Below are 464,889 nucleotides of genomic sequence, written 5' to 3'. Positions count from 1 at the left end.
GACACACACACGAAGTGTGTTCCTCCCTCCCTGTGCCTGACACACACACACACACATGGAGTGTGTTCCTCCCTCCCTGTGCCTGACACACACACGGAGTGTGTTCCTCCCTCCCTGTGTCTCACACACACACACACACACACACAGAGTGTGTTCCTCCCTCCCAGTGCCTGACACACACACACGGAGTGTGTTCCTCCCTCCCTGTGCCTGACACACACACAGGGCGTGTTCCTCCCTCCCTGTGCCTCCAAAGGATGCTCCATTCCATGTCTGACGGTCTCTCGAGGACACTCCACCCCACACTTTGGCTCCCAAACCTGTGGCCACCCCTCCTGCCAGTGCTGGTGTCACCCAGCACTCCAGTGGGAGGTGGGGACCTCCCTCTCACCTCCCTGTGCTCTGGTGCCTTGTCCAGAGCTGCCCTTCAGGTCCGGAGTGATTCAACATTCTACAAAGCTGAAAGTCTCATAACTCACACGATGCTTGAAATTTGGGCTTGAGCAGGCTCAGAGCAACCTGGGCTGGTGAAAAGTGTCCCTGCCCATGGCAGGAGGTGTGGAATGAGGTGAGCTTTAGGGTCCCTTCCAACCCAAACTGTTCCATGATTCTGTGATTGGAACACCTCAGGTCCCCTGGTGGGAATTGTTAAATGCTTCCTGAGGCAGACAGGGGACAATATCCATCATCTTCTGGGGACAGTATCTCTCATCTGGGGAGAGGATCCGTAATTTCCTGGGGACAGTATTTATTGGCTCCTGGGGACAACATCCATCATTTCTCTGGGATTGCTGAAGACTTTGCAGGATCAGGTGCTCGAGGAGTTTTTCCATCAGCCCACAACATCCTGCTCCCTTCAGAATGGGACAGGCCAACTGAGGTCCCTGTGAGCTCCTCACTCCTTATCAGACTGTGGGATGGACCATGTTGGCACCAGCCAAGGGTTTTCCCAGCCCTGTCCTCCAGTGGATGGACCCTGAGGGCAGCTCCTGAACCTGCCCCAGCCCCTGTGAACACAGAGGTGCAGGTCCAACAGAGACCCTGGTCCTAAATTCACCTCCAGGCTCTTAATTGCCAGCCTGTGACTGTGCTGGGATCCCTTCTAGAGCAGCTTCCCAGCAGGAAATCCCAGTCCCTCACCCTGGGCTGTTGCTTTCCAGCCCTGTCTCACCCCAAGGCATCACCACATGGTCAGGCAGAGACTCCCTCACACCCTTCTCCCCCCTCCCATAATTTCCCCAGAATTTGTCCGGGCTCTTTGTCCTGTTCCCTCTCCAGCCCTGTGGGTAAAATTTGGCTCCAGCTCTGGAAGTGGAGGGACCAATGGGACTGCAGGATCCTTATGGGATCAGACATGGAGTGATGGATGTTCCAGCAGAACCCGTGAGAGAAATGAGCTTTTGGGGTCCTGAGTGGTGCAGGGAGGACCCTCGGGGACAGGTGTGGGCACAGAGGAGGAGGTGCAGGGGTGGCATTGGGGATGTTGGGAATGAATTTGCAAAGAGGAGCTGCTGCCAAACATCCTGGCAGCACTCCCTGATGGGAAATGCTCTGGGATTCAGGGCTTTGGGAGTGAAACACTCCTGTACTGGACAGCTCTGGTGTGTCCAGCACAGGTGCTGTGGCTGCCAGGGCTGGGGGGGATGATGCCAGGGCTGCCACGACCCTCTGCCCCTCTGAGGAGCAGGACAGGGACAAGGACCTTCCCCAAATGGAGATGTGCTTGGGAAATTCCCTTGGCCTGAGAGTGGCACAGGGAAAACCAGCACGGTCCCTACATGGGGACCTGTGGGTGCCAACAGGCTCCTCAGGGTGCACCAGCCCCTGCCCAGGTACACGGGCAGAGGTTTGATGTCCCTCTCCCACCTGGCCCCCCCCGGCTCTGCTCTCTGTCCCTGCCTGTGCCACAATCCCGTGACACCACCAGGCCCCCAAGGGGCTTTTCCTTGCATTGGGATAGAGCAGCTCTGCCCTCATGTTCACCCCTCTGTGCTCTGGGACTCCCAGGGCACCTGGTCCAGCCCCAGGAACCCTGTCCCACCTGCAGGGTCCCTGTGCCAGGCAGGAGCTCCCACCTGCAGCCTGGGGCAGCCTGGGGTGGCTGGCAGGGTCTCCATGCTGGAATTGCTGTTTGTGGGGCTCTGGGAAGCTGCTGCCAGTCCCCTGGCCCAGGGAGATCGGGAATACTGAGCCACAGTCTGAGTCAGGCCTGTAATTACATGTCATTCTGTGTAATTCTGTGTAATTCTTTGCCATTTTGGGGCATGGTGGATTCAGTACCTGCTGAGTCAGCATTTCACCAGCAGCCGCATTCCAGGGACATTCCCACGGGAATTCCTGTGGCTGTACCCCCAGACCATCATGTCCCCCTCACCTTCTGTCACCACACAGGTTCACCTTGACTTGGGGACATGGTTGGTGGTGGCCTTGGCAGTGCTGTGGGAGCAGTTGGACCGAACGGGCCCAGAAGGTGCTTGACAAGGTGGTGATGGGTCAAAGGTTGGACTTGATGACCTTGGAGGTGTTTTCCAACCTCGGGGATTCTGGGCAGTTCCCAGTGCTGGAGGGTCCCATGTGGCAGGTGCAGCTCTGCCCATCCCACACATCTGCTTTGGGGTCCTCTGGCTTGTGCTGCCTCTGTAACCCCTGCACTGCTGCCCTGTGGCTCAGGGTGGAGAGGGCAGTTAATTGAAATAATTAAGTAGCTGGATAACTAACTGCCTGCTGTTTCTGCCTGTGGTAATTAGTTATCTAGTTTTTTAATTGCTTAGCTATTCAGTTGTAGAGTTGTTTTGTTTTTTAATTATTTAGTTATTCAGGAAATTAGTTATTCAGGAAATTAGTTATTCAATTACCTGATTACTTATTTAATTATTTAGTTGTTCTGCAAATGCACTATTTAATTACTTAGCTATATAATTATTTAATTATTCAGTAAAATTATTATTTAACCAGCACGAGCCCCACAGTTTCCAAATTCCAGTTTTGTCCCACTGATGTTCTGTTCTGGAAATCTCTCACAGGGAAGGGGAGCTTTTGGTCACCCTGGACTCTGGCACTTCCCTCTCCGCCCCTGCAAGAGCCACCCCAGGAAACTCCAAGGCAGCAACAGGGGGAAATTCCTGCAGGTTTGTGGAGCTGCAGGTGGGGAGTTTCAGCCTCAACCAGCTCTTGTCCCACCTGCCCTCAGCATCCTCATCCTTCTCCTCTGGGAATCCGCCATCATGTTCCATTCCTGGAGTGCCAAGGGGTGGGGGGATCTCGGGGGTGTCACGGGGGGAGTTGGGAACACCCCAGCTGTGCCCCCAGGTGTGCCCAGGTGGGGTTTGCCCAGGTGGGAAGCAGAGGAGAGCAGCAGTGCAGGACTTGGGCTGCCCTGCACAGGTGGGGAACGGACACAGGACCTGAAGCTGCACCTGGGGAGGTTTGGGTTGGATCTTGAGCAATCTGGTAGAGTCCCCACCCCGGAGGGATTTAACAGCTGTGGGGACATGGGTGAGTGATGGCCTTGGCAGTGCTGGGGGAATGGGCGGGGACACCAGTCTTAGAGGCTTTTCCAACCTCAACAATTCCCTGATTCCATGCTCTGCAGGGGTGCCCAGAGCACACCTGGCCTGGCCTTGATGCAGAAGAGGAGGATGATGCTCCCAGGTTGGCTGTGCCAGACACACCTGGTGCAGGTGCTGCTCAGTCTGGGGAAGATGCTCCAGGAGCAGAAACAGCAGCTCTTGGATGTCTGTGCTGCTGCTCACCCCACCCTGCTCTCTTGACCTCGGGATGTGTGGTGTTCACCACAGAGATATTATGGGCTGTGACATCGTGTTCCACATCCTTGGGCTCTTCTTCCTGGGAGAAAACACTTACAGGTTAAATATATCCCAAGGTTCTGCGGGTAAGGAGAAAAACACAGACACACATCACGTGTCTGGAGAGGATCTGAGGGGGGATGTCCCAGTTTTGTCCCCTGGGAAGGCAGAGCCTGGCCATGGCTCTAGTGATGGAGCCAGGAGGGACCCCTGAGCCCGTGTTTGGTGTGACCCATCCCCAAATCTGCGAGAAAAGCAGAAGAAAAGCAAATAACCTGACGAGGTCTGTGTGGGGCTGAGCTCTGCTGGTCTCTGGTCTCTTGGGGGGGGTTTAGTGTTCTGGTTTGAGGGTTAAAGGGGAAGGACAAAGACCAGTGCTGAGGACAGGGGTGAGCCCCAAAGGAGGCTTTTGGGGGAGCCACTGCTGCCCTTTCCTGCTGGAATCTGCTCTGACACCATTCCTGTGGGAACCAAACAAGTCACACCCCCCTCCCTTCAGAGCTGTGCTCAGCCAGGTCCCCTTGTCTGTGGGGTCACACAGCTCACCCCTGCAGCTCCAGTGGGCCCTGAGCCTGGCATGGCCCTGGGTGGGAGCTGCTGGGGACACCCCCAGAGCATCCTCACTCCCCCCAGCCCCCACTGGCACAAGGCAGAGCTGGCTGTGCACCACCATCTTCCTCCACAGACCCTCCCCAACACTGGAGGATCCCCCCTGGGCTGGTTTGGAGGGGCCTTCACTTGCACCCCTCATTGCAGAGCCACCAGCACATCCACACCAAGGACCTTTGTCCCCAGTGCTCCTGGTGCAGGAGAAACTTCTGCTTCCACTTGGAGCTGGTGTCACACCCCCCACCCCACGGGTGTCCCCACCCAGGGAAGCTGCACACCTGCAGGGAGGTCCTTGGCTCACTGTGGGGGGAAAGAGAGACTTTGAACTCAGGAGCACCATCAGCCCAGAGTCTGCCTGGCAGGGCTGAGCCAGCCCAGAGGGGCACGTCCAGTCCAGCCCAGCTCCTGCTTTCTGTGCCCAGGTGCTCCAAGGACTGGGGGACAATCCCCCCCTCATCCATGCAGGTGCTGGGAGGAAAAGGATCTGTGGGATTTAAAAAGCCCTGGGAACAATAGTGCAGCAGCTGTGGCTGCCTGGGCTGGGGCAGGAGCTGCAGGGCTCAGCCTGGGAAAGCAGCAGGTGAGGGGCTTGGGGCAGGGACCCTGCTGAGCTGTGCCAGGCTGTGCCATCCTCGCTGTCAGTCTGTCTGTGTCACTCCTGTCACCACCAGCCCCCAGGACAAGCAGCTCAGCAGCTCTTTGCACTGGGATGGGGCAGGGAATCATGGATGGGTTCGGGTTGGGAGGGATCTTAAAGCCCATCCAGTCCCATCACTTGCCATGGGCAGGGACACTTTCCACTAGACCAGGCTGCTCCAAGCCCTGTCCAACCTGGCCCTGGGCACTTCAGGTCCTTCTCCTTAAACCTCTGCTGAAGCAGCTCCAGCTCCATCCATGGTGCAAACACCCCTTACCCTGAGGAGGGGTCTTGGTGAGGACATGCCATGGACACCCCTCAGGTTCTGGGGGACAGGTGGGGCTTGTGTCCAACTCTGTGCCAGGCTGCAGGGCATCCTTGCCCTCTCCTTCCTAGTCCTCCCCCACAGCATCTGACTGGACCCTCCTGGTGCCCCCACACCAGCTGCCGAGTGCCTGTGGGGTCTGTCCCCTGTCACCCACCTCCCCAGGCCACTGAGTGATGCCACCACAATCCCTGGGCACTGCCACCAGGAGCCCTGGGAGCTGCCAGGCTGCAGGACCATTTCTTGCCTCACAGAGCCCTCTGGAGTCACTCTCCCAAACATCAGCATTTCTGCAGTCACATTCAAGTGCTGCTGTTTGTGTCTCACCTCCCCGGTGCAGGCTGGAGCACCCCAAGGAACTCCCCAGGCTCCTCTTTCTCATGCCAGACCCAGAGAGGTCCCTGTGAGTGCCCCAGCTCTGGGGACAGCAGAGGCCTCCCCCACATCCTGCTCCTCCCAGAGACACCTTCTGTTTCTGGGACTCCATCCCTGCTCGTGGGCTCTGCTCAGCCACAGCAGTGCCAGGGACCCCCCCAGGACTCCACTGCACCCCACAGAGGCTCTGCCCCCCAGAGCCTCTGGGTACCAGTGCCAGTGTGGGGTGGGATGTGACACCGGTGGGGCAGGGTTGGGGCTGCAGAGGTCTCTGGGGGTCACCTCGGGGTGTCCATGGCACGGGGTGCAGGAAACCAGCCCAAGGTGGGAGGTGTCTGCAGTGGGGAGGAAACCGGAGCTGCTGGTACAGCCGCATGGTTGGGGTGCAGCAGCAGCAGCAGCAGCAGCAGCACATCCCCCGTTCTGCAGAACCAGAGTCACCAGCCTGGGAAAAGACCTCCAAGGGCATTGAGACCAAGCTCCAGCTGAAAAATCTTCTGTACAGCTCCCACTGGGCCAGGACACGGTGGCTCAGAGCTGGCAGAGGGATGGTCAGTGGGGATGGGCAGAGGGAATGGGCAGTGGGGATGGGCACTGGGATGGGCAGTGGGGATGGTCAGTGGGGATGGTCAGTGGGGATGGGCACTGGGGATGGGCACTGGGGATGGGCACTGGGGATGGGCAGAGGGATGGGCACTGGGGATGGGCAGAGGGATGGGCACTGGGATGGGCAGTGGGGATGGGCAGTGGGATGGGCAGTGGGGATGGGCACTGGGGATGAGCAGTGGGGATGGGCAGAGGGATGGGCAGTGGGGATGGGCAGAGGGATGGGCAGTGGGGATGGGCAGTGGGGATGGGCACTGGGGATGGGCAGTGGGATGGGCACTGGGATGGGCAGTGGGATGGGCAGTGGGATGGGCAGAGGGATGGGCAGTGGGATGGGCAGTGGGGATGGGCAGTGGGATGGGCAGTGGGATGGGCAGAGGGATGGGCAGTGGGATGGGCAGTGGGGATGGGCAGAGGGATGGGCAGAGGGATGGGCAGTGGGATGGGCAGTGGGGATGGGCACTGGGGATGGGCAGAGGGATGGGCAGTGGGGATGGGCACTGGGGATGGGCAGAGGGATGGGCAGTGGGGATGGGCATGGGGATGGGCACTGGGGATGGGCATGGGGATGGTCAGTGGGGATGATCAGTGGGGATGGGCACTGGGATGGGCATGGGGATGGGCAGTGGGGATGGGCAGTGGGGATGGGCACTGGGATGGGCAGTGGGGATGGGCAGTGGGGATGGGCAGTGGGATGGGCAGTGGGATGGGCACTGGGATGGGCACTGGGGATGGGCACTGGGATGGGCAGTGGGGATGAGCAGTGGGGATGGGCAGTGGGGATGGGCACTGGGATGGGCAGTGGGGATGGGCAGAGGGATGGGCAGTGGGATGGGCACTGGGGATGGGCAGTGGGGATGGGCAGTGGGGATGGGCACTGGGGATGGGCACTGGGGATGGGCAGTGGGATGGGCAGTGGGGATGGGCAGTGGGGATGGGCAGAGGGATGGGCAGTGGGGATGGGCAGTGGGATGGGTAGTGGGGATGGGCAGTGGGATGGGCAGTGGGGATGGGCAGTGGGAATGGGCAGTGGGGATGGGCAGAGGGAATGGGCAGTGGGGATGGGCAGAGGGGATGGGCAGTGGGGATGGGCAGAGGGGATGGGCACTGGGGATGGGCAGTGGGGATGGGCAGTGGGGATGGGCAGTGGGGATGGGCAGTGGGATGGGCAGAGGGGATGGGCACTGGGGATGGGCAGGGGGATGGGCAGTGGGAATGGGCAGTGGGATGGGCAGTGGGGATGGGCACTGGGGATGGGCATTGGGGATGGGCACTGGGGATGGGCAGTGGGATGGGCAGTGGGGATGGGCAGTGGGGATGGGCATGGGGATGGGCACTGGGGCTGGGCAGTGGGATGGGCAGAGGGATGGGCACTCGGGATGGGCACTGGGGATGGGCACTGGGGATGGGCAGTGGGATGGGCAGTGGGGATGGGCAGTGGGGATGGGCATGGGGATGGGCACTGGGGCTGGGCAGTGGGATGGGCAGAGGGATGGGCACTCGGGATGGGCACTGGGGATGGGCAGTGGGATGGGCAGTGGGAATGGGCAGTGGGGATGAGCAGTGGGGATGAGCAGTGGGGATGGGCAGAGGGATGGGCAGTGGGGATGGGCAGAGGGGATGGGCAGTGGGGATGGGCAGAGGGATGGGCAGTGGGGATGGGCACTGGGGATGGGCAGTGGGATGGGCAGAGGGGATGAGCAGTGGGGATGGGTACTCGGGATGGGCAGTGGGGATGGGCAGTGGGGATGGGCAGTGGGGATGGGCACTGGGGATGGGCACTGGGGATGGGCAGTGGGATGGGCAGTGGGGATGGGCAGAGGGGATGGGCAGTGGCTCTGCTGTGGGAGTTGCCGCTGCCCACCCTGGAGGGAGCCCAACTCTTCTTGCCTGGCAGAGCTCAGAGCATCAATCAAATCCCTTCCTAAAGCCAAAGTGAAGCAAATCTAATCCAAATGCTGCCCTTTGAGATGCATGAGGCACTGGAGGAGAGACAAAACCAAGGTTTTAATGCTCTAATTCTTTGCCTGGCTCCCCCTGAACATTTCCATGGCTGCTGCGGCCGTGCTGGTGCCTTAGCAGGGAGCTGTTGCCTTCCCTGGATTCTGGATCCTTCTGCAAGACCAGGACCTCCCTCTCCTGCTGCCTTCTTACCCCGGGAGCCAAGGGGAGCCATTCCCTGTCTCTGGGAGAGGAGAGAGATGTGTCCCAAAGAAAAGGGCCCTGGAGGGATAGGGATGGAGGGGCCAGGGCTGGGATTGGCATTGCTGGGTGGGGCAGGCCCTGCTCAGTGTTGTCTTTTCTGATAATTATTTTTGGACTCCATCTTAGGGGTCACACAATCACAGAATTGTGGAATCCCAGACTGGTTTGGATTGGAAGGGACCTTAAAGCTCATCCAGTCCCACCCCCTGCCATGGGCAGGGACACCTCCCACCTTCCCAGGTTGCTCCAAGCCCTGTCCAACCTGGCCTTGGACACTTCCAGGGGTGGAGCAGCTTCTCTGGGCACCCTGTGCCAGGGCCTCACCATCCTCATGGTGTACCCAGGTTCAAGGGGTTGAGAAATTCGGGATGCAGTGCCTGCAGTGACCCCTCCCTCTGCACAGCCCTTGCCTCTGTCCCCACCATGTGGGTGTCTCTGTCCCTCTTCCCCTCCACATCACCAGGGTTTAATCAGGGACCAGTTCATGGACGAAACTCCACTTTGTACCTTCTCTTTGAATTCCCCTGTTGCTGCAGACTCTGCAGATCCTGCTGAGGAAGAACTGGCAGCATTCTATTGAGAACTGGGTGAAAATCACATTAATTCAATGTTTGTGGGGCTGCAGCCGAGTGCAGCCAAGCGGCACAGCCGAGGGAATAGGTCGGAACTCAGGCTGGGAGGGGATGTCCCTCCTGCTGCTCCTGCCCTGTGGTGACACGAGGTTGTAGGAAATGGGAAATAAAGGGAATGTCTGGAGGAGATGTTGCTTTGCTGAGGAGTGAGAGGTGGTTGTGTTCTCCCTCATTCCATAACCTGTCAGATCAGATTTCAGGGGAAAAAAATGGGAATACTGAAAACCCCAGAGTGTTTCACATGAAATAATCTTCCATGGCAGGGAAAGGCATTCCCATTGCTCTGTGCAATGAGGCAACTCCTGCACTTGGTTAGAAGTACTTTAGGTAGTAAAATGTTTTGAAGAGCTGAAATAAATGGCTGTCCAACCATTCCAGAGTAAAAGCAATTCCCATTTATGGCTGGCAAGATCACCCTTGGCTTGTGAACTGGGGCGGTTTTTTAAGTATGTGACAGAGGATGTAATGTGGGGTGTTGTTTTTCCAGGGAGAAGCTTGGGAAGTGAACTCAGCTGGCTCTTAAACCAAATGAAACTCCCTTAACTTAGGATCAAAGACTCACAGAACCCCAGAATGATTTGGGTGGGAAGGCACCTTAAACCCCCCCAGTGCCACCCCTGCCATGGCAGGGACACCTCCCACCAGCCCAGGCTGCTCCAAGCCCTGTCCAGCCTGGCCTGGGACACTCCCAGGGATGGGGCAGCCACAGCTGCTCTGCCCACCCTGTGCCAGGGCCTGCCCACCCTCCCAGGGAAGGATTTCATCCAGATCATGATTTTGTAGATTGCTGATTTGATCAGTGATCTTCAAACCACACCCATGATTGCAGATCCTCGCCCACGGGCTGGGCTCTGGTGGCAGAGGGTCCCGTCCCACGGGGCACCACGGGGGGCTGTTTGGGGGGTTTCAGGGCTGGATCGAGGCCATTTCCACCCGCTGCAGATAAAAGACTCACGGACATCCGTGATGCTCCTTGTCCCGGAGCGCCCGTGCCGTGCCCGTGTCCCCACCAGTCCATGCCCATGTCCCCCCCCAGTCCATGCCCATGTCCCCCACCAGTCCATGCCCATGTCCCCCCCCAGTCCATGCCCGTGTCCCCACCAGTCCATGCCCGTGTCCCCCCCCAGTCCATGCCCGTGTCCCCACCAGTCCATGCCCATGTCCCCCCCCAGTCCATGCCCGTGTCCCCCCCAATCCATGCCCGTGTCCCCCCCAGTCCATGCCCGTGTCCCCCCCAATCCATGCCCGTGTCCCTCCCCAGTCCATGCCCGTGTCCCCCCCAATCCATGCCCGTGTCCCCCCCCAGTCTATGCCCGTGTCCCCCCCAATCCATGCCCGTGTCTCCCCCCAGTCCATGCCCATGTCCCCCCCCAGTCCATGCCCGTGTCCCCCCCCAGTCCATGCCCGTGTCCCCACCGGGTCCTCCCCGCGGCCGGAGCGGTGCCCGGCAGGGACAGGGCAGGATCACTTGCAATGCAAATGCAGGATAAGCAGGAAATGGCTCACCCGGGAGTGTTAACTGCTGTTAATGGTTAATGCACCGGCACTTTAAAGCTGCCCAGGTGCAGGGGCTGATGCTCCCTCTGAGATCCGGGAGAGGGAAGGAGCGGTACCACCAGCCCTGGCAGCACAGCGGGCACTGGGGCTCCCCCGAGCTCTGCACCGCCCGGGGCTGGGGTTCCTCTTCCCAGCCTGGGGCTGGCCCGTGGTGAGTCATTTTATACCAAATCTGAGATCTGGGGCAGTGATTCTGTTTAAAAAGACTGAAGGGAAGGCAAGTGGCGAGTGAGGGGCAGAGATTTCCGTGCGCTGGGAGGTGGAGGTGGCAGGACGCGCTGCACCGACTCCCTCCGGCTGGCACTGCAGCCTGGGAATTCTCCCAGGCGGATTTAACCCCCCGTTCCATACCCAGCCCGGCTCGGTTCACCTGCGTGACACAGGTTTGCAGGTGGAAGGGGCGACTGGATAAATATTTGCGGGGAGCTGAAAGTCTTTTCTGTACCGAGCGATGTTTCAGTGGACTTTGGGTTCAGGGAGGCCGAGAATCCTCCCTAATGGAAGTGCTTAGAAATGCAAACACGTCTCACCTGAGTACCTGCTGTTGGCAATGAAAGCAAACCGGGCTGCACACAGGGAGGGCTCAGCTCCGCTCTGAATTCAACGCGTTTTCCTCCATCCCAACCCTGGCCTGGAGTTTTTCTACTGTGTGAAGATGGAGCTCACACGGCCGATGGCAGGGGTGGAAGAGGGGAAAGCCACATAACCCCGCCGGTCCTGTAGCACTCCTGCTCTGCAAAGCCCTTCCCATGGCAAAGCCTCTGCGGAGGACCCGCAGCTCGGCTCGCTTGTGTTACACAAATCTGCCAAAATACCCGGAGGCTGATCAGTCATGGGACGGTGCCCTCGGCTCAGGGATGGCGCTCCCACGTCAGGGGCTCTGGTCCCAGCTCTGAGATCCCGGCTCCAGGATGGTGCTTCCAGCTCTGAGCTCAGGCTGTCATGGTGTGGGAACTGGGAAAACTGAGCTCAGAGGCTGGGACGGTGCCATGGGCTGAGCATCAGTGCAGAGCTCTGCACCTGGGGTGTCTCTCTGGGTATTTCTGCTTTGGGTCAGCATTTCTTTGTCCAAGGATCACCTGTGCAGCCCACTGAGTCTTTGCCCTTCTTTATGAAGGAGCAGAAAAGGAAGAAAGGAAAAGGAAGGGCTGGAGGCCCTTTGCTCTGGAGCCAGGCTGGGAGAGTTCAAGGTGTTCAGCCTGGAGAGGACAAGGCTCTGGAGAGACCTTGGAGTCCCTTCCAGTGCCTAAAGGGTCTCCAAGAGAGAAGAGTTGGGGTGGCTACAGCCCTCTGAGGTGCAGTTGGGTGTCAGCCACATCACAGACACTTCCCAGCATTGGTACTGGGAAGGATTTATCCCTGTCTTTGTGGTTTGCTCAAGGAGATGAATCAGTCACTGATCTGAGCAGGTGAGGAATTGTGTCATTGCACCTCCCTGGGGAAACACACGGTCCCACCACTGCCACGGCTCTGTGTGCCACAGGGGGAGCCACCAAGCACGACAAGGCTGGCAGTGACTTTTATGACTATTTTTATGATTTTTACAAGCTATTTGTGACAGTGGACAAAGCTGAGCTAGGGAAGGGCCTGACCTGGATTGTGGTGGCAATGGAGGGACAGAGAAAATGTGTTCCTTAGAGACACAGTGAGAGAACAAGCAGAGTCCTTTGTAGAGCAAAACACAGTGAGGGACCCCTCAGGATGGAGGGCAGGTGCCTTGTGCCCTGATTTTTAATATCTCTGGGGGTTGGGGGCAAATCCAGGCTCACCAGGTGCCATCTGTTCCTTCTCCTTCCCGCACAGAGCTGAGCCAGCTGACCCTGAGCACAGGAACGCCATGTACGAGCTCAATGAGAGCAGCTTTGACCCCATCACCTTTGTCCTGACGGGCATCCCGGGCATGGAGGAGTCCCACATCTGGATCTCCGTCCCCTTCTGCATAATGTACCTCACCGCAGTCTTTAGCAACTCGGTGCTTCTCTTTGCCATCAGCACGGACCGGAGCCTGCACGAGCCCATGTACCTGTTCCTGGCCATGCTGGCCCTCTCGGACCTCCTGCTGTCCACCACCACCGTGCCCAAAATGCTGGCCATCTTCTGGTTCAGCGCCAGGGAGATTTCCTTCGATGCCTGCATCACACAGATGTTCTTCACCCATTTCAGCTTCATCGTGGAGTCCTCGGTGCTGCTGGCCATGGCCTTTGACCGCTACGTGGCCGTGTGTGACCCCCTGCGCTACTCGTCCATCCTGACGCCTTCGGTGATCGGGAAAATCGCCGTCTCCGCCGTCCTCCGGGGCTTCTGCATCATGTTCCCTCCCATCTTCCTGCTGAAGCGGCTGCCGTACTGCGGGCACAACGTGATGCCCCACACGTACTGCGAGCACATGGGCATCGCCCGCCTGGCCTGCGCCGACATCAGGGCCAACGTGTGGTACGGGCTGACCACGGCGCTGCTCTCCTCGGGGCTGGACGTGGTGCTCATCGCCGTGTCCTACGCGCTCATCCTCAGGGCCGTGTTCCGGCTGCCGTCCCCCCGCGCGCGGCTCAAAACCCTGAGCACCTGCGGCTCCCACCTCTGCGTCATCCTCATGTTCTACGTGCCGGCCTTCTTCTCCTTCCTCACTCACCGCTTCGGCCACCACATCCCCAGTCACGTCCACATCCTCCTGGCCAACCTCTACGTGGTGGTGCCCCCCATGCTCAATCCCATTGTCTATGGGGTGAGGACCAGGCAGATCCGGGAGCGCGTCCTCCGTCTCCTCTGCCCCACGGGGGAGTGTCCCTGCCCCGGCTGTGGGGGCAGGTGCTGAGCAGGGGAAGGTGAACATGGGACGGGTCTGGAGAGCAGCACCAAGAGCTGCAGTGCTTCTCACCCAAGGTTTGCCCAAGGGGTTCAGGAGAAGCTGAGGGTTTCTGGAAACGTGGGCTTGGGTCATCAGATCCTTCACTGCTGATGGTTTCTCCTGGACCTGCTTCCCATGAATGGTCCATTGTCAGAGACTGGGCAGGTTCAGCTGAAGGGCATTGAGGCTCTTACACCTCCTGACTCACCTGCTCCTGCTGGCTGTGTTTACTCTCCTACAGCTTTGTTTCTGCCTGTTCCTTCACCTGTTCTCTGAGTGTCCACACTGTGAACACCTTGTTGGCCACCGGACTGGAGCCTGGCACACCAACCATGGCTGGATGGGCAATGCACTGCTCACCATGGCACAGGCCTGTCCTGTCTTCAGTGCTGAGGGACCCTGTCACCTCTTGCTGGTAAAGGTGTTTCCTGCTGAAGAGCCCTGGGAGGTCAGGAAAGGCTTTATTGTCCTGTGTTTGAGGGAAACATATCCCTTAAAACATGACTCCCAAACTGAATTCAAGCCTCTGGAGTGGTGTGTAAAGGGACAATGGTCCATCCATCCATCACAGCCCTCTGGAAGGTTTTCTGTCTGTGCATGAGTGTGGCACTGTGGAGCAGCACTCACCTGAAGTCTGAAGTACCTCGGGACCCTCCTCTGTCCATGTGCTGGCTGATCAACCACTGCCTTTAGCTGGGCATTTGATTTGTGCTTCAACACCAAAAGAGCTTTGTAGGATTTTCCTTGTTCCCCTTATTGATCCAGGTACCAGTTGGGTCAGTAACACCTTGTTGTCCCTGCAGTCAGAGCCCACCTGCCTCAGACAGTCGTGAACAGCAGTGCAAGAGTGAGGGCTGAGCACTGGGTGTGGTGTGAGGAGCAGCGAGGACACCCTGAGTGTCTGCAGTACAGTGTGAACCACTGAATACCAGAATCAATGAGGTTGGACAAGACCACCAAGATCATTGAGCCCACCCTGTGCCCGATGCCCACCTTGTCACCCAGCCCAGAGCACTGAGTGCCATGTCCAGTCATTCCTTGGACATCTCCAGGGATGGGGACTCCACCACTTGGCCTGGGTGAGCCCTTCCAATGCCTGACCACCCCTTCCAGGCAGAAATTCCTGCTGCTGTGCCCCCTGCCCTGGCCCAGCCTGAGGCCATGCCCTCTGCTCCTGTCCCTGTGCCCTGGGGCACAGCCGGACCCCCTGTCCCGGCTCCCCCCTCCTGGCAGGGATTGCAGAGAGGGATAAGGTCCCTCCTGAGCCCCCTTTTCTCCAGGCTGTTCTCTCAGCTTCACCACATCTCCCCTCTGACAGCAAGGAGAGCCCTGGCCCTGGTCCTCACTGCTGTCCTCCTCCCAAAGAGCAATGCCAGGGAATCCACCTGACTCCCCTGAGGGCAGGAGGGGAGACCCTCACCTTGGGCAGGGGCCACCAGCACTGCCGAGGTGTCCCTGGCAGATACAGGGGAGAAGGGGGTGGGGGCAGCACTGGAACCACAAGGGGAAGCCCACCAGGGTTTCAGGTCTCTGCTGGCAAGTCAGTGAGCTTGTCACTGCTTGGGATGGGTTTTGTCACATCAATGGAATATGGAGGATGGTGGGACACTGATGCCGGTGGCCACGGTCCTGTGAGGAGTCTCCTGGATCCTGCAGCCTGGATGGCAGGAGGAATGGGCTGTTCCCACATGGATGGATCTCCTCAGGTTAACACTAAACCACCTACACCCCTCAAAGCTGTGGCAGGAGTTCACTGTCCTGCAAGGGAAGGAGCTCTGAGATGAGGAAGAGGAGGAAATGCACCAGTGCCAGGAGGCCTTTCCTTTGTGTTCTGCTGGGTGGGATGCTGGGACAAACACTTGGTTCTCCTCTCTGCATCTCCTGATGTCAGCTGCACTCCTCTCTTACCCACCACTCTGCAGAACAGGCCACTGGGCACTTGCTGATCTGCTCCTGAGCTCAGGACCATCCTGGGATCTGTCCAGTACAACTCTGCCTCATCCAGGCAGTGAGCAGAGTTTTGGTTGTGGTGACTAGGGAGGCCTTTCTGGAGGCTCCACAGTCCAGCTCTCCTGGTGAAGCCAGGAGGAACAGGATGCTCTGACCCTGTGTCTCCTGTGAGACCTGATTAAGTGTCTGGTGTGTTCCTGTCAATGATCATGAGATGGAGCAGATCAGCCATTTCTGCAGAATGTCCTTTTGCCCTGACAGAGAGGGTGGATGGCACTCACCAGTCCCACAGCCTGACTGGGCTGCAAAGCCCTTTCAGACCTGCCCACGGTGGAGAAGCCACTGCTGCTCATCTGAACCTCAGAGGTGCCTCCTTTGGAGAGGCTGGTGAGCCTGAGATGCTGGGGAATGGCTCTCCCTGGATTTGGGCTCCATGGAATCTCATGCCCTGCGTCAGGGCAGGAGCTGGTGGATCACTCTGGTTGGGGATGATCAAACCCAACATCCCTGATGAAGAGCAGGAGCTGCAGGTGCTCCCTGGTACCAGTGGTGTTCACACCTGGATGATGCAGGGGGTGACTCTGACACAACAACCCAACCCCTCCTCAGCTCCAGCCATCCCAGTAACAGCTTCAAAAGAAAAGGGAAAGAGAGAGATTCAGGGTTTCAGATCAACCCCCCCAAATCTCTTAACTCTCTCAACACATTTCTTCATTTCTTTGTTTTATTTTCTTCTGATTTGATCAAAGGTGGCACCCTGAGACGGGCACAGGGGAAATGAAAGTCTGTTCATTAAAGGCTGTTTGTGTCCCAGTGGAGATAACGGAGCTGGGCACAAAAGCTGCTCATGTCATTGGGGTTTTTAATGTCCTCAGAACATTTGTGTGTGCATTGGCTTTCTTAGCCAAAGAAAGAGTGTTTGCTCAGAGCAGCTGTGTCATTTCTGATAGGAGAGGGAGCTGGGAGGAGGGAAAGGTGTCAGGGGAGCACATCACTGTCAGCAGCTCTGAGAACAATTGGGCTGCCACCTGAGCTGATCAATACATGGGGTTTGGAGCAACCTGGTCTCGTGGAAGGTGTCCTTGCTCAGGGTAGGGGGTGCAAATGGAATGAGCTTTAAGGTTCTTCCCAACCCAAACCAGTCTGGGATTCTGTGATTTTCACCTGAATCTCAGCATCAAGTTTGGCTGGGCTGGGCTGGTGCCTTTTCACCAGGTGAGGAGGTTCATGGAGAGACACCATTTACAAGGGCCTGGATTGACAGGACAGGGGGAATGGCTCCCACTGCCAGAGGGCAGGGATGGATGGGATATTGGGCAGGAATTGCTGGCTGGGAGGGTGGGCAGGCCCTGGCACAGGTTGGGCAGAGCAGCTGTGGCTGCCCCATCCCTGGGAGTGTCCCAGGCCAGGCTGGACAGGGCTTGGAGCAGCCTGGGCTGGTGGGAGGTGTCCCTGCCATGGCAGGGGTGGCACTGGGGGGGCTTTGGGGTCCCTCCCACCCAAACCAGTCTGGGATTCCATGATTCTGTGATTCTATGGCTCCATCTGCTCCTTGGGGTTTCCCAGAATGGTTTTGTACCCCGGGGGAGGCAGTTTGAACCTCGCTGCTGTTCCCTGGGTGGATGTGACGGCCGGGTCAGGAACAAACTGCCCAGGGAAGTGTCCCCAGAGTGAATGAATCACCAGCTGGGCCATTCCTGCCCAGGGGGCCGTGCCTAATGGGGCATTAGCCAGCTGAGCAGGGAGATTTATATTTCAGTGTGGTTAAAATGTCAGCTTAATAACTCACACGAGGTGGGAACCTGCAGCTCCTGCACCTTGTACTTGCTCTCCAAACCTGGAGACACCCGTCCTGTTTTCAGCTCAGTTGGTGGGTTTTGTGTGTCTGGAGTGCAGGGACCCTTTCCTGGGGAGGGGGGAAGGAATGGAATGGAAGGGAGAAGGTTCCTGTCCATGGAAGGGGGTTGGAACAAGATGAGTTTTAAGATCCCTTCCATCCCCACCCATTTCACAATTCCATGATTCTATAATTTCGAGGGGCATTTGGTAAAAAGGAAATGAAATCTCGAAAACCTCTGGGAGATAAGGGGAAGCTGCTGAGAATTGTCTGCCCTCAATGAATGTTTGTGCAGAGAGAAGAAGCTGAGTCTGTGCCTGCAGTGGAGATGAAGCCTCAGGTTTGCACTGAGTCAAGCTCTGGGTGTGTGTGGAAGGAAAACACTCTCCAGAGTGTGGTTGCTTTGCTGCATGGACAGGGACAAGCTCTGCTTTCATCACGGACAAAGCCTCAAGTGTGCTGGTTCAAGTATCCCATTTCCACTCAGTTTTATTTCTGTTCATGGACAGTGGGGCTTTGTTAACTGTCCTTCATCTGCAGAGCTCTTGGGGCAGTGAATTAGAGCTGCAATGCTTCGTGATTTCAGCTCCTCTCACTTCCCTCATCACAATGTCCTGGCAAATGGCAGGACAGCGGATCTGGGAGGGATGGGCAGGGGACAGGAGGAGGGGGATCACCCTCTGTGCCAGCTGCTGGCTGGATGTGTGGAGCCCACCTGGGCTGGATGAGGAGCCAACTGACAGCTCATGGATCAGGATGGTGCATCCTGGAGGTGTTCAAGACCAGGCTGGATGGAGCTTGGAGCAACCTGGGATAGTGGAAGGTGTCCCTGCCCATGGCAGGGGGTGGAGTGAGATGGTTCTATCAAATGCTGATTTAGTAAAATGATAATTTAATAAAATCCCCACTGCACATAAACAGGGAGATAATAAACAGGAGAGCAGGTCCTTGAACTGCATTGTCTCAAATGAGATGGTAACTCAGCATTCAGGGGAGGTTTATGTTGACTGACTTGCTCTCAGGAATCAGAGGTTCCTGCTGGTCTCCAAAGGCCCCTGACAGCTCCCTGAAGGGTTGTGGCAGCCAGAAGCTGCTGATCCCCTGTCCCCACTGTACAGCCTGCTCAGGGTCTCTGCAGGTTTCCAGGGGAGGAGCAGTAGTCCAATAAAAACAGAAATGGGGACAAAATCAACTAAATATTTGTAACAGAAATATTTGCTGATATCTGTCTCAGAGCTCCCAGATTCCTCTCCAGCTGAAACAGTTCCTGATCCCAAACTGCCTCCAGTCTGAGGCAAGGACAGGGGTAAAGCTCACACCCGGTGGAGAGGTCCCTGCCTACCCAGGCTGGTCCAGGCACGACCCTGGGAGCCACTTCAAGATCCAGGACCAGGGAACAGGGTGCAGAGGTGACTGTGGTGGGGGGTGATGAGCAATGGGGTGGTGAGGACTCACTGGGGCTCCTTCAGGTTCATCCTGAAGGTCTACTGGGCTTGTCCAATCCCCACCCAAGCAGTGCAGTGGTAGGAAATGCCCAAGGAAACACAGCAGTGACGTCCCTGGTGCCCTTTGCCACCTGCGCCAGGTGTGAGCACAGTCACCTGTGCCCTGCAGTGCCCCAGGGCCCTCCTGCACCGGGCTGAGACACCCAGGCTGGGTCTGTCCCATGGCTGGCACGGGAGGGGACAGCACAGGAGGAGGGTGGCACACAGGGCTGGGTCACAGCACTGTTGTTTCAGCAGCTGTGATGAGATGGAAGTGGATCCCAGAGATGGGACGTGCTGGGTCCCCGCAGGGTTTGTTGGGTGACACTGCCAGGGGCACGTGCCCATCCCTGGCACCACTTCCAGCTGTGTGAGCCCAGACTCTGGTGTGAGCCGGGCCAGGAGGGCACTGGCAGTGTTGTGTTTCTCACTGGGGTGGGAGGAGCACCTGCTGCTCCTCAGTTCCTCCAGACCTGGGGTTGTGAAGGGATTACCCTTGGGGAGGGTTGGGAGGGTTGGGTTTGTGTTGCTCTGACACCTGGAGAGCACTGTAGGGAGCTGGTGCAGAACATGCTGAATATTTTCATATTCCCCAAGTCTCCAGTGCCAGGGAGCCCAGAGAATGTCACTGTTTATTTTGCACTGGCTCCACAGCCCCTGGGGGTGCAGCAGCAGCCCAGAGCCCTGGTCTGTGCTGCACAGACACAGAGCACAGAGTGGCAGCCCCTGGCACACCTGGGCACTCCTCCTGGGACCCCAAATTCCCTGTTAGACCCTGGACATTGTGACAGGGCCCTGCTGCTGAGGGCTTTTAGCTTTGTCTCTTTGCATATCTGGAGTGAATCTCCTGGAGTGTGTCCAGGGCAGGGAATGAGCTGGGCAGGGGATGGGAAGGGGTGAGGGAGCTGGGGGGGCTGAGCTGGAGCAGAGGAGGCTCAGGGGGCACCTTCTGGCTCTGCAATCCCTGCCAGGAGGGGGGAGCCGGGACAGGGGGTCGGGCTGTGCCCCAGGGCACAGGGACAGGAGCAGAGGGCACGGCCTCAGGCTGGGCCAGGGCAGGTCAGGTTGGATTTGGGGAAAATTCCTTAATGGAAAGGGCTGTCTGGCCCTGGCACAGCTGCCCAGGGCAGTGATGGAGTCACATTCCTGGAGATGGGAAGAGGCAGGGCTGGGGCAGGGATGTTCCTGCTCCCTGCAGGCACTTGGGTCCCCACAGGGATGTTCCAGGGTCTGTGTCCCCCCATTCCCAATGTCACACCCCAAAGAGGTGGCAGTTTTACAAGGACTTGGGCAGGTGGAGATCAGCAGATCTGGATAACAGGGGCCTGAGGGCATCTGGAACAGCAGGTGGAGGAACCATCAGGCCTGTGAGTCTTCCTCAGGTGTCCCCTGGCTCAGCCAAACCAGTGGAAAAAAAAAGAAGAAAAAAAGTTTCTGACTTAAGTCAGGAAAAACAGAAGTTTATGGGATTAAATTTAACAGAGAAATGGGGTTATCAGAGAAACCTGAAACTGCTTAATTTGCCTTTAGATCCAAATAAAATAATGGCAAAGTGAATATGAGACTTGATCAATAAAGTGTAAAAGGGCAGGAATATAATTAGTGGTAATGAGGGTTCATTTGGGTGTTTGGCTTCCGTGGAGTCACAGCAGCTCTTTCTGCAGCCACTCCAGGGGGGTGAGTCAGTTACCCCAGGCTGGAGGCAGCCCATTGGCACAACACTGTGATGTGGAGCTCATTATGTCACACAAACGAGTTAATAAATGAGAAGCAAAGCAGCTGTTAGTGGAGTCTGCCCAGCTGCAAAGCCTCCCTTCAATACACATCCCATTTTCCATACATTCCCAGGGAGGCTCTGCAGGGATTGGCCGGATCTTGGCTCTCCTCTTACCTGCCTGGTATCGGTTGTGCAGAAACAAGTATAAAATCATTGCTAATCAGGTTTTCAGCTGCTGCAAAGACACAGCTTGAATCGAGGTGAGTGCAGAGTCACTCCCAGGAGGGGGTGAGGGCAGCACCAGCGGAGGGGCCCAGGGCAGGTTGGGGCTCCGAGGGAAGGAGAGCTTGGTGGGGGCACCTGGGGGGATGTTTGGCCCCAGTGGGAGGGTCCAGTGTGTCCCAGGAGCAGCCAGGGAGGGATGGTGGGGGCAGCACAGGGCCATGTGTCACTTGGCTTGTTCCTCAATCCTTCACCCAATCCCCAGGGCCACATTTCCAGATGTGGATGGGGAGGAAATGGGAGGGGAGGTTGGAGTCCTGCTGCCTTCCAGGAGAGGTCCTGCTCCTTCCCTCAGCACAGGGCAGAGCTGCCCAGCACCCTTGGCACACCCTTGGGACATCCTTAGGACACCCTTGGCACACCCTTGGGACACCCCTCCCACTGCCCCAGTGGTGATGGGGATGAGACAAGGGCAGGGGAAAATCAGGGCAAACCAGCACCTGCATCCAACTTTGCTCAGCTGCACCAGCTGAGGGCTCCTCATCCTCTGAATGAAAGTGAAAGCAAAGCACCTTCCAGGTGCTTTTTGGGGTGATGGAGGGTGAAGGAGGGTGATCACTGCAGTCCTTTGCCCTGAAAAATAAGCCTTTTGTCCCAGGAACTGCTGGAAACCAAGACAAGCTCCTTGAGTGTCTGCTGAGGGGATGGGAGGCCACCAGGTGACCTCAGGTGAGCTGTGGGATGCCACCTTGACCTAAGCAGAGTGGCCTCCCCCCTGGCCTGGGGTAGGAAAGGGAGATCTTCCTGTACATATCAGCATTTCTGGCAAGAAATATCCATCTGCTTGTTGGGTGAGTCAAGAAGATCAAAACTCTGGTTTCAGTCAGGGCCATCTTTGGATGGTGAGCACCATCTGGAGAGTTCCTTCTGCATCAGGGCAGCAGAGGGGTCAGGACCATCTGCCTGGAATCCCAACTTTCCCTGCATAACAGAAATTATCAGGTGCAACAGGAACAAAGTGTGAATTTTCTATTTCTTCAGTCAAGACTTATGTTTTGAGATGGAGTGGGGATGGAGAGCAGCAAAGGGAGCTGGGGAGAAAAGGGAACCAGACTCTCCCTGTTGAGGAGGATGTCCTGGTACCACCCTGAGTGTCTCCACCTGTCCCCTGGAGGTGGGGCTGGCTGGCCCCAGACAGGACTGACTGATTTACAGACCCAGAGCAGGGAGTGGGGCAGGTTTTCTGGAGAGCTCATGAGCTCCTTCTCGGAGGATTTTGGACTCAGGTTGACCCTGCTCTGCACAGTTGGTGGGACCAGAGACATCCCAGGGTCCTGTCCAGCCTGGATGTCTCCTCAGTTCCGTGACTGAGAGTGGTTGTCATGGGTTAACTTGTGTCATGAGTGTTCAAGACCTGTAAGACTAAAGTTTTGTCTCACCTCTGATCCTCCACCCACTTCCAGAAGTCTGTTCCAGGAATTTGTAGCTGTCAGACAGGAGCTACTTCAGGGCAGCCTCTTGAGGTTGGGGAGCACCTGAGAAACTCCATTCTGCCTTAGAATCCCAGGTTGCTTTGGGTGGGAGGGACCCCAAAGCCCATCCAGTGCCACCCCTGCCATGGCAGGGACACCTCCCACCAGCCCAGGCTGCTCCAAGCCCTGTCCAGCCTGGCCTGGGACACTCCCAGGGATGGGGCAGCCACAGCTGCTCTGCCCACCCTGTGCCAGGGCCTGCCCACCCTCCCAGCCAGGAATTCCTGCCCAGTATCCCATCCAGCCCTGCCCTCTGGCAGTGGGAGCCATTCCCCCTGTCCCTGTTCCTCCAGTGTTGGAAAAAACCAGCAAGAAATTCTGGGAAGGATGGAGACAGAACAGACATGATTCCAGCACAGGAGAAAAGACTGGTTTCCACAGGGTACAAAACATTAATTTTTAAAGAGCTGTGGAGGCATCTTCATTGTGGAGATCCCAGGAGAAAACATCTGATGCTGAGGATTGTTTAATGCCCTTGAGAAGGATGAATTGGAATCAATGGAAAACTAAGCCAGACATATTCTGATTAGAAATAAAAGCCTTATTTTGAATAATGAGAATAATTAACTGCTGTGAGAGGCTCAAGAGAGCAGCAGCAGATTTCCCAGCAGTGACTATGCCCATATCTCCATGCCCCTGAGGAGAAGGGAAGCTTTTGGGTACAAAGTTGTTTTCTCAGTGAGATCTTTGGAGGATCAAAACCCCCCTGTCCTTGTACCTGTTTGGGCCCCAGCTCTACGTCTGTGCATGTTTGCAGAGTGATAATTCCTGGTGTTTCTGAGCTGTTCCTGTCCATCCTCTTTGGATGGGCCCTTTTCAGCAAGGATAGTTCTTAGAATCACAGAATCACAGAATCTCCTCAGCTGGAAGTGACCCACAAGGCTGCCCAAAGCCCAGGGAACCCTCCAGTGCAGGTGTCTCCACCTCCTGGGCTGCTTGAGCCCTGCTGGGTTGTCCTTCCAGCAGCCACGAGTGCCACTTTGGAGCTGTTGTACCCTTAAAGCTCTTCCTCTTCCCCGAAGGGCTCCGTGACCTGCACATGAGCACCATCCAGCATTGGAGTTTTATGGGTACGACACCTGTTTGTGGCAGCTGGAAGTTCCCAGAGCAGGATGGAGGAACATGTGGACAGCAGTGATGTGTTTCTGACAGGCAAAACTACACAGAGCCAAAGTATCAGAGTCTGAAGAGACTTCACACTTCCCCAAGGCCACCCAGAATCAGAATTCGTGACTGTTTTGCACCTTCCTGAGAGCATCTCCAGCCCTGGCTCTTCTGTGAACGAACAGAAAATCAATCCTGGGAGACTGTGGAAAATCCACTTCAGAGAGAGAAGTCCATGTAGATATTGTGAGATATTGGTTAAAAAGGAATTATTTTACCTTTAAACAAGCTGTCATTTGTTGACATGAGCTGTGGGAAACTCCTTTGCTTCCTCACTGAGGGTTTCCTGCTGGAATCATGGAATGAGAGAATGGTTTGGGTTGGGAGGAACCTTAAAGATCATTCAGTTCCATCCCCCCTGCCACGGGCAGGGGCACCTCCCACTATCCCTTGTTGCTCCAAGTCCTGTCTAACCTTGGACACTCCCAGGGATGGGGCAGCCACAGCTGCTCTGCCCAACCTGTGCCAGGGCCTGCCCACCCTCCCAGCCAGGAATTCCTGCCCAATATCCCACCTAACCCTGCCCTCTTTTGGTTTAAAACCATTCTCCCCTTGTGCTGTCCCATCAGTTCTCAGGGAGCAGGAGCCAGAGCTGCAGGCAGGAGGGTGGTGGGGTCACTGTCACTGCTGTCCCCAGCAGCCAGAGGGGCTGGCAGTGGCAGTGAGAGGACAAGGGACAAATTGTGGGGAAGGAGCAACCTGGCATCAGTGCCACATCCCAGGTGTGAGTGGCAGTGGGTTCTGTCCGAGCAGACAACTGCAGAGCAGCTATTTGGGACTGCAAACCCCCCTTGGGGCTTTGGAAGCTCCTGGTCCTGGCACAGTCTGGGAACAGACACCACTCCTTGTCCTTTGGGAGCTGCCCTGGGTGTGACTCACAGCCACGAGCCAGGCTCTCTGTGAGCAGAGCAGCAGAGCTCTGATGCAAAGAAAATGTTTGTAATTTAGAAAATTGGTGTGGACATCAAGTACCCTGAAGGCTGTGAGGGAAGGCTGAACAAACAGGGCTGTTCTGCTCCAGTTTTTCCTGTGCCTCCATCAACGCTGGGCTTGGGATTTTGCAGATGAAGAAATTGAGCAGCGACCTGGGGACCGTGAAAGCTTCTTTCCAAACATCACACAAACAAGAAATGAACCATGGGATGCTGAGACATGTTTGCCTCCTTTTGGCTTTGTTCTGAAACAAACCCAATTTTTCTCGGCTGGGTGAAGGTTTGTTCTGCTGCCGGCGCTGGAGCGTCTGCCCTGGGAACAGGGAATGGAACGTGGATGCTGCCAAATGACAGCACTGCTGGCAGCCCAGGAGGAGAGGGGGGAGCCCAGGTGTGGGGGGCAGGCTGGCAGCAGGACCCCAGAAGGACCCAAAGGCAGGCTGGGATGTGAAAGTTCAGCTGCTTCACATCCCCAGAGAAAACCCAGCAGGACAGGAGTATTCACTGAGAGGGGGAGCAGGGTCTGCACTGGGGAGGGAGGGAGGGTCCCTGGGCACTCTGCAGAGGGGTTGGCCATGGCAGCCTCAGACAGGTGGGTGTCTGCAGAGGGTTTGGCCATGGCAGCCTCACACAGCTGGGCACTCTGCAGAGGGGTTGGCCATGGCAGCCTCAGACAGCTGGGTTTGTGCAGAGGGGTTGGCCATGGCAGCCTCAGACAACTGGGTGTCTGCAGAGGGTTGGCCATGGCAGCCTCAGACAGCTGGGTTTGTGCAGAGGGTTTGGCCATGGCAGCCTCAGACAGCTGGGTGTCTGCAGAGGGGTTGGTCATGGCAGCCTCAGACAGCTGGGCACTCTGCAGAGGGGTTGGCCATGGCAGCCTCAGACAGCTGGGTGTCTACAGAGGGGTTGGCCATGGCAGCCTCAGACAGCTGGGTGTCTACAGAGGGGTTGGCCATGGCAGCCTCAGACAGCTGGGTCTGTGCAGAGGGGTTGGCCATGGCAGCCTCACACAGCTGGGTTTGTGCAGAGGGGTTGGCCATGGCAGCCTCAGACAGCTGGGTTTGTGCAGAGGGGTTGGCCATGGCAGCCTCACACAGCTGGGTGTCTACAGAGGGGTTGGCCATGGCAGCCTCAGACAGCTGGGTGTCTGCAGAGGGGTTGGCCATGGCAGCCTCACACAGCTGGGTGTCTACAGAGGGGTTGGCCATGGCAGCCTCACACAGCTGGGTCTGTGCAGAGGGGTTGGCCATGGCAGCCTCAGACAGCTGGGTGTCTACAGAGGGGTTGGCCATGGCAGCCTCAGACAGCTGGGTGTCTACAGAGGGGTTGGCCATGGCAGCCTCACACAGCTGGGTCTGTGCAGAGGGGTTGGCCATGGCAGCCTCACACAGCTGGGTGTCTGCAGAGGGGTTGGCCATGGCAGCCTCACACAGCTGGGTCTGTGCAGAGGGGTTGGCCATGGCAGCCTCAGACAGCTGGGTCTGTGCAGAGGGGTTGGCCATGGCAGCCTCAGACAGCTGGGTGTCTACAGAGGGGTTGGCCATGGCAGCCTCAGACAGCTGGGTCTGTGCAGAGGGGTTGGCCATGGCAGCCTCAGACAGCTGGGTCTGTGCAGAGGGGTTGGCCATGGCAGCCTCAGACAGCTGGGTCTGTGCAGAGGGGTTGGCCATGGCAGCCTCAGACAGCTGGGTCTGTGCAGAGGGGTTGGCCATGGCAGCCTCACACAGCTGGGTGTGGTGCTTGTAGTGAGTGGAAATGGTCCTGGAGTGCCCTGAGCTCGGATTTCCCATGTCGTGGTTCTCCCTGGGCCCCAGGGGTGAGGTTGGCTGGGAACCCACCTTCGAGCTGAAGGCTGGACCTTTCCATGTGTCCCTTTGCACAAGGGCTGAGCTTCGGTGCCTGCCCCCATTCCCTGGCACTGGCTCTTCCCTAGCACAGGCTGGGCATTGGATAGTTCCAGGCACGTGTCTCCAGCCTGACCAGGACAACAGAATCATCTGCCCAGCTTCCCCCTGGAGAGCACAAACTGTGCTTTTCCAGGGCCCTGGAGCAGCAATTCCCCTGTGGCAGAAATCCTGAGCACGAGACAGCCAGGCCTCACCTCACAGCTGGGATTTATTTGGATTAGCAATCCAAGTGGAGAGTGATGGAGAGTAACTTTGTACATGGGTGGAGAGTGATATGACAAAGAGAAATGATTGTAAACCAAAAGAGGAAAGATTTAGGTTACATGTTGGGATTAGATGTGGGGAGAAATCCTTCCCTGGGAGGGTGGGCAGGCCCTGGCACAGGGTGGGCAGAGCAGCTGTGGTTGCCCCATCCCTGGGAGTGTCCCAGGCCAAATTGGACAGGGCTTGGAGCAATATGGGATAGTGGAAAGTGTCCTTGGATACAACAGGGAGTGGAGCAGGGTAGGCTTTAGGGTCCCTTCCCAGGCAAGTAATTGAAAGTTTCCATGATTCCTGCAATACCTGCAATCCTAAGCAAGTGTTAGCAGGGTGGCACCCTTGCCTTGGGGGTTCAGGGTGTTGAATTCTGTGCTTCTCCATTGCTCCTGTGGAATTACTGCTTTTATTATGGTCAGAGTATTCCTGTGTTTCTCCAGGTGCTGCTGGGGTGACTCTCCTGTGGCTGCTGCCTGAAGGTTCATTAGAGCTGGAATGATCCAGCCTGGAGGAAATTGTTCCAGCAGTAACCACGGTGAGATTTCTGGGGGCTGGAGGGAGGGGTGGTCACCCACTGACCCGAGGGTGGGGTCCAGTCAGTCACAGAATCACATCACCCAAGGGTTTGGGTGGGAAGAGACCTTAAAGGTCATCTAGTTCCAACCCCCTGCCATGGGCAGGGATGCCACCCTGCCCCTCTGCCCATGCAAGGAGAGCTCCTGAGCCCCAGCCTCTTCCTCCCATCCCCTGGTGGAGCACAGCCCACAGATCTCCTCTCTCATTCCTGTGGGAAACGTTTCCAAATTCCTTTTCGGGAATTAATCACCAGGAGTGATCTGCATAACAGTCATTATTCAAATTAGGGATTGTCATTTCTGCAGCGTGCTCAGTTGTTTGCAGGAGGGATGGCCCGTGCTCGCTCTGCTGCTCGGCACTGTCCATGTCACACGGGCTTGTCCGACTCCCCTCTCCTGTTGCGTCCTGCCACATCCTGCGGGTCCATCCCGTAGGCAGAGCGGGGCCCCGAGGACAGGAGGTGCCACGGGGCTGTCACTGTGCCCTCGGTGGGTCGGGGTCACACGGAGCAGTGACAGGGCTGTCACTGTGCCCTCGGCAGGTCGGGGTCACACGGTGCCACCACAGGGGCTGTCACTGTGCCCTCGGTGGGTCGGGGTCACACGGAGCAGTGACAGGGCTGTCACTGTGCCCTCGGCAGGTCGGGGTCACACGGAGCAGTGACAGGGCTGTCACTGTGCCCTCGGTGGGTCGGGGTCACACGGAGCAGTGACAGGGCTGTCACTGTGCCCTCGGCAGGTCGGGGTCACACGGAGCCACCACAGGGGCTGTCACTGTGCCCTCGGTGGGTCGGGGTCACACTGTGCCACCACAGGGGCTGTCACTGTGCCCTCGGCAGGTAGGGGTCACACGGAGCCAGCACAGGGGCTGTCACTGTGCCCTCGGCGGGTCGGGGTCACACGGTGCCACCACAGGGGCTGTCACTGTGCCCTCGGTGGGTCGGGGTCACACGGAGCAGTGACAGGGCTGTCACTGTGCCCTCGGTGGGTCGGGGTCACACGGAGCAGTGACAGGGCTGTCACTGTGCCCTCGGCAGGTCGGGGTCACACGGAGCCAGCACAGGGGCTGTCACTGTGCCCTCGGTGGGTCGGGGTCACACGGAGCCGCTCGGCGCGGACCCGCGAGTGCTTCTGCAGCGATCGGCACCTTCTGGGTGTGGGGCCAATGGGGCTGGGGAGTTGGGGACGGCACCGCAGGGCTCAGCTCCTCAGCTGGGACAGCGTGGGGGGCACCCCAGGGCAGTAGGAGCTGCCGAGCGGGGCGCGGAGTATCCCCCGCCCTGCCCTCCGGGGTCCCGTGCGGGCACAGCGCAAGGCGAGCCCCCCTCCTGCCCAGCTCTGGAGCTGCTGAGCTGTTTGTGCTGTGGATTTGGGGCCAGAGGGATCCCTGCGGCGCTGAGAGGCTGGCACAGAGCTGTCAAATTCCCTGTTAACAGCAAACCCGGGAGAAGCCGGTCCCTGAACACAGAGATCCGCCGCCCTCCGACGGGGACGAGGTGTCTGAGAGCTGGGGGTGTCCCTGAGAGCTGGGGGTGCCACTGGAGGTGTCTCTGAGAATTGGGGGTGTCTCTGAGAGCTGGGGGTACCTCTGGAGGGGTCTCTGAGAGCTGAAGGGGTCTCTGAGAGCTGGGGGTGCCACTGGAGGGATCTCTGAGAGCTGGGGGTGTCTCTGAGAGCTGGGGGTGCCTCTGGAGGGGTCTCTGAGAGCTGGAGGGGTCTCTGAGAGCTGGGGGTGTCTCTGAGAGCTGGGGGTGCCTCTGGAGGTGTCTCTGAGAACTGGGGGTGTCTCTGAGAGCTGGGGGTGCCTCTGGAGGGTTCTCTGAGAGCTGGGGGTGTCTCTGAGAGCTGGGGGTGTCTCTGAGAGCTGGGGGTGCCTCTGGAGGTGTCTCTGAGAACTGGGGGTGTCTCTGAGAGCTGGGGGTGCTTCTGGAGGTGTCTCTGAGAACTGGGGGTGTCTCTGAGAGCTGGGGGTGCCACTGGAGGGGTCTCTGAGAGCTGGAGGGGTCTCTGAGAGCTGGGGGTGTCTCTGAGAGCTGGGGGTGCCTCTGGAGGTGTCCCTTAAAACCAGAGATGGCGCTGGAGGGGACCGGGCAGCAGGAGCAGGCAGGACTGACCCCGCACGCACGGGGTGATGCTCGGGGGGGCGATGCCAGCCGGGACTACCCGCCTGGCTCAGCCCTGGCATCCCCCCTCTCTCTGCCCTCCGTGCAAGAGAATCGCGCCTGCGATTTTCATTCTCTTGTGAAAAGACCCGGAATCCCCCTCGGATTCTTTCTCCCCCAGCCCGGTTTTGTCTCCCTGCCCTCTCTCTGGTTATCGGGCAGGGCGTGGGGGGGGTTTGCCCTGTGGACACAGCGCGGGGCTCCATCCCCTCCCTCTGCAGCACCGAAACCCCGCAGCGATCCCACAGACCCTGCAGAGCTTCTTGTCCTCCCGGGGCAGCTCGGGAGGGACGAGGTTTGTTTTTTAGGGAGTTTCTTTTAGTTTAAATGGAAACGAAAAGGTTGGATGGAAGAAGAATCCAGGGGCTGCTCAGGAGAAGCTGTGGGAGCCCCATCCTTAGAGCTGCATAAAACTGTATTAATAGAGGTTTATGGAGAGGTTGGATCATTGAGGAAGGGATCCAGCAGATCATGCAGGAAGGGATCCAATAGATCATGCAGGAAGGGATCCAATAGATCATGGAGGAAGGGATCCAATAGATCATGGAGGAAGGGATCCAATAGATCATGCAGGAAGGAGTCTGACAGATCATGGGGAAAGGGATCTGATAGATTTTGGAAGGGGTCCAATGGATTATAGAGGAAGGGGTTTGATAGATTCTGGATGAAGGGGTTTAATGCTGAGGAGGCTCCTTTGGTGCAGAGCTCCTGGTGCTCTGCCATTCCCACTGGATCCAGGTTTCTTTGCAGTTTTCCATCCCCATTTTGCCAGAGGCTGAGCTGTTGGCATGGCAGCACAGCTGTCAGCTACCAGCACTACCAATATTTTGTCTTTTAATACTTCGAGTTTATTTTTGTTTTATGCAATATTTATGCTGAACTGTTTAAAATCATTTACAGGATTGGCTGTCGTTGTTAGAGAACAGCAGTCCTTGTTCTAGACTAGTTCTTCATATTCCCATTATTATAGAATCAGATTTTATTTTGATTAATTTTATTTTCAAAGGCAGTCCACTGTCATGGAGTGTTTCTCTGGATCAGACTCCTTGGACTTTTATGGTTCAGGATATTTTAGATGTGGAATTGAATCTGAACAGGGAATCCAATCTGTTGTTGAAGAGACAGTTGCTTTCTCATACACAGAGTCAATATTTTGGTGTGCAGCAACCTCACAGGTTTGTTTTGCAGCACTTGCACCGTTCCCTCCTCTCATCTGCATGATGGATAATTCCTGCTTTGATATTTAAGACCTGAGTGTTAATGCAGAAGCTGCTGGAAACATTTGCATCTCATTTGAACTCTGGTGAGTCTGGGTCTGATCCAGCCTCTGGGGCTCTTCAGGCCTCTCCAGGGCAGCAGCAAATCCCTTCTTGTGGCTGGAGGGGAAAAATCTCACTCAGGTTTTCCCTTGACACAAAAGTCTTTTCAAGTGTCTGGTTAAATTTTATTTCTGCTAAATTTGATGTGAAAAAGCCCTGAAAAGGAAATGGAACTGGGTCCCAGAGCCAAAAGGGGAGGGAGAGAGTTTGGAGATCAGGAAGGAACATGGGCAGCCAGCTTCAGATTTGGAGCTGATTTTGTTCTCTAGTTCAGACAGTGAGCCCAGGGATGTCAGAACTCCCCATTCCTGCTGTCTGAGAACACCTTGTGCATCCCTGCAAACACTTGACCTTTCTTCTGTCATTGCTCAACTTCTTCCTTCTACTCTGGGCTCACAGAACCCATAAATATCACAGTGTTTGTGCAACCAGGCTGGCTCTGTCTTCAGCCACTCTGCTTGAAGTGGAAGCACTTGAAGAAAAATACATTTATGTTGTGCTAAAATCAAATGAGGAGCAAATTTGGGTGTTGCTGTTTGTGCATGACAGGGGTGCCAGGACAGGCTGCAGGGCAGGGCAGTCCATGGGCTCGTGAGTTGGGTTTGTCCCTCTGGCTTCACAGAGCACAGCACGTGCCACCAGGAGTCTGGTGCTGATGGAAGGGCTTGAGCAGCCAAAATAATGTTCTGCAGTGTCTTCTGCCTCTGCTTTCAGGTGAACATGGTCAACCTGACCAGCCCAACACCAGCCTCATTCCTCCTGGTTGGGATCCCGGGCATGGAGCAGCTGCACCTCTGGATCTCCATCCGGTTCTGCACCATGGACCAGGTGGCCCTGCTGGGGAACCGTGTCCTGCTGTTCACCATCTGGAGCCAGCGCAGCCTCCACCAGCCCATGGACCTCCTCCTGCCCATGCTGGCCGTGCTGACCTGATGCTCCCCACCACAGCGGTGCCCAAGATGCTGGCTCTGTTCTGGTTCCATGCCAGGGAGATTTCCTTTGGTGCCTGCCTGACCCAGATGTTCTTCCTGCACTCCACCTGCTCGGCGGAGTCGATGATCCTGCTGGCCATGGCCTTTGGCTGCTTCGTTGCCCTCTGCCACCCGCTGGGCTATGGGGTGGTGCTGACGCGTCCGCCGTGGCCAGGACAGGCCTGCTGGCTCTGCCCGGGGCCTTCTGCACCATTTCCCTGTGCATTCTCCTGCTGAAGCCGCTGCCGTTCTGCGGGCACCGCGTCATCCTGCCCACCTACTGCGAGCACGTGGGCATCGCCCGCCTGGCCTGCGCCGACACCTCCGCCAACATCTCACGGTGCCTTTCGGGCATGGTCATGCCTGACCTTGTCCTCATTGTTGTCTCCTACGTCTTCATCCTCGTGGTGCTGTCCAGGCTGCCCTCCAGGACCGCTCACCTCAAGGCTTTCAATGCCTGCGGCTCCCACCTTTGTGTTTTGTTCTTCTTCTACGTCCCCGCTCCCTGACATCCGATCCCGTCAGATCTCGGAAGCTCAGCAGGCTCAGCCCCGGATCAGTACTTGGATGGGAGCCCTCCTGGGAAATGCCGGGTGCTGTAGACAGTCCTGAGGACTTCACTGGCACTGTCCAAGCTCGCTCGGCCGTGGCAGATGAACCTCAGGACTGAAACGGTGGGGCCAGTTCTGCGCACGCTGAGCCTCACCTGAAATCCACTGCGCAGGCTGGAAGGGCACGTGGGGACAGCCCTGCCCAAATCTGCGTTCGCGAAGCTGAGCCACACACACGTCCCCGCTGCTTTCACGGCGCTAACGCAGCGCTTTGGCTGGGGCAGCCCCCGCCACGTGCACACCCTGCCGGCCACCCTGTGCGTGGGGCTCCCACCGCTGCTGAACCCCCTCGGGTACGGGCTGGGGACGCGGCACAGCAGGGACAGGGTGCTGAAGGGTCTCCTCTGCCCCAGGGCCACTTCCTGAGAGAACAGCAGTGAAAGTGATGCACACCTTGTGGGAATCCAAACACCCTGAAGGGTCTTTCAACTCCTTCAGGCAACATCCCCACGTCTTCTGCTGCCCCAGTCAAATCCAGAACACGACACCCCAGCACTGCTGTCCACAAGCTCATGGAAAATGAAAGATAAAGGCAAAATTCAGGATCTCTGATTGGTAATGGAAGGAGAGTGACCAAAGAAAGGGCAAACCTTCCCAGATGTGTCACCTGTGGGAAATCTCAGACTCTCAGAGTGGCTGGGGTGGGAAGGGACCTTTGAGAATCATCTCATCCAACACTCTGCTCAAGCAGGTTGACCCAGACCAGGTTAGATGGGATCACACTCAGGAAGGGTTTGGAGCATCTCCAGGGAAGGAGGTCCACAACATCCCTGGGCAGCTGCTTGCAGTGCTCAGTCACCTGCACAATACAGACATTTTTCCCCATATTCAGCTGGAATTTCCCATGTAAGTCCCCTATTGGAAGGAGGCAGGTGGAATTCACTGTGGTGTGAGAATAAATCTCCATCTCAGTTGTGTTCTTTGGAGTCAGGTAGAAAGACATACAATGGGCATGTCCTTCTGAATCCCAAGTGTATAATGGAATTTATTTTAGGGAATTATTCTTTATTAAAATTAATACTGTTGAAAAATCTTCAAAAGGAAGTAACACAGAAATAAAGCAAGTGTTGCACTTCACCAATCATGAAGTCTCTTTATTCCTTAGTTGTATTGTTTGACCTCACTTTGAGTAAACACATTGGTGAAAAATCATTCCCAAAACAACCATAGACCAGCATTGAAACAAATTGTTGTTATCAAATCCTAAAAAATGCTCTTGCTCCAGAGTGGCTGCTTTCCTGGAGCTTGAAAATCTCTTGGGCATCCCTTTGGAACTGCAGAGCTGGGAAGGGCTGTGGGGCTGGGCAGGGCTGGGCAGGGGCTGTGCAGAGGCTGGGCAGGGGCTGCAGAACTGGGCAGGGGCTGGGCAGGGACTGCAGAGCTGGGCAGGGGCTGGGCAGGGGCTGGGCAGGGGCTGGGCAGGGCTGTGGGGCTGGGCAGGGGCTGGGCAGGGGCTGGGCAGAGCTGTGGGGCTGGGCAGGGGCTATGGGGCTGGGCAGGGGCTGGGCAGGGGCTGGGCAGGGCTGTGGGGCTGGGCAGGGGCTATGGGGCTGGGCAGGGGCTGGGCAGGGGCTGGGCAGGGGCTATGGGGCTGGGCAGGGGCTGGGCAGGGGCTGGCCAGGGCTGTGGGGCTGGGCAGGGGCTGGGCAGGGGCTGGGCAGAGCTGTGGGGCTGGGCAGGGGCTGGGCAGGGGCTGGGCAGGGGCTGGGCAGGGCTGTGGGGCTGGGCAGGGGCTATGGGGCTGGGCAGGGGCTGGGCAGGGGCTGGGCAGGGGCTGGGCAGGGCTGTGGGGCTGGGCAGGGCTGTGGGGCTGGGCAGGGGCTATGGGGCTGGGCAGGGGCTACGGGGCTGGGCAGGGCTGTGGGGCTGGGCAGGGGCTGGGCAGGGGCTGGGCAGAGCTGTGGGGCTGGGCAGGGGCTGTGGGGCTGGCAGGGGCTGCGAGGCTGGGCAGGGGCTGGGTAGGGGTTGCAGAGCTGGGCAGGGGCTGGGCAGGGACTGCAGAGCTGGGCAGGGGCTGGGCAGGGGCTGGGCAGGGGTTGCAGGGCTGGGCAGGGGCTGGGTAGGGGCTGCAGGACTGGGCAGGGGCTGGGCAGGGGTTGCAGGGCTGGGCAGGGCTGTGGGGCTGGGCAGGGGCTGTAGAGCTGGGCAGGGGCTGCAGTGCTGGGCAGGGCTGTGGGGCTGGACAGTGGCTGGGCAGGGGCTGGGCAGGGGTTGCAGGGCTGGGCAGGGCTGTGGAGCTGGGCAGGGGCTGGGCAGGGGCTGGGCAGGGGCTGGGCAGGGCTGTGGGGCTGGGCAGGGGCTGCAGAGCTGGGCAGGAGCTGCAGAGCTGGGCAGGGCTGTGGGGCTGGACAGTGGCTGGGCAAGGGCTGCCAAGCATCTTAGAGCAGCCTGTGGTGCACTGAGCCAGGCAACTGATCACATTCTGTTGCTAAAATATCCCTTTCATTGGAGTTACTCCCCCTAAAAATAGAGGGGGGAAATGGAATTCCAAGGTGGAACTTAAGAGTTTTCTTTCAGTAGCTTGACTTCATTTCTTGTTGCTCAGAGGTAACACGTGGGATTGTTATTTAGTGATGAAATGACAAGAAGTGCTGCCTGCTGGAAGGTGGCTGTGAGGCAGCAGAAGGCTGGCACTGCCCTCCAAGGCCCCCAGCCAGGGACAGCCACATGTATAATTCATTGTTTTCTCTACAACAACATGTATTTTATTCGTCATCACTTTATCCCACATTTAATGGCAGAGGTTTAATGTTCCAGGGGAAATTCAGCACTTGCAGAGTCACCCAACAGGAGATCCAGAGGCTTTGCAGACTCCACAGACCTGCCAGTTTATGAGGGCAAAGAGACAGAACTGATAATTATTCCCATTTTGAGTGGTGTTTATTCTCATTCTGAGCAGCAAAGGGGGTTCAGTGTTTGCCCAAGGTACATTGAGCCTCACTTTAGAAGGTAAATGGGCTTAGGGTTTTTTTATGGAAAACATCTAATTTTGTAGGCCCTCTGAGCCCTCAGCATGTCCAGTCTCTGTCTCAGTGCAGGGGTCACTGTTCATGATGTGCCTCATTTACACCCCCAAAATGATGGGGTTAAAGACAGGGGAGTCGATGGTGCCACAGTGTCCATGGTGGGGGGCACTGGCACCAAACTGGTGCCATTGTGTCCATGGTGGGGGGCACTGGCACCAAACTGGTGCCACATTGTCCATGGTGGGAGGCACTGGCACCAAACTGGTGCCACGGTGTCCATGGTGGGGGGCACTGGCACCAAACTGGTGCCACATTGTCCATGGTGGGGGGCACTGGCACCAAACTGGTGGCACGGTGTCCATGATGGGGGGCACTGGCACCAAACTGGTGCCACATTGTCCATGGTGGGGGGCACTGGCACCAAACTGGTGCCACGGTGTCCATGATGGGGGGCACTGGCACCAAACTGGTGCCACGGTGTCCATGGTGGGGGGCACTGGCACCAAACTGGTGCCACATTGTCCATGGTGGGGGGCACTGGCACCAAACTGGTGCCATTGTGTCCATGGTGGGGGGCACTGGCACCAAACTGGTGCCATGGTGTCCATGGTGGGGGGCACTGGCACCAAACTGTTGCCACGGTGTCCATAGTGGGGGGCACTGGCACCAAACTGGTGCCACGGTGTCCATGATGGGGGGCACTGGCACCAAACTGGTGCCATTGTGTCCATGGTGGGGGGCACTGGCACCAAACTGGTGCCATTGTGTCCATGATGGGGGGCACTGGCACCAAACTGGTGCCACGGTGTCCATAGTGGGGGGCACTGGCACCAAACTGGTGCCATTGTGTCCATGGTGGGGGGCACTGGCACCAAACTGGTGCCACGGTGTCCATGATGGGGGGCACTGGCACCAAACTGATGCCATTGTGTCCATGGTGGGGGGCACTGGCACCAAACTGGTGCCACGGTGTCCATGATGGGGGGCACTGGCACCAAACTGGTGCCCTGCAAATGGGAAAGGTGCTCGTGTTCATAACAGGAATGCAGAGAGAGATTCTTTGTCTTGCTGTGTACCCCAGATTTAAAAAAAAAAACCCAAACTATCTCGGTTCCAAAACCTGTCGAGTCTCAATTGGCTCTTGATCCTGCAAAATTTCCGTGCAGGTGCTCCCTCAGAGTCCCAGATGCTTCCAGGAAGGAGGAGACCAGTGCTATGACACATAAAATGGCACATTTTATTACAGCATTAGAACCAGCAGTGTCAGTGGTTCCCTGTGAAACAGAGCTGAGGTGGTTCTTTTTGCCAGGAATCATCAATTCTGTGGAGGTTTGAAGTAAGAAACCAATCTAAGTGTGCCTTTGGTTTCCAGTGTTTGAGCTGCTTTAGGTCAGAGATGATCCTTAAGGCCCCTTCCAATGCCAACCGTTCTCTGATTCTATAAACTCCTCACTTGGGTTTATTTTATGCTGAAACTCTGCCATCTGCCCGTAAAGACAGTAAATCTTTGGGGGTGTGTCAGACCTGGGCTGGTGTTTTGCTGGGGGTTTGCCTGGGGACGTGTGTCCCATCCTGAGCACGATCCTTTAGAGAGAATAAAGGAGCGATTTCTGGGGTGTCTGGAGAGTTTCATGAACGAGCCCTCACTGATCAATAAAGCCCTTTAAATTCAGGTGGTGGCGCTGTGGTGACCTCAGTGCCAGCACACACATTGTCACCGCCCAAACAGCCTCCTCAGAGACACCCAGAGGATGATCCCCGTGTTCTCCAAGAGAGGGAAGTACAGAGGTGGCCGGGAGGGTCTGCCCAGCAGGACCCCCCCGAGCCTGGGCCTCCAGAGCATCCATGAAACGCCACTGGAGGCTCTGGGTCACCAGAATTGCTGCAGCAATTAATGCAAATCCTTGTCCATCCCACCCCACCAGGGCTTGGATGGACAGAGATGAAAGCTGCAGGCAAGTCAAACCCTGAGCCCTGATCTGGGCAGTGAACATCTCCAGGGGTGCCAGTCCTGGTCCCTCAGTGAGGTCTGTGGGTGGGAGGGCAATCCTGCTCAGTGGGGGCAGGTCCTGAGCCGGCACAAGGACAAATGACACCCTAGTGCTGCATCTTCCATAGTTCCCTTCTCTAACAGTTGCCAAGCTGCAGCTGTGCTCCAGTTCTCTGCTGTGGAGCAGGGTGTGAACAGCCCATTCCCAGCTCTAGGCCAGGTCTAACCAAAGCCAGGCCTGCATCAGCCCCTGGAAACCAGAGTTTGGCCCAGGGTGTCCCTGGCCTGGCTCAGCTCATCTTCCAGGGCACACACAGGGCAGGTGACATCAGGACAGGTGACATCAGGACAGGTGACATCAGGACGGGTGACTTCAGGACAGGCTGCCCAAGGGGTTGGTCTCTTCTCCCAGGGAAAAAGGATGAGAGGGAATGGCTTGAGATGTGCCAGGGTTAGGATGGATCTCAGGGAAAATTTCATTTGCTGAAAGGGCTGTCCAGCCCTGGCCCAGCTGCCCAGGACAGTGGCAGAGTCCCCATCCCTGGAGGGGTTTAACAGCCCTGTGGGTCTGGCACTTGGCCTGTGGTCAGTGGTGGCCTTGGCAGCACTGGGGGAGCATTTGGACTTGATGGGCAAAGGAGGGATTTTCCCCCTCAGTAATTCTCTGACTTTGTGATTCTATGATGCCTTAGTCCAACTGAGAAGCTTCACCTGTGACCCCTTGAGGGGCCTGCAGAGCAGCCAGGTGTCCTCTATTCATTTCAACACCCACTTAGATGAGCTGGAAGCAGAAGCTTGAGAGGCTTCCCTTCGTTCCTGAAGCTCACCAATAACAACTGTGGCTTTCACATTTTAGACAGGGGGTTTCAGAGGCATTTGATGGACTTCAGGGGCCAAGATTTTCATTCCAGTGGCTGCTGGGCCATGGAGCTTCTGAATCTCCCCAATCCACAAGCTTATTGAATCTCCCCATCCCATGAGCAACTGGAGAGCAAACACTTGTTGCATTTCTTTGAGGTAACACAGAATCCCAGAAGGGTTTGGCTTTAAAGAGACCCCAAAGCCCCCCCAGTGCCACCCCTGCCATGGCAGGGACACCTCCCACCAGCCCAGGCTGCTCCAAGCCCTGTCCAGCCTGGCCTGGGACACTCCCAGGAATGGGGCAGCCACAGCTGCTCTGCCCACCCTGTGCCAGGGCCTGCCCACCCTCATGGGGAAGGATTTCTTCCCAATATCCCACCTAAATCTCTCCTCTCTCAGTTTTAAACCATTCCCCTGTGTCCTGGCACTCTCTGCCCATGTAAAAAGTCATTCTCCCTCTCTTTCAGGAGCCCCTTTTTTCAGGAGAGCAATAAAAAATGACCTTATGCCAATGAAACACTTTTGCCAGACTTCAGATTTGCTGATCTTTGTGTTGAGTCACCGTGACTGAGGATCTGTGTGTGTCTGAGGGTGCCTGGAACAACGTGCTCCCTCCAGAGTGGCTGCTGGAGCCACAGCCAGACCCAGCATCTCCCATCCTGGGGGACCCTGAGCCTTGCAGGGTTTGGTGCTGCTCCAGCTCCCCCAGATTCCTGCATGTGGGGCAGAACTGCCCCTGCCCTGGGCAGGCTGGGCTGCAGCCCCTCAGGAAGGGCACAGAGGGGCAGCAGGTGGGACGTGGGACCTCGGGGTGCCCCTGGCTGTGGGGCAGGGCCACCACCAGCTCGAGGGAAGACGTTCTACCCTTTGATCAGGGATTGTGTGACCAGCTCTGGAAGGGTTTGTCCAGCTGTGGGTCCATCCATGCATGTGATGATAAACTGGAACAAGCCCAGGTGGGATCACCAGGACAGTTGGGTGGGTGGGTGGGTGGTTCAACTGGGGCTTCCAAGGAGGAGAAAAGAAGCAAAAGCAGTTTCTGACTAAGACTTTCAGTTTCTGAAACCTGAGCAAGAAAAACAAAAGGAGTCAGACTTGTCTGAGGTGAAGAGAGAAGAGGGTGGGTGGAAAAGTTGCAATAGGGGAAAATTCGGTTGGAAAATAAAGGAAAAATTCTTCCTCGTGGGGGTGGGAACTCAGTCCTTGGAAATACAAAACCTGGATACTCCTGGAGCTTGTTCTTCAGGCTGGGGGCTCTTTACTTGCAGCTTTCAACTAAAACTTGGTTTGAGTTCTCTATCCCTGAGGATCCTGACTGGGAACTGCCAGTCCAACCTTCTCAGCCCCCAGAAGATCAATGGGCTGCCCCAGAGCAGGGAACATGCTCACAAACTGACATATTTTAGGACTATTACTGTGTTTTAGTGCAGAGCTGGCCCAGGCTCACAGCTGGTGAACAAACACACAGCCAGTCGTTTGACCCTTGGCATTGGTGTCTCTGGGATAAAACATCCACGAACAAGAGACAAATTCAGACCAACAGATCAAGGAGTTTGGAAATTTATCAGCTGCCTCAATATTTAGAAGGGTTTTTTTGTTTGTTTTGGTTTGGGGTTTTGTTTCTGTTTTTGTTTTGGTGGGGTTTTGGTTTTTTGTTTGCTTCTTTTTGAGACACTCTGATTTCCAGTTGTAAATCCTGGTTAGATCGTGATTAAATCCCATCCATCCTGCACCCAGCTGGACTCTTCCAACCCCTGATCCAGGTTTGGTCCTGGGCAGGTGGATTGTGGTAACTGAGGATGTTTAATGTTTCCAAAGTGGGAAAGGTCTGATTGAAAGATCTTGTGGCTGTTCATCCGACAGATAAAGATTGAATAAAGCCAGAAGAAAAACTGGAAAAAAATAAAACCAGAATTAACATTTTAAAAAATATTTTAAAATATGCAAATTTCACCTCACCAGCAGAGACAAAGAAGGTCCAGGGAGAGACCTGAATTACTGAGTTCAGATGATGTGAGGGGCAAAAGAAAATCTGAATTGGTCTAAAACTCATCAGTGTGTGGTGGCCCTGATGACTCCTGAGAACAAGCCCAAGCCCACGGGAGGCAGTGGCTGCAGACACAGCTGAACTGAAATGGGATGGAAGGAGTCTCTGATGCTCTGCAAATTTGAAGATAAAAAGGGACAGATGACAAATTCTTTGTCTCTTGGGACCCTGAAGGTAAGGACAGAAATTGCTTGGAGACTCAGGCCTTGCCTGAAGCCCCTGAATGGGCTTGGGGGGTAAATGGGCCATGAATTTCTCCCAGAAATGTGGTGCAGGATGTCAGAACAGATCTCAGTGATCCTTCTCAGCCCTCCCATTTTCTAACTCTCTTGTAACTGGGAACAAACCCCACGTGAATTAACACATTAATTAGACCAGAGAGAGGGGATTAAACACACTTTGCCCTTGAGTGCCATCAGGGAACCCCCTCTTGGCACCAGGGCTGGGCTCAGAGTGCCATCAGTGAACCCCCTCAGCACCAGGGCTGGGCTCACAGTGCCATCAGGGAACCCCCTCAGCACCAGGGCTGGGCTCAGAGTGCCATCAGTGAACCCCCTCAGCACCAGGGCTGGGCTCACAGTGCCATCAGTGAACCCCCTCAGCACCAGAGCTGGGCTCACAGTGCCATCAGTGAACCCCCTCAGCACCAGGGCTGGGCTCAGAGTGTCATCAGTGAACCCCCTCAGCACCAGGGCTGGGCTCACAGTGCCATCAGGGAACTCCCTCAGCACCAGGGCTGGGCTCACAGAGCAGTCAGTGAACCCCCTCTTGGCACCAGGGCTGGGCTCACAGTGCCATCAGTGAACCCCCTCAGCACCAGGGCTGGGCTCAGAGTGTCATCAGGGAACCCCCTCTTGGCACCAGGGCTGGGCTCAGAGTGTCATCAGGGAACCCCCTCAGCACCAGGGCTGGGCTCACAGTGCCATCAGTGAACCCCCTCAGCACCAGGGCTGGGCTCAGAGTGTCATCAGGGAACCCCCTCAGCACCAGGGCTGGGCTCACAGATCCATCAGTGAACCCCCTCAGCACCAGGGCTGGGCTCTGCAGGAGCCCCTGAGGGATGAACCCTCAGGGCAAAGTCCTGCTGTGCTGTTTTGGAAACTTCACCAGTTCTGTGTGGCTGGGGCTTGGTTTGGGCTGTGTGAGGAAGCTGAGCCAGACTCTGAGACCACAAACAGCACCCCAGGTCAGTGCTCAGGGGGCTGTGGAGCCCTGGCTTGGCTGTGTGGGGTGCCAGGGTGGCTGCAGGTGGGTGATGCCCTCGGAGCTGCGGGTCAGGAGCTGAGCCCGGGGTGGGCAGAGCTGTCCCTGTCCCACTTGTGCTGGGAGTCCATCCATGGCCAGGGCCAGGTGAGGCTGGTGGACATAAATAACTGCTCTGATCAGCTGCAAGTCAGGAATTACAGTCTGGGATTTCTGCATGGAAAGACCTGTCCAGCCCTGGCACAGCTGCCCAGGTCGGTGGCACAGTCACATCCCTGGAAGTGTGCAAAGAACATGAGGATGTGGCCCTTGGTTTAGTGGTGACCATGGTGGTGGTGTGGCATTACACCCCCAGCACTGGCACTGCACCCCCAGCACTGGCATCACACACACCCCAGCACTGGCATCACACCCCCAGCACTGGTATCACACACACCCCCAGCACTGGCACTGCACCCCCAGCACTGGCACTGCACCCCCAGCACTGGTATCACACACACCCCCAGCACTGGCACTGCACCCCCAGCACTGGTATCACACACACCCCCAGCACTGGCATCACACACACCCCCAGCACTGGCATCACACCCCCAGCACTGGTATCACACACACCCCCAGCACTGGCACTGCACCCCCAGCACTGGCATCACACCCCCAGCACTGGCATCACACACACCCCCAGCACTGGCATCACACCCCCAGCACTGGCACTGCACCCCCAGCACTGGCATCACACACACCCCCAGCACTGGCATCACACACACCCCCAGCACTGGCATCACACCCCCAGCACTGGCACTGCACCCCCAGCACTGGCATCACACACACCCCCAGCACTGGCATCACACACACCCCCAGCACTGGCACTGCACCCCCAGCACTGGCACTGCACCCCAGCACTGGCACTGCACCCCCAGCACTGGCATCACACACACCCCCAGCACTGGCATCACAGCCCCAGCACTGGCACTGCACCCCCAGCACTGGCATCACAGCCCCAGCACTGGTATCACACACGCCCCCAGCACTGGCACTGCACCCCCAGCACTGGCATCACACACACCCCCAGCACTGGCATCACAGCCCCAGCACTGGTATCACACACCCCCCCAGCACTGGCACTGCACCCCCAGCACTGGCACTGCACCCCCAGCCAGCATGGGGGGGATTGTCATCCAACTTATCTCCTAATGGTCTCAAGTTCTGGGGCTCAGGCCCGTGTGGGGTCCCAGTGCCATTGTCAGTGCCCTCTGCGGTGCCCCTGCCATTGGAGCCTCTGGCCAGGGTGACTCAGAGGCTGCCACAGCAGGAATTATTTCCCCTCTCTCAGCAGAGGGATGAGGTTTTGCTGGGGGGAGCAACAGATTCAGTGATAGAAAATGGGTTTGGATAATTTTTGCAAAAGCAAATTATTTTAATGCTGGGCCAACTTTCCCTCCAGCAAACAACCACCACTAATGATGCATTTTCCTGAAAATTGGGGTTTTATCAGGTGCCTGACCCTGCCTTTTGTATTTCTATTTTTCAGAAGACAAATAATTTCTTTCATTAGCCCAAAGGATGGAGCTGGGACATAAATCTTGCAGAAGAACATTCTTTCTATAAAATGTGTAACACCCTGTGCTGCCACTCCCTGATGGACATTTGTGCTTTTAGGGGTCCTGCTGGCCCCACTCAGGGTCAGGATGCAAAACATTGTCTGCATGGGGGTGTCTGAGGGGACAATCCATGTGCACCCCGTATTCCTGGGATCCCTGAGCCTGGCAAAGCCCTGCCAGCCCCTGGAGTCCACCCTGTGCCCCATGCCCACCCTGGCAAAGCCCTGCCAGCCCCTGCAGCCCACCCTGTGCCCGATGCCCACCTTGGCACAGCCCTGCCAGCCCCTGCAGCCCACCCTGTGCCCGATGCCCACCTTGGCAAAGCCCTGCCAGCCCCTACAGCCCACCCTGTGCCCAATGCCCACCTTGGCAGAGCCCTGCCAGCCCCTGGAGCCCACCCTGTGCCCAATGCCCACCTTGGCAAAGCCCTGCCAGCCCCCGGAGCCCACCCTGTGCCCGATGCCCACCTTGGCACAGCCCTGCCAGCCCCTGGAGCCCACCCTGTGCCCGATGCCCACCTTGGCACAGCCCTGCCAGCCCCTGGAGCCCACCCTGTGCCCCATGCCCACCTTGGCACAGCCCTGCCAGCCCCCGGAGCCCACCCTGTGCCCGATGCCCACCTTGTCCCCCAGCCCAGAGCACTCAGTGCCACGGCCAGTCCTGCCTTGGGCACCTCCAGGGCTGGGCACTCCAACCCTCCCTGGGCAGCCCCTGCCAGGGCCTGCCCACCCTTTCCAGGCAGAAATTCCTGCTGCTGTGCCCCCTGCCCCTGCCCTGGCCCAGCCTGAGGCCGTGCCCTCTGCTCCTGTCCCTGTGCCCTGGGGCACAGCCCGACCCCCTGTCCCGGCTCCCCCCTCCTGGCAGGGATGGCAGAGCCAGAAGGTGCCCCCTGAGCCCCCTTTGCTCCAGCTCAGCCCCCCCAGCTCCCTCAGCCCCTGCCCATATCACTGACTCTCTGAACACACCCAGCATTACTGCAATAACATCTCTGCTCCAAGTCAGGTCCCCAGGCTGAGTCTGGGTGAGACTCACAGGGTTCAAAGTCTGCCTTAAACCCAGAATGTTCAAGAAAAACAAACTCCCTCATCTTTATGTATGTGTTTATTTTTTAAAGCTGAGAAATCCAACCAGCCCACACAATTTGCTGATGAAATCCAGGAAGGACAAGGGGGTTGGTGGGTCTCCCCCAAGACCAAGTATTTATTGCCACTGAAATAACAGCAAGGAGCTGATGGAACCTTCTAATGGAAGGGACAGTGGAACAAGCTGATCTTGAAGGTCCCTTCCAACCCAAACCCTTCTGGGATTCAGCCCCTGTGTCCCTGTCAGTGAAGATCAACCATCCCAGGAGGAGAAGCTGTCCCAGGTGCAGGTCAGGAATCTCAAAACACAAACACAATGAAGGAGTGGAAAATAAACATCCGACATGAAATTTTCAAGGGAAACATGAAAAGTAGGAATAGAAGGAATGCTGAGGGATCAGGTAGTCCAACTGCTCCCCTTGAAGGCCAGAAGCTCATCCAAATGACTCAGAAGGGTGTTCAGTAAATCCAGTCTGACATTCCTGGATGGCACTTCTGTACCTCTCCAAAAGCCCCTTGTGCCTGGAAGAGGCTCCTGTGCTTCATTTCCTGGGCAAAATTAATTATTTTGTTGCTAGTGGGTCTCTGTGTTCCCTCAGAAGTTGCCCCAACTCGTGTTTGGTGCCCTCTGAGAGCCAGGAGGAGGCTGGAGCTGCACCAAAAATTGTAAATAGCCAGGCAGGATAACAAAGAGCACACCAGGCTGGTGCCCTCCCGTGGAATGCAGGGATAAAGAGCAGATATTCCAGGGAGGGTCAGAGCTGTGTCCCCAAATGACATCAGCAGCTTTCACACCCAGGGAAACCATTGTCTGCTGAGCAGCTCATCAGTGAAAGCAGAGAAGAATGGCAGAAACCAGACCACTTCCTTCATCTTTGGAAGTGAATAACTGGTAACTTCAGTTTCAAAAAGCCTTTTCCCAGTGAGTTTTGCTTTCACTTTGTGGTGGTTTTGTTTGGCTCCTTCTCTGCTCTCGTTTCCAAACCCATGACCTGGGATGTGTCCCAGTGCAGGGACAGCCAGGCCCGTCCCCTCCCTGCTCCTGCCCCAGGAGGGGCTGCCCCAGCTGCAGGAGAAATGACATCACCTTGGCACACTTTGTTCCTGAGAACTTCATGGTTGCTGCTGCCAGGTGTGCTCCATAACCAGGGGCTTCTCCTGTTCTTCAGGAAATGAATGTTAGTCCTGCTGGTTGGTTGCCCTTTTCCCCCTCTGCTATGGCAGGTCCTGAGGTTCCCTCCCTCCATGCTGGTTTTCATTCCCATTTATCTTCTATTCATCCTCCAAGATCTCCTCCAGCAGCCCTGGGGCTGCTCCTGCCCCTCTCTGAGTGCTCCCAGGGGAATTATCAGCCCACCCTTACCCTGCCCTGTCATTTAACCATCCATTTCATTACCTTTGTACTTCTTTCCCTATTTCCTCTGATTTCTTACTTTCCTGATGTCAGACTACTACAGGAAAAATAATTTATAGCTAAAAACTAAATAGCTGCCACTGCTGGTCCCCCCACCCATCACTGCTGGGCTTCCCCAGCATCAGAATCCCAAAGCAGCTCGTCCATCACTCTGTGCCTCGCTGAGTGCAAATCCCCTCTTGCCTTCCCAGCCCTCTCTGCCTTTCTCTGCTCCCTTCTGGAGATCCCTCCTGTTCTCTTCTTATGCCAGGGATCACTGCAAAGGTGGGGATTTGTGCCTGACACTTTGTTAGCTCAACCCAAGACACACTTGCTACTCCCTCCCTTCTTAGTCTTTCTCCTTGCTGGGGTTTGGGAGAAAAAATCTGCTGTTTTGATTCTGTCTGTAACAAACAGCACAACTTCCTGAAGTGTGTCCTCCCAGGCCTTGTTCTCGAGTGATCAGAGAATTATGGAATGATTTGGGGTGGAACACCCAGTGCCACCCCCTGCCATGGGCAGGGACACCTTCCCCTATCCCAGGTTGCTCCAAGCCCCGTCCAGCCTGGCCTTGGACACCTCCAGGGATGGGGCAAGGAGGTGTCTCCACTTGTTTTCCCAAGCCCCCCTTGCTGAAGGGCAGTGCTTTCAGCTACAGAAAACAAAGAAGAGCAAATAAACCCCAGCAGAACAAAGGCCTTTGGCAGTTTTGGTGGGAAATACCCACCATGAACACCACGGGGAATGTGACATTCCTGCACGTGCCCACAGAGCTGTCTGGGCAAAGCCAGGAGAGCTGGACAAAAGTCAGATATCTCAGGGGACAACAAAGGTATTTTGGGACAGGCTGAGACCAGGGCTGAGTTTCTCTTCTTCCTACCAAGTTCAGTGTCCCTGTGTCCCCCCCTCCAGCTCTGCATCCCCTCCTGCTCCATCCCACCACAGCCCTGCTGCTGCTGTGGCTCTGCCCCCACGGCCCCACCAAGCCCCTCCACCCCCCTGTGCTGTTGGTGTCCCCCTCAGCTCCAACACCATCCCCAGCCCCTGACCAACACTCAGGCCACAGCACCTCCTGCAGAGCAGCCACCAGATCCTCTCCAACCCATCACTTTGGACACACCTTCCTCAGCCTGGGCAGGTTTGCCTGGACAACCTGCACAAACCCACCATTTCTGGGGTGAAACCCAGTCAGATCTGGGAGAAATCACTGAGAACACTCAACTCTTAGAAATGTCCAAGGGGTGTCTGCAGCTGGGAGTGCCTCAAAGGGGAGAGGAGGTTGCAGCACTTCTCAGAGCTCAAAAACAACTTGGAAGGATGAAAAACTATCAGTGTTTGGAATCCCTGGGGTCAGATGTCCCTCCAGACACAGCATTTCCACGGGGATTGGGACAGGAGGACAACACACCACTCCTCAGGGGGACCCCAACGTGCTCTGAGAGACAAGAACTTGGACATCATTTGCACACAGTGAACAGAACCCGCCCAGACACCAAGGCCACAGACAGCAGGAGTTGCCTGAGTGGGATTTTCCTTCCACCCAAACAGCTTTGCCTTCCCCATTGTTTGATCTTTGTCCTTTATGGAGATTTCTGTCACAGGAATCAGCTCCAGGTGTTCTCTCTGGGCAGACAGGGCAAACCTTACACTCCTCACATGGGCTGGAGGGCATTTCTGAGCTCTGCTTGGTCCTGGGATTCCTTCAGCTTGTGCAGACAACATGTTCAATGTAGAGAGATTAGATTAAATTTAACATACTAAACTTAGGGAGAGGAAAAAGTTCTTCCCTGTTTCATATAAAGGCAAGGAATTGGTGACCAGCTGTGACAGAGGCTGCATCATGAGGAGCATTTAAAAATAAAAACAACGAGCCAGAAAAGCTTCTGGAAACAACTGATTTGATCTACAAACTCCTGGAAATACTTGAAGCACTACAAAGCTCTGCAGCCTGGACTTGGCCTGAGCTGGGCAGCCCTGGCATTGCCCAGATACTGCCATGGGCAGAGGGGGAGCTCCAGACAAAGTTTATCAGGGAGACCCTCCCACTGAGTCATGAGGGGCAGAAAGGACAACAACATCCACCACAGACCCCCTGGAATCTCCCCAGGACCCCCTGGCTTCCTAAATTCCTTCCCAGAGAGGAGTCTGGGGGCAACTGGATCCAACTGCAGCCCAAGACTCGGTCAGTGGTTTATTTGTAAAGGATTGTACAGGTGTGACTGAACCTTTGTACAACTGTGGCTCACAGGATTAGGAGCAGATGGAACTGGACGAGCTCTGACATCTCTTCCAACCCAAACCATCTATTATTTTGTGACCTTTCCTACCCCCCAGGACAAACTCCTACATTTACAGATCCCACCACCCCCCAGACCCAACCCCTTCCTCCACCCCCAGGCACTTCCCCACCCTCAGTATTATTTCACATCAGCACAGCAAGGCTGCTCCAGAGCACAACTTTATTGCCAACCCCACCCTTGAGGGAGTCCCAACAGCCCAAAGGGGCAGACACCAGAGCTCAGCCAACCCAGCACAGCCATGGGATGGGAACAGATGTGCAGGAGCTCCCACATCAGAGCAGAGACTGCACTGCCCTTCCCAGGCTGCCAAGGAAATCCCTGCCCTGGTCAGCAGCTGGAAGCAGAAGTGGGGATCAAGGTCCAAAGGCAGAACTCCCACTGAGCACTTACTGGGCTGTGTGATCAGCTGGGACAGACAGACCCAAGTGACCTGTGCCAGCTCCTCTTGCAGGGCAGCTGGAGCAGTCCAGGCCATGTCCCTTTAGGAGACAGTCAGAGGGACCCCCACCCATGGGATCCACAGCCCCTGGGCTACCTCAGGGATCAGCACAAGGGCCAGAGGCAGCAGCACCAGGACAGACCATTGCAGAGCACACACGGCTTGGTCTCTCTCAGGAGCCACGTCCTCCACCCCAGCAGGAGAAGATCTCTTTTTCCAAGCATAGTACTTGGCCACAACCACGTTGGGGTTCCCCTGGGCAGGGTCAAACCACATCTGGATGCAGCGCCCGCTGCCCCGGTGCTCACTGGTGTATTTGTAGGAGTTGGACCAGATCTTCTCACACAGGTCTCTGGGCCGGGGGAAGACCTCGCTGAAGGGTCTGCACATGGAGCCCCAGGGACAGCGGTTGGTTCCTGGGGACAGAGCACCACAGGAGGAAACGTCACTGTGAGCACTGGGACAGCCCTTCCCTCGTGTCCTCCCCCCTGGGTCACCTGCCCACAGCCCATCACCACACCTGGGCTGACCTTCTAGTGACAAGGCCAGAAGGTGAGAGGGCTCTGGGGTCCTGGCAGCAGTGCCAGTGCCAGTGACCCGCCTGGGGGGTCAGAAGAGTCTCCCCACTGCCCACCAACCTGTTGCCCAGTTCCAGCCCTTGTGCCAGTTCTCTTTGCAGGTGACAGAGTCCCTGCAGTCCTCCCACCACTCCTCGCAGTCCTCCTTGCAGAGGGGCACGTGGAGAATCCTCTCCCGACGCCAGCTGCTGTCCACCTGCAGGGACACAGGACCAGGAGCGCTGGGGAGGGTGCCTGAAAGTCAAAGGCAGGGTCTGCCCCATCCCAGCCCCCCTCCAGCCCCTCCCACTGGGCTCCAGGGCTGATCTCAGAAGCATTTTAGTCCCTGCAGAAACAGTCAGACAGGCCTAAGCAGTGGACAGAGAAGTCCTTGGAGTCTTTCTACTCAGTAGGAAAGGTTGGACATTCCAGATTTTTTGAAGAAATTTCTCCCTGTGAGGGTGGGCAGGCCCTGGCACAGGGTGGGCAGAGCAGCTGTGGCTGCCCCATCCCTGGGAGTGTCCCAGGCCAGGCTGGACAGAGCTTGGAGCAGCCTGGGCTGGTGGGAGGTGTCCCTGCCATGGCAGGGGTGGGATGAGATGGCCTTGAACGTGCCTTCCAGCCCCCAGTTCCACGACTCCATGATCTGCTCCTACCTGGTCAATCCAGGGGCCCAGGTTGGGTGAGCACTCGTACAGACACGTGTCCTGGATGAAGTGGCGCTTGCACTTGGGTGGCATCACCCCGCAGTGGTTCCAGTTGAAGTTGTACAGGTTGGACTGGTCCTTGTGGGCTTCTGAGGTGGTGTTGGCTGTGCAGCAGGCATAGTCCTTCCAGGGAGAACACTGCAACAGAGCAAGGGACAGGCTGGTCACGGGGGCAGGAGCTCCAGGGGGTCAGAGGATGCTGCAGGTCCGGGGTCCCTGCAGGACCCCAGCAAGGAGCCTTCAGAACCCAGAGGATTTTCTGTCCTCCAGCAAACCCTTGAGCACTTTGGACCAAGGAGTTCTGGGCTGCAGCCCTGGAGTAAGAGCAGGAGGAGAAGGTCAGAGCCTCACCAGGAATTACTCCCACTCTGAGGAACAAAACCAAACTCCTTCTCCTGCACCCCAGCTTGCCCTTAGCCCCATCTCCACCAGGGAGCTGGGGCAGAGCAGGGAGAGTCTCCAACGTCGAGGTGGAGCAGATGAGACTCTTCCCTTTCTGCCCTTTCCCTTGCTCTGCTCTGGGGTACCTGAGCTTTGGGAAGGGGAGATCTCCTGATCCAAGAGGGGTGACCCTGAGCTGCCAGATCCTCACACCACTGCCCCTGCCCTGCCCTTTTGCTGGAAGAGGGCAGCAAACAGCTCTCACACCCAGCATGGGCTTTCTCCCGCAGGCAAGGGGTAGCCAAGCCCAAACCAGCCCCTAATTCTGGGGAGGTGGGTACAGGGGGCCCAGGCAGTGCCACACAGCCCATCAGAGCTCATACCTGGTCATGCAGCTTCCCCTCGGGGCCAGGCTTGCTTTTGTGGTGCTTGGCATCCATGCAGATGTTCAGCAGAGGGTCCCTCGCTGGCAGCACCACACTGGCTGCCAACAGCACCAGGAGCAACAGCCCTGCTCCCATGCCACAGCCTGCCCGGGGGCACGGGGCTGCAGGGACAGGGCAGGGAGCAGGGACAGGGCACAGACAGCAGGGACAGGGCACAGACAGCAGGGACAGGGCACGGACAGCAGGGACAGGGCACAGAGAGCAGGGACAGGGCACGGAGAGCAGGGACAGGGCACGGACAGCAGGGACAGGGCACGGAGAGCAGGGACAGGGCACGGGGCAGGGACAGGGCACGGACAGCAGGGACAGGGCACGGAGCAGGGACAGGGCACGGAGCAGGGACAGGGCACGGGGCTGCAGGGACAGGGCACGGAGAGCAGGGACAGGGCACGGACAGCAGGGACAGGGCACGGACAGCAGGGACAGGGCACGGGGCTGCAGGGACAGGGCACAGACAGCAGGGACAGGGCACGGAGAGCAGGGACAGGGCACGGGGCTGCAGGGACAGGGCACAGACAGCAGGGACAGGGCACGGAGAGCAGGGACAGGGCACGGAGAGCAGGGACAGGGCACGGACAGCAGGGACAGGGCACGGAGAGCAGGGACAGGGCACGGACAGCAGGGACAGGGCACGGACAGCAGGGACAGGGCACAGACAGCAGGGACAGGGCACAAACAGCAGGGGCAGGGCACAGACAGCAGCGAGGGAGGTGCTGCGGGGGCCGGGCACTGCCAGGGCTGTGCCAGCGGCTCAGGCATCAAGGACACAGGCACAGCCCCCTCGGGCAGGGCTGCAAGGTCAGCGGCGCCTTATCACTGGGACAGCACCGGGACAGCACCGGGACAAACACCGGGACAAACACTGGGACAGCCTCCTTGTCTTCAGGAGTATCTTAAGACAGGAAAGTTGGTTTGGTTTTTTTTTAATCTTCGTCTGGGACTTTGAAGACCCTCACCTGAGACCTCCAGGGGAGACCTGAATCATCTCAGAGTCACAGAATGGTTTGAGATGGAAAGGACCTTCAAGCTCATCTCATTCCACGCCCTGCCATGGGCAGGAACACCTGCCAGACCCGGGTGCTCCACGCCCCATCCAGCCTGGCCTGATGAGCAATAAAAGGAGGCCTTGGCCTCCTCTGCCTGCCTGGAGGGAGAAATTTTATAGTAATTTACTGAAAAAAACCCAAACAAACAAAAAACCCCAAACAACCAACAACAAAACCCAAACAAACAAATTCCCTGCTATTCCTTGTCAATACAACACAAGGGTCTGAACCAACGGCCTTTTAGGAGTTTGCAAAACACAGGGGCAAGACAAAGCATTTGCAGCATTAAATGGCACAAAACACCCCAAAAGAAGCAGCTACAAACCTGAGGGAGCAGCCACAGAAACCTGAGAACTGAGAAGTTCTTAACTTGCATCATAACTCCACTCATATATGGCAAACCAAAAAAGTCCCTGCTAAGAAGGAAATAAAAGAAAATTGAGCAGCTTTGCCAGCCCTGAGAACCTCAAACCCACTGCAAAAACTCAAACCCAGCCAGCTGAGCAGCCCCCGGGGGCAGCTTTAACAGGAAAGCAGCTGGCACCTGTGTTGGCACCTGGAAGGAACTTCCTCCCGTATTTAAGGGGGTTTCACTCGTGCCAGCCTTGGTTACTGCTGAGGTTGATGTTTTGGTTATAACCAGTTCCTGTGGCCTCTTTCCCGAGCAGAATCTCTTGCCTGGGAAACACTCAGGTGTTTGTTTCCAAAAGCAGGTCTGTGTCAGCCTTGGCCCTTCCCAACCAGCCTGAGTTCCCCCACTCACCCAGTGCCAGGCAGTGTGGGTTGGCATCACTGCCCGAGCCAGAGCCCAGGAGGGGCTGACCCAGGGCTCTGGGCAGGGCATAAATAATGGGATAAATTCAAAAAGCAGCAAATGACACAGGAATGATGCTGCTGCTGCTGCTGCTGCCTCTAAAGGAAGAACAACAACTCCCCAAACAAACCAAGACTGCAGGTGCTGAGGGGAGCAGTGCAGCTCCTGTGGCACCTGGGCAGTGCACCTGGGCAGTGCACCTGGGCACAGCATTCCTGCTGGAAGAACCACCAGAGCCCCCCAGGGCCAGCCCTGAGCCCCAGCACGGGCTCAGCCTGTCTGGGGCACCTTTGGGGGCCTTCCCTTCACCCACTTGCCTCATCTGACTGTGCTTCATGAGTGAGCACTTCAGGCTCTGGGAGACAATCCCGGGATCCCTGAGGTTGGCACAGCCCTGCCAGCCCCTGGAGCCCACCCTGTGCCCAATGCCCACCTTGGCACAGCCCTGCCAGCCCCTGCAGCCCACCCTGTGCCCGATGCCCACCTTGGCACAGCCCTGCCAGCCCCTGGAGCCCACCCTGTGCTCGATGCCCACCTTGTCCCCCAGCCCAGAGCACTCAGTGCCACGGCCAGTCCTGCCTTGGGCACCTCCAGGGCTGGGCACTCCAACCCTCCCTGGGCAGCCCCTGCCAGTGCCTGCCCACCCTTTCCAGGCAGAGATTCCTGCTGCTGTGCCCCCTGCCCTGCCCTGGCCCAGCCTGAGGCCGTGCCCTCTGCTCCTGTCCCTGTGCCCTGGGGCACAGCCCGACCCCCTGTCCCGGCTCCCCCCTCCTGGCAGGTAGGAAAGGCCCTGGTGCTTCTCCCATTCACATCCGAGATGTCCCTGAGCAGATTCTCCTCCCACCCCTCCCCTGCTCTGCCCCCTTCCCCACGGGATGGGCAGAGCACCAAGGCAGGTCCTGGTGGGCTCTGCAGTCCTGGCTGTTCTCTGCTCCTTGTCTGGAAATTTCTGATAGCTGCTTTGTGTTTGGAACTGCTGTTCACCAAACAGTGCTGTGACCCTGTCAGAGCAGTGACAGCTTGTTCCTGGGAGAGCATTGTCAGCCACCAGCCTGTCACTCCCTGCGCCGTGTCCCGCGTTCCCCCCGGTGCGTCACTGCCTGCTCAGCTCCGCTGATTCCCTGGGAAATCTGCTGGGCTGCTGCTCCGTGACTCAGTTGGAACAGGTGTCACATCCCACTCCCACGTGGCACCCAAGAGGCAGAGATGCCTGAGCTTAAAAGGATGGCAAAAGGCAAAAGGGTCCAAACAAGAAAGCTCACAAAGTTTAATTGGCCAACTCCACCCTCTGCGTGGAAATTGGTGCATGTTTTGCCCCCTCTTTCTAAGAGTGAAAGAAAAGAGTAAAAGAAGAAGGGAAGGAGATGTGAAAGAGCTTGGATAGGACAGGAGGGGGGATCAGCAGCCCTGGCTCCGGTGCTGATCCTGCCAACTGGGTGTCCTGGGGGCTGCCAGGGCTCTGGGGGGCACCTTCTCATGGGGGAGTTTTCCCCATCTGGGATCAGGTTTCTTGCTCTTGGTGTATGTGAGTGAGCACGTGCAGTCTGTTCTGGAGCTTCCTGGAGATGAGCTGAGGGGGTTTGAGGGTCTTCTGGAGGTCTTGATTCTCCTCCATGACCCCATTTCTGTGCTGGGTCTGTCCTTTGTGTTGTGGGGTCACCACAGACCAGAACAGTTGGCCCCAAAAAGGGGCTGCCCCACCAGGAGGGCTTCTACCCAGACACATCCTGGTGGCCACATCCTGGTGGCCACATCCTGGTGGCCACATCCTGGTCTAACTCTGTCACTTGAGTGATATTCAGAGTTTGAGGCACAGCAACACATCAGCTCCTTCCTGCCCAGGCTGCCACTCCAGGATCTGCTGCAGATTTTTACAGCTGGTCCTGGAGGGATTTAATATCCTCAGAGACTTGGTTGATTTGATGTTTCCCCCTCCCTTTCCCAAACAAAATATGTTGAAAAGCAGAAATCAGAGAATCACAGAAGTTTTACGTTGAGAGAGACCTTAAAGGTGAGTCGATTCCCAGCCCCTGCCGTGGGCACAGACCCTCCCACTAGACCAGGTTGCTCCAAGCCCCATCCAACCTGGCCAGGAACACCTTCAGGGATGGGGCTTATCCAGGTGCTCATGGGGTCAGCCCTTTGGTGCCAACTGGAATAACTTCAAAGACTTGGACAGTAAAATTTCACTTGAGGGGTGTGAACTGTCCTGATGCTCTAGACAGTCTTTAAGGTCACTCCCAGCCCAAACCATTCCTTGATTTCCTGATTCTCTGTGTGCCATTTTTATGGCCAGATGTGGTTTTGTGCATCACACACCTAAGACATCATTAATGAGAAGAAATGCTCATACCCTGAGTGACGTCACCACATAAATATTTGAACCAAACATAATTTCCTCTATTGATCTTCCCCTCACAAAAACAGCTGGCAGAGAATGAGGCTGTGCCCGCTGTCGTTGCTAAAACAGTAATGAATAAATGCCTCAATAAGGCCTAAATGCTGCAGCAGAGTGCTGGCTGTGCAGGGCTATCAGCAATTTCCATCAGTAATTAGGGAGCAGAGCTGCAGAGATCACAGGGACCAGGCAGGGGTTATCAGAGAGAACAGCTATTCTTGGGGCCACAAAGGAGAGTTAAAGTTTAACCAGCAAAGCAAAAGCAGTTTCCAGAGATCAGCAGTTTCAGGGACCAGGTCTGTGCATCTGCAGAGGACCTGACAAGGGAGGAAGGTCCTCGAGGTGGGATTCCCACTGTATGAATCATCCCAGACATTGGATAAGCTGTGAGACCCACCACGGGATGGGTTTGCCACAGGTCTACTCAGGGCTCCAGGCACAAATGTAAAGGCACATCATGGAACCCCAGACTGGTTTGGGTTGGGAGGGACCCCAAACCCACCCAGTGCCACCCCTGCCATGGGCAGGGACACCTCCCACCAGCCCAGGGTGCTCCAAGCCCTGTCCAACCTGGCCTGGGACACTCTCAGGGCTGGGGCAGCCACAGCTGCTCTGGGAAATCCATCCCAGTCCCTGCCCACCCTCCCAGCCAGGAATTCCTGCCCAATATCCCACCTATCCCTGCCCTCTGGCACTTTGAAGCCATTCCCCTTGCCCATGTAAAGTCTCTCTGCACCCTGGAGGTCCTTTCCAGCTTTAATGATTCTGTGATGTGGGGACATGGAGGTGGCACTCTTGGTACATCCCGTCCCTGGGTCCCCCCTGGGGCTCCATCGGGAGCTGCAGATTCTGCCCTGACTGCTGGGACACACGGGATGGAACATGTACCCAACTAGTGTGGGCTTGAGTGGGACTCCTCCTCTGTGAGCTGCCTGGGAGGAGAGCACTTCCACTGGGATTCTGTGTGAGATGGAGCTCCTGGAGTGCTGCCCCATCCCCAGGAGTGCTGCCCCATCCCCAGGAATGCTCCCCCATGCCCTGGAGTGCTGCCCCATCCCCTGGAGTGCTCCCCCATCCTCTGGAATGCTGCCCCATCCCCTGGAATGCTCCCCCATGCCCTGGAATGCTGCCCCATCCCCAGGAGTGCTGCCCCATCCCCTTCTCAGCAGCTCAGGGTGAGGTGTGGTGGCTGCAGACACCTGAGTGGGGCTGCTGAGCTTCAGCTGTCCCTCCAGAGGGGACACAGGACCTGCTGCCATCACTGCCTCTGTGGGCACTGAGATGCTGCTGCTCCTGCCCCGGGGGCATTAATGTGTGCCCATGTTCTGTTGCCTGTCCAGGGGCTCAGCACTGGGTTGTGCCCTGTGAGAGCTCTTTGGGGGAACAAAAAGGAAGTCCAAAATTAATGAAGAGTGAGAATGGTCAGAGTTTATGAGGGGTGGAAATTAATAAAAGGATGAAGGAAGTCAAATCTGGGTGCCTAAAATTAAGCACTAAGTCAAGCTTTAGGGCTGAGATAAACCCTGATGGACTGACTTCAGTCAGGTATTTTCCCAGGCTCTGGGTGCACCTGACACAGGGCAACCTGTGTGACCTCAGGGATTTGTGGTCTCCAAAGAGATGTGTCTTCCACGTGGTTCTGTGGGGAGCTCCCACCTCGGGCTGAGGCCCCCGGGCCCTGGGGGTGACAGGGACAGGAGCATCGCACCCCTGCACCTGCACCGCGGCCCCACCTCCTGCTTCCAGCATCCCGCATCCCACATCCTGCATCCCGCATCCTGCATCCCACATCCTGCATCCCACATTCTGCATCCCACATTCTGCATCCCGCATCCTGCATCCCGCATCCTGCATCCCGCTTCCAGCATCCCCCATCCCGCATCCTCCCCCGCCTCCCTCCCGCCGCCCCGGCAGAGGGAACCATCGAGCCGCGCTCCGCAGCCCGCGGGGCCCGGGCGGGGACGGGGACAGGGACAGGGACAGGGGCCGGGAGAGGCAGCGGGAGTTGCGGGATCCCAGCTCGCACCTCCCCACTCGGGGGGCCGGGTGGCACAGGGCGGCCAGAGCCGGGCTGCCCAGTTACCCTCGGGGCTCCCCAGTTGCCCTCCAGGCTGCCCACTTACCCTCGGGGCTGCCCAGTTACCCTCGGGGCTCTCCAGTTACCCTCCAGGCTGCCCAGTTACCCTCCAGGCTCCCCCAGTTGCCCTCGAGACCCCCCAGTTACCCTCCAGGCCTTCCAGTTGCCCCCAGGGCTCCCCAGTTACCCTCCAGGCCCCCCAGTTGCTCTGTCAGGGCTCCCACTGGGGCAGCAAAGCTCAGCCCAGCCTGGCAGGTCCCTGGGGAAGGGTTTGAGCAGCAGCAAAGCCACAGTGGGGCTGTGCCAGAGGCTGCTCTGGGATCCAAGGATGACTCTCCCACGATCTGTCTCACTGCTCTTTGTGCCTGTGGGAGCTCCCAGAGCTGACTCTGAGGGACAGGAGGGCTCTGACAGGGGGGACAGGAGGTCTCCCCCCTGGGCAAGCTCTGCCAGGAGCTCTCGGGCAGAACTTGTTTGAGATGTGGCACTTGTGGACATGGGTTAGTGGTGGCCTTGGCAGTGCAGGGGGTGGAATTAGATGGTCTTTCAGGTCCCTCCCAACCCAAACCAGTCTCTGATTCCCAGTCTAAATGAATCAGTGTGAGGAGGTCGAGCTGCAGTTTCTTGTGGAAGCTTCAGCAGCCTAATTAGTGCCTGCTAATTGTGGAATGACAGTTGTTCCCAGAAAGCTGATGGTGCAGCCTGAGCCAGGCAAAACGTTCCAGGAGAAACATTAAAACTGGAGAGGAAAACACTTTTTAATTAAAGAGTCCTTTAGTTAGTGACTGAGCTGCTCCTGTAAAGGTCCCTTGGCAGACCTGGGAGCCAATTCCATTGTCAGCTTCAGTCTGGAACAGCAGCTCAGCTGTGGAGGGTGACCCTGCCAGACCCAGATCCAGACCCAGACCCAGACCCAGAACCAGAATCAGACCCAGGCCCAGCCCCAGCCCCAGGCCCACCCCATCCCCATCCCCATCCCCATCCCCATCCCCAGCCCCAGGTCCAGAACCAGCCCCAGACCCAGCCTCAGCCCCAGCCCCAGCCCCAGCCCCAGCCCCAGCCCCACACCCAGCCCCACACCCAGCCCCACACCCAGCCCCACACCCAGCCCCACACCCAGCCCCCTCCCCTCCTGCTCACCCTCATCCTCCACCTCGGCTACAATGGCCCAGATCCCAATGGCTGGTGACCAGACACGTGGCCCTGGCTGGCAAGAGGACCCTCACAGAGGGCAGTGTCCACCCTGACCTCACCCACACCAGCACTGCTCCCGTGGGCATGGGCAGTGCCACCCAGCCCTGCTCCCCCTCGCTGGGTGGTCAGGACAGGACAGGACTCTCATGCACTTGGTTCAGTTCACTCTTGTGTCCGTGAGTCCCTTGGACCCCAGAGTGGGCTGTACCTGCCCAGATCAGTGCCCAGACCCTGGGCCCCTTTTTGCCACCCAGCAGCTCCAGAACTGGGGCTTTCAAGGCTCCAGTCCCCTCCCAGGCATCAGTTGGTGCAGCTGATTGACCTGGGCCTGCTCAAAGCTGCCAACTTTAATGTGTGGGAAGTTTCCCTGTCCTTGAGAACCTTTTCAACAACCATCCCCCACATTACACAGAGGGAAAAATCATCTTCAGGCACCAACACCTGACAGGACCAGTTGAAACAGCACAATTCCAGTTCAGTCTTTACTCTGAGAGACAGGAACTGTCAGAGGTCATTTCTGATTGCCCTAAATTTCTGCTGTGCCCTATCTCTTCCTCCCGAGCTCTGCCTGTGTTTGCTCACCCCATGCTGGATGCTGGGGGAGGAACTGGGGAACTGCCTTATCTCAGCCACCTTTTGTGCCACAAACCAGCAGCTCCCCAGTTTCCCACCACAGCACATGCTGGGGCAGAGCAATGTCACTCCTGAGACAGGCAGAGCATGAGCTGGGGCTGAGCTGGCACAATCACAGAGCCCCAGAGGCACCGAGTCAGTCACTGGGGTTGGGAGCAGAGATGGGCTGAACTGGGAAGGGATGGGGCTCCCTGGAGCAGCGTGGCTGTGCCATGCAGAGTGGGGCATTGGTGGGGCAGGGAGTTTGGGGGGGTGGGTACAGGTCCTTTCCACACCTGGATGGTGTGAAAATGGGAGTGCAAAGCTGTGCTGTGGCTCTGGCCTTGCACTGGGGACATCTCTGGAACTGAGTGGGGGTAAATTGAGCCTTGGATTGGGGGGCAGGTCATCTCCCCCCAGCTCTCTGCACCCTCTGCCCCTCATCACACCGGGCACCAAACCTGAGCTGTGTTTCTGGGAATGATTTTGGATTAAGCCCTGGATTAGCAGAGGTCAGAATCAAACCCAGCCCAGCTGGAAATCCCCACCTGGACTGGGGATGGGCTTGGGGCAGCCAAATCCCAGTACCTGCCCTGGAAATCCCAGTCACTGCTGGGGCATGGTCTGGAGGGAGCGCCGGTACCACCAGGCACCCCTGGCCAGGCCTGTTTCCCCCTCGCCCTGCCCTTCCCGACACCAGAGGGAGCCGGAACCCGCTCCGGCTGCGGGTTTGTCACCGGCGGGGACCGCACCGAGGGGGCTGCGGTGGCGGGTGCGGAGCCGCTGCCACCACCCCTGGGCACGGACACCCGCACGGGGCACCCGGGAGGGACAGTGAGGGGCAACAAGCCGGGTCTGCCCCAGTGACTCCTGCTTTGCTTCCCGCACCTTCCTTAAGTCCCTGCTTCAGATTCCCTGCCTGGAAAAAGCTTGGGGAAAGTGGGTTTGCTGCTATTTGCATCCACCCCAAGGTCTGTTGGTCCTTTTGTCTCATCCCAAGGCTCTCTTTGTCCTTTTGCATCCCCCAAGGATCTGTGGCCCCTGTTCATGAACCAGCACTGAGGTTGCCCCGTGCAGTTGCCACATTCCAAATAGGAAGGAAAAGGCACTTCCCAGAGCATGGATGGGGCACTTGGACCCTCACTTGGTGCCTGTTTGGAAGTGGCTTGTGAAGAGCATGAACTCCTGGGGTGACAGGAGGTTCAGGGTGAGTTCTGTGGCCCAGGAGCTGTGCCTGGATGGCTTTGTGCTTCTCAACACAAAGTTTCATCCTGTGGATCGCCCCAAACCACATTTACTCCAAAGCTCCTGAATCCCAGTGGGAGAGGCCAGGTTTGGAGCACAGCAGGAGGTTGCCCAGAGCACGGGCAGCTCAGTGCCCACCCTCTGACATTGGGCTCAGTTGTGGAGAGGCCAATACACCCCCAGTCCCAAGCTGGCCAGGCATCAATATCCAGCCAGAATGTGCATGAAAGTCTGGCTAAGGCCAGGGTGGATGGGGCTTGGAGAAACCTGGTCTAGGGAAAAGTGTCTCTGCCCATGGCAGGGGGATGGCACTGAATGGGTTTTAAGGTCCCTTCCTTTCCAAATTCTGGGATTCCACGATTCTAAGATTCTAATTGTAGAATTCTAATAATTTTAAAGAATTTTATTTATTGTAAGGAAGATTATCTCTTGTTGTGTCCCCGGGGTAGGAGCAGAGCATGGGACAGCAAACAGAGACTCACAGAATGTGCTGAGCTGGAAGGGGCCCATCAGGAGGGGGGATCCTCCTGCCCTGAGCATTTCATGGCACTTTGGGAGAGTAGCCACTCTGCTTTGTGCCTCAGTTTCCCACAGGGGGCTCTGCCTGTGGCCAGGGCAGGGGATGCCAGGGAGAATGGACCCCCTGGGAGCTGTTCTGTGGGAGAGGAACAAGGTGTGAGCTTCCCTCTCCTGCGGAAACAGGGAAGGTTTCCATGGCAGCTGCCACACTTCGCCCGCTCACATCCCTGGGACTGGCAACAAGGCAAGGGGAGGGTTGGAGAAGAGGGGCTGGATACTGGGACGTGTCCCACCGTTCCCTTGGGAATATCAGTGTCCTGAGCCTGCCACGGGCTCTGCCCCACAGATGGAGGGGCTCCCTGAACCCCTCACTGCCCCAGTGGGGAGCAGCCCCTGCTGGGTGATCCAGGGCTGCCCTCTCAGCTCTGTTGAGGGCAATAAATAATCAACAAGGAGAGCTGGCAGTGCTCCCGCAGGCTGCCGCTCTGCCTCAGCAGGAATATTTGCTGAGTCAAAGCCTGACACAGCAGAAAGGGGCACAGCCCCAGGGCCAGGGGTGCCTTATCACTGCCCCCCGGGCTCCTGTTTGTGCCTTCCCAGTTATCGCCCCAGCCCAGCCCCGCGGTGGGGCCGGGACCGCACCGTGACTCAGCACTGCCCGCGGCTCTGCAAGCTCATCACACCCAATTAGTGACGGGACAGCCCGTAAACATCCCACTGCAGGGACCGGCTTGAGCCCTGGAACTGGGAATGACACCCTGTAACCCCGATCTTTATCCTGATCCTGACCCTAACCCAAATCCTGACCCTGATCCTAACCCTGACCCAACATCCCACTGCAGAGACTGACTTGAGAACTGGAACTGGGAATGACACCCTGTAACCCTGGTCTTTATCCTAATGCTGACCCTAACCCTAATCCTGATCCTAACCCAAATCCTGACCCTGATCCTCACCCTTTCCCTGATCCTAACCCCGGCCCAACATCCCACTGCAGAGAAGGGGCTGGAGTCCTGGACGTGGGAGTGAGAGTCCCTAACACTGACCCTCATCCTAATCCTTACCCTGCCCCTGCCCTGGGTGCCCAGTGCAAACTCATCACATGGCACTTGTGATGGGAGAGCCCCTAAACATCCCACTTCAGAGAAGGGGTTTGAGTCTCAGGCATGGAATTGAGACCTCTTAACTCTAACCCTAAACCTAAAACTAATCTGACCCTGACCCAACATCCCACAGCAGAGAATGGGCTTGAGTTCTGGACATGGGAGTGAGACCTCCTAAATCTAACCCTGCCCCCAGCCCTGGTCTCAGAGCTCTGTTTCTTCCTGGGTGTCTGAAGAAGACCCTCAAACCCAAGTCCTGAGATGGGGTATAAGAGGGTCTGGGGGGGTGTGCCCTGACCCCTGCCCAGCTCAGCCCCACAGACATGCTGTTATTTGGGGTTCCCTCACCCTGCCCTGTCCTTGGTGCTGGACAGAGCTGAGCAAAACGAGTGACAAACTTCAGGCCAGTCCCTGATTCACCCACGGAGGTGCTGGCCCAAACCTCAGGGTCTCTGCCCAGGCCGGGAGAGGCTTTGCCAAGGGCTGCCCCAAAGGTGGGGTTTGGTGCCTCGCTTGGGGCAGGGGCTGCTCTCCCATCTGAGGGGTGTGGGGTGCAGGGAGCCCCCAGGCAGCTGCTCAGCCCCTGCAGAGGGTCTGCCCCAGGTGCCACCCCAATTCCAGAGCCACCTCTGCTGCTTGAAGTAGTGGCTGGTGCCAGTTGGGGTCAGGTCTGTAGGCAGGTCAGGTCTGCCCTCCTAAACCAGCCCCAGCACAGGAACAGGTCCATTGCCAGCTAGAAAGGCTGGAAAGGCAGAACATGACCCATAGAATGTGTTCCTGCAGGTCCCAGGCCATGAGCAGGGCAAGGAAAGTCCTTGCCTGAGCTCAGCAAAGCTCTTGGTCCCACCAGAGCTGTCCTTGAATACAGGAAATTGTTTGTTAACAAGTGCCCCAGACTGTGAGGTCTGGGACAGCTCTCGTGGTTCCCAGGCAGTGCTGGGGGGGCTTCAGGGGGCTCTGTGGTTATGGGAATCTGCAGAGCAGTGACAGGCAGAGCCAGCTCAGCCTGCAGCAGGTGTGGTGCTGGGAGGACTGGCAGGGACCCTCAGAGCCAACCTATGCCTGGGAACAAGGATACTGGAGCCTTGTTGGGGGGAAAGCAAGGCCTTGTGCCCTTACTGTGAGCTCTCTGGGGTTTGCCTGCCTGAGGGTTACCTGCTCTCCACTCTGGGCTGCCAGAGCAATCCAGCCTCTCCCAGGTGCTTTTCCTGCAGCAGGACAGCTCAGTCTGCCCAGGGACCCCTGGGGTCCCTCAGTGGGGAGGGGGCCAGAGCAGCCACATGGCTGGAGCAGCAGAGGGAAGGGCTCAGTGATGACAGTCTGCTCCCATCCTCCTGGTCAGAGTGTTTGCCCTGCTGTGAATGCTGCCTTGGGCACCAGGCAGTGATGGCAGAGACCCTGAACCCTGTCCTGAAACGGCTGTCACCTGCCCTGAGAGAAAACCGTGACAGGAAAACTCAGTGTTCCCCATGGACCGGAGAAGAGAAGCTCCAGGGAGACCTGAGAGCCCCTTCCAGTGCCTAAGGGGGCTCCAAGAGAGCTGGAGAGGGACCTGGAGCGAGGGATGGAGGGGCAGGACAAGGGAATGGCTTCCACCTGCCTGAGATGATGGGATATTGGGAGGGATGTTCCTTGAGGGAAGTGCTAACCCTGACCCTGAGGTTAGAAGAACCCTTGCTGGTGAGTCCTCAGTGATGTGGAATTGCAGGGAAGCTCTGCTGCCCCCAGTGTCTCATAATTCTCTTTTCTGCACATGTATTTTGTACAGACTAAAAGGAGGAACCTGGGAGGGTGGGCAGGCCCTGGCACAGGGTGGGCAGAGCAGCTGTGGCTGCCCCATCCCTGGGAGTGTCCCAGGCCAGGCTGGACAGGGCTTGGAGCAGCCTGGGCTGGTGGGAGGTGTCCCTGCCATGGCAGGGGTGGCACTGGGTGGGTTTTGAGGTCCCACTCAACGCAGACCAGTCTGGGCTTCCCTGTTTCCATGCCAGGGCTGCACACTGGTGTGGCTGGATGTGAGGAGGGGGGTCTGTCCGTGGGTCTGTCCATAGGTCTGTCCGTGTGCCTGGGGCAGCAGGGCTGGACTCAGCCCCTCTAACCCCACCCCATTTCCCCTGAGCCGGGGCAGCAAACAGCGTGTCTGTCCCACCTGCAGCCCCGCGGGGCGCCGGCCTTTATCTCGGGCTGCAGGAGGGTGCCGAAGGGCTATCGCGGAGGGGCGACCGGGGCGGGGGTATCGCGACGGGCTGGCAGGGCGGGGGTGGGCAGCGCTGCCCGCGGGCGATACAGGGGCGGCTGCGCTGGGGCAGGGCGGGGGTCTCAGGCAGGGCGGGGATCTCAGGCAGGGCGGGGGTCGCAGGCAGGACGGGGGTCGCGGCCAGGGCGGGGGTCCCAACCAGAGCGGGGGTCTCAGCCGGGGCGGGGGTCGCAGGCAGGGCGGGGGTCTCAGCCAGGGCGAGGGTCTCAGCCAGGGCGGGGGCCTCAGCCAGGGCGAGGGTCTCAGCCAGGGCGGGGGTCCCAACCAGGGCGGGGGTCTCAGCCAGGGCGAGGGTCTCAGCCAGGGCGGGGGGCGCAGCCAGGGCGGGGGTCGCAGGCAGGACGGGGGTCGCGGCCAGGGCGGGGGTCTCAGCCAGGGCGGGGGTCTCAGCCAGGGCGGGGGTCCCAACCAGGGCGGGGGTCTCAGCCAGGGCGGGGGTCTCAGCCAGGGCGGGGGTCGCAGCCAGCCCGGCCAGGCTGATGGCCCGGGATCCTGCCGGGAACGCGGCCCCAGCCGAGCGCTGCGGAGGGAGCCGGGGCAGCTCCAGCGTCTGCAAATGCGGAGCTGTGACGCTGTTTCCCAGCTGGGCACGGCCAGAGATCCCTATTTGGCTCCCTCAAGCCAGTTGCTCTCGCCCTCCCCTTCCTTCACCCCCGACTCTGTCCCTCCCTCGCGTTGTCCCCTCCGGTGTCCCCTCGTGTGGGACGGGGCTCGCGTGGGCTCCTTTGCAGCCCGGGGCGGAGGAGCCGGTGGGAGCCGCAGGCTGGCCCCTCCCGGCAGGTGCCCGAGGAGATGGAACCCCAGTGATGGGGAGAGCAAAGCCTGGGGGAACCCCTGTCTGCAGAGAGCCTGTCCTGGGGCAGCTTGTCTGGAAGGAAAAATCGGCTTTTGCCTATTCCTGGCCGGGTTTGCCTGAGTGCTTTTTGTGGAGGGATAACTCAGAAGTTGTTTAATTAAACTTCAGCTTTTCCCTGGATACCCTGGCTCTCCTGTCTGACCCTGTGCCTCTCATCCCTTCACCCCACCCATCCCTGAACCTCCAGAGCCCACAGCACTGACTGCAGGGCTGAGCATGTCCTGGTGGGTCCCTTAGCAGGGATACAGGGACACATGATCAGGGTCAGGGTCTCCTGCTGTCCCCCAGGAGGTCCTTGGTGCATTTGTGCTCCATCCAGCCCCCAGTCCCAGCAGTGTCACTGCAGCCTGTGAGCATCTGTCTTTGCTCTGCTTCCCAGTTTGGGCTTCATGGAATACCAGAATGGCTGGGGTTGGAAGGGACCTTAAAGCTCATCCAGTGCCACCACCATCTTCCACTATCCCAGGGTGCTCCAAGCCCTGTCCAGCCTGGCCTGGGACACTCCCAGGGATGGGGCACCCACAGCTGCTCTGCCCAACCTGTGCCAGGGCCTGCCCACCCTCCCAGCCAGCAATTCCTGCCCAGTATCCCACTTAACCTGCCCTCTGGCAGCTGGAAGCCCTTTCCCCTTGTCCTGTTCCCAGGTGCTTGTTCAAAGCCCCTCTCCAGTTTTTCCAGGGGTTCCTGATATCCCCTGTTGCCCCAAGCACCACTCTGGAGCCCCTTGTTCCTGGGGGTCTGCGTTAGCAACGTGGTGCTGGGAAACCAGCTCTGCCCTTCAGGTTAACCCAAGGCACCAGTTCGAGACTGGCCACAGCCAAATGGGCCAGTGGGGCAGGACTGGTGGGGCTGGGCACGCACTGACAGCCCAGAGTGGGGTCAGTGGGGCAGGACTGGTGGGGCTGGGCACACACACTGACAGCCCAGAGTGGGGCCAGTGGGGCAGGACTGGTGGGGCTGGGCACACACACTGACAGCCCAGAGTGGGGCCAGTGGGGCAGGACTGGTGGGGCTGGGCACACACACTGACAGCCCAGAGTGGGGCCAGTGGGGCAGGACTGGTGGGGCTGGGCACGCACTGACAGCCCAGAGTGGGGCCAGTGGGGCAGGACTGGTGGGGCTGGGCACGCACTGACAGCCCAGAGTGGGGCCAGTGGGGCAGGACTGGTGGGGCTGGGCACGCACTGACAGCCCAGAGTGGGGCCAGTGGGGCAGGACTGGTGGGGCTGGGCACGCACTGACAGCCCAGAGTGGGGCCAGTGGGGCAGGACTGGTGGGGCTGGGCATGCACTGACAGCCCAGAGTGGGGCCAGTGGGTCAGGACTGGTGGGGCTGGGCACGCACTGACAGCCCAGAGTGGGGCCAGTGGGGCAGGACTGGTGGGGCTGGGCACGCACTGACAGCCCAGAGTGGGGCCAGTGGGTCAGGACTGGTGGGGCTGGGCATGCACTGACAGCCCAGAGTGGGGCCAGTGGGGCAGGACTGGTGGGGCTGGGCACGCACTGACAGCCCAGAGTGGCTGTAAAAGGCTGTTGCCATGACAGATTCTTCCCATGCAGAAACCACAAGCTTCTGATATGACCCTAATCCGATTAACTGGCTGATTCATCTGCTGTTACTCCTTTTCTATTGAGCCCATCTGATGGGATTTAGAGAGGTTAAAGACTTGCTGTGGGGATAAAACCAGCCATTAAAGGGATCAATACGGGAGAGCAGCACCAAATGGGCTTATCTTGGAAACAATTCAGCCTCTTTTCCTCCCCTTTCCTCTCCTTTCCCCCTTCCCCTTTCCCTCATCATTAACCACCCCATGGAAAGTCACCCTCCTCCCTCACCAGCACAACCAGACCCTGGTGGGTCAGTGTGGGGTAAGGCCTGGATGTTTCTCACCACAAGCCACATCTCTGTTTTCTGCAGAATCCAGAATATCAGCTTTTATTAACCACATTTAAAAATAATATTCAAGCTGCCATTAACACTCTCCTCCAGCTCCTGTGTTTGATGTTGTCCTGCCCATCCTGCCTTCACTCTCCTGCTCTCCCTCCCTCAGCTTTTCCTGCTGGTTCAGATGCAGCAGAGGAGCATCATTATCTCTTCCCATTTAAAGTTCAGCCTTGCAGAGCTGAAAATCAACCTCCCATCACAGATGAGGGGAGGGCACTGCTCAAAGGACCCCAGATGTGGGGGTCATTTCAGAGCCAGGCAATTGAGGCTGCAGGGAGGCAATAACTGCAGGGGCCACCAGGGCTGTTTATTGTCCCCCCAGCTGGGTGAGCTGCAGCTGCTCAGCCCTGCCCGGCCCTCGTGATGGGAATATCAGCCTGTGCATCGAGGCTTGCACATCTTCCCTTCCACTCTCTGGAGATCTATAGTATGAAATTGGACAATGTTTGAAGTCTTCAGGTCTCCTTAAAGCCGAGGGTGTGTCGTGTCTCTGCTCTGGGGGTGAGGAGCTGGAGGCAGCCCTGGCCCCCTGCTCGATACCTTTATCTGCCCCGAGCAGCCTCTGCTCCCACCCTGTTATCAGAGCACACCGGGGGCTCCTTGGCTGCTGGGGGGGCCTGGGGGCCTCTCCCAGGCTCAGGAAATGTAAAAAAATGGATAATGCCCCATTGGACCCTGTGGTGAAGAGCTAAAAGGTGACTATGGATGAGAATGCCACAACTGGATCAGAGGGATTGGCTTGTGCCAGTGTGGCCCCAGTGAGAGCACAGAATCCAGAATGGTTTGGGTGGGAAGGGACCTTCAAGATCATCCAGTTTCACCCCCAGCCATGGGCAGGGACACCTTCCACTAGACCAAGGCCCTGTCCAACTGGCCTTGGACACTTCCAGGGTCCATGGATGTCACACACCTCATTCATCCTGGCCTTGCTTTCTGAGCATGAGGGCACAGCTTCCCCTGAAGGCTGGAAACCAGGAAACACCTGAGCAGGTGACACCCAGGGCCCAACAACAGCCTTTGGGCAGAGCCTGAACTGGTAGAAATGGGTGTTGCTGGTCTGGCTGTGGCATGGCAGGTCCTGCTGTGTTTGGGCAAGACTTTCAATCCCAGCAGGGAGAGGCCATGAAGGGCTAACACGAGGCACAGATGGCAAGAGCAGAGGAGCCTGTTCCCAGACACTGCCCACCCTGACATCCCACACGGGTGTCCTGGAAACCTGGAGCTGAGGAGGTGACCTCTGCTTCACTAACACCATCCCTGGGAGTGTCCCAGGCCAGGCTGGACAGGGCTTGGAGCAGTCTGGGCTGGTGGGAGGTGTCCCTGCCATGGCAGGGGGTGGAATGAGATGAGCTTTAATGTCCCTTTCAACCCAAAGCATTCCAGGATTCCAAAGCACATCTCTGAGGTGTCCCTGCTGTGGGGACAGGGTGACATGTCCATGCCTGTGGTCAGCAGAGCCACAGGGGCAAGCAGGGGGAGATAAGAGGGTCCTGTGTCCTGAGCAGGCCTGTTAAGAGACTCTCAGGGCTCTTTCCTCGAAGGCCACACCTTGTTGCAGACTGACCCCTGCCCGGACAGCCAATGCCCCCCCGGACCCCTCCTGTCCAGCCAGTGGCCCCTTGGGCCAGCCAGGGAGGGGCTGTGGGCAGGGAATAAAAGGCCCTGCGGGGTCTGGGCTCAGCCACAGGCTCTGTGTCCTCCTGCAGCCCAGCCAAGCCGCCACCATGGTGCACTGGACAGCCGAGGAGAAGCAGCTCATCAGCAGCGTCTGGGGCAAGGTCAACGTGGAGGAATGTGGGGCCGAGGCCCTGGCCAGGTATGTCCAGTGCCAGGAACCTGGAAAGAACCACTCCAGTCACAGGAGTGCTGATCTGTCTGTCTTTCTGCTCGTGTCTCTCCCCAGGCTGCTGATCGTCTACCCCTGGACCCAGAGATTCTTTGACAACTTTGGGAACCTCTCCAGCCCCACGGCCATCATTGGCAACCCCAAGGTCCGTGCCCATGGCAAGAAGGTGCTCACCTCCTTCGGGGAGGCCATCAAGAACCTGGACAACCTCAAGGCCACCTACTCCAAGCTGTCAGAGCTGCACTGTGACAAACTGCACGTGGACCCCGAGAACTTCAGGGTGAGCTGTGCTTGGGCCTTGACCCCCTGTCCCTCCTTTCTCAGAGCATTTCAGCACCTGGGGGGCTTCAAACAGCCATAAACACCTTACAGTTTAGTTACCAAACAAGAAGGGGCTGGCTGGGGTGGGAACTGGGGGACAGGGGAAGGTTGGACATTTGGTAATGCAGGGAAATACCAGGCTGTGAGAACAAATTTGGGGATGCACACAGGAGATGGTCTGAAAGCCTGGGGACTTGTGCAGGCATGGCTTGGGAAAAGGAGAAGGATGTTGGGAGGCTGAGGAGGGCTGAGGGTGGAGAGCATGGAGGGAAGTCCCTCTGGCACCTCCTGGCCCCATGGATGGGAACCACTTGGTTGGGGATCATTTCATCTCCCCATTTCCAGGGCTGACAGGGGGAGAGGGTAGAGCAAAGGGGAGATGGGCTGGGGCTGGACACTGATGGAAAGAGATGGAGACTGGGATTGGAGAGAGAGGAGAGGTCTGAGTGGGGGAAAGAGTCGGCAGAGGAGGGGGCAGCAGGAGGGGAGTGAAGCCAGAGGTCAGGGCACAGAGGGGGGAAGGTGCTGAGGGTGAGAAGAGGGAGCAGATCAGGCTGGAAGGGCCTGGGGAGCTGGATGGGGCTGGTGGGATCTGCCTCAGCCTCTGTCTAAGCCTGACTGTGGGGATGGACCTCGCACTGACCCTCTGCTCAAGCAGGTGTGGGGGTTCACAACAGGAAAAAAAAAGGGACAGAAAATAGCTGGAAATAAAATCCAGAGGCTGGAAAATGCAGGTGTGAGAGGAAGCAGAGCCAGAGCCAGAGCAGGTGGATAAGGGTGCCCTTGGCCAGCACAGGGCTATTGTCCTGCTCAGAGGACTCAGACCTTCCCCTGCAGCTCCCAGGAGCCCTGGGGGGGTCCCTGCAGCCCCTGGGCCTGGGGTGCTGTGCAGGATGGAGGGGTGCCCAGCACCATCCTGACCTGGTTTCCCTCTTTCCTCCCCCTCTGCAGCTCCTGGGTGACATCCTGATCATCGTCCTGGCCGCCCACTTTGGCAAGGACTTCACTCCCTCCTGCCAGGCCACCTGGCAGAAGTTGGTGGGTGTGGTGGCCCATGCCTTGGCCCACAAATACCACTGAACCCTCGAGAGGCAGCTGTGTCTGTAACATCCAATAAAACCCACATTTTCTGGAGTTCTTTGTGTTCTGCATCTCTGTGGCCACCAGTGACGTGGGAGGGAGGGGCAGGAGGGGCATGGTGGGCTCTGGTGGGTGAGAGCATGATGGTCCAGGGGGGCAGCCAGGCTGGGCAGAGGGGGCCAGGCTGGGCAGAGGGAGGCAGGCTGGGCAGAGGGGGCCAGGCTGGGCAGAGGGGGCCAGGCTGGGCATAGGCAGCCAGGCAGGGCAGAGGGAGCCCATGGCAGGGGTGGCACTGGGTGGGCTTTGGGGTCCCTCCCACCCCAAACCAGTCTGGGATTTTGAAGTGGTACCAAGGACACCCTCGAGACCTGCTGGCTTTACACACCAGGGACTGCATGTTCTGGAGAGGAGTGGGGGCTGGCCTGGCTCCAGAGCCCGGGCACAGATGCCACTGCTGCTGATAAGGGCTCTGTAAAGCTTGGCACGGGCCACTCCTGCTGCAATCAGGGACAATAAACTCTGCTTGAGCAGAAAGGCCATCACTAGAGCTGCCTTTGGACATCATTGGGACAGTTTGTCTCTGAAAAAGGAAGGTTCTTGTCCATGGAACGCAGCAAGTGTGTGGCCAAGACATCAAGCAAGACTTGAGCAACCTGATCTAGTGGAAGGTTTCACTGGGGGACTGCAGTGAGGTGATCCTGCAGTTCCTGCCCAGCACAAGCCATTCCATGATTCTGTGATTCTGTGATTCTACAACTTAGGACATCTTCCCCCCACACCAAAGGGAGCAGCTGCCTGGCATGTGCCTGGGGGCAGAGTCCTGAGCATAGAAAATCCAGGCCAGGCAGACAGCAAAAGAACCCCCAGTTTTCTTTCTGGGGACCATCAGGAATGAGCTGCAGGTGTTGCTGGGGGTGCACTGGGAGAGGGGAGATCTCCCTTGGACTCTGAACAGGTAAAAAGCCACAGGAATTGCCTCTGCCCAGCACACTGGGATGAACATTTCCCCTCCCTCACTGGTTCCCCAGACTGCCCCCTCAGCAGACAATCCCAGCTCCAGCTCCCAGGACCTGCCAGCCAGGCCACTGCCTCCAGGACAGAAAGAAGTGATTTTAAAATGGACTTAAAGTGAACTCTTTCTGATAAAAAAGGTCAAGGTGGATGGACCCCTGGTAGAAGCCCCAGGCAGAGCCCAGGGCTTGGACTGTCTGGGCTGTCCTGCCTTTGGGTTTTGCCCAGTCTCACAGTGCCCAGAGTGAATGTTCCTGCTGCCCTGGCCAGGCTCCCTCTGCCATCCTCGGAGGCACCTTTGGGGCTGTGTCTGCCTGACTGGGAGCTCCTTCCCAGCCACTGCCCCACTGCTGAAACAGCCTCTGGGCTGGCCCAACAGGGCAGGTTTCCTTTAAATGTCTCCACAGCTCACTGATCTTCAAACTTAGAAGGCCTTGGGAGCCTTTTGCAGGGAGTTTAAACTCATGTTTATCCCTTCTGTCAGCTGGCACTGCCCTGTGGCACCAATGCAACTGCTGGAGATGTTCTCTGGCTGCCAAAGCAGCTGTGGCTGCCCCATCCCTGGGAGTGTCCCAGGGCAGGCTGGACAGGGCTTGGAGCAGCCTGGGCTGGTGGGAGGTGTCCCTGCCATGGCAGGGGTGGCACTGGATGAGATTTAAGGTCTCCCCAACCCAACCCAGTCTGGGGTTCCATGATTCTGTGTGCAATGGCCAGCAGGACGTGGGCTGCAGGTGGCACAGGGCTGTGCCACTCTGGGAGGCTCAGCTGTGCCAGGGCTGTGCCAGAGCTCCACCTGCACTCGGGGCTGTGCCCAGAGAGGGGATGCCTTTCCACTCACCAACAGAGTGGGGAAAGGGCCCCTTGTCCCCTTGGCCAGCATCCAAACCTGCTATCTCCCCTTGTGCAGCCCCACTCCCTCCCCAGCCCCAGCCAATGGCCCCGGGGACTGAGATTAGGCCAAGCCGTGTATAAAAATCGCTGGGGCACCTCTGGCAGCACCTCCTGCCATTGTTCAGGGACAGCCCCTCTGTCTGCACCATGGTGAACTGGACAGCTGAGGAGAAGCAGCTCATCACTGCAATCTGGGCCAAGGTGAACGTCGCCGAGTGCGGGGCCGATGCCCTGGGCAGGTAGGTCGGTCCAGTGCCCGGGAACCCGCCCAGCTGCACTGCCCACCCCTCCAGTCACAGCAACACTGGGGTCTCTGTGTCTCTGTGTCCCTCCCCAGGCTGCTGGTTGTCTACCCATGGACCCAGAGGTTCTTTGCTTCCTTTGGGAACCTCTCCAGCCCCACAGCCATCGCTGGCAACCCCATGGTCCGTGCCCACGGCAAGAAGGTGCTCACCTCCTTCGGGGATGCCGTCAAGAACCTCGACAACATCAAGAAATGTTTTGCTCAGCTGAGCAAACTCCACTGTGACAAACTGCACGTGGACCCCGAGAACTTCAGGGTGAGCCGTGCTCGGGCTCCAGCCTGGGCTGGGCAGAGGGGTCTGGGGTCTGCAGGGGCTTTGGGGCTCTCAGAGGGGTCTGACAGTCTGAGAGACCTCGGGAGAAACCCTGAGACTGCCCCAGCCTGGGAGTCTGCCAAGGGCAGGGGCGGTGGAAGGGAAAGGGGAATGAACAGTTGTGTTTGGGGAGAACAGAGAGAAGTTCCAGGGCTGGGATCTGGGAGGGGAGGGAGCCAGGCAGGGCAGCTGGTGAGGCAAATACAGAGTCAAACACATCCTGGTGGGGAGAAACATCTCAGAGCAGACAGAGACCAGAAGGGAAGAAACTGAGACAGGGTTTGGAGGGAAGAGCTGAGCTTGGCTGTGATGGGAGTGGTTAAACCACGAGGGAAAACAAACACGGCCACTCTGGCAGGAGGGATCTGAGCCCAGCGACAGGGTGGGCAGGGATGGAAAGAAATGACAAACCCAGTGGGAGCAGGGGGAGGACCCTGCAGAGCAGGCAAGGGAAGGTGTTTGAGGAGGATCCAGCACACCCAGGGATCCTTGTGCATGCCAGAGACAGGACCTGTGCCAGGGGCCGGGGGGTCTGCACGGGGCTGGGATTTGGGATGGATCCCCAGGAACACCTGGGCAGTGTGGCAGTGGGCAAAGGGCTGGGGGCAGCACTGGCTTACACCTTCTCCTCCCTCCCCTGCCAGCTCCTGGGTGACATCCTCATCATCTCCCTGGCTGCCAGCTTCGGGAAGGACTTCACCCCAGCCTGCCAGGCCGCCTGGCAGAAGATGGTCCGTGTGGTGGCCCACGCGCTGGCACACGAGTACCACTGAGCACCCCACAGCACCCCTGCCTGGAGACACTCCCGGGGGCCTCCTGGGCTCTGACTGCCAAATAAACACCACTGCTCAGCCATGAGGAGGTGTCTGCTCTCTGTGGGAACGGGGAAGGGGCCGCTCCGGGGCTGGGGAAGGGAGAGGGGAAGGTCTCACACGTGGGGCAACACAAGCCACGGTCTCATTCCTGCAAGTGAGACTCGTCTAAGCTGCAGAATCCACGGGAACATTCAGGTCAAAGCTAAAATAAACACCACAAAATGCAAAGAGAAAAAACATTCTGGTGCTTTTTGGAGAGATCAGGACCATTGTTAGGTTTAATTTTTTAAGCCTTTCACAGAGTAAGTGGAACAAAACTACAAAAATGTGCAGTGGGAGAAGGGACAGGGAGATTGGGTCCATTTTTTTTTAACTTCCTTCATGAAAGGAAAATGTGGAGGGTTGCTGGTTTTGTTGCTTGTTTTTCTGGTTGGGTTTTTGTTTTGTTTTGGTTTGTTTGTGTTTGCTTTTGTTTTGTGGGTTTTTTTCCCCTAAATGATTTCCATTCTCAGATTAGCAAAGGCAGAATGCAACGGACACAATTATCACAGCCAGGCTGGACAGGGCTTGGAGCAGCCTGGGCTGGTGGGAGGTGTCCCTGCCATGGCAGGGGTGGCACTGGCTGAGTTTGAAGATCCCCTCCAACCCAACCCAGTCTGGGATTCCATGAACTGGGGCCCTCACTGGGCACAGCAGCAGCTCATGCCCATGCAAACACTTTTCTCCATGGTCATCCAGACCCCACTGGGGCACTCCTGCCCCCCAGGAGCTCCATTCCCGACCCCAATCCCTGCATCCCACCCCACCACCCCACGGGGAGCAGGAGCAGATGTGCAGTGCCAGGAGACTCAGCTGCCTCTGCCACCTCTCGGGAGGGGCACCGTTCCTCTGGCTGCCAACCCTGGGTCAGGCCCCATCTCCTGCTGCCCAACTGTGCAGATGCTTTTTTATTCATGGGAAGGGTGGGCAGGCACTGGCAGGGGCTGCCCAGGGAGGGTTGGAGTGCCCAGCCCTGGAGGTGCCCAAGGCAGGACTGGCCGTGGCACTGAGTGCTCTGGGCTGGGGGACAAGGTGGGCATCGGACACAGGGTGGGCTGCAGGGGCTGGCAGGGCTGTGCCAAGGTGGGCATTGGGCACAGGGTGGGCTGCATGGGCTGTCAGGGCTGTGCCAAGGTGGGCATCGGGCACAGAGTGGGCTCCAGGGGCTGTCAGGGCTGTGCCAAGGTGGGCATTGGGCACAGGGTGGGCTCCAGGGGGCTGGCAGGGCTGTGCCAAGGTGGGAATGGGGCACAGGGTGGGCTCCAGGGGCTGGCAGGGCTTTGCCAAGGTGGGAATGGGGCACAGGGTGGGCTCTGTGGGCTGGGAGCACCTTTTCAAGCTCAGTGATCCTGGGATTCCATGAGATCCCCGACTCCCCAGTCTCCCCCCTCTCCTGGTGAGCCAACATCCTGCAGGCCATTTGTGTGCCCTGGGCTACATCTCCCTTCCAGTCCTGGTGACCTTTGCCAACAGGCCCTTTGAGCCAGGACCTCTCTCTTGGCTGCAAGTCCCTGCCATGGTTTCAGAAGTGTCACCCTGAACTTCTCCAACTCCTAAAGGGCCGATGGGAAAGAACAGAGAGGACCCAAAGCCTGAGAGGTCCTGCAAGAAGAGGAGGAACAGAAACTGGTGCATTCATGGGGAGAACCCAAAAGCGCCAAGTCTGAGTCTTCTGCCTTGGGGGTTTGCACCATCTGAGGGGCACATTCCCTGGGGGGCTGCTGGGGACTGAGGCGGTGCCGTGCCTGGGCTTTGCATGGAGATAATGCCACCCTCCAGCGGGGCTGGAAATCAGAGACTGGGGAGGGCGCCCGCCCGGCGCTGGGTCTGGGCATCTTGCCCTGGGGCCCCACCCTGCTGTGGGGTCCCCTCCCTTGGGGTGCCAGGGCTGCCCCCCCGGGGGCCCAGCCAATGGAGGGGTGCCCGGGCAGGAGGAGGGGCCCAGCGGAGCGGATAAAAGGGGTCGGGCAGAGGCGCTGGCAGCGTGCGATCCCCCGGGAGCCACAGCCAAGCCTTCCTCCGGTCCGGCCACACGCAGCCCTCCCTCCAGCCAGCGCCATGGTGCAGTGGACAGCCGAGGAGAAGCAGCTCATCACCGGCCTCTGGGGCAAGGTCAATGTCGCCGACTGCGGGGCCGAGGCCCTGGGCAGGTAGGTCGAGCTCCCGGGAACCTGCTGGGCTGCACATGGACAGAGGAACCGGCCGGCCATGGCAGCGCCAACGTGGCCCCATGTCTGCTCGTGTCTCTCCCCAGGCTGCTGATCGTCTACCCATGGACCCAGAGGTTCTTCGCTTCCTTCGGGAACCTGTCCGGTGCCACCGCCATCCTGGGTAACCCCATGGTCCGTGCCCACGGCAAGAAGGTGCTCACCTCCTTCGGGGATGCCGTCAAGAACCTGGACAGCATCAAGAACACCTTCGCCCAGCTGTCCGAGCTGCACTGCGACAAACTGCACGTGGACCCCGAGAACTTCAGGGTGAGCCTGGCCCCAGAGGGGGCTCAGCCCCCCGGCGGTGTCTGCCCTGACCCCTGACCCCAGCCCAGATGTGCCAGTGCAGGAGGGAGAGGGGCTTGTGGCTGGAGTGAGGGAGAGAGGCAGAGGGACAGAGAGGGAAGGGACCAACCTGCTGCCTGGTGAGGAGGCACCAAAGGGGCTGAGAGGGACAGGAAGGAGTTGGGGAGGTGGTTTCAGTGCAGGAAGGGATGGGGAGAGCAAAGAGAAGGCAGTTGTTGAGCAGGAAGAGGTTTGAGCCAAGGGGAAAGGGAAGGAGCAAGAGTGAAGCTTGGCATGGAGGAGAAGGCAGAGGAGCGAGGAGCAGGAGGTGGCAGCTGGATGCCAAAAGCAAAGGAGGATCTAGAGGAAGAGAAAGCTTTGGCTCCTGTGTTTGTGCAGCTGAGAGTTCCCAGTGGGAATTAACCCCAACATTTGTCCCTGGGGCTGGCAGAGACCCTCCCATGCTGGCATGAGCTTGTTGTTTATGCCAGAGCACTCTGCAGTGCCCAGTGCTGGCTCCTTTCCATGCTGGGATCTCAGCTGGGTCTTCAGCTTGGGAAAAACTCCAAAATGGAACCAGAAGGCAGAAAGAAAAATTTAATCAACAAAATTTCTGGAGAATTTTTGGTTACTCTTCCCAGGGGGTACCAGAACGTGAACCTTTAGAGTAAGAGCAGAGACCAAGTTTAAGGTGCACCTCAAAAAGGACTTCAGGGAGGTTTTCAAGGCTGAGAAGTTCCCAAAGGCTTCCCTGGGTGTGATGTGAATGGTGTGTGGGGCGTTGCTGACCTGAGGGTGCTCTTGTCCCCTCTGCAGCTCCTGGGTGACATCCTGATCATCGTGCTGGCCGCCCACTTCGGCAAGGATTTCACTCCCGAGTGCCAGGCTGCCTGGCAGAAGCTGGTGCGTGTGGTTGCCCACGCCCTGGCCCGCAAGTACCACTGAGCAGCAGCAGGACAGCCCCGGCAGCGCCGTGTCCGCCGCTGCCGCCGCGCTGGAGCCACTTCAACAGCCAAATAAAGCTCAGCCTGTGAAGCCTCTGCGTGTCTGCCTGTCCCTGAGGGGCTGGGGGGACACGGGGCACCACGGGGGGCTGCAGTGCCACGGCTGCCTCTGCCACGGGTGGGTTTGGGGGTTGGTGAGGGGTCTGCTGTGGGAATGGTGCTTTTGGGATATGGGCTGAGCCAGCCCTGCCACCCCCTGGTCCCTCACTGGGGAAATACTCGGAATTTTACTGTGAAAACTGCGTGTCTCTCCCAGACAAGGGAAACTGGGAGGATTCATAATTTGGGGGAGGAGGATAAACAAATTGAAGACTTTAATCTACCCTGGCTGATCCCTGGCATCAAACCTCCCCAAAATCAGCTGAGTCACACTGGCCCAGCAGCCAGCTGGGTGGGGGCAGCTTTTAGATAAACATTTTGCTATCAAGGCCTGTCCAGACCTTGTTTATTCATTTCTCTCCCACCCTGCGCTGCCCACGCTGCAGTCTGGGGGGGTCCAATCCTGCCAGGAGTGGAGACTTGAGCATTTTGTGGGTGTGAGGACGGATCAGGGCTGTGCACACCCAGAGGGTGGGGTGGGTTTGGGGTGGGTTGGGGTGGGTTGGGGTGGTTTGGGGTGGGTTGGGGTGGGTTGGGGTGGGTTGGGGTGGGTTTGGGTGGGTTGGGGTGGGTTGGGGTGGTTTGGGGTGGGTTTGGGTGGGTTGGGGTGGGTTGGGGTGGGTTGGGGTGTCTGCACAGCAGGACTCTCAGGCAGAGCTTGTTCTTGCCATGGGAAGGACTGTCTGGATGGTGACACAGCAGAAGTGATGGAGAACTGAGGGGATGGACTCGTTTTTAAGGGGAAAAATTGGGCAAAGTTATTTATCCCAGATCTCTGCCCTGTGCCCTAACCCTGCTCCAGGCACGTTTCTGGGCACTCCACGCTCTGTCCTGACCCACGGGAGGGGGTTAAAATCCCTCTGTGTCCTACAAATGCCCTTTCTCAGACATGCACCCAAAGGGAGAGGCATTTCATTCCTGGTGTCAAGGCAGACACTGAGAAGATGAGAAGATAAATTGCAGTGAGACCCAAAGGGTTTTCTTCCTGCAGGGAGGCTGGGCAGGCTCAGGGGCACCAGAGCCCCCAAATTCTACACAATTTTTCATAGGTTTCATTACAGGTATGAATAGTTTTGTATGAGCATAATTGTTCATAGACTTCAGGCTATGAATTATTTAATAAGTAGTTCTGTCAGTGAGGTGTCTGGGGACAGGAACAACCAGAGAGCTGGAGAGGGACAGGACAAGGGACAGAACAAGGGAATGGCTTCCCACTGCCAGAGGGCAGGGCTAGATGGGATATTGGGCAGGAATTGCTGCCTGTGAGGGTGGGCAGGCCCTGGCACAGGGTGGGCAGAGCAGCTGTGGCTGCCCCATCCCTGGGAGTGTCCCAGGCCAGGCTGGACAGGGCTTGGAGCAGCCTGGGCTGGTGGGAGGCGTCCCTGCCATGGCAGGGGTGGCACTGGGTGGGCTTTGGGGTCCCTCCCAACCCAAACCCTTCCATGACTCTGTGACCCCACAAGCTGAGCAGACCTCTCAGGGTAAACCCCACAGATCAGCCCACCAGGGGAGGGCTCAGCTCTTCCCACTCCTGGGGTTTCTTCCAGTGTCCCCCTTCCCTGGAACAGGGAGAGGGTTTCCATCCCCTGCCCCTGGGGCCTGGCAGGATGGGCACAATCCCCACAGGTGCTGCCCATGGCTTCCCTCCCCTGCCCATCCCCAGCTGGGGGGTGACAGCCCCTCTCTGTCCCCCAGCACACAGATCCTGGGGAGTGTCCTCTCCCCATGCTGCTTTCCCTGCTCCCATTTCCTGATGTCAGCCCGTCCCTGTGGGTGCCAGCACCCCCTGGGCAATGCCTGGAGCAGCACTGGCAGCACCCGGGTCCTGGCAGGGCTGATAAGGGGGAGCAGGAGGGTGGGCACAGGTGGCAGCCTGGCAGCCTTTTCCCTGCACATTCTCTCCCCCCTGACTGTGCCCAGGCTGGGCTCAAATTGGTCATTGTGCTCCACCCCCAGGGCCAGGCACTGGACTGTCTGGAGAAAAGGCAAATGCAGGCAAATTATTGAATATTATTCATCCCTATTCCATAAAAAGTCTACAACTGGAGGGGGAAAGAGATACTGTGAGGCTGGAAACCTCCCCCAGGATTTCCTTTCTTTGAATTGCTTTTTCTGCTATTTTCAGTACAGAAGACACTTTGCAGGATTTGGGCTGTGGAGGAAGGCAAGGCTGGAGAGCAGCTTGGACAGCTCTGCTGCCACCTGGTCCCCTCCTCTCCCATCCCAGACCTTCCCTAGCCCAGTCCAAATCCTGTGGAGAGCAGGAAAACAGCACAGTGCTCCAGGTGCCTGGGGATCAGCATCAAAGGCCCTGTGCTTTCAGCAAGGATGGGGTTTGTGAGGGGTTATGCAGGACAGAAAAGGGGAAAGGGTGTCCCTTGGGGGTTATGCAGGACAGAAAAGGGGAAAGGGTGTCCTTTGGGGGTTATGCAGGACAGAAGAGGGGAAAGGGTGGCCCTTGGGGGTTATGCAGGACAGAAAAGGGGAAAGGGTGTCCTTTGGGGGTTATGCAGGACAGAAAAGGGGAAAGGGTGGCCCTTGGGGGTTATGCAGGACAGAAAAGGGGAAAGGGTGGCCCTTGGGGGTTATGCAGGACGGAAAAGGGTGTCCCTTGGGGGTTATGCAGGACAGAAAAGGGGAAAGGGTGTTCCTTGGGGGGGGTTATGCAGGACAGAAAAGGGGAAAGGGTGTCCCTTGGGGGTTATGCAGGACAGAAAAGGGGAAAGGGTGTCCCTTGGGGGTGTTTATGCAGGACAGAAAAGGGGAAAGGGTGGCCCTTGGGGGTTATGCAGGAGAGTAAAGGGGAAAGGGTGTCCCTTGGGGGTTATGCAGGACAGAAAAGGGGAAAGGGTGGCCCTTGGGGGTTATGCAGGAGAGTAAAGGGGAAAGGGTGTCCCTTGGGGGTTATGCAGGACAGAAAAGGGGAAAGGGTGGCCCTTGGGGGTTATGCAGGAGAGTAAAGGGGAAAGGGTGTCCCTTGGGGGTTATGCAGGACAGAAAAGGGGAAAGGGTGTCCCTTGGGGGTTATGCAGGAGAGTAAAGGGGAAAGGGTGTCCCTTGGGGGTTATGCAGGACAGAAAAGGGGAAAGGGTGTCCCTTGGGGGTTATGCAGGACAGAAAAGGGGAAAGCTCCCCAGGACATCTCCTGGTGAGGATGCATTGCCCCCAGTGTGCTCTGGGATGTTCCAGGGGAGCCCAAACGTGTCCTCCTTGCTGAACATGGGGGGAATGTGCAAAGTGGCAGGTTCAGAAGGGGAAGGCCAAGCTGGACATTCCTGAGCTGAGCTTTTGCTGCTCTTTGAGCCCAGAACTGGTCCTGCAGTGACAAACTCATGTTCTGAACACGTTTCACTGCCCTTTGTGGATGTGGCTGAAAGCAGAGTTGGGATGAACAGGATGATCCTGTTTGGTCCTTGCTCCCTGCCCAGCAGAACTGGGTGTCACATCTGAGAGAACATTTGGGTGAAGTTCCCATTCAGGAGGGTGGAACTGGATGAGCCTTAAGGTCCCTCCAACCCAAACCAGTCTGTGATTCTATCAGAGAATATCCTGAGTTGGAAGGGATGAACTGGGATCATGGAAGTCCAGCCCTGGAGTTGGACTCCAAAGTCCAGCAATGATCCTTCCTGCTCCTAAAGGCACAAAGAAATCAAACAAGTCAAGTTCTGTTATGGAGGAGGAAAATGGAGCTAATGCAGATTTTGGCTGCAGAGCCTGATCCTCCTCTGACCAGCTCCAGCACTGCCACAGCTCCTGGTGGTGCAGGGACTCCTCAGGCAGGGCAGGGACCTGCACAGTTTGCTGGGGGCAAAACCCTCCTGAGTTGCTCTGCCAGGGCTGAACTTTGGCCTGGACATTCCTCATTTCACTGAAGGAAGGCAGAGCCCATTGTTGGGGCACCAGGACAGCACCCCTGAGTCCAGCCCGTGCTCACTGTGATGGACCATCCCAACTGGGCTCCTGCAGCCCCTTCCCTGCAGAGGGGCCCACTCCTGGAAGGTGAGGGGACAGCTGCCCTCCCAGAGGGGAAGGGACAAATCTGGAGCTCAGGATAACCAGAGGCCCCTTCTTGGTGTGCCACGCCCTGGCCATCCCCTCCTGCTCCCCCTCCTGCTCCTGCTGGGGCAGAGCCCCCAGCCCAGCCAGTGGCCCCTTGGGCCAGCCAGGGAGGGGCTGTGGGCAGGGGATAAAAGGCCCTGCAGGGTGTGGGCTCAGCCACAGGCTCTGTGTCCTCCTGCAGCCCAGCCAAGCCGCCACCATGGTGCACTGGACAGCCGAGGAGAAGCAGCTCATCAGCAGCATCTGGGGCAAGGTCAACGTGGAGGAATGTGGGGCCGAGGCCCTGGCCAGGTATGTCCAGTGCCAGGAACCTGCCCAGCTGCCCCTGGCAGGGAAACTGAGGCAATTGCATTTGGGAGCATTAACACGTGTCTGTTCGTGTGTCTCCATCTCTCCCCAGGCTGCTGATCGTCTACCCCTGGACCCAGAGGTTCTTCTCTAACTTTGGGAACCTCTCCAGCCCCACGGCCATCATTGGCAACCCCAAGGTCCGTGCCCATGGCAAGAAGGTGCTCACCTCCTTCGGGGAGGCCATCAAGAACCTGGACAACATCAAGGCCACCTACTCCAAGCTGTCAGAGCTGCACTGTGAGAAGCTGCACGTGGACCCCGAGAACTTCAGGGTGAGCCCTGTTGGCTGTGCCAGCCCCTTCCCTGGGTCGTGTGGGCAGGGTCAGATTGTGCTGTTCCTTCACACAACTCTGTCCAGGGGCACTTTCCTGGCCTGGGGCTGGGGAGTCTCTGTGTCCCAAGGGAGGTGGCAGCTCGTGCAGTGCTGTTGGCAACACTGTGGGTGACTTCAGCCTAAAAAATGCCACTCCTGGTGCCAGCACAGCACTGGGGAGGGAAAGGTACTCGGAGATGCCCACCTGGAGATCTGTCTGGGGAATGAGCCCAGGGGAAGGTGCAGGGTGGGCTGGAGGAAGAGGAGGCAGAGGGAAGCTCAGCAGAGCATCTCAGGAAATCCAAGGTCCTACTGCAAGATAAGCAGAACCACAGAGCAGGGTCGTGCCTTGCCTGGCACGGGGGTGGGGCACTGCCCTCCAACGCTTTGAAATGCAAATCATTTGTTCTCTCCATGTAGATCTAAAAAGCAAAAGAAAAAACGCCCGGTTTTTTAGAGTGGGTCTCATGCAAATGGTTTTAACATCCCCCGGATGGGAAATGGTTTCAAGGTTCTTTCTTTCTAGTTTATTTTAAGAATGAAGCAAATTCTTTTTTCCCAAATCTCAGAGCTTGTCTGCGGAAAGGCTGAGGATTCTGTGGTCACAGTCCCGGGGACGGGGACTGAGCCACGCACGAACCAGCCCCGCAGCCCGAGGGGCACTCGGTGGGGCAGGGGAGGAAGAGGAGGAGGAGGAGGAGAGTGGGAGAGGCCGCTCAGGAGGGGAATTCAGCCTCAGGGAGAAGTCAGGGCAAGGAAACAGCCCGTGGGTTGTGGGTGTTGTTGGGGGAGACGGGAGGGAGAGGGACTGGGGAGGGGGAATCCGCAGCAGGAACAGCGGGCGGGCACAAAGGAGGAATTTGGGGCGAAGGCGCGGCCGGACCCGGGGTGGGAGCGGAGCCATCGGGGGGTCCAGCGCGGGCATCCCCGGGCTCCGGGACAGCAGCGCTGACCCCGCCTCGCCTCCTCCTCCTCCAGCTCCTCGGAGACATCCTCGTCATCGTCCTGGCGTCCCACTTCGGCAGGGAATTCACCCCCGCCTGCCAGTTCGCCTGGCAGAAGCTGGTGGGGGTCGTGGCTCACGCCCTGGCCCGCAGGTACCACTGAGCGCCGCGGGCACAGCAGGAGCCGCCGCCCCGCCCCGGGCACGGGCACGGGCACGGGCACGGGCACGGGCACGGGCACGGGCACGGGGGGATGTCCCGAGGGACCCCACGGGCCGTGACCGCCAAATAAAACGCCTCCAGCAGCACCTGCAGCGTGTCCTGGGTCTGTGCGGGGGCTGTGCCGGGGGGGGTCCCTCTCCAGGGCAGTTTCCCCAACTCCGCAGTGCTCTCCCATGTGCCAGCGCTGCCAGTGCAGGGTGGGGAGGGAAACCCGAGCGGAGGGGCCTGGGGCAGAAAGGGTCCTGGGCACAGTGGGGGTCCTGGGGACAGGAAGGGTCCTGGGAGGGTCCTGGGAGCAGGAGAGTCCTGGGCACAGGGAGGGTCCTGGGCACAGGGAGGGTCCTGGGGACAGGAGGGTCCTGGGCACAGGGAGGGTCCTGGGCACAGGAGGGTCCTGGGCACAGGGAGGGTCCTGGGCACAGTGGGGGTCCTGGGCACAGAAAGGGTCCTGGGCACAGGAAGGGTCCTGGGCACAGGGAGGGTCCTGGGGACAGGAGGGTCCTGGGAGGGTCCTGGGAGCAGGAGAGTCCTGGGCACAGGGAGGGTCCTGGGAGGGTCCAGGGAACAGGGAGGGGTTGCCAAGTGAATCGTGGAGTATCCAGAGCTGGGAGGGACCCACAAGGATCATGGAGTCCAACTCCTGGCCCTGCACAGAACACCCCAACAATCCCCCCATGTGTCCAAACCTGTTCCCTCAGCTTGGCAGTAAAGTGGGATGTGGTGGAGCCAGCACAGAATTCCCTCTCCAGGGGCTGTTGGCACCTGCCATGGCAGCTCCAGGGCTGGGGCTGCGCTGCCTCCTGGGACAGCACCTGAGCCAGGGGAAAACCTTTACACTCAGACCCCTGGAAGATTCGGGAGGTGTTGAAGAGGGATTTGGGACAAGGGATGGAGGGACAGGACACAGGGAATGGCTTCCCTCCACCAGAGGGCAGGGATAGGTGGGATATTGGGAAGGAATTCCTGGCTGGGAGGGTGGGCAGGCCCTGGCACAGGGTGGGCAGAGCAGCTGTGGCTGCCCCATCCCTGGGAGTGTCCCAGGCCAGGTTGGACAGGGCTTGGAGCAGCCTGGGCTGGTGGGAGGTGTCCCTGCCATGGCAGGGGTGGCACTGGGTGGGCTTTGGGGTCCCTTCCAACCCAAACCAGTCTGGGATTCCATGATTTCCATGGTGGGCTCCAGGAGAAAAGGTGGCACCTCCCAATGGCTGAGCATCCACAACCACAGAGCACAACTATTCCCTGATTTCTATAATTTATTTCCCAATGCCTTTTCCCACCCATTTTCCCAGGAAACAATATCTGAAATCTGTTGGTTATTACTCTGTGCTGTTGTTGTGGACATTCCCTTCCTTTCCCAAGCAGCTCCATGTGCAGCTCATCCATCAGAGATCAGTGATGCTGTCCCAGGTTTGAGAGGAGCTGCAGTGCAAGGGGAGGACAATCCATCATCCTGCTGGGCTGAACTGGCCACCATTGCAGGGCTGCCTGACACAATTCATTTGGATTCAGGAGTTCTGTCATTTCTAACCCAGACCCGAACCAAATCTGTGCTTATTGAAATTCCTTTTAAAGAATTCTTATTCAAGTGTCAGTCAGGAGCAGAGGAGCCAAGGGACTATCAGGTGCAATTATTTTTATCTGGCCTTCTCCACACACTTATCAAAATTACAGGAGCAGAAAAATCCCCCAGTTCACTTCTTAGCATAAGCCAAAAATACTCCTTAAGTGGCTGCCCCTTCCAGGGTTGTTTATCATGTATTTATAGGCAGGATTTTACACTTCTTGAGGGAATTCTGTGAGGAGTGGCAGCACCACAGAGCGTTCCAGGAGCCAGAGCTGGTGGGTTGGAATTCAATCATGACAAAATCAGCCCCCCCTGGGCTGTGTCTGCCGTGTTTGACACCCTGCAGGAACAGGGGTGGCTGGTGAGGGACTTGCCCTGATGAAGTAAAAGATGCTTCAATGCTTTTGAGAAGTAAATAAAGATGTTGTTTTCTTCAGGAATCAGTGGGGAAGTTCCCACAATGCCAAATGAGTCTGTGCTTCTGCAGGGACCATTTCTGGCTGGTTTGGATGCTGTGTAATGTTACAGAGATATTTGGACAGAAAATCTCTCTGCCTGTGGAACAAGGGGTGTCCTTTCAGCCTTCCTGGCCCTTTGGATGGGCCAAAGCCACCCCAGGGGGGAGCCTGGAGGGGTGGGAGCCCCCCTGGCTCCCTTCCCTGAGCCCCCTGTGCCAGGGCTGCCTGGGCACAGACCACCCTCTTCTCCTGTGGACTGGCACGATCTGATGTCATGGCAACTGCAGCGCTGCTCCAAACCCCTCAGAAATGGCATGTGGATATTTAGAGATGTTTGATTCATCTCCCTTGGTGACTCTGGAGAAACTGAGGTTGGAAAGCCCAGAGCGACTTGTCAGAGCTGCTCTGCCTCATCTTTCCTTTGTCCTCCCCTTCCCTCCTCCCTCTCAGTGCCCTTCCAGCCCAAATCCTCTGCAGCAGAGACCAGACCCATGCAGGGGTCCCACTTCTGAGCTGATGATCAGCTTCTCTTTCCCATCCCAAAGTTCCACCTGCTGGCAGTGTGGGAGTTTCCCCTCCCCTGCACAAAGTGACCTCAGAGCCTGAACTCTCCTCTTTGATGTTGTTGGCAGTGCTTTGTTGTGTCTCCCTCAGTCTCTCCTTGCCCAGGTCAGGCCGTGGCTGTTGGGCAGACACAGCACCTCTCCCTCCCCAGACCATTCCCAGGTTTGCTGTGGGAGAACTTGAATCTTCCCAAGCACAGAGAGAAGAGAGAGTGAGGCTTGTCAGAATCACAGAATCCTGGAGGTTGGAAAAGACCTCCAAGGGCATCGAGGATCCTGACCTTGCTGAGCACTCCTGGAGATGCCAGTGCAGGTCCTCTGGTGGCTCCCTGGGGGCCTGGAGACAGGACTGTGCTGTCACAGGCTCATCTGAGCCCCCTCCAGAGCCCAGGGCTGCTCCTGCCCCAGGGCACAGCACCCAGCAGGGCGGTGGGGACTCATCCTGTCCCTCTGTGCCCTCCTCGCTCTGGGTCTGACGGGCACAAAGACAAGGGCAGGGTGGGAGGAGAGGACCATTCCTGCCTCAGCCTCGGTGAGCAGCAATCCAGGTGAACAGGGGCATGGAGGGGCAGGATGTCCACCCTCCAGGGCAGCCCCGTGGGTGGAGGTCGGGACTTTTCCCAGTTTTTTTGCCCATATTTACCAGGCCAGAACAGCAGGTGATGCCCCAAGTGCATAAATCAATATTTTTGTGGCCATCAAAGCACATTTGCAGGGGTGAGGCTGCATCTCCCCAGTCTGCACAACCAGACCCAAATACCTCAGTCTGTATCTTCACACTGCACAGCACCAGAGCAGGCTGGAAAGCTGCCTGCTAATTGCACTCATCAAGCTAACGAGGGGGCTGCTGCAGGGCTGGGCAGAGGCTGGAGCTTTGTCTGGCAAGTGGGGCAGTAGAAAATAGACCAATTCCATTTCTCAGGGCACACTCAGGGGGTCAGCCCCCAGTTAAACACCACCAAGTTCCCTGTTTGCAGAGGCAGATGGAACATGAATTCCTTGAGTGCTCAGGGCTGGAAAGGTTGAACTTCTCCCACATCAGCCACCACAGCCCCTGAAAAGAGCAGAGGGGGAGCAGAGGAAAATCATCAGTGTCGGCTCGAGGGGCACTTTATAACTCACTTTGAGTTTTTGCCTTACAAGGCCACAGGCCCTGCTCAGTGTTCAGAGCCTGAGCCCTGGAAGCATCGATTTTCTGGTGTAATTTGTATTCCACAGAGCTCAGCATTTCCCTGAGGAGTCTGTGGGCTGGGGTGGGGAGCCCTGGGCTGACATTTCTGTGGGAGGAACGAGCACAGGCTCTGAGCACACACTGACTGATTTTACCTGCAGCTGGAGCTGCCAAAACAACCTTCCTGCCAAGAATCTCAGTCTCTGTGTATTCTCCTAACAAATACCAACTGGAATACCTGGCACTGGGAGCAGCCTGGGCTGTGGCACCAAACAGCAACAAATGGAATGGTTCTGAATAAACCTGGAAGTAAAGGGGGACAATAAAGTTCTGGATTTGCCAATAGACCTGCGGGAGGGACTGTGGCCCCTCTGGGGCCAGAGTGGGGGCCAGAGAAATCCTGGTGGTTGCTGCAGTTCTGGGAGCACCATCCCACAGTGCAGGTGGGTGTCAGGGACAGGGATCTGCAATTCTGACTTGGCTGAGACAGCAGCAGGGAATTTTACCCTTGTGCTCAGTTCCTGGCATGGGAACATCAGTTCCCCAAAGTCAGAAAAGCTGATGGAGATGGAGACAGTGCCTGGCTGATGAGTTGTGGCCCCTGCTGTGCCAGGGCACAGAGAGCTGTTTGACTGACAGACTGACAGACTGAGTTTGCTGCACCAGCACTGAGAGTGACCCCCTGGCTGGAGGGGAGAAGCAGCCTTGAACCTGACACAGAAATCCCAGCCCTGGGCCCGGGATCAGGGAGGGAGTTCAGTGCTCCTTGCCCGGGTTTTCCTGGCCCTGTGGCAGAGCCTGAGGAGGAGCCCCTTGCAGGGCTCTGGCATTGCCACGTGACTCCCTCACCTGCACATCTGAGTGTGGATTCCAGTGCTCCATGAAGGATGTTCCGGAATCCCTTCAGTGCAGGTGCTGCAGGGCACGTCACCTCTGCTGGCTGAGCCTCATCCTCATCGCAGAGCCCTTTTCCTCACTACTGTTGGTTGAAACTCTTTGCACCTCTGTTTTCTTTCTTTCTGTGAATTGATCTCAGGCTTGATGATGTTTTCCTTCCCTAATAATAACCTTGGCAGCAAAGACCTGCAAGAAGGGCCTTTGTGCTGGGCAGTTTCTGCATCTCCAAGCTGAGCACCAGGACAGGGCAGTGACTCTCACCAGGATGGAGCCAACAAACACCCCCAGGATGGGGATGCCAAAGGTTGTACCAAAAACCAGCTCTGTGAACATCTGCCAGTCCAAAGCAGAAGATTTTGGACTTGGACATTCTTGTATGCCCAAACTCAGGTGCTGTTCTCCAGCATGGACAAGGTAAACAACAAGCACCCCACCCTCTCCAGGGGGCAGAGCTCTGGCAGTCCCTCTGCTGCCCAGGAACCCCCTCTGCAAACTGAGATTTCAGTCCTACTTACCCACCTGGCCAGGCTGTGACACGGGGGTTGTCCTTCCTCACACATCACCAGGTACCTGCTCTGTCAGCAGCAGCATCTCAGCTGCTTGTCAGGACCCATCAGTCACATCATGGCACAGCTGGCACTGCCAAGGGCAGTTTGTCTCGCCCCAGTGTCTATCCTGGTTGGATAAATGGTGAGTACAGCCCTCACTGACAAGAAAAAAGGGTCTGAGGGCAACAAGCTCCTCATGGCACAGGCACCCTCCCTTCCCAACTGATCCTCACTTCAACTACAGAAACACCATCAAAGGTATCTGGTATTTATCTGAGAGCTGACATGTGAAAAGCAGAGCAGAAAAGCCAATCACGTTGTTCAGTTATGGAGATTTCTGTGGAGATTTCTGTGGAGATTTCTATATTCACATCCAAACAGGAGCTGCATCCTCCCTCCAGGGTGCAGGTGAATGTCTTGCCCCTCCACCAGGTACCCCAGGACCCCCTGGCTCACTGGGGACTTCTGCTGCTTGTCTTTGGCTGACCCTCTGTCTCAAAGGGGTGATGCTTAAAATTGAAATCTACTCATGTCCTTCTTCAAGAACCACCACCCTTCCCATCTGAGCACCTTCCCAGGGAATCAGAGAGTCATTTAGGTTGGAAAAGACCTTTAAAACTATCAAGTCTAACCATAAGCAGACGAGTGTCCATCCCACCCCTACCCCATGGCCCCAAGTGCCTGGGCTTTAAAATACCATCACCCAGTCCAGGGAATGCTCTTCAACAACAAAAGCTGCTGCAGGAGGATCTTTTGGGGCTACTCAGCCTTACAGTGAAAATAATTAGTCATGAGAGGTTTGGGGGTTTTAACAGTGAAAGGGTTTTAGCAATGAGGAGTTTTACCCCTGGGACAGGTGAACTCTCCATCCCACGGGGTGGTGGAGCCAGACTGAATGTTTTTATGTCAAGTTTCATCACACAACATACGAAACCTCCTTGGCAGCAGTAACAGAGGAGAGACTCAAGTGATTTCTGTCAGAACCCACTGCCCAAACTCTCCCTGACCCAACAGTCACAGTGTTGCCTCTCAAATTTACCAGCAGCAGCAGCAAATCATGAGCAGTTTGAGGCACAAACACACAGAGCGTCATAAAGGTTGGAAAAGACCTTTAGGATCATCAAGCCAAGCCCATCTGGGTCAGGTTCCCTTGTGCTGGAAGAGAATGACCACCCTGTCCCAGAGCTTCTTGGTCCTGACCCCATAAACAATGGGGTTCAGTGTGGGTGGCACCAGCAGGTAGAGGTTGGCCACCAAGATGTGGACGTGCTGGGGGATGTCCTGCCCAAAGGGGAAGGTGAAGATTGTGAAGAGGAGAGGGGTGTAAAAGGCCAGGAGGACACAGAGATGGGAAATGCAGGTGCTGAAGGTTTTGGTTCGGGCCTCCTGGGACGGCAGCCTCGACACCTCCCGCAGGATCAGGGTGTAGGACACCGAGATCAGCACCAGGTCCATCCCTCCCACCACGAAAGTCACAAAGAGGGCATAGATGACATTGACCCTGGTGTCCCCACAGACCAGCTTCACCAGGGCCATGTGCTCGCAGTAGGAGTCGAGGATGAGGGGCTGGCAGAAGTGCCTCCTGTGCAGGAGGAGACACGTGGGGGCCACCAGCAGGACCCCCCTGCCCAGCACCAGGCTGCCCAGAGCCCCCACCACGCGCCCCGAGAGGATGCTGGAGTGCCAGAGCGGGCAGCAGATGGCAACGTAGCGATCCACGGCCATGGCCACGAGCACCCCGGACTCCACCGTGGCAAAGGTGTGGATGAAGAACATCTGAGTGAGGCAAGAGGCAAAGCCAATCTCCCGCCAGTCCAGCCAGAAGATGCCAAGCATTTTGGGCAGTGTGGAGGTCGATATGACCAGGTCAGTGAAGGCCAGCATGGCCACGAAGAGGAACATGGGCTCGTGCAGGGTGGGCTCTGCCCTGATGACCAGCAGCAGGGTGAGGTTCCCCAGCAGGGCGATGCCATACATGATGCAGAACGGGAAGGCAATCCAGAACTGCTCCTCTTCCAGCCCAGGGATGCCAGCAAGGAGGAAACAGGGAGGATGGGAGAAGGCAGTAGAGTTGAGAGACATGAAGCCTTCTGGGTTCTTGCCTGCACCAAGGGCCTTTGTGTCCTGTGAAAAAACCAAACCATCAAACACCCTTGGTCTGACCTGGTCAGTGGAAAACAGAGACTGGCAGGAGGTGGGTCTGGAAGCTCAGAGCCCCCCAGCCTTTGACAGCTGCTCACTCTGGCCAGGAGAGCACCTGTGAAGGAAGTGCCCTGTGCCCCCTGGGGTGGTCCTGCTACAGACCAGATTCCTCCTGGATGGAATGGGATGGGAAGTGTTCCTGAGGTGCACACCTGGCACACCCCAGTGTCCAAAGGGTGTCCAGCCCAGGAGACCAGACCAAAGCTGGTCTGCAAGTGTGTGTAGAGGGGAGATGAGTCCTTAGTGCCAGCCCTGGAGCTCTGTGGGTGTGTGACCAGCACTGTGCTGCTCTCCAGTGTAAACTGAGGTGCCAACTGATTGTCTTGGTCAAGAAACACCCAATTAACAAAAAGCTGAGCCAGTGCCACAGCATTTGGCAGCTCCCCAGCCCTGCCAGTATCCCAGTGCTCCCAGGATGCCCCTTCTCTCCTCAGAGAGACTGTGACTCCCCCAGACCCTGCAGGTCACTCTGCTGGTTTTCCCCAGTACCTGGGAGAGAGGATTCCTTGAAGAGCCCTGCAGGACAGGTCAGGCCGATGTCCCCAGCCTGATGAGACCCTTCAGAAACCTTCCTGGAGCTGCTGGAGAGGTGCAGAGAGCAGAGGGATGAGCAGAGTCCCGGGACAGTGCTGGGCTTCTCCTGCCTGCGGCTCTGATGTGGCCGAGCCAGGCTCTGCCCCCGCTGGATCGGGAGCAAGATGTCCCTGTGACCATCCCAGCCTGTCCCAGCAGGGCCCCAGCTGGAGCTGTCAGGGCTCTGCTGGAAACCTCCCAGGTACCTGCAGCCTGTGGTCACCTGCACTCTGAGAGAGACTCCCTGGTTTTTCCCTAGGAATTGAAATTCCTGATACTCTTCTCTTCATCCCCTCTCCTTGCTGCCTCTGCCGGTCCTGCTCTGCTTAGACGTCATTCTTTGCAGGAGAAGGCAGGGACAGGGCGCACCATTGCCCAGCAAAGGCAGCGGGAGGCAGGGGCAGGGCCGCCTGCAGGAACGATGGCACCAAAGCCCCCGCTGCAGAGCAACAAATTCCTGCCCAGCCCTAAATCCTCCCCCGCCTCCTGCAGCTCTCCCAGCGGGGACTCTGCTCTGCAGAGACCACGAGCTGTTTGTCTGCCTCGCACATCGATCCCACGGGGCTCTGCAGCTCCCCTGCTACTTCAGGGGCAATTAGAGAGAAGGAGGCAGTTTGAAACCCCTCAGTGCCAGGGATCTCACAGGCACGACCGTGTTCTGCCCTGTTTGTACCTGATTTCTTGCAGTAATTTGGAGGAGACAAAAGAGCGATCAAAGAATCATAGAATGGTTTGGGTTCATCTGTTTCCAACCCCTTGCTGTGGGAAGGAACATCTTCCACTAGACCAGAATCCTGGGATACCTGAGCCTGGCACAGCCCTGCCAGCCCCTGGAGCCCACCCTGTGCCCGATGCCCACCTTGGCACAGCCCTGCCAGCCCCTGGAGCCCACTCTGTGCCCGATGCCCACCTTGGCACAGCCCTGCCAGCCCCTGGAGCCCACCCTGTGCCCGATGCCCACCTTGGCAAAGCCCTGCCAGCCCCTGGAGCCCACCCTGTGCCCGATGCCCACCTTGGCACAGCCCTGCCAGCCCCTGGAGCCCACCCTGTGCCCGATGCCCACCTTGGCAAAGCCCTGCCAGCCCCTGCAGCCCACCCTGTGCCCGATGCCCACCTTGTCCCCCAGCCCAGAGCACTCAGTGCCACGGCCAGTCCTGCCTTGGGCACCTCCAGGGCTGGGCACTCCAACCCTCCCTGGGCATTCCCTGCCAGTGCCTGCCCACCCTTTCCAGGCAGCAATTCCTGCTGCTGTGCCCCCTGCCCTGCCCTGGCCCAGCCTGAGGCCGTGCCCTCTGCTCCTGTCCCTGTGCCCTGGGGCACAGCCCGACCCTGTCCCGGCTCCCCCCTCCTGGCAGGGATTGCAGAGCCAGAAGGTGCCCCCTGAGCCCCCTTTGCTCCAGCTCAGCCCCCCCAGCTCCCTCAGCTGCTCCTCACAGGATGACTCTTCAGACCCTTCTCCAGCTCCTTTCCTTTCTCTAGCCAGTTCAGTGCTAAATCTGGGTTTAATTACTGGGTTTGCAATTAATGCTGCTGCCATATGAATTATTAATACTTTTCAAACAACATCAATCTCTCCCTTCTCTGCTGTGTCTCATCCACAGCCCTAATCCAGGCCTTGAGAGGGAGGTCAGGAACCCTTTGCCCAGATGGAGGATGGTGATATGAGGAGGGGCAGATTTGGGAGCCTGAACCCTGTTTGTTCAGTTCCTCTCCCTGTGGGTGTCCCAGGGCCCCCCCGTGTACCCTCTGTGGGAGTTGGGCAGCACAACCCTCTGTGCCAAACCTTGGGCAATGCCCATTGAAATAAAAAAGCAGGTTGAGCAAATAAACCCCTTTCCATTACTGGGGAACAGCATCCAGTTCCAGGAGCCTTGAGGGAGTCTGGGACAGGAGAACTGCCAGGGGGGGCAAGGATGGGGAAAGGGCTGGAGCAGGAGGGGCTGAGGGAGCTGGGGGGGCTGAGCTGGAGCAAAGGGGGCTCAGGGGGCACCTTCTGGCTCTGCAATCCCTGCCAGGAGGGGGGAGCCGGGACAGGGGGTCGGGCTGTGCCCCAGGGCACAGGGACAGGAGCAGAGGGCACGGCCTCAGGCTGGGTTGAGGATGTCATAGTTTGGATATTGGGAAAATATTATCATGGAAAGGGCTGTCCAGCCCTGGCACAGCTGCCATGGGCAGGGGTGGAGTTCCCATTCCTGGAGGGATTTAACAGCCCTGTGGATGTGGCACCTGGGGACATGGGTTGGTGGTGGCCTTGGCAGTGCTGGAGATGGTGGGACTGAGTGATCTTAGAGGGCTTTTCCAACCTGAATGATTCCATCATTACATGATGGTGGATCCCCAGGTCCAGTCCCAGGAGCAGCAGAGGGAAGGCAGGGAAAGGCAGGGCAGGGGAGGGCAAGGCAGGGCAGGGGAGGGCAAGGCAGGGCAGGGGAGGACAAGGCAGGGCAGGGGAGGACAAGGCAGGGCAGGGGAGGGGAGGGCAAGGCAGGGCAGGGGAGGGCAAGGCAGGGCAGGGCAGGGGAGGGCAAGGCAGAGCAGGGGAGGGGAGGACAAGGCAGGGCAGGGGAGGACAAGGCAGGGCAGGGGAGGACAAGGCAGGGCAGGGGAGGACAGGACAAGGCTTTCAGGTCATTCCCCAGGATATCCTCCAGATCTCCAACTGCTTCAGTCCCACATGTGTCCCCCTTCCCTCTGTTGCCACCTCCAGGATCTGCTCCAGTGACTCCCAGTCCTCCCCCCACCACTTCCATCCTGCCCTTCCCTCCCTCCCCCTCCTCATCCCAGCCCTTTCCTTTTCAGTCCCCTTTGCAGGTGATCCTGACTCTTCCCTCACCCTCCTGGCCCAGCTGGGCTGGACCATTCCCACCTGTGGCTCTGGCCCTGCTCAGGCAGGAGCTGGGCTGGGTCTCCCCACGCTCTGGGATTCTCCCTCTGCTGCAGGAGTGACCAAGGGACATTCCAGATGGGAAGGCTTTGCCACAGCCACTGGCAAAGACAAATGCTGAGGCAGAAGCCACATTCCCCTCCTCCCCCAGCAAACTCCACAACTGAAGTTTGGAAAACAAGATGAGAACGAGTTTTCCTCTGTACCCAGGAGGAATCCAGGAGCCCTCCTGCTCTGAGGGTCTGTTAACTCTGAGAAATAAGTAAGTAGGAAACACAATACAGCATTTTCTGGGAGGTTCATTCATTTTTCTTTATTAAGGTTTCTCTCAGCACAAAATGGAAAAAAAAAAAAAGCAACATATGGGGAATGAGCAGGAGCTGTTTCTCAATGCCATGACCACCTGAAAAGGGTTTAGACCCAGAATGCCTCCAAATAATTCATTCACATTTCCCAAATCACATTAGGCAGGGACAGATTGTTTTCATTTTTTTTTTTACCCTTCTAAGCTCTAATAAACCAGAATATGCCAAAAATGACAGGACCAAAATTGCCTCCAAGGCCCAGCTGGCAACTGCTTGTAACTCACCTAAGTGAAAAGGATTTATTTTGCAATGGAGTGGGGCTTCATTTAGCAGAGAAGGTTATACCGAGACATGTTTCGTGGAGACTGAAGCTGTACCAGCACAGACTACAAAAAGGGCACCCAGTTGACCCCCAGTGTTTGTTGGCACTTGGAAGAAACTGCACAAAAACCCACCAGATGTTGGGGCCACGTGGAGGCCCCAGTGCAGAACGAGGTCTGGGGGCAGAGCCCTCCTCAGGAACCCCAGGAACGTGTTCTGGCCTGGAGAGCCAGTCCTGGGAGGGGCTGGGGGAGCTGAGCTGGAGCAAAGGAGGCTCAGGGGGCACCTTCTGGCTCTGCAATCCCTGCCAGGAGGGGGGAGCCGGGACAGGGGGTCGGGCTGTGCCCCAGGGCACAGGGACAGGAGCAGAGGGCACGGCCTCAGGCTGGGCCAGGGCAGGGGCAGGGGGCACAGCAGCAGGAATTTCTGCCCGGAAAGGGTGGGCAGGCACTGGCAGGGGCTGCCCAGGGAGGTTTGGAGTGCCCAGCCCTGGAGGTGCCCAAGGCAGGACTGGCCGTGGCACTGAGTGCTCTGGGCTGGGGGACAAGGTGGGCATGGGGCACAGGGTGGGCTCCAGGGGCTGGCAGGGCTTTGCCAAGGTGGGCATCAGGCACAGGGTGGGCTCCAGGGGCTGGCAGGGCTTTGCCAAGGTGGGCATCAGGCACAGGGTGGGCTCCAGGGGCTGGCAGGGCTGTGCCAAGGTGGGCATCGGGCACAGGGTGGGCTCCATGAGCTGGCAGGGCTTTGCCAAGGTGGGCATCGGGCACAGGGTGGGCTCCAGGGGCTGGCAGGGCTTTGCCAAGGTGGGCATGGGGCACAGGGTGGGCTGCAGGGGCTGGCAGTGCTTTGCCAAGGTGGGCATGGGGCACAGGGTGGGCTGCAGGGGCTGGCAGGGCTGTGCCAGCCTCAGTGACTCTGGGATTGTGTGCCACTGATGGAGACACAGAGCTCAAGGGCACAGGGCCCTCCTGGGGCAGGGCTGTGCCACCCTTGTTCAGTCCCCAGCACTGCTCTGGGTATCTCAGAGGGTCCTGCTCTGCAGGGCTTTGTGCCCTCGTGCAGAGAAACCCCCCGTGTTCCAACCAGAGCTCCCCCACCCCTGGCATCTCTCCTTCTGCTTCTAAAGGAAGAGATTTATTTTTAAAATAACAAAAATAATAAGGGAAATCCTGGGTGTCACCACCCTTCCCATCTGTGATTCTTTGCCCAGTCCTGGGATGGTACAACGTCCCTTCCCAGGTTCTTTGGCCTTTTCCAAAATATGCAGCAGTGTCTCTGTCCTTGGAGATATCCCAAAGCTGTCTGGAACCCACCCTGGGTAACCCACTGTCCTCCTGGCCCTGCGGGTTGGACCTTCAGACATGATGACCTTCAGAGGTGCCTCCCCCCTCAGCCATCTGTGGTTGTGCCTCTGTGATGGCATGAAAATAAATTTAATTTGCTCTCAGTCCTTCACCATCCCTAAGTCTTGCTGATTTTTGTTGTATTAACAGAGCTTTGCTGGAGTGGCCCACAGTGGAAATCGTGAGAATAAGGAGAGCAAAGGCTGTTGAGGTCTCTGTTTCCTGGGCAACACCAAGGAAGTCTTTAAAAAGCTCAGAAGCTGAAGATTCTGAACTTAATTCATAACTTCTTAGGAATTCCCAGTGTGGAGTCAAAGGCATTAAACATTTCTGACTTGGAAATGAGACTTCCTTCAGCTTGGAATTATCACTGACATTTATAACTTGCTTATTTTTTTCTCCTGAGATGATGTTTTATTGAATTTAATTATAAACTGAGATTATTTTTACACTTTCTGCCTGTAACTCTGGGTCTGAAATTTTTCAGAGAATCTGCTACAAGGAGGCTGAGGGGTCTTGATGGAGCATCCAACAGGTCAGAACAAGACCAGAGAAGTGGAGGTTCTTCTGGAGCTCATTTGTGTGTCTGTGACATGATTTGTTGTCATTATTTAACTTGGGCATTGATGCTACAGCCAAAATTTCTGGCAAAAGTTTTGGAATGTGAATGTGCCCCGTGTGGAAACCATGAATTAACAACCCCCCCAACCACGGCAGCACCTGCTCTGCCCTGGTGTGGGTGAGATTGGAACAAAGAAGTGCAAAGTGGAGATATTTTTATGAGTTTGTCGAGTCACTTTTCCTTCCTGTTGCAGATCTTGTGTTGAGGGATTTCTTACAGAAAATGGGCATATGAACAATCCAGACTGTATGGACTCTGTGAGACTGAAGCAACTACCAGCAAAGAGCAAACAAAGCCACAGCTGCTCTTGGCTGGTAAAGGAGAAATCACTCCCGGGGAGTTCACAGCAACTCCCTGGAACTTTCTCTTGAGAACTCCTCAAGCTTCTCTCAGGACTCCAGAGATTCACCTGGGAACAGTCAGGATGTTTCATCAAACACTGGACTTGTGAGACATGGAATGTACCCAATTAGAAATGTAGTTTAATGGCGTGAGACTCACAGTAGCCAATTAGCACGAAGCTTTAACCCAAATAAACCATTTGCAGTGTATCAATAACGGGCATTCTACCCTAAATCTCACTGATTGTCGTGTGGTGTCCATTCGTTCCTCCACAATAAATCCCCTTCATCTTGCTCAGCCAGGGCTGGATTTAGGTCAGTGTTGTAGTAGATTCTCTCCAAGTCTGGTGAGGGCAAACACTCCTGGAAGGAGTTTACAGTCACTGTTTACCTCTTGCCTCGCAGCAGCACCTCAGAGCCCACTCAGGGGCCAGTCCTGCCTTGAGGACCCTGAGTGTGGAACATGAGCCAGTGTGAGGACACAGGACGGGTCACAGGTCACTGGGGGGGTCTGTCACTCACATGGAGCAGACTCAGGATCCTCCTCTGGATCTGCTTGGTCCTCACCCCGTAGATGATGGGGTTGAGCACGGCAGGCACCAGGATGTAGATGTTGCCCATGGTGACGTGCACCAGCGGCGCCAGGTCCCTGCCAAACCGGTGCACCACGGACAGCCCGATGAGGGGCACGTAGAAGGCCAGGACCACGCAGATGTGGGCGACGCAGGTGCCGAACACCTTGAGCCTGTCCCGCCAGGCGCCCAGACGCAGCACAGCCTTGAGGATGAGGATGTAGGAGAGGCAGATGAGGACGGCGTCCAGCCCCATGACCAGCAGGATGGCGGTGAGGCCGTACACCATGCTGGGCGTGGTGTTGGCACAGGCCAGGTTCATCACGTCCTGGTGCAGGCAGAAGGAGTGGGACAGCGCCCGGGAGCCGCAGAAGGGCAGGGGCAGCAGCAGCAGGGGCAGGGGCAGGAAGAAGAGCACACCCCTGGCCATGGCCGCCAGCCCGATCTTGGCAGTGGCGGCGTTGGTGAGGACGGCGGCGTGGCGCAGCGGGTGGCAGATGGCCACGTAGCGGTCCACGGCCATGGCCAGCAGCACGGCGGACTCGACGGCCGAGAGCGCGTGGATGAGGAACATCTGCAGCAGGCAGGCGCCGAAGCCGATCTCCCTGGAGCCGAACCAGTAGAAGCAGAGGACGCGCGGCACGGTGCAGGAGGACAGCGCCAGGTCGATGGCCGCCAGCATGCAGAGGAACAGGTACATGGGCGCGTGCAGGCTGCGCTCCAGACGCACCGCCAGCAGCACCGCGCAGTTGCCCGTCAGCGCCAGCACGTAGGCACCGCACAGCACCGCGGCCAGCCAGCCCTGCGCCGCCTCCAGCCCCGGCACCGTGGCCAGAACGAAGGACGGGCGCTCCTCAGAGCCGTTGGAGAAGGGCATGGCCCGCGGCGGGCACGGCGCTCATGCCGGGCCAGGGCACTGCCCGCTGCAAGGGAAACACAAACAGAGCCTCAGAATGGCAATTCCACAGCTGTGGATCCCACAGGGTGTCCAAGGCCAGGCTGGATGGGGCTTGGAGCAACCTGGGCTGGTGGGAGGTGACCTTGCCATGGCAGGGGTGGCACTGGGGGGGCTCTGGAGCCCATTCCGGGAAATAGAAGCAGAGAATCAGAGAATCTATTGGGTTGGAAAAGACCTGCAAGATCATCAAGTCCAACCCTTGATCCAACCCTACTGTGATCACCAGCCCAGGGCACGGAGTGCCCTGGGCTGGTGATCACAGTGGGGTTGGATCAAGGTGTGGTGGATTCTCACTCAGTGCCACATCCATTGGGTTGGAAAAGAGCTCAGAGATCATCAAGTCAAGATGTGTTGGATTCTCACTCAGTGCCACATCCATTGGATTGGAAAAGCCCTCTGAGATCATCAAGTCCAACCCTTGGTCCAACCCTACTGTGATCACAGTGGGGTTGGATCAAGACGTGGTGGATTCTCACTCATCACAGTGGGGTTGGATCAAGACGTGGTGGATTCTCACTCATCACAGTGGGGTTGGATCAAGACGTGGTGGATTCTCACTCAGTGCCACATCCATTGGGTTGGAAAAGCCCTCTGAGATCATCAAGTCCAACCCTTGGTCCAACTCCAGTCCCTTTACCAGATCATGGCACTCAGTGCCACGGCCAAGCTCAGCTGAAAAACCTCCAGGGATGGGGAATCCACCCCCTCTCTGGGCAGCCCATTCCAATCCCTGAGCACTCTCTCTGCAAAGAATTTCTTTCTGCTCTCCAACTTCAATTTCCCCTGGCAGAGCTTGAGCCCATCGTGCCCCCTTGTCCTATTGCTGAGTGCCTGGGAGAAGAGACCAACCCCCACCTGGCCACAACTTCCCTTCAGGGAATGTTGGAGCTGCCAGGATGGTGCAGGGAGCTCCTCTCCCATCTCTGCACTCCATCGGGGTGGATGCAACAACACCTGCAGTGACAAAATGCTGACATTTGAGTTGGAACAGGAACTGTCTGAACTCTCTTAAAGGCAGAATACCATAAAATCAACATTTTACATGATTAACCCACTTGTTTTCTTTCAAAAAGGGCAAAATAAATAAATAAATAAATAAATAAATAAATAAATAAATAAATAATAAATAATAATTAATAATAATAATAATAATAGTAATAATAATAAACAACAGAATTTTAGTGTTTCCTGTAAAACTTCAGTTCTGCTTGATTGGTCTGCAGTCCATGATGAATGGATGCAACAACACCTGCAGTGACAAAATGCTGATATTTGAGGCTGGATGGGAACTGTCTGAATTCTCCTAAAGGCAGAACACCATAAAATCAACGTTTTACTTGATTAACCCATCAGCTGGACTTGTTTTCTTTCCTTTTCAAAGGGCAAAATGGAAAATAATAATAACAAAAAACAAAGACAATTTTTGTGTTTCCTGTAAAACTCCAGCTCTGCCTGATTTCTTCCATATGTGCTGCAGTGCCCTGTCAGAATGTGCTGTCAGTGCTGCCTCCCACGGCCCAGCCGTCCCCAGAGCTGCCACAGGCACAGGCACAAGGGGATATTTTAAATTTTTTTGTACATACAAATTGGACTTTTATCCTTTCAGCCTGAAAACACGCATGGAAAAATCAGAGTATCTGTATAAAAAAAAAAAAACAAACCAGATTTTTTGCCTTATTCTGTGTCTGCAGGTTTTCCAGGAGGGCTGTGGTCCAAAGGGAATGCTCAGCAAGGCCTCTTGGGGTGCCATTCCAGCCTCAGGCACCAAGTCAGCACCTGCCTGGAGCTCTGCTGGAATAGCCCCCCATCCCCCTGCCCTGGAGGGACAGCACAAGCTCCAGCACATCCCCTGGGCTGGCTGTGCCCAGGCCATGCAGGTCACAGCTGCAAAGTGGGTTCATGACGAGATCTGCAGTTAATTAATGCAATTATCTGATAAGTAACTCTGGCTTTGAAATGGTGGTTGTTTTCCTGCACAGCTGGGGAGAAGCCCTAAAATAGCCCTGGCTTTGTTCCCCTGATATGGGGCTGTTCCATCTTGGAGCTGTAACAAATAAGGCTCAGATTGCAGCTTTTTATACCCAACTTGCTCCCAGCGTGGGGGGACTGGTGCTGTCACTGGGCCCAAAAGCTATTCCAGGAGCAGCACTGGCAGCAAAGCACTTGCATTAAGATGAACAAAAACCTCACCAAGCAGGAGAGGCACCTGAGGCCACTCACCTGAGCCCCACTGGCAGCCCCTGCCCTCCCATTCCCCCCCTGGGGAAGGGGCTGAGACAGGCACTGAAACCTTCCCTGAGGCTTCAGCTCACCTCTGCTTCTTTGGCATCCAGAAATGTACCCCTGTTTTCAGAAGTGACTCATGATTTGGGATTGCTGGTGGGATGAAAACCAGGTGCTGTGAGGGCCTGGCTTTCTGCAGAGATAAAGCTGGATCCATGTCTTTAAAAACACCAGTAAATGCAGATTTATTCTCCCAAGGGGATCCAAACAGCTCACAGAGTCACAGAATCATTTAGGCTGGAAAAGACCTCCAAGATCATCGAATCCAGCCTTTGACCACCTTGTGAAGGAACCACAGAATGGTTTGGGTTGGGAGAGACCTTCAACATCACCCCATTCCAACTCTCTGCCATGGGCAGGGACACCTTCCACCAGACCAAGCTGCTCCAAGCCCTGTCCAACCTGGCCCATCTATCCCTGCCCTCTGGCAGTGGAAGCCATTCCCTTTTGTCCTGTTCCTCCATCGCTTGCCCAAAGCTCCTCTCCAGCTCTCCTGGAGCCCCTTTAGGCACTGGAAGGGGATCTCAGGTCTCCCTGGAGCCTTCTCTTCTCCAGGCTGGACACTACTCTCAGTCTGTTTTCCCCATCCTCCTTCTCCTTGTTCTTCCTCTTTCCCTTCTCTTTCTTCTTCCCACCTCTGTCTCTCCCTCTCTCCTTCCCCCTCCACAGTTCTCTCCAGCTGTGCTGACAGATGTGCTGACACCCCCCAAGCCTCACCCTCCCTGTCCCCCCCCCAAGTTTTCTTACAGTGGCAGAGGCTCCTCAGGCTGCTCTGGAGAACGGTGCACTGAGGGAGCACAGACAGCCAGGGAGAGCTCGGCGAGTTTTCTGACTGGGAGCAATCTCAGAATCGCCTCAGAATTCTGAATCACCATTCTCAGAGCCCTGTGCTCCAAGCCAGGTGTCCCTTCAGCAAAGCCCTTTCCTGCTGAAGTTGTTCCCTTTTGTGAGCCCAGCAAGCCCCAGTTACACCATGGCTGTGGGAGCAGAGTGGTCCCCTTGGTGCTGTCCCAGTGCCAGCAGGACCTGCCCCTGTGCCAGGCAGAGCTCAGGGGCTGTTAATGAACATCCTGGGACACTCAGATAATGAGCACAGCACAGAGCAAGCACTGGCCTGGGAGTTCTCCCCTCAGGGAACTTCCCTGCTCTCTTTCTCTTTGGTTTCTTTTTTTATGGAAATGTTTCTGCATTATTTTTTCTCTCTATTTCAGCTACTGTTTGAGTGGAGCAGGAAGGACAGACTCTAATCCGGGCTGGTGTGAGGGTGAAGTGCCCAGAGTGAGGCAGAACAGCCAGGGTGGGTGTGGGGTCCTGTCCCAACACCTTCTGCTGCTTCACCCTTCACTGACCTTGCTCCCCATTCTCCATCACGGTGAAGAGTGGCCAAAATAGGGCTGAAGATCAACAAAAATACAGCAATTTGGAGGAATGAAATATCCCAGCTGGGCCTGGACTCAGGTGCTCTGCTCTGGGTGACAAGGGGGGGATTGGCCACAGGCTGCACTCGATGGTCTCAGCTCTTTTCCACCCTCAGGGATTCTGTGATTCCCTTCCAGCATTTTGGGGCATTTTATTCTGTGTGTGGGAGAACACGAGCCAGGAGGACCATGAGCCCTCTGTGCATGCCTGGCTGAGACCCAGCCTAGGGCAGAGCCCCTGCTGGGACACCCTGTCCCCTCCCACCTGGGGATGCCCCAGACATCTCCTCTGAGGGGCACAGCCAGCACAGCACACCCAGCTGGGAGGTTGTGACAGGTGGTCCTCAGTGTCAGGAATTGTAGCCATCCTGTGATGTCTCTAAGCCCCCTTTATACCAGCAAGAAGTTCCAGCCCCTCAAGCCCACCCCAAATCACACCTCACTCATCCACTCCTGTTCATCTACAGCACATCCTGAGGATTTTAAACAATGCCAACCTACTATCTTGGACAAAAAAGGCTTCCTCAAGTCCTGTGACCTGTCACAAGGAATTGATGTATTTTATTGAAGATGCTGCTCACACACATGACATTTAATGCAAAACAGTGCCTGGGACAGTCATTAGACTTGGCAAGATGGGGACACTCAAAGACATCCAAAAGAGAGGGAAAAGCAGCTGTTTCCACACTGTGAATGGACATGTGTTGTGGTTTAACCCCAGGCAAGGACCAAGCCCCAGCAGCTGCTCACTCACTGTCCCACCATGGGATCAGGGGGGGAATCTGAGCAGGAAAAGCTGGAAAACTTGTGGGTTGAGATAAAGACAGTTAACAGGGAAAGCAAAAGCCACACACACAAGCAAAGCAAAACAAGAAGTTCCCTCCCACCTCCCATGTGCAGCAGGTGTTCAGGAGAGCAGGGCCCCATCCCACGGAACAGAGACTTGGGAAGACAAACACCATCACTCCAAATGTCCCCCACTTCCTCCTCCTCCTCCTCCCCCCACTTCTTATACTGAGCATGTTGTTCCATGCTTGAAATATCCCTTTGGTCAGTTGGGGACACCAGCTGTGTCTGCTCCAAAGTCCCCTCACACCCCCAGGCCCTCCCCAGCGTGGCCTCAGGAGGGGCAGGAAAGGCCTTGGCTCAGGGCAAGCTCAGCCAGAACAAACCCATCTCTGCATTATCAACCCTGTGCTCAGCACAGACCCAAACACAGCTCCCCGTGAGTGACTGAACCCCACACCAGCCCAAAGCAGCACAACAAGGCACTCCAAAGACACGGATGAAGGCTGAGCATTTTCTCTGGAAGGCTGAGAGTGTCCAGGCCCCCTTGCAGGCAACTGATGAGAAATGCTCCAGCCTCTGGGCTGAGCTGCATCCTGTAGGATGTTTCCAGCTGAACCACCAGGGACTGGGATACCCAGGGGGGCTCCCAGCTCTTGGGCCAAGCCCTGTCCTGTGGAGTTTGCTGCTGGGTTGGCTGTGCTGTGGCATATGGGGAGGGGACAATGACCCCATGCAAGGGTCTCTCAGTGAAGGTTACACCCTGTTCTCTGCTATCAGTTTGCCTCACGTGTGTTAGAGGTTCTTTGGTCCCCCCATCATGTGACTTGGAAAGTCCTGCAGCCCATTTTTCTTTAATTGTTTCCCTCTCACTGGGGTTCCCTTGGATGTATCAGTGCTCTGGTGGAAGGGATGAAAACCTTGTGCTTGGACCCAACTGGGAAGTTCACAGCTCTGGGTAGAGGGACAGCATCCAAGTGGATCTGCAGTGCTTTCCTCTGGCAGTAACGGGCTGTGTGGATGGAGCACCAAGAAACCAGTCCAAGAGTTATCACCAAGAAACCAGTCCAAGAGCTGTGACCAAGAAACCAGTCCAAGAGCTGTGACCAAGAAACCAGTCCAAGAGCTGTGACCAAGAAACCAGTCCAAGAGCTGTGACCAAGAAACCAGTCCAAGAGCTGTGACCAAGAAACCAGTCCAAGAGCTGTGACCAAGAAACCAGTCCAAGAGTTGTGACCAAGAAACCAGTCCAAGAGCTGTGACCAAGAAACCAGTCCAAGAGCTGTGACCAAGAAACCAGTCCAAGAGTTATCACCAAGAAACCAGTCCAAGAGTTATCACCAAGAAACCAGTCCAAGAGCTGTGACCAAGAAACCAGTCCAAGAGCTGTGACCAAGAAACCAGTCCAAGAGTTGTGACCAAGAAACCAGTCCAAGAGTTGTGACCAAGATAAAACCCCAAGATTTCTGACCAAGAAACCAGTTTGCTGTCTCTGACCAAGGACCCAGTCCCCCAGCACTTTCTGGCAGAGCTGGAGTGGGAAGCTACCAGTCAGCCCCACCCTTCCTCCACAGGGCCCTGAGCAGAGCCCCCCGGATGTGGCTGGATTTGATGCTGTAGATAACAGGGTTGAGGGCAGGGGGGATGATGAGGTATGTGTAGGCCACCAAAGTGTTCACAAGAGGAGGAACATTCTTTCCAAAGCGATGGATCATGGAGAGTCCGATCATGGGGATGAAGAACACCAGGACAGCACAGATGTGGGACACACAGGTGTTCAGAGCCTTGAGACACTCCTCCTTGGTTGCAAGGCTGATGACAGTTTTGATGATGAGGATGTAGGACAGCACAATGAAGATGAAGCCATTCCCACCGTGGACAAGAGAATGATCATGCCATAGAATACATTGACCTTTATATCTGCACACGCCAAGTTCATGATGTCGGGGTGGAAGCAGAAGGAGTGGGAGAGCTCCATCTTCCCGCAGTAGGTCAGTCTCTTGAGCAGGAAGGGGATGGGGAGGAGGGAGACCGTCCCTCTGAGCACGATGGCCAGGCCTATCTTTGTGACAGTGGCCTTGGTGAGGATGGAGGGGTGTCTCAGGGGCCGGGAGATGGCGATGAAGCGATCAAAGGCCATGGCCAGGAGCACGGAAGACTCGATGAAGGACAGAATGTGGATGAAATACATCTGGGTGAGACAAGCATCGAAGGCAATGGCGCGCAGGTTGAACCAGAGCAGCCCCAGCGTGGTGGGCAGCGTGCACAGCACCAGGCCCACATCGGTGACCGCCAGCATGGACAGGAAGTAGTACATGGGCTCGTGAAGACTTTGGGTCTTCTTGATGATGAACAGGATCGTGCAGTTTCCCAAGAGAGCAGTGAGGTAGAGAGCACAGAAAGGGATGGAGATCCAGGGGTGAAGGCCCTCCAGGCCCGGGATGCCCAGCATGAGGAAAGCTGAAGGCTGATGGAAGGAGCTATTGAACCTCCACGTGTCCTGTGAGTCCTGCTCCATCCCAGCTCAGCTCTTGCATGGCCTAGACCTAAAACAAACCAACAACACAACTCCACACAGTTGGACTCTCCACTGAACAGAGAAGCTGCACAACCCTCCACCTCCCCCTCCAACCTGTGCAGCCACCCCCCTGCTGCTTGGACACTCCTACAGTTCCCACAGTGTCACACAGCACTGCACTCCTGTTCACCCATCAAACCCTGGAATGAAGGTGATGGATGGATATTGTTCTTGAAAAAGAAAAACCTCAGAATGAAAGAAAAAACCTTCCTGATGAGTGCAACTGTTTCACAGCTGTCCCCAAATTCCAGAGTCTGAGATGCTCTGTTGAGTGAGCAAATGCCTTTGATAGAACCATCCCAGCCATGATCAAGCTGCAGCTATGGCTTCTTTCTGATGCCAGCTCAGTGTGCAAATAGTGTCTGCTTAACTCTGACACTTACTTAGGAACTGACCTTGGAAATAAACACCAAGTTTGTTGGCCCTGGCACAGGGTGGGCAGAGCAGCTGTGGCTGCCCCATCCCTGGGAGTGTCCCAGGCCAGGCTGGACAGGGCTTGGAGCAGCCTGGGCTGGTGGGAGGTGTCCCTGCCCATGGCAGGGGTGGCACTGGGTGGGCTTTGGGGTCCCTTCCAACCCAACCCAGTCTGGGATTCCACGCTGTCAAACACAGCAGAGAACTGGGCACTCGGCCCCTCCTGCTCTTGGCTCGGGTGGTCCCCATGGTAAGGTGGATTTTCAGGGGCTCTCACACCCAAGTTGTTGCTCATTTCACAATCTTGCCATGATGTGGAGGGAAACAAAGGAGTGAAACTCCAGCTGTCCATTTATTAATAACAGGCAAACAGGAGGCAAAGCACAAGATGTTGCAAGTTCAGAGCCCTGGAAAGGATCCAGGGAAAACCTCTGGATCTGAATCAGAGGGAAGGGGGACACAAGATATGGTGGGGGGTTTACACTGGGATCAAGAGTGGGAGGTGAGTGAAGCCTTTATGGAAATCTGGCAGGTGTCTGCTCCAGGAAGTCCAGCAGGAGCCCTCTGGGATGGATGGGGCTGGAGCAATGCCCTGGAATGAGACCAGGGAAAGAGGCTTGTTCAGCCCAGAGGAGAGAAGGTTTGCAGAGACCCACCAGCCTTCCCCAACCTCTGGGGAGGCCCCAAGGAGGCTGCACCAGGCTCTTCACAGCAGAGGTGGCAGGAGAATGAGAGACAATGGGTAGAAGGTGGAAACAAGGGAGGATAAAATGAGATAAAATGAGAAATGTTTCCCCATCAGGCACTGCAGGAGGTTGCCCAGAGGTTGCACATCAGAAGTTTTCAAGCCCCAACTGTGCAAAGCCGTGAACAGCTGAACAGCCTTCTCTGCCCTCCCAGCTGGCCCTGCCCTGAGGCAGATGCTGGACCAGAGACCTTCTGAAGTGTCTCCAACCTGAATTACCCAGCGAACCTCTGAACCTCACACACTGCAGGTTCCTCCACTTCATGGGACAGGGCACCCAACGGAGCTGCTGGAGAGGCTGTTGGGGATCTCGAGCCCCCTTGGGCAGAACGACTCGCTGGGTGGGTGGGGGAAGGCAGAAAATGTGCAAAACAGGAGTTAATTAAAGTAAAAAATGATCTGTGGCTTCAGTCTTTCTGCAGCTTCTGCAGGATATGAGACAGAGGGCACAGAGGGCCTGAACTGTGAGCCAGAGGGTTAAATGTAACGCAGCTCATCTTTGAATAACACACAACTCTTCCATGACGTATTTATTACAGCCCTAATATGATTTTGTTTCATTAGATTCTCAGCTTGAGAGTTTAATGTGACAATAAATCCCAAAGTTTAGCAAGGACAAATGTCCTTCTGCTCCAGGGCAAAAGCAACATGTAAATGATGGAAAATGGGGAAAACCCCAAGTCATTTAATTTCCTCCAGGCAGAGCAAAGTCACTGGTTGGTATCAGGAGTCACCTTGACCTGCAGCCCTGCCGTGTCAGGTGCTGAGGGGACAATCACAGCCCCCTTCAGGAGAGCCTCGAGGGGCTCAGAGGTTGGTGGGCAGCCAGGGCTTTCCCTGACACATCCACAGGGCTTGATGTTACTGAAGGAGACTGTCCAGAGGTACCTCAGGTCCTCACTGGGGGCTCAGAGCTCCCCAGAGGTAAGAGCTGCCCCTTCCTGCCAACCCAACACCATCTGGAGGGTGGGCAGGCCCTGGCACAGGGTGGGCAGAGCAGCTGTGGCTGCCCCATCCCTGGGAGTGTCCCAGGCCAGGCTGGACAGGGCTTGAAGCAGCCTGGGCTGGTGGGAGGTGTTGTGCCCATGGCAGGGGTGGCACTGGGGGGGCTTTGGGGTCCCTCCAACCCAAACCATTCCATAATTCCATGACCTGAGCAGAGAAATAAGCCTGAGGACTCCTGCAGCTCAGTCACCTCTGGGGGCTGGATTAAAAACCTAAAAACTCCGAGTGTGTGCAGGACTGTGTCTGCTGGACTGTCCCCAAGAGCAGCTTCTGGCAGGGGTCCAGAACTCTGAGACACTGAGAGGCAACAGTTTTCCAGGAATACAGAAGCAGATGAAGAGGAAAGACTGTTACTGCATGGTGGGAAGGAGAGGACCAGTGAGAACTCCCCTGGGTCTGTAGGGGAGGCTGCCCCTACAAGAAAACCTCCACCTAAACCTGACTTTGCCAGGCAGCAGCAGCTCCCACCTGACCTCAGAAGCTCCTCAGAAATAGAGTTGGTTCACTGTGCTCCTCTCTTTGCTGCTGTGGTTTGTTCTGTGCTCTGAGATGTTACAGACACAGATCCCACTCCAAGAGGGTTTTACCCTTCCATGTTTTCAGTGTCTATAAAGGAGATGTATAAATATATACACATATAATGTATAAAATAAACAACCACACCTGCTCCTTCATATTTACGTACATTTATATGTGTACAGATAACACAGCACAACTGAGAGCACACAAATATCTCTTGCAGAATCACACAGTGACAGAAACAGGCTGGAAAAGATGTCCCAGCTGACTATCATGGGATGGCAATTGCACCTTCCTCACTGCAGCCAAGCCCTGGGGAGGAAGCAAACCTCGATTCCTGGAGGATATCCAGTTAAGGATTCATGGCAGTCCTTGGGAAGTGTCTGCTAAGGCATCGTGCCACAGAGAGGGGACTGTGCCCCTGCTCAGTGCCCAAGGTGTTTCTGCTGCCCAGGATCGCCCCAGCCTGCCTGGGGGAAGGGGTCAGGCATCAAGGCAGAAGCCTCACAGCTGTCCCTCCTTCTCCAGCCCTCAACAGCCACCTCCGGATTCCCTGCCAGTCCCTGGCTCTGATTTTCACCAATAACTCAAAGTTCTGGTGCTTTGAGGGCTCTTGTCAGTGTAGGCAGGAGCAGGGCCTGGGAGCCGGGGCTGGGCACGGGTGAGACTGAAATGTGCCCTTCCCCAAGAGGAGCCGCTGCCATTTCCACAACTCAGGCATCGAGCGAGGGCTCAGCAGAGGGACCCTGGAGAAGCAGCACCCACAGAGCCCAGTTTCTGCTGACTTCAGAGGAGAGAGACACGCCATTCCCACCGCTCGAGTGGGGAAGAGCAGGGGAGCTCCTGCACAAACTGCTCAGCACAACACGCGGCACCGCGACGGCCCGACGGTCCCGGCAGCGCCGCACCCGCAACTCCACCCGTCCGCTTTCTGCAGCCGATCCCCTTTTCTGCAGCTCATCCCTCCCGGCGGGTCCCTCGGAGCAGCGTGGACATCCCGAGCAGCACCTCGGGACTCACCTCCCCACCCGAGCTCCTGTCCCACCCGAGCAGTGGGAGCGCAGGGAATGGGCAGCGCTGCCAGCGCGGGGCACTCACCGGGCGCTCTCGGCCGGGCAGTCCCGGCGTGAGGCGGAGGAAGGACCCGAATCCACGTCCCGGCGTCGAGTGGGCAGCGCTTGTAACACCCCCGAGCTCCGACCCCGGCGGGACGGCAGCGCTTATCACACCCCCCGACCCCGGCGTGAGGGCAGCGCTTATAACACCCCCCGATCCCGACGGGGGAGCAGCGCTTATCACACCTCCGAGCAGTGACCCCGATGGGAGAGCAGCGCTTATAACACCCCTCCGAGCCCCGACCCCGCCGGGAGGGCAGCGCTTATAACACCCCCCGATCCCGACGGGGGAGCAGCGCTTATCACACCCCTCGAAGGCACGGCAGCGCTTATAACACTCCCCGAGTACCGACCCCAATGGGAGAGCAGCGCTTGTGACACCCCCGACCCCGCCGGGAGGGCAGCGCTTATCACACCCCCGAGCCCCGACTCCAATGGGAGGGCAGCGCTTGTGACACCCCTCCGAGACCCGACTCTGACGGGAGGGCAGCGCTTGTAACAGCCCCGAGTACCGACCCCGATGGGAGGGCAGCGTTTGTGACACCCCCGAGCACTGACCCCGATGGGAGGGCAGCGCCTGTGACACCCCCGAGCACTGACCCCGATGGGAGGGCAGCGCCTGTGACACCCCCGAGCACTGACCCCGATGGGAGGGCAGCGCCTGTGACACCCCCGAGCACTGACCCCGATGGGAGGGCAGCGCCTGTGACACCCCCGAGCACTGACCCCGATGGGAGGGCAGCGTTTGTGACACCCCCGAGCACTGACCCCGTCCAATCGCCCGGCCCGAGCTCCCCAAGCGCAGTCGGCGTGAGGCGCAGAGCGGAGGAGACAGTGAGGAAGGAAATCATCCTTCCCCTTTATGATGCTCGCCCAGCAGGCAGGATTTGCTCCGAGCAGTTTATTGGGCGACATGTTTACGGCCCCTGTGATTTATGGCTGGCACGGCTGCAGCCACCGGGCTGGCAACACACGCAGCTTTTATTGGGGGAATAAATCTCCAGCGGAAATAACCATAAATTTGTAAGCAGAGTGTCTGTAGCGTTGCTCCAAGGGAATGACAGAGGGGAAGTTCTGGCTATCCCCCTCTGACCGGTGAGACAGGGACTGTTTAATTAAAATCAGAATGTATTGCACAATAAACCCGAACTGGTTGTTGCAAAGGCAAACACAGCCCCGGGAGCCGCGGGATCCCCTCCCAGGCTCCGGAGCCGCCGGGCTGGGGGGTCTCCCGCAAGGTTTGTCTCTGCCATCTCAGCTCGGGGGGAAATGGCCTTTAACCCCCGATCCTGATTCTGTTCCTGGCCCAGGACACGAATGGCTTTGAGAGGTGTCCGGGGAAAATGCAGCCTCTGGCCCTTGGAGACACTTCTGCAGTTGTGAACCTGTCTGTGCTGGGCACTGCCCTCCATGGACACCCATAAATTCACAGAGCCCCGGGATCCCTGAGGCTGGCACAGCCCTGCCAGCCCCTGCAGCCCACCCTGTGCCCAATGCCCACCTTGGCAAAGCCCTGCCAGCCCCTGGAGCCCACCCTGTGCCCAATGCCCACCTTGGCACAGCCCTGCCAGCCCCTGGAGCCCACCCTGTGCCCAATGCCCACCTTGGCAAAGCCCTGCCAGCCCCTGCAGCCCACCCTGTGCCCGATGCCCACCTTGGCAAAGCCCTGCCAGCCCCTGGAGCCCACCCTGTGCCCGATGCCCACCTTGTCCCCCAGCCCAGAGCACTCAGTGCCACGGCCAGTCCTGCCTTGGGCACCTCCAGGGCTGGGCACTCCAACCCTCCCTGGGCAGTCCCTGCCAGTGCCTGCCCACCCTTTCCAGGCAGAAATTCCTGCTGCTGTGCCCCCTGCCCCTGCCCTGGCCCAGCCTGAGGCTGTGCCCTCTGCTCCTGTCCCTGTGCCCTGGGGCACAGCCCGACCCCCTGTCCCGGCTCCCCCCTCCTGGCAGGGAGATGGAGAGGAAAGGAAAAAGGAAGGGAAAAAGGAAAGGAAAAAGGGAAGGAAAGGTTTGGGAAGATTTGGAAAGGTTTGGGAAGGGAAGATAAAAGAAATTATTTGGTTGGAAGGAACCAACAATTGTTCCAGTCCAACAGTTTGACACTCCAGGAAAGCTCCTGTAGAAGGGGAGAGTATCAGAAGAATCCTTTTCATCCCTGAGCAGAGCCAATAAAGCAGGAGAGGAAAGGTCTGTCAGATAATGGTTGGGAGCAGATGATCCATATGGAATTGTTATTCCTCTGTACTCACACTGTCTGAACCAGGAAGGGGAGAACACACCCTGAAAAAGACAGGCAGATTAAGGATGTAGTTAAGTGTATTTATAAATATGTATTTAAGTCCTCTCTGACCCAAACCATTCTGTGATTTTAAACAAGTGAAAATGTACTGGGTTTATTGAGCTTATGGTGGAATTGTGAGACTTATCCCTGTTGTGTGTTGTGGGATCCCAAAGGGTACAGAAAAAAGGATTAGACAAGTCCAGAGGTGAGAGATCCCTTGATTTCTGTGGAACACGATGACTGAGGTGCTGCCTCCTGCTTGGGAAGCCTCTGCATTGATTGCAGGTGCTGGGACTTGTGCCAATGGAGTGATAAACAGTAAATTACCTTCCTAAATGACAATTAATAGCCATTATTAATGACCCTTTGAGGGTAATTGATTCTCTTGAGGCAGGATGGCAGGAGGGAGGGACCTTTAGTTTGATGTAGTGGAATAGAATCCCAGAGTGATTTGTGCTGGGAGGGACCCCAAACCCACCCAGTGCCACCCCTGCCATGGCAGGGACACCTCCCACCAGCCCAGGCTGCTCCAAGCCCTGTCCAGCCTGGCCTGGGACACTCCCAGGGATTCAGGGGCAGCCCCAACTTGCTTGAATAACTCTCATACCTGTTGCACAGTGTGAGATCATTTCACCTCGTACCAGATACACTCCAAATCTGACACTTCCCCTGGTTTGTTCCTCCAGGCTCCCCCACCCCGAGCTTCCCACAGGGCTGTCTCTGCTCCCACCAAGCCACTCCTGCTGGATTTCTGCTTAATCCCTGTTCCCAGACAAGTGGGGAGGGCTGTGAGGAGCTGCTCATCTATTTTCCCATCATTAAAAAAAAACCAGAAAAGCCTTCCCAGCAGTGCAGCTGAGGAGGGCACAGCCACCCCTGGGCACCCAGCAGTCTGTGCTGGAAATGTTTATAATGGGAGGCTAAGCCAGTCCAGATTCTATTGACTCTTCTGGGCTGAGTTCAGTGGGTCAGAGCTGACAGCAGTGTGGGAAGGGAGGGTGAGGAGGGAAGGGAAAGATCCATGGGCTTGGTGTTGGGAAAGGCCTCCAAGACCATCGAGTCTGCCTGGCTGGCAAGGGAGGGATTCACCACAGGTTGGACTCAGAGCTCTGGGAGGGCTTTGCAGCCTCGGTGACTCTGGGACTCTGATTCACCGATTCACCATCTCAGAACAAGGTCCCACTCCAGCCTGGCCTCCCTCTTTCCACCTGCCCAGCTCACTCTGGGCCCCTCCAGGGCTGTTTGAGCAGAGGAATAATGTCTGTGATTGAGATGATGCCAGACCCCTGGCAAAGCAACGTGGCGTCAGCGTTTCCTGCTCGGCTCTGAGTGGCACCCGGGGCATCGCGGGCACCGGTGCCCATCCTGCCACTGAATGAGCCCAGCAGGGCAAACATTGACACAGTTAATGCCTGACCTGGCACAGCAGGGAAATAACACCGTGGGGGGTGCAAAAATGCAGAGGGGACAGAGAGAGGCGGCAGATTCTGCTCTGAGTGTACGGGGTGGAAAATCAAACAGTCCCAGAGCAAGCTGCAAACACGGGGTTTGTTTTGCCACATTAAGCAGAGCCAGCAGAGGCGACTCAGGGGAGCTGAGGGGGGGCTTGGTCAGCACGACCTGCAGGGGCTTTGCTAAACACAAACTCAGAGCAGCATCATGGGCAGCGTGTCCCAAACCTCCACCTGGCAGGATGGTGTGCTCTGAAAGCTGAAAATAAAACAGGTCTAAAGCTCTCAGACAGCAGCCAAAGAAGGGACATGAGGATGGGAAGGGTCTGGAGGGGCCACTGAGGAGCAGCTGAGGGCACTGGGCTTGTCCAGCTGGAGCAGAGGGCACTGAGGGCAGAGCTCAGCAGGGGCTGCAGCTCCTCCCGAGGGGCAGCTCCATCTCTGAGCCCTGAGAGCAGGGCCAGGCCCAGGGCACGGCTGGAGCTGTGCCAGGGCAGGGGCAGGTGGGATCTCAGCCAAAGGCTCTTCCCCCAGAGGGTGGTGGGCACTGCCCAGGCTCCCCAGGGCAGTGGGCACAGCCCCGAGGCTGCCAGAGCTGCAGGAGCCTTTGGGCAATGGGACAGGGCAGGGGGGACTGTTGGGGTGTGCTGGGCAGGGCCAGGGGGACTGTTGGGGTGTGCTGAGCAGGGCCAGGGGGACTGTTGGGGTGTGCTGGGCAGGGTCAGGGGGGACTGTTGGCAGGACCAGTAGTTGGACTGTGTGATCCTTGTGGGTCCCTTCCCACTTGGGAATTCTGTGGCTCTATGATTCTAAATAACAGCTGGGATGCAATAAATTCACCTTGATGGGAAGGAATGTGGAGGCAAAGCTGTGGAAGTTGCTGCAGGTGTGTGATCTCCAGAGGGGCAGTGCCCATCCCCAAACCCAGCTCTGTGAGCAGCAGCTCCTGGGCAAGGATCATTCCTGAGGGGCTGCTCCCAGTCCCACTTTGTACCTCCTCACCATCCCCAGCACAGCTCACCAGGAAGGGCCAGGAGAGGAGAGGACACAGCACTGGCTCAGCCAAAAGCGACCAAAAATCGTGGGGGAAAAGCACACTTGGATCTCCAGAGCATCCCAACATGGGCTCAGGTGGATCCCAGGGCTTGCTGGGACAGTGGTTTGCTCTGCAGGAGCATTTCCCTCTCAGAAGGAATAAGAAAGGTGCCAGTGAATTAATCTCAGGGTGTGCAGGTTGCCTGGCCACATCTGGGTTGGGGTGGCACCAATGCCACAGGAATCTCACCTTTGCCTTCAGCTTGTTCCTCGAGACTCGGAGAGACTGAAATTCCAGAATGTAGAATCACAGAATAATGGAATCCCAGAAGGTCTGGGCTTGGAGAGACCTTAAAGCTCATCCTGTCCCACCCCTGCCGTGGGCAGGGACTCCTTCCACTGCCCCAGGTCACTCCAAGCCTCATTCAGCCTGGCCTTGGACACTTCCAGAGATGCAATTTTGAAAAGGTTGAAAAGACTTTGAGTTTTGATCCCTCAACAGATTTTATGTTCTGCAGATTGAAGTGGTTTCATTCTGATAAAGCCAAATGTCTCCACTCGCCTTTATCACTCTGCTGTAACTGGATTTTGGGAGAATATTGTACCAGGCAGCTCAGGAGCAGAGCTGGGGCAGAGGCAGTAACAACGTTAGGCTGCACTTGGGCAACGATTCCTTCAAAATAAATCACTGCTAAGTCGTCAAATGGGTCCAAATTCAATCTGGCAAAATGTTGTCAGACCATTCTGCTCCAGAAGGGATGGGAGAAGGATCCAGGGGAATTTATAATGGATATCTGAGTAACTGGGATGCTGAGTGAGCTCAGATCCTTGTGCTGCCCATGCATGGATGATGTTTGTCTCACTGACCAGTTGTACCTCTCGGGGGGGACCTTCTGGCTCTGCAGTCCCTGCCAGGAGGGGCTGAGGGAGCTGGGGGTGCTCAGCCTGGAGCAAAGGAGGCTTAGGGGGCACCTTCTGGCTCTGCAGTCCCTGCCAGGAGGGGCTGAGGGAGCTGGGGGGGCTCAGCCTGGAGCAAAGGAGGCTTAGGGGGCACCTTCTGGCTCTGCAGTCCCTGGTGGGATATTGGGACAATTTCACCATGGAAAGGGCTGCCCAGGCCTGGCACAGCTGCCCAGGGCAAAAGCTGAGGGTTTCCTCATGCCCTGCAGAGCTACAAACACCTCCTGGGGGTCCCTCCCTCCAGCTGACAGTTAAGCTGAAGTGTTTGTGATCCAGGATGTGGGTTTGGGGTAGGATTTGGTTTGAAGTTTTCTTGTCTGAACTGACAGAACAGCTCAGCTCCCCTTAGAGCCAGATGTGCTCCACAGCTCCACATCCCCATCCACAGCTCCACATACCCCTCCACAGCTCCACATCCCCATCCACATCTCCACGTCCCTCTCCACAGCTCCACATCCCCATCCACAGCTCCACATCCCCCTCCACATCTCCACGTCCCCATCCACAGCTCCACATCCCCCTCCACAGCTCCACAAACCCCTCCACAGCTCCACAAACCCCTCCACGGCTCCACAAACCCCTCCACAGCTCCACATACCCCTCCACAGCTCCACATCCCCATCCACACCTCCACATCCCCCTCCACAGCTCCACATCCCCCTCCACAGCTCCACATCCCCCTCCACGGCTCCACATACCCCTCCACAGCTCCACATACCCCTCCACGGCTCCACATCCCCATCCACAGCTCCACATCCCCATCCACAGCTCCACATCCCCCTCCACAGCTCCACATACCCCTCCACGGCTCCACATACCCCTCCACAGCTCCACATCCCCATCCACAGCTCCACATCCCCCTCCACAGCTCCACATCCCCATCCACAGCTCCACATACCCCTCCACAGCTCCACAAACCCCTCCACAGCTCCACATCCCCATCCACAGCTCCACTTCCCCCTCCACGGCTCCACAAACCCCTCCACAGCTCCACATACCCCTCCACAGCTCCACAAACCCATTCACAGCTCCACAAACCCCTCCACAGCTCCACATACCCCTCCACAGCTCCACATCCCCATCCACACCTCCACATCCCCCTCCACAGCTCCACATCCCCCTCCACAGCTCCACATCCCCCTCCACGGCTCCACAAACCCATTCACAGCTCCACAAACCCCTCCACAGCTCCACATCCCCCTCCACAGCTCCACATACCCCTCCACAGCTCCACAAACCCATCCACAGCTCCACAAACCCATTCACAGCTCCACAAACCCATTCATAGCTCCACATCCCCCTCCACAGCTCCACATCCCCCTCCACAGCTCCACATCCCCCTCCACAGGTCCACATACCCCTCCACAGCTCCACATACCCCTCCACAGCTCCACAAACCCCTCCACAGCTCCACATACCCCTCCACAGCTCCACATACCCCTCCACAGCTCCATGTACCCCTCCAGCCCCTACCCCAGACTGCCATGGGAGTCTGGACCCCACATGTAGCCCCAAATTTGGGACACCCAGTACAGAGCTGGATCTGGGGCAACTCAGAAGCTGCATTTTTGGAGTTTTTCTCCATCATTTGAGGAGCCTTGAAGCCCTTTATGGTATCCCATGTCCTGTACTTAAACCATCCAGTCCCAGCCTCATCCATGACCTGCTGCACTCCCAAGGCTGAGGTCAACGTATGGAATCTGTTTATCCAAAGGGTCTGTCTGGGGATGCGGATATGGAGCCATAAACAGAGGATTTTGTGTTCTTAAACTAGGTCAGAACATCAGTCCATGCCCAGTTCCCAGGACAGAACAAGCTTTCCAAAGAACGTGTGACCCCTCTCAGGATCCCCCATTCGTGTTGGTTTACAGGAAAGTTCCCTGGAGTTCCTCAGGATGCTGAAATCCCAAGATGCAGAAGCAGAGGAGCTGAGTGTTTGCTACTAACAACAATAAAATAGGAACAATATCTCCGTGAAATTCATTGGAGTGTCCCAGATCCAACCAGGATTTCGTGCTGGTCTGTAAACTCCTTTAACTTCGTAGGACCCAGTTCCCGTGTCATGGAGGGCAGATGAGGTTTTGCCAATAAGGAAGTTGTGCTGGGGCTGCTGCAGAGACTTCTCCCTTTCTGGGAAGAAAAACTCAGCTGGATCCCCTGGGAGGGCTGGGTGGGGTCAGCTGATTCCAAAGGAATGTCCCACACGTGACTGAAATGTGAGATCAGTCAAAACAGGAGAGTTGATCAGAAGAAGAAACAAGGCAGTGTCTGGATATTGTTTGTTCACCATCATCATCATCATCAAATTATTTGGGTTAGAAGGGACCCCAAAGCCCACCCAGTGCCACCCCTGCCATGGCAGGGACACCTCCCACCAGCCCAGGCTGCTCCAAGCCCTGTCCAGCCTGGCCTGGGACACTCCCAGGGATGGGGCAGCCACAGCTGCTCTGCCCACCCTGTGCCAGGGCCTGCCCACCCTCCCAGCCAGCAATTCCTGCCCAATATCCCATCTGTCCCTGCCCTCTGGCAGTTTGAAGCCATTCCCTGTTGTCCTGTCCCTCCATCCCTTGTCCCCAGTCCCTCTCCAGCTCTCCTGGAGCCCCTTTGGGCACTGGAAGGGGCTCTCAGGTGTCCCCGGAGCCTTCCCTGCTCCAGGTGACCCCCCAGCTCTCCCAGCCTGCCCCAGAGCAGAGGCCTCACATCTCTGTGAGCACATTCAGAGCTCCTGAACTCAGCCCAGTGTGGTGGGAAGCTGGAGCTGACAATTCACCCTGTTTGCTGGGCAAGGGGAGGTGTGTGATGGGACCTGCAGAGTGCAGGTTCACCCCTGAGGGGAAGGAGCAACAGCTGGAAAGCACTTGTAGAAAAATTGCTGTGTACATTATTGCCTTGGGCACCGTCAGTGGAAAGGTAAACAGAGGAAAGCAAACAGGGAATGGTGGGAAGGCACGAGGTGCTGTCAATGATTAAGGGAGGTGGGGAATCGCTGGGACCTGGGACAGCTGGAGACCAGCAGGGCTCAGGGGCAGCTGGAGGGATGGGGAGCTCATGAGCCAGCCATGGCCTGGGCTTATCCCCCAGCCTGGGCTTGGTCCACAGCCTGGGCTTGTCCCACAGCCTGGGCTTATCCCCCAGCCTGGGCTTGTCCCACAGCCTGGGCTTGTCCCACAGCCTGGGCTTATCCCCCAGCCTGGGCTTATCCCCCAGCCTGGGCTTGGTCCACAGCCTGGGCTTGTCCCACATCCTGGGCTTGGTCCACAGCCTGGGCTTGGTCCACATCCTGGGCTTGGTCCACAGCCTGGGCTTGTCCCACATCCTGGGCTTGGTCCACAGCCTGGGCTTGTTCCACAGCCTGGGCTTGGTCCACAGCCTGGGCTTGTTCCACAGCCTAGGCTTGGTCCACAGCCTGGGCTTGGTCCACAGCCTGGGCACAGGGTGGGCTCCAGGGGCTGGCAGGGCTGTGCCAAGGTGGGCATCGGGCACAGGGTGGGCTCCAGGGATTGGCAGGGCTGTGCCAGCCTCAGGGATCCCAGGATTTTATCTCTCAGAGATCACTCTTGGACTGGTAATGGGGATGGAGAAGGGCTGGGGCTCCCCCAGCCCCCCCCAGCTCACCCCTTTGCCCCCTGTGCCATGCCCTGGTGCCAGTCCTGGGAGGTCCTGGGGGGTCTCAGCCCCCCCAGCTCACCCTGGGGGTGCCAAAGGACTCACTGTGTGGTTTTCTGTGCCCGGTGACTGCAGAGTGGCCATGTCTGAGAACCCACAAAACATTGTGAGGGTTGGACTGGGTGACCTTTAAGGGTCCCTTCAACCCAAACTATTCTCTGATTAAACCCACTCTGGTACCTTTGGGGATTGTTTTTGGAGCAGCCCCAAGACAGAGCTGGTAAAAATGAGTGAGGAGAGAGTTAAAATCTCACCCTCTGCATCTGCCCCCTCCTTACAGAGCCAGGGAAGCTTTGCCAGCCTGGGGGCCATCAGGGATTTCAGCTCCTTTTCTACTTAATTTAGTTGAGATAAATTAGAATAAGTTTGCAACGACTCTAATGGGGCACATCAAGGCTGGTGATGTCCCTCCTTTCCAGGAAACCTCCTGGATTTTGGCTTCTACCTTGAGGAAAACTGGTCCCTTTACAACTTCCTGAACTACTTCAAGGCATAAAATAAAACTCTTTCAGCTTTTTCCGGCTGAGGAAAAGCTCAGTATGTGGCCAGGTCTTCTTTTTTTGAATTAAAAAAAATAGACTATTGTTTTCCAAATTTTACAGGGAAATTCATGGTCCTTTTGGCACCTGAAAGACGTTTCCCATGGAAGCAACAGTGTGTGATGAGATAATCTGCACTGCATGACATTTCTGGCAGGTATTGAGGCAGGATTTGAGCTCTGCCTACAGAAGCAGCACCAGCTCAGGACTCTGGGAATATTCAGTTTACAAATTACTGAACTGGTGAATTGTACAAAATAAACTCTCTCAGCCTTTCCTGCCAAGGGAGCCCAAAGGAAACGCTCAGCAGTGTCAGCAGGTCCCACCTGAGCAGCACCAGAGGGACCTGCTGCTCCCTCCCTGTGCCCCCCAAATAACCCAAACAGCTCAGAGGCTCCCACAGAGCCAGGGGGGGCTGCAGGTGCCACAGCCCCGGGGCTGTGCCAGGAGAGACCCTGCAGGGCTGGGCAGAGCTGGGAGATGGAGCAGCAGCTGCTCCAGGGGCTCCATCCATGGATGGGACAGGGCAGAGACACCCCTGGGGGTGACACTCCATGAGGGAGAGCTGGTTTAGGTGGGTCATTGGGAAGGAATTGGTGGCTGGGAGGGTGGGCAGGCCCTGGCACAGGGTGGGCAGAGCAGCTGTGGCTGCCCCATCCCTGGGAGTGTCCCAGGCCAGGCTGGACAGGGCTTGGAGCAGCCTGGGCTGGTGGGAGGTGTCCCTGCCCATGGCAGGGGTGGCACTGGGTGGGCTTTGAGGTTCCCCCCAGCCCAAACCAGTCTGGCACTCTGTGGTTCTGAGGTGGTCCTGAGCTTCACCTGAGGTCTCTGAACCCCCCTGCTGTGCTGGGGTTTCCCTGGTGCCCCGTGCCAGCTCCTCACCTGGCAGGGCAGAGCCCCCCTGGCTCAGATAACTGTGCTGTGCTCACACACACAGGTTGGTTACTCTGATTGACTGAACCCTTCACTCAGCAGGAAACAAAATCAGGTTTGTTTGACAGGAGCTGTTTCCTCCAGGCCTCGTTGATTGCCATGATTTAATTTGACTGCAAGCCTTTAATTCTTTATTGACCAAATCTCCCGTTACCATCTCGGGCTCTGGGCACTGACGTCAGGGGAACAACTGGCAGCTCATCACAGCAGCCCTGGGGGAGGGTCTGCAGCCCCCCAGTGCCCCAGGGAAGGGTCTGCAGCCCCCCAGTGCCCCAGGGAAGGGTCTGCAGCCCCCAGTGCCCCAGAGAAGGGTCTGCAGCCCCCCAGTGACCCAGGGAAGGGTCTGCAGCCCCCCAGTGACCCAGGGGATGGTCTGCAGACCCCAGTGACCCAGGGAAGGGTCTGCAGCCCCCCAGTGACCCAGGGGAGGGTCTGCAGCCCCCAGTGACCCAGAGAAGGGTCTGCAGCCCCCCAGTGACCCAGAGAAGGGTCTGCAGCCCCCAGTGACCCAGAGAAGGGTCTGCAGCCCCCCAGTGATCCAGGGGATGGTCTGCAGCCCCCCAGTGACCCAGGGGATGGTCTGCAGCCCCCAGTGCCCCAGAGAAGGGTCTGCAGCCCCCCAGTGACCCAGAGAAGGGTCTGCAGCCCCTCAGTGACCCAGGGTGGCTCAGGGCAGGGGTGGCACAGGGCAGGGGTGGCACAGGGCAGGGGTGGCACAGGGCAGGGGTGACACAGGGCAGGGGTGGCACAGGGCAGGGGTGGCACAGGGCAGCTCCTGGCTCACAGCTCTTCCACTGGATCAGAGCTCATCCACCAACAGGATCCTCCCCAGAGGAGCCCAAGGAAAGAGGTACCTTCCCTTGTTTACCTGCAGAGCAGCCACGAGCCCAACAGGGAAACAGTAACGAGGCTCAGGAGAGCCCAGCGGAGCCTCAGGTGAGCCTCAGGTGAGCCTCAGGTGAGCCTCAGGTGAGCCTCGGGTGAGCCTCGGGTGAGCCTCAGGAGCGCCTCAGGTGAGCCTCGGGTGAGCCTCGGGAGGGTTCCAGGTGAGCCTCAGGAGCCTCGAGACGGTTCCAGCTGAGCCTCAGGTGAGTCTCAGATGCCTCAGGAGGGTTCCAGCTGAGCCTCAGGACTGTTCCAGCTCTCAGGAAGGGCTCACTTGCTAAATTTGAATCTCCCCTTTGGGTGAAGTGTTCAAAACAAACACCAGTTTAACCCCGAGGGTGCTGGTAGGGTGGGTGGGTGCCCTCTGATGGGGCTGTTCAGAAGTGGGCAGAGGGGGGCAGAGGCTGGTGGGTCTGGGCTGTGATGCCAGCCCTGGCCATGTGGGGAAGGGGCTCTGGTGGCAGAATTGCAAACCCAGGGCTGCAATTTCAGCACCCCTGAACTGGCACAGCACCACAGGGTCGTGGGATCGTGGAATCACAGAGTGGTTTGGATTGGGAGGAACCCTGAAACTCACCCTGTTCCACCCCCTGCCATGGGCAGCGACACCTTCCAGCAGCCCAGGCTGCTCCAGGCCTCTGACTGGGGCCACTGGGTGGGCTGCAGGTCCCTGAGCAGTGCTGGGACAGAGCCCTGAGCAAAGGGGCTGTACACAGACGCAGCAGGAAGAGCTGGGGGAGCAGGAACAGATTCCAACGTTTTAGCAAGTCCAGCACTGTCTGGTTGGGCCCGAGGGAGGGCACAGACCCAGCTCCTGCCTGTCCTCCTGCCTGTCCTCCTGCCTGCCCCCCCTGCACCCCCTGCCTGCCCCCCCTGCACCCCCTCGAACCTGCACCATCCCTCCCCACACACCTCGTGCCTCAGCCTCAGGCCACTCTCAGAATTAATGTTTATTTAATTCCAGATAAATTAAGGCTGTCCAGCAGCATTTCCTTGCACAGCTGTCGAGCACAACCTTCCAGGGACCTGCAGCACAAACAGAGCGTTTGGCACCACCCAAACTCGGGGCTCGGGTGGGGGCTGGAGCTGCTGCTGAAATGTGTTCTCACATTTTCCTGTGGCCTTTTCAGCTCCTCGAACTGCCCCAGCCCCGGGGGACGTTTGGGGGAAGATCCCTCTGATTATTACAGGAAAAGTTTGGACTTGGCTGCTGCTCTTCACACCAGGGGCTGCCCCACACACCCAGGGGAGCTGACCCACGGAGCCAGGGGGGCTGCCCCACGGACCCAGGGGGGCTGCCCCACACACCCAGGGGGGCTGCCCCACACACCCCAGGGGGGCTGCCCCACACACCCCAGGGGGGCTGCCCCACACACCCAGGGGGGCTGCCCTACAAACACAGGGGGGCTGCCCCACGGACCCAGGGGAGCTGCCCCACACACCCAGGGGGGCTGCCCCACACACCCAGGGCGGCTGCCCCACACACCCAGGGGGGCTGCCCTACAAACACAGGGGGGCTGCTCCACGGACCCAGGGGAGCTGACCCACGGACCCAGGGGGGCTGCACAGAACCCACTCCCGTGGGGGCTGCAGAAATTCCCCCGGCAGCAGGAGAGGGCTTGGGGTCCCGCTGGGGCACCCCGGGGTGTCCCTGCCTGGCACAGCGGGCACCGGGGGGCAGCGAGGCACCTCCCTCTCCCAAGGGGACAGAGAGCAGAGGGGACAGGGCTGTCCCAGCGCTCTCAGGCAGGGGTTCATTCCCGGGGGCCGCTGTGTCTGCACCGCCCGAGGGACGCGGGGACCGTCCCCACCCCCGGCAGCGCCACCAGCGCCGGCCCCGGCCGAGGATCGATGGGGGGTCCCCGGGGAGCCTCGCGGTGCCAAAGCCGCTAATTGGCCCCCGGGCAGCGGCGCGTGCCCGGCCAGCGGCACTCGATGCTCCTGGGCCCGCGCCCTAATTACCACCCGGCTCGTTAGCGCTAATTGGACTCTCCCGGGAAGGGAACCTGATGGGAAAAGCATAATAAACAAAGTTTAGTTGCTTTTAACTTTGGCTTGTTGGAAAGTCCGGGGAGGGAAGTGAGTCAGGCGGGCCCAGCCGTCGGGGCGGGGGACGCGCCTGTCCCCTGGCACCGCCACACAGCCCAAATCCCTGCCCGGGGTCAGGGGACAGGGGCAGGACACGTGTCCCCTGGGGCCAGGAGCGCTCTGGTGGCGCCAGCTCAGTGATGCTCCGGCACAGAACCCCCAGCCCGGCCCCGCTGCGAGGGGCCCGGGGGGTCCCGCACCCGGAGCGCTGGTCCCCAGGCCAGGGCTGTGCCCCCCGGGCAGTGCCAGGGGCCCAGCCGTGACCAGGCTCCCCGTCCCAGGGCTGCCTGTGATCCAGCAGTGCCCTGACCGCTCCTGTTCGGGGGGTGCCACACGCAGGGGGTTTGGGGCAGGGCTGGGGGTTTGGGAGCCCCCCCTGGACCGCGGGGTGTGCCGTGCAAATCCCGAGGGACTGGCTGGGGAGCTGCTCTCGGGGCAGCACCAGGAGCTGCCCAATGTGCCATCTGTCCCTCCTCAGCCTGTGCCCCCCAAAGCCCAATCCCCTCCCCACCAGGCCAGCCCTGCCCTGGGACGGACCTGCTCAGCGTCCCCTGGGGCTGAACCACCAGTGACCACAGAACCCCAGGATGGGTCAGGCTGGAAGGGACCCCAGAGGGTCAGCTGGTCCAGCCTCCCCACCCAGAGCAGCACATGGCACGGGGTTGTGCCCAGGTGGGGCTGGAATGTCCCCAGGGAGGAGACTCCCCCCCTCTCTGGGCTCTGCTCAGGGCTGGGGCACTGCCCAGCAGAGAAGTTCTGCCTCCTGTGCAGGTGGCACTTGCTGGGCATCAGTTCCTGCCCCTTCCTCTGGTGCCATTGCTGGGCCCCTGAGCAGAGCCTGGTTCGTGCTCTGCCCCCTCCCTCAGGCACTGCCAGCCATGGGGAGGTGCCCTCAGTGTCCCTGCTCTGCCCCCTCCCTGAGGCACTGCCAGCCATGGGGAGGTGCCCTCAGTGTCCCCTGCTCTGCCCCCTCCCTGAGGCACTGCCAGCCATGGGGAGGTGCCCTCAGTGTCCCCTGCTCTGCCCCCTCCCTCAGGCACTGCCAGCCATGGGGAGGTGCCCTCAGTGTCCCCTGCTCTGCCCCCTCCCTGAGGCACTGCCAGCCATGGGGAGGTGCCCTCAGTGTCCCCTGCTCTGCCCCCTCCCTGTGGCACTGCCAGCCATGGGGAGGTGCCCTCAGTGTCCCCTGCTCTGCCCCCTCCCTGAGGCACTGCCAGCCATGGGGAGGTGCCCTCAGTGTCCCCTGCTCTGCCCCCTCCCTGAGGCACTGCCAGCCATGGGGAGGTGCCCTCTGAGGGGCTGCTCTGCCCAGCCCCAGCTCCCTCAGCCTGTGCTGCTCCCAGAGATGCTCCAGTCCCTTCAGCATCTCCGCAGCCTCCTCTGGACCCGCTGTAGGAGCTCCGTGGTGCCCATGGTGGGCAGTGCCCCTCCTGTCCTGAGAAGCCCAGACCTGCACACAGAGCTGCAGATGAGCCTCCCCAGGGTGGGCAGAGGGGCAGGACCCCTCCCTGCCCTGCTGGCCATGCCCTTCCCTGTGCCGCGGGGAAGCAGCGGCGGCCGGGCCGCCCTGGGGACACGGCAGTGACAGCGGGCATGGCACTAACATGGAGCGCAGGAGGCACCTCCTGGCCAGAAGGCAGAACTGCCACCTCCCTGCGCTGCCACCAGCGCTTTGTCACCTCCCTGCCACCCCGTGCCAGCCCCTGCACTGCCCCTTCCCTCGGTGTGTGCTCAGACCTCGCCGCTCAGCCCCCTCTGTGCTGAGCAGCACCGGGTCATTCAGCCTTTCCTTCTGGCCACCTTTTCCAGACCCCTGACGGCTTCTGGCCCTCTCCTGGCTCCCACGGGGCCTTGCTGGTCCTGGGATCCCAGTGGGGCTCTCCAGTGGCAGTTCCAGCTCCCGGGGACCCTGTGCTGGTTGGACACCCGACTGTGCTCTCTGAACAGGCACCTTCGCAGTTCTCTGACTCTGGAGGTTGTTTCACACAACACCCTTGTGGCCACACTGAGGGACTCACTGTCCCTCTGGCCTTGGCAGGGTGGCCATGGGGGCACCCCAGTTGGAACACTGGCACATCCCAGTTCCCAAAGTTTGGGTCAGATCCCTCTCATCCCACTGAAATACTAAGAGAAGTTGGACAGTTGTTCCAAGGCCAAGACCCACAGGAGCTGCTCCCACTGTCCCAAAGGGTCTGAAAGTGCCTCTGGATCTGTGGGTGGTGCTGCAGTGCCCACCTTCTCCTCAACCACAGCGCTCCCTGGACACCTCCCTCCCTCTGCCACAGTTTCTCTGCTTTCATCACTTAATCAGAGTATTTGCTTTGGTTTATGCCAATTTTTAACTATTTAAATATTTCCACTCCATCGTTGTTTGGGTTATTTTACCCAACACCTCCCTCTGCAGTCAGGAATCTTCCCTGGAGACTTTGGCTGTTTCTTTCTAATTTGATTAATGTCATAATTATCTTTCAGCCTGACTAACCTTCTCGGTGTGTAATGGGGTGTGTGTGTTCTCATAAACACTCTGCCAAGTCAGGACTGGATGTTTCCCAAGTCGTGCTCCTCTGTGACTCACCCAGTAAATCACAGAATCACAGAAGGTTGGGTTGGGAGGGGATGCACTGCTTGGTGTCTCCAGGTTCCATCCTGCCCTGTTTCCTGCAGTTCTGGGTTCAAATCTGGCCCCTTTTCTGCCCCCACCTTCCCTGCAGCACCTTTGGGTGGGGAGGGACCCAGCGAGGAGGGACCCAGTGAGGAGTGACCCAGTGAGGAGGGACCCAGTGAGGAGGGACCCAGCGAGGAGGGACCCAGTGGGGAGGGACCCAGTGAGGAGGGACCCAGTGGGGAGGGACCCAGCGAGGAGGGACCCAGTGAGGAGGGACCCAGCGAGGAGTGACCCAGCGAGGAGTGACCCAGCGAGGAGGGACCCAGTGGGGAGGGACCCAGTGGGGAGTGACCCAGTGAGGAGGGACCCAGTGAGGAGGGACCCAGTGGGGAGGGACCCAGTGAGGAGGGACCCAGTGAGGAGGGACCCAGTGAGGAGGGACCCAGTGGGGAGGGACCCAGTGAGGACTCTCCTCCTCCTTCTTCTCCTCCTCCTCCCATGGCTGGAATGGCACTTTGGGGTGCCCCAGAGCTTGGGGAGACCTTGTCAGTCTCTCTCAGGTGTTTCAGCAATTCAGGCACTTTAATGTCTGTCATTTCTCCCCCCAGCAGCCAGGCTGGATGAGACACCCAGAGAGAGCCCAGGGGAGCCCCAGAGAGGCCCCTGCCCAGGGTGCTGCTCCTCCCTGCCCCCAGATCACCCCCCGGGCCTCATAAAAGCCATTCCAAGCCTTCCAGAACCGAATTCCTGCCAGGCACCCAAACCTGTTCCAGGTCCCCACACCCACAAGGTGTTGCTGGGGGTGGGGATGAGGCTCATGGGGTGCAAGAGGGAGCAGGAGCCAACAGAGCTGCCAGAGGAATATCAAACCCAAAGAGATGCTCAGCAATATTTTATTCTTGTTACTGAGTTTGACTTCAATGCTGGTTGGAAAAAAGATCCTGGGCAATGCAAGGACTCCAGGGAATTATCATCTTCTCCCAGCTTAAAAAGCCTCATTTTTTATGGAGCACAAATGAGTTCTGGGCAGACAGGGAGGTCTGGGAGCATCTCCCTGTGTTTGCCAGCTGATATTTGTAAGTGTCTGCAGAAAGTTGGGAGGACTGGAAGTGGCACATTAAAAATTGTAATTTTTTAAATAGGAAAATAGATGGGAAAGGGCCTGGAAGGGGGAAGAGCTCCTTGTTTTGCTGCTGCATTGCGGCTGTGGAGCTGAGGATCAACATTAGGCTTTGCTGCCATAAATTAAGGAGCATCAAACACACCGAGACAAGAAGGCAAGAAAAAAAGTCAGAGATCCTACAGGTCCAGGCCAGGGCTCTGAGAGCATTCCCAGGCAGGACTCACAGCTCCAGTGATGGGGTGAAACCCGGGCCCAGGAGCTGCTGAGGGTGGGCTCAGCCTGGGGCAGGAGGGATTTCAGTGACCTTGGCAGGGGACAGAGCCCAAAATCCACAGGGGAAACTCAACCAAAAGCAGGGCAAGTTCCAGCCTTTGTGGGGGAAGCACAGAGGGAGGAGTCCCTGTGCAGGCAGCCATGGAGCCTCCCAAGGGCACCGAGGAGCAGGGGCATTGGGCAGTGCTTGGAAATGCCCTGGATCCTGGATCCTGGATCCTGGCACAAATTCCTGAGGCCACACTGAGCTGGGGATCAAGAGCCAGAGGGTCCTGCCCTTGACGGGTCTCCCTGAGGCTGCAAGGGATGGGGTCCCGTGTCCTGTGACACCCCCAGCATCCCCTTCCCTGATTCCCTCCCAGCATCCCCTTCCCTGGAATCCCCACCTGCATCCCTTTCCCTGGATTCCCCCTCAGCGTCCCCTTCCCTGATTCCCCCACACCTGCATCCCCTTCCCTGATACCCCACCTGCATCCCCTTCCCTGGATTCCACACCTACATCCCCTTCCCTGGATTCCCCACTAGCATTCCCTTCCCTGGATTCCCTCCCAGCATCCCCTTCCCTGGATTCCACACCTACATCCTCTTCCCTGATTCCCCCACACCAGCATCCCCTTCCCTGGAATCCCCACCTGCATCCCCTTCCCTGGAATCCCCACCTGCATCCCCTTCCCTGGATTCCCCCCCAGCTTTGCCTCCAGCCCATCCCTCTGCCTGCTGAGCACCCCAACCAGGTGCCAGCAGAGGATCCCATGGGAGCTGCACTGTGGGATTGGGCAGGAGCTGCCCTGGGTACATCCTGAGAAACACGAGTTGATTATTAAGAAGTTTTCTGACTCTGGGATTTTTCCCCAGCAATGAGTGGAAGCCACAAGACAGGAGATGCAGTGCTGGGAGCAGCAGAAACACACTGAGGTGCCCAATGCCCAATGCCCAGTGCCCAGTGCCCATTGACAAGTGCCCAATGCCCAATGCCCAATGCCCAATGCCCATTGACAAGTGCCCAGTGCCCATTGCCCATTGCCCAATGCCCAATGCCCAATGCCCAATGCCCAATGCCCATTGACAAGTGCTCAATGCCCAGTGCCCAATGCCCAATGCCCAATGCCCAATGCCCAGTGCCCATTGACAAGTGCTCAATGCCCAGTGCCCAATGCCCAGTGCCCAATGCCCAATGTCCAGCTCCAGGGCATCCTGAGAGTTCCAGATAACCTCAGGCAAGGCTTCCTGGAGCTTATGGAACCCCTGGGCAGCTGCCCTGGGATGTGTCTGCTGATCTCCTGCCCTGCCCACGCTGCTCCTCTGGCCAGGCCCTCACTGCCCTCGGACACCTGGAATTGTGCTGGATCCTGAGCAGGAACCACAGGTGGGTGAGGCAGGAGCAGCTCCTGCGCCCACCCCAAAGCCCCACAGGGTGCTCCACATGCCCTGCCATGCACACCATGGCATCCACCCTGAACCAGCTCAGCCCAGCCCACCCACACTGTGTGCCCAGCTCGCCCACCCACCCAGTGTGCCCAGCCCACCCACCCACACTGTGTGCCCAGCCCACCCACACTGTGTGCCCACCCACCCACCCACACCGTGTGCCCAGCTCGCCCACCCACCCAGTGTGCCCAGCCCAGCCACACTGTGTGCCCAGCTCGCCCACCCACCCAGTGTGCCCAGCCCACCCACCCACACTGTGTGCCCAGCCCACCCACACTGTGTGCCCAGCCCAGACACACTGTGTGCCCAGCTCGCCCACCCACACCATGTGCCCAGCCCAGCCCACCCACACCGTGTGCCCAGCCCACCCACACTGTGTGCCCAGCCCACCCACCCACACCGTGTGCCCAGCCCACCCACACTGTGTGCCCAGCCCAGACACACTGTGTGCCCAGCTCGCCCACCCACACCGTGTGCCCAGCCCACCCACCCACACCGTGTGCCCAGCCCACCCACACCGTGTGCCCAGTCCACCCACCCACCCAGTGTGCCCAGCCCACCCACCCACACTGTGTGCCCAGCCCAGCCCACCCACCCCCAGACTCCTGTCCTGCAGCCCAGCAGTGACCAAGATGAGCTGCAGCAGCACCAGGATCGTGTTGCCATCGGCTCCCCCGTGGTGAAGGTGTTGAGGTGCCTCATGGCACCGTCCTTGGCACTCCAGGTCTCCAGCACAGGCCGGGGATGAACCTCCCCAGGGACCTGTGGGGTCCCAGTGATGGGATCCCAACTCTGCTGGGGTGGCAGAGGCTGAGGGGGTGGCAGAGGCTGAGGGGGTGCCCATCTGTGGTGCCCAGTGCCCCATGGCCCCGTTACAGCCCTTTGTGACAGCGTGGGGCACACAGACCCCCTTTGTGACATCTGACTGCCAGGTGACAAAGGGACACATCACCTTTGGGACCCCCCCAACAGGGCCAGGCAGCCGGTGCTGTGCAGCTGCAGCTCCCCAGGGAGTTCCAGAAGCCACAGGAAGCATTTCCCAAGGTTCATGCCAGGCACTCTTTGAAGGGCAGTGCACAACTGGCACAGCACAGCTGGCACAGCACAGCTGGCACAGCACAGCTGGCACAGCAGCAATTCCAGAGAGGGACCTGCAGTGTGGGCCACACTGAGGAGCTGATGGAGCTGCCAGGACTGCTGCGGGATGGGGACTTTCCCCGGTGCCCTGGAGCAGAACTGCTGAGGCTGGGCATGGACAGTGCCAGGGAAGAGGACAAGGAGGGCACCGGAGGATGCAGGAGCAGCCCCACGGAGCTGGAATGCAGCAGATCCACAGCCATGGCCTGGTTCATCCCCAGGGAAGTGATCCTGAACTCCACAGGGTCTGGCACCAGCAGCAGCAGCACCAGCAGCAGCAGCACCAGCAGCAGCCTCCTGGACCTGGCACGCAGCATCCCTGCCCCAGACATGTGGTGGGGCCCAGCCAAGCCCAGCCCCGGGCAGTGGGTGCCCCTGGGCAGGGCCCATGGAGGGGCACCCCGAGGGTTCCTGGGCAAGCTCCATGCCTGGCTGAGGAGACTCCTGGGAGTGTGGTGGAACCGCCACGTCCCTCCCTGCCGGTGCCACCTGCCCTGATGTCCCGGTGCTGGTGATGCCACAGGGCCCAGAAGAGCCAAAGGTTTCAATCCTGAGGTGCTGAGCCCCGTCCAAGATACAAACAACATTCCCAGCCCTTCTGACATGCCTGGAAGGACATGGGGTTGGTCAGGCAGGACCTGACCCTCACAAACCCACCCTGGGGTGGCCTCACCCCCCAGGCACCTCAGGCTTTTTCCTCATTCTTTGTCTCTACGTTCCCTGTCCCCCAGCAACAAATAAAAATATCACCCAACCAAACCAGGGGTACCGATGTTGGGGGTACCGATGTTGGGGGTGCAGCTGTTGGGGGTACAGATGTTGGGGGTGCAGATGTTGGGGGTGCAGATGTTGGGGGTACCGATGTTGGGGGTGCAGCTGTTGGGGGCGCAGATGTTGGGGGTGCAGCTGTTGGGGGTGCAGATGTTGGGGGTACAGATGTTGGGGGTACAGATGTTGGGGGTGCAGATGTTGGGGGCACAGATGTTGGGGGTGCAGCTGTTGGGGGTGCAGATGTTGGGGGTACAGATGTTGGGGGTACAGATGTTGGGGGTGCAGATGTTGGGGGCACAGATGTTGGGGGTGCAGCTGTTGGGGGTGCAGATGTTGGGGGTACAGATGTTGGGGTTCAGGTGTGGGTGCAGGGGGACACTTCCCATGGAGCCCAGCTCTGTGGTGCTGCAGAACTGCTGTCCCTGCCCCTGCTGGGGTCCCCCAGCCCAGGGGGACAGCAGAGCTTTGCTGCCCTGGGGCCAGGCAGGGTCCTGGAGGGGGTTCCCACAGGGCAGGGGCTGCCACGGGCTGGGCTGGGTGGGCACCACTGGACCCTGGGACTAACCTGCCCTGACCAGGGTGGGCAGCAGCTCCAAGAGCTCCTGCCAGGCCGCACATCCCTCCCCACAGGGATCCCACATCCCTTCCCCCAGGGATTCCCACGTGTCTCTCAGCCAAGGCCTGGGGGCCGATCCCTCCATCCCTCCCTGGGGGCCGATCCCTCCATCCCTCCCTGGGGGTCGATCCCTCCATCCCTCCCTGGGGGCTGATCACTCCATCCCTCCCTGGGGGTCAATCCCTCCATCCCTCCCGGGGGCTCATCCCTCCATCCCTCCCGGGGGCTCATCCCTCCATCCCTCCCAGGGCCACCATCCCTGGCCAGCCCGGAGGGAGCCGGTGCTGCTCCCAGGCAGGAGGGGCAGGACACGCATTCCAGCTTTATTTCCAGTTTGCCAGTGGGATGCCATGCGGGCTGTGGGTGCCCTGGCACAGACAGCCAGGACCCCCAGCCCCGCAGCTGGGGCGGGTCCTGCTGTGGAGTCCTCCCCCCGGCAACGGTGCAGCTCCCACCCTGGGGCTCTGGGGGTTCCAGGGACACTTTGGGATGGCACCGCTCCCATGGGGCACCCGTGGCCACCACCAGCTCTGGGGGCTCAGGCGCACTTTGGGATGGCACCGCTCCCGTGGGGCACCGCCGGCTCTGGGGGGCTGAGGGCAGGGGGTACCTCGGGGCAGAGGGTCCGCAGGGCCGTCAGGCAGCATTGCCCAGCACCAGCACGCTCATGAGGAAGACCATAAGGAAGAAGACCCACATGAAGAAACGATCCATCACCTTGGCCACCTTCTTCCACTCGCCGGTGCGGCGCTGGTGGGCGCGGTGGCGCCGGAAGCAGCCGGCGATGTAGCCCACGTTCCTCAGCAGGGCATCGTGGTGGCACAGGCAGTGGTCCCAGGGGCAGCCCCCGGCCGCGGTGCCCACCGCCCCCTCCCCGCGGCTCTCCCACGCCCCCCCAGCATCGCCTCTGCCCGCCCGCCCGTCCGGTGCCCGCTGGGGACTCTTGCAGCTCTCGCCCACCTCGTAGACGCAGCAGAGCCGGGCCATGTGGTGGAGGATGAGCCGCCGTGCCCAGGGGGGCACGGGCCGGGCCCCCGGCCCGCAGTGGTGGATGTTCATGATGAAGATGGTCAGTGCAGTGGAGGCCGTGATCATGGTCATGGTGGCGATGTAGTATTTCCCTGCACGGGCACGGGCACGGGCACCACGCTGGAGGGTCCTCACCCAACCCCACAGCCCTCCCCCCTGGCAGGGGGTCCTCACCCCATCCCACAGCCCTCCCTCCCTGCAGGGGGTCCTCACCCAACCCCACAGCCCTTCCTTCGATGCAGGGGGTCCTCACCCCACCCCACCTCACCCCACAGCCCTCCCCCCTGGCAGGGGGTCCTCACCCCCACCCCACAGCCCTCCCTCCCTGTAGGGGGTCCTCACCCCCACACCACCCCACAGCTCTCACCCTCCTGCAGGGGGTCCTCCCCCCCACCCCACATCCCAGCTAGTCCTGTACCCCCACCCCACATCCCAGCTAGTCCTGTTATCCCCACCACCCATCACAGCCCTCCCCCCTGGCAGGTGGTCCTGCACCTCCACCCCACAGCCCTTCCCCCGGCAGAGGGTCCTGTATCCTCGTCCCTTGCCACAGCGCTGCTCCCCGGCATGGGCACAGTCCCCGGTGCCGAGGGAGGCGCCGCGGAGCTCACCGATGAGCGGGACGCTCTCCGAGGGTGGCATGCTCTCTGCCACCAGCAGCTGGAACACGGTGAGCGCCAGCAGCACCGTCACGCCCAGCGACACCTTCTCGCCCGAGTCTGCGGGCAGGTAGAAGCCGAGGGGCGCCAGGAAGGACACCAGGATGCAGGGCAGCAGCAGGTTGAAGATGTAGAAGGAGGCGCGGCGGCGCAGCAGCAGCGTGAAGGTCACGTCGGGGTAGGGCTCGGAGCAGCAGCCGTAGGTGATGACGTTCCGCGTGGCCGGCATGCCCAGCACCTCCCACTCCACGTTCTCCACGAAGTCCGTCAGGTCCCCGCTGTCCAGCCGGTTGCGGAGGTCGATCTGGTTGCCGTTGTAGGTCCAGGAGCCGAAGGTGAGGCGGCAGCGCTGCCCGTCGAAGGGGAAGTAGGAGACGTCCACCTTGCAGGAGCTCTTGGTGATGGCGGGCGAGTCCCACATGATGTGCCCGTCCGAGCGCAGCACCACGTTGGTCTCCATGGAGCCCCCGAAGTGCTCGTCGGCGCTGCAGGAGGAGGGAGGGACGGAGGGGGAACGGCCGTGGGGCTGAGGTGGCCCCCGAGCTAAGCCACGTCCCCTCCCCGTGTCCCTTGAAGGCCCCGCTGTCCCCACGGTGGGTGTGGGGTCAGTGCCAGGCACAGCTCTGGCTGCTGCCACCCCCCGGCCCTCCGTGTCACAGCTGGTGTGACCAACCTCCCTGCACCACCCACGGCAGGACCCTCCTGCTCCCTCTCCACAGGCAGCCCCCCAGCCACAGCCTGAGCCCCCTGGTTGGCACTGCCCGGTGCTGAGCCCCAGCCGCAGCCTGAGCCCCCCAGCTGGCACTGCCCGCCGCAGGCTGAGCCCCAGCCGCAGCCTGAGCCCCCCAGCCACAGGCTGAGCCCCCCGGTTGGCACTGCCCGGTGCTGCCCCCCAGCTGCAGCCTGAGCCCCCCGGTTGGCACTGCCCGGTGCTGCCCCCCAGCCGCAGCCTGAGCCCCCCAGCTGGCAGTGCCCGGTGCTGCGCCCCAGCCGCAGCCTGAGCCCTCCAGCTGGCAGTGCCCGGTGCTGCCCCCCAGCCGCAGCCTGAGCCCCCCGGTTGGCACTGCCCGCTGCAGGCTGAGCCCCCCGGCTCTGGGGGCACCGGAGGGCCCAGCACACCCACTTGTTGTAGAGGATGATGTCGGGCCGCCACACGAAGCTGCTGGGGATGCGGATGCTGTCGATGCCGTCATAGTCGTCCTTGTCCCAGGTCAGGTGGGCGTCCAGCCAGGCCAGGCGGACCCACAGGTAGGAGGTGAGGACCTGGTTCCTCTCGTCCTGCCGAGGGGAGAGGGTGGGCACGGGGTGATGGTCCCCGGTGCCACCCCCACCCCTCAGCCCCCAGCCTGGTCTCTCTGAGTGTCCCGAGGGGCTGAGCTGGCTTTGAGGGGTCGTGCTGGTTTGGGGAGGTTGAAAGGTCTGAGCTGAGCTCTGGGAGTTCACGGGGCTCGAGCTCATTGAGGGGGAAGGTTGTGTTGAGTTTGGGGGGTCTCAGCCGTCCTCAGGCGGTCTGGGCTGACCCGCGGCAGCTCTGCTGGGTTTGGCAGGGACTGGTTTCAGGGGCTGAGCCTCGGCGCGGGGCGGAGCGGGACCCAGCGGGGCAGAGCCGAGCCCGGTGCCGGTGCCGTGCCCGGGCACTCACCATGTCGATGATCTGGGACAGGGTGACCTGCAGGGTGACGTTCAGCGCCCGGTCCGTGTCCTCCACGGGGCGCAGCGCGCTCGAGTAGTTGGTGAAGAGGTCGTGGAGCAGCTTGTAGGCGAACCTGCCCTGCGCCCCCCGACAGCCTGAGGGCACCCGGAGCGCCGCTGGAGGGGCCGGGGCGCAGCCCGAGCCCTCCCGGGGGGTCCCTGAGGGCAGCAGGGCAGGGTGGGGAGCCCACCGGCACCCCCGCGCTCCCTCTCCAACAGCCTGAGCCTCGCACCCCCCGAGATGGCCCTCCGTGTGCGGGATGCAGGGAGGGGGACCGGGGGTTGCTCCTCCCGCACCCGCAGTGGGAGGTTCGCACCTGGAATGGGGGGTTCACACTCAGAGTGGAGGGTTTACACCCGCAGTGAGGGGTCCACACCCAGAATGGACGGTCCGCACCCGCAGTTGGGGGTCCGCACGCGGAATGGGGGGTTCCGCAACCGCAGCGGAGGGTCCGCACCCAGTGGGGGCGGTCCGCACGCGTAGTGGGGAGTCCCTATCCGCAGTGGAGGGTCCCCACCCGCAATGAGGGGTCCCCACCCGCAGTGGGGGGTCCGCACCGCCCGCGCTGCTCACCCGGGGCCAGGAGGACGCCGGCCAGGCAGAGGCAGAGCGGCAGGAGCGCTCCGGGCTCCATCCCGCCGAGCAGGTCCCGGGAACACGGCGGGGCCGGGGTGACGTCAGGGCTGGGACAGGCCGGGGGGGGCGCGGCCCCCGCAGGGACCCACAGCGAGGGGCACGGAGAGACCCCCCAGGGCCCCCGGGTGGGAGGCGGGGCGGGCCGGGGTGGGGTCTGGGTGCAGCTGAGCCCCTTTGGGATGGGCTTGGGGCCGAGGCACCGCCGGCAGCCACACGATACCTGCCGGCTGCACCTGCCCGAGCCCCGGGAATGCCCCTTCCAGCCGCACCTGGAGCCGTCGGGACGGTGGGAAGAGCCGAGGACAGAGGCTGCAGCCCCGGGAGTAGAGAGAGCCCCGTGCACAAGTGACACCCCGTTCTCCAGGTTTAGCGCAAGGAGAGGGAAGAGGCAGATCATTCCCTTTTGGTGAGAAGGAAACCCCGAGAGGGTAAGGGACAGGACCCAGGAGACAAACCGGGAGTGGCAGCGGTCCCTGTCACAGCGTGCCGGGGCATTTCCCGCTCCGTCCCCGGGGAATCCAGAGCATCCCTGCCGGCCCCGCTCCATCCCCGGGGAATCCAGAGCATCCCTCCCGGCCCCGCTCCATCCCTGGGAATCCAGAGCATCCCTCCCGGCCCCGCTCCATCCCTGGAAATCCAGAGCATCCCTCCCGGCCCCGCTCCATCCCCAGGGAATCCAGAGCATCCCTCCCGGCCCCGCTCCATCCCCAGGGAATCCAGAGCATCCCTCCCGGCCCCGCTCCATCCCCGGGGAATCCAGAGCATCCCTCCCGGCCCCGCTCCATCCCTGGGAATCCAGAGCATCCCTCCCGGCCCCGCTCCATCCCTGGAAATCCAGAGCATCCCTCCCGGCCCCGCTCCATCCCCAGGGAATCCAGAGCATCCCTCCCGGCCCCGCTCCATCCCCAGGGAATCCAGAGCATCCCTCCCGGCCCCGCTCCATCCCTGGGGAATCCAGAGCATCCCTCCCGGCCCCGCTCCATCCCTGGGGAATCCGCCGCCTCCCGCTCCCCCGGCGCCTCCTGGCACCTTTCCCACGGCCCGCCCCGGCGGCAGATGCAGAGCGGTTTTGAGGCCGGAGGTTTTGTTTCCAGACAGTGAATTATTCATCCCCAGCCCGTGTCCCGGCGGGCCCGGGGCCGCACAGACCCAATTACAGTAATGGAAGGAGGCGAGGCCAGAGGGACCCGGCTCCTGGACACGGACAGTGGCACCTGAACTGCCACTGTGTCGTGGGCAGGGACACCTCCCACCAGCCCAGGCTGCTCCAAGCCCTGTCCAACCTGGCCTGGGACACTCCCAGGGCTGGGGCAGCCACAGCTGCTCTGCCCACCCTGTGCCAGGGCCTGCCCACCCCCCCAGCCAGCAATTCCTTCCCAATATCCCATCCAGCCCTGCCCTCTGGCAGTGGGAGCCATTCCCCTTGTCCTGGCCCTCCAGGGCCCTTGTCTGAAGTCCCTCTTCAACTTTTTTACAAGTCACTTTCAGTACCAAAAGGCCACAGTCTGGTTTATTTGGGCTCCCACGACCGCCCTTCCTCCAGACAGGGCTGACTTTTCCTCCCAAGGCTCTGAGGAGCCTCCCCTGATCCCCACCACTGTCAGACAGTCCCAGGTGAGCTGTGCTCCCACCAAGGGGACACATACCTACACACCCAAGCCCACCCTTACAAAGCAAAGGAACCCGTGGGAATACTATAAACATTTTATTTATTGTTTTCAAAAAGACAGGAAAATAATCTAGAGAATTTATTTATACTTTTTTAATAAAAACCTTTCAATACTCCTCATGCATGAAGATGTTCTGTGGCCACAGGGCAGGAAATCGAGGGAACAGCAGCTGCTCGTCCCAGCCAGTGCTGTGCCAGTCCCTGCCAGCTCCTCCCAGCCCACCCCAGGCCGGGGTCAGTGCGTGCCCACGGCCAGCTCCCGCAGGTAGGCCTGGGTGAGGCCCCGCAGCTCCTCCAGGGCGTAGTCCTCGGGCATGGGCAGGCGGCCGATGTGCGGGGCCAGCAGGCGCAGGGGCGGCTCGGCGGGGTGGCCCTGCTGCTGACTCAGCACCGCCCGCAGCACGTTGGCCACGCGCTTCGCCATGTCTGCAACACAGGGGGGCGCTGGGACAGGGGGCTCCCGGCAGGGATGGGGCGCTGGGACAGGGGGCTCCCGGCAGGGATGGGGCGCTGGGACAGGGGGCTCCCGGCAGGGATGGGGCGCTGGGACAGGGGGGCGCTGGGACAGGGGGCTCCCGGCAGGGATGGGGCGCTGGGACAGGGGGCTCCCGGCAGGGATGGGGCGCTGGGACAGGGCAGGGCGTTGGAACAGGGGGCTCCCGGCAGGGATGGGGCACTGGGACAGGGGGCTCCTGGCAGGGATGGGGCACTGGGACAGGGGGGCAGGGTGCTGGCACCGAGAGCTCCCGACAACCCAGCCCGGCAGGGATGGGGCACTGGGACAGGAGAGAGCACTGGGACAGGGGGCTCCCCGCAGGGATGGGGCACTGGGACAGGGCAGGGCGTTGGGACAGGGGACTCCTGGCAGGGATGGGGCACTGGGACAGGGGGCTCCTGGCAGGGATGGGGCACTGGGACAGGGGGGCAGGGTGCTGGCACCGAGAGCTCCCGACAACCCAGCCCGGCAGGGATGGGGCACTGGGACAGGAGAGAGCACTGGGACAGGGGGCTCCCCGCAGGGATGGGGCACTGGGACAGGAGAGAGCACTGGGACAGGGAGCTCCCCGCAGGGATGGGGCACTGGGACAGGAAAGAGCACTGGGACAGGGCAGGGTGCTGGCCCCGAGAGCTCCCAACAACCCAGCCTGACAGGGATTGGGGCACTGGGACGCTCAGCTGGAGCAAAGGAGGCTCAGGGGGCACCTTCTGGCTCTGCAATCCCTGCCAGGAGGGGGGAGCCAGGACAGGGGGTCGGGCTGTGCCCCAGGGCACAGGGACAGGAGCAGAGGGCACGGCCTCAGGCTGGGCCAGGGAGGTTGAGGTTGGACACTGGGCAAAATTCCTTCCCTCAAAGGGCCAGGGGGTGCTCAGCCTGGAGAGAGGGAGGCTCAGGGGGTGCCTTCTTGCTCTCTGAATCCCTGCCAGAAGGGGGGAGCTGGGGCAGGGTTGGGTTCTGCTCACAAGGAACAAGGGACAGGACAAGGGGAAACGGCCTCAAGCTGTGCCAGGGCAGGGTTGGGGGGTCCCTGTCCCTGGAGGGATTTAACAGCTGTGTGGATGTGGCACTTGGGGACATGGGTGAGTGGTGGCCTTGGCAGTGCTGGGGAACAACTGGACTCAATCTTAAAGGTCTTTTCCAGCCTCAGTGACTTTGGGGCACACCTGCAGCCCAGGTGGCAGCCCGGCTGTGGCACTGGCTGTCCCAGGGGCGGGGATGTCACGGTACCTGACTGAGCCAGGCGGTCCTTGGCGTTGTGGCACTGCAGCTGCTCTATCCTGCTGCACAGGGATGTCACTTTGGTGTGTAACCGCTCCAGCTCGTAGGTGGAACAATCCAGCTGGAAGCAAACAGGACAGTCAGCTGAGGCAGCACAACCAGAACCCCGAGGCCTCAGAGCCAAACAACCCACCAGGGAACACTGCTCACCAAAACCTGCCTGAATTGGACACTGCAGTGGGGAAAGGGGAGGCCTGGACCAGAGTTGGATGGGACAGACATGGAGACTGCTGGGTTTGTCCCTTCCCTTCCCTGATCACTACCACACCCCCACATAGCATGTTTGCAGAGCAGAGCCCACCCCTGGTTGTGACAGCAAATACCAAACCCTCACTTTCAGAGATGCCCCATGTTCTGTTTGAAGTGTCTGCCACAGGGAAGCACCAACTGCCCCTCAGGAGTGAGGAGCAGCTTATCCTTAGAGCTAGACTCGGTGTGGGCTTCCCCACTGCAGGGAAATACTGCCCTGGTTGTACCATCACCTGCTGAATCCTGTCCAGCATCTCGTTGACACGGATGTAGTCGAGGTAGACCAGCCCCGCCAGCTCCCAGTCCTGGATGAGCGAGCTGCGCTCCGGAGGGGACAGGTCCTCCAGGAACCCCTTCAGGTACTTGTAGTTCTCGTTGATAATTGCATCTGCAGAGAACAGGGCTCAGAACAGAGGCCACCCCACGGCAGGAACACCCACAGCAGTAGGGGACAGGACTGTCACCCCTGCCCTTGTCCCCCTCTGCCCCAGGGCCACACACCCACCTGAGGCCAAGTGCCTCACAACCAGCTTGTGGCACTGGTTCCAGTGCCCAGCCTTGAACAGGAAAAGGGCTTCCTTGTGCCTGTCACCCTCCATCCGTGCCCGAATGGCCTTGGCCTCGTGGATCCACTGTGGGGGGACGCAGAGCCTCTGTGTCAGGAAGGTCTCCTTGGCCCAGGACTCGGGGGTCTCACCCAGGACGCAGTGTCGGCTCAGCAGCTCCCGCACGGCCTTCTCCCTGGAGCTGGGACAGAGCACAGCGTCACCCCACTGGCACTGCTGCCACCCCAGCTGGCACTGCTGCCACCCCAGCTGGCACTGCTGTCACCTCAGCTGTCACTGCTCCCCACCACCCCAGCTGGCACTGCTCCCCGTCACCCCACTGACACTGCTGCCACCCCAGCTGGCACTGCTGTCACCCCAGCTGGCACTGCTCCCCGTCACCCCACTGACACTGCTGCCACCCCAGCTGGCACTGCGTCACCCCACTGGCACTGCTGCCACCCCAGCTGGCACTGCTCCCCGTCACCCCACTGACACTGCTGCCACCCCAGCTGGCACTGCGTCACCCCAGCTGGCACTGCTGCCACCCCAGCTGGCACTGCTCCCCGGCACCCCACTGGCACTGCTGCCTCCCCAGCTGGCACTGGTCCCCGTCACCCCAGCTGGCACTGCTGTCACCCCAGCTGGCACTGGTCCCCGTCACCCCACTGGCACTGCTGCCACCCCAGCTGGCACTGCTCCCCATCACCCCAGCTGGCACTGCTCCCCGTCACCCCACTGGCACTGCTCCCCGTCACCCCAGCTGGCACTGCTGCCACCCCAGCTGGCACTGCTGCCACCCCAGCTGGCACTGCTCCCCGTCACCCCAGCTGGCACTGCTCCCCATCACCCCACTGGCACTGCTCCCCGTCACCCCAGCTGGCACTGCTGTCACCCCAGCTGGCACTGCTGCCACCCCAGCTGGCACTGCTCCCCATCACCCCACTGACACTGCTGCCACCCCAGCTGGCACTGCTCCCCATCACCCCACTGACACTGCTGCCACCCCAGCTGGCACTGCTCCCCGTCACCCCAGCTGGCACTGCTCCCCGTCACCCCAGCTGGCACTGCTGTCACCCCAGCTGGCACTGCTGCCACCCCAGCTGGCACTGCTTCCCATCACCCCACTGGCACTGCTGCCACCCCAGCTGGCACTGCTCCCCGTCACCCCACTGGCACTGCTGCCTCCCCAGCTGGCACTGCTGCCACCCCAGCTGGCACTGCTCCCCGTCACCCCACTGGCACTGCTGCCTCCCCAGCTGGCACTGCGTCACCCCAGCTGGCACTGCGTCACCCCAGCTGGCACTGCTGCCACCACCCCAGCTGGCACTGCTCCCCGTCACCCCACTGGCACTGCTGCCTCCCCAGCTGGCACTGCTGTCACCCCAGCTGGCACTGCTCCCCGTCACCCCACTGGCACTGCTGCCTCCCCAGCTGGCACTGCTGTCACCCCAGCTCGCACTGGTCCCCGTCACCCCACTGGCACTGCTGCCACCCCAGCTCGCACTGGTCCCCGTCACCCCACTGGCACTGCTGCCACCCCAGCTGGCACTGCTCCCCGTCACCCCACTGGCACTGCTGCCACCCCAGCTGGCACTGCTCCCCGTCACCCCACTGGCACTGCTGCCACCCCAGCTGGTACTGCTCCCCCTCACCCCAGCTGGCACTGCTCCCCCTCACCCCAGCTGGCACTGCTCCCTGCCACCTCAGCTGGCACTGCTGTCACCCCAGCTGGCACCGCTGCCACCCCAGCTGGCACTGCTCCCCGTCACCCCACTGGCACTGCTGCCACCCCAGCTGGCACTGCTCCCCGTCACCCCACTGGCACTGCTGCCTCCCCAGCTGGCACTGCTCCCCGTCACCCCAGCTGGCACTGCTGTCACCCCAGCTGGCACTGCTGCCACCCCAGCACGAGGACACTTCAACACAAGGAGCAGGGGCTGGAAGGAGGTGGCCCTCAAGGTCCCTCCCAAGCCCAACACTCGGGGGTTCTATGGGCAGTGCTGCACTGGGATAGTAAGAAATGCTCAAAGATCTGATGAATTCCTCCAGTGCAGGTCAACCACTGAGAAATCAGCACTGGTGTTTTGTAACATCTTAAATGTTGTCAACATAAGAACTTTTTTAAGTCCAACCCAGGCCCCTAAAAGTAACATTCAGGCTCGATTTGAAGTTCTCACTTGGAGAAAATGGTACTGCAATACATTAATTTGTGTTGGGAGGGACCTTAAGGCTCATCCAGTCCCACCCCCTGCCATGGGCAGGGACACACCATTAGGGGGAAATGGTTCCCACTGCCAGAGGGCAGGGCTGGATGGGATATTGGGCAGGAATTGCTGGCTGGGAGGGTGGGCAGGCCCTGGCACAGGTTGGGCAGAGCAGCTGTGGCTGCCCCATCTCTGGGAGTGTCCCAGGCCAGGTTGGACAGGGCTTGGAGCAGCCTGGGCTGGTGGGAGGTGTCCCTGCCCATGGAATTAGATGAGTTTTAAAGGTCCCTCCCAACCCAACCCATTCTGGGACTCTCTGACTCTCACAAGTGGCATGGAATTCTCCAGGTGCACAGGTTGCTGTGGGAGAAGCCACAATCAGCAGAGGTCTCTAAACCAGACTCGTGTCTAGGCAGAAAGGGTCACTCACTGCGTGTCGGGCTCGTGCAGCATCACGAACACAGCCCACTCCCACAGCCCCTCGCTCTCCAGCTGGGCAGCAAAGCTGGAGTTGAGCACCCCCCGGCTCTGCTGGGACAGGTGGCTGTAGTTCAGGGCCTGCAGCACCTCCCACAGGTGCCAGCTGAGGCGGAAATCCAGCGGGTCACACGTCACACTCCTGGGGTCCAGCAGCTGGTCGAGGTCGTAGCACCTGCAGGGGAAAACACTGGTAACAAACTGTGCCCACAAAATCAGAGACTGGGGCTGCTCAGCTCCTTCCCTTCACCCACCTCCAATGCTCCACACGCCATGTATGGGGTTTACAGCAATGTGGGAGTTTGGTCTTTTTAAAAAGAAAAATAATAGGAGGAACTGTTACAATTCTTTTGAGCCTGCAGCCAGCCTGTCCCCCCTTTTCCTCTGCAGATTTCTCAATGCCAAAGAGGCAGCTCCAGAGAAGCCTCACTGCACTCTTCAGACATAGAGAGCACCTAAAAAGCCACAAATGTGCCCCAAAGCTGAGGGTTCCCCATCTCCACCACCCCCAGGTGTTACACTGCCACCACCTTCTGCCGGGGGTACATGTGGGGCTGAATCTGGACTGCTCCAAGTGCTTCAGGTTGACTTCATACCCTGCTTTGGGAACTCAGAAGTCACTGACTGATCGTGGGTTTTCTAAATACTGTTTGAACCCTTTGCCCCCTTACCTGTCGCTGTAGAGCTTTAACAAATGGAAGCAGACATCTCTCAGGGGCCTTCCTCCATTGTCATCTTCCTCAACAACACACCCAGAATCCTCCAGGTACGGAGGCAGAGGGCAGCAGGCGTACTTCTCACACTCTGAGGTGTTCTGGGGGAACAGTTTTAACAGGAAGTTTAAAGATGATATTCTGAACAGAACTGAATTCCAGAGCTCAGCAGGCTCAGGAGAATCTGTCTGTTCCAAAGCAGGTGCAACCAACCACACCTGCAGCTGGAATTCCCACAGAATTACTGACCAACGTGGAAAACCCGAACCCAAAATGCTTTGGCAGGTTCACGTTTCACACTGAGCTCTCACAAGCCACTGCCTGAGGTACAGCCAGCTCTGACCCACACAGCCTGTATTGCTGAGGGATTTTATAGCTGGAAAGCTGGTGCATTCCTGTGAACCTTCTCTCTGTAGCTAAACAGAGTCTGGACAGCCAAGAGCAGCACTGAACACACCAAGTCAGAACAGTTTTACAGGGGATCCCTGAAGTTCAGTATTTTGAAGTGCTGAACCCTTTATTCTGACACACTGTACAGACAGAACTCTGAATCCTGAAGCAAAACATCAGGGACAGGTTCCCAGACGTGCTGCTGTGCCTGGGCTGCTGAAGCACCAGGATGGAGGCTGAGTTGGCTTTAGTTAAATGATTAAACACGTTTTCCAGCACAGCCCTTTGTCCTCTGCACGGAGCTGAGCTCTGCACAGCAAACAGGGCTCTGCATAATGCATGGGGCCAGCCTGGGCTGGGGGACTGTCTGTGCTGGGGACATGGGGGGTACCCACAAGGCTGGGGCAGCACAGGCTGTTGGGCACTGCAGGAAGCTGAGGATTCATGAACCCAGTGGGAAAACAGGCTGGCTGGCTCCCATGGCCTTCCTGCTGCTGGGCACTGCCCCTCTGCCTAATTCTGTCCAGCTGTCAAACACCTGGAAACACTCCACCAGTGGGTCATCTTCTCAGAATTTATGATGCTGTAGAATTACACAGTGGTTTGGGTTGGGAGAGACCTTAAAGCCCACCCAGTGCCACCCCTGCCATGGCAGGGACACCTCTCACCAGCCCAGGCTGCTCCAAGCCCTGGCCTGGGACACTCCCAGGGATGGGGCAGCCACAGCTGCTCTGCCCACCCTGTGCCAGGGCCTGCCCACCCTCCCAGCCAGCAATTCCTGCCCAATATCCCATCCAACCCTGCTCTCTGCCAGTTTGAAGCCATTCCCCTTGTCCTGTACTCAATCCCACACTCAGCCCCTCCACAGCAATAGCTGGGTGCCCACAGGAGCCTTAGTGCAGCACCAGACAGTTGGTGACACCCTGAGAGCCACCTTTGGGCAGGTGTGAGTGACCCACCTGGAAGGCTGACTCGTACATGGCCAGAGCCCTGGAGATGGAGGCAGTGGGAGGCAGGAGGTACCAGAGGTGCACGGCCACGCAGCGCTTCCAGTCCAGCAGCGAGCACACGTTGATGCTGATCCTCTCTGAGAGCTGCCACACCTGGAACAGCCCAGGGACACAACACACACTGCCTGGGTGCTCCAGGTGTGCCACAGCCCAGTGACACATCACACACTGCCTGGGTGCTCCAGGTGTGCCACAGCCCAGTGACACAACACACACTGCCTGGGTGCTCCAGGTGTGCCACAGCCCAGTGACACATCACACACTGCCTGGGTGCTCCAGGTGTGCCAATGCCACACCTGGACAACAGCCCAGGGACACATCACACACTGCCTGGGTGCTCCAGGTGTGCCACAGCCCAGTGACACAACATACACTGCTTGGATGCTCCAGGTGTGCCACAGCCACACCTGGAACGGCCCAGGGACACATCACACACTGCTTGGGTGCTCCAGGTGTGCCACAGCCCAGACACACATCACACAGCTCTTGGGGCACTCCAGGTGTGCCACAGCCCAGTGACACATCACACACTGCTCAGAGCACTCCAGGTGTGCCATAGTCACACATCACACACTGCTCAGAGCACTCCAGGTGTGCCACAGTCACACATCACACCCCCCTTGGGGCACTCCAGCTGTGCCACAGCCCAGTGACACATCACACACTGCTCAGAGCACTCCAGCTGTGCCACAGCCCAGTGACACATCACACACTGCTCAGAGCACTCCAGGTGTGCCACAGCCCAGTGACACATCACACACTGCTCAGAGCACTCCAGCTGTGCCACAGCCCAGTGACACATCACACACTGCTCAGAGCACTCCAGCTGTGCCACAGCCCAGTGACACATCACACCCCCCTTGGGGCACTCCAGGTGTGCCACAGCCCAGTGACACATCACACACCCCCCTTGGGGCACTCCAGGTGTGCCACAGAGGGGGTGGCAGTGCTGGGCAGCCCCGGGGCGGTGGCAGGGCGGGGGGCAGGTGCCACTCACGGGTTTCCCGGCGAGCAGGGCGAAGATGCGCAGCCGCTCCTCCTGGATGAAGCGGTCGGTGTGCAGGCGGTGCCAGTCCACCAGCTGCATGGTGAGCAGGTCCCGCACGGGCTGGCTGCCCGCCAGCTGGGACAGCAGCAGCGCCAGCCGGTGGTCACCTGCACGACACACCACCATCAGGTACAGCCTCCCCCCTGCTGCTGCCACGGGGAGCTTGTTTGGAGGAGCTTTGACCAGCCCACAGCTGGGATTTGGGCACAGTTTACAATCACAGAATGGTTTGGGTTGGATGGGATTCTGAACTCATCCAGGTTCAACCCCTGTTCATGGGTAGGGACACCCTCCACTAGACCAGGCTGCTCCAGCCCCTGTCCAACCTGGCCTTGAACACTTCCAGGGATGGGAAGTCCACAGCCCCAGTATTTCTTATGAAATAAACCACTCCATAAACAGTGGCTGGGAGAAGAGGGGCAGGGGGAGGAAACAAAGGAACAGGAAGAACAAAGTCCCCCAAGGAGACAAATGCTCCGACATAAACAGGGATGAAACTTGACATAAGGCACTGAAAATACAGGTTTTAGGCCACATGTGAAGTGGCTAAACAGAAGGTCAATTAAAAAGAACATTCATTAAAAATACAAAGGGGTGACTATGGAAAATCCCAATTCTAAATGCAATCCTGCAGCACTTCCTAAGTGTGGGGAGCTGACAGAGCTGTGAATGGGAGCAGGGACTGCAGCAGCAGCTCCCCCCAATCTTCTGGGCCAGACTGGATGGGCCTTGGAGCAACCTGGGCTCATGGAAGGTGTTCCTGCCCACAGCAGGGAGTGGAATGGGATGGTCAAATCTTTGAGGTCCCTGCCAACCCAACCCATTCCATGAGTCTGTGATGGCTGCCAAGTGTTATGGGTTTAGCTGGTGCAGGCCTAAATTCAGGCTTTAGATTTCAGAGTAGACCTGAGACTATCAGCTGACTTGAGCTGGGCTGGGCCAGCTGACAGGTGACTATTACTGGCCAATGGCATTCTAGACCATATTCCAACATCATCTCAAAATATAAAAGCTGGAATGGGGGAGTTTCTCAGTTGGCATCATGGCCACAGTCCTGAGAGGACGAGCTGCTGCTGTGGGGCTGTGCTGGGCCTGGCTGCTGCCACTGCTATTCACATTTTGGTTTAGTTCAGGGAAGTAGAAACATATTATTGCTATTCTCTTTCTGTTCTTTGCTGGGAGTCTTTTGAGGTGCTTTATGAAACAAGAGTAATGAGTAATGAAATCAGTTTTCGGTGGGAGGTAGAAAATTGTTGTTATATCCAACTTGTGTAAGTGTGTGTGATATTGTAGTTTGCTTTTATCTTTTCTGTATAAATATATATAATTAGTTTAAGTTTAAACTTGTCCTGAGTTTCCAGGGTTTTTTTTTTCCTTTTCTCAGTATAGGGAGGGAGGCTGTGACTCTGTACTGGGCAGCTGGCACTTTGCCAGCTCAACCCAAGACACCGAGGGAACACTCCACATGGAGAGCACCAGAACTCCCAGCACCCCCAGTTCCAGCCCTCTCCGTGCATCTCCTGGGGCTCTGGCTGCTCACCTGCCTGCTGTGCCAGCCTGCAGGCCTCGCCGATCCTCTTGCCCGTGAGGCAGCTGAACACGGCGTCGACGTGGGCGCCGTGCCGGGCCGCGGCCAGCTCGGCGTCGATGCGCGCGGCCGCCGTCCGTGCCAGCCAGCGCGAGAAGGCGCGACGCCGCTCCAGCGCCAGCACGTACTCGCTGGGCTCCTCCAGCCGCGCCTCCAGCTCCGGCAGCCGCCCCCACAGCGCCTCGCACAGCGCCCAGGCCAGGCACCAGTGCTGCACCACGGCTGGGGACACACAGACACACCCTGTGACACGGCTCCTGTCAGCAAAACCCTGCAGGTGCCCAGGGAACGAGTGCACATGGCACTGAGTGCTCTGGGCTGGGGGACAAGGTGGGCATGGGGCACAGGGTGGGCTCCAGGGGCTGGCAGGGCTTTGCCAAGGTGGGCATGGGGCACAGGGTGGGCTCCAGGGGCTGCCAGGGCTGTGCCAAGGTGGGCATGGGGCACAGGGTGGGCTCCAGGGGCTGGCAGGGCTGTGCCAAGGTGGGCATCGGGCACAGGGTGGGCTCCAGGGGCTGGTAGGGCTGTGCCAAGTGGGCCGCAGGCACAGGGTGGGCTCCAGGGGCTGGCAGGGCTGTGCCAAGTGGGCCGCAGGCACAGGGTGGGCTCCAGGGGCTGGCAGGGCTGTGCCAAGGTGGGCATCAGGCACAGGGTGGGCTCCATGGGGTCCGGCAGCCGCCCCCACAGAGCCTTGCACAGTGTCCAGGCCAGGCACCAGTGCTGCACCACAGCTGGGGACACACAAGCACACTCTGTGACACGGCTCCTGTCAGCAAAACCCTGCAGGGTTCACCGTCCCACTGTGCCTGGCAGGGGCTGCCCAGGGAGGTTTGGAGTGCCCAGCCCTGGAGGTGCCCGAGGCAGGACTGGCCGTGGCACTGAGTGCTCTGGGCTGGGGGAGAAGGTGGGCATTGGGCACAGGGTGGGCTCCAGGGGGCTCTGGGCTGTGCCAAGTGGGCATCGGGCACAGGGTGGGCTCCAGGGGCTGGCAGGGCTGTGCCAAGGTGGGCATCGGGCACAGGGTGGGCTCCAGGGGCTGGCAGGGCTTTGCCAAGGTGGGCATCGGGCACAGGGTGGGCTCCAGGGGCTGGCAGGGCTTTGCCAAGGTGGGCATCGGGCACAGGGTGGGCTCCAGGGGCTGGCAGGGCTGTGCCAACCCAAATGATTCAGTGAAAAGAATCGTTCCCTACTCACTCTCTGCCACAGCGGGATCCTCGGACGCCTTCCTGGCCCAGTCAGCATAGTCATGGATAGCAGCCACGCCGGGGTTGGGGGCCAGGAGAGGACAGGGCTCATCCATATGGATTGTGGTGTGCTTCAGCTTTATCTCCAGAGGGGTGAGATACAGCTCCTTATCCCTGTCCATCTTCCGTTGTTCCAAGCTCAGCTTTTCCACATGAACCTTGAAAGGGGATTCTGTGAGTCTGGAGGGAAAAAAAAAAAGAAGATAAAACAAGTAGTAAATGTTCAGAATACTCTCCATGCAACTGGGGCAACTCATCCTGCAGCTTGTCTTAATTAACACCATGACATGATCCAAAGTCAACAGCCACGTATGGAGACCCTGGGGACAGTCTGGGGCTTGGAACCAGGCTTTGGAATCCTGAACAACCTGGTCTAGTGGAGGGTGTCTCTGCCTATGGCAGGGGGTTGGAACATGATGGTCTTTAAGGTCCTTCCCAACCCAACCCTTCTGTTTATTTGGGAAATAAACCTTAATGAGCTCTCCAAAGGTAAAGAGCACACCTTTTTACCACAGCTTGTTCCCTCAGCACTCTGGATATGCTGGAGAACATCCAGACAAGCTTTTCAGAACACTTAAATGGTGGGACATGTAGCTTAATTCCACTGTAGTCCAGGCATGGAGACCCAGAAAGGTCTGTGTGCTGCTGGATGTACAGGCAAAATGGAAGGCAAGCCTGGAATTCAGAAGCTGAGCAACTTCCTTAGGCAAGGCAGGATGTCCTCAGGGAGAACCAACAGGGACAACTTTAACTTTTTCCTGGGTGACAGTGCTGTTTATTTGGTAAAAAAATACTCCTCTTAATAAGATATTCCCAGATTTGACAGACCGATTTTGGTGGAGAAGGGATGTAAAGGGAATCTCAAACTACCACACAGGGCAAACACCATCTTGCACCACTCCTGCATGTCAGAAGGCGCACTGACCAAGACGAGGGGTGTCAGACCCATCCTGAGGACAGCACTACTCACGATTTGGGAGCCACAGGAGTTGGCAGGAATCCGAATTCCACGGGCTCGCACTGAAGATCTTCCGTTTCGCTCACCCCGCTCAGCTGATCTCCACAATTGACCAGCGTCCAGTTGGGCCCCCAACCAACACGGAAGGAGCGCCCCATGAAGAGCCCCATGTCCATCAGGAGCTTCCCTTTTCCGTAGGTGATGGAGCGCTCCAGAGGGACGAGCCCGCGCTGCCGGCGGACACCCACTGTCTTCACCTGCACCTCGGGCACCGCCGGGGGCACGGAGAACACGGAGGCCAACGGAGACGCCGCCGACCACACGGCAGCACGAGGGGGACTGTCCAAAGTCCTGGGGCCCTTGGCATCCGGCACAGCAGCACTTGGTGGTTGGGAAAGGACACTGGCAAACTTGGATTGCAGCAGCCCAGCAACTGGCAGGGAGAAGCAGGAAGGACACCTCAGTGGAGGGCACTCATGTGACAGGGGACAGTTGTTTTCACCGTATTCCAGGACTTCTGGAGCAGCCAGTGGGAGTGTTTGGATTGGGTGTGGTGGGAACTCAGGGCTCAGTGTGATGGTCTGTAGTGCTGAGACCCACAGGCCCCCAAGCCAAAGGACACACAGGGTGTTCCCACAGGACAGCAACAGCCTCACCCAACACCGGCAGGTCCCGAAGGAGTCACTGATTTAGTCAGAATTAGGACATCAGAACAGAAGGACAAGGGGGCACGAAGGGCTCAAGCTCTGCCAGGGGAAATTGAAGAGCAGAAAAAAATCCTTTGCAGAGAGAGTGCTCAGGCATTGGAATGGGCTGCCCAGAGAGGGGGTGGATTCCCCATCCCTGGAGGGTTTTCAGCTGAGCTTGGCCGTGGCACTGAGTGCCATGATCTGGTAAAGGGACTGGAGTTGGACCAAGGGTTGGACTTGATGATCTTGGAGGTCTTTTCCAACCCAATCCATTCTATGATTCTGTGATTCTATGGATGTGGCACTGAGTGAGAATCCACCACATCTTGATCCAACCCCACTGTGATCACCAGCCCAGGGGACTGAGTGAGAATCCACCACATCTTGATCCAACCTCACTGTGATCACCAGCCCAGGGCACTCCGTGCCCTGGGCTGGTGATCACAGTGGGGTTGGATCAAGGGTTGGACTTGATGATCTTGCAGGTCTTTTCCAACCCAATCCATTCTATGATTCTATGAAGGGGGGGACAGACACTGACTAGCAGGGCTGACACTGAACCCACAGACACCTCAGGTCTGTCCCTTCTAATGGGCTTTGAATTAATTAACTAACACATCTGAATTAATGGCTTTCCTCCATTAGGAAGCATGTTCATGCTTCTTACCAGAAGGATTCCTCAATATTCCCATGGAAAGCACCAGTCAGAGGAGGCACTGGGTGTGAGGGACAAGGGTTGGGCAGTGGGGGGCTCAGGCAGGGGCTGCCTCGTGCTGGGCACAGCTGGTGGCCCTGAGCCCATCCAGGGAGCTTGTGGCACCCCCAAACTAAGGTGCAAAGTTGTTGGTGCCTCTGTCAGATCTTAAACCCCACACAGGCATGGAAAAAACCCCAAGAAGATAAAAAGTGAAAAGGGCAGTGCAAGTGTCAGAGGAGGAGGAGGAGGAGAAGGTACTCAGGCACTGGAGCAGGTACTCCCCCCAGAGCCCTCGGGGCAAGGCTCGTGCTGGGGCAGGGAATGGACACAGGAGGAAGGAGTGGCAGGAACTGGGATCCTGGGATTTTGCCATGCTAAAATTCAGATCTTTCTTCACACATCGTGGGTTTCTCACCATACCTGAGTGTCTTTTCTGTCCTTGTGATTTTGAAATGGGGAGCCTTGGAGAGCAGATCTCTTGGGAAGTGTCCACTTTCACAGGCTGCTTCCCAGGATAATCCAGGATCAAATCCAGGTCATCATCATCAGCAAGCAAGGACGCTTTCATGATCTGAGCATGTGGGAAGACAAGGCAGCACATCAGCAACCCTTCTCTCAGCAGCAGCTCCCTGAGCTCATCAGAATAGCTCTTCCCACTCAAAATAACTCCCACACACAGCACACGACCAAACAGCACACTCATGGCTACAAATATTCCAAGGAACAGCAGAGGCACAGCTCAGGATGTCACCTGATGATAAGGTTTTACAACTACCAGTTCAATCAGTGCACAGGACTGGTTAGGGATGGGGGTGACATCCCAAAATAATCCTGATTTCTTAGCTCTGTCCACTTCTTTTTCAGCTTAAGGAAGACCTTCAGGACTATTTGTTATTACAGGGAGAAGCCAGAGAGTGTTCATGGTACTGTCCTTCCATGGAATGGCAAAGGCCTGGAGTGCCAGGACATGGGGAAATGGCTTCCCCTTGCCAGAGGGCAGGGTCAGATGGGATATTGGGAAGGAATTGTTCCCTGGGGCTGCCCCATCCCTGGGAGTGTCCCAGGCCAGGCTGGACAGGGCTTGGAGCAGCCTGGGCTGGTGGGAGGTGTCCCTGCCCATGGCAGGGGTGGCACTGGGTGGGCTTTGGGGTCCCTCCCAAGTCAAACCTTCTGTGATTCTATGAAACACAAGCACAAGACCAAACCCCAAATCAGGACCAGTTATCCCAACATCTTGTTCTCCACCAGCTGGGCTCAAGGCAGTCAGTCTGGTATTAGTTCAGCTTATCCCACTGCCCACACTCCAGAGTTCCAAAGTCCCAGTTCTGGCTTTAAGGCGTTATTTCTGCACTGAGCTTTCTTTCCATGTCCCCAGGGTTTCCCACAGGAGCAGAGCCCTGGTGTGGGAATTCAATCCCACTGCAGGTGTGATGCCCAGTTCATGACAAGGGGCTACACAAACACTGGGGAGGGAAATGCAGCCCTTGGGAAGTGATTCCCAGCATGGGCAGCGAAATGCAGCCCTTGGGAAGTGATTCCCAGCATGGGGAGGGAAATGCAGCCCTTGGGAAGTGATTCCCAGCATGGGGAGGGAAACGCAGCCCTGGGAAGTGCCGATTCCCAGCATGGGGAGGGAAATGCAGCCCTGGGAAGTGCTGATGTCCCCACCACTGGGCAGGGAAATGCAGCCCTGGGAGGTGCCGACTCCCAGCTGCCCTGGGGGTGAGGCAGTGGCAGACACTGACCTGCAGCACGTAGGGGTTGATGCCCCGGGTGCAGGCGATGTGGGTGGAGGCGGGCACGGCCTCCTGCTCCTCGGCCAGGCTGTCCTCCCCGAAGGGCTCCTGGGGCTGCTCCTGGGTGATGTCTGCCATGTCACTGTCCAGCTCCACCACCCTGCCCAGCTGCTCCAGCGCCGGCGGCTGCGGAGACAGAGGCCACGTCACACACCCACAGCTCACACCCTTGCCAGGACAGAGCACCTCAGAGTTCCAGCAATCACCTGCGAGCGCGGCAGAGCGTCCCCTGGGTGTGCCAAGGCTCCACACCAAGGTCAGGGCTGGACACAGAACCTTCAGGGTGTGCCAGTGACAGGAAAGCTGCAGTCCCGGCTTAGAGGTGCCCTCCTGGAGTTTAACCAGTTCTGCCATTCGCTTTGGAAACTGTTCTTCAGCTTTCCAGGTCTCATCTTCCCAAGGAAGGGAGAGGTCTGGGTGTCCTGCCTTCCTCCCCTCCTCCCCCAGAGTGCATCCCATGCAGTACCAAGTCAAAACATGGAGTCCACATTCCACAGAGAACTCAAATGGTTACTGGGAGGGTGGGCAGGCCCTGGCACAGGGTGGGCAGAGCAGCTGTGGCTGCCCCATCCCTGGGAGTGTCCCAGGCCAGGCTGGACAGGGCTTGGAGCAGCCTGGGCTGGTGGGAGGTGTCCCTGCCCATGGCAGGGGTGGCACTGGGTGGGCTTTAAGGTCTCTCCAACCCAAACCATCCCATGATTCCACAGCTCTGACCACTGTCACAGCCTGTACCTCTGCTCAGCTCACTGACTGGGACCCGAGCTCCAGAGTACTGGTCTGGCTCCAGTTTAACCATCCCACGGCTCAGCTACATGTCCTGGGAAGGCCTCCTGCTTCCAGCTTCCTTGCTTCCCAGAAAAAACAGTGGAGAGCACTGAAGTGATGCAAATACAGGAGTGCAGAAACAAAGGCAGGGAGTGCCCTGGAATCAGGGAGCACATTCCCAAGGCTGTGCTTAGCTCAGCAGTCAGGCAGGGACTGGAATAGAGGGTCTGAGCTGAGGCAGACAAAAATCAGACCAGGGGGTCTGTGAAGACAGAGTGAGTGGCAGACATGGAATGTGAGCATGGCCCAGCGTGTGGAACAGATTTACAAGTCAAAATACAGTTACAAACACCCAAGTTTCACTGCTCCCTTCATTGGGTTTTAATGCAGCAGGTCCCTGGTGTAACCATTCCCTTGCAACTTTAATAAATTCATTAATATTCAAGTTAGCAAGGGAAGACAAAAAACCCCTCAAGTTTAGCTCCTAAATGCTTCCTACAGCCCAAATAATGCCATTTTCAGATGTGTCCCACACCAAGGGTTGGGCAGCTTTCAAGCCATGCTGTGTCATTTCTCAGGGGTTTGGGAAACAAAACATTTTTCCTACTTTCAGAAATTAAAACCTGAGCTAATGGTATGGAAGTCAGAGAGGTTAATGAACCCAGAGGGGTTTTTAAGTACACTGGAATGTGTAGGACAGGTTTGAATATGCCAGAGATACTCCCAGTATTTCTGAGTGTTCACAGCCTCAGCTCTGGTGCCATCCATGTGGACACGAGGCAGGAAGGGGAGCTGAGTGAGGCTGTGGGACAGTGTGAGTGTGGCTCAAAATGCAAATAATTAAGGATGCCCACGGTGTTAATTAGCCCAGGTCCCAGCAGGGGGGTTAGAACAGCAGCTGGACACTGCTCTGGGATGAGCAGAGGTGGCAGCTCACCCGGTCTGTCCCACAGCAGCAGGCCCTGCCCTGGGAGCAGAGCTGCTGGACAGTGATCAGGATCCCCAGAGCCCCTTGAACCTGCCCCACAAGGGGCCAGCAGAGGTTCACACTGGATATCAGGAAAAATTCCAGTTAGAAACACAAAATCATTGAGGTTGGAAAGCTTCTGAGCCCATGTCCCCAAGTGGGACCATGTCCCCAAGTGCCACATCCATAAATCCCCCCATGGATGGGGACTCCACTCCTGCTCTGGGCAGCTGTGCCAGGGCTGGACAGCCCTTTCAGTGAAGGAATTTATCCAGTATCCCCCCTGCCCCTGCCCTGGCCCAGCCTGAGGCCGTGCCCTCTGCTCCTGTCCCTGTGCCCTGGGGCACAGCCCGACCCCCTGTCCCGGCTCCCCCCTCCTGGCAGGGATGGCAGAGCCAGAAGGTGCCCCCTGAGCCCCCTTTGCTCCAGCTGAGCCCCCCCAGCTCCCTCAGCTGCTGCTCCAGTCCCTGCCCAGCTCCCTGGGCACTCTCCAGCTCCTCAGTGTCCCTTCCATGAGGGCCCAGCACTGGGCACAGCCCTCGGGGTCCCTCAGCAGTGCCACCTCAGGGGGACAATCCCTGTCCTAGACCTGTGCCCACACCACAGCTGGCACTGCCCAGTGCCACTGGCCACCTGTGCACACCTGGCTCGTGCTCCCAGTGAACTGGATCAACCTGTGCCTGTCCTGTGTAAGATGGGCCCAGCACTGAGGATGTTTTACAGAGCTTTAGGAGCAGTCACATCCAACACAAAGATGTTCACAAATCCAGAATATAACCAGCCTTAAAGAAAGTGGTTTTTAATAAAAATAGAGCACATTCTTCAAATAGAAAGCAGAGTCTTGCACACTAATAATGGCAGAGGCAACTGAATGCACAGCATCACTCTCCAGGCAAGCAACAGGCATTTGCATCACAGAGTGTGTATTTAATTAGTCACAAAATCAAGGGTGCTTCCCAAAGTGGCAAAATCTGCCAAGCTCACTAGAATCTGAACACGAAACAAGGGCTGAAAGCCTCCCCACACCCACTCTCAGTATGAAATGTCAAGTATCTCAATGAAAAACAACATGCAGACACACAGCCAGAGTTCAGAAGAGTTGGTGTAATGTTTCACTCTCCAGATTCTGGGTCACTCCAACCACCCCTTCCCCAGCACCAGCCACTCTCCAAATTCCATGTCACCAACCCCCTTTAGTCACTGTCCTCCTTCTACCTGAGCTGGGGGTGTTGGTTTGCTGTTCAGGGTCATCTGCTGGGGCTGCAGGTGCCCTGGGGGTGGCACAGGGGTGGTCTTTAACTTCTTGGTGTCCACTTTGGAGGGATGATCTTCCTCTTCCTCGTCTGAATCTTGCAAGCCATACTTGGAGAAATGTGCCACCTGTGTCAAGGAGAAGGACAAGCCTGTCACACCTTGGAAGGGAGGCTCCAGCACCCACTTCTGGGAGGCCTGGACAGTGAGCAGCTGTCCCAACACACACAGCTGTGACACCTGCAGCAAATTTGGCCTCTGCATAGACCTAAACCACCTGCAGGCAGGTCTGAGGCCACGTTTTGATCACAGAACCCAAGGCTGCTTTGGGCTGGGAGGGACCTTAGAGCTCCTCTCGTTCCATGTGCAGGGATCCCTGCCCATCCAACCTGGTCCTGGTCCTGGCCACCTCCAGGGATGGGCAGTCAGGATGGTAAGGACAGTTCTCCCCACAGCTGAGGGACCTGGGCCAGTGCTCAGGGTAGCAAATTTGAGCTATAAATCCTCAGCAGGCTCCAGCCCCAGCCTGCTGTGTTTTTGTGGTAGTTTTGGCTTTAGTTTTAGCCACCCCCTCCTAATGGACTAATGTCTGCAATATGGAGGGGTGGGAGATGGCTCTGGAAAGAACAAAGACTTTTTAAGCGTGGGGAATAGACAGATATAGAATATGAGTTTGCATCATTTGGTATGAAATAAGGGGTGGAGACTGTAGTAGTTTTGGCTTTAGTTTTAGCCAGGCCTCAACTTAGCAGGCTCAGAGAATCCACACAGATTAGGAGAGGCAGGTGTCACCTGATTTAAGTAACCAAAGAAATATTTCATACCAGATGAAGTAACCTGAGATATGGAGTAGAGTAGGAGGAGTTTGTTAGTTTGGCCTGATGGCTGCAGGAGAGCAGGAGGTCCTGCTGCTGTGCTGGCCTTGCTGTGGCCAGTGCTGCTTCACATACTGTTTGAGTGCAGGGAAGTGGAAACATCTTATTGTTATTTTCTCTCTTTCACCTTGCTGGGTGTCTTTTGGGATGCTTTATTAGATCTGGAGTAATGAGATCTGGTTTTGGTGGGAGGTAGAAACTGTTGTTATATCAACTTGTGTAAGTGTGTGTTATATTGCAGTTTTAATTTTCTCTTTTCTGTACAAATATATATAATTTGGGTTTAAACCTGTTCTGAGTTTCCATTTTTTTTTCCTTTCTCCCTTTTTCTCAGTGAGGGAGGAGGGAGGCTGAGACTCTGTATGGGGCAGTGGGCATTCTGCCAGCTCAACCCAGGACAGCTTTGCTGTGGGTCCCTCCTTCCCCTGATGCTCACCTGGAACACCCAGGAGCCGGTCTTGGGGTGGTTCTCCTTTAGCAAATTTGAACTATAATTCTCAGGAGACTCAGCCCCAGCCTGCTGTGCTTTGCTGTGGGCCTTGCCTGAGCAAATTTGAACTATAAATCCTCAGGAGACTCCAGCCCCAGCCTGCTGTGCTCTCCTGTGGGCCCTGCCTGAGTAAATCTGAACTATAATTCTCAGGAGACTCAGCCCCAGCCTGCTGTGCTCTCCTGTGTCCCCCCTTCCCTGATGCCCACCTGGAACACCCAGGAGCCGGTCTCGGGGCAGTTCTCCTTTAGCAAATTTGAACTGTAATTCTCAGGAGACTCCAGCCCCAGCCTGCTGTGCTCTCCTGTGGATCCTGCCCGCCCTGACGCTCACCTTGACCATTCAGGAGCTGGTCTCAGGGTGGTACTGCCCGAGCAAATCTGAACTATAATTCTCAGGAGACTCAGCCCCAGCCTGCTGTGCTCTCCTGTGGGCCCTGCCCGCCCTGACGCTCACCTTGACCATCCAGGAGCTGGTCTCAGGGCGGTTCTCCTTTAGCAAATTTGAACTATAATTCTTGGGAGACTCAGCCCCAGCCTGCTGTGCTCTCCTGTGGATCTTGCCCGAGCAAATCTGAACTATAATTCTCAGGAGACTCAGCCCCAGGCTGCTGTGCTCTCCTGTGTCCCTCCTTCCCCGATGCCCACCTGGAACACCCAGGACCCGGTCTCGGGGCGGTACTCCTTGAAGCGCGCGCCCTGTTTCCGCGACACGGCCTCCAGCCGGCCCTCGTAGTTCATCTCCGCCAGCCGCTCCGGGCTCTTGATCAGGCACCGCGACGTCTTGTCCGTGGGCCACACCCCGTCCAGCGTCACCTCTGCCCGCCTGGGGGAGGCCAACAGTGCCATCAGGGACATGAGGGCAGGGCAGGGCTGCCCAGGGAGGGGGGAGCTGGGGATGAGGGACACCTGCACAGGTGAGCTCAGAGCTGTCACAGCCCGTACAGCGTCACCTCTGCCCGCCTGGGGGAGACCAACAGTGCCATCAGGGACATGAGGGCAGGGCAGGGCTGCCCAGGGAGGGGGGAGCTGGGATGGGGATGAGGGACACCTGCACAGGTGAGCTCAGAGCTGTCACAGCCCGTACAGTGTCACCTCTGCCCACCTGGGGAGCCAAGAGTGTCATCAGGGACACGAGAGCAGGGCAGGGCTACCCAGGGATGGGGGGAGCTGGGGATGGGGACACCTGCACAGGTGAGCTCAGAGCTGTCAGAGGTGAGCAGAGACCTGCACAGGTCAGCTCAGCTCAGCCCTGGACGGGTGAGCACAGCTCACACCCAGACAGCTGAGAGCTGGACAGGTAAGCACACCCCACACCCAGAGAGGTGAGAGCTGGACAGGTTAAGCACAGCTCACACCCAGATAGGTGAGAGCTGGACAGGTAAGCACACCTCACACCCAGACAGCTGAGAGCTGGACAGGTAAGCACAGCTCACACCCAGAGAGCTGAGAGCTGGACAGGTAAGCACAGCTCAGACCCAGACAGGTGAGAGCTGGACAGGTAAGCACAGCTCAGACCCAGACAGGTGAGAGCTGGACAGGTAAGCACAGCTCACACCCAGATAGGTGAGAGCTGGACAGGTAAGCACAGCTCACACCCAGACAGGTGAGCTCAGACCAACTTTTAAACCCAACTTCTGGTTCAGAAAGTTGCAAGTCTCTCACAACTTAACACTACAAACTGAATGCACAACTTGGACTGTGATCTCTTGGTCACCACCTGCAAACACAGCAGACTGCCAGGACTTTAAAACTCATCCTTATTTAACACCTACCTGTTTAAACCTTCCCCAATGGGTGGTTTCCTTTCGTCATCAGGGTAAACAATAACTTCTTTCCTCCGGATATGAACGATCTCATCCAGATTTAAGTTTGTTAGATTTACTTCTCCTTCAAAGTAAATGGACCCATAACCTGTAGAACAAACCAAAACTTCTCAATTTATCTGTGCAGAGTCACGTGCCAGAGAACACCCACTCCTGCTGTGCTGCCCCTGTCCTGTCTGCAGGGCAATGCCCAGGTGACAACTCCTTTCCAGTGAGGAAATCCTGAAGGAGCATTATCCACTTCAACACCATTATTGACAGGCTGGGAGAGCTGGGGGGTCACCTGGAGAAGGAAAAAATCCAGAGAGACCTGAGAGCCCCTTCCAGGGCCCAAAGGGGCTCCAGGAGAGCTGGAGAGGGACTGGGGACAAGGGATGGAGGGACAGGACAAGGGAATGGCTCCCACTGCCAGAGGGCAGGGCTGGATGGGATATTGGGCAGGAATTGCTGGCTGGGAGGGTGGGCAGGCCCTGGCACAGGGTGGGCAGAGCAGCTGTGGCTGCCCCATTCCTGGGAGTGTCCCAGGCCAGGTTGGACAGGGCTTGGAGCAGCCTGGGCTGGTGGGAGGTGTCCCTGCCCACGGAATGGGATGGGCTTTAAGGTCCCTCCCAACCCAAACCAGTCTGATTCAGTGATTTATTCTACCCTAAAATCCTACAACATTTGGATGCAAACTGCTCCCAGAGCAAGGGCACAGGGTACAGCCAGACTGAGGGTGTGCAGCTCAGGCCTCCCTGGATGGTGCTGGAGCCCCTGGGCAGGCTGGGAGGGCTCACCTTTGCGGCCTATGGTGAAGTCTGTCACGATACATTCGTTCCTGTCGTTGGTGAACCTGGCCAGCTCCTCCAGGGAAGGGATGGTGTAGTAGCCAGCTCGTGTCAGAACAATTCCTGCAACAGAACACTCCCTGAGAACGTGACTGGCAGCAAGTTACCAACATTGCCAGAGTTTCAGCCCATTTCTTTTGCCAGCCTGAACAAGTGGCAGCCTCAGAGGACAGAGAGCCAGTGCACCAAAGCCAACAGACACCAGAAGGGCTTCATTCCATCCTTCTGAGCACATTTAAGCCAAGTGCTCTGGCAGGCTGTCCCAGCCCAGACACAGCTCAGACAGCAGGAGTGGGAAAAGGGGGGCAGGGGAAAAGAAAGAAGCAAATGCAGCAACACCTGAAGGAAACACTCTCCCAGCTTTAAGAGCCTGGGGGCTCAAGGACCTGCTGACCGAGCTACAGCTTCTTTCACATTTAACAGGCTCCCAGGCTCTCTATTAAATTGCCTTTGAAAAGCTTTTTGCACCCATAAAATGTCTGAAGACATCTCTGTTGAGCACATCACCTGCCAGTTTCAGTACATGCCACATATTACCCAGCAGGATCAACAAATCTTTTCCCCTTCACCTTCCCATGAGTTTAAAAAACTCCAACATATGTGATACAAAATTGAGGGATAAAATTTAAATGCTCATTGACTCAGCAGGTAAAATTTCTGCCCCAGTGTTATGGGTTTAGCCAAGTAGGCCTAAAATTTAGGTTTAAAAGTTCAGACTAGGCCTGGGACTGTCAGCTGACTTGAGCTGGGCTGAGCTGAGAGCTGACTTCTTCTAGCCAGTAGTGTTGTATTCCATGCCATGTTACACATCATCTCAGAAGGGGTAAGAGCCGGAGTGTGGGTGTGGCTTAGTCAGTTCCATCTGGCTGAAGTACAGACAGGACCTGCTAAAGTTGCTTTGCTGTGCCAGCCCTTGCTCTGGCTGCCACTACTTGCCTTTTGTTTGAGTTCAGGGAAGTAGAAACATTTTGTTGTTACTTTCTCTTTCTTGCAGGGTGTCTTTTAGAGTAATAGACTTTGTATTAATTGGGGGTGGGAGGTTATTTCTTGTTATATGTAACTTGTGTGTGTGTTATGTTGTAAGTTTTCTCTTAATTTTCTCTTTTCTGTATAAATACATATAGTTAGTTTCAGCATAAACCTGGTTTGGAGGGGTTTTTTCCTCTCCCTCTTCTTCCCTTTTCACTCTGTCTTGGACAGCTGGTGTTTTGCCAGCTCAACCCAAGACAGGCAGGAGGAGAGTGGAGAGCACGCTTTGTGTTCTGAAGGAAGGAGGAGCGAGCAAAGCAAAGGCTGCGGGTGCAGAGGAGCAGAGAACTCTCACAAGCGCTGCCAGAGCAGACGCCCCGGCCCCGGCGCGCCCCACCTGCAGGATACACGTGGTGCACAGCCTCGGGCTCCTCCTCCCGCTCGTCCTGCAGGGAATCCTCCTGGAAGGAGGCGTCCTCGCTGCTGCCCTCCAGCCCGTTGCGCAGCGCCGCCCGCATGTTCAGCGCCACCAGCGTGTCGTCCACGGCCGGCTGTGCCTTGTGCCCGCTGCCCTCCGGCGTCTGCGGGATGGGCTTGGCGATGGGGTTGGTGTAGAACCGGGTCACCTCGTGCGCCTCCTCCTCCTCCTCCCGCTCCCCGTCCTGCCTGTGGTTCTCCTCGGGAGGCACCGACAGGAAGAACCTGGAAAGGAAGGGGAACATGGAATTGTTCAGCTCTGAGGGTCCTGTGTCAGTGTTCCTGTGCAGGGTCAGGAGCTGAGCCCTGTGGGTTCCCTTCCAACCCAGGGCATCCTGTGCTTAAACTTCTGCTGTCTTTCCACACAAAACCCCCACTCGAACTGCAGGCAGTGATTATTCCCCTTCCCTCTGCCATTGTGTCACTGGGGCTCCCACCATGACAGACACACTGGTGAGACTGGGAGAGGGGCCCCACAGTGGCTGGGACTGAGGCACATGCCCTGTGAGCAGAGCCTGGTCTGCAGCAAAGAGCAAGCCCACAGCTCCAAACTCCTCTGCCCCAGGAAGTGCCCAGGGCAGGGCAAGGGTGACCCCACTCCTACATCAGGTCTAACTTGCAGGAGCTTTCAATAAAATCAACATGTTGAGCTGCTGAGGAGTTTTTTTCAGCCCCTGATAAAAAGAACCCAAAGGAAAACCAGAGTTCAGCTGAACTATGGCCAGAGATTTTTAGAGCAGGTTGGAATTCTGGCTTTGGCAGGGGAAGACACAGCCACAGAGGTTCCTCCTTTTAGCTGTACAAAATACATGTGCAGAAAAGAGAATTATGAGACTTTGGGGCAGCAGAGGTTCCCTGCAATTCCACATCACTGAGGACTAACCAGCAAGGGTTCTTCTAACCTCAGGGTCAGGGTTAGCACTTCCCTCAAGGAATGTCCTGGGTTTTCTCTACAGGGAATGACGAGAGACTCATCCAGAAAGACAAGTCACTGCTCTGACCCTGATTCTGGGTGGGATGACCTGGCAGTGCCACACAGCAATAACATATAGTTAGTTAGGAGGAAATGAACCTGCCAAAGGTCAATGACTTCCAATGACAGCTAAAGTGACATCCCTGGAAAGAACTCCCTGTTCCACAGCAACAAGAGGGACAGGCAGGACCAGCCCAGCTGGCCTGAGGACAAAGCCCAGCAGGTGACTCAGCACACCTGTCCCCGTTCTCGGGGTACTCGGAGGGCGACGCCAGGTCCTCGTTCTCGCGGCTCACGGGAGAGAACAGGCTGCTGCTGTTGAGGTTCTTCAGAACCAGCTTCTTGATGCTCTTCCTGGAAACAAACACACCAACACAGGGCAATCTGCATCAATCCACTGCATGATATGCATTTCTAGCTTTATCTGGATGCTCCAGGCATGAGGAACCAGCTGGAGGGACCTGCTCCCACACTCAGGACAGATCAAGTCTCCCATAAAGAGCCACCAACACTCTCTGGAATTCCATTCAAGGCTTTGGTTTGTGGGTAGGTGTAAAAAGCACAAGCCAGTGAAAGTCTGAAAGCCCAAGCCCAGCAAATCACTGGGCTCCCTCTTTTCCAAATCAGCTTCTCCAGAGGCACAGAAGGTCTGGCCCACACGTGCATTTTACTGCAGGGTCACTTCAGTTTTTTGCTCTTTGCTTTTACTGAACTCCAAAGCTTTCCAAACCCCTTTTCTCTTGGATTGTCACTGATGGTCCTGAAGACTGAACCTAAAAGCTTCACTTGGGCCAAGCCATGATTTATTTCTCACAGAAACGTGGATCTGAAATAGAACCAGGGCTGGGACAAACCCACCAAAAATGTCTATCAGCAAACCTGGTGACACTCCCAGTTCAGGAGCAGGGAGGAGAATCCCCTGCAAGCTTTCCTTGTAAGAATTCCTAATTGATTTTACAGGAGGTCTGCTCCCATCATGGGCTGATCTCATTTTACAGCTCTCTGGGTCTTGGCAGTTTAAGCTGAACTTTTCTACCTTTTCTACAAAACAGTTCAAGTCTTGGAGAAAACTTGCTATTGCTAATCCCACTTGAACCAGTGTCCAAAATCATGGGATTTAGGAACCTGCATAGGGGTTTATTGGGTCTGCTGAGGAGCTTCTCGGGCACAGCCAGAGGCACTCACTTTGGCATGAAGGCCCCGTTGGACAGGGAGGGCTCGTCGTCGTCCAGCCCGTCGAAGAGCTGGGACTTGGCGGATCCCGCCGACTGCAGGGCCTTGGGCCGCACTCGGGTCGCGGGGCGAGGGGTCAGCTTGTAGTGCGTGGGGGTTGTCAGGGCCTTCTGGGCTGCTGGGTTGGTTGGCTTCAGCCTCTGAAACAAAAACAAGGAGTTGGAGTTTCCAGAGCACGTGCTGGGAGGGTGTTATGGGTTCCCCCAGGTGGGCCTAGATTTGGGCTCTGAAGTCTGGACTAGGCTGAAGCTGTCAGCTGACCTGAGCTGGGCTGAGCTGACAGCTGACCTCTTCTAGCCAGTTATTTTGTATTCCATACCACACTATGGCATCATCTCCAGGGAAGTAGGAACCAGTGTGGGAGTGGTTAAGGCAGTGGCTTCCCAGCCCTCCTCTTGGGAGGACACACGATGCTGTCCCAGGGGGGATGGAGAGGACCAGGCCCACCACTGGCTCACAGGGTATCTCAGGAAAGTAAACTGTGTTGTTCTGGGTCTCTCCTTTCTGCCTGGGTTTGTCTCCCTGGGGAATAAGCTTCTTCTTAAGTAATGTGTAGTTAGGACAGTAGAATTTGTGTGTTCGTTAAGAAGTTGAGGTGGGGAACTTGTTGTTCCAGACTTGTGTGAGTGTACATTTGTACTCTCTTCTAATTGTCTCTTTCTTTCTGTGAAAAATATATGTAGATTTAGTATAAATGCAGTTTGAAGTGTTTTTTCCTTTCCCCTCTCTTTTCCTCCCTTTCCCTGGTGTTAGGAGGGAGGCTTTTCTCTCTGTGCTTGGGGGGTTGGCAGTTGCTTATCTCAAACCAAGACAGAGGGTTTGGGAACGGCTTTAAGGTGCTCCAGTCCAGGGCCTGGAAACACCAAGGGGAGGAGAAGCCAAGGGGGAAGCCATAACAAACTCAGGTAGGAGGCCTCCAGGAACAGCCCCATCCATCAGCCTGGATCCCTGTGCCCACCTGAGCTCTGCTGGGCTCCAGCCACCAGGCAGGGCTCATCTCCAGCCCAAGGAATTTGCCTGAGGGAAGCAGCCCTTCCAACCTCCCCCAACACTTCAAAAGCCTGAGAAGGGTTTGTGGTGTTGTCTTTTAAACAAACCAGCAGGGAAAGGTTTGTTAGAGACTCTCAGAGATGTCCTAAGTAAAGCTCAAGCACAGCTCTACCATTATTCCAAGCATTAACAATTGTCCATCCTCACTCCCAACCAGCAGCACCACAGGAACTCCAAAGCCAAGGCTCTGATGCAGGGAAAAGCAGGAGATTTTGGAGTCCTTGAGTAGTTTGGGTTGGAAGGAATCATAAAGATCATCCAGTTCCAACCCCCTGCCATGGGCAAGGAAACTTCCACTGGAATAAAATAAAGTAGTTTGTGTCCTGGAGAGGGTCAAAAGCCACTGCACCAGAGAGAGAACACAGAGGGCAACTTAATTGGCTGCTCACTGATTGATCCTTTCAGTGGAGACAGTGAACACAAAGCAGAGTAATTTCAACTCTGACCCACCAAATGAGCCCAGTGTGCTGTGCACTTACCTCCTCTTTCTTCTTTGGGTCAGACATGGGGTTTCTGAAGAGCGGGGAGTCTCCGAAGGGGGAATAGGTGAGGCTGTTGAGGTGCTGCTGCAGCACAGCCTGCTGGGCCGCCGAGGCGTTGGGGTCAGTCAGGGCTGTAGGGAACAGCAGAGCAGCTGCCACAGCTGTGCCAGCTCTGTGAGCCAGGCAGGGGCAGCAGCTGCCACAGCTGTGCCAGCTCTGTGAGCCAGCCAGGGGCAGCAGCTGCCACAGCTGTGCCAGCTCTGTGAGCCAGCCAGGGGCAGCAGCTGCCACAGCTCTGCCAGCTCCCTGAGCCAGCCAGGGGCAGCAGCTGCCACAGCTCTGCCAGCTCCCTGAGCCAGCCAGGGGCAGCAGCTGCCACAGCTCTGCCAGCTCCCTGAGCCAGCCAGGGGCAGCAGCTGCCACAGCTCTGCCAGCTCCCTGAGCCAGCCAGGGGCAGCAGCTGCCACAGCTCTGCCAGCTCCCTGAGCCAGCCAGGGGCAGCAGCTGCCACAGCTCTGCCAGCTCCCTGAGCCAGCCAGGGGCAGCAGCTGCCACAGCTCTGCCAGCTCCCTGAGCCAGCCAGGGGCAGCAGCTGCCACAGCTGTGCCAGCTCACTGAACAGGGCAGGGCAGCATCTGCCACAGCTGTGCCAGCTCCCTGAGGCAGGGGCAGCATCTGCCACAGCTGTGCCAGCTCACTGAGCCAGCCAGGGGCAGCATCTGCCACAGCTGTGCCAGCTCACTGAGCCAGGCAGGGGCAGCAGCTGCCACAGCTGTGCCAGCTCACTGAGCCAGCCAGGCAGGCAGGGGCAGCAGCTGCCACAGCTGTGCCAGCTCACTGAGCCAGCCAGGGGCAGCAGCTGCCACAGCTGTGCCAGCTCCCTGAGGCAGGGGCAGCAGCTGCCACAGCTGTGCCAGCTCACTGAACAGGGCAGGGCAGCATCTGCCACAGCTCTGCCAGCTCACTGAACAGGGCAGGGCAGCAGCTGCCACAGCTGTGCCAGCTCACTGAACAGGGCAGGGCAGCAGCTGCCACAGCATCTCTTTTTCCTCCACCACATTCCCTGAGCCTCTGTGGGTGAAAAGCTGAGAGCAGGGAGTGCTAGCCAGCAGTGCAAGAGCCTGGCCTGCCCAAACACTCAACTAGTCCAGCTGGCTACTGAAAGGCTCTGCAGGGGAAATATTCCATGCAGGATTCTGACATTCCTGCTACAGCAACCAAACTTACAGGTTCTCTCTACAAGGCACTCTTAATTTTGTCTCTACATCTTCTACATCTAATTTTAATTCCCATTAAAATGCTCGAAGTGCTCACACTACAAAGTGTTCAAGCCACCAAAAGCAGCTTAATTCTAATTCTCAAACCAGAGTGAATGGGTTATTCCTAAAGAACAATACAACAATTCCCAGGAACCACAGTTCACTGTCAGGGTCTGCAGCAAGTCAAGAGGGGAGCTGGAAAGAACTGCACCTTATTCATGTCCCCAATGGCCTGATAAAGGCCCTTTAGGACCCTCCTACCTGGAATGACTGAAGAAGCCAATGCTGCATTTCCCTATTTTTTGCAAGCATCTACTCTTACTGCCCCAAATTCAATGATGGGAAATGTCAGTAACCTTGAAAACAAAGCTCTAAACCAGCTGCAATTATTGGGAATGTTAAGCAACTTTGAATTACTTAAAAATACACATATAATTAGTTTAAAAAAGTCATTAACACAGTCTCTCCACTGCTACTGAGGACAGAAGTGGCCTCAAAGAGCAGCTCTGTCACCCCAAAGCCTCTGGGAGGGGTGTGCTGCTCTGCCCAGGCACAGGGGACACAGGGCAGGCAGCAGAGTCAGCCTGGGGGTCAGGGACACTCACCTACAGCAGGCTGGGGGGCCCCAAAGCCCAGGGTCGCTGTGGAGGTGTTGAATCCTGGTGCTCCAAAGGCTCCTGTTCCCAGAGTTCCCCCCAGCTTTGGCTGGGTGTTTCCAAACAAGGATGTCTGTCCTGCCCCAAGAGCTGTGACAGGAGAGGTGACTGTCATTTACTGCCAGACTGTGACAGACCTACCAGCACAGCAAAGAATCAGTTCCTCATGAACTGCAGGAAATGCTCCCCATGTCTGTGGATGCTACAGACACTCCAGACTCATGGGATCAGACCAGAGGACCTCACCAATTCCACCAGTGCTGCCCAGTTTCTAACAGGCCACTTAGCACTGAGCTCACAAGTTCCCCTTGGATCTGGCTGGAGACTGGGACTCCTGGCTTGAAGTCAAAGCCTCCACAGCCTTTCCCACCTCAGCTACAGACAATCCCCAGGCTGGGCCAGCACTGCAGGCTGAGCTCTGGGCTTAGGCTGATGAGAGCTGAGCTGGGAAACTCTTACCTGTTCCAAACCCTGTTCCAAGCCCAGTTCCCAGAGTCCCAGTTGCAGGCTTGTTTCCAAACAAACTATTTCCAGCAGTGTTGGCACCAAAACCTTCAAGAACGGAACAGCAGCTGATTAGGGGTGTAACTAAACCCAGGTATTTAAATAAATAAGCATCACAGGGAGGGACAAAGAGCCCTGGCACAGCCCACATCAAATCTCACACCCTTCCCAGCAGAGCAGGTCAAACTGACAGGCAGCAGAGAGGGATTTCAGTGGTAACAAACACACTACAGTTATGAATGTAACACTGAAAAAGGCACAGAAAAGTGCTGGTTTGCCTCCTTGAGCTTTTGGGTTTGTTTCAAACTCCAAAGTTTCACTGACAGCCAGAACTGATGTGATGGTGCTGACCTGGCAACAGAGTAAAATGTACTTTCTTCAAGTGCCTGGAAGGAACAACCCCCAGCTGATCCTGTTTGTACCACACAGCCACTTCTCTGACTCTCACCACAAAGCAGTGGGAACCCTGATCTGCACAACCACAACTCAAGGCCATCTCTGTGGCCCTCCTGGACCCTCTGCACAGCTCCTTGTCTTTCCTGAGCTGTGGAGCCCAGAGCTGCCCCCAGAGCTCCAGCTGTGCCTCAGTGGGGCTGAGCAGAGGGGCAGGATCAGTGCCTGACCTGCTCCAGTGCCCTTCCTGATGCACCCCAGGATCCCAAGGTCCCTCCTGGCCACACAGGCTGCACCTTCTCTTAAGGGCTCACTGAAACAGTGACACTTAACCATCTATTTTCTGAGTCAGGGGGTTCCACAAGAGCCGAGGTACAAACCAGCACCGCCCACGTTTCCCTGCACCAGGACCTGGGAATTTTAACACCCCCAATCCCTGAGCACAGCCAGGAGTGTGGTACATGCAGTGCAGTTTTCAATGACTGAAATGGCCCTGCTTTCCCTCTGTCCCCCCGAGGCAGGGGGTGTGTGGGGTGCTGTGTTACCGAAGAGCCCACCGCCCGTGGTGGTGCCGAACGACGGAGCGCTGGTCGTGGTGGCTCCAAACCCAGCAGGCTTGTTCCCAAACAGGGTCTGCAAGGAAAAGAACAGGAATGTAGACACCTGGCAGGCTGATAGTGCAGGAATTGTACTGGTGGTGTTTGGCTGTGGGCAAGGAAGCAGAACTGAGCCCACACAGCCTCCCACAAACAGGGGGTACCACGAGCCACATGCACCTCCCAAAACCAGCTCTCAGGGTTGGACTTGAGGGGTTTAAGGGTCTTTTCCAACCTCAGTGATTGTGGGATTTTCACTTCACCAGAATCAAAATGACTCAGTATCAGAAATCAAGGTCATTTTTGGTTTGTGCACCAACACAACCTCCAGCCTGGGTTTCCAACCCCACGCTGAGGCAGCCCTGGTGCCACACAGGGCTCTGCTGCTGGTTCCATCACTCCACACTTCACTTGTTAAAAAAATTACTCTATTAAACATTTATCCTTCAGTTTACATCAAACCACTCTGGTTTTGCATCTCAGGCATCTGAACTCCCAAGCCAACACTTCTGGAGCTCCATGCCCTGCACAGGACCCTGGTTGCTTTTCTCTTTGATCAGGAAGGCACAGACTTACCGAACCACCAACACCAAATCCTGTGTTGGCTTGTCCAAAAAGGCCAGTCCCTGTTCCAAACCCAGTCCCAGCATTTGTGTTGGCTGCTGTCCCAAAAAGGCCTCCGGGCTGCGAGGGTTGGGTGACACCAAAGATACCCTACAAACAGGAACCAGGTCAGGCTCACACTCCAAGGCTTTTCCAAGCCCAGCACTGAGGGTAACAGATGTAATACACAAGACCAGACAGTAGATGATGGTACATTAGCCCTCAAGCTGGGGGAAGAGGAGGGAGGAAGAGCATTCTGGAAGCTTTAGTCCTCCTCAAGAACTCAGTTACAAAAGGAAAATTTTAAAAAAGAGACCCAAAGAATTTATGCTTCAAGCTTTAAAGGATATTGGAATTTCCTCATTGCTGAGTGAATGAGATGGAAAGGAAACACTTCACAGGAGAAGCCACAACAAATTCCCAAGAATAGAATATAGGATACATGGAGCCAAAGTCCATAGTTATGCAACAAGTTAGAGCTATGCAGCATCCTTCTGTCACAGGAGCCCATGGCTGCTGCTCATTAGTCACCATAAAGCCCAGAACTGTTAATGAATTCCCACAAGTTAATCATGGAACTACATTATCTGTGTGAACATGAATGGGAACACTTGAGTTGCTGGAGAGCAGCGTGCCTGGAGAAGGGAATGTGCAGCTTACTGGTGACCAGAGGAGTGCTGCCCATTACCCTGCACCCCACCAGACTGGCAGGAGGCTGCGGGGTCAGCTTGGCATCCCCAGCTTGGCATCCCGAGCTGGGCTGGAGTGTGAGGGAGCCTGTGCTGCACTCCTGAGCTGGGCTGGAGTGTGAGGGAGCCTGTGCTGCACTCCTGAGCTGGGCTGGAGTGTGAGGGAAGGGAGCCTGTGCTGCACTCCTGAGCTGGGCTGGAGTGTGAGGGAGCCTGTGCTGCACTCCTGAGCTGGGCTGGAGTGTGAGGGAGCCTGTGCTGCACTCCTGAGCTGGGCTGCAGTGTGAGGGGAGCACATGCAGGCCCAGAGCTGCTCACCATGGTGCTGGTGTTGGGCTGGCCCAGGGTGCTGGTGCCCCCGAAGGAGAAGCCGGTGTTCTGTGTGGTCGTGGCCTGGCCGAAGGGTTTGTTGAACAGGCTCGTGGTCTGGGACGGCTGCCCGAAGAGCCCGCCCGTGGTGCCGGTGCCAAAGCCCGTGGTACCTGTGACACAGCACGGGGCTCAGCCACCCTCAGTGCCACCCACAGCCCACCCTCAGTGCCCACCCACAGTCCATCCTCAGTGCCCACCCACGCCCAGCTGTGCCCACCCACAGTCCATCCTCAGTGCCCACCCACGCCCAGCTGTGCCCACCCACAGTCCACCCTCAGTGCCCACCCACGCCCAGCTGTGCCCACCCACAGTCCACCCTCAGTGCTCATCCACACCCAGCTGTGCCCATCCATGGCCCACCCACAGTCCCCCCTCAGTGCCCATCCATGCCCACACGTCAAGCATCCAACAGGAAAAAAGGTCATGGCATACCCTGAGCTGGGAGGGACCCCAAAGGACCAGCCACTGCCACCCTGGCCCTGCCCACCACACCCCAAAAGTCTCCCCTGGCCCTGCCCAGCACACCCCAACAGTCCCCCCTGCCCTGTCCCATTGCCCAAAGGCTCCTGCAGCTCTGGCAGCCTCGGGGCCGTGCCCACTGCCCTGGGGAGCCTGGGCAGTGCCCACCACCCTCTGGGGGAAGAGCCTTTGGCTGAGATCCCACCTGCCCCTGCCCTGGCACAGCTCCAGCCGTGCCCTGGGCCTGGCCCTGCTCCTCTGAAAGCACTGCCACTCCTACAGCCTGCAGGATTTTGATCTGCTTACAGTCAAATTCCACAAACACAAGTCTCCATTATTAGGAAGAAATCCTTCCCTGGGAGGGTGGGCAGGCCCTGGCACAGGGTGGGCAGAGCAGCTGTGGCTGCCCCATCCCTGGGAGTGTCCCAGGCCAGGTTGGACAGGGCTTGGAGCAGCCTGGGCTGGTGGGAGGTGTCCCTGCCATGGCAGGGGTGGCACTGGATAATCAAGGTCCCTTCCAACCCAAACCATTCTATGATCTGTTTACCTTTCGGTTTGCATCAAAACCTAATAAAAATCCAAATGGTGTTTGAATTTTTCCAAGGCAAGTAGGAAAACAGATTCCTACAGCAAAGATCCCATCAGTGAATGCTGACCATACAACCAGCACAGCTCTGAGCTCCCAGCCTGGTTCACCCTCTGGCACCCCAGATTGTTACCCAGTTTAAACAGAGTATCTGCACATCCAGTCACAGGAATCTGGACCAGGCAGCACTTACTGGTTCCAAAGGCAGTTTTGTTCTGTCCATAGGAGAATCCTGTGTTGGTAGTGGAAGAGCCAAAGAGTCCTGTGGCTGTGCTGGATGTGGCAGTGGAAGAGCCAAACAGGCCAGTGGCTGCTCCTGCTCCCACAGGATTGGAGGGCCCTTTCCTATTTGCCTGGTAGTCTTCCAGACGGAGTTCCTGGAGGAAAATCCAGCTCTGAAAACCCAGCTCTTTTTACACAGGACAAGTGTCCTCAGCACACTCACACAGCCCTCAACCTACACCAAGATGAAGGCTCAAGAAAAGCTGCAACATCTACATTTTCAAAAACAAGGACACCAAAACCAGGATCTGAACTGAGATCCACGTTTGGGCTTCAATTTGACTTCCCAGAGGTTTTTCAGATCTTTCCCACAGCAGATCTGTTTTGAAGGATCACACAAACCAGCCCAAAGGGGAGGCTTCAGATGAAATCCTTAGGAACACTAGTTTGTAATAAACAACTGAGTTTTGTCTGGGATCCTGCTGTTATCTCAGCAAGGCAGGACTGTTCCCAGCAGGAGATGTGTCCTCCTCAGGAGATGGAATTTCAGCTCTTCCAAACCTGCATTAAGCATTTAAACCCAGCTGCAATTAAGGTGGGCTTGCATTAATGTTTACTCAAGGACACCTTTCCCATGTGTGGGGCAGATGTTGGAGGCTCATTAAAACTCTCACATTAATGAGCACAGAAGACAACGGCCAAAGAAAGCCCAAGTTAACCCAGGTTAACCCAACTAACCAGAGCCCAACAAGAGCAGGATGTGAGAGCCTGGACTGACCTCGAGGGACTTGCTCTCGTACTCCTTCATGGCAGTGATGCACTGGTGCTTGGTGTTGATGTTGGTGCTGACACCCGACTTCACCATGGTGTCAGTGCCATTGGGGGGCTGAGGGAGGGCAGGGAGCAGAGTTAGAACCCACACACTGGGGTAACACAGTCCCCAGGGCAGAACCCACACACTGGGGGTAACACACACACTGGGGGTACCACAGTCACCAGGGGAGAACCCACACACTGGGGGTAACACACACACTGGGGGTACCACAGTCCCCAGGGCAGAACCCACACACTGGGGGTAACCCACACACTGGGGGTACCACAGTCCCCAGGGCAGAACCCACACACTGGGGGTAACCCACACACTGGGGGTACCACAGTCCCCAGGGCAGAACCCACACACTGGGGGTAACTCAGTCACAGTCCCCTGCAGGGCCTGAGAACCCCTGCACTTGGCACAGATTGAAGCTCTGTGTGACTCATCTGCTCTGCCCAGCTCAGGGCCCACCTGCAGTGCTGCCTCTGGCTCTGGGAACCCCAGGATAAAGATAAGGAGCTGCTGGAGCCAGTCCAGAGCAGGCCATGGAGCTGCTCCAAGGGCTGGAGCCCCTCTGTGCTGGAGCCAGGCTGGGAGAACTGGAGAGGTCCAGCCTGAAGGAGAGAAGGCTCTGGGGAGACCTCAGAGCCTCTTCCAGTGCCCAAAGGGGCTCCAGGAGAGCTGGAGAGGGACTGGGGACAAGGGATGGAGGGACAGGACAAGGGGAATGACCTTAAGCTAAAGGAGGGCAGGGCTGGATGGGATATTGGGAAGGGATTGCTGGCTGGGAGGGTGGGCAGGCCCTGGCACAGGGTGGGCAGAGCAGCTGTGACTGCCCCATCCCTGGGAGTGTCCCAGGCCAGGCTGGACAGGGCTTGGAGCAGCCTGGGCTGGTGGGAGGTGTCCCTGCCCATGGCAGGGGTGGCACTGGGTGGGCTTTGGGGTCCCTCCCACCCCAGCCCAAGCCAACCCAGCCCATTCTGTGACTGGTTTATGACTCCACGTGTATCTGCACAGCTGAGGCCTCGCCCAGGTGTGTTCAGGGACGATGGACTGGAATTCACCCAGAACAACTCTCAGCAATTCTGCTTTCGGTTTCACTGCAAGAGCAGTTTGTCTCCACTGCTGACACAAATCCTGGAGCTCTGCACGGATCTCCCTGTCCCCCCTCTGTCACAGAGCCATGAAGGTGCACATCAACAGCACTGCAACTGCCCAGCCAGCCCAGCCAGCCCCCCAGCTCTGCCCCGGCCTTACAGCAGCTCAGTCCACACACGGAGAGGGGCAGGATCTGCACCAACAGGTATCTGGGGAAAGGATCTGCCTGCAGCAGCCACAGGTACCCACTCCCGGGAAGGCCCCTGTGCTGAGCCACCTGCAGGCCCAACTGCCACAGACTCACCAGCAGTTACTGACCCCCCTTAAAGGGACCTCGCCCACAGGGCACCATTCCCCACCCTCCACATCCCACTCCCAACGCCAGGCTGGCTCAGGGAGAACTGCTCTGATCCTCACCCATTCCAAGAGGTCTTTAGTCTTTATTTACCACATGGAATTTTGTGGCATTTCCTCAGCTGTAAGAGCTGCTTTACCCCTTCAGCAGCATTAGCACAGCTCTAAACCCAGCGAGTCTGGAATTCCACAGGGTTTGAGAAGTTTGTGAAACTCAGGACAGAAACAAGCCCAGTTTATGAAGTTAATTACACCTCCTATGTTCAGTGCAATGGTTCCTCCAAAGGGGTGTTTTCAAACCATTTCAGAACAGCTGCATTTGAACTCCTCACTTTTTCACCTCAGTGACCAAGACATTCCATAAATAACTGCAACACACTCTGCTTTCCACAGGGGACAGGCTGGATCAGCAGAAAAACCAGAACTTACATTGAATTTAATGGTGGTGCCAGTTGGAGCAGCAGTGAAGCTGGTGGGGCCAAAGAGGGAGCCAGAGGTGCTTCCAAAGGGGTTGGTCGTGGTGTTGGTGGTCCCAAAGAGCCCCCCACTGCTGGTGCTTGTACCAAAGTCTGGGGAAATCATGAACAAATTAGAACATCTCAATTAAAACACACCTGAAGCTTAAAACTTAAACCTAATAGTTTATGCAAATTAGAAAATGGTTTGAAAAACCAGCAAAGATGAGAACTGATGGTGCTGCCAGAGCAGTTTGCTGGTGCAAAGTGTCCCTAACTCAGCACCCCAGGGACAGCACAGAACCCACAGCAGCCAGTTCTGCCCCACTCCAGACAAGCAGGAACAAAATTACACAATCACTCCACAATACAAGCAGTGAGTGCAGTTTCGTTTCTCTTCTCAGAAGGGGCTGCAAGCAGTTCCTTTCACTTTGTGGAATTACAGCAGATTAAAGGAATTTGATGCTGTAACTGCTCTGCCACAGCAAGATAAAAACCCAAAATCAAACAATACCAGGAGATGTTTCAGAATACAAAGTTTCAGCCAAACACCTTTAGCAACTTACTTTAAAACTTCCAGCTGGAATGACAGCTCCAGATTCAGGAGCATGTTGGGCTCACCCCTGGCTGCTGAGCACACCAGGGTGTCTCTGTGTCCTTCAGGAGAAGGCCCACCCACCCTTCCCTGCCCCACGGGAACACCCAGCTCCCTGTGCTCTCCCAGAGCAGCAGAGGGGCAGTGTCACTCACTTCCAAAGCCAGCTGGTTTGTTCTGGGCAAAGGCATTGTTCTGGGACGAGAAGAGGCCTCCACCGGTGCTGGTGGTTCCAAAGAGGCTGTTGGAGGTGCCCGTGGATGTCCCAAAGCCAAAGCCAGTGCTGGTGGAGGACGTGGCTGGCTGGTTGAACGTGGTCGACCCAAACAACCCTCCTGCAGACAGAAACAGACTGTCCATCAGCCCTGCCTGCTGGGGGGTTGATGGGTGTGCATTTGGGGGTCGGGAGGGTGTGTGTTTGGCTGGTTTGGGTTGATGGCCCCCCAGGCAGTACCTGGCTTGGTCTGTGTGCTCCCAAACAGGCCGCCCGTGTTGTTGGTGGAGCCGAAGGCCGATGTGCCGAAGGCCCCTCCGCTGGTGGTGCCAAAGCCAGCATCTGGAAAGAGAGCCCGTGAGCCCCCTGCCCACCCTGCTCTGGGGCTGAGGGAGGGGCTCCCCACACACCTGGACACACAGCAACTCCCTTCCAGCCTTCCCAACAAACTGGGCTCCCCACACACCCCAGGACACACAGCAACTCCCTTCCAGCCTTCCCAACCAACCTGGCTCCCCACACACCCCCAGCATACACAGCTCTTCCTTCCAACCTTCCCAACAAATGGGGCTCCCCACACACCCAGGACACACAGCCCTTCCTTCCCAACAAACACCCCCAGACACACAGCTCTTCCTTCCCAACCTTCCCAACAAACACCCCAGGACACACAGCCCTTCCTTCCCAACAAACACCCCAGCACACACAGCCCTTCCTTCCCAACAAACACCCCCAGGACACACAGCCCTTCCTTCCCAACAAACACCCCAGGACACACAGCCCTTCCTTCCCAACAAACACCCCCAGGACACACAGCCCTTCCTTCCCAACAAACACCCCCAGGACACACAGCCCTTCCTTCCCAACAAACACCCCAGGACACACAGCCCTTCCTTCCCAACAAACACCCCAGCACACACAGCCCTTCCTTCCCAACAAACACCCCCAGGACACACAGCCCTTCCTTCCCAACAAACACCCCAGGACACACAGCCCTTCCTTCCCAACAAACACACCAGGACACACAGCCCTTCCTTCCCAACAAACACACCAGGACACACAGCCCTTCCTTCCCAACCTTCCCAACAAACACCCCCAGCACACACAGCCCTTCCTTCCCAACAAACACCCCAGCACACACAGCCCTTCCTTCCCAACAAACACCCCAGCACACACAGCCCTTCCTTCCCAACAAACACCCCAGCACACACAGCCCTTCCTTCCCAACATTCCCAACAAACACCCCCAGGACACACAGCCCTTCCTTCCCAACCTTCCCAACAAACACCCCCAGGACACACAGCCCTTCCTTCCCAACAAACACCCCAGCACACACAGCCCTTCCTTCCCAACATTCCCAACAAACACCCCCAGGACACACAGCCCTTCCTTCCCAACCTTCCCAACAAACACCCCCAGGACACACAGCCCTTCCTTCCCAACAAACACCCCAGGACACACAGCCCTTCCTTCCCAACAAACACCCCAGGACACACAGCCCTTCCTTCCCAACATTCCCAACAAACACCCCAGCACACACAGCCCTTCCTTCCCAACCTTCCCACTCCTCACTGTTTCAATCCCCCAAACCCCAGTGGGACACTCCTCGTTTGAGCTCCCCCTTTCCAGGAAAGGCAGTTCCAAGAGCATCCCTGGAATCCTGGTGTGTGCCCAGATTCCAAGCTGGGGCTCCTGAACCTCATCCAAGCGCCCTGGAGAGCCCAGCAGCCCCCAGTTCCACCCAGCAAGGGATCTCCACCCCCTTGGGATCCTCTGAGCTGCTCTCCAGGAGAACACCTCCCTGAGGGCACCTTCAAACCAGCTGAATGTTTTACTTACTCTGCCCAAAGGTGGAAGTTGTCCCAAAGCCGGTGCTGCCTCCGAACGGAGTCCCAAAGGATTTGTTGAACATTTTCAGGATGTATCAGGTTTTCTCTCAAGACCTGGAAAGAAGAATTCAGGTTTTACTGAAGGTTTATCCTGCAAACTCCCTTCCCATCCCACTCATGGCTGAGGGCACCAATCCCACTGGAATCCTTTGGCCATCAAACCCATGGCATGTTTGGGGCAGACTGAGAGATTCCAACCCCTGACAGAACCCAGGGGACAAGGACACCAACCCTCCAGTGACAGGGCAGAAGGTGCCACTGATCCCTCAGTGTCACTGAGTGTCACCCCAGCTCTGCCTTCCACACTGTGCCCTGGTGATCCCGTGACATTCCAGGATGGATTTTCCTGTTCAACCCTATTTGGCAACTGCTTCAAACAGGACAAGTGGGAATGTCCTGCAGGAGGACTGCAGGCACCCACCTTCCCTCTGCCCCCCACAAGCTGCTGCTCCAGGGATCCTGCCCCATTTCCACAGGGCCCAGTTCCCTTTCCAGCCCCCCAGCTCAGCCCCAGCCCACCCCTGGCTGCCCCTCTCCCATCTCTCCCTGGTCACAGACAAGAACTCTGAGTTTGCCAACAATTCCAGCACAGTCCCCACAGCCTCCCAGGCTCACTCTGGGCAGGGAATTGGGTGGTGTTTTCCCACAGTGGGGTCAGTGCCTGCAGCTCCACCTCGGAGAATCCCAGTATTCCCCCAAAATACTGGCATTAGTCAAAAAAATGCTGTATTTCCCCCTCCAAAAATGCCATATTACCAAAAAGACCCACGTAAAAAAGTCATATGGACCCTAAAATGGGCTGTATTAGTAAAAGTAAAATACAAAAAATTGCCATATTAGCCAAAAAAGTGCCAGTATTACCAACAAGAAATCCCATATTCCCCAAAGACAACACCAGCATTCCCCAAATCCCACAAGTATTCCCCAAATCCCACTTAACCCCTGGCAGCCACAGCTCAGAAGAAGGAAGTTCAGCAGTTCCCACACAGCCCATCCCAGGAATATTCCCACAGCCCCTCCCAAGGCAGCACTGCCCCAACACCAGCAATTCCAGCTAAAGCCAAACCTGCCCCTTTCCCTGTGCCCATTCCCAGCTCCCTTTATCTCCTCCCAACAGGGGAAACACAGGGGAACTGGGCACTGCCCAGCACAGCCTCCTGCAGGGAAGCACCAAATCCATCTGCTCAGCCTTGGAACTACAAGTGTTTGTTTCCCTAAACCAACAGCACCTCCCGGGAACTGCCAAATCCAGAGTGGGAGCAGCCCCAGCCTCCCCCAGCCCAGACAGCCCAGTATCCCCCTCCCTCCATGCTGGGGCTGCTGGGGGGTCCTGGGCTGGGCTGATCCCGGGGGGCTCCTCCTGCTCAGGAGATCCTGTGACCCTCCCACAAACCAGGATGACTCCTGTGAACCCCAACACTGTCCCAGCAGCCCCACACCTCCCTCTGGGGTGTGAAGGGTCAGCCCAGTCCCACAGGCCAGGCCTCACATCCCCCTGGGCACGGGAGGGGAACTTCAGGGAGTTCAGGAAAGGCCTGAAAAGGCTGCTCTGACAAACTCCGAGACCCCCCAAGGCAGGAGCAGCTCCTGGAGAGCACTGCAGGCCCCAGGGCAAGGCTGCCCCCACACCTGAGCCCCCTCACCTGTCCCACAGGATCCCTGGGGCTGCCACAGCCCTGCCGGCCCCTGGAGCCCACCCTGTGCCCAATGCCCACCTTGGCACAGCCCTGCCAGCCCCTGGAGCCCACCCTGTGCCCGATGCCCACCTTGGCACAGCCCTGCCAGCCCCTGCAGCCCACCCTGTGCCCGATGCCCACCTTGTCTCCCAGCCCAGAGCACTCAGTGCCACGACCAGTCCTGCCTTGGGCACCTCCAGGGCTGGGCACTCCAAACCTCCCTGGGCAGCCCCTGCCAGGGCCTGCCCACCCTTTCCAGGCAGAAATTCCTCCTCTTGTCCAACCTGAGCCTCCCCTGGCCCAGCCTGAGGTTTTATTTCCCCTTGTTCTGTGAGAATGTTCCCCCTGAGCCTCCTCCTCTCCAGGCTGAGCCCTCTCAGTTCCTCCCCCCAGGACCTGCCCCCAAGAACCTTCTCCAGTGCAATGGAGGATTTTCAGCCACCTCCTCTTGCCCCAGTGGAAGGGTCACTTTTCGGGCAGATAAAACCCCCTCCCAGTTTCCACACTCACTGTTGTGACTCTCAGCCTTATCTGCCAACTCACCACCCTCCCTGGGTCTGGGGTGCCCCTTCTTTAGGGCACTGCTCTCCCAGAGTCCTGGGACTGCTAAAACCAAATTGTATTTGAGAAGGAACCTGAAATATCATTTCCTGAGACAAGAAAAAGTTACAGAATGATTTCCCTCTCACAGAGCAGCCTTTTGTTGTGCTTCACACCCACCATGGCCACGGAGCTGGGCAGGGGCTGGGCTGGAGCAAAGGGGGCTCAGGGGGCACCTTCTGGCTCTGCAATCCCTGCCAGGAGGGGGGAGCCGGGACAGGGGGTCGGGCTGTGCCCCAGGGCACAGGGACAGGAGCAGAGGGCACGGCCTCAGGCTGGGCCAGGGCAGGGGCAGGGGGCACAGCAGCAGGAATTTCTGCCTGGAAAGGGTGGGCAGGCACTGGCAGGGGCTGCCCAGGGAGGGTTGGAGTGCCCGGCCCTGGAGGTGCCCAAGGCAGGACTGGCCGTGGCACTGAGTGCTCTGGGCTGGGGGACAAGGTGGGCATTGGGCACAGGGTGGGCTCCATGGGCTGGCAGGGCTGTGCCAAGGTGGGCATCGGGCACAGGGTGGGCTCCAGGGGCTGGCAGGGCTGTGCCAAGGTGGGCATGGGGCACAGGGTGGGCTCCATGGGCTGGCAGGGCTGTGCCAAGGTGAGCATCGGGCACAGGGTGGGCTGCAGGGGCTGGCAGGGCTGTGCCAAGGTGGGCATGGGGCACAGGGTGGGCTCCAGGGGCTGGCAGGGCTGTGCCAAGGTGGGCACCGGGCACAGGGTGGGCTGCAGGGGCTGACAGGGCTGTGCCAGCCTCAGGGATTCCCTGAAGAGCCGGAGCAGAGTTAACAAAGGCCGGGGGGTCACAGAACGTCCCCCCCACCCGAGGGCTCCCATTAAGGCCCAACAAACCCGCCGAGCCGCTCCCGCAGGACCCCCCGTCACTCCCCGCCCCCCAACCCGCAGCTAATGACGAACACGGCTTGAAATTGCCGCTAATTAGCGCAGCTCCAAACCACAACCACTCACCCGGCCTTTAACTCACCAACAACCGGCGCCTGTAAACAACTCCCGAGCGGGGGCTGCGCTGCCCCCCCGGACACTCCGCGGCCCTTTCCCACCCCCCGAAAAAGCCCCGGGACCCCTCCCGCGGGACTGCCCCGGCTCGGGCGGGGGCGGCTCCGCCCCGAGGGGTCCCCGTGCCCTCCCGGCGCTTCCCCTCCCCACACCCGCCCCGCTCTGTCCGTCCCTCCCTCGGTCCGTGCCGGGGCCTGCGCGGGCCCGGCGGGTGTCCCGGCACAAAAGGCGCGGCGGGGCGGGCGCTCACCGCGGGTGCGGGTGCGGTGCGGTGCGGCTCGGGGCGGTGTGTGCGGTGCCGGTGGGTGCCGGTTCGGGGCCGTTTGGGGCCGTTCGGGGCCGTTCGGGGCCGGGCTCGGCCCGCGGTGCCGCCGCCGCCGCCTCTCGGGGCCGCAGCTGCGTCACAGCCCGCGCGCGCGCTCCCGGCCTGCCCCGCGCGCCCCCGGCCCCGCCCACCGCCCCGCCCATTGGCTGACACACCGCGCCCCGCCCCGCGCTCCCGCCTCCCATTGGCTGGGCCGGCCGGGGAGGGGGCGTGGCCTGAGGGCGCGGAAGGGTCCAGAAGGGCCCGTGTGGCGGCGCCGCCCCGACATCCGGGGCGTCCGGGAGGGCGGGGCTTGTTCCGCGCGGACCAATCGGAGGGGCCGAAACTCTTAAAGGGGCCGCGGCCGCGATTGGAGCGGGAGGGAAGGGGAGGAGGAAGAAGAGGAAGGGGAGGAAGGACGGGAGGGAGCGCAGGGAGCGCCGGGCCGGGCATGGAGCAGCGCGGGGGCTGAGCGGTGAGCTGGGACAGCCCGTCAGGGACACCCTGGGGGCTGGGCCGGGGCATTTGGGGCGTCCCGGGGGGCGTCACCCGCTGCGAGGCCCTGCTGGGGTCTGGGGAGGGGGCGCCGGGTGGGCTGTGGGAAATGGGGGGGGGGCTGTGGGGACTTGGCCCGGGAGGCCAGGGGGGCTCGAGGGGTGGAGTGCCCAGGAGGGGTTGGGGAGGTCTTAGGGGGGTCCCCAGGGGGTGTCGGGGGGTGTGGAGTGCCCAGAGGGGTTTTGGGGGGTCTCAAGGTGGTCTCTGAGGGGGCTCAGGGGGTTCCCAGGGATCTCTGGAGGTCTCAGGGGGGTCCCCAGGGGGTGTCGGGGGGTGTGGGGTGCCCAGAGGGGTTTTGGGGGGTCTCAAGGTGGTCTCTGAGGGGTGTCCCCAGGGATCTCTGGAGGTCTCAGGGGGTGTGGGATGCCCAGGGTTTTTTTTTGGGGGGTCTCAGGGGGTCTCGGAACTGTGGAGTGCCCAGGGGGCTTTTGGGGGGGTCTCTGAGGGTATGGAGTGCCCAGGGGGCTTTTGGGGGTCTTAGGGTGGTCCCCAGGGGGTCTCTGGAGGCCTCGGGGGGTGTGGGGTGCCCGCCCAGGGGGGCTTTGGGGGGGTCTCAGCGGTGTGGGGTGCCCGGGAGCTCTCAGGACACTGCCCGGGGAGGGGGTTTGTGGGGGGCCTCAGGGGGGCACTGCCCACCCTGCCCAGGGGCACTGCCCAGACTGTCCGGGCATTGTCTGTAAATCCGATTTGCCCCGGGCAGGAAGGGGGGGTGGAATGGCCCGGCTGATCCCGCGGGCACGGCGGGACCCGGGGCTGGGGGGGACCCCTGGACTGGGGGGAACCCTGAACTAAGGGAGACCCCTGGGCTGGGGGAGACCTCTGAATTGGGGGGGACCCTGAACTAAAGGAGACCCCTGAACTGGGGGGTACCCTGGGCTGGGGGGAACCCTGAACTAAGGGAGACCCCTGGGCTGGGGGAGACCTCTGAATTGGCGGGGACCCTGAGCTAAAGGAGACCCCTGGGCTGGAGGAGACCCCTGAACTAAGGGAGACCCCTGGGCTGGGGGGGGACCCTGAACTAAGGGAGACCCCTGAACTAAGGGAGACCCCTGGGCTGGGGGGCGACCCTGAACTAAGGGGGACCCCGGGGCTGGGGGTGCCCTGGAGGTGCCCGCCCTGGTGTGCCCGACCCCCCCAGCAATGGCCCTGCTGCGTGGGGGGCTCGTGGTGCCCTGACCCTGCAGCTGGGGGGCTGTAGAGTCATGGAATGTCCTGAGCTGGGAGGGACCCCCAGGGACCAGCCAGTGCCACCCTGGCCCTGCCCAGCACACCCAACAGTCCCCCCTGGCCCTGCCCAGCACACCCCAACAGTCCCCCCTGCCCTGTCCCATTGCCCAAAGGCTCCTGCAGCTCTGGCAGCCTCGGGGCCGTGCCCACTGCCCTGGGGAGCCTGGGCAGAGCCCACCACCCTCTGGGGGAAGAGCCTTTGGCTGAGATCCCACCTGCCCTGGCACTGGTATGGGCAGTGGTGTCTGTGCCAGTGCTGGGGGCAGAGTGAGGGTGGGCTGGGGGTGTTTGGGCTGTGCTGGAGCAGCTGCAGCTCCGGGCAGTGCCCTCACCACGTGAGCTGTGCCCTGTGCCCCGAGCCAGGGAAAGGTCTGGATGGATCCTGTGGGAAACAGCTCACGTGCCTTTCAGCCAGATTGGTCTGGAGGCTGCAGGGACATCCCACTGCCTGCAGATCCAGCCCCCTGTCCCGGCCCCTGCTCTGCCCCTGTCCAGCCCCTGCCCCTGCCCCTGCCCCTGTCCAGCCCCTGCCCCTCATGTGAGAGGGGTGACCCCTGTGTCCATTCCTGCCCTGGCTGTGAGGGGTGACACAGGGCGTGAGGGGTGACCCCTGTGTCCATTCCTGTGTCCACTGCTGTGTCCATCCCTGGGCTGTGTAGGCCTGGGCAGAATCCCAGAGTCACTAAGGGTAGAAAAGCCCTCCCAGGCCATCGAGACCACCACCCTGTGACCATCCCCACCTGTCCCCCACAGCAGGAGGTGCGGAGTCCCTCAGGAGGGCACAGGGTCCCCGTCCCCCCCCCCCCTCAGGAGGGCACAGGGTCCCCGTCCCCCCCCTCAGGAGGGCACAGGGTCCCCGTCCCCCCCCCCCCTCAGGAGGGCACAGGGTCCCCGTCCCCCCCCCCCCTCAGGAGGGCACAGGGTCCCCGTCCCCCCCCCCCCTCAGGAGGGCACAGGGTCCCCATCCCCCCCCCCTCTCAGGAGGGCACAGGGTCCCCATCCCCCCCCCCCTCTCAGGAGGGCACAGGGTCCCCATCCCCCCCCCCTCTCAGGAGGGCACAGGGTCCCCATCCCCCCCCCCCTCTCAGGAGGGCACAGGGTCCCCGTCCCCCCCCCCCCAGGAGGGCACAGGGTCCCCGTCCCCCCCCCCCCTCAGGAGGGCACAGGGTCCCCGTCCCCCCCCCCCTCAGGAGGGCACAGGGTCCCCGTCCCCCCCCCCCCTCAGGAGGGCACAGGGTCCCCGTCCCCCCCCCCCCTCAGGAGGGCACAGGGTCCCCGTCCCCCCCCCCCCTCAGGAGGGCACAGGGTCCCCGTCCCCCCCCCCCTCAGGAGGGCACAGGGTCGCCGTCCCCCCCCCCCCCTCAGGAGGGCACAGGGTCGCCGTCCCCCCCCCCCCTCAGGAGGGCACAGGGTCCCCGTCCCCCCCCTCAGGAGGGCACAGGGTCCCCGTCCCCCCTCTCAGGAGGGCACAGGGTCCCCGTCCCCCCCTCTCAGGAGGGCACAGGGTCCCCTCACACGTGTGTTGGTTGGTTTCAGCTCCACCAAGATGCTGCAGGTGCCGCTGCCGCTGGACCGGGACGGGATCCTGTTCCGGCTGCGTTTCACCACGCTGGCACTGGGCACCGTGTTCTGCCCACTCTTTGGGTTCCTCTTCTGTGTCATCTGGTCCCTGCTCTTCCATTTCCGCGAGACGACCGCGACCCACTGCGGGGTGAGACTCCTGTGGGAAAACCCCAGTTCCTCTGGGGCTGGGGCAGCCAGAGGGGTGGCAGAGCTCCTGTGTCCTCCTGGGCTCCTCTCCCTCCCTCCCTCCCTCCTCCTGGGCTCCTCTCCCTCCCTCCTTCCCTCCTCCTGGGCTCCTCTCCTTCCCTCCTCCTGGGCTCCTCTCCTTCCCTCCTCCTGGGCTCCTCTCCTTCCCTCCTCCTGGGCTCCTCTCCTTCCCTCCCTCCCTCCCTCCTCCTCAGCTCCTTTCCCTCCCTCCTTCTTCTCTCCTTCCCCTCCTCTCCTTCCCCTCCTGGTCTCCTTTGCCTCCCTCCTCCTGGGCTTCTCCTCTCCCTCCTCCCGGGCTCCTTTCCCCTCCCCGGGCTCCTTTCCCCTCCCCGGGCTCCTTTCCCCTCCCCGGGCTCCTTTCCCCTCCCCGGGCTCCTTTCCCACCAGGACTGTTACAGAGCCCAGAACAAGCTGCTTCATTCCATTGTCCTTGTGCTCCCTCGGGACAGCCAGCAGAGGGTTTGGCTCTGGGATGGGACCGAGGGAAGTACAGACTGGTCAGGCTGGTGTCTGTACTGGGCACACTGGGCTGTCTGTGCTGGGGAAGCTGCACATTGTCCTGTGGAAGGGCTGGGCTGGAGCTGCTGCCCCCAGATCTGCTGGAGTTCAGAGGAGTCCCAGGAGTGTCCCAGGGGAGGGATGGTTGGAGCTCCAACAGGATGAGTTTGGGCTCCTCCAGGGCTTTCAAGCTGCTGGATGAGCAGCTGGATCCGAGCTGGGCACAGAGAGCAGGAATTGTCTCACTGCAGCAGGGCCTGTGGCAACAGGACAGGGGGAATGGCCTCCCACTGCCAGAGGGCAGGGATTGGTGGGATATTGGGCAGGAATTGCTGGCTGGGAGGGTGGGCAGGCCCTGGCACAGGGTGGGCAGAGCAGCTGTGGCTGCCCCATCCCTGGGAGTGTCCCAGGCCAGGCTGGACAGGGCTTGGAGCACCCTGGGCTGGTGGGAGGTGTCCCTGCCATGGCAGGGGTGGCACTGGGTGGGCTTTGGGGTCCTTCCAACCTAAACCAGTGTGGGATTCTGTGAAAGAACAGGAGTGTGAAGCTGAGACACCCTGAGCAGGCCCCCAGCACCCCGGGCAGCACTGGGGGCTGTGTGGCCCTGTGGGATGGCATTGCTTGGCTTTGGGAACAGGAATGAACTCACTTAGAATTAAACCAAGACACTTCCCAGCACCTGCAAGAGTGACAGACCGAGTGTGGCCCCCCCGAGCCCCTGTCTGTGTGTGCCCCCCATGAGCCCCTGTGCCCCCCACGAGCCCCTGTGCCCCCCACGAGCCCCTGTCTGTGTGTGCCCCCCTGTCTGTGTGTGCCCCCCTGTCTGTGTGTGCCCCCCACGAGCCCCTGTGCCCCCCACGAGCCCCTGTCTGTGTGTGCCCCCCTGTCTGTGTGTGCCCCCCATCCCCCTGTGCCCCCCACAAGCCCCTGTCTCCCTGTGCCCCCATCTCCGTGTGCCCCCCATGAGCCCCTGTGCCTCCAACATCCCCCATCCCCCTGTGCCCCCCACGAGCCCTGTCTGTTTGTGCCCCCCATCCCCCTGTGCCCCCACGAGCCCCCATCCCTCTGTGCCCCCCACGAGCCCCGTCTGTTTGTGCCCCCCATCCCCCTGTGCCCCCCACGAGCCCCCATCCCCCTGTGCCCCCCACGAGCCCCCATCCCCCTGTGCCCCCCACGAGCCCCCATCCCCCTGTGCCCCCACGAGCCCCCGTCTCCGCAGGTGCCCAACTACCTGCCGTCCATCAGCGCGGCCATCGGGGGCGAGACTCCGCAGCGCTACGTGTGGCGGCTCTGCATCGCCCTGCACTCCGCCCCGCGCCTGCTGGTGGCCCTGGCCTACTGGAACCACTACCAGAGCTGCCACTGCTCCCACCCGCGCTACCTGCGCCTCTGCCACTGCACCCTGCTGCTCAACCTGCTGGAGAACGGCGCCCTCCTCATCCTCACCTACGTGTCCTCCTCCGAGAACTATGGTACGTGGGGCTGGGCTGGGCTGGGCAGCCGGGAGGGGAGACAGCTGAGCCCTCCACAGCTGCTGGCAGGGTTTGCAGAGGAAGGGGAAAACATTCCGTGCTTCCCGAAGCTCTTGGGTGCTGGGACAGTTCTGTCCAACCACGGGCTGAGCTCTGGGATCAGGCCTGGAGCAGACCTTGGTGTGCCCAGGCCCCACTGCAGGGGCTGAGGGCAGGGGAGCAGAGCTGGGGTGGTGCCTGTCCTGCTTCCCTCCATCCCCACTGCTGGGATGGGGCTGGGATTGGAGCTGGCTTTGCTTCAGCTGCTTTGGAAAACCTGCCCCAGAACTTCAGAGTAAAATTCCATAGAATCACAGAAACCCAGACAGTACCTTAAACTCCATCCCCTTCCATGGGCAGGGACACCTCCCACCAGCCCAGGCTGCTCCAAGCCCTGTCCAACCTGGCCTGGGACACTCCCAGGGATGGGGCAGCCACAGCTGCTCTGCCCAACCTGTGCCAGGGCCTGCCCACCCTCCCAGCCAGCAATTCCTTCCCAATATCCCACCTAGCCCTGCCCTCTGGCAGTTTGAAGCCATTCCCTTGTCCTGTCCCTCCATCCCTTGTCCCCAGTCCCTCTCCAGCTCTCCTGGAGCCCCTTTGGGCACTGGAAGGGGCTCTCAGGTCTCCCTGGATCATTCCCTTCTCCAGATGACCCCCCAGCTCTCCCAGCCTGTCCCAGCACAGAGGGGATCCAGCCCTCTAAAATGTCCTGAAAATAGAGTATTTCAAATTAAATCAACATGTGCCAAACCTGGTCATGACAGGCTGGGAAATGCTCTTCCCCCACATGGTCTCATACACAGGGACAATGTCCAGCTGCAGTTTCCTCCCGGGGTCTGGGGGAGGCCCCGGGATTGATGGGAACTCCAGTGCAGGAGCCAGCAAAGGGGGTGCTGTTGCAGTGGGAACAAAGGCCCTGCTGGGATGGTCAGCAGGAAAGGGGTGTGGGCTGTCCCTGTGGGGCTGCATGGTGGGGATGGATGTTGGATCCAGCTGGGAGAGGAGCTGCAGGAGGGCTTTGGACAAGGGTCTGGAGGGACAGGACACAGGGAATGGCTTCAAACTGCCAGAGGGCAGGGCTGGATGGGATATTGGGAAGGAATTGCTGGCTGGGAGGGTGGGCAGGCCCTGGCACAGGTTGGGCAGAGCAGCTGTGGCTGCCCCATCCCTGGGAGTGTCCCAGGCCAGGTTGGACAGGGCTTGGAGCACCCTGGGCTGATGGGAGGTGTCCCTGCCCATGGCAGGGGTGGCACTGGGGGGGCTTTGGGGTCCCTCCCAGCCCAAACCAGTCTGTGATTCAGGGCTGTGGTGTCATGAACAGTCCCAGGCCCTCCTGCAGCCCTTGGGGTGAGGGTGGAGGTCTGTGGTGGAGCCCAGTGACTGAGGTGGCTGGGTGTGAACCTCCAGCTGATGGAGGTCTGTGGTTTTGGGATGTTCCCACCCAGCTCACCTTGCTCAGCTCCTGCCCACACTCCCTGTGCCCCATGGATAGTTATCCCATTCCCACCCTTCCTGCCAATGTCTCCTCATGGCAGGGTCTGCAGCCTGACCTGTCCCTGGGGCTTCTCTGCCCTGTCTGGGCTTGGGACCTGCTCTTACAAATCCAGGTGCTCATCTGGGGTTTGGATGACCCCCTGATCCCTGGGATGGCCCTGCCTGTGTCTCGTGCAGGGCTCTGGGAGGGGGAGGCCAAGGGTGCCTGGGCAGAGCCACTCTGGGCTCAGCCTGACCCAGTTTCTCAGATCCTCAGCTCAGACTAATCCCAGGTTTGTGGGGAAAGTTCCAGCCCTGAGCTGCCTGCTGGGATGAGAAGGGGCTCAGGTTAATCCTCCCTGTGGGATGTGGCTCAGATCTCACCTCTCAGACCTCATGTGACTTCCCCCAACAGGGACAATCATTTCTGGTGTTCTGGTGGTTGGGAATTCAGCCCGAGTTCAATTCCTGGAGAAAGGGCTGGGAAACTCTGACACAGCAGCACCTGTGGAAACCTCTCACCTGGGGATGGAGGGACTGCAGGTGGTTTGGGGCCTGGGGAGCTGCTCAGCTGCATTCCCAGCCTGATCCTGTACCTGGGCTGGTCCAGGAACGCACAGGGCAGCCCCAGTGCTGGGGATGAGGCTGCTGATGGTGTTAATTGACAGGTGGGTAATGCAGGAGGCCAGAGGATGGACTTGCCTGGGGTTTGGACTGGCTCACTGTTCCCCTTGCCCTCTGTGTTCAGTATCCCCATCCCCAAAACAGCTGGTGGTGCTGAGCTGCTCCCAAGGTCCCTGAGGTTACAGCTGTGGGACCACATGGACACCCTCCTGGCCCTTTGGGATGGGTGTTCCAGCAGCCTTTATGCCCTTCCAGGGGGCACCAGAGCCAGGTTATGGGGCCATGCTGTGCCTGCCTCCTGCACAGACCTCCCCAGGCTGCTCCTGGCACTGGGGCTCAGCACCACCTGGGCTCTGGGGTTCCCAGTGGGACCACCTCCTGCACAGAGCAGTCCCTCACCCTCCCAGATCCTGCCCCGTGTCCCCCTGGTGCTCTGGGCTTGGATTGAGCAGGACACCTGTTGTCTTGTCGATCCAGCAATCCATGAAAATGCCTTCATCGTGTTCATCTCGTCGGCCCTGGGCCACATGCTGCTCACCTGCATCCTCTGGAGAATGACTAAGAAACACACAGTAAGTCCCGAGGTACAGACACTTTCCTTTCTCTTCTCTTGCTGGGAGCTGGGAGTGGGTCTGGTGCTGTGCTGGGAGTGGGCACTGCTGGGTGCAGGGGGGGGCTCTGGGCTGCCCATGGGGGGCTCTGGGCTGCCCTTGCTGTGAAAGGACCCTGAGCAGGTGCTAAGGGAGCCAACAGCAGCAGGTGGAACTGGGAGCAGCCACCAAAATCCATTGTTAACCAAAGCAAAGCAGGGAGGAATCTTTTCACTTCCCATTTCCTGGTTTTATCATAGAATCACAGAATGGTTTGAGGTGGGAGGGACCCCAAAGCCCACCCAGTGCCACCCCTGCCATGGGCAGGGACACCTCCCACCAGCCCAGGCTGCTCCAAGCTCTGTCCAGCCTGGCCTGGGACACTCCCAGGGATGGGGCAGCCACAGCTGCTCTGCCCACCCTGTGCCAGGGCCTGCCCACCCTCCCAGGGAAGAATTTCTTCCCAATATTTAATTAAGTTTTCATTTAGATCTGATATGGAAACTCACCATGAGCATCCAGTGGGTCAGAATTGCTGATCCCCTCTCCATACCTGTTTCCAAACTGATGTTGCCTCCCCTGTGGTGGGAATTGCTGGTCCTGCCAGCTGGGAGCAGCAGGAGTTGTTCTCCCTTTCCTCTGGAATGGCTGTGTGGAGCAGGCTGGCTCTGGCCCTTGTCCTGGGGAGGGGGCCAGGGGGTGCAGGGTGGGCCAGGTGGGCAGTGGGTCTGGCAGAGGGTCCAGCCAGGGCTCCCTGGATGCACTGCCTGGATGCATCTTCTGTGCTGTGCTGGTGTGTGGCACGAGTCCTGGGCTGTGGGCACTGGTGCAGCCATGGGCAGGACAGCCAGGTTTGTCCTGGGCAGGGCAGGGCACCCAGGTTTGTCCTGGGCAGGGCAGGGCACGGCACCCAGGTTTGCCCTGGGCAGGGCAGGGCAGAACATTCAGGTTTGTCCTGGGCAGGGCAGGGCAGGGCAGGACATCCAGGACTGGGGAGCTGGTGAGGGCTGGGTTGGTGGCAGGGCAGGGAGCTGGCAGGGCAGGGAGCTGGCAGGGCTGGGGCAGGCCTGTGCAGAGGGACTGTGTGTGGGGTGCAGGGGTGCTGTGCTCAGGGTCTGCTGAGCCCCCCATGTCCCAGCAGGATGAGCCCAGGGAGGGCTCTGCTCTGCCCCGGGGCTGCTGCTCCATCCCTGCTGTTTGTCCTCCCCTTCCGCCAATTCACCGAGCCTGTCCCTGGGCTGGCTCATTCCAGAGCCCTGGAAAAGAAGCTTCTAGCAGCTGTTTGGCTGCAGGGCTCCCTAGGAAAGAGGCTTTGGGAGATGCTGGGGTTCCCCTCGCTCACTGGGAAGTGCTGTGGGAATATCAGGAGCTCAGTCATTCCTTGGCAGCTTCCCCACAGCTTCCTTTATTTATGCCATTCTTTTTGGCCCGTCTTTGTTTCTTTGGTGAAGTCTCCAAAGCCTTGGATCTCATCCCCAGCACTGCCCTGCCCCTGCCTGGGCTGGATCATCTCCCCTGCCCTGGGCATGGGTGAGACCCCCAAATCCTGGGGTCAGCTTTGGGCCCCTCCCTGGGAGGGAAACACTGAGGGACTGGAGGGTGTGCAGGGCAGGGCAGGAGCTGGGCAGGGGCTGAGGGAGCTGGGGGGGCTGAGCTGGAGCAAAGGAGGCTCAGGGGGCACCTTCTGGCTCTGCCATCCCTGCCAGGAGGGGGGAGCCGGGACAGGGGGTCGGGCTGTGCCCCAGGGCACAGGGACAGGAGCAGAGGGCACGGCCTCAGGCTGGGCCAGGGCAGGGCCAGGGGATACAGTGGGAGGATTCCCTCCTGGATAGGGCTGTCCAGCCCTGGCACAGCTGCCCAGGGAAATGGTGGAGTCACATCCCTGGAGGAATTTAACAGCCCTGTGGATGTGGCACTTGGGGACATGGGTCAGAGTGGCCTTGGCAGTGCTGGGGAATGGTTGGACTTCAGACAGATTTTCCACCCTCGATGTTTCTGTGATTCCATTACCGAGGAGCAGAGGAATCTGCTCGTCCCTGGGTGGGAGTGGGACATGGTGACACCTTGACTGAACATGCCACCACCTGCCTGGTGCCACCACCTGGCCCAATGCCACCAGCCGGCAGGTGCCACCGCCCGGCTTCCCCCTCCCTCTGGTACAGCCCTTGGCAGGGTGTGGTCTCTCCAAAGCCGGGAGTCTCCCCCGAGGACTGAGGAGCCCTCGGGGGCCAGCCCTGATTGAGGCCATCGAGGACCAGCCCTGACTGAGGCCACCAGGGTGCGGTGTCCCTGTGCCAGCTCCGTGCAGGGCCACAGGATGGAGCTGCTGCCTTGGTGTGATGTGAGGGCTGAGCGAGGAGGAAGAGGAGGAGGAAGGGGAGGGGAGGGTGCTGCGGGATGACACAGCTCCCAGATTGGGTGTGTCTGTCTGCCAGGTGTCACCTTGTCACTCTGCAGATGTGCCCTGTGCCCCTGTCAGTGGGTCACAGCACCCTGGGGACAGATTCTGCCTCTGTTTGTGTCCCTTGTGGGGACGTTTTGTTCATCTTTGCTACCCCCAGCCCTGGAGGGGCAGGAGGGGACGGGTGAGGGGACAAATGCTGCCCCACGGGTCCCATCCTTCAGCAGAGGAGGCCACTAAGGGTCCCCACAGGGCTCAGGGTCTCCAAGGCCAAAGCTGGGACAGTCTCCAGGCCAAAGCCCATGAGAAGAGCTGGAGGGCTGGGTCTGTCAGGAGGAGAGGGCTCTGTCCTCCCCAGCCCTGAGTCTGGCACCTCTTCTGGTGCAGTCAGAGGGGGTGAAGCTCCCCAGCAGTGCCAGAGTTTCAGCGTGTGAGGGACAGGAATTGGTCTTGCAAAAGCTTCTCGTCCCTCAGGGCTCTGTCACAACTGCTGTTCTGGGAGGGCAGGAAGGAGGGGAGGAACTGGGGCGTGATGGGGAAGTACCGAGAGCCTCCGGTGCAGGGTGCAAGTGGTGGGAGAGGAAACAAAGCTCTGCAGGAGGGGAGAAAAGAGAAAGCAGGAGAGGACAAGGCAGAGGGGCAAAGCAGAGGGGGAGCTCCTGGTGGGGAGGGAGATGGAGCCCAGGAGCATCCAGCTGTGGCTGAGCACAGCCCCCTGTCCTTGGGGGTGGCAGTGGGGTGGCAGTGCCCACCCTGCCCTACTGCTCTGCTGGTCCTTCCCTGCAGCTCTGCCCACCCTGCCCATCAGCTCTGCTGGTCCTGGTCCTGCCCTGCGGCTCTGCCGGTCCTGCCCCGCCCCGCAGCTCTGCTGGTCCTGCCCCGCTGTCCGTGCCCCGCAGTTCTGCTGGTCCTGGTCCTGCCCCGCTGTCCCCGCCCCGCAGCTCTGCTGATCCTGCCCAGCTGTCCCTGCCCCGCAGTTCTGCTGGTCCTGCCCTGCTGTCCGTGCCCCGCAGTTCTGCCTGTCCTGCCCCGCCCTGCAGCTCTGCTGGTCCTGCCCCGCTGTCCCTGCCCCGCAGTTCTGCTGGTCCTGCCCCGCTGTCCCCGCCCCGCAGCTCTGCTGATCCTGCCCAGCTGTCCCTGCCCCGCAGCTCTGCTGGTCCTGCCCCGCTGTCCCTGCCCCGCAGTTCCTGCCCCGCAGCTCTGCCCGTCCCTGCCCCGCAGCTCTGCTGTTTTTCCGGGCCAGCTGATCTCCCTTAGAACCCTCCTTCCCCCGGAGAGGGACAGCAGAGCAGTTTCACTTCTTGTTTGCAAACACGCCCAGGGCTGGTGGCACCAGCAGAGACACCACTGTGTGTGTGTGGGCTCAGGCCCATCATGGAAGGCCATGGAGATGCTCCAGGGCTGGAGCCCCTCTGTGCTGGGACAGGCTGGGAGAGCTGGGGTGGGTCACCTGGAGAAGGGAAGGATCCAGAGAGACCTGAGAGCCCCTTCCAGTGCCCAAAGGGGCTCCAGGAGAGCTGGAGAGGGACTGGGGACAAGGGATGGAGGGACAGAACAAGGGTTGGAGGGACAGGACAAGGGATGGAGGGACAGGACACAGGGAATGGCTTCAAAGTGCCAGAGGGCAGGGCTGGATGGGATATTGGGCAGGAATTGCTGGCTGGGAGGGTGGGCAGGCCCTGGCACAGGTTGGGCAGAGCAGCTGTGGCTGCCCCATCTCTGGGAGTGTCCCAGGCCAGGTTGGACAGGGCTTGGAGCAGCCTGGGCTGATGGGAGGTGTCCCTGCCCATGGCAGGGGTGGCACTGGGTGGGCTTTGGGGTCCTTCCAGCCCAGCCCAGTATTTCACCAGTGGAGCTGGGTCCTTCTGTGCCCTCTCTGGTCAGTCCCTCGGTATCCCAGGCTCCTGCCATCCCTCTCTGCAGGGCTGAGCCCGGCCCAGCTGCAGGATCTGGGAACACCTTGTGCAGCTGTGTGGGGGCAGAGGTGCCCTGTGTGTGGTGCAGCCCCTGCGTGCCCCTGGCCCTGCCACGTGAGCCGGGGCCGCAGCCGCCTCGGGCCACGCGTGGTTTCCCCCCAGCGCCACAGCCGCGGCACAGGCGAGCCCTCTATAAATATCTGAGCTCGGTGACTGCACACTTTGGCTTCCTGCAGGGACTCAGAGACCTCCCAGCGCTTGGGAGGTCCCTGCAGAGCGAGCTGCTGCCCTTTGAGTTAATGTTGTCACTCCTGTCCCCACCAGGAACTGGGGGGTGAACTCCAGAGGGTCCCTCTGGTCCCTCTGCAGGGGCACTGCATGGTGGTGACTCCCAGAGGCCACCCCTGAGCCCTCAGACTGGGTGTGCAGGGCTGGGGTCTCCCAAGGGTGGGGGAAGGAGACCCCCCAGTGCCTCCCAGGGGTCCAGGGCAGCACCCCAGGCTGTCCCCCTGGGCGGGGGGTGCAGCCACTCTCCCCACTTCCCCACTGTCTGCTCTCCTGCCCCTGACCCCCCTTGGTGCCCAGGGATGGTGCCTCAGCTCCCAGCTGGGCACTAACTAGAATTTCACTGTGGTTCTGTGGGCCAGACACACGTCCAGCTGTGCAGGGCTGGGGGGGTGAAGTCAGGGGGACCCACAGGGGACACGAGTGCCCCAGTCTGCCATATCAGAAGAAAGTTGTGAAGCCAAGGTTGGCCATGGAGCTGTGCCAGCCGGGGCACAGGGGCAGCCTGGCACCAGCTCAGCTTGGAGCACCCTGTCCTTGGGGTTTCTTATCCCCCTTTTTCCTTGCAGGCATCTGGAGTGTGGAGACGTTGGGTCCAGCTCCTCTCCAGGGCACTGACAGGGGTGCTCCTGCCCCTGGTCCTGCTGCAGGACCCTGAGGTGTCTCTGGAGGAGTGAGCACCCAACCCTGCCCCTCTGGGTGCCCTTTGTGCTCCCCCTCTCCCAGTCTGGGCCGAGGATTATCCTGTGGCTAATTAGGTGTTAATCCCTAATGCCAGGGCTCAGAGCAGTGCCCTGAGGGGTCACACTGGGGCAGGGTCCCCGGGGGCAAGCAGAGGTTTCTCAGCAGCTGCTGGCTTGAAATGGGGCACCTTGGGGACTGTCCCTGCAGGAGCACAGGCAGGACACCGAGCACAGCAGGGGGGACATTGGGAATGAGGGAGCTGGAGTGTCACCCCCTCCCTGCTGCAGGAGGAGGAGGAGGAGGAGGAGGAAGGAACTGCCTGCACTGGGGCAGTGTGGTGGGAGCTCCAGGAGCTGCTGGATGGAGGGAACTGCCCTTTGCCCACTGGTGTGGGCTGGACCCACCACACCACTCACGGCTCAGGCTGTGCCAGGCCCTGCCCCTGCTTCCCATGGCCCCACTTTGTGGGGATGCCCCACTTGTGTCCCCTCCTGGTGCTCCCTGGGGTGTGCCCAGCTGTGGTGCAGAGGAGGCCACCAGGATTGGAGGGATGGGGCCCCTCTGGTGTGAGGAAAGGCTGAGAGAACTGGGATCGTTAGCCTGGAAAAGGGAAGGCTCTGGGGAAACCTAATTGTGGCCTTCCAGTACCGGAAGGGACCTGTCAGGAAATGTGGAGAGAGACCATTTCCCAGGGCCTGGAGGGACAGGACAGGGGGGAACGGCCTCGGGCTGGAGGGGGCAGTTAGATGGGATATTGGGCAGGAATTGCTGGCTGGGAGGGTGGGCAGGCCCTGGCACAGGGTGGGCAGAGCAGCTGTGGCTGCCCCATCCCTGGGAGTGTCCCAGGCCAGGTTGGACAGGGCTTGGAGCAGCCTGGGCTGGTGGGAGGTGTTCCTGCCATGGCAGGGGTGGCACTGGGCAATCTTTAAGGTCCTTCCCAAGCCAAGCTATTCATGATCCTGGGAGGTTCGGCTGCCCTTGGCTGCCAGGTGAGGGCTGTGGGTGCCTGGTGTGGGCTGTGGGTGCAGCTGGGGCCGTGCTGGGCTCTCTGTGCAGCCGTTGGTGCTGCCGTGGGACGGGAGCGAGTGGTGTTTGTGAGCTGCATTTCCGCTGTGAAACTGCCGTGCCAGCCCTGCTGCTCCATGGGTGTCACCCCCTGTGTCACCCCCTGTGCCAGCCCTGCTGCTCCATGGGTGTCACCCCCTGTGCCAGCCCTGCTGCTCCATGGGTGTCACCCCCTGTGTCACCCCCTGTGCCAGCCCTGCTGCTCTGTGGGTGTCACCCCCCTGTGTCATCCACCTGTGTCACCCCCTGTGCCAGCCCTGCTGCTCCATAGGTGTCACCCCCTGTGCCAGCCCTGCTGCTCCATGGGTGTCACCCCCATGCCAGCCCTGCTGCTCCATGGGTGTCACCCCCCATGCCAGCCCTGCTGCTCCGAGGGTGTCACCCCCTGTGTCACCCCCTGTGCCAGCCCTGCTGCTCTGCCTGTGTCACCCCCTGTGCCAGCCCTGCTGCTCCATGGGTGTCACCCCCCTGTGTCACCCCCCATGCCAGCCCTGCTGCTCTGCCTGTGTCACCCCCTGTGCCAGCCCTGCTGCTCCGAGGGTGTCACCCCCTGTGCCAGCCCTACTGCTCCGTGGATGTCACCCCCCTGTGTCACCCACCTGTGTCATCCCCGTGCCAGCCCTGCTGCTCCGTGGGTGTCACCCCCCGTGCCAGCCCTGCTGCTCCGTGGGTGTCACCCCCCATGCCAGCCCTGCTGCTCTGTCTGTGTCACCCCCATGCCAGCCCTTCTGCTCTGTGTGTGCCTCCCCCTGTGCCAGCCCTTCTGCTCTGTGTGTGTCACACCCCGTGCCAGCCCTTCTGCTCTGTGTGTGCCTCCCCCTGTGCCAGCCCTGCTGCTCTGCCTGTGTCACCCTGGGCTGCCACCCTCCTCAGTCCCACCCCTTGCCGTCACAGTGGCCACCACATCCACAGGGTGCCAGCAGCGCTGGGCACGGGCACCCCCCTCTGTCTGAGTTTGGAGGACCTGCCTGGGCCCCTCAGGGTGGCGGTGGCATCACCAGCCTGTCCCCACAGGGGGAAGGTGCCCGTCCTTCCTCTCTGGGTTTTCCTCTCTGGGTTTTCCTCCCGGGTGAGGCCCCGGCACGTTCCGGGGGTGATGGAAACAGTGATGGGGCAATTGAAATTTCCCTCACTCTCAGCACTCCGTCAAAATGGAATTTCTGTCTCGGGTGAAGCGTCAAATGGGGGGAAATTCCCCTCCCACCCATGGCAGCCCAGGCTGTCCCTGCCATCCCCAACCTGCTGTGTGGGGCTGAGCCCCCCTTGCAGCCCCCCCTGCCCTGGGGCTCCCCTGCCTCCTCCTGGGGGTCCAGCCATGGGTTCTCTGCCCCGGGGCTCCCCTGCCTCCTCCTGGGGGTCCAGACGTGGGTTCTCTGCCCCGGGGCTCCCCTGCCTCCTCCTGGGGGTCCAGCCATGGTTCCTCTGCCCTGGGACTCCCCTGCCTCCTCCTGGGGGTCCAGCCATGGGTTCTCTGCCCTGGGGCTCCCCTGCCTCCTCCTGGGGGTCCAGACGTGGGTTCTCTGCCCCGGGGCTCCCCTGCCTCCTCCTGGGGGTCCAGCCATGGTTCCTCTGCCCTGGGACTCCCCTGCCTCCTCCTGGGGGTCCAGCCATGGGTTCTCTGCCCCAGGGCTCCCCTGCCTCCTCCTGGGGGTCCAGACGTGGTTCCTCTGCCCCGGGGCTCCCCTGCCTCCTCCTGGGGGTCCAGACGTGGTTCCTCTGCCCCGGGGCTCCCCTGCCTCCTCCTGGGGGTCCAGACGTGGGTTCTCTGCCCCGGGGCTCCCCTGCCTCCTCCTGGGGGTCCAGACGTGGGTTCTCTGCCCCGGGGCTCCCCTGCCTCCTCCTGGGGGTCCAGCCATGGGTTCTCTGCCCCAGGGCTCCCTGTGTGCCCAAGGGCTATGGGTCTCCTTATTCACGACCCTCGGTGTGATGGGAGAGAGACAACAAAGGGGGGCTGGAGTCCATACCCACCTTGGCTTCCAGCAGCTGCTGCCCCCACGGCCCCACAGCTTTGGGGGGTGCTGGGCAGCCCGGGCACAGGGTGATGGTTTGGGGGAGCCCATCATGAGGAGCAGGCCTGGCCCCTGGGCCACCCCCTTTGTGGAGGGCTGAACTCTGCTGGCACAGGACCAGTGAGCTGGGGATGTGGGGGGTGCTGGGGGCAGGATGGGGCCCCTCCAGCGCCAGGGCAGGTCGGGCAGCGCCTCTGCCGCCCCAGCTGCCTCCCCTTCATGTGGTTTCCTCCTCCCTGGTGCGGTTGTGGGTGAGGGGGTGCAGCACCCGGTGAGTTCCCCGTGCTGGGGAGCCGGGGCCACCTGCAGCCACGGGGGCTGCTGCCATTGGCCCATCCTGGGGCAGCCCCCCGTGTGCCCCAGCACTGCCAGGGGCTCCTGCCCCAGGGTCCCCCACGTTTGTTGGGACCCCCATGGCTCTGTGATCCCCCCGTGTGCCCCAGGGCACAGCCCTGCCAAGGGCACAGGGCAGCTCATGGGCCTCACTGGGCCGGAGGCAGAGAGACCACCCAGGGTTTGCAGGGCCAGGGCAGAGCTTCCTTGGGGATGGGCATGGGATGGGGATGGGGATGGGGATGGCTGTGCTGCCACCTCCATGGTCTGGAGGGCTGGGGGGTCCCAGGAGGGCACTGACCCAGCTCTCGGCCTCTTCCAGGAGCGCAAGTCGTACAAGTGGAAGCAGCTGCTCTTCTTCTTCACCTTCATCACGTTCGCGTTCGCCGTGTGTGTGTATTTCCACCACAACTGGTACTGCGGCCCCGGAGGTGAGGGGTGGGCAGGGGCTGCCTGCAGGGAGGGGCCTGGAGATGGTGCCATCACACTGGCACTGAGGGTGGGAAAGATCTCCGAGGTCACTGAGCCCACCCTGTGCCCAAGCCCCACCTTGTCACATCACCCAGCCCAGAGCACTGAGTGCCACAGCCAGTCCTTCCTTGGGCACCTCCAGGGCTGGGCACTCCAATCCTCCCTGGGCAGCCATTTCCAATGTTTAATTACCCTTCCTGATGTCCAGAAATTCGCAGACTCACAGAATCAATTGGGTTGGAAAAGACTTCTGAGATCATCAAGTCCAACCTATGACCAGTCACCACCATGGCAACTAGACCATGGCACTGGTGCTCCCAGTTCCTCACACTTCTTCCTGATCTCCAATGCCCTCCTAACGTGATGTCTCACCTTCCAAACCCAGCCTGGGGGGGCTGCTCTGGGGGAGCTGGTTTCTGGCTGCCCTTCTCCTCCTGTGGGGGTTGAGCCCCTCAGCCCACACCCTCCTGCCCTGGGGAGGTGCCCCCGAGGTGCCTCAGCTGTGGGGGCAGATCCAGCTGTGTGTTCCCCTGACCTGCTGTGTTCCCTCCCGCAGTGTACACTGTCTTTGCCTTCCTGGAGTACCTGGTTGTGCTCTCCAACATGGCCTTCCACATGACTGCCTTCTGGGACTTCGGCAACAAGGAGCTGGTGGTGAGCTCGCTGCTGGAGGACAAGCACTTCTAGCCAGCCCTGGTGCCCGGGGCTGCTCCTGTGGGGGCACAGAGCCCCTTCCCTGGTGCCAGGGGGACTGCTCCTGATGGGGGACACAGAGCCCCTTCTCTGGTGCCCGGGGCTGCTCCTGTGGGGGCACAGAGCCCCTTCCCTGGTGCCCGGGGCTGCTCCTGTGGGGGCACAGAGCCCCTTCCCTGGTGCCCGGGGCTGCTCCTGTGGGGGCACAGAGCCCCTTCCCTGGTGCCAGGGGCTGCTCCTGTGGGGGCACAGAGCCCCTTCCCTGGTGCCAGGGGCTGCTCCTGTGGGGGCACAGAGCCCCTTCCCTGGTGCCAGGGGGGCTGCTCCTGATGGGGGACACAGAGCCCCTTCCCTGGTGCCAGGGGGACTGCTCCTGATGGGGGGCACAGAGCCCCTTCCCTGGTGCCAGGGGGACTGCTCCTGATGGGGGGCACAGAGCCCCTTCCCTGGTGCCAGGGGCTGCTCCTGATGGGGGGCACAGAGCCCCTTCCCTGGTGCCCGGGGCTGCTCCTGTGGGGGCACAGAGCCCCTTCCCTGGTGCCAGGGGCTGCTCCTGATGGGGGACACAGAGCCCCTTCCCTGGTGCCCGGGGCTGCTCCTGTGGGGGCACAGAGCCCCTTCCCTGTCCTGCTGGGCTGTTTGCTGTGGAGCTGCTGCCAGGATGCTCCCGGGATCCTGGGCCCCCACGTGTGTGTGTCCCCTCAGACAGGGGAGCTGGGGGCTCCTCCTGGGCCCCCCTGCCCTGACTCCCTGCCAGCCCTGGGAGGGCAGGACAGAGCAGGGACAGGGACCTGCTGCCTGTTTGTTTGGAGAACGTTCTGGGCAGAGCAGGACTGTGCTCACAGCACCAGGGCATGGGAGGTTGGCCCTGCCCTGCTTGGCCTGGGGTTTGCGGTTCCTCCTCCAGGCTGGGGTGTCTGGGCCAAGCCCTCAGACAGGGCTGGTGGCCTTTTGGGCTGGCTGTGGGTGCTGCTCTCCCATTGGACTGTGGCAGGATCCCAGCCCAGCCGTGCCTGAGTTCCCACGAGGGGAGCAGGAAGGTTCTGGCTCGTGCACGGAGCAGGGTGGGAGCATCTGGGGCACAGCAGGTGTGGGAGCATCAACAGGCTCCTTCCTGCCTATCCCAAAAGCCCCCCCAGCACCACAAGCTGCTCCCAGGGGGGCTGTGCCCCACTTCCAGCCCACATTGGGGAGGAAGGGCAGGGGGGCTGGTACCTCTGGAGGTACTTGCTCCAATATCCACATGGATTCCCCTGTGCCAGGAGGCTGGAGCTGGGAACTGCTGGGGTCCAGCAGTGCCCCCACGAGTGGCCCTGGCTGCCAGGGCACCGTGGGCATGGCTGGGTGGGAGCTGGGGGCTGGCAGCATCCCCAGGCTCCTCCTGACAGCGCTGCTGGAAGGGGCACCTGGAGCTGACTTGTTTTGGGGGAGCTCTGCACTTGCCAGGGCTCATCCCATCCCACACTGGGCCAGGAAAGACCAGCGTGGGTCCCTCCCTGCCCTTCCCCACCGAGAGTCCCCCGGGATGTCCCGGCGCTCCTCCCTGCGCCCCCAGGGCTGGGCCGAGCCTCCTCCGGCGGGAGCTGCGGGGCCGGGGCGGGTCCTGCCGTGTGTCCATTGTCGGTGTCCCCATCCATGGGCCCCATCCCTGTCCCTGCATGCGTGTGACGCGCTGCTCCCGCCGCGCCGCGGCTTTTGGGGGGCAAATAAAGCACGGAGTATTTTTGTGAGCTCTTGGCAAACGCCACATCCACAGCACTTCCAGTGGCATGGCCCGTGGGCCCGGCGGGGGGGCTGGAATGGGCTGGGGGACACAGACACTGGGACTGGGATGTGGGATGTGGATCCCAGGTATTGAAGTTGGGATGTGGGATGCAAATCCTGGGTGTTGAAGGCGGGTGCAGATCCCCAGGGCTGGGGCTCAGGATCCCTGGGTGCTGGGTGTGGATTGCTGGGGTATGGAATGGGAATGCTGGGGTGTGGAATGGGAATGCTGGGTGCTGGATGTGGATTGCTGGGGTGTGGAATGGGAATGCTGGGTGCTGGGTGTGGGCTCCGGATCCGGGCTGGGCTGGGGCTGGGATGCGGGACACGGCCCCTGGGTGCTGGATGAGGCCAGGGGAGGGTCAGCCAGGCTGGGAGCCAGCCCGGATCGGGGCTGAAGGCGGGAGCTCCCGGGCTGAGCCCACCCCGCAGCTGGCGGCCGGTTCCCCACCCAGCCCCGGGGGCCGCTGGCTTGGCTTGGATGCTGCAGCTGCGGATGCTGCAGATCCTGGGGATGCTGCGGGGCCGGCACAGCCTCGGAGCCGGCACCTGGAGCCGGGAGGGCTGCGGTGGCACCGCGGGGCTCTGGGGCTGGGCAGGGGCAGCGGCGGAGGAGCCGCCGGTGGCTCCGTCCCCCGCCTCGTCCGGGGCTCCGAGGGGCCGTCGGGGAGCCCGGACCGCGCTGGGGCTGCCCTGGGAGCGGCTGGGAGGGGACCAGCCATGAGCTCATCCCGGGACAGGGCAGAGCTGGGTCCTGCTGCTGCTCACGGACAGTCCCTGCCTCGTCCCAGCACCCGCTGCTCCCCTGGAACCCACCGGGGCGGCACCTCGGGGGGAACAGGACATGGGGACATGGCCATGGCCGTGGGGACACCCACAGTGGGAGGAACACGTGGCTGTTGGATCCTCCATGGATTTGGTGCTGCAGGAACCCCCCTAGCCCATGGGTGCGCAGCCCCCGGACCGAGCTGGGCTCTGTGCCCTCCCCGTGGGCTGGCAGGGTGTGGGGCCGGCCCTGGGGGGCTGCCCTGGGGCGGGGCCGGGCCCGCAGCCCCCCTGCCCACACACGGTCGCCCACGCCGGCCCCGGCCCGGGCCGGGAAGTGGGACAGGGAACAAAGGCGGCTTGTGGCGGGCGCCGGGTCTCTGCCCTTCCTGCAGGAAGGGCCCGGGGCCGGACAAGGGGCCCTGTCCCGGCGGTGGGGCCCTCCCTGAGCCCCCCCTGCTCCGGCCAGCACGTGCCGGGGGGGCTGGCGAGAGGCTGGAAGCAGCCGGGGGTGGCACCGTCCCCTGCTGCCACCGTGGTCAGCCACAGGACCTGGGGACACCCCTGAGCGTTGGGGACACGGGCTCTGCTTCCACCTGCCCCCCCAGAGGCAGTGCCAGAGCTGGGGTGGCCCGGGGCTCCCAGGGAGGGGACGGTGCTGTGTGCCCACCCCTGCGGTGTCCCCATCCCTCGTATCCATTCCTGTCCCTTGCAGTGGCCCCCTGGCCACCTCCCACACTGTCCCATTCCTGTCCCTTGCACTGTCCCATTCCTGTCCCCTGCAGTGGCCCGAGGCCTCCCGGGAGGGCTCAGCTGGGCACAGGGTCAGGGCTGGCTGTGGCAGGGACAGCCCGAGCTTCCCCCAGCTGTGGTTCCCTCTGGGCAGAGACTTCCAGCAGGCACCAGGAGCATCCTCATCCTGGCCGGCAGGGCGAGGGGCACCTGTGTCCCCCTGGGGAGCGTCCCCATGCCTGGGGAAGGTGGGCTGGTGCAGGAGAGCACAGGACACGGAGCAAATGGGCAGGTCTTTATTTGGGGAGAAGCAGCTCGGGGGGCAGCTGGTTACAGGCAAGTCCTGTTGCCCTGCAGAGCTCTGGCTGTGCCAGCTCTGCTCTGGGCAGGGCTGGACATCCCCAGCACGGGGTCACCCCAAATACCCCACAGGAGCCTCCGTCAGTGCCAACGGGCCCCCATGGCATGCCAGGGCCATGCCAGGGCTGTGCCAGAGAGATGCTCCAGGGTGGGCAGGTGCTGGGGCTGGCACAGAGGGGCTGGGGGGCACCCCCGGTGGGGGTGGCAAGTCCCCGTGGGGTGCTCAGGGCAGGAGCAGGTTCGGCCACCCTGGGCACCCCTTCTCAGGAAGTGTTGCTGTGCCGAGGCCAGAGAGGCATCACCCGAAGCGGACGCTGACAGCCGGGGTGGGGGTCCCACAGGGCTGGGGGTCCTGCGGGGCTGGGGTGCCTCGGTGCCCCCGGGGCAGAGGCCAGTTAGTGCAAACGAGGTCTGTATTATTAAAGCTGGTGGGTTCGGGCGGGCGGCCCCGGCCCCAGCGCGGCTCGGGCGGCACCGGGGCAGGCGGGGGGCACGTGGTGGTTGGGGGACGGCGGGGCCGGGGCAGGCGCAGGGGCGGGATTGTCTCTGGCCCACCCCGTCACAAGAGCACACAGGGCCTCTTGGGCTTGGCCGGGACGGGGTTGAGCACGGCCCGCACGGCCTCGGTGAACACATCCTTGATGCCCTCCTGGTTGAGCGCCGAGCACTCCAGGTACTTGACGGCGCGGATCTGCTTGGACAGGCTGATGCCCTGCTGGGTGGTGATGGGCGCCTGGTTCTGCTCCTTCAGCCGCTTCATGGTCTCGGGGTTGTTCCTCAGATCCTTCTTGGTGCCCACGAGCAGGATGGGCACGCTGGGGCAGTGGTGGCACACCTCGGGGTACCACTTGTGCTTCACGTTCTCGTAGGAGGGCGGGCTGGCGATGGAGAAGCAGATGATGAAGACGTTGGTCTGGGGGTAGGAAAGCGTCCGCAGGCGGTCGTACTCCTCCTGGCCGGCCGTGTCCCACAGGTTCAGGTTAATAGTCCTGCCATCCACCGTGTTCTGGGCGCTGTAGTTGTCGAACACGGTGGGGATGTACTCCTTGGGGAAGGCGTTGGTGGTGTAGCAGATCAGCAGGCAGGTCTTCCCCACCGCCCCGTCGCCCACCACCACACACTTGATGCTCTGCATCCCGGCGTGCCAGCGGCCCCTCAGCAGCCTGTGGGAGGGGACAGGTCAGGGACTGCGGGGCTGGGGCACCCTGGACCCCTGCTCGGGCACCCCAAGGCCAGAGGGTGCAGAGGGGTCAGGACACCCCAAGGCCAGAGGATGCAGAGAGGTCACCATGGCTCCCCTGTTCTGACACCCCAAGGCCAAAGAGTGCAGAAGGGTCACTGTGGCCCTCCCTAACTGGACACTCCAAGGCCAGAGGGTCCAGAGGGGTCACCCTGGACCCCCAGCTCAGACACTCCAAGGCCAGAGGATGCAAAGGGGTCACCAAGGCCCCCAGCTCAGGCACCCCAAGGCCAGAGGGTCCAGAGGGGTCACCAAGGCCCCCCCAGTCAGACACCCCAAGGCCAGAGGATGCAGAGGGGTCACACTTGGCTCACCCTCCAACCCACAGCCCAGAGGAGCTCCCTGGCCAGGCACACCCCCCCAGCAGCCCCTGAGGTGTGCAGAGACCCCCAGTGGGGACCCTGCCCTGGCCCAGGGACAGTGCCTGTGCCACCACAGCTGGTGTGCCTGGGGACCACACTGACCCCAGGGCGATGTGTCCATGCCAGCCAGGCTGTGGCAGCATCCCGTGCTGTGCCATGCCATGCCATGCCATGCCATGCCCTTAGCCTGTAACGGGACAGCAGGGGCAGGGCAGGGAGAAGGGGCAGGGCAGGGGCAGGGCTGGGCTGTGGCAGCCTGTGAGACATCCCCGTGGTGCCAGCCCCGGTCCTGCCCACGCCGAGGGGCAGAGCCCGGGCTGTGCCGGGGCCCCGGGGCCACGTCCGCTCCGGCAGCTGCTGTTTATCCCCGATCCCGGCACGTTTCCCTTCCTCAGGTTCCCTCTGCAATTCCCATTAAGGGCCGCATCCTGCTGCCCTTCCTGCTGCCGAGCCCAGCCCAGCCGAGGCGGGGACACCACACGGAGCCAGGGCAGGAGGGACGGTGCCCACCCTGGGCCCGGCAGCCCCTTCCCCACCGTGATCCGGCCACGGGCAGCGGGTGCACAGGGAGGGGTCCCATCCCGGCAGGAGCCCCCGCCCCTTCCTGCACCACCAGGATGGGAGGGGGCTGAGGTGCTGAGGTGGGGGAGCCCCAGAGCCCCCCCAGGGCTGGGGGTGCTCCTTCCCCAGAGCCCCCCCGGGGCTGCAGGGCTGGGGGGCCGAGCCCCTGCCCCTCGATGGGGAAGTTGCTCTTCCTCTTCCCTCCCTGACACGAGGCTTCCCACACACGAGGCTGTGCCATGTCCCCTGCCCTGCCTGGCCACCTGCCTGCCCCCCAGCACGGCCACCAGCCCCCGCTGGGCCCCAGTGTGCCCGGCCCACCCACCCCACGGGGGGCACCCCTGCACCTCAGTGTGCCCGGCCCACCCACCGCACGGGGGGCACACCCACCCCTCGGGGGGCACCCCTGCACCTCAGTGTGCCCGGCCCACCCACCGCACGGGGGGCACACCCACCCCTCGGGGGGCACCCCCAGCCCTGGCAGTGGCAGCAGTGAGGTCCCCGCAGCCCCCACAGGAAGCTGCTCATCCGGTGCAGGATCCTGGGGGGCCACAAACACACCCCAAACACACCCCAGCCCTCGGCCCCCCCCGGGTGCACACCCAGCCCCAGGGGTTCCTCACACCAGTTTGCACCAGTGCGGTGCCCCAGGGCCTGGGGGGCTCAGCCCAGGGCAGGGACAGGCAGTGCCCAGCAATGCAAGGTCACCAGTGTCCCCAGGGGCACCCCAAGGCCACTCACCAGTGTCCCCAGGGGCACCCCAAGGTCAGCAGTGTCCCCAGGGGCACCCCAAGGCCACTCACCAGTGTCCCCACGGGCACCCAAGGCCACCGCAGCTCCCCATGCCCAGACAAAGCAGTGCCCCCTGCCCACAGCTGCCCATCCCCATCCCAAAGCAGTGCCCCCTGCCCACAGCTGCCCATGCCCAGACAAAGCAGTGCCCCCTGCCCACGGCTGCCCATCCCCATCCCAAAGCAGTGCCCCCTGCCCACAGCTGCCCATCCCCATCCCAAAGCAGTGCCCCCTGCCCACAGCTGCCCATCTCTGGGGAGCAGAGCGGGCCCTGAGCACCAGCTGTGACCTGGTGACCATCCCACAGGGGGGCATGGCCAACAGTGGGCACCCTGAGCCCAAGCCCTGCACCCCAGACTGGCCACGGGCATCCTGGGATGAGCTGGCACCCAGCAGGCACCATCCCCGTGCCCATCCCGGGAAAGGCCTGGGCTGAGTCAGTGGGACTGAGGAAGGGGATGGGGCACATGAGGAAATGCTCGTGCCCATGAGAGCATCACCGTGGGGAGAGGGAGAGGAGGAGGAGGAGGAGGAGGAGGAGGAGGAGGAGGGCACAGCGGGCAGGGCAGGGGCCCACTCTCCATCACCCAGCACCTCTGGGGCTGTGGAACCCCAGAGTGGCCCCGGGTTTGCCACCAGCACCCGGCCCATGTGGGCACACACAGTGCCCTTGGAGGGGCCCAGGTGCTCACACAGGAGTGCTCTGGCACTGCCAGCACCAGGTACCAGGAGGGGACCTGCAGGCACGGCAGTGCTGCCCACACTCACAGGGCAAGTGCCCTGCTGAGGAGGGGCCTTGGGGCGGGGCAGAGCCCCCCAGGGATCTCCCCCTCCTGCTGCCAGCTCTGCTCCAGCACAACCAGCTCTGTTCTCCCAGGAAACCCACGGCTGGCACCACCTTTAACCCCTTCGGGCTGCCCCAGGGAGGCCTCGTGGGGCTGAGGGCACAGCCCTGGGGGGCACAGCCGGGGGGGCACAGCCAGAGGGCACACACAGCCCCTTCCCAGCCCCACGGGGGGGACCTGCAGGAGGAGGTGGGAGCGGGGGGGGCTCAACATCCAGACCCCAGCGGGACCCCCCGGCCACCCTCCAGGGGCAGAGGAGATTTGGGGGGCTGGGAGAGCGGGTGGGTGGGCAGGGGGCTGTGGGTGCTGCCCAGGGGGTGGGCAGGGGGCTGTGGGTGCTGCCCAGCGATGCCCCCACCGCTCCTTTGCCTGGGACAGGAAAAGACTCATCTGTTCTTCAGCGAAAAGGGGAAGCGGAGCCCTCGCAGCGCTCCCGGCCGGGGCAGCCCCGGGGATTTTCCGCCGGGGAGGGAGAGGAGCAGCCGCTCCCATGGGGTCCCTCCCACTTCCCACGGCCCCGAACGGACCCCACCTCCCCAGGCACCCCCTGCCCCAACACACCCTGTGCCATGGAGCCCACACCCTGCCCCAGTCTGGGCATCTCACACCCCACTCTGGGCACTCACACCCCACTCTGGGCACTCACACCCACTCTGGACCCCTCACAGCCCACTCTTGGCACTCACACCCCACTCTGAGCACTCACACCCACTCTGGGCCCCTCACAGCCCACTCTGGGCACTCACACCCCACTCTGGGCCCCTCACACCCACTCTGGGCACTCAGACCCCACTCTGGGCACTCACACCCACTCTGGGCACTCACACCCCACTCTGGGCACTCACACCCCACTCTGGACCCCTCACAGCCCACTCTGGGCACTCACACCCCACTCTGGGCACTCACACCCACTCTGGGCCCCTCACACCCCACTCTGGGCACTCACACCCACTCTGGGCACTCACACCCCACTCTGGGCACTCACACCCCACTCTGGACCCCTCACAGCCCACTCTGGGCACTCACACCCACTCTGGGCACTCACACCCCACTCTGGGCACTCACACCCACTCTGGGCACTCACACACACTCTGGGCCCCTCACACCCCACTCTGGGCACTCACACCCCACTCTGGGCACTCACACCCACTCTGGGCACTCACACCCCACTCTGGACCCCTCACACCCACTCTGGGCCCCTCACACCCCACTCTGGGCCCCTCACACCCCACTCTGGACCCCTCACACCCACTCTGGGCACTCACACCCCACTCTGGGCACTCACACCCCACTCTGGACCCCTCACAGCCCACTCTGGGCACTCACACCCCACTCTGGGCACTCACACCCACTCTGGGCACTCAGACCCCACTCTGGGCCCCTCTCAGCCCACCATGCCCCCAGCCCCAGCCTGTCTGCCCACCCTCCCCAGCTGGCGGGTCCATCCCAGACAGACGGACGTGCCCAGGGACCCCTTGGCCCCCCGGGGTCCCTCCTGCCCCATAGGGGGTGTGGCACAGCACAGCCCCCCTGGCACTGCAGCCAGCCCAGCAGCACAAAGAGGGAATTAATAAGATCACTAAAAGCTCTAAATGCCAAGCAGGGACCCCCTGGGGGTCCACGGGCACGGGGGACCCTCAAGGCCCCCCCAGCTCTGCCCTGGCCCTGCCGTGGTGGCCAAAATAACTTCCCTGCTGAGTCGGAGGGTTTTGATTTCCCTCATTTTCCAGCTGTCGTGACTAATTTCCTCATTTTATTTCCCTCCCAGGCCGGGTCCTGCTCTGCCCCTCGGCATGGCCATGGCCACTCCTGGCCCTTGGGCACTGCCAAAGGCTCCGGGGCCACATCCAGCAACACAGGGGGCCCAACACAGACACTGCCCCGGCTGGCACTGGGGAAACCTGGCATGGAGGGGTGGGTGGGGAGGGATGGATGGAGGGAGGGAGGGAGGGAGGGAGGGAGGGATGGAGGGAGGGAGGGAGGGAGGGATGGATAGAGGGAGGGAGGGAGGGAGGGATGGATAGAGGGAGGGAGGGAGGGAGGGAGGGAGGGAGGGATAAATGGATGGATGGATGGATGGATGGATGGATGGATGGATGGATGGAGGGATGGATGGATGGAGGGATGGATGGATGGATGGAGGGAGGGAGGGATGGAGGGAGGGATGGATGGATGGAGGGAGGGAGGGAGGGAGGGATGGAGGGATGGATGGAGGGAGGGAGGGAGGGAGGGAGGGATGGAGGGATGGATGGATGGATGGATGGATGGATGGATGGATGGAGGGATGGATGGATGGATGGATGGATGGATGGATGGATGGATGGATGGATGGATGGGAGGATGGATGGACGATGGATGGTCCAGGCAGGCTCCCTGGCCTCAGGCTGAGAGCAGAGCCTGGCATCACTCCCAGTGCCAGTGGAGCCACAGGCAGGGCCTGGTGCCAAGCAGGCAGCACCAGCACCAGCACCAGCACCTCTCCATGGCACAGCCAGACCACATGCAGGGCACGGCCCACACCTGCCCCTGCTGGGCACACCCCCTGCACCACCAGGATTATCCAGGATGCTCCTGGTGCCCTGGGATCCCAGCCTGGCCCCCTCCTAGCCCAGCCCAGCCCAGCCCACACACCCCCTGCACTCCTCCTGGGGCCGCAGGGACCACCAGGACCACAGGGGTCACCAGGGCCACAGGGCCACCAGGGCCTTCGGCTTCTCCTTCCCCCACACAGAGGAGAAGGAGCACAGCAGGCCTGGCCCACCCACCCATCCCAAAGCCCCCTCTGGGGGGACATTCCCTGGAAGCTCTCGGGGTCCTACGGGTGTCCCTGCTCTGGGTGGGGCTGTGACTCAGTGCCCGTCCGTGGGGGACCACAGAGACCCCGGGGGTGGCCCCAGGGGTGGCCCCAGGGGTGGCCCCAGGACAAGCACCCCCCACAGGCACCTGCCCCCCCCAGGGACGGCCCCAGCTGGGCTGTGGGTGCTGAGCAGGTGCAGGTGACGTGTGTGCAGTGCTGAGTGAGTGTGTGTGGTGTGAGACACACATGTGTGTGTGACCTGTCTGTGTGTGACATGTCTGTGTGTGTGACATGTATGTGTGTGTGACCTGTCTGTGTGTGACATGTATGTGTGTGTGACATGTCTGTGTGTGTGACCTGTCTGTGTGTGACCTGTCTGTGTGTGTGACATGTCTGTGTGTGTGACATGTATGTGTGTGTGACATGTCTGTGTGAGGGGGGTGTGTGTGACATGTCTGTGTGTGTGACATGTCTGTGTGTGACATGTCTGTGTGTGTGACATGTATGTGTGTGTGACATGTCTGTGTGTGTGACATGTCTGTGTGTGACATGTCTGTGTGTGACATGTCTGTGTGAGGGGGGTGTGTGTGACATGTCTGTGTGTGACATGTTTGTGTGTGTGACCTGTCTGTGTGTGACATGTCTGTGTGTGACATGTCTGTGTGTGACATGTCTGTGTGTGTGACATGTATGTGTGTGAGACATGTCTATGTGTGACATGTCTGTGTGAGGGGGGGGTGTGTGACATGTATGTGTGTGTGACATGTCTGTGTGTGTGACATGTCTGTGTGTGACATGTCTGTGTGTGTGACATGTATGTGTGTGACATGTCTGTGTGTGACATGTCTGTGTGTGACATGTCTGTGTGTGTGACATGTCTGTGTGTGTGACATGTATGTGTGTGTGACATGTATGTGTGTGACATGTCTGTGTGTGTGACATGTCTGTGTGTGTGACATGTATGTGTGTGTGACATGTCTGTGTGAGGGGGGTGTGTGTGACATGTCTGTGTGTGACATGTCTGTGTGTGTGACATGTCTGTGTGTGTGACATGTCTGTGTGAGGGGGGTGTGTGTGACATGTCTGTGTGAGGGGGGTGTGTGTGACATGTCTGTGTGTGTGACATGTCTGTGTGTGTGACATGTCTGTGTGAGGGGGGTGTGTGTGAGATGTATGTGCAGGGCAGTGGGGCAGGGGAACAGTGGTGGTGGTCAGTGCAAGGGGGGTCAGTGGGGGTCAGAGCAGGGAGGTCAGGGGGGTCAGTGCATTGGGGGCCACTGCAGGGGGGTCACTGCGGAGGGGTCAGGGGGGTCAGTGCAGTTGGGGGTCAGTGGGGTCACCGCTGGGGCTCAGTGCGGGCTTGGGGACTCAGCGGGCGGAGCTGTGTCCCTTTGTGCAGTGAGTGCCCCTCTGTGCATCCCCCCTGTGCAGTCCCCCCTGTGCATCCCCCCCTGTGCATTCCCCCTGTGCATCCCCCCCCCGTGCAGCCCCCCCGTGCAGTCCCCCCTGTGCATCCCCCCTGTGCAGTCCCCCCTGTGCAGCCCCCCCCTGTGCAGCCCCCCTGTGCAGCCCCCCTGTGCAGTCCCCCCTGTGCAGCCCCCCCGTGCAGCCCCCCCCGTGCAGCCCCCCTGTGCAGCGCAGCCCCCGCAGCGCCGGGCCGAGTGCGGGTGCGGCTGCGGGGCCGGGGGCGCGGGGGACGCCGGGGGGGTCGGGCCGGTGGGCTCAGTGGCCCCGCCGGGGGGTCGGGCCGGGCCAGTTCCGTCCCCTCCGTCCCGGCACTGCCGACCCCGCTCCCGCCTGGAACTGGGCTCCGCCGGCGCCCCCGACCCCGCTATCCCCGGACCCCTTTTATCCCCGGCAGCCCCGTTATCACCGGAGCCCCGGGAGCCCCGTTATCCCGGACGCCCGTTAGTCCCGATATCGCCGGCCGTCCCGCTATCCCCGACAGTCCCGCTATCCCGGACACGCGATACCGCCGCCCATCCCGTTATCCCCGCCCATCCCGTTATCCCCGACAATCCCGGCTATCCCCGACAGTCCCGTTATCCCCGGCAATCCCGTTATTCCGCTCCGGGCGGTCCCGCCGCCCCCGCCCCGGCCCCGACGGGCGGCTCCTCCCGGGACCCCCCGGCCCTCCCCCTGTCCCCCCGACCCCCGAGCCCGCACTCACCCCGGGACATGGCGCGGCGGGGCCGGGGCAGCGGCGGGAGGAGCAGGGCGAGGACGAGCAGCAGGAGGATGAAGAGGAGGAGGAGGAGGAGGAGGAGGAAGTCTGCGGCCGCCTCCTCCCGCCGCCCCGGGCGGTCCCGCGGAGAAACTTCCCCCGCCGCGCCCGCCGCGCCCGCCTCCCCTCCCGCCGCTTCCTTCCTCGGCCCGGCCCGGGCGGCGCAGCCCCCGCGACCCCCGGGCTGTCCCTGCGCAGCCCCCGCGACCCCCGGGCTGTCCCGGGGCAGAGCAGCCCCCGTGACCCCCCGAACCGTCCCTGCGCAGCCCCCGCGACCCCCGGGCTGTCCCGGGGCAGAGCAGCCCCCGCGACCCCCGGGCTGTCCCGGGGCAGAGCAGCCCCCGTGACCCCCCGCACTGTCCCTGCGCAGCCCCCGTGACCACTCGGGCTGTCCCTGCGCAGCCCCCCGACCCCCCGAACTGTCCCCGCGCAGCCCCCGTGACCACTCGGGCTGTCCCTGCGCAGCCCCCCGACCCCTCGGGCCGCCCCCGGGCCGGGGCCCCTCGGCTGAGGCTGCCCAGGGTTTGGGGCGGGACCCCCGTGCGGGACCCCCGCACCCCCCGGGATCCCCCCGAGCAGCCCCCGGGGCCGGGCTGGGGGCAGGGACCCCTCCCAGCTGCCTGAGCCCCATCCCTGCCACTCACCCCGACCCCACCTGTGACCCCCGAGCCCCCACCCCTGACCCCAACCTCTGCCCCCACCCTGCCCCTCCCCGACCCCCCATCCCTGGGGACAGGGACACGCTGGGTCCCCACGGCCAGCCCGGGGACAGAGCTGGGGGGCTAAAAGGGGCTGAGGAGGAACCTCCCTGGGGACCCGGGGGGGTGGCACCCCCTGCCCTTGGGCTGCCCCCTGGGGACACTGAGGGGTGGCAGCCCCTGCCCTTCGACTGCCCCCTGGGGACACTGAGGGGTGGCACCCCCTGCCCTTGGGCTGCCCCCTGGGGACACTGAGGGGTGGCACCCCCTGCCCTTGGGCTGCCCCCTGGGGACACTTAGGGGTGTCACCCCCTGCCCTTGGGCTGCCCCCTGGGGACACTGAGGGGTGGCACCCCCTGCCCTTGGGCTGCCTGGGGGTCTGGGTGAGGAGGGGGTGGGGGCACAGAGGGGCACAGCTGCCCGGGGGGGTCCTGGGGCCACCCTGCTGTGCCCCAAGGGGACACGGGGGTTCTGGGGCTGCTGTGGGGACAGAGCAGGGCTTTGTCCTGCCGGGTCAGCGCCAGAGGAACTCCTGGGGCTCTGGGGGTCCCTGCAGGGGCCAGGCCCCCACCCACAGCACCCCTGGGGGTCTCTGGGGCAGGAGGGGCTCGGGGGGTCACCCGGGGCTGGGGGACAGGCAGGGGGACACTCACCTTGGGCAGTGAGTGGCCTGTCCCCACCCTCACCCCGGGGGTTCTGCAGGTGTGGGACCCCCTGCCCACCCCCAGCACGGGGGGCCAGAACTGGGGCCCGACTGGGGACCCCTCACTCTGCAGATCCCCAGCCCCACATCCCAGTCTGGGCACTGCCATGGCCGGGGGTCCCCATGGGGTGCCAGCCTGGGCCCCCCATCCTGGGCACCGGGCTGGTGACAGGCGCCCTCCCTGGGGACAGGGCTGGTGGCACTGACCGCACAGCCAGGCCAGAGGGGGACGGGATGGGACCTCCCTGTGTGCCCCCGTGGGCTGGTGGGCTCCAGGCACTGGTGGCACCAGCCCAGCCATGGCACCGGCAGCGAGTGGCCCTGGAGGTGTCACCACTCCTGGGAGGTGTCACAGTGTCCCTGTCCCCACTGGGAGTGAGTGGCCACAGGTGGGACACCAAAACAACCCCAGCCAGTGAGCTGGGCTGTCCTGAGGGGTGGGGGGCACTGAGGGGTGGGGGCACTGAGGGGTGGGGGGCACTGAGGGGTGGGGGGCATTGAGAGGTGGGGGGCACTGAGGGGTGGGGGGCACTGAGGGGTGAGGGGCACTGAGGGGTGGGGGCACTGAGGGGTGGGGGCACTCAGGGATGGGGGGCACTGAGGGGTGGGGGGCACTGAGGGGTGGGGGCACTGAGGGATGGGGGGTGCTGAGGGATGGGGGCACTGAGGGGTGGGGGGCACTGAGGGGTGGGGGGCACTGAGGGATGGGGGCACTGAGGGGTGGGGGCATTGAGGGATGGGGGCACTGAGGGATGGGGGGCACTGAGGGGTGGGGGGCACTGAGGGATGGGGGCATTGAGAGGTGGGGGACACTGAGGGGTGGGGGGCACTGAGGGGTGGGGGGCGCTGAGGGATGGGGGACACTGAGGGGTGGGGGGCACTGAGAGGTGGGGGCACTGAGGGGTGGGGGGCTGTGACAGTCAGGGGTGCTGTGACAGTCAGGGGTGCTGTGACAATCCGGATGCTGTGACAATCCGGGATGCTCTGAGGTGTCAGGGCACTGGGCCGTGCCAGGTCTCCCTGGGGCTTGAGGTGGGTCAGGGTCCTCCATCCTGGCCCCACCCGGGCCTGTCCTTTCTGTCCCTCCTGTCTCTCTGTCTTGTCCCCTCTGTCCCCTCTCTCCTGTCCCCTCTATCCCCTCCTGCCCCTGTCCTCCCTGTCCCCTGTCCCTCTGTCCCTCCTGTCCCCTCCATCCTGTCCCCTCTATCCTGTCCCCCCTGTCCTGTTCCCCCGGTTCTGTCCCCTCTGTCCTGTCCCCTGTGTCCTGTCCCCCCGTCCCCTCCTGTCCCCTCTGTTCTGTCCCTTCTGTCCCCTCTGTCCTGTCCCCCCCGTCCTGTCCCCCCTGCCCTGACCCCCCTGTCCTGTCCCCCCGTCCCCTCCTGTCCCCCCTGCCCTGTCCGCCCCTGTCCCCCCGTCCCCTCTGTGTCGTGTCCCCCCGTCCCCTCCTGTCCCCCCTGTCCTGTCCCCCCCTCCTGTCCCCTCTCAGCTCTCGGTGTCCCCCCCCCTCCGCCAGGGGGCGCTGTCCCCCAGCGTGGCGCGCGCGGGCGGTGTTGGTGGGCGTTGCCCCACATTGACGACCACGCCCCTTCTCCCTTCGCCCCGCCCCTAGATGGGTGTGGCGCCCTTGGCCCCGCCCCCATCAGAGCTCGCGGTGTGACGTCAGCGGCGGGTGCGCGGGGGGCGGGGGGCGAGACCACTGCGCCTCGTGCGGGGGGGGGGGAGGAGGAGAGCGCGGGTCTGTCCCAGCGCACACCGAGCGGGGCCCCGGTGCGGGAAGGCTGCGGGAGGGCTGCGGGGAGCGGGAGGAGGAGTCACCGCAGCGGAGCGAGCGGGGCCATCCCGCTGGAGAGGCGCGTGGCGAGCGGGGCTACCCCGGGGAGAGACCCCTCTGTGTGTGTGGGGGGGTCGGGGCTGTCCCGGGAGGTACCACCGCGGCCCGCGGGGGGGGTGGGGGCTGTCCCGGAAGGTACCACTGCGGGCGGGGGGGCTGTGCCGTGCCCGGTGCGTGGCGGCGGTGCCGGGATCGGCGGATATCGGCGGGATATCGCCGGGATATCGGCGGGATATCGGCGGGATCGGCGCGACAGGCGGGACCACGGGGATAGCCGGGCCCCCCGCGATCAGCGTGCCCCCCGCAGGGGCCGGCCCGCGCCGCTGTCGCTGCCGATGTCGGGGCGCCGCTGAGGCGGCCATGGAGCGGCGGCCGGGCCGGGCCGAGCGGGCGCTGGGCGGGCTCGCCCCGCCGGTGCTGCTGCTGCTGCTGCTGCTGCCAGTGCCGCCCGCCGGCGCCGAGAGAGCCCCCGGCGCACACCTGGACGACACGGCCATCGCAGGTGAGCCCCGCGGCACCCCCGGCCTGGCTCGGGGCGGGTTTGGGTTCGGGCACCCACCGGGACCCCCGGCCTGTCCCCGGCTCTGGCACCCGCCGGGACCCCCGGCCTGTCCCCGGCTCTGGCACCCGCCGGGACCCCCGGCCTGTCCCCGGCTCTGGCACCCGCCGGGACCCCCGGCCTGTTCCCCCGGCTCGGGACCGCTCGGGGCTCGGGCCCGGCCCTGATGGAACCCCCGGCCTGTCCCCGGCTCTGGCACCCGCCGGACCCCCGGTGTGTCCCCCGGCTCTGACACCCGCCGGACCCCCGGTGTGTCCCCCGGCTCTGACACCCGCCGGACCCCCGGTGTGTCCCCCGGCTCTGACACCCGCCGGACCCCCGGTGTGTCCCCCGGCTCTGACACCCGCCGGACCCCCGGTGTGTCCCCCGGCTCTGACACCCGCCGGACCCCCGGTGTGTCCCCCGGCTCTGGCACCCGCCGGACCCCCGGCGTGTCCCCGGCTCTGACACCCACCGGGACCCCCGGTGTGTCCCCCGGCTCTGGCACCCGCCGGACCCCCGGTGTCTCCCCCGGCTCTGGCACCCGCCGGACCCCCGGTGTCTCCCCCGGCTCTGGCACCCGCCGCACCCCTGGCAATCCCCGGGTTCGGGCGACTCGGGGCTCTGGCACCCACCGGGACCCCCGGCCTGCCCCCGGCTCGGGTTGGGGCCTCTCGGTGCTCGGGCACGGCCCCGGTGGTCCCTCGGTGGTCCCGCTGCCGCCCCAGCCTCCCCTGTCCGGCTCCTTCGGGCTCTCGGGCTGGTCCCGGTCCGGTCAGGACGGTTCGGGGTGTTCGCGGTGTGTTCCTGTTCGCCCTCTGCCCCTGGCAGGGGTCGCTCCCGCATCCCGCTGTGGATGTTTGGGGACACTCCAGGTGTGGGACATTCCCGGGCTGTGCCTCCCCCGGGCTGTGTCCCCCCAGCGCACACGGGCCCGTTCCCACCTGCGGAGCCCGCCCTGACTCCCGGCTGGTCCCCACCCCGCTATTCCCATCCCCTCGGCCCCAAAACAACCAGGACGGGGGCGCCCAGCCCTGGGGACCCTGGGGATGTCCCCCCGGAGCCGGGGCCACCTCCGGGACCGTCCTTGTTACACTGCCCGAAGTCAGCGCTGCAGCCCGAGCCAGAAATCCTGCTGAGAACTTTGGGAGGGGGACAGGAGCCCCCAGGGGTCCCGCACCGGGACAGCCCCGAGCGGGGCCTGCAGGGGGGGCGGCCGGGAGGGGCCCTGGGAGGGGGAGCAGCTCCCGGGACCGGGAGGGACTCTGGAAGGGGGAGCAGCTCCCGGGGCCGGGAGTGATCCTGGGAGGGATTCTGGAAAGGGGAGCTGCTCCCGGGTTCGGTCCTGGAAGGGACTCTGGGACAGGGGATCAGCTCCTGGAGCCAGGAGGGGCTCTGAGATGGATTCGGGGACCGGGAGCAGCTCGCGGGATCGGTCCTGGAAGGGACTGTGGGAGCGGGAGCAGCCCCCGGGACCGGGATCGGTCCTGGAAGGGACTGTGGGAGCGGGAGCAGCCCCCGGGACCGGGATCGGTCCTGGAAGGGACTCTGGGAGCGGGAGCAGCCCCCGGGACCGGGATCGGTTCTGGGAAGGACTCTGGGAGCGGGAGCAGTCCCCGGGCAGCCGCCACACGGAGCCCCACGTGCTGCTGAGCCCCGGGGGCTCCGAGCCCGCCCCATCCGCAGGGTTCCCCCGGGGTGCCAGGGAAGGGAAAAGGCGCTGAGCGTTTCCCGATCCTTCCTTCGGTGCTGTGTCGGGCGAGGGAGCGGCTCTCCAGGCTGGGGTGGGAGCGGGGCCGGTCCGGAGCTCCCGGAGGGATTTTGGGCGCAGGGGAAGGTGTTTGATGAAACAGGAAGGGCTGTGAGCGGAGCTGGGCGGTGGGAACAGGACCGGGAGCAGCCCCTGGAGCCGCCGTGTCAGCAGTGATGGGAAGGGATCCCGGTGTGGGATCCCTGGCAGGGGTTGCTCCGGGATGGGCCCTGGGACTCGCTGGGTTTGGGAAGGGGCTCAGTGTCCTCTCCGTGCTCGGGCCGGTTCCCATCCCGTGTGCTCCGCTAAGGAAACTGGATCTCTGCAGCGCTCTCTGAAGCCAGCCAGGTTTGTGCCTCCCAGGAATTTGCGGCGCAGTTATTTTTGGAGGCCCTGCAGCAGCAGCAGCAGGGGCAGCGCGGGGGGTTCAGGGCCGGGCAGGGCCGGGCAGGGCAGGGCTGGACTGCCAGGGAGGCTCCAGCAAACCCCCAGCTGGGCTCTCCCTGCTGGACAGGGGCCTTTGGGCACCCCGGGGTTCCCAGCCCTGCTCGGCATCTGCAAACCTGCAGGGCAATAACAGGTTGGAACCCCAAACGTGCAGAGCGGGGTTTGTGTCCCTGCTCCGTGTCCCCTCCCAGGGCAGGTCCGAGGGGCTCCTGCCCTGCCCTCCCACAGCTCAGTGTGGCCTCTGGCATTTCTTGGCCCTTTGCTCTGGAGCTCCCGGAGCTGTTGTTGTCCTCAGCTGGCCCAGCAGGCACTTTCCCCGTGTTTTCCCGTGTTTCCCCCCTGTTTTCCCGTGTTTTCCCTGGAAGCAGAGCGTTCATGTGGCTGCCCAGAGGCAGAGGTGGCTGTTGGATGGTTTTTGGAAAGTGAAACTGCCCGGGTTTGACACATTTTCTGAGGTGCTGTTTTATTCTTTAAGTGTCAGGGCAGGATTTTAACGATGAAGTGCCGGCACCGGTTGCTCTTTCCTCGGAACACGAAGTTTTCCAGGCGGTGCAGGGAAGTGCCAGCAGAGCAGGAGCTGCAGCGCTCCTTGGGCTGCCGAGATCCCCCTGCTCGCTCAGCTTTCCTGCAGGATTAGGAACTGATCCCAGAGTTCCTCAGATATTATTTTTTAAGCGAGAGTTTGAAACGGGCAGTTCATCCGTGCAGGAAAATCAGAGTTGGTGACTGAACCTCGGGGAAAATCAGGTTTTTCTCTTGGCTTTGACTTGCTCAGAGGCAAATCAAGGGCTTTAATCTTTTCATCTCTCATCTTTTCCTGCCGAGATCAGATTGAAGTTTGGTTCCACTCGGCGGCACAGGAGCCATTTCACAGGGCAGAGACTCTGAGTCACTTTGGGGGCGTTGGGGACAGGAGGAGCCAAAGGGTCCCCTCCCGGGAGCCCGGTTCGCCCCCGGACCCTCTCCCGGGAGCCCGGTTCGCCCCCAGACCCTCTCCCAGGAGCCCGGTTCGCCCCCAGACCCTCTCCCGGCAGCCCGGTTCGCCCCCAGACCCTCTCCCGGGAGCCCGGTTCGCCCCCAGACCCTCTCCCGGGAGCCCGGTTCGCCCCCAGACCCTCTCCCGGGAGCCCGGTTCGCCCCCAGACCCTCTCCCAGGAGCCCGGTTTGCCCCAGGCCCAGGCTTGGGAAGCTCCCGGTGCTCCCACAGGATGTGTGTCCGTCCCTCACCTCATTGTTTTCACCCGGCCCGGGTTATTTTTAGCCCGAATCTGTCAGGCCACAGCCCAGCCCTGGGATCTTTTCACACCCCCTAAAAGAGGCAGACGAGTCTCCTCGGGGACTGACTGACCTGTCAGGGATCTTTGTTTCCCCTTTCCACTCACTGTAATGGCGCTGCTGCCCAAACCAACCACGTGTCGTTCCCTTCTCTGGTCCTTATCAGAACATCCTCGAGATTGTGGCAAACATTTTACACAAGTTTTAGGTGGGTTTGGGTCACAAGTTTTAAAATTCCTCTCATTTAGGATATTAAACTGCTCTGTGACCTGTTCCTCATTAAATCACATCAGCTGGGACCAGTTCCTGGGGTTTGAGGGGATTCTGTTGCTTTCCTTGTTTGCCCTCGGTGCAGCCCAGCACAGGTGGGCACCTCCAGGTGTGCTGGTAGGAGATCCCAGGAAAACTGACTGGAATTCATCTCTGGTTCCCTTATCTGTCACCTACAGATGGATCCAGACCTGTCTCTGTGCAAGTATATGGAAGGGGTGCCCTGGGCCTTAGTTAATTTTATATGGAATTCCTTCCCGTGGTCCTGGAATTCCTTCCCGTGGTCCTGGAATTCCTTCCCGTGGTCCTGGAATTCCTTCCCGTGGTCCCGGAATTCCTTCCCGTGGTCCCGGAATTCCTTCCCGTGGTCCCGGAATTCCTTCCCGTGGTCCCGGAATTCCTTCCCGTGGTCCCGGAATTCCTTCCCGTGGTCCCAGAATTCCTTCCCGTGGTCTGGAATTCCTTCCCGTGGTCCTGCACCCGTGGGGCTGAGGGGCTGTGTCTCCACACTCTGCCTGTGCTGGGGCAGCTCTGGGCTCTCAGGTCAGGGATCCTGGGGTGGATTTTCTCTGTCTCTGTCCCCCCCAAGTTTCAGAGCTGGGCTCAGGGTGGTGTGTTGGGATTGAGGCACTTTGGGTCCTGTGGGGCTCACGTGCCAGGGGCTGGTGGGGCTGGACCCTCTGAGCAGGGATGGGACAGGCTTTGGTGGCTCTTTCTCCTGCCAGGGCACGGCAGCTCCTCTTTCCCTTCCTGTGGCCTCTCCCTGCCCTGTTTGCTGCTTCCCTGTGTCGATTCCTCGGTCACATTTGCTCTTGTTCCGGTGGTTTCCAACACAAGTTATAAAAATATCCGGGTGGTGTCCAAAGCAAACCTGGAGGGCTGTGCCCAGGGTCATTTCTGGGTCTGCCTGGAGCACCTGGAGCTGCCCTGAAACCCACAGAACATCCTGCTGGACACAGCAAGCATGAGGGGGAAGCTGCAGCCACAGCCTGGGGGCAATTCCCGAGGGGGAGAACATTAATTGCTGGGTGAGGCCCCTGTGCCCAAGCCCCATGGCTGGGCACTCCTGTCCCTGCCAGCCCAAACCCCCAAACCTGCAGCCCCCAAACCCCCTGGGGCTTTACTGGAGGTGAATCCCTCACTGCAGAGCCTTGGGAGATGATGGGATTGGACCTTGGGCTCCTGAGCAGAGCCCTTGGGAGAGGGTCCCTGGGAGAGGGCCCTGCAGGGTGGGAGCAGGGCTGGGTCTCCTTCACCTCCCAGTTCCTGTCACTGGGGGAGGGAATGTGACGTTGGTGCCTCTGTCTCGTGGTGTTCATTTGCATCCCCTGTGCCAGGATCTGTGTCTGTGCCCATCCCTGTGCCCGTCCCTGTGCCAGGATCTGTGTCTGTGCCCATCCCTGTGCCAGGATCTGTCCCTGTGCCAGGATCCATGCCTGTGCCCACCCCTGTGCCCGTCCCTGTGCCAGGATCTGTGCCTGTGTCTGTGCCCATCCCTGTGCCAGGATCTGTCCCTGTGCCAGGATCCACGCCTGTGCCCATCCCTGTGCCCGGATCCATCCCTGTGCCTGTCCCTGTGCCAGGATCCATCCCTGTGCCCGTCCCTGTGCCTGTCCCTGTGCCAGGATCCATGCCTGTGCCCATCCCTGTGCCCGTCCCTGTGCCAGGATCCATCCCTGTGCCCGTCCCTGTGCCTGTCCCTGTGCCAGGATCCATCCCTGTGCCCGTCCCTGTGCCAGGATCCCTGTGCCCGTCCCTGTGCCCGGATCCATCCCTGTGCCCGTCCCTGTGCCCGTCCCTGTGCCCGTCCCTGTGCCCGGATCCATCCCTGTGCCCATCCCTGTGCCCGTCCCTGTGCCAGGATCCATCCCTGTGCCCGTCCCTGTGCCCGTCCCTGTGCCAGGATCCATCCCTGTGCCCGTCCCTGTGCCCAAGCCGCTGCCTCCATGGCTGCAGGAGCAGGAGCTGGAGCAGCTGCCTCTGGCAGGGGCTGGTCCCTGGGGGCAGGAGGTCAGAGAGAGCCCTGGTGTTCCCTGAGGTGCTGCTGGCAGGAGCTGAACCTGATGCTCCTGCAGGTCCCTTCCAGCCTCTGCCTCTGTGCTCAGCCTCTCCCTGGCACTCGGTGCCCTCCCGGTGCTGTGGGAGCAGCACCAGGGCAGGATTCCATCCCATATTACTGCCCTGGAGCCCTCCAAGCCCTGCCCTGGGCTCAGCCCTGCCCTGTGTTGTCCCCACACACCTTCCCTGGAGCGGCTCCTCCAGCTCGTGTGTCCCACAACCCGCAGCTCTCCCTGCTTTGGTTAAACCCTTCCCGAAGGAGCTCCTGCCCCCAGGACTGGAAGGTGTTTGCTGTGGCATGAATTGTTCAGGTGTGCCCACCCACTGAGTGGGAGTTGCACCTGCGAGAGTTCTGGGCTGGGCAGGGGAGGAAAAGCAGTTGGGAAGTACTTGGAAAAACCTTCCAGGAAATGTTCTGTGTTCTCCTCAGCTCAGTTGGAAGCCACAGGGTTGGGAATGAAACTCATCTTGAGGAATTGCCATTCTGAGAGGTGGAGAAATTGTGTTTTGGCAGCAAACCATGGCCTGGTGTGGAGGAGGAGGGGAAGGAGCAGGGCCAACTGGGCAGCACTGGGAGTGCTGGGGAGCTCCTGCTGGGCCCAGGAACTTGGAACGATGCTCAGCTGGATCAGAGAGGGGATTTAAATTTAATTTCTTGCTGGATTTCTTAATTTACTCCTCTGCCACAGGAGCTCTCTGCAAGCCCCCAGTGCCCCTCGGGTGGTCCTTTCCAACGGGAACGGTGCAGGTGGAGCTGGAGGGAGCTGGATCTGCTGCTCCAAACTGCCCTTCCCAGGGGGGGACAGGGATAAGTCCAAGGCAGGATCCTCCTGTCTGTGTGTGCTGCTCAGGGGGGGAGGAGGGGAAATGTGTGATGAAGGAGCCTCCTGGCATCCCTTACCCTGGGGTGCTTTGGTGGTCTCAGAGCGGAGCCTCAGCCCAGAGGGAGGAGGAAGGAAAAGCCTTTTGCTTTCCTGTTGCCTGCTCAGTTTCTTGTGGGCTCTCTGGGTGTGTTGGGACGCTGCAATTCCATGTGAGTGCCCTTCCCTCCTGCTGTCTGGGCAGGGGAAGGTTCTCTGTCTGGTGACAGCTGAGAGTTGTGGCTTGTGATGTGCCCAGTCTTTGGTGAGAGAAGGAAAGGCCATCCTGGTGTAAATCCACATGGATTTAGCACTGGAAGGGGCTGCCCAGAGAGGGTTGGAGTGCCCAGCCCTGGAGGTGCCCAAGGCAGGACTGGCTGTGGCACTCAGTGCTCTGGGCTGGGGGACAAGGTGGGCATTGGGCACAGGGTGGGCTCCAGGGGCTGGCAGGGCTGTGCCAAGGTGGGCATTGGGCACAGGGTGGGCTCCAGGGGCTGGCAGAGCTGTGCCAAGGTGGGCATTGGGCACAGGGTGGGCTCCAGGGGCTGGCAGGGCTGTGCCAAGGTGGGCATTGGGCACAGGGTGGGCTCCAGGGGCTGGCAGGGCTGTGCCAAGGTGGGCATCGGGCACAGGGTGGGCTGGCAGGGCTGTGCCAAGGTGGGCATTGGGCACAGGGTGGGCTCCAGGGCCTGGCAGGGCTTTGCCAAGGTGGGCATGGGCACAGGGTGGGCTCCAGGGCCTGGCAGGGCTGTGCCAAGGTGGGCATGGGGCACAGGGTGGGCTGGCAGGGCTGTGCCAGCCTCAGGGATCCCAGGATTCCGCACTTTGGTAGTTCAAGGTGTGTTTCTGGGGGCAGGGGCTGCACAGCAGCAGTTTCTTGTCCCTGTCCCTCCAAGGATTCCGCTCCCGCCTGTCCCATTTGGAGGCTGTGCCAAGGTGCCAAAGGCACTGGTGGCTCCTGTCCCACGGTGGCTCTGCAGGGTCAGTGCCAGGCTTGGACACCCTGCAGCTGCTGGACTGTGCCCAGCCCGGCATCCTGCTCCTCAGAGCCCTAATTACACAAGCCAATTAGTGTAGAAAGAGCTGTTTCCCTCATTAATTAGCTCTGCTTTCAGTGTGGAGAGGGAGCAATAAACTCTGGAGCAGGTGGAGCGAGTGGAGAGCTGTGGCCCTGGCTGGGCAGCCCTGGCATTCCCACTGGGACTGGCCCTTTGGTGCCAGGGGGCTCATTGTCCTGCTGGTCTGGGTGTGTGGAGCCCACTGTGGGCACCTGCAGGGGCACTGCTGGAACTGGGACGGGCTGCGCATGAACTGGGGTCAGGGGAAGGGCTGGGAATGCCCCAGCTGGGAAAGGAGCTTGGATTGCCCTTCCTAGTGGCACTTGGGCTGGCAGGGAGGAATTGCTGGCTGGGAGGGTGGGCAGGCCCTGGCACAGGGTGGGCAGAGCAGCTGTGGCTGCCCCATCCCTGGGAGTGTCCCAGGCCAGGCTGGACAGGGCTTGGAGCAGCCTGGGCTGGTGGGAGGTGTCCCTGCCATGGCAGGGGTGGCACTGGGGGGGGTTTGGGGTCCCTCCCAGCCCAAACCAGTCTGGGATTCTGTGCGTAATGGGGGATTGGCCTCTCCTCTGCCTTCTCCCTGTTCCCAGGTACAGCCTTAAGACCTGCTGCTCCCCACTCCTGGAATTTGGGAATGTGTCCCATGGAGGCAGAGCCTGAGCCACCTGCTCTGCTCCTGTGGCCAGTCCCAGTGGGGCTCTCTGGGACACTGTAACTTCCCTTCCCTTTGTTTCCTGCCCCTCCAGTCCTGCCCCTGCAGCTCCTGCCACCTGCAGGGCTCTGGCTCCCTTTGAGGAGCTGATGCTGGAGGATCTTTAATTAATCCATTGCTCCGTGTCCTGCAGCACAGGAGAGCCTTGAGGAGCTCCTGCCTCACATTGAGCCTGTGCCAGGGCCTGCCCACCCTGTGCCATGGCCTGCACACCCTCCCAGCCAGCAATTCCTGCCCAATATCCCACCCATCCCTGCCCTCTGGCAGTGGGAGCCATTCCCTTGTCCTGTCCCTCCATCCCTTGTCCTCAGTCCCTCTCCTGGAGCCCCTTTGGGCCCTGGCAGGGGCTCTCAGGTCTCTGTGATAACAATTACAATGGTGTTGATGCTCAGGGTGCAATGGCAGGACCCTGCCCAGCTCACACATTTATTTTTCCTGCCTGTCCAGGCCAAGTCTCTGGCTCTGCTTGTTGTGACACCATCAGGGGAGCAGAAGGACATCCTTGGGACCCACACGTGTTTCTGCCCATGGATTGTCCCTGTGTGTTGTCTCCCCATGAAATAGCACCAGGATGTTTGTTTGTTTGGATTATGGAACTATTTTTAAGTAACCTGTTTTTTCCACTTTGGAAAAAGTCTTAACTTGCTGCGTGTCATGGACACTGTGGAGTTTGACTTTGGGACCCAGCAGGTGCTCCCTGGGAGTCTCTCAGCACTCTGAGCTGTTGCCACTCTGGTAAATATGTACATATTTTATTTTTTATGTAGGTAGATGGATATATAATTGCTGAGCTTTGCTGTAAGAGGCATTTTCAGGATCCAGAGGCACATCCAGCAGTTCCTTGGAAGTGCAATTCATCCCCCCAAGGGGCTCTGCCCCCTCTCCATTCCAGCACCCCTTCCCTCCTCTGGGATTTGGGGATCCCTGACCCCAGCAGACCTCACAGAGTGGCAGCAGCAGCAATCCAAGTGGAGACTGGGATGTTTGGTAACACACACACACGTTTTGCAGGAAAAGCCACTATTTTTGTAGCCAGGTGTTTGTTTTTCCCCAAAGAGCAGAGTTTTAGGGTCAGTTCCTCCAGGTTTGGGGCTCTGGTGCCTGAAATTCGGCCCTTCTGGGAGGATCCAGGCACAACAAACAGGAGCACTTGGGGAATGTTGCTCTCCGAGTTCCAGAGGAGCAGCTTGGTGGTTGGAACAGCCTGCCCCTTCCTGGGCAAGGGAGGCTTTGGATTGCAGGGAAGGGAGGAATAATTCAGGATTAAAGCTGCTCAGCAGAGCGTGCTCAGATCTGTGAGAGTGCCAGGACATAACTGATGTGTGAGTGAGCCAAGAGGAAAAAGTGCTGTTTGGCACTTGATATGGAAAGATGGGGATAAAAACTGGGGTTTTGGGGGGCAGAACCAATTCTGGAAGTGCCCCTTTCCAGGCAGCTGCTGCTGTTAATGCTGCCCCAGTGGGGTTTGTGCTGGTGCTTTGCAGGTGGGAGGCAAAACCCCAAGTGTGGCATCTCATGCTGGGCATGGAGCAGCTCCAGGGACTCACCTGGGCTGTGGATACCCCCAGGCCTGGCAGCCCTGGGAGGATCATTCCCTCTGGCCTCTGTGTGGTGGCTTTCCCAGCTGCTGGGGCTGGGGGTGGGCTCTGGGGTGGGGAGCAGGGAGGGGATCCTGTCCGAGGCCAGGCAGCCCTGGGGGAGCCTTCCAGCTTCCTCCCCTGCCTGGCATTTCTGGAGCTGGCTCAGGGTTTGGCCTGCCAGGGGTGGGATTAGCCTTGTAGGAAGTGAAAGGAAATAAATCAGGAATGGAGTGTTGTGGGAAAGGGTGATGGAAGATGTGAGCATTTGGGGAAGGAGGCAGCAGGTTGGTGCTCTGGGATTTCATGGTGTGCCTGCCCTGGGCACTGCAAGCTCAGCTGGTGGAAACTTGGTTGGGATAACACCAAGGTCAGGGGTTCAATCCCCTCTGTGGGGACTCGATGATCCTTGTGGGTCCTTCCAGCTCAGAATAATCTGGGATTCTGTGATAAATTAAGGAGCAGGGTTTTCTTCCCCCCTTTTTTTTCAAAAGAATCAGCACAGAAGGGCTTGTCCAGGCAGTGCTGTTAGCTGGGGGATATGTGGACCCTGAGAACTCTGCATGGGGAGGCTCAAGTTGGTCTCTCCCTGGGACAATCCCAACACTCCAGCCAGGACTGGGGCACAGACAGCACCTGGTGAGCCTCTGGAGGGGTTTGCAGTGTTGGATGTGCCAGGCACTGCCAGAGCAGCCCCATCCCTGCTCTGGGGCTCTGCCCGGGGGCTCAAAGGACAGGCCTGGCTGTGCAACTTCCCAGTTCCCCCCTGGTGGAGCCCCGGGCTGGCTTTGGCTGTGGGTGATGCAGGGGTGGGACCCTCTGCCAGGGGGTGGGAAGGGGAAGGGTTTGCTCAGCCTGCCCTGCTGTGGGTGATGCAGAGCTGGGAAGGGGAGGGCATTGCTCAGCCCCCCAGGGGTGGCAGATGGAGAGGTGGCACCCCTGGCTGTGGGTGGTGCAGGGGTGGGAAGGGGAAGGTGAGGGCATTGCTCAGCCCCCCAGGGGTGGCAGATGGAGGTGGCACCCCTGGCTGTGGGTGGTGCAGGGGTGGGAAGGGGAAGGTGAGGGCATTGCTCAGCCCCCCAGGGGTGGCAGGTGGAGGTGGCACCCCTGTGCCCTTCCCTGCTGTGGGTGATGCAGAGCTGGGAGCTGGGACAGGAGCTGGGAAGGTGAAGGATCTGCTCAGCCTGCCCTGCTGGGACCCTCTGCCAGGGGCTGGGAAGGTGAAGGGTTTGCTCAGCCCCCCCCAAGGGTGGCAGGTGCAGGTGGCACCCCTGGCTGTGGGTGATGCAGGGGTGGGAAAGGGAAGGTGAGGGCATTGCTCAGTCCGCCAGGGGTGGCAAGTGGAGGTGGCACCCCTGCAGCCTGCCCTGCTGTGGGTGATGCAGGGGTGGGACCCTCTGCCAGGGGGTGGGAAGGTGAGGGCATTGCTCAGCCCCCCAGGGGTGGCAGGTGCAGGTGGCACCCCTGCAGCCTGCCCTGCTGTGGGGACAGCTGTTTCATTAAGCTGTGTCCTGGGGCCCTCTGGATGAAGGAGATGCCCTGGGAAGTGTGAAGCTGGGCAGCCTGGCAGTGAACTTGGAGATGCTGATGGGTTTGTGGGAATGGTGACAGCAGCACTCCTGGCACAGGGGCCTCTTGGTGGGGCAGTGCTGGGGGCTGTCCTTGTCCCACTCCAAGGCTGTCCTTGTCTCATCCCAAGTGCTGTCCTGGCCTTGGGTCCTGCTGCTCTCATGGTTTCTCATGGACCTGCTGTTTCCTGGAGATTTGCACTGTGTGTTTTGTAGATAAACAGGTTTTCCTGTCCCTCACTGAATTTGCTGTACCTCTAACAGAAAAAAGGATATTTGGGGGCATTGGGCTCTGCAGGATGGGGTGGCTCCTGGGGAGCTTTTCCTCACAGGGGTGAGAAGTGAGAGTTGGGGGGTTGCTGGTTATTTTTCCTCCCATTTCTCTTTTATTCTTCCTCTTGGGAAAGCAGAAAAAATGTTTCGTGCTTCAAGGGGTGAGACTCAACCCTTGGAGTTTGTCAGTGTGAGCTGTGATGGGAATGTCTGGCATTCCCTGTGAGATGGGTATCTTCAAAGGGCTCTTGAATGGAGCAGTGCTGTCTGTCTGTCTCACCCCTCCCTCCCCACGGGCTGTCCTGCCTGTGATGCCCCTTCGGCAGTGACAGGTGGCATGGTCTGTGTCCCCTCTGGAGCTCCAGGTGTGGGAGCTCCAGGCAGGTCAGAGCTCTGGCTCCGGGGCTGCTCCTCAGGCTGCTCCTGCTCCCCACGGCCTCCTGCCTGGAGAACTTGTCCAGCTGGTTTGTTTTTCCTCCCGCGGCTATTTTCGGCCTCCCAGCCTGACAAGGTGGAATGGTTGGGATGCTTTCCCTCTCCCCGGGCCCTGCTGGGAGGTGTGTCCATCCCTCTGCCTCCCAGCCTGACAAGGTGGAATGGTTGGGATGCTTTCCCTCTCCCCGGGCCCTGCTGGGAGGTGTGTCCATCCCTCTGCCTCCCAGCCTGACAAGGTGGAATGGTTGGGATGCTTTCCCTCTCCCTGGCCCTGCTGGGAGGTGTGTCCATCCCTCTGCCTCCCAGCCTGACAAGGTGGAATGGTTGGGATGCTTTCCCTCTCCCTGGCCCTGCTGGGAGGTGTGTCCATCCCACTGTCTCTGGCTCTCCTGTGGCTCCTCGCTGTGGTTTCACCACTCAGGGCTTTGGAGGAGCCCTCTGGGCTCTGCACAGACACCCTGAGCACAGGCAGCCCCAGACCCCAGGGCTGTGATGGCCCTGCTGCCCTTCCCTGGGAACGTGGGGAGCATCCAGCACCTTGGGCTGGCTCTGTGTGGGAGGAGCACCAGGAAACCCAGGGAGAGAGCTGTGCCTGCAGGGTCTGGGCTGTGCTGCCCCCGGGTCCTGCAGGGTCTGTCTGGGCTGTGCTGCCCCCGGGTCCTGCAGGGTCTGTCTGGGCTGTGCTGCCCCCGGGTCCTGCAGGGTCTGTCTGGGCTGTGCTGCCCCCGGGTCCTGCAGGGTCTGTCTGGGCTGTGCTGCCCCCGGGTCCTGCAGGGTCTGTCTGGGCTGTGCTGCCCCCGGCTCCTGCAGGGTCTGTCTGGGCTGTGCTGCCCCCGGCTCCTGCAGGGTCTGTCTGGGCTGTGCTGCCCCCGGGTCCTGCAGGGTCTGTCTGGGCTGTGCTGCCCCTGCAGGCTCTGTCTGGGCTGTGCTGCCCCTGCAGGGTCTGTCTGGGCTGTGCTGCCCCTGCAGGGTCTGTCTGGGCTGTGCTGCCCCTGCAGGGTCTGTCTGGGCTGTGCTGCCCCTGCAGGGTCTGTCTGGGCTGTGCTGCCCCTGCAGGGTCTGTCTGGGCTGTGCTGCCCCTGCAGGGTCTGTCTGGGCTGTGCTGCCCCTGCAGGGTCTGTCTGGGCTGTGCTGCCCCTGCAGGGTCTGGGCTGTGCTGCCCCCGGGTCCTGCCAGCAGCAGCACCTAGACCAGGGTGGAGGTTCCTGAGGTGCAGGAAAAGGGGCCATTTCACCCACCTCATCCTTATTCCTGTTGAAAATGTGTCATTGGTTCGTTCTCAGGGTTCCTTTGGGAGGAACTCCCAACTGCTGCTCCCTCAGTAACTTTTGAAGCAAACCCAACTCCTGCTGCTCTGATGAAGCCCAGAGAGGTCCTGTGAGCAGAGGTGGCTGCTCCAGTGTCTGCCAGACACCTGCACTGGGAATGTCACTCCCAGCTCCTTGGAGTTCCTCTGGTGTGTCTAATCTTGTGGCAGGATGTGGAAGCACCAGCCTTCCTGTTCCAAAGGCAGGATGAAAGGGCAGGGATGTCCTTGCTGGGCAGGAAGTGTCACCTGGCAGAGCTGGGACCGTCCCAGAGGGCAGTGTGGTGGCCCAGCTGTGGCACATCCATCACTCTGGGCACGGCTGTGCCGGGTTGGGATGGGGATCACTGGCACCTGCCCTGGCTTTGGGAGTCAATTTAGCACCTCCATGTGCACCCACAGCTCCAGGAACGTGTCCAGGAGGCAGCAGTGAGGGTTGGGAATAAGCCCTTTTCCCAGGCTGAGCTCTGAGGTCACAGCGGGGCCGTGCCCGGGATCTGCCCTGCTGGGATGGGGCACCTTGGGGACCTGCCGTGTCTGTGCTGGGCAGGGAGGAGATCAGGAGTTCAGGGTGTGACCTCAGTAGCCAAAAGTGGGGGTCTGTGGGAGTTCAGCAAACCCACATGTCTGGCCATGGGCGCTGGGCCCCCGAAATTCCTGTCCTGGGCTCATCCCACAGGGGGGATTGTGCCCCTCTGCCCCCTCAGGTGGGACCCCCCTGCAGAGCTGCCCCCACTCTGGGGAACAGCAGGAGGATGTGGAGCTGCTGCTGCAGAGAGGTTGCACTCCATGGTCTTGGAGGTGTTTTCCAAGCTGGATGACTTTGTGGCTGAATTCCTCTGGAATGACCAAATCCCTGAGGAAGGTTTGCCCAGCTCTGGCAGGCCAGGCTGGCACTGCACAGGCACTGATGGGGTTTCTTGGGTGCTGCACCAGGACACAGGTGTGCTATGAAATGAGGGAATTTGTGCTGAAAAGAAAGAGAGAAAAGGGTTTATGGTTCAGTAGAGTCTGTGTGTGAGTGTTGGGGAAAATCCATGTCAAGGCTTCAGTGCTGGTGTTGGGAAAGGGCTGGTTTAGTGAAGGGGATCATGGAATCACTTGGGTTGGAAAAGCCCTCAGAGACCATCGAGTCCAACCGTTCCCTCCCCACTAACAGTGTCCCCAAGTGCCACATCCTGGTAAATCCCTCCAGGGATGTGACTTCCCCTGCCCTGGGCAGCCTGTGCCACTCAGAAGTGGTTTGGATGGGAATTTTCAGGGAAGCTGCAGGAAAGCTCCCTGTTTACAGCAGAGGAGGGAAACTCCTGTCTCATTTTCCTCTTTATGCTGCTGCTGGAGGGAACATTCCCTCCTGGAGGGTTGGAGCCCATAGAGTGGGTTTTTTCCTAATTAGTGAGGCATTAAAAACAACCCAAGGAGCCTGGACTCGTATTCCTGACTCACCTGTGAGGATTTGGCACAGAATTTCCCTGATAACTGAGCTGTGTGTGAGGATTTGGCACAGAATTTCCCTGATAGCTGAGCTGTGTGTGAGGATTTGGCACAGAATTTCCCTGATAACTGAGCTGTGTGTGAGGATTTGGCACAGAATTTCCCTGATAACTGAGCTGTGTGTGAGGATTTGGCACAGAATTTCCCTGATAACTGAGCTGTGTGTGTGAGGATTTGGCACAGAATTTCCCTGATAACTGAGCTGTGTGTGTGAGGATTTGGCACAGAATTTCCCTGATAACTGAGCTGTGTGTGTGAGGATTTGGCACAGAATTTCCCTGATAACTGAGACCTGTGTGTGAGGATTTGGCACAGAATTTCCCTGGTAACTGAGACCTGTGTGTGAGGATTTGGAACAGAATTTCCCTGATAACTGTGTGAGGATTTGGCACAGAATTTCCCTGATAACTGACTGTGTGTGAGGATTTGGCACAGAATTTCCCTGATAACTGTGTGAGGATTTGGCACAGAATTTCCCTGATAACTGACTGTGTGTGAGGATTTGGCACAGAATTTCCCTGATAACTGTGTGAGGATTTGGCACAGAATTTCCCTGATAACTGACTGTGTGTGAGGATTTGGCACAGAATTTCCCTGATAACTGACTGTGTGTGAGGATTTGGCACAGAATTTCCCTGATAACTGAGCTGTGTGTGTGAGGATTTGGCACAGAATTTCCCTGATAACTGAGCTGTGTGTGTGAGGATTTGGCACAGAATTTCCCTGATAACTGAGCTGTGTGTGAGGATTTGGCACAGAATTTCCCTGATAACTGAGACCTGTGTGAGGATTTGGCACAGAATTTCCCTGATAACCGTGTGAGGATTTGGCACAGAATTTCCCTGATAACCGTGTGAGGATTTGGCACAGAATTTCCCTGATAACCGTGTGAGGATTTGGCACAGAATTTCCCTGATAACCGTGTGAGGATTTGGCACAAAATTTCCCTGGGAACTGGAGTTGTCCCTTTGGGAAAGGCAGTGCTGAGTCAGCACAGCCCCTGCAGCCCAGCAGGACACAAATATCCCAGGATTTTACACCCTCACAGGGGATTCCAGTCCAGGTACCCCCGTGTTGCTGCTCAGCCCCCTGTTCTGCTGTGCCCCCAGTCCTGGGGGAGCTGCAGGGGATCACCCCTGAGTTTAAAAACTCCACTTTGGGGAATGTTGGGCTCTTTGAGGGATAAAGGTGTGATGTTGGGTTTGCTGTGCCCCCAGCTCAGCTGCTGGCTCTGCTCCTTGGCTCTGCCAGCTGAGAGGGATTTAGGAGGGGTTTATCTGGGGCCTGATGATGGCTAAACTTAGTGCTGAGTGTCCTGGCTCGGGGTGGAAACGCTGCAGGGGTGACACTGCTGCTCTGGGGAGGGGACACTGGGCTGGCTCTGCTGGGCAGGAGGGACACTGGGGACACGCAGCTCCCTCCTGGTGCCTCTGGGGGTTCTCTCAGGTCAGCTGATGGAGCCTGAAAATATAAAACTGAAAAAATAAGACAAATTTTCCCCCCTCTGAGTGAAGTTGCCAAAAGACTTGGCAAATGGAGCTTCCCAGCCCCAGCCAGGTGAGCTGGGGGTGGAAGGAGCTGCTTTTCTGTGTCTGTCTCAGGAAGGGCCCAGATTCAGATTTTTTTTGGAGTTTCATTTTTAAGCTGACTATGACAATAATATTCTGTTGGTCTCCCCTTGTGCAGTAATGAAAATACTTCCAATGTGCACACTGAAAGCTGCTGTTTTCTCAGGTTTGGTGGTTTATCTCGTGCAGAAAGTCTTGGTCCCTCCCACATGTATTTTTATATTTTAAACAAGGCCAGTTTTTGTGATTTGGAAGCACATCAGTGAAGGAGCCAGAGCTCTGCTGGGAGCTCTGCTGGGCTCAATTAACCTCCACATAAACAAAGGGGTCTGTTTTCCCCTGCTGCCAGTGGGCAATTTCCTTGATTCCCATGTTGGTCCCAAACCCTTCCAAGCTGCTGTTTGATCCAACTGGAGCTTCCTATTCCATGGGGAGTGTGTTCCACCCTCCAGGTGCTTCACTGAGGGGCTCTGGGGGTCAGGGGCTCTCCCTTGGAGGGAATGCTGTTATTCCAAGGGGACTGCTGTCATGGGTGACATTCCCAGTACAGCATTCCCAGCCCTTGGGGTGGGATGAGGATGCAGGATGGGGACAGGAGTGGGGTCCTGCTCACTGGGGCTCCTCCATCGGTGATTTGGGATCCGGGCACTGCCACGGGGTGTGAGGGCAGGGAAACCACGGCTGTGATCCCACCCAACCCAGGGATGCAGCCCTGCTGGAATCTCTGCATGTCCCATGGCTGCCCAGGGCTCCCTCCTGGAGGGTTTGTGGATGCTGGAGAGGGAGCCTGAGGACTGTGTGTGTGTGCCCTGGGTGTGCCCAGCCCTTGGACAGAGCTCAGACTCCTCTCGGATCAGCCTCTCCCAGTGCCCTGGGCTGGTGATCACAGTGGGGTTGGATCAAGGGTTGGATCAAAGGTTGGACTTGATGGTCTCAGAGGTCTGTTCCAACCCAACTGATTCTCTGATTCTGTGATTCTGTGAAAGGCTTGAGGCAAAGTGAGCTGCTGTCTGGGGGGAACCCAACCCAGTTGGATTTGCAGCAGGTTCTGCCCTGGTTCCTGGTGCAGCTCCCTGGGCAGGCTCAGGGGGGGCTCAGCAGTGGGTTCAGCAGGGGCAGGGGGGGCTGGGCTGGGCTGAGGAAAACTTTGGGGAGTTCCTTCCTCGGGTTTTTGCTTACACAGCATGAGTGTGAAATGCTGACCCCAACAGTGACTGTGTCACAGCAGAGCTGTCCCTGGGAGCCCTTCCCTGTGTGCTGAGGGTCAGGAGCAGCTTGTCCAAGCACTTCCCAGCTTGCCCTTTAAGGCTTTTTTATTGCTGCAAGAGCCTTGACGATTTTGGGAAGTCTCTCTGGGGAAGGAGCTGAATGGTTTGGGATCACTCCAAAGTGCCTGCTGTGTGTGCTCTGCTCCTCAGGGCACCAGGTGTGGGAGGTGCCCTCTCCACATGGATCTTCCAGGCCAAGGGGGAGGTTCCAGGAGCTGCTGAAATGGGAACCTCACCTGAGGTTTGTGGCTGATGGAATCACTGCATGTCATTGCTGGAAAATGTTCCCTCCTTTCCAGCACAAGAGGGAACGGGCTCAGGCTGGGCCAGGGGAGGCTCAGGTTGGACAAGAGGAGGAATTTCTGCCTGGAAAGGGTGGGCAGGCACTGGCAGGGGCTGCCCAGGGAGGGTTGGAGTGCCCAGCCCTGGAGGTGCCCAGGGCAGGACTGGCTGTGGCACTGAGTGCTCTGGGCTGGGGGACAAGGTGGGCATTGGGCACAGGGTGGGCTCCAGGGGCTGGCAGGGCTGTGCCAAGGTGGGCATGGGGCACAGGGTGGGCTCCAGGGGCTGGCAGGGCTGTGCCAAGGTGGGCATGGGGCACAGGGTGGGCTCCAGGGGCTGGCAGGGCTGTGCCAAGGTGGGCATGGGGCACAGGGTGGGCTCCAGGGGCTGGCAGGGCTTTGCCAAGGTGGGCATGGGGCACAGGGTGGGCTCCAGGGGCTGGCAGGGCTGTGCCAACCTCAGGGATTCTCAGATTCCCTCCTGGTTTTGGCAGCACCCTCAGGTGTGATGGCCTAGAAGTGCCACCTGCTGTGATGTGCCACCTCCTGTGATGTGCCACCTCCTGCTGCCCCTGGACCCCTCCAGGATGAGCAGCCTCAGAGTTTCAGTGGTGCTTTTAGTCAGTGTCTGTTCCAGGAAGCTCCTCTGTCCCTGGTCACCCCCAGAAATCAGTCATTTTGGGAGAGGAGTGACTTGGCTGGGGGGGATTCTCCCCCTGTCTCCTCCAAGAGCCGCATTCCCATCTCCCAGTGTGGAACTGTTGCTTCCAGTGACTCATTCCAAGACTTTCATCTGAAATTGGTGTTTTAGTAACAACCTTTTCCAGGGGGGCAGCAGTGTGGAAAGGGAGCTGTGCAGGAGCAGTTTCCTTGCCTGAGCTTTGGGAACTGGGGGATAATGGAGTGGCTGGGAAAGGGTTTTATTCCCAAAAAGTCACACCAGTGGCTGCAGGAGGCTGTTGAGGTTGGATAATGGCCCCGTGTTTTCCATGTGGTGGTTTCCAGCTGGCTCTGCCCCTGGGTGCCGTGGGGATGGGCAGCACCTGCCCTGGGCAGGGCCTTGCCCTCTTGGAGTTGTCCTTGAGTGGGAGGGAAGGACTTTGTTGGGAAGGCAGGAGCAGCTGCAGCAGGACCCTTATCCCAGGGATGGTGGGTTGGGAGCAGGAGCTCATCCCTGCAGGAACATGTGCCATGTGTCCTGCTCTCCAGGGTTCCTGTGGAATGGAACTCATCAGCTCCTGGTGAGACACATGAGGGATGAATAAGGCTGGAATTGGGAGAAGCTGCCCTTGTATGGCAGCCTGGGAATGGTGGCACTGCATTGGATTGGCTGGGGAGCAGCTTGTCTGGGGAGGGACCACGGGGAGTCCTGGAAACCTGGGCTGGTGGGCAGGAGGAGGAGGAGGAGACCAGGCAATGCAGGGAAGAGCATTTCTAGGTGTCCATGTTCCTCCTGGGGCACTTGGCTCCCTCAGCCAACCTCTGAGGCTGAGAAGGTGAGGCAGACCCGGGCTGGGAGCCTGGACTTTGGATCAGCCTGTGCTCTCCATCCTGGGCCTCCAGCATGGGATGGACGTGGAGCTACTGGAGCAAGTCCAGAGCAGCCCATGGAGATGCTCCAGGGCTGGATCCCCTCTGTGCTGGGACAGGCTGGGAGAGCTGGGGGGTCACCTGGGGAAGGGAAGGATCCAGGGAGACCCAAGAGCCCCTTCCAGTGCCCAAAGGGGCTCCAGGAGAGCTGGAGAGGGACTGGGGACAAGGGATGGAGGGACAGGACAAGGGGAATGGCTTCAAACTGAAGGAGGGCAGGGATAGGTGGGATATTGGGCAGGAGTTGCTGACTGGGAGGGTGGGCAGGCCCTGGCACAGGGTGGGCAGAGCAGCTGTGGCTGCCCCATCCCTGGGAGTGTCCCAGGCCAGGCTGGACAGGGCTTGGAGCAGCCTGGGCTGGTGGGAGGTGTCCCTGCCCATGGCAGGGGTGGCACTGGGGGGGCTTTGGGGTCCCTCCCAACCCAACCCAGTCCTGGATTCCATGGTTTATTAGTAAATACTGAATGCAAGAGGGGAATTCTCTATTCCTCTGCCACCTTGTGAGATCTACCCAAAATTCCTGCCTCTATTTGGTGAGCTGTCCTGCTCCTGCTGTTCCTGCCCTGTGTCACTCCAGGACTGGGCACTGGCTCTGGAGAGGCTCAGATGTGATGGAATGGAACAGCACAAACCTTGTGGGCTTGTCTTTGATTTCTTGAGCCTCCTTTGGTGTCTCCTGTTCTTCAGGCAGGAGTGACTCACTCGTCCATTATGTGGTTTCCTGACTTGTAGCAATTTCTCTCTCGGTTCAAGCTCCCAGTGAGGCGTGTGGTGTCCCGCTGGGAGCTGTGGGCTGGGGCTGAGCTGACTCACAGCACCACTGATGGGGCTCAGAGTCCTCCTGCTCCTCACTGGGGGCTGCCAAGGTACCTGAAACACCACCTGGGGCTGCCCCATCCCTGGGAGTGTCCCAGGCCAGGTTGGACAGGGCTTGGAGCAGCCTGGGCTGGTGGGAGGTGTCCCTGCCATGGCAGGGGTGGCACTGGGTGGGCCTTGGGGTCCCTCCCAACCCGTTCTGGGAATCTAAAAATCACTGTAATGGTGGTTTGGGCAGTGGGATGATGTTGTTGTGTCTCTGCAGAGCAGGAAGGCTGATCTGTGTCCCTGAGAGCCACAGGGTTGGCCCATCCCACCAGTTCCTCCAGTGCAGAGATTGTGGGTCCTCCTGCCCAGCTGTGCCCCAGCCACACCTGCCCCAGCATTCCCAAAACATGGAATAGCAGAGGTCTGGATTGTATGGGACCACCAGGCTGATCCCGTGCCATGGGCAGGGACACCTCCCACCAGCCCAGGCTGCTCCAAGCCCTGTCCAGCCTGGCCTGGGACACTCCCAGGGATGGGGCAGCCACAGCTGCTCTGCCCACCCTGTGCCAGGGCCTGCCCACCCTCCCAGCCAGCAATTCCTGCCCAATATCTAACATAAATCTCTCCTGTTTTAGTTTCAATCCATCCCCCATGTCCTACCTCTGTCTGCCCATCCAAACACCCTGTCCCGTTGGTTTTGGGTGGCCTGGGCTGTGGGTACAGGTGAATGACCCAGTTCTGCCCCACACAGGGAGTGGGGCTGTGTGACCCCTCACATTACTGTGCCTGTTGTTACACAGGAACCCAATCCCCAGTTATTGCAGCTCCTGAGAAGCTCCTGCCCGTGGGATATTTTGGATTCTGCTGCTCCTCCAGAGAAGGCCCTGACTGGTGTTTTGGGCAGGCTGTGGGCAGAGCTGTGTTGCCTGCAGGGTGGTACCCAAACAGCTCCTGTTATCTTGTTTGTTCAGCCCAGAGAAACATCCCAGTCCTTGGGCCCAGGGAGAGCCAACAAAGATCCCTGCGGAAGGAAACGGGTGGCAGTGCCCTCTGAGGCAGGAGCACCCCAGCACAGGGTGCCCAGGGCTGTCTGGGGAGGTTTGGGAGCCACAGGGAGTGTGGGATCATTCCCAGAAACTGCTGGAGGGGTGGGCACAGTGGGCACAGCGGGTACAGTGTTGGGGCAGCACAGCAGGAGGGGTGGGGTGGGCACAGCGGGTACAGTGTTGGGGCAGCACAGCAGGAGGGGTGGGCACAGTGGGCACAGCGGGTACAGTATTGGGGCAGCACAGCAGGAGGGGTGGGATGGGCACAGCGGGTACAGTGTTGGGGCAGCACAGCAGGAGGGGTGGGGTGGGCACAGCGGGTACAGTGTTGGGGCAGCACAGCAGGAGGGGTGGGGTGGGCACAGCGGGTACAGTGTTGGGGCAGCACAGCAGGAGGGGTGGGGTGGGCACAGCGGGTACAGTGTTGGGGCAGCACAGCAGGAGGGGTGGGATGGGCACAGCGGGTACAGTGTTGGGGCAGCACAGCAGGAGGGGTGGGGTGGGCACAGCGGGTACAGTGTTGGGGCAGCACAGCAGGAGGGGTGGGGTGGGCACAGCGGGTACAGTGTTGGGGCAGCACAGCAGGAGGGGTGGGGTGGGTACAGTGGGTACAGTGTTGGGGCAGCACAGCAGGAGGGGTGGGGTGGGTACAGTGGGTACAGTGTTGGGGCAGCACAGCAGGAGGGGTGGGGTGGGTACAGTGGGTACAGTGTTGGGGCAGCACAGCAGGAGGGGTTGGGTGGGCACAGCGGGTACAGTGTTGGGGCAGCACAGCAGGAGGGGTGGGCACAGTGGGCACAGCGGGTACAGTGTTGGGGCAGCACAGCAGGAGGGGTGGGCACAGTGGGCACAGCGGGTACAGTGTTGGGGCAGCACAGCAGGAGGGGTGGGCACAGTGGGTACAGTGGGTACAGTGTTGGGGCAGCACAGCAGGAGGGGTGGGGTGGGCACAGCGGGTACAGTGTTGGGGCAGCACAGCAGGAGGGGTGGGGTGGGCACTGCCAGCTCTGGCACATCCAGGGCTGGGGCTGGGCCTTGTGCCCCCCTCCCCAGCAGGGAAATAGCCTCGATTTGGGGAGTGTCTGATCTGGGGGGGAAGTTCTTAATGGGGTGGGAAGAGCAAAGAGTGGGGTGACAGAGGTTGGGGTGGGGGGATTGTGTGGGAGTCAGGGATGGAGGGGGAGGGTGTCTGGAAGAAATGGGCTGGTAGTAAATCCGTGCATTGTTGCTTGGAGAGGATGCAAAGGGCTGATTGCTCTGAATTAGGAGGGAGGTGATGGCAGTAAATAAGGGCTGAGGGTGTGCCAAGGAGAGGAGCCCATCAGTGGAGGAGATTTGGATGTTCTGATTGAATGTCAGCTCCCAGCTGTACAATAACATCACTTGGCTGCTTCATTCCTTCCTGTCCCTGCCTTCTCCTGCTGGTGGGGCCAGGAGGCTCCATGGCCCCCTGAGGGCTCCCTCCTGCATCTGTGTCACCCTGTGTGGCCCTGTCATCCCGATCCTGAGGGACCAGGGCATGTCCAGGGCAGGGGGGGCGGGTTTGGCCCCAGGAATTGGGCAGGGCCTGTTCCTGTTCCTGGGCACTGTCAGATGGTTTGTGAGCATTTGGGGTTTGACCTTCCAGCAGAGACGCCCAAGGGTGTTGGTTCTTTCTTTAAAAGTCTCTGGAGATCAAACAGTCCAATCTCTGCTTGGATTTACATTTTTTCTAGACTGTTTAATCTGAGTTGGGTACAAGGGGCTGGTTTTTCACATCCTGGAAGCTGCTTCCTTAGGGAGAAAAAGGCTGTCTTTGAACTCCTGCTAAAACTTCCATCGTCACTGAAGGTTGGATGGGGCTTGGAACAATCTGGGATAGTGGGAGGTGTCCCTGCCATGGCAGGGGTGGCACTGGGTGAGCTTTGAGGTCCTTCCAATCCAAACCAGTCTGGGATTCTGTGAAATGGAAGTGGCTGAGTGCAGTGAGTTCCTGTGGAACTGCTCCAGACCCTGCTGTTCCAGGGGTGATGGGGACACCAGGGGACATCCCAGGGGTGGTGGGGACACCAGGGAGCATCCCAGGGGTGATGGGGACACCGGGGGACATCCCAGGGGAGTGATGGGGACACCGGGGGACATCCGAGAGGTGATGGGGACACCGGGGGACATCCCAGGGGGGTGATGGGGACACAGGCTCAGGAATATTTCAGTGTCTTGGGGGAGAGAGGCTCTGCTTTGTCTGCTGTGAGGAAACTCCTTCAGCTGCCGTGTTACACATCCCGAAACTGCAGGGAAAATCACCCTTGGAGCTTCCAGGCTCTGTGGGAGGTGGGAACATGGGTGAGGTCCATACTGGTCACAGAACTCCAGACTGGTTTGGGTTGAAAGGACCTTAAAGATTGCCCAGTGCCACCCCTGCCATGGCAGGGACACCTCCCACCAGCCCAGGCTGCTCCAAGCCCTGTCCAGCCTGGCCTGGGACACTCCCAGGGATGGGACAGCCACAGCTGCTCTGCCCACCCTGTGCCAGGGCCTGCCCACCCTCCCAGCCAGCAATTCCTTCCCAATATCCCATCCAGCCCTGCCCTCTGGCAGAGTCACACGTTGCTGCCTTCCAGAGCAAACCTTGGTGTGCTGGCTCTGCAGCTCCCAGGGATGGAGTTGGACTGCCAAGGAAACCAGGGCACAGGGACCAGGGAAAGGAGCATGTGCTGAAACCCCTGTTTGATAAATCCACCTTTTTTTAAAGAAAGGGGTTTATTTGTGAGTTCCCCGTGGGTTTGTGGCTGTGACTCGTTAAACCTGGAGCGGGGGCTGCCAGTCCTCTCTGTGGTAAAGGATTTCCAGCTGTGCAGTGTCAGCTGGGAGTATGAAACCCTCTGAGTGCTGTCCTGACACAGTGGGCATGGCTGGATCCTCCTGGAGCTCTGTCCAGGCCCTGCAGTTACAGCTGCACACCCAGGATTGTTCCCCTGCCCTCTGCCTGCTGTGCCTCTGCTCTGCAGCATCCCAGGCTTCCCTTTCCTTTTGCTTGCCCCTCCAGAGGGGTGGCAATCCCTGGATCCATCCCTTACCCAGCAGTGCAGTGCCCCGGCTGGAATTCCCGGAGCTGTCCTGGTTGAAGGCCGGGGCTGAGGGAGGAGCCCCGAGCACGGAAGTTCAGCCGAGCCCTTGTTTACAGGGTGAAATATGTAAACGCTGCTTTTTCCCCAAATATAGGGCTTGTTGCCTGGCTGCCCTCCCGCTGTTTATAAAGCAGTTTGTAAATGACAGCCCGAATAATTAAGCTGCTGTTTGGGGCTGCTGCAGAGCTCAGAGCGGGGGGAGCAGCTCCAGGGGCTGCTGCAGAGTGAGGGGCCTCGGGAAGGATGGGGGGAACCCAAAATTAAACACTGGAGTGTCCCATGAGAAAGGCCAGGGCTGGAGTGGGATGGTTTGGTGTTCAGGGACCCCTGGGGGTGGTCCCTCCAGAGCTGCTTGTCCAGGTCTGTGTCCTGTTGGGCTTTGGCTGTCCCCATGGTTGGAGCCTCCACAGCTCGGGGCAACTTGGGCCAGTCGGGGCCACCAGAAGAGACACTTTTGTACTTGTTCATAGACCAAACCCGACCCAAAGGGCTTTCCATTGGAGATGAGAATGGCTTGAGTTGCACCAGGGGAGGTTTAGGTTGGATATTGGGAAAATTCCTTCGTGGGAAGGGCTGTCCAGCCCTGGCACAGCTGCCCAGGGCACGGGTGGATCCCCATCCCTGGAGGGGTTTAAAAGCCACGGGGATGTGGCACTTGGGGACATGGTTAGTGGTGGCACTTGGGGACATGGGTTAGTGGTGGCCTTGGCAGTGCTGGGTGATGGTTGGACTCGGTGGTGCCTGAGGACTTTTCCAGCCTCTGTGATTGTGTGAAATTCCAGCTCTTGCTCTGCTGTAGCGCTCAGGCTGAGCTGCCTGTTGGTGATCGGGGTGGTGGCACCTTTGGGGTGGCAGCAGGACCCCCAGCAGGCTGAGGGAAGGACATTGCAAAGGGCCTTTGGTGGGGACTGAGAGGGCTGGGTGTGAGTGGGGAATGAGGGACAGGGCTGCGTGTGAGTGGGGAATGAGGGACAGGGGACTGGGTGTGAGTGGGGAATGAGGGACAGGACGGGTGTGAGTGGGGAATGAGGGACAGGGCTGGGTGTGAGTGGGGAATGAGGGACAGGGCTGGGTGTGAGTGGGGAATGAGGGACAGGGCTGGGTGTGAGTGGGGAATGAGGGACAGAGGGACGGGTGTGAGTGGGGAATGAGGGACAGGGCTGGGTGTGAGTGGGGAATGAGGGACAGGGCTGGGTGTGAGTGGGGAATGAGGGACAGAGGGACGGGTGTGAGTGGGGAATGAGGGACAGGGCTGGGTGTGAGTGGGGAATGAGGGACAGGGCTGGGTGTGAGTGGGGAATGAGGGACAGGACTGGGTGTGAGTGGGGAATGAGGGACAGAGGGACGGGTGTGAGTGGGGAATGAGGGACAGGGGACTAGGTGTGAGTGGGGAATGAGGGACAGGGGACTGGGTGTGAGTGGGGAATGAGGGACAGGACGGGTGTGAGTGGGGAATGAGGGACAGGACGGGTGTGAGTGGGGAATGAGGGACAGAGGGTGGGTGTGAGTGGGGAATGAGGGACAGGACGGGTGTGAGTGGGGAATGAGGGACAGAGGGACGGGTGTGAGTGGGGAATGAGGGACAGGGCTGGGTGTGAGTGGGGAATGAGGGACAGGGCTGGGTGTGAGTGGGGAATGAGGGACAGGGCTGGGTGTGAGTGGGGAATGAGGGACAGGGCTGGGTGTGAGTGGGGAATGAGGGACAGAGGGACGGGTGTGAGTGGGGAATGAGGGACAGGGCTGGGTGTGAGTGGGGAATGAGGGACAGGACTGGGTGTGAGTGGGGAATGAGGGACAGAGGATGGGTGTGAGTGGGGAATGAGGGACAGGGCTGGGTGTGAGTGGGGAATGAGGGACAGAGGGACGGGTGTGAGTGGGGAATGAGGGACAGAGGGACGGGTGTGAGTGGGGAATGAGGGACAGAGGGACGGGTGTGAGTGGGGAATGAGGGACAGGGCTGGGTGTGAGTGGGGAATGAGGGACAGAGGGTGGGTGTGAGTGGGGAATGAGGGACAGAGGGCTGGGTGTGAGTGGGGAATGAGGGACAGAGGATGGGTGTGAGTGGGGAATGAGGGACAGGGCTGGGTGTGAGTGGGGAGCAATGGCCACAGGAGGGATGCAGAGCTGGGAGAAGGGATTTAAAGCTGGCCCGTGTGGATGTGCCCAGGTTACTGGGAGGGACAAGGACCTCTTTGTTCTTCCCACTGAGGGTGATAATGGGGAGATAAAACCGAGCCTGGAGGCACCAAACGGCAGGATGAGACAAGAGGCTCCTGCTGACTCAGAGAGGTGCGGTGGGAGGGGAGGTGATGGTGTCAGACCCCGGGGGCTCCAGGAGTCCCAGCCCTGGGCAGGGCCAGGCACGGGTCTCTTCTGGAAGCTGCTGTAGCAAAACTCAGGGCTGGGCATGCTGGGAGAAGATTTGCTTAAACAAAGCCAATATCAGACTCATTTTGAGGCTTTTGCTCTCTGAAGGTGCCATAATAGGGTGTGTTGGAATGACCTGTCATTAGTGTCCCAGGCCAGGCTGGATGGGGCTTGGAGCAACCTGGGACAGTGGAAGGTGTCCCTGTGGGAACGGAGGAGCTTTGAGATCCCTCCAACCCAAACCATTGGATGATTTTGCAGTGTGATCTTTAGGCTTGATCTTCCATCGGTGAGGGGAAGGAGGCTGGCCCTGCTCTTGGTTCCTGCATTTTGGGTGGTTTTGGGCTGCAGCCCTGGGGATAAGAGGGAAGGGGATAACAGGGAGGGGAATGGCCCATCCTGGCTGCTGACACCTCGGGACCATTCTGTTATCAGTGCAGGGTCTTCAGCTGATTAAATCACTCCTGCCCCATATTCAAACTCTTTCTGGCCTTGATAAGAACCCCGAATTCCTCCCTATTTTCGCTTTGATCCCCGTTGATGGTGTCCTTTGTTATCAGCACCTGGCAGCCCTTGTGCTCATTGTTTTATTGGTCTTTCTGCTGCTGGAGTCGATCCTCATTCCTGGCATTTGCCCTTCAAATACCCAAGGGTTGTCCTGGTGGTGGCAAGAAATGAGGGCCAGATCCCGTCAATCCTGGACCCCTCATCCCTTCAGATCTTGTTCCCTGAATGGTGGGTGAGCCCCTTGGACACGAAGGGCTCTCAGGAGTTCTGTGCTCAGGACATTGTTAATCTGAACAAACTCACTTTGTTTGACGTGCGGTGACCTTCCCCTCCCTGCTCTGAACTTTGCCACAGTCCTGCCTTGCTCTTCGCTGTAACAACAAGCACAGGCTCGGAACAAGATAATCTTGTAATATTTTGGGAGATACCGTTTAGCCTGGCTTCATTTTCCCTTCTGGAGTCCTGTCCAAGGGCAGCACAAACACAATGACCATCCTGTGTTCCTGCCCTGGGATGGTGGGCAGGAATCGGTGCAGAGGCCCAGCCCAGAGTGCTCAGCTCATTCTGCAGGGACTGTGGAGGGAACTGGAAGGGTGGGAGAGGAAAGCAGGTCTGTTCAGATCAGCCTCAGGGCAGCCAAGGCTTTCCCGGGTGCAGCACAGGCCCCACGGGTCCAGCTGTTCTGTATTGCCACCAGCCCTGCCAGGCTGGGAAAGGCAGAGCCTTCCCATGGCACTCCTGGTTTGGTCACCAGTTCTGGACTGTTGGGAAGCAGCAGGACACCAGCCCTGCCTCTACAGAAGGCTCCATCACTGTCCAGGTCATCTTGTTAGTGGGAAGCCATTCCCCTTGTCCCCAGTCCCTCCATCCCTTGTCCCCAGTCCCTCCATCCCTTGTCCCCAGTCCCTCCATGCCTTGTCCCCAGTCCCTCTCCAGCTCTCCTGGAGCCCCTTTGGGCACTGGACGGGGCTCTCAGGTCTCCCTGAATCCTTCCCCAGGTGACCCCCCAGCTCTCCCAGCCTGTCCCAGCACAGAGGGAATCCAGCCCTGGAGCAGCTCCATGGCCCCCTGGATGTCCCATCCCTTCCCTCCAGTGCAGGTGCCACGTTGCCCCCCAGCAGGGCCGTGGAGGGGCTGGATCAGCCCCGTTTGAGGCTGACAGGGAGTCAGGTCTGCAGCAAGATTTAGATTGTTAGTCTTGAAAAGTAGACAAGTCTGTGAAAAGCAGCCAGAGCAGCCCCTTCCATAATCAGGAAGGAGGGAACTGTTTTAATTGACGTGTTTTACAAACATACAACTCTTCCTGCCAGAGCAGCCCAGCTGGGTCTGGTGCCAACACCAACAACTTCCAAGTGAGAAGTGGAGCTGGAGAAGCTCTTCCCCTGTGGCAGGAGCCAGACCCTGCTGGGAGAGGGTGCTGGGAATGCTGAGGGGTCGGTGTGGAGAGCAGCAGCCTTGCCCTGCCCTTGGCTGGCACGGGCTGTGGGGCTGTGGTGGGGCTGCTGTGGGTGCCAGCAGTGCCACATCCCCGTGGGTGCCAGCAGTGCCACATCCCTGTGGGTGCCAGCAGTGCCACATCCCCGTGGGTGCCAGCAGTGCCACATCCCTGTGTGTGCCAGCAGTGCCACAGCCCTGTGGGTGCCAGCAGTGCCACATCCCCGTGGGTGCCAGCAGTGCCACATCCCCGTGGGTGCCAGCAGTGCCACATCCCTGTGTGTGCCAGCAGTGCCACAGCCCTGTGGGTGCCAGCAGTGCCACATCCCCGTGGGTGCCAGCAGTGCCACATCCCTGTGTGTGCCAGCTGTGCCACATCCCCATGGGTGCCAGCAGTGCCACAGCCCCGTGGGTGCCAGCTGTGCCACATCCCCGTGGGTGCCAGCAGTGCCACATCCCTGTGGGTGCCAGCAGTGCCACATCCCTGTGGGTGCCAGCAGTGCCACAGCCCTGTGGGTGCCAGCAGTGCCACATCCCTGTGGGTGCCAGCAGTGCCACAGCCCTGTGTGTGCCAGCAGTGCCACATCCCTGTGGGTGCCAGCAGTGCCACAGCCCTGTGATGGCTGCACAGGGCCTGCTGTGGGTGCCAGCTGTGCCACAGCCCTGTGGGTGCCAGCAGTGCCACATCCCTGTGTGTGCCAGCAGTGCCACATCCCTGTGTGTGCCAGCAGTGCCACATCCCTGTGGGTGCCAGCTGTGCCACATCCCTGTGGGTGCCAGCAGTGCCACAGCCCCGTGGGTGCCAGCTGTGCCACAGCCCTGTGGGTGCCAGCAGTGCCACATTGCTGTGAGAGCCAGCAGTGCCACATCCCCGTGGGTGCCAGCAGTGCCACATCCCCGTGGGTGCCAGCAGTGCCACATTGCTGTGGTGCCAGCAGTGCCACATCCCCGTGGGTGCCAGCAGTGCCACATCCCCGTGGGTGCCAGCAGTGCCACATTGCTGTGGTGCCAGCAGTGCCACATTGCTGTGGTGTCAGCAGTGCCACATCCCTGTGGGTGCCAGCAGTGTCGCATCCCCATGGGTGCCACACTGGTGTGCTGTGTGGTGCTCACTGGTCTGTACTGGTGCACACTGGTGCTCACTGGTCTGTACTGGTGCACACTGGTGCTCACTGCTCTGTACTGGTGCGCACTGGTGTGCTGTGTGGTGCTCACTGGTCTGTCCCAGTGCTCACTGGGCTGTACTGGTCTGTACTGGTGCCCACTGGTGTGCTGACCGCCGTGTCCCCGCAGAGTTCTGCCGCATTGACCATCCCCTGTGCCACGACGAGGACGAGCAGCTCAGCTTCGAGGCCGTGCGCAACATCCACAAACAGATGGACGACGATGCCAACGGGAACGTGGACGTGGAGGAGAGCGACGAGGTCAGTGCTGGGGCTTTGGGGAGGGGCTGCCCCTCGGGGGGCGACGAGGTCAGTGCTGGGGCTTTGGGGAGGGGCTGGCATCGGGGGGGTGCTGGGTGTGAGGGCAGTGCCGGTGTGAGAGCAGTGTTGGTGTGAGGGCAGTGTTGGTGTGAGGGCACTGTTGGTGTGAGGGCAGTGTTGGGTGTGAGGGCAGTGTTGGGTGTGAGGGCAGTGTAGGTGTGAGGGCAGTGTTGGGTGTGAGGGCAGTGTTGGTGTGAGGGCAGTGCCGGTGTGAGGGCAGTGTTGGTGTGAGGGCAGTGCTGGGTGTGAGGGCAGTGCTGGGTGTGAGGGCAGTGCTGGGTGTGAGGGCAGTGCTGGGTGTGAGGGCAGTGTTGGGTGTGAGGGCAGTGTTGGTGTGAGGGCAGTGTTGGTGTGAGGGCAGTGTTGGTGTGAGGGCAGTGCTGGGTGTGAGGGCAGTGTTGGTGTGAGGGCAGTGTTGGGTGTGAGGGCAGTGTTGGTGTGAGGGCAGTGTTGGGTGTGAGGGTAGTGCTGGTGTGAGGGCAGTGCCGGGTGTGAGGGCAGTGTTGGTGTGAGGGCAGTGTTGGTGTGAGGGCAGTGCCGGGTGTGAGGGCAGTGTTGGTGTGAGGGCAGTGTTGGTGTGAGGGCAGTGCCGGGTGTGAGGGCAGTGTTGGTGTGAGGGCAGTGTTGGTGTGAGGGCAGTGTTGGTGTGAGAGCAGTGTTGGTGTGAGGGCAGTGCTGGGTGTGAGGGCAGTGCCGGTGTGAGGGCAGTGCCGGGTGTGAGGGCAGTGTTGGTGTGAGGGCAGTGTTGGTGTGAGGGCAGTGTTGGTGTGAGGGCAGTGCCGGTGTGAGGGCAGTGCCGGGTGTGAGGGCAGTGCCGGGTGTGAGGGCAATGTTGGTGTGAGGGCAGTGTTGGTGTGAGGGCAGTGCCGGTGTGAGGGCAGTGTTGGTGTGAGGGCAGTGTTGGGTGTGAGGGCAGTGTTGGGTGTGAGGGCAGTGTTGGTGTGAGGGCAGTGTTGGGTGTGAGGGCAGTGTTGGTGTGAGGGCAGTGTTGGTGTGAGGGCAGTGCGGGTGTGAGGGCAGTGCCGGGTGTGAGGGCAGTGCTGGGTGTGAGGGCAGTGCCGGTGTGAGGGCAGTGTTGGTGTGAGGGCAGTGTTGGTGTGAGGGCAGTGTTGGGTGTGAGGGCAGTGTTGGGTGTGAGGGCAGTGTTGGTGTGAGGGCAGTGTTGGTGTGAGGGCAGTGTTGGGTGTGAGGGCAGTGTTGGGTGTGAGGGCAGTGCTGGGTGTGAGGGCAGTGCCGGGTGTGAGGGCAGTGCGGGTGTGAGGGCAGTGCGGGTGTGAGGGCAGTGCCGGGTGTGAGGGCAGTGCCGGGTGTGAGGGCAGTGCGGGTGTGAGGGCAGTGCGGGTGTGAGGGCAGTGCCGGGTGTGAGGGCAGTGTTGGGTGTGAGGGCAGTGCGGGTGTGAGGGCAGTGCGGGTGTGAGGGCAGTGTTGGTGTGAGGGCAGTGCCGGGTGTGAGGGCAGTGCTGGGTGTGAGGGCAGTGTTGGTGTGAGGGCAGTGTTGGTGTGAGGGCAGTGCCGGGTGTGAGGGCAGTGTTGGTGTGAGGGCAGTGTTGGGTGTGAGGGCAGTGTTGGTGTGAGGGCAGTGTTGGTGTGAGGGCAGTGTTGGGTGTGAGGGCAGTGTTGGTGTGAGGGCAGTGTTGGGTGTGAGGGCAGTGTTGGTGTGAGGGCAGTGCCGGTGTGAGGGCAGTGTTGGTGTGAGGGCAGTGTTGGTGTGAGGGCAGTGCGGGTGTGAGGGCACAACTGGCAATTTTATGTCTCTGAGCAAGCCTTGCCCTCACTCTTGACAGAGTCTTTGAGCTCCTGGTGCAAACACTCCCAGGAGTGTCTGCTCAGAGCCTTGGCACAGAGACACTGCCATGAGTGAGCAATTAAATGGATTTTTCTTAAATGCTCCAGAATTGCTGCCCTGGTGCAGTTACAGCCACTCTCCAACCCCTGTGGGCCTGGCAGTGCTGCTCCTGCTCCAGCAGCTCCTGCTTTCAGGAGGGCAGAGCTGGGCAGGGTCTGGAGCAGCAGCCGAGGGAGCTGGGGGGGCTGAGCTGGAGCAAAGGAGGCTCAGGGGGCACCTTCTGGCTGTGCCATCCCTGCCAGGAGGGGGGAGCCGGGACAGGGGGTCGGGCTGTGCCCCAGGGCACAGGGACAGGAGCAGAGGGCACGGCCTCAGGCTGGGCCAGGGCAGGGGCAGGGGGACAGTGGGAGGATTCCCTCCTGGATAGGGCTGTCCAGCCCTGGCACAGCTGCCCAGGGAAATGGTGGAGTCACATCCATGGTGGGGACATGGTCAGTGGTGGCCTTGGCAGTGGTGGGGAATGGTTGGACTGATGGGCTCAGAGGGCATTTCCCCCCTCAGTGATTCCAGGTGTGCCTTGTCCCTCCCTCCCCACTGGAAGCAGAGCTGTGGGGTGGTGGGGCAGGTTTAGGCTGTCCCTGCTGGGGGTCCTGGCAGTGTCCCCTCCCTGGGTGCTCTCAGTGCTGTGCTCTTGGTTTCCCCATGCCTGTAGCAGTTGCCACCTCTCATTCTTTCCCTCTGCTTCCAGAGTCACACATTCCCTGGCACTGGGAAGTGCCAGCTCCCCCTGCTCATCCGGTGGGATTCATTGCTGGTCCCTCCCTGAGCACCCCGTGGGAAGGTGCCCGAGTGCTGCCCTGGGGGCACCCACTGCCTCCATCATCTCTGGGGTCATTCTCAAGCTCCTGGGGACAGGAATTGTGTTGGAATAGCATTTTGGGGAATTCTGCTTCCTGCAGAAGGTGGTGATTCACCTCAGGAGTGAAGGACGTGGTGGTGTCTGTTTAATAGGAAAAGCATTTTCCTGGTCCTGCTGTTGTTGGGTGGTGGTGGGAGGCTGGAGAAGGAGATAAAAGTGTGATTTTTCGTCAGGTCTGGTTCCCACAGAGGTGTGTCCTGGTTAATTGAGGCACAGCCTTGGCACAGGCACTGCCAGGGGGTGAGCAATGAGATGGATTGTTCTACAAGGCCCCAGAATTGCTGCCCTGGCCCAGGGACAGCACTTTGCACTTGGCCTTGTTGGGTTCACAGCTGGACTCAGCGATTTTGGAAGTCTTTTCCAGCCTCAGTGATTCCATGTCCCTGTGATTCCATACATGCAGTTGCTGTTTTGCCTCTGCTAAGCCTGAAGCTTTTGTTGCATTAAATTCCCCTCTCCCCAGGCTCTGAACCCACTGACTGGGGGGTTTGAGGGGTGTCCCACCCTGAGCCAGGTCCTGTCAGGCTCTCCTGGCAAGGTTATTTATCCTCACTGGCCCCTCATGGACCCGTAATGAGGTTTCCTGCCTGTCTGTGCCCCAGGGCAGCTGCTGGGGATTATTGGGGAGAATGCAGGAGGCTCAAATTGAAACCTTTTATGGGCTCTGTGGAATCCCAGCATAGATGGAGTTGGAAGAGGCTTCAAAGCCCATCCAGTGCCACCTCCTGCCATGGGCAGGGACACCTTCCACAGCCCATGGCAGCTCCAAGGAATCTTTCATGGTCTCTGTGGAATCCCAGGATAGTTTGAGTTGGAAGAGGCTTCAAAGCCCACCCAGTGCCACCCCTGCCATGGGCAGGGACACCTCCCACCAGCCCAGGCTGCTCCAAGCCCTGTCCAGCCTGGCCTGGGACACTCCCAGGGGTGGGCAGTTCCCTGGTTGGTTGAGAACTTTGTATTTTTATTTATTATTTTGGCCCCTTCTCTTTGTTTTTTTTTATGGAAATGTTTTGTTTGGATTGAAAGCCCTGATTGGGCAGAAATGGAGTTACAGACAACTGTGGTTTTAAAATATCCAAATTATAGGTGGAATTTTGTCCCACAGCTTCACACTGTCCATAAATCATCATTACCATTTTCCTTTTGGGAAGTGAGTTTTCAGTGAAGTTTCAGATGACATCAGTGGCCTTGGTTATAAATGAAAGAGCTTTCCCTCATGGGGAAATCTTCTAAACAGGGATCTGTTTGTGCCCTCCGTGCTCACTCCAGAGGCAGCTCCAGCTCTTTGGGATGTGGGTTCCCAGGGGCTCTCTGAGCTGCTTCCCTCAGGGAACAGGCTGTGGTGCTGCTCTGCTGGTCTCTGGCTCCCCCAGCCCCTGATCCACTGCCCGGGGTCCCTGGGCAGGAGGAGCCCTGGCAGTTTTCTGTGTTTCACTGGAGCTGATGGCTCAGGAAGGTGTTGGAATGGGGAGCACAGGGAGCCCATCTGGCCCTTGGCACCGGCACAGCCAGAGCTGGTGCCGGGAGGGAGGTGGGCACAGAGCCAGGGGGTGGGAGGGATGGGAAGGTTGGAAAAACCATTGCAGTAGTTGCAGTTTCTGCAGATAGAAAAGCACAGAAAACAGAGTTCAAGGAGAGTTTGGACAGTGCTCTCAGGGACATGGTGGGATTGTTGGGGTGTCCTGTGCAGGTCCAGGGATTGGACTGGATGGTCCTTGGGGGGTCCTTTCCAACTCAGGATATGCTGTGATTGTGTGAAAAGAAACCTCCAGAAAATCCCATTTCATGGATCTCCTCATTTTTGAGTGTGCCTTCAGCCAACAAGTTTGTCAAAGTCCCTCTCCAGCTCTCCTGGAGCTTCTTCAGGCACTGGAAGGGGCTCTCAGGTCACCCTGGAGCCTTCCCTTCTCCAGGTGTCCCCCCAGCTCTCTCTCCCAACCTGTCCCAGAGCAGAGGGGCTCCTGGAGCAGCATCTCCATGGGCTGCTCTGGATTCCTCCAGCAATTCAGGTCCTCCTGACACAAGGAGCCCCAGAACATCCCCCTCAACATGCCCAGGAACATCCTCCTCAGCATTCCCAGGAACATCCCCATCAGCATCCCAAGAACATCCTGTCCCCCTTGGCATTCCCAAGAATCACCATCAGCATTCCCAAGAACATCCCCCTCAGCATTCCCAAGAATCCCCCTCAGCATTCCCAAAATCCCCCTCAGCATTCCCAAGCCGGCTGTTCCCGCTGTGCTCTCAGCTCCCCCTGTGCTTTGGGGCTGTGGGTCTGTTCCTGCTGCTTTGCCTGTGATTTGTCTTTCCCTGCACTTGGGGGAGACTCAGGGTTGGCAAAGTTTCCTTCTGTTCCTGTGGATTTGCAGCCTGGCCAAGGCTGGGATGGTCTCCATGGGATCTCTGGAGATGGTCCATGTGGGACACTGGGGATGCTGCTCCAGCCCCTGCCCAGGACTCGGAGTTTTGGGTGTCTCCATGGCTGACATCAGTGGGATCTCCTAACACTTGGAAGAGCTGCTTTTGAGTGGTTTGCAGGTAGATCAGTGTTCAGTGCAGTGGTTCTTGTGCCAGGGGTTTGGGACATCTGGGAGACCTGGAGCAGCCTGGGCTGGTGGGAGGTGTCCCTGCCATGGCAGGGGTGGCACTGGGTGGGCCTTGGGGTCCCTCCCATCCCAAACCAGTCTGGGATTCTTTTCCCTGGAAGGTACACATGGAAACTCTGCTTTGGGCTGTGGTGGGGGCAGCCCAGCTGCTCCAGCCCTGGGGCTGCTCCTGCCCATCCTGCTCCCCCTCCCACCCATTTCCCGGGACCTTCTCCCCACCCCCAGCTCCGTCCCCTCGGTCAGTCCTTGGGGTTTGTTTTGGAATGGTGCTCCAAAGGGAAGCTGAAGGGATCACTTTCCCTCTGTGCTCCCAGGGCTAAATATACCGAGTGGCAGCAGCTGGTGCCAGTGCCGGGGACTGGTGACATTGCCACGTCCTGCCCGGTCACCGGGGACCAGCTGGGGGGGGATGGTGTCACTGCTGTGGGCTTGGCATGGCCTGAGACCCCCGTGGTGGGGAGGGGTCTGCTGGGGCTGTGACAGTGCCCTGTGACAGTGGGGTCTGCTGAAGCTGTGACAGTGCCCTGTGACAGTGCCCTGTGACAGTGGGGTCTGCTGGGGCTGTGACAGTGCCCTGTGACAGTGTCCTGTCCTGCTGGGACTGTGACAGTGCCCTGTGACAGTGGCCTGTGACAGTGGGATCTGCTGGGGCTGTGACAGTGCCCTGTGACAGTGGCCTGTCCTGCTGGGGCTGTGACAGTGCCCTGTGACAGTGGGATCTGCTGTGGCTGTGACAGTGCCCTGTGACAGTGGCCTGTGACAGTGGGATCTGCTAGGGCTGTGACAGTGCCCTGTCCAGGGACACCTCCCACCAGCCCAGGCTGCTCCAAGCCCTGTCCAGCCTGGCCTGGGACACTCCCAGGGATGGGGCAGCCACAGCTGGGATATTTATATTTATATTATTTATATTTATATTTATATTTATATTTATATTTATATTTATCTCTCCATGGAATTCCCTCCCCTCCTGCCTTTGTTCCAGCTGCGTTTGGTCCAGCTTAGATTTGAAGGTGCAGGTCAAACCCATTAATATCTTGGATTCTTCCTCCAGTGACATAAAGCTTGTCCCATTGTGCCATTTAGGTGGAGTTTTGGTGACATTGTAATTCAAAGGAAATCTGGAATCCCAGAAAACAAAGTGATAATTATTTGTTGCACCTGCTCCATATTAAAATGGATTTCACATATTTACTTACTATTTGCTGTCAGTTCTTCCCAGGAACCAAAACCTGCAAGGGTTGTGCAGGGAATGTTCTTACCCAGTTTGATCTCTCAGTCTGGGCCAGCAGCTAAAAATATTTAGCTCATCATTTTATTAGAGAAATACCTGTTTATTATTATAGACACAATAATTTTATAAACTAGTACTGTGTATAAATATGTATAAAATAAAAGCACATACATGTATATTCTAGTGTGGTTTATGTTCATGTAATATATTTATTTAATATTTTATGCCTCTGACAAAATTCTATATTTATATTTTTTAATTACTCAGATTAGTACTTTCCCATGCAAATTACTCTAATTCAGATTTTTTTAATGCTCCTCATCCCTGTAAAACCTGACCCAAAGGCTAATCCTGCTGTGTTTTCTCTGCTAGTTCTTGAGGGAGGACTTGAACTACCACGACCCTGCAGTCAAGCACAGCACCTTCCATGGGGAGGACAAGCTCATCAGTGTGGAGGATCTGTGGAAGGCCTGGAAAACATCCGAAGGTACAGCGGCCACCAGCCCCAGAGAGCCTTTCCCAGGAGCTCCAGAGAGGCTGGATTTGGGATACCCTCTGAGGAGCCACCAGGAGGAACGTGCTGCTGCTCTTCCTGCCTTGTGCCAGTGCTCTCCTGGCTTCCTCTTTCTGGGCTGGATTGTCAGGATTTCATCACTTCAGACCCTTCGTGCTGCTCCTGAGTGTGCCCATAAAGGATCAGTAGATTTGCCTTCACCCCAAAATGGGTGTTAAATAGAGCCCAAGGCTGTCCAGTTCCTGTTCCTCCATCAAACACCCAGTTTCAGCTGGAGTTTTAATAGGATAACAACATCCTAAATATTCAGTGGAGCTGTGTGGGAGTTTTCCTGTAGGTTGTTTTCCTTCCCCAAACCATTCTGGGATTGTTTGTGATGATCCTGGGGCTGTTTTTCCAGGCCCAGACTCCCCATTCCATAGAGCTGGGCAGGGATGTGCTGGAATTCCGTGTCCAAACCACTCACAAGTGGCTTGGGCTGCCCAGGGCAGGGAGGAGTCCATTCCTGGGGGGATTTAACAGCCCTGTGGATGTGGCACTTGGGGACACAGGTGAGTGGTGGCCTTGGCAGTGGTTGGACTCAGTGGGCTCCGAGGGCTGTTCCATGCTCAAGGATCCCGTGGCTGTGAGGAGTGTTGTGTCCTGTGTCCAGGGAACACTCCTGGGGGAAACAGTTATCCCATTACAGGGCTCTTTACACAGGGCTTTGCCTGGAGTGTGTTTTATGGCAGCTGGGAAAGGGCAGGAATCATTCAGGGATGGAGGAGAACATCCCTGATCTGCCCAGGGAAAGGGTGGGAATCATTGAGGGATGGAGGAGAACATCCCTGATCTGCCCAGGGAAAGGGTGGGAATCATTAAGGGATGGAGAACATCCCTGATCTGCCCAGGGAAAGGGCAGGAATCATTCAGGGATGGAGGAGAACATCCCTGATCTGCCCAGGGAAAGGGTGGGAATCATTGAGGGATGGAGGAGAACATCCCTGATCTGCCCAGGGAAAGGGTGGGAATCATTAAGGGATGGAAAACATCCCTGGTCTGCCCAGGGAAAGGGCAGGAATCATTCAGGGATGGAGGAGAACATCCCTGATCTGCCCAGGGAAAGGGTGGGAATCATTAAGGGATGGAAAACATCCCTGGTGCTGCCCAGAGAAAGGGTGGGAATCATTAAGGGATGGAGGAGAACATCCCTGGTCTGCCCAGGGAAAGGGCAGGAATCATTCAGGGATGGAGGAGAACATCCCTGATCTGCCCAGGGAAAGGGTGGGAATCATTCAGGGATGGAGGAGAACATCCCTGATCTGCCCAGGGAAAGGGTGGGAATCATTCAGGGATGGAGGAGAACATCCCTGGTGCTGCCCAGGCCCTTCACTGCAGAGCTGCCTCAGCTCTGCTGCTCCTGGCACAGGGACCTGCCCCTCCTGGGCACAGCTGCTCTGCCACAACAGTTTCCCAGGGCTGGACTTGGTTCCTGCTCTTCTTTTCCCTTTCATCATCCTGTAGATCTGGCTGATAAAATAAGTTTCTGAAGGTTGGTCTGATATCTTGGAATCACAGAAGGTTTGGGTTGGGGAGGGACCTCAAAGCCCACCCAGTGCCACCCCTGTCATGGCAGGGACACCTCCCACCAGGCCAGGCTGCTCCAAGCCCTGTCCAACCTGGCCTGGGACACTCCCAGGGGTATATGGAGCCTAATCTTGGCACTTGAAAGTCAGTCATAAAGCTGGAATTGGGCTGCAGGAAAGGTCTGCTCCTTCCTGTGGTGTGAGAGGCCTCTGTGAAGGGACAGGGCTGTGGCAGAGTGCCCATTGCAGCTGTTTCCAAGCCCTGCTTTTCCTCCCTTGCATTGATGCTGGAGCCCATCTCACCCAGCCAGCACCCTCAGCTCCCTCCCAGCTCCCTGTCAGTGGTGTTGGGCTCTCTGCAGATGTTTCTCATCCTTGTGTGCCAAGTCACTGCTGACCCTGGGCAGAGGCCATGGAGCTGCTGCCCTCAGGGCCACAGAAATGGGCCTTTTCCCTCTGGGCTGCTGGGGAGGGTGTGAAGGAGATGGATGAGGGGCTGTCAGCAGTGGGACACCCAGCCCAGCCCAGCCTGGGCCTGCTGGAGCCTGGGGAGCTGCTGCAGGAGCTCAGCTGGGACTGAGGGTCATAAATGAAGCACAACAGAGTCCCCTCTGTCCTACAAAGACATGAGTTGCACCATGATCCAATCAGGTCAGGTGGGACAGGGCTTGGAGCAGCCTGGGCTGGTGGGAGGTGTCCCTGCCCATGGCAGGGTGGGCTTTGGGGCCCAACTGGGTGGGCTTTGGGGTCCCTCCAACCCAAAGCAGTCTGGGATTCCCTGATTCTGTGATCCCAGGGGATGGTTCCTGTCTGACAGCCCAGGATGCAGCTCACTATGGGGGAATGTGTTTGAACTCTGCAGGGGTTTTCCCTGGAGGAAGGAGGTGGGTTGGGGAGTGCCTGGTGAAGTTGTGCTGTTGCTGTTGGGTGATTTCAGGGCTGAGCACCTCCAATAAGCTGTGGCCTGTCCTGTGCCTCTCCTCAGTGTATAACTGGACGGTTGAAGAGGTGGTTCAGTGGCTCATCACCTACGTGGAGCTGCCCCAGTACGAGGAGACCTTCCGGAAGCTGCAGCTGAGCGGCCACGCCATGCCCAGGTCAGTGCCATGTCCCTGCCAGCTCCTGAGGGTGTGCCAGGGGCAGCTCCTGGGGTGTCCCAGGGGCAGCTCCTGGGGTGTCCCAGGGGCAGCTCGTGAGGGTGTCCCAGGGGCAGCTCGTGAGGGTGTCCCAGGGGCAGCTCGTGAGGGTGTCCCAGGGGCAGCTCCTGGGGTGTGCCAGGGGCAGCTCCTGGGGTGTGCCAGGGGCAACTCCTGGGGTGTGCCAGGGGCAGCTCCTGGGGTGTCCCTGGGGCAGCTCGTGAGGGTGTGCCAGGGGCAGCTCCTGGGGTGTGCTGGGGCAGCTCCTGGGGTGTGCCAGGGGCAGCTCCTGACTTCATGTGTAACTCCTTGGCATGTGCAGAGCCCAGTCCGAGTCCTGTTCTGCTCCATTTGTGAGTGAAAAGAGGGAAAATTGGGTTAGATGTTGGGCAGGAATTGCTGGCTGGGAGGGTGGGCAGGCTCTGGCACAGGGTGGGCAGAGCAGCTGTGGCTGCCCCATCCCTGGGAGTGTCCCAGGCCAGGTTGGACAGGGCTTGGAGCAGCCTGGGCTGGTGGGAGGTGTCCCTGCCCATGGCAGGGGTGGCACTGGGTGGCCTTTGGGGTCCTTCCCAAGCCAAACCATTCTGTGGTGCCAGGCTGAGAGAAACACTGGCTGTTAGTTGGCCTAAACTTGTAACAGGTTTGTCAAACCCGAGTGCAGCTTTTTGGGTGAAGGTTCTTGTCACTGAAAAAGGGGGTTCTAAACTGACTGGGAAGGAAGGATTAACTGGGAATAAACCCCAGAGAAGTGGGGACAAAGTGAGGGGGTGTTTTGAGGCAGCACATGGGGTGGCCACATTCCTGCCAAGCTGGCACTGTGGTTTGTAGTCTGTGACACAGGATGGCAAAGGCAGTGAAGGTTTGCTGACAGATTAATTATCAGTGAGTGGTAGGATACCAAAATACCAGTTTTGATCCTAAGTCAGTCCCTCAAACTGTCAGGATTAATGGCCTGGCCTTGGATTTTCCTGCTCTCTCCCAGTCCCAGAGATGCTGCTGTAAACCCTCTCCTAGAGATTCCCTGGTCAGGGATGAAACACTGAGGGATTTCCCTTGTCCTGGAAGCAGGGAGCTCTCAGGTGCTGCTCCTGTGTTCTCCCTGCTCCTGCTCCTGCTGAGGTGTCAGTGCAGCTGGATGTGACCCTGCTCTGTCCCCCCCTGTGCAGGCTGGCAGTGAACAATGTCACCATGATGGGCACTGTGCTCAAGATGACCGACCGCAGCCACCGACAGAAGCTGCAGCTCAAGGCCCTGGACACGGTGCTCTTTGGGCCTCCTCTCTGTGAGTACCCACAGCCCAGGGCATGGGATCATGAGGGTTGGGAAGGACACCCGAAGTCATCACGTCCTGGGGCTGTTTGTCCCGAGGATGGCTCAGAGTGGCCAGGCCTGGGTGTCCCAAACTGCCCCGTGCAGCCTCACCCAGTGCCATTCCCTGCAGCAGGAACAGCTTGGCTGGATTTGTGGGAGCAGCTTTGTAGCCCAGAGGCATCCTGGGCTGGCATTCCCAACTCTGGGAGCTGCTCCCAGGGGTGCAGACCTTCCTTCTTGCTGGGATTTCCTGTGTCTGTAGGGTAAATTCTGTCCTTTGTGCTGATGGCGTGGGGGGATTGAGGTGCTGGAGGGCAGCGACCCTGCCTGGTCCCAGCGGAGCTGCTGCCACTCCTGGGCTGTCCTGGGCTGTCCTGGACTGTCCTGGGCTGTCCTGGGCTGTCCTGGGCTGTCCTGGGCTGCCCTGGGCTGTCCTGGGCTGCCCTGGGCTGTCCTGGGCTGCCCTGGGCTCTGCAGGTGCCCCAGGCTGTGGCTGAGCTGCCTCTGGAGCAGGGAAGGAGCAGCAGGCTGGGTGGGAAGGTTGTCAGGATGGCTGAATGAGGGGCTGGGCTCCTTTGATGCTCAGTCCTGATCTCAAGCCCTCTGATGCTTATCTCGGAGTGCTCGGAGTGCTCCCTTTGCTTCCCTTCCCTCTGGCTCTTGTCTGCTCCCAATTAAAGGTGCTTTTGTCTCTCTCTGTCGTGGCTTTCCCTGGGCTTTGATCAGGGAGGTGAGCAGGGCCTGGCTCTGTGCAGACCAGGGAGGGGTTTAGGGCAGGCTGTGCTGCCTGTGCGTGGTTTGGGCTCTCCCTGCACAGAATTCATCTTCCCCTTTTACCTGTCCCGTGTCCCCAGTGCGGGAGGTTTAAAGTGAGGGTGGAAATGGGATGAAATTCTGTCCCAGGAACTGCCCGAGCTGGAGCCGCTGAGGGCCGGAGTTTGGAACCACTGAAAACACCACTTGGCGCTCCCTCTGTCCTCTAAGTGTTTCTTTAGGCGTCAATCGCAGAATCCCAGACTGGTTTGGGTGGGAGGGGACCTTAAGGCTCATCTCCTTGTCCCCCCTGCCATGGGCAGGGGCACCTCCCGCTGTCCCAGGTGGCTCCCAGCCCCAGCAGCCCCAACAGCTCCAGGACTCCTGCCCAGGGCTGGAATTTCCCGACAGTTCCTGCATGTGAATGGCCCAGTGAATGGCTGCGATTACCGGCTGTTCTCCCTGTCCGAGCCGTTCGTTCCGCCCTGGGGCTCCCGTGGCTCTGGAACGACCTCCCTGGGTGGCAGAGATGAAGGTGTGCAGTGACCCCTCTGGGTCAGGCTGCTCCAGAGCCTGGGGCTGGCACAGACCGGGCATCCCTGTGCTTGCCAGTGCTCCAGGCTGAGTTGGGACACCCTGGGCTGGTGGGAGGTGTCCCTGCCCATGGCAGGGGTGGCACCGGGTGGGCTTTGGGGTCCCTCCAGCCCAAAGGAGTGTGTGATTCTAGGACTGGACATGTCAGATGTGTGAGTAGGGGAAACACACTTTAAATCTGCAGCTGAAGTAGAGATTTAACCCTTTTTAGAAGGTAAAGTTTGCTGGTTTCTGGTCACCTGAGTGGCTTTGTCTCCAGTGACAGTGAGAGGTTGTTTATCTGAAGTAGTTCCTTCAGGACTGGATTGCAGAACTCCCTCCAGCAGTTTGGGAAGGGCTCAGTGACCCTTTGGGCTGCAGGAGCTGCTCTCACACCTGAGGGTGAGCTGGGTTTGGTACCTTCCTGCCCCAGCTCCTTCCCCCAGGCAGGGGGGTGGGACAGGTGGGCTCCAGGGTCTGCCCTGCTGAGGGATTGATGCCACTGGCACAGGGACATGGCACTCCTGGTACAGGGTCTCAAGGGTTTGGCTCCTCTCTTGGCATTCGTTCACCTCAGGTGTAAAAGCACTGAATAAACCCAGGCTGGACTGGAGCACCAGGACTCCTGCAGGCTCCTAAATCCAGAGGCTCCCCATTGTCCCTGGGGCTTGGGGCACATGGGCCTGGGGCATCTCCTGCTGCTGGTGAGGCTTTTCTCAGCCCAAGAGCTGCAGGGTTTGTTGTCTGCTGTCCCCTGTGGCTGTGGCAGAGGTTCAGCCAGCACCACTTCCCATCCTGGCCCCTTTCCAGGGGGGATCTCCAGGCTCCTGCCCTCCCACCAGCTTGGGTTCTGTGCCAGGCTCCAAATGGCCTTTGCTGCCAGTGCAGGGGAGTGGGGGGCAATTGGAACCTGAGCAGGATAAAGGGATTCCTCCTCCTGTGTCCATCCCTTTGGTGGCCTGTTCTGTGCCTCAGCAATTCATCCAGCACAAAACAGAACAACTGCAGGTGAAATGTGGAACCCCAGACTGGGCTGGGTTGGAGGGACCCCAAAGCCCACCCAGTGCCCCCCTGCCATGGCAGGGACACCTCCCACCAGCCCAGGCTGCTCCAAGCCCTGTCCAACCTGGCCTGCACACTCCCAGGGATGGGAGAGGGAAGGGAAAACAGGAGAAACAGGATATGGGAGAGAGGAATTTCAGAAAACAAGCAGTAAAATTCAGAACAACAGATATTTTCGACAGAAAGTGAAGGTAAATTTTGATTCTTTGTAACTCTGAAGTGATGGAGCCAGAGACATTTGTCTCCTCACAGATGGCTCAGGGCCCCGTGGAGGTGGTTTGGGGTTCAGACTCACACAGGGTGTTGTGCACTGGGCTGTCCATCCAGGATTCCATCTGTCCATCCATCCAGGGGCTTGGCCTGGCCACCTCTCCAAAGACCAACCAGTGGCACCTCTGTGGGATTCCAGGAGGGGTTTCCATAGCCCCACATCCCAGGACAGGAGTCCAGCAGGTGTGGGTTGTTCCACAGCTGCCTGTACATACTCTATGACATGATTCTGTTTAGATCCTGGGGGAAATTCCTCCCTGTGAGGGTGGGGAGCCCTGGCACAGGTTGCCCAGAGAAGTTATGGATTCCCCATCCCTGGAACTGTTAAAGGCTGTGTTGGAGAGGACTTGGAGCAATGGTAGAACCAATTCCTTTCCCTTCAGTGTGTGCCACGTGTTTTTGACAAGTGCTTTGAGCCCAGTTGAGTCATGGTTTGTTTAAAGCAGAAGGATTTCCTGAGCAAACACCAACTGAATTTATCACCCTGAGATTTGCCATCCACTCCAAATATTTGCAGTTCCCTGGATGGGGTTTGGATCACCTGCACCTTGGCTGGGAGGCAGCCCTGGCCCTTCCATGGGTTCCCCAGTGTTCTCCTGTGCTCTGCTCTCCCGGTGTGCCAGAGGCACCTGGGCATTCCTGTGGAGCTCCAGCTTTGGGAGCTCTGTGAGGAGGGACAGCTGTGACCCTGGAAAGGCAGGGGCAGGGACTGTGGGCAAGCCTGGCTGCTCCTGTGGCCAGGGGAAATCAGGACAGCTCTAAGGGTCTTTCCATGGTTATCTTGGGGCTTCACTGGTGAGTAAAACAGTTTTAGGGACTCAAGGAAGGGCTGGGGCTGGATGGCAACAGGGAATTCCAGACTGGTTTGGGTTGGGAGGGACCCCAAAGCCCACCCAGTGCCACCCCTGCCATGGCAGGGACACCTCCCACCAGGCCAGGCTGCTCCAAGCCCTGTCCAGCCTGGCCTGGGACACTCCCAGGGATGGGGCAGCCACAGCTGCTCTGCCCACTCTGTGCCAGGGCCTGCCCACCCTCCCAGCCAGCAATTCCTTCCCAATATCCCACCTATCCCTGCCCTCCGGCAGTTTGAAGCCATTCCCCTTGTCCTGTCCCTCCATCCCTTGTCCTGTCCCTCCATCCCTTGTCCCCAGTCCCTCTCCAGCTCTCCTGGAGCCCCTTTGGGCACTGGAAGGGGCTCTCAGGTCTCCCTGGATCCTTCCCTTCCCCAGGTGACCCCCCCCAGCTCTCCCAGTCTGTCCCAGCACAGAGGGGCTCCAGCCCTGGAGCACCTCCGTGGGCTGCTCTGGATCCTCCAGCAGCTCCAGGCCCTGCTGCTGTGGGATCCCTGGGCTGGGGCAGCTCTGCAGGTCTGAGTTGCTGCTCTGGACTGGATGTGCCAGGACTGTGTGTGATTCCAGCCCTTCCCCTCCTTCCCTCTCCCCCCGTGCCAGGGCCCGGTGGCACCACGCGGCTGTTCCGAGCCAAGGCTCACATTGTTCCTGGCCAGTCACTGTGACTGAAATCCCACAGGATCTGCCCCCTGCCCGTGGCAGGGCTGGCACAGCCTGTTCTGCTCCCCTGTGGCCTCGGCTGTGCCACCACCCCCTCTCTGGGCACACCTCACCCCTGCAAAGGCCTCAGGAAAAGGCAAATACACCATGGGAAACTCACTTCTCTATCTCTTCCCTTTTTTGGGGAAAAAAAGGGAGAACAGGCACAGCTTTAGCAAAGACTGTGGTGGTTCCACTTGAGGAGAGAATTCAACAGCACAGATCTGCAGCCCCTGCCAAAATGAGCTGCTTGGGAGAGGATGTTGTGCTGATCCATCCGGGGTGGGAAGTGGCCCAGCACTCCCCGTGGTTATTTCTGTAGTGCTCAGTTTACATGGGAATGGTTTCAGAGGGATGGAGCTCCCAGGTGAGGGATCCCACGTGCTGTCCTGCAGGAGGGACACAGTGCCTGGGTGTCTGCTGGGGGTTGGGTGAAGGTCCTTCCCTCTCTCCCTGCAGGGCAGCCCCCTCCATCCCAGGCATCCCTGTCCTTCCACCCTGGGTGTCAGTCCTGGGCAGGGCTCCTGGGCAGCCCCTGAGCCCTGGAATTCTGGGCTGATTTATCTTCCCTCTTCAGGATCCCCCTCCCAGGGCTCTGCCAGTGTGGCACAGGTGCTTTAGCTGTGATCAGAGAAGGGCTTGGCTTGGGAGGGACCTGAATTTCCATCTGATCAACCCCCTGCCATGGGCAGGGACACCTCCCACCAGCCCAGGCTGCTCCAAGCCCTGTCCAGCCTGGCCTGGGACACTCCCAGGGCTGGGGCAGCCACAGCTGCTCTGCCCACCCTGTGCCAGGGCCTGCCCACCCTCCCAGCCACCAATTCCTGCCCAGTATCTGGTGTGAATCTCCCCTTGCTGGGTTTGAAACCAGTGGCACTGAAGGTGCAGTCACAGCTCCTGTGCCTGAGCTGCTCTTGGGTTGTGGCTTTCTCAGCACACACTTGGGTGAGGGTTTGACAAATAGTTACAGTACAGAAAATCTGCCTGACTTGTGCTGAGCTCTGTTTAGCACTTGAGCCCCCACTTATTTCCTCTCCTTCTCTCACGTGCATCCACACCTGTTTTTGAAGTAACTGTTGAAAAGGGGAGTTTCCACAGTGAGTTGTGACTGATGGAAAGTTTGGTGACTTGACAGTTTGATCCTTGAGCTGCCCCAGCTCTGGGATCACAGCTGTGTTCTCTCAGTTTGTTCTTTCAAATTGTTTCCTTTTTAGCTCTTACTGATTTTACTTATCTCTGCACTCCTGTAGCCTCTGCTGGCCCAGGGGAGCACAGCTCTTGTGGGTGTTGCTGTGGGGAGTCTCCTTATCTCCTATTGCCAGGCAAATCAGAGCTGTAAGATTGGGGATTTCATCTTCTTTTTCCTGTGTCTCCAAACTGAACGAATGTCAAGGCTCTGGTTTTCCCATTGCACATGGATGTTACTCATTCCCTTGGGGAATCCTGTGCCACAATTCCTAGACCTGTCCCCACTTCTCCTGTCGCACTCTGGGGCAGGTGGAGGATTTGGGAGGATCTGGGAGTCATTCCCTGTGTTCCCTGGGGCTCAGGGGTGTCTCTGGTCTCTTCCAGTGACCCGCCACAACCACCTGAAGGACTTCATGCTGGTGGTATCCATCGTCATCGGGGTGGGCGGCTGCTGGTTTGCCTACATCCAGAACCGCTACTCCAAGGAGCACATGAAGAAGATGATGAAGGACCTGGAGGGTCTCCACAGGGCTGAGCAGTCTCTCCACGACCTTCAGGAGAGGTAGGTCTTGTGTGTCCACCCAGCTGGAGCTCTCAGCTGTCACTTGTTCCTGCAAGGTCCTTAATCCTTTGGATTTGGGAAATACTATTCTTGGCTGCTGTGGTGCCTCTTCAGAGTCAGTGCATTCCTGAGGGCCCTGGAAAACCTGCCTGTGGAGCTGGGATGGGTGCTGGGCCCCTGCAGGGATTGGCTCCCCAGGCTGTGTGTGAAGGTGTGTGCATGTCCACCTGGGCTGTTCCTGCACAGAACCAGGGAATGCTTTGTGTTGGGAGGGACCCCAAAGCCCCCCCAGTGCCACCCCTGCCATGGCAGGGACACCTCCCACCAGCCCAGGCTGCTCCAAGCCCTGTCCAACCTGGCCTGGGACACTCCCAGGGATGGGGCAGCCACAGCTTCTCTGGGCACCTGTGCCAGGGCCTGCCCACCCTCCCAGCCACCCTGGGACACTCCCAGGGATGGGGCAGCCACAGCTGCTCTGCCCACCCTGTGCCAGGGCCTGCCCACCCTCCCAGCCAGCAATTCCTTCCCAGTATCCCATCCAGCCCTGCCCCCTGGTGGTTCCCTCTTGTCCTGTCCCTCCATCCCTTGTCCCCAGTCCCTCTCCAGCTCTCCTGGAGCCCCTTTGGGCACTGGAAGGGGCTCTCAGGTCTCCCTGGATCCTTTCCCTGCTCCAGGTGACCCCCCAGCTCTCCCAGTCTGTCCCAGCACAGAGGGGCTCAGCCCTGGGATGTCTCTGTGTCCTTCTCTGGCCTCTCCAGCAGCTCCAGGTCCTTCTGCTGTTGGAGCCCAGAGCTGGGGGCAGCTCTGCAGGTGGGTCTCACCTGAGGGGGCAGAGGGGCAGAATCCCCTGCAGGGGCTTCTCTCCCAGACACTCCTGGGTTTGAATCGTTCTCCCATTTCCGTTCGGTGCTTCCCGTGTGGTTCCCACGTTATTCCCAGCCCAGCAGTTCTTTCCCCCGTGGCACCACAGGGTTTCTGCTCCCAGTGTGACTCAGGCTGAAGGTCTGTCAGGATCCCCAATCCCTGGAATTGCCCTGGAGGGGAGGCTGAGCCTCTCCCAGGTGCACCAGGCAATGCAGCTCACGTGGGATTTGTTTACCCAAGGTTGTTTCACCTTGGCCTTTGGTGCAGAGAAGGCATGTTGGAACAGTCAGAGGAATTCCAGATCCCCTCTTGAATCTTTGGAGCTGTGGAGAAGTGACACCTGAATCCAGGAGTGTTGCTGGAAAGAATGAAAAATACTTCTGGAGTGTTAAATAGGAACATGTGAACTTCAGGCACACAGAGAAAACGCTGCAGCCTCAGGAATGGGACCTCCACTCCCAGGAATTCCTGCAGTGGTTCCAGCAGAGCTGCTGATCAGAGAACATGCTGGAAGAGCCCCCCTGGGTGGACACAGGGATCTTCTGGGACAGAGAGGAGCCTTCAGTCTGATGATGACAAACCCCTGGGGTGTGTGGGCAGGAAGATACTTAAAGTGCAGATTTAGCACATGGTAGGGAGGGACAGTCTGGGGCTGGAGCTGCTTCCCATGAGGTCTGAGTGCAGTTTTGGAGGATAAACCCTGGTTTGGCTGCCACAGGAGCTGATTGCCACCTTCTCAGGGGCCTTTTGGACCACAGAGCCCGATCCCAGATACCCATCCTGGCCAGCCATGGGGCTGTGAGTGCCCTGTGCAAGCAGCAGGATCCCGAGGATGCCCAGCTGGAGACCTGCAGACAGCCCAGATTGTGGGCCCTGTGCCATGTGCCCCAGGACTGCAGCCTATTCCGTGCCCACCTGCCCATGACATCCTCAGGGCATCATCCCAGCCGTGGGTGCTGCTGGAAAGGCTCCTGTCCCTCCATGTGATGGCCCCAGTGGGTGTCTGTGAGGAAAACAAACACCTGAGAGCACCCAGGGGATGGTGCCCCACTGGGCACGTCCCCCTGGCAGTGCCACAGGGTGGGACCTGGTTTCTGACCCCTCTGCCGGTTCCACAGAGCTGCCTGGAGTTCTGTTATGGTTGGAAACACTCCCAGAGAAAGGTGGAGTTGTTCTTCTTACATCCAGGAGGACAGGGGAATCCCTTCTCCACATCCATGTCCTGGGGCTGTGTCCAGGCCAGGAGGTCTCAGTTTGGTGTCTCCACAGAGCTCCAAACGCTGGAATGTGCCTGTGGGGAATGAGCTTGGGACCTGCTGGCGAGGGCAGAGCCTCATAAACAGAGAGATGTTCTTGGGAAGTTCTTGAGTTCCACTGGGAAGAAACACAAACCCACTTGAGCCTGAAGCCTCGAGCCAGAGCAGCTGGGAGGGCTCGTCCTCTCCCGAGGGCACCGGCGGGAGCTCAAGGGGTGGGAGGGGAACTATGGACCTTGTGAGGTCTCTTGGGGGAGATACTTCATGTCCTCATCCTTGGTTGGCCCCAGTGAGGTTCAGTTGTGTTCCTCAGCCCCTGCAGAAACATCAAAACTCTGGACAGCACCAGTTCTGCTGGATGGAATTGTGGAAATGTTGTTGTAGTTCTGCTCAGAAGGTTCTACCCAGAGGTTGGAGGTCCCTCCCTTCAGGCTGGGTGAAGCTCAGAGCTGCACAGACCTCCAGCAGGCAGGGGATGCCTCTGCAGGGCCTGGTGCTGGGATTTGTGCACAGCTCAGAAATGGTCTCAAAGAGTTGGGAATATTGATACAAACCCCTGGTTTTTATTCATCTTCAAAATACCTTTGGGAACATCCCCCAGCAGTGACACTTCCCAGTCCATTAAATGACTCATCGAGATTGAGAAGTTCATGTCTTGGCACATCCTGCTGATTCCTGAATGTGTGGGAAGGTCTGTACTGAGGAGGAGTGGATTGTATGGAAAAGCAGCACCTGAATTGTGAGCCCCAGGGGACCCAGAGCTGCTGTGTCTGCCCCTGAATCCCTGGGAGTGTTCCAGGCCAGGCTGGACAGGGCTTGGAGCAGCCTGGGCTGGTGGGAGGTGTCCCTGCCATGGCAGGGGTGGCACTGGGTGGGCTTTGAGGTCCCTCCCAACCCAAACCAGTCCTGGATTCCGTGATTGAGGGACAAATGACATGGGTGGGAGCTGCTCTTGCCACCCAGCCAGGATGGCAACTCCAAGGAATTATTCCTTAAGGATCCAAGGGACACCTCCAACCCAACCACTCTTGTCCTTGACACAGCTCTGGGTCTCTCTTGACTTCCCCTTGGGAAGCTCTTGGCCAGTGTTGTCTTTCCCTTGGCCTCTCTCATCTTCCCCTTGAGACAGCTCTGAGTCTCTCTTGACTTCCCCTTGGGAATGCTCTTGGCCAATACTGTCTTCCCCCTGGGACAGCTCTTGGTGTCTCTCCTGTTCCCCCTGGGACAGCTCTTGGTGTCTCTCCTGTTCCCCCTGGGGCAGCTCTTGGAGTCTCTCCTGTTCCCCCTGGGACAGCTCTTGGGGTCTCTCCTGTTCCCCTGGGACAGCTCTTGGTGTCTCTCCTGTTTCCCTGGAGCAGGTCTTGGTGTCTCTCCTGTTCCCCTGGGACAGCTCTTGGTGTCTCTCCTGTTCCCCCTGGGACAGCTCTTGGTGTCTCTCCTGTTCCCCCTGGGACAGGTCTTGGGGTCTCTCCTGTTCCCCCTGGGGCAGGTCTTGGTGTCTCTCCTGTTCCCCTGGGACAGCTCCAGGTCAGAGCAGTCTCCCCCAGGACAGGGAACACTCAGGTGCTCTCTGAGTCTGCCCTGGGCCACCCCTGGCTTTGCTGGTCCAGCTGCTGCCCTTCCACCCTCCAGGCCCTGCTGGGAGCCTCAATGCAGGTCAGCACCTCATTTGGGATCCCACCCATCCCTGGAGATCCAGCCTTTCATTGTTGCCACCATTTCCTATGGAATTCCTATGGATTTAATCCTGTCCTGAGGAAAAATCAGATCCTCCAGGCAAAATTAAGACATTTGAAGGCTCTTGGGAGGGGAACGTGGTGCCTTCCTGTGTGAGTGGGCAGAGCTGCTCAGGCAGGGCCCTTCTCCTTTATCAGAACTTCTCACTTCTGGAAAACACCAAAAATCACCTTAACTTGAGGCTTGTTAGAGGAAGTCTGGATGTGCTTTGGAAAATGAAGAAAATGCATCCTGAGTGTTTAATAAATGAAAGAATTTGAGTGGTTGACAATTTAATTTCTTCCTGAGCATGGGGGACTTTTCCTGGCCTTTGCAGGGGTCTGTTGACATGGGCATGGGGCAGAGGAGGGCAGGGCTGGGTTGGGTTGGGCTGGGCAGGGTGGGCAGGGCTGGGCCAGGCCAGGGTGGGCAGGGCAGGGCTGGGTTGGGCTGGACTGGGCAGGGCCGGGCCAGGGCTGGGTAGGGCTGGGCTGGGCTGGGTTGGGCTGGACTGGGCAGGGCTGGGCTGGGCCAGGCCAGGGCTGGGCTGGGTTGGGCTGGACTGGGCAGGGCAGGGCAGGGCTGGGCCAGGGCTGGGCTGGGCCAGGCCAGGGTGGGCAGGGCAGGGCTGGGCCAGGCCAGGGTGGGCAGGGCTGGGCTGGGCCAGGCCAGGCCAGGGTGGGCAGGACAGTGCTGGACCAGGCCAGGGTGGGCAGAGCAGTGCTGGGCCAGGCCAGGGTGGGCAGAGCAGTGCTGGGCCAGGCCAGGGTGGGCCGCCCCTGCCCTGGGGTTCCTGCCAGCCCAGCACTGGCCCTGCTCCCTGTGTGTTCCAGGCTGCAGAAGGCACAGGAGGAGCATCGCTCCGTGGAGGTGGAGAAGGTGCACCTGGAGAAGAAGCTGCAGGACGAGATCAGCATGGCCAAGCAGGAGGCCCATCGGCTGCGGGAGCTGCGCGAGGGCACCGAGAACGAGCTGAGCCGGCAGAAATACGCAGAGCAGGAGCTGGAGCAGGTGAGGGAGCCCCACCCCTGGGGGGACCTCCATGGGGGACTGTCAGCACGGGCAGGGGGCTTCATCCCTCAGAGAAATCATGGACACATGGAATGGGTTGGGTTGGGAAGGACCTTAGAGCCCCCCCAGTGCCACCCCTGCCATGGCAGGGACACCTCCCACCAGCCCAGGCTGCACCAAGCCCTGTCCAGCCTGGCCTGGGACACTCCCAGGGATGGGGCAGCCACAGCTGCTCTGCCCACCCTGTGCCAGGGCCTGCCCACCCTCCCAGGGAAGAATCCTTCCAACCATCCCATCTAGCCCTGCCCTCTGGCAGTTTGAAGCCATTCCCCTTGTCCTGTCCCTCCAGCCCTTGGAAATGGTCTCTCTCCATCTTTCCTGTGGCTCCTTCAGCTCCTGGAAGGCCACACTGAGGTCCCCCCAAAGCTTCTCCTCTCCAGGCTGGCCAATGCCAGCTGTGCCAGCCTTTGCTCCCAGCAGAGCTGCTCCATCCTCTGCCCATCCTGGGGCCTCCTCTGGCCTCTCCAGCAGCTCCAGGTCCTCCCTCTGCTGCCCCCAGGGCTGGGGCAGCTCTGCAGGTTGAGGGGGTCTCACCTGAGGGGCAGAGGGGCACAGTCCCTAGGGCACAGGAGGTCTCTGGGCTGGGCCATGTCCAACCTCTCCCCCACCAGCCCCCCAGGTCCTTCTCCCAGGGCTGCTCCCAGTCCAGCCTGGATCTGTGCTGGGATTACCCCAGCCCAGGGGCAGCACCTGCACTTGGCCTTGCTGAGCTCCATGAGGTTGGCACAGTCCCACCTCTCCAGGCTGTCCAGAGCCCTCTGGATGCCCATCCCTTGCCCCCAGCCTGGGATGCCCCACACAGCTCTGTGCCAGCAGAGGGGCTGGGGGTGCCCTCGATCCCGGGGTCCATGTTGGTGACACAGACAGGCCACAGTGCTGGTCCCAGTGCTGGTCCCAGTGCTGGTCCCAGGGCCCAACTCAGTGCTCCCCACCAGCCATGGCTCCAGTGGTGTCCTGGTTATGCTGCTCTTCTGCCTTTGCCCTCCCACTGCCCTGTGTGGGGAACAGCCCCCAGTGTGTCCTCCCTGCTGTCCCTGTGGCTGTCCTGCTGCTGCCTCTGGAGCTTCTGCCTCCCTCTCCAAGCCATGAGCTCTTCCTTTTATGTACCCATGGTTTAAGGAGAGATTTAGAGTGAGTTTGGTTGTGCTTTCCATGTTTTCTTGTGGATCACAGAAGTGTATAAAGTTTGGGTTGGGAAAGCCCTTGGAGACCACTGAGTCCCACCACTGACCATGTCCCCAAGTGCCACATCCTGGTAAATCCCTCCAGAGATGGGGACTCCACCCCTGCCCTTGGGCAGCCTGTGCCAGGGCTGGACAGCCCTTTCCATGAAGGAATTTTCTCTACCTCCCCAAACCTACAACAAAGTCCAAGCCCAAGATTCCAGTAGGTGCTTCCTATGTCACCTGAGGGGCAATTCCTACCTGGCTTTAAGTTATAGATCAGTTTAAAGTGAAACTGTGTGAGCCAGAACTGCATGAGCCAGGCAAGTTCCTTGGGTATTCTGAGGCCACCAGTGTAGCCTCCTCACTGTGCCCAGTCTGTTTTTGCCACCGTGGAAGATGGGAAAGAAAACAAGGCAAGAATCCAGGGTTTCACTGGGAAGGGAGGACAGAGAGTCCCAGGAGCCAAGGGGGCAGCACAGCCAGGTGTGCAAGCAGCAAATTCCCTTCCTGCCTGGAGTAGCAACAGCCCAGAGACCCACAGGTGCCTGTTTGCAGCCTTGCTCTCCTGATCCAGCATCCTTCTTCCCTCCAAAGTGGCCATCCAGCCTCTGCACGAGGTAACTGAGCTCCACTCCAGGACAGGCACTGGGACATCCATCCTGACAGGAGCAGGAATTGGGTGCCTGTGTTTTGGGCCATCACACAGGGCTGGGTGGGCTCAGGTGTCCCCAGCCCTTGGTCCTGGCCTGGAGAAGCCCAGCTGCCCCTGTCCCAGCTGCCCCTGTCCCAGCTGCCCCTGTCCCAGCTGCCCCTGTCCCAGCTCCCCCACATTCCCAGCTCTACCCCTGTCCCAGCTCCCCTCCATTCCCAGCTCCCCTCCATTCCCAGCTCCCCTCCATTCCCAGCTCCCCTCCATTCCCAGCTCTCCTCCATTCCCAGCTCCCCTCCATTCCCAGCTCCCCTCCATTCCCAGCTCCCCCTCTGTCCCAGCTCCCCCTCTGTCCCAGCTCCCCCTCTGTCCCAGCTCCCCCTCCATTCCCAGCTCCCCCTCCATTCCCAGCTCCCCCTCCATTCCCAGCTCCCCCTCCATTCCCAGCTCCCCGTCCATTCCCAGCTCCCCCTCCATTCCCAGCTCCCCCTCCATTCCCAGCTCCCCGTCCATTCCCAGCTCCCCGTCCATTCCCAGCTCCCCGTCCATTCCCAGCTCCCCGTCCATTCCCAGCTCCCCGTCCATTCCCAGCTCCCCGTCCATTCCCAGCTCCCCGTCCATTCCCAGCTCCCCGTCCATTCCCAGCTCCCCGTCCATTCCCAGCTCCCCGTCCATTCCCAGCTCCCCGTCCATTCCCAGCTCCCCGTCCATTCCCAGCTCCCCGTCCATTCCCAGCTCCCCGTCCATTCCCAGCTCCCCGTCCATTCCCAGCTCCCCGTCCATTCCCAGCTCCCCCTCCATTCCCAGCTCCCCCTCCATTCCCAGCTCCCCCCATTCCCAGCTCTCCCCATTCCCAGCTCTCCCCATTCCCAGCTCCCGGAGCTGACGTGCCGCTCTGTTGTTCCGCAGAGTCCGTCCGGAGGGTCGTGGTGGTGAGTACGGAGTGTCCCTCCCACCTCACCCACCGTGTGATGTAACCCCAGCACTGTCCCAGCAGCCCCAGGACACCCAGGACATTAACCAGTCACCCCCACTGACCCCACAGCTCCTCCCAAGGCAACCCATTCCCTGCTCCCAGGGAATATTGGCCAAGACCTTCCTCTGCACCGGCTGGTTCTTGTCACTAAGGCAGTACTGGAGGGCTTGGAAGCTTCTGATGGAGTCGTGTTGGTGGGATGTTCTCCAGCCCTCTGTCCTTGCTGGTCACCCTCCTCCAGACCATGACCCCACTGGGGCCACAGACCCAGAGTACATCAGGAAAATCATGGAATGGAATCCCAGACCAGTTTGAGTGGGGAGGAACCTTAAAGCCCCTCCAGTCCCTGCCATGGCAGGGACACCTCCCACCAGCCCAGGCTGCTCCAAGCCCTGTCCAGCCTGGCCTGGGACACTCCCAGGGATTCAGGGGCAGCCACAGCTGCTCTGCCCACCCTGTGCCAAGGCCTGCCCACCCTCCCAGCCAGCAATTCCTTCCCAGTATCCCACCTGTCCCTGCCCTCTGGCAGTGGGAAGCCATTCCCTGTGTCCTGTCCCTCCATCCCTTGTCCCCAGTCCCTCTCCAGCTCTTCTGGAGCCCCTTTGGGCACTGGAAGGGACTCTCAGGTCTGCCTGGAGCCTTCCCTTCTCCAGGTGACCCCCCCCAGCTCTCCCAGCCTGGCTCCAGAGGGGCTCTTAGTGATCCAAGTGGGATCTTGGAGACCTTCCCAGGAGAATGGACACACACAGAGTAACTCCTGTTTGCACTGATTCTCTGCAGAACCAGGAGGGTCTGGGTTGTGGACACTCATCTCAACCACTGGTCCCTGCGTGTTATTCCACACCACTTCCCTTTCCCACCATTCCCTAAAAACATTGTTCCTGTAGGTGTTTTGAGCACTCCTGTTTCCCAAACACCCGGTGCCAGATTTCCTGCCTGCTTATTCTCCATATTCCCAAATCCCAGATGGTTGTGGATGGTGGTCAGAGTTTCTCATGGGGGGAGAAGCAGCTGGGGAAAGAAAACCCAGAAAAAACCTGGGATCTGCCAGGTTGAATTTGGAACTCTTGGACTGATTTAGGCTGTTTTATTCTCTACAAGCCTAAATCCCACAGCCATGAGAGAAGTGTTGGGCCTCTTGTGTGTGGTGCCTCTGCCCTGCTCCTGGATGGGTGTTCCTTCAGGATGAAATAGGGAATTTCAGAGGATCCACCTGTAACCTGCAGGTTTTGGCTCCTCAGAAATCCCAGCCATGCTGGGCTGGGGGAGACGTGACTGAGTTAAATGACACGTTAAGGGAGAGGATCCAAGTGTGAGCAATCCTTGGCAGAAACGCTTCTCCTCGCCCACCGTGGGAGGAGAGAGAAGGGCTGTGTCCGTGGGCTGGATGAGCAGCAGCAGGGAAAGCTCTGGCAGCTGCTCTGGGTGGGTTGGGCAGCAAGGAGGGCTGTTGGACAGTGGAAGGCACCAACCCCTCGGGGTGCTGTGGGGGCACAGGAGCCCCATCCGTGGCCTGGGCTGTCCCAGGATTGCATTCCATCCTTCCCTTGCTCCAGTGTGGGACATGGTCACATCCTGCAGGGCTCATGTCAGGCCTCAGGGGTGTCAGAGCCTCTCCACATGGTGGGCAGTGGAAGGGAAGAGTTAATTCCTGATGGTCTCCAGCACTAAAGGCTTTTCTGTGAGGTTTGGGTGTCCTCAAGTGGCTTCTCACCCACTTCCTTCTAATCCTGTACCCACTTCCTTCTGAGGGACGAGTCAGGGTGTGGAGGAGCCTGTGCTGGGGGGAAGGAGAGACCCCAGGAGGGGCTGATTCCAGCCATTCCCTCCTTTCCTGACCAGCAGCACATGCTCTGTGTCTGAATGTTGCTCTCACTGCAGCGTGGAAGGCGCCTCCTGCCAGCTCCCCGTGCCTGGCTGGGAGCTGGGGGAGCCAGGGCTGGTCCTGTCGGGTGCTGCCTCCAGAGGGGGATCTGGGGGAGTTACACTCAGGCAGGAGGCTCTGCAGGGAACACCCTGAGCAGCCTCCCCTCGGTGCAGTTCCCTTCTAATCCCTCCCGAGGGTTTTCCTGTGCTCTGTGGCAGAGCAGCTGATGTGGAGGGGTCAGCAGGGAGCACAGCATCCTGCTGGCTGGGAGTTTTGGGAAGGAGCTCAGCTGTAGGGTGACAGGGACTGCCTGGAGGTGGTCGTGGTGCCTGGAGCAGCAGCCTGGTCTGTGGGTGGCTGTGCCGCTCCCTCCTGTCCACGTGGTCCGGGATGTCACCGCTCCTCCTGGGGCTTCTGCTGCTGCCAGGCCAAAGATGTGGGGACTTGTGTGCTTTTCTTTGGTGCCTGGGCAGCGCTGGGGTGGCAGCGAGGGGTGGGTGAGCTGTGGGAGGGCAGCGTGTCCCCCCTGCTGTCCCCCCTGTGTCCCCCTGCGTCCCACCATGCCGCCCCTCCCCGCAGGTGCGGATGGCGCTGAAGAATGCGGAGAAGGAGCTGGAGTCCCACTGCAGCTGGGCTGCCCCCGAGGCCCTGCAGAAGTGGCTGCAGCTCACCCACGAGGTGGAGGTCCAGTACTACAACATCAAGAAGCAGAACGCGGAGAGGCAGCTGCTGGTGGCCAAGGAAGGGGTGAGAGTTTCACTGTCCTCATCCCTGGTCACAGGGAGGGTCTGGGGAGTGGAACCTGCACAGAGGGTTTCTCTGCACCTTCTTTATTCCATGAAATCACAGAATCCCAGAATGGTTTGGGGTGGGAAAGACCCCAAAGCCCACCCAGTGCCACCCCTGCAATGGCAGGGACACCTCCCACCAGCCCAGGCTGCTCCAAGCCCTGTCCAGCCTGGCCTGGGACAATCCCAGGGATGGAGCAGCCACAGCAGCTCTGCCCACCCTGTGCCAGGGCCTGCCCACCCTTCCAGCCAGCAATTCCTGCCCAATATCCCATCTACCCATGCCCTCCTTCAGCTCAAAGGCAGTTTCTCTCTTCATACCCAAAATTGGCATTTTTTAAAAGTGCAGCACAAACCTTCACTGAGGTGTGACAGGGGCTGAGGAGGAGGAGGAGGAGGATGAGCCACAGGGGCTCGGTGGGCAGGGCCTGACCTGGGTGCCATTGGAGCTCTGGGCGGGTGTGGGACAAGGATTGGAGCCCTGGGCAGGTGTGGGACAGGGATTGGAGCCCTGGGCAGGTGTGGGACAGGGATTGGAGCCCTGGGCAGGTGTGGGACAGGGATTGGAGCCCTGGGCAGGTGTGGGACAGGGATTGGAGCCCTGGCCAGGTGTGGGACAGGGATTGGAGCCCTGGGGGGGTGTGGGACAGGGATTGGAGCCCTGGCCAGGTGTGGGACAGGGATTGGAGCCCCGGGTGGGTGTGGGACAGGAATTGGAGCCCTCGGCGGGTGTGGGACAGGGATTGGAGCCCTGGGCAGGTGTGGGACAGGGATTGGAGCCCTGGGGGGGTGTGGGACAGGGATTGGAGCCCTGGGGGGGTGTGGGACAGGGATTGGAGCCCTGGGAGGGTGTGGGACAGGGATTGGAGCCCTGGGAGGGTGTGGGACAGGGATTGGAGCCCTGGGCAGGTGTGGGACAGGGATTGGAGCCCTGGGCGGGTGTGGGACAGGGATTGGAGCCGGTGTGGGACAGGGATTGGAGCCCTGGGTGGGTGTGGGACAGGGATTGGAGCCCTGGGGGGGTGTGGGACAGGGATTGGAGCCCTGGGCGGGTGTGGGACAGGGATTGGAGCTCTGGGCAGGTGTGGGACAGGGATTGGAGCTCTGGGCAGGTGTGGGACAGGGATTGGAGCCCTGGGCGGGTGTGGGACAGGGATTGGAGCCCTGGGGGGGTGTGGGACAGGGATTGGAGCCCTGGGGGGGTGTGGGACAGGGATTGGAGCCCTGGGTGGGTGTGGGACAGGGATTGGAGCCCTGGTGATCAGTGAGCAGGAGGCTTTGCACCTCCTCAGCATAGTCCCTGCTGCAGGTGATGGCCATGCCCAGGCAGTGAAACCCCAGCATGTGCCTGCCCATCCATGGGGTGATTCCCTGCTGCATTCCCAGTGCCCTGGGTGTTGTGCCATCCTCACTGGGTGATTCCCTGCTGCATTCCCAGTGCCCTGGGTGTTGTGCCAGCCCCACTGGGTGATTCCCTGCTGCATTCCCAGTGCCCTGGGTGTTGTGCCAGCCGCTCTGGGTGAGCTCAGGGGGGCTGTTGTAACACCTCCTTGTCTCCATGGGCACACACAGCCTGCAGGGCTGGCAGGGGGGAAGGCTGTCTGCATTAATCTGCTTTTATTGGGATCATTTCAGCATTTCAGCAGGTTTCCTTTGGCTGTGTCAGTTCTCACATCCACATCCTTGGCTTCCCCGAGTCCCAAGTTAATGCCCCTGGAGCTGGGAACTGAAGAGCTGGGGGTGGAGACTTGAATTTTTAACAAAGTGACGCAAACCCAACCTCGAATCCAAAATCTTCCCAAACCCAACACCCCTTGGACATCACTGGGGTGTGTTTGGTGGTTACTCATGGGGAGGACCCTTTCTGAGGGCCCTTCACTGAGGGAGGTGCCTGGTTCATGGAGTCATGGAATGGTTTGGGCTGGAAAGCCCTCAGAGACCTTCGAGTGCACCCATTCCCCAGCACTGCCAGTGCCACCACTGACCCATGTCCCCAAGTGCCACATCCACAGGGCTGTTAAATCCCTCCAGAGGTGGGGACTCCACCACTGCCCTCAAAGTCCCATTTTCAGTTCAGTTCCCTCTGATTTTTGGGAATTTGGGAGGAGGGATCCTAAGCCCCCCCAGCTGGTACTCACTGCTGGAGAATCCCTCCCCCAGGGCCCAGGGGAACAATGTCCCTCAGCACCAGCACCATTCCCACTGTTCCCACCTGTGCAGGCAGCCCATGCTCCTCCTCCTCCTGTGACCTTTCCCTGTCTATTCCAGGCTGAGAAGATTAAGAAGAAGCGGAACACGCTGTTTGGGACCTTCCATGTTGCTCACAGCTCCTCCCTGGACGACGTCGACCATAAGATCTTAACTGCAAAGTGAGTGTCTGGTGACTCCTCCCTTGTCCCTGCCTCCCTCTGCCATCCCTCCTGTGTCAGGGCTGGAGTGTCCTTGTCACCTGGGCAGGGCCTTTGGGCTCATCTGGCTGAGCTTCCCTTGGCTTTGGTGACCTGGGATTTCACTTTCTCCTTGTCCTCAATAACCTTTTCTTTTTACCAGTGAGAAACAAGGGATTATAGTTATGTGAGGCAACTGTAAATCCATTGAGGTCTTGGGAGGCTGCAGGATGCTTAAGGGATTATCATGAAACTCTGGAGTGGTTTGGGTTGGAAGGACCCCAAAGCCCACCCAGTGCCACCCCTGCCATGGGCAGGGACACCTCCCACCAGCCCAGGCTGCTCCAAGCCCTGTCCAGCCTGGCCTGGGACACTCCCAGGGATGGGGCAGCCACAGCTGCTCTGCCCACCCTGTGCCAGGGCCTGCCCACCCTCCCAGCCAGCAATTCCTGCCCAATATCCCACCCATCCCTGCCCTCTGGCAGTGGGAAGCCATTCCCCTTCTCATTATCCCTGGATATTTCAGTTGTTGCTTTGTTTTTTTAATTCCCTCAATCCTGAAAGAGGAATGAAACACATCTCAAGTTTTAGGATACAAAGCTGGACCACCAGACTCTCTTATTTGGGATGGTTTAAGGGGTGTTTCCCCTCATTCCCCACACCTTCCCTGTGTGTCCCTGGCTTCAGACTCCTCTTTTTGGGCTGGTTTGAGCAGTGTCTCCCCTCATTGCCCCCCTTTCCTGTCTGTCCCTGCTGCAGACTCTGGGCAGTTCAGGTGTCTCCTCATTCCCTTTCCTGTCTCTCCCTGCTCTGGACTCTCTCTCTTTGGGCTGTTTGGGGGTGTCTCTTCCTCCCTCCTTCTCTGTCCCTCCCTGCTGCACACCCTATGCAGTTCAGTGTCCCCCCTGTCCCTGTCCCTCCCTGCTGCACTCTCTGTGTAGTCACTGTCCCCTGACCCTGACCCCTGTCCCTCCCTGCTCCATACCCTGTGCCGTTCAGTGTCCCCTGTCCCTTCTCCAGACTCTGTGGCCTCAGTATCCCTGTCCCTGCTGCACACCCTGTGCTGTTCAGTGTCCCTTGTCCCTGACTCTGTCCCTGCTGCACCTTGTGCAGTTCAGTGTTCCCTGTCCCTGTCCCTGTCCCTGCTGCTCCCCCTGTGCAGTGTCCCTGACGCTGTCCCTGTCCCTGCTCCATACCCTGACCCTGTCCCTGTCCCTGTCCCCGTCCCTGCTGCTCCCCCTGTGCAGTGTCCCTGACGCTGTCCCTGTTCCTGTCCCTGTCCCTGCTGCTCCCCCTGTGCAGTGTCCCTGACGCTGTCCCTGTCCCTGTCCCTGTCCCTGCTGCTCCCCCTGTCCCTGACGCTGTCCCTGTCCCTGTCCCTGTCCCTGCTGCTCCCCCTGTGCAGTGTCCCTGACGCTGTCCCTGTCCCTGCTCCATACCCTGTCCCTGACCCTGTCCCTGTCCCTGCTGCCCCCCCATGCAGTGTCCCTGACGCTGTCCCCTCCCCAGGCAGGCGCTCAGCGAGGTGACGGCGGCGCTGCGGGAGCGGCTGCACCGCTGGCAGCAGATCGAGCTGCTCTGCGGGTTCCAGATCGTCACCAACCCGGGGCTGCACAGCCTGGCCTCGGCCCTCAACATCGACCCGGGCTGGGTGGGCACCCCCCGGCCCACCCCCTCCCACTTCATCATGACCGACGACGTGGACGACCTGGACGAGGAGATCGTGTCTCCCATGTCCATCCAATGTACGGGGCTGGGGGCACTGGGGGGACTGGGGGCTTGGGCTGGGACCACCCTGTGATCTGGGGGGCTGTATCTGGGGTCTGGGTGCTCCCTGTGATCTGGGGGGCTCTGTCTGGGGTGTGGGTGCTCCCCATGGTCTGGGGGGCTGTGTCTGGGGTGTGGGTGCTCCCCATGGTCTGGGGGGCTGTGTCTGGGGTGTGGGTGGTCCCTGGGAGCTGGGGGGCTGTGTCTGGGGAGTGGGTGGTCCCTGGGAGCTGGGGGGCTGTGTCTGGGGTGTGGGTGCTCCCCGTAGTCTGGGGGGCTGTGTCTGGGGTCTGGGTGGTCCCTGGGAGCTGGGGGGCTGTGTCTGGGGTGTGGGTGCTCCCCATGGTCTGGGGGGCTGTGTCTGGGGTGTGGGTGCTCCCCATGGTCTGGGGGGCTGTGTCTGGGATGTGGGTGGTCCCCGTGGTCTGGGGGGCTGTGTCTGGGGTGTGGGTGCTCCCCATGGTCTGGGGGACTGTGTCTGGGATGTGGGTGGTCCCCGTGGTCTGGGGGGCTGTGTCTGGGGTGTGGGTGGTCCCTGGGAGCTGGGGGGCTGTGTCTGGGGTGTGGGTGCTCCCCGTAGTCTGGGGGACTGTGTCTGGGGTGTGGGTGGTCCCTGGGAGCTGGGGGGCTGTGTCTGGGGTGTGGGTGCTCCCCATGGTCTGTGGGGCTGTGTCTGGGATGTGGGTGGTCCCCGTGGTCTGGGGGGCAGTGTCTGCCAGGGGCTGTGACACAGGGCAAATCTGGATCCGTAGTCACATCCATGAGGAGTCATTATCTGATCCCAGATGAGTTTTAAATGCCCAGAGACCAAAGCTGGGTGCTCAGGGTCAGGCCAGATCCCACTTCTGAGGTTGTTTGGAGCCTCTTAATTCCAGCAGAACTGGTAATTGATAGATTATTAATCACTGATTCTTTCTCTCTGTGCTGTTCTGGTCAACTCACTGAATTTAAGCATTTACCAGAAAAACCCACCCAAAGGCGTGGGCTGACAGGGCAGTGAGAGATTGTCCCCATGTCCTCCTGGCCTGAGCAGTTTTGGGGGATTTAAAGGACTCAAGGCCACCCCCTCCTTGGGCACTGCTGGACCTGCATCCTGCACCATTCCAGGTGGCAGCAGCAGCTGCCAGCCTGAGGAACCTCCTGAATATTTCCTGGGGCACAGGCTGAGCCTCCAGTTCCCACATCTTTTGTGGTCACCAAGAGGGACATCCCATCCCTCTTTGTCACTTTCATAGGGTCATGGACTCAAAGAAGGTTTGGGTTGGGAGGGACCCCAAAGCCCACCCAGTGCCACCCCTGCCATGGCAGGGACACCTCCCACCAGCCCAGGCTGCTCCAAGCCCTGTCCAGCCTGGCCTGGGACACTCCCAGGGCTGGGGCAGCCACAGCTGCTCTGGGCAGCCCTGCAGGATTTACTCCAAGCCAGGGCTGTTTAGGTGAGAGGAGGAGCAGAAGACTCTCAGGGTTGGCACCGTGCATTGCAGGAGATGCCCATGTGTGCCATGGCCACGTCCCTCTTGTGTCTGGGGCTCTGGTTTGGTGCTGGGAAGGGCTGGAGAAGGTCTGGAGGCAGGTGCTGAATTGGGACTCAGGGCAATGGGGGGGAAGGCAGAGCAAGGGGGACTTGGGTGAGGGCAGGAGAACTGGGATAAAGATGATTTGGGCAGGGCAGGGCAGATTTGGGCAGGGCAGAAGGATTGGGATAGAGCAAGATTTGGGCAGGGCAGGAGGGTGTGGGCAGGGCAGGAGGGTGTGGGCAGGGCACAAGGGTGTGGGCAGGGCAGGAGGGTGTGGGCAGGGCACGAGGGTGTGGACAGGGCAGGAGGGTATGGGCAGGGCAGGAGGGTTGGGCAGGGCAGGAGGGGCAGAGGTTCCTGTGTGTTCTGGGGCTCAGCAGACGGGGGGGATTGGAGCTGGTGCTTTGTGGGATCAGTGTCCTGGGGGACATTAAAGCTTCAGGGAGTGGGGAGTTCCCCATGGTGTTACCCATCAGAATCTGAGCTGGGCAGCTCCCACAGAGCCCTGGCACAGGCCTGAGCTGGGCACTGGTGACAGGGGTGTTTGGGGACAGCCCCAGGGGACACCTGAGCAGCTCCATGAGCTGGGCCAGGCTGAGCCCTCAGCCCCGTTGCAGCCTCAGCTCCTCCATGGTGGAGACTCCTCAAGTGAGACATTTCCAGGGAGCACTTCCAGTTCCATCAGCCCAGAGTGGGGCAGTGACCCTGCCCACCTCCTTCCCACCCCCCTGCCCACCCACTGCCCACTCTTGCCCACCTCCCTGTGGGCGATAACAAGCACTGGGCACCCAAATTCCCCGGCCAGAGAGCCTTTCCCTGTAGGATTTTCCCTTCTCTGTGTGCAAGCCCAGCTTCAGGGGGGCAGTGCCCAGTTCCCTGCCCATGTGCTGGTGCTGCCCCGTGGTGCTGCCCCCAGTAAATGCCATGTCTCTCTCTCCTGCTGTGGCTGCCCCAGACGCAGCCTGGCTCCTCGGGCGCCGCTGCAGCGACCGCTCCTCGCTGGCCTCGGAGGACCAGTCCCTCTGGAAATACCCCGGTTTGGTTCTCTTCACTTATATTTTCAGCTGTTTCATCTGCCCTCTGGCCTTTTTCTGGACTAAAATACATCCACCCATTTTCCACCTTTCTGGCACGGGGCACTAATGACCTGACTCTGCTCACTGAGCCGTCGGCACCTGCACTAACCCCAGGGAGAGCCTGGTGGGATGAAGAGGAATCCCGGCTGCAGCTCTCGCTGTCCTGGGGGTAGTTGGGAATTCTGGGGGGTTGGGTTCACTGGGTTCTACCCCTGAGGGGGAGATTAAGGATCTGGGTGAGGCCAGGAGGAGGTGACAACATTCCCCTTCCCATCCCACCTCTTTCCCGACTGCCAGCCGGGCTCTCACATCCCTCTGTGCCCTGTTCCCCTGGAATCCTTCCATAACCCAAGCAGTGCCACCCCTTAGGGCAGCCTGTGCCCTGGTGCCCTGGGGAGGGCACACAGCCTCCTGCCCTGGGCTGGAAGCCTTTCCCTTGGGAATGTAGCTGAGGTGGAAGGGAGGAGGAGGAGGGTGTGCTCCAGCCTCGGCCAGGGCATGCCAGGAGGGCTTTTCCTTGGAATGCTGGGCAGGTTATTTGGGGAATGTTGGTAAGAACTGTGTCTGGAGAGAAATGGTGGCTTTGGGAAGTGAGGTCCCAGCCTGTGCTCCAGAGCCCTTTGCAGGGTAAGTCAGGGAAAAGGAGAGTGCAGAGGGGGCAGGTGTTGAGTCAGTAAATGAGGAGTGGAACACCAGGGAAAACCCAGGGAATCCTCAGGGAAAAAAGTGTGGCCCAAGGGAAAGAGAAACCTTAAGGAGAAAGCTGTCACTCCAGTTGGTTACTCTGCAGTCAGATCCCTGTGACCCCCACACTGAGATCCCCAAACTGGAATTGCAGCTCTGGAGCTGAAGAAAAATGTCTTGAAATAGCAAGTGGATGGTGTAAAATGTGCAGTGACAGGTTTGTGGCTGGGGGTGTAGGGAACAAAGCAAACCTGAGCAGTGGGAGACACTGGGATTCACCCTGGGGATGTGGAAACAGCCAAGTTGCCAGAATTAGTCCTTCTTATTCCTTCTGGCACTTGGAATGCATCCCTGTGGATCCTTCAGATGAGGTGCTGTCAGAGGAGCCCAGTGTGTCCCAGTTGGGAGCTTTCACAGTAGGGATTGCTGGTTCTTCATTCCCAAAGGAGCTCTCCTCCTCCTCCTCCATTTCTGAGCTTTCCTGTCTCTGCACCTTTTTAACCCATTCGTACATTTATTTCTTATGCACATAAGAAATCCTGGACAATCCTGAACACCTTATTTCCTGCACAAGGAGGAACATCTTGTATGGAATGAGAGCCAGGGATGAAACACAACCAGCCTGGTTGGCTCAGGATGAGGGGGGTGCAGCCCTGGGATATCCAGTTTTCCATGAAATCCTCACCCTGATGGAGGGGATGGTGCCCAAGGCTCCAGATGGGGAAAGGGCTTCCCTTGGCCCTGGGGTGACTCCCAGCCCAGCTCCAGGTCTGGGTGGGGGACACAGGGAGTGCAGGAGCTCAGGAATGGTGGTCACAGAACAGGCTGGTGAGAACAGGTGAGGCCTCTCTGGGCCCAGACCCATCACTGCAGGTGTGGAGGAATCAGAGATGAATCCCAAAAGGTTTGAGTTGGGAGGGATCTTAAGGATCATCACGTTTCATGCCCTGCCATGGGCAGGGACACTTCCCATCAGCCCAGGCTACCCAGAGCAGCTGTGGCTGCCCCATCCCTGGGAGTATCCCAGGCCAGGCTGGACAGGGCTTGGAGCAGCCTGGGCTGGTGGGAGGTGTCCCTGCCCATGGCAGGGGTGGCACTGGGTGGGCTTTGGGGTCCCTCCCAAACCAAACCCTTCTATGATTCCAGTGCTTTGGTCCTGGTGCTGCACTGGTGCCATGGGGCTGGAACTGGGAGCAGAGCTGAGCTCCTGGGAGTGGAGCTCACCCTGACCTGCTCACCAGAGGCTCCTGTTTCAGGCTGTGTATGTCCCACCTGAGCCTTGTGATGCCCACGAGGCTCATGCCCTGGCAGTGCCCAGTTCTGGGCTCTCTGGGAGCTGGGTGTGGGCTCTGCTGTCAGGCTGGGTGGGATTCACTGGGGGGATGGTTCAGAGGGGGGTGAATCACACAGCCAGTTCCTGCTTCAGACAAGATGCTCAGATAAGGTGCTCAGATAAGGTGCTTGGGAATGTCCGAGTTTTCCATGGGCTGGGCTTTAATCCAGCATGTTCAGCACCAGCTTAAAGCTGCTTCTGCATTAAACGGTGTAGCTCCTGCCTTGCAGTGGGGCAGTGCTGGTGGCACGGGTGGCAGCTCTGGGGTGGCATTCCTGCTGGGTGGGAGCTCTGGCAGGGCATTCCTGATGAGTGGTGGGTGGTGGGTGACAGCTCTGGGGTGGCATTCCTGGTGGGTGGGAGCTCTGGGGTGGCATCCCTGGTGAGTGGGAGCTCTGGGAGGGCATCCCTGGTGAGTGGGAGCTCTGGGAGGGCATCCCTGGTGAGTGGTGGGTGGGGGGTGACAGCTCTGGGATGGCATTCGTGGTGGTTGCTGGGTAACAGCCCTGGCACAGCACTGCTGGTGGGTGACAGCTGTGACAGGGTGGTCCTGGTGGGTGGCAGCCCTGGCACAGCACTCCTGTTGGGTGTGCGGCAGACCTGGCACAGTGTTCCCAGTGGGTGACAGCCCTGGGGTGACATTCCCGGTGGGTGGGTGACAGCCCTGGGATGGCATTCCCTGTGGGTGTGTGACAGCCCTGGCACAGCACCCCTGGTGTGTGTGTCAGCCATGGCACAGCACCCCTGGTGGGTGACACCCCTGGCACAGCATTCCCTGTGGGTGTGTGGCAGCTGTGGCACAGCACCCCTGGTGTGTGTGTGACACCCCTGGCACAGCATTCCCGGTGGGTGTGTGACAGCCCTGGCACAGCATTCCCTGTGGGTGTGTGACAGCCCTGGCACAGCACCCCTGGTGTGTGTGTGTCAGCCATGGCACAGCACCCCTGGTGTGTGTGTGGCAGCCCTGGCACAGCACCCCTGGTGTGTGTGTGGCAGCCCTGGCACAGCACCCCTGGTGGGTGTGTGGCAGCCCTGGCACGGCACCCCTGGTGTGTGTGTGGCAGCCCTGGCACAGCACCCCTGGTGTGTGACACCCCTGGCACAGCATTCCCTGTGGGTGTGTGTCAGCCATGGCACAGCACCCCCGGTGGGTGTGTGGCAGCCCTGGCACAGCACCCCTGGTGTGTGTGTGTCAGCCCTGGCACGGCACTCCCGGTGTGTGTGTGTCAGCCCTGGCACGGCACCCCCGGTGGGTGTGTGGCAGCCCTGGCACGGCGTTCCCTGGGCGGGCCGTGCCCTCAGCCGTGCCCTGTCTCGTTGCAGCTCCCGCCCTGGCCAGCACGGTCCGGCAGCGCCTGGTGGAGGCCCCGCACGCGCCCGGCGCGCAGAGGTTGGTAGAGGGTCCCGCGCCGGGGCAGCCCGAGCCGGGCGCGTGGCGGGCGGGCAGAGTGTCCCTGCGCCGAATGCACAGCCTCTCCTCCAGCCTCTCCTCCAGCCTCTCCTCCGGACAGTCCTTCAGCTGCGACCTGCCCGGCGCCACCTCCTGCTCCTCATCCGCCACCACCGCGCCTGCTCCTGCTTGCCATGTCCACCCTGTCTATTACCATCACACCACCTCTTATTTCCTCCAGATGGACTCCACCCCCGACCTGCCCCCTCCTGATGTCACCTCTGGAGCTCGCTGTCGCACTGGGAGCTTTGGGTATATTGCTGTTTCTTTTCTAGCTGCCTCCTGCCTGCTGGGCCTCACAGCTGCCGCTTCCCGGGGGCTCCTGCTCCCACTTGCCTCCTGCCCTGTCCTTTTGGGCCTTTATTTCACGATTTATCCACCTCTTTGTTCCCTCCACTGCTCTCCTGAGCCCTGGGAGCCTCTGAGGAGGTTTCCATGGGCCATGCCCACCCCCAGGAGCTCAGTGGGGGCATTCCCGAGGGGCTGTGCTGTTGTTCCACTGTAGCTGAGCAAAGGAGACTTCCCAGGCAGTGGGTTGTCCCTAACCAAGTCAGGTTTCACCTTAGGAAGGGACCACAACTGATCATCAAGCCCTGGTTTGAAGCCTGAACTTATTTGGGGTCTTCACAAGGAATTGCAAAGGGAACACGACAGGTGGGGCCGCAGGGTTGTGTTTGTGAAGTTTGGGATGGTTTCAGGAGGTGGGGAAGCAGCAGCTCAGGAATGTGTTTCAGAGTGACTCTGGCTTGGTAGGGATGAGGAGTGGGCATGTTCTGGCTCAGGAAGGTCTGAGGAGGGAGTTGGAGCTTCTGTTGCTGGATCACTGGCTTTGTCTTGGTCCCTTTGAGCTGGCTCTTGGGAGACCTGGAGGATCCCAGGGACTGGTTACCCTGCACATCCCTAAATCCCTGAGCTCTCCTGATCCACGTGCTGGCGTTAGGGGGGTGAGCACCTGGGCAGGTGCAGAGTCCTGCCTGGTCAGACTGGGCTGCTCTGAGGGGGCCCAACAGCAGGACCAGGAATGTTCTGGGCCCCAAGCAGAGGATCCCATTCCTTGTGTGGCTTTGACCTGGATGAGGTCCCGGAGGTCCTCACCCCACAGGGTCCTGGTGCAGGCAGCTCCAGGAGCTGTGTCCCTGCAGTGCTGCATCCCCTGGCTCAGGAGCAGTGGGGTGTGTGCCCGTGGTCTCAGGGTGTGATGGACCATCAGGGACTCCTGTCCCGTCCTCCTGCCCTCCAGGTGCTGCCAGGGACCCTGGACAGGCCATTCCAGCTCCATTCTGGGCTTTCTTGGCAAAACTAAGAACAGCCTCCTAACCCTCAGTGTTGGTGAGCAGAGTGCTGGGAGAAGGCTGGAATTCTCTGGGTGAGGCCATGGATTTCCCCTTCCACGTTATTCCTCCAGGCAGGACAACATTCCCAGTCTCCACATACCCATCCATGCTGGCATATTGTCCCCTTATCCCTTTACCTGCAGGTCCCTGTGCCCCCAGGGGTTGGGATCTCTCCTGACCTTGTTCACAGACTCTGGTTTGGGTGTTCACCCCCTCCTCAAAGCCCAGGAGCCCCAGACAGGCTCTGCAGTCTGGAATACTGGGAGGGAAATGCTGCACCTGCTCCACGATGGAGAATTAGAGAGCAGCTTTAACTCAGTAATGTTTGTTTGGGGATGATGAGAAGCAGCTTAATTAAACCCTGGATTAATTCCTGCTGATGGGAGCTCAGTGGCAGCTGTCCCAGTGTGACTGGTAAAAGCTGGGAATGCTGCTGGTCCCCGTTCCCGTTGGCCTCCTTGGCTCTGCAGGAGGGAGGGCTCATCCCAGGAGCTGATGTCTTGTGTCCAAAACAGCTGTTCAAACGTGAGTTATGCCCACCTGAGGCCTGTAATGTGCAGAATTCCTGCCCAGGTGAAAGGCCCTGCAGAGCCCCAAGAGTGCAAGAGGGAAATGGGATCTGGTTTGAGGATCCCAGGGAGGGAAAGGGATGGTGCTGGCAGGTCGTTTGGAGGGAAGAACTGGAGGGCTCACCTTGGTCCCCATTAGCAGCTGGTCACTGTTGGGGGACAGCAGGAATGTTCTCCCCGTGTTCCCATGGCAAAGTCCATCCACTGAGGCAGGATAATTAATTAGAGTTGGAACCTTTCACCCGGGATTTGCTCCAGCTACACAATAGCAGCAACTCCCCACCCACCTCATCCATCCCTGCTCATTCCAGACAGCAAAAACCAGGAGTTGGGTCCCCAAAGGTGTTGTTTTGTTGCTGTGAATTGTTCTATCCAACTGCATCAGCAGCAGATCCTGCTTTGATGCATCCCCAAAACTGCTGCTGCAGCCGATGGATCGCTCCTCCTCCCTGACATCCCCAGTCCTGGAGGCCCTTCCATCCATCCCTGGGGCTCCACAGCCTCCTGGGAGGCCTTTCCATCCATCCCTGGGGCTCCACAGCCTCGCAGGAGGCCTTTCCATCCATCCCTGGAGCTCCACAGCCTCCTGGGAGGCCTTTCCATCCATCCCTGGGGCTCCACAGCCTCCTGGGAGGCCTTTCCATCCATCCCTGGAGCTCCACAGCCTCCTGGGAGGCCTTTCCATCCATCCCTGGAGCTCCACAGCCTCCTGGGAGGCCTTTCCATCCATCCCTGGAGCTCCACAGCCTCCAGGGAGGCCTTTCCATCCATCCCTGGGGCTCCACAGCCTCCAGGGAGGCCCTTCCATCCATCCCTGGGGCTCCACAGCCTCCAGGGAGGCCCTTCCATCCATCCCTGGGGCTCCACAGCCTCCTGGGGGCAAGGCAGGACAGGTGGGGAGGCTGAGAAAGGCCTTCCAGGGAGTCACTGCAAGGACCAGAGCACAGCCCCAACAGTCCCCGACTCCCTTGGTAGAAGGAAAGTGCCACCCTCAGTGCTGGGGCTCTGGGTCACATCCAGCAGCTCCTCCCCAAGGAAAGGCTGGGGATCAGTGTCTGCAGAGTCCTGCTGGGGTGTCCTGGCAGGGACCTGCTCCCTCGAGTCCTCACTCTTTGCTTCTCTTTTGCACTTGGCTTCAGAGGATGCGGCGCAGATCAGGTCAGAGCGGCTCGGGCTGGAGTCTCTGCGGGGTCCCGGGGTTGAGGGGAGAGGGGCTGGGTGTGCTCAGGGGTTTCTGCTGCCAGTGCCTGCCTGGGGGGATGGACAGAGCCAATGGAGATGGGAGTGTGGCACCAAACCCCGTGCCAAGGCCCATCTCCAGCTGGGGAGGGAGGCGGCAGCCAAAGCAAAGGAGGGAGTCAGGAATGCAGGGAAATGAGTCATTCACAGCAGGGGGGAAGGGAGGAAACTGCTGCCAGGTTTGTGTTGAGGCTGCTCTGGAGCTCAGCCCTACAGCACATTTGGGGATGTGCCTTAGGAGAAGCCTTTGTGCTCTGGTGCCACACACTGGGCATGGCATGAGGAGCCTGGAGCAGGGGCTGCTCCGAGTGCTGGGCATAGAGGGGTGAGGAGCCAGGGCTGGGGGAGCAAACGCTGGCCAGGGCAGCTCCTGGGCTTCCCCTGGCCATCTGCTGGGATGTGCTCGAGCAGGAGCCCCTGGAGAAACCCCCCATGGGCTGCAGGGCTGAGGAGAAACAGGGGTGGGTTCCAGCTCCTCTTCCTGCCCTTCCCCTGCCCCTCTGCTGCTCTCAGGCTTGCTGTACTCCACACTCTCCTTCCTCCATGCTTTGCTCTCCATTTCCTCTGTTTGCCAAGTCAGTCCATCCCATTTTCTCACCCTGCCTCATTCCCCACACTCGAGTGGGATCGGTGGGATCGTGGAGCGGGGCAGGGAGTGTGGGTGGGTGAGTCTGTCCTGCCCTCAGGCAGGGGAGTGCTGTGGGTGTTGGGCTTTGCAGGCTGGAGGTGTGCCTGGATCCCTGGAAAAGAGCAGGGAGCACTGCTGGGATGGAGGAGAGCTCAGGCTCCAGGTATTGGCCTGTTCTGCTCCGAGGTCTCCAGGAGGGATGAGCTGTCAGTGCCTCCTGTTGCTCCACAGAAGGGATTCTTCTGAAAGCCCTTTCCTGGGATCCCATCAAGGCCTGGCTGTGTCCTGGGACAGCCTTTCCTCTTGGCAATGTGCCATGCTGGTTCAGGAGCATAATCCTCATGGAAATCAGTGGGATACAGCCCAGGCCTTGGCTGAGCCTCACCTGAGAGATGGAAATACCCTGGCAATGCTCTTTCCTCCCTCCTGTCCCAGCTCTGAGCTGGGGAGTGTCCCCTCCTGCTGCTGTCTCTGCCACAGCCAGAGTGATCCTGAGAATCCTGTCCCCCTGGATGCATTTTCTTGGGGGAACCACCGGGAAAAGGGGCATTTGGGGCTGTAGAAAACCCCAGAAGTTTCCAGTTGCTGCTGCTCTGCTCCCAACACCAGCCCGTGGTGGGTGCCACACCAGGAGGTCCCAGAGGGTGTGTGTTGGTCTGTCAGGTGTCCCTGGGATTGTCCCTGGCATGGCAGGTCTGTGCCATGTGCCAGGATGTCCCCGGAGCCTGGCACAGCAGGGTGGGCTCTGCTGCCCCCCAGGGATGTGCCACTGGGTGCTGATGGGAGCAGTCACTGGATCTTCTCCTGTCCTCCAGGAACGTGTTGCTGAGTCACAGCTGGATGGGCTGTGAGTGAAATGGGTTAGCTCAGATATTTGGGAGTTGTGTCCCCCTGGGCTGAGTCCCATGAGCTCCTTCAGTGCCCCCTGAATGACGAGCCCAGAGGGAAACTGGGGGTCCTGCAAGGTGGGACCTGGCACAAGGAGAGGATCCCTGGCACAGCAGCACCAGCCACACAGGAGTGGGGACATGGACCCCCCACCCACCCCCGGGGTGCCCAGGGAGAGCAGTCCTGGGAGGGGACAGTGGCCGTGGTGCCACCAAGGGCCTGCTCCTGCTGTTCCCACAGGACCAGCTGTCCAGGGATCAGGTTCCAGGTGTGCACCCAGGGAGGAAACTCCCCCTGGAGCAGGGCAGGGCTCTCCTGTACCCAGGGAGGAATCTCCCCCTGGAGCAGGGCAGGGCTCTCCTGTACTCAGGGAGGAAACTCCCCCTGGAGCAGGGCAGGGCTCTCCTGTACCCAGGGAGGAATCTCCCCCTGGAGCAGGGCAGGGCTCTCCTGTACTCAGGGAGGAAACTCCCCCTGGAGCAGGGCAGGGCTCTCCTGTACCCAGGGAGGAATCTCCCCCTGGAGCAGGGCAGGACTCTCCTGTACCCAGGGAGGAATCTCCCCCTGGAGCAGGGCAGGACTCTCCTGTACCCAGGGAGGAATCTCCCCCTGGAGCAGGGCAGGACTCTCCTGTACCCAGGGAGGAATCTCCCCCTGGAGCAGGGCAGGACTCTCCTGTACCCAGGGAGGAATCTCCCCCTGGAGCAGGGCAGGGCTCTCCTACTGCCATTTCTCCATGTGCTGCCAGTGCCTTGGGATTGCTTTGGTCCCCCGTGGACTGAAAACTGCAGAACTTTTGGGATAGAGGGAGAGACTCGGGAGCCCAGCAGGGAAAACTTGCCCTCTTCACTCATCTCTGAGGTCACCTCAGTTGAAAACATCCAGGGTTTGCTGTATTTGCCACTCTCTCACTTGGATTTTAAGGGAGTTTTTTCACTAACCCTCGACCAGATCCCTGTGGGGTTGTGGCAGCCAGAAGGGTTGGATTGGATTTCATGGAAAAGAAGATTCTTTGGTGGAGTTACAAGGCTGAAGAATGTGAAGGAAGGAGATGTTTCTGAGCCTGCCATCCCTGGCTGGGACCTGCTGTGTCCCTTGGGGCTCTCCCACCTCCTCAGGGATGCTCCTGCCTGGAGATGATCCTGGCTCCGACCGACACCATTCCCAGGCCAAGGTGCCCCCATGGCCTCACTCCTTCTGCTGTCTGTGCTGGCACCCAGCACTGGCCCAGCTCAGCATTGGGCTGTGCCAGCCCCTGCAGCCAAAGTCTGCCTTGTTTTCCTGGAAAGGAGACACTTTCCAGGGATTTGTGGAGGACATAAACCTCTGGAGGTTCAGGGAGTTCAGCCCTGGCAGTGTCACCCACAGCTCAGCAGTGCATGTGGTGGCTTCCACCATCCCTGAGAGAGGGAACAGGGAGTGTCCCCATGGGAGTTCCCAGCAGAAGTTCCCCCTTTGCAGGTGTGTTCAGCACCAACACAAGCCACAAACATTCAGTAAGAGCAGGAGACTCAGGAATTGCTCAGAGGGAAGGAGCTGAAGGTTGTGATGGCAGTTGGTTCTGTCTGCAGGCACTGGAAGCATCCCAAGGTCTCCCAGCCCCAGTGTGTGGGTCCTGTCGGTGTCTGAGTTTTGGGAACTGGCTCAAACACCCCCATGTTCAGCCCCATCCAGTGTCTTGGCTGCTGCTGTTCCCATGGCCCAGTTCTCCCAGTCAAAGGCGTGGACCACCAGCCGTGACTGACCTTCCGTGGGCTCCCCTGGTGGCCTTGGCAGCTCCACACGTGGGATCCATGGCAGGTGTGTGCCTTGGAGGGGCTCCAGCTGCTCACTCAGAATAGCCAGGGATTCCCCACCACCCGGATTGTTCCATTCTCCACTGCCCCTGGATGTGGCTCCGGCGCTGGGACATCGCCAGGATCGGCTCCATGTGCAGAGGACAAGGACAGTGCCAGCAGTGCCAGGGGCTCTTGGCTTCTGGGGAACATCAGAGGTGTTCTCCACAGCACATCCAGGGCTGAATCCCAGCCATCCCCGGGATTTCAGGATACCCTTGTCCTCCATGTATTCCCATGGAGCTGGAACAGAGGGCCCAACCTCACTGCATGGGTTCTGTCCCAAAATACCCTGGTCCCAGGAGGAGAATCTTTGCTGCCTGCAGAGCTCCCTGTGCTGGGGCAGCTGGGACTGAGCTCTGTGTGCCATCACTTTGGAGACAGGAACAAGTGGCTCCCTCAGGATCAGGGCTGGGACAGGACACAGACCCCAGGATCGAGGGCACCCCCAGCCCCTCTGCTGGCACAGAGCTGAGTGGGGCATCCCAGGCTGGGGGCAAGGGATGGGCATCCAGAGGGCTCTGGACAGCCTGGAGAGGTGGGACTGTGCCAACCTCATGGAGCTCAGCAAGGCCAAGTGCAGGTGCTGCCCCTGGGCTGGGGTAATCCCAGCACAGATCCAGGCTGGACTGGGAGCAGCCCTGGGAGAAGGACCTGGGGGGCTGGTGGGGGAGAGGCTGGACATGGCCCAGCCCAGAGACCTCCTGTGCCCTGGGGACTGTGCCCCTCTGCCCCTCAGGTGAGACCCCCTCAACCTGCGGAGCTCTGCCAGCCCTGGGGGCAGCAGAGGGAGGACATGGAGCTGCTGGAGAGGCCAGAGGAGGCCCGAGGATGGAGCAGCTCTGCTGGGAGGAAAGGCTGGCACAGTTGGGATTGTCCAGCCTGGAGAAGAGAAGCTTTGGGGGGACCTCAGTGTGGCCTTCCAGGAGCTGAAGGAGCCACAAGAAAGATGGAGAGAGACCATTTGCAAGGGCTGGAGGGACAGGACAAGGGGAATGGCTTCAAACTGCCAGAGGGCAGGGCTGGATGGGATGGTTGGAAGGATTCTTCCCTGGGAGGGGTGGGCAGGCCCTGGCACAGGGTGGGCAGAGCAGCTGTGGCTGCCCCATCCCTGGGAGTGTCCCAGGCCACGTTGGACAGGACTTGGAGCAGCCTGGGCTGGTGGGAGGTGTCCCTGCTCATGGCAGGGGTGGCACTGGGTGGGCTTTGTGGTCCCTCCCAACCCAAACCAGTGTGGAATTCTGAGCATCTTGTACTGCCTGGATGTCTCTGTAGGTGCTGGCTCTGCCTTGATGGTGTTTTCTCTTGTCTTGCCTCTCTTGCTGCTTCCAAACTGATGTTATTTGTGGTGGTACCGTAGGAGGGTCTGGGGGCTGCTCCTGCTGTGCGGGGCAGGTTTGGCGACCCCCCTCTGGTGGTCTGTTCTGGAGCAGGGACCGTGGGGGTCCTGGGGCTGAGGGACTGGGCAGCACCTCCATCCCTTCTCACTCTGCTTCTCTGCTCTGCTCCCCTCCATTGCCCTCCCATTCCACCCCCCTCTCCGTGTTTGGGGCGGGGTCCCCTCGTGCCCCCATCCCTGTGCCTGTGCCAGGGGGGTCCCTGCAGTGCCCGGTGCTGCCAGGGGGGCTGTGACACTCCTGGCCCGGTGCAGTGCAGGGACCCCGGGCATGAAGGGGCAGCGCCCACCGGGCCGGCAGGAGGGAGCTGTGACTTCCCATTTCCCCCTTCCTCCCCCTCCCCAAAGGCTCGGGAGCCCCTCGGGGTCCCGCCGCGTTTGCCACCCCCGGTAGGCACCAGGCTGGGCACAAACCCCTGTCGGGGCTGGCGCTGGGCATGGCTTCGTGCGGGGACGGCCAAGCTCTAATTCCAGCGCCGGGATTAGAGGCTGGCACGGGCTGAGCCCGGCGCGGGGGGCGGGCACGGGGGCTGGCATGGCACACACGGGGTGGGCACGGCACACACGGGGGCTGGCGAGGGCTGGGGACCCTCTGCTGTGGCTGCAGCTGGGGGGGCACCGGGACTGGGGCACGCTGGGAGCGCTCCCAGTCCCACTGGGATCCACGGGGAGGGAGGGAGGGAGGGGTCCCCCGTTCTGCCCCCGTGGGCTCACTCGCTCCCCTCTGCCCGGGGCATGAGCCACGATGAGCCCCGTGCTGGGGCTGCACTTGGGGGGTCTCTGCCCCGTGTGCCGATGGCTGGCACCAGGCAGGATGAGCCCCCCGTCCCTCTATGTGCCCCCGTCCCGGGAGTGCCCCCATTAGGGCACAACGGCGGGTGATGTGGCAGAGGCGGGGTGGGCGCCTGCCCCACTGCCCCTCCACGGGGGTCTCTGCAGCCCGGGAGGGTCCCCCCGCATCCCCGAGCCGCCGATCCGGGGGGGTGTGCGGGTCGGAGCCCCCCGACCCCCGCCCCTGACGCGCTGTCTCCTCCTCCCGTCCCCCCGCAGAGACTTGACTCGCTGCGACTCCGAGTCGTCCATCCCGCACCTGGGCGAGCCCCCGCGCCTGGGCAGCGCTGCCCCCCGGCTGCTGGCGGCGCGGCCCGCGCTGCTGACCCGCTCGGTGGAGGAGGCCGCCCCCGGCCCGCCGCCCCCCGGCGCGCCCACCCCCAACGGCGGCGGCCGCCTCGGGGAGCCCCCCGCGCCGGGCACCCTGGAGCGCCTGCCCGAGAGCCCCATGGCGATGAAGAAGATGATGATGGTGAACCACGGCATGGAGAAGTCCTGCAGCCTGGGGGAGATCAGCCACCCGGCGGCCGGCAAGCCCAGCCACTCGGATTCGTCGCGGTCGCACAGCCCCAGTTCGCCCGACCCCGACACGCCGTCCCCCACCTCTGACTGCCGGGCCCCCGGCGCCAAGAGCACCCGCATCCCGCAGCTGGCCGCCAAGAAGAGCCCGGGGGACGAGGACAGCAGCCTCACGGGCGACGAGGTTGAGCTCGGCCATGGCAAGAAAAAGTTCCCCCTAAAGATCTTCAAGAAGCCCAAGAAGTAGCGGGGGAGCGGCAGGAGCGCGTCCCGCCGGGCCGGGGTCGGAACCGGGAGCGCAGCGCGGCCCCCGCCGCGGCACGGCCCGACTATTTAAACTTATTTATTTCCCCAAGTCCGAGGAGGAGCACCGCGCCGCCGGTCCCGGGGAGCAGCTGCCCTGCCCTGCCTGTCCTGCCTTCCCTGCCCTCCTTCCCTCCCTGCCTTGCCCTGCCCTCCCTGCCCTTCCTGCCTTGCCCTGCCCTCCCTGCCTTGCCTTGCCCTCCCTGCCTTGCCTGCCCTGTCCTGCCCTCCCTGCCTTGCCTGCCCTGTCCTGCCCTCCCTGCCTTGCCTTACCTGCCCTTCTCTGCCTGCCCTGCCTTCCCTGCCCTCCTTCCCTGCCTGCCCTGCCTGTCCTGCCTTACCTGCCCTCCTTCCCTGCCTGCCCTGCCTGTCCTGCCTTACCTGCCCTTCTCTGCCTGCCCTGCCCTGCCCACCCTGCCCTGCCCTGCCCACCCTGCCCTCCCTGCCTTGCCCTGCCCTCCCCTGCCCACCCTGCCCTGCCCACCCTGCCCTCCCCTCCACCGCTGCCATCCCGGCTTTGCTGTGCATGGCTTCCAGTTACTCCTGCTCTGCTCAGCCACGCGGCCTTTGGGTTTGGTTTCAATGTGGTTTTAGTTTTTTATTTTATTTTTTATTGTTGTTACTGTTGATCTTTTCGCTGCCTCCTCAGGGCTGGCCGGAGGGCAGGGGCGCTGCCCCTCGGCTCACTCAGGTGCCCGCGGCTCTCCCGGCTCTCACTCCCTCCTTCCCCCCAGCCCTTTTCCAGCCGGGCCCCCGCGGTGGCTGCGCAGGGAGGGGAACCCTCCAGGGCCGCTCGCTCTCCATAAGCAGGAGCAGGGGAGGACTCTGCCCTTGCCGGTACTTGCGTGTCCCTGTCCCGGCTGGGGACGGGGCTGTGCCCGCGCTGCTCTGCCCGGCCCGGGGGCATCCCAGGGAAGGAGCCCCTGCTTGGCCCCGGCTTTGCTTCCCCGGGCCCCTCGGGGCACCCCGGTGAGGAGCAGGGAGGGCAGGGCAGTCCCGAAGGGGGCTGGAGCACAGCCAGGGCAGCCGCCACTGCACACAAAAGGAGGGGCTGCCAGGGCAGGGCCCGATCCCTGTGCTCATGTCCTCTGTCCCGGCTTGGCAGTGCCACAGGGAGGGAGCAGGGCTGTCCAGGGCAGGGGGCAGGGGCTGGGCCTGGGAGCACCCTGAGAACACCCTCTGCTCTCCTGGAGCAGCACCCTGGGAACACCCTCTGCTCTCCTGGCCCTGGAGCATCCAGGGGCTCTGTGCCCTCCCCAGGGGGCAGGGGGTGCAGGAGGCCCATGTGGGGTCTCCTGGCTGTGCCCACCCATCACTGGTGCCAGCATAGTCAGCCTGGTCTCAGTCTGTCCTGAGCCACTCCCTGGGTACCGGGGGCTCTCCCATCCTCCCTTGGCACCCCGTGGGTCACATCCTGCTGCGTTGAGCCCTTGGCTGGGGGGGTGTCCCCAGCACAGCCCCAGGCACTGAGGGGGCCCCATTTGGGGCAGCAGCTCTGGGCTGACCCTCCCTCCATGGTGGGCAAAGCCCTGCTCTGTCCCCAGGGATGGGCAGCCCTCCATCCTCTGGGATGGCCCCCACTCCTGCCCTGGGCCCTGTTCTGTTCTGAGGGGTGGGCACAGCTCCATCCCTGGGCCCTGCTCCGTCCTGAGGGGTGGGCACAGCTCCATCCCTGGGCACTGCTACATCCCTGAGCCTCACCCCATCCTCAAGGGTGGGCACAGCTCCATTCCCAGGCCCTGCTCCATCCCCGGGCCCTGCTCCATTCCCAGGCCCTTCTCCATCCTTGGGCCCTGCTCCATTCCCAGGCCCTGCTCCATCCCGGGCCCTGCTCCATCCCTGACCCTCCTCACCTCCCTCCATCCCCAGGGATGGTCCTGCCCCATGCCCAGCCCTGGCCCCAGCCCAGCTCCACAGCCCCCAGCGCTGGAGCTGCCCGAGGAGCCCCTGCCACCCCCTCGAGGGGGCTCCTTTGGCACCAGCCCACCCCCCAAAGCCCGGGGTCCCCGTGCCCACCCCCTCCCACCCCCAGCCCCCTGAGCTGCCGTCCCACACCCCTGAGGGGGGAGGGGGCCCCTCCTGCGAGGCAGAGGAGGATGCACAGAGAGGAGAGGAAGAGGAGGGTGGGCTGCTGAGAGCCCCCGGGCCTTGCTTTATGCCAGAGTAATATATTCGTGTCCTGACAACACAGGAAGGGCTATAAAGGTTTTTTTGTTCGTAGATGGGAGTTAAACAATTCCACTGTTGCTTTGAGATAAGTGAAAAATTCCTACCAGTGATTAAGTGCCTGCAATTCCCTGGGCATGGGGGGGATGTGCTCGGCCTCCATGGCCAGGGCTGCTGCCTGGCACCCCAGTTCCTGGGCAGCCCCTGTGCCAGGCAGGGTGCCCTGGGAATGCCAGCGGGGTTGGGGTCCCGTGGGTGCCCCCCAGGCAGGGGCTGCCCAGGCTGGAGCTGCTTGTGGTGGCAGAGACCTGTGGATGCTTCTGGGGAAGGGGTTGGGGATCCACCCACTGTCGATGCATCTGCCAACTCTTGATTTGATTTTTTTTTGTCATTTCATAAAACTTTTCAATCCAATAAAAGCATGTAGTCTATTTTACGAGCTGCCTCTGCTGCTCCTTCCAGCCCTTCCCAGGCCCCCAGTCTGGGGATTGGGGTGTGGGAAGGGTTCCCTGGGCACCGTGCCCAAGGCCTGCCCACGGGGTGCAGCTCTGGGGTGGCACATGGAACCACAGAGAGAAGGAATTGCTGCTGGAAAAGCCCCTGAGCCCATCGAGTCTGTCCCCCAGCACTGCCAAAGAGCCACATCCACAGGGCTGATGAATCCCTCAGATCCTGGCCCTGGAATGAGGGGCTGCTGTGGTGGGGTGCCCATGGCCCCCTCAGAGCCTGCACAGCCCCCTGGGAGCTGCTGATCCTGCTCGTCCTGAGCAGCCAGGAGGGACCAGGGGCATCACCAGCATGCCAGGGCATCTTTGGTGGCCTCGTGCCCCAGACACTCGTTATTGCTGCCTGTTTGCCCAGGCAGTCTCTCTCCTGGGCACAGCTCAGGAGCAGGAATGGTGGCGTGGGTGTCCTGGCAGCCAGACTGGCACTGCCTGGCACAGGCTCAGCCCCAGCAGCTGCTGAAGGGGCTCCAAGCAGTGAGTTCTCCATGAAGGAGCCAGGATTGCTCCCACAGTTCCCACGGGCACTGACTCATCCTCTGCTCCTGGGGGCGTTTCCTCCCCCTGTTCTCTGCACCTTCCAGGGGAGGCTGCAGCAAATCCCTGACCCTCCTCTGCTGCTTTTTAGGAGGAATTTCTGCCCGGGAAGGGTGGGTGGGCACTGGCAGGGGCTGCCCAGGGAGGTTTTCCCACCCTGTGCCCGATGCCCAGCTTGGCAAAGCCCTGCCAGCCCCTGGAGCCCACCCTGTGCCCAGTGCCCACCTTGGCACAGCCCTGCCATCCCTTGCAGCCCATCCTGTGCCTGATGCCCACCTTGGCACAGCCCTGCCAGCCCCTGCAGCCCACCCTGTGCCCGATGTCCACCTTGGCACAGCCCTGACAGCCCCTGGAGCCCACCCTGTGCCCCATGCCCACCTTGTCCCCCATGCCCACCTTGTCCCCCAGCCCAGAGCACTCAGTGCCACGGCCAGTCCTGCCTTGGGCACCTCCAGGGCTGGGCACTCCAACCCTCCCTGGGCAGTCCCTGCCAGTGCCTGCCCACCCTTTCCAGGCAGCAATTCCTGCTGCTGTGCCCCCTGCCCCTGCCCTGGCCCAGCCTGAGGCCGTGCCCTCTGCTCCCGTCCCTGTGCCCTGGGGCACAGCCCGACCCCCTGTCCCGGCTCCCCCCTCCTGGCAGGGATTGCACAGAGGGGTAACATCCCCAGTCCCTGTTGGCACAGAGCCCCAGGGTGGCACAGCTGGGTGGAGCTGAAGGTTTCAGGGCCTCAGGAAGTTGGTGGAGTTGCTTCATTTCCTGCCCTGCTCAGCCCCAGGTGCTGGGGGGGCCCCGGTCGGTCCCATCTCACCCCCTGCAGGGCTGGGGCTGCTCTGCAGGGGCTGAACCCACAAATTCCCAAGTGGAACAACTGCCCCACCTGGTCCTGGTGCCAGGAAACAGCGACTAAAGCAGAGCAGAACTCGGGGGCAAAGACCCCGAGCACAGCCCAGGCCTCAGCAGTGCCAGCCGGGATCACTTTTCCTTCTGTGGTCCCTTTTCCACTGAAACAGAGAAACCACCCCGGGTTTATTCCCCTTTCCCCATCAGTCCCAAACATTCCCCGTGTCCCACCTTGCAGGGGGAGCTCCCTGGGCTCCTGCTGTGCTGCTGCCCCTTCTGAGCCAGCCTGGGGGGACTGACTGTTCCTTGGAATCTGGATGGAATCGATGCCCTCCCATGGGAAGGGACAGGGGCCCAGCCAGGAGGATTAAACAGCTGAATTTCCAGTCCCTTTTTGTGCCATGGGGGGAAGAGGCACCTCAGGGGCTGGGAGGGGAAGAGGAAGGTGCTGCAAAGCACCAACACCAGATCTCCTCCTGCCATTCCAGGCTCCCCAGTGTCCCAGCTGCCATTCCCAAGGCATTCCAAGCAGGAGCAGAGAGGAACTGCTGCTGTTGGGGCTGGATGTTCCCACAAACCTCAGTATTGCCCCTGAGCCCTGATGGGACCTGCAGAACCAGGGACTGGTTTGGGCTGGGAGGGACCCCAAAGCCCCCCCAGTGCCACCCCTGCCATGGGCAGGGACACCTCCCACCAGCCCAGGCTGCTCCAAGCCCTGTCCAGCCTGGCCTGGGACACTCCCAGGGATGGGGCAGCCACAGCTGCTCTGCCCACACTGTGCCAGGGCCTGCCCACCCTCCCAGCCAGCAATTCCTGCCCAATATCCCATCCAGCCCTGCCCTCTGGCAGTGGGAAGCCATTCCCTGTGTCCTGTCCCTCCATCCCTTGTCCTGTCCCTCCATCCCTTGTCCTGTCCCTCCATCCCTTGTCCCCAGTCCCTCTCCAGCTCTCCTGGAGCCCCTTTGGGCACTGGAAGGGGCTCTCAGGTGTCTCTGGATCCTTCCCTGCTCCAGGTGACCCCCCAGCTCTCCCAGCCTGTCCCAGCCCAGAGGGGCTCCAGCCCTGGAATGTCTCCGTGGCCTCCTCTGGACTCTCCAGCAGCTCCAGGTCCCACACTGGGATCCCAGCCCTGGGTGCAGCACTCAGGGGGTCACCAGACTCCCCCAGACACTGCCCTGCCCTGCCCTGTGCCCTCTGCACGTGCCCTCGGCAGAGTGGGGTGGCAGCTCCATGTCCCCAATCCATCCCTGCCCATCCTGATCCATCCCTGCCCTTCCTGATCCATCCCTGCCCATCCCCTCCCCATCCTGATCCATCCCAGCTCATCCTGATCCATCCCTGTCCATCCTGATCCATCCCTGCCCATCCCAATCCATCCCTGCTCATCCCCTCCCCATCCTGATCCATGCCCCTGTCCATCCCTTCCCATCTTGGCCCATCTCAGCTCATCCTGATCCATCCCTGTCCATCCCTCTGTTGATCCCTGCCCATCCCAATCCATCCCTGTCCATCCAGATCCATCCCTTCCATCCCTCTGTTGATCCCTGCCCATCCCAATCCATCCCTGCCCATCCTGCTCTATCCCAGCCCATTCCAGTCCATCCCAGTCCATCCCAGCCCATCCCTGCCATCCCTTCCATCCCTGCCATCCCTGCCCAGCTCCCTGTGCCCCCTCTCGGTGTCCCGGTGCCCCCTCCTGTCGCATCCCTTTGGTTATCCCACAATCCCGGGGTCACCGAGGCTGGACGAGCCCTCCCAGCCCATGGAGTCCCCACCGTGACACCCTGCGTTCCCCGCCCCCTGGGCACCCCCGAGATGGCACCGCAGCCCCCCCAGCCCGTCCCGGGGTTTAATCCCGGTTGGATTCCCCGGGATTATCACTGGGATTTATTCCCGGGATTATCCCCGTTTGGCGCTGCAGCGCGGGACGAGGCGGCTGCGTTTGGCCCCTCGCGGGTTCCGTCCGCGGCGCCCTCGGCGCGCTCCCTGGCCCCGCCCCCCGCGCGGGGCGCTCTGCGGCGCCATCTTTTAAGCGGGCGCGGTGCCGGTGCCCGGCGGCGGCTCCCGGGGCGGGCCGGGGCAATCCCGGGGGCAATCCCGGCACCGGAGCCGCGGTGGAAGAAGGGATGGGTGTCCTCTGACCGTGGCGGGCGGCGCCGAGGGCTCGGCGGGGCGGGGAGGGCGCGAGGCCGGAGGCCGTGCCCGGAGGAAAGATGGCGGCGGCGGCTTCGGCGGGGCAGGCGGGGCGGCTTCGGCGGCGGGAGCGGGAACGGCGGAGCCGAGAGAGGCTGAGGGGGCTGCGGGAACGTGAGGGGGCTGAGGGGATCGGAGGGGGCTGCGGGACCGTGAGGGGCTGAGAGGGACCCGCCGTGAAGGAGCCGCCGTGAGGGAGCGCGGACGCCGCCGCCATGCACGTCGTGAAGCGCGGTGAGGGCTCCGCTGCTCGGGGAGGTGCCCGGGCCCCTCTCGGTGCCCAGGGCAGGGCAGGGAGGGGGCACGGCCCTGTCCAGCCCACCCTGTGAGGGGCTGGGGGGCGACCCTTCAGCTTTGGGGTCCCTCAGGGCACCTGAAGGGGGAAATCCCCCGCTTTGTGTGACTCCCTTGGAAGGACGAGACCCCCTCGGCTTTGGGGGTCCCCCCCGGCTTTGGGGACCCCCCCGGCTTTGGGGGTCCCTCTCAGCTTTGGGGGTCCCACCCGGCTTTGGGGGGTCCCTCTCAGCTTTGGGGGTCCCTCTCAGCTTTGGGGGTCCCGCCCGGCTTTGGGGGTCCCTCTCAGCTTTGGGGGTCCCTCTCAGCTTTGGGGACCCCCCCGGCTTTGGGGGTCTCTCTCAGCTTTGGGGTCCCTCAGGGCACCTGAAGGGGAATCTCCTCCACTTAGGGAGACTCCCTTGTGCCACAGGGAAGGAGGGGACCCCCCTCAGCTTTGGGGTCCCCCCCCGGCTTTGGGGACCCCCCTCAGCTTTGGGGTCCCGCTCATGGTGGGAGGGGACGGGCCCCCCATTCTGGCAGGTTCCCTCGTGCCATGTTGAAGGATGGACCCCCTTCTGTTTGGGGGTCCCTCATGGACCCCAGTGACCAGGTGGGGTCCCCCGCCCTGTTTTGGGAGGTTCCCTCGTGGCTCAGGGAAGGGTGGGAGTCCCTTGGCTTTGGGGGTCCCTCTCTGGCACCCACAGTGAGCAGAGGGGTCTCCCCCCTCAGCTCTGGGGGTCTCTCGTGGTGCCTGTTGTGAGGGGATGGGACCCCATCAGGGTGAGGGAGCTCCCCCAGGGCATCCAGAGCGAGGGCTGAGACCCCTCTGTGTGTCTGGGAGAAGCCCCCAACACCCCCCACGCCCCCCATGGCAGGAGCCTGACCTTGATCCCCACCCTTTGGTCCAAGGGGGTGCTGGCCCAGGGAGGGTCCCCAACCTGGGGGGGTGGCAGGGGGTGACCCTCAGCTGGGTGCCCATCTGGGGGGCTCAGGGGGTGACCTTCAGCTGGGTGCCCACCTGGGGGGCTCAGGGGGTGACCTTCAGCTGGGTCCCCACCTGGGGGGGCTCAGGGGGTGACCCTCAGCTGGGTCCCCACCTGGGGGGGCTCAGGGGGTGACCCTCAGCTGTGTCCCCACCTGGGGGGTTCAGGGGGTGACCCTCAGCTGGGTCCCCACCTGGGGGGGCTCAGGGGGTGACCCTCAGCTGTGTCCCCACCTGGGGGACTCAGGGGGTGACCCTCAGCTGGGTGCCCACCTGGGGGGCTCAGGGGGTGACCCTCAGCTGGGTGCCCACCCCTGGGATTGGGTTTCTGCACTTTTAGGTGGGAATTCCTTGGGGTGGGAGTGGAGTGTCCCTTCTCCTGGGGCCCCACCTGCTCAGGCTGTCCCTGGGGATTCCCCCTGGCATTCCCTGCAGGGCAGGCTGGGAGGGGGGACACTGTCCCTAACCCTGCTGTGCCCTGTCCTGCTGTCCCCAGATGGGCGCCAGGAGCGGGTCATGTTTGACAAGATCACCTCTCGCATCCAGAAGCTCTGCTATGGCCTCAACGCTGACTTCGTGGACCCCGTGAGAGCCACCCCCTGCCCTGTGCCCTGTGCCCCCTGCCCTGTGCCCTCCCCTCAGCTCCCCCTGCCCTGTGCCCTGTGCCCTCCCCTCAGCCCACCCTGCCCTGTGCCCTGTGCTCCCTGCCCTGTGCCCTCCCCTCAGCCCACCCTGCCCTGTGCCCTGACCCCACCCCTGCCATGGGCAGGGACACCTCCCACCAGCCCAGGCTGCTCCAAGCCCTGTCCAACCTGGCCTGGGACACTCCCAGGGCTGGGGCAGCCACAGCTGCTCTGCCCACCCTGTGCCAGGGCCTGCCCACCCTCCCAGCCAGCAATTCCTGCCCCATATCCCATCTATCCAGTTTGAAGCCATTCCCCTTGTCCTGTCCCTCCATCCCTTGGAAATGGTCTCTCTCCATGTTGTCTGTAGCTCCTTCAGGGGCCACAGTGAGTGACCCCAGAGCCCCCTCCTCTCCGGGCTGGACCCCCCCAGCTGTCCCAGCCCGTGTGGGGCTGGGCTGTGCTGCTGCCCTGGGATACAGCAAGGGGGACTGTGGGCACCCATGTCCTGGCTGGACCCCCCAGCTGTCCCAGCCCGTGTGGGGCTCCCAGTTAGTGGCACTGTGGGCACCCCCAGCTGTCCCTGTCCCTGTCCCAGCCCATGTGGGGCTGTGTTCTGCTGCTCCCCTGGGGCACAGTGAGTGGCACTGTGGGCACCCCGAGCTGTCCCTGTCCCTGTCCCAGCCCCTTTGGGGCTGTGCTCTGCTGCTGTCCTGGGGCACAGTGAGGGGCACTGTGGGCACTGAGCCCCCCCAGGCTGCCCCCTGAGCTGTGGGCCCCTCTGCAGGCACAGATCACCATGAAGGTGATCCAGGGGCTGTACAGTGGTGTCACCACCGTGGAGCTGGACACGCTGGCGGCCGAGACCGCGGCCACGCTGACCACCAAGCACCCCGACTACGCCATCCTGGCCGCCCGCATCGCCGTGTCCAACCTGCACAAGGAGACCAAGAAGGTCTTCAGTGGTGGGTGATGGTCTGGCTGCTGGGGGAGCCACTGGCAGGGCAGGGGCAGGGGCAGCTGGGGGGTGGTAGTGGGGAAATCTCATCCCTTCGAGCCACTGACAGGGCAGGGGCAGCTGGGGGGTGGTAGTGGGGAAATCTCATCCCTTCGAGCCACTGACAGGGCAGGGGCAGCTGGGGGGTGGTAGTGGGGAAATCTCATCCCTTCGAGCCACTGACAGGGCAGGGGGAGCTGAGGGGTGGTAGTGGGGAAATCTGTTCTCTTCCTGAGGGCATCCCAAGGGCCCAGGCTTGGGGAGAGCCACTGGCAGGGCAGGGGGAGCTGGGGGGGTGGCAATAGGGAAATCTCTTCTCTTCCTGAGGGCATCCCAAGGGCCCAGGCTGAGTGAAAATGCCCTGAGGTGACACCCACAAGGTCTGGGCTTGGGGGAAGTCACTGACAAGGCAGAAGGAGCTGTGGGGATGGAAATGGGGAAATCTCTTCTCTTCCTGAGGGCATCCCGAGGACCCAGTCTGGGTGGAAATGCCCTGAGGTGACACCCACAAGGTCCAGGCTCAGGGGGAGCCACTGGCAGGGAAGTGGGAGCTGTGGGGATGGACATGGGGAAATCTCATCCCTTCCAGTCACTGACAGGGCAGTGGGAGCTGTGGGGATGGAAATGGGGAAATCTCTTCCCTTCCTGAGGGCATCCCAAGGGTCCAGGCTGGGAGGGAGTCACTGAGAGCAAGTGGGAGCTGTGGGGATGGAAATGGGGAAATCTCTTCCCTTCCAGTCACTGACAGGGCAGTGGGAGCTGTGGGGATGCAAACAGGGAAATCTCTTCCCTTCCTGAGGGCATCCCAAGGGTCCAGGCTGGGTGGAAATGCCCTGAGGTGAAACCCACAAGTTCTGGGCATGTCAGAAGGGAATGGAATTGCTTGGTTTGTGCAAAGCAGCTGAATAAATGGGGTGGACTGAATGGGGCTACACTCCCTTTCCTCCCCATTTGCTGCCTGTTACAAAGGGTTTTAAGGGGATTTGTGAGCAGGGCATTGTTAAGGGGAACAGGTTAGTGCTGAGCAGGTGGAAGAGCTCTGTGTTTGTGGGGCTGGAGGGGTTTTGCAGAGGATGGGCATTCCTGCCTCTCCCATCCCTAATCCCAGTGCCAGGTGGTGCAGGGACAGGCCTGGGGGTGTCCTTCTCACTTCCCTGTCCATTGCAGATGTGATGGAGGATCTCTACAACTACATCAACCCTCACAATGGGAAACACTCCCCAATGATCTCCAAAGAAACCCTGGACATAGTTTTGGCCAACAAAGATGTGAGTAGCAGGTTTTTTCCACTTCTGAGTTTTCAGAATTTGGTGAAATACTTCAGATAATTTATTTTTCTTATTTCTTAAGCAAGCCACATTGGTTTCAGGCAATGCAGAACACAGTGCAGGGGAGGACTAGAGGGTTTAAAAGGGGGATGGAGGACTTTCCTTCCCAAGGATTCTGGAGTAGCATCTCTTTCCTTGGATATCCCCATTGCCATGATGAGTAGAAATGAGAAAAAAGAACCCTCTGCTGGAGCAAAGTGAGGCAGCACAGGGGGGGCAGAGGAGCTTTGGGTTCAGGTTTCAGGTAATTCCAGGCCTGTGTTCCACAGGGAAGGTCATTTGTCCCCTGGTGCTGTGTTTTGTTCTGTTCTGTCCATTAGATTTCAGTAAATTCAGCTAAAACCTGAGGAAAAAAGGTTGTCTGAGCTGTGCTGTTGTTGTTTGAAGTGCTGTTCCTGCCTCCCTGCTGTGCTCTGGTTTCAGCAGTGTGGGGTCAGCAGTGCCAGGCAGGGAGAGGGGACACTGTGACCCTTTGGAGGCCCAGGGGCTGGTGGGGAGTGCCAGTTGTGTCTGTTGTTCCCTCAGCGCCTCAACTCGGCCATCATCTACGACAGAGACTTCTCCTACAACTACTTTGGCTTCAAGGTGAACAGCACATCCCTCAGAGGCTTTGGGAAGGGTGGGAATGCCTGTGGGTTTGTCTGGGTTGGGGCAGGGTGGGCACTGGGGAACATGGGACATCCCTGGGGTTATGAAGGACAAGGTGAAAGCCTGCACAGAGTGGCTCCCAGTGGGGTAAATTGGGGAGTTTGTCTTGCTGCTGGAGGAGCTGGTGGGCTCAGTTACTGAATGTTGCTGAAGGCCATTCCTCAAGGAAATAATCTGATCCTTAACAAACCAGAAAAAGGGGTCTTTGCTTTCCCCATTGTTCTGTGGAGCAGTTGCTCTCAGTGTTTCATCCCACACGTTTATCCTCTCCTGTGCTGGTGGAACATCTCCCTGCCACCAGCCCAGTGTGCTGAGCCCCCTTCCTGCTTCCCTCACACCCTGCTGGATTCCTTTTGGGAATGGCTCTGGCTTTGGGGCTCCCTGGAGGGTTTGGGGCTCCCTGGAGGGTTGGGGGGGCTCCCTGGAGGGTTGGGGGGGCTCCCTGGAGGGTTTGGGGGCTCCCTGGAGGGTTTGGGGCTCTCCCTGGAGGGTTTGGGGGGCTCCCTGGAGCGTTTGGGGGGCTCCCTGGAGGGTTTGGGGGCTCCCTGGAGGGTTTGGGGCTCTCCCTGGAGGGTTTGGGGCTCTCCCTGGAGGGTTTGGGGGGCTCCCTGGAGGGTTTGGGGGGCTCCCTGGAGGGTTGGGGGCTCCCTGGAGGGTTTGGGGGGCTCCCTGGAGGGTTTGGGGGGCTCCCTGGAGGGTTTGGGGCTCCTTGGAGGGTTTGGGGCTCCTTGGAGGGTTTGGGGGGCTCCCTGGAGGGTTTGGGGGGCTCTCTGGAGGGTTTGGGGCTCCCTGGAGGGTTGGTTGGAGTGTCCCACTCTCCACAGCTCTGGGTACTCCACAGAGGTGGGCTGGGGAGCTGTGTGTACCCTCCTGGCTGTGTCTGCACTCCATAATCCAGAGTCCTCAGTGCTGTAATCTCCTTGTGGGTTTTAGTAATTAACCACCTAATTATGGTGCTGAGGAGAGGAGGAGCAGAATGCAGGGCCTGGGATGAGGAGTTGCTCAAGTTGGGAGATAACAGGAATGTGTTTAAAACCTCAAATCTGCCTGTCTGCTCAAACCCATCCTCTCTTTTTGAAGACTCTTGAACGCTCCTACTTGCTGAAAATCAACTCCAAAGGTGAGTGTGTTCCTCGTGCTCAGCACTTCACACATCTGAGTTAATTGAGTTAAACTGAAGTTCAGCTCCTCTGCTGTCAGTGATGGTCATGGCAGGCCCTTGGCTTGGGAATCCTCAGACACCAGCAGGGTCAGGGGTTAATTGCAGTCTCATAAAGCTGAAAGATAATTGGATTCTGGATTGGATATTGGATTGGCTTTTAACTGTTAATATGAGGGAGGTTTGTTCCTCTCCATGAGAGCATTGGAGCAGGTTATCCCTGGGGTTTTTCAAAGCCTGACTGGCTGAAGTCCTCAACAAACAGGCCTCGTGCTCTTGGCTGGCTCTTCTTCAAGCAGGATTTGGGAGGGATTTTCCTTCAATCCTTCCAGTGCCTGTTTTCCTACTTCACAGAGACACACAAAGCTGTTCTGGGGAAGGATCTTCTCCCAGGCTGGGCTTCCAGGGCAGCAAAGTGTCCTTGAGCAAATGCTGTTTTCTCCCTCTTTGACCAACTCTTCTGAAAACCTTTGCCCCTGACAGGCTCCTGTAGCTGTTTTCCTTTGCAACCAAATTGCTCTAAAATAAACCCTACATCTCTATATTTAGAAACACAAACCATTCAGTGTCTTGTCACTCTAATCCACCCCAAGGGGTCTGTTATGAAGAACTGGGTTACCCTTGTCCTCTGGGGCAGGTTGTGACCCCCTGGCACAGGGTGGGCAGAGCAGCTGTGGCTGCCCCATCCCTGGGAGTGTCCCAGGCCAGGCTGGACAGGGCTTGGAGCAGCCTGGGCTGGTGGGAGGTGTCCCTGCCATGGCAGGGGTGGCACTGGGTGGGCTTTGGGTCCCTCCCACCCAAACCATTCCCTGGCTCTGTCACTGTGTGGGTTCCCCTGCTCACAGCAACAGGAGATGGATTTCCCAGCAGGAACTTGGCAAAGGTGTCTGCAGGTCATGGAATGTGCAGCTCTGTCTTTCCTAGAAAGGGAAATATTCCAAATGGTGCTGGTTTCACAGAATCCCAGACTGGGAGGGACCCCAAAGCCCACCCAGTGGGACCCTGACAAGTGAAAAATGCTGTAAAAAAAGAACTGCCAAGAGAAAGTTTTGTGTTCTAAAAGCACCAAGGTATTTATTGATAAAATTGGAGGCACAGCCAGTTCATGCTGGGAAAAAACTTCCCTGACCTGTTTGTGTAAAATAAGCCATTTGTAGCCTCAAGTTCATAGTTACACCTTCTAATTTCCATATTAATGACTGGGCAAAATCTTGGGCAGAGCTTTTCCTTTGGCTTTGAATTTGGGTGGTGGTTCCTCATCCCTCAGGGTGGTCTTGAAGCATCTTCATCACTGCTGGACTTTGCCTTTCCTTTGTTCAGTGACACCACCTGTAAAACCTTGGCTGCAACTCTCCAAATTTTTGGATCTTTTCCATTTCATCCTATGGGAGTGTCCACCTTAGTTTGGTGTGTGATGCTGCCCTGAGAGCCCCCAGCAAAGCAGGACTCTGAGCCACCTCAGTGTGGGATAAGAGAAAAAGTGAAGTCCTTTAATGCCAGGCCCAAGGCCCACAGGAATACAGGATGAGGTGCACGTGCTCCCCAGGCTCTCCTTTCCATGGCCTTTATAATATGGATCACCCAGTCAGTACTTTGCACTTCTCTTGGTCCAGCCCCAGTTCCACCCTTGTTCCACCCCCCAGGAATTGGGGCTGGGGTCCATGAGACCCTCTGTCTTCATCAGCTCCTCTTCCTCAGCACACAAAGGTCTCTTGGAGTTCTCCCAGTTCTGATTTCTGGGTGACTCTGCCCCGTGTTTGTGTTTTGTTCTGCAGACCTTCTGACAGTCTCAGCATTCTGCCTTGAGGAGAGTCTGAGCAGGATTAAATAACTGAAGGGATTTGAGCTCCCTGTTCTGGGCCAGGGGTGGTGATAGAAAGACATTAAACTTAAACCAGAAATATTAACCCACTAAAAATCCACTTTGTTCTGTGTTCCTAAAACCTACAAAATGGGAAAATCCAAAGATCACAAAACCCAAAACCCCTTGGGTGTCAGGATGACTTCTAAGCTGATGCCTCAGAATTTCATGTAGTTTTAGAAGGTTTTAGAATCATACAGGTGCTGATTTTAAGTGTGCATATCAAGTGCCTTTCTCACCAGTTTGGGAGCTGCTTTCAGGCTCAGTCAAGGCCAAGATGGTTTTAAGAAGCCCCTGCAAGATAACAGGAGACAAACAGCAGAAGGCCTGACTGTCCCACCATGAAGAGGGGGTAGACTGACAGGCCTTTTGGGTGGGCATTCAAGAGAAATGAGAGTACCTGAGAATGTCCTGGTTTGCCCCATGGCCTCCCCAGTAACTCACCACTGTATCCAAGGAAGTTCCAAGTGTTCCACACGGGTCTCCCACGGAGCAGGGGAGGAGGGGATGGTTTATTTCCTGCCTTGGCTGGGGAGCTGGTGGGAGGTGGTTGGAGTCTGATCCCTCTGGTTGTTGGTGGTTCTCCTGTCCAGGGTGAGATTGTTTCATTCTTGTTCCCCTTCCTTGAGGTTTTTTTTTCTTTTAATTGTGTTTGTTTGAGTCATTTGGTTTCTTTAGGTTGGGTTTGTGTCTTCCCTATTTTCTGGTTAATCAATCCCCTTTTCCCTTCCCCTCTCCCCTGGGGGTGGGATCCCATGTACTGTGTATACAGTGTGGTTGTGAATGTTAGAAAATATAATTTATTCTTTTTATTCAGTTCAGTTTCTTTTGAGTTTGTTCCTTTTCAGTTTTTCTTCCTTTTGCTGGGAAGGTTTTGGGAAGGGGAAGGGGGGGCCAGTCCAGGGTTGGTAACAGCTTGGCCAAACATTTGACAAGATGTTAATAAGGGGATGGTATCTGGAGGCATCAAACCCATGGTACACTAATTTCTGTAATTAGTGGACAATTAGCACCAGAACAAAGTGGCTGTGGCACTTCATGCTCTTCAGCAACTTTGCTGTGCAAACAACACTTTGCAAAGCAGGATCAGAAATTTCACAAAACTCCTGGGGGTTTTTTTGGGGGGTCTCTTTTCTCTTTCCAACCCTTCCTAACATGCTGTACCCCCCCTGCAGTGGCTGAGAGGCCCCAGCACATGCTGATGAGGGTGTCTGTGGGCATCCACAAGGGTGACATCGACGCTGCCATCGAGACCTACAACCTGCTGTCCGAGCGCTGGTTCACCCACGCGTCCCCCACGCTCTTCAACGCGGGCACCAACCGCCCCCAGCTCTCCAGGTACTGCCAGGGCTTGGTTTGTCTGGCTTGGGTTCAGCTGGCAAAGTGCCCAGTGCAGAGGAAAAGGTGTTCATGGAATGGGTTGGGTTGGAAGAGGCCTCGGAGATCAGCAAGGCCAACCCTTGATCCAACCCCACTGTGATCACCAGCCCAGGGCACGGAGTGCCCTGGGCTGGTGATCACAGTAGGGTTGGATCAAGATGTGGTGGATTCTCACTCCGTGCCCTGGGCTGGTGATCACAGTAGGGTTGGATCAAGATGTGGTGGATTCTCACTCCGTGCCCTGGGCTGGTGATCACAGTAGGGTTGGATCAAGATGTGGTGGATTCTCACTCCGTGCCCTGGGCTGGTGATCACAGTAGGGTTGGATCAAGATGTGGTGGATTCTCACTCAGTCCCCTGGGCTGGTGATCACAGTAGGGTTGGATCAAGATGTGGATTCTCACTCAGTCCTCTGGGCTGGTGATCACAGTAGGGTTGGATCAAGATGTGGTGGATTCTCACTCAGTCCCCTGGGCTGGTGATCACAGTAGGGTTGGATCAAGATGTGGTGGATTCTCACTCAGTCCCCTGGGCTGGTGATCACAGTAAGGTTGGATCAAGATGTGGTGGATTCTCACTCAGTCCTCTGGGCTGGTGATCACAGTAGGGTTGGATCAAGATGTGGTGGACTCTCACTCAGTGCCACATCCATGGAATCATAGAATGGATTGGGTTGGAAAAGCCCTCTGAGATCATCAAGTCCAACCCTTGATCCAAGCCTACTCAGTCCCCTGGGCTGGGTATCACAGTAGGGTTGGATCAAGATGTGGTGGATTCTCACTCAGTCCCCTGGGCTGGTGATCACAGTAGGGTTGGATCAAGATGTGGATCCTCACTCAGTCCCCTGGGCTGGTGATCACAGTAGGGTTGGATCAAGATGTGGTGGATCCTCACTCAGTCCTCTGGGCTGGTGATCAGAGTAGGGTTGGATCAAGATGTGGTGGATTCTCACTCAGTGCCACATCCATAGAATCATAGAATGGATTGGGTTGGAAAAGACCTCTGAGATCATCAAGTCCAACCCTTGATCCAACCCCACTGTGATCACCAGCCCAGTGAAGTTGGAGATCAGGAAAAAGTTCTTTGCAGAGAGAGTGCTCAGGGATTGGAATGGGCTGCCCAGAGAGGGGGTGGATTCCCCATCCCTGGAGGGTTTTCAGCTGAGCTTGGCCGTGGCACTGAGTGCCCTGATCTGGTAAAGGGACTGGAGTTGGCCCAAGGGTTGGACTTGATGATCTCAGAGGTCTTTTCCAACCCAATCCATTCTATGATTCTGTGATTCCTGGGCTGCTAAAACAAATAAACTGGAATTGTCTGCTCAAACAGTGGAATAAGATCCTCTTTTTGGAAGGTTTCTGTTAGGAAGGCAAAAGACCAAGGGAAGAACATCAAGTCCAACCCTTGATCCAACCCTACTGTGATCACCAGCCCAGGGCACAGAGTTGGGATGTGCTGGGCAGGGTCAGAAACAGATTGTTGGGATGTGCTGGGCAGGGTCAGGAGTTGAACTGGATGATCCCTGTGGGTCCCTCCCATCTCAAGGATATTCCGTGATTATTCTGTCATTAAAACTGTTTGATAACAGAGGTCTCAGCAGTACAAATGTTGCTCATCATGATGTCTGAGACTCTCCTTTACTCCCCTTCACCCCTGTGGGTTTCCCTTGTGGATCATGGGGAAGGCTCCATGTTTGCCCCATGTTTTTGCAGCCTGGTGAAACTCCTCTGCCTTTCCCTCTTTGCTCCCCCAGCTGTTTCCTGCTGTGCATGAAGGACGACAGCATCGAGGGCATCTATGACACCCTGAAACAGTGTGCCCTCATCTCCAAGTCTGCAGGGGGCATCGGCCTGGCCGTCAGCTGCATCCGTGCCACGGGCAGCTACATCGCTGGGGTGAGTGCAGGGCTGGCACAGGCACTGCTGCCCACCACAACTGCCTTCACTTGGGTGCCACATCACTGCTCAGGCAACAGGAGAACAAGAGGGCACAGCTTCAGCTCTGCCAGGGGAGGTTTGGGTTGGATATCAGGAAGGAATTCTTTACAGAGAGAGTGGTCAGGTGTTGGCATGGCCTGCCCAGAGAGGAGGTGGATTCTCCATCCCTGGAGGTGTTTAAGGTGACACTGGATGTGGCACTGAGTGAGAATCAACTATGTCTTGATCCAACCCCACTGTGATCACCAGCCCAGGGCACTCTGTGCCCCAGGCTGGTGATCACAGTGGGGTTGGATCAAGGGTTGGACTTGATGTTCTTCCCTTGGTCTTTTGCCTTCCTAACAGAAACCTTCCCAAAAGAGGATCTTATTCCACTGTTTGAGCAGACAATTCCAGTTTATTTATGTTTTAGCAGCCCAGGAATCACAGAATGGATTGGATTGGAAAAGCCCTCCAAGATCATCAAGTCCAACCCTTGGTCCAACTCCAGTCCCTTTACCAGATCATGGCACTCAGTGCCACAGCCAAGCTCAGCTGAAAAACCTCCAGGGATGGGGAATCCACCCCCTCTCTGGGCAGCCCATTCCAATCCCTGAGCACTCTCTCTGCAAAGAATTTCTTTCTGCTCTCCAACTTCAATTTCCCCTGGCAGAGCTTGAGCCCATCGTGCCCCCTTGTCCTATTGCTGAGTGCCTGGGAGAAGAGACCAGCTAGAACTTGCCCTGGTGCATTGGCCCTCTGCCTTCCCCCAAACACATCTGTGGGGGTGTGTTTGGGGGTTTTGTCACAGTGTGTGTGTCCCCTGCAAGCCTTTAGGTGACATAATGGAGGAGAGAGATAAGGAGGGACATTTCATTAACTCTGCCTGTTAAATACATTTTTCTCTATTTAAAAAGAGGTGTGGGGAAGGGACTGCAAATATTTGGGGTTGTGTAAGAGCTGTGCAGACTGAAGGACAGGCAGGAAAAGGAGGCCTGTCCCTGCAGGGAGGTCCTTTGCAGCACTGATGGTGCTTTTCCTCTGCAGACAAATGGCAACTCCAACGGGCTGGTGCCCATGCTGAGGGTCTACAACAACACTGCCCGCTACGTGGACCAAGGTGGAAACAAGGTACTGGCCTTCCTCAGAGAGGGAGCCCTGGGTCAGGGGGAAGTTCCACACCTGGGAAGGGCTGTCCCAGAACATCAGGGAGCTGATGGAGTTGTGGGTGACACATAACAAAAAAAGGGTGTTTTCCCCCTTGTGTTTTTACTCTGGTGTTCCCCCTCCGTTCCCAGCTGGTTTGGGGTGTTGTGCACTCAGGAGCAGAGCAGGAGGTTTTCTCTCCAAGCACAGTTTGTTCTGATCTTGACTGTTTTCTTGTCCCAGAGACCTGGGGCTTTTGCCATCTACCTGGAGCCGTGGCACCTGGACATCTTTGAGTTTCTGGACCTGAAGAAGAACACAGGGAAGGAAGAGCAGAGAGCCAGAGACCTTTTCTTTGCCCTCTGGATCCCTGATCTCTTCATGAAACGGGTTGAAACCAACCAGGTGAGAAGCCTGATTGGCACAGAACAGGTCTGGGAGTGGAGGGACAGGAGGCAGGGCAGAGCTCAGGAGGGTCCTGTTCCTTCTAGGAATTTCCTGAAAGAGTTGCTGCCCCTCACTTGAGAACTTGGCTGGGCAGGTAGAGAAGGGAGCTGGACAACTCCAGTGGGACTCTTTGCTTCAGGGCTTAATCTTGCAGCCCCTGATTTATGTACTCAGACTGTTAGGCTCAATTTTTGCTCTGGAATTTCCTTAAAGCATCAAAATTTTCTCAGTAAATTGTTCTTCTGTGCCTGCTTGTATCTCACACAGAATCCCAGACTGATTGGAGTTGGGAGGGACCCCAAACCCACCCAGTGCCACCCCTGCCATGGCAGGGACACCTCCCACCAGCCCAGGCTGCTCCAAGCCCTGTCCAGCCTGGCCTGGGACACTCCCAGGGATGGGGCAGCCACAGCTTTAATTAACAGGGTGCCTAAAGATTTCCTCTGGATATTTTTTCCTTCTTAAAGGACTGGTCCTTGATGTGCCCAAATGAGTGTCCTGGCCTGGATGACGTCTGGGGAGAGGAATTTGAGAAACTGTATGAGAGGTAAGAAGGGTGAATAGAGCTGTAAGAGTCCTCCTCTCCTGGAGCTGCCCCTGTCCTGTGGGATCCAGGGCAAGGCACAGGATTGTGGGCAGGGGGTTCAGGGTCAGATGGATAAAAGTGTGAAGATGGGGGCTGTGTCCTTCACACTGGGGCCTGCTCAAGGTAGGGCTGTGTGGGAATGGTTGTTTAACTTTTTAGGGGGAGATCCTGGAGTGATCCCCACCTAAAACACTCCATGGCTTTGTTTGTCTGGATGTTGTGGTGAAAGATTTGCTTCCTTTAAACAAGGACAGTGTCAATGCCCTGCTGTGAGAGCTCCCTCAGAGCTCCCAGTGAGGGGTCCTGGCTGCCCAGGGTGTGTTAGGGGGGCCCTGTCCAGCCCCTTGGAGCCTGGGCCGAGCTCAGAGCTCACAGTGAGTGGGCTCTGTCCTGCCCATGGTGTTTCAGGGGGTCTCTGTCCTGCCCAGGGTGTTCAGGGGAGCTCTGTCCTGCCCAGGGTGTGTTAGGGGGGCTCTGTCCTGCCCAGGGTGTGTTAGGGGGTCTCTGTCCTGCCCATGGTGTTCAGGGGGGCTCTGTCCTGCCCAGGGTGTGTTAGGGGGGCTCTGTCCTGCCCAGGGTGTGTTAGGGGGGCTCTGTCCTGCCCAGGGTGTGTTAGGGGGGCTCTGTCCTGCCCATGGTGTTCATGGGGTCTCTGTCCTGCCCATGGTGTTCAGGGGGGCCCTGTCCTGCCCATGGTGTTCAGGGGGGCCCTGTCCTGCCCAGGGTGTTCAGGAGGGCCCTGTCCTGCCCAGGGTGTTCAGGGGGCCCTGTCCTGCCCAGGGTGTTCAGGGGGCCCTGTCCTGCCCAGGGTGTTCAGGGGGCCCTGTCCTGCCCAGGGTGTTCAGGGGGCCCTGTCCTGCCCAGGGTGTGTTTTAGGGGGTCTCTGTCCTGCCCATGGTGTTCAGGAGGGACCTGTCCTGCCCATGGTGTTCATGGGGTCTCTGTCCTGCCCATGGTGTTCAGGGGGGCCCTGTCCTGCCCATGGTGTTCAGGGGGGCCCTGTCCTGCCCAGGGTGTTCAGGAGGGCCCTGTCCTGCCCAGGGTGTTCAGGGGGCCCTGTCCTGCCCAGGGTGTTCAGGGGGCCCTGTCCTGCCCAGGGTGTTCAGGGGGTCTCTGTCCTGCCCAGGGTGTTCAGGGGTCTCTGTCCTGCCCAGGGTGTGTTAGGGGGCCCTGTCCTGCCCAGGGTGTGTTAGGGGGCCCTGTCCTGCCCAGGGTGTGTTAGGGGGCCCTGTCCTGCCCATGGTGTTCAGGGGGCCCTGTCCTGCCCAGGGTGTTCAGGGGGTCTCTGTCCTGCCCAGGGTGTGTTAGGGGGCCCTGTCCTGCCCAGGGTGTGTTAGGGGGTCTCTGTCCTGCCAAGGTGTTCAGGGGGCCCTGTCCTGCCCCTCGGGCTGTGCTCACTGTGCCCCTGTCTCAGCTACGAGCGGCAGGGCCGCGTGCGCAGGGTGGTGAAGGCCCAGCAGCTCTGGTACGCCATCATCGAGTCCCAGACCGAGACTGGCACGCCCTACATGCTCTACAAGGACTCCTGCAACAGGAAGAGCAACCAGCAGAACCTGGGCACCATCAAGTGCAGCAACCTGTGCACAGAGATTGTGGAGTACACCAGCAACGACGAGGTGGGTGGGGAGTGGGGACTCCTGTGGAGCCCTTGGGGATGTTGTCCAGCTGTGCCCTGGTGAGGGGAACAGGATGCTGAGAAACTCTTGACTCCAGTCCTCAGCCCCTCCACTGACTGTGTGGGCTCCTCTCCCTTCCCACTCCTATGGAGGGTTTGGGGTAACACAAGACACCCATGAAAGGGAACCTCTGAGAGCTGAGAGAGCCCTTTGTCTGGCTGGGTGCTGGTGTAAGTGGCTCTTCAGCTCCTGCTCTAGTAAAACCCTGCCTCTGATCCCAGTGACAGTGCCCTGAGTTCCCTGTGTGCCCCCTGATCTCACCCCCATGGATGTGCTGTGTCTGGCCTGCAGCACTGCTGGCAGAGGAGAAGAAGGACACAGAGATGGGTCAGGGCCAGTACAGGGCACAGAGATGGGTCAGGGCCAATACAGGACACAGAGATGGGTCAGGGCCAATACAGGGCACAGAGATGGGTCAGGGCCAATACAGGGCACCGAGGTGGGTCAGGGCCAATACAGGGCACAGAGACACCACAGGAACCAGGATGGCTTTTCCCAGCCCTGGAGGTTTCCCAGTGGTGGTTTCCCTGCCTTGTGGCCCCCGAGGCTGCTCTGGGGCTGAGCTGTGTGGCCCTGGCACAGTGTGGTGGTGCCATGCCGAGTCCCTGTGCTGTCCCTGCAGGTGGCCGTGTGTAACTTGGCCTCCATTGCCCTCAACATGTACGTGACCCCTGAGCACACCTACGACTTCCACAAGCTGGCCCAGGTCACCAAGGTCATCGTGCGCAACCTCAACAAGATCATCGACATCAACTACTACCCCGTGCCAGAGGTGAGGGGGGGGCAATCCCGCCTCTCTGATCCCACTGACAATTCCCTGAGTTCCCAGGGCCCAATCCTGCCCAGAGCCTGAGCTGGGGCAATGCCAGGCAGTGTGGGAGTCACCAAGGGGCTTTATAAACCTCATAGTGCAGCTTGAGGTTCAGCCCAGGACAGTCTGGGACACAAGGAGTCACCAGGGGGCTTTATAAACCTCGTACTGCAGCTTGTCCCTCCCGCTGTGCCCCCTGTCCGTCCCGCTGTGCCCCCTGTCCGTCCCGCTGTGCCCCCTGTGCTGTCCCTCCTGCTGTGCCCCCCCCATCCCTCCCGCTGTGCCCCCTGTGCTGTCCCTCCCGCTGTGCCCCCCGTGCTGTCCCTCCCGCTGTGCCCCCTGTGCTGTCCCTCCCGCTGTGCCCCCTGTGCTGTCCCTCCCGCTGTGCCCCCTGTGCTGTCCCTCCCGCTGTGCCCCCTGTGCTGTCCCTCCCGCTGTGCCCCCCTGTCCCTCCCGCTGTGCCCCAGGGCCGTGCCCAGCGTGCCTGTCCCTCTGTCCCGGCGCAGGCCGAGCGCTCCAACCGGCGGCACCGGCCCATCGGTATCGGCGTGCAGGGCCTGGCCGACGCCTTCATCCTGATGCGGTTCCCGTTCGAGAGCGCCGAGGCCCAGCAGCTGAACCAGCACATCTTCGAGACCATCTACTACGGGGCACTGGAGGCCAGCTGTGAGCTGGCCCGGGAGCACGGCCCCTACCACACCTACCCGGGCTCGCCCGTCAGCAGGGGGGTGAGTGCAGGGAACGGCCTGCAGGGCTCAGCCAGGGCTGGGCAGGGACCCGGGAGGTCTGGGGGTGGATCTGAGTCACTGCGTGTGTGCCCTGGCAGCCAGGGGGGCACCTGTGTGCTGTGGGGCATCAGCGTGGAGAGGGGGGATTGTCCTGCTCTGCTCTGCTCTGTGTGGGCTCACCCCGAGTGCTGGGGCAGCTTTGGGCACCACAGTGTAAGAAAGATCTAAAGCTCTTCCAGAGTGTCCTAAAGAGGGACACAGGGATGGGGAAAGGCCACACGAGGAGCAGCTGAGGGCACTGGGCTTGTCCAGCTGGAGCAGAGGGCACTGAGGGCAGAGCTCAGCAGGGGCTGCAGCTCCTCCCGAGGGGCAGCTCCATCTCTGCCCCCTGAGAGCAGGGCCAGGCCCAGGGCACAGCTGGAGCTGTGGCAGGGCAGGGGCAGGTGGGATCTCAGCCAAAGGCTCTTCCCCCAGAGGGTGGTGGGCACTGCCCAGGCTCCCCAGGGCAGTGGGCACGGCCCCGAGGCTGCCAGAGCTGCAGGAGCCTTTGGGCAACGAGACAGGGCAGGGGGGACTGTTGGGTGTGCTGGGCAGGGCCAGGGACAGGGGACTGTTGGGGTGTGCTGGGCAGGGCCAGGGGGGACTGTTGGGCTGTGCTGGGCAGGGCCGGGGGGGACTGTTGGGGTGTGCTGGGCAGGGCCAGGGGGGATCGTTGGGGTGTGCTGGGCAGGGCCAGGGTGGCACTGGATGGTCCCTGGGGGTCCCTCCCAGCTCAAGGGTATTCCATGTTTCTGTGGTTTGAAAAGAAAAGCAAGACTCAGCCTGTGGGGGCTGTGCCTGGAGCACAGTCAGAGCAGTGCAAGGTCATGATACAGGAGCTTTGCTGAGGCTGAATTGTACAGAAGAGTTAATGGGAATAACAGTCCCATTTCCAATGGGATTTATAAAACGTGGAGAAAAGAGTGCCCTGTCTAATTTGTACAAAACTCTGTTCTTCAGATCCTTCAGTTTGACATGTGGAACGTCACCCCCTCTGACCTTTGGGACTGGAAGGCTTTGAAGGAGAAGATTGCCAAGTGAGTAGCCCTGCACAGTTTGGAGTAGATGTGAAATGTGTTCATGGAATTCCAGGCTGGTTTGGGGTGGGAGGGACCTTAAAGCCCATCCCATTCCGTGGGCAGGGACACCTCCCACCAGCCCAGGGTGCTCCAAGCCCCATCCAGCCTGGCCTGGGACACTTCCAGGGGTTATCCCTGTGCCAGGTCTGCCTGAGCACACACATCCCTCAGTGCTGAGCCAAGACTGAGACTCTCTAAGGCCTTGGACATGAATTTGTTGTGTTCTGTCTACTGAAAACTAAAGGCAGAGTCCAAGTGTCTGAGCAGCCCCATGTGTTCCCACTCACCCCAGCAGATCTTCAGAGTGTTTTTTGGGTCCTTCCTTTCATTTTTTCCCTCCGAGGCAGGGGGTTCCCCCTCACTGCTCTGAGCTCTAGTTTCATCCTGGGTGCATCAGCAGAAGGATTTGTGTTCCCAGCTGTAGTGATGAGTGAGGCACTGTCAGCCAGGCTTGGGAATTCCTCCTCTGCTGCCAGGGAGCAGCTGAGCCTCAAAAATCTGGGACCTGTTGAAGCCTGAAGTGCCTGATATGAATTAATTCCATTTGTTTGCACTAATTTTCAGATGTGGTGAATGTGTCTCCTGTGCTGGGTGTGGGGAGGTCTCAGGCCCTCCATGGGCTGCTGGGTCAGTTCTGCCTGAGCACTCTGGAGCTGTGCAGTGCCTGACAGATTGTGCTCACTGTACTCTGTGTCATGTTGGGAAAGCCTCTGATTTAAGAAGGACACAGCAAAGTCTTTAGTTCTGCTCCCACTTCACCCACACCAGCTCAGTGGCACTTCCCTTTCCTGCCACGAGGGTTCAGAGTTGCCCCAAGTTCCGAGTCTGTGTCCTGTCCTTGGCTCTGTTGTGTCCTGTCCTTGTCCATGGCTCTGCTGCCCTGAGAGCCCCCAGCAAAGCAGGACTCTGAGTCACCTTACTGTGGGATAAAATAAAAAGTGAAGTCCTTTAATGCCAGGCCCAAGGCCCACAGGAATACAGGATGAGGTGCACGTGCTCCCCAGGCTCTCCTTTCCATGGCCTTTATAATATGGATCACCCAGTCAGTACTTTGCACTTCTCTTTGTCCAGCCCCAGTTCCACCCTTGTTCCACCCCCCAGGAATTGGGGCTGGGGTCCATGAGACCCTCTGTCTTCATCAGCTCCTCTTCCTCAGCACACAAAGGTCTCTTGGAGTTCTCCCAGTTCTGATTTCTGGGTGACTCTGCCCCGTGTTTGTGTTTTGTTCTGCAGACCTTCTGACAGTCTCAGCATTCTGCCTTGAGGAGAGTCTGAGCAGGATTAAATAACTGAAGGGATTTGAGCTCCCTGTTCTGGGCCAGGGCTGGTGATAGAAAGACATTAAACTTAAACCAGAAATATTAACCCACTAAAAATCCACTTTAGTACTTTTAAAATCTATAAAAACGAAAAATGGGAAAATCAAAGCCCCTTTGGCACCAGCTCAGTAACTCTGCCTGTTGTCCCCAGGTACGGTGTGAGGAACAGCCTTCTCATCTCCCCCATGCCCACGGCCTCCACTGCCCAGATCCTGGGCAACAACGAGTCCATCGAGCCCTACACCAGCAACATCTACACCCGCAGGGTCCTCTCGGGGGAGTTCCAGGTGACTGAGGCTCTGTGGGCAGGGCTGTGCCCTTCCCTGGCATCACTGGCACTGATGGCAAACACCAGGGAGGCCTCACCGCTGGTGGCTCAGCTCAGTTCAGTGTTTGTGTCCAAGCACTGAGGGGACATGGAGCTTTGTGTGTTCCACAGGTCACCCTGGAATGGATGAAATTGGAAAGAAATTAGAAAGCATTTAATGGGGAAAAGCCTTTCTGGGGCCTCAGGAGAGTCTGCTGAAGGAGGGATTAGTGATGTGATGGAAAGGACCTGGAATATGTGAAATTAGAAAGCATTTAATGGGGAAAAGCCTTTCTGGGGCCTCAGGAGGGTCTGCAGGAGTAACTGCTGAAGGAGGGATTGGTGATGGGATGGAAGGGACATGGGTGCTGTGGGGAGAGCAACTGAGACCACAGTCTGAGGAACAAGTGGCCATGGAAAAGCTCCACAGATGCAGAGGGGTCTGCCAGTTAGGAAAGGGTGTGGAACAGCCCGAGTTCTGGAGGCTGGAGATAGCAAAGACCTCTCTGCAGACAGGAGGAGTCTGTGCCTCTCTGGGAGGTGTGTCCATCCCCTCTGAGGGGTCTCCTCAGCAGTGCTCTGGAGTTCTCTCTTCCCCCCTGGCTGCAGGATCTCACCAGACATGAGTGGTCAGGCCAGAGCAGGTTCCTCCCTGTGCAGGGCCAGTGAGGGCTGTGGGACAGGGACCCTGTCCCAGCAAGGAGAAGTTGGCTGTGTTTGCTTCCCAAAAGCTCAGCCTGCACCTGGTCTGTTCTTCCCCCTCCTGAGCCCAGTCCTGGTGATTGTTCAGTGTCTCAGGTTGTGGCCAGTAGCCCTGGAACAGCAAGATGTCTCCCTTTCCCATTTTTGGCATTCCTCATGCAGGGCAGTTCCATACAGCCCTCCTCTCATTTGGCATGTCCAGCAGAGTCCCAGAATGGTTTGGGTTGGGAGGGACCTTAAAGATTATGTGGTTCCAACCCCTCCACGGGCAGGGACACCTCCCACCAGCCCAGGTTGCTCCAAGCCCCGTCCCACCTGGCCTGGGACACTCCCAGGGGTGGAAGTGTTATCCCTGTGCCTGGGCTGCCTGACCACACACTGATCCCTCAGTGCTGAGCCAAGAGTGAGACTCAGGGTCTTGCTGAACCATTTAAAAGCCTCCTCTGTCCTCTGCCCCCCACAGGTGGTGAATCCCCACTTGCTGAAGGACCTGACGGAGAGGGGCCTGTGGAACGAGGAGATGAAGAACCAGATCATCGCCCACAACGGCTCCATCCAGGTGTGAGGGGGAGCAGGACAGGGGGTCCCACCAGGCAGGCCCTGCCCACTCTGGGGTCCTACTTACAAGGATTACAAAGGGGTGATTTCATAGCAGGGAGTGTCACAGAGTCCTGGAATATCTGAGTTGGATCCCCACAGGGACCATCCAGTCCAAAATTCCGTTCATTGGTGGTTACAGCCCGTTGGAAAACTCTTCCTGTTCCTTCTAGAACATCCCTGAGATTCCAGATGACCTGAAGCAGCTCTATAAGACAGTGTGGGAGATCTCCCAGAAGACCATTCTGAAGATGGCTGCGGACAGAGGGGCCTTCATTGACCAGAGCCAGTCCCTCAACATCCACATTGCCGAGCCCAACTATGGCAAGCTCACCAGCATGCACTTCTATGGCTGGAAACAGGTACTGGGAGGGGGCTGGGGGACTGGGAGGGGGCTGGGGGACTGGGAGTGGGGCTGGGGGACTGGGAGTGGGGCTGGGGGACTGGGAGTGGGGCTGGGGGACTGGGAATGGGGGGCTGAGGGACTGGGAGTGGGGCTGGGGACCTGGGAGTGGGGCTGGGGGCCTGGGAGTGGGGCTGGGGGACTGGGACTGGGGGCCTGGGGGACTGGGAGTGGGGCTCTCAGGCACTGGGAATGGGGCTGGGGGACGGGGAATGGTGGGGGGACTCATTCCCAGCAAACAGGGGAAGTACCTGGGATTGAGGGAGTTGTTTCCAGCAAACAAGGCTGGTACCTGGGACTGGGGTTGTTCCTAATATCAGGGGGTGGTACCTGGGACTGGGGGGTTGCTCCCACCAAACTGGGGCTGGTCAGTGCAGTCCACAGGGCTAATTAGTTCTGGCATGATGAGTTGTTCTCCGCAGTTCTGGGAAGTGTGAATGGCTGTTCCCTTCACGAATCCGGTGTCCCCATGGAGTGTCTGTGGGGCAGCCTGTGGTGCCTGCAGTGTCCCTGCTGTTCACCCGGGGGGCTGCCAGCCCTGCCAGGCTGTGGCTGCCCCAGCTCAGGCTCTGTCCTGCTCCCCAGGGCCTGAAGACTGGCATGTACTACCTGCGGACCAAGCCGGCTGCCAACCCCATCCAGTTCACCCTGAACAAGGAGAAGCTGCGGGAGAAGAGCTCGAGGGAGGAGGAGGAGAAGGAGAGGAACAAGGCAGCCATGGTGTGCTCCCTGGAGAACAGGGAGGAGTGCCTCATGTGTGGCTCCTGAGGGACTCCACGGGGCTGCAGCCTGCTGGCACCGGAGCATCCCGTGGGATGAGCGCGCCGGGGCAGGCAGGGGCGGGCTGGGCACATGGATGGGGGCAAGGAATGTGTGCATTGCTTTAGTAGGAACTTCAGTGCCTTGGCATGGAACCCTGGGGGCAGGACCGAGGGGCCACTCCCAGGTCTGTCCTGGGCACACCAACAGGGACTTCATTCCCCAGAGGCTGTTACATGGTCCCAGAGGAAGGAGCACACCTGGCTGATCCCTTTTCCTTGGCTGGGAAGGGCACAGCAAGGAAACCCTCCCTCCTTGTGTAGGTGTGTTCACTGTCTGCCAGGGCACGGGAGCAGCTGCTGAGACACCTGAGTGTGCCCATCTGCCAGACCTTCCTCCCTCTGCTGCTTCCTCATCCCTTCCTGTGCCCTTTCCAAAGAGCTTTTGGAAGCAGCAGAGGGTGGTAGGTGTGTTGTTACCTGGAGAGTCCATCTCATCCCTCCACCTGCCAGGGCAGAGCGTGGCACTGGGGGAAGGTCCCTCTCTCTCCAGTCTGGCCAGGAGGGGCAGAGCTGATGCCCTGCATTTTATTCTGGATTAGATTTACTCATTTAAATGAATTTCTCAGGCGATTTCCTGGCAGTGGGGTCTGTGCTGCCCTTGGCCACAGGTCCTGTGCCATCTTTTGAGGGTCACATGCCACTTCTGAGGGTCACATGCCCTCTCTGAGGGTCACTTGCCATTTCTGAGGGTCCCTTGCCAACTCTTTGTGTAGAGCTGCATTCCTCCACCCAGGTAGTTGTTAGTCCTTTCAAACCTCGTGCCTCAGTAGTGCCCCTGTGCCCACTCCCTGCCTGAGCACGTGGGGCTCCACCAGGCAGCTCTGCAGTATTTATTGAACTCGAGAGCCACACCCAGCCAAGCTCAATAAACGTGGAATGTCCAAGGAATGAGTGGTGGTATCTTGGAAACCCTTTTTTCTATTAAAAGTGTCTGTGCTGACAGGATCCTGCTGTTGCCCCCGTGCTGGTTCCTGCAGGGAGATGAGCCCTCGCCCTCTGCATCTCGCTGGCACTGCAAGGTGAGCAGCAAATTCAGGGCCTGGCAGCACCAGGGGGTGCCAGTGCTGCAGGGGGGATTTGTCTGTGTCTAAACAAGACACAGGTGTGAGAGCAGAGCGGGTGGGCAGAGCCATCACGGGCTGTGCTTTGACAACCCCCTCTCGGGCTGCAGAGCCCCCGGCCCTGGGGCCAGCAGGGACCGCCCCGCCCGTGCCCGGGCCCTGTGCCAGGTGTGTGCCAGCCCTGCAGCACCGTCGGGGGGCGCAGCGACACCGGGTGACGTGGGGACACCGACCCGAGCCCCGCCAGCCCCCCGAGTGTCCCCAACCCGGGCACGGAGCTGAGCGCGGGGACATGGGCAGGTCCTGGCACGGGTGTCACAGCCCATCGTTCCTGGGACACCTCCGGGAATGGGGAACCCAAACCTGCCTGGGCAGCCCCTGCCAGGGCCTGCCCACCCTTTCCTGTGTCCCCTGCCCCTGCCCTGGCCCAGCCTGAGGCCGTGCCCTCTGCTCCTGTCCCTGTGCCCTGGGGCACAGCCCGACCCCCTGTCCCGGCTCCCCCCTCCTGGCAGGGATGGCACAGCCAGAAGGTGCCCCCTGAGCCTCCTTTGCTCCAGCTCAGCTCCCTCAGCCCCTTCCCTGCCCTGGGCACTCTCTGCCCACCCGAGCTGTGCTGGCACTTCCAGCCAGGGCTGTCGTTGCTGGTTCCCAAGAAGCCCCACAATTACCTCAAACGCTGCCCTGGCAGATGAACCTTTGGAGAGGTGCCAGGAGGGACTCCCGTGTGCTGATCAGAGGGGCAGGCGATGCCTCCTTTCAGCCAGAGGGGACAATGAGAGGCAAACGACAAAAGCATTTGATTTTATGTGTGTGGTCTTCATCAAATTAGCAAAAAAAAATCCTTGGAGGGCAGGGGGAGAGTTAAAGAAATGTATTTTCAAGGGACCTTTAAAGAGGGTGCTGAGAATGGCTGGGGAGGCTCCTGATCTGGGGGGTTTGCAGAGAAATTGGGGGAGTTGTGACTAGTTTTTGTTTTTACCTTTGCTAACCAGCCCTAAACCACTGAGATTTCTGGGCCAGACTCATTGATGTGCAAACAGGATCTGTCTGAGCCCCCAGTGCCCCATCCCAGAGCAGAGTCCCCACCCTGCTGGGCACACCTGGGAATCTGGGACAGCACTGGGGGGTCTGGGGAGTTTCTTTCTTTTATATGAAAAGTAGATTGGATTAGTATGGACAATAATTCAAACTTCTCTTCTGCTGGATAAGGAGTGACCTTCAACTGAGGATGCTCATTGCTTGTTTTCCTGGTACTCTTTAATTTAAAGGGTTTTTTTCATAAGTGAAGAAGATAAACAGGGATGGGTAGTTTAAAATAAGGTGCTACAGATGTTCCCTGTACACTGTCCTGCTCAGCATTTCACTCTTCACAAACTCTACATGTCCTGGAGCTTTGCTTTTTCAAAATTAAATTAATTAGTTCACTTATTCTACAGGCAAAAAATACCTGATAAACATGTGGTGGGCTCTGGTGCTGCAAACACAAGTGAAGGTCAAGGGCAGAAATGAAATCCCCATTTAAAGTGAGTGAGGGTCACACTGATCTCTTCTCATCCTCCTGGAGAGCAAAGTCCTGCCCCAAAGAGCAGCAGCCACTCAGCTCTCCCCGCTGGGCAGGTGAAGTGTCAGTGGCACCACCAGAAAATGAAAATGAATTTAAAACATTTTATTCCAGCCAGAAGCACTTGAGGGGCTCTCCAGAAAAAGAGATGGTAGAGGGGAGGATGATTTTCCCAAAGAATATGGAACGTTTCAGTGTTCTCCCCTTTTGTCATCCAATTAAGAGCACCGAAGGCTCCCCCTTTTCCAGGCTCTATTTGCATTTATAATGACACGTTGCCATGGCAAAATCTTACACTCCTTGACTTGGATGGAGACAGATCCTTACAGGAATAGCAGGGGATAAACCCACGGCCCAGCAGCACCGGGGTCCCCTCTGGGCTGGCCCAGCCCCTCCTGCTGCCACTCCCGGGCGTGTCCCCGTGTCCCCCCAGGGCACAAAGCAGGGCTGGGTGTGACAAAGGGAATCGAGGCACAAAAAGCGGGAGGAGCTGCCCATTGTCCCCGGCTCGTGCTGGTAAATGTGGGATTAGGGAGGAAACAGCCCCCCGGCCCATTGGGCCCATTCAGGAGGGGCTTGTTCCCGAATTTCCTGCCCGGTGAGAGCCCCGGCTGATGGCACCGCACCCCGCGGGGCTGGGGGCTTCATTGGAGGCAGGTAATGGGGGGCATGGGGAGCTGGCACTGCCCAAATGGCACCGCAGGTCAGGGCAAGAGCAGGCACAGGGCAGCAGGAGGGATGTACCCTCTGCCAGCAGGGTGGCACTGAGCTGGGGTGGCACTGAGCTGGGGTGGCACAGAGTGGGGGTGGGACCGAGCTGGGGGTGGCACCGAGCTGGGGTGGCACTGAGCTGGGGTGGCACTGACCTGGGGTGGCACAGAGTGGGGGTGGGACCGAGCTGGGGGTGGCACTGAGCTGGGGTGGCACTGAGCTGGGGTGGCACTGAGCTGGGGTGACACTGAGCTGGGGGTGGCACCGAGCTGGGGTGGCACCGAGCTGGGGTGGCACTGAGCTGGGGTGGCACTGAGCTGGGGTGACACTGAGCTGGGGGTGGCACCGAGCTGGGGTGGCACCGAGCTGGGGTGGCACTGACCTGGGGGTGGCACTGAGCTGGGGTGGCACAGAGTGGGGGTGGCACCGAGCTGGGGTGGCACTGACCTGGGGGTGGCACTGAGCTGGGGTGGCACAGAGTGGGGGTGGCACCGAGCTGGGGGTGGCACTGAGCTGGGGTGACACTGAGCTGGGGGTGGCACTGAGCTGGGGTGGCACAGAGTGGGGGTGGGACCGAGCTGGGGGTGGCACTGAGCTGGGGTGGCACTGACCTGGGGGTGGCACTGAGCTGGGGGTGGCACCGAGCTGGGGTGGCACTGAGCTGGGGGTGGCACTGAGCTGGGGTGGCACAGAGTGGGGGTGGGACCGAGCTGGGAGTGGCACTGAGCTGGGGTGGGACCGAGCTGGGAGTGGCACTGAGCTGGGGTGGCACTGAGCTGGGGGTGGCACAGATTGCGGGTGGCACTGAGCTGGGGTGGCACTGAGCTGGGGGTGGCACTGAGCTGGGGGTGGCACTGAGCTGGGGTGGCACTGACCTGGGGGTGGCACTGAGCTGGGGTGACACTGACCTGGGGGTGGTACTGAACTGGGGTGGCACTGACCTGGGGGTGGCACTGAGCTGAGGGTGGCACTTGGGGATTTTTGGGGTGAAACTGAACGTTGGCAGTTGGTTCCTTTCCTGAGCAGGATCGTTTCCCACCAGCCTGGCAGGATCAGCAGGAGGGATCAGCCCCCACCAGCCCCAGGGGGTTCCTCAGTAATGCCCCATGGATGTCACCTGTCACTCGGAATCCAAGATTTTCCCATCCCTGGGAGTGTCCCAGGCCAGGCTGGACAGGGCTTGGAGCAGCCTGGGCTGGTGGGAGGTGTCCCTGCCCATGGCAGGGGTGGCACTGGGTGGGCTTTGGGGTCCCTCCCACCCCAAACCAGTCTGGGATTTCACTGCAAACAGAAAATTATTGCAAAAAGAAGGCCAGTTTTAGTATTTATAATTCCCAAACCGCCTCTGACCCCAACAGGCTGATGATAAAACTGGGGAGGAGCCTCAACTCAGCAATTTTGGTGCTTCTGTTTGGCTGGGCTGGGGGTCAGGGCCTGGCCCAGGACCTGGAGAAGGGGCAGGATCTGACCTGAGCTGGCTGTGAACCCAAATCCTGAACATCCCTGTGGACCTGCACGGGGGAACCTCTGGGCTCTCCTGGGCCAGTACAGGCCTCTCTCCTGACATTCAGGGGGCACAGCAGGAATTGCTGCCTGGAAAGGGTGGGCAGGCCCTGGCAGGGGCTGCCCAGGGAGGGTTGGAGTGCCCAGCCCTGGTGGTGCCCAAGGCAGGACTGGCCGTGGCACTGAGTGCTCTGGGCTGGGGGACAAGGTGGGCATGGGGCACAGGGTGGGCTGCAGGGGCTGTCAGGGCTGTACCAGGGTGGGCATCGGGCACAGGGTGGGCTGCAGGGGCTGGCAGGGCTGTGCCAAGGTGGGCATCGGGCACAGGGTGGGCTCCATGGGCTGGCAGGGCTGTGCCAAGGTGGGCATCGGGCACAGGGTGGGCTCCATGGGCTGGCAGGGCTGTGCCAAGGTGGCCATGGGGCACAGGGTGGGCTCCATGGGCTGGCAGGGCTTTGCCAAGGTGGGCATCGGGCACAGGGTGGGCTCCAGGGGCTGGCAGGGCTTTGCCAAGGTGGGCATGGGGCACAGGGTGGGCTGCAGGGGCTGGCAGGGCTGTGCCAGCCTCAGGGACCCCATGGTAACTGCTGGGCACACAGGTGGCACCCCCTCACCCCTCCTGTCCCCCACAACAGCCCCGTCCCAGCCTCACTCCCCTGGGCCCCAGCCCGAGGGTTAAACTGAACCTGCCTCAGGGACTGAAGCAAAGGGAGGGTCAAGGTCTCGCCTTCACTCCAGGGGGAAAAATCATCTCCCCTGGTCTTTTTTTGCAGCGAGGAGTAAAAGGAGGGAGGAGGAAAAGGGTCTTTGGGAGGCTCTTTTTCATCCCCGAGTGAGTCGGCAATTAAAGCTGACTCTGCTCATTCATCAGGTCACTTTATAAACCGCGGCCAAAGCGGAGGGAACTCTCCAAACACATTCGGGGCCCTGTCCCCTCCTTCATCCCCGCTGGAGCCCTCAATGTGCTCAATTTGGGCACTAACTGCTCCTCAAGTACAACCATATGGTTGCGTTAAAACATCTTTTTCGTGCCTAATTTGAGGCAGTGATGGCCCCTAATCAGCCGCGTGCGGATGAGCCCCTAATTGATGACTAATGAGTCACGTGCTGCCGCTCTGATTGCGGCATCACCGAATTAATCCCTTTAATCACTGCCCGGTGGGTTGTTGGGAGGCTGAGGTTGGTGCCAGTGGCCGAATGGGGCGCTGCGGGTGGAGGGGCTGCCCCTCTGCCCCTTCTCCTGGGCACAGAGGGCACCTGGGGGGGCCCGGCAGGACCTGCAGGACGGGCTGAACAGAGAGGGCAGGAAGGGGTTTGTTCTCCTCGGTGTCTCCACATCACTGTCCCTGCTTGTCATGGAATCATGGAATGGGTTGGGTGGGAGGGACCCCAAAGCCCCCCCAGTGCCACCCCTGCCATGGGCAGGGACACCTCCCACCAGCCCAGGGTGCTCCAAGCCCTGTCCAACCTGGCCTGGGACACTCCCAGGGCTGGGGCAGCCACAGCTGCTCTGCCCACCCTGTGCCAGGGCCTGCCCACCCTCCCAGCCACCAATTCCTGCCCAATATCCCACCCATCCCTGCCCTCTGGCAGTTTGAAGCCATTCCCTTGTCCTGTCCCTCCATCCCCTTGTCCTGTCCCTCCATTCCCTTGTCCTGTCCCTCCATTCCCTTGTCCTGTCCCTCCATCCCCTTGTCCTGTCCCTCCATTCCCTTGTCCTGTCCCTCCATTCCCTTGTCCTGTCCCTCCATTCCCTTGTCCTGTCCCTCCATCCCTTGTTCCCAGTCCCTCTCCAGCTCTCCTGGAGCCCCTTTGGGCACTGGGAGGGGCTCTCAGGTTTCCCTGGATCCTTCCCTGCTCCAGCTGGAGTGCTGGGCTGAGGCTGGTCCTGCCCAGGGGCACCAGGGCAGGCAGAGCTGTCTCTGTCCACGGGCATGTGATAAATATAAACTAATTCGTGTCAAGACCATAACAAGAATTCTGTGTAGCTGATGCAGCAAAGATTTAGCAACAGGATGTCTGTGAGCTTATCAAATAATGCATAAAAAGTAGAAAAGAACTAAAGTTAATAACCAAGCAGCCTTTTGAAGTAAAATCAATACAGTGCAGACCAAAGATAATCCCAGAATACCCAAATACAATGGAGAAGGAAACCCAACCAGGATAAGGAAGAAACACCTCAAGACAACAGATAAGGCTTCACTAGCAAGATTGTCTCTAGTGAAATCTGAAGTTAAGAATCACAGCAAAGAAGAACCAGCCCCCAGGACCATGGAAGAGCAACAGGAAGGATCAGATGAAAGGATCTCAACGTGGAGAAAGAATAAAATCATTTATTGGAACTGGTTAAAAACAAACCTGCTCTGACTGTATAGAAAAGGAGCCCCCGAGGTCAGACCGTGTCACTGATGGGGCAGAGACTCGCAGTGCCCCCAGTGCTGGTTACTCTGGAGCTTTCACTATTTATAAAATTGATCTACCCTTTATACCGAGTGATTGGGTGTTTGGGAGATGGTTCATATCAGGCAGCACCTCCACCTTTCTCCCCCCGGCTCTGTGGCCGCTGAGCCCCCGGGGTTGTTCTGCCTCCGGTGCACACCCCGGGTCAGAGGGAGACAGGAATTCCGAGCCCCCAGATGTGGATCCAGCACCAGGAGAGCTCAGGGATGCCCTTCCCCTCCACAACAGCCAGGACAGGATGGCACCACCCGCATTTTCCCAGCAGTTTCCTGGGCAGACCCTGCACTGCTGAGAGAAGACTTTGCTCCGTTTCTAAATTAATGTCCTGCCTTAGATCAGGGCAGAAACTGGACTCAAGGAAAGATTCTAAAGTTACCTTTAATCAAAGAAGACACTTGTGCACTGGCACTTAAAATAAGTGAAAAAAAAAGTCAATAATGATTTGTCTGGTGTTCATTAGAACACGGACACATTTGCACTGGGTTATTTTTCCATTCTGCCTCCGAGCCTTTCACAGAGGCTGAATTGATTATCCCTCTCTGTCAGAAGCCTCCAGCTCTGGCATTATTGACCTCACACCGTTAATTGCACAATTATCTTTCAACTCTGCAATGAAGTGCTGCTTGTTCTTATGTTTTGAATTTTAAAAATCTTATTGTTGAACTCCTGTGCGTGGACCTTCAGCTGCAGCTGAGTAAAACTCCCTGTTTTCTCCTCTTCCTCACACTGATAAACACAACGAGCCACCCTGGGCTGGGCTGTCTTTTCATTTTTGGTGGCACCAAAGTTCACCACTGGCACAGAAACAGCCCCTGAGCTGGTGGAGCTGCTGGTGCTCCTGGGGGGCACAAATGGGAAGGGGCATTTACACCAAGAGGGTGCCAGGGCTTTAAATAAAGGTGAAAACTCGACAACACTGGCATGGAAAAGGGTTCCAAAGTGTCGGGGTGCCCTGGGCAGGGACTGTCCCCCTGTACTGGCACCGCTGAGGGACCCCCAGGGCTGTGCCCAGTCAGAGGCACTGAGGGGCTGGAGGGTGCCCAGGGCAGGGGATGGAATGGGAAGGGGCTGAGCAGCAATTTGGGGGTCTCTGGAGTCTCCAGACTGGAATGGCCAGCCCAGAGCACTGAGTGGTGGGGATATTGGAGGGGCAGGGAGAGATCACAGAACCCTGGGATCCCTGAAGTTGGCACAGCCCTGCCAGCCCCTGGAGCCCACCCTGTGCCCCATGCCCACCTTGGCAAAGCCCTGCCAGCCCCTGGAGCCCACCCTGTGCCCCATGCCCACCTTGGCAAAGCCCTGCCAGCCCCTGGAGCCCACCCTGTGCCACATGCCCACCTTGGCAAAGCCCTGCCAGCCCCTGGAGCCCACCCTGTGCCCCATGCCCACCTTGGCAAAGCCCTGCCAGTCCCTGGAGCCCACCCTGTGCCCGATGCCCACCTTGTCCCCCAGCCCAGAGCACTCAGTGCCACGGCCAGTCCTGCCTTGGGCACCTCCAGGGCTGGGCACTCCAACCCTCCCTGGGCAGCCCCTGCCAGTGCCTGCCCACCCTTTCCAGGCAGCAATTCCTGCTGCTGTGCCCCCTGCCCCTGCCCTGGCCCAGCCTGAGGCCGTGCCCTCTGCTCCTGCCCCTGTGCCCTGGGGCACAGCCCGACCCCCTGTCCCGGCTCCCCCCTCCTGGCAGGGATTGCAGAGCCAGAAGGTGCCCCCTGAGCCCCCTTTGCTCCAGCTCAGCCCCCCCAGTGTCTGTGGGGCCATTCCTGGAGGTGCCAGAGGGCACAGCCCAGGCTCTTCTCTCCTCACCCCCCACCCTGGACACGACTCCAGTTCCTCCCAGTCTGGGGATGAGGAGCAGAGGTGGGGAAGCCAAGCCCAGCTCCAGCCTTGCCCTGTCCTTGTGCAGGGAAGGGTTTCCAGCCACGTCCTCGGGAGGGGCCCCGGCCGGGGCTGAGGCTCCCAAGTTCTGTCCGACACGTCCCGAGATTATTCGTGTTTGAGCCCCACAATCCACACTCAGGGGCTGTTCTGGGGCTTTGTGCAATGCTGCTCATTATGTGATATTTGCAGCCAGCTCTGATTGCTGCCCCAGCTTTCATAAATGCCTGGCAGATTTAATAAAACTGATCCAGATTTAAAGTGTCCCTCTGGTGATAAATCACCTGGTACAAATTTTCCAGTCTCCTCCTGCTCGGGGGTTTCTGCTCAGTCCCGTTCAGCAGGAGAAATCAGTCCCTCTGCCCTGGGAAAATCCAGCTGTTTCCATCCAGTTCAGGCAAAGCTGCTGAACAAAGGAGTCCATAAATCCAAATAATTACACTCAACGATTAATGCAATTAAAAATGTAAAAAATATTGCAAACAGTTTCAATCAGCAGGTATTAAAAATCACTGAAATGAATTCTGCAAATCCCCAAGATCTGCGAATTGACTCGGGCTATTTCAGTGCTCTGGGAGGAGAAAGGGGAGAAGCAGCTCGGGGGGTCCTGCCCAAACCAGGAGCCGTTGCCAGCTGTAGGTGCTTCCCATTTATTTAGTTTTTGTTTTTTTTTAGGAAGGAAACAGCTCCCAAACCACCCTAATTTTGCTGATTTTCTCTCCTTTGCGAGCAGAGCGAGGGCGCTGCGCTGTCCCCGCCGCCGGGGCCATCCCGAGCCCGCAGCGGTGCCTGTGTGTGTGCCAGGCTGTTTGTCCCCCTGGTGTGACAGCGCGGGGCATTCAGGGCTTTGTGGGGCCCGGCCCGGCCCTGGGAGCGCTCGCCCCTCCTGCCCCCCGTATAATGCCCAGACGGTTTCATTCGGAGCACAATCCCCGCGCCCAGCGCAGCCCAAACAACTTATTTCACAACTTGTGAGTAGAATTAAGTGCGGGGGAAGGTGAGTGGCACACAATGTGCTCCGGGACAAGTGCTCGGCGCCGGCCCCGAATGCGGAGCGGGGGATTAGGGGGTCCCCGGCCCCGGGTCAAGTGTCTCGAGGGGAGCTGAGAAACACCCCAAAGCCACAACAGCCCGGCCTTTCTTTCTTCCTGCGCCACTTGTGAAGGGCCGAGCGGAGCTGCTGAACGCGGGGGGAGTTCGCTCGGGAGCCTTTTCTTCCCGGGACACTCGGCCCGGTCTGTGCAGCCCATTCCAGGCGGGCTTGGCTCGGGAGCCTTTTCTTCCCGGGACACTCGGCCCGGTCTGTGCGGCGCTCCCGCACCCACCCGCGCACCCACACGCGTAGTCCCCGCGGACCCACCCGCGCACCCACCCGCGCAGTTCCCGCGCAGCTTCCGCACACCCACCCGCGCAGCCCCCGCGCACCCACCCACGCAGCTCCCGCGCAGTCCCCGCTCAGCCCCCGCGCATCCACCCGCTCAGCCCCCGCGTAGTCCCCGCGCAGCCCCCGCGCAGCCCCCGCTCAGCCCCCGCGTAGTCCCCGCGCACCCACCCACGCAGCCCCCGCGCAGCCCCCGCGCAGCCCCCGCGCCTCCCCCGGCCCTCCCTTTGTCCAAGGTGTGTGAACGAGGGGCCGAAGGGGCGCCGAGAGCGGCCCCCGCCGGGCCCCTCCGCGGATTAACTCGAGCACTTGGGACATTGTCTGAGGGACTGACTTTTCATCTTTAAAAAAAAAAAAAAGTTGTGGATTTGGTTTTTTTTCCCTTGGAGACGGTTCTACTTTGGAATAACTGTAATAAATATTTTTTTTCTCCAGTGTTTTCAGCAAGATGCCAATTGCTGGGCTGAGATCCGGTGGAGGATTCTCTGAAGGAGGGAGTTGCTGACAGCAGTAACTGTGCCACGGTCACCCGGGCACCGCAGCTCTGCCCAAGCACAAGTGGCAGAGGGCTCTGCCAGGAGGGCGTGAAATGAATCCAGAATACTAAAAATCAAAGGCACCTTCTGTTATGGGTGTGACCCCCGTTCGGCCCCAGGTTTGGGGGGGACAGGAAATCTGCGCTGCTCTGTCGGGCACGGGAGAGTCTCAGCACAGAATGGGGCAGCACCACAAGGACCTTTAAGGTCCCTTCCAACTCAGGCCATTCCACAATTCCAGGGTAATTCCCCCTGGGGATGGGTCAGGAAGGCGGGGGACGGCAGGGGACAGCAGGGGACACCAGGGCACAGCAGGGCACACCAGGGGACAGCAGGGCACAGCGGGGACAGCAGGGCACAGCAGGGACACCAGGGCACAGCAGGGCACACCAGGGGACAGCAGAGGACAGCAGGGGACAGCAGGGACAGCAGGGGACAGCAGGGGATACCAGGGCACAGCAAGGCACAGAAGGGCACAGCAGGGACACCAGAGGACACCAGGGCACAGCAAGGCACAGCAGGGGACAGCAGAGGACACCAGGGGACACCAGGGCACAGCAAGCCACAGCAGGGCACAGCAGGGACACCAGAGGACACCAGGGCACAGCAGGGCACAGCAGAGGACACCAGGGGACACCAGGGGACAGCAGGGACACCAGGGCACAGCAGGGGACAGGAGGGCACAACAGGGCACAGCAGGCACAGCTGCGCTGCAGTCGCTCCTCCCGCTGCCTCTGCCCTCCCGAGGGCTCGGGATGGTCCTGCCGGGGGCAGGGCTGGGCTGTTCCCTGCCCTGGGGGGCACACACGGGGGGCAGCGGGCAGGGCAGGACGTGGGCTGGGGGCAGAAGCCCAGGGTGCCAGGGCAGGGCCAGCAGCGCTGCTGTGCTGAGCCATCCAGCAGCCAAAGGCAGTGGCAGCGCCAGCACTTGGGATTTTCCATGGATCCAGGAGAAAGGAGAGGGGAAACTCCAGTGCAAGGATCCCACAGCACCTGGGGAGGACCTGCAGCCTCAGGGGAGGGCACAGGGCACAGCAGGGCACAGGGCACAGACTCAGGTGCAGCTTCACCTCATGGATTCGACACAACCTGCGCTCCCAAAGGGAGAATCAGGAGCTGAATGGGCTCATCCTGGAGGTGCCCGAGGCAGGACTGGCCGTGGCACTGAGTGCTCTGGGCTGGGAGACAAGGTGGGCATGGGGCACAGGGTGGGCTCCAGGGGCTGGCAGGGCTTTGCCAAGGTGGGCATTGGGCACAGGGTGGGCTCCAGGGGCTGGCAGGGCTGTGCCAAGGTGGGCATCGGGCACAGGGTGGGCTGCAGGGGCTGGCAGGGCTGTGCCAGCCTCAGGGATCCCGGGATTCCTGTTTTGGTGTGATACCAGCCTGGGGGTGCTTTGGACCCACCAAACCCCTTGGGCAGGAGGTAAGGGTGGCCTTGCCCCCTGTGCCCCAAGTGCCCAGGCAGTGGCTCAGCAGGAGAAGGTCCTGAAGCGGAATGTGGAGGTTCCTCTGAGCTCAGTGCCAGGAGCACCAGGGCAGGAGGTTCCCTGGGCACCAGGGCAGGAGGATCTCTGGGCACCAGGACAGGAGGATCCCTGGGCACCAAGGCAGGGGCTCTCTGGGCACCAGGACAGGAGGATCCCTGGGCACCAAGGCAGGGGCTCTCTGGGCACCAGGACAGGAGGATCCCTGGGCACCAGGGCAGGAGGATCTCTGGGCACCAGGGCAGAGGCTCTCTGGGCACCAGGACAGGAGGATCCCTGGGCACCAGGGCAGAGGCTCTCTGGGCACCAGGACAGGAGGATCCCTGGGCACCAGGGCAGAGGCTCTCTGGGCACCAGGGCAGAGGCTCTCTGGGCACCAGGACAGGAGGATCCCTGGGCACCAGGGCAGAGGCTCTCTGGGCACCAGGGCAGAGGCTCTCTGGGCACCAGGACAGGAGGATCTCTGGGCACCAGGGCAGAGGCTCTCTGGGCACCAGGACAGGAGGATCCCTGGGCACCAGGACAGAGGCTCTCTGGGCACCAGGGCAGAGGCTCTCTGGGCACCAGGACAGGAGGATCCCTGGGCACCAGGGCAGAGGCTCTCTGGGCACCAGGACAGGAGGATCCCTGGGCACCAGGGCAGGAGGATCCCTGGGCACCAGGGCAGAGGCTCTCTTGGCACCAGGGCACGTTGGTGGCTCTCGGTGGCCTCAGCTCGGCGGCTGCCCCGAGGCAGAGCCATTAGACGAGCTGAGCCTTTGCTGGGAGGTGTGAACTGCGCACAGGTCACAGCTGATAATGAGATAAACTTTCACTTGAAACTAATTCTTGAGCTTATTATCCTGTGCCAGCTCGGGGGGAATCGCTCTGCGCGGGCACGGCGCGGCCTCGGAGCCTCAGCTGAGCCGGAGAGGTTATTTGTCCTCTTTATTTCCAAACGCACCAACTTTAAAGACGCTTTCAGGGATTAGAAAAACATGTTTTGGTTGAGTCGCGCTACCCACGTCGACGTTGTGTGTAATTAAATTCCATCATTGAGATTACCAATTATTAGATTATAGATGTATTTTTTAAACCAGCGAGTGTAACGAGGGGCTGCAGGAAGGAACCGGCGGCGAGTGCGGGAAGCGCTAAAGAACCGCTAAATAGGCTTAAGTTATTTATTTAAACCGGCAGCCCCAGCAGCTTAAGCGGCAGGTTTTGTATCCCCCAAATTCCCAAATACCTGGAGGACATTTGGAAACGCGCCCATCGAACATTCCGCCGGCAGCAAAGTCCCCTCCTAATTAGCATAAATGAGGATTTACCCGCTGATTGCACAGTGTGAGCGATGGCGACTAATTGTGAGAGAGGGAGAGTTGGGAGAGGATCGTCCTGGAGCAGGAACGGGATCCCTTGGGATGAGCGGGAGGGTTCGGGAGCCCTGCCCGGCCCTGGGCAGGGGGAGGTGCCCGGGGGCGACACGGGCAGCCGTGCCCCGCTGCCCCCTGCCCTCCTGGGGCTCAGGGGGCTCCCTGGGCAGCGGGAGGTGCCCGGGGGTGACAAGGAGGTCGTGCCCTCTCCCCCTCCATTCCCGGGGGCTCCCTGGGCAGGGGGAGGTGCCCGGGGGTGACACGGGCAGCCGTGCCCTGTCCCACTTCATTTCCGGAGCTCAGGGGACTCCCTGGGGAGGGGAAGGTGCCAAGGGGTAACACGGGCAGCCGTGCCCTCTCTCCCCTCCCCTCCCGGGGCTCAGGGGGCTCAGGAGCTCCCAGGCAGACTCAGCTGTGCCCCCACACTCCGGCTTTGCTTGGCAATGCCCCGACACAGCTGGGCAGAAATGAATTGTCCTGGCACATCAGTGGTGTTGGACCCAAACTCCCGGCCATGGTGGGGCTCAGGGTGAGCAGGAGCCCCCCAAGGGGCAGCTGGGGGGGCACAGCCCTGGGTCAAACCCACGGGCTGTACAGCTGGATGGCTGTTTTCTCCTTGGGATTTGGTCTCTGTGGAAATAACTCCAGTCAGCCCCCTCTGGGATGTGGGAGGGTGGCAGCAGTTGGGCAGGCCCGGGGGTGCCACTGGCTGGGGCTGCTCCAGGACCTGCTCCACAGTCAGGGTGCCCACACCCCCAGTGCCAGGCCAGGGGGCACGGGGGGTCCCTCAGACCTCACTGGAGACACAAACAGGAAAGCTGCACTCAAATCCAGGCTGGACAGGGCCCTGGGCGGGCAGGTCTAGGGAGTGGCATCCCTGCCCTTGCCAGGGCACTGGAATGGGATGATCTTTAAGGTTCCTCCCAACCCAAACCATTCTGGTTCTACAGTTCACACCAACCCTTGGAAGGCTCCAGGCTGGGGGCACAGGGGTGGAAAAGACCCTAGGGGGCTTGTGGCAGGGGATGGGCACGAGTCCAGGGGTGCCCAGGTAGGTAAGAGGCCAAGGGCACCTGGGCTGGCTCAGGAATAGTGTGGGCACAGCCCAGGACAGGGACTGTCTCCCTGTGCTGGCACTGCTGAGGCACCTCCAGGGCTGTGCCCAGTTCTGGCCCTCAGGGAAGGGGCACTGAGGGGCTGGAGAGTGCCCAGGGAGCTGGGCAGGGGCTGGAGCAGCAGCTGAGGGGGCTGGGGGGGCTGAGCTGGAGCAAAGGAGGCTCAGGGGGCACCTTCTGGCTCTGCCATCCCTGCCAGGAGGGGGGAGCCGGGACAGGGGGTCGGGCTGTGCCCCAGGGCACAGGGACAGGAGCAGAGGGCACGGCCTCAGGCTGGGCCAGGGCAGGGGCAGGGGGCACAGTGGGAAGATTCCCTCCTGGAAAGGGCTGCCCAGCCCTGGCACAGCTGCCCAGGGCAGTGGAGTCGCCATCCTAGGAGGTGTTCAGAACACCTGTGGCTGTGCCCCCTGTGGCTGTGCCCCCTGTGGCTGTGCCCCCTGTGGCTGTGCCCTGGCACAGGGGGCACTGCAGGGTTTGGCTGTGCTGGGGGGTCTCTGCACTCGGTGATCTCAGAGGTGTTTTCCAACCTTAACGATTCTGTGATTCTCAAATCCACCACCTGCAAAGGTTTGGGCAACCTGCCCTGGGGCCCTCCCAGAGGGGGAGACTCCTCTGCACCTCCAGGTGACCTGCTCTGCTCCCTCACCTTGGAAACAGGAGGCAGGAGCTGCCCCAGGGCAGGGGAGGGAGGGAAGGAGCAGGGATGAGGCACAGAACTCCTCTTGGCACAGGGTGGGCAGCAGGAATGGGCAGAGAAGGGAGGGAAGGAGCAGGGATGAGGCACAGAACTCCTCCTGGTACAGGGTGGGCAGCAGGAATGGGCAGCAGGAATGGGCAGCAGGAACGGGCAGCAGGAACGGGCAGCAGGGATGGGCAGCAGGGATGGGCAGCAGGAACAGGCAGCAGGAACGGGCAGCAGGAATGGGCAGCAGGAATGGGCAGCAGGAATGGGCAGCAGGAATGACCAGCAGGGATGGGCAGCAGGAACGGGCAGCAGGAACGGGCAGCAGGGATGGGCAGCAGGGATGGGCAGCAGGGATGGGCAGCAGGAATGGGCAGCAGGGATGGGCAGCAGGAATGGGCAGCAGGAATGGGCAGCAGGGATGGGCAGCAGGGATGGGCAGCAGGAACGGGCAGCAGGAAGGGGTGGCAGGGATGGGCAGCAGGGATGGGCAGCAGGAATGGGCAGCAGGGATGGGCAGCAGGGATGGGCAGCAGGAACGGGCAGCAGGAAGGGGTGGCAGGGATGGGCAGCAGGGATGGGTAGCAGGGATGGGCAGCAGGATGGAGCTCCTGCCCAGACAGCAGGGACAGGCATTCAGCAGGTGAAGTGAAGTGGCCACCCCATAACTCTTTGGTGCCCACAGGGTGCTGCCAGCTGCCATCTGCCCCAGCAGGAGCTCCCTTGGAGGGCTGGAGCCCGGGGAGAGGCTGACTCTGCTCTGGGGCTCTCAGAGCCAACAATGGCAGCTCTCAGAGTGGAGGAGGAAGCCTTGACTTATTTAGCCCCAAACCCCCTGACAATGAGGAGAAGTGGCCCCTCTGGGGGCTGAACAGGGCAGTAAATCTCGCTCCTTTCTCCCCCCTGTCTGGCAGCTCCTCCTTCCCTTGTCAGAGCCTGAGCCCTCCCAGAGCCCCGGCAGCACCTTGGGCAGTGCCCACCATAAATCACCTCTGCCCCTGGGCCTGGGGGGCTCAGATCTGCTCTGCACATTCCTCGTGGCCGGTCCCGGTAAGGGCTGAGGGCCTGATCTCCAGTTTGCCCCAATCCAGATGCTGCCAATGATGCCCATTCCTGTTATTTTCCTGTTGTACTTTCCCTTGCTGCTTAATCTGCCTGTCCAGGGAGTCTCCCACGGGCTGTGGGGGTGGGCACGGGCTCCTCCCTGACTCCTGGAAAAGGGAAAAGGGCTCATGTTCCATCTTTGCAGACTCTGGGCCATCACCGAGGGAAGCAGGAGAGCCCCCAGATGGGCATGGGCAGAGGGAACAGGGCACGGGGCCAGCAGGACAGACCAGGTGGGGTGGGCAGGGCCTCACCATGGAGGGGAGCAGGTTCTGTTTGCACACCTCGTGTTACCCCTGAGGCTGGCACAGCCCTGCCAGCCCCTGGAGCCCACCCTGTGCCCCATGCCCACCTTGGCAAAGCCCTGCCAGCCCCTGCAGCCCACCCTGTGCCCGATGTCCACCTTGGCACAGCCCTACCAACCCCTGCAGCCCACCCTGTGCCCAATGCCCACCTTGGCACAGCCCTGCCAGTCCCTGGAGCCCACCCTGTGCCCGATGCCCACCTTGGCAAAGCCCTGCCAGTCCCTGCAGCCCACCCTGTGCCCGATGCCCACCTTGTCCCCCAGCCCAGAGCACTCAGTGCCACAGCCAGTCCTGCCTTGGGCACCTCCAGGGCTGGGCACTCCAACCCTCCCTGGGCAGCCCCTGCCAGTGCCTGCCCACCCTTTCCAGGCAGAAATTCCTGCTGCTGTGCCCCCTGCCCCTGCCCTGGCCCAGCCTGAGGCCGTGCCCTCTGCTCCTGTCCCTGTGCCCTGGGGCACAGCCCGACCCCCTGTCCCGGCTCGCCCCTCCTGGCAGGGATGGCACAGCCAGAAGGTGCCCCCTGAGCCCCCTTTGCTCCAGTCTGAGTCAATAGATGAGCAAACAGGACAGCAAAGCCCAACTCGAAGCTGCTGCAGGGATAAAATCTGTGCCCTCCTGCCAAACATCTTGGGTGTTTCCAGGCTGAGGTTTCCTGAGCTCTCCATGGGGAGGCTCCTCAGCAGAAATCTGTGCCCTCCCCTCTCCTGGGGCTGCTCAGAGGGAGCCTCAGAAAGGCTCAGGCTCTGCTGTTGCAGCCCCTCCTCATCCTCCTCAGGGATGGCACAGACTGAACCTCCCAGCTGTGGTTGAGACAAACAAGCTCCTCTCTCTGAAGGGCTCAGGCTGGGCCTGTGGGGTGTCTTTTCACATTGAGGAAAAGGCTGAACAGCTGCAAAGGGTTAGGATGCACTTTTCCCCTGCAAAGAAAGGGATTCTGGCAGCTGTTTATGATCCTGGAATCCCAGACTGGTTTGGGTTGGGAAGGGCCCCAAAGCCCACCCAGTGCCACCCCTGCCATGGCAGGGACACCTCCCACCAGCCCAGGCTGCTCCAAGCCCTGTCCAGCCTGGCCTGGGACACTCCCAGGGATGGGGCAGCCACAGCTGCTCTGGGCTTTCCCAAATGCTCAGATTTTTAGAGAAAAGGCAGGTTTTGTTTTCAGATGGGAGGAAAATCTTTTCTTCTGTCCTCATTTCCAGGGACTGTTCTGATGGAAGGGAATTTGTGAAGGAAAAATAACCCCCAAGGTTTTCATGACCCTTTAAATCCACAACTGAAAACAAGACTGAAGGAGGAAAGACCTTGGGGTTTGTTACTAATTGTGCTGCTTCCTTTCCCTTCCCCTCTCCAGGTGGCACAAACCAAGAGTTCCACTTTTCTTCTCTACCCCATCGAATTTCTTGTGTTTGGGACAACTTTTGTCTTTGTGTCATGATGTTGTCGTGACCCACATTTCAGCTCCTGGAGCCCCCAGAGTGCTGATCCAAACCTGGTGGGGTCTGTCTCTCCCTTTGCCCTCGGTGCAGGAACTGGGAGAATAATTGTGGGTTTATTTTGTGCAAAGAAGACAAACAGAAAACACATTTGAGTGAAGGTCCTTGGAGTTGGTGCCATCCAGGTGGGAGCAGGACAGGCCCAGGACCATCTGCCCGGGCTGCCCCTGCCATCTGCTGCCTCAACTGGCCACTCTGAGGAGCAGGATGAGGGACTATCAATTATTGGGGGCAGCATTTTCAGCCCTGGCTGCTCTGGCAGGGTCAGGGTGGGGCCCATTCAGGCCCAGCCACACTGACAACCAAATGCATGACCCCAGTCAAAGTTCATTGTGGAGCCAGAGCTGGGCCACGACCCCAGCCATGGCTCAGCCTGGTCTGCAGGGCCAGCAAGGCATAGAATTACCCATTAGAATAAAGTCACCACCTCACCAGGGGTGTCCAGAGAGAGCAGCAACTGCTGCCTGAGAGAAGGGAAGGGGTTCCCAAATATGCAGATTGCTGGGGGTGAATGAGCTTCTCACCTGCAGCAAACGGGTCAAGGGCTGGGGGCAGAGCGGCCTCAGCTGGGGTGGGACTCTGAGGCTGCACATCCAGCAGAGGTGGGATGGGATTGGGAAGCATCCTGGGAACAGAAGTGACCCTGAGGGAGGACAAAGACTTCCCAAAGTCTTTGTTAAAGGTTTCTGAGTTCAGGTGATGGAGGGGAGGGAGGGAACAGGATCATCTCCCTGCCTGGCAGGGGCAACCCCTGCTGGGGACAGAACTGGCACTGAGGCAAACACAGGAATGCCCCCCTGGGACTGGCACTTCCAGATACTTCCTGGGGTGTTGTTGTTAAGCCCCATCCCAGGAGGGGACGCCTGGGAATAATGTCCTTTGGGGACTGCAGCACTTTGAGACACCTTTTGCCACCCTGCCCAGAGGAGGGTGAGAGGATGGTGCCTCCAGAGCCTCCCTTTGCCCTGGCTGTTGTGCTGACAGTGCCACAAAGCCCTGACCCCCAGCACTGCCAGTCTGAGCTCTGCCCAAAATGTGCCACACAACTAAACAGTCCCTCGTGCCCCTGGCTGAGTCTCTGGAGCTGCTGGGCAGCAAGGGAGGTCCCTTTGGTGGCACAGCAAAGCCCCCAGTGCCAACTGGCTCTGATTTTGCTCTCCTTGGAGGTGAGAGAAGGATCAGGAAGACCCTCCCCAGTCTCTCAGCAAGACCCTTTCAGATCTCCCTATCTAGGGCGTTGTTGTCTTGTACCTTGTTCCAACAAGCAAAGGAAACCCATGGAAGCATTTTGGGAGTTGGAGTTTGATGATCCTCGTGAGTCCCTTCCAAAGGGATATTCTGTGATTGCACAATGTAAGGAAGGGGTGGAAAATGACCCTTCTTGGGGAGGAGAGAGTGAAGTGCCCTGTGGAACCATCCAGGGAGAGCATCAGATCAGTGGCAAAGGGAAGAGTTGCAGAAGAGACAAGAGAAGAGTTTGGGTTTGTGCCAGAGCCTTGAGATAAAAAGGGACAGGAGAACCCAGAGGTCCCTGAGCACGTTGTCCCCTCAGGAGGGCAGAGAGGGGGCAGAGGTGGTGCCACCCACAGGGGCACAGCTGAGCCCCACAGGGAACTGGGAGGACAAGACTGACCCAGTGCCATCCACAGGAAGGGAAATGAAGCAGGAACTATCCTAAAGGGGGCAATCCCACCTCTGGTGAACCTTCCACTCTCTTTTCTGGGGGAAGGGTTTTACCTCCAGTTCTGGACCACAAGAACCACCAGGCCAGGCTGGACAGGGCTTGGAGCAGCCTGGTCTGGTGGGAGGCTGTGCAGAGCCTTCCCCAGAGGCACCAGCCCAGCAGCCCTGAGGACCCAGGGCCAGGGATTCCTTTTCCTGCCTCCATTGGAAGGAGCTCCCTGTCCATGGCAGAAGGAGCTCCATGTCCATGTCAGGAGGAGCTCCATGTCCATGTCAGGAGGAGCTCCATGTTCATGGCAGGAGGAGCTCCATGTCCACGTCAGGAGGAGCTCCATGTCCATGGCAGAAGGAGCTCCATGTCCATGGCAGAAGGAGCTCCCTGTCCATGGCAGAAGGAGCTCCATGTCCATGGCAGGAGGAGCTCCATGTCCATGGCAGAAGGAACTCCCTGTCCATGGCAGAAGGAGCTCCATGTCCACGTCAGAAGGAGCTCCATGTCCATGGCAGAAGGAGCTCCATGTCCATGGCAGAAGGAGCTCCCTGTCCATGGCAGAAGGAGCTCCCTGTCCATGCCATGTTGGGAAGCCCTTTGGGGAGAGAAAGTGTCATTTTGGGCAAGAATTAAGCCATGCACAAGATTCCTCTTTAACCTCTTCTTCCCAGACTTTCTTGCTTTCATATTCCCCTGGATTATCCCACCTGGATATATCCCAGAGCCAGGAAATCAAGGATTCTGCCAGTCCCCTGTTGGTGTCAAGGCTGTTCTGGGCTCTCTGCTCATTGTGAAGCCCCAGGAGCTCCCCTGGGTTGGTTCCCTCTGACAGGGCTCAGCTGGAACCAAATCCCTGCTTTTCCAGGGAAAAAGGGGCTGCTGGAGCAGGACCCACCATCTCCTAAACCATTCCTGTGCTCCAGGAATGGTCTGACTCAGTGAGGAGGGGGCGACTCCTCAGGCTCCCTCCTCCAGTTTGGATCCAGGGGAAACAGGGATTTCTTTTCCACAAGGAATTCTGGGAATTGTGAAACCACTCAAGTCTCTCATCCTGAAAATTTCCCATCAACACGGGACCAGTAGGCTCTGGGTGCCAGTTCCCTGAGGCTCTGGGGTGGTGCCAGGGTCTGTGGGCTCCATGACATGGGGCAGGGAAGCCTTGAGGGTGCCCCCAGTTTGGGGCACCAGAGCCCTGACCCTCTGAGTTATGGAGTGTTTGGTGCAGAGGGAGGTCAGCCCTGGTTTGTCAGAGCCCTGTGCCCATGCCAGGGTGCCTGGGGGGTGTTGGGTGCCCCACCTGCCCACAGAGACCCTCAGTGTGCCCAGAGCCAGGAGGGGTGGGAGGTTGGGATGTCTTTGCCTTCAGAATGGTTTGAGCACAGAGATGAGAGAAGCTGAACCCACAGAAAGAGGCAGGACGTGTTTGTGCCTGGGTGGGACAAGGCTCTCAGCACAGGGGGACTCTTGGGCTGCTGGACTGAGGGCCCTGGTGGGCACCTGCCCCTCAGGGGGTCCTCCTGGGAACTCTGCCTGGGTGTGTTCTGGGCTCTTCCAACTCAGGCTGGCAGCACATCTCTGTGGTGCCACCACTGAACTCCTGCCCACCTCCTGTGGTGCCACCACTGAACTCCTGCCCACCTCCTGTGGCACCTTCTGTGTGTGTTCCCAGCACAGAATTCCTGCCCTCTATAGGTCAGTAAATGATCCCAGCCAGCAGTGACTGCTCTGGGCTCAGGACAGGCCCAGCAAAGGGCTGGATTGGTGCCCAGCTCTGCTCCTTGGTGTCTCAGCCCAGCTGGGCTGGAGTTGGCACAGCAGGATCTCTCTCTCAGGAGCAGAAAAGCAGCCCCTGGATCAGGCTGTTCCCCCAGGGCTGGAAATCCCAACACCCAGAGAGGGGAGTCCTGGAAGGGCAGGATGGAACTGGGAGGGAATGAAATCCCAACTGGCAGCTTTGCCTAAAATTAAAAATAAACCCTTTGGAGCTGCAGGGATGAGGCCTGAACTCTTCCCTTACTATCTGGAAACTCATCAGGAGACCCATTCACCTTAAAGCCCCTGCATTGCTGGCACAGGGACCTTGTGCTGCTCCTTCAGCAGCCACTGAGGCCATTCATGGTGGGAGATTTTTCACTCTCTCTTGTGTCAGCCCCAGAGGGGTCACTTTGGCTCTTTATCAGTGCAAAAGAAAAGCACAAGGACTTTGTCCAACAGGTACATTATTTACCTGCTGTCTCATGGAGTCTCTGATGAGCTTATTTGACTCACACTCACTTCAGAGGGTGTGATTTAGGTCTTAGGGAAGGAAGATTACACAACTCAGCTGGTCCTGAGGTGTTAAATAAGATGTAGATCCACCAAGGCATAATCCAGACACCCACCAGGGGCAGGTAAAACAAATCTCAGAATCCCAGACTGGTTTGGGGTGGGAGGGACATTAAAGCCCACCCAGCGTTTCCTGCGTGAAGGAGTGGACCTGAACACCCAACCCATTGCCCCAGCACCCACCCCCTGGCCCCAGCATGGCCCCAGTACCACCCCATTTCCCCAGCACCCACCCCATGGCCCCAGCATGGCCCCAGCACCCAATCCATTGCCCCAGCACCCACCCCTTGGCCTCAGCATGGCCCCAGCATCCACCCCCTGGCCCCAGCACCCACCCCCTGGCCCCAGCATGGCCCCAGTACCACCCCATTTCCCCAGCACCCACCCCATGGCCCCAGCATGGCCCCAGCACCCACCCCCTGGCCCCAGTACCCACCCCATGGCCCCAGCACCCAATCCATTGCCCCAGTACCCAACTCCATGGCCCAGCACCAACCCCATGGCCCAGCACCAACCCCATGGCCCCAACACCAACCCCATGGCCCCAGCACCCAACCCATGGCCCAGCACCCAACCCATTGCCCCAGCACCAACCCCATGGCCCAGCACCCAACCCATTGCCCCAGCACCAACCCCATGGCCCAGCACCAACCCCATGGCCCCAGCACCAACCCCATGGCCCCAGCACCAACCCCATGGCCCAGCACCAACCCCATGGCTCAGCACCCACCCCATGGCCCAGCACCCACCCCACAGCCCCAGCATGGCCCCAGCACCCACCCCCTGGCCCCAGCACCCACCCCATGGCCCCAGCACCCTCCCCATGGCCCAGAACCCACCCCATTGCCCAGCATGGCCCCAGCACCCACCCCATGGCCCAGCACCCACCTCATGGCCCAGCATGGCCCCAGCACCCACCCCATGGCCCAGCACCCACCTCATGGCCCCAGCACCCACCCCCTGGTCCCAGCATGGCCCCAGCATGGCCCCAACATCCACCCCATGGCCCCAGCACCCACCTCATGGCCCAGCATGGCCCCAGCACCCACCCCATGGCCCAGCACCCACCTCATGGCCCCAGCACCCACCCCCTGGTCCCAGCATGGCCCCAGCATGGCCCCAACATCCACCCCATGGCCCCAGCACCCACCCCATTGACCAGCATGGCCCCAGCACCCACCCCATGGCCCCAGCACCCACCCCATGGCCCCAGCACGGCCCCAGCACCCACCCCATGGCCCCAGCACCCACCCCATTGCCCAGCATGGCCCCAGCACCCACCCCATGGCCCCAGCACCCACCTCATGGCCCCAGCACCCACCCCATGGTCCCAGCACGGCCCCAGCACCCACCCCATGGCCCCAGCACCCACCCCCATGGCCCCAGCAGCACACGGAGTGTCTGTGCTGTGGGGCTGGACTCAGAGCCGCCCCATCTGGGTCTTTCTGTGCTCTGTAACCCGAGTTTTGCCGTGACAGAAGGTCTGTGTCTCCTCTGCCGGAGCAAACCCAACCGACAACAACACCCAGAGCAAGCAAAGCAAAACAAGTGTTTTATTAAACTTGCATGCACTTAAGCCACTGCTTTGAACCTTTACAGCCCAGCGCAGCGTTCACTGGGCATGAATGTCTTCATCTGCCTTTAAAAGGTGGGAACAATGTCGTGCACTTAAATCCCTTAACTGCAAATTTCGTGCCTTTCACTTGTTTAGCCACAGTAGAGAAAAGACCAGTCACAAAACTTTCCTCTGGGCTTAAGGAGATTTCTGCTTTGAAGCAGCCCCAACAATGCTACTGTAATAGAAGGCGAGGCTGCTCCTCTTACCCCGAGCAGATTTTCCCCTGCAGGAGCTACTGCGATGGAGCTGCCAAAGTCGCTCCCTCCAAGCAGCGCCTTTCCCCCACCACTTTGTGTTGAACTTCCCGAGCGAGCCGTAAAAACAGAGATCCCAAAGAGTTAATTTGCGTTTTTAAACCTCCTTCCCAATATCCTCTCTCATTCCTGCATAAAATCCCCATGTCCAGACATCAAATCAGTAAACCCTGTTGCCTGTCAGCGCACACAATGTCAGGCCATTAGTATGTTAATCAGGCCGGAGGGTGACAGGTGGCCCAGTAGACAGCTCAATTAAGCTGCTCATTAAACACACGCTAACGAACAGCCAAGGCAGGGCCTGAACAGCACCATTCTGTAATGACATGATGTCAGAGCGAACAAATGAGGAAAAATAACAAAAACATTACAGCAGTGACAGACGCCACTAATAGGGACCCCTTGCACTACATCAGCCCTCAAATCAATGAGCAACAGGGATCAAAAAACTCGACCCAACATTCTCAGGGGACTGAATGCAGCAAGATTTTTTTGCTCAGGTTTTTGCCTCTCGGGGTTTTTTTATTCCCCCTTCAATAAAATTATGGTGAAATATCCCGGATTAATAACGGGCAGGAGGGAGGGGGGGAAAGGGGCAGAATTTGTTTCCTCTAAATTCAGCCATAAAAATGTGAAAACTGTGAGGGGTGAGGTCTGAATGAAAATCACGGTTTAATGGGCTCATCATTTCGGTTTGATTGGCATTTTTTGCCTTCATCTTGCCTTTTCCCCCTCTTGCTGGGGGCTCAGGGTGCAGTGATTTGCTGTACCTGCTCTGCCTCCTCGTTCTCCACAGGTCACACCAGTCAAGGGAACTTTGAAACTGCACATTTGTGGCTGTTATTTTTAAAAAGGGGCTTCCAGCAGCTGGTAGGGAAAAACCATCCTACTGTTTTCAAGTGAGGAGCTTTCTGGGTAATAAATTCAAGCATCCTGCGGGTGCTGTGATGCCACTGGAGTCCCTCAGTGCTAAACTAATAGGCTGGTGCCCCATTATGGGGTCACGACCTGGGCTCTCATCCTCCCGCAGAGCTGAGTTAAGTTAACAACTGATACCTCCTCTCTGGGCTTCCCAAGGCCTCGCTCCACATTCCCACTAATAACTGTGCTGGCAGCTTGGGGGAAGGTGGGGGAACTGCAGCAGCAACTTCGGGGGGGGAGGGAATCAGAAAAAAGGTCCTTTGGAGGCTGGAGAAGGCCGGGGATGGAGGTTGGACATAGCCAGGGGTGGAGGTTGGACATAACCAGGGATGGAGGTTGGACACAGCCAGGGGTGGAGGCTGGACACAGCCAGGGATGGAGGTTGGACACAGCCAGGGGTGGAGGTTGGGAATAGCCAGGGGTGGAGGTTGGACATAACCAGGGATGGAGGTTGGACACAGACAGGGGTGGAGGTTGGACATAACCAGGGGTGGAGGTTGGACATAACCAGGGATGGAGGTTGGAAATAACCAGGGGTGGAGGTTGGGAATAGCCAGGGGTGGAGGTTGGACACAGACAGGGGTGGAGGTTGGACATAGCCAGGAGTGGAGGTTGGAAACAGCCAGGGGTGGAGGTTGGGAATAGCCAGGGATAGAGGTTGAACACAGCCAGGGGTGGAGGTTGGACACAGCCAGGGGTGGAGGTTGGACACAGACAGGGGTGGAGGTTGGACACAGCCAGGGGTGGAGGCAGCCAGGGCAGGAGGGGCTGCCACATGTTCTGAGAGCCCCCTGAGTGATTCCCCAGGTTTAACTGGGTGGGTTAACTGGCCAAATCCAGCCACTCCAGAGCCAACAGGCAGTGGGGTGGCTCCCCCCTCTCCTCCCCCTGGTACCTGCCTGTGCAAAGTGGGTGCAAAGGGCTGTCCCTTCAATGAGTGATTTTTTCCAGCCCTTTTGGCCTCCCAAAACAAGGCACCGAGTGCTGGGAAATGAGGACTGGAGGGGGCCAGTGTGGTGGGTGATGCTGGGCTGGGTCCAGCTGTGGTGCCAGTGTGGTGGGTGATGCTGGGCTGGGTCCAGCTGTGCCAGGACAGTGAGGACTGAAGGGTGCCAGTGTGGTGGGTGATGCTGGGCTGGGTCCAGCTGTGCCTGGACAATGATGGGAAGAAGAATGAGATGCCAGATGAATGTGTGGTGCCAGGACAGCCCAGTTTGCCCCAGTATGGTGACAGACAGGAGCACAGGGTGGGCTCAGGTGGCACAGCGGTGCTGGCACTGCCTGGGCAGGATCTGCAGCATTTGGCTGCTCCTCCTCACCTGGAGGTGCTAAATCAGCATCAAGAATTGTCTCACACTTGTGTGGCACTCCCAAAATATTGAAACTGCTGAAGGTTTTGCTCCATCACTGAGTGCAGATGGACCTTCTGTTTGTCACCCACTCCACTCACTGATGCAAGACTGGTTTGGGTCTCCCACATTTTCTCTGCAGCTTTATCTGGATTTCAGACCAGGGGAAAAAATCAGTTTTGCCCTGGATAAGGCAACTGAGGTTTCTGTGGGTTCTTCAGTCCTGGGGGCAGCTTTGGGCACCACAAAACAAGAAGGACATAAAGCTCTTTGAGAGTGTGCAAAGGAGGGACAAGAAGATGCTGAAGGGTCTGGAGGGGCCATGGAGGGGCAGCTGAGGGCACTGGGCTTGTCCAGCTGGAGCAGAGGGCACTGAGGGCAGAGCTCAGCAGGGGCTGCAGCTCCTCCCAAGGGGCAGCTCCATCTCTGAGCCCTGAGAGCAGGGCCAGGCCCAGGGCACGGCTGGAGCTGTGCCAGGGCAGGGGCAGGTGGGATCTCAGCCAAAGGCTCTTCCCCCAGAGGGTGGTGGGCACTGCCCAGGCTCCCCAGGGCAGTGGGCACGGCCCCGAGGCTGCCAGAGCTGCAGGAGCCTTTGGGCAATGGGACAGGGCAGGGGGAACTGTTGGGGTGTGCTGGGCAGGGCCAGGGGAGAGTGTTGGGATGTGCTGGGCAGGGCCAGGGGGGACTGTTGGGTGTGCTGGGCAGGGCCAGGGGGATTGTTGGGTTGTGCTGGGCAGGGCCAGGGGGGACTGTTGGGGTGTGCTGGGCAGGGCCAGGGGGGACTGTTGGGGTGTGCTGGGCAGGGCCAGGGGGGACTGTTGGGCTGTGCTGGGCAGGGCCAGGGTGGCACTGGCTGGTCCCTGGGGGTCCCTCCCAGCTCAGGGTATTCCATTATTCTGTGATTCTCTGAAATGCCTCCCTGGTGTAACAGCAGGAGCAACACTGAGCATTCTGGGAGTGCAAGTCCAGTGTGGTAACAACACGTCTATTGAGTGCCAGTCTAAGAACAAACATTCCTTGTGGCCAAAAGGCTTTGAGGAACTGTAAGGTGAGAAACATTACAGAGTCACTGAGGTTGGGGGAGACCCTCAAGGTCCTTTAGTCCAGCTGCAGTCCTGCCCTACTCCACCACAATCACCCCCAACCCACATCCCCGAGGGCCTCTCAAACACTTGCAGAGACAGTGACCACCTGACCTTGGTGGGGTGTGACATGTCCAGGCTGTGAGATGTGGGGAAGCACAAGCCCCCCTGTGCCCTCAGCAGCTCCGTTCACCACCAGCAGCACAGTCACATCTGCCACGCTGGAAACACAGCCCTGGACAGGGAACCACCTCAGAATGGTGGCAGCAGCATGGGCTGAACACCCCAGCAAACCCTCCAGTGCCAGCCCTCCCCTCCCTGGCAGTGCCATCCCAGAGACAAACAGCACCAAGCACAGTTATATCTGACTGAGATTCATCCCCAGGCACAGTTACATCTGAGATTCCCCCCAAGGACTGGCCGTGGCACTGAGTGCTCTGGGCTGGGGGACAAGGTGGGCATTGGGCACAGGGTGGACTGCAGGGGCTGGCAGGGCTTTGCCAAGATGGGCATTGGGCACAGGGTGGGCTCCAGGGGCTGGCAGGGCTGTGCCAAGGTGGGTATGGGGCACAGGGTGGGCTGCAGGGGCTGGCAGGGCTGTGCCAAGGTGGGCATTGGGCACAGGGTGGGCTCCAAGGGCGGGCAGGGCTGTGCCAGCCTTGGTGCAATGGGATTGTTCAGCCTGGAGTGACTGTTCAGCTTTGGGGTGCCCCAATTGTGGCCTTGCAGTACCTGAAGGGGCCTGAAAGAAAGATGGAGAGAGACCATTTCTAAGGGCTGGAGGGACAGGACAAGGGCAATGGCTTCAAACTGCCAGAGGGCAGGGCTGGATGGGATATTGAGCAGGAATTGCTGGCTGGGAGGGTGGGCAGGCCCTGGCACAGGTTGGGCAGAGCAGCTGTGGCTGCCCCATTCCTGGGAGTGTCCCAGGCCAGGTTGGACAGGGCTTGGAGCAGCCTGGGCTGGTGGGAGGTGTCCCTGCCATGGCAGGGGTGGCACTGGATGGGCTTGGGGTCCCTCCCAACCCAAACCATTCTGTGAGTAAGACAAACCAGTCTGGCAGTGCCACCCTGGGCTTTGCTGCCCAGATTGACCCTGAGCTGAGCTTTGCTGTCCCAGGCAGGGTCTGTCTGAGATGGGGCCATTAATGCAGAACTGAAACAACCTCATTGTGGGTTATTCTGTGTCAGCTCAAGAGATGACACATCTCAAGTTTTCCAGCTCTGCTGGGAATTGTCTGCCTGCTAAAATTAAATAAGCCAGGCAAGGCTTTCCAACTTCCTGCTGCATAATGGGTAAAATATTCCATGTGATTAAAGCCTGGAAAATCAATGTAATCTTTGCAGCATCATTACAAGGTGGGAGTCTCGTCAGTGCTGGGGGAGCTCCCTGGACACCAAGGACAGAAGGTCATTTTTCCTTCATGGAATGATCCCTGGAATAGCAGCCAGAGAGTTCTGGGGACTCTCCTGCTGTCCCCAGAGGGGTCCCTGCTGCCAGTGCCTTCTCCATCTGCAGGGTGGGTGCTCCCAAGAAGCTCTCCAAGCTTACAGGGGGTTCTATCCCTTCCTTCTGCCCAGTGAAGTCCTTCCTCCTCTCAGCTCTGCCCGTGCCCTGTGGTGCTGCCCACGTCCCACAGCTGGAGGAACTGCTGGGTATCCCCCCCAACCACCCTGTCTGGTCAGGAGGTTCCCTGACAACACTCCAGATGTTTCCCCTCCATCACAAAAACTGGAAGCCAGGACATGTGGACAGAGGAGCAGGAGCTCCCAAGCCCTGTTTCTTCCTCCAGGAGGATCCTCACTGTGGCAGGGCACAGCCCACACCAAACTGCTGAACTGCCCACGTGTTGTTTTGGCACCACAAGCAGGGAAAGAAAGAGAAGCTCCTGTGGTGGGTTTGCCCTTCCCAGGCAAAACCAAGTGCTAAAAACATTTTCTCTGAAATATTTGGTCACAACAACCCCCTGCAGCTCCAGGCTGGGGACAGAGGGGCTGGAAAAAGCCCTGGGACTGCTGTGATGGGGGCTGGACATGAGCCCAGGTGTGCCCAGGTGGGCAAGAGGCTGGTGACCCCTGGGCAGTGCCAGCCATGGAGTGGGCACAGACCCAGGACAGGAACTGTCCCCTGTGCTGGCACTGCTGAGGCACCTCGAGGGCTGTGTCCAGTTCTGTCCCTCAGGGGAGGGACACGGAGGGGCTGGAGAGTGTCCAGGGAAGGGAATGGGGCTGGGCAGGGGCTGGAGCAGCAGCTGAGGGAGCTGGAGGGGCTCAGCTGGAGCAAAGGGAGCTCAGGGGGCACCTTCTCCTCTCATGGCACTCAGTGGAGCGTTTGTAGTGTTTGGACAATGCTCTCAGGGACAGGGTGGGGTTGTTGGGGTGTCCTGGGCAGGGCCAGGAGCTGGACTTGATGATCCTTGGGGGTCCCTTCCAACTGAGGGTATTCCAGGATTCCACATTTCTGTTTTCCCTTGGGTTTAAAGATCCCTACACAGGTATGGTTTGGTCAGACACAACTTCCACATCTCCACCTCACTAAGGACAGTGAGTTGGGATTGTTCTGATAGAACTGAAATACACTCCTTGTCCTTTATGGAAGGCTTTGATGTTGATGTCCCTGCTCTTAATAAAACACTGAGATTTTCAGAGGAACCACAAACCTGCAGAACTGCCAGACCCCAGAGGTGTTTGTGGATGGCCCTTTCCCAGAGCAAACTGGCTCCCCTGGAATGGCTGCCCACAGAATTCCAGAACCCACCTTGATGTCTCTTCTCACAGACAGCATTTCACCCTTGGACTGAGCTCCAGCACCTCCTGGGGGGTGGGAGGGGTGTGTGATACAGGCACGGAAAGCATCTTTATTAACATCCATCTCTCTAATCAAGGACATGGTGTGGTCTGACCCTTCGGTGTCACACCAGGTGCTGGGAACCGGTTCCTGAGCCTCCCACACCGGGGCCAAATCTGGAGGGACCCGGCAGGAATTGTTAGAACTGGGACAGTGACAATCCCCTGCAGAACTCCAGATGCAGGAGAAACCCAAATAAACCTGTGAGAGCTTGAGAATTAACTCCGGGATCAAAATAACACACATGAAATATTAGGAGTGGCTTGGAAAGGAGCTGGAGGAGCTGCAGGAGAGCCCGGGCACCCTTTGTGCCCCTCGGGGTGTCCCCGGGCTGGGGCGCCGCTGCCTCCCCGTTCCCTGGGAGGAGGAAGAGGAGCAGAACTAAGTGCGGGATGAAGGTCCCGTCCCCGGCCGGAGCGTTCCCTCTCCGGGAGGAGTTTCTGCCCCTCCGCGGGCCGGTTTGGGCTTGGATTGAACACGGGCCGGCCCCGAGGTTGGCGCAGGAGGAGCCGCCGTAGCCCCGACCCCGACACTGATGCCCACGGTCGGTGCCCCCGAGGGCAAAGCCCCGTGTGTCCGGAGCCCCAACATCGGTGCCCACCCTCGGTGCCCCCGTGGGCACAGTCCGGGCGCGGCCGGGGGGTCCGGATCACCAACACTGGTGCCCACCGTCTGTGCCCCCGTGTGCAGAGCTCGGTGTGTCCAGAGTCCCGACACCGGTGCCCACCCTCGGTGTCCCCGTGGGCACAGCCCGGTGTGTCCGGATCACCAACACCGATGCCCACCCTCGGTGCCCCCGTGGGCACAGTCCGGTGTGTCCGGATCACCAACACCGGTGCCCACCCTCGGTGCCCCCGTGGGCACAGTCCGGTGTGTCCGGATCACCAACACCGGTGCCCACCCTCGGTGTCCCCGTGGGCACAGCCCGGGCGCGGCCGGGGGGTCCGGAGGGAGGACCAGGGGGCACCGACACCCCCCGCACTCGGTTGGGATTGCGACAAACTGGAATTTCCGCTCCGGTTCCAAACCTGCCCTTAAATCCCAACCCGCGGGGAAAGGGGCGAATCTTTTTCGCCAAAGGGAGTTGAAACCTCTGGCCAAGCACAGCGTGGCTGTTCAGGGGAGCGAAGAGGAGCAGAATTAATTGGTTTGTCTGGTTTGGGGCCCACTCAAATTTTGACAGAAGGTGAAATTCAGGTGTAAATATAAAATGTACCGACTTTGACATTCCGAGGGGAATCCTCTTGCCTGTCCGAAGAGTTTGGGGCGGTGACTTTTCTCGAGATAAAATTGACACGTTTTGACCTTCTAATATTGAAGGTTTGCCGTTTAAAATTAAATTTCTGGTTTGTTTTAACAGGAGAGAATTTCTTCAAAGGAAAATGTATTTATTAATTTCCTGCTCGGTAACCAGAAAGGTTTTTATTCAGCTTCTTAGAAGGGTTAATCCTTAAAATCCTTGTGTGGGGAGGCAGGGGGATGTTTTTTACAACAACTACCAAGATTTTTAAACCACTTTTTTTTTCTCTCTTTTCAATTAAAACGTACTGGATGGACACAGGAGGGGATTTTTCCCTTATTTTTAGGATGTTTAATAGCAGGGCCAGCTGAGAGCCCCCTGTGCAAGACGTGTCAGAATGTGCTGAGTGGAAGGAAGGAATCAGGAGGAATCAGAAGGAATCGTTATTTATCCGGATGATTTCCCGGTCACACTTATTTGTTTTTATTTTTCAGATGGAGAAAATTAATTCCATGAAATCTTCATGAATTAAATCCTATTAAAAAAAAATAAAAGGGCAGAAAATTCAAGCGCTGCCATTCAAATTTTCGGGGTTTGCTTTGGGTTTCTCACAGCTGGGAAGGGGGACCAGAAGCCACCAAAGGAAACAGGCCGAGGATTTGTGCCCTGAGCGGCTCCGCCAGTTCCCCACTGCTGGTGGGAACGAGCCGAGCGCTCCCGGCGGGGCCGTCGGGAGAGGATGCTCGAGAAACCAGGAACGCAGCTGACCGAGGGCTCTCTGAAGTCGCAGCCTTTTGTGTTTATACTTTTGAAATATCTCCATTGTGATGCAAATGCTGATTTTCAATCACAAAAAAAAAATATCTCTTTCTGCCCGTGGAAAGTGTTGTAGGAAGTGAACAGAACTCCAAATGTTCCTGTTGAGGGCGGGATTTCTCTCCCCCCGTGGTTTCTGTAAGACCCTGAAAACGGCTGATGTCAAATGAGCTGCTTTTCTCTTATTCAAGCCTTGACACTTCGCAGCTTCCTCTCTTTGCTCACAAACGCCTGAAATTTTAAAATATCTTCAGCTCGTCATCAGAAACATTTTAGGGAGAGCGTTTGTGGGCAGAGGGTGTAAGAAAACTTTGCCACGCATCGGCTTTATCCTCCTTTTAAAACCCGAAATCCCCTCTCAGGGTTCTATCAAAGGCTTCCTCATTAGGGGATATCCATGTAAATTATATCTCGAGAGGAAGAATAACTGAATGAAATGCATAAATTCAGGGCTGATATTCCCGGCTTTCATTGCTGGTGGGGGTTTTGTATATTGTCTGGATCCTTCAGGGGCTTCAACGGCGGCGCCCGAATTCTGTGAGGGTTTCAGGCGCGGGAGGGGATGTGGAGCCTGACAGTTCTGATGCCTTTCATCTGTAGCAGGTTAAAAGTGTTTTTACTGTATCCCTCTAGATGCAGCTCTGAAGAAACATTTCTCCTGCCAAAATACACACACAGGCTGGGATTAAAAGGGCTGAACCTACCACCAAGTTCTTAACGCCCTCCCACCATCATTAGACTAAATCCGCCGTCATTCCAGATTCATTTTTCCCTTATTCATCTGTCCAACTAATTCCTGCTGCATTCACTGGGCTTACATCTTAATCTTTTCTGTTACATGGAGAATACATAATGAAAAGCTGCATTTTCTGGGTACATGCACACATTTGGAGCGGATGAACCATATGTGAAGTGACATACAATGCTGAATGGAGCCTGAATGGTGTCCAGTGCTAAAAACAGTGCAAGTCCAGGAACAAAAAGCAGGAGAACAAGAGCCCAGTGCTGGGCTTGCCTCGCTCGAACACCAGGGGATTCGCCGCTAAAACATGGGTATAATTTCACTGTTTTCACTCACACAAGCTGTGGGAAAGGAGTCACCATCTGATGTTTGATTGTGCTGGGTATGTTTTTGGCAGTAGCCTCGTAGTCCGCATTGACAAAAAAAAAAGGGTGGGGGGAGGAAGAATGGAGCTGCTTTTGGCGTGTTGGGTTTGGCGTCTGGCGGGGAGGGAGGGCTGGGGCAGGCCCTGGGTGCCACCTGAGAGCGCGGGCACGACCGTGCCCTCCGCCTGCCCCTTCCCGGGGCTCTGCCCACCTCGGGGGCACTTCACCCTCCTGTCGGCCACGGGGAATAACCTGCGAGAGGAGGCCTCGAATTTCAGGCCAGACATCCAAATCTATGCAGGGTTTGCTACAGGGAGAGGCAGCAGCTCCTGGGGGTCTGCCCAGGCCGGGGGGACTCACCCCCAGCACCGAGGGAGGCGCTGCTGGTGCCAAAGTGAACCCCGTGCCAGGCGAGAACCTGCCATGGAAACCCAAAGGAGTTTGGTGCGAAGGGCAGGGAGATCCCGGGGGACAGACGGACAGGAGATCCCGGGGACAGACGGACAGAACATACACCCCCGAGGACAGACGGACGGGACACCCTGGGGGACAGACGGACAGGAGATCCCGGGGGACACACGGACAGGAAGTCCCTGGGGACAGATGGACAGGAGGTCTCGGGGAACAGACGGGCAGAACACCCCGGGGACAGACGGACGGGACACCCTGGGGGACAGACGGACAGAACAGACACCCCGGGGAACAGACGGACAGGACACCCTCGGGGACAGACGGACAGGTCATCCTGGGGGACAGACGGACAGGACACCCTGGGGGACAGACGGACAGGACATCCTGGGGGACAGACGGACGGGACACCCTGGGGGATAGACGGACAGGACAGCCCGGGGGACAGACGGACAGGACACCCCGGGGGACAGACGGACAGAACAGACACCCCGGGGGACAGACGGACAGGACACCCCGGGGGCCAGAGGGACAGGAGAGCCCGGGGGACAGACGGACAGGACAGCCCGGGGGACAGACGGACAGGACACCCCGGGGGCCAGACGGACAGGACACCCCGGGGGCCAGACGGACGGGACACCCCGGGGGCCAGACGGACGGGACACCCCGGGGGACAGACGGACGGGACACCCCGGGTGAAGGCAGCAAAGCCAGCGCGGGTGGGTGCGGGAGGGAAGCGGCTCCCGCAGCTGCCGCAGCCGCCGCCCCGCCCGGCGGGTCCCGAGCCCTTCGAAGGGGCTTAAGCCCGGGCTTAGAGAGGGGCATCTGTTTAAATCCTCTCAACTTCAGACAGGCTTAGCTGCGCGCTCCAAAGTTGGGGATGCACTTAAATGCTGCGCCTAACGAAGAGAGAATTAAGCAGCTGCTGAACTGCTTGGCTGAATTAGGATCTGAGGCGGCTTCTCCCCTTCCTCCGGTTACCAACAGTCACCATTTATGATCTTTCTTTCGTTTCTCTGGGGTCAAAACGGACAAGCCCACACCGGGGTACGCGGGGCAGGAACCCCCGGGCATCCCAGGCTGCTCTGCCCGGCTCAGCTCCAGCTCTGCTTTGGGGCAGTGTCACCTCCCGGCCCGGCGGTGCCCTCTGATGCCAGGCACCCTCGGGGGAAGCCCCAGCCCTCCAGAGGGGGTGTCGGGAGAGGTGGCTGGTGCCAGCTTTGTCCTCTGTTAAAGGTGCCATAATTTGAGAATCACAGAATTCCAGACTGGTTTGGGTTGGGAGGGTCCTTAGAGCCCACCCAGTGCCACCCCTGCCATGGGCAGGGACACCTCCCACCAGCCCGGGGAGCTCAGAAACAAAAAGACTGGGTTAGTTTCCGAGAAGAAACCAGAACAGAAATTGTGTCACCAAATTCGGTGGTTTGACTTGAGAAGCGTTTGAACATCTCCCCGAGCAGAGTAACAAGTGGCAATAACCGGCACCCTCCCCAATATCTGAGGGTGGAAATGCCCCCCAGGGGTGGCAGAGGGGCAGTGCCCTCCCACCCCGCCCAGGGGCAGCTCTGCCCAGCAGCAGGAGAAGCAAAGGCGGGTTCGGCTGCAGAGGAGCCGGGATTTTCCCGGCGCCGGAGGCTCCTTTGTGTGTGCTGGGATTTCTCCAGCAGGTGGAGATCTCCAAGCGGGGTTGTGCCGAAGGAGGACACTGCGCAAACAAAGCCAAAGTGGCCGATTCTCTCAGTTCCGGCAATAAAAAGTTCAAGGAAAGTGGCAAAGAGCAGAACACTCGGCGAAGGGGTTGTTTCCTCGGCCGCTGCCCAAACCTCCCTCCCGGGATGAGCCATCCAGACCTTCTCGGGCGGGGAGACACTTCGTGTGGAGGAATTAACCTTCCCTTTTTCCCGGGTTTTTCCTACATAGGGTGTAGTGGGCTAATGGAAGCGTGTAATTACCGTGTTAGTATTAGGGAGCAATATAGCCGCAATAAATTAAGACTGCTTTGCAATTAGAACGATGAACACAGCTGTGGAGACAAATGGCATATGTGCTAATTAAATAATTTGTCACTTGACTGTTAAGCAAACAATACGGGCTCTTTACATCACAAACTCGCATCTCTGGGATGGCTGATGGCCCATTAACGGAACGGGAGAACAGATTGCGGTGCCACGACGGGCTGAGGCGGCGGCGAACCCGGCTGAGGGTGCGGTGAGGAGAAATGAACTGTGGTTTGGAAAATATCGCAGACTTTGCTGTTAAGGAGAGGCAGAATTCACAGAATGCCAGAATGGTTGGGGTTGGAGGGACCTCTGGAGATCACCCAGCCCAACCCCCTGCCCAGGCAGGGGCACCTGGGGCAGGTGGGACAGGAACACCTCCAGGTGGGTTTGGGATGTCTCCAGAGAGGAGACTCCACACCGTCCCTGGGCAGCTGTTCCAGGCTCTGCCACCTCCATGGAAAGAAGTTCTGCCTCATCTTGAGACAGAACTTCTTGTGGTTGGGTTCATGGCCATTGCTCCCTGTCCTGTCACTGGCCCCACTGAACACTCTGGGACCATCCCCTGACACCCCCTGGAGAGATTTGCATGGATTGATGGGATCCCCTCTCAGCCTTCCCCTCTCCAGACTAACCAGGCCCAGCTCCTGCAGTCTCTGCTCAGCACAGAGATGCTCCAGACCCCTCATCCTCTCTGTGGCCCTCCTGGACCCTCTGCACAGCTCCTTGTCTTTCCTGAGCTGTGGAGCCCAGAGCTGCCCCCAGAGCTCCAGCTGTGCCTCAGTGGGGCTGAGCAGAGGGGCAGGATCAGTGCCTGACCTGCTCCAATGCCCTTCCTGATGCACCCCAGGATCCCAAGGTCCCTCCTGGCCCCAGGACACTCTGCTGGATCAGGGACAACCTGTCATGCCCCAGGACACCCAGGTTTTGGAAATAATCCTGTTAATGCACAGATGGAGGGGAGAAAATTATAAAAATTAATTGAAAAAAATTAAAATAAAAATTGAAATAATTAAATCAATCAATCAATCAATACATCATGACCAAGGCAAGCAAAGCACAGCCACGACCTCCCTGGGGGTCCCTCCTGTTTGGAGGAGGAGAATGAAGGGCCCCTGGCCGATGGACTCCAAAGTGCCCAGTCCCTGTGGAGCCAGGGGGCACTCCCTGGGTACTGCCCTTCACCCAGGCTGAAAGCAGGGACTGGGGAAAGGGGGCAACTTCATCTGCCTGGGAAAGGCCCCAGGTAGCTCAGGATCAGCAGAAATCTTTCCGCTGTGAAGACCCAGAGCTCATGCAAGTGTGTGTTTTACAACATTTTCTGTAAAATACATCGGGGTGGCTCAAGGTCCACCATGAACAGTGACCCAAAACCAAGACTGAGAGAAAAAATAAGGTACTAGGAGAGCTAAATGGCAAAAGAGGGGGAAAGAGTCATATTTAAAAAAACTTTACAGGAGAAAATTATATAGAATTCTTACAGATTTATAATAATTACACAAATAACTATTTTTAATATATCATTAGTACCTTCTGGTACCATAAAGGTCCTTATAAAACTGAGGGCAAGGAACTTTTTATATGGGCAGAGAGTGAAGGACAAGGGGAATGGCTTCAAAGTGCCAGAGGGCAGGGCTGGATGGGATATTGGGCAGGAATTGCTGGCTGGGAGGGTGGGCAGGCCCTGGCACAGGGTGGGCAGAGCAGCTGTGGCTGCCCCATTCCTGGGAGTGTCCCAGGCCAGGCTGGACAGGGCTTGGAGCAGCCTGGGCTGATGGGAGGTGTCCCTGCCATGGCAGGGGTGGGGCTGGATTCCAAACCCAAAATATTCCAAGATTCTACAGCAGAGATGCAACAATTCTGCCTGTTCCTCCTGAGATGGCCAGCTCTGGATACCCTGGCATCAGCCAGGGACAGGTGGCACTGGCTGAGCAGCAGATTTAGGCACCAGGGGCAGTTGTGTGAAGCCACCCCGGTGGGAGCAGCAGCAGCAGCAGCAGCAGCACCCGCTGGGCTGAGGTGCCAGGTCAGGCTTCACTTGCGAGGGGCACGTTTGAGGCTGTGCCAGGCTCAAAACAACAGGTCAGAGTTTCTCCCAGCCCATGTTAATACTTTCTGCATCACTAACCACAGCTGGCCACTTTTCTGCTGGCACTAATTATCAGTTACATTCTTCTTTCTAATCACCAAGACCTTGTGTGTGCAATTCCACCCTCTCTGCCTTCTGCAGCCACCTCAGTGAGTCGGGCTTGGTCAGGGATGTGCTGGAGTGCCCAGCCCTGCAGGTGCCCAAGGCAGGACTGGCCGTGGCACTGAGTGCTCTGGGCTGGGGGACAAGGTGGGCATCGGGCACAGGGTGGGCTGCAGGGACTGGTAGGGCTTTGCCAAGGTGGGCATTGGGCACAGGGTGGGCTCCAGGGGCTGGCAGGGCTGTGCCAAGGTGGGCATTGGGCACAGGGTGGGCTCCAGGGGCTGGCAGGGCTGTGCCAGCCCCAGGGATTCTGGGGTGGGAGGGGCTGTGGGAAGTCCCTGGTACATCCCATGGAGGTGCTCACAGGATGAAGTTGCTCAGGTGGGACATTGGAGTAAAATGTGGGTATTAGGAAAATTTCACAGAATCCCGGGATCCCTGAGGCTGGCATAGCTCTGCCAGCCCCTGCAGCCCACCCTGTGCCCCATGCCCACCTTGGCACAGCCCTGCCAGCCCCTGCAACCCACCCTGTGCCCCATGCCCACCTTGGCAAAGCCCTGTCAGCCCCTGCAGCCCACCCTGTGCCCGATGCCCACCTTGTCCCCCAGCCCAGAGCACTCAGTGCCACGGCCAGTCCTGCCTTGGGCACCTCCAGGGCTGGGCACTCCAACCCTCCCTGGGCATTCCCTGCCAGTGCCTGCCCACCCTTTCCAGGCAGAAATTCCTGCTGCTGTGCCCCCTGCCCCTGCCCTGGCCCAGCCTGAGGCCGTGCCCTCTGCTCCTGTCCCTGTGCCCTGGGGCACAGCCCGACCCCCTGTCCCGGCTCCCCCCTCCTGGCAGGGATTGCAGAGCCAGAAGGTCCCCCTGAGCCTCCTTTGCTCCAGCTCAGCTCCCCCAGCTCCCTCAGCCCCTCCAACTCCCTCAGCCTGTTCTCTCTCCTTCCCTCAGGAGGGACTGGTTGCAATGGGAACAGTGACCCAACCTGCACACACAGAAAATGCCCCCATTTACTGCCCGGGTGTGCCCAGCCCGGCTCCCCCCACGGTGCCAGCTCAGGTGGAGGGTGAAGTCCTGCCTGTGGGGGCATCTCTGGGGACATTCCTGCGGCTGCACCAACCCCCGTGTCCGCCGGTCCCGCTGGGAATCCCAGCCCTGCTCAGAGCGGGGCTGCACCAGCAGCACCAGCGCTCCCACCTGGGGCGGCCGGGCCGGGCCGGGCCGGGCCGGGCCGGGCCGGCCGATCCGAGCGGGGCAGGAGGAGCCGCAGCGGCCGCGGAGAGGGGGAAGCCACCCTTGGAAACACATTTTCTGATGATTATTTTGGGAAACCTTCTGGTAATCCCCAGTCAATCTGCATGCTAATAGAGGTCATTTACCAAAGCGGAATTCTGGGGGGAGCTTTGCATAATAACGACGGTGGTTTGGTTTGATAGGAAAACTTTTCAACTGTTCAATCAAAGGCAAAGCTGAATTTCTGCCGGTAAAAAAATGGTACTGAATGCAGGAGTGAATCTGGACACAGCTAAAGGGAGCTCTTTTTGATCAATTAGACCTTCCTGTGATGTCATCTTTATTACTCATTCTAATGAGATGGGTGTTGTAAAAGGGATTGGCGAGTGAAATCCATCGATAATCTCCTTAGCACTGCGGATAATGTACGAGGTTTCTCCCCCACATCGAGAGCTCTAAGCTGCTCTAATATACTTTAAGACTCCTCAGTATCTCCCTGTTCTTAAGGAAGATGATTTTTCTCTCTCTGCAGGCCCGGAGGTCTGTTCCCTCCCGGGATGGTCGGGGCGCAGAATTACAGCTGCACTTTGTCGGGTTGATTCACGGCTGCGCTTTCTGGGCACAAAAGGCCTGGGTTAACCCCAGAGAGGTGGGATCTGCCGGGCTTTGGGGCTGCGGCAGACACAGCAGCCCGGGCAGCTGCAAACTCCCCCTCGAGCCTCAGGGCTGTGTTGAACTCGCTGAAGTGCCAAGGCAAACAGGCGGAATCTCCTCCGCACAGCGGCGTTTAGGGGGAGAATGGGAATTCCTGTGAAGTATTTGCTCAGCACTTCCTCGGCCTCAAACAAGTGCTCGGGGCCATAATCAGGTTTGCTGCGCAGCGCTCGGGCCTCTCTCCGGATTAAAAGGTGCACAATGAAGTGATGAAAATAGTAAAAAAGGAGAGTTCGTGACACTTGGATGGGGATGTCTCTACTCTCCGTGTTGAGATCAGTCCTGGGTGTCACCAGGAGAGAGAAACCGGGCAAGGTCCCCAAACATTCGAGAAAATGGCAAGAAAAATGATACAGGTTTGTGTGAAACAAAGAGAAATGACGTCCCGGACTGTTAAAATACATTTATAGTGATTATTTGGGTGTGTTTAAGAAAGGCATCAAGGAAGAGAGAGAAAGAGGGAGAACAAGAGAGAAGGAAAGAGAGAGGGGGAAAGAGAAGGGGGAAAAAGAGCAGATAACAGGAAAAAAAAAGAGAGAAAAAGAAAGAGATAAGGGAGAAAAGAAAGAAGGAAAAAAGAAAGAAGGAAAGAGAAAAAGAGCAAGGATGAAATGTAAAAGAAAGTGTGAAAGCAAGAGATGGAAACATAAGAAACGCGAAAGGAGATAAATACAGAAAGAGCAAGAGAGGGAGGAGAAGGAAGGAAGGAAGGAAGGAAGGAAGGAAGGAAGGAAGGAAGGAAGGAAGGAAGGAAGGAAGGAAGGAAGGAAGGAAGGAAGGAAGGAAGGAAGGAAGGAAGGAAGGAAGGAAGGAAGGAAGGAAGGAAGGAAGGAAGGAAGGAAGGAAGGAAGGAAGGAAGGAAGGAAGGAAGGAAGGAAGGAAGGAAGGAAGGAAGGAAGGAAGGAAGGAAGGAAGGAAGGAAGGAAGGAAGGAAGGAAGGAGGGAAGGAAGGAGGGAAGGAAGGAGGGAAGGAGGGAAGGAAGGAGGGAAGGAAGGAAGGAAGGAAGGAAGGAAGGAAGGAAGGAAGGAAGGAAGGAAGGAAGGAAGGAAGGAAGGAAGGAAGGAAGGAAGGAAGGAAGGAAGGAAGGAAGGAAGGAAGGAAGGAAGGAAGGAAGGAAGGAAGGAAGGAAGGAAGGAAGGAAGGAAGGAAGGAAGGAAGGAAGGAAGGAAGGAAGGAAGGAAGGAAGGAAGGAAGGAAGGAAGGAAGGAAGGAAGGAAGGAAGGAAGGAAGGAAGGAAGGAAGTTGCTCCCACCCTGTGTAAGTGGCTGTCATACCCATGGATGTTTGAGGCACAACCAGCAGTGTCTGGGATTGGGAATGACACTTGCCCATGGAGAGAACATTTGGGATACCAAGGGGTGTCTCCCACAAAGACACCAAAGATGGTTCAAGACATAATAAAAATAATATAGGAAATAATTTAGGAAAAAATCAGAGATAATGCAAGAGGATTTTAAAAATTGTTTATTTCTGCATTTACAGGTTCTTCTTCTTGACACAAAGCACTTTTCCTTCCAAAGGGAAAGAATTCAAATATTTCTTAAGAAACAGAAATAAAGAAGTACATGGACGTGGTAAAGTGAAATGGCAAGTGAAGGTTTGTTCCAAAGTTCTTTCTGAGCAGAACGTGTTGTCTCTGCCCACTGGAAGAGCCAGAGCACCCAGGACGAGCAGAGCGATGCAGAACATCCGTCTAATCCCACGGGATCCCGGCGGGCTGGGCAGGGAGGGGAGGGCCCCTCACAGCGCATTGACCACCTCAGCCATCGAGGGACAGTAACTGCAGCTCAGAGTGCCGGGATCCCTGAGGCTGGCACAGCCCTGCCAGCCCCTGCAGCCCACCCCGTGCCCAATGCCCACCTTGGCACAGCCCTGCCAGCCTCTGCAGCCCATCCTGTGCCCAATGCCCACCTTGGCAAAGCCCTGCCAGCCCCTGCAGCCCACCCCGTGCCCGATGCCCACCTTGGCAAAGCCCTGCCAGCCCCTGCAGCCCACCCTGTGCCCGATGCCCACCTTGTCCCCCAGCCCAGAGCACTCAGTGCCATGGCCAGTCCTGCCTTGGGCACCTCCAGGGCTGGGCACTCCAACCCTCCCTGGGCAGCCCCTGCCAGGGCCTGACCACCCTTTCCAGGAGGAAATTCCTGCTGCTGTGCCCCCTGCCCTGCCCTGTCCCAGCCTGAGGCCGTGCCCTCTGCTCCTGTCCCTGTGCCCTGGGGCACAGCCCGACCCCCTGTGCCCCCCTCCTGGCAGGGATTGCAGGCACCTGATCCCCTCTCTGGATCCCCCTCCATGCCCAGGCCCAGCCGTGCATCAGCTCACAGAGCTCTGCTCACACCTTCAGTCTGGAGCTCTGTGGGGCCTCCAGAGGCTCCTTCTCTGCATGGAAAGCACCCCCAGCACAGGGAGGTGCCATCACAAACGGTGACCCCACGACGAGCAGAGAACACGCTGTGACAAAGCAGAGGGACTGCATGAGGAGCGAGAGCAGGGGAAGTTCAAATATTATTCAAACATATGCACAGTTGTTAAAGAGTGTGAATGAAGCCAGAGCTGCAAGAGGGCCCTTGCCAGAAGGTGACACTGGCCCAGGGCAGGAGCTGCACACAGACTGTGATGAGATGTCTTTAAGAGCTCACATTTCTGAGGCGGCTCCTGCTCACAGCCAACCCAACAGTGCCAACCAGCAGCTGGGCACAGCCTGTGGTCAGCGGCTGCTGACACAGCTCGGCCGGGGAGGTCACTCTGCCTGTCCCCTCCTGGCGTGTCCCCTCACACCCTGCGAGGACACGCGTGAGGAGACTGAGCTGAGTTGTGTCTCATGGAGAGGAAACTACCACAGCGTGCCAGGGCTCATCCCCTGTGCCAGACACCGCCCCATCGCTGCCTCGGGGAGCCGAGTCCTGCAGCTCTGGGGGGCGAGGGGACTGTCCCCTCTCGTGGCAGCTCCTGCTCCCCCTGCAGGGCGTGGCCGCCGAGCCAGGTGGGCTCTCCCAAGGGCCCCCATCACCATCACCATCACCATCACCATCACCATCACCATCACCATCACCATCACCATCACATCTCATCTGCATCGAGCCCCTGGCAGGGCAGCCGGGCGGCACACGGAGCTCGGGGTGGCACACGATGCTCCAGGATGGCACACAGAGCTCCAGGATGGTACATAGAGCTCAGGGTGGCACACGGAGCTCTGGCACGACACGGGCACTGACCCTGTCTTATTCGAGTGCCAAGCTGTCCCTGTTCGCACCCGCTGTGGTTTGTTGGGACCTGCCTTTCCCCTCCGCTGGGGACACGGCAGTGCTCACGCCTGGAGAATCCATCGGGCAGAAACGCGGCCCCGCGGCCAGCCGGGCGTGGCCAGAGCAGCCCGTCTGCTCTGCTCTGTGCCCCGGGGGGCAGCTTGTCCTTCCTTCTCTCCCCAGTTGTAGGGTTGGTCAGAGAGAAGGCCGTGGGGACAACAGCTCTGGATTAGACACTGGCACATGGGGGACATCAGCCCTGGGTACACACAGAGACATGGGGGGACATCAGCCCTGGGTACACACTGGCACATGGGGTACATCAGCCCTGGTTTAGATATAGGCACATGGGGGTACAGCAGCTCTGGATTAGACACTGGCACATGGGGGACATCAGCCCTGGGTACACACTGGCACATGGGGGACATCAGCCCTGGGTACACACTGGCACATGGGGGTACATCAGCCCTGGGCAGACACAGCAAAACCCACACAGTGTCTACACCCCACTCCAGCCCCATCACTCGATCACAATAAGGTTTACTTTGATCATTGCAGGAAGACACACATGGACCAACCCATCATTTTGTTCTTCAAATGGCTTCAAGAGCAGTTCTCAGAGTTTCCCATGGCCAGGCTGGAGCTGATGAGCCCAGGATGGTCACCAGTGCCAGCTCTGGGCATCTCTGAGTGCAGGTCTCTGACCAGCACTAAGGCAGGACGTGTCTTTGCTGGTCCCACCACCCTGTCCAGCCCCAGAGAAGAAGTCCCTGCACCACAGAACAACTGACTATGCTGAGTTGGAAGGGATCCACAAGGATCATCGAGGCCAACTCCTGGCCCTGCACTGGGCCATTCCCAAAGGTCACCCTGTGTGGGCTGACAGGATCATCCAAATGCTCCTTGAGCCCTCACAGCCTTGGTGCAGTGCCCACTGCCCTGGGGAGCCTGTTCAGTGCTCACCAACCTCTGGTGGAAGAACCTTTTTTAAAATCCAACCTAACCCTGCCCTGACACAACTTCAGGTCCCCACAGAGCAGAGCTCAGTGTCTGCCCCTCCTCTGCCCCTGCAGTGAGGTCTCCCCTCAGTCTCCTCTTCTCCAGCTGAACACACCAAGTGCCCTTCCCCTCCAGGCCCTTCCCCATCCTCACTGCCCTCCTGTGGATGCTCTGATGGCTTCACATCTTCCTTATATTGCAGTGCCCAAACCTGCCCCCCATCCAGCCCCTCAGCAGAGCCCCTGTGCCCTCCTGCACGGCCTCCCTGCCATGTGCCCATCCTCACTGCCAGCCTCAGACAAAGCTCCCACAGTGGCCTCTCGTGCAAGGGCAGCACAACTGCCAATTAATGAAGAGCTCTCGGATGCTGCCAGGGCTCACGGGCCCAGTTGGCCACCCAACTGTCCCCACGGTGGACAGTAAGACAAGGCAAGAGCTCTCAATCAGTTTAGGGCCTTAAAAGCAGTGACTCACCAACAGACAACCATTTATTTTTATCATTGACCAATAATTCTGGTATTGTTCCCGGGGTATAAATGCCACAGTGTTTCCTGACAGTGGCCTTGTCCTCTTCACAAATGATTTCCATCGAATGAAGAAGATAAATCCCATAGTGAGTGTTTCTGGGACTGGGTTTGTAAAGAGTGTGAGGCAGCCCAGGAAGCAGAAAATCAGCCCAGTTCTCAGAGTCCCCACAAGTTTAACTGGAGACATTCCTGGCTTTTCAAAGAGCCTGTAACCTGCATGGGGAGCACAAAACCTCTGACACCCTCTGCATGTTCACTGAGCTGGCACTGCCAGGATGGAATTGAACTTGTGGGAATGGGCTCCCAAACCTATAAAACAAGTGAGAGAAGGAGTCACCCCCACACACCAAGCAAGGAGCCCCAATCACACCTCCATGGGTTCTCCAACACCCTTGCACTCCAGAAGGGGCTTTGCCTTTGTGAGAACCTGGGGCTGAGAACCCTCCAGGCAGTCCCAGCAACCCCTGGCAGGTATTTTGGGGGAGGCAGTGGTGGGTGCTGCTCTTTGGGGAGTTGGCTGACACCCCTGCAGGAGCTGCTCTACATCTGGACTGAAGGATTTGAGGGCAGAGCAAACAGCCTGGTGAGTGAGGCTCTTTCTGCTGGTTCCATAACAAACAGGTGTTTTGGGTGTGGTGCAGTTTCTTTACATGTTTTCTATAATAAATCAGATGGTGCCAGTTCAGCCAGCAGTGGTGTCCATGTGGCAGGTCAGACAGCCCTGGGGGGTGGCAGGAGGAGCTGGTGGGGCCTCTGGGATGGTTCCAGCAGCAGGAAGTGAAGAGCAGCTGTGGGACCTTCCAGGGCAGTGCAAGGACTCCAATCCTGCCAAGACACCGGTGAGAGGAGCAGCTCCCCCAGGGGAGGGTGGCAGGGCAGGTGAGTCTGTAGGCTTTGTGCTGCCCACCCCAGGAGCTGCCCCATCCGTCCCTCTGACCTCTCCAGGCCATGGAAACCCTCAGGACACCCCTGGCACTGCCAGCAGCTGCCCAAAGCCAACCTGGCAGATCCTGGGAAGCGCCGCTTCTTTTGGGAGCGACCAGATATGAAGGCCCCTTTCTGTGGCAAACTCTGCCCTCCTGCATCTGCCAAAGCCACCACGTTTCCTCCACCTCTCCCCAGCACCCCTCCCCACTGGTGGGGACCCTGGTGGCTTCTTTCAATAGTTGTTTTCTTTCTGCTTAAGACAGCCCTGCTTCTCTGCGGGGAGAAAGCCCCGTTTGTGGGGCGCAGCTGCATTTCAAAGGTACATTGTTGGGGCGTTATGAATTTGCATGCCTTTACTCATGTGTGGAAACAGGAGAATTCTTTTGCTTTTTTAATCGAAATTGATGTTATTCCTCTGCCAGTGGTACCCGAGGAACTGTTTTGTTCCATTTCCTCTCCTTTCATGCAGCCCTATTTATGTTTGGCTCTGGTTTGCTGCCACCAAGCATCATTGTCATTGCCACCAGTGGCTGGGGCTGGCCAAGTCCAGCAGCTGTGTGTTTAATGCCTCCCCTCACTGAGGTTTATTTCCTTGACAACATGGGCTTGTTTGAAGCAACTTTCCTCCCTCTAAGAAGAAAGAAAGAAAGAAAAAGTCCCTTTCCACCCTTTCCAGAGTTCCTTTTTATTTTTTCTTATTTTCCCTCTTTTTTTTTTTTCCTTCCTTTTTATTTTTTTCCAGCTTGCAGGAGGGAGTGGGAGTTTGGGGTGTGAATACCGTGGCTACCCCCAGCTCCTCCTGTGCGGGTGCCCATTTCCCCCACCCCAAAAGCTCTGCCTGTGCCTCCCTCGCCCTGCACTCTCCAAAGGAACACCTAGGTGGCCAAGCGGGACCCGCTGACCTCTATATCCTGTTCCTTTCTCCGCGCTTTGCTGCCGCTTTGCTCGATAAAAGGCGAGAGTGAGAGATAATTAACAAAAAACATGGCCCCCGGACAATGAAACAACTGGCCTTGGCCAGCCAGAAATTTATCCTGGTTTTCTAGGTGAACTTTCTCCCATCAATCTTTCCTTTAACCCCCGTGTTAGTGGGAGCAATAGGAACACCCCCTGCCCTCCCCCGAGCAAATGCTTTCTTTTGAGGGGGAACAAAACGCGGGAGCGCCGAGGGCCGAGGTAAAATCTGGGTGGTATCGTGCCCGCACAAAGCCCCCAGTGTTCCCCGGCCGGGGCTGCTGTTTTACAGCAGGGGAGGGGACGGCATGAATGGCCCGAGGATGTGAAACAATCCTCGCGATTGAGGCGACAAACCCATCCTCTGTTCCGCCGGGAGGGCAACAAACCCAGGGGAGAGCGGGCAGGGAGGAGGGAAACCCGAACGGCTCAACAAACCCAGGGGAGAGCGGGCAGGGAGGAGGGAAACCCGAACGGCTCAACAAACCCAGGGGAGAGCGGGCAGGGAGGAGGGAAACCCGAACGGCTCAACAAACCCAGGGGAGAGCGGGCAGGGAGGAGGGAAACCCGAACGGCTCAACAAACCCAGGGGAGAGCGGGCAAGGGAGGAGGGAAACCCGAACAGCCCCGGCGGGGAAAACCTTCCCGATCCCCCGAGAGCGGCTGGGACGAACCGGGCTGAGGGTGGTGGTGGGGGGTGTGGCACCTGCGGCTTTGAGGGGTCACCTGTGGCTTTGGGGTGTCACCCCTGCGGCTTTGGGGGGGTCACCTGCGGCTTTGGAGTGTCGGGGCGGCCCCAGGAACAAGGGCTGGGGGTTGTGGTGTTACCCCTGCGGCTTTGGGGGGTCACGCCTGCGACTCTGGGGTGGCACCTGCGGCTTTGGGGGTCACCCCTGCGGCTTTGGGTGGTCATCTCTGCGGATTTGGGGTGTCAGGGCGGCCCCAGGGACAAAGGACAAGGGCTGGGGTGTCACCCCTGCGGCTCTCAGGGATCGGGGCAGCCCCGGGACTGGGGGTTGGGGTGTCACCCCGCAGCTTTGGGGTGTCGGGGCAGCCGCGGGGAAAAGAGACAAGGGCTGGACTGTCACCCCTGCGGCTTTCGGGTGTCACCCCTGCAGCTTTGGGGTGTCGGGGCGGCCCTGGGGACAAGGGACAAGAGCTGGGGTGTCAACCCTGCGGCTTTCGGGTGTCACCCCTGTGGCTTTGGGGTGTCATCCCCGCAGCTTTCGGGGGTCGGGGCGGCCCCAGGGCTGGGGGACAAGGACTGGGGGTTGGGGTGTCACCCCTGCAGCTTTGGGGTGTTGGGGCAGCTCCAGGGCTGGGGGACAAGGCTGGGGTGTCATCCCCGCAGCTTTGGGGTGTCGGGGCAGCCCCGGGGCGAGGGACAAGGCTGGGGTGTCACCCCCGCAGCTTTGGGGTGTTGGGGCAGCCCGGGGCCCCAGGGACAAGGCTGGGGTGTCACCCCCGCAGCTTTGGGGTGTCGGGGCGGCCCCAGAGCTGGGGGACAAGGACTGGGGTGTCACCCCCGCAGCTTTCGGGGTTCGGGGCAGCCCCGGGCCCGAGGGACAAGGCTGGGGACTGCTTTGTCCCAGGGGCAAAGCACAGTAAGAGCTCAGTGGCGGCATCTCCGGGGCTGCCCCGAAAACCGCGGCAGGCGCAGCCAAAAATGATTGGCGGTGGCGCGGGGACAATACGGATCCACTTCAGGTCCCCTCGAGAGGGTATTATGGGCAGGGAAAATATTTGTGCTCTGAAGATGACACTCTCCATCCCGTTAATGGCTCTCAGGCGGCGCTGACAGCCCCGCTCGCCGCTCTCCTGGCAGTTGTCTCTGCTCCCCTCTCAATGGGCAAAGCATCCCCTTGGCTGCGAGCAAGACAATTCCATTGTGTTCACCTACTTGAGAAGAGGGAAAGGTGACTATGAGGGCATCGGGCATTGTCAATGACCAATAAAACCCGGGCTGAAAAGCTCCCCTCCAATAAATTAGGAGTCTCTGCTCCCGGTGGGGTTGGGAAAGGCACGTTTGGCCTCGAGGCAGCAGAAGTTTATGCAAAGCTGGTGCAGCTTGATCACTTTTTTGCCCAACCCTTTTATTACTTGCAAAAAGAAATTACTGTTTTCTTAAAAAAGCTGGGCCAGTTTTAAGAGCTGTGCACTTGGCAATACGACACAACAGCCCAACCAGATGCACCAAGAGGGGCTGCTGACAACAGCAAAAAGGTGATGCCCTCGTGGATTAAACACTGAGAGCTGCCAGAAGTGGCTTCTGAAGAGAATTTGGTGTTTTGCTGTACAGGGAGTAGTAAAAAGATGAGCAAGAAATTTGGGATTTGCAGAGAAATCATAGCCAGGCCATTGACTTTCAGCCCTTCCCAAGGACAAAAAACCCCAAACAAACCAAACAAATAAACCAAACCAAAGCAAACCAAACCAACCAAACCAACCAAACCAAACCAAACAAACAAACAAACCAAACCAAACAAACCAAACCAACAAACCAAACCAAACAAACCAAACCAAACAAACCAAACCAAAGCAAACCAAACAACCAAACCAAACAAACCAAACCAAAGCAAACCAAACAACCAAACCAAACAAACCAAACCAAACAAACCAAACCAAACAAACCAAACCAAACCAAACCAAACCAAACCAAAGCAAACCAAACAACCAAACCAAACAAACCAAACCAAACCAAACAAACCAACCAAACCAAACCAAACAAACCAAACAAACCAAACCAAACAAACCAAACAAACCAAACAAACCAAACCAAACCAACCAAACCAACCAAACCAAACAAACCAAACCAACCAAACAAACCAAACAAACAAACCAAACCAAACCAAACAAACAAACCAAACCAAACCAAACCAAACCAAACCAAACAAACCAAACCAACCAACCAAACAAACCAAACCAAACCAAACAAACAAACCAAACCAAACCAAACCAAACAAACCAAACAAACCAACCAAACCAAACAAACCAAACAAACAAACCAAACAAACCAAACCAAACCAAACCAACCAAACAAACCAACCAAACCAAACCAAACAAACCAACCAAACCAAACCAAACCAAACCAAACCAAACAAACCAAACCAAACAAACAAACCAACCAAACCAAACAAACCAACCAAACAAAACAAACCAAACCAACCAAACCAACCAAACAAACCAACCAACCAAACCAAACCAACCAAACAAACAAACCAAACCAAACCAAACAAACAAACCAAACCAAACCAAACCAAACAAACAAACCAAACAAACCAAACAAACCAAACAAACCAAACCAAACCAAACAAACCAACCAAACCAAACCAACCAAACCAAACAAACCAAACCAAACAAACCAAACAAACCAAACCAAACAAACAAACCAACCAAACCAAACCAAACCAAACAAACCGACCAAACAAAACAAACCAAACAAACCAAACCAACCAAACAAACCAAACAAACCAAACCAAACCAACCAAACAAACCAAACCAAACCAACCAAACAAACCAAACCAAACAAACCAAACCAACCAAACCAAACCAAACAACCAAACCAAACCAAACCAAACAAACCAAACCAAACAAACCAAACAAACCAAACCAAACAAACCAACCAAACCAACCAAACCAAACAAACCAAACTAAACCAAACAAACCAAACCAAACCAAACAAACAAACCAAACCAAACCGAACAAATGAAACCAAATTAACCAAACCAAACCCCTCTTTTCAGAGACAGATCATTATCTGGATTTTAAGCTGAGCATCTTTGATACAAACCCCTCTTGGTGAGTACAGAATATTCACAATATGCACAATAGAAATACAAGGGCAAGTCCAGGGCACTCCTCTCCCAACAGCCCACAAGTTCATTTCTCACTATCACTCATATATGTATTTACCTGCAAAGGCTCCACAGTTTAACAGAACTTCTGAGGGGTTTTACTTGATCTTCACTTGTTTGGGGTGCCCAAGCCAGAGCACCTTTTTGGGAATGCCAACCCTCCTCCTGCTCCACAGCCTGGAAAATGCCACTTTCACAATGAACTTGTTGCCAAAATGGTGGCTGAGGGTTTGAGTTCCCTCTCAGAAATAAACCCCCACCCAGGGGGTCTCAGATTTGCCTTCTAACGCAGAGATTCCTCCAGGGAAGAGCCACCGTGGGAGGGCACTTTGAAGAAAAGGTTTTTCTGCTTGGAGTCCCACTGGGAGAGCAGTGCAGCTTTTATTGTTTAGGTTGGCACAGGAGGAGCAGAAGGGGAAGCCAAAGGAGGTGGGGATGGCAGTGGCAGCACTGCTGGCACTTGGAGCACTGAGGGAACCTTTGGCATTTCTTATAAAGCACAATCATCCTGTGCCCACTGCAGCCCAAAGGTGTGACTGTGATGATGCTCCTGCTCTGGAGAGGGAAGTTGGCCAAAGTCCAGTGAGTTTTACTCTTTGTAGTACGATGGTGACACACAAGCAACTTTCAGAAAAGGGCTGCATTTCATCCAGGGGTGGATTTTCCTGAACTCTCATCAGTTGCCTGCAGATTATACTCAGAGAATTCCAGATGGGTTTGGGTTGGGAGGGACCCAGTGCCACCCCTGCCATGGGCAGGGACACCTCCCACCAGCCCAGGGTGCTCCAAGCCCTGTCCAACCTGGCCTGGGACACTCCCAGGGCTGGGAAGAAGATGACAAGGCTGGAGACACAGAGCCCTGAGGGACAGCAGTGTCTGATGATGGCACAGGCTGCTCGTGTAACCCACAGTGTGTTGGTATCTGTGCCCTGTGCCCAACACGGCTCCAACCTGGAGTGGGCACTCTGCCATCTCAACAGATGGGCCTGAGCAATTTCAGCTGAGAGACTGTGTGTGTCCATCAAACCTGTTTGTTCAGGGAGCTGTTCCCAGCCTGGAAAATCAGCACCTATGAGGGGGTGTCCAGAAGGACAGCACTGCCAGCCCTGGGGCTCACCTGCCCAGCACTGAGTGCAGCCTGCAGCTCTCTCCTCCCTTATTCCCACTGTCCCCAGCAGGGAGTTCCATCCTTGCCAAGGAGGGGTCGTGCCCATGGCCAGGCTGTCACAGTCCCTGTGCCTGCAGGAGTGTGGCATCCTGGGGACAAGGTGCTGGCAGTGCCCAGAAAGGGGGAAACCTTCAGCCCTCTGCACATCATCAGCTGGTTAAAACTTGGTTGTGATAACACCAAGGTCAGGGGTTCAATCCCCTGTGTGGGCAACTGACTGAAGAGCTGGACTCGATGATCCTTGTGGGTCCTTCCAACTCAGAACAGTCTGGGATTCTGGGATCTCCCCCAGTGGCTGGTGCCAAACCCCACCCAGGCCAAGCCAAAGGTGTGTGAGTGGAGTGCAGGACAAGGTGTTCAGTGCCAAGGGAGGACAACAGGACTCAGTTCTGAGATGGCCTTGGATGAGGAGATGGGGCAGGGAGGGTTAAAGCCCCTGGATCACAACTACACACAAGCCTCCAACCTGCACCAGTGTGGGCAGCACCAGTGAGTTGTCCCTCAGCTGTCCCCTGCCCTGTCCAGGCAGAACCTGGAGCTGCTGGGCATGGGAGCAGCCAGGTGAGCTCCACCTGACACTGGCAGGTTTGCTCCTCAAGCTGCTGTAAGCAAATATTATCACTTTCTTTAACCTTCCTCTCCCTGTGCTCAAACTTGCAAACGTGCACAGGTTTGAGTGCCTCGTTCTGCACCCCCCTGGAGAGAAGATGTGGAGCAGAGAGGTGGATGTGCCCTCAGGAGCAAACAGCACTCCCAGAGGGGGTTTGCTGTTTCTCAGGTGCTGCCTTTAATGGCCAAGTGGGCAGGTGCCCTGTGCCCTCTGCCACTCCCTGAGAGGAGGTTGTGGTGAGTGGGAGTTGGTCTCTTCTCCCAGACAAGTGACAGAACAAGGGGGGACAGTCTCAGTGTTCAGGTGGGACATCAGAAGGAATTTCTACCTGCAAAGGGTGGGCAGGTCCTGGCAGGAGCTGCCCAGGGAGGGATGGAGTGCCCAGTCCTGGAGGTGCCCAAGGCAGGACTGGCCATGGCACTGAGTGCTCTGGGCTGGGGGACAAGGTGGGCATCGGGCACAGGGTGGGCTCCAGGGGCTGGCAGGGCTTTGCCAAGGTGGGCATGGGGCACAGGGTGGGCTCCAGGGGCTGGAGCAGCAGCTGAGGGAGCTGGGGGGGCTCAGCTGGAGCAAAGGAGGCTCAGGGGGCACCTTCTGGCTCTGCAATCCCTGCCAGGAGGGGGGAGCCGGGACAGGGTCGGGCTGTGCCCCAGGGCACAGGGACAGGAGCAGAGGGCACGGCCTCAGGCTGGGCCAGGGCAGGGGCAGGGGGCACAGCAGCAGCAATTTCTGCCTGCAAAGGGTGGGCAGGCACTGGCAGGGGCTGCCTAGGGAGGGTTGGAGTGCCCAGCCCTGCAGGTGCCCAAGGCAGGACTGGCCATGGCACTCAGAGCTCTGGGCTCTCATTTTTCTAATCTTAGTGATACAGAACTGCAAAAGATGAGATAAAATGTTAGTCCCAATTTCAGAAGTCACAGAATCCCAGGATAGCTGGGGTTGGGAGGGACCTCTGGAGACCACCCAGCCCAACCCCCTGCCCAGGCAGGGGCACCTGGGGCAGGTGGGACAGGAACACCTCCAGGTGGGTTTGGGATGTCTCCAGAGAGGAGACTCCACACCCTCCCTGGGCAGCTGTTCCAGGCTCTGCCACCTCCATGGAAAGAAGTTCTGCCTCATCTTGAGACAGAACTTCTTGTGTTTCAGTTTGTGGTCATTGCTCCTTCTGTCTCTGGACACCACTGGAAAGATTTCTCTCCCCCAGGGTAAATCCAGAAGAAAAAGATTGAAAACTCAGAAAGTCTTTACCTGACTCAAACATCCTTTTCTGACAGAGCTGCAGGAGGGACCTGGTGTGCCCCTTCAGCTGTGCTTGTGTCCCCAGAAAGCAAAAGGCCTCATTTGGTACCAAAATCACACACAGCAGATCCTTAAAGTTCCCCCGTCAGGCCACTTGTCTGCACGTCCTTCCCTGCTCAAGGGATGGTCTTGACAAAGCTGCAAACTTGCCATGGGATAGTTCTGTGGAGAGAAGGAGGTTCCTTTGATTTTTCCTTCCTCCTGGAAAGCCCCTCCTGCCTGGCACTGCACATGTGCAAACAGGGAAAGATCAACATTCTCCTCTCCCTCTCCCCCTCCAGCATCTTCTTCCCAGATGGGACACATCAGCCCTTTTCAGATCTGCTCATCTTCCTCTTCCAACACCATTCCCTTGACATCCCAAATTACAACCAAATGGGGGAGAGAAGGAACGAGCCTGAAACCAATTGCAGATCACTCCAAAGGAAGAGATTTATGGTGAGGATAAATCAGTGGAACCTTTGAGGGGAGATCCATGAATTCCTGCTCTCCCCTTGACATATTTAGGACCTGCTGACGGAGGCCAAGCCAGCCTGAGGTCCTTGGGCATCCCAGGGATGGCTCTTCCCTGCATGGCCAACCAGAGCTGGCACAGCCCCACCTGCAGCTGGCTGGGAGTGAGAAAAGCTGCACAGCCTTTGAGCTGCAGCTGGTTGGGAGGGGACACCCCGTGTTTCCCAAAGGGTGGGGAGCAGCACAGCCAATAAATAAACCTCCTTCATTTCCAAGCCAGGGGAACCAACAGCACCCAGGAGCAACCCTGAGTCCCCACAGACACTGAGGGGAATGTGGGGACATCAATGGGAAGGAAACAGGGGGGTTGGCAGAGCAGGGGGGGCTGATCCCCTCCCTGGAGCCTGAGGGTGAGTTCCTCAAGGCAGCAGGAGCAGGTGGGTTTCCAGTCACTAGAAAGGAGAACATGATTTGTATACCTCCACTCTTTAACACTTATTTCCTTCTTTTTCTTTCTTTCTTTCTTTCTTTCTTTCTTTCTTTCTTTCTTTCTTTCTTTCTTTCTTTCTTTCTTTCTTTCTTTCTTTCTTTCTTTCTTTCTTTCTTTCTTTCTTTCTCTCTTTCTCTCTTTCTCTCTTTCTCTCTTTCTCTCTTTCTCTCTTTCTCTCTTTCTCTCTTTCTCTCTTTCTCTCTTTCTCTCTTTCTTCTTTCTTTCTTTCTTTCTTTCTTTCTTTCTTTCTTTCTTTCTTTCTTTCTTTCTTTCTTTCTTTCTTTCTTTCTTTCTTTCTTTCTTTCTTTCTTTCTTTCTTTCTTTCTTTCTTCTTTCCTTCTTTCTTTCCTTCTTTCTTTCTTTCCTTCTTTCTCTCTTTCTTTCTCTCTTCCTCCCTCCCTCCCTCCCTCCCTCCCTCCCTCCCTCCCTTCCTCTCTTCCTCTCTTTCCTTCTTTCTCCCTCCCTCCCTTCTTTACTTCTTTCCTGAATACCTGAATTCCTTTTTTCTAGAAACATGATACCTAAGGAAAAAAAATATTCTCAATTATCCCGTTTACATCAAAGGTCCTGATTTCTGTTAATTTACTTCGTGCCCTGGGCTGGTGATCACAGTGGGGTTGGATCAAGATGTGTTGGATTCTCACTCAGTGCCACATCCATTGGGTTGGAAAAGTCCTCTGAGATCATCAAGTCCAACCCTTGGGCCAACTCCAGTCCCTTTACCAGATCATGGCACTCAGTGCCACGGCCAAGCTCAGCTGAAAACCCTCCAGGGATGGGGAATCCACCCCCTCTCTGGGCAGCCCATTCCAATCCCTGAGCACTCTCTCTGCAAAGAATTTCTTTCTGATCTCCAACTTCAATTTCCCCTGGCAGAGCTTGAGCCCATCGTGCCCCCTTGTCCTATTCCTGAGTGCCAATGGGATCAAACAGGAGTTGGTATCTCGTCCCTCCTGCCCAAAGCTGCGGCACCCCGTGGGTTGGCTGATGGCACATCCCACTTTCGGCCCGTGCCAGGTCCCTGCCTGGCAGCCAACCCGTGCCAGGTCCCTGCCTGGCAGCCAACCCGTGCCAGGTCCCTGCCTGGCAGCCAACCCGTGCCAGGCAGGGGCGCAGCGGCCGCGGGAGGGGCGGCCGCAGTTCCCACCTCCGAGCAGAATTTGAAAATTGAAAGTAGCGTCTATTCAGCTCCTCCAGGCCGTTTCAAAGGACTTGTAAGGCTCCGGTTGCCATTGTGCTGCGGGTAATTCTGTGTCACAACTAATTACCGCCTAATAGCCGTTGTGGGGACAAAGTCCCGGGTTTAAAAGAGAAGTCTATTTCGTCTCGCATTCACGCCTAATCTGACCCTGAATAGCAGAGATTACATGAGGTAATACAGCAGTTATTTCTACCTGCTGTAGTTCATAAGCTCCATCTCCAGCTGAGGCAAAAACCCCCTCCCCCTTTACAAAGATTACTTGTCATTAAAATGCTCAGTAGCTTTTTTTTCCTTTTTTTTCTTCTTTTTTTTTCTTTCTCTTTTTTTCTTTCTTTTTTTTTTAAATCTGGATGTTGCCTACACTTTCAGAAAGGTTTTTGAAGGAAGATTAGCAGGATTAGGAAAGGTTCACATATGTTCGGCTTCACTATTGGTATTCAAGACATCACAACTTCAGCACCACCCAGGAAGCCCAAGAAAACCCCGAGCGGAGCCAGAGAGGCAGAAAGAAAGAGGCCTCCTGGCCGGGCAGAGCCGAGAGCTCTCCAAAAGGCAAACAGCTGGGGCAGAGCCGGCGCTCAGAAATCCTCCCCCTGCGCCAGCACCGCGGCTCGGACCCAGCACCGCCCTCCGACTCGGGGTGAGCCGCCACCCTGGCACTGCCCGGGCACACGGACAGGGGTTGCAGCCAAACAGGAGACTTCCCACGGGCAACCACAGCCTTGAAACGCTTCAGGGGCACAACATCCCCCAGCAAAGCAAGAGGGAAATGATGCAGCGCAGGAGATGTGTCTGACCCGCACCTGCAGCGTCGGGGGGGCTGCACACACCTGTGCTGGGTGGGGAACGGGGGGCACCGCCCGTGTGTGCCAGGGAAGGACTGGCAAAGCACTGCAGGTGCCAGGGCAGGGCTCCCTTGGGCTCTCCAGGTCACCCTCAGCGTCCTCAGCCTGTTTCCTGGTGCCACCTCGCTCTGTCCTGCTGGGCACTGGCCAAGCAGTGACACCAGAGCGGGGCCACAAGAGCCACCTGTGCCCTCAGAGACACTGAACCTCTGCAGGGCCCAGGTGCCATCCCCAGGATGGGATCCAGCACCAGGCAGTGGGTGGATTTCTTCAGAGCTATGAGGGGAGCAAAGCTTGGAAATGAAGGGGGAAAGGTCAGGGAGGAAACCAGCATGAACCAGGTCCTTGCTGGTAGATCTCAAAATGTCATTCCCATCCTTTACATCTTCTGGGAAAACGAGATTTGTCTGGAGACCTCGTGACATTCCCACACTTTGCAGTTTTAGGAAAATGAGATTGTTGTGGTTACAACTCTATTTGTACAGATCCACACCTGTGGGGGCTTCACCCTCTGAGGGGCTTTGGAGGGTGTCTGGCTCAGGCAAAGCACTCCAGGCCCTCACTCCCATCCCAGGGGGATTCCCTGGGGAGCTCCATGTGGGACTATAAAAACAATCAATGCCATTCAAGGCATTTCCATTTTCACTCATGAGTATTTTCTTTAAGTGGTTCCAAAGCAACATGTGCTTTAAACGGCTGTGCCTGGATCAGGGAAGCCTGGGACACACGGGAATGGGAAGGGGACAGGGATGGGAGGGGGACAGGGATAGGAGGGGGGCAGGGATGGGACCGGGGCAGGGATGGGAGCGGGGCAGGGATGGGAGGGGGAAAGGGATGGGAGGGGGACAGGGATGGGAGGGGGGCAGGGATGGGAACAGGGCAGGGATGGGAACAGGGCAGGGATGGGAGCAGGGCAGGGATGGGAGGGGGAAAGGGATGGGAGGGGGGCAGGGATGGGAGGGGGGCAGGGATGGGAACAGGGCAGGGATGGGAACAGGGCAGGGATGGGAGCAGGGCAGGGATGGGAGGGGGAAAGGGATGGGAGGGGGGCAGGGATGGGAGGGGGACAGGGATGGGAGGGGGACAGGGATGGGAGCAGGGCAGGGATGGGAGGGGGACAGGGATGGGAACAGGGCAGGGATGGGAGGGGACAGGGATGGGAGCAGGGCAGGGATGGGAGCAGGACAGGGATGGGAGGGGGAAAGGGATGGGAGGGGGACAGGGATGGGAGGGGGGCAGGGATGGGAGGGGGACAGGGATGGGAGGGGGGCAGGGATGGGAGGGGGACAGGGATGGGAGGGGGAAAGGGATGGGAGCAGGACAGGGATGGGAGGGGGACAGGGATGGGAGCAGGGCAGGGATGGGAGCAGGGCAGGGGTGGGAGCAGGGCAGGGGTGGCAGGGGGTCCTGGACAGGAGCAGGGCAGGGATGCTGCTCTGCCCAGGCCAGAAGAGAAGAGAAGAGAAGAGAAGAGAAGAGAAGAGAAGAGAAGAGAAGAGAAGAGAAGAGAAGAGAAGAGAAGAGAAGAGAAGAGAAGAGAAGAGAAGAGAAGAGAAGAGAAGAGAAGAGAAGAGGAAGAAGAAGAGGAAAAGGAAGAAGAAGGGGAAGAAGAAGAGGAAGAGGAGACAAAGAGAGCAGCCGTGGCTGCCAAATCCCTGGGAGTGTCCCAGGCCAGGCTGGACAGGGCTTGGAGCAGCCTGGACTGGTGGGAGGTGTCCCTGCCATGGCAGGGGTGGCACTGGGTGGTCTTCAAAGCCCTTCCCAACCCAAACCAATCTGGGATTCTGCGATTCTCTGGGCACTTTCCCATGCCATGGGTGCCCCTCTGGGAGCAGCCCCTGCCCCTCTCCCAGGTAACTGTCTCTGGGATGAAGGTGGCAAACAGAAAGCAGGAGCTAAAGGTGCTGATTGCCTGGGTAGCCCAGCAGAGTCGGGACGAGTCCATGAGAGACATCTGGTTCCAGCACTGCCTAAAACATATAATTGCTGTCTTCAGGTGGCCACACACCCTCTCCTTCTAATGAGTAAGGTATTTAAAGACCTGAACTGTTTATGTGACATTTCAATAAATAATGCGGAGATTTGACAACATTTCCATATTCCTCCTTTAATGTCTGAATGTCTCTGACTTAATCCCAGTTCCTTGGCATTTATTACTGTTTGTTACACTAACAAGTGAGATTATGAGAATTCTAATGAAGGCTTCCAGTGAAAAACTCTGTGATTAAAATGCCATAATAACAGTTGCATGCATTTATGTGCCTGATTATCATAATCTATTTAGCACAAGTAAACACACAAACAGAAGGAGAAAAGCGAGCCCACTGACACCCCAGCGAAAGGAGAATTGGAAATGAGGGAGAAACAATGTAAATATGTAAATGTCTTTGTGTATTCTTTTTATCTTTTTTTCTCATCCTTGCCTTCCCCCCCCCCCCCCGGTTGCTAATGAGTCATCCGTGGTTCGTCACATGTGGTCCCTCTTTGCCCGGCCGAGGTGCGGGTTTTGGGCCATCTGCTGGGGCCACCGAGCCGAACAAAGACACCCCGAGCGCGGGGGGGACGCGCGGCACAACCTTTGTCACCCCTGGCGCCGGGAGCGGCTGGGACAGAGCCGGCCCGGGAGATGCTCCTTCCCTGTCCCTGCTCGGGATGGGAGGGCACAGCCCCCCAAACCCCTCACAAATCCGGGAGAAAGCTCCACACATTCCTCTTATGGACTTTTGCAATGCTGTTTGTGTGGTACTTTCCCCCCCCACATTAAAGAACAGATCAAATAAGACCCTCGAGGGAGGGGATTGTCCCACTCTGGGTTGGGGTGGCCTCACTGGAGTCCTGGAGGCATTTAGGACACCACAATGTAAGAGAAGTCTGAAGTTCTTAGAGAGTGTCCAAAGGAGGAGCAGGAAGATGCTGAAGGGTCTGGAGGGGCCATGGAGGGGCAGCTGAGGGCACTGGGCTTGTCCAGCTGGAGCAGAGGGCACTGAGGGCAGAGCTCAGCAGGGGCTGCAGCTCCTCCCCAGGGGCAGCTCCATCTCTGCCCCCTGAGAGCAGGGCCAGGCCCAGGGCACGGCTGGAGCTGTGCCAGGGCAGGGGCAGGTGGGATCTCAGCCAAAGGCTCTTCCCCCAGAGGGTGGTGGGCACTGCCCAGGCTCCCCAGGGCAGTGGGCACGGCCCCGAGGCTGCCAGAGCTGCAGGAGCCTTTGGGCAATGGGACAGGGCAGGGGGGACTGTTGGGGTGTGCTGAGCAGGGCAGGGGGGACTGTTGGGGTGTGCTGGGCAGGGCCAGGGGGACTGTTGGGGTGTGCTGGGCAGGGCAGGGGGGACTGTTGGGGTGTGCTGGGCAGGGCCAGGGGGGACTGTTGGGGTGTGCTGGGCAGGGCAGGGGGGGATTGTTGGGGGTGCTGGGCAGGGCAGGGGGGACTGTTGGGGTGTGCTGGGCAGGGCCAGGGGGGATTGTTGGAGGTGCTGGGCAGGGCAGGGGGGACTGTTGGGGTGTGCTGGGCAGGGCCAGGGGGATTGTTGGGGTGTGCTGGGCAGGGCCAGGGTGGCACTGGATAGTCCCTGGGGGTCCCTCCCAGCTCAGGGTATTCCATGGTTGTGACTCCTCCATCCCAAGGCCCTCCCACACCAGTCACTGCTCTGCCCACACCAGGGGGTGTTTCCACAGGTTGTTGCCACCACACGAAACCCTTTCTGAAAGGCACCACCACCTTGGGGTGAGGGATCATCTCCACAGCAACAAAGTCCTGGGGGCTCAGTCAGACAGGTACATTCATCTGTCAGCATCAGGAATTTTTAAAGAGTTTTCCTTCTGAGCACCGAGTAGGGACAGGACAAAGGGGTGACCCCAAGGAAAATTGATTTCCAGTGAGTGTTTTCATGGGAAGCAAAATTTATCCATGTTTTCATGTTCTGCTCATCAGTAAAACAGGATCTCTCAGCTAAACCAAAGACAGAAAGTGGAAAAGAGGAGTATGGGAGTGATACAGACAAATGTGAATAAAGTTATGAAAATGCTGCCCAGCAAACTTGAAATGTGAACTAACAGTCCATGGTGTATTATATGGAAATTTCCTGCAAAAATTAGAGTAAAATAAGATCCCTTAGGCTGAGGTCAGCCCTGATAAGGACACCCAATTTTTTGCAGAGATACATCCAGTTTTGCCAGGGTTGTCTGTGTTGAAATGGTGTGTCCATGAGAGGTGAGATTATTGGTAACACAGAGCAGCTGGTCAATGAAACAGATGTCAGGCTGGTTTGTAACTTTAGTCACTGGTTTTTGCAAAGACAATAAAATGGTACTATGGAGTTGTCTCTTAATTTCTTGCAGGAATGTATGAAATGAAATCACAGCATCCCTTGTAAGAAACAGCAACTTGCACTGATGTAACAAGGGATGGTCAGACGGTTTGTGTGTCTTACACCTACACTGGAGAGTTTACAGGGGTCTGGGTGGGGTGGGTTTGATCACAGGATCATGGAATGGTTTGGATGGGAAGGGACCCCAAAGCCCCCCCAGTGCCACCCCTGCCATGGCAGGGACACCTCCCACCAGCCCAGGCTGCTCCAAGTCCTGTCCAACCTGGCCTGGGACACTCCCAGGGCTGGGGCAGCCACAGCTGCTCTGCCCACCCTGTGCCAGGGCCTGCCCACCCTCCCAGCCAGCAATTCCTGCCCAATATCCCACCTGTCCCTGCCCTCTGGCACTTTGAAGCCATTCCCTGTGTCCTGTCCCTCCATCCCTTGTCCCCAGTCCCTCTCCAGCTCTCCTGGAGCCCCTTTGGGCACTGGAAGGGGCTCTCAGGTCTCGCTGGATCCTTCCCTTCCCCAGGGGACCCCCCCAGTCAGTCCCCGTTAATGTCGCGGGTGTGACTCGTTTGAGTGGAGGGCTGGACAGGGAGGGGACGGCTGAGCCTCAGAGGTGCGAGACACAGAATCCAGCCTGGCTTTAAACAGCAATCTAATTATTTTGTTGTCGATGACAGCAGGCTCCTAAGTGTCAGAAGTTTATAAATAAAGAGGATTTCTTTCTGCTGGATGAGAACAGGAGATGGCCGATTTCCTGCATATTTTTAATCCTGCAAATACCACAAACATCAGCTCTGGTATTTCTGAGACTTCCCTCTGGGTGACTCCTGTGAAGATGAGAAGCTTTTCCAGTCTCTGATTGAATGGGAAGACATGCTGAGTTTTTGGCAAAGAGCGTGTGTTGCCAACATTTCCATGGAACAAGTGTGAACAAAAACAAATCCAGCTCTGGAAAAGAGGAGAACCCCAAGGGAATAACAACGAGTCCATTTACTTGGAGATCACAGGTATCAAATGTGTTAATTGGGCAGGTGTAACAGCACCAAAACCCACAGGCTGAGCTTCACTTGGAAGTCCAGACAACAACAAAATATGTTTTAATCTGATTGAGGTACAACCAGAAATAATTAATACAAGAAAAAAAGGAAAATGGGCCAGATCTGAACCTCCCACAGTTTGTTCTCTGCCCTGAGAGTCCCCTCACACCTTTGCACAGGGGGCAAAGATCCTTCAGGCAACCCCCGACCCCACGTTCTGTGGCAGGTGCTGAGTGAGGTTTGTGCTCCGCGGGGGTTTGAAGGGGGCAGCGCTGACCCCCACGGACCCCCTGAAGATCCCACCCTTACCCGAGCGGTTTAAAAGGCCGCGGAGCTGCCCGGCCCGGCTCGGAGCTCCCAGCCCCGCCAGCAGATGGGAGGCAGACAGCACTGGGACCGGGCCCCGCGCTTTCCGAGGCAGCGCTAAAAGCGCTTTCAGCTGCCAGAGCTGCAGTCACGGCGCGGCCCTCGGTCCTCGGGATGCCTCGGATTCCTCCCAGCCAGCCAGGCAGCCTCAGGGTGGCTCTGTGTGTTCCCCGGACTTTGAGGGAATATGGGCAATAACCCCCCAAACAATAACCTAATGACATTCCAAGTGATTTTCAACATGAAAGCGATAGTCTGGTTTTCATTAAGTTCATCATGTTCCCTCATTGCCTTCGTTCGTGCCTTAGTTGTCTACAGGCGCTATTAAAAAAAAATACATATTCATAGCGAAGGAAATAGGCTCTGCTCCACATCTTAGTGTCAAAATCAAGTTCGGGTGAAGGAAGGGCTCCTCTGGGACCCCTCCGGGGCCGCTTCTCGGGATGCGCCAACGAGCGGCACTTTGCAAAGCGGAGCCTTCTCCAGTCCGGGAGGGAGGGAAGGAGGGAGGGAGGGAAGGAAGGATGGAGGGAGGGAGGGAGGGAGGGAAGGAAGGAGGGAGGGAGGGAGGGAGGGAGGGAGGGAGGGAGGGAGGGAGGGAGGGAGGGAGGGAGGGAGGGAGGGAAGGAAAGAGGGAGGGAGGGAGGGAGGGAGGGAGGGAGGGAGGGAGGGAGGGAGGGAGGGAGGGGAGGGAGGGAGGGAGGGAGGGGAGGGAGGGAGGGAGGGAGGGAGGGAGGGAGTGCGGCGTTTAATTTGTCATCTCACGGCAGAGATCACCCCCCTTTGGTCCTTGCACCCCCGGCAGGGCGGCAGAGCAGAGAACCCTGCGCGGAGACCCGCGGGGCGGGAGGGACAGAGCGCGTGTCCCGACAGACGGACGGACGGGGATCGCCAAAGGCAGAGCTCGGTCCGTGACGGACACAGATCCCGCGTTTGCTGCTGCAGAGGCGGCGGGGGGTTCCTCTCTGGAGTGGGGAGGAGCGGGGGGGAGTAAAGAGGAAAAGGAAAAAAGGAAAAACAAGTCAGGAAAAACAACCAAAACCCGAAAAGGAGAAAACTAAAAGGAAAAGGAAAAAGAGAACGAAAATGAGAAGGAGAAGAGAAAAGTAAAGATAAAGAAAAAGGGAAAGAAAAAGGGAAAGGGAGAAAAACAAAAAGATGTGAAGGAGGATAAGGAGAAGAAGGTAAAGGCAAAGAGATAAAGGAAAGAAAAAGAGGAGAAGGGAAATAGAAAGGGAAAGGGAAAGGGAAAGGGAAAGGGAAAGGAAAAGGGAAAGGGAAAGGGGCAAGTCCACAGCTCAGTTCTCCCTCCCCGGGATCCCCGGGGAGCTGCGGAACGGCCCCGCAGGGCCCAGCGACTCCGCAGCCCCCGCCGCGCCCCGTCCTCTCTTCCCCAAAGCTCCGCTCTTCGCCACCATCCCTTCCGACAGTGACCCCCACCTTTGCTCCAGACTCCCCTGCACAGCCTCCGAGCCCTCCCGTCCCGTCCCGTCTCATCCCATCCCATCCCATCCCATCCCATCCCATCCCATCCCATCCCATCCCATCCCACTCCATCCCATCCCACTCCATCTCATCCCATCCCATCCCATCCCATCCCATCCCACTCCATCCCATCCCATCCCATCCCATCCCATCCCATCCCATCCCATCCCATCCCATCCCATCCCATCCCATCCCATCCCATCCCATCCAATCCCATCCCATCCCCGGGCCGAGGGAGCTGCGAGGTAAAGCCGGTGGGTCCCCGGGGCTGAGCCGCGGCTGCCGCAGACCCGACGGGGAGAACAGGACCCTCCATCCACCTGGAAGCGGAGGGGCGGCGGATCCGACTTTTTAAGAAGGAAAGATCTCAGCCTTTAAGAAGGAAAATTATCGAGCCCTGGAAGGCGGGCGGGAGACGAGTCATGCCGGCCTTTTCCTCCTCCTCGGCCCGGCCCGGCGGCCCCTCCGCCCCTGCGGGCCTGGCCGGGCCCGTTCGCCCTGTCCAGGCCGGGCCCCGCCGGGAGCCGCGGCCGGGGCAAAGACGCCGCCGCTTAATTAGTTGTGCTCGTTGTTGCCGTGTTTTCTGCAGCTCCAACAATGCGCCTCGCAGAGCCATCAGTCAAAAGGCAGAGCTCGGCTTCCCGCTGCCGCCTCGCCGCTTCCCCGCCACGAAATAAAGGCAAAGTTGGCACAGACGTGTGTGCCCCCTCCCCGTCCCGGGGCTCAGGCCCAGCTCCCCCCACCCTCGGGGTGCGCCCCGTTCCCCGGCCGGGCTCCGCACCCCGCAAACAGGTGCGGGCACCGAGGGCCGGGCCGGGGCCGGGCTCGGGGGGAGGTCCGGGCACGTCCCCGGTGGGCAGGCCGGGGCCGGGGGGCAGCGGGACACACGCCGGGCGGCGGGCGGCGGGCCCGGCTGTCGCTGGGACAGATTTTCCTAATTGACCTGTTACGGATCATCCCCGCAACCGTTGGGAAACACATTTCCACGCTTCACTTCTTAACGTTTTAAATACATATTTAACGGATGGTTGAGGCTTGCCGGGCCAGCTGGGAAACACACGGGTGTAAAAATAATACAACAAAGGCAGAGGGGCCGGGGGGAGCGGCGGGGAGGGGGCGGCCGGGGGATTTACCCCGTGGGAGGAAGCCCCGAGCCTGTTGCACGGAGCTGCCGGGGCGAGGGGGCTCTCCGGGAAACGGGCGAGCAGCGGAGGAAGGCGAGAGGCATCTCCAAAGGTCTTTTTGTTGTTGTTGTTACTGTCTTTACACTTTCTTTCTTTCTTTCTCTCCCCTCTTCCTCTCCGGTCTCGCTAAAAGCTCCTTTCGGGGCAAGTTTAGGTGGCGGAGCTGGAGCTCCGCGGAGAGATTCCCTAGTGGGGGAACGGAGTGGCCGAAATCACTCTTTTCTTCGCCTCCCTTTGCTGCACCGAACGGGGCAATAACGCCCGGGCTGGGGGCAGGAGGGGACAGCGGCGGGGGAAGCTGCGGCTGCCCGGTGCGAGTGGCTGAGCGCTCCCCGGCGGGGCGGGGCGGGCCGGGGGGCAGGGAAACACCGACGTGCCGGCGGGAGCCAGGGGCTGTTTGGTCCCGTCCCCGTCCCGTCCCGCCCCCCCAACAGCTGTTCGCGGCGCTGTCATTGTTGCATTTTATTATGGATTTGACAAAAGTCCCTCCCCCCCACCGCGCCCCCCCCGCCGGGCTCCCCGCGCCGCTGCCGGCCGTCCCCCCCTGTCCGCCCGCCCCATCGAGCCGGAGCGGCCCCGGTGACATCAGCCGCCCCCCCCGCCGCCGCCGCGGATTGGCGCAGCCCCCCTCCCTCCCGGTGACATCGTTCCTCCCCGGCGCGGCTATAAAGCGGCCGCGGCCGCCGCCGCAAGGTGCGCGCTGCTGCCGTGCTCGCCCGTCCCGGCGCGCCCTCCCCGCGCCCGCCCCGCGCACGGTAAGTGCCCCCCGCGCCCCCCGGCGTGGCACCCACCGAGCGCCCGGCCCGACGGAGAGGCGCCCAGGGGAGGGACGGGACCGGACGGGACGGGATGGGACGGGATGAGACGGGGTGGGACGGGAGGGGAGGTGCCCCCCGACGACGGGAGGGAGGGCGGGCAGCGCGGCCGGTCCCGTCGGGAGAGCCGCTCCCCGGCCCCGCGGAGCGGCGGCGGACCAGCCTCCCCGACGGGGCGGGCGGCGGGGCCCCGGCGAGCCTGGGCGGGCGCTGACGCGGGGCCGCCCGCGGGCTCTCTCCCCTCGCCGCAGGCAGAGCCCGGTGCGCGCCGCCGCCCCGTCCGCCGGGCCATGGACTCGGACGCCAGCCTGGTCTCCAGCCGCCCGTCCTCCCCGGAGCCCGATGACCTCTTCCTCACGGCCAGGAATAAAGGCAGCGGCGGGGGCTTCACGGGCGGCACCGTGTCCAGCTCCACGCAGAGCGACTCCCCGCCCGAGCTGAGCGCCGAGCTGCGCAGCGCCATGAGCGCTGCGGGCGTGGTGGTGGTGGACAAGCTGGGCTTCAAGTCCTCCTCCTCGTCCTCCTCCTCGTCCTCGTCCTCCTCCTCCAAGAAGGACAAGAAGCAGATGACGGAGCCGGAGCTGCAGCAGCTGCGGCTGAAGATCAACAGCCGGGAGCGCAAACGGATGCACGACCTGAACATCGCCATGGACGGGCTGCGGGAGGTGATGCCCTACGCCCACGGCCCGTCGGTGCGCAAGCTCTCCAAGATCGCCACGCTGCTGCTGGCGCGCAACTACATCCTCATGCTCACAAACTCCCTGGAGGAGATGAAGCGCCTGGTCAGCGAGATCTACGGCGGGCACCACGCCGGCTTCCACCCCGCCGCCTGCCCCGGGGGCATGGGCGCTCACTCGGCGCCGCTGCCCGGCCACCCGGCCCACCCCGCCTCGCACCCCGTGCACCACCCCATCCTGCCCCCCGCCGCCGTCTCCAGCGCCTCCCTGCCCGGCTCCGGCCTCTCGGCCGTCAGCTCCATCCGGCCGCCCCACGGGCTCCTCAAGTCGCCCTCGGCCGCCGCCGCCGCCGCCGCGCCGCTGGGCAGCGGCTTCCAGCACTGGGGCTTCCAGCACTGGGGCGGGATGCCGTGCCCCTGCAGCATGTGCCAGGTGTCGGCCCCCCCGCACCACCACGTCTCCGGCATGGGCACCGCCAGCCTGCCCAGACTGGCCACCGACACCAAATGAGCCCCTCGGCGGGGCCGCCCCACCGCGCACCTCCAGGACCTACAAACGCTCTTCCCCGGAGGCAGCGGGTCCTCCCCGCGCCGCTCCCGGGGCCGTCGGAGGGGCGGCGGGAGGGGCTGGAGCCCGGCCCGGGTCTGCCCTGCTTCCCGAACGGCGGGGAACCCACCCCGGCACGAGTAACGCCCCGCGCATCTTCTCTCTTTCTGATTTCCCGACGTTGCCGATAACTTCGCCAGGAGGGGAGGGTGGTCCCTGGGCTCTCCGCGAAAGGAGGAACCAAAACTGCAGAGGGGCTTTTGCTCCTTTATTTGTTTGTTTGTTCGTTCCCTCCCCTCTCCCGGTTTCATTTCCACACTCAGAGCCTTTGGAACAGATCCTGAGGCACATTCCTGCCTGGCAAACGCCTCTCGGGGCGCCCGGAGCCGGCCGGTGGCAGCGCCGCTCCGGCTGGAAGTGTCGCCGGCAAAGTCAGTTTATTCAGTTTATTCCCACTTTTCCCCCTTCCCGCCCGCCGTTTTGTCCTTTTGTCGGTTTTCTTTCCCGTTCGGGATTTGTAAATACTCCGAAAACGACGCGAGTTCGCTCTGCCTGAGCTTTCCGTCCGTGCACTTGTCCTGTGTCAGCCTCATGAGTGAAAAAGGTGTCGGTCTGCCTTGATTTTGTTCGTTTGGGTTCTTGGGATTTGTTGGGTTGTTTTTGTTTTAAGCGGGTAACACGTTTGGTTTGGTTTCTTTCCGTTCCTGCCACCTTTAACAAAGTTTCAACTCTTTAATGCTCTTTTCTGTGTAGGAACTTTCACCCTGTCCGTGTTGCAATACTGAGAACTTGGGCTTGTTTCTGAAATAACAACTTTTCTTATCGCTGCCCCTTGCAGAGATTTTATCATCTGTTTATTTTTGTAAAAAAAAAAAAGAAAAAGAAAAAAAAGTTGCTAAATAATATTTATTACTTGTTTGGTTGCAAAAAAAAAAGTGATTCACTGTTGAGATTTTAAATAAAAAAACCCACAAAAACAACAAAAAACATTTTAAATAAATGTCCTTTTCTTCTTCCTCGCTGTTTTGGGGAGACAGAGGCAGGTGGGGAAGGGATGAGAACACTTTAGGGGCATCCCTGCCTTTTACCCAAGTTTTTTGTTGGTTTGCTTTGCTGGCTAATCGAAATCGTTTGGGGGTTGGGGTTGGGCTTTTTGTTGGTTTTTTTTTTTTTTTCTCATTTGTTCCTCGCAGATTCAGGGCAGCAAGGAAGAAAAACCTTCTGGGACCGCGTTCAGAATCTGAAAATTTTTGTCTATCGAACCCAGTGCTTGGCAGGGGCTAAATATTAATTAAATATTAATTCGGGGGGAGGAAACATTAAACTTGGCAGTGGGGAGTTTGCTCATTGCAACGGCTCCGACGCACTTGACCTTCAACCAAACGAAACTCCACGGAAAGGAAAATTATTTTCTTCCCGAAGTCGATCGTGTCTCTCGCCCGGGGGTGTTTTAGCAGTTCTGGGCAGGTATTTGGGCCGGAAATATTTCGCCCGCCCCGAGGAAAGGGCTTTCCGCGCGGAGGGTGAGGAGCAGCCCGTGGCTCCCCCTTTCCTGCGGGGAGGAGAAGGGGAATGACCCAAGCGAATCCCGCGGGTTTGAGGCAAAGGAGCTCGGCAGCCCCCGCAGATTCTCCCGGTGCCGTCGCCCGCCCTGAAGGGGCCGGGCCCGCATCGCTCTCGGGGCTGCAGATGGGCAGGAGACCCAAACCCCGCGCCTGGCCCCAGCAAATCCTCTCCCGTCTCTCTCTCTAGACCGACAGATACCCAGACAACTATTTAAAATAACCAGTTGGCTACCAAGGCGTACATACAAAATTATTTATGTATTAGCACGGGCCGTGAAGGAGTTTTGAGTGCACAGACACTCCCGAGGGAACGAGAGAGTTCGGACCCGGGGGGATTTTATTCCCTGTGTGAACCGCAGCGGTCCCGGGCGGGGCTGTTCGGGGTCACTGCGGGGAGCGAGGGGGTCGCGGCCCGACCTCCCCTCCGGGTTCTGCCTCGCCGGGTCCGCTCCATCCTGCGCCAGCCCCTTCAGGAATGGGAAGTGGTTCGGAAAAGGTGTCCCCCAGCCCAGCGACTGTGAGAAATAACCCCCGATTTTCTACAGCGACATCCAGCCCAGCCTCTCCCGAGCCCCGCAGATAATCCCCCTTTCCAGCACTCTCGGCTCTGGCCAACAAAACCCCTTTGGCGACGGGAGAGACGAAGCCCAGGGGACCCAAGACGAGCATCGCTGATGGCCCAGGTGCCTTCTTCTGCTCCGGGTGGTCCCGGCGCTCCCCTGGTTTCAGGGTTCGCCTGAGGGTGCCAGCTCTGGGCCGGTTTGCGGCTTTGAGGGCGATCCTGGCAGAACGAGCCCCCCCGCTCCGACTTCTCCGACGGTGGGGAGGGGAGAAAGTCGGGCAAAGCGGGGGGCTGGCGGGCAGGCAGGTGTCTGCCAGCGCCCTGCGACGGTCCCCGCCACGGGCGCCCTTCTGCCAGCCAAAGGCCGGGCAGGGCCGGCCAGGGGGCACAGCCCAGCCCAGCCCAGCCCCCGCCGCTCCTCCCCCGAGCCCGCGGCATTCCGGGGGTGCCCGGGCCAGGATGGGGAGCTCCCGCCAGGCCAGAGCCGATGGGATGTGACCCCCTGCCCCGGTGTGGCTCCCGGAGCCCCGTTCCCGGTGTCCAACCCCCCCGCACACACACACACATGTGCAGGGAGGCCGCAATAAGCAGAGCAGCTTTCCCAATTAGCAGGGCTCGGCGAGGGAGCGCTGCCGCGGAAGAAGGGCAGGAGCAGGTGAGAATTAGAGGGAGCATCATTAGGAGCTGTTCTTTGTCTCTATTAAAGGCAATAATTAGCACCCTGACAGATGCAAAAGTCGGCAGTGGCCAGAAGCCGGTAAATCCTGCTCGTCTGCCTGCCCAGCTCCCACCCCGAGGGCCTTGCCCGTCGCTAACAGGTGGTCCCGGGGAGCCCCGACGGGCCGCACGCCCGGGAGGGGGAGACTTGGGGGGGATCGCGGGGATCCCGCTTCTCTGCGGGGCCGAAGGCAGAGAGGGCATCGCCCCCCGCATCCCGGAGCCCCCTGTCCCGCTGCCCCTCGGGCTGAGGCTGCTCATCCTCCCCCGGAGCGCGGCGAGCTCCGGGGCCCGTGCCAGTCCCTCGGCCGAGCCGCGCCGGGCAGCCAGCTGTGCCCCCTCGGCCCCCCTCCCGGGGGGCTACCTGCAAATGGAATTAGCAGTCCTGCCGGGCCCTCCCGCCCGCGCTGCTCCCCATATGCTGCCCCGCACCCGGCAGCGCCCGCGGGGCTCCCCCGACGGCACCGCCCGCAGAGAACCCGCGACTGAGGCCGGGTTGGGTTACGGGCGGGGGGGCAGCCCATATGCTCGGGGGCCACCCCGGGGGGCTCTGCCAGGGGTCACCTGTGCCTCAGCCGGACCAGGAGCCCCAGGCACTCTCATTCAGAGGGCAGCCCCAGCCCCTCTGCAGCCCCAGCCCCTCCTGCTGCCCCAGCCCCTCTGCAGCCCCTCCTGCTACCCCAGCCCCTCTGCAGCCCCTCCTGCAGCCCCAGCCCCTCTGCAGCCCCAGCCCCTTTGCAGCCCCTGCCCCTCCTGCTGCCCCAGCCCCAGCCCCTCTGCAGCCCCAGCCCCTCCTGCAGCCCCTCCTGCAGCCCCAGCCCCTCCTGCTGCCCCAGCCCCTCCTGCTGTCCCAGCCCCTCCTGCAGCCCTCTGCAGCCCCAGCCCCTCCTGCAGCCCCAGCCCCTCCTGCAGCCCCAGCCCCTCCTGCAGCCTCTGCCCCTCCTGCAGCCCCAGCCCCTCCTGCAGCCTCTGCCCCTCTGCAGCCCCAGCCCCAGCCCCTTCCCACTTTCCCTTCTCTTTCCCTCCTTCCCCACTTCCCGTTTCTCTCGTCCATTTTCCTTCTCTTCCCCACCAGCCCCTCCTGGCCCAGAACATGGAGAGAGAGGCAGGAGCTGCAGGGACAGGACAAGGAGTGATGGGTTCAGACTCAAAGAGGGGAAATTTATGTTCAATATACGGTTCAATTCCTCTCTGGGAGGGTGGGCAGGCCCTGGCACAGGGTGGGCAGAGCAGCTGTGGCTGCCCCATCCCTGGGAGTGTCCCAGGCCAGGTTGGACAGGGCTTGGAGCACCCTGGGCTGGTGGGAGGTGTCCATGGCAGGGGTGGCACTGGGTGGGCTTTGGGGTCCCTCCCAACCCAAACCAGTCCATGATTCTCTCAGCACACTTTAGACAGAAACTGGAAGGCATCAAGGAAGCCCAGGGGAAGGGAAAGGTTGGTGGAATCAGGTTGGTTTTCAGCCTCTGCCTGAAAAAATTTGAGCCAAGTAGCCCAAAATCTGCTTCAAAGCCCCGACTGAGGCATTTCTCTTCCCCAGGGATGGACCAGGGCACCAACTCTGCTTGCTGCCAATTCAGTCCTGTGGGAGGGGATCTGTCAGAGCCTCTGAGTGGGGCTGCCTCTTCCCTTCCTCTGCACCGGGATGAATGTTCAGACTGAGCATCCAGACTCCCACCAACAGCTTTCCAAAATCAGTCCTTCACAGAAAAACGTGGCTCTTTTTAAGCTACAAACGTCTCCCCAGTAGCACAAACCAGGGTGGGCAGGACCCATGGCAGGGAGAGGTTCACAAGCACGGCTTACACAAGTTGGAGGCAGAAAATACTCTTTTTTTTCCCCTTGAAAGCCTCAACATACTGATATTCAGGGGTCAAATTCCCCTTGAACATCCCTGTAATGTCTCTATGCCAGACTCAGGGTGCTGGTTGTGGTCACTGGGGTGTTGTTCCAGAGACAGGAGCTGTGGCACAGCCCTGGGGTGCACAATCCTGGGATGCACAACCTTGGGATGCAGAGCCCTGGGATGCCCAACCCTGGGATGCAGAGCCCTGGGATGCAGAGCGGGATGCCCAACCCTGGGATGCCCAACCCTGGGATACCCAACTCTGGGATGCCCAACCCTGGGATGCAGAGCCCTGGGATGCCCAACCCTGGGATGCCCAGCTCTGGGATGCCCAGCCCTGGGATGCAGAGCCCTGGAATGCAGAGCCCTGGGATGCCCAACCCTGGGATGCAGAGCCCTGGGATGCCCAACCCTGGGATGCCCAGCTCTGGGATGCCCAGCCCTGGGATGCAGAGCCCTGGGATGCCCAGCCCTGGGATGCCCAGCCCTGGGATGCAGAGCCCTGGGATGCCCAGCCCTGGGATGCAGAGCCCTGGGATGCCCAACCCTGGGATGCAGAGCCCTGGGATGCCCAACCCTGGGATGCCCAGCTCTGGGATGCCCAGCCCTGGGATGCAGAGCCCTGGGATGCCCAGCCCTGGGATGCCCAGCCCTGGGATGCAGAGCCCTGGGATGCCCAGCCCTGGGATGCAGAGCCCTGGGATGCCCAACCCTGGGATGCAGAGCCCTGGGATGCTGTTTTGCCTTTGGTACAACACAGGGCTGGTTTTAACACTTGCAGAGGTGAAAGACCCACATCCCATGAACTGTCTGAGCCATCCCCTGGAGGATTGTCCACAGGCCATGGATGTGCCAGGGGCCAAACAGTCTCTGGAGGTGCCAGCAGCTCTCACGTGGAGCTCTAAGACAGTTCTTGGAGCAGAGCTCTGGTTTTCCTGCCTTGGAGTGGTGTTTCCATCTCTGTGTGGGACAGGGACCTCCAAGGCTGTGACTCAACATTACCCAGATTATTTCTGAAATCTCAGGCACAGCTGAGGGAGAGATTCTCAGGAGAGCTACCACAGAATCCCAGGATAGCTGGGGTTGGGAGGGACCTCTGGAGACCACCCAGCCCAACCTCTGCCCAGGCAGGGGCACCTGGGGCAGGTGGGACAGGAACAGGCCCAGGTGGGTTTGGGATGTCTCCAGAGAGGAGACTCCACACCCTCCCTGGGCAGCTGTTCCAGGCTCTGCCACCTCCATGGAAAGAAGTTCTGCCTCATGTTGAGGTGGGATTTGTTGTGTTTTAGTTTGTCTTTTGCTCCTTGTCCTGTTTTTGGGCAGTGCTGGACAGAGTCTGGGACCATCCTTTCCCCACCAGCATCTCCACAAACACTCAGCACCCAAAATTCAGCTCTGAAAACCTGGTTGTCCACGTAGGGATTGAGATGGGAAGGGGTTTGCCCAAAGCCTGGACTTCAGTCCCTTTCCAAACTTCCAGCCATGCAGGTGGGGGTTAAAAGGAATCCTTGCCAAGTCTCTGGGCATCACAATGTTACCCAAACTGAATTTTCCATTTAATAATATTCAAATATTTCTACTAAAAATTAAAGCAAAGCAGCAACTCTAATGGTGGCCACGAGCCTGTGCCAGCTCCATCTCTACAAAAGGGCATAAAGTACTTGAGTCCATCCTGGTTTGTTGTCAGAACACCCAAACTTTGCTTCATTAGAGAGAATCCAGCCTGAAATAATGGCTGAACAAGGAAACTGCAGCATTACAGGGATAACTTGTTTGGTAGACAATGGGACACATCTAAAAGCCTCTCTCAAGGGACTGAGGTCTAAAAAAAAAGAAAAATATTGTAACCTGCCTACTTTTTAAACTTGTAGAGATGTGGGGTTTATGTCACAAAGTATAAATACCCCCCCGCACACACCAGAATATAAAGAAAAACCCTCTTCAGTATCCAGAAATGAGGAAAATCTTCCAGGAAATCTTCATAAGACTAAGTTGTAATAATGTTATTATTGTAAATTATGATGAGGAAAAGGGCAGCTCATTAAGAAAAAGTACATAAAAATATCTTGGCACTTCTGTCTGGAAAGAAGCCTTGTAAAATTTATTACAATAAGGAGAATCTTTAGCAGATCATTCATTCAAGGCCTATTTCTTGACAAGAAAATAAGCACATGAATGCCAGTCCCAGTCAACACATCAGAGATCAACTGGTTACAAATATGGATCATGAACTGATGCCAGGAATGTTTTATTCATTTTGAAAACTGGGAACTCAGACTGAGCTTTAACAAGCACTAGTGAAGTGCTCTCCTTTTTTACAAACCTCTCCACAGTGCCAGACGTGGTGGGATTTTGGGGCATCCTGTCAGGCCCAGGAGCTGCAGTTGGATGGTCCTGGTGGGTCCCTCAGCTCAGGATATTCCAGGATCCTGTGACTCTCCTCCTCTCCAGAGCCCAAACCTACCCCGTGGCTTTTACCCTAAAAGATGGATGTAAATGCAAAAGAGTGTTTCCTTTTTTCATTCATCCCCATTCTTGGGATTTGCTTTAGAAGTTTTGTTCTGCCATTTATCTTCACTTGTTGGAGATGTCTTGACAAACTCCTGAGAATTAATTTCCCATCAGCTTTTTGCCTGCTCTCCTTGAACTGGCAGGTCAGATCTCACCATATGCATTAGAAGGGGTTATCTGGATGGGCCACCCTGCTCCATTGTCCCCTCCCATGGCTGGCCCTGGCCCAGCAGGGCACAGTGTCATGCACATGGAGGGACAGGGGGGACCCGGCTCCTCTCCAGCCCCTCCAGCCCCTGCCTGTCATCAATCATTGCATCCCCTGCCAAACCCAACACAATCGGGCCAGGCCCATCCACGGGGTGTTTCCTGCCAGGCAGGAACGTGCCTTTTACTTTAATATATTCCCAATGTTGATCCTATTAGCGGGAAAAATCAATCAATCACTGTCAGCAAAGATCAGCAGCCTGCAGATTGATCACCGTGTCAGGATTGTTGGAGGATTCTGCAGATGCAGGAGGCGTTTGGGAAATGCTATTTGCAGAAAGACATATACATTTATGTATAAGACATTTATACATCTCTTTGTCTGCTTTAAAAAAATGGAAAAACACACAGGTCCTTTTTTTGTGTGTGTGGATTCTGTTGTTTTACAAAAGCAGTCCCAGCGTTTGTCACTTTTATAAGAAAAATCCTTTTGAGTAGAAAATTAGCCGAGTTTTGGGAGGGGGAATCTTGTTTTGTTCCTCCTGAGGGACTGGAGCAAGGTTTGGCTGGCTGTGCCTGGAGATGTGTCCCAGAGGGATGAGGAGACTCCAGACTCTTCCCAAAGAGCAGGGCTGGGGCAGCAGGAGCCCTCCGTGTGTTCTGTGGGAGAGAAGCCCCTCCAGGGTGGGAACTGAGCCCCCCCAGGACTCAGCCCTCGTTTGGGGCTGTGCTGAACAGCACCCACAGTCCCCTCTGCAGGAATAATCCCACTCCTTCCTGCTGCTCAGGGGGCACAGAGAGGGAATTTCCTCTGCATGGACAGCGCAGGGAGCTGAGCTCACCACGGCCCCAAACCCACTGCCCAGCCCAAACCTGGCAAAGCCCCACGATCCAGGCAGAATCCAGACTTTCCCCTCTCCTTCTCCCTCTTCTCAGCAGCAGAGGGAAGAGTGGCAGCCCCCGGCTCTCTGTGGAGCACCGGGACAAAGGGCACACAGAGAGCAGAGGGAACGACTTGCCTGGGGCAGCGTCCCAAAAGGGGAGGTGGGGGGAATCCTTTCCCTGGGCAGAATGTCAGGCACGGGGGGCACAAAATGCAGGAGGTGGAGGGGGAAAGGAGCTGCACTAAGGAAAAATTGGTGGGCTCTTGAGATGCCTTCTGTGACCTGCCCAAAGTTGTGGCTGCCCCATCCCTGGAAGTGTCCCAGGACAGGCTGGACAGGGCTTGGAGCACCCTGGGCTGGTGGGAGGTGTCCCTGCCCATGGAAGGTGTCCCTGCCCATGGAAGGTGTCCCTGCCCATGGCAGGAGATGGAACTGTGAGAGCTTTGATATCCCTTCCAACCCAGACCAGTCTGTGGCTCTGATCCTGTGTGAGATGTCAGAGTAGAGGTTGAGTAACCACAGCCCCTTCCCTGTGCCCACCGGGATGGTTTTGGGAATGGTTTTCCTTCCCTCAGTGTCTGGGTCTCTGCCAGGCACCAGCAGAGCTGCTGTGGGGAGGGATTTGCCCTTTCAGGACCCTCCCTGTCTGCTCCTCACTTTCCAGGATGGCCAATTCAAATCACCCAAGGCCTTACACCAACATTCCCTGGAATCCAGCCCCTGTTTAAGTGCCTGAAGGTGGCTCAGGGAATCTCTTGTTCCCTATAAAATATCCCAGGAATACCACAGGGCAAGATGCTCCATGGCAAACTGGTCTGTGTGGTGAAGGGACAGTCTGGTGTGACCAGGGGGACCATGAAGGACAGAAAGTAGGTAGAAATAGGGAAGCAGCCCCAGGGACTGACTCTGTCCTGGCTCTTGGCTGTGCTGAGGGCAGAGTTGGAAGGGATGGGATTTCCCCAAGCTCATCTGTCACACACCACCAGCATGCCAGGAATGGGCCAACGCTCTCAGGGACAGGGTGGGATTGTTGGGGACTCCTGTGCAGGGCCAGCAGCTGGACTGGATGATCCCTGGGGTCCCTTCCAGCAGAGGAGATTCTGGGATTCCATCGTTCTGGGAATGGCCTATTGCTCCCTGACCAAGGCCTTGGGGAGGTCTGTGGGAATCCCCCCAACCCACACAGCTCTCCCCACCTCCAGATCCTGCTCATGTAATTGCTGCACTATGTAATCAGAAATTCAATAGAAATGTAGAAAAAGTGTCAAAATGCCTTAAATGGGACTGGAGCTCTGGTGGGAAGAGGAAGAGGCCACAGTGGCTCAGGCAGCTTTTTCAGGGCTCCAGGTGTTTGGAAGTGATGGGGCAGGAGGAAGAAGTGTCAGCCACCCGAGATGCTCCCAGGAAAGGTGATCAGGACCCACCCCTGGGTGCTGCTGAAGCACCAAAACAGCTCACAGGCCTTGGCAGGAGCAGGACAGAACCCCCAAAGCCACCCAGGGCACTGTCTCCTGTCCTCAGAAATGGGCAAACCTAGTGCAGAAAAGGGCAGATGGGAGAGAGGGAGACACAAATCCCTGGCAGACACGTTTGCAGAAGGGAGAAGTCACTCCTGAGGTGGGATCTAAAGAGCAGGATTGACCTGAGACAGCACAATAAACACACAAGGAAGATTTCACTTCTTCTTTCAGGTCTGTGGAGAAAATGCTCTGCAGCTTCATCAACAAACCTGTCCCTAATCCTGCCCAAACCAACCCTTCTGAAAAAAAAATGATATTAGCTGAAATCCACCCGGTCTTCCAGAGCCTGGGAGTAAATGAACTTTTAATGCATTGAGAACATATTCATTATAATGTATAAAGAGGCAATTCCATTTTGTTTGTGTTCTTAAGAGTGTGACAGCGTCTTGTTTGCGACTGCCCCTGGGTATGAGCCAGCATTGTGTGACTTAATTAGATATTCTCCGTGCCAGTGTGAGGGACATATGTCTATTCAGTGCAACAAACATCAAGAGGCTGCCACATGCTTTCATGTCCCTGCCACGTTGAAATAAAGCAGCGCAAGTGCGAGCTCTCCCAAGGACCTGTGGCCCCAAACAGCTTGAGCACAACCCGCCGCCTTTCACCGATTGGTTACAGTTTATTAACAGCCCATAAACTCCTCATCTGCTCCCCTCGCTGGGGTTGTCACCTGCACTGCCCAGAAGGGCTTCACTCCTGTCCTCCTTCCCAGCCCTGGCAGCGCTCGTGGGCGAAGGGGGTGAGGTTGGGTGGAGGTGACCCAGAAACTAAAGAGGAAAAGCTGCGGCTGCCCCACCCCTGGAGCTCCCAAGCCTCCAGTGGCACTCTGAGGTGCCCAGCTTGCCAAATCCCAGCCTGAGCACAGCTGGCATCGCCGGGCACACGTGCTCAGCCCCACCCTCTGGCCCATGTTTTGCTTCATCAAAAAAGCCGAGGCCTAATTTGGGCAAAATCGAGGGATTTGAGAAGGTGGGAATGTGTGACGGTGAGTCAGCCCAGACAGTGCAGGATTCCTGAACCCAGGCAGCGATGGAGGTTCAGAGGTGAGGTTTGAGGACAGAGCAGGGGGAAAGTGGCACAGGGTGGGCAGAGCAGCTGTGGCTGCCCCATCCCTGGGAGTGTCCCAGGCCAGGCTGGACAGGGCTAGATGGGATATTGGGAAGGAATTCCTGGCTGGGAGGGTGGGCAGGCCCTGGCACAGGGTGGGCAGAGCAGCTGTGGCTGCCCCATCCCTGGGAGTGTCCCAGGCCAGGTTGGACAGGGCTTGGAGCAGCCTGGGCTGGTGGGAGGTGTCCCTGCCATGGCAAGGGTGGCACTGGGTGGGTTTGGGGTCCCTCCAACCCAAACCAGCCTGTGCTCCTGTGGGAATCACATTCCCCCACACACTGTGCAAGCATTGGAATATCTGCAGATACCACCAAGTACTGCAGGGACAGTCTTTGCCCCCACAGTGTGTGTGTCCCACACAGGCAGCAGCACCACCCCAAACACCCGGGGACACCTCCCGTTGGCTCTGGGAGTGCAAAACCCCAGCCCTGCATTCCCCCTCCAGCAGCTCAGCAGCTTCATTGGCTGCAGTGCCACAGGGTGGGAGCTTCACCCATGCCAGACCATGCCAAACCACTGCAACCATGTCAAACCATGCCAACCATGCCAAACCATGCCAACCATGCCAACCACTCCAACCATACCAAACCACTCCAACCATACCAAACCACTCCAACCATACCAAACCATGCCAACCATGCCAAACCACTGCAACCATGTCAAACCATGCCAACCATGCCAAACCACTCCAACCATGTCAAACCACTGCAACCATGTCAAACCATGCCAACCATGCCAAACCACTCCAACCATGCCAAACCATGCCAACCATGCCAAACCACTCCAACCATGCCAAACCACTGCAACCATGCCAAACCATGCCAACCATGCCAACCACTCCAACCATACCAAACCACTCCAACCATACCAAACCACTCCAACCATACCAAACCATGCCAACCATGCCAAACCACTGCAACCATGTCAAACCATGCCAACCATGCCAAACCACTCCAACCATGTCAAACCACTGCAACCATGTCAAACCATGCCAACCATGCCAAACCACTCCAACCATGCCAAACCATGCCAACCATGCCAAACCACTCCAACCATGCCAAACCACTGCAACCATGTCAAACCATGCCAACCATGCCAAACCACTGCAACCATGCCAAACCATGCCAACCATTCCAATGATACCAAACCATGACAACCATGCAAAACCACTCCAGCCATGACAAACCACTCCAACCATGCCAAACCTTGTCAAACCATTCCAACCATGCCAAACCATTCCAGCCATCCCAATCCATTCCAACCATGCCAAACCACTCCAACCATGCCAAACCATTCCAGCCATGCCAAACCACTCCAAACCACTCCAACCTGCCTTCACATCAGCCCAGACCTCACCAAACAGGAGGTGGGCAGGCAGAGTTACCAGCCCCACAGCACAGCAGGTGCCTGGCTGGGAAAATTGGGTGTGATAATTAGTGGCATTAATGACCTGCTCACCTGCAGCAGAGTCAGAGTCCAGATACAGCAGCTCAAAGCAGGTAGAAACAACCCAAGGGGTGTGTTTTTCCCAGCAGTTTCCCAGTGCTGCTGCCCAGCACTTGGCTGCTCTTCCCTGGCACGGAGGGAGCAGGTCCCTGATGGCAGCAAGGGAGCTCTGTCCACCCCGTGGCACCTCTGCCCACCCCACGGCACCTCTGCCCACCCCATGGCACCTCTGCCCACCCCACAGGCAGCTCTGCCCACCCCACAGGCAGCTCTGCCTACCCCATGGCACCTCTGCCCACCCCACAGGCAGCTCTGTCTATGCCATGGCACCTCTGCCCACCCCACGGCACCTCTGCCCACCCCACAGGCAGCTCTGTCTATGCCATGGCACCTCTGTCCACCCCACGGCACCTCTGCCCACCCCACAGGCAGCTCTGTCTATGCCATGGCACCTCTGTCCACCCCACGGCACCTCTGCCCACCCTATGGGCACAGCTGAGCCCCACAGGATCCACCACAGGCCGGCTCAGGGACAGTTCCCTGCCTGGCTGCTGGCACCAGCTTGGATTTTTGCCATCCCAGCAGTGCTGGGCAAGGAGAGGCAGAGAAACCCCTGCTGGCACTGACTGTCCTGGCAATACTGCATTGGACAAACCCTCTCCAAGGTGAATGTTATTCAGCTGAGTTTGTGGCAGGACTTTAATAATAGTTTCATCATTAAAATAATACTTCTGTGTTATTTTAAAGAGCTTCAGCACTTTGAGTGTCTTCCATGAAGGGCAGATGTGCCCACACACCCCCAGCAGTGCCCCAGCCCCAGCTGCTCTGGAAGGCCCAGGTGTGGGTCCCTGATTCACACACAGCAGGGACAATTCTGCACTGGGACAAGCACCACTCCAGTGCCTGGGGTTTGTCACTGAGACTGGTGAGGCTCCATCTGGTGTCTTCAGCACAGCCAAAAGCTCTTCTTGTTCTTCATCAGCACAACCTTTCAGCAGTGACTCCAATCAGCAGTGCCTTCAAAGCTGGGTCTGCTCGAGGCCAAAGGAGGGCCAGCCAGTGAGTGTTAATTCAACAGCTTCAAGGTTAGTGGTGAACATCAGCCCTTGCTTTCCTTGCCCACCTCAGCTCCCCAGGCAAGGGACATGGGAGGTGAAGAATCATGAAGTCATGGAATGGTTTGGGTTGGAAGGCACCTCAAAGCCCACCTGGTGCCACCCCTGCCATGGGCAGGGACACCTCCCACCAGCCCAGGCTGCTCCAAGCCCTGTCCAACCTGGCCTGGGACACTCCCAGGGCTGGGACAGCCACAGCTGCTCTGCCCACCCTGTGCCAGGGCCTGCCCACCCTCCCAGCCACCAATTCCTGCCCAATATCCCATCCAGCCCTGCCCTCTGGCACTTGGAAGCCATTCCCCTTGTCCTGTCCCTCCATCCCTTGCAAATGGTCTCTCTCCATCTTTCCTGTGTCTCCTTCAGCTCCTGGAAGGCCACCATGAAGTCACCCTGGAACGTTCTCAGCTCCAGCAGCTCTGGGAAGCTGAGCCCACATGTAGCCAAGTGAAGGGTTTGACATTGATAATTTTAAAGCCATTTTAGCACTTTGAAATTAGGAGTAGCTGAACAAATGAGATTAGAAACAGCACAAGGAGATCTCTGCTCTTGGGTGCTGTGTGGCAGCAGAGGAGGAGTGAGAGGCTCTTTATTTGTGTTTTTGTGCCCTGCTCACACACGTGCCCCCAGAATCCCTCACACTCCAGACACCCCTGTGGAGAGGCCAGAACATGCTCCTCCCAGGTTTGCTCGTTCAGGAAACAAAACTGTTCTGTTTGTCCTGACAAAGGCTCGTGCAAGGCGAGCCAGACTGAGAGTTAATCCCCCCGGGCCGGCTCTGAGCATCCCCTCGGAGCAACGGGGGGGATTCATCCTGATGGGGACAGTCTTGGGGGGGATTCATCCTGATGGGGAGGGTCTCAGAGGGGATTCATCCTGGTGGGGACAGTCCCAGGGGGGATTCATCCTGGTGGGGACCGTCTTGGGGGGGATTCATCCTGATGGGGACAGTCTCGGGGCAGATTCATCCTGGTGGGGATAGTCCCAGGGGAGATAAGGGGCCCTCACCCCTCTGTGTGCATGGGGAGGGCTTGGGGGGATTCATCCTGATGGGGACAGTCTCAGGGGGGATTCATCATGATGGGGAGGGTTTCAGAGGGGATTCATCCTGGTGGGGACAGTCTCTGGGGGGCATTCATCATGATGGGGAGGGTCTCAGAGGGGATTCATCCTGGTGGGGACAGTCTCTGGGGGGCATTCATCATGATGGGGATGGTGTCAGGGGGGATACATCCTGATGGGGATGGTCCCAGGGCAGACAAGGGGCACGGGCAGGGCTTGGGGTGCTCCTGCCACTCCATCCCGGCTTTTGTTCCCGGGCTCGGCAACCATCTGGGAAAGGCGAGTGGCGGAAGTGCCTTGAGAGCTTGAGGTTCTTCACTGATGACTTGCAGGGCCTGTCTCTGGTGGGAAGGATTCACATGTACAATTAGCAAATTACACTGTATAATTACAAATACCGTTAGCACATTAAAGTGAAATGACCTCCCGTTATTGAAGACTAAGCCAACATTTCCTACATGAAATAACTAAAATTAGTTTCTGAACTCTAATGACAACTGCATAATTTATTAGTATCCTGCAATAAAACATACTCCAAGTTCACTGGTGCTTTTTAGCCATGAATTACTCTAACAGTCAATATTAAAATAAAAATAAAAGAACAGACTATTGTTCTTGCAGAATAACAACTTGGGAATAACAGAATAACAACTTATATATTTTCTTGCTCACAATTTAGTCTGGATTTGTATTAGCAGGAATGTATTTTCTCAAGAGTGAGAGTACACCAAGCTCCTGGTCCAGCCAAACCTCCTCTGGGCTGCGTTTAGCAGTCACTTCTTTAATAATGGAGCTGCAGCAACTGCCAGCACATGCCCAAGGTGTTGGTTGGTTGTTTTGTAAGTGAAAGATCTGAAACATTGTTATGGGTTTAGCCAGGTGGGTCTAAACTTAGGTTTTAAAGTTCAGCTAGGCCTAGGATTGTCAGCTGATTTGAGCTGGGCTGAGCCAGCTCACAGCTGACTTCTTCTAGCCAATAATATTGTATTCCATACCATATTGCATCATCTCAAAAGGGGTAAGAGCTGGTGTGTGGGTCTGGCTTGGGCAGTTGCTTCACAGCTGTGGTGCCAGCAAGACACTCTGCTGTCCCAGGAGGGATGGGGAGGCCCAAGCCCAGAGCACCGGCTTAACATCATGTTATCTGAGGGAAGTAAAATGTTTGTTCTTAGCTTTTCTCTCTGCTTAAGTCTGTCTCTGAAGAACCAACTTCTCTAGAATGATTTGTAGTTAAAATGGTAGAATTTGTGTTTACTGAGAAGTGGGAAGTTATTTCTTGTTATACATAACTTTGTGTAAGTGTGTGTTACATTGTAGTTTCCTCTTAATTTTCTCTTTTCTGTATAAATACATGTAGTTAGTTTCAGCATAGACCTGGCTTTGGAAGTTTTTTTTCATCTCTCCCTCTTCTTTTTCCCTTGGCTGGTTGGGGGGAGGAGGAACCCTTTTCACTCTGTCCTGGACAGTTGGCATTTTGGCAGCTCAACCCAGGACAAACATAAAATGTTTCTCAATACTTTCATGCATTTGTTAATGTTGTAGTCAGAGTAAAATTTATGTGAAATACAACAACCAGCAAGAAAATACTGAACAAAAGAATTGAGTGTGAACACACAGAAGGGCTGACAAGAGAAAGGAGTTTGTCGTTGTTTTACATACAATTTAAATCGTGTCAAAAGTGATGATCAGCTCAAGGGTTGATCAGCCTCATACAGACATTTTAACAAAGGAAAGTTAAAGTTCAGCAGGGCAGAAAATATCTTTAGGTTGCCCATCCAGTGGGAGACAGTTGGAGCCAGCAGTGCAGTCCTGGCTCTGGATGGCACAGCTCAGCTGCTCTGCCAAAGGGGCACAGGGTGTGCCCACTGCAGGCTGCTGAGTGCCCACTCCTGGCACTGCCCTGGCTGCTGTTCCACCCCCACTGGGCCAGTGTGCCCACTCAGCTGGCACAGAAGCACCTGAAACCCCAGGGTGGGAGATTCCACCTCAGCTGAGTCAGGCCTTGCTCACAACTTTGCTCCAAGAGCAACTCTTGCACATCCTGCTGTGACTTGTGTTTGGCTGCTGCTCCCTGGAATAAAAGCACACAGACCTCGCTGCCCACTTGCCATTAACTTGCCATTTCTCTGAGTCTGCTGACAATCTTCAATCCAAACTCCTTTTCCACTCCTCCAGCAGCTTTGGCAGCAGTGGGTGCCAGGTGACAGCCAGTTATCAGCCAGCTGTGAACCCCCCAGAGCAGCACATGCCCCAAACAGTTGAAATTCACTCCAAGTTCTGACAAGGGCCAAGTTTCTGAAGTGTGTGTTCAGCTTTGCCAATGGCATCACTGACAGAACTGCTGGGGATGGAAAGTGGGCAAGAGAAAGGTACCACTGGGAAGACATTTTAAATTGTTATTTACCTGTTTAGATCTTTCTGTGAAATGACAAGGACGAGCTTCAGAGCCACAACGTGCAGATCCACAGCGATCACACCAACCTGGCACAGGAGATCCTCACCCAGCACCAACTCACTGCTGGGGACAAGCCTTTATGTCCCACACACAGAATCCCTGAATCACTGATGTTGGCAAAGCCCTGCCAGCCCCTGGAGCCCACCCTGTGCCCCATGCCCACCTTGGCACATCCCTGCCAGCCCCTGCAGCCCACCCTGTGCCCCATGCCCACCTTGTCCCCCAGCCCAGAGCACTCAGTGCCACAGCCACTCCTGCCTTGGGCACCTCCAGGGCTGGGCACTCCAACCCTCCCTGGGCAGCCCCTGCCAGTGCCTGCCCACCTTTTCCAGGCAGAAATTCCTGCTGCTGTGCCCCCTGCCCCTGCCCTGGCCCAGCCTGAGGCTGTGCCCTCTGCTCCTGTCCCTGTGCCCTGGGGCACAGCCCGACCCCCTGTCCCGGCTCCCCCCTCCTGGCAGGGATTGCAGAGCCAGAAGGTGCCCCCTGAGCCCCCTTTGCTCCAGCTCAGCCCCCCCAGGTCTCTCAGCCCCTTCCCAGCTCCATTTCCTGCCCTGCACACCCTCCAGCCCCTCAGTGTCTCTCTTGCCATGAGGGGCCCAGAACTGGACACAAAACACCTTTCCTTGCTCTCACCTGAGCCACCCACCCCTCTGCCCCCTGGGGAAGTGCCACCTGTGCAGCTCATCTTTCAAACTGACAAAACCAGACAGACAAAGATGTTTCACCCTAATTTAGGAGTAACCAGGAGCTTCCAAGGTGTCCAAGGGAGACAAACAGCCAGGCTGGGTTTAATTGCAGTGGGATCTGAGTGTCTAATTCTCTGCAGGTTCCTCTGGCAATCCCATCTCTGGTACCTCCGTGCCCTGTGGCTGCCAGGCTGTGCAGAAATGAAAAGAACTGGCATCTCAGCTCTGCATCCCCCGCTTTGAGGGCCGGATCCCAAACCCCCCCATCACCTTTTGGCGTCTGGGATGGCTCCGACTCCTTTCTCTGCAGAAAGGAGGGTTTGCTTCCTGCACACAGCGAGCAGCCGTGGCCGCGGTGCCAGCGCGAGGGGCTGTGCCAGCCGAAAGCAGCCCAGGTGAAGGCGAACAGAGCCCCTCTGTCTGCCCACAAAGGGGCACAGGCGCTTTGTGCGCCATCGCCTCCTGTTTTCGCAGGTGCTCGAGGAACTTGGCCGGGGCCGCCCGCCCGCCACATCCATTACCTTTTGGCCGCCTCTAATTAATCATTCATCCCTTTCTGGGCAGGGAGAATGGGAGCTGCGCCCTGGCTGCCTCCCCGGGCGCATTGGGCTCGGCTCCCTTTCAACGCGGCTCTTCCTGCCGCTTTCTGCCCCCTCAATGGGCAGCGAGCGAAACCGGATGGCTCGATGGAGCGCGGGGAAATGACTTCAGAGCCACCTTTGTTTCGCCCTGGGTCCTGTGCCCGCTCTTGGCCGTGTGTCGCTATGAAGGGGGTGTTGGGAGCCGCTGGGACACCCCCCGAGCGCGCTGGCCCCGCCGGGAGCGCTCCCACCCTCGGGCACGGAGCGGGCACGGAGCGGGCAGAGCTGCCAGCTCTCGGCGGCACAACCGCCCGTGACATCGGGCATTGTGCTGGGAATTAGGCACAGCCTCCCAAGCAAATTGTCCCTTTGGATGGTGCCGGTGTAAGCCCTCTGTGGTGGTTGGCTCCGGCTGCTGACTCCAGAAAGCCTCCAAGAGTATTCCCTGCTCTCGTGAGCAAAGCCAAGGCTTGGAAAGGGATTTTGGGATTTCGCAGCTCCTCGGCACGACTTTGCTGTGTGAAAGACTAGATATTATTTTGCACTCATTTTTGGTCACATAACACTGTTAAAATGAGCTTTAGATTGCTTATTTCGAGCTGTTCAACAAAGGAAACACCCTCCAACTTTGTTGTCCTCGTTTATTTTCAGTGATTAAACCCACACGTTTTGGGGTAACAGAGTCCAGGCAGCTGCAACAAGGTGAGATATTTGTGCTTCTGTTATTCACGTGTGTTTTTCACTGAAGCACCCCAAGAAGCTACTGCTGTCTGCAGCAAAATATAAGCATTCACTCACCAGAATTGTTTGAAACTGAGATCTCAGTTCGCTTTTCAAGTGGCTGCATTGAACAGAAGCAATAACTGTGCTTGAATGAGAGATTAGGCAACCCATCCTTTGCACGGATCCTGTGCCTTGGAAAGTGGATTATTAATCTGAAAACAGGAGAAAAACCAAGAAATCCCCACAACTCCCACGTACATCACCCTCTTGACACCCCTCAGAGTGTGTCAGCTCAGCTGTGAGCTTGTCCTGCTGAATTGTCACCTCTTCCCTGGAGGTTTTTCAGCTGAGCTTGGCCGTGGCACTGAGTGCCATGATCTGGTAAAGGGACTGGAGTTGGCCCAAGGGTTGGACTTGATGATCTCAGAGGGCTTTTCCAACCCAATGGATGTGGCACTGAGTGAGAATCCAACACATCTTGATCCAACCTCACTGTGATCACCAGCCCAGGGCAAGGAGTTGGACAAGGGTTGGACTTGATGATCCCGGAGGTCTTTTCCAACCCAATCCATTCTATGATTCTGTGATTGATTCCCCAACACAACATTAAAGATTTGAGCTGAGGGATTGAATTCGGGATGTCCTGTGGCTCTGTGTCACTCCCTCCTCGGTGTCACTCCCTCCCCGGTGTCACTCCCTCCTCCCCAGTGTCACTCCCTCCTCGGTGTCACTCCCTCCCCGGTGTCACTCCCTCCTCCCCAGTGTCACTCCCTCCTCCCCGGTGTCACTCCCTCCCCGGTGTCACTCCCTCCTCGGTGTCGCTCCCACCCCACTGTCGCTCCCACCCCACTGTCACTCCCTCCCCAGTGTCACTCCCTCCCCGGTGTCGCTCCCACCCCACTGTCGCTCCCACCCCGGTGTCACTCCCTCCCCAGTGTCACTCCCTCCCCAGTGTCACTCCCACCCCGCTGTCGCTCCCACCCCGGTGTCACTCCCTCCCCAGTGTCACTCCCTCCCCAGTGTCACTCCCACCCCGCCGTCGCTCCCACCCCGGTGTCACTCCCTCCCCGGTGTCACTCCCTCCCCGATGTCACTCCCACCCCGCCGTCGCTCCCACCCCGCTGTCGCTCCCTCCCCAGTGTCACTCCCTCCCCAGTGTCACTCCCTCCCCGGTGTCACTCCCTCCCCAGTGTCACTCCCACCCCGCTGTCACTCCCTCCCCGGTGTCACTCCCTCCCCGGTGTCACTCCCACCCCGCCGTCGCTCCCACCCCGCTGTCGCTCCCTCCCCAGTGTCACTCCCTTCCCCGGTGTCGCTCCCTGTCCCCACAGCCTCATTTGCCCGTTCCTTGCCTCTTTCCCCCGTCCTGCCTGGGGGGTGGCCCAGCCCCTGGCCCACCACAAGCGGCTGTCTCTGCTGGGACCAGGGAGGTGACTGGCACACAAGGAGCGGGGCCAGGCCCGGCCCGGCTGTGCCAAGTCTGTGCCGGCGGGAGCGGCTCTGTGCCCACGGCCACCCCGTGCCAGGAGCTGCCAGTGAGCGAGGCTCAGAGGGGACCCCTGCTCTCTTTTGGAGGGTTTTTCTGCCTTTCTTTCATTCATTGTTTCTTTTCCTCTTGTGGATCTGGGAAATGATGCAAAGGAAGGGAAGGGATGGTACCGACCAGGATTGAACTCTTGCAACAATAACTCAAACCTTTGAGGGTTTGATGTACTTTTTTTTCTTTCCTGGGATGAAAAATACACTTCTAGCAGGAAAAAAAAAAACCCAAACAATCAAAGCCCTGCAATGCAGCAGGAGTTGGAGTTCGATGACCCTCGTGGGTCCCTTCCAGCTCAGGCTATTCTGATTCTATGAGGTCTGAGCAGTGATTTTTCAGCGTTGTGCCTGGTGCATTCCACTGAGCAGTAGAATCACAGAATCACCAAAGTTGAAAGAGACTTTTGAGATCATCAGCTGCCAACCCAGCACTTCCACTGCAAAATGCCACAGTGTATGTGCTCCTGTCATTCCTCTGGGGAAGGGAAAATGGTGTGGGCATGACCAGAGCTCCCCTCCCACTGCAGGAGACCCCAACCCCTGCCTGGGAGCCTCAGGGTGCTGCTGAGGGAGAAGTGGATGTGAACAGGCTGTGAAAGAGAAAAACAGGAGGATGAGGAAAGACCTCAAATCTCCACACTCTCTCTGGCTTCATTTGGGACAAGAAGGAAAAAAAAGTCCCATTTCCCCACAGGTTCTGGTACTGCTTCCTCTCACCAGGAACTCCAGAAGGGAAGAGTTTGCTCCCTACAAGGTTTCCCCTCATCCCAATGCCCTTCTTTTCCTGTCAAAGGGAGGTTTGCCCACGTGATGGACAGTTTGTTCCAGGTCTAGTGGAAGGTTTCCCTGCCCATGGCAGGGAGTTGGAACTGGGTGGTCTTTAAGGTCCCTCCCAACACAAACCATCCCACGATTATATGAAAAGAGCATCCTTGGGACCTTCAATCCCAGCAACTTGCCAGGGAGATTCTCCTCGTGTTTTCTCCCGTCTGCAGGATGTTTATCAGTCTTTCCTTGGTGCCAAATTTCTGCACAGGCTTTGGTGGGGAGCCCCAGGAGGACACACAGTATGTTACTGTTTGCAAAACAAGTGCTGAGCGTGGAAACAACTCCCCGGAGCCTGAGCCTGGGTCTCCCTCTGCCTCCTGAAGTGGGAGGGAAGTTTCTCTTCGTGGGTTTTGCCACTTCAAACAGCAGTAAAAGGGCAGAAAGACTTTCTGAGGGAGGAGTCTCCAATCTGCTGTTTGTCAGGGCACGAGGGATGTTTGGAAGTGGGAAGGGAAGCTGGAGGGTGCCCCCGACAGTCCCGTGCCCACGTTTGTCAGGACTCACTAACGGTTCTGTTCTCAGCAGCACTGGCAGCAGGTGCGATGCTTCGAAGGATTTGTGTGTCATGGCCACGGCTGGGGGTGAAATGATCTCCTGTTGGTTCAAACTGCCAGGCAGAAGCACTGGGGAGAGTCCTTCAAACCTGCTCATCCTCCTCTGGAAAACGTCGTCGCTGGCGTGGGAATGGTTGGGCTCCATGAGAGGGGAGTGTGAAATAAGGGCAGCCCTGGTGAGCCCCCAGCCCTGGTGAGCCCCCAGCCCTGGTGAACCCCCAGCTCTGGTACAGCCCCGGCCCTGGTACAGCCCCAGCCCTGGTACAGCCCCAGCTCTGGTACAGCCCCAGCCCTGGTGCAGCCCCCAGCCCTGGTACAGCCCCCAGCCCTGGTGAACCCCCAGCTCTGGTACAGCCCCAGCCCTGGTACAGCCCCCAGCCCTGGTACAGCCCCCAGCTCTGGTGCAGCCCCAGCCCTGGTACAGCCCCAGCACTGGTACAGCCCCCAGCTCTGGTACAGCCCCAGCCCTGGTACAGCCCCAGCCCTGGTACAGCCCTCAGCTCTGGTACAGCCCCAGCCCTGGTACAGCCCCCAGCTCTGGTACAGCCCCCAGCTCTGGTACAGCCCCCAGCTCTGGTGCAGCCCCAGCTCTGGTACAGCCCCAGCTCTGGTGCAGCCCCAGCCCTGGTACAGCCCCCAGCCCTGGTGCAGCCCCCAGCTCTGGTACAGCCCCCAGCTCTGGTGCAGCCCCCAGCTCTGGTACAGCCCCCAGCTCTGGCAAAGCGAGCGGCGAGGCGGCGGCAGCACGGCGGGGATGGTCCCGCACCCCGCACTGCTCTGCCCGCACTGCCCTGCACCGCAACGACCCGACCCGACCCTCCCTTCCCCTCCTTTCCCCTTCCCTCAGCTGCCCTTTCCTCCCCTTCCTTCCCCTCCGGGGGCTCTGCGGGATCGGGACGGCGCTTTCGGGATGATCCACCGGCTTGTAGGTCCTTCAGTGGGAACGGTAACGTCACAGCAGGAAAAGCTCCCGCACTGTTCACTCATCTCACCCTTCTCTTCACAGGATCACTGAATACCCTCAGCTGGAAGGGACCCCCAGGGACCACCCAGTGCCACCCTGGCCCTGCCCAGCACACCCAACAGTCCCCCCTGGCCCTGCCCAGCACACCCCAACAGTCCCCCCTGCCCTGTTCCATTGCCCAAAGGCTCCTGCAGCTCTGGCAGCCTCGGGGCCGTGCCCACTGCCCTGGGGAGCCTGGGCAGTGCCCACCACCCTCTGGGGGAAGAGCCTTTGGCTGAGATCCCACCTGCCCCTGCCCTGGGGAGCCTGGGCAGTGCCCACCACCCTCTGGGGGAAGAGCCTTTGGCTGAGATCCCACCTGACCCTGCCCTGGGGAGCCTGGGCAGTGCCCACCACCCTCCAGCACGACAAGCCAACTGCCCTCAGCTCCTCCTTTTGTTCGTGGCTCTACAGGTTTAACTCTGTAACATTGAATAATTCTATAATAAATATTAACATTTAACTGCTAAAGGAGCAATGCCCTGTTCTTTTCAGCTGGCGGGGGGGATCCCACCATCAGCTTTCACGCTTGGCAGGGACAGCACGTGGGTAACTCAGCTGAGACCTGCCAGGGGACGGCAGCAGGACGAGAGGGGTGTTGTTCTGCATTTGAATCCGTGAGGATAAATGAAAGTAGTCCTGGAGCGCCGGAGGGAAGGGAGGCACCTCCGAGCACAGCCCGGAGCCCAAAGAGCTCAGCACGTCGGGCAGCGACTGTGGCAAAGAACCGGTGACTTTGTCCCGTGCTTTGAATGGAGCTCCAGGGCCAGTCCAGATGGTTATTGTACAACTTGGGTGGTGGCAGGATGCGGGATGCAGGTTGGGCAGCTTGAGCAAGCCCGGGGGAAGCCTTGCCAGGCATTCAGTGGGCACATTTGCTATGGGCAGGACATCGCCGGGCTCGGGAGCTCCGTGTGCTTTCAGAGCCGGGCACACATTTCAGCACTTCGAGGAATAAAAGGCCTGGGATTGATCTGGAGGCTTTTGCTGCAGCAGCACTAAAAGGCTGCGGGGCCACAGCCCCTGAATTCCAAATGAAAGGCAGCTCTGCAAAGCCAGCTCAGCAGAAACCTCTCCCTTGCCATCGTGTTCCTGCTCGGGGCATCTCACAGCCACCCCCACAGCTCTCACTAAAAACTGAATTACTGCTGATTTTATTATGGAAAATACTTATTATTAATAACAATTATTATTACAACAAGAGGAAGTCGTTGAGCATTTTGCAGGCAGGGATTTCAAAGTCCTTTTTTCCTTGTTTCCTGTGACTCCTACGAATGAGGCAGTGGGTAAGAAAAAGAATCTCAAGGAGACTTCTGAAGTTTCTTGGGTCTTGCCAGACTGTCATCAGCCCCCAGGTTCGTGTTAAGAACAAATCCCAACAGCTGCACGGCAGGCTGGGAAAAGTTCAAAACCTAAATTAGTCTTTAAGCAGAGGGAGGGATAAATATGACGAATTTGAAATTTATTTGTGACTCTGCTGCTCCTGATTGTGCTGCTGGGGTGACACTTCATTCTCAAATCTCTTGGTCAGCAGCTTTGAAGCAACTTCTTATGGTTGTTTTCAAAAGAAACGTCAATTTTCCGTGGGTGTCCCCAAAGCACCAGAAACCAAAGTGTTTCCTGATGACATTTAACCTGAGACATTCCTAATGAAAAGTGGAAAAACCACCTGCAAACCTAAGCCAGGCCTCCCAAGGCTTCCTCTGAGGCTTTGTCTGATCCAAAGTATTGTAAATAAGTTTAATGCTGTGGAACAGCTCAGAGAAAATCCCAATAAAGTTGGGTAATTACCTGGATGGATGGATAACTTAATAAGATTATTGATTTCATAATCAGCATTCAGCTTTGGGTGCCTGTGGGAGTTCTGAGGGTTTGGTTGCAATACAAAAATGGACAAGAATAGCAGATTTCCTGTTCTTTAATTAAAGTATTAATCTCATTCCCTACCAGTTTTCCTCAGAGGGGCCCTTGGGAAACCCCAGGACCAAATCCTTTGCTCTCAGGGAGTCCCATTCCTGCTCTGAGCTGAGTTTCAGCCCCACCAGCCCATTCCTCTGGCCAAGGCAAAACCAGCAGCATCTTACAAGGCAAAGTGACTTTTGTCAGTGTGAGGCAACACAGCAATGGAAATGAATGAACCAAAATGCCTCACAGGAGGCACGAAACTCCTCACAGAAGAGGTGCTGAAATGGGATAGAAGTAAAAAGCATCAGTGCAGTGGTTTAGAGACTCTGGTTTGGAGGTGAGAATTGAAAATCACTGAGGAAATCTGATCTCTCTGAATAAACCCTGCAGGTCCAGAGCATGTTCCTGGTTATGGCAATCCAGCAGCAGCTGGATCTGAACTCCAGGAATCTTTGGGGATTGAGGGAGGCAGTGGCAGGAATAGCCCACAACAGTCAGTGCTGCATCTACATTAAAAAAAAAAAAAAGAAAAATCTCTTCTGTTGGTGCTTTCTGGAGGCAGAAATGTGGGAGCCCTCTGGGTTTGTCCTCCCTAAAGTGGCTGATAAATCCCAAGGATTCTGCCCTGACCAACTGGCACCACCTCGCTGGAGCCTCCCTGGGCAAACAACAGAGTGGGGGGGAAATGTCCATGAAGCCAAGAAAGCATTTGGGTCTGACCTGAAGGACTGCCAGGAAAGAGAAAAGGAGGAAAGAAACTAAAAGAGGAGGCTCAGATTATCTTCTCCCCTCAAATATTTAGATATATGGAAGAAGATAAACCCCCCCTTATATCAAGGTGGTATTTATTGGGGTTTTTATAGCACTTCCAGTAGGAACTGATTACAGAGAGGTCTCAAATCAGATTTCTCACCATAGATAATGCCTAAAAACTGATGGCTTTGTGCAATAGACTCGGATTTCTGGCTCTCTGGGGCTCAGAGAGGTGTTTTTCAAGTGACTTGAATGTCAAATCCTTCTCTTTTCTTTTAGCACTCTTAGAAAAATTCCAAAATACTGCCCTGGGTCCTCTACTTGTGGCAATTTTGGCAGAAGATTCCCCCAGGCCTCCTGGTGGGAATCTCCCACCTGTGACTCTGCCTTGGGTTGGGTCTGGAAAACCAACCACAAATATTTTCAGGACAAGACTCTGAGCTGAGCACAGAAAATTCAGCCAAGCCAGTTCAAGAATTACAGAATCCCAGACTGGTTTGGGTTGGGAGGGACCCCAAAGCCCCCCCAGTGCCACCCCTGCCATGGCAGGGACACCTCCTACCAGCCCAGGCTGCTCCAAGCCCTGTCCAGCCTGGCCTGGGACACTCCCAGGGATGGGGCAGCCACAGCTGCTCTGCCCACCCTGTGCCAGGGCCTCACATTTGGTGATAGAATTTGCCCTTAATCCATTCCAGGCCAGGCTGGACAGGGCTTGGCGCACCCTGGGCAGGTGGGAGGTGTCCCTGCCCATGGCAGGGGGTGGGATGGGGGGACCCATACGGTCCCTTCTGTCCCAAACCATTCTGGGATTCCATGATTTTAAGTTGATATTGGGTAGCAATTAATGCCTGTGGGGATTCCTGATGAATTTTAACCTTCCCACACCTGTGAAATTAAAAAAAAAAGTCACTGCCATTAAAAGTCAGATTTTCTCACTGTCCCCATGGCCCAAATCAGCATTTCCAAAACTTTGTGTGATGAGTTAAGAAGATCCATTTAATTTATCAATGCAATGAAAATGAATCTGAGTGAAGAAATGCCAGACACCACCTGAGACTGAAACATGAACAGTGGGCCTGGAGTGCCCACCTTGGAGGTGCCCAAGGCAGGACTGGCCGTGGCACTGAGTGCTCTGGGCTGGGGGACAAGGTGGGCATCGGGCACAGGGTGGGCTCCAGGGGCTGGCAGGGCTGTGCCAAGGTGGGCATTGGGCACAGGGTGGGCTCCAGGGGCTGGCAGGGCTGTGCCAAGGTGGGCATTGGGCACAGGGTGGGCTCCAGGGGCTGGCAGGGCTGTGCCAAGGTGGGCATCGGGCACAGGGTGGGCTCCAGGGGCTGGCAGGACTTGGCCAAGGTGGGCATCGGGTACAGGGTGGGCTGCAGGGGCTGGCAGGACTTGGCCAAGGTGGGCATTGGGCACAGGGTGGGCTCCAGGGACTGGCAGGGCTGTGCCAGCCTCAGGGATCCCGGGATTCTGTGAACTTGTCACTCCTCTAATAACACCCCCCATCAGTCCCTGCTCAGCCATGGAAGGGGTTCCAACACACACAGTGTTGAGCAAAGCCCTTTTAATTTGTGCTTTTTGCTGTCTGAGTCTGTTCCTTCTGTGACTAAAAGCTTAGGGATGTGTTTAAAGAGGGTTTTGGGGAAGGAAAGGGATCCCAAACTGCTGCTATTCATTCCTGGAATTCTGACTGGTGCAGTTATTTCCCTGCAGGAATCTGCCCTGAGTTGGTTTTGTTTTCACATGTTTGGCACAATAAAATACTGAGAGTCAGAGGCTGCTTGGGCATAACTCAGCAACAGGAATTAGGTCCATCTTCTGGGAGGGAAAAAGAAAAAACACAAAAAGAAAGAAAAGAAAACCCCCCAAAACCATCTCAGAATTGATTATACCTGGGGGGAAAACGCCTGAAGAGGCTTCCAGATTGAGGTAACTAAAACCATCTCCCACATCCTTGGTGTTGTTTCCCAGAGAAACCTCCTGCCTGACTTATGTAAGATCAATGAACAATCCCACGGCGACAGCAGGAATGAAACTGTGAGGAGAGAGACAGAGGCAGAAGAGCTCAGACTTGAAACAAAATGCTCAGCCTTAGTGAGCCTGGGATGGCTTTTTTTTTTTTTTTCAGATTTTTTTTTTTTTTGAGTGGCAAAGTAGCCCCACTTGTCAATCAGGTACCTTGCAGTGCTAATGGATTCTGGTGTTTAGGGGGTCAGCCCAGAATTTAATTTAAGTCCTTACAATACGCCCACATGCCCAGAAAATGTGGCCAGCCCGACAGGGTTCACTGAGCCAAAGGAGTGCGACCAAAACAGGGCATTAATGTATAGGGGAAGAATAGTTGCAATCAGTTCCCTTGTGAATTGGACAGAGAACTTGGAGATGAAGCAATTATCAGCCATCGGGGATTAATAGCAACGTGTGAATGCCAAGCTGTATATGTTAGGGCAGAATATGTTGCCTATAGAAAGCAACAAAGAGCGTTTCTTACTATTAAGTGAGATTAAACGTAATGGCCTGATTTAATCACAAAGGCAGAATTAAATTCAGATGGCAACTTCAAAGTGGACACATGCACAGAGCCCACTGCATACATTTACATATAGCTGGCATAGCTTGGCTTGCATCACAATGGGAGAAAGTTTCTTTGGCCACTTAAACAATTTTCTATTCTTGGCTTTTTGTTAACATTCACTGTATTTAGCCCTAAATTGCTTTTGGTTAATAAGATGGAGCTAAGAGTTATATTTATTCATGGAAGATGTACTTTTTAATTCTTTCAAGTATAAAAAAAATCCACAAAAAAAAAAACTAAATAAAAAAATCCCAAAAACCAAAACAACACCCCAAGCCCACGGCAAAGGGTCAGCAGGGACAGACAGGCTGTGACCAACAAAAACTGATGGCAACAAAATCTGGTGTCCCAAACTGCCCTGTTTTACCTGGACAGGGAGGGTCACAGGTCTGAGTGTGACACCTGATGCTGTGTGACCTTCCCTGTCCCCTCCTCCCAGGCATCCCACCCCAAGGTCACACTGTCCAGTCTCTTTTGCACAGCCATCAGCAGAGGGACCACTGAGGATGGCTGAGGCCACCATTCCAGCTCCAAGTTTCCTTCTTCACCCATGAAGAGGTTACTGAGAGGTTCACAGCACAAGATCATAATTCCTATTTGAGTTGCAAAGCTCTTGCTGGACCTGCCCCACCTGTGGGTGCCCCCACATGGAGCTGGAAGAGCAGAAAGCCCTGCTGGACCTGGGGGTGTCCATGGGAGGACAGCCCAGGGAAGGGCAGCAAGCCCTGCTGGACCTGGGGGTGTCCATGGGGGGACAGACCTGGAACAGTCTCAGGGTGGCTGGGCTGGAAATCAGGAGGGAGCACATATTCCAGATCCAGCTTGTTTCACAGTTGCTGGGTTGGAGTGAGCCCAGAGGAGGCCCCAGGATGGGCAGAGGATGGAGCAGCTCTGCTGGGAGGAAAGGCTGGCACAGCTGGCATGGGCCAGCCTGGAGAGGAGAAGCTTTGGGGGGACCTCAGTGTGGCCTTCCAGGAGCTGAAGGAGCCACAGGAAAGATGGAGAGAGACCATTCCCAAGGGATGGAGGGACAGGACAAGGGGAATGGCTTCAAAGTGCCAGAGGGCAGGGCTGGATGGGATATTGGGAAGGAATTGCTGGCTGGGAGGGTGGGCAGGCCCTGGCACAGGGTGGGCAGAGCAGCTGTGGCTGCCCCATCCCTGGGAGTGTCCCAGGCCAGGTTGGACAGGGCTTGGAGCAGCCTGGGCTGGTGGGAGGTGTCCCTGCCCATGGATGATCTTCAAGATCCCTTCCAACCCAAACCAATCCATGGTTCTATGTGGAAAGCACACTCAGCCTTTGGTCTGAACCTGAGACCTGGGCATGGGCCCTCCTACACACACAAAACTCTCCTGAAACCACCTGGCACAGCAGCAGTGCTGTAACACTGCCTGGCACATGGTTCAAACAGGGGTTGGACTTGGGCATAAGTGACTGGAATGACAACAGCTCTCTGGAGTTGTGTTGCACTGGCATGGAGTGCCAATGGCACCCTCAGCAGAAAGACTGGAGGGAAAGGATTAGGAGCCATGGAGAGATGAGATCAACCAAATGGAGATCAACAAGAGCACTCCCAACCCTAAACCCTCAGTGCTCTGTGACACCTTGACCCATCTCACAGCAGAAGAGCAGCAGCTTGGCAGAAGCCCTCGGACAGAATCCCACCCACCCACCTTCCATGGGGTGTCAGGAAGACACTTTGGAGTGTCAGAGGTGCCCTCAGACAGGTGGTTCCTTCAGCTCAAGGCACCCAAGGTCAGACTGGCAGCAGAGAGCCCAGAGTTCAGCTCCATCCCAGCAGTGCTGAGAGACCCTTGTGCTGTGCCACTTGCTGCCCTGGCCCTTGGGCTGCCTTCCCAAGGGTGGGAATTGGACAGATTTCTTCTCAGCAGGAATTTCTGCCTGGAAAGGGTGGGCAGGCACTGGCAGGGGCTGCCCAGGGAGGGTTGGAGTGCCCAGCCCTGGAGGTGCCCAAGGCAGGACTGGCTGTGGCACTGAGAGCTCTGGGCTGGGGGACAAGGTGGGCATCGGGCACAGGGTGGGCTCCAGGGGTTGGCAGGGCTTTGCCAAGGTGGGCATGGGGCACAGGGTGGGCTCCAGGGCCTGGCAGGGCTTTGCCAAGGTGGGCATGGGGCACAGGGTGGGCTCCAGGGGCTGGCAGGGCTGTGCCAACCTCAGGGATTCTGGGATTGATTCTGTGAACAGAGAAACCAATGGAGAAGCTCCTCCATCAGTGCTCAGCACGATGGTGTTTGGCCATGGTCACTCCAGGGTTGCTCCTGGGCAGTCTCAGCCTCCAGAGCCCCTTTGACTCCCATTCCCTCCAGCCCCTGCCCCTGCCCTGCTCTGCATCCCTGGACCCATCCCTGGATTCAGAGCACCCAGGTCCCTTCTCCTCAGTGTTCCCACCCACAGAGCCTCTGGATAAAGGGCAGGGGAGCTGCTGAGCCAGAGCTGACCATGCAGCCAACACAAACCATCACAGTCCCACACTCCAAAGATTGGCTGGAAGAGGAAAGGGGGCAAAACAAGCCAGGAGGGAGAAGGAATTTCAGGAACAGCCATTTTTGCCCCAGGCAGCTGTGGGCAGGGCTGCACTGGTGGCACAACAACGCTAGGAAAAGGACACTGGCACTGCCACAATCACTGTCCTCCCCTCTTATCATCACCCCACTGAGCACAACCCACCCTGGCTCTAACCCAAGGAGAGGGTCATGCCAAGGGACCTATTGCTGGTGAGTTCCAGGCCATGGCAGGGAAGGCAAAGCCATGCAAGGGGCAGCTGCCCCTCTGCAGTGCTGGCAGAGGAGACCCCTCCCACCCCGTGTGACCCCTCTCCAGGCACTGGGTTTGTGAGAGGAAGGGGCTGTCCAGCACCTCCCTGACTCAGGATGGCTGGGGACAAACTCACCCTCAGGTTCCTCGAGATCCCACAGTTCACTCAGCAGGTTCTTACAGGGTCTGTTTTGATATTACTCCTGAAACAGCTGGAAAGGCACCAGCAGCTTTAAAATAAAATCTCTAGGAGGGGAGCCCTAAAATCCCTGGTCCTGCTCCCATCAGCCTTCCAGATGAAATTGTGAGGGACATCTGAGGGAGGAGCAGAGTGTGCAGCTCTGGCTGAGAGATGGAGACTCATATTTTTCCCTTTTCTTTTTCAGGCCCTGGTGTACCAAGGCAGTAACTCTTGCAGTGGAGGTTTGCAAAGTGCCCATGAAGTTTGTGGAGCAGGTCGTTGTCTGCCCAGGCACCACCACCCAGCAGAGTCCTGTGGCTCCCAGCCCGGGGCCGCTTTGATGGGAACTCTGCTGTGAAAGGGGTGAAACTTCAGAGCCGCCGCTGCTCCGGGGGAAACAGCTTTGTGTCCTTGCTCCCTTAACCCCGGCAGGCTGATGGCTCTGAGGACACAGCCCAAATCCTCTCACCGCCACGAGAGGAAGGCCAATTTCCCACAACAAAAGCCTGAAGTGCCAGCGTGACAGGTCACTAAACATGATCGTCTCCTGCTCCGGGTGAGAGCACTGAAGAGGATCCTGCTAAGCAGGGACAGAATACGGGACAAGGTCTTAACCCCCGCCCGCGCTGCGGCCACGGGGACCTCCGAGAGCCTCTCGAGTGCCGAGAGCGGCGGCGGCAGCGGCGGCTCCGGCGTTTCTCGGGCAACTGCGGGGGGAATGTCACCGCTATGGCAACTGGCGCTGCCGGGGACAGCGGGGCCGGTGGCAGCGCGGCCTTTGTGGCCCAAGGAGAGAGGTCAGGCCGGTTCATTTTTCACTGGTCCGCTGGAAATTTCCAGGGAGCAGCAGCCGGGATTTCCGTGGCTGTGCCACTCGCTGCCCTCTGCTCCGGGAGCCGCAGCCAAACGCAGCCAAACGCCCTCCCTGGCATCCCCCCGCAGCTCCTGCAGCCCTGCACTGCTCCCCTGGGCACCCACGGGCTCTCCCTCCTGCACAGCATCCTCCCCCAGACCATCAGGAAGGTTGTGTGACCATCACACCTGCATTTACCCACCCCAAAATTACCTCTCTGGTCCAAACCAGCTGTCCTGTCTCATTTTGGCACTTACAGGAGGTGCAGACTCAGCCACCCTTCCCTACACCTGCCTTAGGATGGACAAGAGGACACAGGAGCCCTGAAGGAGGTGAGATAAATCCTGCCCTCTGATTCCCTCCCAGCCCAACTCATGGTGTGGCTTCACTCCAGCCCCAGAAAACTTTCCCTTTCCCTCGGTCCATCCAGGCTGGGATGTGAGAATGGGCAGGATCCAACAAAAAACCATCTCAGCACCCCCCCAGAGTCACTGACACGATTTGAGGCTGTCACCTGCTGCTGGGGCAGTTTCAGTGCCTGGGGAAACAGATCCATAAACCCTCCCCATCCCAAAGTGGCCCGTCCCCTCTCCCCAGACAAACCCTGAGTGCTGGGTTTGGGCCAAGCAGCCAAGCAGGGTCAGTGCCCCACCACACAGCCCGTCTGTGCCAAGATGAGCTTGGGATTCCCTCCCCGAATTTCAGATGAACCTGTGAGGGAGAAGTGAAGCTGGAACAAGTCACTGTGCCCAGCCTGGCTGTCCTGGTGGTGCCTGGTGCAGGTTTCCTTCTCCTTTCCTCCTCCCTCTGCAATCCAGACCTAATCCTGTCTTGCTCCTGCAAGGACTGGGACCAGTAACTCTACTGGCACATGGAGGGCTGGTGGCAAATAATGTGATATTTACATTTTTGAGGAGCAGCAGCACCTCTAGGATGAGCACATGGGTCTCCTTGAGGCTCTTGCAGCCACAGTGCCATGAGCTGGAATAGCTCCACACCACTGAAAAGGCACCTGAAGCCACTGTGTTTATATCCCACAAGGAAATAAAACTCCCCCTTTGCCAGCTGGGCTGTGTGCTGGGTCTGAGCTCAGCCCTGGTTGTCCATCCATCCATCCTCTTCTGTGGGTGCACTGAGGGCACACCTGGGAGAAATCTCAGGGCTGGTTTGCAAGGGGGTCAGAAGCAGCAGCAGCAGCAGCAGCAGCAGCAGCAAAGGTTTTGTAGCTGCCAAAAATAAGTTCTGTGGGGTTTTCTTTCCCTTTACCCAAGAATAAATATCCTGCCAGCTCATTAAATATTGCCCCCATCAAGCAGCTCCAGATCAGGTTCATAATGATGCAGACAAGGACTGGGGATATTGCATTTTCCCCAGAGGTTCTGCTATATGAGGGATGAGTTTTATTTATCACTGTCACATGTGAGTGTGCCTTTAAATTATCCCAAGGACATGAATATGCAGCAGAGAGAAGGGCACGGGAATATGGAATGTATAGAGGTGATCAAAGGAAAACAACATCACTTAGAAGTTTAAAAGGGATATTTTAGCCTTCATTAAGAAATCACTTTCAAATTATTTGAGGAACACTATGAATACTCATGAGACTAAACAGATTTAGAGCACAATGTTGAAAGGACACTGTACAAGCTGTTTGTGTAAATGATTTCTTCTGGCTCGCTGGATGAGCAGCTCTCACCCTGTGTGTTTGGAAACTTGGGATTGTGGATTGGATCATTTGGGGGGGAGGAATTATTCTAAAAATAATAACACACAATCCCACTTATATGTTATACTTTACCCTGGAATAGTCACAGGGAATGCCCAAGTCTCAGTTTCACTGACAACATCCTGAGCCTGAGTTTTCAAGCACAGGGCAAGGAGGGATCTGGGGGGAGAAAGTGGTGCCCACCTTTGGGAGGAGGCAGAGCAGGAGATGTTCAGGCTGGTGGTTTCTCAGCAGTGTGTCCTCCCCTCCCTCTTCCTACCTGAACAAGAACTCCTTGAGTAAAACTTACCCCTTATTGCAGCCACTTGGTTTATTCAACCCCAGGCTTCCTTTTCTGAGGTCTAAAATCATAGGACAGAACCATCAAGGTGGGAAAAGACCTCCAAGATCACCGAGTCCGACCCTTGACCAATGTCTTTCTGAAAACAGCTGGTCAGAAGGCTCCTCTCTGTCTCTCCACTGCAGGGTCTCCTGGCTGCTGGCAGCAAACCAAATCCTGTGCTCAGGCTCCTGTGGAGACCCTGAGAAACCTTGGCCAACCCTGCACTGCTGCTGCCCTTCCCACTCTGAGCACCTCCCAAACGCATCCCAATCCCAAACCAGAGAGATGCTCAGTGACCACCAGTGGCCAGGACTTCATTTATCTCATTTCCAAGGTGTCACTCTGGCTCTTCCAGCTGTTGGTTGTTGTAACTATCTCCTGGTGGTGGAGTCCCCAGCCCTGGAGGTGTCCAAGGGATGACTGGATGTGGCACTCAGTGCTCTGGGCTGTGTGACAAGGTCAAAGGTTGGACTTGATGGGCTGGGAGGTCTTTTCCAACCTAAATGATTTTGTGATTTACTCTGAGAAATTCAGCCTGCCCGTGGTAACAGGAACCCATCACTGCAGGTGGAGATTCCTCCCCCAGCAGCAGTGAAGGTCCAGGCAGCAGCTCCCTGTGCCCAACCAAACCTCTCCACCTCCTCCTGCATGAGAGTTCGGGCATTCACAGCCTCCTGCCACAGCAGCCCAGCCTTGCCCTCCCATCTGCTCATCGCTTTCTTTTGGAAGGCAAATATAAAGATAAAAAGGAAAAAAAACCAACACAGTGAAAGGAAGGCAGGAGCAAAGGGGAGTGGGGCAGGCAGTGGGTGGGCAGTGCCATCCACTCCGGCCACTCCATCCATCAATCCCTGCTCCGGCTGCTCCGTCCATCAACCCCCACTCCAGCCACTCTGTCCATCAATCCTTGCTCCGTCCATCAATCGCTGTTCTGGCTGCTCCGTCCATCAACCCCCGCTCCATCCACTCCGTCCATCGTCCATCAATCCCCGCCCCGTCCATCAATCGCCGCTCCCGCCCCGTCCATCAACCGCCGCTCCCGTCCCGTCCATCAATCCCCGCTCTCGCCCTGTCCATCAATCCCCGCTCCCCCCCGGTCCATCAATCCCCTCCCCGTTCATCAATACCCGCCCCGTCCATCAATCCCCGCTCCCTCCCCATCCCTCAAGCCCCGCTCCCGCCCCGTCCATCAATCCCCGCTCCCTCCCCATCCCTCAAGCCCCACTCCTGCTCCGTCCATCAATCCCCGCTCCCTCCCCATCCCTCAAGCCCCACTCCTGCTCCGTCCATCAATCCCCGCTCCCTCCCCATCCCTCAAGCCCCGCTCCCGCCCCGTCCATCAATCCCCGCTCCCTCCCCATCCCTCAAGCCCCGCTCCGGCCGCTCCGTCCATCAGTCCCCGCCCCGTCCATCAATCCCCGCTCCGCTCCCGCACGGCTTTGTCTCCGTACCTACAGCGCAGGGAGGCGGGAGGGGGCGAGCAGGGGAAGGGGAGGCGCGGGGGGGATGAGGATCTGGATGATTTCCGATCGTCAGAGGTTATTGCTGGTGCCGTGCCAAAGCCGTCAAGCCGAACCATCTGGGTTTGGGAAGGTTCCGCACTTCCCAGGGCTGGGCTCCATATGCGCGGCCCCGCGGGCGGCCCTGCCCTCTCCCGGCCCGCTGTGAATCACACTGATTGTTATTCAGGTGGGATGGCCCGGTCATGAACTGCACTAATCAAAAAACAAACTGCACCAAAACACTGCGGCTCACACACTGGCTCGGGCCTCCCCCTGACCTCTGTTAACCAGCCGCTTCCAATGGATGTAATGCAGGTTGTTCTTCTGGATTTTTGCACCTTCCACAGTTACCAGACATCTGTGTAAATCCCCACCCCCTCGTGTTGGGCATCAGGGTCAGTAATGTTCAACAATTCAACGTGGGAAGTCTCACTGAGGAAGTACCAGGCCATAAATTTCCTCCAACAAGAGCCACCTATCAAGCCAAGCCTTGTTAAGAAGCTTCCCAGATATTAATCACAATAAAGGCGGCCGCTCCTGGACCGTTGTGTGCAGAGAATGAAGCAGTCGGAGGCTGCAGAGAAAGGTTTCTCACTCCTTTGCCCTTCAATGTTGGAGCCGTTGTCACGTTGTGGAGAGCTCATAACGCCGGGAAAAGCCGGCACAGCTCCCACCGATGGGCTCCAATCCCTTCCCAGGACAGCCCCTCGGGCAGAGAGTCCCCTGTGCCTCCCCTGGGGGTGGGATGGGGCAAAACCAGCACCCCAAGGCCAGCCCTGGTGTGAAGGGGCTCCAGCAGCTGCTGCTGCAGCCCAGACACGGCGGGCACAGCGGCACCAGCCTTGCCCTGAGTGTGCTCCTGTGTGCTTAGATGTGTTTGTGTGTGTTGTTTGTGTGTGTTGTGTTTGTGTGTGTTTAGATGTGTTTGTGTGTGCTTAGATATGTTTGTGTGTGTTCAGATGTCTGTGTGTGTTTACATGTGTTTGTGTGTGTGCTTAGATGTATTTGTGTGTGTCTTTATATCTGAATCCTGGGATCCCTGAGGGTGGCAAAGCCCTGCCAGCCCCTGGAGCCCACCCTGTGCCCAATGCCCACCTTGGAAAAGCCCTGCCAGCCCCTGGAGCCCACCCTGTGCTCCATGCCCACCTTTGCACAGCCCTGCCAGCCCCTGGAGCCCACCCTGTGCCCCATGCCCACCTTTGCACAGCCCTGCCAACCCCTGCAGCCCACCCTGTGCCCGATGCCCACCCTGACAAAGCCTTGCCAGCCCCTGGAGCCCACCCTGTGCCCGATGCCCACCTTGGCAAAGCCCTGCCAGTCCCTGGAGCCCACCCTGTGCCCAATGCCCACCTTGGCAATGCCCTGCCAGCCCCTGCAGCCCACCCTGTGCCCAGTGCCCACCTTGTCCCCCAGCCCAGAGCCCACGGCCACTCCTGCCTTGGGCACCTGCAGGGCTGGGCACTCCAACCCTCCCTGGGCAGCCCCTGCCAGGGCCTGCCCACCCTTTCCAGGCAGCAATTCCTGCTGAAGCCAACGTGCCTCTGTGTTTGTGCACCTGCCAGGTTGGAGCAGTTTTGCAAGTGTGAAGATGCCTCAGCCCAGGAGGGCATTTGAGGGATGTGCTGGTGCTGCCCCGCACCCAGAGAGGGCCTTTTTACCCCTGCAGTGCCCCCCACTATTTACTGGGTTTGTTCCCATCTTGGTAAATTCAAAAGGAAATGCAACACCTTCGTCCCAAGACACTGCACTGGTGGGAGTGTAACCTCTGCTGGCTGCCCTTTATTCTTAAACCAGAGGGTTTCTCAGCACCAGGAGGGCATAAGAAAATCCAACAAAGCATTTAATGGCTCGGAGACACATTTTTCTTTGTTAATTTTCATTATTTACAACTCCTTGGTGTGGTTTGAGGGCTAGAAGACTGCTCAGAAGCCCACAGGCTCCTGCCTGGCAGTGCTGAGGAGAGGAAAGGGGTGGCTGGGAGGGGACAGAACAAGGCAAACCACGGAAAACCCTCTGAAAAGGAACACCCCAAGCAGATAAAGCCGTGGTGCTTCAGAGCCCATGTGTGGGGTGAACAGGCTGCCCATTGATTGTGGAGCCAGAGCAGCCCCTGACCCCTGCACAACTGGAGCCTAAAATGAATTTATGCTCTTTTAATGGAGACCAAGACAGAAGGGGAGAACATAACTCAGCCAGACAGTTCAGCTCCATCTTCCCTGCTTGGTTAAGAGCAAATCTTTACCCTCAGAAAAAGAAAGCCCTGAGAGCCCAGGCCCTTGAGGCACTTGTGGTAAGAGGCTCAGCCCTTCCCTGGGACAGAGAGCAGCTGGCTGGGCACGGAGCAGCCTCAGGGCTGGGCAGGGGGGCAGCCAGGGCAGGGCCAGGCCCTCCAGGACAGGAATTCACCATTATCCTCTTCTGGCATTTGTGCCCAGGGAAGGGACGTCTTGCAACAGCCACAGATCCTCCTGTGCAAGGTGTTCCCACCAGGCTCTCGGGGAAATTCGGGAGCCTCCAGACCCGCGGAGCAGGAGAGGTTTGGTCAAGGGGCTGCTTCAGCACACGGGTTGGAAAGCTGGCTCTGACAGGAGCGGGCACATGTGCCACCAGCCACCCCTGGCACCCCGGAGCCCACAGGTCATCCTGGTGCCCAGGGTGTGATGTCCCCCCTCTCGGTGCCCAGGGTGTGATGCCCTGTCATGGTACCCATTGTGTGATGCCCCTCATGGTGCCCCAGTGTGTGATGTCCCCAACGGTGCCCAGGGTGTGATGCTCCCGGCGGTGCTCGGTGTGCAATGGCCTCACGGTACCCCAGGTGTGATGCCACTCACAGTGCCCGGTGTGCCATGCCCCTCATGGTGCCTGGTGTGTGATGCCCCTCACAGTGCCTGGTGTGCCATACCACTCACAGTGCCCCGTTTGCGATGTCCCCAGCAGTGCCCAGTGTGCAATGGCCTCACGGTGCCCCAGGTGTGATGCCACTCACAGTGCCCGGTGTGCCATGCCCCTGGCAGTGCCCAGGGTGTGATGTGCCCGGGTGTGATGCCCTCTCATGGTTCCTGGTGTGTGATGCCCCTCACAGTGCCCGGTGTTGGATGCCCCTGGCAGTGCCTGGTGTGCCATGCCCCTGGCAGTGCCCAGGGTGTGATGTCCCCAGCGGTGCCCAGAGTGTGATGCTCCTGGCAGTGCCCGGGGTGTGATGTCCCTGGTGCCCCGGGCACGGGTTTGATGTCCCCCTGTGATGGTGCCCCGCATGTGACACCCCCAGCAGTGCCCAGTGTGTGATGCCCCTCACAGTACCCAGTGTGCCATGCCCTTGGCAGTGCCCAGGGTGTGATGTCCCTGGCGGTGCCCGGGTGTGATGCCCTCTCATGGTTCCTGGTGTGCCATGCCCCTCACGGTGCCTGGTGTTGGATGCCACTCACAGTGCCCGGTGTTGGATGCCCCTCACGGTGCCCGGTGTTGGATGCCCCTGGCAGTGCCCGGTGTTGGATGCCCCTCACGGTGCCCGGTGTTGGATGCCCCTCACGGTGCCTGGTGTTGGATGCCCTTGGCAGTGCCCGGTGTTGGATGCCCTTGGCAGTACCTGGTGTTGGATGCCCCTCACGGTGCCCGGTGTTGGATGCCCCTCACGGTGCCCGGTGTTGGATGCCCCTGGCAGTGCCCAGTGTTGGATGCCCCTGGCAGTGCCCGGTGTTGGATGCCCCTCACAGTGCCCGGTGTTGGATGCCCCTCACAGTGCCCGGTGTTGGATGTCCCTCACGGTGCCCGGTGTTGGATGCCCCTCACAGTGCCCGGTGTTGGATGCCCCTCACGGTGCCCGGTGTTGGATGTCCCTCACGGTGCCCAGTGTTGGATGCCCCTCACGGTGCCTGGTGTTGGATGCCCCTCACAGTGCCCGGTGTTGGATGCCCCTCACAGTGCCTGGTGTTTGATGCCCCTCACAGTGCCCGGTGTTGGATGTCCCTCACAGTGCCTGGTGTTAGATGCCCCTGGCAGTGCCCGGTGTTGGATGCCCCTCACGGTGCCCGGTGTTGGATGCCCCTCACGGTGCCTGGTGTTGGATGCCCTTGGCAGTACCTGGTGTTGGATGCCCCTCACGGTGCCCGGTGTTGGATGCCCCTGGCAGTGCCCGGTGTTGGATGCCCCTGGCAGTGCCCGGTGTTGGATGTCCCTCACGGTGCCCGGTGTTGGATGCCCCTGGCAGTGCCCGGTGTTGGATGCCCCTCACGGTGCCCGGTGTTGGATGCCCTTGGCAGTGCCCGGTGTTGGATGCCCCTGACAGTGCCCGGTGTTGGATGCCCCTGGCAGTGCCCGGTGTTGGACGCCCCTCACGGTGCCCGGTGTTGGATGCCCCTCACGGTGCCCGGTGTTGGATGCCCCTGGCAGTGCCCAGTGTTGGATGCCCCTGGCAGTGCCCGGCCCGGGCTGCCCCTCTCAGCACACCGAGGAATGTGGCGGTGCCGCGGCCCCTCTTTCCCCCCCCAGCTGTTTCTGTGGGGTTGGCAGAAAGTGACACTTTTTCTTTTGCTTAATTAAGTTGTTCAGAGGAGGGCTGGTCAAACAGCGGCGTCTACGTGGGGAGTCCTGACGGGAACAGAAAGCGGGGGGCGTTGCCAACATAAAAAGGGGGATTCTGTTATTGTTTGGGTGTAGACGGGTCATTTTTTCAAAGTTACTGCTGCCTGAGTGACCACAACCCTGCGAGCAGCAGCAAAGAAAGGGCACTAAAGCTGCTAAATGCAGCTACCTTGGGCTCCAGAGTGGAAGAAGAAAAAAACCAAACAAAAAAGCCAGGACGGAGGAGAGCTTTGATTCTCTCTCCTGAGAAAGCAGGGGCTGATTTCCATACGGAGCAGGGAGAGTTCGGGCAGGTCCCTCCGTGTGTCCCAGTCCAGGGGGCAGAGGACGAAGCCAGGGGAGCTCTGGGAGACACCCCACAAACTGTCCATCCCCATCCCTGCACTACAGCCGGTTTCTTACTCACCCCAGCCAAAAAAAAAAGCCAAAGGAACAACCCCCAACTGCTTTAGGCCCACCTGGCTTTGAGCAAGAGCCTGCCTGCAATTCCAAGAGCACTGGTATCCCAAGACTCAGGGATGATTCTCATCTTTTGGCAGTGCAAAGACAGGTCTGTGGCCCTCAAAGCTCGGCCTGACAGCTGTCTGTGCTGTCTGTGTGTTGCCTCATGTCCTGAAACCTTTCCTGAGGTTTTACTGTGAGGGATTCCAACTGGGCTGGGAGTGCAGCTCGACCTGCCCTCTCCCAGAGGGAGCCACGGGTCACAGTGAAGATCCACCACCACCAGTACAGCTGGTTTAATAGGAAAAGGCTCTTCCCCCAGAGGGTGGTGGGCACTGCCCAGGCTCCCCAGGGCAGGGGCAGGGGGGATCTCAGCCAAAGGCTCTTCCCCCAGAGGGTGGTGGGCACTGCCCAGGCTCCCCAGGGCAGTGGGCACAGCCCCGAGGCTGCCAGAGCTGCAGGAGCCTTTGGGCAATGGGACAGGGCAGGGGGGACGGTTGGGGTGTGCTGGACAGGCCAGGGGTGGCACTGGATCGTCCTTGTGGGTCCCTCCCAGCTCAGGATATTCCATGATTCCGTGATTCTAATTGAGGCTGTGACTCAGGGGAAGGCAGAGCCAGAGCTGGTCCAGGTTGGGGTGCAGCCCCAGCAGGAGTTGGGGTGCAGCCCCATCAGGAATTGGGGTGCAGTCCCAGCAGGAGTTGGGGTTCAGTCCCAGGAGGAATTGGGGTGCAGCCCCAGCAGGAGTTGGGGTGCAGTCCCAGCAGGGGTTGGGGTTCAGCCCCAGCAGGAGTTGGGGTGCAGTCCCAGCAGGGGTTGGGGTTCAGCCCCAGCAGGAGTTGGGGTGCAGCCCCAGCAGGAACTGGGGTTCAGTCCCAGCAGTGGTTGGGGTTCAGTCCCAGCAGTGGTTGGGGTTCAGCCCCAGCAGGAATTCGGGTGCAGTCCCAGCAGGCGTTGGGGTGCAGTCCCAGCAGGAATTGTGGTTCAGTCCCAACAGGGGTTGGGGTGCAGCCCCAGCAGGGGTTGGGGTGCAGTCCCAGCAGGGGTTGGGGTGCAGCCCCAGCAGGAGCTCTCTGGCAGCTGTGCCGTGTCCCCTCAGCCCCATCACCAGTGGCCCCTGGCTGGGAGGTTTAGCCTTTTAAAACTGAAGTTGCCATGTGGGGTTTGGAAGGGCTCACCCCCCGCTTTGGCCAGAAGCTGGTGTGGGATGTGTGTCACTGATCCCACCAGCACCTTCTCCAAACCCACCCAGTTTTCCCATACACAGTTTGATCCAAGCTGTAGGCCCCAAACTTCCCTGAATTTGCAGCCCTTCTCCATTTAAAGGGCCCTCCAAAATTCCTTCCTGCCTCTCCTTCCTCCTGCAGAGACTTTGGAGAGCAGAACATCCACTGTGCCACATGTACACAGATCCCCCCAGACCCCCAGCTCTGCAGAGGCTGTTCCCTGGGGCTCACAGGATCCCCCAGCTGGTTCTCTGGGGCTCACAGTGACCCCCAGCTGGTTCCCTGGGGCCCACAGGATCCCCCAACTGGTTCCCTGGGGCTCACAGTTGTCCCCCAGCTGGTTCCTTTGGGTCACAGGATCCCCCCAGCTGGTTCCCTGGGGCTCCTAGTGACCCCCAGCTGGTTCCTTTGGGTCACAGGATCCCCCAGCTGGTTTCCTTGGGCTCACAGTGACCCCCAACTGGTCCTCTGGGCTCACAGGGGCCCCCCAGCTGGTTCCTTGGGGTGACAGGATCTCCAAACTGGTTCCCTTCGGCTCACAGTGACCCCCAGCTGGTTCCATGGGGTTCACAGTTGCCCCCCATCTGATTCCATGGGGCTCACAGTGACCCCCAGCTGGTTCCCTGGGCTCACAGTGACCCTCAGCTGGTTCCCTGGGGCTCACAGGAGCCCCCCCAGCTGGTTCCCTGGGGCTCACCGTTGCCCCCCCAGCTGGTTCCCTGGGACTCACAGTGACCCCCAGCTGGTTCCCTGGGGCTCACCATTGCCCCCCCAGCTGGTTCCGTGGGGCTCACAGTGACCCCCAGCTGGTTCCCTGGGGCTCACAGGATCCCCCAGCTGGTTCCTTGGGGTGACAGGACCTCCCAGCTGGTTCCCTGGGGCTCACAGTGACCCCCAGCTGGTTCCCATGCCCGTGGCACCCCGTGTTTCTCCAGCAGGCAGAGCGTGGCTGGCAGAGCTGGCTCGCTCAAGGTGCCTCTCCTCCCTCCCTCCCTCCTTTCCTCGCTCCCTGCGCAGGTTCCCAGCCCAGCCCCAGCTCCAGCTGCTGCCCAGAAAGAGCCTTTTTGTCTGGCTGAGCCTGCACCGACGTGATGCCTTCACTCGCAGGCAAACAGAAGGCCTTCCTTGACACGGGCAGCCCCAAAAGGCTCGGGATGCTGAAGGGAAGGTCCGAAAAGACAGCGAGGAGGATTCACAAGGGCTGGCCGGCAGCCATGGCACCATTCCTGGCACGGGCCCCTCCACACGGGGCTGTGCCGCCCGGCAGGACAAAGAGCGCCGTTCCACCAGCCCCACGTTCTGCTGACGGCCACAAAATGCACTGACAGAGGGAGATGGAGCCGCAGTTCAAAGCCCCACGTGAGAGGAGGTAGAGCAGAGCTGAGAGCGGATGGACACGTTCTGCAGGTGCTCGGCCAGTGTCCCCTCATTTGCATACATTTGCATACTGTCAAACAGTTGCCTGACAGACTCTCTGAGAAGGTCTGGACTGAGCCCAAACCTGTCAGGGACTTTCTCCTTGCCAGTCAAGGTTGGCTTTGGTTGCAATTAGAGAGAGCAAAGAAATACTTCTGACATTGCCACGTAGGAAACTGTGGATGGAGTGAGTTAAAACTGAAAATGTACAATTTCTGTAGGGAAAAAAACCTCTGTAGGGTTTTATGCCAGACCTGAAGGGGGGAAAAATGGGGAGAAAAAAGAACGTTCCTCTTTGGTGTAGAGGAAAATCTCTTTCTCTCTGCCCACTTGCCAGCAGCTCTTCGTGTGCCACCAGCTCAAGGGAGAGCCACAGCCAAGGGGGAGCTTCCAGCGCTATAAAACAATAAATAATGAGACACGGACTTGGCAATGGTCTTCCTGCACATTCTCCACACCTGTCCAGGGCCCTGGGAGCAGGAATTCCTGGGGTGATGCTCCCGAGCCGTGGGCACAGTCGAGGTGTGAGATGGGGCAGAGGACGGCGGGGACCCGAGTGCTCAGCAACACCAGACAATGGCAAGGCATGGAAATACCTCATATTTACCAAAGGAAAAAACCAGAAGGGACAATGAGGAAATGTTTTGGAAGCCCACACCCCCTTTTACTTGTTGTTTTACATACTCTTCCCTCAGGCGTGAAAATTTCATACTTCATCTTTCCCCGGCGGTGGACACTGGAGTTTCACGAGCAGGGCACAAAAGGTTCTGTTTATTCCCCCACAATAAAGAGCCTGTTTAACTCTGGACTGCAAGTGGCTGAGCCATCTGGCCCATATCTTCACAGTAAAACATTGTCCGTGACACAAAAAATGATTACATCCCCAGGACAAACTGATGTGACCTCCACATAAAGCCTTCCTCTGAAGCTGTGATATCATACTGCAGAGGGGACACCGGCACAATGGAATCTGCTCGCCCAGAGCACAAGTGAGATAGGACTATTTAAATCCAATTTTACAGGAGACTTTTTGTCCTCCGTGGCAAACCACCCAGATCCGACGACAGCATTGAAACATCTTTTTTTATGCACTCTTAAGGCAACAGAGCGGGTCTGTGTGGCCTTGGCAGCCCTTGCCCAGCTCGCCCCTCGCCCAGGAAGCCGCGGCCATTGGCAGGGCTGGCACCTGCGAGCTTTTCTCGCCGCAGCACCCACTGCCGGGGCAGCACCTGCGCCGGCCCCGCTGCGCTTCCCCCTCCCGCGGCGCCCGAACAAGCGGCTCTTTCTGCTCCGTGCCAGTCGGGCAGCCCGATGTGCCACGGCCTCACAAACAGCGGCTGAGCTGGAACAAGGCGCCCTCAGCGCGGCTGTACCTGAATGGGGCACCCCAAGGACCCCCAAAAGGGCCCCAGCCCGGGGCGGGAGCGTCGCGTTCTCAGAGGGGGCGATTGGCGGTGCCCGGAGCGGTGCTGGCAGCGCAGCCCTCGGGGGGCGGCGCCGGAGGGGGGGACACCCCTGGGCACAGCGACAAAGGGGGGACACCCCCAGGGACAGCGGCAAAGGGGGGACACCCCCGGGCACAGAGCAAAGGGGTGGACACCCCTGGGCACAGAGGGAAATGGGGGGGACACCCCTGGGCACAGAGGGAAATGGGGGGAGATCCCCGGGCACAGAGCAAAGGGGGGACACCCCCGGGCACAGAGCAAAGGGGGGACACCCCCGGGCACAGAGGCAAAGAGGGGACACCCCTGGGCACAGCGGCAAAGGGGGGACACCCCCGGGCACAACGGCAAAGGGGGGGACACCCCTGGGCACAGAGGGAAACGGGGGGAGATCCCCGGGCACAGAGCAAAGGGGGGACACCCCCGGGCACAGAGCAAAGGGGGGACACCCCCGGGCACAGCGGCAAAGGGGGGGACACCCCTGGGCACAGAGGAAAACGGGGGGGACACCCCTGGGCACAGAGGGAAACGGGGGGGAGATCCCTGGGCACAGAGGTCAGCCCATGCTCAGGGACAGAGCTGCCCGTGTGGGGATGAGTGTGGGAATGCCCTGCACAGCCCCAGCAGTGCCCGTCTAACAGAGCTGGGCTCAGCTTGGCTGGAAGGGGCTCCCACTGGAATGTCATGGAACCTACACATCTTTGGGGCAGGAGCAGCCCCTGGGCTTCCACCTGGGACAGGAGCAGAGCTGAGGGCTCATCCCTGGGGCAGGAGCAGAGCTGAGGGCTCACCCCTGGGGCAGGAGAGATCTGAGGGCTCACCCCTGGGGCAGGAGCAGAGCTGAGGGCTCATACTTGGGGCAGGAGCAGCCCCTGGGCTCCCACCAGGGGCAGGAGCAGAGCTGAGGGCTCCCACCTGTGGGCTCCCACCAGGGGCAGGAGCAGAGCTGAGGGCTCCCACCTGTGGGCTCCCACCTGGGGCAGGAGCAGCTCTCTGGGCTCACAGGCACTCCAAGCAAAAGGTGGTTGGAGAGGACAGAAATGGGGACCAATTTCCCTTTGCCAGTGAATTCCTTTGTTATAACTTGGATAAATCTGGGATGCCCAGGGTGGGAAGCAGGGCAGGGAAAGGCTCCTGTTCCTGTCCTCTGCCAGCACATCCTCCTGGCTCAGGTCAGGCTTTGCAGCCAAACCTGAGCACCAGAGCTGTAACTACAGCAAGAAAAATAAAATCAGGGGTCAAACTGGTTTGCCCAGTTTTATCTTGGCTCTTTGGGGTCATTCAGGAGTGATTCAAAACTCTTTTCAATTTAGCAGAACTTCTTTTTGCCACTGTTTACTCACTTTTTACCCAATTTCTCCCTCCTCAGGCATGAAGTGCCTTTGCATGAGCATTTTTAGCTCAAACACCTGAACACCCAAACTTTGTCATTTCATATGCAAGCCCCAAAGGTATTAAAAACAAAACCAAAAGAAAAAAATCACTCCCCAACACTGAGTTTTCAATGGCAAAGGCTCTTAATCCTCTGTGGAATTACAAACCTTGCACAGGAGGGATTAAACTCCTCCACAGATCATTGGCTGGAGCTGCAGTTTTGGTGTGAGTTTCTGTTCCCCACACAGGTTTGCACCTTCTCAGCCACCCCTGGCATTAAAAATCCCTGAATGCCAGAAAAGTGCCCTGAAAATCTTGCAGGAGGTTGTTCTGGGGTGCAGGGACAGTGACCCAGCTCTGGCACCTGCAGGGAGCTCTCCCTGAGCTTTTGGAATCCTCCCAAGTCACTGAGGGTTTCTTGGGCTTGGGCCCATGGACCTCTAGAGGCAAAGACACAATTCACACTGAAAACAAATATTCAAATGCATCCCAAACTCTACTACTTTATATATATTTATATACAAATCTATATATCCAGGCACTAAAAACCATTATCAGGTTGGAAGATAAGACTGTCCAAGACCAAGTGTTGGTTTCTCAGCAGAAAAATACATTTAAATTTAAAATCCCATTTGCTGAAGACATAATTATTAGTGGGACAGAGCTGGGTTTGTGTTTTGGTTTGTTTTGTTTTTAATAAATAAGAGGTAGATTCTTTTGACAAAAAAAAGGCACCTTTTGCTGTCTCTTTACTTTCTTCTTCCTTCCCCTGTGTTGAAACAGAGATTTAAATACCTCGTTCCACCATCTCAAAGATTATCTGGTAGGAAAAGTCCCTGGAGAAAGGACAGAGCTCCCCAAGGACAGAGTTTTTCTTTGTTTGCTTCTTCAAACTTCTTTCATTTCAGCTCTTCCCTTTCTGTTTCTGTGTCTCATTTGAATCCCTTTGAGGTGTAACCTGAACCAGTTTGAGCCCTGCAGCTTCTGTGTTACCCCAAATCCCCAGGAACTGCCACCCCTCAGAACTGGCACATTTGCATACAAATAAATAAAGCAGGAAGGGGAAAGGGGGAATTTGCCATAATGAGCAGCTGGGATGGAGTTAATTCTGCCCCAAAGTGCAGCCCCAGCCCCTCAGGTCACAGGATTCACCCCCTGGGCTCAGGTTTGCCCCAGCCCATCACAGCTCCTGAGCCACCAGGGGAGGAATCCTGGAATGGGTTGGGTTGGGAGGGACCCCAAAGCCCACCCAGTGCCACCCCTGGACACCTTCCAATGTCCCAGGGTGCTCCAAGCCCTGTCCAGCCTTTCCTTGGACACTTCCAGGGGTGGAAGATGCTCCTCCCACCGGCACAGGGGCCCCAGGGAGGTGGGAGGGACCCCTTGTGCAGATTCCCAGTGCCCTCTGTGCCCACCTGGGAGGTTGGTGGGGCCACTCCTCAGCTCCAGGCACCTGGAGAGGGCAGGGATGGGCATTCAGCTGCTTCACACCAGGTTGGGTCACCCCTGACTTCCCTCCTTCCTTAAAAACCCCATTTTGAGCAGGTTTTTTTGTTACCTTCAGCTTTGAGAAGGTTCTTTTTGTCAGTACAACAGAAATGAAATCTCAAAATATTCAAACTTTCAATTCAAAACTGTCAAAATATTAAAGTGCAAACCCACACCTAAGTGGCTCTCACTTGGGGGTTGGCAATTCTGCACTGGGAAGGGGCTGGAGTTGCCATGCAGGGCCTGGAGTGGGCAGGGGAGAAGGTGGAGGGTCTTCAGCAGGGTCTCAGAAGGGACTGAAAAGGCAGGAAACACAGAAATGTGGGTGCTCTGGGGGTGCCCTGAACAGCTCTGCCCCCTGGGGCACAAACTGTTGGGTTTGCCCCTCAGGAAGGGGCAGTTTGACCCTCCCACCTCCCCTGTGCCCTGCAGGTGAGGAGGGTCAAAGGGAACAGGGAGGGCTCAGAGCCCATTTCCTCACTGGCAAAGGGCTAAAAACACCCCGAGGGTGGTGGGAACTGAGCCCCAAATCCTGGGGCAGGGCCCTGGCAGGCTCTGAGAGCTCCTGGGGTGAGCCCTGGGAGCTGAACCCCTTCCCACCCACCTGGAGCACAGAAAGGGAAGCAGGAGAGGAGAAGGACCTGCAGCACCATCACCAGGCTGGTGGCACCCCTGAGAAAAGGGTTTCCAGGCTCTCCCCTTGGCACCCACAGTGGCACAAACCAGGCCCACCACTGGCCCTTCCTGGCTTTTGGAGAAGCTCAGAGGTGACCTTGAGCTTTGGCTTGGGCACATCATCAGTGGCCCAGGGCAAAGGGACAAATCTGCCCTTTATCTTTGTGGTATTTTTTTTCTTGGTTTGTTGTTCGGGTTTTTTTGTTTGTTTGTTGTTGGTTTGGTGTTTTTTTTTTGTTTGTGGTTTTTTTGTTTTTTTTTTTTTGTTTGTTTTTTGGGGTTTTTTTTTGGTTGGTTGGGCTTTGTTTGTTTTTTGGTTTTTTTTTGTTGGTTTGGTTTGGTTTGGTTGGTTTTTTGAGGGGCTATTTTAGGCAGGTTTGGATCACACTGAGTGCAGGAATACACTTTCAGTTTGCTCGTGGCACCGTTTAGGAAATTCAGTTGAATTTCTAAAGACCAAAGAGAACATTTTAATGGCACCTGGTTTTGTGCCTGGCCTGCCCCCCTGGGGCTGCAGGACATCCTAAAATCTTCCTGGGCCACCTGAGGGGAGTGGAAATGAGGGAAGTGGAAAAGCCCAAGCAGGAGTTCCAGCCATTCCCAGCCCGGGGCAGACACTCCTGTCCCAGTTTCCTTCCTCTCCACAGGATTAAGGACCACAAAGGCACAGCTCATGTGGTGCTGCTGGAGGTTTCTCTGCCCTTTACTGCCCACCACGGGCTGCAGAGTCAGGAAAAGAGCAAGAAAAGAGGGTCTGGAGGAAAAGGAGAGGGGAAAAAACCACACCTGGAAAGATGTTGGGTGTAATTTCCCACCTGCAGGTGTTGCTCATTCACCTTTGGCACCTCTTTAAGTACCTTTAATTTCCCAGAATCCCGGGATTCCTGAGGCTGGCACAGCCCTGCCAGCCCCTGGAGCCCACCCTGTGCCCCATGCCCACCTTGGCACAGCCCTCCCAGCCCCTGGAGCCCACCCTGTGCCCCATTCCCACCTTGGCAAAGCCCTGCCAGCCCCTGCAGCCCACCCTGTGCCCCATGCCCACCTTGGCAAAGCCCTGACAGCCCCTGCAGCCCACCCTGTGCCCCATGCCCACCTTGTCCCCCAGCCCAGAGCACTCAGTGCCACGGCCAGTCCTGCCTTGGGCACCTGCAGGGCTGGGCAATCCAACCCTCCCTGGGCAGCCCCTGCCAGGGCCTGCCCACCCTTTCCAGGCAGAAATTCCTGCTGGGAAATGTCCTTGGAGTATGTTCAGGGTTGCACTGAGGGGGGTTTGGGCTCTTCTGCCACATCCCAAGAGAAAGGACAAGAGGAAATGGCTTCAAGTTGCCCCAGGGCGGGTTGAGGGTTGAGATCTGAGATCAGAAAACCCTTTTCCCTGCAGGAGTGGTCAGGCCTTGGAATAAGTTGCCCAGGGAGGTTTGGAGTCCCTGGCTCTGGAAGTGCTCAAACTGTGGCCCTTGGGGACAGGGATTGGGGGTGACTGTGGTGAGGATGGTGACAGTGGCACTGGGTGGTCCTGAAGGTCTCTGCCAGCCTGGATGTTCTCTGGGATTCTTTGCCTGCAAATGGGGCTCAATGTCATTCACTGACAGAGCTCTCTGATGGTCCCTCACCCATCCCCTGCTCTGGCTGATGGCCCAGCACACCTTTGGGTGCTCCTGTCATTGCAGTGAGAACATGGGCACCTTTCCCAATGCCAGCAAGGACTGGCAGCAGGTTCAGGGGGCTGAGCTGGACTCTCCTCCCTGGGCAATACCATCTATTCGGTTTGCTGAGGGAAAAAAAGGGGATAAATTTCTGTCTGCTTGAAGCCTTCACATGTGGGAGATGCCCCAAAGCTGCTCCCAGGGGGCCTGTCAGGCTGCTCAGGAGCACAAGGAGTGTTGGGCTGGGCAAACTCCCAATAATATTGTGCAGGACATTTCCCCATTTGTGACCTGCTTCTGTCAGGAATGTGCCCCTTTAACTTCCACCAACCTCTTTATTTCCATTTCACTCAAATGCTCCTTGTCCTTGATCCCACTGCAGTTTCAAAACAGAACAGACAAACATTAAAGCTCCTGATTCTTTAGCTTTATTTGCAGACCTTTCTCTTTCCTTTCACATGTCACCATAACTGTAAAACACCTTCCCAGCTGATTTCCCCCCAGTAATTTCTGCTGGTTTCAGCTCCCTCCAACCAGAAAACCCTCCAACCTCCACTGAGCTGAATCTAAAGCAGCATTACTTGCCTCTAGATATGTCCATTTAATATCCCCAATACAAGCAGCCAACTGCTGTTCTCAAAAGACTATCTGACAGATTCTATTCACTTTCAAAGTAGCTCTCCATGGTTTGAATAATTATCTTTCATTTCCCCCTTTCTGACACTTTTCAATGATTTGTTGACATCTGAAGAGATATGTGCAATCTCACAAGAGGCAGCTGGACTTTCCCCCCAAAAGATACAAATACAAAAAGGATTCCCATACAGAATTTGAAATAACGATGTTCTTTGCAAATGGAAGACTAAATCTGCATTTTAATGGGACATGTTTTTAAAAAGCGGAATTCATGAATAACCCGATGAGTTTTAACTTTTTCACTGCCAGGGACAAATCTGAGCCACCCCAGGGAGGGAATCCCACCTTCCCTTTGTCCAGTTTGCTTCCCCAGCAGTGGCTGCAGCTTTCCTGCAGCACCTTCCTCGCCCTCCTGACACAGAGCCAGGGATGCAGCTCCGGGCCTGGAATTCGGGTCCTTTATCAGGGACACAGATGGGAAAACAAGCAGAGAAAATCCCAGGAAACTCACAACTAAATAACGTGTCTGTGGAGTTACCCAGCCCCTGCCCCAGGGGGTGGGCACTGCCCAAGCCCAGCAGGGTTTGTCCTCACCCTGACTGTGGATTCTTGTGCCCATTTTGCAGAGGGAGGACAGAGGGATGAGGGGGACAGGACTCGGTGCCTCCCCCTGGATCACCCCAAAGGCCAAATCTGCTGCCTGTGTGGACATGTCTCTGTTACTGGATACTTCCCCCACTCCTGGACACTCCTGGATATTCCTGGACACTCCTGGATATTCCTGGATAATCCTGGATACTTCCCCCACTCCTGGTTTTGCTTTGCTTCCAAAACTGTTTTTCCCATTTCTGCTCCATGTGCTAAAATGTCCCTGGAATCAAAGGGCTTTGTCCCCTTTTCCCTCCTGAGCAGGACATGGGAAATGGAGCCCTGAGCAACAAGTTCTGTGTTTTGTTCTCAAGTTATGAGGAGTTGTGTTTATTCTCTTTGACTCATAAAATCACAGAAACGTAGAAGAGACCCCAAAGCCCCCCCAGTGCCACCCCTGCCATGGCAGGGACACCTCCCACCAGCCCAGGCTGCTCCAAGCCCTGTCCAGCCTGGCCTGGGACACTCCCAGGGATGGGGCAGCCACAGCTGCTCTGCCCACCCTGTGCCAGGGCCTGCCCACCCTCCCAGCCAGAAATTCCTGCCCAATATCCCACCTATCCCTGCCCTCTGGCAGTGGGAGCCATTCCCTGTGTCCTGTCCCTCCATCCCTTGTCCCTCTCCAGCTCTCCTGGAGCTCCTTTAGGCACTGGAAGGGGCTCTGAGATTTGCCTAGAGCCTTTCCTGCTCCAGGCTGGACATTCCCAGCTCTCTCAGCCCACCCAGTCTGTGCCATGTCCTGGGAGGCTGCAGGGGCTGTTCTGTGTCCCGGGAGCTGTTCTGTGTCCTGGGAGGCTGCAGGGGCTGTTCTGTGTCCCGGGAGCTGTTCTGTGTCCTGGGAGGCTGCAGGGGCTGTTCTGTGTCCCGGGAGCTGTTCTGTGTCCTGGGAGGCTGCAGGGGGTGCTCTATGTCCCGGTATTTTGGGAGGTCTCGATGTCCCCCCGGTATTTTGGGGGGAATCTCAGTGCTCCCCCCCCCCCCCCCCCCCCGGTATTCTGGGGGCTTTGTGTCCCGGTATTTTTGGGGGGTGCTCTATGTCCCGATATTTTGGTGGGGGTCTCGTTGTCCCCCCGGTATTTTGAGAAGTGCTCTATGTCCCGATATTTTGGGGTCTCGGTGACCCGGTATTTTGGGGGCGAGGGTCTCGGTGTCCCCCCGGTATTCGCGGGGCTCCGTGTCCCGGTATTTGGGGGCGATCTCGGTGTCCCTCCGGTATCTGGGTGGGTCTCTATGTCCCGGTATTTTGGGGAGGTCTCGGTGTCCCCCCGGTATTTTGGGGCAGGGGGTCTCGGTGTCCCCCCGGTGTTTGGGGATCGGGCGGACCCACCGCCCCCCAGCGCCCCCTGCGGGCCCCGCGGTGCCACTGCCGGGCCGTGCCCGCCGGAGCTGCGGCTGCTCCGACGGGACGGGGGTGCCGGCGGGACCTCCCCATCCCCTCCACTCCTCCCTGAGTCCCTGCTCCCCCTCCTGCTCCCGACGGGACGGGGAGACGGGCGGGACCCTCCCCATCCCCTCCGCTTCTCCCTGAGTCCCTGCTCCCCCTCCTGCTCCCGACGGGACGGGGGTGCCGGCGGGACTCTCCCCATCCCCTCCGCTCCTCCCTGAGTCCCTGCTCCCCCTCCTGCTCCCGACGGGACGGGGAGACGGGCGGGACCCTCCCCATCCCCTCCACTCCTCCCTGAGTCCCTGCTCCCCCTCCTGCTCCCGACGGGACGGGGAGACGGGCGGGACCCTCCCCATCCCCTCCGCTTCTCCCTGAGTCCCTGCTCCCCCTCCTGCTCCCGACGGGACGGGGGGACCGGCGGGATTCTCCCCATCCCCTCCACTCCTTCTTGAGTCTCTGCTCCCCTCCTGCTCCCGACGGGACGGAGGGACCGGCGGGACTCTCCCCATCCCCTCCACTCCTTCTTGAGTCCCTGCTCCCCTCCTGCTCCCGACGGGACGGGGGGACCGGCGGGACTCTCCCCATCCCCGCCGCTCCTCCCTGAGTCTCTGCTCCCCTCCTGGGCTCGAGCGAGGGGAGCGGCGCCTTTCCCGGTGCTCTGCCCTTCCCATCCCTGCGGGAAAAACAGACTTCTGAAGGAAAGGACAACGACGGACACATCGCGCCTAAATCCAGCAGAGGTAAAACCCTGCTCGGGCAATTTCTTGCAGGGATCTGGTTTAAAATCGGCTGATTTTTCCAGGTAGAGACACCGAGTTTTACAATTGCAGCATTCAACATAGACCGTAATTCTTGTTCTGTCAATGCACATTTTAAGAACAACGCTGGTTTAGAGCCAAGTCCCGATGTGGGAGAGCCCAGAAACCCTCCGTGTGTTCCTGGCAGGTGTCACCTGTCCAGCATCTCCGGGAGCACTTGGAGGACAGGTTTTCACCCCAGTCTGCCCACGCTGGATCCATCAAACAGTTTTTACAAACATTTTGGGTTTGGAGGCCCTGCAGCTCGTCCTGGAGATCACAGACTCGTCATGGAATCATCAGGGTTGGAAGAGACTTCCAGGACCACCCAGTGCCACCAGCACCACCAGGATCACCCCCAATCCATGTCCCCAAGGGCCACATCCAGACCCCCCTGGGACACTCCAGTCACAGTGACTGCCCCACCTCCCTGGGACACTCATCCCAATCCTGACCACTCCTGCAGGGAGAAGTTGTTTCTAATCTCTGACCTGAACATCCCTTGGTACAATTTCGGGCCATTTCCTCTCATCCTTTCTCTTGGGATGTCGCAGCACAGCCCGACCCCCTGTCCCGGCTCCCCCCTCCTGGCAGGGATTGCAGAGCCAGAAGGTGCCCCCTGAGCCTCCTTTGCTCCAGCTCAGCCCCCCCAGCTCCCTCAGCTGCTCCTCACAGGATATTTTCCAGACCCTTCCCCAGCGTTGGAATAAGAGGAAGTGGTGGAGTCACTGTGAGAGTCCAAGAGGAGCTCTGGGTGTGACCCTTGGGGACATGTTTTAGGGGTGATTCTGGTGGGACAGGATGGTCCTGGGGGTCTCTTCCAGCGCTGCTGATTCCATGATTCTGGAATTAGGAAGGTCCACTGCCCATTTTCCTTCCTGGTTCCCTCAGCCCACGGCAACCAGAAAGGAGCCAATTCCCTCCTGTCACCCTCAATAAAAGTGGGACAGATTAAAAGTTCTTGTGCTGCTTTTCCAAATCCTCTGCCAAAATTTGTGGAAAAACTTAAAGAACGTGTTGCTCTGGTCTAATTGCCAAGGTGGGGATTGGTCACAGGTTGGGTTTGACGATCTCTGAGGTCTTTTCCAAGCCAATCGATTCTATGATTCTATTCCAGCATAAATAATTCTGTGATTTTATAACATTTCTCAGACAGAGTCGATGTCCTGCTACTGTTGGGCAAGCCCCAGTTCTCCCCATGCCACGACAGGAGCCTGAACAATGTCAAAGCACATTTCTCGCCCCTCATTTCCCCTCGGTCTGTGCCTCATTACTGTGTTGGTAGCTCGTTTCGCACAAGCTGCTTTCCAGAAAAACAAGAGGAGCTGCGGTGTCTGCTCCGAGAGAATCCCCCCGAGGGCTCGAAATCTCCCGTGGAGAGCGAGGTGGGTTCTTGTTAAGCTCTGGAAAGAGGCTGAAATGTAAATGTGTGTTCTTTCTGCCACATGCCTAATTGCCCATAAATGTCATTAAGTCGAGAAATGTTTTCCACCAAATTAACTTTGACTCGTGGTGTCTAATTAGCCGGGGATGCTGAAAGATAACAAGTTATCAGTCACTGTTTAACAAAACATCCTTAATGGGGGACTTTTCTGTGTTGAGCCAGGTATTGGAGCTGTCAAAACGCAGCATTAGCGGAGCAATTAAGGACAATACCCCGGTGCAGCTCCCACCAGGATAATTTGACAGCTTGTTCGCAGCAAGAAGCGCAGTTGAGCCTGAACTTTCTGCGATTTGGTTTTTCCTTGCGCAGAACCAACCGGAGCTTTTACTTTTCTTTATTCCTTCCCTCCCCAGAGCGCGTTGTGTGTCAAACCTCCTCACGCAGTTCTTGTTCCCTCATCTCCAGTCGAGGTCTCCAAAAGCAAAGGCTTTTTCATCGAAGCTTTTACGGGTTCAGCGTAAAGGAAGGAACGGGGAGGGGATGGTTAAATCTCGTGTTTTACTGTTTAATCTGTAGCTGTTTGTCACCTTTTCCAGAGGGACATCAGTGCCCTCGGTGTGTGAGGGGATGTCACCGAGCGCACGGTGGCACCACCCGGAATATATTTAATACTTTTATGCTGGAAAATGGAAACCTCACCCGGGTAAAAGCGACACCAAAGGCTCAGAATCCCCTCCCTGTTAAACGCGATGTCTCCCAAGGGCTCGTGGATTCCCCTCTGCTGAGTTTGTTTCTCGAGGCTGTTTATCCAAGTCCTTCTCTCGATGTTCCCTCTGCCATTCCTGGTTTCTCTTTTCTGCCCAATAATTGCCAAACTTTCTGACTTCTTGCTCTGGTGGAAACCGGCACAGCCAAGAAATCCCCAATTAATTGTGCACGATTAATTGTGATTCTTAAAACACTTTTCAGCATCTGCAAGATCATCATCCTTATAAACTCTGACGTTATTATCCAGTAGGAGATTTATCACCAATTTCCACCACTGGGTTTTACCCCATTGTACAGGGGGACAAATTTCTGTCCTTCCCTTCCCTCCCCCTGCTGGGACCCACTCGGGAGTTACCGGGAAAACTTCCCAACTTTCCCTAAAAAGGGTGATTTTCACCAAACGGCGCCTTTTCTCCCTAAATTGTGCTCGGTTTGATCCTCGATCCAGCAGGGCGGGGGTTGGCTCAGTTTAACTCCTGCCCGACCAGGACGTGTTGGAGGAGGAATTAAAATAAAATCTATGCAAATGGAGGGGCAAATACATCAATAATGTCCAGAGTCAGGTTAGACTAATTAATATCATAATTTATATTTATAATCTCTATAATTATTTCTACAGTTTAAATAATTGTTTCTACTAATTATGTATTTATTTATATAATTAGTATAGTGATTTATATTCATAATATAATGTATAGAATCTATATAATAATTAATCTAATAATTTATGTATTATTTTCAATAATTTATAGACTATTTTAATAATGGATATATTAATTTCTATTTATCGTTATTAATTAGAAATAATTACATTTCCTGCAGCCTGGGAGGTGATTTTGGTCTCGACTCCACGAACATTTCTCGTGGCCCATCGAACATGTCCCACCCCCAAGGACAGGGAATCGCTGATGGGAAGAAGGTCTTGACTCCCAGAAAAGCTCCAGAGCTCGAGGATGTCAAAGCAGGAGCAGATCCCACCCCAAAGAGGCCGGGCTGGGAATCCCAAACATTCCCGGCTTGTCCCAGTGGGCTGGGCTGGGGAACATCAAAGGGACTGCAGAGCAAACCTTGGGATGCAAAACAATCCTTGGGATGCAGAGCAATCCCTGGGAACCAGAGCAATCCCTGGGATGCAGAGCAATCCCTGGGAATCAGAGCAATCCTGGGGATGCAGAGCAATCCCTGGGAATCAGAGCAATCCCTGGGAATCAGAGCAATCCCTGGGAATCAGAACAATCCTTGGGATACAGAGCAATCCCTGGGAATCAGAGCAATCTTTGGAGTGCAGAGCAATCCTTGGGATGCAGAGCAATCCTTGGGATACAGAGCAATCCTTGGGATACAGAGCAATCCTTGGGATGCAGAGCAATCCTTGGGATGCAGAGCAATCCCTGGGAATCAGAGCAATCCTTGGGATACAGAGCAATCCTGGAGATACAGAGCAATCCCTGGGGCGCAGAACAATCCCTGGGAATCAGAGCAATCTCTGGGATGCTGATCAATCCTTGGGATACAGAGCAATTCTTGGGATACAGAGCAATCCCTGGGAATCAGAGCAATTCCTGGGATGCAGAGCAATCCCTGGGATGCAGAACAATCCCTGGGATACAGAACAATCCCTGGGATGCAGAGCAATCCTTGGGGTGCAGAGCAATCCTTGGGGTGCAGAGCAATCCTGGGGATACAGAGCAATCCTTGGGATACAGAGCAATCCCTGGGATGCAGAGCAATCCTGGGGATGCAGAGCAATCCTTGGGATACAGAGCAATCCTTGGGATACAGAGCAATCCTTGGGATGCAGAGCAATCCTGGGGATACAGAGCAATCCTGGGGATGCAGAGCAATCCTGGGGATACAGAGCAATCCTTGGGATGCTGATCAATCCTTGGGATACAGAGCAATCCTTGGGAATCAGAGCAATCCCTGGGGTGCAGAGCAATCCCTGGGGTGCAGAGCAATCCCTGGGAATCAGAGCAATCCTTGGGATACAGAGCAATCCTTGGGATACAGAGCAATCCTTGGGATACAGAGCAATCCTGGGGATACAGAGCAATCCTGGGGATGCAGAGCAATCCTTGGGAATCAGAGCAATCCCTGGGGTGCAGAGCAATCCCTGGGAATCAGAGCAATCCCTGGGGTGCAGCCCCCAGCCTGCCCGTGCCCAGGAAGGTGGGCAGTGAACCCTCCCAGGAGGGGGGTTGGCACGGGGGCTGTTTGGGGCACAGTTAAACAGGAGGACAGACCCCTCAGAACGTGGCACGGTTATAATGGGATTTATTTCGCTTTTCTCTGTCTGTTCCTGGCCTTTCAACAGCTCCCTTTGCTCCCTGGCCCAGGATTTTATCTCTTCCTGCATCAATTTGTGCTGGCAAATGGTGTCATTGAAGGGTCATCCCCTCCAGCCTTTCCCCTCCCCAGCAGGATGTGAGATAAAGTTTCCAGGAGGGAATTTTCCTTTCAGAGCCTTCCCCCATTCCCAAAGCAGGGATTGGGAATGTCCATCCTCCAGCACTCCCCACTTCACTATTTTAACCTCATATTGAACCAAAATACTCTCTCTGGTCTTGGGTGAAAGGAAGACAGACCATGGCAACCAAGGAGGAACATTTTCCTCCTAAAATCAGAGCCAAAATCTGTACTTTGTGCTGGGATTATCTCAAGCCCAGAGAGCCTTAAACCACCCTTTTTATTTCAAAATTATTCTATGTAATTTTATTTTCCAGGAAAAAAGCAAACTTGTGATGATCTCTTTGCAACAGGTCCTGCAGGGGGGTTGGAAAACCAGCACAAGATCTTTTATTTGTCCCATCCCTATGAAACCCTCACACAAACAAAAGGGCTTAAGGGCTTTTGAGGCAAAAATACCCCAGAGTGCAGAATCCCCTGAAGGGGTGAAGAAATATTGGGTTTATACTGAGATAATTTAAAGGCTTTCCATGTAAACTGATGCTGGTGTTGATCCTTGATGACAAGACACCTGCCTCGAAGGACCACATAGGGACTATATATATATATATATATATATATATATATTTGTGCAGGATTTAAGCAAATGCAAGAATACAAGGATTGCATGGAAAGGCCAGTGTGGAATAAGGGGTGGAGAATGTCCTGGGTTGCCCCATGGCCCCCTCAGTAACCACTGTATCCAAGGAAGTTCCAAGGATTCCACACGGGTCTCCCACATAGCAGGGGGGGAGTGGTTTGGTCTCTTCTCTCTTGGCCAGGGAGCTGGTGGGAGGTGGTTGGAGTCTGATCCCTCCGGTTGTTGGTGGTTCTCCTGTCCAGGGTGAGATTGTTTCATGCTTGTTCCCCTTCCTTGACGTTTTTAATTGTGTTTGTTTGAGTCATTTGGTTTCTTTAGGTTGGGTTTGTGTCTTCCCTATTTTCTGGTTAATCAATCCCCTTTTCCCTTCCCCTCTCCCCTGGGGGTGGGATCCTCTGTACTGTGTATACAGTGTGGTTGTGAATGTTAGAAAATATAATTTATTCTTTTTATTCAGTTCAGTTTCTTTTGAGTTTGTTCCTTTTCAGTTTTTCTTCCTTTTGCTGGGAAGGTTTTGGGTGGGGGAAGGGGGGGCCAGTCCAGGGTTGGTAAAAAGCAAGGCCAAACCTGTGACATTAAACCTGTGATGTTCCCATCCTGACCCCATGGGACAGAGTCCAAACACAGCACGAGGCCAAGGCTGTTTCTGAGACACAGACTCAAGCAGAGGCCAGCAAAGCTCCTGTTCACTCTGTAGAAACCCAAACTCAAGTTGCTGAAGCTGATACAGCCCCTGTTCACTCCATAGAAACCCAAACTCAAGTTGCTGAAGCTGATACAGCTCCTGTTCACTCCATAGAAACCCAAACTCAAGTTGCTGAAGCTGATACAGCCCCTGTTCACTCAGTAGAAACCCAAACTCAGGCTGCAAATCTGGACAAGGCTATTTCTGCTGTCCCTGCTGCAACCACAGCTGATACCCAGACACAGGTTGAAGGTAATTCAGGCTCTGTTTGCTGTGTAGAAACCCAAACTCAAGTTGCTGAAGCTGATACAGCCTCTGTTTGCTCGACAGAAACCCAAACCCAGGCTGCAAATCTGGACAAGGCTATTTCTGCTGTCCCTGCTACAACCACGGCTGATACCCAGACACAGGTTGAAGCTGATACAGGCTCTGTTTGCTCTGTGGAAACTCAGACTCAGGCCATAGATCTGGAGGTTGCCATCTCTACTAAGCCTGCTAAGACCACGACTGAAGCTCAGACTCAGGTCGACGCTACTACAGCTCCCGTTTGCTCTGTAGCTTCTCCGGGGACACCCCCTTGTCTTCTCCAGGGACACCCCCTTGTCTTCTCCAGGGACACCCCCTTGTCTTCTCCGGGGACACCCCCTTGTCTTCTCCAGGGACACCCCCTTGTCGCGGGGGAGAAGCTTCTGTGCCCTCATGAGGTTGAGAGCTGTGCTGGAGGTGGTTTGTGTCTCTGTGGGGTCTCCCATGCCAGACAGGTCTCAGCTGAAGGGTCAGACAAAGTGTGTCCATGGGCAGGATGGGCTCGCTGGCCCTCTGGCAACCATCCTAGGAGAAGGACAACTCCAACCCCAAACCCGGGCAGATGGAGCTCACTTAGCCCTGTAAGGCCATCCATCTAAGAGAAGGATACTCTGACCAAACCTACGTCCTGAGGTATTTGCTGTCACTGTCCAAGCTCGCTCGGCCGTGGCAGATGAACCTGAGGAGTAAAGGGTGGGGCCGGTTCTGTGCACGCTGTGCCTCACCTGAACAATCCACTGTGCAGGCTCGAAGGGTTCACCCACATTGCAAAGCCCTGTAGCGACAGGTGAGGGTCGGAAACGGCAGGGGAGAGGAAGCAGCTGGAAGGCGCAGCCCCAACCCTGCATGCAGGCGGGGCAGGATATGGGTCATTAGAGACTGACCCCGGAGATGAGTCTCTTGCGGACACCGCAGGCAGAACCGTTCCTTGCCAATGTCACCCAGGGAGACGTTCCCCTGTGCCCTTTGTGACCGGCCCTGCCTATCCCGTATCGGCCTTTTTAGCCACCAGCAGCTCGCAGCAAGTGCGGGGAGAGCCCTTCCCAAATCTTCGTTCGCGAAGCCTGGCCATGATGATGATGATGATGATGATGATGATGATGATGATGATGATGATGATGATGATTATGATGATGATGCTACAACCACGGCTGATACCCAGACACAGGTTGAAGGTAATTCAGGCTCTGTTTGCTCTGTGGAAACTCAGACTCAGGCCGTAGATCTGGAGGTTGCCATCTCTACTAAGCCTGCTAAGACCACGACTGAAGCTCAGGCTCAGGTTGACGCTACTACAGCTCCCGTTTGCTCTGTAGAAACTCAAACACGAGCTGAAGATCTGGAAGTTGCCATCACATTAAAGCAACAACCTTTGACACAGGGACGTTCAAGCTTTCAGTGTTATCTCCCAGTAAAATATGCCCATGGCATTCAAACAACAGAAAATACCCCCTAAAAAAAAGGAAAATATTCAGGGGAAACAAAAATTTGGGAGAAAATTCTGTTACAGAGTTTTGGACACTGAACCCAACACGGGCAAAAATACCCAAAGCTACAGATCAGCTGCAAAGCATTTTACAATGCAAAATGGAATTAAGATTTAAAAAATTAAAAATTTTCATTAAATAAAGGAAATTTTAAGAAATAGTAAAGGGGCAGCATTTGGAGACTTGGATTAGAAGTTGCAGCTTCCACTGTCAGGTTCAGTTTTAAAAAATGCTGATTTATGTCCTGCTGAAACTAAAATTCCTTCATGGCATTACCTGGGACTCTCCTCTAACTGCAAACTGAGAAAGGTAAAAAAAAAATCATGGAATTTACATTATGAAACAGCAAAGGGTTTATGTAACTCCTGGTTTACATCCTTTTAAAATGGCCTCATTTGAAAGCCGAGCAAAATGACGATTTTTGGAGCTCCGCTGCCTTTCCTGGCAGTGTTTTGGCAGCACAGAGAGAGGTATTTAAGTTTCCCTGAACTGTAATTGTCGCTGCGGCTCCCCCAGCTCAGCAGGGAGGGCTCGGGGAGGGAGGAGGGGCAGCCAGTTCGAGGAAGGAGGAATTAAATTCTTTGTGGAATGATTTGCATTGGGAAAGCCCTTCGGGATCATCAAGTCCAACCCTAATGTTGCAAACAAGGAGTTTTAGGAGCCTCCACATGAAATCCCCTGAAGTTGCTCCATGGAATTACTCAGGGAATCCCAGAATGTTTTGGGTTGCAGGGAGCCCAAAGCCCACCCAGTGCCACCCCTGCCATGGCAGGGACACCTCCCACCAGCCCAGGCTGCTCCAAGCCCTGTCCAACCTGGCCTGGGACACTCCCAGGGATGGGGCAGCCACAGCTGCTCTGCCCACCCTGTGCCAGGGCCTGCCCACCCTCCCAGCCAGCAATTCCTGCCCAATATCCCATCCATCCCTGCCCTCTGGCACTTTGAAGCCATTCCCCTTGTCCTGTCCCTCCATTCCTTGCAAATGGTCTTTCTCCATCTTTCCTGTGGCTCCTTCAGCTCCTGGAAGGCCACACTGAGGTCCCCCCAAAGCTTCTCCTCTCCAGGCTGGCCAATGCCAGCTGTGCCAGCCTTTCCTCCCAGCAGAGCTGCTCCATCCTCTGCCCATCCTGGGGCCTCCTCTGGCCTCTCCAGCAGCTCCAGGTTCTCCCTGTGCTGCCCCCAGGGCTTGGTGCCCACAAACTCTAAAAGTCAATCCTGCTGGGTCATTTTACAAACAAACCCCTCACATTTCTTGGGTGAAGGAAAACAGCAGCAGTCAGGGGGATGATCCTCAGAGGAGGGCAGTGCTCCTACCCCAACTCCAGAGGATGTGCTGGAATCAGGAGGATGAGCTGTGACCTCAGACACTGCCCTGGTTTCCAGGTGTGCTGAGATAAGATGGAACGGGGCTTAAAGCCCTTGAAATCTCAGCCAGTTTTTATTTAGGCATCAAACTCGGGGCAGTTTCAGGGTTTCCCTTTTGGGGCATTGAGGATTAGGGAGTAATCCCTGTGCAGACCCCACTGGGACAGCCCCAGCTCAACCTTCCCTGGATCCAGCAAAGCTCAGACCGAGAACATCTCGCCGTGGATGCTCTTTGAACATCCTTCTCTCTTGCCCTTTTATGATCCTCTCTACTTTTCCCTCTGTTTCCACAGACACCCCCAGCAGCAGGGGAGCAATTCTGCCTCAGCCTTCAGCTCTCTGACCCCCAGTCCCCCCAGTGATCCCTCAGCAAACACAACCTCAGCCCCCCGAATGCCAAAGATCTGAAGAAACTGCCTTTGGAGCTGCAGACCTAAAGCCGACCCATCACTCTCCTTTCTCTTGCTGCCTCGCCCGGGATTTCTCTCTATTTGCCTTTTCTGGGGTTGTTTACTCAGTTAAAGATTATCCTGACAAAGGAGGGGACGGATATTTTATGTTTTAGACACACTTGAATTTTTTGGGACAGGGTGGGTGTCTCCCTTTGTGCCTGAGGACTCTGCTCACCGGGCACTGCCCTCTTGGCACTGCCAAAAACCCTCTCCGGGGAGGTTTTAAACCTCTTCATTAACCCCTACAGAGAAAATGTCACAATGAAGTCAAAAACTGCTTTCATAATTGCAGGACTTTCCTAAAACATTTCATTTTGCAGCGTGAGCAACTAAAAAATCTCTGCATGCTGCATGGCACGAAATGATAAATATTATGTCATAAATCCAAGTTTTGCTGTGTCACAGTGAGAACAACGCAGTGTTAGCTCGGTTTGGCTTCTGCGGGTGATGAGAGAGAGGAATCGAACACTGGGAAGTGTCTCAGCGCTGAACTGAGTGGCGGTCACGCATCATGAGCATCACTTTGCTGCCCGAAATTCAGGCGGGTTTGCCAGAACACTCCAAGCTCTCTGAAATATCCGGATCCCCCTGCAGACCACAATGGAAAGGCAGTTAACGAGCTGAGGTACCCAGAGAGCGTCAGATGGAGAGAGCCGGGTCCTCCCGCTCCTTTGCTGCTCTTTCAGAGGGACACGAAGCCGCGTTTTGTGCTCACCAACTGCAGTGGAATTACTTTTTTTTTTTTTTAAAGAGGTTTGAGTGAAGTCTTAAACTCCATATCTCTGGTTACTTTGCTGCTCTCTCGGAGCAACGCGAAGTCTCGTTTTGTGCTCACCAACTGCAGTGGAATTACCTTTTTATTAAAAAAACACCACAAACAAAAGCAAAACTAAACAAAAAAAACCCAAACAACCCCCCCAATAAAAAAAAAAACAAAAAAACAAAAAAAAAAAAAACAAAACAAAACAAAACAAAAAAAAACCCAAAAAACCAAAACCCAAACCAAACCAAAGAGATTTGAGTGAAAGTCTGAAAGCCTTAAACTCCAAAGCTCCGGTTCCTTTGCTGCTGTTTGGGAGCCACCCGAAGCCACGTTTTGTACCCACCAACTGCAGTGGAATCACCTTTTCTTTTTTTTTTTTTTCCCCAAAAAAGAGCTTTGAGCGAAGTCTTAAACTCCAAAACTCTGGTTCTTCTGCTGCCCTTTCGGAGCCTCCCGAAGCCACGTTTTGTACACACCAACTGCAGTGCAATTACCTTTTTACTAAAACAAAACAAACCAAAAGCCAAAGAGCTTTGAGTGAAAGTCTGAAAGTCTTAAACTCCAAAACTCCGGTTCCTTTGTTGATGTTTGGGAGCAACACGAAGCCACGTTTTGTGCGCACCAACTGCAGTGGAATTACCTTTTCATTAAAAAAAAAAAAAAGAGAGAGAGAGGGAGAGCTTTGAGTGAAACCTTAAACTCCACAACTCTGGATCCTTTGCTGCTCTCTCGGAGTGAAACGAAGGCTCGTTTTGTACACACCAACTGCAGCCGAATTACTTTCCTATTTTTTTTTAAAAGAGCTTTGAGTGAAGTCTTAAACTCCAAAACTCTGGTTGCTTTGCTGCTGTTTGGGAGCCACCCGAAGCCACGGTTTGTACACACCAACAGCAGGGGAATTACCTTCCTATTTTTTAAAGAAAGAGCTTTGAGTGAAGCGCCGCAGTCCCGAAGCGGAGCTGCCGCTCCGTCCGGCTGAGCGTCCCTGCCAGCCCTGCTGCCTTTGTCCCCTGGCCCGTGCCCCGCGGCCGGGGCGCTGTGGCAGCGCTTCAGGAGGAGACTGGCAGGTTGACACCGCCCTGTCAGGCTGGCAGCGGCTCCGCCGAGTGCCCCGGGCGCGGGGGCTCCGCTCCGGCCCCGCCGGCAGCTGAAGCTGCATCTGCCGCGCTGCTGCCCGGCCCTCGCTCCATGCTGTGCCACCAGCTGCCGCTGTTTATCGCCGCTCTGCCCGTGCCCGGCCGGCCCTGCCGCTTCACCAGTGACGTGGAGCTCCAGCCCTGGCACCGCGGGATGCCCGGGAAGGGCCGGGCACAGCTCCGCGGGAGCACCGAGCGAGCGGGCACAGCGCACGGGACGGGTGGGGCTGAGACGCCTCTCGCTAAAGGGGCTCACCCAAAAAGCTCTGTTTTAACAGAACCAAACCTTCTGTGCCGCTGCAGCAGCGCTGTGGGTCAGAGAGATGGCACTCGGCACTGCCCGGCCCGAGTGGCCACATGGCACGGGACAGGTGGGGCTGAGACGCCTCTCGCTGGAGGGGCTCACCCCAAAGCCTCTATTCTATCACAACTGAACCACCTATGCTGCTCTACAGCTTGCTGTGGGTGACACGGATGGCACTCGGCACTGCCCAGCCCGAGCGGGCACAGCACACGGGATGGGTTGGGCTGAGACACCTCTCGCTGAAGGGGCTCACCCCAAAGCCTCTCCTTTATTAGAACTGAACCATCTGTGCCGCTCTGCAGCTCGGTGTGGGTGACACGGATGGCACTCGGCACTGCCCGGCCCGAGCGGGCACAGCGCACGGGACAGGTGGGGCTGAGACGCCTCTCACTAAAGGGGCTCACTCCAAAGCCTCTATTTTAACAGAACCAAACCTTCTGTGCCGCTGCAGCAGCGATGTGGGTGACACGGATGGCACTCGGCACTGCCCGGCCCGAGCGGGCACAGCACACGGGATGGGTTGGGCTGAGACGCCTCTCACTGAAGGGGCTCACCCCAAAGCCTCTCTTTTATCACAACTGAACCATCTATGCTGCTCTACAGCTCGCTGTGGGTGACACGGATGGCACTCGGCACTGCCCGGCCCGAGTGGGCAAATGGCACGGGATGGGTTGGGCTGAAACGCCTCTCGCTGAAGGGGCTCACCCCAAAGCCTGTCCTTTGTTAGAACTGAACAATCTGTGCCCCTGCAGTGCCACGTGGGTCAGAGAGATGGCACTCGGCCCGAGTGTCCGCATCACACGGGACAGGTTGGGCTTCTGCCTTTCTCCTGCCAGATTATTGAGGACTCTGGTGCAGGGATCTAAACTCTTGTTCTCTCCAGCCAGGAAAAATGTATAAAGAAAAGTAATCATAGATTTTATTTTTTTAGGTTGGCAAAGCCCTGCCAGCCCCTGGAGCCCACCCTGTGCCCAATGCCCACCTTGGCACAGCCCTGCCAGCCCCTGCAGCCCACCCTGTGCCCGATGCCCACCTTGGCACAGCCCTGCCAGCCCCTGCAGCCCACCCTGTGCCCGATGCCCACCTTGGTAAAGACCTGCCAGCCCCTGGAGCCCACCCTGTGCCCAATGCCCACCTTGGCAAAGCCCTGCCAGCCCCTGCAGCCCACCCTGTGCCCCATGCCCACCTTCTCCCCCAGCCCAGAGCACTCAGTGCCACGGCCAGTCCTGCCTTGGGCACCTCCAGGGCTGGGCAATCCAACCCTCCCTGGGCAGCCCCTGCCAGGGCCTGCCCACACTTTCCAGGCAGAAATTCCTGCTGCAAAGGAAACTCGACCCTGGTTAACGCCCCAGCAGAGCAGCCCTGCAGGGGATGCTCCCAGCCCTGTGCTGCAGGTGCAAGAAGAAGGTTGTCCATAAGAATGCAAAGAGCATTTCCAGCACCTGAACAGTTTCAAACCTCATGGAAAGAGCTGTTCCTGGAAATCCTGTCCCTGCTCTGAAGCCAAGGAGGGCGATGCCCAGGGCAGCCCTGGGGCACTGGCCCTGTGTCTGTCTGTCAGTCTGGAGGGGGCACAAATCCACCTCCCAGAATTAAAGCCACCCAGATTAGTGCCCACCCCCAGATCAAGCCAAGGCCAGCAGGGCTGGGCCCTTGCCTGGAACAATCTCTCCCAGCCAGGACACTTTGGGACACTTCCCTCTGCAAGGGCAGGGGGTGAGGACACTCCCAGTCCCTCAGTGTGATCTCCACTGGTGCTGATTTCCCACACAGCTCAGTGTGGCAGGTCCATCCTGCCCCAGGATGGAAAAGTCTGGTCTTCTGGAAGGTGCAGAGGTTGCTGTTCATTCACCTGAGACTTCCCGTTCCTGGGTTCCTGCTCTTTTGAGAGGGCCAAGGTCAGGATGTTCAGGCATTGAGTATTTATTACAATGAGAACCAGAGATCTCTGTTTCTACCAAAAAGTCACATTGAAACCAACCTTCTCCTTACCAAAATACACTAATACCCATTTTAACTTCCCCATGCCAAGCCCCAGCCTTGGAAGCCTTACAGGGCAGTCCTGAGTGTGTCTGTCAAGGTGGTGGAAGACCCAGGATCAGATTCCTTTGGGAATTAAGCTGAATGGGAGCAGTGACCTGCTGGGTGGAAGGAATGACCTGCTGGACAGAAGGAAGACTCTCCAGAGGGACCTGGACAAGCTGAGGCCAAGAGTGTGAGGGTCAAAGAGGCCAAGTGCCAGGTCCTGCCCTTGAGTCACAGCAACTCCAAGGAATGCCAGGTTGGGGCAGAGCGGCTGGAAAGCTGGAACAGGACCCAGGGGCACTGGTGGCAGTGGCTGAACACGAGCCCAGGTGTCCAGGGAGGGTTGGAGTGCTCAGCCCTGGAGGTGCCCAAGGCAGGACTGGCCATGGCACTGAGTGCTCTGGGCTGGGGGACAAGGTGGGCATCGGGCACAGGGTGGGCTCCAGGGGCTGGCAGGGCTTTGCCAAGGTGGGCATCGGGCACAGGGTGGGCTCCAGGGGCTGGCAGGGCTGTGCCAAGGTGGGCATCGGGCACAGGGTGGGCAGGAAAATAACAGTAGGTACAGGAGGAAACACCTTTTCAAACTATTTTTTTTCAGATGTTTCAAAAACTTCCAGGTCGAGGTGCATTTTAACTGCTACAGTTCTGGGTATTTTCTGATTTCCTTTTCCTCTCTGATTCCTTGCATGGAAAAATTAACCCATCTCTGGTAACACTGGCCAGTTGTGCCCCACAGAGTGGTAACTTTGCACCAGAACCTTCACCCAGGTTTTTAAATCACCAACTACTCCAACATTTATGTTCCTGCCAGTTCAAGAGATTTATTCTGACATGGGAGGAAATATCAAAAGAGCAGTAAAAACTTCTGTGTTGATCCAATCACTTCAGAAACTCCTGTTCCAGGGAACCCAGCAGGAAAATCACCTGCCTTCTCCTACCTGGCCACACCTCGGGAAAGAAGAGGCTCCACCTGATATTTTCTGCTGAGATTCTGAGGGATTCTGTTCTAATTAAACAGGTTTTAGGCGTGACCTCTAAACTTCCTGAGGATTGAGCCTCGCTGTCCTCCAGGCCAGCAATGACTTTCACATGATGCTTCTCATCTCCAGTAATGAATTCACAGATGGACCATCCTTGTCCTTCCACGCCTAAGAATAACTCCCAAGTCCTGCTCCCAGGGGGCTGAGTTGGTTCACACACATCTGCTGAGAAACGTGTCTTTGAGCCCAGATTAAGTCTTTGTTTGACTATTTGAGCGTTTGTGAAACTACTTGGCAAGAGTGTCCTTATTTTATTCATTCCAAACATGTGCTGATTGTCACCAGTGGGATCTGAGCACCTCCCATGGAATTGTTTCATTCCCAAACCCTTCCCAGGGACAGGGAAACCAATTGCAGAAAATGGTCACCAGAATTAGACATAAAATCCCCAATTGTTCTGTTTGCAAGCAAATTACTCTTAGACTCAAAGCTTTTCCTGACCAGCCTGGGGATGTTTTGCTGTGCCCCAGGTCTCAGTGCAGTGCCTGGTTTGCCCATCACTCCCTGGCACGCTGAGAACACACACGGGAGGTTCCCATTTCTCTTCTGGGGAAGAGAAAGGACCAGGAAACAGCAAAATCTGAACTTGTGGCTGCCTCTCCAGAGAAAGGTGATGAGCCTGGAGCAAAGGAGGCTCAGGGGGCACCTTCTGGCTCTGCAATCCCTGCCAGGAGGGGGGAGCCGGGACAGGGGGTCGGGCTGTGCCCCAGGGCACAGGGACAGGAGCAGAGGGCACGGCCTCAGGCTGGGCCAGGGCAGGGGCAGGGGGCACAGCAGCAGCAATTTCTGCCTGGAAAGGGTGGGCAGGCACTGGCAGGGGCTGCCCAGGGAGGTTTGGAGTGCCCAGCGCTGGAGGTGCCCAAGGCAGGACTGGCCGTGGCACTGAGTGCTCTGGACTGGGGGCCAAGGTGGGCATCGGGCACAAGGTGGGCTCCAGGGGCTGGCAGGGCTTTGCCAAGGTGGGCATGGGGCACAGGGTGGGCTCCAGGGCCTGGCAGGGCTTTGCCAAGGTGGGCATGGGGCACAGGGTGGGCTGCAGGGGCTGGCAGGGCTGTGCCAGCCTGAGTGACTCTGGGATTCGGGGATTCCGGGAAGCTGCAGCCAGAGGAGATGCCGCAGGAAGCGAAGGACGCGGGAGCCGCCGGGAGCGGAGCAGGAGCAGCTTTGCCAACAGTGGGTGCTCAGGCACGGGGAGGAGTCGCTCTGATTTCAAACCAACCCCTGGCACCCTCAGGGTGATTCCGTGGTGGCCGCTGAGCCGCCAGCAAAGCAGGGAAGGGATGCCAGCCCTGGCACACCGGGCTGCCCGTCCATCCTCAGGAAGGACCGAGGCGGGGTTTGTCCTCCTGCCAAGGGAGAGCTTGGCGGCAGCAGCAGCAGCAGCTTTTACCTGGAGCAGATGGGCACGCCTGGGCAGCCAGGCTTAATTAACTGGGCACACCAGGGAGCAGCGCCAGCAGCGGCGCCGGGCACCGCCCGGCCGGGAAAACCCTGCCCTCAGCACGGCCAGGGGTGGCACCGGGATCTGCTGTCCCTGCTGCTCTGCCACACCACGCTCTGCCACCTCACCCTGGCACAGCGCCGGGCACGGGGCTGCAACCACGGCCCAAGGAGGTGTCCCTGTCAGGGCAGGACTCAGAGGTGTCACTGCTCCCTGCTGTCCCTGCTGCTCTGCCACATGACACTGGCACCACAGCCTGGCACAGCGCCGGGCACGGGGCTGCCACCACAGCCCAAGGACGTGTCCCTGCCAGAACAGGACCCAGAGGTGGCACCGGGCTCTGCTGTCCCTGCTGCTCTGCCACCCCATGCTCTGCCACCTCAGCCTGGCACAGAGCTGGGCACGGGGCTGCCACCACAGCCCAAGGAGGTGTCCCTGCCAGGTGACTCAGAGGTGTCTCCAGGTGACTCAGAGGTGTCACTGCTCCCTGCTGTCCCTGCTGCTCTGCCACATCACACTGGCACCACACCCTGGCACAGCGCTGGGCACGGGGCTGCAACCACAGCCCAAGGACGTGTCCCTGCCAGGGCAGGACCCAGAGGTGGCACCGGGCTCTGCTGTCCCTGCTGCTCCAGTGTGGGTGGCACTGGATGGGCTTTAAGGTCCTTCCACCCAAACCACTCAGTGTTTCTGCACAACTCCCTGTTTTTGGGGGGAATCCCAGAATGGTTTGGGTTGGAAGGGACCCTAAAGGTTGGAAGGACCCAGTGCCACCCCTGCCATGGGCAGGGACACCTCCCACCAGCCCAGGGTGCTCCAAGCCCTGTCCAGCCTGGCCTGGGACACTCCCAGGGATGGGGCAGCCACAGCTGCTCTGCCCACCCTGTGCCAGGCCCTGTCCACCCTCCCAGCCAGGAATCCCTTCCCAATATCCCACCCAGCCCTGCCCCCTGGCAGTGGGAGCCATTCCCTTGTCCTGGCACTCAAGGACAAAAAGTATTTACAAACCAGAACTGGAATCAAACACATTAAAGAGCAAACAAAGCCTTTGACAGGCAGTGCCATCGCTGGGATGTGCCAGGGAGGAGCTGAGGCTCAGGCAGAGCCAACAGGGAAGTTCAGGGCAAGGAAGAGACTCAGAGTCTCCTGAGTCCAAGAACTCTGGGCTTGGAGTTACCACAGAACAGCCAACAAATCCCAAACCACCACCAAAGACTCTGAAACTTCTGGGAACACTCAAACAATTCCAGTCTTTTAGTAGCACAAGAAAAATTGGCCAAATTTACCAAGGGAATGTCAGAGCTGAGTTCTCCACAGGATCCAGCACTACATTTGCTGTATTAATATAGATCAGGGTAAAATTCATTTTCTCTAAAGGGATGTTAAGATTTCCCTGAAATAAAGTTGAAGAAATGTGGTTAGTTGGTGCTTTTGGAACTCCAGGATCTGTCAGCTTTTAGTCTTTGAAAATGAGTTTAGTTCAACCCTCTCTGGATTTCCATCCATTGCTTGGAAGTGTGAAGGGAGCTGTTCATGCAAACAGGGAAATGAAAGTGTTCTGATTTTAGCTGCAGAATCCTGAAATTCCACTGCTGGGAACCACCCCCTTGGGAATCCCTTGCCCTTTTTTAGTGGCTTCTCCATCAGGAATTCCAAGTGCTCTGAAGAAATGGCCACTTTGGCCATTCAAATTTATATTGACAAACGGATGAGGAAAACAGGTTAAATAAACCAGCCTTGAATAAACTGTATCCAAGATGATGGGAGTGTTTTATGAACTCAGCTGGTCCAAACCCTGTTGCTTCTGAACAAACACTCAATGCAGATCAATGTTTAAACTCATTGTGGTTTCTGCTTGTTGTAACTTTGCAGATGGTCCCAGGTGGGTTGTGCAAAGAGAGATCAGCATTAAGGGTTGTCTTGTGAAAGGTCTAAATCCCAGAATCCCAGAATTATCCAGGCTGGCAGAGACCTTCAGGATCAGCCAGTGCCACCACCAGGATCATCCCAATCCATGTCCCCAAGGGTCACATCCAGCCCCCCCTGGGACACTCCAGTCACAGTGACTGTCCCACCTCTCTGGGACACTCATTCCAAGGTCTGGCCAATCCTGCAGGGAAAAATTGTTCTACTGTCTCATTCCTGCCCACTGGAGCCTCAGCATTTCCTGGGCCAGCCCCAGCTCTGGCCAGTGCAAAGCAACTCCTGGAAGTTAAAATAATCACCTGCAAAGACAGTCCTTGTTCCTTTCATCTAATTAGATAATTTGCCCACATGTTTAGCACCAAGGCATCCGCTCCTTAATTGGGAGAAGTCAAGGGCAGAAACTAATTAGCAGCATTAATCAAAAGCAGAGGGCTCATGATAAGTAACGACACATCCCCACTACAAACCAAATCCCTTTATTAGAAGGTGCTTCAAATTGCAAAATTAAATGAATGGAGTTTTACAGTGAGTGTTTCTGGGGAAGCTACAAAGTATTTCCCTCAAATAAAGAAGAGGGGTCAGACTAAAGAATGATTTTCCACACAATTCCTGGCAGCAGTTTGTCCTGCCACTTGTAAAGAATAAAAGAAAGCTTAAATTCCCAGATTTCTGGGATGTTCCAGGGTCTCTCCTCCTTCCCTGGGGCTCTCCAGGGTCACTCCTCCTTCCCTGGGATGTTCCAAGGTCTCTCCTCCTTCCCTGGGTGTTCCAGGGTCTCTCCTCCTTCCCTGGGGCTCTCCAGGGTCACTCCTCCTTCCCTGGGATGTTCCAGGGTCTCTCCTCCTTCTCTGGAATGTTCCAGGGTCACTCCTCCTTCCCTGGGATGTTCCAGGGTCTCTCCTCCTTCCCTGGGACTCTCCAGGGTCTCTCCTCCTTCCCTGGGGCTCTCCAAGGTCTCTCCTCCTTCCCTGGTTTTCTCCAGGGTCTCTCCTCCTTCCCTGGGGGTCTCCAAGGTCACTCCTCCTTCCCCAGGGTGTTCCAGGGTCTCTCCTCCTTCCCTGGTTCTCTCCAGGGTCTCTCCTCCTTCCCTGGGGTTCTCCAAGGTCTCTCCTGCTTCCCTGGAAGTCTCCAAGGTCTCTCCTCCTTCCCTGGGGTGTTCCAGGATCTCTCCTCCTTCCCTGGGACTCTCCAAGGTCTCTCCTCCTTCCCTGGGGCTCTCCAATGTCTGTCCTCCTTCCCTGGGACTCTCCAAGGTCTCTCCTGCTTCCCTGGGGCTCCCCAGGGTCTCTCATTCCCCACTGCCACACCAACTCTTATTCCAAGGGTCCTTTCCCGGGATTGCCCTTGTGCAGACCCAGCAGCCAAGGATCTCATGGCCAGCTGGAGTTGCCCACCCCATGTGGGATGAGCAGCTGGTGACACAGCTGAGCTCCACCTGGGGTTAGTATAATATTAGCCATGATTTTCTCCTGGAAAAGGCTCTGCTGTGCCATGCAGGGATTATTTACTCCAAGGAAAGCACTGAGGGAGGGAAAACATTCCAAGAGGGAGGCTCAGGGTTCCAGACTGCAGGAGTTCCACTCCAGGAGGGACCTCCAGACAGGGACATCTCTGCCCACATCCCTGAAGTTCCTCCCAGGTCCAGCCCAGCCCCTCTCCTGCCTCATTCCAAGGGAAAGGACAGAGGAAAAGGCCTCAAGTAGCACCAGGGCAGGTTCAGATCAGAGATTAGAAAAACATTTTGAGTGGCAGAGAGGTTTGGGTTTATATCCCCCTTCTCAGGCAATGCCTCCCATGTTTTTCCTGCTTTCACCCTTCCCTGGGCTCTGGGTTGCTGCAATCCTGGCACTGTCTTCACACCCCTCATGGGCACAGAGCACAGGGGGGCAGTTTCCTGGTTTCCTTGCCCAGCTTGGGAACCTTCCACATTCTGTTGCCCTCAGACTTCCCTTCCCAGACCACACAAACACCTTCCCCCCCAGGGCGTGTTCTTGTCCTCCCCCTGACTGTTCCCAGGGCTGGATCCACCTCTCCACGTGGCCTCCCTTGTGCTGAAGAGCAGGAGGGGTTAATTTGCTGGTGACACCTTGGAGTGAGTGTCCCAGGGAGGTGGGGCAGTCCCTGTGTCTGGAGTGTCCCAGAGGGGTCTGAAGTGGCCCTTGGGGACATGGACTGGAGGTGATGCTGGTGGTGCTGGTGGCACTGGGTGGTCCTGAGGGTCTCTGCCAGCCCTGAGGACTCCGTGGTCTTGGACATGGGACCTGCAGCCCCTCCCCAGCTGGGGAACTCCTGATCCCTCCTCTTGTTCTTTTCTCATTTACCCAAACACTCCAATGAGGCAAAAAACCCCTTTCCCAATTCCAGAGCTGAAAGGAGAAGCCAAAGAGAAAGAAGAGCAGAAACTTTGCACCAGACCAACGTGTAGGTTGGTCCCTTACAACCAACATGCCCAAACCCTGCCAGGTTTGGTGGGCTGGAAATCCCTCCCACTGCTCAACCAGGGAGGATTCACTGCCTTTTTTCACCATCCCTCCTCTTTCTGTGCCATTTCCAGCCCCTTCCCTCCCACTCACTCATGGAAGGATTTAATAATCTCATTTATTTCATTGGGGTAATTAATGTGATTAAGCCCAAGGCTATAAATGCTGTGAGTTTTTGCAGGGCTGCAGGAACACCAACATTTCCTCACCCTTTTTTAGCAGCCATGGAGTGGTTGGTGTGTGTTCTGTGCCTGGCAGACCCTGAGGGAAAACCTCCCAGGACTGCAAAGCCCCCAGACTTCCAGAAACTGAAGTTCACAAAAGGGAAAAGAGAAATAAAGCCCTTTGAGGTCCCTTTGAGTGTCCCCCAAACCAGGGGGTGGGGATTTTTCATCCTTTTGCTGCTGCTCCTCGTCCTCCTCCCAAGGGATGGAGCTTGTCATGAACACCTGACTGGGATCAGCCCAACTCTGTCAGCTCAGCACAAGCTTTTCATCACTGTGGCATTTCTGTGCTGCCCCCGAGAGGAGACCCAAAGCAAATGGGAGTTGTTATTATTTCCTTTGGTGTGGGGGCTGATTCCACCCACACTGATTGGCCCCTGGGGACACCCCTGAGTTTCAGGGCAGTGGAGTCGCAGCTGGGGCAGGATCTGCTGGGAGGGACGTTTATTCCCTGATTCCTGTGCTTGTGTTTACCTGGGAAGGTGGGACATGAGTGATCCCACCCCAGGAATGATGTTCTTGTGCTCAGGATTGGGAGCTCACCCCTGTTGTAGGTGCTGACCCACCCCAGGATCCTCCAAGTTCTTCCAAACTTGAGTGTTCTGAGCACAACCCCCAACCCCTTTCTGAGTGTTCAGCAGCCCCAGAAAGCCCCTCAGAGTCTCCCAGTTCAGGGCTGGTTCTTCATGAATATAAATCCCCAGATTCTGCCCCCACAAGGTTTAATTGACTTCACTGAGGTGGCACAAATTCAGGAGGAATTTGGCTTAACAAGTCATATTTATAGTACTATATATTTTTTTTAATTCTTTATTGCATCTCAGGCAGTGAAAACCATGGACCAGGTACCAAATTCACTGGAAATGTGACACCAAACCAGATCCCAACTCATCTTTCAGGACACACCAAGGCAGGACAGGCAAACAGGAACATTTTAATGAAGAGGACAAATTAATAATATTAGCAGGCAAATCAAGTCTCTGTATTCTATTTTCCAATTAATAAGAATTAAACAAGAACTTTTTGAGACTATTTTAAGTACCCCACAAGCAGGAAAAAGGATTTTATTGATAGGCTGGAAAAGGGAATGCTGTGGTCAATCAATAAGGGAACACTTAAATTAAATTAAAAATAAATGGTTTAAAAATAAAAATAAATTTTTAATATAAAAATTTTTGACAATTACAAAAGGAGGGATCCAAAGTTCTGCTTTGTGCCTCTGCCTTGCAAACAGCCATGGCCAGAGCACAGAGAAGAGTTAAATATTCCATGGAAAAGAGTTCACATCTTGACTTGTTTGTATAAAAACTGTCTCCACACCATCAGCACTACCTGGAGAACAAAAGTATATTTAGATTTACTCCATGCAATGCACTCGGAGGGAGCTGGAAGAATATGAAGCAGAAGGGGGGAAATGTCCTTTGTGGTAACTTGGAATTTTTTCCAAGGTTTAGATGCAGAGAGCGCCACCTTTAGGAAGAGGGGCTTGGGAATTCCTGAAAGGAAAGGATCATTTTCCACTGGGGAGAGGCAACATCTTTCCAAACAAAGTGTCAAGGACAAGCTCTGGGTCCTGCAAACCCAGCTGGGAAAAATACAGATACAAATGTATATAATGATGGGATCATTTAAGAGAATCACAGACTGGGTTGGGTTGGGAGGGACCCCAAAGCCCACCCAGTGCCACCCCTGCCATGGCAGGGACCCCAAAGCCCACCCAGTGCCACCCCTGCCATGGCAGAGACTCCAAAGCCCACCCAGTGCCACCCCTGCCATGGCAGAGACCCCAAAGCCCACCCAGTGCCACCCCTGCCATGGCAGAGACCCCAAAGCCCCCCCAGTGCCACCCCTGCCATGGCAGAGACCCCAAAGCCCTCCCAGTGCCACCCCTGCCATGGCAGAGACCCCAAAGCCCTCCCAGTGCCACCCCTGCCATGGCAGAGACCCCAAAGCCCACCCAGTGCCACCCCTGCCATGGCAGGGACCCCAAAGCCCACCCAGTGCCACCCCTGCCATGGCAGGGACCCCAAAGCCCACCCAGTGCCACCCCTGCCATGGCAGAGACTCCAAAGCCCACCCAGTGCCACCCCTGCCATGGCAGGGACCCCAAAGCCCTCCCAGTGCCACCCCTGCCATGGCAGGGACCCCAAAGCCCACCCAGTGCCACCCCTGCCATGGCAGAGACTCCAAAGCCCACCCAGTGCCACCCCTGCCATGGCAGAGACCCCAAAGCCCTCCCAGTGCCACCCCTGCCATGGCAGAGACCGCAAAGCCCACCCAGTGCCACCCCTGCCATGGCAGGGACCCCAAAGCCACCCAGTGCCACCCCTGCCATGGCAGAGACCCCAAAGCCACCCAGTGCCACCCCTGCCATGGCAGAGACCCCAAAGCCCACCCAGTGCCACCCCTGCCATGGCAGGGACCCCAAAGCCCACCCAGTGCCACCCCTGCCATGGCAGAGACTCCAAAGCCCACCCAGTGCCACCCCTGCCATGGCAGAGACCCCAAAGCCCACCCAGTGCCACCCCTGCCATGGCAGAGACCCCAAAGCCCCCCCAGTGCCACCCCTGCCATGGCAGAGACCCCAAAGCCCTCCCAGTGCCACCCCTGCCATGGCAGAGACCCCAAAGCCCTCCCAGTGCCACCCCTGCCATGGCAGAGACCCCAAAGCCCACCCAGTGCCACCCCTGCCATGGCAGGGACCCCAAAGCCCACCCAGTGCCACCCCTGCCATGGCAGGGACCCCAAAGCCCCCCCAGTGCCACCCCTGCCATGGCAGAGACTCCAAAGCCCACCCAGTGCCACCCCTGCCATGGCAGGGACCCCAAAGCCCCCCCAGTGCCACCCCTGCCATGGCAGGGACCCCAAAGCCCACCCAGTGCCACCCCTGCCATGGCAGAGACTCCAAAGCCCACCCAGTGCCACCCCTGCCATGGCAGAGACCGCAAAGCCCACCCAGTGCCACCCCTGCCATGGCAGAGACCCCAAAGCCCCCCCAGTGCCACCCCTGCCATGGCAGAGACCCCAAAGCCCTCCCAGTGCCACCCCTGCCATGGCAGAGACCCCAAAGCCCTCCCAGTGCCACCCCTGCCATGGCAGAGACCCCAAAGCCCACCCAGTGCCACCCCTGCCATGGCAGGGACCCCAAAGCCCACCCAGTGCCACCCCTGCCATGGCAGGGACCCCAAAGCCCCCCCAGTGCCACCCCTGCCATGGCAGAGACTCCAAAGCCCACCCAGTGCCACCCCTGCCATGGCAGGGACCCCAAAGCCCCCCCAGTGCCACCCCTGCCATGGCAGGGACCCCAAAGCCCACCCAGTGCCACCCCTGCCATGGCAGAGACTCCAAAGCCCACCCAGTGCCACCCCTGCCATGGCAGAGACCGCAAAGCCCACCCAGTGCCACCCCTGCCATGGCAGGGACCCCAAAGCCCTCCCAGTGCCACCCCTGCCATGGCAGGGACACCTCCCACCAGCCCAGGCTGCTCCAAGCCCTGTCCAGCCTGGCCTGGGACACTCCCAGGGATTCAGGGGCAGCCACAGCTGCTCTGCCCACCCTGTGCCAGGGCCTGCCCACCCTCCCAGCCAGCAATTCCTGCCCAATATCCCACCTGGAATGGGATTTTAAGCAATATTTCAAGAAGCAGAAGTTTTCTCATCAAAAAATAAAGTTCTCCCCAGGCTGCAAAGCCAACAAAGGGACAAGGGAATTGGGCTGAAATTCAGAATTTTGCCTGTGAGTCCCAACTGGAGTGACCCAGGGTGGGAAAGGCTGACAGAAATGAGCCATTGAAGGCACTGGTGACCCAGAAACCTTCTCTGCCTCTCCCTGAGGAGGGAAATCTGCCAAAACAAACAAGCAAAGGCAGCTTTGAGGGGCCCTGCCCAGCAATCCCACCCCTCTGCCACCAGCAAACCCCAAATCAGGGCACAGGACACACCAGCACAGAGCAGAGATGAGCATCAATAACAACTGAACCAATTATTACTGGCTTCTATTTTCAGTGGTCCTCGCTGTGCTGGAAGGTCTCATAAAGTCCTTTTCAGTTCTGCTAAGGGAGGTCTCAGCCCTCCAAAGCGTTTATGAAAAGTTGTCAGCACATTCAAGGAGCATAAATAGCTGTATATTGAATTTTAACACAGCACTTCCCACCAGACTCCCACATTACTCCCCTCCAGTGGCTTTTCCAATACTTTTTTCCTGGAGAAACAGCATCCCCTTCAGGCCAAAATAGACACATTCCCATTTTTTTAATCGGGAAAGACTTAAAAAAATACCTCTGAAAACTTTGTACGTTTTTTGTTTCTTTCTGATTCAAGTTGGCAAAACTTGAACATAAAACAAGAAAAATTCTAGGGCTGTACAAAAATTTAAAATAAAATAGAGGGAAGGGTCAGTCTGTCC

General features: G+C 58.4%; 18 protein-coding genes across 29 annotated transcripts; 10 read left to right on the top strand and 8 right to left on the bottom strand.

The window, feature by feature from the left end:
- The first annotated feature begins 10,793 nt into the window (after window positions 1–10,793).
- LOC139680923 (olfactory receptor 52B2-like) lies at window positions 10,794–13,574 on the top strand. Its single transcript, XM_071573960.1, has 2 exons — window positions 10,794–10,903; window positions 12,556–13,574. Exon 2 carries the CDS (start codon window positions 12,590–12,592, stop codon window positions 13,562–13,564), a length of 975 nt encoding a protein of 324 aa, XP_071430061.1. The 5' UTR covers window positions 10,794–10,903; window positions 12,556–12,589; the 3' UTR covers window positions 13,565–13,574.
- A 17,802-nt stretch (window positions 13,575–31,376) lies between these two features.
- Window positions 31,377–32,604, top strand: LOC139678361 (olfactory receptor 52E8-like). The gene is given in 4 exon segments (XM_071569130.1): window positions 31,377–31,578; window positions 31,581–31,784; window positions 31,787–32,108; window positions 32,352–32,604. Coding segments are annotated over 4 exon segments (981 nt in total).
- Window positions 32,605–48,159: 15,555 nt separating this feature from the next.
- LOC139678354 (folate receptor gamma-like) lies at window positions 48,160–56,341 on the bottom strand. The gene is made up of 5 exons (XM_071569118.1): window positions 56,200–56,341; window positions 50,146–50,309; window positions 49,331–49,519; window positions 48,756–48,891; window positions 48,160–48,533 (listed from the first exon to the last, which is right to left on the bottom strand). Exons 1-5 carry the CDS (start codon window positions 56,339–56,341, stop codon window positions 48,160–48,162), a joined length of 1,005 nt encoding a protein of 334 aa, XP_071425219.1.
- Window positions 56,342–67,825: 11,484 nt separating this feature from the next.
- On the top strand, window positions 67,826–69,563 carry LOC139677668 (hemoglobin subunit rho). Its single transcript, XM_071567858.1, has 3 exons — window positions 67,826–68,086; window positions 68,174–68,396; window positions 69,389–69,563. The coding sequence occupies exons 1-3, from the start codon at window positions 67,995–67,997 to the stop codon at window positions 69,515–69,517; spliced, it is 444 nt and encodes a 147-aa protein (XP_071423959.1). The 5' UTR covers window positions 67,826–67,994; the 3' UTR covers window positions 69,518–69,563.
- A 1,910-nt stretch (window positions 69,564–71,473) lies between these two features.
- Window positions 71,474–72,858, top strand: LOC139677662 (hemoglobin subunit beta-like). Its single transcript, XM_071567845.1, has 3 exons — window positions 71,474–71,658; window positions 71,757–71,979; window positions 72,681–72,858. Exons 1-3 carry the CDS (start codon window positions 71,567–71,569, stop codon window positions 72,807–72,809), a joined length of 444 nt encoding a protein of 147 aa, XP_071423946.1. The 5' UTR covers window positions 71,474–71,566; the 3' UTR covers window positions 72,810–72,858.
- Window positions 72,859–74,859: 2,001 nt separating this feature from the next.
- On the top strand, window positions 74,860–76,420 carry LOC139677628 (hemoglobin subunit beta). The gene is made up of 3 exons (XM_071567769.1): window positions 74,860–75,040; window positions 75,145–75,367; window positions 76,202–76,420. Exons 1-3 carry the CDS (start codon window positions 74,949–74,951, stop codon window positions 76,328–76,330), a joined length of 444 nt encoding a protein of 147 aa, XP_071423870.1. The 5' UTR covers window positions 74,860–74,948; the 3' UTR covers window positions 76,331–76,420.
- Window positions 76,421–76,477: 57 nt separating this feature from the next.
- On the top strand, window positions 76,478–82,447 carry LOC139677635 (hemoglobin subunit epsilon). Of its 7 annotated transcripts, none has more exons than XM_071567831.1 (4): window positions 76,478–76,507; window positions 80,729–80,838; window positions 80,948–81,170; window positions 82,190–82,447. In XM_071567831.1, exons 2-4 carry the CDS (start codon window positions 80,747–80,749, stop codon window positions 82,316–82,318), a joined length of 444 nt encoding a protein of 147 aa, XP_071423932.1. In that variant the 5' UTR covers window positions 76,478–76,507; window positions 80,729–80,746; the 3' UTR covers window positions 82,319–82,447. The 7 variants fall into 7 exon arrangements, with proteins under 7 accessions (XP_071423932.1, XP_071423906.1, XP_071423922.1 ...); XM_071567805.1 differs by lacking the exon at window positions 76,478–76,507 and adding an exon at window positions 76,858–76,919; XM_071567821.1 differs by lacking the exon at window positions 76,478–76,507 and adding an exon at window positions 76,890–76,923.
- Window positions 82,448–85,880: 3,433 nt separating this feature from the next.
- LOC139677617 (olfactory receptor 52R1-like) lies at window positions 85,881–89,660 on the bottom strand. Of its 2 annotated transcripts, XM_071567755.1 has the most exons (2): window positions 88,720–89,660; window positions 85,881–85,899 (listed from the first exon to the last, which is right to left on the bottom strand). In XM_071567755.1, exons 1-2 carry the CDS (start codon window positions 89,658–89,660, stop codon window positions 85,881–85,883), a joined length of 960 nt encoding a protein of 319 aa, XP_071423856.1. The 2 variants fall into 2 exon arrangements, with proteins under 2 accessions (XP_071423856.1, XP_071423848.1); XM_071567747.1 differs by lacking the exon at window positions 85,881–85,899 and having other exon boundaries at window positions 88,687–89,660.
- A 5,145-nt stretch (window positions 89,661–94,805) lies between these two features.
- Window positions 94,806–108,627, bottom strand: LOC139677609 (olfactory receptor 51E2-like). The gene is made up of 2 exons (XM_071567734.1): window positions 108,546–108,627; window positions 94,806–97,664 (listed from the first exon to the last, which is right to left on the bottom strand). The coding sequence occupies exon 2, from the start codon at window positions 97,616–97,618 to the stop codon at window positions 96,668–96,670; it is 951 nt and encodes a 316-aa protein (XP_071423835.1). The 5' UTR covers window positions 97,619–97,664; window positions 108,546–108,627; the 3' UTR covers window positions 94,806–96,667.
- Window positions 103,531–108,628, bottom strand: LOC139677603 (olfactory receptor 51G2-like). The gene is given in 3 exon segments (XM_071567721.1): window positions 103,531–104,054; window positions 104,057–104,732; window positions 108,546–108,628. Coding segments are annotated over 2 exon segments (972 nt in total). The 5' UTR covers window positions 104,705–104,732; window positions 108,546–108,628; the 3' UTR covers window positions 103,531–103,730.
- A 21,083-nt stretch (window positions 108,629–129,711) lies between these two features.
- Window positions 129,712–130,122, bottom strand: LOC139678347 (keratin-associated protein 12-3-like). The gene has a single exon (XM_071569104.1). The coding sequence runs from the start codon at window positions 130,120–130,122 to the stop codon at window positions 129,712–129,714; it is 411 nt and encodes a 136-aa protein (XP_071425205.1).
- Window positions 130,123–130,823: 701 nt separating this feature from the next.
- On the bottom strand, window positions 130,824–134,367 carry CHRNA10 (cholinergic receptor nicotinic alpha 10 subunit). The gene is made up of 5 exons (XM_071573947.1): window positions 134,307–134,367; window positions 133,683–133,828; window positions 133,164–133,318; window positions 131,993–132,525; window positions 130,824–131,473 (listed from the first exon to the last, which is right to left on the bottom strand). The coding sequence occupies exons 1-5, from the start codon at window positions 134,365–134,367 to the stop codon at window positions 130,989–130,991; spliced, it is 1,380 nt and encodes a 459-aa protein (XP_071430048.1). The 3' UTR covers window positions 130,824–130,988.
- Window positions 134,368–136,061: 1,694 nt separating this feature from the next.
- Window positions 136,062–179,054, bottom strand: NUP98 (nucleoporin 98 and 96 precursor). 2 transcript variants are annotated; one of them, XM_071567700.1, is made up of 33 exons: window positions 178,902–179,054; window positions 175,319–175,422; window positions 173,720–173,821; window positions 173,421–173,600; window positions 172,645–172,784; window positions 170,728–170,835; window positions 169,921–170,104; window positions 168,629–168,792; window positions 167,595–167,732; window positions 166,968–167,055; window positions 165,985–166,077; window positions 165,475–165,615; window positions 163,608–163,741; window positions 162,031–162,218; window positions 161,083–161,199; window positions 159,793–160,097; window positions 158,376–158,489; window positions 157,549–157,687; window positions 156,422–156,599; window positions 154,374–154,538; window positions 151,376–151,552; window positions 150,051–150,201; window positions 148,257–148,677; window positions 147,237–147,466; window positions 145,995–146,285; window positions 144,404–144,561; window positions 143,356–143,499; window positions 141,965–142,107; window positions 141,247–141,468; window positions 138,570–138,811; window positions 138,298–138,452; window positions 137,765–137,876; window positions 136,062–136,464 (listed from the first exon to the last, which is right to left on the bottom strand). In XM_071567700.1, the coding sequence occupies exons 2-33, from the start codon at window positions 175,389–175,391 to the stop codon at window positions 136,274–136,276; spliced, it is 5,388 nt and encodes a 1,795-aa protein (XP_071423801.1). In that variant the 5' UTR covers window positions 175,392–175,422; window positions 178,902–179,054; the 3' UTR covers window positions 136,062–136,273. The 2 variants fall into 2 exon arrangements, with proteins under 2 accessions (XP_071423801.1, XP_071423810.1); XM_071567709.1 differs by having other exon boundaries at window positions 145,995–146,264.
- A 293-nt stretch (window positions 179,055–179,347) lies between these two features.
- PGAP2 (post-GPI attachment to proteins 2) lies at window positions 179,348–198,793 on the top strand. 2 transcript variants are annotated; one of them, XM_071567685.1, is made up of 6 exons: window positions 179,348–179,430; window positions 182,274–182,448; window positions 184,225–184,477; window positions 187,094–187,188; window positions 196,222–196,330; window positions 196,927–198,793. In XM_071567685.1, exons 2-6 carry the CDS (start codon window positions 182,284–182,286, stop codon window positions 197,055–197,057), a joined length of 753 nt encoding a protein of 250 aa, XP_071423786.1. In that variant the 5' UTR covers window positions 179,348–179,430; window positions 182,274–182,283; the 3' UTR covers window positions 197,058–198,793. The 2 variants fall into 2 exon arrangements, with proteins under 2 accessions (XP_071423786.1, XP_071423778.1); XM_071567677.1 differs by having other exon boundaries at window positions 187,094–187,200.
- A 1,813-nt stretch (window positions 198,794–200,606) lies between these two features.
- Window positions 200,607–209,557, bottom strand: RHOG (ras homolog family member G). The gene is made up of 2 exons (XM_071573933.1): window positions 209,452–209,557; window positions 200,607–201,847 (listed from the first exon to the last, which is right to left on the bottom strand). Exon 2 carries the CDS (start codon window positions 201,817–201,819, stop codon window positions 201,244–201,246), a length of 576 nt encoding a protein of 191 aa, XP_071430034.1. The 5' UTR covers window positions 201,820–201,847; window positions 209,452–209,557; the 3' UTR covers window positions 200,607–201,243.
- Window positions 209,558–212,870: 3,313 nt separating this feature from the next.
- STIM1 (stromal interaction molecule 1) lies at window positions 212,871–293,548 on the top strand. Of its 3 annotated transcripts, none has more exons than XM_071567648.1 (13): window positions 212,871–213,239; window positions 243,621–243,751; window positions 250,726–250,840; window positions 253,418–253,529; window positions 254,735–254,850; window positions 260,660–260,837; window positions 265,507–265,684; window positions 270,982–271,149; window positions 273,459–273,559; window positions 275,087–275,322; window positions 277,817–277,897; window positions 281,278–281,344; window positions 290,344–293,548. In XM_071567648.1, exons 1-13 carry the CDS (start codon window positions 213,098–213,100, stop codon window positions 290,888–290,890), a joined length of 2,172 nt encoding a protein of 723 aa, XP_071423749.1. In that variant the 5' UTR covers window positions 212,871–213,097; the 3' UTR covers window positions 290,891–293,548. The 3 variants fall into 3 exon arrangements, with proteins under 3 accessions (XP_071423749.1, XP_071423756.1, XP_071423765.1); XM_071567664.1 differs by lacking the exon at window positions 212,871–213,239 and adding an exon at window positions 215,167–215,373; XM_071567655.1 differs by lacking the exon at window positions 277,817–277,897 and having other exon boundaries at window positions 212,872–213,239.
- A 3,528-nt stretch (window positions 293,549–297,076) lies between these two features.
- RRM1 (ribonucleotide reductase catalytic subunit M1) lies at window positions 297,077–319,959 on the top strand. Its single transcript, XM_071573921.1, has 19 exons — window positions 297,077–297,420; window positions 298,941–299,029; window positions 299,855–300,032; window positions 301,232–301,332; window positions 301,918–301,977; window positions 303,121–303,160; window positions 306,236–306,398; window positions 308,191–308,332; window positions 309,401–309,484; window positions 309,743–309,904; window positions 310,414–310,493; window positions 311,947–312,148; window positions 312,831–312,980; window positions 313,526–313,747; window positions 314,747–314,823; window positions 316,336–316,471; window positions 317,657–317,752; window positions 317,964–318,152; window positions 318,779–319,959. Exons 1-19 carry the CDS (start codon window positions 297,402–297,404, stop codon window positions 318,959–318,961), a joined length of 2,373 nt encoding a protein of 790 aa, XP_071430022.1. The 5' UTR covers window positions 297,077–297,401; the 3' UTR covers window positions 318,962–319,959.
- Window positions 319,960–385,067: 65,108 nt separating this feature from the next.
- OLIG2 (oligodendrocyte transcription factor 2) lies at window positions 385,068–387,373 on the top strand. The gene is made up of 2 exons (XM_071573909.1): window positions 385,068–385,116; window positions 385,428–387,373. The coding sequence occupies exon 2, from the start codon at window positions 385,467–385,469 to the stop codon at window positions 386,361–386,363; it is 897 nt and encodes a 298-aa protein (XP_071430010.1). The 5' UTR covers window positions 385,068–385,116; window positions 385,428–385,466; the 3' UTR covers window positions 386,364–387,373.
- The last annotated feature ends 77,516 nt before the right edge of the window (window positions 387,374–464,889 follow it).

The sequence above is a fragment of the Pithys albifrons genome, chromosome 1 (genome assembly GCF_047495875.1).
Source record: "Pithys albifrons albifrons isolate INPA30051 chromosome 1, PitAlb_v1, whole genome shotgun sequence".
Classification (NCBI taxonomy): domain Eukaryota; kingdom Metazoa; phylum Chordata; class Aves; order Passeriformes; family Thamnophilidae; genus Pithys; species Pithys albifrons.
The sequence above is the reverse complement of the archived record's forward strand: the minus strand, read 5'-3'. Positions and strand labels throughout refer to the sequence as shown.

Bases quoted from the DNA above. Each gene is read 5' to 3' on its own strand.
- LOC139677668 (XM_071567858.1), top strand. From the start codon at position 67,995: ATGGTGCACTGGACAGCCGAGGAGAAGCAGCTCATCAGCAGCGTCTGG. The intron at 68,087-68,173 runs GTATGTCCAGTG...GTCTCTCCCCAG, and splicing joins GGGGCCGAGGCCCTGGCCAG to GCTGCTGATCGTCTACCCCT. The intron at 68,397-69,388 runs GTGAGCTGTGCT...CCCCCTCTGCAG, and splicing joins TGGACCCCGAGAACTTCAGG to CTCCTGGGTGACATCCTGAT.
- RHOG (XM_071573933.1), bottom strand. From the start codon at position 201,819: ATGCAGAGCATCAAGTGTGTGGTGGTGGGCGACGGGGCGGTGGGGAAG.
- STIM1 (XM_071567648.1), top strand. From the start codon at position 213,098: ATGGAGCGGCGGCCGGGCCGGGCCGAGCGGGCGCTGGGCGGGCTCGCC. The intron at 250,841-253,417 runs GTACAGCGGCCA...GCCTCTCCTCAG, and splicing joins GGCCTGGAAAACATCCGAAG to TGTATAACTGGACGGTTGAA. The intron at 271,150-273,458 runs GTGAGAGTTTCA...TGTCTATTCCAG, and splicing joins TGCTGGTGGCCAAGGAAGGG to GCTGAGAAGATTAAGAAGAA.
- LOC139678347 (XM_071569104.1), bottom strand. From the start codon at position 130,122: ATGGGAAGTGTCCCCCTGCACCCACACCTGAACCCCAACATCTGTACC.
- NUP98 (XM_071567700.1), bottom strand. From the start codon at position 175,391: ATGTTCAACAAATCCTTTGGGACTCCGTTCGGAGGCAGCACCGGCTTT. The intron at 165,616-165,984 runs GTAAGAGTTTCC...CTCCTGTCACAG, and splicing joins TGGAACAGGGTTTGGAACAG to CTCTTGGGGCAGGACAGACA. The intron at 141,469-141,964 runs GTAAGGGGGCAA...TTTCCCCTGCAG, and splicing joins TTAAAGCTCTACAGCGACAG to GTGCTACGACCTCGACCAGC.
- RRM1 (XM_071573921.1), top strand. The intron at 314,824-316,335 runs GTGAGTAGCCCT...TGTTGTCCCCAG, and splicing joins TTGAAGGAGAAGATTGCCAA to GTACGGTGTGAGGAACAGCC. The intron at 317,753-317,963 runs GTGTGAGGGGGA...TGTTCCTTCTAG, and splicing joins CCCACAACGGCTCCATCCAG to AACATCCCTGAGATTCCAGA.
- LOC139677662 (XM_071567845.1), top strand. From the start codon at position 71,567: ATGGTGAACTGGACAGCTGAGGAGAAGCAGCTCATCACTGCAATCTGG. The intron at 71,659-71,756 runs GTAGGTCGGTCC...GTCCCTCCCCAG, and splicing joins GGGGCCGATGCCCTGGGCAG to GCTGCTGGTTGTCTACCCAT. The intron at 71,980-72,680 runs GTGAGCCGTGCT...CTCCCCTGCCAG, and splicing joins TGGACCCCGAGAACTTCAGG to CTCCTGGGTGACATCCTCAT.
- CHRNA10 (XM_071573947.1), bottom strand. From the start codon at position 134,367: ATGGAGCCCGGAGCGCTCCTGCCGCTCTGCCTCTGCCTGGCCGGCGTC. The intron at 133,319-133,682 runs GTGAGTGCCCGG...TCCCCTCGGCAG, and splicing joins TGTCCCAGATCATCGACATG to GACGAGAGGAACCAGGTCCT. The intron at 132,526-133,163 runs GTGGGTGTGCTG...CTCCTCCTGCAG, and splicing joins GACATCATCCTCTACAACAA to CGCCGACGAGCACTTCGGGG.
- LOC139677628 (XM_071567769.1), top strand. From the start codon at position 74,949: ATGGTGCAGTGGACAGCCGAGGAGAAGCAGCTCATCACCGGCCTCTGG. The intron at 75,041-75,144 runs GTAGGTCGAGCT...GTCTCTCCCCAG, and splicing joins GGGGCCGAGGCCCTGGGCAG to GCTGCTGATCGTCTACCCAT. The intron at 75,368-76,201 runs GTGAGCCTGGCC...TCCCCTCTGCAG, and splicing joins TGGACCCCGAGAACTTCAGG to CTCCTGGGTGACATCCTGAT.
- PGAP2 (XM_071567677.1), top strand. From the start codon at position 182,284: ATGCTGCAGGTGCCGCTGCCGCTGGACCGGGACGGGATCCTGTTCCGG. The intron at 184,478-187,093 runs GTACGTGGGGCT...TTGTCGATCCAG, and splicing joins GTCCTCCTCCGAGAACTATG to CAATCCATGAAAATGCCTTC. The intron at 187,201-196,221 runs GTACAGACACTT...GGCCTCTTCCAG, and splicing joins AACACACAGTAAGTCCCGAG to GAGCGCAAGTCGTACAAGTG.
- LOC139677635 (XM_071567831.1), top strand. From the start codon at position 80,747: ATGGTGCACTGGACAGCCGAGGAGAAGCAGCTCATCAGCAGCATCTGG. The intron at 80,839-80,947 runs GTATGTCCAGTG...ATCTCTCCCCAG, and splicing joins GGGGCCGAGGCCCTGGCCAG to GCTGCTGATCGTCTACCCCT. The intron at 81,171-82,189 runs GTGAGCCCTGTT...CTCCTCCTCCAG, and splicing joins TGGACCCCGAGAACTTCAGG to CTCCTCGGAGACATCCTCGT.
- LOC139678354 (XM_071569118.1), bottom strand. From the start codon at position 56,341: ATGGGGGATGCTGGAAGCGGGATGCAGGATGCGGGATGCAGGATGCGG. The intron at 48,892-49,330 runs GTAGGAGCAGAT...GTGTCCCTGCAG, and splicing joins TGGGCCCCTGGATTGACCAG to GTGGACAGCAGCTGGCGTCG. The intron at 48,534-48,755 runs GTTGGTGGGCAG...CTCTGTCCCCAG, and splicing joins GGGCTGGAACTGGGCAACAG to GAACCAACCGCTGTCCCTGG.
- LOC139677617 (XM_071567755.1), bottom strand. From the start codon at position 89,660: ATGTCTCTCAACTCTACTGCCTTCTCCCATCCTCCCTGTTTCCTCCTT.
- LOC139677609 (XM_071567734.1), bottom strand. From the start codon at position 97,618: ATGCCCTTCTCCAACGGCTCTGAGGAGCGCCCGTCCTTCGTTCTGGCC.
- LOC139680923 (XM_071573960.1), top strand. From the start codon at position 12,590: ATGTACGAGCTCAATGAGAGCAGCTTTGACCCCATCACCTTTGTCCTG.
- OLIG2 (XM_071573909.1), top strand. From the start codon at position 385,467: ATGGACTCGGACGCCAGCCTGGTCTCCAGCCGCCCGTCCTCCCCGGAG.